General features: G+C 44.0%; 7 protein-coding genes and 3 long non-coding RNA genes across 29 annotated transcripts in view; 2 read left to right on the forward strand and 8 right to left on the reverse strand.

The window, feature by feature from the left end:
* Positions 1-6,672: 6,672 nt before the first annotated feature.
* Positions 6,673-13,910, reverse strand: RNF7 (ring finger protein 7). 2 transcript variants are annotated; one of them, XM_081159252.1, is made up of 3 exons: positions 13,585-13,910; positions 9,846-9,893; positions 6,673-7,677 (listed from the first exon to the last, which is right to left on the reverse strand). In XM_081159252.1, the coding sequence occupies exons 1-3, from the start codon at positions 13,750-13,752 to the stop codon at positions 7,621-7,623; spliced, it is 273 nt and encodes a 90-aa protein (XP_081015378.1). In that variant the 5' UTR covers positions 13,753-13,910; the 3' UTR covers positions 6,673-7,620. The 2 variants fall into 2 exon arrangements, with proteins under 2 accessions (XP_081015378.1, XP_081015377.1); XM_081159251.1 differs by having other exon boundaries at positions 13,578-13,896.
* Positions 13,911-16,865: 2,955 nt separating this feature from the next.
* Positions 16,866-41,073, reverse strand: LOC308567492 (uncharacterized protein). Its single transcript, XM_081159136.1, has 9 exons — positions 39,545-41,073; positions 37,728-37,880; positions 33,877-34,025; positions 31,511-31,651; positions 30,957-31,102; positions 22,904-23,039; positions 19,453-19,559; positions 17,366-17,478; positions 16,866-16,927 (listed from the first exon to the last, which is right to left on the reverse strand). The coding sequence occupies exons 1-9, from the start codon at positions 39,722-39,724 to the stop codon at positions 16,916-16,918; spliced, it is 1,137 nt and encodes a 378-aa protein (XP_081015262.1). The 5' UTR covers positions 39,725-41,073; the 3' UTR covers positions 16,866-16,915.
* A 17,825-nt stretch (positions 41,074-58,898) lies between these two features.
* On the reverse strand, positions 58,899-152,894 carry RASA2 (RAS p21 protein activator 2). 4 transcript variants are annotated; one of them, XM_081160337.1, is made up of 24 exons: positions 152,708-152,894; positions 132,323-132,440; positions 127,831-127,934; positions 119,431-119,525; positions 109,355-109,431; positions 98,744-98,827; positions 97,022-97,094; positions 93,581-93,657; positions 92,487-92,588; positions 87,480-87,636; positions 86,666-86,814; positions 85,891-86,005; positions 85,436-85,510; positions 84,659-84,782; positions 82,003-82,109; positions 79,420-79,503; positions 78,933-79,010; positions 75,453-75,526; positions 74,787-74,893; positions 65,848-65,930; positions 64,992-65,200; positions 64,204-64,307; positions 63,663-63,852; positions 58,899-61,971 (listed from the first exon to the last, which is right to left on the reverse strand). In XM_081160337.1, exons 1-24 carry the CDS (start codon positions 152,838-152,840, stop codon positions 61,941-61,943), a joined length of 2,550 nt encoding a protein of 849 aa, XP_081016463.1. In that variant the 5' UTR covers positions 152,841-152,894; the 3' UTR covers positions 58,899-61,940. The 4 variants fall into 4 exon arrangements, with proteins under 4 accessions (XP_081016463.1, XP_081016462.1, XP_081016464.1 ...); XM_081160336.1 differs by having other exon boundaries at positions 74,784-74,893; XM_081160338.1 differs by lacking the exon at positions 152,708-152,894 and adding an exon at positions 151,943-152,016 and having other exon boundaries at positions 74,784-74,893.
* Positions 152,895-178,939: 26,045 nt separating this feature from the next.
* LOC308568096 lies at positions 178,940-183,683 on the reverse strand. The gene is made up of 3 exons (XR_014000435.1): positions 183,558-183,683; positions 180,840-181,059; positions 178,940-180,008 (listed from the first exon to the last, which is right to left on the reverse strand). It is a non-coding gene; the product is annotated as an uncharacterized lncRNA (long non-coding RNA).
* Positions 183,684-186,131: 2,448 nt separating this feature from the next.
* On the reverse strand, positions 186,132-286,084 carry ZBTB38 (zinc finger and BTB domain containing 38). 10 transcript variants are annotated; one of them, XM_081160555.1, is made up of 7 exons: positions 285,758-286,020; positions 257,065-257,230; positions 256,389-256,551; positions 255,232-255,306; positions 238,970-239,035; positions 224,948-225,052; positions 186,132-194,523 (listed from the first exon to the last, which is right to left on the reverse strand). In XM_081160555.1, the coding sequence occupies exon 7, from the start codon at positions 194,521-194,523 to the stop codon at positions 190,936-190,938; it is 3,588 nt and encodes a 1,195-aa protein (XP_081016681.1). In that variant the 5' UTR covers positions 224,948-225,052; positions 238,970-239,035; positions 255,232-255,306; positions 256,389-256,551; positions 257,065-257,230; positions 285,758-286,020; the 3' UTR covers positions 186,132-190,935. The 10 variants fall into 10 exon arrangements, 9 of the variants coding, with proteins under 9 accessions (XP_081016681.1, XP_081016684.1, XP_081016685.1 ...); XM_081160558.1 differs by lacking the exon at positions 238,970-239,035 and having other exon boundaries at positions 285,758-286,084; XR_014000436.1 differs by lacking the exons at positions 186,132-194,523; positions 257,065-257,230; positions 285,758-286,020 and adding an exon at positions 209,759-210,358 and having other exon boundaries at positions 256,389-256,853.
* A 14,727-nt stretch (positions 286,085-300,811) lies between these two features.
* On the reverse strand, positions 300,812-329,922 carry PXYLP1 (2-phosphoxylose phosphatase 1). Of its 3 annotated transcripts, XR_014000320.1 has the most exons (6): positions 329,838-329,922; positions 317,438-317,596; positions 316,625-316,751; positions 308,773-308,912; positions 303,062-304,054; positions 300,812-302,082 (listed from the first exon to the last, which is right to left on the reverse strand). XR_014000320.1 is itself a non-coding variant. In XM_081159175.1 (5 exons), exons 1-5 carry the CDS (start codon positions 329,914-329,916, stop codon positions 303,117-303,119), a joined length of 1,443 nt encoding a protein of 480 aa, XP_081015301.1. In that variant the 5' UTR covers positions 329,917-329,922; the 3' UTR covers positions 300,812-303,116. The 3 variants fall into 3 exon arrangements, 2 of the variants coding, with proteins under 2 accessions (XP_081015301.1, XP_081015302.1); XM_081159175.1 differs by having other exon boundaries at positions 300,812-304,054; XM_081159176.1 differs by lacking the exon at positions 329,838-329,922 and adding an exon at positions 327,783-327,931 and having other exon boundaries at positions 300,812-304,054.
* SPSB4 (splA/ryanodine receptor domain and SOCS box containing 4) lies at positions 329,883-441,835 on the reverse strand. Of its 3 annotated transcripts, none has more exons than XM_081159178.1 (2): positions 441,129-441,835; positions 329,883-329,969 (listed from the first exon to the last, which is right to left on the reverse strand). In XM_081159178.1, the coding sequence occupies exons 1-2, from the start codon at positions 441,820-441,822 to the stop codon at positions 329,947-329,949; spliced, it is 717 nt and encodes a 238-aa protein (XP_081015304.1). In that variant the 5' UTR covers positions 441,823-441,835; the 3' UTR covers positions 329,883-329,946. The 3 variants fall into 3 exon arrangements, with proteins under 3 accessions (XP_081015304.1, XP_081015303.1, XP_081015305.1); XM_081159177.1 differs by lacking the exon at positions 329,883-329,969 and adding an exon at positions 387,263-388,681; XM_081159179.1 differs by lacking the exon at positions 329,883-329,969 and adding an exon at positions 428,341-428,557.
* Positions 354,242-364,055, forward strand: LOC308567522. 2 transcript variants are annotated; one of them, XR_014000321.1, is made up of 5 exons: positions 354,242-354,586; positions 355,314-355,551; positions 357,017-357,418; positions 363,165-363,264; positions 363,771-364,055. It is a non-coding gene; the product is annotated as an uncharacterized lncRNA (long non-coding RNA). The 2 variants fall into 2 exon arrangements; XR_014000322.1 differs by lacking the exon at positions 354,242-354,586 and having other exon boundaries at positions 355,203-355,551.
* Positions 441,836-496,762: 54,927 nt separating the features above from the next.
* SLC25A36 (solute carrier family 25 member 36) lies at positions 496,763-529,466 on the reverse strand. The gene is made up of 7 exons (XM_081159658.1): positions 529,182-529,466; positions 518,031-518,195; positions 515,446-515,523; positions 513,454-513,554; positions 505,637-505,703; positions 502,689-502,978; positions 496,763-500,641 (listed from the first exon to the last, which is right to left on the reverse strand). Exons 1-7 carry the CDS (start codon positions 529,220-529,222, stop codon positions 500,448-500,450), a joined length of 936 nt encoding a protein of 311 aa, XP_081015784.1. The 5' UTR covers positions 529,223-529,466; the 3' UTR covers positions 496,763-500,447.
* A 44,905-nt stretch (positions 529,467-574,371) lies between these two features.
* LOC308567474 overlaps positions 574,372-576,716 on the forward strand; it is a 39,418-nt gene continuing 37,073 nt past the window's right edge. Inside the window, exons 1-3 of one of the 2 annotated variants that reach the window (XR_014000314.1) lie at positions 574,372-574,427; positions 575,145-575,254; positions 576,279-576,697. This is a non-coding gene — a long non-coding RNA (uncharacterized lncRNA). Of the gene's footprint in view, positions 574,428-575,144; positions 575,255-576,278; positions 576,698-576,716 lie in introns of those variants that run through there. The other variant, XR_014000313.1, reaches the window with a different exon arrangement.

Consider the following 576,716-nt stretch of genomic DNA (forward strand, 5'->3'; position numbering starts at 1 on the left):
TTTCCCTTTAAAAAAGTCACCTCTTCCAGTACTTGTTTCTTCTACATTTTGACAAACTTCTTGAAAATGTAGCACTGCTAATAAACTCCAAGGAGCTTTCTCAGATTACCTCCACAGGGGACCAGAACAAGATGAGAAACACAATTATTTTGATTTGAGCGCTTTCTTGAAGAGTTGAGCAATGAGACAAATGGAACAACCATTAATAAATCGTTAACGCATTTTCTTGCATTTTCCACTTAGTAGCAAATGTCAACTGGTGTTGGTTGTGGTCTTAAATAATAATATCCATCTCCCTCTCTCTCTCTTTTTAAATTCAGGTTTATTTTACATAAAATAAATTGAAGAGATCTTAAGTGTACAGTTGGATGAGTTTTGACAAATGTATACCTTCATGTAACTATCACCCAAATCAATATGTAGAACATCTCCATCCCCGCTGAAAGCTTCCTGTGCCCTCTTCAATACTCCCACCGAGAGGCAACCATTCTTCTGATTTCTATCAATTAGTTTTGCCTGTGCTTGAGTTTCATATAAAGAAAATCATACTGTTAAGCGCACTTTTATTTCTGGATTCTTTTGCTCAACATAATGTTTTGAGACTCATCCATGCTGTAGCATGTATCAGTAGTTTGTTCCTTTTTTTAATTTATTTTTTTATTTACTGCCGAGTAGCATTTCATTCTATGAATATACCACTGTTCTTCTATTCTTCTGTTGATGGACGTTTGGGTTGTTTCCAGTTTGGGCTATTATAAATATGAAAAAAGGAGCTTTGAATATTCAGCTAAGTCTTTTTGTGGACATGTGTTTTTATTTCTCTTAGGCAAGTACCTAGGGATAGGATTGCTGAGTCCTAGGCTGGATGAATATTTGACTTTTTACTGTACTGCCTTCCTGTTTGCCAGTGTGGCTGTTCAAGTTTTCATTCCCACCAGCAATTTACGAGAGTTCCAGGTCGTCCACATCTTCACCAAGACTTGGTGTTACTCGTCTTTTTAACTTGAGCTAGTCTAGAGAGTGTGTAGAGGTTTTTCTTTGTGACTTTAAACTTGCATTTCTTTTCTTTTCTTTTTCTTTTTTAATATATCTTTATTGATTTCAGAGAGAGGAAGGGAGAGGGGGAGAGAGAGAGACAGAAGGGAGAGACAGAGATAGATGAGTCATTGATCGGCTGCCTCCCACACGCCCCCAACTGGGGATTGAGCCCACAGCCCAGGCATGAGCCCTGATCAGGAATTGAACCACCATCTCCTGGACCCTAGGTCAATGCTCAACCCTGAGCCATGCCCGGCAGGGCTATTTGTATGTCTTATTTTGTGGAGTAGCTTTTCAATTCTCTTTCCCAGTATTCAGCTCTTTAATTAAGGTTTTGTTGGGAATATGGCCGTATCAGGCAGTATTTTGTTGACTGATCGTAGTCTTTGTTTTAAAAAGTGTTGCTTTTTAAAAATTGATTTTTGAGAGAGAGGGAGAGACAGAGAAGAATCAGTTGGCTGTCTCCTACGGGCCTCTACTGGGGGTGGGGTGGGGGTGGAGCTGCAGCCCAGGTATGTGACTCCGAGGTGGATACGAAACCAACGGAGCCACGCCAGCCAGGGCTGGCTGATTGTGTTCTTTAACACAGAAGCCGAATGGCCAAAATAGCTAGCTAGGTAAGAGCATTAGATTTAGATCTTTCCAAACGGTTTCAATTTCTCAGGCCAATTATAAAAGCAACCGTTTCACTACTAAAAGGCTCCATGTGCTACTTCAGTTCAGTTTCAAAATACAAAAAACAAGTACTCTGCAATCTCTGCATAAAATTAGCATTGGTTTGAAATATCTAAAAGTGGGTTTACAGGCTATATAACATGATTTTTTTTATAATGGTATATTCTTGAGATATAATTATATTCAAGAAGCGACCAAATTTGTGTCATAATGGACATGTGCTAAAGGCCCATTAAATTTTTTTGCTTTACAAGTCAGCATATTAAAAAATATAAACACGAAGATGCCATTTCAGGGATAAAATGATCCTTTCCACTTCTAAGTGTTTGTGAAAAGAAAGTACATGTACCAGCATGTGGCTCCCATGACTCCTAAATTCTGACAGAATAAACCTTATAAACGATGATCTGCACTAACACTGTCCAACAGAACTTCCATGGTGGAAAGGTCCTATTCTGTGATCTCCAACATGGAAGCCACTGTGACTGCGAGCATTGAAATGTGGCTGGTACGTCTAAGGGACTGAAATCTAAATTTTATTCTAATTAATTAAATTAAAATTTAAATAGCCATACAGGGCTAGTGACTACACTATTGGATAGTACGAATCTGTACCCTTCAAGAAAGAAATGATTTTAAATGACATTTTTCTCCTTAAGGGGGCCAGCCTCCTTTCCCCCTTGTCTTATGTAGAAGGCAACAACCGGGCAAATATGAAGGTATGTGGCGTGGAGACGGAACTGAAGGCGCGGTAAGTAGGCAAGGAGTGTAAGCGATGTGAACTTGTTTCAAGGGGACACCCCTCCTCTCCCCAGAAATGCTATGGAGCACATACATCCAAATATTGCTAAATAAAATAGAAGTGGGCTTTCATAATCTACACAAGAAATGGGCCTCATAGTCATATACTGTATATGCTGCGAGTGTCATCTGTCCCTTCTACTGCCCAGAGCACTGTGTGTCTTTTAGAGAATTTATTACATTACACTTTGCAATTCTGTTGTAAATCTAACATTCCCTAACACAGCCTGCAGTCTCTGAAGACAGAAAATGTATTAGTATTCAAATTTTTCTACCATTATGGCAAAACCTCATATACAGTAGGCAAGCAATAAATAATATTTTTATTGTAAATATGTTATAAACATAATTTCTATAAAAGTAGAAAAAACAGAGCTGAAGTTAGCACAGCGGAGGCTAATTGACAATGAAGGTCTAAAAATCACCACTGTGGAGTTATATGATGATCACATTACACTGACCACACAAAGCTTGCTCTATGCTACGTATTTTTTGGATTTATAAAGTCACACCCTGGCAGTCTGGTAAGAATTCTGATTATTCTATTACACTAAAATTTTGGTACAAATAGCTTAGTTGAATTTTTTTTTACATAAGTCCCAAGAACTTTAAATAGTAGGCAGCTCTTTAGAGGCTAGGATAAAATACAAATGCCATAGAACACCTCACCTATGCTGAAATAGTTCTGAGTTTTTAACTGTGTTTTCATCTGGGCAGCTTTCCCTAACTCTCCTGCCTGCCCCATTTGTACACACACACTTCTTTGGGAACCACCGTGGGAGAGCCCATTGTCGCTGATGGGAACGTGTTTTTCAGGCGTGAGATGAGTTATGGTGGTTAAAAAAGGGGGGTGGTTAAAAACCACTCTTCTAAAAACCCATGTTGACAGTTCCTCACTGGTTGTGGGTGCTCACAAACATCATAATTCTTATAAAGAGCATCAATGCAAACAGTATACTTTCCTTAAAGACCACTCTTCAAAGCAGAGATTAGCTGTGCATAGTGATCTGTAATAATGACCAACATTTATTGAGTGCTTACTATGTCTCAGGCACTGTTCTAGGGAGTTAACATGTATTAATTTATTCCCATTTTAGTTGAGGAGATGGACACAGAGAAGTTAAGGGTTTTGTGTGAGATCATACAGGTAGTAAAAGATGGAGTCAAGATTCCAAGCCAGGCTGAGGGACTGTTTTAACTACGTTATAGCATAGCTGCACTCACCCAGGAAAGCTTGCTTGCAGCCAACCTAAGAATGCAGGTTCTGTTCTAATCACTGACTCAGGTTTATCGAGTGCACAGACAAGAGAAAGTAGCAGACTGGTTGTCAAGCTTACAATCGTCAAGCTTACGAAGGCTATGAAGATGAAAATTGAGGGCTGCAAAAATAACTGATTTTCTAAACCATATGGATATCACCAAAATTAAGTGCTCAAAAATGTGCCTCTATATTCCTATCTGTAAGATCCAACGAAATGTTTCTACTAAGTTAAGATGGAATACCTAAAATTAAAACGAGAGCTCAACATTTACAGTTTTTTTCTTTATATAAAATCTGGAAATCATGTTGACCAAATGATAAAAAAAAAAATAGTAGTAGACAAGTCATTAAAGCCTCATTACCATCCTTCACAGATGCTCACAGTGCTACAAGTAATCGAACATGTTTACAATGAACTTCTTACAGAATTCTTATTAAGAACAGTAAGAACACTCTAGCCCATAATTAAAACCATTATTTTTAAAGTGCCATGTCTATTAAAGGAGCTTCCAAAAATGAATAGCTCTTACCATGTACAGTGCTGGAAACTGTTCTGTTTTATATGCCTATTAATAACCCATTTAGTCTTCAGTCCTCAAAATGATATAGTTATTTATATTGTACATGAGGAAACTCAGGTATGGAGAGGTGAAATAACTTGCTCACACAAATAAATGGTGGTGCTAGGATTCAAGTCCAGTGTCAGACACTGAGTATCAACATGCAGAGAAGATACTTTGCCCATAAAACATATCTCATTGCACAAAACCTGGCAGAAATGGAATGGTGTAAAGATGGCAGAGGAGGAACTTCCATGCCATGTATTTCCCATATATTTTATTATATCATTCAAATGTTCAATATAAAACAGCTTAAAACTTAAAATTATTTTCTACTTTAATTCTAATTTTCCTTATATTTAAATCAGTAATATTTTTTCTTAAATATTTTTTTAAACAAGGGCTTACTAAAGTAAAAATGAAAATTTTCTAATTCTCTTTTCAGAACATTACCTGAAGTCAGTCCTTGGCAGTATCTCAAAAAAGCAACAAAGCATTCTTAAAATAGTTACCATTCTTATCAGATGCCTATTAAACTTCTAAAGGAACGCTTAATTTTTTTTTTCTGATCCTAATAGCTTATACATTAGGGTCAGTTAAATAAAACAATTTTGAGCTTATTCTTTAGGCCTAGAGGCCTCCGAGTGAATATTCACTCACCATGCATGTCCTCGCTATTAAACACTAACTTAGGAGTTGCTCACCTCTAGGGGTGGACGGGGTCAGCGAGATTTGGTCCTCTGAACTCTTTTTTAGGATAGCCACTATTAAAAAATCTGAACCCTTTACACCTTTTACAGGATTTCGTGTCTGTTGCTTTAGGATGTTTCTCAGAGACTGTGGCACCAAGTCTACACGCTAATTGCCTGTATAAGCACTTTTATCAGTGCCCCCAAAGAAGCCAATACTACTTCTAAAGGGGATGTTTTGGAAACGTGAGCTTTCTTTTGGGTGGCACAACAATCGATGGCACCACCGGTATTTGGTGGGTGGGGGCCAGGGAAATTCAATGTCTTTCAACGTGTGGGACAATCTCACATGATGAAACATAGTTCAGTATCTTTCCAATGTCCATTCATGTAGTAGAAAAATCAGTTTATGATTATCTGAACCTAGAACCAAATTTCTTTTTATATAGTATAAACACAAAGTACTTTTTTGCACAGCTTTAAAATTCACTAGTTTCCAAACATGCAACTAACATGTAAATCAAGATTGTACGTTGTTTTGTTCAGAGCTTTACAATGCATGATCCACCATTTTAGGGGGAAAAGTCTTATCAACGGAAATGTTTATGTTTCTAAGTCACAAGTCTATTTGTAGTTGTCACACACACACTCACACACGGGCTTCTGATGTAATTATATCCAAGCATTTACATACTGAAATGATTCGAAATTATTTTCCTCTTATTTCTGGTCTATGTACAATTATTATATACATTTTAGCTTCACTTGATAGTAAAGGGGAAGTAATGGGTTTGATGGGGCCAATTTCCTGACTCGGATGCCAGCTGTAATACAAGACAACTTGCATAGATGGAAAATTAAATAGCTAAAGATGACAGACGTGTTTCTCATACACTAGTAAAATAAAATTCAACAATGCTTAACCAAAAGGAAAGGAAAACTTGTTCAATGCTTAACGTTTGCATTGGAACTCCTAATTAGATGTCACAACTTTCAGATGGCTATGCAGATGAGCCGATACCACTCCAGGGCAGGTAGGCTCAGTGCTCCTTTGTCCGGTCCCTCCTTTTCTACCCTCGGACGCTGATGTGTAATAGAAACAGCTCTGTCAGATGGTGGCCTTGTAGTTTTCCTGTGAAAAATCAGTTTATTATCACCATCCTCTACATTTCATTTACATACTAAAATAACTCAACATTTTAAGTATTTCTTTATTTCAAAGCCAAATATTTAGTTCACTTTTTATAGGTACAACTTTTTAAAAAGGTCAAAAAGCTGCTAAAATAGTTCATTGCCCATGACAAACGCATTCAAATGGTCAAACATATTTATACACTGTAATTAATTTTTTCAGGAGGCAGTTGTGAAAAATATATAAAGCAAAAATTTCCAGAGAACTCTGATTAATAGTAGCCAATATGAATGCATACAGAATTCTAGTTTTTATTATTATATTTTCACATCCTCTTATGTATCCCCATTCCTTAAAGATTCACAAATTGTTACAAAATAATCTTCACTAAACACGAATGAGTTGGATAAGATTTAAGTATTTTCTCACACTTTTATGTTTCTAGGTAATAAACTTAAAATGTTCTTATTACTAAGTGAAAAAGCATATAAATATTTTTTTAATGAAACAAAAGCATTCACTTGACAAATTAGTTTATTAACATCAAGTTTAAGGTTGTGCATAAAACTGCAATAATGACAATTCAAATGAAGTAAACAGAATAAACCGTTTATTAAAACACTGTGTAATAAAATAAACTTTTTTTGATCCAATGCTATAGTGGTAAACATTTTCCCCTCAGTTTACCTGAAACAGTTAAATTACATCATAATCTGACTAAACCTTGAAAATACTCCTGTCCTTTCCCACTGAACGACTGAACAGTGAGGTGTGCAGATTTAGGATTTTTTGATGAGTCAAGGATAGAGGACGATAACCTAAAAGACAATCAAAATCTCATATGCCCAAAGATTAAATTTTATTTACCCTGCTCACTGGCCCAAACTTAAAATTGTCATATCAAATAAATATTTCATGAATCACCCCCCTCCTTGCCTAAAATAAATATCGGGAACAATTAAGGATATGAGTTGGGTTTTAAACTGCACTTTATTTGTTACTGTAACATTGTCTTTTTTTTAACTGATCAGCCTTAAGCATGCAAAAAGTTCTCTTCTGAATGGAACTGCTCCCACAGCCCCTTGGATGTCAATAAGTAAATTATAAAGGTCATTCAATATGTAGTTCTCTCCTCCTTTATAGCACTTCTAAGCAGTGTGACACATACCACAGAGATAGGAAAGACCATCTTTAATAAATTATCTTCTTAATTGTAGAGAATTTCTGAAAATAAAACTGACAAAATGCTAACCCAATGCCTTTGATGAGTGCTCAAGGACCAAAGACCCATCTCCTCCTACTTGAAGACTTAGTCCTCTGGACTGTCTTGGCCACTGCAGGGTACTTGGTGACGCGCTGCGCCGGGCTCTGGACAAAGCACTAAGAAGTCCTTCTGCCACTCTCATTTGCCGATTCTTTGGACCACCCAGTCTTGCTGACAGAGAGGGCAGCGATTGTTCTGTTTCACCCACAGGGACATGCAGCAGTTGTGGAAGGAATGATTACATTCTCCCCAGACCACTAAAAGGAAGAAAAAAAGATTATTTGACATTACACATTTCAATTTAAATGACTGAGCTCAAATATAGGGTATCCCCCCAAAAAATGTATATACACACTTTGAATAATTATAAAGGCAGTGTTTATTAAAATACATTTCATTTTCAAAATTCAGCTATCAGCTGTTAGTGTGTATACATTTTTTGGGATACCCTGTATATAGCTTATTTTATATTATGAATAATAATCATGGCTCATAATCTCAAATAAAGATGGTAAATTGGTCAAAATAATTTTTCCTACCTATAAAGAAATAGAACCTTACATGTATAAAGTTTGTACTTAGGGGACTTTCCATCACTGTTCTAGAATCTGAATGATGTGGTGGCCCCAGTTCCTCCATAGCTCCATATACTGTCTTCCTGAGGTTAGGAAATGAAAGGACCTGAGCCTTCTTTAAATCCCAGACCTGAGTTCTTAGTCACACTCTGACCTTGGAGATGTTTGGGGCTTTATTTTACTGAAAAATATCCTCCCGATTTTTATTTACCAAGATATGAGTTTTAAATGTTTTCAGTTCAGCCCGCCTCGGCATGGCTCAGCAGTTGAGCATCGACCTATGATCCAGGAGATCGTGGTGCGATTCCTGGTCAGGGCACATGCCAGGTTTGTGGGCTCGATCCCCAGTAGGGGTGTGCAGGAGGCAGCCAATCAATGACAACTCGCTCATCATTGATGTTTCTCTCTCCCTCTCCCTTCCTCTCTCTGAAATCAATAGAGATATATATATTTACATATATATATATATATATATATATATATGTATATAGTTTTCAGTCCATAGTAACCTATTATAGACACGCTTCTAAATATTATCAGCTGTACATCTGCTGAGTTGTTTCCTAGAAGTGGTGATAAGCTGTGCTAAGTCATCAACAAGCAATGCAATTCCTCGTGACAAAAAGAATGAAATTTTCAAAGTGGCTGTCTGTGATCAAAGAAAGATGGCCTACACCTCACAGTTCCCAAACTAATATTTTTTAAACAGCATGAAAGAAAAATTTTAAACTGAGGGAAATCACCCACAATCTGGACTACAATATCAAATGTGAGCTTCATTTTTCCTTGCTTGACCAACTGAGCTATATAACAGAAAAACTAAAGACATAGGAATAAAAGAAAAAAGAAAAAAAAAACACCTTATGAAAATTGGCTGTAGAGGGTAGAAAGCAAGGGGGAATCATTCTAGTGTTTCAGGAGGAAGAAACAGGATTTGATCAAAATGGTATAAATCATTAATAAGAAGTTGTATGTAGCCCTGGCCGGTGGCTCAGTTGGTTGGAGTGTCGTCCTGTACACCAAAAAGGTTGTGGGTTCAATTTCTCGTCAGGGCACACACTAGGCTATGGGTTTGGTTCACAGTCAGGGCAAGTACGGGAGGCAACTGATTGATGTTTCTCTCTCACACTGATGTTTCCCTCTCTCTCTCTTCTCCACTCCCTCCTTCCCTTCCCCTCTCTCTAAAAACATCAATAAAACATATCCAGTGAACCACACCAGCACAAAGTACAAAGTTAACCTTTCATTGTTTAAACTCTTTGATACAGCAATCTAGAAGTGATGACTTAAAGAACTGGGACATACAAACCTTTGAACTACTTAAAACATTTAGCCTAAGATAACTTTTGTAGTCCCAGACTATAAGGGAAATTTAATAGACTTCTATACACAAACTACAGTCCCAAAAAAGACTTATCCTTTTTCTACCTCAGTTGAAAAGTTAAACACTACATCATAAGAGTATTGAAAACTGAAATGCTTTATTAGAATGAAATCCACCAAAACTGACCTATCACATACTCAAAATTTAAATGTTTTGACAAATTCCTTCTTATATAATTTCCTTAATAGAAGAGAATTATTCATTTTTTTGATTATCAAAATATTTACTATGCCCATGTCTGGAATACTTATATAACCAATTCTTCTTAATTACAGGCAATAAAAAAACTTGCAGATTCATTCCATTAAGGCCTTTTGAGAATCAACACATTTTATATTAATAATGGATCACTGCTTTACAGTTTATTTTTGTGTATTGATAAAGTCAGTCTTAATAGCAAATTCAAACATCCCCACTGAGAGAAAACCTTCAGTTGAAAAAGCATGAGAATGAAATTACAACATACCAACACAATCCTCTTGTTTGTTTTCAGCTTGACATCTAAGACAGGCATCTAAAAGTAAACAAACAGCAATTCTCATTCTGATGCTCAGAATGCAATTTTTAAAACCCAGACATTTCAAAGTCAAATAAAAGCCCAAAGGCTTAGAGATGGAGATAAAAGACTCATACTATTAATTTCTCATCTGAATATAACTGTTTAAAGATGAATAACAAGGCACTGTACTAATTTACTTATGACCAGGAGCAATTTTACAAGGGTTACTGACCCTCTATTTTTACAAGCTCTGATGAAAAGATGTCCTGACAGTGAATTCAATCATGAAAAATATGCCACACTCCACTGTATTAGCGTTATTATAAGCTCACTGGCATGCTCATATAGCTCAACCTTAGGGGTAGTTTATTTTTAAGACACTTTTTTAAATGAGCTACACATGGGGATGTAAAGTACAGCACAGGGAATAGTCAATATTGTATTAACTATGTATGGTGCCAGGTGGGCACTGGAAATATCGGGGGGAAACACTTTGTCTAACCACTATGCTGCTGTACACCTGAAACTAATATAAAAAATAATACCGACTACAAACTGTAATTGAGTAAATAAAATTAAAAAATTAAATAAGCCATGCATATATATTGGTATTTCCTTACCAAAAAAAAAAAAAAATCTAGGATACCCAAGAAACTAATAATAGTTTACCTTGGAGGGGGTTGGATGGTAAGAAATTTTCATTGTATACTGTTTTAAATTTTTGAATTATGTGATTATATAATCTATATAAAAATTAAAATTAAAAATACTTTCTAAAAACTAGGTATGTTTTTTTCTTCTATAAAAATGTTCCCTTTACAAAGTAACTCTGAGCCCAAAGCATTTACACAACAATAGCAAAGTATTTTAATAAACTACTTGGGAGTAAATATTAGGAATGGGAACCTAAAGTATACTAGGTTGCTTGATGAGGAAGTAATATAGATTATTTCAGGGACTAAGGAAGTGGATTCATTCACTAGCTGGAAGAGGAGTCAAAGGTGGGTAAAAGGAAGTTCAAACAGAAAAAAAAAAATTAACATAAGCTGGAGAAAAAATAATTCTGTAAAAATAGACACACGGTGGAGCTGAAGCCTGCTCTTCTTACACTGGATTATGCACAGGCACTTGTTTGCTTCTCTCTGCATGCTTTTACCCTAAAAAAACACACCACCCTGGCCTCTTCAGTGTGGACTAAAAACAACCACTGCCTCCTAAGACTTTCTTCAATTCTACAATTACTGAGTATCTGCTCTGTGCAAAGAGTTATGCCCTGGGGACACCAAAATGACCAAGTCTGGGTCTCTGGTCTCCAGAGCAAATGGGAAGGCAGACAGGCAAACAACTAAGTATCATAAGGGTAGTGATGTAACAGTGAAGATGAGGCTCTGGTTCTGTGCAGTCACAGAATTAGAGTTTGTGATCCCAACTGCCTCTTTTACAAATTAGGAAAAGAAAGCCCCCAAAGGTTGTGTCAAATGTCCAATTAACATGTAGCCACAAAGGCTTCCTCTGGCTCTATAACTTGGCAGTACAGGCGAAGCTGTTCCTCTCTTCCTCAGGAGCCCTTGCTCCTTTCAGAATGAAGGGAGGAAAGGGCAAACCGAGAGTGTTAACATCAGAATGGGTTGACAGGCAAATCTTGGATCAGGAAGTCATAATAAATCAATTGTGTGTGCGATGAATTCCAAATATTAAGGAAATGGGATTAAGTGGGCTCTTTCTGTAGAATCTAGAAATCTCTGAATTATGCTTATAGCTTTGATTTAGATGATCAAAAACTGACCTAAGTAGATAAAAATTCCCAAAGTTTCAGATAAAAGGAAAAAGTTTTTGATGACATTCCTAATATCTGAAACAGCACATTTCTAAGCAGTACAATAACACTAACACCTTTTAGAATGATGCTAGGGCAAGGACTGGGAAGTCTGAAAAACAAACTTCCTCTCGCTGTCACCTGACCACGAACTGGATTTTAACACCTCATAAACAAAATACAAAGGTCTAGTCCAGAATACTTTCCTGAACTCAAAGTATAGCTGTTGTAAATCTGCAACATGAATCCACAGTAGCAGAATGCTTGCTATAATTAGAAAGTAAATGTGAATGGGAGCCATTTATAGCCCATACTTATACTTACTTTAAATATCCCAAGTAAAGTTTATTTGTTGCAAGATTTCAACCATTATTTTAAACTCTACATTTCTACTTAATAGCTTAAACTTTTTTCTTTGGAGAGAAGAATAAAATGCCTTTTTAGGAACATTGTTCTTTTTAAACTAAAGGAAATTTAGGTGACAAAATTTTCAGCAAAGCCTGTCTTGTTAAAGAACAAAAGCTGAAGTCACCTCTGTAAGTTAAAAATGCTACCCAAACTGGAAAATACGGTTCTGATTCTTAAGGAGTGGGGTATGTGGTAAGGGGACTGACTGACCGTACTGCAGGCCAATAAACTAGGCGCTTTTAAAACCTAATATGCAAAATAAGTGGATCATGTCTGAAACCAAGCTCTTTCAAAAGTAAAAAGTAAAAAATATTTGAACCTCTTTGAAACCAGTTCTTATGAATAAAAGGCATACTAAAGAGTGTAAACATAAATGTCTTGATTCTGGTAGATCTGAAGTTTCATTCCCTCAAGAAGGGAGAGCAATTCTCTGCAAGTTATTTCTCCAGCTCTCTCATTTTTCAGGGCAAGACACCACGTTTTCAAATTACTGACACCTCGGTTTTCTGCACCTACCCTCAAGCAACGACATGTAAGAAGCTCTCACGGTAGTTTTAAATGCTGTATTTAAAAATACAACTTGCATGTAAACCACCTCTTTCTCAAGGTGGTTTGAGATCTTAAAACAGAAACCATATAAAACAAAACGGGATGAAGTCGTGTTCTGAAAGGTTTCACTTGGCCCAATATTTGTATTAAAAATACCACGGCAAGAAGAGGGGCTTATTTATAAAAGCGGGTTCTCCATCCACAAAGGCCTGACTCAGAGCGGGGCAGCATCTTTGCCAGGAAACGGCATCCTATGACAGGAAGGGGCCAGCGCGAAGATCAAGTTCTGCGTTTCTAAGTAAAGGGCGGGACATTCTTCAATCCCCACAAAACTTAAACTATTCTTGAACCGCACTGGACCCCCTTTCCGGCCAAGCGAGTGCCCTGGGACCTGTCTTGAATCAGCCGGATTGAAGGGCCGGCAGCAGGCCAGCAGTCGCAATGGCCGCGCACACTTCTCTTCCCTGGTCGTCGCCGGGCGGGCGATGACCAGAGCGTCTGCGCTGTGTGACCAGGGCCAAGGATGCGGCCCCTGAACCCGGGCCTTCCCCGCGACCCCTCTGCGGTTCGCTTCTGGAGACCGGCCTGGGGGCTGCCGGCCACACTAACCCAAGTGGTTCCTCGCAGCTCCCATCAAACCACAAGGTGGTGTATACATTCTTGGTCACACCCATCGCCACTTGAAATTATCTTAATTCCTCTACTCGCTGCCCGTTCCTCTCGCTAGAATCTAGCCCCAGGCGCTGAGACCCCGCGGCCCCCGGCGGCGGCCACCCTGCGGACGTGTCCGCCGCTCCCGGACAGGGCGAGCCGCCCCCAACCCTCCGGATACGGGTCTATCGGAGCCCTTGGCGCGCCCCCCTCCCCGTCCGGAGCCGGCCCCGCGGAGGCCGTAGCGCGGCCGCGGCCTCGCGTGCAGCGCTTACCCATCACCTGGACCCTGCAGATGGCGCACGTATCGCACTCCACGTCCCAGCTCCACATGGCCACCGCGTTCCACTTCTTGAGAGAGAACATTTTGTCGCCGCCCGACTTGGAGCCTGCACCCCCGGAGTGAGAGGACAGGGCGCAGGGCTCCTCGCCGTCTTCCACGTCGGCCATGGCGGCGGCGCGGAGCCGGCGCGGAGACGTTGGGTCGGGGAAGGCCCGCGGCTATGGCGGCTCCGTGGGGCCGCCCGACAGGCCACAGCGCCGCCCGCAGGCAGCCGGCCACCGCGGCGCCGGAGACGGGGGCCGCCCGCGATTGGCCGGCGCGGGCCCGTGACGTCACCTTACGCCAGCGCCCGGCCGCCGTTTCCCCGCCCCCTTCACGGCGGGGGCCGCCTAGAGGGCTGAGCGCCCGGGGGTGACGTCGGGCCGCAGCCGGGCCCGCGCTGCGCAGCGTGACTGTCGTGATTGCGGGAGAACGTTGTGCGGGAACCGCGTGTCCTGCTCTCTGCCTTCGTGAAACTTGCCGCGCTCAGAAAGTACCGTGTTAGGACGTCCGTTCGTCGTCCCTCCCGAATGTCAACTCCGTAAGAACAGGGCGCGCGTCTGTCATCACCTTGCCCTCCGAGTCTGAAAGATGCCTGGCCGCGGAAGGCCCAAGGACTTGAGTGAGTGAATGACCGTCATGAGTTTCCAGAAATCTGGTTCCGCGGTTCTCAGACGTTTTGGTCTCGGAACCCCTTTGCACTAAAAAATTTTTAGGACCTCGAAGAGCTTTTTGTTTCTGGAGAATATACATTTGTTGGTGAAGAAATTAAAACGGAGGGAAAATTTTTAAATGTATTAATTCGTTTATATAGATATTAAAAAAAATATATTCACTTTAGAGAGAGGAAGGAAGAGAGAGAGAAATAATGAGAGAGAAACATCCGTCGGGTTGCCTCCCACGTGTGCCCGGAACCTGCAGCCTGGGTAGGTGCCTCAGCTGGAATCGAACCCGCCACCTTTTGGTGTACTGGATGGGCTCCAACCAGCCGAGCCACACTGTCCAGGGCAATGTATTAATTCATTTAAAAATAACAGTAATAAACCCATTACAGGGTATGGTGAGAGCAGTGATACCACATATCATGTAGTTTCGGAAAAACACTGTACACTCGTAGAGAGAGTGAAAAGAGAGAACTAGCTCGGAATATTGTTGTGCAAATAGTCTTGACCTCTGAAAGGATCCCAGGAACCCTGGGGACCACTCTTTGAGAACCTCAAATCTAGCTTAAGTTCCTCCTTTTATATGTAGGAGGAATGAAGTCCCCAGAAGTAATTTAAAGAGCATGGTGCTACCACGTGATGGGGACAGTTCTGAAGCCAGGGTTCTACTGTTGCTAGCCCAGGGTTATATAATTATGTTTTCCCAAGCAAAGACGACAACATCTCCATTTAAAAGATAAGAAAGCTGAGGAACTGAGAGCCCAAGGAGATGCCTGATTACCACCACCATCTAATGGTGGACACCCACTGCCTCGGGGTTGGGATTCAGAGCCCCCCACCTCTTTTTGGGCCTCCCATCAGGGCCTCATCTCCTGGTGCCAGGCCCTGTGACTGGGTGGGGGCTAACCAAGCTCAAGGAGTCTGGCAGGGAAGACAAGGATGTGTAAATACATAAAAATATAAGTATGGACACAGGGTCACATTTGACTAGATCCTAATGTGTGCTGTTTGTTGAGTGGGCCTGTTAAGTGCTATAAGGGACAGAAAAGTTCCTGAGGACTGATGCCGTAAGGGAGAGCCTTATGGAAGAAGTGAGGTTTGAAATGGGGGGAGATGGAGGCTCTGGTGGCCGGGAAATGAGGCAAGAAAGCAAACCCCTACGAGCTGTCAGCTGGAGCAGAGCAGTAGCAGTGGCTGCAGACATGAGTCTGACCACACAAATTTTATCAGCCAGGCAAAAATCCCTATGGACAAACTCAGATGAACTGTACACAGCACGTGTTCTGTTCATGTTACGTGACCACACATCTGACTAGAGACGGCTATAAATGCTAGATAGCTAATAAGAAAAAGAGGGCTGGAACCACACGAGGACAGAATGCACCCAGCTGGTGGGAGCTGGGCAGTTTGCAAGAGAAACGGAGGGAAACGTCATTGAAAGAATAAAGGATTAGAGGGTGGTTCAGGACAAGAAATGGTACAAGCCTGTGCTGAGTCTGAAACTCATCACCCTGTCCCTGATTTATTGTGTCCTGACTTCCTTCCCGTCTCTCCTCCTCAGTCCATTCAGTCTAATGTGCTGTTTAATTTTCCTATATCCCCTTTTCCACCTGGCACTCTCCAGATCAGAATGTTCCATGGCTCTGAATTATCAGAACAAAATCTCAAGGTCCCAGTTGGTCATTTTAATCCTGCCACAATATGGCCCCGATACACTCTTTTAGTGTCATCCCCAAGCACTCCTCCCTGAGACCCTTGTTAGATGGTTTTGCTCAGTCATCTAAACAAAAAGCAACAGGTTTCCCCAGAGAATTCTAATTTATCTAATTCCCAGTTCTATGCTTTTCATCCCTGCACCATATTATCATGGCATATAAAATTCAGCTTAACCTAATTTACCACCCATACATTGATCAACCACACCCCTTCTGTTTCCCATGGAGCTGAGATCTTAATTGGAGGTAAAGTGATTAGAAGTTTCCTCATTTTTGTAAGATCCCTATTTGGGGTATGTTATCTTTTGGAAAGTGGTAATTATTTCCAAACACTCCTGTTGTTCCCAACTATAGATATATTTATGAAAGAAGATTCTGTCTTAGATAGAAATCAGGACTTCAAATTATAAACTTCACATGCACGAGAGAAGCAGCCCCAGAGAAGAATCCCACCTATTTTTACTAAGGCTTACTTTGAAACCCACATTTAGAAAATGACAAGCATGATAGGATTAAAACTACTTTGAATTTCCATATAATAGTCTTACCAAATTTTATTTTATTTTTAAAAAATACATCTTTATTGATTTCAGAGAGAGGAAAGGAGAGGGAGAGAGAGAGATAGAAACATTAATGATGGGAGAGTCATCAATAGGCTGCCTCCTACATGCGCCCGACTGGGGAATCGAGCCCGCAACCCGGGCATGTGCCCTGACTGGGAATCGAACCCCTATCGCCTGGATCCTAGGTCAACGCTCAACCGCTGAGCCACACCCAGCAGGGCCTTACCAAATTTTAGAGCTTGAAAGGGGCTTGGTTACAGTGAAAATATTATCATAGAACAAGCAATATTTTTATAGGCATGTCTGATTGGCCATGGAAATAGCATCCTTAAGACAATATGGAATTCATATTCAGTTTTTAGCCTGTAAAAGAATGAACAGGAAATCATAAATTTAAAAACAAAAAAAAGTTCAACCTCATACAATAGACAGTAAACATATGTAAATCATTACCCCCTAAGAGGTAGCACATGCTTCATAAAGAGTTTAGGTAAATTCACCATTTCAGATACACTCTGAGCTAAAAGGAACCAGGACATGGGTGGCCATGAGTGGGGCCGCTGAAGAGAGAAGGCAGAGCTCGCACTAATAATTGAGGAACTAGGTGGTTCTCTTACTACTTGTCCCTTGGAGCAATCATCATTCATCAGAATGGAATGATGGTTTAGGGGACTGTTACCTAGAACCAAAATTCGTATGGTGTTATCAAGTGCAAAATCTGCTGTGATAGTCTACCCCAGCTGAATGCCCGGGCTCTATATAACACCCCCTGGTGGCTGTGACCAGCATTTAATTGCATACCTTTTTCTTCCTTTTACTGGTAATTTTAGGTTTCTTGCTAATTTTCCAAATAGACCTGAAGGTGTCTGAAGAGATCTGAGGAGTGACTGTAATTTTTAAGACTGGGAGTTTACCTGAGAGGGGAAAGAACATAATAGTAAATGTGTAGGATACCTCACAACTCCATTTGATGGACTGGGTCTTAGGCTTCTGAAAGGACCATTCTCCCACATTCTTACTAACTGGGAAACTTTCCCCACACTTACCCTTTCCCTATATCCTCTTGATGTGAGTGACTCATGACAATTTATTTATTTCTTCCACTAGTCCTCTCTTTTCTTTTCCCACTGTTACATATTTTACCTATGGTTGTGGTAGCCTTCTAACGAGTCTTCCTAACCCCAGATTTCCCCAATGTCAAATCCATCCTGGACTCTACTTCCAGTTTAATCATCTGAAAGCAAAATTCTGATCCTGGCATTTATCAGCTCTTTATCTTTAGTGGATCTCTCTTGTTTCTGCTTGCCCAGCTTCCATTTTAGCTTCTTTCTGGAACAGAATCTTTTTTTCTTTCCTTAATATATCTTTATCGATTTCAGAGAGAGGAAGGGAGAGGGAGAGAGAGAGAGATAGAAACATCAGTGATGAGAGAGTCATTGATCGGCCACCTCCTACACGCCCCCAACTGGGAATCGAGCCAGAAACCTGGGCATGTGCCCTGACCGGGAATCGAACCACGATCTCCTGGATCTTAGGTCGATGCTCAACTGCTGAGCCATGCCCAGCCGGGCTGGAACAGAATCTTGAGTGTCCTTTGTGGTTCCATTGCCCTATCCTCCAGGGGTGAGCACATAACTCAGAGCAGGCGACTTAGTGTATTTCTTTTCCCTGCACAGTGATTGGTTAACAGGTGTGCATGTGACTCATGATGGCCTAATGAAATCAGGGGGAAGGCTCTTTCTTGAGATTAAACTAGCAGAATGTAAACTTCTGGCTAATGCTACCCAAATTGTCACTGTGTGGGAAGAACTTACCTGAGACTAAGTCAACACAGATGAAGATCTTCCAGGAGATGGAGGTAGGTAGCATTATTTGAAGTCCTGAATCCAGCTGTAGCTGTAGCTAGAACTACCCCTGGACTTACATGAGTCAACAAATTTCTTTTTGTACTTAAATCAGTTTGAGTTGGTTTTGTATCACTTGAAACCAGAAATTCTGACTGATTTCTTATAAAGGCCTGTGATATCATGATTTATAAGAAATATATATTTGGCCATTCAGATGACCATACCCTTGGAATTTCCCGAGTAATAAGAGAAGTGTGAGTATCTTTTGTTATATTTGGTCCCTTGTTCCCAGTTCCTCAAACCTGCTTCAGAGACATCAGGGTGAAATGGTGTCTTGTTCATAACAAGCCCCTTTCAACCACAATTGAGTTTATGCTAATGAGGTGACTCTTGGGAATCCCCTAAGAATGGGTTCTGGTTGCCAAAGGAACCAACCATGAACAGAGGGTTGGAACTTTCAGTCCCATCCCCAGATAGAGGATGAATCAATCAGTAATGGCCAATGATTTAATCAATCATGTGTATTTACGTAATAAAGCCTCCATAAGGAGCCAAAAGGAAAGAGTTCAGAGAGCTTACAGGTCAGGGACCCGAATGCTTCCACATGCCACAGCGAAGGCCCAAACTCCATGAGGATGGAAGCTCCTTCGTTTGGAATCTCACCCTAGGTATCTCTTTATCTGGCTGCTGATTTATATCTTTTGTAATAAACTGGTAATCTAGTGAGTAAACTGGTTTCCTGAGTCCTGTGAGGGGCTCTACCAAATTAATCAAGCCCAAGGAGGGGGTCATGGCAACTCCTGGTTTATAGTCAGTCAGTTCAGAAGCACAGGTGACAACCTGGACTTGCAATTGATGTCTGAAGTGGAGAGCAGTCTTGTGGGACTGAGCCCTTAACCTGTGGGATCTGATGCTATCTCCAGGCAGATAATGTCAGAACTGAGTTGAATTGTAGGACATCCAGATGGTGTGACTAGTACAGCATTTAGGAATGAGTGGATGTGTACAGATGGAGGGGAACACAAACTGAAAACACTCTACCTGTCTTTCTGGCTCTCAGTGCTTCAAGGATGTCAACAGCAGCCACTTCTCCAACCACATTGTTTCCAAGGTCAATTTCCCTTAAGTGGGCAGAGTATTTGATCAGGCTGACCAAAGGAAATGACAAAACAAAATGGCATTGTTCCAAGCGTAGTTACTCAGAGAAACTCAATCCAGTTATTTTGGAATGTGATCTTTCTTTTTAGGTCCTCTTCATCCCCCACCCCTTCCGAAGATGATTCACTGACCCAGTTTGAAACTGAACTGAAGACATTCTGAATCCAATTTTTTCCAGTTTAATCTCTAGTTTGGATGCTTATTCTAAGCAAGTTGGTAGGATAAGGATTTTTAAATGCTTTAAATCTTCCATTTATTTATTTATTCAAAACATGGTATAGTATTGTTAGGGCTTCCCAGTCTTTTAGATTTTATAGAGCAGTAAAATATAAAAAAACCTGGGGGGACTGAGAAAGATCATCTTGGCAAATTTTGGTATGTCAAATACTAAACAACTCTCACCTAGCAACACTATAAAAGAACAAATATTTTTACATAAAATTAGGAAGGCCAAAGTCTTGAAATAAAGGATAGCGTTTTAAAGCAAGTAAGTGTAGCTTTATGAAAAATGAACACTCTACCTGTCTTTTATTTTTCTAATTTCATTGAGGATTATTGGGCCAACTTGTCTTTGGGAATCCCTTGCATCCTAAATGGACATGGAATCTGGGTGAAGGCCTGGGTTGCTAGCCAGCTTCTACCTCTTGTTAACCATGTGATCACGAGCAGGCCATGTGCCCTCTTGGGTCTCTCCTTCCTCAAGTGTAAAATTGGCCTGAAAAGGGATGTTTTGTCTACTTCATAAGGTTGTGGTAAAAACAGAATGCAGCAGTACCTATGAAAACGTTGCAAAATGGAATACCATCAGTGCTATCATACTGAGTACATACCTACTACATGCATTTTATTATGCGCCTAACATTGCAGGGATTAAAAGGAACTTAACACATGGTCTCTGCTCTTGGAAGAGCCTATAAATAAAACAATTTTGAATTCTTACTATGTGCTGGGGACATGAAATTTCAGTAAGGGTCAATAGTGAGTACAAGGTGATGCTTTTGCTCCCTGTACACACTTTCTACTGATTCTGCAGCCAGAATTCAAGGCCAGGGCTAAAGGACTCTGCCAGAGTCTCCCTCTTGAAGGTCTTGCTCCCAAGGAAACAGTCTGTCTAACCAGGACTTGACCAGCTTTGGCTTTCTGAATGGCCTGATTGTCTCCAATTCCTTCATACAAGATAGGCAGGAACAGGCTTGCTGCAAGGAGGAAGCAGGGGAGTGCAGAAGGAGGGCAGAGAGTGTTGAAGACACACTTTACAACTCCACAATTCTGCTTCTAGGTCTGATTTCGGACGCCACGGGTTTAACCACTGCACTTCACAGTCTCACATGAGCTATGATTTGAAGGAGCTTTCACTGTGTGTCAGTTGTGATCATGACCACCCTCATGTTTACATCCTTGTGCCTGGCACAAAGGGGCCTCCCAAGGGTGTGAGTGGGGCTGAAATCCAGCCAAGTCCTGCTTGCCAAGTTCTGGGCCCGGAGACATAGACTTGGAAGGGGTAACTTCCTCTGACTCATTGGCCAGAGGTGGTGCCTCCCTTAATTCATCTGCCCAGAGGGGGTCTTTTTCCAATTTGTATAAAGGTGCTAGCTGGCACCCTAGGCATTGTATTTAGCACTTTACGTATACAATCTCATATAACCCTAAAACAGTCTCTTGAGTTAGATACTGTTATCCCCATTTTTACAAATGAGGAAACAGATACAAAGATGTAATTTAACTTGCCCAAGATTATACTGCTAGTAAATCGTGGAGCAGAAATGTGAATTCAGGCAGCCTGCTCAAGAAAAACCATGAAATATGATTCAAATATACCAAGAAAATGTTTTAATCTCCAGTAGTCCTCAATTCTTATACTTTCAAAATGAGAACAAAAAGATTTAAGTGTTTAGTGTCAGAACTAAAGACACATGGGGAAGGGATTCCCAGCGCTGGTGCTCGTTAGTGATGTTTACATGCCCAGTTACACGGAGCCCGCAGTTAGTTACTGCAGGGGGCCCGTGCTCAGAGGGCGCCTCACTTGGCTTAGTGCTCTGCTCTTGTCATCTGGACATTCTTAATATTTGAACAAGGGCTCATGAGTTTGCATTTGTACCGAGTCCCCACAAATTCTGTAGCCAGTTCTGCTGTCATCTTTAGTGGCAGAGCAGAAAGCAAAATCTGACCAAGGGTTGGCACCACAAACTATTGCTAGACAAAATCCTACTAGAGGGAGGCCTGGGTAACAAGAAGTGTAACCAGCAGGGTTCCTGCCTTAAGCTCAAAGAAGCCACTGATACCAGCTTTAGGGGTGGACTTAAGCAGCAGAGCTAGGTAAGGGCTCATCCAAACCAAAGGCATGATATGGCTTGTCCCCGGATGAGCTAATCTGAAGGTGAGGATAGACCCACGTGGTACCAAGGTTGGATAGGGCCAATGGGTATACAGGTGGTTAGTGCCCCATAATCTCTATCACCAAATCTTACCCCAATATAAATGTATATGCATATGCCACCATCAATCAGTACATATCCTAGTAAGCAGACCCCTGGAGATGACTTTGCTGGCAAGCTCCCAGATAAGTCCCTTGCCTCCCCATTTATCCACTGAGCTCCTCCTTTGTGGATACTCAGGACTCTAGATAATAAAAGGTGAGAATTCATAAATCTGTTCCCCAAAGTGCTCCTGGAGCCTGTTTGATAATCTTTCAATTTGCTCTACAGCTGGCCCAGAACTGGGCTTGCAGGGAGGTGGGGGGGTTATGAAGAGGGTACTTCTACTTCCAGGGCACCAGCCTGTCAGCCCTGCAGAGAGGGGCAGAAGGAAAGTGAGTGTTGGGCCTGCAAAGGTGGAAATGGGGGGCGTGGGCGGGGGTGGTCTGTCCTCTAGGTGAGCATGTAGCTCACTACACAAGTCACACCAGGAAGTCACCAACCACCAATAGAGGGGTGAGGTGGAAAAGGCCCAGAAGAGAGGAACGAACCAGCTCTCTCTTCCCGCCTAAGGAGGCAGGGACAACTTCGTAATCAAACACAAAGGACTGTGCACTCTTAAGTAGTCTGCTTTTCTTCCTTAGGTCACATTCCTTACATTTTCTGTTATATCTTGACTTAGGGAAGACAATTCTGGATGTCATACCTCCTGTCTTTCCTCAGTTGCCAACTTCTTAAGTGAGCTTCTAGTGAGGTCTTGGAGACCCTTAGGACTTTAAGCCTTCCCTTATGATCTCCTCCCAAGACCAAGATGGTCACTGCTTGTTAAAAAGTTGCGATTAAATAACTGTCCCCATGATTTATCCCAATCACCTAGTTTTGGAAGAGGAACAAATAAAACCTCTTAAATTTCTGCTCACCATGTTAAGATTTGAGTGAATTCCAACAAAGCATTTTCTCCTCCATTCCCTTTTCCGTCTATGCCATTATCTGCCAAATATAATTTCACTAACCAAGGACCAGCTTCAGCCAAACCTTTCATTTTTTTCTTGGTCCCTACGAGAAAATTAGAGTGTTGTATTACTTTTAGACAATACTCGCTTCGTTACAACCATCTAAGTTGGTTTTTAAAAATAGTACTTAACATATTTCACTTGTGTGGGTAGAGGCATTTTGTAATATAGTTAAGGAAATATAATTTAAGAACTTTTAAAAAATACTCAGTACATCTTTTGTTCTTTACAATAGCAAGCCCCAAATTGCTTTTAATGAAAGGAAACCTCATTGAAGATTTAGATTGCTGCCTTTACTTTTGCCAAAGAGGAAAATCGATGTCTTTGGAAACTTCTTGGTAGAAGAGTGTGTTGTCCACTGATCCTGGGGAAGTGATAGCCCTAGTGTAGCTAGTAATGCCTTGAGATTCATGAACATGCATAGAATGTGATTTTTCTACGTATCAAATCTCTTCACAAATACAAATGCCTTTGAAAAGTTAAGGTTACTGCCCAGAATGATAAACGACGTGGCTGCTGATGGCATGTGGCACTGTTTCTTTCTGCCCCCTTCTGGCACACCAGCAAGCAGCCGTGATGAAACCTGAGGCCAGTGGGGCCAAGGCCAAAGGCCACATTCCTGTGAGAGGAGAGAAGCGCCTCAGCCAGTCTACACGCCCCAACTTAGCCAGCCTGGCACGAGCTGGTGCCCTTGGGGAGGGAGGGGGCTTCCAGGCCCGTCACTGGCCTGGCACAGCTCACATCCCCACGGGAAAGACGATCCAAATCTCCCTTCAACTGGTGGTAAGGGAGGTAACAATGTGATCTTCGCCCATGAAAAGTGACCAGGTTGGAAAATGCTAGTTCAAACCACTCTCCAGAATTTTGACCTCCAGTGAGTCACAGTGCCCATGAGAGGGGATGAAGGCTGATGCTGCTTAGTACAGGGACTTCCTTTTCCAGGCCTTTAACCAAAGTTCAAGTAAAACAAGATTTTTTTCTCTGGGTGGAAAACGATTTCCTTGGAGTGAGGGTGAGTCCATGCTCAACCCCCGGTAATATTTGACCCACCCCAGCTGTATTCACCTCAACCTATTTTTACCTAATCTTACATTCCTTTACTTTAAAACAAAAGCAAGTTCACCAACAATGAGCACTTTAATTTACCCACCTCTGCCTCAGAGAACTTAGCAGTGGCATAGCAATGCCAACTCTGCTAAGAGGCACAGTAAAATAGGCAGAATCTCCGGGTTTAAAATCTCTCTCTGAAAAGTGCTGTGCGACTCCCCAGGAAGTTACCTAACTTCTCTGAACCTAAACTGCCTCATTGCTGAAACAGAGATGATAATACTCATGTCTTAGATGCATTGTAAAGATGGACTGGGAAGCATGGTGAAATAATCGTTGCAGAGGCACTTAGTATGCAGTAAATAATATGGCCTAGCTTCCCAGTTTCATTTCTGGATTTTGTAAGTCACTGAAACACTGGAATGGGGGCAACCTGGTGGGGAACCTGCATGTGTAAGCAGTCTCCCCATCCGCACTGGCTTCCTGAAGATCAGATACATATTCCTGACAACTGCACGTCTCCCCTGGAAGCCACCCCATAGATCCAATATGAACTCACCCAACTTTGTGCTTCCTCTTTGGTTAACTGCAAAGACTTCTCAACTGTCCCTGACTTCAGAATCATTCTTACCATCCTCATTGAACTCAATACTAGGTGTTGTCAATTCTCCTCCTAAATATTTTTAGACTCTGTCCATCTCTGCAGTCTCAGCTCTGTATTTTTTCCTCTCTTCCCTGAGCTGTTGGAAAACCTCCAGACTCATCTCCCATTGTCCATTTGTCCCTTTCTCTAAAATATATTCTGCAAAGCTGCCTGAGATTCTTTTCAAGAGTCTAATTCTCATTATGTCATTGCCTTGCTTCCAACACATGGTGGCTTTAACTTTGCACACAGGACAAAAGCTAACTCTTACTACTGTAAGTCCACTGGCCTTTCAGCAACATCTCCAGTCATTCCCCTAGTGACCATTCTGTGGCAGATGTCACGCTTCCCACATGCCCAGCGCTCCACACTCCAGGCACTTTCACCTCGGACCTTTTGTCACTTGACTCCCTTTGCTTAGAATGCCCTTTCTTTTCCAGTTGATGAACCTCTTCTCATTCCTTCTAGAGAGAGCTCTTTTCCCCATGTGGGTCAGCACCCAAAGGTTAAGTACAAATTTTCATGGAACCAGAAGTTCCCCAGAGAAGATTCCTCAGCTTGTCCCTCACTCTTGGGCCTCTTCTGGGACCATGAGAATAGCTGAGCATCACACATTTTGGTGGGTTTTGCTTAATGATTACTCAAATGTTCATCTGTGGATGCCAGGTCCTGGTAGGACCTTCTTCTTGAGGTTGATTTTGTTTTAAACTTGTTAAAAATAGCTTTTTTCCATCAATAAGAAGCATATGTGATTGCCTGTGTAACGAATGACCTGAGGTTTATAAGCCAGACTGTAAATTGTGCTTGCTTGATTGCAGGTCTTAAGAAGGCAAAGTATAATTAGTGTTGGGTGATTCACACCTCAGACCTTGGAACCTGTCCACAAAGGTTTCCACTGTTTAGCATCACCCCAGGATAAAATCCCAAGTAAAGTAATTTCAGGATTATGACCAGTAACTTCTTGATTTGGAACTAATAAAGCTGTTTTGAAGATTATATCTTGACTTTGGAACTTGACCTTTGAATTCCTTAATGCAGCTAGCATGCCTGTGGACTGTGGCTATGATATCAGCAGAGGTGCCATAGTTGGGGGAAGTGAATTTGCCACTTGGACAGCATTGGTACTGAGGTAAATGTCTAATCCATCCCAAGCTTGTGGACTGAGCATTTTATGGTTGGACTTTGCTTCTCAGTCTTAAATCCTTAAGGATGAAGACACCTCTGAAAGCTGTGGTGTGGAGCTTGAGCTGGGATGCTGAGCATGCTTAGGTGATGGGGCACCCCTGAGTCTTTGCTGGGTCTTTCAGGAACTTTAGGGACCTTGGGGTGACATCACAGGATGGGCTGAATGAGCTCAGGGAAGATAACTTCTCTGCAGGTAACTGTTCCTGATGACCTTTCAGTCTTTAGCCATTTTCTGGCTCTTTTTGGGCCTGATGAGCCTGGGACTAGGCATAGGCCAAACCAGATGTCACTCACTTGGGTGTTGACACCATCCAGGCCCAGGGTCCCCAGTTGTCATTGAGCCCTGGTACAGAGCCCTGGGGCTAAGAGGTGAGTCAGACAGGGTCTGGAGGAGACAGAGAAGCCAGAACAGAAATGGGCCTGGTGCCCAGCTGGGCTTTGCTCAGCGGTGGAGCATCAGCCTGGGATCCAGGAGATCAGGGTTCGATTCCTGGTCAGGGCACATGCCCGGGTTGTGGGCTTGATCCCCAGCAGGGGCCGTGCAGGAAGCAGCCGATCAATGACTCTCTCATCATTGATGTTTCTCTCTCTCCCCCTCTCCCTTCCTCTCTCTGAAATCAATAAAGATATAAAAAAAAAAAGAAAGAAATGGGCCTGGGCCCTGTTTGTTCTGTGGTTTCCATGGCAGAGAAGAGGCATCTAAGAGCCTCACTCTGCCCTTGGATTTTCTTCACCGAGCAAAATAAAACAAAAGTAGGCAATGTGATTTCCTTTTAAGGCTAAAGCAGTGGTGGCTCTCAAAGTTAGACCCTGGACTGAGAGCATCGACATCACTTGGGAGCTTGATAGAAATTCAAATTCTCCAGCTTTACTTCTGACCTACTGATTCAGAACCTTCGGGGTGGGGGGGTGGGGGGGGTGGAGCAATCTGTGTTTTCACAAGCCCCCCCACGTGCTTCTGATGTTGCTCAAGTCTGAGAACACTGATCTGAGATTCTTCATGTTCAGTGGTGCGTTGCAGCAGGGCTGGCTAGGACAAACAGACATCTGACTTCTTCTAGCATAGAAATAGAATATTTTGCCTCTTCTAATAACTTATGCGTGGCTGCTAAATGTAATGTTGTCAAATTCTTGTAATTCCGCATTTGGAGAGGAACAATAAAGCGTGTCAGGCTTCTGAATGGAGATTTTGACTGGCACAGTATTGTGAGTTCAACTTTCCAAGCAGCAGGCCAAAAGCCTCCTGTGCACAAAGGAGCAAGCATAAAAATAGTTTGTCTGTTTTCAATTGGGAGCAAATGGAAACCATCTGGACCCTTGTCCAGGAGGTTGATGTATAACAGTTCAACCTGACTCTTTATTTAGAAACAAGTAGAAGTCTTCTACCAAGACCAAACTGACTCCCAACCAAATACCTTATGACTTTGAAAGTATTTATCCAATGCGGGGAGCTGTTTTTATATTTGCTTTGCGTGAAAGCATGAAAATGCTCTGCTCTGATGAGAAGCTATAGAATAAACATATAGTCGACACACGTCGTTTCTATTGGCTTGAGGCACAGAAGACTTTAATGGCTCCCATTGTCTACTGGATTGTCCAACACTCTGCCTGACACCTGAAGTCCTCCTTAACGTGTCCCACACCTCTTGCCAGGTCCACCCTTCCACATCCTCTTGTTCCAGCTATATTTGGGGGCTGGGCTTGCCTTGGTGAGGCCTTTCTTCCTCACTTATATCCTTCCTCATGAAGTCCTTTCTTTCTTTCCATGTCAGAGCAATTCCTAGCTCATTCACAGAAACTTCTCCCCTGTTCTGTACCTGGGGGAGAATGCTCTTCTCTGAACCCAGTGTCCACATTTGGCCCTTGGCAGACACTGCCTTTTGTTGTTGATGTTGTTTCCTAGGTGTGTATCCTGTTTCTCAACTACATTCTGAGTCCTTTGTTTTGAGTTGAATTCTGTCTCCTCCTAAATTCATACGTTGAAGTCCTAACCCCCTGTTTGTGGGAACTTATTTGGAAATAGGGTCATGGCAGATGTAATCATTTAAGATGAGGTCTGATATCCTTATAAAAAGGGGAAATTTGGACACAGACACACACAAAAGAGAATGCCAAGGCAAAGACTGGGGTGACGCATCTCAAGCCGAGGAACACCGAAGGTTGCCAGCAAACTACCAGAAGCTACGAGAGGTGTGGAACACATTCTCTTAGAACCCCCTGAAGGAACCAACCCTGCCAACACCTTGATATTGCCTGCCAGCCACCAGAACTATGACAGTATGTTTCTGTTGTTTAAGCCACCTGGTCTGTGGTACTTTACTATGGCAGCTCTAGGAAACTAATACACCCCTAAAGGCAGGAGCACACCTTGCATGCCACACAGAGCTGGCACATCTTCTGTTGAGACAGCTACAATGACCAGAAGGTAAACTCTTTGGGACAGGGACCAGGGATATCCCTCACTACACCCCTCACACACTGGCCCAAAATGACCCCGAGGACATTTTATTTCATCAGTGTGACTGCAAGAACTACTGAAGGCAGCAGCCTGCAGTTCTTTAAGGGCTCTAACCTTTTCCCTGGAAAACTGTAAGACACTGGATCCCCCGGGGGCCTGGCAGGAGAGTATATACAGCTCACAAAGGTCAAAAGAAGCAAGTCTGGTACTTTTGTGCCAGGTTTAAGTAGTTAGGCATTATTGTGACCTGGGCCCTAACATAGCTATTATATAAAAGCTAATGGTTGAATAATTGTATTGATCTTTTTGACTTGTCCCTCAAACTATCCACCTCTATGGGGGTTTACTGTCTCCAGGGCCTACAAAGGGATGGGGAGTGGGGGGCTTGGGGTGGGGGATGGTGCACAGTAGGAGTCATTCACACTCTGGTGTCACAGCCTAGTGAGGTTAGGAGTGCATTCTCTGTGTTTATGTGTGTTAGAAGAGTTCACTTGTTAAATGAAAAGATTTCAAATATAATGCAATTTAAAAAATCTTTTGTTCTTAATTAAAAAAAATTTTTTTAATCAGGAAGGCTCAACAAATAGAAGTAGCCAGCGCCTCTCCCCAGCCATGGCTTTTTATAGGAATCTTTGTAGAAAACAGCAGAGGGAAAGTAATATTTGACAGCAAACACTGTTTTCCAGCTTCCTTTTGTATATTTATTGTGTTGACTGAATTATCAAACTCAACAAATAACCTGTATAATTTTGAAACCATGGAAGTTCCTAAATGGGCGGTAACCGCTGCATTTGTGAATCTGTGTTCATTACACATGCTTGAGCTCATTTCCACAAAGTAGCCTTGACTTTAGCTCTTTTTTTTTTTTTTTTTTTTTTAGGACAAATCAGAGAATAATGTTTTTTTGAAACTGAGATATAATTGACATATAATATTATCTTAGTTTCAGGTGTACAACATAATGATTCAATATATGTATATATTGTGAGGTGATCACCACAATAAGTCTAGTTAACATCCATAACCTCACGTTGTCACAGTGTTTTTCCTGTGATGGGATTTTTAAGATCTATTCTCTTAGTAACTTTCAAATACGCAGCACAGTATTGTGAACTATAGTCACCATGCTCTATGTTAGACTTCAGCTCTTAATCTCCACTTTTTTCCAGCAAGTGGAGTGGCAGTGTTCAGCAACATGCTTCAAGATTTTACTCTCACAGGAAACGGTTGTTGCTGCTATAACGATAGTGATGATGGTGATGGTGATGATTAACACCCTTAAGTACTTACTATGTGCAAGGCCTCATGCTAACTGCTTCACGTTGTATCACTTAGTCTTCACTAAACGCTATGGGGTAGTTATAATGATGTTTATTTTGCAGTGAGAGAGGCTAAAATTAGATCAACATGACGATTCGCCCTAAGTCATGCACAGTTGGAGTAGGATTTGAACCCAGGTCTAACTCTAAGTCTGTGCTGATGTTACCAATGATTAAAATAGTCAGCTTTAAAATATGTCATGAATATGTGTATTGGGATCTATTAAAATAAATGATAAGCCTTTTATAGAGGAGTAAGCAGCTGTTGGTTCTCATCTGTCTTGCATCTGTTCCCCTCATCGATCTACTTTTTTGGGGGACTGTTGCTTCCTCACTGCAGAGCCTGTGATTCTGGTAGGACACCCAGGCACAGTGCTCCACCCCACGCCCCCAAGGGGAGTGTGATCAGTCCTGACCTATTGTGGTTTACCATGGCCTGGGCTGTAGGGCTTGGTCCAAGGTATGTGATCCAAAGAGGGCCAATTAGAGCTTTCCCGTGGGGTCTGACCCACAGTCACCGGAAGAAAGAGACTCACACTTTCTGGTTGATTACAGGTCATGATGACAAAGCCCTGTGACTGCTGGCAGATACATCAATGGCTGTTTTCTGCTCGAGGAAGTATGTCTGCATGGGGACAGGCCAACCCTCAGAAGGGAAGTAGTGTCAAGAGCAGCAAAGTCAGGTTCTCCTGACGACATGGTTTGAACCCCTGACTTCAACCATCTCTGAAGATCACACCACCTGTAGACACCCCAGTTATGTGAGCCAGTAAAACCCTGCTTAACTATTTTTTTAAAAATATTTTTTAAATTGATTTTTTAGAGATTCAGAGAAAGGGAGAGGACAAGAGAGAGAAACATTGATCAGCTGCTTCCTGCACGCCCCCTACCGGGGACTGAGCCCGACTGGGCATGTGCCCTGACTGGAAATCAACAGGCAACCTTTTGGCGTGTAGGACAGTGTCCAACCAACTGAGCCACACTGGCCAGGGCCTGCCTCCTTCTATAAAGATCCCTGTGATGACACTGGACCCACCCAGGTAACCCAGGATAATCCCCCATAGCAAGATCCTTAATTCAGTCATATCTGCAAAGTCCCTTTTGCCATGAAGGTAACATAGTCACAGGTTCTGGAGATCCGAATCTGCAGATAATCTCAAGGATATTTGGGGAGGTCCATTATTCTGTCTCACACATTCTCTGGAAGAAGAATCTCGATTGACCACTGGGAAGGTCACTTCTCATGGAAAAGCACTGTCCTTCCAGGCAGCCCCAACAGAGTTCAGGATGCATTTTTCCAGCGCTTACCTGGGAGTGTGCGAGGGGGACCCGGGGAGTCCGGCGAGGCTGTGGCCGGCGGGCCTCTGCCCCGCATCTCTGCGTGCTCGGCTATAGGCCTGAGGAGGGCCCCCGCTCCGGAGCACTGCAAGTAATTGCCATCCAGGTGCAGCTCGCTGGGGAAGGGGCCAGAACACGGGTCACTTGATGTTATTTCCACTCCTCAAATCTGGATTTGAGGTTTCACTCACAAAATAAAATGATAATACTAGACCTACTCATAAAATAATAAATGACCATGAGAATTAATAGACCCATGTCATAAAAAATAAACCCGATGACCCTGTTAGCTGGCCAGAGACATGCATTTAGCACAACACCCCTGATGTGCAAATGTAAGTAAAGGATCTTGCTCTTATAATTAAGAGAAAGAAAACAAAAATAACTGGAGGAGATGAAAAGATATTAGAAATATAGTGAAAAATCAGGGAACTTGGGTCTAGTAGGCTCCCTAAATAACCTGGTTATATAACTCCAGACAGACCAGCGCCAAGGTGTGGGTGGGGGCCGGGGGCACCTCTCACCAGATGGCACTGTGGCGTATGACAGAGCCTAGGCCAGGCCCACTCTGGGGCCCCAGGCCACAATAGCGCAGGCTGAGGCCCTGAAGCCTTCGGTTGCTCTCCAGGCCTAAGAAAATGCTCTCAATGTCTTCATTTTCAAATCTAAAAAGAAATGACAGCAACAAATTAATGACTTTTAAAACCTATGTCACCCACTAGATTAGTAATTTTCAGGCACCCCTAGGGCAGTCACAGGCACTTTTGCTGATCCTTAATTTGGGCTTTCAGGGCCGGGGCCCACTCTGCGGTGGCTGGGTGGACAGAGGGGGTCGCCTGTGTGCAGAGGAAGGGAGACCTGGAGTCTGCCTTCTCAGCAAAGGGAGCAGCGGATGGTTTGATACCCATTCAAGGGAGCAGATGGCGAGCAAGCTCTGAACCCTGCAGTCACGAGGGATGGCCCAGCTGGCAGGCATGAAGGAGCCCGGGAGGACTCAATGGTACCAGGACTCTGAGGAGGGGCCTTTTAAAGTATGTCCAGAGTGGGTTCAGGCAAGCCCAACCTCCTGGCCCTCCTTCCGTGGCCCTGCGCTGCTGCTCCCCTGGGACTGCACTGTCCTTAGAGGCTGCTGCAGGGTGAAAGCAATTACAGCATCTCGTTCATGCCAGCAACAGCCTCTGAGGGCAGGTATTCGGTCAGCATGCTGGGATTAGTGAGGCAAAGGGACATCTTGAGGGAATTTGGATTGTCAGCTTGAACTTTAAAACGAGGTGAGTAGTATTAATAGAAATAACTTTTAAGATTTATTTGTTTATTCAACAATAATTTTTGAGGGCCAGTTACATTGGTGGGTATGGGATGCAGCTGTGGATGAGAAAGAAGGGCCTCCTGCCTGGTGGGCTTCCCAGCCCATTAGGGGAGTCAGCAAGGAAAGCACTCCGGGTCCCCGAGGCCACCTGCAAGTTTACCAGTGCTGAGGCTCGGTGGTGATTCCTGACTGCCCAGCCCTGACAGGTCTAGAGATGGGAATCCCTTCTTTCTTCCCACCAGTGCAGGTTTCTGGGTCCAGCGCAAGAGCTGGGGTCTAGGGGGACGTCTCTTAGTGATGGGGCTGGTTCTGCCCAGTGCAGTGTGGGAGACTGGGAACACTCCCAAGCCGAGCCCGCAGCCACTCATGGCGTCCTGAGGACCCTGCCTTCTGCTGCTCTGTGTTTGGAGACCCTGACTAAGGCTCCTCCAGCATTTCAGAATCCTGGAGAACCTCCCACAGGATACTCCCCCTCCCCACCTTTTGCTGATGGACTTGCCCACTGCTGCCGCCAGGGCCCTAGTTCTCCACTGGGGCCTCTGTCTTGTGGCACCACTTCTCAGGTGTGAATTATCTCTTCCACTTCACAGCCCATTGGCCTGTTGAGTACAAGGCACCACCCGGTGGCTCCTTGGGTAGAGCCAAAGAATCACAGACGTGGGAAGCAGAAGAGATCATCTTGCTACAGGTCACAGAGGTGGCATGACTACCCCAGATAACAGGAACGGCTTGAAATTATTTATGGATGGTAAATTATAGACCCCCAGCAATCTGGGATCATGGATCAGAGGTGGACTCTGATTCAGACAGCTGGATTCACATCTAGGCTCCATCCCTAAGAGCTGAACGGCCTTGAATAAGCCAATTAATCCCTTGAGTCTTTCCTCATCTATATCAAGGATTAAAAATAGTACATTCCTAGCATTACATGTCATACATCTATATGCCCTGGTAGATATCTATCGTCGGGAGGGTAAATGAGATAATTCATACACTGTGCTAGGCACACAGTAAGCATTCAAGCACCATTAGCTGGCATTATTATTATTTTTTTTATTATTATTGCCTCCTGAGCCCCCCTGACATGCTTGGTGCCCAGCCTCTGAAGGACTTGCTCTGCTCTTCCCCAGCCCCATACCTCTCCTCCCACCTCCTCTCCTGGTGAATCCCATCACCTCAAGAGCTGTGGTTTCCCTTATCCAAACTACTGCTAAAATTTATCTGGACATCTTCTGTGATGTTCAGATTCAACCTTACATCCCGCGTAATCAAGAAGAGCGGCCTCCTCTCCTCTGCTACCCTGAGGACTCCCTTGGCCAGCAGCATCACCTTATGTATATTCGCAGCTTCCTTAGCAATGAGCCCAGTGTCTTGCACAGGCAGGCCTTGGACAAAGTATTTGTTGAAAGAATAAATGAATGAATAGACTCTTTTTGAGAACCCTGACATCTACTCAGGAGCATTAACTCTAAGGAGGTTTGAAAGTGTCCCCTTCCAGTGATGACTTGATGAGACACAAGGAAATGGGACATTGCCTTCCCCGCCCCTGCCTCCCCCAGCTGACAGCAGTAAGGGCCTTACCTGCAGTAATCGAGGACAAGAGAATGCAATCTGCTGCACTGCAGAGCCTGCCCAAGTCTCCCTAGAGCCCACGGATCCATCCTGCAGTCGATGAGCTCCAGGGTGGCCAGTGGGCAGGCTGTGCGCCCCTTCAACTCCAGAAGCGAAGCCTAAGAGCGCAAGGCAAAACTGCTTACATAATAAGGACCGATGTGCTCTGTGTTTTATGTTACTTAAAAGTAACTTACGTTAATTACCTCAACATTTTTGCTTCCGAGATAACTTTCTAATTACCCAAGGAGAAGGCATGAAAATAAAATAATTTCCCTTAAAAATGAAGACTCATGGAAGAATTATATGAGAAACACCAAGCTTTATGATAAGATATATGTGTAGCATATCTTTTTAGATGTGATTATGGCCTAATTGTGTCCCTCCCCTCCCGATTTCATATGTTGAAGTCTTAACCCCCAGTACCTCAGAATGTAACTGTATTTGGAGATAGGGCCTTTAAACAGGTGACTAAGTTAAAATGAGGTCGTTAGGGTGGCCCCTAATGGAATCTGACTGGTGTCCTTATAAGAAAAGGGAATTTGGGCACAGATATGTGCAGAGGGAAGACAATGTGGAGACACAGAGAGAAGGTGACCATTTATAAGCCAAGGAGAGAGGCCTCTGAAGAAACCAGACCTGCTGACACCTTGAGCTCAGACTTCTAGCTTCTAGAACTGTGAAAAAATAAATTCCTGTTGTTTGAGCAGTGCCATCTGTGGCGCTTTGAGGCAGCGCTACCAAAGGAACACAGATGCTGATACGCTGCCCGCCAAATGTTTATCCTCTGTGCTTGGGCTCTTCATAGTAGAGAAGTATTGCTGTGCCAGTCTTATAATTAGATAAAGTTGTAATAGTTAAATGATCTCATCAATGATTCAATTTCATAGTTATAAATATTATGATTCAGAGGTCTGCTCAGAACTAGGCTGTGCAAATCCAGCAACTAGGTGCCGCTCACGCTGAAGCAGCTGGACTGGGGTCGACACATGAGCGTCTGAAGCCGTCCCCAGTTCTCTGGGTTCCTGAATGGAAGGGTCAATGGCAAGGTCATTTCTTGTGGTGACGAATGATCCCAGGCACAGTTAAATCCCTACCTTCCTGTAGGGCGGGGTATTTAAAGCTAAAAATCATGAAGGCAGCCTTTTAGGATCACCATGACCCGAGGGTTCCTCCAGTTCCGAATTTAAGCCTAAGAGAGGCTTTGGTGAGGTTTGGAGGATTTGGGGTTTTTTGAGGCAATGACACATTGGTCAGAGATAGGGTTCCAAATTATACCTCGGCTGAGAATGAAAAAGCACTTGCAACCTCAACTGTAGAGCTGGTGCCCGAGGCCTCTTTAATGAGAGAACGCGGAGCCCGAGGGCTGGATTGGAGGTCGCCGGCTGTTTCTGACGCGGGAGCCAATGTGGCACGTCCCCGCCCACGCTCATGCTGGTCCGTGCAGAACAGGCTCTGCCGGGGCCTGGGGATCCCAACAGGGTTTGCTGCCTCACTCCCTGGGCATGAGCCCCGCTGTGGGCAAGACCGCAGCCAGCTGCGACAGACCTTCTCAGCAGCCTCCTGTCACCAAGAGGGCTACATGTTAAGGGACTGTGAGGGTAGCTTTTAACATGCAGGGCAGCATTCTATTTCTGGCTTGAATGCACTGGGTATCCTGACTGACCCTCTGCATAAAAACAACTAAAAATTCTGGTTATATACTTCAACTATTTTTTATTTTTCTAATCCTCACCTGAGGATATTTTTTTCCATTGCTTTTCAGAGAAAGTGGAAGGGAGGGAGAGACATCGATGTGAGAGAGACGCATCGATTGGTTGCTAGTTGCCTCCCACAAGCGCCCCAACTGGGGCTGGGGGCTGAGCCTGCAACCAAGGTACGTGCCCTTGACTGGAATTGAACCCAGGACCCTTCAGTTTGTGGACTGACACTCTAACCACCGAGCCATACAGGCTAGGGCTCAAATATTTTTTAAAATTTACTTTTAGCCCAGCCAACATGGCTCAGTGGTTGAGCATCTACCGAGGATCCAGGATATTTCGGTTCGATTCCCGGTCAGGGCACAGGCCTGGGTTGCAGGCTCGATCCCCAGCCGGGGGTGTGCAGGAGGCAGCCGATCAATGACTCTCATCATTGATGTTTCTCTCTCTCCCTCTCCCTTCCTCTCTCTGAAATCAATAAAGACATATTCATAATAATAAAATAAAATAAAACTTACTTTTAAATTGTGGCCAAATATACATAACATAAAACGTGCCATCTGAATCATTAAGTGTACGGTTCAGCAGCATTAAGTACATTCACACTGCTGTGCAACCATCACCACTGACCACCGCCAGAGCTTTCTTCATCTTGCAGAACTGAAATTCTGTGGCCATTGAACGACACTCTTTCTCCCCTCCCCCCAGCCCCTGGCAACTGCCATTCTACCTTCTGTCTCTGAATTTGACTACTCTGGGGACCTCATATAAGTGGAATGATTTAGTATTTGTCCTTCGGTGACTGGCTTATTTAACTTAGACTAAGTTCTCCAAGGTCCATGTTGTAGCATGTGTCAGAATTTTTCTTAAGCTGAATAATATTCTATTGTGTGTCTGCACGACATTTTGTTTCTTCATTTGCCTGGCAATTTGGGTTGTCTCCACCTTTGGCTATGTGAGTGTCGCTATGAACACGAGTGTACAAATATCTCTTTGAGACCCTGCTTTCAATTCTTTTGGACATTTACCCAGAAATGGAATTGCTGGATTGTATGGTAAGTCTATTTTTAATTTTTTGAGGAAATTCTATACTGTTTTCCACAGTGGCTGCACCATTTTACATTCTCACCAATAGGGTACAAGGGTTCCAGTTTCTCCACATCCTCACTGGCATGTTATTTCCTGCTTTTTTAAAAATAGTAACCATCCTAGTTTACATGAGGCTGTACCTCATTGTGGTTTTGACTTGCAATTCTCTAGTGATTAATAATGGTGTGCATCTTTATTGTGTTTATAGGTCTTTTTTATATCTTCTTTGGAGAATGCCTTTTCAACTCCTTTGCCCATTTTTAAAACCAGGTTGTTTGTTTTGTGTTGTTGAGTTGTAGGAGTTCTTTGTGGATCCTGGATATTAACCCTTTATCAGGCAGATGATTCGCAATCATTTTCCTCCGTTCTGTGGATTGCCTTTTCACTCTGTTGACTGTGTCATTTGATGCCCAGAAGTGTTTAATGTGGATGTAGTCATTTCATTGCCTATGCTTTTAGTGTCATATCCAAGAAATCATTGCCAAATCCAACATCATAAAGCTTTTCTTCTATGCTTTCTTCTCAGAGTGTTAAAAAATGTATCATTTTAAAATGCACTGATTGACTGGCAGGTAAGTGAGGAATCCCCAAGGGTCAATGAATGAGACAAGGTGCGAACCTAGAGGAGTATGCAGGGCGCTGAAGCCAGCTTTCCCTTTGAGAGCATCATTAAAGCAGTAGATTGACACACATCAACTTTAGGCTAGTGGTACCTCTGGGAAGTAGATGGGGGGAAAGAAGTCAGAGGAAGCTTTAGCGATTGTATTTGTAAAATCTGCAATTTTTATTCCTTAGAAAGTATATTTCATGAAATATACACGGAAGTCAGTTCTATTATTTTTTGCACTTTTCTGTCTGAAATGCTTCATTAAAAATACATTGTTGGTTTTTTTGTGTGTTATTTAAAAAAAAGAAAACCTTGGCATATGTTAGTCGAAAATCAAATGAATTATAGCTGGAGTACATGACATAATATGCTTATATCCACTTTTAAGATGAACTGATTAAACATTTTTAAAGTGCATGACTCACGAGTCTGGCAATCTCCGGGTTGCTCAGTTGAAAGCCCCAGATGCAGATCTGTTTCCCCAGTGTGTAACGCTCATCTCGAATTGCCATGAGCAAAGGTTCCAAGGAAATCGGGAGGATGCTTGGCGGGGAGTCATCGGGTCTTACAAGTATAAACTGGAGGGTAAGAGAAGAACTACAGGTGGACATGTTGTGAGACATTCCTGCATCTGAATATATGGAGGAAGAATATTGTCATTAGACAACATTAGAAGAACATTTTAAATAGTTATTAATTTTGGAACAGGTGTGCATTGGAGTGCCCTCAACACAAACTTATGAAATTCCTGCCATATAGGCACAGTCCCATGAAAAGCCTTACACGGCAGAGATTTTTCCCAGCAGGTTATTGGGTCAGGAAATCAATTTCATTGAAACCAGATTTTTTTTCTTTAATGAAATAAGAAAGAAGAGACATTATCTGAGTATATTCTAAGCAGTAAGAAATAATTGTCTTATGAGACATTTATTTTAATGATATTCAAAATCAAAATGGAACCCAACCAAAGCAACCCACCAATCCTGATATACTGGGTCGTGATGTTAATGGTATTTCTGATAGTGATTGTAATTTAAAATGTGTGGAAAACATTGCTGAGGGGACGATAAATTTGAACAAGATGTATGCTTAATCTTTATGATTTAGCAGTGGAGGCTAATTATAGGAATTACAGGAGAAAAAAATAAATTAGTCATTATTTTGCCACCAAAAGGATGGCTCTGGGAAGCTCCTCCCTTGGGGTGATGTGAGAGGAACCCCAGAGAAGCAACTGGGAAAGGAACTAGAAAGACCTAGAACAGACAGGAAAGAGGGGAGCAGAGGAGGCAGAGAGGGAGGGGGAAGGGATGGGAGGGAGAGGCGAGGGGCAGCTGCCCTGGGAAGTTCGGGTGAAAGAGAGAGAGATGGTAAGGGAGGGACTTAGGGAGGGTCTTTTTGCCTGGGGTGAAATGTAGTCATCCTCTCATCCCCTCAAAAACATTCAAGAAAAATATGGGTGGGATGGATTTGGGTCAAAGTCACCTAAATAATGAACTTTTAATTTTTTCTTAAGTACCTGCCTGAGTCTAATTTTGTTTAAATTGTTGTCTTGTTCAGCACTCAGCACTTTAGAAAACCAGTAGGGATTTGGTTATGGGAACGTAGCCGCTCTGCGTCGGTGATGGAAAACTGTGAAGCTGGCCCGCTGCTGTTGGGCGCTAGACCCCTCCTGCTCCGCCAGGCCCCTTCCCCAGAGCGGGCCACTGAGCTCCAGTGCTGGGCGCTCTCTCTTCCCCTCGCGCCCAGTCCCTAGATGCAATCTCAGAAGAAATAGGACATCAGGATTTTGGGAAATGCAGTGCTTTTGGAGTCAGAAGGATGTGTTTGCCGGCCGCACTCTAAGGGAGATGGGAGGCATGGGCCCCGCAGGCCTGGCCCGATGCCATGGACGCATCAGCCTTCAAGGGAAGAAGACATTCACTTGGAGGAATCAGGTGGGGGTGGCCGGGCTGCTGGGGAGGGAGGTGCTGCACTGGTCACAAAAGTGGTGCTTTTGGGCTGCGAGGTGGGGGGGGGGGGGCAGGCTGAGGAATGGCCGGCCTGCTGGGAGGGCTGGGAGGGCTGGGGTGGGCAGATGTGGTGGTAGGAGCGGCAAAGTAGGAGAAATGCTCAGTAGGCCTCGGTGTCAGAGCCAGGAATACAGAGCCGGGACACCACCAGTTCTGGGCTTGAGGGGCCCCATGCTCCTTGGGAGTAAACCTTAATTTCTGAGAAGAATGAAGAAAGGAGACCATCCGCTCACCTTCCTGAGCATCTGTTCCTTGTCGATGCTGGTTTTCAAGTCCTTTTTGATGGCTGGACACACAGACGTCTGCGTCTGGGCACAGTGCTTCTCATATGTTTTCAGGAACTTTTGAAGAGTTGGAACGACAGGCAGGGGCGCTCTTTTACTTTTCTCTTTTCCTGTCTTTTCTCTTGGCATTGTTTTATAAGTGTTGGATTCCACTTGGTTGTGAAAACAGTAACTCGCTCTGAAACCCAATGCACAGGTATCTAATTTTTAAGGAGCAGCTTGCATCCTCTCCCCTAACTTGGAAAATATTGCTGCGCACCCTTCTCTGAAAAAGTTAAAGCGCTTCATTTATCTTAAAATGGGACTAGGGAATTAATAGAGACAGTCAAGTGGAATTTTTCAATTTCCAATTTCTATATTCATGGATCCATGTTCTTTCTTTTCGATTCTTCAAAATGAGGGCAGAACTCATGGAACTCAATTACAAAGGAACATAATATTACTAGCGGGTACTAAATGTTACAGAGGACATATTCATTTAAAAATGGCATAAGCCCAGCTGGCATGGCTCAGTGGTTGAGCATTGACCTACGATCCAGGATATTTCAGTTCGATTCCCGGTCAGGGCACATGCCTGGGTTTCGGGCTTGATCCCCAGCAGGGGGTGTGCAGGAGGTGGCCCATCAATGACTCTCATCAATGATGCTTCTATCTCTCTCTCCTTCTCCCTTCCTCTTTCTGAAATCAATAAAAATATATTTAAAAATAAATAAATAAAAGTAGCATAATTCTCTTTATAGACAACTCTTGCCAGGCAGTTTATCACAGTGGTTAAGCACATGGGCTTTGGAGGGGAGCAGACCTGAATTTTAGTCAAATCTCTACCACTTGACTCACTGGGTGGCCTTAGATAAGTTATGAAGCCTCTTCAAGCCTCTATTTCACCATCTGTAAAATGGAATTTGGTTGTCATAGGATTAAGTGAGATAAGTTTATAAAGCACTTAGCACAATGCCTGGCTTGTAGTGGGAGTGCTCAATAAACTTTAATGCTATAATTGATGCTGTTATCATTGAGCTGGCCACAGGAAGTGACCCAATCAGTACTGATTTTGCCCTTTAAATTACCCAGTCCCGGAGGGTCCCTCTATGTGATAACTTAAGGTAATGGTTGGGTCTCTGAACTGGGTTCACAGAGACAAAAGTTTACAGGAATTACTAGAGTTTCACTACATGGGAAGTTTGCAGCTACAGATTATTCAGAAATGTATTTATTATCTTACATCAAAAGGAACTTTCCTTGTTAAATCTGGGCCTGGTGAACCATCCCAAAGAAACTGGAAGGACACAGGGGCTGTTAAGAAAAGCTATGTTTTAGATGCCTACAAATTTAGAACTGATCAATTTTCTTGGGGGAATCTACCCGTTTGTCATTCTCTAACATTCCTCTTTGTCTCTAGAAATGCTTTGTGTCTTAGAGACACAGTTCCCAAACTTAGTGTACTTAGGTGCTTGGAGGCGCTGCAAACTTAAAGGGTACTTTGGGATATTTGAAATTTTCTTTTTTAAAATTGAATTTACTGGGCTGACATTGGTTAATAAAATCATATAGGTTTCAGGTATGCAATCCTATAATGAATCATCTGTGTATTGTACTGTGTGCTCACCACCCCACATCAAGTCTCCTTCCATCACCAAAGATATGTGAGATTTTCAAGGGAAAGTAGCAACATCTGTTAGAGGCCATGTGAGCTACATGGGGGTAGTTCACAGTTTCAAACTGGATCACACTTGTATTTGTACCCTATTGCTGCATAACAAATTACCCCATTGTAAGTGAAAAACAATTTAGAAGAGAGAATGAACCCAGCAGAATGTAGACACTCAGGTACTGGGACAAGGGAAAAATCACAAAATTATGGATGGGACTTCACAGGTTGTCTAGTCCAGGGAAGCCATGACTAGGATAACCCACCGTCCCAGGACTGCGAGTGCTAAAATAGGAAAGTATTAGGCAGACCAGGGTGGTTATTTACCTACCACTCCCCCGACCCATGGCCATCACCCCCTGTAGCCTCGGAATCCTGCTCACTGCTTTGCTCCAGGAAGCTGCTGCAGACCAACCAAATTTGGCAGCTACCGAAAACCTACTTGCCATCTCAGACCTTGTCTAACTTCTTGTTTTACACACAACAAAAATGAGCCCCAGGAAGGAAAGGGAGGGACTTACTCTGGATGAGAACAGAACTGGACGTGCTGACTCCCGTGTCTGTTTTCGATAAGCATCCCAGGAGATGCTTATCACCAGGCAATTGGCAAACACGGGCAAGGCCTCATGGGAGACTGTGCAGGTGGGGAGGGGTGGCCAGGACTTGGGTCAAGAGGAACCTGTTTGAATCCTGGCTGGGTCTGGCGAGTATTTGTAAGGTGGGTATGGGTAATCAAACTCACTTCCCCAAACCATTTTCTTCATCTGTAAAAAGGGTGGGACTATTATACCTCTTTGGCATTTGTGAGGATTAATGAGATAACATATATAAAGCTTTTTCATCAGTAACATGGGGATGATGATGGTAAAAAATCATTATGAGGGGGCCCAGCCGGCGTGGCTCAGTGGTTGACCCATGAACCAAGAGGTCATCGGTTTGATTCCTGGTCAGGGCACGTGCCCAGGTTTCAGGCTTGATCCCCAGTAAGGGGCGGGCTGGAGGCAGCCAAACGATGTTTCTCATTGATGTTTCTCTCTCTCTCTCAAAATGAATAGAAACATTTTAAAAAAAATATGTCTTTATTGATTTCAGAGAGAAGAAGGGAGAGGGAGAGACAGGTAGAAACATCAATGATGAGTCATTGATTGGCTGCCTTGTGCATGTTCTCCACCAGGGGTCGAGCCCACAGCCCAGGCCTGTGTCCTGACCGGGAATCGAACCACGATGCCCTGGATCATAGATCGATGCTCAACCTCTGAGCCATCCCGGCTGGGCGAAACATTTTGTTTTTTAAAAAAAGAATCATTGTGAGGAATAATGAGTTAGTTAGTATGACAGTTGCTCAAAACAGAGCCTGGTGCGTAGTAAATAATGAATACTGGGGTGGGAAACCTGAGGCACAGCAAGGTTAAACCATTTGCCTAATGAGGGCAGACACTGGTAGGTGGTGCAGCTGGGATCCAAATTCAGGCATTCTGGCTCCAGAACCCAGATTCTTAACCATTCTAAGGTACCACCTATAAGGTACAGTTTTGGACTGAATGTCTGCATCCACCCAAATTCATATGTTGAAGCCCTAAAACCCATTGTGAGGGTATTTGGAGATGGGGCCTGGGGGGGGGTGTTAGCATTGGGTGAGGTCATGAGGGTGGGGCCCTCACATTAGGATTAATGCTCTTATAAGAAGAGACACCAGAGAGCCTATTCTTCCCTCCCCCCCCCGTTACTCCTCTTGTCACCCTCACCTCCCCACCGCCCCCCATCTTCCCTCCCCAAGCTGTTGAGATGATCACCACCTATAAGCCAAGAGAAAAGGCCTCAGAATGAAACCCACCTTACTGGTATCTTGAACTTGGATTTCCAGCCTCCAGACCTTCAAGAAATATATTTCTGTTGTTTAGGCCACCCAGTCTATGGTATTTTGTTATGGGGGCTGAAGCTGGCTAAGACAGGTACTGTATACAATATTACTGTTCACAATATAAAATATTTCTCACTAGCCTTTTCTGGGTATTTACAGAAGCACGAAGTATACACACATGCCTTCTATAAATACTCTTTTAAGACCCTCTTAAATCTGGAGTTTTTCACTTAATATTTTATCAGGAGCATTTCTTTTTTCCTTTAAAAAAACACACACAACTATGTTTTTATTGATTTCAGAGTGTGGAAGGAAGAGAGAGAGAGAGAGAGAGAGAGAGAGACATCAGTGATGAGAGAAGATCATTGATCACCTGCCTCCTGCACGCCCCCTGCTAGGGATGGAGCCCGAGACCCGGGCATGTGCCTTGACCAGGAATTGAACCTGGATCTCCTGGATCCTAGACGGATGCTCAACCCCTGAGTCATGCTGTTGGGGCTCAGGGGCATTTCTTCATATCCTCTCCCTAAACCCTAATGTGTGGCCCAGCTTAGCAACTGCCAAGGTGCTGGAGGCCAGCACTGATTGGCAGATTCATTAATGAATATCTGTGGGTCTTTGGGAGTGGGTGCCCCAGCCTACCTATGCTAGGTTTTCTCTCTTCTGTGACTCACCTGGAGATGGCACAGTGGGGGGGACGAGGGGGAGAGGAGGGGGAGTGGGGGGAGGGCCCTGCGGGTTGTCCTGAGGAGGCGGAGGGGAAGAGCCGGGCCTGAGCGTCCTGCTCGTCCAGCTGGCCCCCTCGGAGTCCCCAGGACAGGAGAGGGAGGGCTGGAGGGGGCTGCGGGCCCTCCCTTCTCCAGGGCCCTGACACGCTCCGAAGAGAAGGTGACGACCCACCCGACACCGGCGGCCCCCTGCGGGGCTCTGGGAGCCGGGGGTCCCTGGGTGGGGCCGGGAGGCGCGGGCGCGGGTCTCTGCGCAGCTCGTCCCGCCGGGTCTCCAGCCGCTCGCCGGGGCCACACCGTTCCGGGCGCGCCCCCGCCCCGCCTGCGCCCCGCACTTACCCGGGGCTCTGTCTCTGCCGCAAGGGGCGCTGTCGCTCGCCCCGCCGCCTTCCCGCGTGGGTCCAGCGCCAAGGAGACGGCAGCCAGGGGCGGTCACAGCGAGGGGCGTTGGCTGGGGGGGGGGCAGTGACCCGGGGGGGGCAGTGACCCGAGAGGGGGGCAGGGGCAGTGACCCGAGGGGGGGGGGGCCGCTGGAGGGAAAAGAGTCGGGGGCTGGGGGAGAGGGAGCAGCCGCAGGAAATAGGTTCCAGGGTTCCTGGGGCTCCAGCTTTGAGAACCCCTGGTGCCCTCGCTGCGCGTCAGACAGAGGAGGACAAACACCGTGTGATTTCATTTACATGTGGAATCTAAGGGCTAAAACACGCGGACAGACAGCAGATACAGACTCAGATACAGGGGACACACTGGCGGCTGCCGGAGGGGGGGCTGGAGGACCCGGTGCGAAAGGTGAGGGGGTTCAGGAGTACAAGTTGATAGTTGAAAAACATCCACGGATGTCAAGTACAGCACAGGGAATACAGCCAATAATATTGTAAGAACTAAGTATGGTGCCAGGTGGGTACTTTAAATATCGGGGGGATCACTTTATATGATTGTCTAACCACCAATATAAAATAATATTGAATGTCAACTGTAATTTAAAAAAAACATTTAAAGGCCACCCAGGAGGGGACAGAAGTTGGGTCATGGGTGGGCCTTTGGGGCAACAGAGGTCTCCAAAAGGCAGGTGCCTTAGCCTGCCACCCTCCAGCAGTGGACCTCACCAGAGCCCCTGGGAAAATGAGTTATGAATGGTGGTTACGCCCACAGCAGCAGGCAGAATCCAGTGTGAGGGGGCTCTCCGGCCCACTCCAGAGGTTTCCTTCTGTTCTTCCCAACCCCAGCCCCAGGAGGACGGGGGTCCCTCAAGGACTGGGCCAGTGAGGGAGTTTTTTGGGGAAATTTAGAGGAGACAGGTGCAAAAGCAGTTGCTGCTTTAGGAAGAAGTGAATGGGGGGAGGGTGGTTAAGAAATATTGCCATGAGCAGTAGCTTCGAGATCTGTAAATTTTAGGATTTGAGGGCAGAAAAAAACATCCTCCAAGATACCCATGCCCTAATCCTGGGAACCTGGAGCATGTTACCTTACATGGCAAAAACAACTTTGCAGATGTGATTAAGGTTACAGACCTTGAGACGGGACCAATTTAATAGCCTGAGTCTGAAAATGTGAAGGCAGGAAGCTTTCCCTGCTGGGGCTCAGAGAGAGACAAGAGGTGAGAAAAAAGGTCAGAGAGATGCTATGAGAAGAGCTCTACCGGCTGTGGCTGGCCTTAAAGGCAGAGGAAGGGGGACATGAGCCAAGGAATGTGGGCAGCCCCTAGTCTAGAGGCTGGAAATGGAGTGGGAATGAATTCTCCCAAACCTCCTAAAGCACCCCAGCCCTGCTGACCCCTTGATTTTAGTCCACTGAGCCTCGTGTGGGATTTCTGACCTCCAGAACGGTCAGACAATAAATTACGTATAGAATAGGCCCTTAGTGAATGCTTGATGAAAGAATGACTAGAAAAAGGAATTGGATTGAACCAATTCACAGTCACCTGCAAATGGAAAACAGGCCCTTAACTCGGCCAGGGCTGGCTATAGTTTTCTAAGTGTATGTTCTAAACCCAGATGGCTCTAATGGAAGGGATTTGGGGCACAAAGTGAGGTGAAGAGGTGAGGAAGGTTGAGGAGGGCAAGGAGCAATCCTGCGTCTGGACAGACTGGCCTTTCCTGTGAGTGTGCGTGCCCCCATGAGTCTGCCCCCTGGGGCATTCATGCTTGCGCAGTCTCCTCCCTGCCCCTGCTGGGCCTCAGTCCAGCCTTCCTAAAACTGAGCTCCTGGTCATCTTTGCCAGCAGGCTTTAACAGAACACCCTGGAGTATAGATTATATTGACTGTGATCAAATATAACGTGTGCCATGTTTTGTTTTGTTTTTTCCTCTGCACAGTGAATGAGATGGTAACCTTTTAGGAAAATCTAAAAGATGCCGACGAGCAAATCCACCGTTCCTGAGTGTTTCATACACTGCATGTTTCAGAGGCATAGTTATATCTTTGAGGCTGTGTCAAAATAAGTTTTTGAATCGTTGAGGAAATTACTGTGTCATACGACTTTGATGGATGTCATAGATGGGGTTCCCTAGAAAGCAAAGCCAGGGTGAGGGAAAGGCCTAGAGGGGTGAAAGGCAGATGCGAAGGGATGCCTTTCTGAGCTGGCCACAGTCATCCTGATGTTTACGCCAAACCAGTGGAACCACTGTACCTCAGAACAGTCAGAGAGGAAGCAAGAAGAATTATGCGTCGGCTCCCTCCTGTCTCTCGTGGGTTAATTTCATCTCTCCTGCACTTCCAAGTTTTCCACCTGGCGCTCAGGGTAGTCCCTGGGGAAGTAGACCCCGGACTCTCAGATGCAGAGTCTCGGTGGGTTCTGGTGTCGACATGAAAGAGGTTAGGCTGGCGCACAGCCTGTGTGCCTGGGGTGAGGGGACAGGTGCGTGGCTGGGAGTCTTCACTGAGTCAGCAACTGAGGGCCCCCGAAGGCAGGTGGGAGGCACATAAACCGAACGGATCTCATAGATGTGTGGCCATTGGGGTGTTAGTATGTGGCTTTTGAGCTTCTGTCCAAGTTGACTCACCATCATCTCTGGGAAAGGGAAGGTCCAGGCCCTATAGTCAGAACAGGCAAACTTTTTCTGCAAAAAGCCAGATAGTAAATATTTTAGGTTTGCTGGCCATGTGGTCTCTGTTGGAACTACTCACCTCTGCTGTTGTAGAGGGAAAGCAGCAGCCACAGGTAGTGTATAAATGAACAGACGTGGATGTGTTCCCAGGAAATTTACTCACGGATACGGAAATACCAGTGTCATATAATTTTCATGTCATGAAATGTTATTTTTCTTTTGATTTAAAAAAATCATTTAAAAATGTATAGGAGAGCTACTATCAACAGAAACACAAATTGTTGGCAAAGATGTGGAACAAAGGGAATCCTCCTACACTAGTGGCGGGAATGTAAGTTAGTGCAGCCACTATGGAAAACAGTATGGAAGGTCCTCAAAAATTAAAAATAAAATTATTATGTGATCTAGCAATTCTACTTCTGGGTATTTATCTGAGAAAAAAACCCACAAACCCACAAAATACAAAAAAACCACAAAAATGCTAACTTGAAAAAAATATATGCACTGCCATGTTCACTGCAGCATTATTTACTGTGGCCAAAATATGGAAACAACCTAAGTGTCCATCAATGGATGAATGGATAAAAAATATATTTAATACAATGGTATATTTTTCAGCCATAAAAAGGAATGAAATCTTGCCATTTGGAACAACATGGATGGACCTTGAGGGCATATGCTAAGCGAAGTAAGTTAGAGAAAGACACATACCGTAGGATCTCACTTATATATGGAATTTAAAAAATCAAACCAAACATTTTTAAAAAACCCCAGCTTATAGATACAGAAAACAGATTGGTGGTTGCCAGAGGCCAAGGGTGAGGGGGTGGTGAGAGGTGAACAAAATGGGTGAGGGATGTCAAAAGATACAAACGTCCAGTTATAAAATAAGTAAGTCACAGGATTATAATGTACAACATGGTGACTATAGTTGATAATACTGTATTTCATATTTGGAAGTTGCTAAGAGAGAAAGTCTTGAAAATTTTCATCACAAGAAAAAAACATTTGTAACTATGTGAGGTTACCAGTGTAACTAGACTGATTGTGATGATCATTTCTCAGTGTATACAAACTGAGTTATGTTGTACACCTGAAACTAATATTCAAATAAAAATAAATAAATATAATAAAGTGGGGCAGCCACTATGGAAAACAGTATGGTGGTTCCTCAAAACTGAAAAAGAGAACTACTACATGATTCAGAAATTGCACTTTTGGGTATATAGTCAAGAGGATTGGAAACAGGATCTTGAAGAGGTATTTGTACACCCATGTTCACAACAGCACTATTCACAATACCCAGGAGGTGGAAACCACCCAAGCGTCCATCAACAGAGGAATGGATAAAGTAAATGTGGCCTGTGCAATGCAATATTATTCAGCTTTAAAAAGAGACCTATTTCTTCATTCCTTGCTCCTAAACTTACAATCTCATGCATTGTTTGCCCTGGAATAGCCTTTATCTCTTTCTGGGTGTCAACAGTTTGCCACAAACATCTGTACACATCCAGCTCAGCCAGGAAAAGCAGAGGCTCTGGCAGAAATGTGAGCAGTTTCTGCAAAAAACAGAATTGCCAACCAATTTTAAAAATAGATTTAATCTTTATTGTTGGAAGTATTACAGATGTCCCCGCTTTTTCCCCCCATGGGCTTCCTCCACCCCGCTCCTGCCCCCCCCCAAGCCTTGCCCACACTCGTTTGCTGTGGGTTATGCGTATATGCATATAAGTTCTGTGATTAATCTCTTCCTGCCCTCCCCCTTCCCTCTGAAATATGTCACTCTGTTGCATGTTTCAGTGTCTCTGGATCTATTTCGCTCATCAGTTTATTTTGTTCATCAGATTCCACATATAAGTGAGATCATGTGATGTGTGTCTCTCTCTGACTGGCTTATTTCGCTTAGCATAAGACTCTCCAGTCCATCCATGCTGCCCCAAAGGGCAAGAGATAGTGTAAATGGACCACAGCATTTTTATCCACTCATCTGCTGGTGGGCATTTGGGCTGTTTCCAGATCTTAGCTATTGTCAGTTGCACTGCTATGACCATAGGGGTGAATATGTTCTTTCTGATGGGTGTTTCGGGTTTCTTAGGATATATTCCAAGAAGTGGAATCGCTGGGTCAAATGGCAGTTCCATTTTAAATTTTTTCCCAGCCCATATTTTTAAAAACATCACTGACATATTATTGATATCACAATAATAAATTGCACATCTTTAAGTGTATAATTTGATAAGTTTTGATCTATGTAGCCACTCATGAAACCATCGCCACAATTAAGAGAGTGAGTGTAGCCAGAACCCCCAACATTTCCTTGTGCCCTGTAGCCCCTCCCCACAGGCAGCCTCTGGCCTGCTTTCTGTCACTGTAGATTAGTTCACACTTTCTAGAATTATATCCAAATGATTCACACAGCGGGCACTCTTTCTTGGCCCACCCCTTCCCTCAGAATAGTGACTCTGAGCCCGGCTCCGGTGCTGGGCCTGCTCAGCGGTGAGCAGCCCATTGTTGGGTGATGATCCTTTCACCTGTCAGCAGACATTCCAGTTGTTTCCATTTTTTGACTATTACAAGTAAAGCTGCTATAACCTTTCAGTACAAGTCTTTGTGTGGAGATATGTTTTTGTTTCTCCCAGTCCAATCTTAAAAACCAGCATCCTCTCCAAATACTGGTCATGTCCAGCCTTTTTTTCAAAAACGTAGACTCAGGGGATGCACCTTGCCTTTGGGTCAGACTCTTTATCATTTTGGTTGTGAACAGGGCTGTTCTCTGTACTCTGTCATCACAGGACAGAAAGTGCCCTTTGCTCTCTCTCATTAAGTCACTTCAGTCAGTAGGATTTAAAAAAATATATGTATATATTTTATTGATTCCTGGAGAGAGAGAAAGGGAGAGGGAAAGGGAGTGAGAGAAACATCACTTGATTGGCTGCCTCCTGCAAGCCTCCTACTGGGGATCCAGCCTGCAACCCGGGCATGTGCTCTGACCAGGAATTGAACCTGCAACCAACTGAGCCGCACTGGCCAGGGTAGGTCAGTAGGATTTTGAGGCAGGAGGTTTCCAGCAGCCACTGAAGGCATCTGCAGGTAAAAATTCCTCCCAAGGGTGTGGTTTCAGAGGAGATCAGAGGCCTAAGTCTGCAGCTGCTCCTAGCTTCTCAGCTTCCCCACAAGGCAGAGAAATGAGGGGAAACTGAGGCACAGGAAAAGCTGTATCATTTAAGATTGTTGAACCAGACACCCTCTGCCAGGACTGCCATTCCTTTCCCACTGGCCTGACCTTGCCTTTTATTGAGAAGTGCGATGCCTGGAGTGACATCACCTAAAACGAGGATTGACACATGGGGGTCTTCTCCACCGGAGGGGAAAGTCTACATCATTTACCAATTATCTCCTCGCTTCTCCTCAGGGGCAGTGCTTTCGCCCCAGGGTTCTATAATCACGTACGAAATATTTCCACTATCATGATGCTCACCCCAAAATAAATAAACATCAGCACCCCCACAGATGTTTCCTTATTTGCCAAAGGAAAAAGAAAGTAAACACAGTTATTGTGACTCACAATATTTGTGTAAAAGGCACCACGCTAGAGCCTTCCTAAGTACTCCCAACAATAATATTTTGGGAACTTTAATTTTTTTTTCAACCTTGGATAGCTCCATGCCACTTTGATTCAGCTTTAGGCTTTTCCCCCCAATATTAACATCGAGGGTAAGTCAGAGAGTTTTGGGGGATGACCTGGGGTTTCCAGAAATTACCTTCTTGCCCCAGAACCTGGTGGCTGGTTTCTGCTCTTCAGCAGTGTTGGGGGGACACCCAGAATCTGCAGCACCCAGAGACCTTTGCAGACCTGCTCACCATGAGCTAAAACAGGGGCTCTCCAACCTGAGTGACTAACTGGCAGAAGCCCCGGGGCACATGGATCAGCAGGCTGGGCCTGAGCATCTGCATTTCCATCAAGTTCCCAGGTGATGCCAAGGCTGCTGGTCCTGGAACGGCACTTTGAGGACCACTAACGCAATGCTTCTCTTTTTTTCCAAAGCTGCCTAAATGTTAGCTCGCAGCTAGGGGACTGCCTTGCAGAGGCCCGAGGAAACTCTCCTACCTGGGGGGGTTGCACTGAAATCTGGGGTTAATTAAGGGGTAAGAAAGACCACTTTGCTGGTTCCCAGGCTTGGATTAAGTCTCAGCGGTTCAGGAGTATGCCTGGTGCCTGGCAATTTTCTGGAAGGTACCTAGGTTTGTTCTCTCCCTGAGGACAACTCTGCTGAGAGAGATATGTCCTGATTCTCGGAGGCTGTCTGAAGTTCAGGGTGCCTGAGCCCAGTACTTGGGACAGAGCCAGAGAGAGGGATGGCACCTGGAGGAATGGTGACAAGTGTGCTTGTCAGGGGTCACCCTGAGGGGCCCAGCAGACAGTGTGTGGTGAAATGAAGGTGGAGAGGGCTTGAGGGCAGGGGTTACCCAGGCCCTGTCCTCACAGTGCCCTGGGCCCAGCAAATGAGGCACTGTGCAGCTCTTGGGACACTTGTGGGCTTCACCTACGGGCTCCAGGCCCTGGTGCTGCCACCTTGGCCCTCCTGTCTCCCTGGCTTCTGGCCTGGGCTCCTGGCTGTGACATCTGATGCTCTTTTCGGTGGTTATTTTCCAAACACACCCATCTCCTCGGGGCCCATTCAGGCCCCATTTGAACACATTCCTGATTGTTCGGTGTCAGGCCTCCCAGGGGCCTGTCCACACTGCTTCCTATTATCCCGCCCGGCTTCCCCCTTCCTGGTCCTTGATGTCCCCTCTGCCCCTCCCATCTGGAGGCTGGTCAGTGTGGCTCTGCCCACTGCTTCTCTGGTGAGAGCTGGAACTCACAGGCTCTAAGGCCCCCGCCAGCCTACTTTCAAGTCCTTTCAAGCTGCACTCCTTTGCTTTCACCCACGGGCCTGACAAGCGGGACAGGTCAGGGGCTACACTCTCTCCTCCTTGGGAAGGTCACTTAGCATCTGTGGGCAGCAGATTCTCCCCTTAGTGTCAGGACTGTTGTGAAGATCATGTTTAAGAGAATGCTCTTAAAATGCATATTGATGTGCCCCTTCAGCTCCCTCCCCCTCTTCCAGAACTGTGGTCCACTCTGACCCCAGTGTCTAGCACCAGAACCTTGTCCTCCAGCTGGAGATCTGTAGCTTAGGCTGAATGCAGGGAGGAAAGTGCATTGAGGCAGAGCCAGGTGAGGCCAGAAGGGTGGTCTGTGCTCCCCCCACCCCCTGGAGCCTCAGCAAATCTGGTACATTACGCCCTCCCATTCCTCACCCATTATATTTCAGATGGGGAAGAGCAGACAGCAAGAGTGGGTGGTTCCTTACACAAACTTAGATTTAGGGACCCAGGGGATAGTAACCACACCTAACACAGGTGCCATTTTTCTTGTTGACCACACACTGCTGACCCCACAACCAAGTCGGACTGGCTTAAAGAGGCAGGAAGGGCTTGCACGAGACAGTGTTTGGTTCAGCACGTTAAGAAATTTCCTCCTGGCCTGGGGCCGCCGTCACAGCATGCCTCCCCCTCTGTGTAGTTCTGTCCACCAGCACTTCCCCCAGAGTCAGATCCCTCTTCCTCGGGGAGCCCTTTGGCATTCTGCTCCCTGGCCCAGGGCTGCCCGCAGTTCTTTCTGAGTGTGGTGTTGAGGTCTCAGCCCTCCTGCTGGGGGACCAGCACAGCTCCTGGTATTTCAGGTAAGGCGAGTTCACCCAGCAGAGTCCCAGAAAGTCACATTTGCTTTGCTGAGGAAGTGAGGCAGGATAGTAAGAAGCTAGGAAAATTCCTGGGCAAGAGGAATGGGGAAACTGAGACAGATAGCTGAACAAACTGACCAAGCAGTTTATAGCCAGAATCAGAAGGTCACCAGGGCTGAAAGCCCCAGGTGTCTAGCAACAGGCAAAACTGGCTCGGGACCTCGCCCCCACCAGATGGCCTTTCCTCCCCTGGCTTATCGCTGGTTTAGAGTCCCTCACCTTTTCTCCCTAAAGATAACACCTAGGCCTCAGTTGTATTTCAGCTCCAGGCCCAGAAAAGCAGCAAAACCAGACGGGACCAGGTGCAATGACTAATGACCTTGCACCCTGGCACTGACCAATCGGTGGAGACCACAATCCTGAAAGGGCACCCTGGAGGAGCTGATGAATATTTTATTGAGGTCTCCCCTAAGACCTCTCCTAAACTCCCAGCCTTTAAAAACCCTCAAAAGGAGGGGCGGAGGGCAAGCTCTCTCTCCCACCCTCCCTCCCAGGAGCACCCCTGCGCCTTTCCCTTGCCCCTCCTCTTCCCCCACAGGTGTGCATCTCCTAAACTCAGGGTCCCCAGGAGATTTGCAACCAGGGAGCAATGGGCAGTTAAAGCTAACCCCTGAACCTGTCCCCAAGGCCCCCTTTCTCTGACTTCTCAGTGAACCAAAGCAGCCCAGCCTAGTCTCTCTCCTGTTGCTGCTTCTGTCCTAAGCCCTTCCTTGTTCCACTGTCCCCAGCTTTAAAAAACATACACTCAAATCACCTGGACTCATATTGTGAAATCTTTCCTGCACGAGGTCAAGAACCCACACACTACGGGTTGGCCCGAGGCAGACCCGCTTCGGGCCTGGTTCCTTTCTGGTGACAGAAGCAGCTCTGAGGGAAGGAGGGTTTCTCTGTGGCTTTTGGACAATGCGGACGTGGTTCTGCTCCACACGGTGGAGATTTCTAGAAGCACGTACTTCTCACCCCTAATAGTCTCCTTCTCACGTCCTTGCATGACTATTCTTACCATTGACCAAAGGTACTAGAGAGGAGAGGTCACGGCCAGAGCCAAGGCGAGGCCCCGGGGTCCTGAGGTCCTGACCTTTTAAAAGGAGGTCTCTATAGCTCAGGCAGAGCAAAGCGGTGTCCCCTTTGGAGAGAATCCCCCAGGTGTAGTGTCGAGGGGCTGAAGGAGGTGCCACCAGTGTTTTGGGCTCCTCTCTTGAGACTGTGGCTTGGTCTCATAGTAACAGTGATAATGTAGAGACTCAGAACAAGCCACCCCAAGATGCGCCTCAGCGGGCAGATTATTTTGAGCTTAAGGCAACTAAGACGCTGAGGGCTCAAGAGAAACTTCTGCTCCCTGCCCCCTCCCCAACTATCTAGAAGAATTTAAATTGAGAGCCCAGCCCATGATAAGAGTTATCTCCAGTAAAGACTTTGTAATTATCTATATGGTGGGGCAAACTAATAATTACTGAACACGTGCTCCCTCTGCTTGACCTTTTGGAGCCCCAAGGTGCCTAACCTCATCCCTAGAGCTCAGAATGTCCTACATACCTCAGTTTCCCTCCCCACCTCTGGACCTCTCCATGTGGGGTCTCTGACTCGCATGTATACAGGGTTCCCATCCATATGTATGTAATTAAATTTGGTCGTTCTTGCTAATCTGTCTCATGGCTATTTGATTAGACCAGCTAAAAGAACCTTGAGGATAGAGATGTTTCTGCCTCCCCCACAGTAACATTTATTTAGAATTTATTGGGGGCACTGGTTTAACAAAGGGCACAATAGTGCAGACTGCACGACCCTACCTGTGTGGCCCTCTGAGGGGCTCAGCCCCAGAGGAGAGCAGGGTCTGAGGCTGGCATAGGCCGGCCCTTCATGGGCCTGTTGGCTGACGCCCCTCCTCCAAGTCCATTTTGTCATCTTGAGATGACAAATGAAGGGTTCCAGTGGAGAAGCTGCTAAAGGAAACGCTCTTCCTCCTACCCCCCACCGGTGGGGCTGGTTGAACTGGAATTGCAGGAAACTTCAGGGAAACTGGGTCTGGGTTTGAGAAAACACCCTTGAACTGTAACTGGACACTTGAACGCCGCGGCGCTCCCCACCCCCCTCCGCAGGGTGGCTGGAAAGGTTAACTGAGTCTTGGCACTTTTACAGACACTGCTGTATAGCATTTAAGCTATGCAGGTTCTATGACTCACTTCCCTGCTACCTTTTCGTGGTCTGTTTGTGAAGGTTTTCACATATTTCTCAAGATGTGGATAAAATAGTTTCAGAGATTAGGTTTAAGCATTTCAAGCTCTTAACTGAACAAGTCTCTATTTCCTTAAGCATTTAAGTAAAATGAAAGGTGTCAAAAATTCCAAGATACAAGTAAATAGGGCACTGGGCTGTGAAAGTTAGAGACAGGGAGTGATTTGCTTCACTTTCTTGCTACAAGTGTTTTTGAAATTTAGCATTTTTAGTTGTTTTAAACCACACACACACACACACACACACACACACACACACACCCCCTGCCAACTGAGTCCCAAAATGATCTTATTGGTTACAGGTTTTAATTCCCCCCCATGTTCCCCATAAATATTGGGGGCTTTCCTATGAGAAATAAAGCCAGCCAGAGGAAGGGACAACGCCTGGATCTGTGCCTCGTCGTCTTTGATCACTGAAAGGGCCAATTATCACCCCAAATATCCTCTGTGACACTAGAATGTAGTCCCTTCAGCTCCTTTATAGAGTCCAGATAAAAATCACCTTCACGAGTCAGTGCCAGCTTTGCTGTTTTAAGGCAGCTTGTCGTCTATGAACTGTTAAAAGATAAACTGAGGCATATTAAAAAATTTCAGAGTTGATGTGAGCAAAAATCAGCTGGGATCGGGCAATGTCAAACCAAAAGTGAACAGGTGGTCTTCACCCGAACAAGCCAGGGGAAAGACATGCAGAGGTGCAGGAGCGAAGAAAGGAAATTGGCTGGTATAGCTTAAAGCCTAGTTGGCTGTTTGTGATCCGTGGCCCTTAACGTTTGATTTCATAACCTTGAGACGTTTACGGGCTTAGCCTTTTTTTTTTTTTTTTGCAGACCATCACGGCACGAGTCACCTCAGTCTGATGGTCTCCTTGCTCAATTAATTTACCACCACCTTGGCAGAATGGGTGCTGGGCTCCTTTCCTAGACCAAGCTGTTTCATTGTCAGTTATTTCTTTAATGACTAGGACTCTATTCTTTCTCTAAGGATTATAGGAGGAAGAGAATACAATTCACGGGCTCTAACAAGGTCAATGCTTCTAATTGGTCCCAGCTGTGGAGCTTTGGAGGCGAGCTGGGCGCATTCTGTCAGGAAGGGTCCACTGAAGGAAATGAATTATCTACACAGAGCTGGGGTGGAGGGTGAGTGGGAGGGACCCTGGGGTTGACTGGGTACTGAAGTTGTAGAAGAATCCTCAGGCCACTCTGGTCCAGTCTCTAGCTGGACCGTGAGCAACTTGAGGGTAGCGTTGTAGGGCACCTGGCTTTAGCAGAGTCAAGGGTCCGATATCTTGTTCTTGAGGATAGAAACTTTACATTTTTACATGTGTAGGGAAACCAAAACCCAAAGGGGTTATCTGACCAAGATCATAAAGGTAATTTCTAGTGAAGTCATGACTTTTTTTTTTTTTTTTTTAAATATCTTTATTGATTTCAGAGGGAGAAAGGGAGAGGGAGAGAGAGAGAAACATCAGTGATGAGAGTCATTGATCGGCTGCCTCCTGCACGCCCCCTGCTGGGGATCGAGCCTGCAACCCGGGCATGTGCCCTGACCGGGAATCGAACCGTGATCTCCTGGACCCTAGGTCGATGCTCAGCCGGCCCGGCTGGGCGTGAAGTCATGACTTTCACCCAAGGCCCTGGCTGCTCCGCTAGTAGTCGTAGAATGTGATTAATTTGTGGAATAGTATTGTCCTCCTCACCCAAGGCCAGGGGCTCTGGGCGTAATGAAGTCCTGCTCTGACCTTGGAATCATTTACAATCCAGTAGGGAAGATGGGATAAAGGCATGAAACTAGAAGAAGTCTGTGCTGGGACTTCCTAAGGGATTGAGATGGACCTGGTTCCAGGAGTCACTAACATGGACACACGTCTTCTATAGCCTCTCCCCCCAGTGAATGTGCCCTTTCTTCCAGTGGCTTAGGCCACTGCATCTTCCTAGATGCCTTTTCTTCTCTCACATCCCATCTGTCAACAAATCCTGCTGGCTCTACCATCAGTCTAACCAGCCTCATGCTCCGCCGTGCCATCACCTGGGACCCAGCCACCACTCTCACAGGGCTAGGACGCCAGCCCACCAGGTCCCACACTCCCTCCTGCGCCCCGAGACTTTCCTGACAGAGCAGGCAGAGCAACCCAGAAGGACGCTGATCACGTCACCCCACTGCTCAAACCTTCCCCCAGCCCGTCTCGCCCCTTCACTCATTTTGCTCTGACCACACAGACCTTGCTGTTTTGAGCATACCATGCATTTTATTTCGTCTGCCTGAAAGGATTTTCCCTACACACCCTTATGACCCCCTCCCCTCACTTCTTCAGATCTTCGTTCAAATCTCTCCTTCCTGGGGAGGCCTTCGCTGCCCCCCAGTCCCGTACGTGGCACTTCGGCGTCCTTTCCCGCTTACCTGGCGCCACTGTACCGATTACCACCTGACACAATTTACCGGCTCATTCAGTTTTCCTTCTCCCGCAGAATGTAAGCTCCAAGGAGGCAGTGATTTGGGCTGTATCCTTACTATTGACACAACATTGTGTGCAGAGTTTAGGACTGAGACTTGAGGCCAAGATTTGGAATTTACTTTAGCCCATATTCCAGTATTTCCCAAACTTTAAAAACAAATGTCTGACAGAAACACAGATACGTCAGGCTCCTTATTGGGAAAGGCCTCCAGGTAAGAATCATGGTCTCACCTATGCATTTGCATCAGTCAAGATTGTGTTGAGCTTTTTTTATTGTTTAAATTACAAAATTAGGTGTTGGTTTGAGTTTTTAAGTGTACAATTGTAATATTGACTAAAACTTAAAACCGTACACCTTTCCACCCCTGAGCACGCTATCTCCTCTGGGAGATTCTGATATGCCTCTCCAGGGTCACCTACCCATCCTGCACGGAGAATCTGTCTAAAGCGATGGGTGTTTCTCTCTTTCCTTCTCTTCTCCCCCCCCACCCTTTTTTAAACAGTGCAGGCAGTATGGCCTTCTCAGCTCTGGGAGGAGTTGAGAACTACGTTAAATTTGGAGAAGGTTTGATGTTGTTCACTCCAGACGAAAGAATTCTTCCTTGATGAGAAAAACTTTGTGTCTAAGACTGAACTCCAGGCCAAAAGTAGATCAATACAAAGAAAATACAAAGGTTTTAATAGAATGAAACAGAGGATGTGAAATACAAGGCAGAAAACTAAAAAATCTTAATAGAAATTTAGTGTAATTAAACAGATTACAGCCTCTCTGCTGTTAATATAAAACACAGACATAAGCTTAAACTATGGTAGCAAACGGTGTCACCAAACTAAGTCAAGTGGCAAAATGACAAGCCAAAGAATGAACCTTCTGGCAAGAAAAGACTCATCCTCAGGTGAGGATGTGTATGAAAAATCAAGACACTCTGAACACGTCAGTTTATTTGGAAGAATGTCATGTCTACCCAAGCCAGGCTATTCCCCGAAGGGTCAGCACTGGCCATTTACCTGGAGTAGAAGAGAAACCGCAGAGACCAGGACCCAGCAGTGCCAAGCTCCACCTTAGTTTTTATTCTTGTGGACACATAAGTGGACTCTGCTTAGCCTCAAGCATCTCTCATTTTGGAATCGTGCGATTTGGAAAGGGAAACCCAACTAACTAAAGTATGGCCCCCTTTCTCTTCAAAGAACTAGCTTGTTTACACCATGGAAGAGGATCCTAATTCTTTACTATTTCCAGAAAGTTCTATTCTAATACACGGGCCAGTGTGAGGAGATCTGGTATTTCAATAAAAATAAGATCCTTAGAGATTCAGAACAGTAGTCCTTCCTCCTCATTAACCTCAACCTCTTGTGGAGTCGCAGGGCCCGTTCATAAGGTTTGTTTAGAGACGCGAAGAGGGCTGTTGAGGTTACTGGAAGGATCCCTGCTTCTCTCATTGAGGGCACAAGTTACTAACCAGCTTTTGGTGCTGTCTCTTCATATTCTCTATAAACAACTCAGCAAAATAAGAATTCCCAAGTCAGTAAGAAAGGAGGGTCTCATGGAGAATGGACAAGCTTCTTGTAATTTATTTGAGTTACTTCCAAGCGACAGTTACAAAAGTTTTTAATTTTTATAATACTCTTGATAAGAAAATAAAATTTAAATAAAAATACATTCTCAATAATACAACATGGTTACACAAATTCACTACATTAAGTTTTGATAACTTACACTTTAAAACTGGACACTGTAAAAACCAATATTTACTAGCAACATATTAATCTCCAAGTTATAAAAAGGAAGCAAATCATATCAATCAAGGCTGGTAACTTAACTCTAGAATGAGTCCTGTATTTCTCATATAGCATAATGACACCTAAAAAGCTCTGCTGCATTCTGTCTTTATAGGATGTACCGTTAGAACAAATTAAAGGTGCTTTTCACTTTAAGAAAAATCTGTTTTCTAAAACTTGGCATGAATGAGACTTTCTGATAAATGAATGAAATTAGGCTTCAAAATCAGAAACAAAAGCCACAGCGTTCATCACTTTTTTGTATTATAAGAAAAGCCTAGTTTGACACTTAATCATTACCCATGATATTATAAACATATCTCTTTGGCAAATAAAATTATTCAATTTGATAAATTATATTCCTGGGAGTAAAAAACTTTGCTACTGCCCATCATCTTATTAAATGAATATTAAAACAATAAAGCTAAACAAAAACCAAAACAAACAACAACAATAAAACAAGTAACAGATCACCCCAATTTCAACTGATGGAAATGGCTAAGCTAAGAAGCAGAACTGGCATTTATGGCAAGAGTTTCTCTGTGTTGTGGTTTTCTTTTCTTCTTGGGGCTTCCAGGTTTTTAGGATGAAGTGAGCTGCCATGTATTTTTTCAAGTGTGGAAAAGGCAGAGAAAGCAGATCAGGTAGTAAAAATCAAAGTACTCATAAGTAATAGCAGGGGAATGAGGCCCTTGGAAGCAAGTACCTTGGTTATCTAGGGTCCTACTGACATGGTCTCTTATTTCAAAAGACTTGCAAAGGAAATTAATTTAATTTCACATTACTTCTTTTTAGGCTTTGCCACGCTGGTTAATTCCAGTCAACTGGCTGTTTAAAAGTGTCGTGTGAAGAAAATAACTAGATGACTGAACTCTTTCCTTTGAATTCATAGTTACGAACTCGCACAGCCTCAGTCCCTTTGGCAATGTCATGATCTTTAAAAACACTCATATTCAGGGATTTGACATTATAAATATAAGAATATTTCTTTTGCCTTGAAAAAAATAGCAGAGGACTAAACCCCCCACTAAGAGTATGAGTGGTACCTGGCAATGCTCACATGTCCTTTTCAGGTAGACGTTTCAGAGACTCTTAAAAGGAAATTTCAATCTGAATGAAATTCAACAATAAGAAACTTATTACATGGTTAAATTCCTTCAGATTTATAAATCAGTGTACTTTCTGGAATCTACAAGCTCATAAATTTAAAGGACTCTTTCAAACTTGTCTTTAAAATAGGCCAGGAATAACCTATGTTAATGCAGACTAGAACTGTTTCTTAATAAAACCAATTGATTTTTACAAGTCATTTAGAGAAATGCATTGCTCAGTTATAATCATTTATAGAACAACTTTGATTGTGTGCCAATGGTCTTTAAAAATAGCTACCTAGTAACAATATAATTTAAAAACAATTACTCACCAATAACATAATTGGCAAAGTATATCTTAAAATATAGCTTATGCTCAGGGAAACAACAAAAAAAAGCACTACTAGCTAGACTTACATTAATAAGTCACAGTTTTAAACAGGAACGTGTAAATACTTCGAGGTTCAAAGTACCACATTTAGAAAATGTCTGAATTTAAAAAGACAAAATAAGAGTACCGTGGTTTTTAATACTGATGAAGCCAAGTGTGTCCTTCTTAACTTCAAGATGGCAACTTGCTTCGACTGCTTATTTACAGTTACGGTTTTTAGGATAAAAGTAAATTATTAGGGCAAAACAGGACTCAAACAGTTGCTTGCCCAAATTCCATTTGGCTAGCAGGCAATAAGGAAATAGCAATGAAATATAAACATTTTCAGGAAAGCACTATTTCTAGACTTAAACACCGATCATTGAACTGATCATAAAGATTAGATACCACAGAGTATCTAAAGTATAATCTGGGGCTGAGAGCCCAGATTATTAAAGTGCGCCGAGTGACTGTTCTAGAGTTAGCTCTCAACTCAGGAACAGTCACGCTAGGAGGAGGGTGTCCTGATGGTGGCCCTATCATAACATAACATGGAGTAACAGGTGAAGTCAAGTGATTTCCCCACCACCTTCTTTCACTGTTCATTTTCTCTTCTTTTTCAGAAGAAATGTCCTTAGAAGTCATGTTAACCTGAACTCCCAAATCAAGACAATGAGTACCTGATATTTAAAACATTGAAAAAAACTTTAGTGGTCTCATTTATTCACTTGCCACCACTCATCCCAAATGTAAACAAGATGTACACAATAGTACATGTTCCCTGGTTCCTCCTATCTGAGTTCTGTTTACATCTTTAAATAGGCAGTTTAGTTCTAAAGTTTCTTTCACTGCCCTGACTGTAATCTGTAATGACTAATGGACCAAAGGAAAATCCTGTATTTTTTTTCATTTTCTAGAGGCAGAGGGTCTAGGTGAACTAAAGCTGAGTCATGGGTTGGGATTTTCTAGAAAAACACTACAATGTCGGCAGCATAGAGCAGGCACGAATGGTAGTGGAAAGTCCACAGAACACGCAGTGCTACAAAAGGAGATGCTACGGAGTTCTCCTTTTGTTACAAGGCTTCTTTAGGAAGATTCTATTTTTAAAAAATTGCAGAAACATGGCTTTTGACATAGATATGAAGGGAATCTTGAGTTTCAAATTCTCTAGCAATATATCAATACAAGGATTCCCAACCAGTTAATTCCAATTATTAAATATTAAATACAAAGTGAATGCAGGTGACACCGAAGCCAACATTCATTCTTAAATACTATGAACACAGGATGAATGGAAAAATTCCAACAAAAATAATATTTCCAGTTCTTCTGAATCAATTGGTCAAGCTCTAAGATGTTTTCCCAACAATTGGATTTTCCCTAGGAAAAAATAAGAGAAAATCATTTTTTAAAAGTTAAAAAATGTAACATTTAAAAAGTGACAAATATCTCATAGTATCCATTAAGTATTTATCATTTTCCCTTGGTAATCTCTCATGCCAAGTCTTATTTCATTAGCTCAACAGGTATTTACTGACCACCTATTACTGAGCACTATTTCAGAAGCTACAGGTACAACAGTGAGCAAGCTCGACAAAGCCCTTTGCCTCCGTGGAGCTCACACTCTGATATAGGGGAAACAAAATGAACAAGTGAAATATTTAGTACAAGAGACACTGGTATTTCTTAATAAAGAAAAATAAAGCCGGGAAGGGGTATAGTGTGTGTATCTGAGGGGGATCTTCTATCTAAGGATGGTCAAGCACTGGCGAGGGCCTCATATGAAAACTTCCTGGGGCTCCGAAACTGCATGACTGCTGTTAGAAGAGAACTGATTACACTAATGTAGAAAAGACAGGATTAGGATGTCCACAATAACCCTTCCAATGTTCTAAGCCTTTGATCCAGGGAGAATATAAACATCTATACCTGTCAAACTGACTGTTATTGTTCATAAATCACAAATATAATTATTAATCCACACAATTAAAAAATAACACTAAAATGGTGGGGCCAGGATTCAAAGTCCTCTCACTAATCAGCTCTGTGACCTTGGGCAAGACACTTACCTCGCCCGACCCTCAGTTTCTCTAGCTATAAACGGGAACATAACGATGTTGGGCTGATGTGAGGATCACTGAGAGAGTGTATATTATGGCAAACACTTATCTGCTGGTCTAAGAGCCATCTCCTCCCTATTTACTTCTGTGTAAACAGAAATCAGATTCTAGAGCTAGTCCAGGGCAGCCCAGCAGTCTAGGGGAAGCTGGGGGTTAGATAAGGTTCTTTCTCTTAGTGAGGAGAAAACAGCTCTTTCTGCCTCTGGACACTATTATATAAAAATGCGAGGCTCTGAACTATTGTAGCCCATTTGTTAACATGAGGGGACAGCCTGAGGAAGACAGAAATCATCCTGCTGAGGAGGGCTGAGTGGCTGGACGGACTTTGGTGACAGTGTTGAACTGGTGAACTAACCAACTGTAGAAGCTAGGACTCAGTTTGTGAGATTAAAAGATTTCTTATTCGTTAGGCCTTCAATTGGGATTTTCTGTTACTTGCTGCTAAAACAATCTAAGCGACATGATGTGAAGAACTAGGCACAGTACCTGGTGCTAAAATAAGCTCCTAATAAATGTTAGCTGTGTTGTTATCCACTGTAGCACCTACCTACATCTGAGATGGATCCAAAAACCCACTATAAAATACCACGGCACTCTGACACCAGATTTTTTTTGTACTTAGTATGTATAAGGCACTGTGGGAGATGCTGAGGAGAAAGAGGATCAGTAAAAACATAACAAACAATAGGCCACTGATGATTCACTTTGATGAATGACACTGGGATGTAAAATTAAAAGTAGAGATGAAGTACAGCACCAACATAAGGAAATGATATAGGACTGAAAAGATAAAAGTCACCATGTGAGTGGCCAGGGAAATTTTTGCACAAGAGGGAGGTTCTGAGCTGGGTCTTGAAAGATGAAGGTAAGCAGGAGGCCTGCATTTCAGTGTGAGTACAGAGCAGTAGAGGCAACCTCAAACTATGTCTAAAGTATCTTAAAAATACTTACTTGCTTCCGTATTTTGCACTACTTGATCTTTTCTTCCTATAGTTTTCATGAGGTTCATCTAGCTTCTCTATGATGCTTTTTATTTGCTGAATTGTCTTAAAGGTTGTTACAGAATCCTCGATGACAAAGTTAGAATAATCGTCAGGCTCTTTCTGTGGTCCCTGATACACTGCTATGGTTCCACAAGCCTCTACAAGGAGCAGCAAAATCTCTGATCAGACAACTACCTTCCATAAATGGAATCAGTAATAGAAATAGAACTTTTCGAGTGTCTCAAGCTGGGGAGATTTCCCCTGGAAATGCACAGATAACCAAAACACATCCATTTTATTAATTATGACCATTACATTTATGCAAAAATAGTATTTTTACTTCATGAATATCTATGAAAAAATGCCCTTTAGGAGCCTGCCAACTTTCATAAAGTAACATTTTGGTAAATCTATGAGTATTTTCAACTTTAAGATAATGACAAAACAATACTTCAGGAACTGATAATTAAGGAACATGGTTAAGTAAAAATATTTTAATCATACATTACCTTCCATTTTCTGTAGCTTAGGTAAACTGAGGGTAAAAAGGGAATAAATTCTTTCTGTTTCTCGGTCTTCATCAATATCTATTTGTATGTCTGCAGGGACACCTCTATGGTAAAAATGAAATTAAAGACATTGGAAAAATTTTACTTTGTTAACATGCCAAAGACTTCTGACAGTTTGAGACTAAAAAACAAAACCGCAGAATTTTGCAGAAGGAACCTCAGAAATCTAGTCTCATTCGGTAATTAAATTAAACAGGGCCAACAGAGGTTTGGCTATTATATAACTCTCATCAAAAGGAGGGGAATTTAAAAGTGAAGTCATTTTCCTAGCCTATGCTTCATCACAATAGTAGTACGTTACTTCTGCTGTATATTGGGTGACAAAAGCTATTCCATACAATTAAAAAAGAGAATGCTAAGCCCTTCTTCCTTGATCTCTTGGCTCAAGTTTGTAAATCTATCTCAACATTGCCCTTTTTTCTGACTTGTGCAGCCACTATTCATTTGAGAAACTGTATCCATTAGTACTCTCCACCCCTCCCATCCTCCTGCCCCTCACAAATGCTAACCTACCTTCTGTCTCTATGAATTTACTGATTCTGGACACTATATAAATGTTATTGTACAATATATAGTCTTTGTGTCTGGCTCCTTTCATTTAGTATGCTTCCAAGGTTCATGTGTGTTGTAGCATATATCAGTACTTTTCATTTTATAGCTGAATAATATTCCATTGTACAGATAAATCACATTTGAAACATTGCTTTTTTAATCAGAAAGAAACTTACGCAGTACATGGCTTGCAGCCGAGAGCGTTTTCACTGGTTTCCTGACAGCAGAGCCAGCTGCCATTAAGATATGCAGAGGGATGATAAGAGCTGAGCCTGTTCTGATTGCATCGGCTCACCCTGCAGAGTATGTCTATCCATTCATTAGCTTCTACACAATTATTTGCCTGGACATAGAGTGGTTTCTCCGTATGTATTACTTGGAACATCTTTATAGGCAATTAAGATAAAAAACAAGTGACAGTTTAAAAACCAACACATAGTACAAAGCAGAAAAAGGTATATAACAGATATAGTTTGCGTGGCTAGATAACTGCTGCTCAAGTAGCTTATGAACTGTTACTTTTCAAGCAAGTTAGACCTAAGGACAATCTGAGTCACATGATACTAAACAGTACATCTTTGTATAATTTTTAGAAGCCACACATGCCCAAAGGAGTAGACTATCGCATAAACAGGAATAAAGGGAGAGAATTTCAGATGGAGGAAAAAAGTATAAGTAAAGGCAAAACAGTGGGAAAATATAGCAAAACAGGAAATCATCTTGGTTGGCTGGAGTATAAGGTATGTGCTGAGCGGCAGTAGAAGATAAGATTGTACAGATTGGTTGAGGCTATGTTGCTAACGACTTGAATGTCAAGGGGAGAAGTTTAATAGGGTAATATTAAGAAAAGTGCCTTTAACTTAATAGGTGAGGCAGACTATACAAGGCATCAATAATAATGGACAATTTTAAGAGAGTTCTAAACAACAATTATATTAATGATTAATGGCAAATACTAAAATGACCAACCTCCTGAAAAATTTCAACAAATTATATGCAATTTAAAAAGCTTTAATTATTTCTGTAACTTACATTTTTCTTGTTGAAAGAGCTATCTTCCAGTTTTTCTACAGCAAGAATGTTTTTCACTGGAATTGTGTAAATTGCATCTTTGCCTAAAAATAAAATAAGTACAACAAAATTAAAATAATCTCAGATTTATAAAGATAAGAGGCTATTTCTATAAGGTTTAAGTTCACCCTCTTGTTGGCAGGAGTACGACTAACCAAAGATTTCTAAATTGCACATATGTAAATATTCTTTGTTTTATGGAGCAGATGTTGATTGCTTTCTATAAATTATTTCCTCTTTACTTTTTCAGTATAAAATGAAAACATTTTTCAAGGAAAAATGTGGAAATAAATTTGATCTCTACGTAGAAAACAAAAATGTTATAATATTTTTTATGTATCTACCATTATTTTTATTTTGCTGTGAGGCCATATTTAAAAAGCATTCTTTAGTTGATTAGAACAAAATTCACATAACTCTTTTCTTAACATTCAATACAACTTAGTGAATGTTATAATACTTTGTAACAGTATATGGAGACTGAAAAAAACATATATTTAGCAACAGAGGCCTACTTAAAACTTGCTAAGACATTTTCATTCATGGAGTTATTGCATTAGCAGTGAACCTGATTGTATCTATGTTGATTTTTATGGTTTTCCAATCTAATATTTAATTAAGGAGTAACCCTCAAAATGCTTTTTTTAAAAAATATATCTTTATTGACTTCAGAGAGAGGAAAAGAGAGGAAGAGATAGATAGAAACATCAATGATGAGAGAGTCATTGATCGGCTGCCTCCTGCACACCCCTGACTGGGGATCAGGCCCGCAACCTGGGCATGTGCCCTGACTGGGAATCGAACCCCGATGGCTTGGATCCTAGGTCGACGCTCAACCGCTAAGCCACGTCTGGCCGCGCTCAAAATGCCTTTTCATTAAAAAATTGTTCATTACTATCACATGTTGGCTGCTCAGCTGGCTAGAGCTACCAAATTTACTCTAAGAGATACAGGGAACAAAAGTAAAACTTTTATTTAGTAGAGTGAATCTTTAACCTAATTTAAGAATTTGGAAATTTGAGTTTGCTAAAGAAGCTCCATAATAATATGGCATGAAGGATATGCACTTCAACTTACAATTTACCTGAGAACAGACCTGGGTCTCATATAGTCATAGGAAATATAAACAAATAGAATTATGACTTTTTCTGGTCATTTTGTAATGTTCTTAGAAAATTAAAGCTTTGCTTTCTTTCCCAAGCTTTGTTTTAATGATACGTGGATTAAAGTGCTAAAGGCTAAAACCTTTGCATTTTACATTAGTCCATGGATTAATGTACAACTTTTTGGTCAAAGGCAATTATTTGGTTAATAAAGGTTTTCTGTCTTGAAGAGAGAGGTTAACATAGACTGTTTGCTAAGTCTGGTTCTTCTTATAAAATCTAAAATTTGTGTAATTCAAGCAGATGTGATATACAATTAAAAAAAACCAAAGTCACTTAATTCAACTATTATACTGAATGTCTACTATATATCAGACACTGCATCTCACTTGGGATTCAGCAGTAAACAGAACATGTAAGGCCCCTAATGAAGTTTACATTTAGGTCTGGAAAGGCTGACACAAGACAAATAAATATTAGGTGGAGACAAATGCTATAATGAAAATAACCTGGGGTGATATTATAGAAAATGCTTGGGAAGTTATTTTAAATTGGGTGGTTAGTGAAAACTTTTCTGAGGAAATGACATTTAACTTTAACAAATACAAATTGTAAATGCATGGGATAATAAGGAAAGACTATCAGTAGTCTCCTGCAAGCAGACAAGGTCAAATTTATGGCGGGGGAAAATGGGGAGGGAATAAACTGAAGAAAGCCACAGGCAGAGGACATGCAGCGTACAAGACATCTGCAAAAGTAGGACTTGTTACAAGACAGCTTTAAGCCAGAGTCAATGGACACACTCAGACCTACATCAGGATGATCAGTTGGTGAGCTGCATCTGGAACAGCTGGGCCAACTGGTTGCTCATCCCCCCACCCCACACCATCCCAGCTTGTGCTAAGCATCAGTTAACAGAGGCATCGGTCCCAGGCTAAAGCAGCAAGGATGTGCACTGGGCTGTAGAGCAGTGCTGTGTCACACGTAGTTGCTAGCCCTCAGAGGGAAGGAGAACACCTACACCAGCAGACAAGCACCAGCACCTGTGCCCCTCCCTCAGAGTCAATGTTGGTAAGCTAAGGACAGTCAGCAGGTGATCAAATTGTAAAACACATACATGAGCAAATCACCAAAAAATAAAATAAAAAAATCACCAAACAGATGAGGAAATCACCAAACTCTGAAGGAGAGACACACATAGTACAACAAAGAGAGGAACACCCAAGGAAATTGGGTGTAACAAATTAGGGGGCAGAGAAGACATGTCTTGGGGGCCGATCCACACTACCGGGGGCACTACAGAGGTTACACAGTTATTTAAAAATTCTGCAGGAAATTTCTATTTTTAGATTTGTTGAATATACACAAAGCATGCACATACCCTAGAATTGCTATGTTTGTTCATTTTTGGACAAATTATAATATGGCATACACAGAGAAAGCACATTGCTCCCAGGCACATATATTGTCATGTCATTAAGAGTTAATTTCATAGTAAATAGCTAACTGAAATGAGTTGCAAAGTAAATAAATAAAATGGGAGATTTTATTGAGGACTCTCCAAAAATACATACAAAAAGACAAAGAAACTGTAAGTAAAAAAGTTAAGAGATTTGGTGGATGGATTTAGAAGTTTCAATATCTGTCTAATAAGAATTCTAGAAATAGTGTTCAGGAGAAAATTATCAATGAAAATGTCCAAGAGATAAAGGCAGAAATCTTCAGATTAAAAGGATCCATCAAGTGCTGAGAAAATGGAAGGAAAAAGATAATACCTGTACAATTGGCTATAAAATATCAGAACTTGAAAGCTAAAGGAAGTCTTAAGAGTTTCTAGGAAGAATCGAGACCGAGAACCAGAAGACTGACATAAAAATTCTCACCAGCAACAATGGAAACTAGCAAACCATGGAGTAATATCTTCAAGTTTCTGAGGAAATATAATTTTAAGTTCAGTCTATCATTTAAGAGTAAGGGTAAAATAAAGACTTTTAAAAAAATATGCAAGATCTCAGACAAATGATCAGGCATAAAGCCAATCTGAAATAATTCTCTGAGGAAGTATTCCTGCAAAATAAATAATGAATCTAGGAGAGACAAGTATGTTATATAAGAAATAGTGTGCTGGGCAGGATGGGGGGAGGGATCCCGCCTCTTTCTCTCACTCTCAACATCTGATCCTCTAGCAAATCCTGTGAGTACTATCTTCAAAACAGATCCAGAATGTGGTCCACGTTAACCACCTCCATTGTTACTAATTGGTTTCCTCTCCCTGCTGGGTTACTGCAACAGCCCCTTAACTGGTCTCCTTGCCCCCTGCATTCTATTCTTCTCCCAGCTCTCCCCCTGGAGCGAGGGATTAATCCTGTTAAAATAGTGTTACTCCTCTGCTTAAAACTCTCCAATGCCTTTCCATCTTAGAGTAAAAGGCTTCCAGTGGTCCACAAAGCCCTACAATGTCCAACTTCTCCATGACCTTTTAACCTCAGTTCCTAGGATTACCCTCTTACTCATTTTTTCCTTTTTAGCCACATGAGCTTTCTCATGTTTCTTGATTCCAGCCATTCTTCTGTTTTGGGGCCTTTGTACTGACTTAGCTATGTCTGCACTATCACTACCCCAAATATCCACATGGCACATCCCCTCATCATCTTTAGGTCTTTGCTCAAATGTCACTTCGCTCAAATGTCCCTGGCTAGAAATTTTAATATCGAAAATCTCCTCAATGAACCCATCATTCTCAATTCCCCTTCTTTTTTTGGTCCATCTCATTTATAATCACCCAATATATTACATACTTTTTAAAAAAAATCCTCACCCAAGGACATGCTTAGAGAAAGAAAGGGAGAAACATCGATCGGTTGCCTTCCATATGTGCCATGACCAGGAATTCAACTGGCAACCTTGCGGTGCAAAGGATGACGCTCAACCAACTGAGCCACTCTGGCCAGACTACCAATACATTTTTTTGCGTATTGTCTATTCTATTATTATTAAACTGTAAGATCCACAGGGGCAAGGATTTTGGTATGTTTTGTTCACTACTGTTTTCCCCAGAGTCTAGAACACTGTCTGGCACACAATAAAATATTTGGTAAATGAATACATGATTGAATCAATGATATTCTTTAGTTACCAAAGAAAAAAAATACTACAGAGACCTGTGTGTGAAAATATGAGCAGGTGAACCCTGGCTGGGTGGCTCAGCTGGTTGGAGCACCATCCCATACACCAAAGAGTTGTAGGTTCGATTCCCTATCAGGGCACATACCTACGCTGAGGGTTTGATCCCTATTCAGGGTGCATGTAAGAGGTAACCTATCGATGTGTCTCTCTCACATCAATGTTTCTCTTTTTCTCCCTTCCTCTCTCTCTAAAATCAATAAACATATCCTCAGGTGAGAATTAAAAAAAAGAGCAAGTGAAAACCAAGTCAACCCAAATGTACTGAGATTTCTGTTTAAAACACCATGGAAGTTTCTTTTATATTGTCCACAAGCTATATGAGTTAGAACATTTGCTATCACATGGAAGTTGTACAGGCTATATGTATGTATCTGTATATGTCAGGTCTCCCAAAAGTAGACAATATATAATCAAGTTTAGAGAACACACAATGAAATTTCAGAGATTAATCTGTTAATAATCTATTATTAGTATATGTGGTGAACAGTTTAGAAGCCTAGAGTGGTGGTTCTTAAAATAATTCAGATGACAATATATCTATAAGATATGGCTTTTTTTGAAGAACACCATTTATTAAAAACATTTACTAAATGCATTAATGAAGGTAGTAAAAACATGGTCCCTAAGCACTGAGGATTTTAAAGACTAGGGAAAAGAGAGAGAAAAGTAAGAACCATACTATGTGACAGAGGTTATCACTAAGGAGATAAAGAAACATAGTAAGGAAACAGCTCAACTGAGGTGGCTAGAGGCTTATAAATGAATTCTGTAAAGAGCTAATGCTGGATTTGAGGCTTAAAGGACAACAGATTACAGAGGTGAAGAGGGAAAGAAGGCGATTTCTAGGTAGAGCATATTCAAAAGCACGAATGTAAAAGAGCACAAGTTAAAGAACTGCAAGAGTAGTCTGATGAAGCTACATGGAAAATGCAAAAGAAGAGGCTGGATGAGACAGGAAGAGGCTAGAACATCATCAGTAACTCACTTGGTTCCAGCACACAACCAGGAGACCTCCCACTGGTAGAAGATGACTGCATCACAATACAGCAATATAAAACCACAATCACAAGCACACAGGTCCATAAAAAACTGACATGTCATTATGACTGATAACTGATTGAGTGCCCTATAATATTCATTTGGCACACATTAATTTAGTTGTATTGAAGATCTGTTGCTTACTATTGCTTGTTAGTAATTACCTAAGCAGGCACCAAAATTTTAATAACTTATTTGAGAAACACCCTTAAAAAATTAACACCCTGAGAAAATTATATTAATTCCTTTTCTAGTAATTTGGGAAAAGAACGTATTGTTTGATTCTAAGCAGTAGAAAAATTCAGAATACTAGTGTCCAGTAAGACGGCAGAGTGAGACTCAATGATTCAGAGCTGTTAGGGAACATTTGGGAGGCACTCTTTCAGACACCAAAGTCACACAGTAAGTGCAGCAAGAGACTTAACTAGCAGCCATGGCTATCCAGAAAGCAGCTATGAAACAGGAAGTAAACAAAACATTTGCTTAACAACCAAACAGAGAATCCAAAGCCCATGTATTTTATTCATAGAGGAAACTCCTGAACTCTCTCATCAAAGACTTAAACACACACACACACACACACACACCCCTTTACTGATTTCAGAGAGAGGAAGGGAGAGGGAGAGAGATAGAAACATCCATGATGAGAGAATCAGGATCGGCTGCCTCCTGCACGCCCCCCACTGGGGATCTAGCCTGCAACCCAGGCATGTGCCCTGACCGGGAATTGAACTGTCACCTCCTAGTTCATAGGTTGATGCTCAACTGCTGAGCCACACTGGCCAGGCTCATTAAAGACTTAATCTTATGCATAATTTTAACACACATAGAACCTGTATCTTCACTCTTAGTATATCAGCAGTAAGAAATGGAGGTGGGTGATGGAGGTGGAAGTGAGATGTTATATTATGGTTCACTGACAGCATAAGAAATTAAGTGACAGCCTAAACATAAAGAGGATAGAGAAAAATTGTATAAAGCAAACACAGGAACACAAAAAGCACAGCAGTACAAGGCATTTAGCTGGGCAGTAAACAGCTGCACACATCCATAAGCAGCCCTGAAAACATCACTAAATAAAAGTATTATCTAATAATTAATATTATCAATGACAGACCCAAGTCATCCAGAAAATGTTAACTTACGTTCAATGAACTCTTTTTAAGAAGGCAGGAAAGCATGTAATACATTTTGGAAAAAATCCATCAAAATAGTTAAAGCAACAAGCATGGATGCTTAAAACTGTAGGCTTTGGTAAACAATCTCGCAACTTCATATAATAGAGCTCACACCTCCAATGTCATTCAAACATGTTAAATTTCTTAAGGCTAGAAAACAACGTAACTTCTAATGTGGGTTTTTTTTTTATACCTAGAGCAGCCTAACCATTCTACAAAATTTTATCCTCATAAGATCACTGGATGGAACAGAGGTTCTTGAGAACTGTGAATAGACTTTGGGTCTATGAACTCCCTGAAATTATGTGCAAAATTGTGTCTAGTTTGTATGTGCATTTTTTTGGAGGAAAGGGTCCAAAGCTATCATCTGATTCTCAAAGTCTAAAACCAAAAAAGACTTTAGAATATTGGTTTAGATTTAAAAATGCTATAAATGAGAAAAAAAAAATAGCTAATTTATTCATGGAGATTGACTAACATTAAATTTTATTTCAATGTACTGTTAATGTAAACATAATTAGCACATTGTGACAGCTATCTTAAAAATGCTGCTATATAGTATTGAACATAAGCTATATATATAGTATTCAACATAAGCTATAAATTCTAAATCCCTTAAAATATGCTTAGCATAAAAAATGCTGTCTTGAAGGGCAAGTATGTACCTTACTGATCTTCATTCATATTTATATGCCATAACAAATTATCTGCGTGCCTAAAAATAAAATGCATTTGGTTTCTTATGTCTTACTAATATATTTGGACATATACAGTCATTCTGGCTAGGCCATTCAAAGACATTATGAAATAAAACATTTTTCTTATCACTACTCTTCAAGAAGCACTCTACATTCTCTTAACAGTAGCCTATGTCTGCTGTTTATAATTTCAGAATTTATAGCAGAAGCTCTCTTACTTCACCTGACAGATTTGATGGATTGACTAAGACTTCTCATTTCCTCTGTAAAACATACTGAATGATGTTCATGGGATGCTGAATGCTTGTGGTTGCTAGGCAACTATCTATTAAGCCTGTATTCGTTGGGTTTGTTCCCAAACCTATTTATGCCATCTTTCATGTTGTAATTATAATTTACTGAAATACACATCAAGTGACTGTCCCCTACTAACAGGTTTACTATTTATTTGAAAATTAGGCAAGTGCTTTGAAAAGCTTCAAAAAGGGAGATCCACACCCACACAAATAAGGTTGATTTATATGGGGGTGAGATAGCTGTAAAAGATTAGGGTGACTATACTGAAAATCTAGAAGGATTTTGTACTTGGGTTACTTTTCAAGTATTTAAGTTCTAGCTTCGCTTTGGAGAAATCAACCTGAAAACTGATGTATTAGGGGCATACTTGCACAAGAAGGACAAAGGGGAAATTCAACCTATAGGTCCATACTCAAAGAAAAGATCTTGGCTCTTTATCAAAAGATTGGTAAACTATAAATATTTAAGATATGTATGCATCTTTTTGTTTTTATTTTTAAAACATGTATCTGATTATTTTATTGGCAAATTTGTATACATGAAATCAAATGGACAAAGTCTTTAGTTTTAAATCCTTTAAATAAATACATTCAAACCTTTGCTAACACTAGCAAAGGTTGTTTCTAAATGACTCTTGCTTTAACTGACTTTTTTGGTTAAGTAAACACCTTTGGATCCTGATCACTTTGAATAAACTTAGTAGGGATTCTACTGTGTGTGATCTATGATCTAGATACTAAGTTTTCCTTGCTTGATATCAGAAGAAGCTAATGACCTTCTGTGGATAACGCTTTACCCCAAAGGAATAAACTTAAAAGGTGGAGATTTTAAGCACTGTGTCAATCTACTGATGGACAAACTTTGCTTCTTTGAAGCCTTCAAACCACACTGTAGAAAAATGGCTTTCTTTACCCAAACAGCCTATTTGTACTTTCTCACAAGGCAAATAATTGAAATTTCCATCTTGGAGTTGGCTTGGCCAATGGTCTATAATGAATCTGTTAACTTTACAGGAATCATTACCTATGATATGACTGAGAATTTTTGGTTGATATTATCCAGCAAACTACCGAAATACTCTCATTGATTAGATACTGATTCTTACCAATTTGGCTCTGAGTGTTAAGAAACTTCTGAGTTCTAAGTGGTCTTAATTTTGTTTCTTATTGATTATAACAGCAGGGATTCTTAAAAAACAGAGCATGTGGGAGAAAAATGTAATTTATATGGTGTCACTTGTCAAATATTTATTGCATTTTTAATGTGTGTGCATTGCTGTGAGACACTACAAACGGTAGTAATATTAGTGAAAGGGTTCACTAGAGTTACATTAAGCAGCAAAAAGAAACCTTCACTGAGAACCAGGAAAAGACCCCACAATAAAGCATAAACACAACTACCTGGCTGTTTGTGGTAGGTAAGCTCTCTGCTTGTTAAGCAGAACCACCGTTTCTTGAAATTCTTTTTTCCAATCCGAGTTCTTCCCTGAGCTCTTTTATACATCTCACTGCCAAAACAACAGATGCAAACATTTAGTTATAAATATTAAAACAGTTAATCCAAAACAAAAATCTGTCTTTGCATTTTAAATGATATGAAAGATGGTGTAAGATTATATTAAGTATATAAAAATGTTTTCGCCATCCATAATTTTTGCATTTATTTTGTCCATACCAAGGGAATAAAACCTTTAGTTAATTTAATATTTATAACGATGCTATCTAAAACTAAAAGGGCCAAATGAGTGATTTTCCCCCTTAACTTCCAATGATACTACTACTTTAAGACTGAACAGTACTGTTAATTTTTCAAAACAGTAACTTTAACTAGTCTAATAGCCACAATCTCATTATATTTTCAAAACAACTCTAGGACTATATGGACAAGAAGTCATGCCCACATGACATAAAGTTTATAGGAGAGAGTGACTTACCCGATTGATGTTACTTAGGCAGTTGTAGCACAGAACAAAAACCCAGATTTCCTCACTCCCAGATCCATGCTCTTTGTACTTACTTAACATTTATACTAAAACGTGACTTTAATGTTTAATTTCATTGAATTACCCTTCTTTTAGGTGCACAGGCTCACTTGTACCACTGGACTCTTTAGTTTCAGTAGATGAAATTTCATCCAAGAACTAAATGGGGAAATAGGCAAACATTATATTTTGTGATAAGATACATCATAAATTCAGCTTATTTTAAATGTCACTGATAATATTATGAAGTTCTTGATTATTAAGAAATACACATAATCATAATTTATAAAGCGAAACACATATTTAATTGTAGAGGAAGTCCCTAATTTACAAATGACAGGTATTCTAAAAGTTTATTCTTAAATTACTTAAAACCCAGAGTATATTTCCCTGTAGAAAAAATTAAATCTATAATCCCTTAACTGTAATTCTGAAATCTCTAAAGCTCTGAATACGAAGAGATTTTTGTTTCATTTCTGATTTATAGTAAACTCATTTGGGGGTATAACTTAACCTGAAATAGTGTAAGGCTATTTACAGTCTATATTTATCTACTTAGTGTCACTATTCATACTTTGCACTACATAAACATTAATGTGTTTGATTATGGGGTGCAAGCCCAGACCCCACTGGGGGTATTATATAAAATATAACATATACCTTTCAAAACTCTGAAAACTGAATTATGAAATACTTCTAATCCCAACGATTTTAGACACAGGATTGTAAACTTATAGGTAAGAGTTTATTCACCAAACTATGGCTCGGCAGGGCATATTTAACCTGCAGTCTGTTTTTGTAAGGCCCATGAGTTAAGAAAATTTTTTACATTTTAAAGAGTTGTAAAAACAAAATAAAAAATGAAGAATATGTGGCAGAGCCCTTATGTGGCCAACAAGGCCTAAAATATTTACTCTCTAGCCCTTAACAGAGAAGAGTTTGCTGACTTCTACTCTAACTGACTTGAGCGCTGAGAGACAGTATTTCACAGGAATGACTGAAGTATAACTGAGTTCTCTAGAATAACCTGGAACCTAATCACAATTTACAAACTTCCTATAAAAATGTGGGAATGTGGTGGCTCAAGAAAATTGAAAATACCCACCTCTAGCAATGGCAAGCCACCCAGTGAAGAGCACTTAGCTTCGTAAATATGCTACCTCAACTTGTCAAGAGCTTCTTGGCATGTGGCTTTCACGGTAAAGGGAAATTAGTAGTTCAAGGAACAAATCTTGTTCTTAGAGAAGAATCCTATTTTGTCCCATAAAAAAACTATATGTTTAGTCCCTGCTTTTTCCTTTATACTTTTCTATGTTGTCCCATTTAGGACTAAAACAAAAACAAAAACAAAGTACATTCCAATGAGACTGACACTGAGGCATCAGTGCCTAATGTAAAGTAGAATTTGTGGGCACAGCCACTTTCTCCTAAGACTGGCTGTGATTTACCCACCACAACCCACACCTGGGGGTTTTCAATGGAACGTTTACTTCTATTTGCTGGAAGGAAATCTTGGCAAGTGAAAGAATGAGGGCAGAGTTTCTCTCGCATTACACGCATGTGGTTGATACAGAACAAGTATCCAAGGGAACTAAAGAAGTGTCTTATCATATCTTTACTTCTCCCTGTGGACCACCTGCTAATGGAGTGTGAGACTTATTAGAATGCTTCATTTCTTAGTTTTGCCTGGAGGCACTGATTTGTTTATTTGATAAATATTTATTTATGATAATTATCACATTTATTATTTATCTCTTATATTTATAAGGAACTACGGGGTAAATACAGTTAGACAAAGTGAAGGAAAACACAATAATTAAGATGGACTATGGGCAAGGTGAATACAGGTCCCAGTGTGCTCAGGGCTATCCTTGTCTACAACTGTGGCCCTAACATAATCAATAGAACTCCTTTTTACTCTTGAAAGTATCCAGGTTTGGACACTAAGTTAATGGTCACTCTGTTTATAGACCTATCCAGGCTCACTTTCTAAACTCTGTGGATGAGTACAGGATTCAGAGTTATAATCTGTTTTCTTCTGGAGCAGCGAGAACAATACGAAGTGAGAAGTTGGGCTTATAAGCCTTTGCACTTTATAGCACTGCACGTATCCAGACTTAGCTAGTGAACAATAAAGAAAACTCTTATATTAGAGCAAAATGTTCTATGCTAGTTTAGGAGTTAGAACCAAATCTGCAACAGGAGGCATGCTATGGTGATAGTGCATGAGAATGCGAGTGGGTGACAGGGTAGATCAGGAACAGACTAGGCTCCTGGCACCCTTACATACTTTCTCCACTGACCTTATCAACTCCACACATTCTGATTACACCAGGAAAAAAATATCAGATGCTACTATGGCCTAGGTCATAAAAAATGGAAAAACAACCTTATAACAAAAGACAGTACATCACAATCTTGCCAACAAAAGTCTGCCTACACTGTCCCACAAATGTTTCAACTATGTCCTATAAATAAAAGGGCAGCTTTTTCTCTGCCTAATCTTTTGAAAGACTTTCTCCTCAAAAGCCTTCAGTGGTTGATTAAAAAAATTTTGGTTGAGATTGCACTATTCTAGATGAAAAAATTCCAACTGGCTTTAATTTTTTATATTATCATTTTCATTTACTGGGTCCTTGTAAGAATTTTAAAAGTACAAAAAAAGTATAAAAATACTTCCACAAAATATACTCCTGGCAATCAATTGCAAATCATGTTGCAGAAGTTGAATGAAATCTTTAAAATTTGGCTTTGCTAACTTGAATTCATTAAGTAAAATACATTACTTTCTTCAAGCCAAGTTTAGATATACTTCAAAACAACTTTTTTTTAACACATTTTAAGGGTATGACAATAATGCTACTGATTCAGAACTAAAGACTCAAGAAATTACAGATCCTTTCAAAACATTTTCTATTTCTAAGTATAATAATGTTCGTATATTGTAAGCCTTGTGTTAGGATATTATTTATTATAGGTTTTTGTACATATAATTTTAGTAACTTTTGAGTTACTACCATAAGCCTATATTGTTTATAGAATGTTCAATAATTCATATATTTTTTACTGTGGCAATTAAGTATCTACTATTCATCAGGCACATACTAAATCCTTACCCCCAGAACAGAGGTTCTCAATTAGAGGCAATTTTTGTCATTCAGGGGTCATTTGGCTGTTTAGAGACATTTTTGATTGTCAAACTAGGGGTATGCTCCTGGTGTCTAACTGGCAGAGGCTAAACATCCTATACAAGACAGTCTTTCACAATCTAGAATTAGCTGACTAAATTGACAATAGTGCCATGTTGAGAAGCCCTAACTATAGATACTTATAACTTGTTATTAAGATACAGGCAATAGTAGCTGTTGCTTAAACTCATTTAGGTGTTTTCATGGTTTCGAATGGGAGGAGAAAGGGGAAAAAAAAGACAGCCTTGTTATAGCTGATGGATAGTTTTACATTATTTTTTTAAACTGGGGATTAACTCCTAGGAATATTATGAAATGTTATTTCCCAATGCTATATGATAAGAAATTTTAATATTTCCAGAATAAAACAATCATACCTTTTTAACTGCTAGAATATATCCTTCTTCTTGAAACATTTTGAAAAATTCACACATGAATGTCTCTTTGAAACTTGACTAAGGAAAAAAACACAAAGGATTTATATATATTAAGTAGAGAACTAAGAATACAGTGGACTATATTTTTAATAAAGCTGATTAAGACCTAAAAGGATTCAATCATATATTTTAAGAGAATTATAGGGCTTGGAGCTGAAGATTTCCTCAATAGCTGTTAGATGGTTCCAGTGCAGACAAATAAACAGGAGGGAGGCACCGGCATCTGTTTACCAGACCCTCTCCCCCATGTAGATATATTAGTTGAAATGAATTTGTCTTTAACAGCTAAGACACAACATCTATCTAAAAGACAGCTGCTGTATCTGTACCTACTATGTATTTTTGGTTTTGCTTTGTTTTTAATTTGTAAGGGAATAGGGATTGCAGGGTAAAACAACATTTAGAAGCAAGACATGTAAAGACTTACCTTGCTTTTGGACAAACTCCCCCAGCTTCCCAAAGTCTGAATGGTTTTTGAGATGAGAGTTAATGTTCTAATTGTCGGTGCATCCTAGAGAATGTAAAGAAGACATAAAACTCCTGTTAAGTTTCCAAAAAACAGAATATGTATAAAAAGTAGAACAGAGTAAATGGGCTACATTGCTCTTAAAACAATGACTCAAAAATGTTCATTCAAAGCAACATAGTTAAAATCTAGCTGAGGATGGGCACAACTCACTGGACTAAGGAATAAAGACTAAAGAAGCCACACATAATTGACAATTCCTCCCAAAGTAATTATATTTATGATGTGAATGTTAATATAACCCATGTTTTAAAATCAGTTTTTTTTAGAAATTAATCATCCATGTATGTACACACATGTACATATCTGAGTGCCCATGTGTTTTAGCAGCAATGCAAGCTCACTTTTGATATATTTCCTAGTAAAACTACACTTACCTATTTATTCTTTAATCTTCTGTGATCTGATTTTCTTCTTCTCTTTTACTCTACTAAAACTGGCTTCGCAAAATTCAAAGAACTTCTAAATGTAAAATCCAATGAACTTTAATTGGTTTTCCTCCCCAACCACCCTGTAAATTTCAATACTGATGTTGACAATGTCATCACCCCTAGGTTCCTGGGATCATGACTTGCTCTCAATTTGTAGAGTAGAATTGTTTATACAGGTTTTTTTGTTTGTTTTTTAATAAATATGTCTTTATTGATTTCAGAGAGGAAGGGAGAGGGGGAGAGAGAGAGAGAGAAACATCAATGATGAGAGAGCCATTGATCAGCTGCCTCCTGCATGACCCCTACTGAGGATTGAGCCTGCAACCCAGGCATGTGCCCTGACTGGGAATCAAACCGTGATCTACTGGATTCTAGGTCGATGCTCAACCACTGAGCCATGCTGGCTGGGCTATACTTCTTCTTACTTGGTACTAATCAGGTGCTAGTTTTAGATTTATATATGTAGTTTTAGATTACGTATCTTATGTATTTGCCTTATTTACCTAATTAGAATGAAAGGTTCTTAAAAAGAAGGAAAAAGGTTACACTTAAAAGTAAACAACAAGGTTATATGACACTATGAAACAGACTTTCTGGCATATGAAAAGTAACCTAAGATAACAAGAGTTTTTGCTTAGAAGGACTTTATTGCAACATTTGTTTACAGGAATATGCAAAATCCAAGTCTGAATACAAGGCAGGGTCACAAGCTCGGAGGTAGGAGTTTTACTTATGTCCAAACTTTTGCTTCCCTGAGTTCAGTACAGCTTCAGTGACATAGCCATAGAAAGAACAGCGTGTGAACAAAAGGACAATGGCCCACTCTCTGCTGCAGCTACTAACAGATCATTTGTCCTTTGACAAGAAAGGGTATGTTGCTGCCACAGTAGCATGGTCCTAGTCAGTTCTCAAAGTTAAATGAGTGGCCAATGTCAAGAGGAGGAGTGGCCCTCAGAGCCTGGTTTAACTCCCAAACCCATGGGTCCTCTATACACTGTATCAGTTAGTGAGTTTCCTAAGGGCAGGGAGGTCTTTTTCATCCCTGCCTCACTAGTGCTGTGCAGTGTCTGATACATTATAGGTACTCCAACATCTGACTGCCTAAGAGGGGTAGGCTCACACACTGGGATGACTGACTGAGTCAGAATTTGGTTTAATTCTGTTCAAACTGAGATCACATCATAACTTATTAGTTGTTCGACTTTGGAAAATTTACTGAACTGTGGCTTTTCTATCTGTAAACAGGGATGATAACAGAATTTACTTCACTGGGTTCCTGGATGGACTAAGTTAAAACATACAAAGTACCTGGAACAAAGCCTAGTAAGCACTAAATAAATTTTGGCTATAATTATTTGTTACACAAATCAGCAACAAAAGCAAACAGATAAGATTATAAAATAATTGGACATAAAAGATTAAAGAACCAGCAGAAATATACTGTATGGGAATGAAACACAAACAGGAACAACAAGGAGTTTTAAAGTGTTAAGAAATGTAAATCTATGTGGTGCAGATTCCTGTTGAAGTAATTAAATAGACTTCACAACAAAAGATTATATGCTTTAAAGAAGTTTATCATTTCAAATCTCAGGTGAATAAAAAGCAGAACTACAGAGATACGAAACAAGTTATGCTCCAATACAAGTTTCTATACCTTTCAGAAATGGTCCTCTTCAAATCTGTGTAAGACTGAAAAATATCTGCAAGGTTAAACTAAACCTATAACTAATTTTAAAAACACCCTTTGTATTATGGAAATTTACAAACATACACAACAGCAGATGGAAACTATAATGAATCCTCTTTGTATCCATCACCAAGCTTCAACAAGTATCAATATTTTATTACTCTGTGTAATATGCTTTAACAGCAACAAAAAAAAAAATAGAATTTTCAGCCTTCTCTAAAAAACTGAAATGGCCAAGAAAAATGCCCAGTGAACTTAAGTATAAGAAAACATAGCCAAGTGAAATGGGCTTATTTTACCTTTTCTCCATTTAAATAAAAACAAATAAAAATGGAATAAAGCTTTGAGAAGAACAACACTTACTGGATGATGAGGTCGCAAATGAAAAGTATGAGGTGATACTACGGCTACAGCAAAGAAACGAAGAAATACAAAGCTGCTCACTGCAGAATACTGAACATGAGGGTCATCTGCAGGAAAAAACGGTGAAATGTCATGCACAAAAACACTGAATCACAAAACAAAGATGACAAAGTAAAAAATACTGAAAAAACATGTAAACTAATTCGGAGCTCAATATAAGTTGTCTAGTAAGTACTGAATTGATGAAATGATAGTGATGATTATGACTAAATTAAAGGGAAAAATTCTATGACTAAAAAAACCCTGAAAGAACCAATAAAGAAAATGAAAGGCAAAGCTGCTAGGTTTTCAGAAATATTTTAATTTGGAAAAGTATTTCTTTCCTCAATCTGCTAGACTTGTAAAATTACAACAAAAATAAAAGTAGTATCTAGCACTACCTAGTGGTAATACTGAATCTCTGAAGACTTGGATAGGAGATTGTTTTCAGTTTTAGGATATTGTTTTAATTTTCCCCTCAAAAATCTTGATAATGTCAAAGACTATGCCATAAAAACAATTAGGCTAAAATCTTTACTTTTAAAAAATGATCCATATTCCATATAAAAACACAAATGAAATGGAGACAATGTGTGGCTTTAGTCATTTACCTACAGCTTTCGTTTCAGACCAGAGTCAACACTTAACCCAACAATCAGATGGCAGAGAAGCAGGTGGTGAGGGCAAGAATGTCTGGATTTGGGTTGAGTTTTAACTCTTATAAGTCACTCAACAGGCAGTCACTGACAAGTCATTAAATTTGTAATTCCTTAATAATACTTGCTTCCCACTCACTGCCTCCTTCCCCCTTCCCAACCCATCTTCTTCCCAGAGTGATAACAAATGAGAAACTAAAAATATTTTATGATAATAAAACTATCACTACTATAGTCTACTGAGGATAGGAAGACATATTAATATTTAAGCCAACAAAAAGTCAGTCAAGGAGATCCTTTTGCATTTATACAAAAATAAAAAATGTGTTTTAGATTTTTTACATAAACAAGAATTAAATAGATAAAGCATATTTTACGCCAAGATGACTGGGTAGAGTACTGTGATTAGTGCATGCTTTGGAATAGGCCAGGCCCAGATTTGAGACCCTGCTTGCCCATTGGTGATGTCATGGATCTTGTGCAAGTTACTTAACTTCTCTAAACCTGTTTCATTATCTACCTAAGGGGAGTAGTACCTGCCTCGTGTGGTATTGTGTAGATGAGAGTAGGAGATAATGCAGGCTGGCATGTGTCTATTCAGTCACTAAGAATTCAATGTGGTTACCATGATCTAACTCACCAAAATGAATTTCAGTCAGCATTTCATCTTTCCATATGTTAATGTCTCTGCTCCCCTTATTTTTGTTACAAAGACTAGATTGTTATAAAGGCTAGAGTATACTTATTTGAGGTTAACTCTTTATGTCTTTACTCAATTAGCAAAGACATCTAGATCTGAATTTATGTACATGCTCGTTGGGCAACTCAGCCCCACCACTTTAGCACTGGGTAAATTTAGTGGAGGGTCAGATAACTGCACACACATATGTACACATTCACACACTTAGAAGAACATGATACGCCCTGGCCGGTGTAGCTCAGTTGGTTAGAGCATCGTCCCACACACCGAAAAGGTCATGGGTTCGATTTCCGGTCAGGGCACATACCCAGGTTGCGGGTTCGATTCCCAGTTGGGGTGTGTGCAGGAGGCAACTGATCGATGTTTCACTCTCACATCGATGTTTCTCTCTCTGCCTCCCTCTCACCTTCCTCTCTTTCTAACATCAACAACAACAAAAAGAAAAAGAACATGATAAAATAATAAAATCTCTTCAGGTGGTTATAGAAATAAACTTAAGATTTCACAAAGCTGGGTAAGACTGATAATTTAAGTAGCTGCCTTATCTCCTCCCTCTTCCCCCTATCACAGGCAGATCTGGAAAGACAGCTATAGCAAGTTTATCTACTTATCAGATATGTATATAATTAGAATAATTCCAAGTATTGACAATCAGAGATCGCAACTCGTAACTTTATATAAAGTTTCTAAGCAAAGCTCTGACACTGCTGCTGAGCAAAATTAAAACATGCCAGCTACTGACAAATGTACCTCAAAATTCTGTGTATATTATGACAGAGATGTTTTTAATGTCTAAAAACCTATCACCACCAAAACCTATCAGTCTCAAACTGTCAAATCTAGTCCATTGTATGAAACTAAAAATTCTCACTATTTGAATGTATGCAAGTAGAAAAGGGCGTTGGTACAAATAAGAAAGGTGTTTTTGATTAGCATATTTAACAATCTCATAAGCACCTGGTATAAATGTTTATTTATATAATGTTATAGTTCTAAACTTTTCCTTTCTTAAAAATAATGCTGATTTTGATTTGCTCTTTGGATAAAGTTATTATAATAAAATAAAACATATGTTTTGAGATTATAAGAAAATTAAATCAGATGTTTCATTAAAAAGCAAGAACTATTTTGAAAAACTAAGTAAGACTGTACCTATAAACTGTAAACATTTCACAGAAACCAAATACACAATAAATTTACCAAAAAAAAAAATCAAATATTGCAAAAGAAATGGCATGTTTTAGTAACACAAGGCACTTACTAGGAAATCTTTGAGTAGCCATTTGCCTTAGAGAGTAAAAGATATCACACATTACAGTGGGGCAGCTCATACTTGACTTTACAATTGTACTGAATAACTTGTCTACATAGTAGCGCAGATTTTCCTGTAGGATTTAAAAAGGTAAACATTAAGATTTTAACTTTTACACATCTTCAATAGTATTCATGGAAGAAAATGAGCTCCATTAGGCAGTCATTATCTAGTATTCTAGAGCTCTGTTTCCCTTCTCTAAGCTCACGTTAGATTTGGATTAGCTGATATAAAAGTGAATGTATGGAATACACTGCACAAGAAGCAGCAGAGAGTAAAATGATCCCAAGGGAAATTCTGAAAATAACTCAGATAGGCAGGCACGTAGACACTGTGGCACTGTTATCCACTGCAATGAAAACTTGTGACTCTAACACAACTGTTGTGTCCCAGAGACAACTTTAAGTACTGGCTGATAACGCCATTGTTTTACTTAGCCTGACCAGTTTGAACTTAAAGGACTGACCAGAATGGGGCTGCAACTAGAGACAGCCTTATTCTACTACTATTACCAGAGCCAAAAAGAGACAAGAACAAAAATATAGTGAAACCCTATGAGATAACATTCTAAAAACTAGACACAGGAAATGCTGCTAATAGTATGGGCATTATGTAGAGAATCAAAAGCACTGCCTCCCTCCATATAGCATTACTGCCACATAGGTGGGAGACAGATATATCTTCAAGGCTGATTATAATGAAGTTATAAAGATAACAAGGACTTACTTTATTATTTTCTACATTATCTCCCTCTTTCAATTTAATAGGATCAATTTCACAGGATTTTGAGGATTCACATATCTGGAAAATAGATTAATTTTTTCATTTAATGCTTTTTAAAATACTTGGCAAAATGAAAACATTATTTTTCTGACAATACAAATTAATTATAAAAATTAAACTATAACGAAGTTTAAAACCCCTATCCAGAGATAATATATACAGTATTTCCAAAGAACTAAATAAAAATAACTATGTAGATTATACCATGATGTATCCTTTGAGTAAAAATCCATTGATGAAACAGTAAATAATTTATTTTACTTCTAAAGTGTTCAGACTTATTCTTTCAGTAATACATGAATGGATATATCATTCTCATCAATAGATCACTAAATAAAACAGATGCTATATAAGGCCATGCAAACTACTGTTATCAGAGAGCGTTTTTCATTCCGTACCTCGTCCAGAATAGGTTTTAACGTTACTTTCAGGTAGTGCCCTCCCACTATTTTCATCATCTCATCTAGACATCGGGTAGCCAAGGAATTCCCTCTAAAAATTGTGTTTGCATCTCTGAAACACAAGTAGAAATAAGGTGAAAACAGGTGTAGTAAATAAACAATAGCTGTCAAATCAGTAGTATGAGATTCTTTGACTTGGTCATATTACAATTTTAGTAATTTTTATCATCCGTTTAAAAGCTCCCTGCCATGAGGATTTTCAAACTTATAAAAACACTTACTGAAAGCATAAGAAAACAAATTAAAAACAAACAAACACCGGCTGGTTGAGGGTTGTCGTGTGTGTGTGTGTGTGTGTGTGTGTGTGTGTGTGTGTGTGTGAAACAACAGTGTAAGGCTATAACGGGAACAGGAAGCCACCAGGTTGTTTTTTACAATGTCACACCTGTGCCCATCAGAGTGCTACACAATGGACAAGAAAAAAGGAACTTCTGACCTGGTGTTTTATTTGTAACATGTGAATCATAACAAGGAGCAAAGAAATTCTGACACTAAGTTAAAAAAACCCCACCTTCATTAATTGTTCATTTTACTGTTGGTGGATACTGTTTGCTAACTTAAAGAATTGCCTTTTATTACATGCTAAGCAATTCTTTTTAGACTACGATACAATAAAGCTGGTCAATACAAAAGAACTAAGATTACAGAAACAGTCTGACAAACTAAGGTTTAGATTCAATACCACATAATTAACATTTAATGTAATACTTACTGTGTATCCTTCAAGTCTAATTCAGCCACTGCAGTGGCAAAAGGAACAAGTTTATCATGGTGCAGCAGCAGTCGTACAAGGGGCAAAACAGCATCATTTTTATCTCGACATATTTCACCCAAAATGTAAGCAGCTGAGGCAGATATAGGCTGGAATATAGACAGGTAGAAAACAAGCACAAAATCAAGGAAATGTAACTAAATGTTTAATCACTAACCTGTAAAAGTAATTCAAATATGTCCAATAACTATAAGAGATGAAATTTAGAACACATATTGGAATCACAGTATTATAGTTCAGATGAATTAAATATTCATATGTGCGTGCATAAAGGGGAGTAATTAATAAGTAGGTTTACAATAATTAATAATACAAGAATAAACTCTGTGTTTCTTTTACTCAAAATTATAAACCACTTTTGCCCGGCTGGGCGTGGCTCAGCGGTTGAGCATCGACCTAGGATCCAGGTGATTGGGGTTCGATTCCCGGTCAGGGCACATGCCCGGGTTGCGGGCTCGATCCCCAGTCGGGGGCGTGTAGGAGGCGGCCAATCAATGACCCTCTCATCACTGATGATAGTTTCTATCTCTCTCTCTCCCCCTCTCCTTTCCTCTCTCTGAAATCAATAAAGATATATTAAAAAAAAAAAAAAAGATTCTCTTAAAAAAAAAATTATAAACCACTTTTGCCCACCCCTGTATATATATTTTTATTGTATTAATAAAACTTGACACACTGAAATCTTTTCTTCATCATTTACAGAACTATTTTAGCTTTTTCATATTAAATTATACACTTAAGATTTTTAAAGTACCTGAACATCTGGTGATTTTAGCAGCAAGGTTTTCAAAGGACCATAATACTCTGAAGGAAGCACATAATCTTCTGTATAACATATATTTAATCGAAGAGACCCCAGATCATCAGTTTTAGATGACTTGTTTCCATTGTCTCTTGGTTGTAGCAAGTACCTAAAGTAAAAATACAGTCAATCCCATGTGATGGTAATAAGCATTCAAATGATGAGGTAAACAGCTAAGCTATAAAAAATGAAACCAAAAAGTGAACTTAATATTTAAGGTTAGGACAATTCATAAGTAGCAGACTATTAATTTTCAGAGGTTTAATATTGGTTGTATATGGAACTAGAAAGCTGTAAGTAGATTTTTATTCAGAAACAGAAAGTAGAGATAATACAAAAATTAAGATCTCAAAGGGGTTGAATTAGAGTTTGATAAGCTTGTGGGTTTAGAAAAAATAAAAAGTAAAACATTTAAAATTAAATATTATCAAAAAAATTTTTTACCAACTAAATTTAAGAAAGATGCATTAAGTGAAAATAGATAAGACACACTACACAAAAAGGCATAAATGATCTTGTAAATCCTATGTGCAAAAATTTGAACTTTGAAAAAAAAAGTTAGTGATTGAAGGTTTATAAACAGATTTTTATATTAGAGTAACCGTGTAACTACTGAAAATGCTTACTTTCAGTATCCATGGAAAGAGAAATATTTAGAAATCAAGAGACATGCCCGGCCAGGTGTGGCTCAGCGGCTGAGCATTGACCTAGGATTCAGGAGATTGCGGTTCGATTCCTGGTCAAGGCACATGCCCAGGTTTCGGGTTTGATCCCCAGTCAGGGGCGTGCAGGAGGCAGCCGACCAATGACTCTCTCATCATTGATGTTTCTCTCCCTCTCTCTCTCTGTCTCTCTCTCTCTCTCTCTCTCTCTCCCTTCCTCTCTCTGAAATCAATAAAGATATATTTAAAAAAGAAAAAAAGAAATCAAGAGACATTTGTAGGACCAAACTTTCAAAATATGTCAAAAAATCATTTTTTTTAATGAGTAGAGACCACTTTGATTTTCTTTTAAATACTATTTTATAAGGCCACTCAAATCTTTGCTGACAGCTTAAAACAGGATATTTTTGAGTTTTAAACATATTCAAAAATATGTATGACAAAGTACAAAGTTATTATAGTACATTGGTTAAGAGCACAAACTTTGGAGGCAGAGAATTTGGTTCAAATCCCAGCTGTGTGACCTTGAGCAAACTGTTCAGTCTTTCTGCGCTTGTTTTCTTATCTGATGTTAAATAACGGTTAATAATATTGTCTGATTTAATTTTTACAACAACTCTAAAGAGGTTACATAAGTAAAGTACTTAGAATAGTGCCTGGTACACAGTAAACGCTATGTAAATGTTATTTACATACATATAACTGTCACCACTTAAATATATAAATAACTATAGATAAATGCAGTTATTTATATTATCTATATAAATGTGATTTATTATTTTAAAACATTGATATAAGAGGTTCAATTTATATCACCTGGAGGATCCCTTGTAAATTAAGGAATCCTGCATAGAGCTAAAGGGGAAAACGTCAAGATTTATTTAAATAGAGTATCTGGCATGCCTAAGGTCTAGGGATACAACAAAAAATAATCCTGAAATACATTTTTTCCAGTTTTTGAATAAAGTGCTTCAGTTTGAAAGAATAAGAAACAGGAAATAAAGATAAATTATTAACTGAAAGTCAGTTGCTCTACACATATTTTTTTTCATTCACAATTAGAAAGGCATAAAAGTAATTCTTATGCTTTCAGGAGTCAGTAGTTTTGACAGGCCCGTAATAGAACTGAATATCAGCATTTGGAAATTTTAACTACAAGGTCTGTAAAACTGAAATTGAGGTGGGCAGGCAAAACCTACAATTATTGGTTCATAATGCTGTATAAGCTGGAAAATAACTGTTCAAAGGCAGCTCTACTAACAGTTGAATATTATTTCTGATTCCATAAACATAAACATTATCAATGGATTTTTACTAAAATAGGAGATTAAGATTAGGTGCTAAAGCTGGCAAAGTAGGAAATCAATTCATCTCAAATAAAATATTAATCTACTTTTAAATATGTGTAAGAACATTAACTTGAAAAAAGCCCCAGCCATTTGTTTCATTTACTAGTTGAATCTTACTTTCAAAATGAAAAGATATTTATATCTATTTTCTTTTCTTAATGTACATTTTTACAGTTTGAATCATTTGGGTGCAAATTGTGCCAATGTGTATAATTACACAATGGTTTTACACACATTAAGTTCTCTGACACTGAGGTAACTGGTGAAATGGAATTGAAATAGATTCTTTTTATTTATAACATTCCAAAAAATGGAATACTGGTGCAGGAAAAAAAAAAAGCAGAAATTCGATATGTACTGATGTGGACTAATGGATGACAGCAGCAATACTATAATGATGAGAACACGAGCTATACCCATGGTCCCAGCACTTGCAGCTTACTTTGTTCTAGCTCATTTCACCCTCTCAACAACTTTGGGAGGCAGGTACTAGTTGTATTACCCCCATTTCATAGCCAAAGAAAGCACAGTGAACAGGTGGAGTAACTTGTCCAAGGTCACACAGGTAGTTAAGGGCAGCGATGGATGTGGATCAGGGCATCTGGTTCCAGAGCCTATATTCTTAACCACGATCAGAGAGACAACAAATAATTATGGAGGTTCCACTAAATTGCTAAGTGAAAAAAGCAAGGTTGCAGTGTATGTCCCTTTGCGTAAAGCAAAGGGAAAGAAGAATATATATGTATTTGATAAAATATTTTCAAAACTGAAAACTGAAAACAGTTGCTGCCTCAGAAGAAGGAAACTGATTAGCTCGGAGACAGAGGCAGGTGACATATTTTACCTTTTGAACTGTGAACCATATAAGTATTATTACTTATTCAAAAAGTCAAATAAAATTCTAGTACCTACATAGGTTCAAGTTAAAGTTAGCTAATATCAACAGTAACAAGCTAATCCTAACATTTCACAGAAGTTTCAAAATAAAGAACAAACATTATTATTATGGATTGAAGACCCAAGAAAGGAAAGGGAAAATGACTGAACCATGTTTAATTTGAGAATAAAATCAAATTGGAACCATCAAAAATCAGTTTTCAGAAAAGGACTTTAATAGACAAATACTAAGTAGAAATTCTGTGAAAAAGCAAGTTAAGGCTTTTAAAACAATACTGACATTATTCTGTATCTTTCTTAATAATATCAGGATTAAAAAGAATGTATCTGAAATCTTGTAGGGTAAATAAAGCTTTTGAGTGATAATGCAGTTGCCATCAATCCCACAAGGGGATGCTATAGCTCTACAACTGACAAAGGAGGCTAAGAGAGTTTAATAATTTCAACTTAAAAGGAAATGGTACTTTTTATTTTTCCTATTTCCTTACAGCTATGGGAGCATAAATAAATTAGCAGATAATCCTATTTCGTGCTAGATAAATTTCAGCACTTACACTTTGGCAAGTTATTTTAAAATACTATTGGTAAAAAAAAAATCTATAGGAATAAAATTAATTTTTGCTTGTTAGTGTTCTTCCATTCTGCCAAGGTACCTGGACACAGTTTTGCAAAATTTGGAGGGCCTGTCTGGAGATAGTCTTACTTAAAATACAGGTTATGTGGCACATTTCCAGTTCACTTTGTGGGGCTCTGGGAGGCACAACTTACTTTTTACTTTGTAATGAGTAGTTTGGCACATAATTTTAAAGATTCAAAAAATGGAGTTCAAAAATTTTCATTCTACAATGTACGGTACTTTATGGAAGGTAAAAGAAGACATGTGGGGGATTGGGGATTGGAAGGTGACAAATGTTCAATTTTTCACAGTGACTAGGTTTAATTTTTCCCTCCTCTGTGGATGCATTTTAGAAATTATAACATACAAAATGCTACCATAAAGACTAATAAAATCTTAGATCTGTATTAATAAGGTATAAAAATAAAATAAAAAATTTGAGAGTCTAAAAATCAGTCTTCAAGGGAAAACTGCTTAAGGACAACAGAGTCCTAAGTGAAGAATGTCTGAAGGCCAATCCCGAGAGGCAGGCTCTTCTAAAGACAAATGAGATTGGTGCCCATGGTAAGAAACATTTAAACGCTTAGTTTCAAACTCCTCTTCTAGGCAACTAAAACTAAGTTCTAAAAAGTAGGTCCTAAAAGTTTAGCAAATGAGAAAAGCATGTTCTTTCAAACTCAGCTGAAACCCAAGTCTAGCATGAGGGCTGTGGGGCAAGATATTGGAAGGGACAGGATATATATAGCCTCTAAGTGCCGTAGGCAGAACAAACAATAGCTGCATATCAATTCTGCTAAGGAAACTAACCAATTTAATGTCTGAGCATTAAGCTTAGTTTAACATCAGTTTAATGTCACTATTAGAGTAATAAAAGGTAAAATAATGTTGTGAACATTCTTGAGCCACCAGAACTCCTGAAAAGTATACTAACTGAGTCAGCTCAACAACACCTAGACCCTAGAAATTTAGAAAATAACATCAGGGCCATGTACAGTGCGTTTCAATGGGGTGTGAAGGAAAATCACTGGTTAGATCCCTTAAACAGCTGATTCCTTACAATAAGCCCTTTCCCTTCAAACATCCAAAGTTTTCATGTCCGTTAATGAAGCTTCTCAACTGCAGATGCTGATTTGTGACCAAGCATCTTCTTACATGGGCAACTCTTATGTGATGTTTAAAATGTTTTCCATTTTCTCCTTAGAGACAGGATTTAGTTTTTGAACAGAAAAATATCCCTAGACAATTCACTACTTTTGTCTCAGTACCAGAGGTCAAGTCATCAAACTATCAACGTACTTATATATCTGCAACAATAAATTAATGACCAGATCAATTAATGTTAATGACTTTTGGCTTATTTCATTATGCTTACAGTAGCATTTATTTGCATGTACAACATATTAAAGCTAGTTCACTAGAATGTTTGTCTTCTTACCAGGCTTGATGAGAGGTATCATTTCTTAACACGTTCACAGGAACCTTAATCTCACCTAGGAAAATATCTTGGACCAGGTTTCCATTGTTCCACAAGTCAATCCTGAAAATGTAAAACTTGCTTTATTTTTTTTCCAAACAATGTTTAAGAGAATACACACCACCAAATAGTTCCAAATTACTTTGATTTGTATTGTAGCATTAATTTTACATGCTTAAGAGAGATGTTAGCATTGTCATATACCTTACTATCTAAACTAAGAAAGCAAAATACTTTTATTTTATGAGGTAACTTTTATTTATAAACACAGAAAGTAACCATTTTAAATAGTCTAAAAGAAAGCACTTCAGTTTCTTAGTTTCAAAGTCTAGGCTTTATTTTAACCTGTAACAATAAGGACTACAGAGTTACTCTGTTGAATTGGAGAAAAGAAACCAAGACAAGACTACAGTTTCTTTCTCAATTAGAATCAGTTAATGTGTAAAGATAGGTAATTTAGAAATTTTACATTACCTGATCATTCCAAACATGTGATTAACACATCCTTTAGATGAACACACTGTTAACACCACACCTATACATGCATTTACAAAAACTTTCCCCTCCCAAACAGCATAGATGTTTAAGATGTAGGAAATAGCACAAACTTCAAACACATGCACCTGTTGAATTATCTTATAAGACTTCTTACCTCACTGAAATTTCTGTTAGACAGCAGATATGTTAAGAAGAATAAAAAAATTATTTCTAAATAGGCTAATATGTAATTACTTTTCTATATATTTTTTGCATCCATTATGCTATGATTCAGAAATTTAAGGAGCAATTAAATTTGGGAAAAATTTAAAAATATAAAATAGGTGAAAATTAGTTCATCTTTGCTTATAAAGACTATTTTTATTATAAAGACTTTCTGTCAAGAATCAGATTTTGAAAAGGTAATCTGGATTTAAATTAGATGCATGTTCCTCTAAGTTTCATCAACCAACTTGCTAAAGAGAATTTTATTAAGCTTGATTCACCTTTTCCAGTTAAATTTAGAATTTTCTTTTGGCACAGAAAAAAGAAATTCTGTAAAATCCCAACACACATACCTAATTTCTAGCTTTTCAATGTCTTCTTCTTCTACCTGGAACTGGGACTTTCTGGTGTAACTACTGGATCTGGTTACCTGTAAACAAAATATTCTAGTCAAAAACAATTTTAGATATCTTTTTCCTACATGAACTTAAAAAAACAATCATCTCTAAAATGTTCAATTTTGTTTATTACAAACAGAGGAAAATGCCTCAGTAATATTTTACCCAAAAGCTAAATTCAAAACCAGCCATGAAAGCAGCAGGGAGGTTAAGAATAAGGTGGTGTAAAAATATCAAAAGCAACTTTGGCAGGATGGCTCAACTGGCTGGAGCGCCATCCCATACACCTGAAGGGCGAAGGTTTGATGCACGGCGAAGGCATGTACAGTAGGCAACTGATCCATGTTTCTCTCCTTCCCTCTCTCCCCCTCCCCCTCCCTCTTTTCCTCCCTCCCTCAAATCAATAAACATTTGAGGATTAAAAAAAATATGAAAAGCAACCTTGCCTCCATACCCTTCCTTATCAACTCAATATAAAGCAACATCAGGGTCTCTGCTCATCTGTAATCTGTTGGTGGCTCAGTGAGTAAACTGTTCTGTTTCAGTGAAGCTGCACCGTCTCACATTTCTCAAGATACCAATGCCACCCTTATACTTCCTTCTCATTTTTACTGAAAGTATCAAGGCCATTGGCAGGAACTTCCTCAACTACAGTCCACCTGAATATGTCCATTCCCATAAAGTCCTTTCTACTGGAGTTTTCTCACCCTCTTCTGAACAAGATAATATGATCCACCTCTTTTCTTAAACTACTCTACCCACACGGAGTGTGCCGTAAGCGTTCTCGCTCTTTTAATTACAGCTTTACCAGCTTGTTAACCTCACTCAAGACTAAGAAAAGTTCTCCCCTTAAATTACTGTCCTTCGATCTCCTTCCTTTCACAGACAAGCATGTGAAAACTGTAACCATCCTCACAGCCTCCACTTCCTCACCACCCACGCACTACAGCAATGCTTCCTAATCTGGCTTCCTCACAGGTCACCCGCCTAAAACCCTGCTCTTAATCACCAAGTCTGATGATGAATTCTTCCTTCTCACCTTCACTGACCCCTCTATCTGGACGAGTCATCATGCAACCAGGCCTCCTTTCCCAGAAACACCCTTTTCTTTGAGTTTGCCCAGGCTCTGTCCTGGCAACCTTGTGCTCCCTCTGCCTCTTTCTCTTGTACCTCTCCTTCCACAGACCCCTAAGTATGGGTTTTCTCTCAGGTTTCTATCTTTTATTTTGTTCTGAGGGCTGCAAGTGCTGCACAGTTTACACAGTGCTTTCAGGTCCATTATCTCCCTTCTTTATCAGATTGCTGCTCTGAAGCAGGCAGCTAGATTTATTATCCTCATCAGAAATGAGGAAGCGACAGTACAGAAATGAAGAGACATGCTCAGCTGAATGCCGAACGAGTGCCAGGCCCGCGGCCTTCACTTTTCTCCTTCACTGTGTACCCCCGCCCTCTTGGCTTTCTCGACTCTCTGTAAGCAAATCTTGAGTCTTTATCTGCAGCCATCACCCATCTTAAATTTCAGTCATAACCTGCTTATTGGGGTATTTTACATGTCAGACCTCAAGCTCACTGTGCCCCCAAATGAACCACTTCTGTTTTCCTTCTCTTAATTTTTCTATTTCTCCACATAAGAAATCATGAAGACAACATTTAACTCCCCCCTTGTCTTTTCTGTAAGTAATTCACTCCCTTGCCCTTTGCCATTTCTTTCTCACCTGTCCCTTCTTCTCTATTTCCATGTTACTCTCTTGGATCCGATCCACTTCCTCCCCTCCCACCCACCCTTTTTTAAACAGCTAGACTACCACAGTCTCTTATCTCCCTTCCTCCTCCCCCTTCTATTTGGCCCATAGATCACAGTTAATTCTCCCCCAAACACTGCATTACTCTTACAGTTCCAGGCTCCAAAACCTTCCGTGGCTGATAGTTAGGCACCTCAGGCAGGCAATCAGGCTTTCACTAGGTGGGCCTACTCTGTCTTTTTAAGCTCAGTTCCCATTATCCCCTTACACAAACCTTCCAGTCAAATTACTACTTGCTATTCTTTGGACACAACTTTCTGCTCTCCTATCTCCAAATGCTCCCTCTCTCCAATACTCTCTTTTCTCTGACTTTGCTAACTCAGCCGGAGCAGAGTGTACACATGTTATGTGCATTTTGTGTCTCTTGCTCCACTAGAGGACAGACACTGAACCTTATAATTAGCTCAACAAAGTAACCTTTGAATGACTGTTTCAAGGCCTAACAGGTATATGCTTGGACAGAGCAAGCAGGTTAGGTCTTGACTTTCAAAGGGCCACCTGCTTGCTCCGAGTTGCCCCTGCCGTGTTTTCTCCAGGCCAGTGTAACAACCATTAATACACACAGAACTGAACTGGTCCTGGGCCAGGGAACGAAGTCTCACGCCGGCATGTTTTCTTTCGTTTTCCTTCTCCCTTGCCTCCATCTCCACAGTTCTTCCTACTTCAATTCTGGCATTTTCTTCAACCTAGGCTCCTTTTATTAAAGTGCAGCCATCAGGCATGGCTAGATGGGATCTCACTCTCCCCGTGGAAATGTCAACCACACACACAAAATGAAAAGCACAAAATACAACTGTTTCTTTCAAATCTACCCTACATGTTAATCTCAACTGCAACATATTCTACAGCTAGGACACAATCTTTTAGAATGGAGAGTTTGACTATTTTCCCCCCCTGTAGTTTTCAAATAATAGGAAAAAGGATTTCTTTAACAAATTTAAGAAATGCTCCACAGTAAAGAACTCCAAAGTAATGTCATTGGGGCAACTTCAAGGCAGGTGAAGATCTCTATGAAAATAAGCATCTGTCCACAGAGTAGACTTTACAGTCTCTCAAAACAGTACCACACTTGGGCCTCATAAAAACTCCATCAGTTAGGTAGGGCTGCTACTATTTTCTTTTAAAAAATTATCTTTTCACAAGATAAGAAACTTGAGCCTCACATTTAGTGATTTGTTCACAGTCAACTGGGACTAGAATCACTTGGTAGCAAGTGATGTATGCTGACTTCACTAGTGGTATTCAAACAGTGCTCTGTAGAAGAGTCCTGTGGCCACTGTGTCAGGCAGTGGGGGGCGGGGGCTGGATGAGGTGGGGAGGGGTGTATGGAGAAGGGTGTGATATTGAGGATGACTTGGAAGTGGGTATGCTCCCAGACCTCCCCATTCCCAAATCAATCAGAGCTCTGCCTTCAATGGTTTTATATACTGAGCCTCCACTGCACTGCACCATGGCTCTACTGCTTTCAGGAGGGACATGCTTAGTTGCATTAGTTGGTAAAATGATTCCTATGGCTGTAATTTGAAAAAAATAAATAAATCAGCATTCAGTATTAAATATTCAATGTTAATATTTATACAAAACAAAAAGTTACCTCAAAATAAAAGATTTCATTGAACTGCGGATTGCTTGTTTTCTTCTTTACTTTAGTCTTCTTTTGGTCATTCCTGTTCCAATGTGGTAGAGTTTTACCTTGTAGAACTTAACAGTACACAATTATAAAACATGCTATTTCCAACCAGGGAGCCTGACCTCCATTTAATTGTTAAGATGACTTAGGGAAGACCGTAGTTTTAAGTATTACTTGGGGGTGGGGGTGGGGTGGGGGTGAGGCTTAGGTGTCTAAAAATTCAAATCAGAATACACAAGTTTTGTGTACCTGATATATAGCAAAACTGTATTATTCTCTCAATGGCTATACTAGATTGACTGCCAAGCTTATGTCAGTCAGGGGTTTTTAATAACATTCTAATATATAAGCAACTTAGAATAAATGGCAGAAGGAAGACAATGAGATTCAGAGTACTTTTATGTATGTTGAAAAAATACCTGAGACACATGAAAAGCATTCTCAACACAGTTTACTTCTCAGGATTTAGCTATAATGTGGCTTTATGAAAAACACTTTTTATTTTGAAATAATTATAGATTCAGAGGAGGTTACAAAAATGTGTATAGGGAAGTCCCACGAAGTCTTTCTCCAGCCTCCCCCCCAAAGTTAACATTGTATATAATTATATTACAATCAAAACCAACAGTGACTTTATAAAAGATTAACATGCCAAATAGTTTCTATCTGTATGTTACTAAACAATTACACTTAAGAATTTGCCTGTCAGTTATAGATTATAAACAAAGACAAAAAACAAAAACAGCTCCACGAGGTTAAATATTTTTAACATGCAAAATTAAATTCCTCTGATAGCATGAATGTTATAGGATTGGGTATCTGTTGAGTACCCAATAAGTACCAGGCATGGTGCTAGGTATTTCACATACACACACACGTGCATACACAAATACATTTTTCAAAGCAACTCACTGGTGATTTTCTAAAAAATAAGAATACCTAGAGAGCTTGGGGATCGGGAGAAGGGGTGTGCGTCTGTGTGTGAATGTTGTGTTTGTGTAGAGGGCATATTGTGCTCTTTGTTTCCTGATTCTAAACCTTCCAGTTGTACACAAATGTCAGACTAGTCAGGCTCTGAAAAAAACCATAATGAAGTTATGAAATACAAAATAGTACAAAGTGCTACAGGTTTTCCCCTAAATTATCCTGAGTGATTTGAATATATGATCTGGCAGGTGCACTTCACCATGTTCTGGCACTTCAGCAGTTTGTCTGCAGCTTGGAATTCTCTCTGCAAAGCACAGATGCCATGAGCAGAAAAGGCGTTTTTAGTCCCAAGCTGCTTTCCAGATAACAATATGGAAACTGCCTTATTCTGAGCTAGCATTTATCAAAACAGGATTTTACCTACATAAAATCTAAGACATTTGCCAGGAGGAAGATTGATGCATCAATAAGGAAGGTCAAGTTTGTGTTTTAAAGTACATTTTAACTACTATAAAACTGATGTTGTTCCTTCCCCACAGCCTAAGAGTCTGACAGATTTGAAATGACACCCATTTTCTTTCTACAAAAACTGGACTTGGTTGTTTACAAGTGTATAACAGAACTTACTGAAGATTTTTCTTTCAAAGCATTACTTTGTGTCCTAAGTAGCTAGTTAGCATTTGCTCTTAGAACCTTAATTTTGTAATTCTTACACCAAACTTTAAAACTTAAAAAATCTTATAATTCAATAAACATTACCTAGAAGGGCCCACCAGAGAAACTGTTGCATACGGGTCACAGCTTTGTCCATTTATGAGAGGCAACCCATGGCATGCCTTGATGCTAAGGAAGAATAAAAGAAAATGATATATGATATTCAGGTTAAACAATATAAAACATTATCTTTAAATACAAATTAACATATTCAAAGGGTTAAAATTGTTTTCCACGTGCCTGCAGCTGTATGCCTATATACCACCTACCCCAAATACATGGATGTATGCATTTACTTATGCTATATTTCCAGAACAGGATTACACAAGAATGCCACAATCAGTACTCAGACTACCAAATAATAGTTAGCACGCATATCACCCCTAAATAACTAACAAGGTGCATTTTGTGGCTTGACAACACATTAGAACTGCTGTGCTTCTAAAGGAAAAGGCAGCGGTGTGAACCTTAAGGAGAAGCTGCAAAACCAAGCTGGGTCTAAGGCAGCACAGCCTCTGCTAAAGCATGAATGAGAAACAAGGAAGCAACTGTGGTTTCCACCTAACATCTGATTCATATACAGAGGGCAAGCCTCGCACAGCTCTGTAGCCTTTTATTCTGATTCTCAGTAACAGCTCCTGCAGCATTCTGTTGAAAAGGCTTTAGACCATAAAAATCAAGGTATCTAATCCACTCCCTGGGTAACAGTAGTTGGATTTACAGAGATCACAGAGTCTGACGCAATGACCTGCTCCTTAAATTTTCTCACTAAATATGACTGAGTTCATGATTTCAGTTTAACATCTAAGGGTCTGCATTTCCTGATGCCCAAGAGAAACTCAATGCTGCTGAGACATATTCTTCACTGAAAGATGTGGGTTACTGAGCAACATCCTTATTTCTCTCCACAACCCACAGATCATATATGTGGTGAAGTACAAATGGTGTGCTGCCAAGTGAAGAAAGAAATGATAATATGACTCATTTCTATTAAATTGGGTATCAAAAACCAAATTTTAAGTATTTCTGAAACTAGCCAAAGAAAGAGCAGACAAAGATAATTATTCTGGTTATTATTGTTAGGCGTAGGTACAGTCAAACTTTCCCACTGTACATACTATGTGAAACTTATACTTCTCAGGTTAAACTTCAGAACGATACCTGGTTTTTATATAACATTTGCAGTTCACTAGGTATTTTCACAAAATGCAACCAATTTTCACAACTGCCTTTGAGTAGAGTATCAAAGTACCATCATGCCATTTTAAAGAAGGCGGCTCAAAAAGGTTAGTGAGAAAGTAACAAAATAAGGCTAATAAGGTGATACAAAGTTTGTAAGAAGTGGGCCAAGACTCAACTTCTTCTTTCTTAACTTTCTAAAATCTAGTGTCCGTCCTTCTACATTCCCATGGAGCCTGAATATATTGTATTACTCTCCTTGTAATACAAAATTTCTCTCATGTAAACACTAATTATGAGAAATCTTAATTATAAAAATTTACTATAATTTTATGAAGTATTAAAAAACTGAGAAAAATGCAGTTCGGTATACAAAGACTTCAACAGTAATACCCACAAACCAAAACAATAATACTTATTTATAAGCCAAAAGTATCGGTCTATAAAAATCATCAGGAGTATAAAAGTTTTGTGAAAAACAGTAATATAAATACAGATTATTTTATTTGCTGCATATATTATGAAATACTATGTTTCAAATACATAGGATACAACTATTCTTCTAATTGGTAAATCAAACAATTTCATATCATAAACCATAAATGAGTAGAAAATGTTGAAAATAACCACAGTATACTACATTATCGTATATCTTGTTTACATATCACATATAAAGCATTTGATATCAATACATTTATTTTTAGAAATTACACAGGAAAATAAATTTAGTCCAAACTAGTTTATAATACAGAATAATCTGAATCTTTTCCTTGAATTTTTTTTTTTTTTTAATGAAAACACAAATGTTAACTTCTACATACAGCCAAGATGGGAGTAACAGGGAATAGATTTACCCTCCCACCAGAAAAAAACTTTATTTAAAAAAAGGACACAATCATCAGCAGAGTATAGTCATTTCTGAGGGGGGAACAAACAAGGTGAGTCCTCCAAGGGTCCCTATCTGAGGCCTGGGAAAGAACCATTTGGAAAGAGCAAAGGCAACAATTCCTGAAGCCCACAATCCACAATAAAAAAGAAAAACAAATCAATATTAACAGGACCAGAAATGACACAGATGATAAGTAGATAAGGATATTAAAATCCAGTTGTTATAACTACATTTCATATGTTTGGTAGAGACATAGAAGACATTAAAATTTTAAAGTCTAGAAATGAAAAATACAGGTCTGAAAAGAAAAACACAATGAGTGGGAACAACAGAAGATTCGATATGGCAGAAGAAAAGATTAGTAGACACAAAGACAGAGCAATAAACACATATTAAATAGATGTGTAAATGGTTTAAACAAGCCAATTAAAAAGACATTTTTAGATTGAACAAAAAAGGAAATTATATGCTATCTATAAGAAATTCACTTTAAATATAAAGATAAAATTAGGTTGAAAGTGAAAGAATGGAAAAATATATACTATGCTAATACTTAATCAAAAGAAAGCTCATTAGCCCTGGCTGGAGTTGCTCAATGGTTAGAGCATCGGCCTGTGCACTGGAGGATCTTGGGTTCGCGTCTAGTCAAGGGCATGTACCTGGGTTGCAGGTTCAATCCCCAGCCCTGGTCAGGGTGTGTGGGAGGCAACCAATCGATATGTCTCTCTCACATCGATGTTTTCCTCTCTCCCCCTTGCTCCCTACCTTCCACTCTCTCTAAAAAACAAAATAAATGGAAAAAATATCCTCAGGTTAGGATTAACAAAAACAAACGAGAAAAAATAAAGGAAGCAAGCTCATTAAGTGCATGGGTAATAACAATCCAAATGTCCATCAGTAGGGCTCTGAGTGAATAAACTATAGTAAATCTTTATATTGGAAATCTATGTAGTTGTCAAAAAAAGCAAGATAAATCTCTATTCTCTAATTACTCTGATACGGAGTAATTTTCAGGATGCATTATTAACTTAAAAAAGAGAGTTACAGAACGCTACAGAATCGAGTGGGAAATGCAAATATATTTTAATTTTTACTTATATATGTATGTGTGTGTATTTGCTTATATTTCAAAAAATAATGGAAAGAAAATCCACAACTTTTAAACAAAGGAGTAAGGAGGCTACAGGGTTGGGAGTGGATGTGATACTTCTCCAAATATACCTTATGTAAGTTCTGACTTTGGAAACATAAAAACTTTTATATTTCAAAAGTAAAATTAAACTTAAGAAGCAATCCTTAAAAATAAAAAACCTGAGGAACCACTAAAAAAGAAAGAATTAATTTCAAGGGACTAGAACACAGTATTTGACTCTACATCCTAAGTGATACATATTCTTAGAACAAACAACAGAAAGATCTCTTAAACTTTATTCAGTAACCTACCTGTCAGTGGTAGTAATAGTAGTATTACTTTAAATCTATTTTCTATTTCTTACAAGATAAGATACAGGCGATAAAAGAAATAATTAGGTTAATGTTGTTAGGGATTAAAGATTTTCAATCAAGAGGAAAGATATAAATATAAAATTAAAGTTATATTTAGAATTTTATAATATTAAATTTGAATTAGAAACATAAAAAAAGGAAGAAGAAAGACAGCTAGCCAAAGTGGCTACATTAATATCAGACAACGAAGTAACTTACGTCTAAATAATCCATAGGTAGAAAAATAAAACAAAAAATTATAAACTATTTTAAAATGAAGAAAATGGATAACCCTAAATACCTACATTAGGAAAGTAGAAAGATTTCCAATCACTGACTTCAGCCTTCATTATAAGAAAATTGAAAAAGAAGAGCAAATTAAACCCAAAGTAAACAAAAATAAGAGTGGAAATCAATAAAATAGAAAGCAAACAAAAAATATACAAAAGTAAGTGGAATCAAAAGCTCCCTTCCCCACCTTTTAAACAAGATGATAATTAAAACTGATAAACCTCTAGCTAGACTGATTAGGAAAAAAGAGTGAAGACACAAATTACCAACATTAGGAATGAGCAACATGACATCACTATAAAGTCTACCGGTATTAAAAGGAAAAAAGAAATAACTTGAACAACTTTATGACAAAGAACTGGGCAATTGAGATTAAAAGGCCAAATTCCTTGAAAGATACAAATGACCAAACATTACTTTTTTAAAGATCTGAATAGCTACGTATCTATTAAAGAAATTGAATTCCTGGTTAAAAACTTTCCCACCAACAAACAAAATAAAAACACTTCAGGTTCAGATGGCTTCACTGGTGAATTCTTACACTAATCATATAAAAAATAAATTATATAAATATATATATTTATTAGGAACAGAGGGGAACTTTCTCAATCTAATAAAGGACTGCTAACATCACACTTAATAATAAAAACTGAATGTTTTCCCCCTAAGACAAAGTATAAGACAAGGATATTTGCTCTCATACTTCTACTCAACATTATATTGGAGGTCCTAGCCAGTGTAATAAGACAAGAAACAGACATAAAAGATATCCAGACTGAAAAGGAAGAAGTAAAAATGTCTGTTCACAGATGACATGATTGTCTATGTACAAAATCCTATGGCGGCTATAAAAAAGCTAGTAGGCCCAACTGGGCATGGGTCAGTGGATGAGCATTGACCTAGGATCCAGGAGATCGTGGTTCGATTCCCGGTCAGGGCACATGCCCGGATTGTGGGCTCAATTCCTAGTCAGGGGTGTGCAGGAGGCAGCCTATCAATGACTCTCGCATCACTGATGTTACTCTCTCTCTCTCCCTCTCCCTTCCCCTCTCTGAAATCAATAAAGATATATTTAAAAAAACAAAAAAATTAGTAGAACTAACAAGTGAATGTAAAAACGTTGCAGGATACAAAAACATTTTTTTATTTCTATACACTAGCAACAACCAACCATATATTTAACCTCTACTTCTCTCCCTTCACTCCCCCCCTCCCCCGGCCTGTTTCTCTAATATAAAAATCGCTGCCTGGACCTCATGTCACCCTGTACCTATCTAATTTTTCTGTTTTTCTCTCCAAATTTCTTGACCTACCATTCACTCTGCAGCCTACTAAACCTAGTTTTTTCTACATTTGTCATTCTATGGCAACTCTGCTCATTAAGGTCCCTTGAGTGTCAAATACTACCCATATTTTTCAGGGCTCTTGTTATTGGACTTCTCAGCTGCATTAATACTTCTGATTACTCTCTCCTTGAAACCTGCTTTTCTTGGATTCCTTGGCGCCCCCTCTCCTAATTTTCCTCATATCACCTGTCTGTCACCTTCATGTTTTCTCACATACTATCCTACCTCTTCTGCTGGATCTCTTCTCAGTCAACTGCTCTCTTTACACTGTATAACCTCCCTTTAAGTCTATTTCTCTCTATCTTTTGGCCACAACTACCATTAACTTTACATTTCTATTTGAGCTCTCTCCACAGAGTTTTAAATTTTTATATCCAAATGCCAGACAGAAATCCAGCTAAAACTCATTACCATCTTACTAAAGCAACTCCTTCTCCACCATTTTCCCTTTGCTGCAAACACCACCATCCACCCAGTAACGCAATCTAGAAATTGAGGAACCATACTTCAATTCCTTTTTCTTCCTCATTTTCTGTATCTAATCAATCAGTAAGTTTTGGTAATTCTACTCTTTAAATATTTCTTCCTCTGTTTGCCTTTCTCGTATCTGCAACTACTGTTCTGGTGCAGAATCCACCATTTCTCACTTGGATTGCCCTAATTCACCTTTCTGATTCACCTCCCAGTTTCTATACTTAACTGTTGTCACAAATCTGATTTTTTTTTAAAAAATATATCTTTATTGATTACAGAGAGAGGAAAGGAGTGGGAGGGAGAGAGACAGAAACATCAATGATGAGAGTCATTGATCGAGCCCGCAACCAGGCATCGAACCCCGATCGCCTGGATCCTAGGTTGACACTCAACCGCTGAGCCAAGCCCAGCCGGGCACAAATCTGATCTTTTTAAAATGCAAGTTTGTCCATATTACTCTATTGTCTTCCAATAATTCCATAAGCTCATATAAGTTTTGTAAGTTCATATGGTACTAAGAGCCTCAAGATCTAGCTCTAGCCTATTTCACCAACTTCTGACCTATCTTTGACTCAAGCTTCATACACTAAGTAACATAAAACTGCTTTTAATTATACCCTCAAACACTCACACTCACCATGCTGGTTCTTGCCTCCTTACTTTTGCCTATATTGTTCTCTCCTTCTGGGGAGAAAAAAAATCTCACTTTTTCTAGGCTAGCTACTTTCTATTCATCCTTGAAGACAAATGTTACTATCTTTCTTCATTTAGTTGTTTCAAAGATTTATTTAATGCCTATTAAGCGTCAGGGAGTGGGACAATGGGATGATGGGGTAAGACAAACATGGTGCCTGACCTCACGGAGCTTACAGTCCACTTGAAGAAACAGATGATAAGCGATAAAGAAAAAAAATAGTAACGACAAATAGTGATGAGTGTTATGAAAGAAAAAGAACAGAATGTCCTATTTTAGCATAAGTGGTATTTAAGCTGAAATTTGAAGGATGAGAAGGAACCAGCTAGAAAAAGAATGGTCACAAGGTCATTCCAGGCAAAAAGAACAGCCGATGTAGAGTCTAAACTGGAAGAGTTTGTCCCATCCAAGGAACTGAGAAAAGGCCAGCAAGCATATGGACAAGCAGCAGCATGCCAGGAGATGAAATCAAAGAGGCAGGCAGGGTCAGAACATGCCGGATCTTGTGGGCCAAGATAAGGGACTTGCACTTTATTCTAAATGTGATGGGAAATCACTAAGTGTTTGCGCAGGGGAACGACATATCTAATTAATGTTTTAAGAGATTACTCTGGGTTGCTATGAAGAGAATGGATTGCAGAGTGGAAGACCAGCTAAAAGACTACTGAAATAGTCAAGGTAAGAAATGGTTGGTAGTTTGAAATGACATGTCAGTAAATATTATTAACAATTAGAAAATACATGAAATATTTTATAGAATCAGTAAGAAATGGATCCAATGTAAGGGGAAAGTGAGGAGAAAAGATTTTAAATGACTCTCAGAATTCTGGCTTGAGCAATTAGGTGGATGGTGGTATCATTTGCTAAGGCTGTGGGGAGGAGCTGGATATATATGAGAATCAGTACTTCAGTTTTAAATGTGTTAAAATGCAATGTTCTGAGACATCAAAGTGAAGCTGCCCAAAAGGCAGGTGGACATATGAGTCTAGAGCTTAGAAAAAAAGACCTGGGCTGAATGCACAAGGTGTAAACAAATTTTTTAACTTTTAACTTGAAATAATTTCTAACTTTCAAAAAGTTGTAAAAATAATATAGAGCCTGGCCGGGTGTGGCTCAGCGGTTGAGCATCGACCTAGGATCCAGGTGATCAGGGTTCGATTCCCGGTCAGGGCACATGCCCAGTTGCAGGCTGCAGCCGATCAATGACTCTCTCATCATTGATGTTTCTATCTCTCTCTCTCCCCCTCCTTTCCTCTCTCTGAAATCAATAAAGATATATTTAAAAATAATAATAATAATAATAATATAGAGAGTTCCTATATACTCATCACCCAATGTTAACGTTTTGTGGAACCAAAGTAGATTTATAGAAACAAGAAACTAATATTGATACAATGTTAGTTAATAATAATATTAACTACTCTATAGACCTTACTCAAATTTCACCAATGTCCTTTCTCTGGTCAAGGAAGCAAAACAGGATCTCACATTGCATTTAGTTGTCACGTCTCTCAGTCTCCTCCATCCTAAAACAGTTCCTCAATTTTCCTTCTTTGCCCCACAATCTTGCCAGTACTGGCCAGTTCTTTTGTAGAATATTCCTTAATTTGAATTTGTCTGATGCTTGCTCATGATTAGATTGAGATTTTGCATTCTGGTGTCTTTAACAGTTCATCATACAAGGAGGTCCTGGATGTCTCATTTCAGGTGATACTAGCTTTGGTCACTCGGTTACAGTAGTATCTATCAGACATCTTGTGTGAATATTCTTTGAGACTATGCAAATATGCTGTTTGTCATCATACTTATGTTTTTTTTGTTTTTTTTTTAACAACTATAGGTGATTTGTCCCTATACTAATTATTATTGTGGTGTTTGCCAATGATGATTTCTATCACTTGCTCTACATTCATTAATTAGAATTCTATTACAAGGAAAAGCTGTCCTTTCTCCCCCATGTATTTATTTGTTTATAGCAGCACTGACTCATAGATATTTATTTTATTCTATAGGTTTTAATCCATCATTATCATTTTTCATTTTGATGCTCAAATCGTCTCAGATTTGGTTATCTGGAGCTCCTTCAAGTTGGCTTCAATGTCCTTTCTACACACCCTCATTTCTTGAGCACTTCCTTACTTTCTGACTCTACAGATGCTCTGGGATCATCTTGTATTTTCTCTGCCCAAGCCTTGAAATCAGCCACAGCTAAAAAGAAGTCCAAGTTCTTTTTATTGGTGCAGCTCTAATACTGTAGTCACCAGCCACTTGTGGTTATTTAAACTTAAATTTAGACAAAATTAAAAATTCAGCTTTTTAGTACCAATAGCCATATTTCAAGTTTTCAATAGCCATACACATAGTTTGTGGTTACTGTATTGGACAGTTAAAATACAAACATTTTCATCAAAACAGAAAGATCTACCAGACGGTACTGATTGGAGAATGATATTTAGGAACCAAAATATGGGGGCTAAGTATACTCATTGCTACTGGGGTGACACTGTTTCTAGGCCTTCTCAGTGAACAGAGCTAGTGTGTACACACACTTATATTTATTACGCAATTTTACTTGGAGAAGTCTTATTTTCAAAGGAGAACAGAGAAATGGCGATGAGAGGGGTGGAGGTGAGACCTTGAGAGGCATGTCTTTTAGGATGGGAGATGCTAGAACATGTTTACATAGTGACAAGAACAATCTAAAAGAGAGGGTAAAGTGGGTGACACAAAAGAAGGGAAACCTGAAGGAGTGAAGTCTTTGAGTAGGGGAAATAAAGGAATCCAGGGATCACATGGGAAAATGCACCCCCAGTAGGAGAAGGGACACCTCCTCTGCTATCACATAAGGATAAAAAGATGGATGCCAAGACAGATTTGCAGATTTATACGCAGGAAGATGTGACCAATTTACAGTCTGCAGTGATAGAAAATCTCATTGGTGCATTAGAGAAACACAGTAAAACTCCAGGGCAGTTGTAAGTACCCATGTAAGGTCTGTGGTCAGGAATTTAAAGTAAAATCAGTCTATGTAACTTTTCTCCAGCAATAATCAGGTGCAGACTGAACACAGAGGAAGAGTTTCATTCATATTAAGATTTTTCCAGATAAATAAGAGTGATGAGAGAAGAGCAGAGGATTTAGGGAAACCCTGTAAGAAAATGATTATAGTGACAGATCATTAAAAAACAAACAAACATAAAGGGAAGTGAAATAGGAGCAGGTAAGAATATAGTGAAGACCAGTGGATAATGGTCTTACTGACGTGTAAGAAATGCTCCAGTGGGGAGCTTCTAGGCCTGGAGGAGAATAGCTACTGCATATGAATCTTTCCACACATAACCCCCAAAACCATAGTTCAACAAGGAGCACAAAGAAAACAATACTTGAAACCATGCCTTCGGCATTACTAAAAAACAGAATACCACAAACTTCAAAATACCTCTGAAGTTGAGAAAGCGACAATAAATTCCATAAGGCTACTACCGATACTCTGCTGCTGCAAGTCAGTAAGTATGGACAGCGGAGGCTTCAGGGAAAAAGACGAGGGAACGGTCAGACAAGCGAACGTCCACATGGAAACCTGTTTGTGAGCAGCTGTCTGCGTTAACAGCCTCAAACTGAAAACAACTCAAATATCCATAAACTGGTGAATGAGTAAACAAATTCCACATAAAGGACTACTACTCACAAATGAAAAGGGATAAACGGAGCCCTGGCGGGTGCGGCTCAGCACCAAGAGCACTGGCCTGCGCACCGAAGGGTTGAGGGCTCCATTTGGGTCGAGGGCACGTACCTGCGCTGTGGGTTCATTCCCCAGCCCTGCTAGGGCACATGCAGGAGGCAATCAATCTATGTGTCTCTCTCATATAAATGTTTTTCTTTCTCTTCTCTCCCCCCACCCCCACTCTCTTTAAAAATCAACGGAAAAAATATCCTCAGGTGAGGATTAACAACAACAAAAAGATAAATGGCTAAACACCCATCGTCATTCACTAGGAAGCCTTTCCACCTCCTGCCCGCCAGGTAGTTAGACACTCATCTGTGATGCTATAACACCCTATATCTATCATTTAACCCACATTCAATAATAAATGTTGATTAAATTAATGACTTATCATAACCTGAGTAGACTAGATATAAGAAATAAATTGGAAATCAACTTAATAAAGAAATGGCATAGCAGTTTCATTTCTGAAAAAAGTTTCTGAAGTATTTAAAATAGAGAGTAGGCCTAAGATTCAAATAATAGAAAATGGAGAATTACTTCTAGCTGATTTTGGTAAAAGAAATGTGCTTACTGTACAACAAGCTGCTGGCACACAGTTCCATTCTCTGTTATCAGTTCATTCAGTTTTAATTCAAGGTGAACTTTACCCTATAATGACAAAAAAATATATTAAAGGTATATATTTTGTCAAATGGTACTCAAAATATTCAGTTATGCACATGGTTTTGCCCACATTAAGTATCTGTTAAATGACTAATAACCAACAATGTAGATCAAAATCTGAAAGAGGCAGTCAGATGCTTATATCAAACATGGTACTCAAATTTAAGAACTTTATGCACAGTTCAACAAATATTTATGTATCTCAGAAATCATGGATTACAAAGAAAGGTAACACTTATGTTTTAGGAAATTTTGAAATAAAAGCTAATTATAAAATTTAGAATGCTTTTCCCAGAAAAGACAAATCATCAATAAAGGCAGAGATGGTATCATTTAAAGACAGGGAAATCATACAATTATAAAACAATAAAAATAAGTTAAAACTAGTAATGCAATTTATCAACACTTACTTTTCATAAATAATAGATTTATGGAATATCTACTATATTTTAGGAGGCACTGTGGGAGTGGGTAGGAATCCATAGATGTATTACACACAGTTATTAATTATAAGAAGCTCACAATCTAGTTGAAGAGACAATAAACAAAAGATAGCACTATATGGCCAAAAGTAATGATGAAAAAAATGGGATACTGAAAACAAAGGAGTACTTTCTTAAACAGCCATTAATAAATGGATTTTAAAAAATTCAGCAGTATAAATTTAAAGCAAACTATCAACTTCTTAAGAAATGAAGGCTTAGGAACAATATAATCTAGAGCTTGATATTTCTACTCTGCCACTGGTGATGAGCGATTCTAAACTGGTTATGAGCAATCTGGCATGGTTAAGAACCCGGTGCTGGATTACCTCCTCCCAGCTGACAAGCAGAAAGACAGATTCCCATGGTGCCAAGTGGAGATTTCAGAGGTGTGATGTCTAAGGGCTGGTGATGTAAGTAATTTCATTAGAGGTAAGAAGGTCCATTATTTACTCACTGTTCCTTTTTGAAACAACCCCTTTCAGATACTCTTTCATAAAAATCTAACCTGAATCAGCTTCACTATTTTATGGGGACTTGTTATACAACAGTGAATCTGAGGACCACTAACTACAAAGCTCAGAGTTAAATCGATAGTAAGTGATAAGCAATAGATATTGATGGGTCTCAACACAAAAGCTGCATGAGAAAGCTAAGCTCTAAAGACAGGCACCAGTGGTAGTAAAATTAGCAGTTGGATGGATTTAGAATTAAATTAAGCAAATCTTCCACTAAAAATCTAGGCACAAATATTTATAGTCACATATAATTTGTAAGATACATTTTTTGTTAGTCCTGTGTTTAATATTCAGAAACCCTGCTGTTCAAAAGTGACCCTGAAGAGGTCCATGATCTGTAGTAATCTGTAATATTACTCAAGTAGAATTTTGAGTCATGTTTGCCATCACGTCAGCATGTGTGTGTCACTTAGTGAGCCTAGCCAACTGTACCAACATTTGCATCTCAAAGCAGTTTTACTATTTTAACATGTATGCATTTTATGGCAGAAAGTGTATGCTAACAAGGCACTCCTTACTGTCTCTCAGGAACGTATATAGAACCTCTATTTCTAAAATAATAAAAACTGCTAAAGTGGAGTGGAGAAAAAGTATAATAATTTCATTCACAACTAAAAATCATAGCACTGCATCAAGTGGAGCCTAGAAATAAAAAGATATTTAATGGGATTCTACCAGGAATCATTATCATTGAGTCAGAGCCTACCTAACACGTTCATTACTCCCACTGGCTGTTAAACATAACATTCCTTTGGTATTAGCCAACAATAACATAATTGTGTATCAACCTGGTCAAGAAAAGAGTGGGTACAGAACAGGAGACACAAGACACATACTATTAGTGTGCAACACTAAAATTAAAAAGCATTATGAGTTAAATTAAGGAAATTATAATTTCTAAACTATAAAACACTTCCTCATTGTTTAACATGGAAATATGTACATAATGCTTAGTAAAAGAAACAACTTACAAAATAGGGTGTATAATATAACGTTAATTTGTAAAAATAAAATAATACTGTACATATATCACTATATAAAATTACTACAACTCCATCTACTAAAACAATGATAGAAGTTACCTTTTGTTGGTAGGATTTCAGAGTTTTTCTTTCTGCTCATCTAGATTTTTTTTAAGTTTCTACTACCAATGTGTGTTGCTTTTTAATAAAGAAAAATGAACAAAAAGTTTAAAAAATTACTTGAAGCTACTTTTCAGTGTCAGAAACCTAAATCTTTGAACATTTTACAAAAATTTGGTATTCCTTAATACATTGACACAAAGTTCAGTTTTACTTACACCTGTCACCATTTTGTATATTTGGATTGTAGCAAAAACAAGTTTGTTTGTTTTTTGAGAGGGCAGTTATGAGTTCAATAAAATATTTCCTAGTCTCCTTTGAAGCCAGGGGTAGTGGCTAATAATAGCCATATAATACAGTTCTGGCTGATAAGACGCAAAACAGAAGCTGCTGCCCTGGCAAGTGTGGCTAAATGGTTAGAGCATTGGCCCATGAACTAAAGGGTTGAGGGCTCAATTACCAGTCCAGGGCACATACCTGGGTTGCAGGTTCCATCCCTGGCCGTGGTTGGGGTATGTGCAGGAGGCAACCAACTGATGTGTCTCTCTCACATCAATGTTTCTCTCTCTCCCTCACTCTCCTCCCCCCGCCCCTCCCTTCCACTCTCTCTAAAAATCAATGGAAAAAAATATCCTGTGGTGAAGATTCACCAAAAAAAGCCAACAAAAAACAGAAGCTGCTGGTGGGGCATCTGAAGCAGCTTTTTGAATGGGAATTCCTAACTTCAGCAGTGGCTGGAGATGCTAAGCTTAATTGAAGCTTTCCACAGTTTCATGGTGTTGGGCAGATAAAAACTCGAGTCCCAGACCCACCAAGATAGTAAATACCCAGACTTTCTGTTGGAACCTCTGAAGGACTATGCCTGAGGAGTAAGAATGAACAACAGAGACCAGCCCTTACAAAGACTGAAACCTAGTCTGGAATCAGCCGAATTCATAACTGGATTAAGTTGCCTCTAATCTACCCACATGCAAAAAACAAAGTAAATCTCTGGAGGAAGAAAAAAAATATATCCAGAGCTTCAAATTATCTCTAAAATATTTCATATTTCAATGTCTAGCATCCCATCAAAAATTACTAAGCACGACAGAAGAAAAGACAAACACCAAAAACAAAAACCTGACAAAAGGAAGCAGATTTACAAGAGATGCCGATGTTGGAGTTAACTGACAGAGGAAAATAAATGTTTAAAAATTTTTTTAATGAACCAATGTTACCCCAATAAATTCAGTTTAAAAAAAAAGACAGGAAAAGCATTTTTAAGATAGAAAACGAAATGCAGAATCTAGCAAATAAGTGGAAACTATAAAATATATCAAATAAGAAATTTAGAATTAAGCAATAAAATAACCAAAATGAGGATGTATTTAACAGCAAATTACCCACAGCTAAAAAAGGATTGGTAAAATGGGAGATAGATTAGTCAGTAGAAAATATCCACAAATGAAGCAGAGAGAGAATAAGAGACAGCAAATGGTCTATTATTCATGTAATTGTAGTCCCAGAAGAGAGGAGAAGGAATAGGGAAGGGAAAAAACAGATGAAGAGAAAATTGCCTGGAATTTTCCAAAACTGAAGAATGACATCAAGGCAAAGGTTCAAGAGCCCCCAGGAACACCCAAGTAGGATAAATATAAAGAAAACCACAAGTAGGCAGTGCACAGCAAAAACTGATGAAAGCATAAGATAAAGAGAAAATCCTAAAAGCAACCAGAAAAACAGAGCCATTGCCTACAAAAAAGAAACTGTAAGACTGACAAGGAATTATGTTTGATCAGAAGCATGTAATGTGATTTGGTCCACAACTACTTTCTCATCCAATATCTAATAGTATACATTTTATGTATGTCAGAAAACACTGGGATGATCAGATATCTGGCACTATATTCTCTAATTTTAATTAAAAATAAACCAAATTCTTGGAAGGTATTATTCTTTATGTATTCCATAGCACTGATTATGTTAGGGTGATGTATGCAACTGTATCACATTAATTTGTATCAGCATATTTAGGAACTTATTCTGGTACTGTCTGAAAAATTAGTTTAATATTTTTATATGCTAACTTTATTTCAATTACTTTTACAGAAATTTCACACAGAAAAATCTGTGATTATTTTAATTTTATACCATGTTATTCTTGGTACCCTAGAGAAGATAGTGAATTTCTGCATACTGTTTGGGAAACTCAGCTGAAAATAGGTATTTGAGAAAAACATAACACATACTCTTAAAACCTCCTGAGTCTAAACACTTTTTTAGTTTTTATCACAAAACACTAAATTTTAACAATATTCCATATAAAAGACCTCAGTATATATGAACTGGTGAATTTTTTTTATATATGAGGGAAAATATCTCAACTTCCAGATTTCTGACAGATGTTTTTATGTACAGGAATTAAATCTGTAAACCATTTGGACACAACTGTCAGATGAAAAACAAAATAAAGGTTTTACTTACTATGTTTTATGTATGTATGGACTGATTTGTTTTTCTCCTTAAAGAAGTATTTATTATGATCTAGAAGGCTCATTCTTTTGTTATTTCACATTTATAAACTTAAATTTTAATTTTTTATTTATTTATATTTATTTAATTTATTTATTCCTCACCCACGGATATGCTTTTATTGATTTTAGAGATAGGAACGGGGGGAGAGAGAGAAACACATTGATGTGAGAAAGAAACATCAAATGGATGCCTATCGAATGGCGGCCTCCCGTATGCGCCGACTGGGGACAGACCCCACAACCTAGGTTTGTGCTCTGACCAGAATCAAATCCACAACCTTTTGGTGCATAGGACGAAGCTCCAACCACTGAGCAATCCAGCCAGGGCTAAATTTTTAAAAAATCAAACTGCAACATTCAATGTCTTAATGGGGATGTAAAAAAAACCCCAAACACCTGATTTATATTATTAGCTATAATCAGTGCATTTATTTTGTTAATGCTTGTATAAAGAGGGCGGGCAGATGCCATATTACAAAAGAAAAACTACAAAAACAATCAATAACTTATGGCATGATCCAGAAATTCAAGATGAGCTTGTTGGTAGACTTATTAACTAATTAAGTCAAGAGGATGTGATTGATAGTATATCTGGATTTACTGCTTGTACAAGTTGTGTGAGATAAACATCCTTAATTAATGAGAGCACCAACTTCTCCATATGAGAGATCTGGTTTAATCAGTCTTATGTAAAGGCAAGCTCTTTATCATAGCACCTAAGAAATAAATAAAGAAAAAATATTTAGTTTGTTATGAGTTCCAGGACCAAACAGTTAACAGCATGGCTGCAGATCACGAAAGCTGAGAGGATATAGAGGAAGAGGAACCAACTCAATCCACACTAACTGCACTTATGTGGCAAAGAACATGGAGAGAGAATACTATGTTATGTAGGACTATGACCAGAAACTAAAGAGAATGCTTCAAAAAGGAGAGAGTGGCCAATAGTATCAAAAGGTTGCTGGAAAGTCATGTAAGAGAGGACTGAGCCCACTAGACTGAGTGACCCAGTGTCATGGGTAACGCTGTGACAGCTGCTTGTGCTCTCCCTCTGACCCACTGTGGGGTCTAAAGGCAGATTAGAGGGGTTGAGAAAAGAATAGTCCAATACAGAAAGTGTAGGAAAATGTACTCACAAAAGAATACCTTGAATGTATGAAAAAAACTAAAAATAATTAATATTATTTAAAGCAATAATAAAGCATCTGGGAAATAGGTCCAGGTAAGAGGTTAGAGTTGTTAGCAATTTTTCAACTGTTTTGGTATAAAAGCCATCTTACTACTATTGGGATCTTTTCATTTCAGGGCTAAATTACATTTTCTCATGTTACTGAAACAGAAGGGAATCCTATATACTGAAGCTCTCATTTCACAGACGGAGAGCCTCACACAACTATATGTTGGCAAATATTTTAGGTACAAATGATTAGTGGTAGAGCTAGGAAATCAAGCATCTTAATCTCTGAAGTAGAGATACCAATCACTTCTTCTACCCAAACCCCTTTCTGGGAGAACATGCCTACCCAAAGCCCCAAAACAGACTTCTCTATAGTGACTTTACCTCCAATCATATCAAATCAGACTGCAATGGACATCTGACCCAAGTTTGGCCAGATTCTCTCTCTAAATTGTGGCAGAGAAATGAGTCAGATCTTAAGAGAGTGAGGGGGCTTTATGGTTATGTAGACTTGAAGGATGATGTGGCCTTTTTTGGTTAGCTGTTAACAAGAAATTATATTTACTTAGAGAAGCAGAGGGAGAGACTTGTAGTCCCATCAGACATACAAAAAGAGTACAGCCCTGACCAGGCAGCTCAGTTGGTTAGAGTGTTGTCCTGATATGCCAAAGGTTGCAGGTTCAATCAGGGCACATATAAGATTCAACCAATGAATGCATAAATAAGTGGAACAACAAATCAATGTGTGTTTGGTTTTTTTCCTCTCTCTCCCCCTTCCTCTCTCTCTAAAGTCAATCAATAAATAAAAATTTAAAAAGAATACAATGGAATCTCATCATAGTATTTTTCCTTTCCCTTTCATTTTGCAAACTGAGTAGTTAATAAAATGAGATAGAGAGAAAACATTATCTATTCACTTTACAAAATAAAAGGGAAAAAATAAATACTATTTAAACAGTGAGCATTTACACTCATTGAGCACAGTGAGCATAGGAGTAGAGAGAAATGAATCAGTGGGTCTCAGTTATCATGTGCGTCTTGCAGTATCACTAAGTGGAAGTTTACAGATATAGTACATATTTTAACTTCACCATGGCCCCAAGTGCAAGCCAGCTGTTTTATGTACTAGTCAACCAAAACCAAACCAACTATCCAATATTTTAGTGTACTTTATGAGAAATTAAAGTCTTTCAAAAATGATTTTGATTATGTGAACTGTATCTAGTCTATTATTGAAAGAACCTGACCTCCACTTAAGATGTAGCTCATCTGCAAATGCTTCACAACTTACTAGCTCTTATTGGCCAAACTGAAGTTCCTGTAATTATATTCCAATAAGTTCCCTAGGAAATGCCTAATGTCCCTTCCTTTTTCTTTGAGCTTATTTGAGTAGGCTTCTGTTCCTTATACTCAGATGTTCCCTAAGAGATCCTCCTAACAATCTCTGTTGAAGCTTTTTTATGGTTAATAGTACAGAACAATAAAAAGCAGTAAAGCATTGTGGGTTAAGAGTTTTAGAGTCACACAAGATCTTTATTGTAATCATGGCTCCATCACTTAATAGTGCTGTGACTTTGGAGGCATCATTTAACCTTTAAGAATCCATTTTCCTTATCTGTAAAATGGAGGTAATGCTACCTATACCTCATTAACGCTATTCTGAAGATTAAATGAGATAATGTATATTAAGTACTTACTACTGTGCTTGGTATAGGCTGTAGAAGATGGAATTCCTGCCGAACTCAATCTGTCTTACAGCTTTTTCCTATGGCTGTATCAATAGGTCTCATTTCCATGATATTTTTATAAAATTTTATAAAAGTTATACAAATGAACAAATTTATTTAAAAGTAGGATTTGAATGAATCATAGACTGCCTTTCTATGTTTTCTAGACTTACAAAGTTAATTTAGCTTTCCTAGATCAGTTTTGGGGCCAAACAACAATATTCCTAATGGTACCATATTAACCTGAAAAGTGTTATACATTCTTCCAACCCCCTAAAGTATTCTTCCTTCCAAATTTTATTTTAAGTAGTGATTAGATCTTATTAAGTGTCATTTAAGAAAAAAGAGCTCTAAAGATTATAACTCATGTTCATGAAAATAACTTGTAGCAAATAAAAAATGTTGACATAATATCTAACAGCTAAATGTGTTTCCAGAATTTTCATGTTTCAGAAATGAGTTTTACATATACACCATCAAATAAAAGCCAGTTACCCAGTACTAATTTCTTATACCATCTCCAAGAATTATACAAAGAACATTATAAAAACATTTCTACTTTTTGAGAGCTAGGGTCCTTAAATCCTTTAGCAAATTTACATTGGTCATAAGAATGGATTTTACTAAACTGCATATGAAAATAACTTTTATATTTCATATCAGACGAATTCTCAAAGCCTACTCTTATCTTGCTTTTTGTTAAAACTATTAAAACAAAACTGGTACTTTAATTTAAAACTTTCGTATCTGCCTTTTCATAAAGGCGTATTAGGGAAATGGCGCCACCTAATCAACTGGTGGTAAACAGATATTTTACATCTGGATAGCATTTAACAGCTTTCAAAATACACTTAATTCTCACATCATATGAATCAACATGAAAAGTAACCACATATAAAAATTAGGACCTAAATTTTCTGACTTCTAGTTTAAAACTCTTTCCACATCATTACATTGCCTCTCACCTGGGTCATTTATCATACTGTATATCGGGATCTGAATATAACAGTTAACGTCGAATGGAAAGAAAAGCACATTAAAATGGGGTACAGTGGATAAAACATGAACAGTTTTAATTATATTTTGTACTTAAGAAGAGGTTTTAGTATACCGATACTTAATTTTTTGAGAATTTAATCAAAGAGAATGCTTGAGAGGTTATGAGGAAATAGAGACACAGACACTTTATTTGCAAATATCCGTGGGTGTGTGCACAGCACTTTTTTCTGGTCTTAAACTTCTGTTTGAGTCACAGTAGCAAATTATAGCTTCTTTTAGAGAGGAAGAATTCTGCTTGCAATTATGCCTTCGGGAAATGGTTTCACAATCCTTACCATATTTTATAAATAAATAGGGTTATAAAAAAAAAAAAAAAAAGGATTCCTTTTAGCTAGAAATAACAATTTCTAAGAGAAACTCAGATTTTTCAGAAACAAACAGAAAGATACATGGCTAGCCTTGGCCAGTGTGACTCAGTAAGTTGGAATGCTGTCCCGTGCACTGAAAGGTCGTGGGTTCGATTCCTGGTCAGGGCACATACCCAGGTTGTGGCTTCAATACCAGGTAGGGGTGCATACAGGAAGCAACTGATCTATGTTTCTCTCATATTGATGTTTCTCTCTCTCTCCCCCCCCTTCTTCTCTCTCTAAAATCAATAGACACATGCCCTTGGGTGAGGATTAAAAAAACAACAAAAAACCCCTGGCCTGTGTGCACAGTGGTTAGAGCACCGGTCCTTGCACCGAAGGGTTGGAGCCAATTGATGTCTCTCTCTCACACTGATGTTTCCTTCCCTTCCACCCCCTCTCTTTAAAATCAACGAGAGAAAAAAAAACCCTCGGGTGAAGGATTAACAACAACAAAAAAAGATAAACGGCTAAACACCCATCTTCACTCACACACAGAATCTGTAAGACCTCTTACATTGGCAAGAGGAAAGAAGAGCTTTAAAAAGAGTAATGATCCCTGTTCAAATTTTCAAAAAAATGGTGAACAGGAAGGGTGAGTGTGAGAATAAAGGTACTGTATGATGAGCTCAAGCATGGTTTGAATGAATAGCATTTTCCTAAGTCTAGTTTACTAGAGACTTCGGCATCCTGGTCAGACAGATGAAATCAAAGACGTCTAGAAATTCTCCTAAAAGTCAGAGTGAATAAAACACCTTTTCCCTTTAAAACTTTTTCCCCATCTGAAAAAATGTTAATAATTTGCTACTGTGACTGAAACAAAAGAACTAAGGAAGGGGAAAAATGTTCCCCTTAATATAACCTCCCCAAACTCATATACGCATGAACACGTGTTATTCTTGAATTCATGTAGCAAGGAATTTCCTTCTAGCTCTATATTACCCAAAGGTCTATAATATTTGGCACCAGAATTTAAAATAAGATATAATAAGCTGTATGTATATGAACTAGTGTAATTTATTTTTCATTCATTTTCTCTGTGTGACAATCTCTTACATCACTTCAGTCTTAATATTTACCTGAACCTCTGAATTGGAGTCAACAGGCTGTAGTGAAAACCAAGTTTCTTTACCACTGTGGTTACACAAGTCTTCTTTTTTGATGGCTACTTTTCCTATAGGAAATAAGTAAAACAGTATGAGGAAACATTCTGTATAATCTTTAGCACTGTTATATATAATACTTTGTAGAAAACATTTAAAAAATAATTCATATCTATTGGTATTAAAAATAGATTTTTATAAAGTATTTTTCTATACTCTAAAGAATGAAAAGTGCTCATTTTTCCTTGCCCCTTGGCAGGCCCTTCTCTGGTCATTCTGAATTAGGGGATTAGACAAAAACTCAGTTGTAATTACATGCAACTGTATTTTTTAGTACTTATTCAGATTCATGTTTTCTCCCAGAGTACAATCAGTGTAAAAAGCAATGTACACTGATAGTGTAAACTAATCCTTCCAGTTCTTTAATGCTGTGAATAAACCATATATTTTATATCTGCCTTTGATAAGAATTTATAAGTCCCAATTAAGAGAAAAACAAAAACTTCATACATCACTGATAACACTGAAAATTAACTTGAAAATTATGGGAGATTAAACCAATAATTTTACTTAAAATTTGCTTTAATCAAAATATTGCAAACACTGCTTATGCTGCTTCAATGCATTATTAAAAAAAAAAAAAAAATCAAGGCAGATCCTTAAAGGGTTTCTACTTCTCAGAGAAAGATATAGGAAAATGAATAAAGTAGTAGGGAGAGGAAGAAACAGAAATGTTCTTATTATAATGAAGTATTTGCCATGTTGGTACAAAGCATTTCCTTCCTCAATTCAAGTTTTAAGAAGTAGACATAGTTTTGCATATGACTTACAATTTATTTGAAGCTCTACACAAAACTTCAACAAAGTATATACACTAAAAGTCAAAAACAGTTCACTTTCTTTTACTTTATCAAATAAGAATTTTCATTTTAATTGCCCTAATTATACTTCAAGGATATTTTTCACTTATGACCCATTTTGGTCCTTTAGTTCAACATTTGAAAACTTTTAGAAAACAGTATGTCAGTTCTTGTGTATCAAGAGAAAAGGAAAAGCATGACAGGAAAACAAACAGAAAACTATCTTTAAAATTTTATTCTGGAATTAGACCGTGGTGATAGTTGCACAATTGTGTGAATATACTAAAAACCACTGTATCATAGACTTTAAAAGGGTGTTTTATGGTATGTGAATTATACCTCAATAAAGTTGCTATTAAAAAATTTTAACCATATTAAAATTTTTGATAAGCTTATCTTCCTAGTCATGACTAAAACTCAAACTACAAAGACTACCTTTATATATACATGTATGATTTAAAGGAAAATTCTAAAACACACAGCTACATATATTTTCATTAGAGTGGCAACTGTATTAGTATATAACTCAAAAGAGAACTACTGAAAATTCATTAGCTATATTTATTAATACTTGTAACATTTTAAAATTAATAAATTAGCCCTCACAACAAGCATGAATCTTTCAAAATTTCTTTTATTATTATTATTATTTGTTGTTGTTAATCCTCACCGGAGGATATTTTTTCCATTGATTTTCAGAAAGAGAGTGGGAGGAAGGGAGGGTGGGGAGGGAGAGAGATAGAGAGAGGAAGGGGGAAAGGCAGAGAAACAACTGATGTGGGAGAGATACATCGATTGGTTGCCTCCCACACACGCCCCGACCAGCAGCAGGGAGTGAACCTGCGATACAGGTACATGCCCTTGATGGGAAATCGAACATGTGACTCTTCAGTGTGCAGGCCAATGCTCTAACCACCGGCCAGGGCTCCAACTTTCTTTTAAATATATTGGAGGAAATCTAATGTGAAGGCCAAAATCTTCATGTAAATATGTAGCATTTATGATTCATCCAAGTCTTATAGGAAATGACACTAGAAAAATAACATATTTCAGTCTTTGGGGGGTTAAATTTAAGATACAAAATAATGAAAAAAGATAAATTCGTCCACTACTGAACATACAGATTACAAGCCAAGTACAGAATTCTAGCACTAACTGGAACACCTAAATATTCTTTATGCTACTGAAGGAGTTTAAGAACCAAATCATACAAATCTCTTTATATGTTTTACCTACTGATTGTATCATATTCCTCATAAATCAATATAATATTAAGAATGGCTTAGGATACAGAATTATGACAAAGTATTCACTACTGTTCTGTCACAAATGCTAAGATTATCACAATTCTATCAAGTGGTTCCATTTACCATTGATTTCATACCAGATATAAAGGTTAAGGCAATGTATAACAGCTTAATCTATATATATGTAAATATATATATGTATATTTAGATCTATACCTACCATAGCTGAAGTTCTTATATTTTGAGAGCCACTCACCTCTTCCTTTAAGGATCTTAGTATCTATAAATCTTTTGTGTCCTCTCCCCAGAAAAAATGCACAGATATTATCTGGCATATAATTTTAAGAGGGTTTACCCACTATGCAGAAACTTGCTGGTACACTCCTGGTTAAGATCCCTACTCTTGCCCTGGCTGGTGTGGTACAGCTGATTGTCATCCCATCCTCCGTGGGTTCGATTCCCGGTCAGGGTGCTCACAGGAGGCAAACAATCAGTGTTTCTCTTTCACATCGATGTTTCTCTCTCTCTCCCTCTCTCTCTCCCTTTTTCTCTCTCTAAATTCAATAAAAGCATTTTTTTAAAAAAGATCCCTATTCTACAATTTCCAGGATTTTTAGCTTCATAGATATTTTATGAATATGTATGTAGAGGTACTATATGTGTATGTATAATATATACAAATATCACTAAAGGTGGGAGGGTAAAGGGCAAGAGAATGTGGAAGAGGGAAAGGAGAGGGACAGAAATGGGAAGGACAAGTTTCTAAAATACAAAAAGGCCAAAAAAACCCCCTCATAATTCTTACTCGTTTTGAGCTACCCTTAGTTAAGCTGGTTAGATGGAAAGTATTGATTGTAAAAGGTAGGCAGCCTGATACAGTAGAAAGAGCACTGAGCTGAAAGAAAAGCCAGCATTTACTGAACATTCACCAGACATTCTTAAGTATTTTCTGTTTCATCATCATAACAATCTTGCATAGAGAGAATAATCACCATCTAACAGATGAGGAAAGCTTAGCGATATTTAAAAATCTGCCTACTAACAGGTGCTGAGTGATTTCAAAACCAAGGTACCCCTGTCCATGTTCTTTCTAATACAGACATTCATTTAGTGGCATAGTGACAATTCTGTTACTTGTTAGCTACATGATCTTGGGCTATTTATTTAAACACTACCTCTCATTTACCTCTTCTGTATTAGGAACAACTTTTAGCTCTAACGATCTTAAAAACCTGTTCTGTGCCTCTAATGGTCCCAAAGATTGTTTTAGTTTACTGTTCACTCATTATCTCACTAGCCATGAAATCACCAACCTCAAAAAAAAAATCACAAAAAAAAAAAATCACCCAGGAACAAACTACCTAACATTTCATTTCCTCATTTCCTCATTTCCTATGACAAACTCATAGACAGAAAGAGCTTAGACCAAAAACACCCCCCCCCCCCCGATGCTTTATTAGTTCCTTAAGATAAGACAAGGAGAGGAAACACAAAAAGTGAGGAACAGTGGGTAAAGAAACCATCTTTGTTGGTCTCTAAGTAGAAAAAAAGTATTCCTAGCTTTCCAGCACTTCTATGCAGCATTTTCTTGCCATCTGTAAATACTGTGTTATATTTGGGCTCCATATTTAGAAACAGCATATTCTTAGAAATTTCATCCTGATACAGATCACCAACTGGCAAAATCTCGACAGTCTCGATACTAGTTGGACACTAGGAGAAATGGCTGAAAGAGTAGATAAAAGTAGTGACAAGTGTGACTGCCTATACAAGATGAAATAGGACCAGAAGACTGAACAAATAATTCTGGAAGATAGTCAACAACAGAAATTCCATCGATGGCAGTGTTTTGATGCCTCAGTGTATGGGGTTTAGGTGGACACACTTTGGCCTCCATGGTAGGCTGGTATGTTAATGGTCTCCTCGGTGTATGCTATCATTAGTACCCTCAAGCACAGACTCTGGGTTTGGCCATGTTACTTGCTTTTGCCAAAGGGACATCAGTAAATGTGATACAAATATAGGCTTAATATGCACCTGTGCAGTAGGGCTTACCCTTGGAACCCTGACACCATGTGAAGAGGAAGGCCTCGATATTAGCCAGCACTAGCTATCAGACATATGAGTCAGACAGTTCGGTTCAGCCCAGTCAATCTCCCAGATAACTGCACATTAGTGACCCCAAGTGAGACCAGCAGGAGAACCGCCCAGTTCGGCTCCATCCAAATTGACAAAGTATAGGATCATAAGCAAATATATGGTTGCTGTATTAAGCCACTAAGTATTGGAGTGTTTTGTTATGCAGCAATAGGTAACTGATCCAATACCTATGCAAACACACCAAAGTGTAGTCTTAGGCAAATTTTAAACAGTAGGTTAGACTTAAGAGCTAAATGCCAACAGAAATTACAATTCAAAGAGCTAGAAAAGAACTATGTTAAACTCAGCCTTATTTTAGAGATGAACTAGGCCTAAGAAGGTAAAGTGACTTGTTTAAGGTCATACAGCTACTTAATGATAGTCATGACTGGAATTCACATCTCTGATATCCTAGTAAAATTCTCTTATCAAATATCGTTCTAAACCCAGGAGAAGAAAGTGTGTTGCCAGAGTCTACTAAGATAACCACAGTTCACTTGTTTGAGCCTAGATTCCTCTGAAAAGAAAAATAACTTGCAAATTCACAGTAGGAGGTAAAATATGTTTTCATTTTAATGTTACTAGGATCTTCACTGAAAATGGAAACATACTACATGAAGTTTTTCTTTTGTCTTTTTCTCCATTTTTAAGAGAAGACACTATGTCTTAAGACAAGATATCACACTTTTAAAGCCTCAATTTTACAATTTACTTTCTTTTTGTAAAATGGTTCCTAAGTCTCAAGTTTTTAATTCCTAATCGATCTTTTGCCCTAACTATTCCTTGCATATAAGATGCCTAATATGAAAATTTATGCCCCACATTGAAAACAGTTATTACTTTTGGGAAAGGGATTGGAAAGGGGAGGGTCGGTGTTCAAAATTAATTAGAATTATCTATAATACTATAATTTAAATTTTTTTTATAAAAAGAGAAATATCCATATGTTACTTATACAGTTAAAAACAAAAACCAAACAAACTCTTCAACCAGTACATATTCTCAGATCTCTAGCTCAAATTTCACTTCCAGAAAATTCTGTAACTGCTTAATCTACAATTAGGCAACTCAAGAGTTATAAAATAATTGAAGGAACTCAATTTCTAGTACTTCAAAATTAAAAAACACACGCACCCAACTTTATGAGCTAATAGCAAAAGAAAGTATGTTGAACTACAAAATTGTAAAATGTATAAATGAAAACAGCAAGACCATTTTCCAACTTTAAATTAAAGTGTACATATGGCCCTGACCGGGGGCTCAGCTTGTTGGAGCATGGTCCCGTACACCAACAGGTTGCAGTTTCAATCCTGTCAGGGCGTGTACAGGAGGCAACTGATGGTGTCTCTCTCTCACACAGATATTCCTCTCTCTCCCCCTTCCTCTTGCTCTAAAAACAATAAACAGCCCGGCTGGGAGTGGCTCAGCGGTTGAGCGTCGACCTAGGATCCAGGCGATCAGGGTTCAATTCCCAGTCAGGGCACATGCCCGGGTTGCGGGCTCGATCAATGACTCTCTCATCATTGATGTTTCTATCTCTCTCTCTCTCTCCCTCTCCTTTCCTCTCTCTGAAATCAATGAAGATATATGAAAAAACAACAACAAAAAAAAACAATAAACATATCCTCGGGTGAGGCTAAAAAAAAAGTGTACCTATGTATTGTGTTTACTTTAATAATCATTCCTCTGTGGATACGGAAAAAAATTCCCCCTAAATATATAAACTTTACCTATTCATGAGGTAAAAAAGTTTGAAAAAAGTTCTTACACCAAGGTATGGTTTCCTGATACGAATTCACAAAGAATTGATTTTTACTTAAAATAAAATTAATTTTACTTTGAAAACACAAAAAAGGAGCCCTGGTCAGTCTGGGCGGTGGTTCAAGTGGTGGCCACACACTGAAGAGTTGCAGGCTCGAGTCCCAGCTCTGGTCAGGGTGCGTGCAGGAGGCAGCCAATCGATGTCGCTCTCACATCGATGTTTCTTTCTGTCTCTTCCCATCCTTCCCTCCCTTCCACTCTTCCACTCTCTCTAAAAATCAATGGAAAAACATCCTCAGGTGAGGATTAAAAAAAAACAACAAAAAAACACACACAAAAAGACACACACAAAGGCAACTTTTGGAAATCATACTTATAAAACCTCAACTAAAGGCCTTTTCAAGAAACACTATATGATAACTATAATGTTATGTGTAAACAATGAAAATGACAAAATGTTTTCTTAAAAAGACACAGTCAAAGATACATACTCGCTCAAGAGTCTCTAATAATCACCAGCAGCCTCTACATGATCCTCACCCTATTCTCTCTCTCTCGTTGCTGACATTAAAAGATCTCCTTGCTTTCACTGATGCTAATCTCTCTTATCTCTCTTTCTACCTTCCTGGTATACCTTATCAATCTTCACTGAAGCCTCATTTTCCCGGCAACATATTCCTTATCTTCTCCCGGGGAAATTTCATTCATTCCAGCAGAGGCTTCAAGTATCACTTAATGCTAATGACTCTCAAATCCACATCTCCAGCTCTTTTCTCTAAGCTTCGCATCTGCGTTACAGAACGGTCAACCAAAGATGTTCCACCAAGATTTCCCCCAGGTAATACAAATTTAACCTGTTTGAAACCAAAGTCATCCTCTCTCCTCCCATCCCCCACTCAAAACTGAATGCTCCCTCTGCTTTCCTTGCACCGGTTAATGAAAGCCATACTAACAAGACATGTTTAGCTCTTTCCCTTCTCACATCCTCTTTGCCCCCTAGTGCCTAAATCCTATTTGAAGCTACTTGGGTGAGGTACAGCCCCTCATTTGCATTTCTACCTCCATCACCCTATTCATATTTGGTAATAGCCTCTAGGTGGTCTCTCTGTCCCTAATTTCTCTCTCAACTATAAACTATATAGATTACATATTTAAAGTGTATGTGTATATATATTTTTTAAATGTGTGTATATACAGTTACATATAATTACATATAATACTTTAAGTATATAATCAATAGACACTGAGTGTATAATTTGAAAGGTACTGCCATAGGGAGTTGTTAAACTATAGAAGTATATATGTAGATACAGTTATATGGAATTTTTAAAAGGTTCCTCATTCTTAAGAGGTTCAACACCCGCTGTCTATAGAGTAAGGTCCAAATTCCCTAGCACAGCTTTTAGGATCCATCACAACTTGACTCCAATTATTATTCCCAATTTCACCTTCTATCGCCCTCCTCGTAAGTAACTTATATGCTCCATAGATATACTGCAAACATGATTCAACTTCCTTCCTTTCCTTCTGCCAATCCCTATTACCTTGAAAGGTCTTCCTACCAAAGTAGTCTGCCAATCCTCCACCAAACAACATGAACTGTTCCCCTCCATGATCCCAAGTACTCTGTTCATACCCCCAGCACAGAACCTATTATTATATATTAGTCTTAGAGTACAGGTCTGCCTCTCTGGTAGCCTGGAAAGAAAATGAGTGTTATTCATCTTAACGTCCCATCCACTGTATGCCACACAGAAGTGTTTATAAATGTTTGTTTAACTGAATAGAGGACGGAGCCTCAGGATGATCTATAATTAAGGGTTTGCTAGAGAGAGAAGAGTATGCATAGAGATAAAGGAGAAGTCGGAAGAAAGAAAACTAGGAAAATACAATGTCGTTAAACTGTCTTTTCCTTGGCAGTCAAAAGTGAATTAATTAGTTCTATTAGAAAACCTTCAAATACAGATGTTCTTTGGGGGTATCAAATACTGTGATCTTCGTATAAACATTCTTTGAACCATTCAACAGAATGCATACTAAACATTTACTAAATATAAGATGCTCTGTGAGTGACAGCCGCTGCTTCACAAATATTGTATTCAACTAGAGAATCTAGATATTAAACAACAAACTGATGACAAGCACAATGAGTACTATGGGAAGGGATCCATCAGGTACTAAGGAAACATGACACCATGACAAGGAGGGATCAAATGAAAAATCAGATTCACAAATGAACATGAAGACTAGAGAAAAGGTTAGAAATGTGGAACATCTATTATTCTATTGTTTTCAACCCTTTACACTTAGAGAAAAAATGAACATAAAAATCAATGTTGTGATTAAAGATAATTATGAATAGTACATACCTATACGAAGGTCTCTTTGTAAAACATTCTTATCATAAACATAAAAAGACAAATACTGGAAAGTTCTTGGAATCTCAAAGTAAAAGTCTTCACTGAAAAATGGGCTAGAGAGAAAAGGGGAAAAAAACCTCATTATTATAAATTTAAGTGTCCTCAAATAGTATTTTCAATAAAATAAAATACACAATAAAGTACTATAAGAAAAGCTTCAAAGCTCCAAAATAATTCTCTATGCTAAAGTTCAACCAAATCCTGTACAAACCAAGCTGAACTCTGAAAGGACCTCAATTGCAAGGTTGAGCTCTGAACAAGCAGCTTTTCAGGAGTCATGTGAACAGAAGACCCAGTAATTGCCTAGGGTCATGCTCACTTAAAGCGGACACAAATGAGAGTGGAGAACAGTGTCATCATCATCTCAGAAATATGTAAAGCTATATTAATCACAATAATACATAACATCTAAAATGGGTAATACTATACAAAACGCTACTTTGAAAAATTTAAAAAATTAAAACAGCTTATTTTTTTAATCAACTTACTAAGGAATAAATTGCATACAATAAAATTCAATTTGAACTATAAAGGTTAATGATTTTTGATAAGTTTATAAACTGTGCAGCCTCCAACTCAATTAAGACATGGTAACATTTCTATATCCCCATAAAGTTCCCCTATGCTCCTCTAATTACCCTACTATACCCAGAAGTCAGGCAACCAGTGATCTGACTTCTATCACTACAGACAGATCTGCTGTAGAATTTCACACAAATGGAATCAAATAGTATGTACTCTTGTGTCCAGCTTCTTTTGCTCAGCTAACGTCTGTGAGATTTTTTTACATTTTCTGTATACATCAGCAGTTCATTTGTTTTAACTGCTACATAATATTTCATTTACAAATATTCCACAATCCATTCTCCTAGTGATGCCATTTGAGTTATTTCCAGTTTGGGGCTATTGAAAATTAACCTGCTATGGACATTTTTATACAAGGCTTTTCCTGGACATATGCTTTCAATTCTTTTGGGTAGGTAACTAAAAATGGAATTGCTGGGTTAAAGGGTAGGTGAAATTTTAATTTAGAAGAAACTGTCAAACTATTTTCCAATATGATTTCCAACTTTTATATCCCTACCAGCAATGTATGAGAGCTCCAGTTGCTACATATCATTAACTTTTGCTAGTGACAGTCTTTTTAAAATTAGCTATTCTAGTGAATGTGACATGATAAATTTATACACCTGTGTAATCTCTACCCCAATTGAGATATAGAACATTTCTATCTCTCCAGCAAGTTCCCCCTTCCTACTGTCAGGGAACCAGTGATCTGAGATTTTTACCTTGACATATTATGTTCAAGAATCTATAGTGACAGAAATGGTTTAAAAACAGCATTTCCCTGACAACTAATGATGTTGAATATCTTTTCAAGTGCTTGCTGGCCATTTGTCTGTCTTCTTTTGGGAAACATCTGTTTGGGTTTTCTCTACATATTTTAAATGGGTTGCCTTTCTTCTTCTTAAAAAATAAATTCTAAATTCTGTCCTTTGTCAGGATATTTTTTTCCAGTTGTTGCTTACAATTTCATTTTCTTAACAGTGTCTTTTGAAGAGCAGAGGCTGAGTTTTTTATGAAATCTGGTTTATCAATTTTTCTCTTTTATGACTAGTACTTTTGCATCCTAAGAAAAAAATCTTTGCCTCCCTCCAAGTTCCTAAGAGTTTCTCCTATGAAACAGCTTATTTTTATAAGTGCATGTTAAGAATGCTATTTTGATATTTAAATTCTTCTATGAAGACAGGAATCTCTGAAATGCTAGTGAACATCTTCTCAAGAGTTCCTCTTTCCTGAGAATGTTTAGTTTAAAAAACAAAAAGATACTTTTAAACTGTCACCGTAAAATACAATTGCTTTAGGATGTCACAACTTAAACAGAAGCGGAAATGCAAAGTAAAATGCTCTCTGAGAAGTCATTTCTGACTTTGTCCAGAAAACAGCTGACTCGGCTTTTCAGTTGTTATAATGCCTGGTGAACTTTGGTCAATATTTTTCCCACATCAAATGTAACCAAACTAAACTCTTAACAGTTGGCCTGTCAAAATAACTAGAGTCTTCTCATTAGTCTCAACATATAAATCAATATAAAAACAACTATTAGGCAAAGACATGACATGTCTAGGTATTTTCTCCTTTGTATCATTTTATAAACAATTATAAAATGGAGAATTTCTTCCATATATCATATATCCACAAATGAATATTATTTTTAAAACACATTCTAAAGCCAAATAAGAATATCATGAGAATTATCCATCAAGTAATCTATATCACTGTATCATCCCTTCTCAACAACATCCACATCTGGGTACCCACATCTTTATTTTATAAATAAATAAATTAACCCATTTGAAGAAAACTTTTCAACAGGGTTGGTAAGAAGCAATGACTAGACTTACATAGTTTTTAAAATAATACCCTACTGTTTATTATCACTAACTATGAGCATGCATATGACTCCTAAGGAAATTCCTGGTGTGGAGAAGAGGAGCACCAGGCACAAGCAGTACTGCTGTTACTGTTTGTTTATAAACCATCTACTTCTTAAAAGGATCTGAGTGAGGCAGAAATTTAGGAGCTATAGGTTCCATATGTGACTCACACTTACCCATTATGAAAACTATCTCCAGATTACCTATAAAAACTATAATATCCAGAATCCACAAAAGACCTAAATGGTATCTACCGACTTTTGACTTAACAGCTTATCAAAGGTGAGCAAGGGTTTTTTAAAACAGATTCTTTCACACTATTCCACAAGGAAAAATGCTAGGGGGCATTCGGAATTCAAGAAGCACCTAGTCTAACTAGTACCCAGTCTGTATTGAATGACCTAAGGTAACCACTGCTAGCTTTAAAATATCTTCCAAGTTGCTATGCATCTAGAAAAATAATTTAAGATGGGTAAAAATAATTGTTTTATCACCTCATTTTCCTCAACGCAAATATCTGGAAAGGCAAGGGCTAATAAAAAGTAAGCTAATTTTAGTTACTCATTTACAAGGCTACATATTAGAAATTACTACAAGTATTCAATTTATGGACAATTACTAGTTTTGTATTATTACTCATTTTTGTGTGACATGGAATCAGTGTACATTAAGTAACAAATTGAGATTTAAACAGTTTAGTTTTGCTTCTAATTTCCTTTATTATATGCACAAATTATTCAGCCTTTTGGTGACTCAGTTTCATCATTTATAACATAAAGAACAATTCTAATACAACAGGGACAGGTGATGTATAACTAAAGATGTGAAGTGTATTACTTCGCATCTTTATGAGTTACTAAAGTATTTTCAGCTTTATATAATCTCTTTCCTATGAAGAATAGACATTCAAAATTATAAATATTGACAATAAAGACATAAAGGGGAAAACTTTAGAGGAAAAAAAGGCAAGTATAAAGGAAAAAGGTACAAAAAAAGAGCATAAAAATATATACATGACATACAATTTACGTAAGTCATGATACTCAATATTTCATCCACCACGTTCTTTCCAACAACTCCTAGTGACCATTTTGACTCTGATGTCTGAATGAGACACGTGCATCCTTCCAGCACTGCTCTGCACTAGACTATCCACAAACACTATTCCAGGGCAGAGGTGGCACACTTCAATTTTATGAGTTAGGATTCACTGATACTCTCAAAGTGCTATTACACTTTCAAAGATGAAAAATCTACCTAAGAGTTCATTCCTTTACAATGCCCTACTTAGTTGATTTGTATAAACTATAAGATGTTATTTATTTTCAAGAAAAATAAAATAATGTAGTTTGAGAGAAGTTCAAACGAATGGGAAAGCTCAGCCTACAGAACAAGTGGAGGTATATGCCAGTTATTTTAAAAAAACTTGTGAGTGTCACATGAAGGATGGATTAAACTTGTTCTCCAGAAATCCAAGAGAAAGAATGAAGAACAATTAAGAGGCAATATACTTTGAGGCAATGAAAAGCCAAATGAAAGCAAGCACTGTGTCTATCTTGTTTTTGTGAACATACAAATAAATAGCACCCAGCAAATTCTTGGCATATAGTAAGCTCTCCTTTTATTAGACACTAATTGACTAAAAATAATAGCTTTCTAAGAGTCAGAATAGTTTCAAGACCAGACAGGCTGCTTAGGAGGCAGTGAACTCCTTGGTCACTGGTACACTATCAAGCAAATGCCAGGTGACCACCTATCAAAGATAACTGCCAGAAGAAAACAAACATAAGGCTTGTTTTCCAGCTTAATAACCATTAGTTAGTCCAGCTTAATTACCATTAAGGCTCCTTCAACCTCTCAGATTCTGTAATTCTAAAATTAAATTCAGAATGTAAAAAAAGTAAGTTTCATATGAAGAAAGTCTTTTTGATAAACCCTGGAAAGTGTATAAAATGTATTAATACATACATATATGAATGATAATTTATCAATTTTATACAAACCTTAAAGATTTTTCAACAACTTGGGTCCGATAAACTTCTTCCTGATCCAAATTTATGGTGCAGAAACAATCTCTCATTTTGTTGGGTCCAAGATATGGCAATAAATTTTTTGCTTCACCTGTTGGCACAAAAATTGAAATTGGTATTAAATATCACCAGCTGCTTCATGTTAAGCCTTAGATAAATTCACCCAAAAGAATGTAAGATGTAGGTAGCACAGGAAAAAAATTAGTGATTAGAGAACGATGATGATCACCTTGCTCTAAAGGGGTCTGGTGATACTGCGGGAGGGGCTGCGTACAGGGGGCATGTGAGGCCATATCCATCACGGCATCCCTGCTCCTGGAAAGGGGCAATCCCCTGACCTGTGCTGGCCATCCCACCCACCAGCACCAACTCAAGAACTTGACTCTACAATTAATCCTTCTTTAGTATATCATCATTAATTTCCCTTTCCAGTAGATGGTTCTCATCAGCACAGAAACAAGCTTTAGTATTTCCTAATTTTAAAAAAGCACAAAAATAAAATAACATCTCCTTTGATTCCACATTCTCCCTGTGATAGCATTCCATCATTAGACTCCCTCTCACAGCAAAACTTCTAGAAAGCAATTATCTCTAGTCATTCTCTAATTTTTCATCTCCCATTCATTCTTCAGCTCTCTCCAATCAGCTTCTAACTCCATGATGACACTGAAACTGCCTTCCATATGCCAAGCCCAATGGTCATTTCTCCGTCCTCATCATACCTGACCTGACAGCACTATTCAAAGTAAGTGAATACTAACATCCATCCTTAAAGTGTCCTCTTTTCTTGGCTTCCACAACTCTGGCTTTCCTCCTACATCACCGGCCCCCTCTCCTGACTGCTCTCCTCACCTCTAAATGTTACGATGCTTCAGGGCTCTACTGTGGACCACCTTCTCTTCGTTCCCTATGCAAGCTTCTCCAGCATGTGGTGTTAATGCTGGTGCTTCCCAAATCTGCATTTCCAGGTCTGATATCTCCTCCTCAACACTAGATATGAATATTCAAGCACCTCCTTGGATTCCAGTAGGAATCTCAAATTTAACAAGTCCCAGACAAACCATCTGATTTCCTCCCCACAAACAGGCTCTTCCCCAGTCTACTACCATTTTCCTCTTTTTCTCACCATCCTCCCCAAGCCTCCCACCCCCACATCCAGTCCATCAATAAACCCGGCAGACCTCCAAAACAAATCCCAATCCAACCACTCCTCAATCACCTTCACTGGTAGCATCCTACAATCTACTCTCCATCAAAGTGTGATCTTTTAAACATATCATTCAGGTCAGCCATGCTCCAGCTCCAATACCATTCCATTTCGCTTAGAATACAATCCCATTTCTAAATTCCCACTTTCATGGTCTACACAGCCCTATTGAACTGTCCTCTCCTTTCCTCCCACTCTCCCCAGTGTTCATGTTCTTTCCATTCATCAACCACATCAAGCTTGCTCAAGCTTAGGGCCTCTGCCTGGAGTGCTCTAACCCATAGCCGGCTCTTATCATTCAGTTTTCTGCTCAAATGTCACTTCCTCAGAGAAACCTTCTCCGACTCTTGTTACCACATTTTATTTCTCTGTTTCTTTTCATGATAGCATTTATAACTATCTGAAACTCTGTTAATGTTACTTAAGTGTCTATTTTCTGGTTTCCTCATTCTTGAGGCCTGAGAACTTGATCCCCAAGGACTGCCATACAGTAAGGAAGACACAAGAGTATTTGTTGAATGAATATTAAAGAAGCCAGTAAGTCTAGTTTTGAAGTTCTTGTGAGATGCTCATGGGTCATAAGGACACACAAAAGTGTGAGTGCTGAAACCAGACACCAGTGTACTAATTAGGAAAACAAGGCAGTTGGCATAAGGAAAAGAGCTTTGCCCTAACAATCATGAAACCAATGTTCCCGTCTTACCTCTGCTACTAAGTGGCTAAATGACTTACTGTAAGTCATTTAGCTGCTTAGACAAATCACTGAAGACAAATCACTGAAGCAGCTTTCATGGTAAAGGTTTGGAATATATAACAAGTCTCTTCTTGCTATCAACTTTAAAATTAAAGGCCATCTAAACCAACATATTTTAAAGAAGTTTATCAGTCAAGAAGCACCTATGAAAAACTCAATAAAGAAATACTTTTTAAAAATTAAAATGAGAAAATCAACGGAAAGGCACCAGTAAGATACTCATTGTTATTAAACTTGTCATTGGGAAATTAGAAAAAAATCAATTTACCATTTAAACATAATATATAAAAATACTTATGTTCATCTCAAAAAAGAATCAAGGAATCTAATCTTTTAAATGACCCCAAAACTGCCTCATATGGGCTGGGCTTTACAAATAAACTTGTTTCTTAACAGGAAAAATAATACATATTTGATTTTTATATCCATCCATTCTCTTCCTTAAAAGACTAGATGCCCCTCCTTTCATCCAAAACTCGTCTGTAGCTCATCCATCTACCTGTGCTCTCTCTACCCCATTCCCTCCCTCTCGCTCCAGGGCACTGCTCAGCAATTCTTTTTTCATTATTTTCAACCTTCTGTTCTTTTACGTCTCTCTTTCTTCTTTGATGTCTCCTCTCTCTCTAATCTGTTTTGTTTTTTTTAACCAAAAATCCAATTAGGTCGCTCTATAGGGCCTGTCATGTAAACAAATTTGGAATTAAATCATAATAGACATGCTTTATATCTAATGAGAAAATCTGGAACACTAAATCATTACCCTTGAATATGTTCCTGTTTCATTCACATAAATGATGTTCAAGAAAACTACACTATTAAATGTACACATTTCCACCACCCACTTTTTTTTTTTAAATATATCTTTATTGATTTCAGAGGGAGGAAAGGAGAGGGAGAGACAGAGATAGAAACATCAATGATGAGAGTCACTGATCAGCTAGCCCGCAACCTGGGCATGTGCCCTGACCGGGAATCGAACCCCGATCGCCTGGATCCTAGGTCAATGCTCAACCGCAGAGCCAAGCCCGGCCGGGCGCACCACCCACCTTTTTAAGAGAGAGATCATGGGGATTATCCAGTGAACTTGACACATTATCATATATTTACTTAGAATAAAAACTTAAGTTCTGTGTAATATATAAAATGCACTCACATCACTTCCTATAAAAGCAGTTATCATAATCTGTACTCTGTATCTGTCACTAATGTTCAAATAAATTATACTGAAAGTGAATTCACCTAATCAGTGCCCAGTTTACCAATTAATCATACAAATACGTTGGTTAAGTCAGTTATCAAGACTTTAAACTACAACTCCAAATACAGTAATTAATTGGCATTTTATAAAAAACATAAATCAAAATAATTAACTGCCACTTTGTAAAAAAAGTAATCAAAAGTGAAGTAACTAGTGGTTAGAGAATAAAAATAATGTTGTACCCACTATATCTCTAAGCAGAAAGAGATTATCTTAATAGGACACACTTTATATCAAACTACACGAAAAGAGAAGAGTGAGGAATTAAGACCCATTTGTCTTCCTTTCCCAAGTTGAAGCATCTACCTTTTGGGTGTGCTGTGCTGTTTACCTCGCTATCTCATGGAACGATAAAAGTGGTTTTTAGTGAGATACTGTTCTGTCACTTCTGAGTCCATGTTTGATCCAGACAGCCACATCTAGCTGAAAGATTTCCCCAACTCTGAAGACTAGTAATGTAGGATGGAATCTTCTAATTTGTTAGAAATAAAGGGTAAGAAAAGAAACCAGTCCAGGATTAGGTTTAGAGAATCAACTCTAGCTAGTTTAAGTAGAAAGGGATTTAGTAAAAGATTTTAAGTGGCTTATAGAATTGTTGGAAAGACTGTGGAAATAGACTCTATGTTGCACTTTCAGGAATGACACTCAAAAGCCACACTGCAGCTGGACCACCAGGAGAGTTACTATCTCCTTTAGGATTAGAAGGTGCCTGCAGAACTGGGAAGCTGTAACTTTTAGCTTGCTTGTCTCACAACCTGGTCACCTCTGCCATGATCAGGAATCTGCCACAACTAGGAAACAGCCATCAGCAAACAGCCATCTTCATCAGGAAGCTGTTGTCACTGCAGCTGGCTCTGGAGTCAAGCCACACCTGCCACAACCCGTATGAGAGAATGAATGCCTTGTGCCCTTCTTCTTGATACCTAGGAAACCTGTGACTAGACATGAAGACCTCTACAAATGCTGCTGCAGAAAACCTGGACATCTTCATGACAGTGCTTGTTAGTAGCAGCAGCCCAAACGCAACCTCCCTTCTCTTCTGCCCTCCAGATTTCTAATGAGTGCATCTAATTGGTGGATTTAAGTCACATCCACAACCCTAACTGCAAGAGAGGCTGGGAAATATAGTTTTTAGCTTTGGGTACCTCCATCTTCTTTTTTTTAACTTTAAATTTTTTATTTGATTGATTTGAGAGAGGAAAAAAGAGAGGGAGAGAGGAAGAGGGAGGGAGAGAGATACTGATTGATTTGTTGTTCCATTTATTTACGCATTCATTGGTTGATTCTTGTACGTGCCCTGACTGGGGATCAAACCTGCAACCTTGGCATATCAATGACGCTCTAACTAACTGATCTACCTGGCCAGGGCCTGGGTTCCACCATCTTATCCTTAAATTTATACATCATGTTTCAAAGTAATAAGATTAAAGTATGCCAGATATTCAACATATTGCTGAGATATGACACTTGAGCAATACAAATGAAATAATGGAAGTGGTTTCTACTTGCATTTGAATGAAAGAAATGTTTTTGGCTTATCCCTCATTTAAAAAATTCTGTACATGTCAGGATATGGCAATATGTAAAGGCAGATATTTGTCCTACAAAAGCAGATGTGTTGGCCCTATAGCAAATAATATAGACCTGATTATATTTTCAAATGTCACAATTTCCTTCACAGTGAATCAAAGTCAGGAGGCATATCATTGACAAAACAACTGTTCCTCTATGAATTCATAAATGGTACTCCTTAAGAACTTTTCTAGTTTCCATTATGACCTACGATATAACTGTTAACTAAATTAAAAAAAAATTTCTCCTAAAGCATGGATTTTTAGAGATGAGCAAACTAATCTCCACAGGGCATTTATTCTCCCTCACAGATGTACTACAAGTATGCCAAGAACATCTTCACACTACACATCAGTGGTTTTTGTCCAACCATAAAATGAAATAGCCTCTTGCCCACTCATGTGATAGTAATTGTTTCTCTGCATCATGCATAGCTTGCAACATCATATATAGCTTAAATAAAATGCCGTTTAGCTTGGGTCCCCATCCGTCGCACTGTTGCCAGTTACCTTTTTAATATGTGAACAGATGCATTACCCCTTGCTCAAAAATCTTCAGTGGTGCCACACTATCCACTCTGTAGGATAAAATCTAAAATTCCTTAGTCTGGCAGTAAGAACCCTTCATGATCTGGCACCATCATGTTTGGCCCCATCTACTTACTCAATCTTTACCCCCACAATTATGCTCTAGCAGTTCTCTACTTTTGTTCCTTGAACACACTGAGGTCTTTCATGTTTCTGTACATCTGCAATGCTATTTTCACTGTATGGAATGCTCTTACCTGTTTTTTTCCAGAAAAGATCTGTTTAAAGGCATCTTCGTAAAGTCTTCCCTCATTCCTAGGTAGTCATGTCACTTTTTCCTTATTTCCTCATATATACTATAATGATCATATTATATTGCACTTGTTGCATTTCATTCAACAAATATTTGTTAAGTACCTACAACATGCCAGGCACTTTTCTAAATGCTGGGGATATAACAATGAATAAAAATAGGTCTCTGCCCACATGGAACTGCTGTACAATCTATACAGGGAAAATAAACATCATAAACTCTTAAATAAGTAAATAAATAATATTTATTGCCATGGAAGAAACAGAGTAGGGTAAAAGAGTTAGAGAGTAGAGAAAGGGAGGAGGGCACTGTTATTTTATATAGGGAATTGGGGAAGGGCTTTCTATTAAGATATTTGAGCATATACCTGAAGGAAGTCAATGAAAGATTGAGCCATGTGGGTATCTGCGGAAAGGGATAACAGGCAGAAAGAATAAAATATGCAAAGGCCCTGAGACAGGATAATTTGGCACACTGAAGGAAGAGCAAGGAGGCCAGTATGACTGTAAAACAATAACCCAAGTGGAGAGAGGGGGGAAACGGTAAGAGATGATGTAGGGGTGGGAAAGGAAGTAGGTTAAATAGGTCTTGTAGGCCAATGTAAAGTCTTAGGCTTTTTTGAGTGAGATAGAAAGCTATTGAAGGATTCTGAATAGAAGAATGGCATCACCTAACTTTTGTTTTAGAAGACATACTGCAGAAGGGAAAAGGTGGAAGCAGAAGATTAGATAGGAGGCCATTGTAATAATCATGATTAGAGATAAGCTGGGGACGGGGAACAGTCCTGGCATGGAGGGCGGTGGTCAATTGGGCATACATATTGAAGATAGAGACAACAGGATTTTTGATATTTTGGATGTGGGTGTGAGAGAAAGAGGGGTCAAGGATGATTTCTTAGAGTTTCAGCCTGAGCAGCTGGATGAACAGAGATGCCCTTTCCAGAGGGAGGAGCCTCTTGCTGGGGGAGGGGATCGAGAGTTTGCACTGGGCCTGTTAAGAATGAGCTACCCAACTGCAGATGTCAAGAGGGCCAAGGTTGCTGGTTCGATCCCCGGTCAGGGAACATACAAGAATCAACCAATGAATACATAAATAAGTGGAACAACAAATCGATGTTTCTCTTTCACTCACTCTTTCTCCCTTCCTCTCTCTAAAATCAATCAATTAAAAAACAAAACAAAACAGGGCAAAGAAGTCCTGGATGGAAATAAAATTTGAAAATCATCAGGAAGTACATAATATTTATAAGACTGTAAGACCATACAAGATCACAAGGAAAGTAAATATGGATAGAAAAGTAAATAGATTTGAAGATAGAGTCTCAGAGCTCCATCATTTTGAGTTAGTAAAGATGAGAAGGAACAGCAAAGAAGACTGCTCTATGTCTGTTCACTGAACTATAATCTTCTGGGGGAAAGGATCAATTCTTAGAACCATGCTTAGCTGATAATAGATAGTAAAACAGCTACTGAGTAAGTATAAGAGAGTATGTGTTTATAAGTTTAGCATGGGCAAAAAAGAGTTCTACTATCACATCACAAATTACAAAATTGCATATAAGTTTCTTTTTTCCAGCTTATGTAAGCTGATCTATGTCAACTGCTCCAAAGGTTAAAAAAAATGTTTCCTGTAAACATTTACCTAAAGCACCAACTATAAGGATCTTTATAATGTTAACACAGAGTTATTATATTGAAAATAAACAAACAAATCCTGAAATCCACACATTCAAATATTTACTGAGTGCCTAGTAAGATGCTAGGGATACAATAGTGAGAAAAATGGACAAAATTGTATCTTTATTGAGATAACAAGGTGGACAGACAACAAATAAGATAAATAAATAAAAATGGTATGTTACTAATAAGCATTATGCAGGAATGGACAACACATGAAAGGCAGAGGAAGGGGAACCAAGGAAGGCTCCCCTGAAAAGGTAACTTCTGCATAATTACCTGAAGGAAGAGGGGAGACAAGTAAATAGTTTCTAGAAAATAGTAGCATTTAGTCATTGTCAAAAAGTAAACAATTTAAACTAAGAAGATAAACACCACTGGGAATCAAAACTGATAACTTAGATCAACAGAAACAGAAGGATGGCCAATTCTGTGTACAAGATCAATGATTCTATGTAAAGGCTGCCAGATAGTAAATACAGATCCTACCACATAAATTTTACCTAGGAGTAGAATTTCAAGTATCAGGCTACTGGATACAGATTCTGGTATACATGCTTCTGGACATGTAAGTAAGTATGCACATATGTGCTTACGTGTATGTTTGGAGGGAATTACATGCATGCATTTATAATTGTAGATTTGTATGTATGTTTCTGTGTGTCCTAGAGAAAGACACTACTGGGATAAGAAAGAAGATAAATATTTATCAAGTAGTTGGATACTCCAAGACTAATGCTAAACATTTTCTCAAATATCTCATTTGATCTATACAACTTTGTGAGGTAGGTATTACTGCTCCTTTTTATAAATTAAAAAAAAGAATTCAGTTACATATCTGGTAAGGTGATTTGACAAAAATCAAACTCCAAAGCTTGCTTAGTATTTCCATTACACTCTTAACGTCTTTCTGAATACAGCAGTGCTGAGAGGAATAGACAGCTATTCCTTTCTGAAATTACCCTAAGAGAACCTGTAAGACCAAGCCTATGTAAAAAATAAGTATAGGGATAAGAGCCAAACAGATCTCAGGAGGATTAAATTAAACCCTGAGAGAAACTGCAAAGGGCCAGGGCCCTGGATAAGATAACCCTAAGGACAAAGATTCTCTGACATGGGAGGAAAGCTAAATCATAATAATAGTTACCACTTACTAAGTTAATACATATACTACACATAGCAGATGTTTTTTGGGGGACTTCATATATGTTACTTCACTTAAGCTTCACAATGATTTCTCCCAATTGATTTTTTTCCAGAGTACAGAAACAGGGTAGAGGGATAATATTCCAGGAGTAAGTGAACACAGTCTGGAGGTGGAACAGCAGAAGCACCTTCAAGGAGGCAGTAAACATACAAACTGGTGAAGGCACACAGGGAGCTGAAAGGGGAATAAAAGGAGTAAGACTGTAAAGAAAGGGTGGAATCAAACAGAACCTGAAATGCCGAGCTAAAGAGTTTTAACTGTATTCAGTGAGCAACAAAGGTCACTAAAGGTCTGTGTGGTCAGAACTATGCTTCAGGAAAATTACTCTGACAGTTAAATGGCCTAAAGTAACAAAAGGGCAATGGGAGGAAAAGAAAAATGGAAGAGATACTACAGAGATAGAATAATTTGGCCTAAGTGACTCAGGAGATGATGTTCTAATAACAGGAGTATCAACCCAAACAGAGGACTGGAACTTTAAATGGGGAAAAGACATAAAAACATGCAAACTTTATCATTTAAATTCACACACACACAGAAAGACAAAGTGCAGAAGAATGAAGTGAATGTACACTTAAAATATGATACAATCTTGGTGTTGACAAGTTTAGAGTAAAATTAAAATGCTGTTACGCTATTTAATTATCCATGAACAAGACAATCCTATATGTTAACACATCATAAGGTCTTTCAAATTTTCTTACAAAGTTTAATTGAAATTTTTGCAATAAAAGGGGCACACAATTCTGAAAACATATACAGTATTGGTAAAGTATAACAAGTTACATGAATTCACTTTGGAGACAGAGATCTGAGTTTCAACATAAGCTTTGTTCTTGATCTTATGTCTTTAAACTCAACCTTCTGTATAAAAAAAGATAACTATAATGCTTCAGGGTTGCTGTGATCATTAAATGAGGTAAAGCACTTACCACAATGCCTAGAACAGAGTGAGCACTCAGTAAACAGTAACTAGTAGTGTCCATCCTTGGTTAGAGATTCCTAAAAATTAGCATCTGCACACAATTCCCTTTACCCAAGCCATTAAGTCCTGACCAAATATAATGTTATTTAACTGAATACATCAGAGGAGTTCATTTATTTAAAAAAAAAAAAAAAAAAAGATTCTTATTTCAGAAGTAATACATTTCTATTTTAAGAAATACATGGAAAAACACCTGGCCTTTCTATAGCTCAGGCTCCACATCTCTAAAACGAGGGGTTTGAACCCCTCGTTTTAGAGGACACAAATTGGGGGTTAGGTAGCCAGACATTTGTTTGGCCTGCATAGTATTTTTTAAAAATGCAGCCAACATCTAGAAACTGGGAGAGTTAATAATAAATATATATATTATTTCTGGTTTCTCTTTAATAATCAAAGACCTGGAACATGGTTCTGGGTAGAAGCCGCAGACATGCACCCCTTACTAAATCATAACAATCTCCACTCCATCATGGAAATAAGGTACTGTGCAGTCATCAAAGTGCCTAAAAGCAAGGTAATACCACTAAGCAAGCACCAGAGTGGGCAAAGGACTCCAGGAATGCAGCATAGTTTAGGTGGTTAGCCTACACTCAGTGAGCAAAGAACTATTTTATGGCTATAAGAGCTGAACAATAAGTACAGTTCTTGACAAGACATAAAGGTTAAAACATAAGTTCCATTGCAACTCAACAAAAATGTCCTACTAGGTAAGATGCAACTCTTCAGTGGGAAAGTCTACAGAACATAATTAGGGGCCAGTTGTTTCATACAAATCATGTGCACAATAATTATAGTTATCTATATTGCTATCATATTAATCACCTTTGACTGAAGCTCGGTACAGAACAAGAAGTTAGGAAACCACTGTACATGAAAAGGCAAGTTTCACAAGGTATTGCCAGGAAGCGTCCATGGGTTATATAGAGATACGTCACCAAGATGCAGGCAGGATCTTCCTGTGGTTTGCCTTGCCCACTTCCGGTTTCAGTTCTGAACGTGTGCTGATCCCTAAGCTTCCTATAGCCCCCTTCTCAAGTAGCAAACCAAACTCTGAAATGCATATGGTAGGAATCTCTCCTAGGATAGGCCAGTGGTTCCTAGAGCTACATGAAGCTTAGCAAGGATCCTAAGCTGACCAAGAGAGCCTCGTAGAGCAAGCAAACGAAAGGCCAAAAGCCAGGTGGTAGCAGAACTAAGGGCTCTGTGGACAGGCTATATATGGAATATGGCTGCTATTTCTGGTAACAACATCCAGGGAGTCAAAATGAGACTCATTATGGCCTAGTGCTTTAAAGAAAAAAAAAAGTGGCACCTAGATATTAAATAGGTGCACCCACACACATGCATGTAAAAGTATATGCGCGTGTGTGTTCCAGCAAGACAAACTCACATGAAAATATGCAGAACGAAGAGTAATATTTTTTTGTATGTGTGAATCCCCAAAACATACTAAAGATACAGCATTGCAACATTCTAATTTTATTGACTATCATTACATTAGATCATAACCAATTTAGGGACAATTATTAACTTCTTGGCAACAGAAATGTACTCATCAGTTCTTTCCAATTACCATCTGATAGGCAACTTGGTAGAGAAAAGGACACGGACTTTGATAACTTAAAAATCTTCTGAAAACCTGGCGCTGCCACTGCAAACCCTGAACAAGCCACCTTTCTGTCAGCTGCCTCTTCACTACAAGAGGAAATTGGATTAGATAAAACAACTTGCAAAGTAGCCCAACACAGTACCTAGAAAAGAGTAAATACTCAATAAATATTAGTTCATTTCCTCATCCTAAGAAAATGTTATATAAAATAAAACTGTTCAAGTTCAAAACTAAGAGGTTCTGTACCATTCACACAAATGTTATAATATTTTAAAGGATCAAAATTATTCTTTTTACTACATTCCTCTGAGACAAAACATGGGCTTTTTAGTCAACTTTTTAAAACATAAACAAATGGTAAAAACAGGCAAAATACAGGAAATAAAGTTACCCCAAAACCTGACAGAAAAGTTGACTCTATTTCTATGTGCACTCAAAATGTTACCAAGCTTAACACTCGGTTACCCTTATTTTTGCAGACAGGATATTCTTCAAGAGTAGAGCAAGAGAGGCTCTCACAGCTTAACCTTATATCAAACTCATTTATACAAATGGTCTTTTTTTTATAACATAGCTAATACACAAATACACACTGTGGAAAATTAAACCATTATAAGTACGGTTAATTTCCCTTTGTCTACCACTGAGGTAACCAATGTTGTACATCATCTATATTTATTTATTTATTTTTTAATCCTCACCTGAGGATTTTTTTCCATTGCTTTTCAGAGAGAGTGGGGGCGGAGGGGAATATTGATGTGAGAGAGACACATCAATTGGTTGCCTGGAGTACTCACCCTGACCTCCGGGGCCAGGGATCAAGCCTGTGTAACCAAGGTACGCACCCTTGGCAGAAATTGAACCTAGGACCCACCCTTCAGTCCGCAGGCTGACTTTCCAACCACTGATGTCAAACTGTACATCTTTTAAAATCTCTTTCTGTACATTTCTCTTATATATGTAGAAAAAACAAAACACATGATACTATACGTATCACTCTAACAACTTGTTTTTTTTTTAACTCAACAATACGTCTTGAAATTGTTTCCTTTCATACTATAGATACACTTCATTCTTTTTAGCTGCTACAGAAGATAATTGTGAATATATTATTTACCCATTTTACTACCGATGGACACTTAAGTTGTCTCTAATTGCTTTGTTTTACCAACAAGGCAACATTAACACCTTTGTATATGCCTCTTCTGCAAATGTACAAGTGTTTCTGTAAGATAGATATGTAGATGTAGAAATGCATAGGATATCTACATTTAAATTTTTAACAGAGACTGTCAAAATGCTCTCCAACATTGCTTTACAATTTAAATTCACAGCAACAATGAGGAAAAGTACCTTTTCCTTAAATCCTTAAATCCTCACCAAAAACTGAAATTAGCAAGCTTTTCTGTTTCACAAATGGTGACTTTTTAAAATTTGTATTTCCCTGATTAATTTTTGTTAAATCTTCCCAGTATTTTCCTTTGTTTCCTTTTTATCTCCTTTTCTCTGAAATGTGCATTCATATCCTTAATTTTTCCAATGGCGTTTTCCTTTTTAAAGTTTGTATGAACTTTTATATACTGTGGACACTAACAAATAGCGATGCAATATAGCATAGTAGGTTCAGAGTAACAGGGTGGACTGTAGTGCCAGTCTGCCCAGTTTGAATGACAGCTCCAACACTCACTAGCTGTGTGATGTTGGTCAACTTACTTAGTTTAGTTATTCTGTGCCTCAATTTGCACATCTGCAAAATGCGGACAATAACTGTACGTATAATTACCATGAGGATTAAATTAGTTAATATGTTTAAAGTGTTTTAAAACAGTGGCTGGCACAGAATAAGTATTATATAAGTGTTTTCTTTTTGTCTGTAGGATTTGCTACAAATATCTTCTCCCCAAACTATTGTTTGTCTTTTAACTCCTGTTTAAAAGTCTTCACTTACCTTTCCTTAAACAGTTCTTTCTCCATCTCTATTCTAGTATCAGAAATTATATAAGTAGGTGAAATCAACAACTGATTGCTCTCACTGGATCTCACAATCAAGTTCTCCTCACGAATAAATGCAGGCATCAGCCAAAGCTCTACATTAAAACAAATCTTTCCACTAAAAAATAACTTTCTTATTGAATAAAGCATTCCCACAAACCAGTAGAAAAAAGACAAAAGAAAAAGAATAAGCCAGTAGAAAAAAGACAAAAGAAATAGACAAGTTCACACAAAAATGGAAATAAAAATGGTTATTAAAAATATGAAACGATCGTTGACCTCATTCAGAAGAAGTGCAAATTCAAACTACAAATTAGATGTTTCTTTTCATCTTACAGACCAGTAAAGATCAAGTTTTGAAGTACATACTATGTGGGTGTAAAGAAACAGGCATTTACATATTACTGGTAGAAGCATAAATTGCTATAGTTTCTATGAAAAAGTTTGGCATTGTCTTTCCAAATAAAAATGTACATACCACTCAATTCATCAATTGAATTCTTAAAATCTAGGAATTTACCCTACTGATAGGCACATACACTCATATTAAAAATGACATACCTATAAGGTTATTTATTGCAGTAATGTTTGTAATAGCAAAGAATGGAAACAACCTAAATGAACATCAGCAGGGGACTGGTTAAATAAACTGTGATGTATCCAGATGATGGAATATTATGTAGCTGTTAAAAAATGAGGCAGCTCCCTATATATATATATATAGATATGAAAAATCTTTACACTACTATTGTTAAGTATAAAAAAGCAAGACGCAAACAATGTGTGTATTTTGCTATTATTTGTATGCTGATGAGATAATAATATTCATAAATTTATGCTTGTAAATACTTAATCTAAGGATACACACACAAAAATTAGTAATACTTGCTTCTAGAGAGGGAATGGCTAGGGAGACAACAGAAGTAAGAAAACTTACTTTTCAGTGTACACCCTTTTGTATCTTTTGAATTTATAACAAGTATTTATATTACCTAATCAAATAAATAAATTTTTTAAAAAAATACATGAATTAAAAGCCCCCCCCGTGATCACACCAAACTTTCTATTGGTCCCCTCTAAATGGTCATGCACACAGCAGGTTCCTACCACTCAGATAGTTTGCGGCTAGTCTGTTCAACCGGAAAAAGCAGAGGTTCACCATCCTAGCTGCCCATTATCACCTTCTGTGGAACGTTTTAAACCTACAGATATCAAGGTACCACTGCAGAAATTGATTCAGTAGGTCAAGAGTAGAGCCTGGGCATCAGAATTTATGTTCACAGGTGATGCTGATGGGCAGTCAGGACTGAAAACAGCTGAGTTAGAGCATGACACAAATAGGGAAGCACCCAGGCTCAATCTCCACTTAAGTCACAATTATAGTCTCATAACTAATTCTAGCCACTTCACAAAGTTCTTAAAAAGGAACTGATGAAAGTGTATTGATAAAACAAAAACCTATTCCTACTGGATATATCACTAGATAGGCAGTGTAATCTTTCTATATTAAAAGCAGCACATCTGCAACATCGGTATAGTAATGAATTCACTATGTGGCATTTTAGAAAGAACTTTGATAGTACTAGTGGACTAGTGTCCAACAGGTCATTAACTGTGTGACACATGGACTCTCTGATCGTCAACTTCTTTATTTGTAAAATGGGGGGACAGAACAAGATATGTTCTCTACCTTCCAGCCCTAAACTTCTATAATTCTCTAAGAATACAGGGGTCTAAAAAGCAACTATTGCTTAGTATACACTTTAGGATAAATTAGTAAGGAACTTTTTCATCCCATTCTAAGCCTGGGCCCAGTTCACAGTCCAATGGGCTAGTGCCCTATCACTCAGATATGTATTATGTACTGCTGAATAAATTAACACTCACAGGAAAAAATTTTTAGGATTCAAACAATAATAAGCCATAGACAAATATTTTTTAAATAGTGCATCTTATGCAAAGAAGGCATACTAAATATATTTAAGCGTTAAAGTAAAAGCATCTGATGCACTGTCTTAAAGTGCATCAAGTTTAAAAGCAATAATCAAAGACTCAGTGCTAAAAGGGACGTTAAAGACCATATCTAAACCTCTCATTTTACAAAATAGGAGCTCAGTGAAGAAAAAGAATCTTTCCAAAGTCATTCTGTCATTAATGATATTCTTAGAACCACGCTTTTAATAAAAATTTGTCAGTTATTATTCACTGATGTGTACTGGTATAACCTTATAATGTATATTACTTTAGCTAGGGATTTTTGATAACTAAAATGGTATATATAAAACTAAAGATATATGCTAGAAATTTTTTAATATACATAAAAAGTTTCTTAATTTACATTAACCAATGGCTATGCAACAAAACTGTTAGCAGCTCTCAACAGAGCACAGAACTTCATTTACTGATAAAACATGTAATTGGATATTATTGTCACATAATTTCATAAAGCATATTAACAAGGAAATAGGATTAGCATCTATGATTAAAGGATAAAACAATAGTTTTATTTCAGCTACATTAGTTCGACAGTCAGTCTATTCAGAGTTCTAAGCTAAAAAAAAAAATACACAGAAACTCTATGAACTCATTGAGGTTTACCTCCTCAGAGCAAATGATTAGCAGACTGCTCTGTGAACTTTTACAAAGGGCCCTTTTCTCTCATTTCTATCCCTCTGAAAGATGGATTCTTCCTCCATTCTAAACAACTCATCATCTCATTTCAGATTTCTGACAATAATGAGTTCTTAGCATGAACAAACCCTTTTTAAATCTTTTCCTCTTTTAACTTATTAAATAACATCTCATTTCAAATGTCTGATAATAATGAAATTCTTAGCTTGAATAAACTTTTTAATCTCTCTCCCTCTCAATTCTATTGTATGGTCAATAAAATGTTTTGATTTATATTTTACTACCAAAAAAACCTCGAACCTGCCATGACAAATAAAAACATTTATGTGTAAGGTGTGTTTATGAGATTTTTCCTTACCAGGCTCAGGACCAATTAGTAACAGTATTCATGGAGTACAGTCAGGTAACAATATTCAAATCCCCTAATAATGAGCAATCAAAGAAGTTAGAAAAAGTTAATCCGTTTCCTAATGCGGCAACTTTGGCAACAGTTCAAACCTAAGCTCAGCTGGTACTGTGATTTTGAAAGGGATGAACTTCCTGCCACAGATCCATGTAGTTTTCTCTTAATCACACCAGACCTTCTACTTTGTTTAGTTGTAAAATTTACAAAACACTTTCATATCCTGTATCTCAAATCCTCAAGAAAACATAGTGTGAGGTAAGGCATTTTCAAAAATCCTATTCTGTTCTAAGCATTGGGCTGACACTGGGATAATTTTTTTTTTAAATAAGTAAGAATAAATCTTTACCTTGGAAGAGCTCACGGTCTAACAAGGGAAATAACTTTTTAAAAATGTGCTAGATAACAAGGAAATGGAAAAGGAACAGTACAGACTCTTAACACCTTCTCTCCAGGGATGGGGATGTGGCAATACCCCAAAGAAGACACATGACATGGAGATGACATGGAGCAGGCTTTTGAAGGATGAGCAGGAGTTCTCTGACATAAATATGGGGTGGAAGACAGGAGAAAGACACTCCCAGGCAGAGGGAACAACATGTACATGATGAAGCATTATTCCCATTTTAAAGATGAGGAAGATAAGCTCAAAGGTAAGTGAGCTGCCTAAAGTCGTCACATGAATAATTAACAGTGTAGAAACAGAATACAGGTCTTCTGATTTTAATCAGCTTCGCACACCAGGAAATGCCAGTACATGTTGGATAAGAACATGAAATAAAGATTAGTTTTTATCTCCCACTACACTCCTTCTTAAGAGATGGTCCACATCTGTCCCAGATTCTTGGGTGAGAAAAAGAAATAATCTTTTATTTAATCCTTAAATCAATCCTGTGAGACAGACGTTTTTACTATCCCCATTTTACACAAGAATACAGAGGCACCCAGAGGTTAACAAAAGTTGGAAATTAAATGAAGATTAAAACCTAGGTGACTAACCTGACCAAGCATCTACACTCAAGCATATCCTAGGACATTCTTCATCTGGAGTTATCAGGGAAACCAAGTAAGTTCTGGGATACCTCATGCTTCCAGATTTTGTACTATACTATGTCTCAACGTTCACACAAATCCTCAAATTTGGCTCCCTTACAAATCTGGTCTCCCTTGAGCAGATAAACCCATACATGAGGTGACATGGGCTCTTTCAGCAACGTTTTACAATCTGATTTAATCAGACTAGAGTAAATTTAACAAAAATCAGTAAAATGAAGGACATCGTAAAAAAAACAGCATGAAGCCTGAAAGTACAAAGGAGAAAGCCCTAATATCCTTCGTGTGTGTGTGTGTGTGTGTGTGTGTGTGTGTGTTTTGGGGGGGAAGGGGGAGCGGCAATGAAAACTTGCTTCAGCTGCACTAGCATACCTGCCACTCACTGTGCAGTTCAGGCCAAAGGATGGAGTTTCAAGTAACCCTTAATTTCTTTCATCAAGGGTTCACATGACAACTGTAGGAAATCCAACAACCAAACCTGCCTCATGACTATTAACCGAGCAGACCATTTGGAATGGCCATGGTTTCCCAGGGCACTAAATGGACCTTAGGGAATTTGGGATCGGCATGTAAGACAAAATACCGTCAGCAACACTGGATTTGCTAATGTCAGTCAATTATTTGAAACTGACCACCACAAAATGGTTTTTCAATCTGTGAACCTGGTATTTCACCTTGTAAAGTATATGGGAAAATTAATAAATACTGGAATGAAACCACTAAACAAGGTTGTGGCTATTATCTCTAGAACTTTAAATATATATAAATCAATCCATCCTCACTTTTTAGTTGATATGATTTGCTGATATGATTTAGGAAAAAGGACATTTCCTTTCAGGCTCCCTTTCAGCCCTCTGGATCTCTAATTCTCCAGATCAGAGACTCTCAATCAGTAGCACATCTCCAGGCTAGTGGGCATTATCAGGCTTTCCTCCAAGCTCCCAGTATGATGAAAAGGAAAGCTGACATGGTTACCTCCACCCCCAAGCTGCTTAATACCTTCAGTGTCACAACCATTTCTGTGACTTCAGCACCTGCTAGTGATTCTTCCAGCCCCCACAACCCCCAACATGCAAAACCCACACGTCAGTTTCAGGGAAACAGAAAAAAGCATCTTTTCACAGTGTTCTGAAGGTCAACCAACTCTGGATTACACTAGCTAAAAGGAGCACACAAAAATGGTGAGGAAGGTGGGGAGAAGCGTCATATAAGTATCCTGATACATTTTTTTCTTATGAAGCAGACACTATGATCTGAGCTATAAGCTGAACAATTAAAAAGCAAGAAAATGACTGAGATAACAGATGTAATACTTTGACTATGGTTAAAGAGGTAATATCATTCTCAGCAACAGGATGATCAATCTCCACGTCGGTGTAGTGGGGTTGCTCTAAGCCATAGAAACAGAGTTGTGGTTTTTTATTTGTTGGCCCAAGTTCACTTACAGTGGTATCTCTTACAGTGATATCTTTGCCGTGGAGCAGGTGAAAGTACAGGGCAGCTAAGTCTGTAAAGAGCCCAACCCCAACCCTCAATTCCAAGACATGTATATACGTAGCTCACGGTACAACCTGCAGCTCTGTAAATCAGTGAGGCTCCAACAGCCAGTGCCACTAAAACGCAAAAGTGATAAAAAACAAACACTTGGAAAATTAGATCAAGGGGGAAACTCTGGCCCATTTGTACTTTTCCCAAATATTAAATTAGAAGATTTTATACCCTAGAAGGTAACTTCAACTTTACTTTTGTGGTGTCATTTTCCAGGTTTTAAAAACTACTCTCGCCTGAGGATTACTTGTGAGAATAAAAAGGTGGAATATTTTAACGTATCTGCTTCTGAGGCTTAATAAAATCACAAACACTTGAAAGGGAGGGCAGTTTGAAAAGAGGAACGTGGGGGAATCCAAGCTCAATAATACTACTATTCAGAAAGAGGAAAATTTTACATCCTGTGTAGGAAAGAGCATTGTTAGCCATGTTAATGCAATCCGATCTCCTCCATACAAAGTAAAAAGTACTCCTCATAACTCGGGGTTATTTCCATGAAGTTTCCAGTCTGAGGATACTGAATAAAGAAAGTAAGAGTGATATCTGACAAAAGCAAAAGTAAGTTTTATTGCTATATCTTACAAATGGAAAAAGAGAGGTGTTTCTTTTGCATAAATTACGGTGAAAAAAAAAAAAGGCAATCTGACGCCAAAGGGTCGTTTTATTTCCAAAATAAATGTCCAAATGACTGGACTCAAATGGTCTGTCTACGGCAACGCTCGGAGCCTCTAAGCGAAAAATTTGTATTAAGTCAACCAGCGTGGCTCGTTCACAAAAGTAACAATTAAGTGCATGAGAAGGAAATGAATTAAGTGGGTTAAGTGCTGGCCGCATGACTGTGTTTTGAGACCTGCTCACAGGAAGCCACTGCATCCGCCTGAATTCACTGTCAGTCACGCCGTCTCTCGGTTCCAGCCGCGCCGCAGCGAGTCGGGGCGCGCACAGGTGTCCGGCCGGGCCCCTCCCGCACGGCCGGGGCGGCGGCCGCTCGGGCCCCACGGCGGCCTGTTTCCTCCCGATCAGGGCGCCTCTTTCAACCTCGCCCAGGCTCCCGAGCCCAGGACACAGGCAGCCCCCTGCCCCCGGGCCGGCCCCACTTCCCCGCCCCCCTCCTCCGGCCGCGCCTCCCGGTAATTACCGCCCGGCTCCCACCTCCGGGCTGCTCCCGGGCGCCCGCAGCCGCCAGCAGGCCTGCGTCTGAGGGCGGCCGGAAGCGCCTCACGCCCCCGGCCCGCGCCCCCGGCCGCGCCCCAAGCTGGGGCGGCCCCGCGTCCAGGCCGCGCCCCCAAGCCGAGCCCCTCACGCCGGCGCTGCCCGGCACCCCTCCCGGACCGATTCCCGGCTCTCCGCTCCCGCCGGACGGGGCAGCCCAGCCCAGCCCAGCCCAGCCCAGCCCACGCCGCCCCGTCCGGGCGACGCCTCCCCCAACACACCCCCCTTCCAGCCTCGCCCGCGCCCGCCCTCCCGGCGCGTCCCTCCCGGCCCGGCTCCGGGCCCCGCCCAGGCCCCCTCTCGGTCCCGCGACCCCGGCGCGGCGCCGCCACCCCTGCGCTCTCGCCGCCCCTTCAGCCCCGCGGCCGCCGCCGCCGCTGGGTGGGTCCCGTCAGCCCGGCCCCCGCTTACAGATCTTGCCCCGCAGACTCTGCAGCACTCGGACCTCGCGACTGTCCTCGTCCCCAGCCTCGGGCTCCGTCGTCGCAGTCGCCGCCGGCGCCTCGGAAGAAGCCGCCGCAGCATCAGGCGCCGCTGCCGCCATGGTGCCGCCCGGCCCGTGCCGCAGCCCCGCCGCTGCCGCCTGCGTAGCCCCGCGAGGCGGAGCCGGGCGGCCTAGGCTGGGGCGAGACGCGCGCCTGGCCCCGCCCCCGCCCGGCCGCCTGGCCCCGCCCCCTGGCCCCGCCCCGCGTGGCCCCGCCCCCGCCCCACCCGGGTCGGCACGGTCGCCGCTCCCCCGCCCCGAGCCCGCGCCGCCCCCGCGGGAACCTGGCTCCTGGCTTTCCTCCTCTTTGCCCCTTAAAAGCCCGGGCACTGGCCAAGTGAGGCTCCCAGTCGTGGCTCGGAGCAGCCTTGAAACCCCCTGGGAGAAAACGCCGGCCCCCCAGAAAACCCCAAATCCTCTGGGAATTAGGGCCTCGGCCCCAGCGGACTTCGTCTCTCCTGCCGCTGGAGGAACCGCCTGCCCGTGGAGACGGGCCTTCCGACAGTGCGGGGACCTCAACACTCCCGCAGTGAAAAGGAGCCGAGGGGTGCATTAGAGATCCCCTCGATAGCATCCGTGTGCCCCCTGCCCCAGGACACATACGACCCACAAATCCTTGTTTTTAAGCCAGAACACTGCTTTGCAAAAGCTGGTGCAAGGAAAGGACCACAGTCCCCGGTTACACCGCGAGCGCAGTGCCCGACACCCACCCGCAGGGACATCCTGAAGCCTTCATCACCCCTCGTGTATTTCGGAAACAGGGCCAAGAAGGGCTGGGTGTCCCCATCAGAGGGCTTGTTAAAAAGCTGATTGACGCTAGGAGATCTGTCAGCCTTTGACTAGCTGTTAGCTTCATTTCAAGGGAACTCTTGACAGTGAGTAAACCGCATGAATAATGCCCTGGTATGCGATGAGGAAGATGATTTCCTGGTCTCGAGGTGGTTCGGTGCGTTGCCTTAAGAAGGAAGAAACTGTGACTTAACAGGGCAGGGTATTGTTTTCTAGGGCAGCAAGAGGCATCAGTCAGTCTGTCAACAAGTCTTTGTTGAGGGCCAGGCTTAGTGATAGACTCAGGGACTGCACGGCCATCGAGGCGAAGAGAGCCCCAGCCCTGCGGCGCTCAGGCTACCGGGCGGCACAGAAGGACAGGCACTGGGAGAAAGGAGCTGAGATTAGGGAGGACACTGGGGAACCTTCCTGGGAAGTGCAGGAGGGGTGAACTGAAGGCAAGCCAGGAGAGGCAGAAGGATGACAACAGGTAGGGGCCACTGCGCACAGGCTGGACAGCTGGCCGGAGAGAACCGCCTCAGTGTGGGCCTGTGGCTGAGGAGTGGCCCTTCCAGTTTTGGGTGTGTTGTTACTGGTCATCGCTACATGATTTTTACACATGTTGGAGAAAGTGGACTTACCTCCTCTTATGTGGGTGTTTTGCTGTCATTTCAAACACTAAGTCCAAAACTTGATTTTCTATTTTTCTTCCCAAAGCTGAGTTTGCAGCCACATTCTGTTACCTTGGCTAAAAACTTCGACACTTTTTTTTTTTTAATCCCTTGTCTCCATAGGTTTTCAGTTGCCACATCCTTCTGACTCTGCCAAAATCTCTTCTCTCCCTTCCCTTCCTTTCCGTTCCCTGGCGTTGTTGCCCTTGTTAGGATGATCGCCACTGGGATAATATCAGCGTGTTACAGTGTTTGTTTGTTTCTTGTTTTTAAAAGGTCATGAGTTTATGAGGCAGGCCGACTCGGGTTGGAGTCTAATTCTACCACTTTTATATGTGGGACATCTGGGCAAGCTACTCGACCTTCCTGAACCTGATTTTTAACAGTAAACTGGGAATGCTATACTTAGCCTTCCTTCTCCGAAGGGTTATTATCAGGATTAAATAATAATTGAGAGTATGTGCGTGGAGCTCCAGGTGGCACGCTGGGCACGCAGTGGGATTAACTCAGTAAACATCACCTCGTGCTCTTCTCTAGGAGGTCTCCCATCCCTCTCATTCCTCCTACACACCACTTAAATTAATCTTCCTAAAACAAAAATTGGAGTTTGTCACTTGTCAGCTAAAAAAAAGCAATGGCTTGATTCATCCCTTCAGCCAGCGAGCGAGCTACACTGCAGGTCATGAAGAGTGTTAGCAACGACAGCAGAATAAAATTAAAATTCCTCGGGCCACTGTCTGCCGTTGCAACTGGACCCAGCCTACCTGACCCCTCCTCCCACCGGCCAGCCCGAGTCACTTTTCTCACCTGCCTGACTGCTAGCCTTGGCCTTCTTCCTGCCTGGCCAAATGCGGCCGTGTCCATCTGTCTATCACTTTCTCTCCTGGACAGGGGCACTTATTCCTACCTTTCTGTGGCATTGATCACTTTCTACGTGGTATTATGTGCCTGTGTACTTGTTTATCTCTGCTCCTAGGTTCATGTTTTTAACTCCCTTAACAAATACCTGTTGAGTAAATGGATCAAATCATGTTTGCTCACTTACTTCCTCCACTCTGCAGACTTGAAGTTCTCCTGTTTTGAAAATTCTGATTTGCATTTATTATTTATTATCGGACCTGTCCAAATGGTTAAAATAGGAATGGGAAACTTTAATAGCATTCTGTAATTTGAAGTGAAAGGCTAGTATTATAAAACTTGGTTCCCTTCGTTAAGATACCAGTATCGGTACCGTATTCTCCTGATTTCTCTTCTTTTTCACTAACTTAACCCTAAGTCCATAACTCTGTTACTAAGTCGTGACTAAAGTTATGAAAACAATTTTACATGAAGTGACTCTCCCCTTTTTCTCTCTTTCAAGCAGCTTCCTGTCGCCGATTTCAGAATTATCATGGTGTTTCATTAAAACCCAGAAATTCTATTTTTTCCTTCATCCAAAATGACTCCTAATTGCTCTGACTCTGAGTGAACATTTAGGGACATGATGATTCTTTTACTGATACTGCGTCTGATTTGCAGAGACCTTTCACAGAGTCAGTGTTTCCTTGTTGCAAAATATTTGGGAAATAAAAAATGTGTAAAGACTAATAAGAGTTCCTCATAGGACAGTGATAAGAAGGCTGTTCCACCTTGCTCCCTTTATTGCCCTTGCATTGTGCTTAAAATGCTTCTAGAGTCCCTCGCATTTCTTCATGATGTTTAGTAACTGGAATAATGTTGCATCATGCACAAACTTGCACTTCACTTCCTTCCTCAAATTATTAATGAATGTGTTTAAAGGCCACCTCGCCTATTGCTACCCCCTCTGCTCTGATGAGCAACCATTCACTACTCTGTCCTTTCCTCTTTTTTCATGCATTTTTAACCCATTCAGTCATTGTCACCCGTGAGCTGGCTTCCTTCACGGTGCCTGAGGTAGGAACACTGCACTGCCTCTTAATAACAGTGTGTCCCGTGGCCAGGAACTAATTCAGAACCTGTCAGTTACCTGGCGTTGCTCTGAGTCAGCGCCCATCAACCTCTCACACGGCAATGAAAGGGGTATCTCCTGGTCCCGAGTTATTTATTACCTTCTTTCTGTTGAGTCAGGAGAAGAAAAATGTGCTTTCTTTTTAGTGTTTGAACAGAGATCAGTGTCATAGGGCTGTACACTGATGAGACCTAACTATTTCTAGTGCACCGGTGGGAAGACAAGTTCTTTTGGTCACTGATGACTTGATTTCCCCAGTCACCTCATCAGAGTGCTGTTTGTGTATTAAGTATTCTTCAGCCAGTTACAATGTACAAACCTCTAAACCAAGCAGCACTTTTTGTTTTGATAAAGTTGGAGTGGTGGAAGGTGAGGTGAGAACTTAAAAACGCAGAGTATTTTTGCAGAATATTCTGAATGTACATTTAACATTTTACCTTAAGATCAAACCAGGCCATAACAAGGCTGTGCCCAAAAATACGGATAAGATTTTATCCTAAAGCTTCCCGTTCCTCCACTAGAAATAAGGAGAGAGATTCAACAATGCAAGTCCAAGGGGAACTTCTCTGAAAAGTATCACTACCTGCTGGCAAAGCACAGAAACTAATAGCGCCGTGTACTGAGTGCTTACTCTGTGCCAGATTCTTTGGATACATGGTGGATATTATTATTGTTGGTTGCTTTAGTTGTTGTAATTCCCATTTTATAGATAGAAGATGTCTCTGAGCACAGAAGGGTGAAAAGACTTCCACAGGTCAGGCAGCTGGTAAGTAGGACACTGGGATTGGACCTGATGCGGCCTGACTGCAGTGCACATACCCAGTCACAGTACTCTAATGCCATCCTGGGGTCAGCCATGTCCCACTGGGTAGTTTTCCCCAGTGCTGAGGGTCTAGGTGAGACCAGTTCTTAGAGGAAGTCATTCCTGATGGTAAGAGCAACTTCTGAGCAGCTTCCATGGTATTTTGGAGGTGAAAAAGCTGGTTGGGGGTTGAGTCCCAAAGGGGAGAAGCTGGTTCCAGAAGAGGCAACTGTTATTTGAGCCAAGAAGGGCACAGGTTGCTCCTGGAGACAAAAAGGAGTCTAGAAGGAAGGGACTGGAAGTGCAGGGCAGTTTGGAGCAGGAGGAAGAGAAGCCACCAATTCCTGTACTAGCCATTTTATTGCATAAGCAGACTTCTGTGGGTACAAAACAATTTTATTTCCCCCTCCATATCCTTTCCTCCCTGCCCTGGGACTAAACTTCTCTCCTGCCTTGGGTGAGGTCTCACAGAGGATACTCATGTCAGTAATGTAAGTGTCCACTGCAGAATAATAATTGAAACTTCTTATTTCAAAATAAAAGCATCTCCTCTTCCTTGATTCAGATCTGCCCCAGGCAGGGGGGTTTACAGGGAAGTGAGGGTGGGAGGAGGGGTTGGAGGGTGGGGGGAAGATAAGATTGAATTCTTGCCTTTTTTCCTGGGCTCCTTCTGCTCTTACCAACGTTGCTGGCTCCAAGATCAAGGTCTGGCCCAATTCAGTTTCTGGTGAGAGCCCTCTTCTTGGCTTTCAGATGGCACCTTCTGTCTATGTCCTCACATGACCTTTCTTTGATGCATTCACATGGAGAGAGAGAACGAACTCTCGAGCATCTCTTCTTATAAGGACACTAATTCTGTTGGAGCAGGGCCTCTCTCTTATGACCTCATTTAACCTTAATTCCTTAAAGGACCCCTCTACATATACAGCCACAGTGGGGATTAGGGCTTCAACATATGAAGGGGGGGGGGTGCGGCAGACATTCAGTCCATAACAAGCTCCCACAATACCCATGGCACACACTGCCAATCCATCACAACACTTTTCCAACTGAAGTTTAATAAGCCTCAGAACATTGTGTTCAGCCTCTCAAGGTCAAAGTCTCTCTTGAAGCTGAGATGCATACACGTGTCTCAGTTTTCCCCAGGGAGCTACAGCCATGAGAGACTTTAATTCAGAGGAGAGAAATATGAGGAAAAAAGAAGACACTGATGGTAAAGGTGGCAAGGCACAGCACAAAGACCTCAGGCCAGAGAGGTTGAGGCCCCAGCACTGTATCTTGTGCAGACCGCAGTGCTGAGTGTGTTGACCAGATGTGTGAATTGAGAGTTGTTCTTGGGTGAAAAGCTTTCCAACTTGAGTTTTTGACCCTCTAAGAGATTCTTAGTTACCCAATACATTCAATGCATTGGTTTACTGCTTAAACTAGCTAGGGAGGGTTCTGTTGTTTCAAGGACAGATACCACTGATATGTTCTTGCACTTTATGTGCTGATATGCCCAGCTCTTTGCAGTTCTCTGGATGTACAAAGTAGTTTTATGCAGATCTGCTGTACTCCAACTGCTCCCATCAGACCACTTAGGAGGCTCTTGGCTGCAAGTAACAGAAAAACTGACAGAAAATGGCTTAAACAATTACAGTTTATTCTGTCCATAAAAAAGAAGTTCTTACAGGTCCTGAAAAAGTTAAAAATAGAATTACAGTATCATCTAGCAATTCTACTTCTGGGTATATACCCTAAATAATTGAAAGCACAGCAATGTTTATACCCATGTTCATAGCAGCATTATTCACAGTAGTCAAAAGGTGGAAGCCATCCAAGTGTCTATTGACAGATGAATGATGTAAGCAAGACGTGATATATACATATGACAGAATATTATTCAGCCTTAAAAAGGAAGGTAATCCTCACACATTATATAGCAAGACTGAATCTTGAGGACATTATGCTAAGTGAAATAATCCAGTCACAAAAGACAAATATGTATGATTCTACTTTTATGAGGTTTCTAGAGTAGTCAAAATCCTAGAGACAGAAAGTAGAATGGTGGTTGCCAGGGACTAAGTGAGGAGAGGATTGAAGGGTTATTGTTTGATGGGTACAGAGTTTCAGTTTTGCAAGATGAAAGGTGTTCTGGAAATGGATGGTGGTGATGGTTGGGCAACAATATGAATGTTAGTTAATGCCTCTGAATTGTACACTTAAAAATGGTTCAGAAGATCACTTTTATGTAATGTACATTTTTCCACAATAAAAACTTGGGGTGGGGGGTATCCTTTGGTACACAGCCCCAGGGATGATTAATTCATCAACTCAATCATGGCAAGGTTCTTGGTTAGCTTCTATGCAATTCTTTTGGCTTTGGCCTCATGGTCACAAGGAGACTGTTGAAGCTCTAAATATCTTAATATCCAATGGCAGGAGTAAGCATTTTTTCTATTTTTTTTTTTTTTAAATCAGGGAAGAAAACCCTTTCCAGATAGTTTTCTGGCCCCCTCCCCCATGCTCCTTCCCACTCTGACCAAGTATATTTTTCTTAAATCTCACTCGTAATCATGATGAATGTATAATTGTCTTGGCCTGATCAATAGTCCCTGGATCTGGAGATGAACTCGCCTTCCAAAAGTGCATTGCTGCCTGAGACCTGAGAGCTAAACCAAACCAATGTTCTCTTGTGAAAGAAAGGAAACCAATAGCTATACAGTAGGCAGCCAATTCCGACCACCATACCAACATACTACTTATATTTCAATAATAAGTTCAACTGAAAATATTTCAATATATGTAATATCCAAGATTTACCTCCTGGTTTGCATCATAGAATTGGCCTCTTCTTCCTTTGTGTCACTCTAGTACCCCGTGTATACATTCATTGGAATGCTCATAACACACTTACCGTTCTCATTTGTTTGACTGTATGTAAGATTCTCAAAGGCTGGACAATATTTTTTTTATCTTTGCCTCTCTAGTGCATAGAAAACATAAAAAAAAACAACACAGAAGGCACTTACTAAATGTTTGATGAATGATGAATAAATGGGCAAATGAATGAGATGACCTGTTCAGAGAAGCTGCTAATAAATGAACTCAGCATTCTGAATTTAAAACCCACAAGGGAAACAGAGCAGAGCCCACAACCACGTTGGGCTGAGCCTGGGCTTTGCAGAAAGCTTAGGTGCAGAGAAAAGGCAACGCCTCAGAAATCAGATGAGGAAGGAGAGAGGGAAGGAGGCAGGGTCTGGGGTTTGCAATCCTCCCCTTGGGCTGGGGCTGTGTATGTCATAAGAGGCTCATTTTTGGCAGAGACGCCAAGGAGAGCAGAAGCTCGTGGGTCATGAACTGTCGTCTAGTGGTGTGCTAGATCTAAACATCTCCCATTTATTGTGGTTTGTTGTGGAAGTTGGAAAAACTGATTTCAGAGTAGCAAGTTGTTTTCATATTTGTTATTATGGCCAAATTTCCAGGCAACCAAATCAGCCTGTGGCTACACGTGAAACCTTGTTAACATCATTAACTCAAAGTTCTTGATCTTGCTTCCGCCTTCCACTTGCCCGAGGGAGTCCACCTCTCTCCGGTGATTTATTTCCAGGAGTGCCCGAGTGGTCAGTTCAACTCGCCATCGGCAGAGTGGAGGCTGCTGTGGGTTTGTTTTGTTCTTCCTTTCCTGCTCTGGCTTCCCGTTGTCACTGTGTCTACTCAGGAAGTAGCTTGGGGACTTGCACCACTTTATGGTGTCTGCTGTGAGAATGTCAAAGCCCAAACCGAGAACATTGTCCTTTGCTTCCAGGTGTCAGCAAAGCTGGTAACAAAGGCCATCTCCCCGATTCTAGGCCCCCAAACAGCACTGCTTGGGCTCAGAATCTCTCATAAAATCATCTCTCTGTTCTGGTTCTCATTTCTTTTCCCATCAGGCCTCCAACCAGTCAAAAATGCCAGGCTGGAAGCAGGAGACTTTTACATTGTGGTTAACTCAACAGATATTTCCCATCTCTAGAAAAAGCTAGATAAAAAAAAAAAAACACAACAAAAATGCTATGCTTATACATGTTATAAAGGGCCAGGGCTTCATTCTCTTATTACATTCCTGATCTCATCCTCTTAGGAGAAGGCTGGGGAAGTCACTTTGCACATCTCCACTTCCATTGGGTTTACAACCATGAGGGTTCTTCTGCTTTGCTGCCTTTGCTGTAGAGGTCAGGAAAGCCAAATGTTGCTTTTCCAGCCTCCCTGACAGCTAGAGTTGGTTATGTGACCCAATGAGACATGAGAGGGCTTTTAACATTTCCTGGTAGGAGGGACAGATGAAGCTGCCACCACACCTTCTCTCTGTGGCCCTTACCTTTTTCCTTTATTGAACATGATACAATGCCTGGAAATGCAACCTCACTGTTTTATGACCGTGACAAAAAGGCCAAGAGAAGCCACTCAGAGAAAGACAAATGCCATATGATTTTACTCATATGTGGAATCTAATGAACAAAATAAACTGACGAACAAAATTGAACCAGAGGCATGGACACATGGAACAGACTGACAGATCTCAGAGAGAAAGGGAGTGGGGGGGACTGGATAAAAGAAGGGGAAGAGAGTAGCCAAAGAACACATTAGCGTAGCCCAGGCATACAGACGGTAGTGTGGTGAAGGCCAGGGGAAGGGGCGATGGAGACTGGGTGGAGGGGGGCAAGGAGGGTGGGGGATGGGGAACATCTGTAATAGTGTCAACAATTAAAAAAAAAAGGCTAAGAGAATTCCTGTCCGGAAATTTTAGAGCCCCTGAATCAGCTTTGCCCTGCTTTCCTTCAGGCTTCTTGTTACAAGAAAGGAAAATAGATGCCTACTAATTTAAGCTACTGTTTGTCAGTTATCAAAGCCCAAAGCATGATCCTCGTTGTTGCAAGCTTAACTTTTGCACATTTTATGTGCTGATACTATTAAACCATCTCTTAGAGCCTAAGTTGTTCATTCATGAATCTCCTGATGGACAATGCTCTCGATTCATCACTTGGTGGCCCTGACTGCCATTTGCTGCTACCGGAGGAAGGAAACAGGTCTCCGACAAAGTGATGGAGGCAACTGAAGGCAGTTACTTTTGGTGGCATTGGTGCTAGGACCAAGCCTGCTGGCCATCTGCCTCTGGCCCTGTGTCCTGTCTCCATTCTTAGTATGTCCCTACAGAGAAACGCAGAGATTAGAGACAGCCCAGCCCTGTATCAGGCCCTCATGGTTATAGGCCCAATGGAAGGGAAGATGCCTGCATTGACCTCCCGGGGACAGGGTGTTAGTCTTTTCCTAGGTGGCTTCTTTCTGCCTTTAATCATAAGAGGACGAGGTCAGGAACGTAATGAGAGAATGAAGCCCTGACTCCTTATAATGTTTGTAAGCATAGCGTTTTTGTTGTTGTAAATTGTATTTTATCTAGTTCTGAAGACTTTGGCATTGATTTCGTAAAATTGTTCTTCCTATAGGACTGAATTTCAGAGAAAAGACGTGGAAATACAGCCACAAAAGAAATCAGATAATTTGATAAGTTGGTAGCCTATTTGAAATAATTGAAACAAAAAAAAGCCATCAAAATGTAAGCCCTCTAGTTTGTTGTGTTATTGTTTTGAGTTATGTAAGCTGGTCCTTAGTAGTGACCTTCTGGGGCTGTCTCTACAGAGAGATGGATGTCAGGAGTAAGGGTGACAGAGAGGGCCAAGGAATCAAAATCCAAAGGCGTTTAATATAGCATTTGGATGGAGGGTCAAATATGCCACCATCCCTCAACATTCTTACCCCAAATAATCCCCAAATGTTGTAGATGTCTTATCTGAAACAACACAAAACATATCTGTTAGTGCCTCAGGGAAATTGTTGGGAAGGGTGGGATGAAAGGGGAACTGGATTCTGAGGATTCTCTAGTACTGAGCAAAAGATGGAGAGTAACCGTGGTTGCTTACATTGATCGTGTCTTAAATGTGATAGACATTTTATCCGGTGTCCTAGTTTTACATATTTTATACTGAGAGTAAAAATATTTATAAGGGCTTTCCATGAATTTTCTAGAAACCTCTGTATTCAACTCTACTTTTCCACAGGGCCTGGAATTCTTAAATAGGAATTCTTCTAACTTAGGGGTTTTTAGGAATCCAAATTCTATGATTTGGCTGATATTACTATATATACTTAGTGCTGTGTAACAATATCACACACTGGAAAAAATGTTTAAAATTTTAAAAAGCTGTTCTTCATTTAGCCTTTGGGAAGAGAAGATGTAATGGGACAGGTACCCTTCCTCCATTTTTGGATATCAGGGTTTGTCAGCTGCGGCCCTATTGACATTTTGTCCGGTGTGATGGTTTGCTGTTGGGGGCTGTCCTGTGCATTGTAGGATGTTTTACAACATGTCTGGCCTCTACCAACTAGATGCCGCTAATATCTCTCAGTTGTGACAATCAAAAAACCGTCTTCGGACATTACCAAATGTCCTCTGGGAGGCAAAAGCCCCAGCTGAGGTCCCCTGCTCTCTATTAGAGCATGGCCTGTATGACAACAGGGTCATTGTGTCGCAAACCTGTCAAAGCTGAGATCCATGCCGTTCAGACCTCGAGTGGGTGGGGTTCAAAGAAGCAAAGTCCTGATAGAAATTCTACTCTCCATATCAAGGAATATAAATGAGATCCAAGTATGTAATCTTTCCTCGAATGTCCGACCGTTCCATGCCCGCTGGTTCCCCGGAGCAGCAGGCTGCCTCCCTGCATCCCTCTCTGACCCTCTCCCACGCCCACCCAGTGTGCCTGGACACCTTCATGCCCCTGCTCTCCATGGCTTCTTGCAAGAGGAGCTTGTTTTTTTATCTCTTTCTCCTTAGAATCTACCCATGTGGCTTATAGCCCTTCTCTCCCTCTCCGATTTCCCCAATTCTGCATCGAAAATCCCAGAAATCCGGTCTGGACCCTCCACGCTCTTCTCCACAGCTGGGTGTGTGTGGGTGGATGGGAGGAACTGAGCAGCCCAAGCGGCACCAAATTTAGCAGCAGGAGGAAGACAGGAAAAGCTGGCTACGCCAATATGTGTGAAGGGTGGCAGATTTTTTTCACCCTACTCACAAATGTGCAGAGAAGATGTAGCATCTTTATCTCTCTAAAAATTATTCTTATCTTCCTTAGGAGCCTCCAACCACTGAATCAATGGGAAAACTCTCTAGTATAACAATTTAAATAGACATTTTATGTAAATAGTCTGTCTCTCTCCCTTTTAAAAATATATCTTATTGATTTCAGAGAGAGGAAGGGAGAGGGAGAGAGAGAGATAGAAACATCAGTGATGAGAGTCATTGATCGGCTGCCTCCTGCTGGGGATCGAGCCTGCAACCTGGGCATGTGCCCTGACTGGGAATCGAACCGAGATCTCCTGGCTCATAGGTCGATGCTTAGCTGCTAAACCATGCCAGCCGGGCGGTCCATCTTTTTATGTAAAACACACTTAGTTTCTTAGATATCTGCATTCTCTCTTTCTGTCTTGTCGAGTTGGTGTCTGGGTTTTGGGTGGAGTTGTGGCACTCCCTAGGCCAGAGAGAAGAGGGATCCTCAGGTCAGGCCGCATCTTCTGCATCTTTGCTGCTTGCTGCGGTGAGTGGGTGGTCTGGACACTCCCTGGGTTGCATCCAGCCCATCCCTGGGAGTTCTGTGAGCACCTGCTGTTGAGGCGCCATCTACAGCACCTGTGGTCCTGGGCTGGCCGGGCCTGCTAGTGCTCGGCTGTGACTCAGCCTCTGCTCCGGCTGCTGCCACAGACCCCACAGCCTCCATCTGACTCTTGTCCAGAATGTCCACACTGAGTCTTCCTGCTGACTCACCTCTACCTCATGATCCCTGACGCCTGGAGGCCTGTTGGTTCTCAAATCAGCTACTTTCCAGGCCTCTTCTCTGGAGCAGGCGGGAACTCCTTGGTCCAATTTATTCTGTACTGGTCCTTGGGGCAGCTTAGATTATATTCCCTCTCTCTCCCTGCAGAATCATGCTGTGCTGTTGAGTTAAACCTAGATAGAGCCACTCCCAGGGTGGTGCCAGCCAACCTGCATGGCGAGCCCCTCCCACAGTCCCAGAGAAGTCTGCAGAAACCCTTGGCCTTTCCTCCACTTACTCAGCACCCCCCCACGATGGGCTGGCCCTGAGGAGGGCAATTAGAATCACCTCTGCCGCCCCCACCACCTCGCTCCCTTTTTTCCTGTGTAGCCCACTAGGGCTGACAGGGTGGACGGTCCTTCTTTCTTTTCCTGTCTACTCCAGGGCTTCCCTGTGTCACACTGTGACCAAGTTCGTTTTTGATATGCCAACGAGAGAAACAAAGAAATCTAGAACATCTTTTCTCTCTCTGACAAAGCCTAGCCTTTAAGGTCATTTGGCTGAAAAATCTTAAAATCCTATTTGGAAGCTGACACTTAACGGTTTCTTTCTCTGTCTCCTTCTGTTCGTATTCCTTCTGTAACAACCCTAAACCTCCCCAAGGCAAATGGAAACCTCTGGAAATATTAGGGGTGGGGTGGGGTGCGGTGGAGAGGTCAGTAGAAGGAAATACAAGAGTGGGCAAAAGTAGGGTTACAGTTGTGAGTATGGGAAACACAGTTCTTGTATTGTTATTTATTAATGATTGTATTTGTTATTATTATTGGCTTACTTTTGCCTACCCCATATAAAATAAAGCAGCATATTTCAGTATTTCAGGCTATTATCTCCATTATGTGTGTTGGTAATTTTCCCTTCCACATGTCCTGTTTTAACGTGGTTGCTCCATGGAGGCCTGCAGTGCAGGGACCGCAGCCCTGTGGGTAGACCGCGGCTGGCCAGCGAACGGCCAGAAGATGAAAGTCCTCAGACAGGGAACCAGAGCTCTGAGGGAAAATCTTAACAAACGGAAGAAATGGCTGTTTTCCACCCTCCAGGTCCCTTGGCCTGGACTCACAGGGCCTCTGGACTAGGATGGTCCTCCCAGGCGCAGGCTCCCTTTCTCCCCGATGGAACAGGCCCTGGGCCTGCGAACGGAGGTTTCTTTGCAGGATTGTTCTTCCCGACTCTTCAGTTTGAAAGGTCAGTGTAATCAAATGTTTTTAACGGGAGGACTAACATTGGGTTATCAACTTTTTATTTTGCCAAGCAAGTATCTTTAAAACAAACCACTATTTTTACCATCAAGGTTTATTTTTTTATATATATAAAGACGGGATTTTTAACCCCTGAAAAGTGGGTGATTTTATTTTAAGGAAGACATCATTTACTGGTAAGAGAGAAAGTCATTTCAGATGCCTGGAATGGCCTGGATCAAAGGCATAGAAAAGAGGCAGGGAAGGGAGGCAGGCATATCTCTTCCATGGGTGGTAGCTCTACTTCTTTACCTCCAGGGTTTGTGCAGGGGCCAATGGGAGGCGGGACTAAAAGGAAGTTGGAGCATGTCACGGAGATCCTTGAGTAATAGGGTGAGAAACTAGAATGTCAGCTCTGAGAGAGTCAGAGCATCTGACTTCCATGAGAAAGAAACTGACACAAAGGAAACCACATTTGGGATAGTTAAGTTGCAGGTAGGTAATTGCAGCCTCTGGTGGAGTTACTGCATTTTGAGGGCAAGAGACTAGAGGAAGGGAAGCCATTTAGGGGGGAAGTTTGGACCCCAACCTGGATTTTAGCTGAAGTGTAATATTTGGTGGGAAATAAATGGGGCACTTTTTCTCTGTGTGTAGGTTATTGTGTCTGTTGGTTACCATGGTGGGCCTGGGAGGTGATTTTATTTTATTATTTTTATTTTTTATTGTTGACACTGTTACAGATGTCCCCCATTTCCTCCCCTTTGTCTCCCTCCACTCAGCGCCCCCCACCCCAGGCCTTCACCACTTTATTGTTTGTGTCCATGGCTATGCATATATGCATATATGTTCTTTGTTTAATCTCTTCCATTCCTCCCCCACCCTTCTCCCCTCTGAGATCTCTCAGTCTGTTCCATGTGTCAGTGTCTCTGGTCCTATTTTGTTTGTCAGTTTATTTTTTTCAGTAGATTCCACATATAAGTGAGATCATGTGATATTTGTCCTTCTCCGCCTGGATTATTTGGCTTGCATAATAATCTCCAGGTCCATCGATACTGTCCCAAAGGGTAAGAGCTCTTTCTTTTTTACAGCTGCATAGTATCCCATGGTGTAAATGTCCCACAGCTTTTGTATCCACTCATCTACTGATGGGCACTTGGGCTGTTTCCAGATCTTGGCTATTGTAAATAACGCTGCTATAAACATAGGGGTGCATATATTCTTTCTAATTGGTGTTTCAGGATTCTTAGGACATATTTCCACAAGTGGGATAGCTGGGTCAAAGGGCAGTTCCATGTTTAAGTTTTTGAAGAAATGCCACACTGTTTTCCACAGTGACTGCACCAGTGTGCATTCCCACCAGTAGTGTACTAGGATTGGGAGGTGATTTTAAATCATGCCACAGATACTCCTAATAACATAACAGGTATGCACAGGGTAGATTTTAGCATTTAGACAATTCCTATTTCATTCTGTACAGAATTTAGTTCATATTTACACAGGCATTCTACTTTAATTCACCTTGTCCTGATGCCTGTGTTGGTCTATGGCTTGTACTTTTCCTTTGAATCATTTGATTGAATCCCATGATTATTTCATTAATGTGAGCATTTCAGTAATCTCTGTTCCCTCCACTAAACCATAAGGACCATAAAAACAGAGTCCATGGAATTTTTTTTTTAATCTATTATATCTCTAGCACCAATCATGGGGCCCAACATATGCAGAGGCCCCCAAAATATTTGCTGATGACGTAAATGAGTGAATGAATAAATGAATTTACCTCTAGGAAGATTATCTGAATCAGCCTCAACGAATACACTTTATGAAGTGCCTCCCTGTGTGGGGTCCTCTGCTGTTATGTTTTGTGACATAGCGAGAGGCTCTTGAAGGCCACAGTCAAGCACAGACAAGAAAATGGATCCCGTGATCGCAGCGACAGGAAGTGGTCTCGGTGGCTCCTGGCGCTCTTCGCCCAGCTCGTGTTCACTGGCAGGGTGCTGGTGTGGTGCCACCTGTTGGATAAAACGGAAAATCCAGCTTTTTTGCACAATCTGCAAATAAACACAATGTGGTCCCTTCTAACTTTTGCTTATTGAGGATCTTTTCTGGCATTAAGAGAAGATTTTTACATTTCTACATCTGGCTTCCTCAGCTAAACTGTTTTCTTACTCTTTAGGTATTAAACAGGAGCTTTGTGTAAGCCCATTCTCTACATTTCAGATAAAGGCATCTTCTGTATTGAATTGTAGTAAAATGTCTTACACAAAAGCAGTCAGGGAAGGGGACAATTGATGGAATTACCTTGTGGGCCTTGCAGGCGTCACTTGAAGACACAGATATTTGGGATAGAAATACATCCTATAGTGATAAGGTGATAAGACCTTTGTTGATAAAAGATTATTGAAAAGAAACGTCAAAAACATGCAGTTCTTCAGTCATTATTTTTATGCTGAAAAAGTGTAAAAATAATGGTCAATAAAATCTCAGCCAAAGATGTTACTAATTGCGCTTTACAAGGACACATATATTTTTAAACATTTTATGTCACATACTTATGCACTCCTTTGCTTATTTGGCCATTTTAGCACAAACGCTTATTGATGTTGAGTTCCCATTGTCTCCTGTCAATGGTTTTATCCTGCCAATGCTATAAAATGGGATTATCCCCTTGCTTGTCTCCACTTCTGGTCAGATTTCCAAACTCTTTTTCAAAATCTTATGTTTTTGGCATTTAGTATTTTATCTTTCTTTTCCTGTTTCCTGCTCCATATCAGCAATAAAAGCTTTTTAAGACCTTTTAGTTGGGGAGGTAAGAGGAAAGAGAATGTTTTCTTCTTATTGATTTCTGGGAAATATTTACCTACAACAGATATGAGCCATTTGTATGTATATGTGATATACTGACATTTTCTCCTAGTCTCTGTGTGTGTGCAGCCTTGTTTGTCGTATTTCTATCATAGAAATTGTGAATTTTTCATAAATCCATACTCAGTCTTTTTCTCTGTGACAATTTCTATCACCATGTTTGTGCTCAGAAGATCTCTTCTGTCCAGAGATCAGTTGTATGTGCGCTTAGTTTTATTTTTTTGCATTTCTGATTTTATTTTTTGCATTGCACTCTTTAATTCATTTGAAATTTACTTTAGTGTATTGTGTGAACCAATCTTCAAATATTTCCTCAAAATAGGCAGTAATCTCAGTATCCTTCGCTTGACAGACCATTGCTTTTCACTGGTTTGTTTTCTTTCCTTTGTTATAAACGACACAGTCCGATACGTCGATATCAGCGTCATGACTTTCACTTCTGTTCACTTCAGCAGCCTGTCCATTACCGTGCCTACACCATACATTCTTCATCACAGTAACTATTTACTAACTTTCAATATGTAAGTCTTCCGCATTACTGTTTTTGGGGGCATTTTTCTTACCATTCACGTTTGCTTTCTCTTTCAGATGAACTATTAAAATCATTTTGCTATTTCCCAAAATCCAGCTATTAAAATTTTGATTCACTCTTTCATGTCCTATTCAACAAGTGTTGACTGAGAATTGGTATGAAGGAGCTAATAAATGTTGACCAAATAATAATGGCAGCAACATTTATAAGTGTATATTTCCTTATACTGGCAACTCGCTTTAAATGTTTAAAAGGGTATTACCAAGGAGTTTCAGAATACTTGAACACAACATTTAGGGGAGGTGTAAAGGAGGGGAAGTCCCTTCATTGTAAACCAGGAGGGGGATAGGACAGTAGAGCACACATAGGAGTCAGAATCTCTTTAATTCAAATCAGAAAATTAAAACTTATAGAAGAGGTTAAGGCAGAAATTTGGAATGGGGACCCATGGGCTTAGAGAGCCCCATACTCTAAAAGGAGACACAGCATGTTAACAGGCACCAGGTTGCCATCTCAGCGATGTGCCTCCTGGGTCCTGGGTTCATGGCCCACGGATCTGAGATCACACTTCTGCACCTGGCTTGGATGACAGCCTTTGCAGCAGTGGGAAGACAGAGAAAAAAGTTTGAGTCCAATAAAATAAATTAACCGATACATTAAAAAATAGAGTTCATGCCCTGGCCAGTTTGGCTGAGTGGCTAGAGCGTCGGCCTGTGCACTGAAGGGTCCAGGGTTTGATTCCGGCCAAGGGCACCTACCTCGGTTGCAGGCCCTCGGGGCCCGTGCGCAGGGCAACCAATCGATGTGTCTTTCTCATGTTGGCGTTTCTCTCTCTCTCTCTCTCTCCTTTCCACTCTCTTTGAAAAATCAATGGAAAAAATATTCTCAGGTGAGGATTAAAAAAAAAAAAAAGAGTCCACTATAAGTTATAAGTTTTATAATCATCATTATAACCTGTCTTTGTTATTTGTGCTATTGGGAAAATTAAGAGACTTTAATTAGAAAGTATTAAGATAGTATTAGTAAGTCTGTAAAGAGTTTGAATGTTTAAGTGAATTTAATACATCTATACTTTTTATTTAATATAGTTATTATTTTTTGATGAATTTAGTATGATTTTGTTTGTTAAATGTATCATTTTATTCCGTGAGGCAACAGAAATGCCCTAGGGAATCTAACATTAAATCTGTAAACATTGTTTAAAAGATTTAAGGAATTTAGTTAAGCTAATTTATATAGAGAGTTTAGGGGAATATAATCTTTTAAATTTACAGGTTAATGGGACATTAGTTCAAGAGTGAGAGAAAATGATGATTCTTATATGTATTTATAATATACTTTTACACATACTTTTGAACATGTATACTTAAGAATAAAATAACCACATTTGTAGGTAGACTTCGAGTTTACATTTTTTAAAACTTAAACGTAAATGAACTGGATATCGATTCAGACACATGTCAATGTGTGTATGTCTTTCCATGCTCCGAAGTCTACCTTGGACCTTAGCAACTCTACTGGCAGTAAGACAACTAACTCATTTTACTTTTCTCTGGACTATTTCAGTTTTAAAATGGAAAGTCCCACATTCCAGGAAACTTGGGACAATAGGTCACTCACCATTGTTGGCAGAGGATCCTTGATCTTCACAACAGCGTTTTTGCAACCTGGTGTGAAATCTGTGTGCAGAGTTATTGTTGTCATTAACAGAGGCAGCAACTGGGCTCTGAGAAGTGAACATGGCTTGGCCAAGGCCACAGATTGGTTTATATTTCTTCTTCTTCTCCATGTCTTCTTCCTCTTAATTTGATTGGTTGGTTTATTTCTGAGGTTCCCAACCACCCACGGAACAGAGAACTTGGATTCTTCTTTTTAAAATGAACGAGATCTATTTTGACTTGGAAGGGCCTGGTTTAGGATAACTTCAGCAGTAATCTATACCAGCTCCTTTGTAGAGACATCCAGGGAGGTTGCCTTAGCTCTTGCGAGATGACTAGAAATGGAGGTTATTGAAGACGTTCAAGCCATGGGTTGCAGTGCATTTTAAATATCATTTTGCTGATTCCTTAGATATGTTATTACTTATAATTCACTTTTTAAGAACAGCTTTATTGAGATACAATTCATACACTATGCCATTTTTAATATATTCGCAGAGTTTTACAACCATCACCGCAATCAATTTTATAATGTTTTCCTCACCCCCAAAAGAAACTCAGTACCCATTTGGAATCACTATCAATTTTCTTCCAACCAGTCCTACGCATCACTGATCTATTTTCTATCTTTAGAGATCTGCCTACTCTGGGCAAATTTTATGTAAATGGAATCACACAATATGTGACCTTCCGTATCTGGCTTCTTTCACTTAGCCTCATGTTTTTGAGGTTCATTCATGTCGTAGCATGTATTCGTCCTTCATTCCTCCTTACTGCCAAATAGTATTCCACAGAGTGGCTACATCACATATTATTTATCCTTTCATCAGTTGATGGGCATGTGGGTTGTGTGTACTTTTTGACTATTATGAAGAATGCTGTTATGAACACTTGTGTACCAGTCCATGGCTAGACATATACTTTCATTTCTCTTGATAGGTAGCTAGGAAATGCTGGGTCATGAGGGAACTCAATGTTTCATCTTTTGAGGAGCTGCCAGACTGTTTCCAGAGAGGTTGTGCCATTTTCGATTGCCACCAGCAGTGCTCAGGGTTCCATTTTCTCTATATCTCATGAACACTTGTGATTATCCGTCTTTTTGATTATAGCCACTCTGTTGGGTGTAACCTAGGCTCAAATGCCACTGAAGAAGAGACACATTTTCTATCCGGGACAATTGCTTTAAAAAGTTGGAGGAGGAGGAGATGGAACTGAGGGATGGATTTATCCATGTGAATGGCAGCACTGTTATAACAAGAATACCAGATGTGGGAAATATTTCTTGAACTTTTGTAATTAGAAAATATTTTTCACCTGGGAAACACCAAGATTGGGGTAGGGGGAAATTCACAGTTTTACTTTCAAGTATCATAGAAAGAGATTTGGTGAATTCTTTAAACCCAGAATCAATGGAAATTTATTTTTCTTAGGACTGGACACTAGATGTCTCAGTTACATTGAGCCTGCAATAAGAAAAGAGGAATTTACACAAAAGATTGGCACAAAATGTGAGCTATTTAATCTTCTATATGATGTAGCTTGTTATGTGGAGCACTGAAACTTAATTTCAATTAAACTTTCTTTGAAACTAGGCTCTAGATAGTTATTACCTTTTAAATACTTAACTAAAAACTCATTGAAATGTCAGTAATGTCCTATAATTTTCTAGATGAGGGAATAAAAAAAAAATATTTGGAGATTTGTTAAAACACTTAAGTGAAAGTGGAATTAGAAATCAGGGTAGAATCCGGAAATTTACAGCTCCCTATATTGTCCTCTACACAGCGGCCATTTTCATTGAATTTTTTACAAGATTCCTGTTGGTGTAAAAATAGACAGTGATTAAGATGAGACAGATATATTTAACACAAGTATGGTGTAGAGGGAGAAGCATTGAATTAGGAGCCCAAAGATGTGATTTTTTAATACCAAAACCACTGCTTTTATGCTTCAAAGTGCCATTCAGATTTTCTCCATCGGAGTCTTGTTTTCCTCCAGCCTCTAGGGGGCGTTCAACGTTCTTCTGGAGGAAGAGCTCAAGAATCAGATCCCATGGCCACCTTACAAATTGTAATTCTCGCTACAATTTTTTTGGGGGGGTAACAAAAAGTAAAATTAATGCATAATCTATTAAACTGTAAAATGTTTGACGTATCCCCGTGAAATTATCTCAGGTGTTCCTAGTGGTACACATACCCTGTTTTGGGGGGAGGGGGAAGTGGGTTCCTAACTGTAGCCATATGCAGAGACAAGGAGAAAGGACGGGAGCAGGACATGGATGAAGGTAGAAAAGAGGCTAAGAGAGCACATGGTAATGATAATGATCCCGCATACACCTGTTCTTTCACCCAGTAGGTCCCATGGGCTCCTCCCAGCCCTGGGAGGGAGGGAAAAGAGTGGTACCCTGTGGAACCAGGGTGATCCCTTGGGGCGGGTTAATTGCAACAGGTACAACTTACTCTCTGGTCCTCTGGTCCTGTCCACTTCCTTCCCATTCATACATGTACACAGGCCCTATTCTCTCTCTCTCTCTCTCTCTCTCTCTCTCTCTCTCTCTCTCTCTCTCACACACACACACACACACACACACATACACTCTACCTGCAGCTAAGATAGTCTTCGTTCTGCCTCTATAATTGTGGAGAAAGGGTGGAAATAAAAGGCCGATTGTTAGTACATGATCCTCTTAGGTGACATTTTTGGTACTTCCTGGGAAATCACCCCTTGCCCTCAACCTCTTGCCCTCCCAGGGTCACTGCCAACCCCCACATGCCTCCCTCACAGGGCCATTTATTCAGGCTCACGTGGGTGTGCTCTTGAGGTGGAGCTAGCAAGAAGAGTTAAAGGGTTTTCAGTTCTGTTCCCAGACTGCTGAGTTTCACTGAGAAGAAACAAATGATGACTGTTCTGCAAGGCCACACAATGAGCTGCTTTCTCCCAGAACCGTGACCTTTACCCAGGAAGAGGCCAAGCACACTTATCAAGTCTCTGCATTTGCTGGAGAGAATCTGTGGTAAACAGAGCAAGAAGGCCCTCATTGTCATCAAGGGTTTCCCAAAGCCACCAGAGCTATTTGCACAGAGCCCCTGGTTGCCTGGTCAATGGCTGTCATCCAACTTTATTATGGCAATGGATTATTTAAAGTTAAAAAATAATTTATTTAGTTGAGTTGGGATTGGCCTGGATGATCACCAATGACTGCAAATGTGGCCATCCCATGGCCAACATGTTGGTTGCTCACTCATGATTCATGTCTTCTCTTTTCATGCTTAAAGGTCCCCACTTACGTACAATTATTTGGTGACTATGAACCCAGTCCCAGGTGATAACCCATATTATGGCCATTTCTTTCCTCTCTGCCAAGGATTGGTCTAAACTGTGGACTGCTGAAGGCCTTTGAGGAAGGAGATGAGCATGTCACGCTGCTCTTCTTGCTCTTGAACTTGTGTGAGGCCTTGATGCTTGGACTGGCTTTGGCTATCTTCTGATTGTGAGGGTAGAGACATTACAGAGTTTACAGATGTGAATAAAGGCCTCAGTCCTGTTGATACTACTGAGCTTCAGAATTGCCTACTTTGGGACACCTTACATTGGTTTTTCTGTGGGTTGAAGTCCAAAGTATCTTAACTGATACACACACATTTTCCCCAGCTGACCTAACATCATCAGCCTAAAGCGAACCCTTCAGCAAACAATTTGTAAACAATCTGGTTTCATTATGGCTTAAAGCAAGATGCTGGACTCCAATGGATTTCCAAGGAGTTTGATTGTGCGGTTATACCACAGGAGAACTGGAAATTGATTTGAAAAATAAGCATCAGGTTGAATGGCCAGGGAATCTCCTTTCCTGTCAGGATGACAGCCTGCTTACCTCAGAATTGGCTCCTTCGTTGTGGAAAAATTTAGATCCATCCATCCATTCATCTAGCAAATATATATTAGAACCACTCCATATGAGCATTTACTAGTGTGGCAGTGATTGGGCCCCAAGTTCCCCTTAGCCAGGTGCTGTGTGCATTGTGATGACTGTGGCAGTCTGTGGGCCATGGGCTGTGGGATCCTTGGTCAACAGAGTCCTGGGCTTTTCTGGAGGCAGTGTCAGCCTAACAAAGATTTATCTAGTGCCAACCATGCAGAGCCACTGTGTCAGGTGTGGGGTAAAAGACATACTGCAATCATAAGATCGGTGCTATTGTATCAAAACATGCAGAATTGGTGTCACTGGCTTACAAGAAAGTCTCTGAGAAGAGACCCAAGAAATGGTGCCTCACTAACAGTCACTTGACAGATGGGGACACAGACCCAGAGAGGACAAGTCACTTGTTTTATATAAATTAGAGCCAACAAGCGTATGCTTAAGGTTTGTGTACTTTACTGTGGTCATATTTTGCTTCAATAAAAAAGCAGAAAGGAACAAAAGAAAAAAAATGACCTTAGCTATTTTTTACTATCATTAAAAGAAAGAGATAAAGGCAGAACTTTGAATGAAGAGAAAATCAATGATACTTTATACATTTTAAATGAGTAATCACAGGAATGGTCCAATTAATTTATCACCCCTTTTACTAGAAGCTTTTCTAAATCTTAATTTGAAATTTCAATGTCATCTTAAATGTTGATGATATGTAATAGGAGTGCTGCAATCTCTGTGTTAATCTTCAAGTTCAGAGTCATGCCTTGAAGTGGCTGGCTCCCCCTTGGGGGTTAAGAATGGTCACAAAGGTTCAGAATGGTCTGGATGCTTGTAAGAGAACAAGCTTCGGATGACCTTTTGAGCCTGAGCAGCTTGCCTTGGACGCTGGGGTTTATCTCTGAGCCTGAGTGGTTTGCCTTGGCCAATGGGGTTTCTCTCCGAGCAACTTCAATACAAGGAGTCAGATGTTGGAACTGGCTTGGAGAACACCTACCCTATCTCTTCCACCCCACGAGACCCAGGAGTGAGGTTCTAACTGGCACAAGGGGAGCTCATAGGCTCCCTGAAAACCCAGGAGTAGCGTTAACTTCCGGTATGGCTGGACTCAGGGCCCAAACAATGCTATCAGGACTCAGTTTCCCCGATCTGAGGTTCTTCCAGCGTCATAATCTCGGGAACTCCCAGGTGGCCCCACTCAGCCCTAGGTGTTCCTCATGCTGACAAGCAGGAGCCAGCGTCTCCAAACTCTGTATCCCCTCAGCTCCAACTGAGTCAGGAGACAAACACCTTCTCTCTCGCAGCATTTCCAGGAGCCATTAAGTCGTACCGGCCTGAGTGGGTTCCATGCGCATTGCTGACCATGGGCGTGCAGTGTTTTGATTGCCTTAGGCGCTGCTTCTTCCTCAGGGCTCTTCCCAGATGAGTGGACACTTTCCTTCTCTTGCCATGGGGCTTCCTGCTGCCACTGTGCCTCTGTACCCCTTTCTGGTTTCACAGGACCATCACACATCTGTGGACCAGTGTCTGTGAGTGCAGTTACCTGGCTGCCTGGCTGGGGGACAGGCTACATATCCTAATGGCCCATATTCTCTTCTGGCCTCTGAGCATGGCAGCCTCCTAGCCCTGGCCACTATGAGATGGGTGCTCTCACGTGGCAATCCAGTGTACTTCCCCCCTCATCCTAAAAATGCAGTTTCTTCCCCTCCACCCCTAGTGGGTAGAAGGCCCGTGGTGGCATCTCTGCTGTATCGTTGGCCACTTGAGAAAGCTGGCAAGTTGGTCCATTGTGTGAGGCGATTGTCCATGGCTCGATCTTGGCCCCAGGTGGTTCATGGACGCCTCTCATTCTTCGCAGGCAGTCCACAGGCACCCTCTCTTTTCCCTCCTCTCACTCGGTTGTGCTACTCCATGATATACCACAGCACCATCCTTGCTCTACTGGGGTCTTTGCCTATTACCTCAGGCCTGTGTGTTTGTGTGTGTGTGTGTGTGTGTGTGTGTGTGTGTGTATGTGGGATGGGGTAAACTGCCAGTAATCCAGGCAAAAAGCAAGTGTAACTAGTTTACAAAACGGACTGCACCTGGTCAGGCACAATCCAAGGTTGAAGCAGAACCTGCTCTGTGTCTCAAGTTATTGCCTGTCTTATTCTGAGAATTAACCTACTGTTAAACTAAAAACCTCCGGTTTGGGATATCAAAGAGTAAAGTACTACTGAGGAAAACTGCGCATAGCATGCACACGCTTGGTTAGGGCAACACTGATATTTATTTCCTTCTGAAAGCTAGGCAGGGAGCAAGTTAATGAAGAGGGGCGGGAGGCCGGGAAGGCACATTACTGTGATGTGCTCAGCTCCGCAGAGTCCCAGCTGGAGCGTCAGTGACCTCTGCTGGCAAGATTTTCCTCTCTGGTCCACACAAAGGTTGGAGTCCCCTCCAGGTCTGTTTCTCTGACTCATGGGTTGTCAGAGATGCTGCAATATTAATACGCAGCGAGGGTGGGGCCAGCTGGGCTTTCACACTGGCAGTTAACTAGGGGTGTGGAGGTTGGAGCAGTTGGGAATTAAGCACAGATCCTACCCTACCTCTACCAGCTTTCTCTCAAACGTGGGTGGCTTATTTACATTACTCATTTTCCAGACATAAACACGTTTTCGTTTTTAAGAAATGCTTTTCCCCAAAAGAACATATTCAAAAATAAATCCCCCATATTCAAGTTGATGGAATCTCTTAAGAATAACATGTTTGACAAAGTGAGGTGAAAACGCTGTCAAAATAAGCTCACTTTTTTATGTCCATGGATCAGGGGAGGAGGCATCCTTTACAAATACCTGCCCTAATCACACACTTCACATTGCTGCGTGTCTCCTCACCCGCATTGCCCTGTGTCATCTCTCAAGAACACATGTGAAACGCTGCTGTTGGACAGGGCCTGAGCCCACCTCTCAGCTGGGCAGCCCTTTCTGTAACTCTTGGGTGCATGTGCAATGGAGGACTCTGGGCTAGAAAGCTGATGGCAAAGTTGAAGCCCTCATGACAGGTCTCAAGGGTCCCACGGATGCAGTTACTGACTAAGCAGCTCTTCTCCCTGGGGGACCACATAGGGGGCACTCCGGGGCCTCTCCCAGCCCGCTCTCCTTTCTTTGATTTCGCAGTTTGCCCTCAGGGTTGGGCCTCTGCAGCCATGTTCTAATAGGCTCTGTCCCTTTAACCAGAGCTAACTGGACCAGGAGTAAACTGACCAAGGGGACCCAATCCTTTAATGGGGGGTGGGGAGGGTGGGAATCAGATACCCTTTTTCAGAAACTGGCAATTAGGACCCAGGGACAGTCAATCTCTGATGGACACTTTGCCCGCAAGGTGCTGTGGGGCTGGCCAGCATCTTCCCCTGCAGTCGGGGAGAGGCAGAGAAGGCTGGTCAGCACAGAGAGAACTGAGTAACGGTGGCACATGGGGACACAGGGAGGGGGTGATGCGGAGAGAGGTTTCTGCTTTTGGGCCCCACTTTTCATGCATCCTCCCTTAGGCCCTGTCTTACACTCTTGTTTCCCCACATCCCATCTTGTTTAAACAACAACCCCGAAGACACATGTTCTTCTGTTCAGTTTGCATTTCATGCAGAGCAAAATCATTCTGGAAACTTTGCTAGAGAGCTCAGAATTCAAATTATTTGATCCAGGCTGCCAGGAACCCTCAGAATAGAGTGGGCCTCTGCTCGTTGGATTTTCTGGATAAATGAGAGCTAAGCAGAAATCTCTCTCTGCTTGTTTCCATCTTTGTTATAAAAATCTATCTAAGATGCATGAATGAAAAACGGATTGGAAACAACTGAAATGTCTATCAGCAGGATGCCGATTAGAAATTCGTACAGTGGAGTTCTATGCAGGTTTTAAAAGAATAACAGATTCCAGTGACACACCATGGAAGGTTCTCCATGATATATTGTTAAATAAACAATAAAATATTGAATGCTATGTGTAGTGTGCTTTTTTTGTGTGTATAAAAAAAAGAAACAGGAAATATATAAGTTCATAGATACATATATACATAGGATACCTGTGGAGGGCTACCCAAGGCCTGTCTGCAACAGTCATGCCTCTAGGGAGAAACCTGAGGACAGAATGAGAGGAAAACTTATTTTTCTCTGTGTACCCTTTCATACTATTTGGAAAAAAAAATTGTTTTTACTGTATACATGTATCAGCTCTTTACTAATACATAATACATAAGCACATATAATGCATTAGCCTGCTTTCCACTCCTATTAAGTACAGAGCAGCTATTTCCCTTAACTATGAGAGTTCCTGGAAATTGGAGTAGAAAGATCTTCATAAATGTCCACATTGCTAGGGTCACCTGTTCTAATGTGTTTTCTTTCACCTGTAAAAGTCTGTGAATGATCAAATAAAGGCGGTGAGAGGTGAAGGCCGGGTGTTCCTTGAGCAGCATGAGTGAGGGGACAAGTGAAGCGGGAAAGGGTGTGGTTGGAGCGCCAGCAAGTTGATACCTGAGGGCGAGGAACTGCCAGTAACTGGTTTCTCATTTCCTCCGGGGGTTCTCGTTTCCTCCGAGGATTCTCATCACTCAGGGTGGTGAAGTCCTCGAACTTGGGCCTTTCCGCATCTATTAAATGATGACAGCAATACCTTCTTTCTGGGTTCTTCTGAGTAATAAAGAAGCAAGCATCTGGCGCAGTGCCTGGCTGTTAGTTTCAGCTGAATGCAGTGTGTTTTGTGGTCATTTTGATGGACTTTTCTTCTACGTGTCCCAGAAGGAGGTGCACAATCTCTCTGCAAGTGTCACTGATGATGTTGGATGTCCTGGGTTTAAATCCAGACTCCAACGTTTAGAGGAGGTTATTACCAGAGTGTCTTCACTCTCTTTGGAGACTATTATTTTTTGGGGGGTGGGGTGGGGAGGCGTTTATTCCCTTCAGCATGGACATCTTTGCCATCAGCTGGAGAGAACAGCCTGAGACTGAAGGAAACTTTCCTGCAACATGGAGGAAAGCAGAACAAAGAGAGAAGGGTGGGGGGAGAATATATCATTTTTCTTGGACTTTGGATCCAGCTTTGCTAAAAGCCAACTCCTCTGTCTATGGCAGTTGAGAAGACCCTGGCTCAGTTTCCCTGAGATACAGTGCACTAGGAACTGGTCATGTGCTTCCCACCCACCCAGCCACGCCCCACCTGAGCTACATGGTCCGAAAGTAGGGCTGAGGAACAAGGGAGTGAGGGGTGGTCTCTAAAGGAAATTCAGGTGCTTCTACCATAAAAACAGGAAAGGGCTCAGCAGGAAAGCCCATAGCTGCCCACCACACTTAGCAGGACAGGCTGGGGTTGGAGGTGGAGGGGGACGGGGAGACGGCCGGAAAGAGTCGAACAGGCCATCACTTAGGGACTCTATGAAATGCTTTGTGTGGGCAGCTGGAAGTTGAATGATGAGCTGAGATCCCCAGGAGGTCATCAGAGAAATGAGAATAGAGGGAATCTTCGCGAAAAACTTAAAGGATTTTAGTAGGCGTCTCCATGGTTGTCCCTCCATTCTCCCAGCCCGGACTTGCACAGCCTGGCCAGACTTCTATGTGGCCTCGATGTTCCCTTACTGGTCAGGAGCGGTTGGTGGAAAGTCGACAGCCACATTAGTTGCTTCAAACTTCAATCGGCCAATTAGCTCTCCTTCTGTCCTGGCTGCTGAGGCCCTTTCCCTTTTCAAGGAGCCTCTTCCCCATTAGGGTGACCAGTTATCCCACTTTTCCCAAGCTTATCTCTGTTTAGCACTGAAGGTCCCGTCTCTTGGGAAAACCCTCTGTCCCAGACAAACCTGCTGCTTGGTCACCGTAGCGTGGAGAATCACTCTCTTAGTAGAGGGCTCATGTCTGAGGGCACCGTGCTGACACTGGAAGCATAGAGCTGCGGAAGTCAGCTCTGGACTGGGCCTGGAGCTCGCTGTGACACCAGTGGCGGGACTGAAGTGGACTGTCGCTGAGAGCTGTGCGACTGAGGCCAAGGCAGCCGGGGGTCTGGGGCTGACTCATACAGCACTGCAAGGAAGAAGCCGTTGAGGGGGCTTTTGAACTAGACATTGATAAATGATTATGGCCCAGCCGGGCGTGGCTCAGTGGTTGAGTGTCGACCTGGGATCCAGGCGATCGGGGTTTGATTCCCAGCCAGGGCACATGCCCGGGTTGTGGGCTCGATCAATGACTCTCTCATCATTGATGTTTCTATCTCTCGCTCTCCCTCTCCTTTCCTTTCTCTGAAATCAATAAAGATATATTTAAAAAAAAAAAAAAGATAAATGATTATGTCTGTGGATGGGGGTGGGTGGGAATGGGAAGGGACATTTCAGTATGGCCAGGAGCTTGGATACACAGACATAGTATGATGAAAACCAGCCACTTGGGGTTGGAGTGACAGTCCCCCTAAATCCCGCCAAACATTTGCAAGGTCAAGGGCAAGTGCATAGATAGAAGCCTATATATCATATGTCTAAATATTTACAAGTAATAAGTCAGGCTAACAAGCTCTTAAATAGATACGCCCTTTTCTCTTCCCTTGACAAACGTATCTTCATAACAACCTGGGAGGCCAGGTTAGGTTTGGAATTCCCAGGCTCTCTGGTGTTCCGGCTGGAGGAGACCACCCCAAAAGGGCTGAGCCCAGGCCTTACTCCCATACCTTCTGCCTACCCCCAGCCCTGCTCCTTGCCATGCTGCTGGGAGCCTCTTGCACATGCACATGGGCCCTGACACTACATCACAAACTCTGCCCATGTCCCCTGCAAACGGCTTGCGGGTCCCTGGGACCTACGGAAGTGACACTGGTGGGGAAGAGGCCTGAGCCGCCCTGAAAGTGGGTGGGGAATTCTCAAGTCCTGAGTACTCAGCGTGTGGTCTGGGGTGGGTGCACACTCTGGGTGGGCATGTCCCTGTGGGCCCCGCAGACTCTTTGCCCTGCGGACTGGGGGACCTCTGGATGAGGCCAGGGAGGGGCTTTCTTGCCTGGGTGTAAGAATGATACCGAGTGGTAAGGAGTTCCCAGCAACTGGAGTATTTGCATAAGCTGTAGTGGAGGGGGCTGGTTCCCATTGCTATGAGAGATGGCAAAAACAGTGGCCCTGCATTTTGTTTTTTTAGGAAGAGAAACATCAGAAATGAACCTGGGAAATGGCCTGCCACTCTTTTCACTCATTACATTTACTCAAAAGCTGTACATGCCCAAGTCCATGTGTGAAACCTGGCCTTTTGGTCCGGTTAAACTGAGAAGCTAGAAATGAACAGGACCTCAGCTACACACTCTCTCGGGCTGTCAGAGTTTGGGAGAGAAACTGGCCGCCTGTGAGTCAGGGTCTCTCGGGCAATACCCCTTGGCTCGCGTGAAGTCAGTAACCTTTCTGACACAGAGATGTCATTTCCTTGTCCTCCCATTAGGGGGGCCAGGATGTGTATAAAGCAAGCGATGACCCAGACTTTCAGGCTATGACATTATACAGCAGGGGGCACTAAAGGAGCTTGATCCTTTCTGAGGCTGCTGGACACCTCGGATCCTAACTCCCTGGTCCCATAAACTCCCTCAAATTTGACCCTTTTAGTAGCTGACTAAAAGTTTCAGATTTTAATTACTTGTTAAGGAAAAAGAATAACAACACACACACACTTATATTTCCATTCCTTCCTATTTGGATAGAGACAAAAGAGCCTTGTTTAGATAGTCCTTGAAATTTGACCCAATTTGTACCCGTATCATTTCTTTCCATTCATAGAATTTTTAGAATTTCTTCCTCTCTCCCAAACCCTGATAGATAACCCCAGGAACTCTCTGGTTCTACTGTGAACGACTCTGTGATCTTAACCACCATGGCTTTGCTACGAGAGGTTGTGTTGTGCTTCTGGGCTCTGGAACTCAACTGTCTGGGATTAACTCTGTTTCCCCACATACCAGCGGTGTGGCCTTGAGTAAGTTATTTAACTTCTCTGTGCCTTGGCTTTCTCATTGGGAATCATCCTTTGTAGCAGCTTGGCATCCATCCCTCCCCTCCCTGTGCCCCCCTGCCACCCCCACGCCACTGAGAAGTATAGTCCATTCCTCCACCTCCTGCATCTGGGCTGGGCTGGGCTGCATGATGCCCAGAGTGGTCAAGCCTCCGACAACTCCGGCCTCCCTGCTCTCTGTCTGCAGCTACACGAGAGGCCCACTCAGCTGATCCCATGAACCCTGCGAAATAATAATAAACGGTTCTTTTAAGCCACCAAGTTTAGTGGCACTGTGCAGCAAGAGATAAGCACACAAAGCATCGATGGGGATGACAATAATAATGTCCACCTCGAAGGGCTGATGTGAGGATTAAATGAGTGAATGGTCATTAGATGCTCAGGACAGGCCTCGTGGTTCTAACTGCCATGTAAGAGCATTTTGAACAATGACGACAAAAATGGATGACCTAGTACTCTGAAGGCATTAGTCTCAAGCTAATAAATACTCATTTGGAGGAAAGTACAGTAGTTGTCACTGTCCCAGTCCCTGGTTTTCCAAAAAATACCTTAGTCAACATGGAGTCAGTTGGTGGTGGTGAAAACAGCGTCCTGAAAGCCAAAGGTACCGGTCCTGCCTCTGAGCCTGGGCCTGCCCCTTGCCTTCCTTAGGCCTCTGCCACCGCAAGACTGCCCTGAGGGAGAACCAGAAACACAGTCGTGAGCGGGCTTTGAAGAACACAGATTCTTTCGCCTTTCCTGAGACGCCTCATTTCTGACCCCTCCACCTGGGTCAGTCTTTCACACATTGAGGTCTGGACTTCCTTAAACCCAGGCCCCACGGTTCTCGGCTACAACCAGCCTCTCGCCAATACCCTCAACTCCCTTGACTCCTCAGCCTTTGTCCTGCCCTCCCCCCAAATGGTGAATCCTGGTCTCTGAACCTTAGTTTCCACTTATGGCTACCTTTCTTTTTCATTTCCCTTTCATAGCTAAGCTTCTTGAAACAAGAGTCCTCACTCACTGTCTCCACCCCCACCCCTGCATCTGCCCCTCAGCTTCCACCTGCACCACCACATCGAAACTACTCTTGCCAAGATCATGGGTTGAGCTGCTAAAACAGGCTCATGCCAGCTCTCTTGACCAATTGGATACCTCTCTTCTCAGTTCCACATTCAGTGACATTATCTTGGTAGCTTATAATCTTCCATGATGGGAGTATTTACACCACAGAAATCGGCAAACATGCATCAGGCTTTCCCCTCCCCAAAGAGCTGGTTATTAACCTTTACCACACCACTACCAGTGACCTTCTAGTTGTTGAGTACAAAAGGGCACTTCTCAGATATTCTTTACTTGGCTTTATTGTCACTTGACACAACTGTCATTCTCTCCCGAGAGGTTCTCGGTTTCTGGCTTCCTCGCTGCCACTCGCCCAATTTTCCTCCCAGTTCTCTGGCCCCTCTCTGCCTTAGCCTCTAATATAGGTGCTTATTTAATTCATCTTTCAAATATTGGTGTTTTCTAGGATTTTGTCTTATTTTCCACACAAGCTTCATAGGGGACATCTTCCATTCCCAGTTTCAACAATTCTGAAACCAAAAGGTTATCCTCGACCCTTCCCTAACTCTTGTTTCCCATATCAATACAACATCAAGTCCTGCTGATTTTATCTCCTAAATAGCTCTCAAATCCTCCCCTTCTCCATTTTCACTGCCAACATGTAGTCCAAGCCACTCTCCTCTCCAGCATGGACCACTGCAACAGCTCTACTTCTGGCTACTACCATCCTCCAAGTCATTCTCCACATTTCAGCCACAGTGACTTTTTCACAATACAAACCTGATTAAAATACCTTTTTTGTGTCCTAATATGCTTTAAATAATTCAATGGCTTTTTATTACACTTAATAGGAGATTCACATATTTAGCATGACCTGAGAGGCCCTGAACGGTAGTATGGCTTCTGTCCTCCCATCTCATGTCAGATCCATCTCTCTTGCACTCTGGCCACCATTGGCTTCCAATGCACTGTGCTCCTTCTAGAAGCAGACTCCTGTCCGTGCGATTCTCTCTACCTGGACACCCTCTCCCCTTTCACTCTTAACTCATCTTTCAGACCTCAGCTCAAGTTACTACCTCAAGGATGACTTCCCTTGAAATTTCAGACTAGGTTAGGTCTCCCCATCAGACATCCTCCTAGACCTCATGTGGCTCTTTCTCACAGCACTCATTGCAGTTGTAATTATTTAGCTTTTGTGATCCCCACTAGATCCTAAGCTCCAGGGATTTTTGCTTTGCCTACTCTTGTATTCCCAGTACCTAGCTCAAAAGTTTTGAATAAATGAAACATGACATTCAGCCCTGGCCTGTGTGGCTCAGTTGGCTGAGCACTATCCCATTCTCCAAAAGGTCCCCAGTTCTATTCCCTGTCAGGGCACATGCCTGGGTTGCAGGCTCGATCCCCTGTAGGTGGCATGCAGGAAGCAGCTGATCAATGTTTCTCACGTTGTTTTTCTCTCTCTCCCTCTCCTTTCCTCTCTAAATTCAGTAAAAAAGTATTTTAAGAAACATAGCCAAAACCAAAACCATGACATTCAGATCCATTCCCTGAAGTCTCTTCTGAACTTCTGATCCACATATCTAGTTGTCTGCTGGTGACTCCATCCTTCCAACTGCTCAGGTTCAAACCTTGGGATCATCTCTGACTTCTGTTTTCCTTTTCACCTGGGACCTGAAGCACCTGCAAATCCTTTCAGCTCCATCTTCAGAGTACATCCAGTTTCTCGGCCAGACAGTAAGTGCCACCTAAAGGAAAAACATAACCCAACCTAGCAAGCTTCCTTGCTAATTCCCAGACTGAGAAATTCTCCAGGACAAACCACCTTTTTTCAAAAATAAATTGCAAAGAGGGATAAAAAGAGATGGGGTGGGGGGAGAACCTATGGATTAAAAGACACAGCTATCTATACTAACCAATTGTAGTGGGGACCTCATTTGGATACTTATTCAAATTGTAAAAAAAAAATTATCAGGACAATCAGAAATGTTAACTCATAGATTTGATGTTAAGAAACTATTAATTTTTAAGGTGTGATAATGGTATGGTTATATTAAAAAATGTTTTTTTTTTTTTTTGGAGATGCGTACTGAAATATGTACAGATGAAATGGTAGGATGCCTGGGATTTGCCTCAAAAATAAAAGAGAGAGAGGGAAAATGGGTGAGAATATAGATTTAAAAAATTAGCTATGGATTGTTGATTGTGGAAATTGGATAATAGGTACACTGGGGTTCACCATATGTTTGAAATTTTTCCTATTGAAAGATTAGAGAGAACAGCCATTTTCAAGCGGTGTGCCACAAGAATTTTTTAAAACATGCAGCACCTGACTATTTAGTCAGGGCACTGACCTCTTTCCCCTTAAACTGTCAAATAAAAAGAGGCAACAGCCAACACAATAGCCGTCTGATGCAAATGAATCAAAATCATGCCCATTTATTGTCAAGTTGGCCAAAAAGATATTTTTCGGTGTGCCGCAGAATTTTAGTAATTAGCTTGTGCGCCATGAGATGAGAAAGGTTGAAATCGATGACATGAATTACACAGAAGTCACAATTTCCAAAATTACTAAAAAGCCGTTGAATTCTCATTCTAACAAAACAGAATTATTTGATGTCTTAGACATCAATAATGATAAGAACGTAGTCACATTTCCGTTATAACCATTGGTTGCCTAAATTTGGAGTGTTTCATTTTAAAAACTGCACCCCGAGCCAACTCACCCGCTCCCTGACTATCCTAACTGAAGAATCAGGATTGAGGGGTGCAAACTGGGGGGGGGGGCTGTTCTCTCCAGAAGAGAGACTGACAGATGGCCCAGGACTCGGGAAGGGGAAAGGAGAAGAGTTCTCAGATGCGGAGGAACTTGAAGTGGACAAAAATCACTCCAGTTCTGCAGAGAGGGACCGGTGGGGAGCAGGGAGCAGGACCGAGCCACCAGCAGGCGAGCAGAGGAGCGGCGGGAACGCGGCCCAAAGTAATGACGGGCACCCACGGGCGGGCTCGCTACTCCTTCAATCCAGCCACCTTCCCGGGGTCACGGGTTCTTTCCATATTAAAGCTGTTTTGCTAGACAAAGTTATTTTAGCAGACGGCAGTTATCAGGTCCTGGGGAATTAGTTCTGAGTTGCGCTTCAGATACGAAACTGATGCCACGGGCCGGCCATCGGGCCGGGAAGTTTGAGTGACCGGTGACGAACTGCGGGGCTTGAGCCCCCGACGCTCCCTTTCATGTCCCCCACTGACGCTGCCTTGCGCTCCTGAAGATAATCAGCTAAGGGTAAGCGTATCGTCTGCGATGATGGAACAGATTTTTTTTTTATGTGAAAAATTACAAGTGTATAATAGCTTTAAATTATAATTTCGGTCCACATTCTTTAAAAATGTGTACTAACTCTTAAAAACTGAATTTATCAGGCAATATCCCAAGATACAAGAAAAGCCAAATAAATGCCCAAAGTATTGAGGCCTCAGGAAGGAGCTAAGCGATGAGACTGGGGAAGCTGAGCCTACCGGCCTCCTTGAAGCTGTTATTTGATAACTACCATCTACAGCTGAATGACTTTGTCGTATCTTTTCTCGTCACTCTCTGTTCAGTTTACATTAAGCATTTTTCTTTAAGGTGTTGAGAATGAACAAAACATGGGCCGTGGTGTTGGGCAGCCCTGGTTTGGGATACCTGCTTCTGCCTGGATCTGGGATCTTCTCAAAGTCACAGTGAAATGCGGATAACGACATCTACTTCCCAGGGTTGCCGGGGAAGGAATGGATGAAACAGCGATGCAGAGATCACCGTCAGGTGCCTGGTACTCCACAGTGTAACTCGCTTCCTGTGGATGGGTGCAGCAGAGTACTTCCAATACTCTGTGACTTATCATGACACCATCGGGCCTGTCCGAAGCACTAAGTTACCAGAAGACTTCGACTTCTCTTACTCTGCCTTTTTCTCTTTTAATGTCATATTCTATTTGAGTGCTAAGCATGCAAGTAGGTACCATGGAATGTAAACAAGTGAGGAGACAGAAATGTATTGTGAATAACATGTGAGACAACGCTGTGACTCACACGGATGAACTAGCTGCCTGGCTGCACAAAAGAATTCACATGAACACATTTGAAAAGAGGCTTAACATAGGAACAAGCTATTTTAATCAAGCAAAAACAAATTTATATTCATTATTTCTAAAAATAAAATTAGACTTTTTCCAACCCTTAACATCTGTATTTAATAATATCTTCTAACCAAAATACAGATGCTACAACAGCAAAGTACAATATATCTTGTACAGCATACAGTATGTTCACTGTTTACACTTACTTGAATTCTAGTTGGTCGTTATGTACTCAATGCATACTTAAACATCACTCATAATAAAGTTTTCACAATTAACAAAAAACGTGACAAGGCTGTCTTAAAACGGCTCTGCTATAAATTGTGTAGAATATACAGAATTACAAAGTCAAGTATTTTTTATCAAAATATACACCCCTCCCTGAAACTAACACAAGCTGTCAACATTTTAAACGAATAATACAATTATAGAAAATATTTGCAAAATTATTTTTTCATGTATAAATATTCTGCCATATTTACTTTGGTCTAGAATTATCAGCATACAAGTCCACTTAAAAAATATCCACATGGAAGGGCTGGGAGACATCACTACATGGAATAATCTCATATTTGGAGTTACCTCAAATCAAAATGACTAAAATACACAATTATTTTTCTCGATTCATAATCCTAATTGAGATAAAACAAATTAGTAGATCACCAGATTGCTTATTCAGTATTCTAATTATCAATTCAAAAGTGATTTTCATAAGCCCTTTGTGACTATCTCTTTAACAAAACCCGAATGAATAGTGCAGGTATACATATATACAATGTGTAAAATAAAGTTGAATTTGCTTGCATTTTCCCCTATTACATAATACTGTATGTAAGTGAATGTAGATGAACAAAATATAAATGCAGATACAATATTGGGGTTACTTAACAGCAAAGTACTATGGTATTAAAAGGTCAGCTTTGATCATGTCCTTTCCTGGGTGTGTAGATGCTTTCTTGCCCACCCAAATCCATATTAAGTCTTCTTCATGGAGACATCACATTTGGAGAGAGAAACTGGAGTCCTCTGAGCTACTTCTTCTTAATGGTAACCTTGCAACCTTGGATAACCTTGGGTTTCCATCTATCAAATCCCATGAACACGAACAGCTGCAGGTCACCCTTGAACCGATTTCTGGATTCTGCTCATATCGGTGATCAAAGAATAGGAATGTTTTCTCTCTGCCTCCTACTGTGGCAGTTTAAAAAGTAAGAATTGTGAGTTCCAGCTTCCCAGGGCCTAGTCCAGATGATGGACTACCTATAGGGCAATTAGACTTTGAGGGCAATGTTGATGGTGTGGGTCAACATAAAAGAACATTAAAAAAGGGAAGTGGGTTTTTTAGCAAGGGGGCTAGATGTCTGCAAACATGAAGACAAGGCATCTGACTCTGTGGATCTGTTTCTGAGTCATATAAGTGATGGAACCTTATCATTCTATCTCCCTCCTCACCCCCAAACAAAGCTACTGCTTGAGGCAAGGAAGGTCCTCCCTTCCTGTTGCCCACTCAAGTCCTTCATGGTTGAGGCAGGGTGTGTGTTTCTGTTGCCTTTTTATACTAGTATATAGTTGTGGGCTGCACCATCTCCGAGAAAGCTAATCATTGTAGGGATTAGACTTTCTGTCCCTTTCAAGTGGCTGGGCACTCACTACAGCATGTGTGCCTTGCACTAAATTTCCTAGACACTCCTTCAGTGGACTGGGAGGTGTCAGGTTTTACTTGAACCCTGGAGACTGGTTAAGCCAGCCTGGAGCAGACCTCCACAATTATGGCCTTGTGATGGATGGAAGACTGCAGGGAGTTTAAGAATCTGACCCTTCTTCATTTTCTGAGGTGAGGCCATTGCAAAGTAATACACAGCACAGGTAATCACAGGTAAATTCTGGGAAGGCTTTCCCCCATAGATAAGGCATGACCCATGTTTTCTGTGACTTGAATAGACCAGTTCTAGTAACAGCTCAGCCGTAACTTCGAGAGAACAGCATTCCATCCAGAAGCATACACATGCTCATAAGTCAAATTCAAAATGCTTCCTACTGATTTTTACACCAGTCCTCATTATTTGCAGATCTATTGCTCACCATTATAATTCTCTACTGGGGACATGGACAGTTAAAAGTTACAGTGATTTATATATGTATTTTACAAGGTTTGTGTTGCAGAGAAGTAGTTCTAATATATGAATGTCCTACTTAGGTTACTCATTTCACACATATTTTTAGCTATATTAGTAAGTATTTAATATGTACCCATTAAATTTAAACAATTTTCAATAGTGCAGAAGCTGAATGGGAATGACTGTCATAGCTCATTTACCTTTGAACTTACTTATGAAGATGACATTTTCATGATGTCTGACCCTATTTTCTCCAGTGACTAAAGACAGTTTAGCAGCCAGTTCCTATTAGCACTTACCGGAAAGTTTTAAATTAGGCTAAAATTAAACTTTTTTTTTTTTTTTTTTTCCACTGGCAGAAATACCACAGCTAAGAACTTCATAAACTTTCACAAGATACTTGGGATATTGGCGGAGTCAGCTATTTCATTTTTGCGCACTTTGCAAGACGTTAATGCTAAAACCCAAAGTAGATGTTGGGATCCTTTTTCTGGACTTTTCACAAATGAGATTTTCTTTTTTACAATTCACTCCTTCATGACAGTTATGTGAACAAAACTAAACTAAAAAACAAAAACAAAAAGAAAAGAGCTAACTAAAAAAACAAACCAACCCACCAACTTATATTTTTGAAGCTTTGCCCTAAGTATCAGCACTCAGAGGACATTTCCAACAATGGTCTGTATGTTATCCTTTTGGTCACTGTCTTCTGAATCCATGAAATGTGGGTTCTCCAGTGGGTCTGAGTTTTCGTGGTACACATCGCCTTCAATTTTTTCCTGCTGACTTGGGCTTTTGAATAAGTGTTTCTTCTGGTGCATTCCGAGGGCGGCAGCCGTTTTGCAGATTTTGGGGCACTGGAAGCAGGCGAAGCCCTTCCCGTTGTGCTCCCGAATGTGCCTCTGCTCGTGATTCCTTTTCGTGGAGAGGTACAGAAAGCTCTGGAAGCAGAACTGGCAGTGGTAACGCTTTTCGCCAGTGTGGATCCTTTCGTGGATTTTCAGGGTCTCGTTCAGCGTGAACGCCTTGTTGCAATACTGGCAGATGAACTCCTTGACGCCCAGGTGGATGCGCTCGTGTTTCTGCAGGTTTCCTTGCACCGAGAAGCACCGCCCGCAGGTCTTGCACTGGTAGGGCTTCTCCCCGGTGTGACACCTCATGTGCATCTTGAGGGTGGAGGGGCTCTGGAACTGCTTGGCGCACAGCTCGCAGGCATAGGGCCTGGCGGTCAGATGCCGGTGGGGCCTTCCTAGGCTGCCGGCCCCCGACGCCTTGTCCCCGCCGCAGAGTTCACACTGCAGCTTGGGCATCTCTTTATTTTCCTCTTCTTCAAGGGCTTTCTCCTGAGGAGACTTCCCCACGGCGCAGTCCAGTTCGGCCGGATATTTACACCTATTGCTTGGGCTCCTGCTTTCACGTTCCTTCTTCCAGGTGGCTTTCCTCATTTTTCTCAACTGTCTGGATTTCTTTTTGGGTTTGTAGTTGTAGTAAGGGCGCCATGGTTTGTCGGTGGAATCCTGGTCACTTGCGTCGTCGAACATTTCACTCATCTCCACACACTCGGATGGGCAAAGCCCAAGCGGGCTGTCCCCCCTGGTGTCCAGGTTGCTCTGCGGTGGCAAAGTCTCCTCCTGCGTTTCATACTTGGGTTTTCTCCCTCTTTTATAGAACAGTTTAGATCCGAGGATATGCCTTTTCACAATGGCTTCATTCCCGATTTTGACTGTTATTTGGCAAAGGGGCGCAACGTTGCTGTTTGTGGAGGTGCCGGGGAGAGCAGGCTTCGCAATGTAGGTCTCGATTTTACTGGTTTCTTTAATGACATTTGTCGTTTTGCTCAGTGACCCTCCAGGATCAGCAGCATATTTTGATTCCTCTGATGTCTCTCCCTTGTTACAGGGGATGCTTTTCTTTTTCTCCTTAATACTTTTGGGTCTGCTGACAACTCTCCCCACCTTGTCTGGCTCAGGTTTGCTGTCATCTTTTCTGGTCTGACTGGCAGCCGGGTCTGAAGGGGCTCTGTGGTTGTTGCTGGACATGGCAGCCACAGTGGTGCTGTGCATGATCACCGACGAAAACTGGCTGCTGTGCACAATGACCGAGGGCGCCGGGCCACTGTAGCTGATCACAGACGCTGAGTTCTCGCCACCGTTACTCAAAGACACAGCAGGCACAGCCCCGGCCGGGGGCTCAGAACTGACAGCGTTTTCAGTGGAAGAAACCGACACCTCTGCTGAATAGAAGTTATTGTCAAGATCAACTTTCAGGGCCTCTTCTCCCCACTTGGTCCCCTCTGCCTTTTGGACGCTGGCAGAAGTGGGTCTGTTCTGACCTGTGGCTGTTTCCAGTGGGACAGCTGGATTGTGGGTCACAGTGTGCACACTGTCCTGGAAATTCAGAGTAGGCAATTCAGAGCTGCGTGGATTCTGAATAACATAGGGACCAGCCGCAGGATCGCTCATTGGGTTGTTTTCTCGAGCATTCTCATAGGAAGAATTTCGGTAACTCTTATAAGGAGCCCTCTTGCATTTCATAGGCAGTAACCTATAGAGTTTATATGGATAGACGCTAGGTTTCAGGCCTCCATTTGCTGTTTTCTTACTGATGGAAAGTCTATGATCGATGGCATGGAAAGACTTCTGATGGTTTTTGAGTATATAGTAGGTCATGAAAGTTTCAAGGCAGAAAATGCACTGATACCGCCTTTCTCCTGTGTGCCAGATCTCATGTCTCGTCCTGTACTCAGCCAATGCAAACACTTTGTTGCAGTAATGGCAGGGATATGTTCTCCTCCACGAGTGGACATTTGCATGCCTGCGGAGGCTGGATAAAGTCACATAACTACGCTTGCAGACAGCGCAGCTGTAGAGCATTTGCCCATTAACAAATTTAACCAGGTGGTCCATTTCTGGCAAGGTGCTTGCGGCACTGGAAAACTCACCAATCCTATTTCCGGATAATAAAGATCCCGGACCTGTGAAGGAAGCTCCGTTCTGCCCAATGGTAGGATAGTGTTCTAAAAAGCGCTGACTTCCCCCTGGGCCGGGCATGTGGCTGGACCTCATACAGATCTGCTCGTGCCGATCCAGTCTGTTCAGGGTGCTGAACTCCTTGTTGCAGTACTTGCACACCAACGGCTCCTGGGTTGGCTTGTGCAGCTGCATGTGGGCACTGAGCAAAGTGCTACTGTCAAAGGACTTGGAGCAAGAGCTGCAGTTGTAAACGAGAGGTGGAACCTCAGCTGCGGGCGGCCCGGGGACGTCAGAGGATTCATTTCCATTTTCCCCAGGAAGACGGACATCCCCCTCATTGTTGGGAGATTTTGAACCGGAGAGGACCGCAGCTGGCTGCGGACTCCTTTCTTGGTTGACCTCCGCGTTGGTGACTGGAGGGGGGGGTGTCTTTTCTGTGGCTGGTTCAGAATCCTGGGGTATGGAGAGTGTCTTTGGCTTCCGGCATGTTTTCGGTTTTGCGGCAAGAGCCTCACCGTTTTCTTTGCCTGTTTTAGCAGGCGAGCTGCTGGGACGGTCACACGCAGGCTGGCTTCGGTACGCCTCGGCCACCGAGGAGACGGCATAGGAGTGCTCGGCCAGGGTCCTCACGGGCTCCGCCTCGTGGCAGACGTCGGTCCTCTCCAGGCAGAGGCTGGCGGTTCTCATGGAGTCGGAGACCTTTTTGAAACTCGCCCTCAAGTCCAGCGGAGAAAACATGTTATTACTATTTTCCGTTTCGATGATGGAAAAGGCATTTGTGATCCTTGGCCCGTTAGTGATGGCTGGTTCTTCGTGCCGTTTTTCATTCTTTTCTTCTTTAACCATGCCTTTTTCAGTAATGCAGTACACATAGGGGCCCGGGGAGTTCGAGAAGTTGCGATCGGTCAGGTCTTCCAAGAAGGATATTCCCAGCTTTTTCCCTGCAGCTGCAAGATCGGTGACTGTTTCCTGTCTCTTGACGACGACCGTGGAGCTGTAGATGTAATTCAGGATTTCTGTAAACACTTCTGCTTTGAGATCATCCAGCTCCAGGACGTGGCTGGAAATACAGATTGTGTGGCTCCAGAAGATGTTTTTGAAATAAAGGCTTGAGGCAGCCAGGACATTGCTGTGGGCTTTAAATTTGGTGTCTTCCACAATGATGGTGACATCACATAAAATGCCCCGGATGCGCTGCTCATTTAAAATGGAGAGCACTGTGTCACTGTGAAAGTCGTCCTTGAGGTCCCTGGAAAGGGACATGACTGTCATCTGAAATAAGAGGAGAGAAGTGGTCAGAGACCCTTCCACAAGGAGCTTCTCTATCTCTAGATTATTTTCAGCCTCTTTGCGTGAAAATACAGGCTTTGATATCATTCTGCTGTTGCTTCCAAGGCTTGGAGTCAACATGAGACGCTCAATCTTTATCTTGCCCCAGCCTGTTTCTCACACTGTTGCTACAAGTTATTATAGCTGCAAATCCTCTCAGAACTCTTTCTCCAAAGTGATAGCTATATACACATGTTCAAATTTGAGGAGGGTTCCCCACCCCAAATGGTAAGGGCCTCATCATCACTGCAGGCTGCTGCACTGAACTCCGAGAGATGGGCAACGCCACGGTCCTGCCATAAGCCTCTTACCTATTTTCAAAGATAGCCCTGATGATCTGATCCAAATGCAATTCATGAAGCAGGAAGGTGGTTTTTCAAAAGTTTCCCCTAAGTAAGCAGGACCTGTATGTAAAGGTGTTGCTCACTCAGAGAAGAAACAAGATCTGGAGGAGCTGTTCCTGATTTGGGGCTTCCAAGGGTCTCCCCGGGGAAGTCACAGTCTGCACGACCAGGTCTGACCACCAGGGGCACCCTGCCCCTCTGCGGGACCCATCCCAGTCCCTCTCTGACTCTCCTTTCGTTACAGCCAAAGCAGACCGGGGTTTTAAAAACAACTCTGTGAGGTACCGAAGACAAACAAAAAAAGGAAACCAGGAAAGTATGTTGCTGAGTCCACAATACTGAGTCTAATCACAGGTTTCTAAATGAGCACAATTTAAAGGCACAGTGGCTCTGCGTCTGAGGACTCTCCCTCTGTTTCTCCCAGGGGCTATTTCTCGTTGTTTTCTGCGTATGTTCTAGAATCGTCCTGGAATGGCCAGAGCCCGCCCTCCACTGCCCTTGTGAGGGGCAGTCTAAAGCAGCGGCTTTCGCACTTACCTACAATAAACACGTGGTGCATTAGGGACCTAAGACACAAATGAAATTAAAATTTGACCCTACCGTGTGTGACAGTCTGTTCTATCAGCTTTCATTTAAAAAATGCTAACAGCAACTCGCTAAATTAATTTCACTGCATTTCAATACATCACCCCTGTGGTTAAAACAAAACAAAAACTCCCTCTGGTCTACAGGGCACACTAACCCGGTATTCATTCAGTCCCTCTATCCCCGGCTGAGTGACATCCAGCCAGCCCTATAGCTGGATGCTATTTCTTTAACTCCTGGTGGCACTGTCTTCCCAGCACTGGAGCAGAACATTTAGCTCCCAGCACTGGTTCAGTTGGAAAGGCCAGATGGCCACATAAAGAACCTCTTTTTACCTTTCTGCAGAGCTATTATAAGCTATGCCCATTATGTTACTTAGCATCTTTCATGTGAGGGTCCATGTGATAAATTCTTTGACCTCATTCAGCCATAAGAAAAAGTACACTTCTAACTAATGAATTCTTCATTCAGTTCAGACAATGAGAACACTTCGACTCGCCCTGTTTCTCTTAATTCTTGAGACAAGTTACAGCTAACTTTTACCATCACCACGGAGGCCATCGTGAGCCTGGGTTTCTGGTGTGGCTACTGTCTCACTGTCTGTATTTAACGTTAGTTCTATTTTTAAAAAAATATATCTTGAGAGATATATTTATATATAAAAATATATATTCAGAGAGAGGAAGGGAGAGGGGAGAGAGAGAGAGAAACCTCAATGATGAGAGAGGCACTGATCGGCTGCAGCCCGCAACCTGGGCATGTGCCCTGACCGGGAATTGAACCCTGATCTCCTGGATCCTAGGTCGAAGCTCAACCGCTGAGCCACGCCCGGCTGGGCACGTTAGTTCTTCTAGAAAGACAGCTGCCTTTAAGACAGCTGTTTACCCTGCCTTTACCTGTAATCTTCCACGAATCTTTTCTAGAACTCTGGGGGGAGGGGGGGTTAATCTATAAATAAAAATGAAATAAAATGAAGTAAAATCTTAATGGCTTCCTCTATGCCCCTGAAGGGAGGGGGGTCACCCCTGAACAGATCAGAGGAGTGTGTCCTTCACTAGGTTGTAAATAAATGACAAACTCTGCCAGGGTTTCTTTTGCCTTCCTTGAGGTCTCTCTGTTCTGAGCCCCTGAAGGATCTACCTTCTCTCCCGACTCATGTTCTGATCCAGTTTGGTTTCTGTAAGGCCCGTATGTTATATACATTATTTCAATTCTCTGCCCAGCCTGACTGATAGTCTCAGATCTGGCAAAACACATGCCACGTGATTAAAAAAGCTGGCTTCCCTCTTGGCTTAGTTCTAGGCTGATGGCATCTACTTTGTCCTTTCACCTCAAAATCACTGCTTGTTCCAAAATACCCCACTTCACAGCACTCTGAACCTCCCACGAGGCTCTACCTCCATTTGGGGACTACAGTATTTCACATCGAGCTAATATAAATACTCCAGGGTGTCAGATTATAAGCCCCACTCACTTCTGTGGGGTTCTCTGATTCTTTCCTTAGATTGCCCAGTTAGAATGGTTAGCAAAAGGCAAACTGTTAACACTGAGTAAGATCTTAGTCTCATTTATAGTTAGAATAACATATAGTAACTAAGTACTGAGAGTTCATTGATACAGTTTCAGATTCCAGGTTACAAATAACCTTTAAGGAACTTCCACTTACCAAGTTTTAGTGTGGTATCAACGAATATCCACAAGTAACTGAAAAGGCTATTAAAAAACTCCTTCCTTTTCCAACTACCTATTTGTGTATGGCTGGATTTTCTTTACAACTTCAATTAAAATAACATATTATGAATGAATTCAGCAGCAGATATGAAAATCCAGCTGTCTTTCTAGTAAGCCAGACATGAAGGATATTTGCAAAAATGTACAATACCACATTTCCCCTGTGTATTTTCTGCTTTAGAAAGTTATTTTTAAAAATAAAATGTTATTTTATCATGCAACTGGGTTTTATCATAGTAATTTTTCATAAGTTAATAGGTTTTTAATTCTCATTTTAAATTTTGAATATGATAAATACTGACAGCTATAACTCGGATAAACAAAAGCTTTTGGGGTCCTCAATGATTTATAAGCCTGTCAGGGGTTTCTGGCACCAAAAAGTTTGAGAATTGCTACTGTAGCCTACACAAAAATGTTCAAAATAATTTTTAAAGAAATTATTTAAAAATTATTTTACTCAATAAAAGAAATTATATATAAGCCTGAAAGAACTAAAGACAAAGTAAATGAAAGTGTGGCAAAATATAAGGCAGAGATCTCCAGGAGACAGGAGAGACCAAGGGACAGAGAAACACAGATAGACACACCCAGTCACACAGATACACACACACTCCAATTTTCCAGGTTAAGTCCTCACTTACTCCCCAGAGCTCTCTCCAACAAACTTACTCTCCAGACTCTCCAGAGCTCTCTCCAGCAAACACTGGAGGCCTTTTCAGAATAGGAGGGAACACAAGGGCCACCAACCAAACTAGAATCTCCTGCCCCTTCATGCTGCTCTCCTGACCCCCACCATCTCACTCCCCGTAAAAGCACAAGTCTGGCCCTGACCACTCTGACCTTCCCACCTGCTACTTCTCTCTGCCTCCCCTACTGGCCTCCTTACTGTTTCTTGAAGAAGCTGGGCATGCCCCACCTCAGGACCTTTGCACATGCTGTTCCTTTGTCTCGAATGCATGTTCTTACTAGATACCTACAGGGCTCCCTCACCTGCTCTGCATTATCAAGCATCACCTTCATGGTGAGGCCCACCATGACGACCTTATTTTAAATTGCAACTCCTCACCCCAGCACTTACTCCCCAGTTGTTGATAGGTTCCTGAAGACTGCAGCTTTAAGCAAAATGATGTATAAGGAAACCAATTTTACCCTAGGCTAACTGATATAAACAAGAGCTAAGTTCCTACGGCATATTTCTGGTCACAAAAACATTACCAAATTTCTAAATAAAAACCCAAAACATTTTTAGTATTAATCATTAAAATAAATGTGAGCTATACATACATTTAAAAAAGGTTTAGAAAAACAACTAAGATCATTCTTGTCCAACCCACTCATTTCAGTCCAGGGTGGTGGGTGGCCAGAGCCTTTCCTGGCAGCTCAGGGCACAAGGTGGGACCCAACACTGGACAGGATGTCCTTCCATGGCAGGGCGCTCTCACACCCACACCCACCCACATCCAGACGGGGACAATGCAGACACACCACTTCACCTCACGTGAATGAGGGAGGAAACCAGAGTGCCCAGAGAAAGCCCATGCTGACATGGGGACAGTGTGTAAGCTGCAGACAGTGGCCCCAGCCGGGAATCGGATTGTTTTCTCGTCACTGTTATAATGAAACCTTATTCGAGGACTTGCTGCACTTGAATTTGAGCACGGCTGAGAAGCCAGGTGGGCCGACAGTCCTTTCCACACTGCACTTGGGGGAAGACTGTTCCTTGGTTTGCAGGCCGCTCCCCTTTTCTGTCACTGCTTGCACCCTCGCCTTCCGAGTCTCAAAGGTTAGCTTGATCACAGCTTTGTTGGCCTATATGATTTTATCCATTCATCAACTAAATTAGCCTCCTCCCCACAATATCCTGGATACTGCTTTTAGTATTCTGGGGTTGAACTTGGAAACAAAAGAAACAAAGGTTGTGGGTTCGATTCCTGGTCAGGGCACATACCTAGGTTGCTGGTTTGATCTGTGGTTGGGGCGCGTACGGGAGGCAACTGATCGATGCTTCTCTTGCATCGATGCTTTTCTCTGTCTCTCTCCTGTCCTCTCTCCCCAGAATCAATTTTTAAAAAAACATATCCTCGGGTGAAGATTAAAAAAAGAGGAAACAAATTTTTGGCAATGATCTAATTCCCAGTATTTCCAGCTTAATTAAATCTTCCCTCCCCTAATTAGTCAAGGCAACTTTATTAAATACACAGATGTCAAAAAAATTAAAACGATAGTTTCCATATACATTCTAATTCTTACAATGCAAAAAAAACCCAAAAAACAACCTTGAAAAATCTCTTTAAGTTAACCAACATATCTACTATGTAGAACTTCATAGAGTTTGTTAATAAAATTTGGTGTACTTTCATTAGTCAATTTTTAAAGCATGGCACACGGAGAGTGAAGTAACCCTACCCCGTATACATTCTTAGTGAGCACCAGAAGCCACTCGCTCAAGGCCACTCTCCTGGGCCAGGCTGAACCCCATTTTTCTGATCAGAGGGAAAGGCCTAGAGTCCTCCTGCAGCACCCTGGCCGCTCCATTCCTAACGCACATACGTAGTAACAAAACCGCACAGACAGAGCAGCTTTCTCCTCTCTCTACTGCAAGTCCTTTTCTATAAAAAGAAACTTAGAAATAAAACCCAACTAAAAAAAGAAAGCACTGTATTAGGATACTGACCTGGAATCCTGCAAAAGTCAAACCCACAGTCCATTTGGGGCCAGTGTGAGGCCCATATCACAATGAAATCTACTGCATGGGCCTGCTGTCCCCTGTGGAAAGTTTCCTGACAACGGACACTGCTTCAGTGACACTGCTCTGCCTTCCCACACATCTCTGCAGGACATTTTCTCATAGTCATGTTGGGTGCCTGCGTCAGACCGCCCCACGTGATGGGGTGTTAGAAACACATGCATCAGATCTCGAAAACAGATTACAAAACAGAAGCCCTTTATAGAGTTCAGCTGTGTCTAGGAAAAGGCAAATCCTCTTGATTTGCCCAAAAGGCACAGAGAAGAGCTGCATTTATCAGGCTTTAATGCATTTCAGCTATCAGATTCAAGAAGGCGTAGAATGACAGGGGAAATTTGTTTTTCAGATGATATTTGGGGCCTTCAAAAGGCTAACATCAGGAGGCTGCTGGAGTGCGTTCAACAGAGAGGGAAGTTGGCTTGAACCACCTTACCCGAAAACATTATTTTGAAAAGGTAAACACTCTCTAGACTTGTAGTTGCGTGCACATAGATTGTGAGAACGAGTATTTCCAGATTCATGAATGATGCAATGTGTCCAGTTAAATATTTCAGGTTGCTCGCTGGAAAGATGAAAGGGGGGAAAGGTCCCTGGTTTCCTTTTTCCTTTTGAAAACACAGCAGTATTTCAGGGTAGCCCATGTACCTTGGGTTCACCTCAGGATCGAGCTTGCCCAGACTCCCGCTTGCTTAAGAAACCTGGCAAACAGGCTTAGAGTTTTTCTCTGAAGCCCTGGAGTGATGTAACCGTTTCTTGTCTCGACCGAATTCCACTGACACTCCAAGTCCCTAACGCAGGAGGCATTTTTAATCTGAATGCGGTGGGGCCTGAGTTACCAAAATGACCAGGACAGGATTCCTGCCCCCTGGGATTTTGCATTTTAGGGGTGAGCCCTAAACCATCAAGAGTTGGTTTCAAAAGCCAAACCCCGCTCTCGTGAACCTAAAGGGCTCTGCTCCTCTCAGCTGACTGCTACCTCGCAGGGAGGGCAGGGGGAAGAGCTGTTGTACACTTTGGCTTCTGCACAAGAATGAACCTCCGGCTAGTTGCAAGGACGGGTTATCCTAAAATGGACAGAGCACCAACTGCTTCTTTGGTGTTAAACTATCTATATCCACCTCCCACTGCACCCTCCTTCTCCACCCGCAACCTGCACTGCACCCTGGCTCTCTGGGGGCTCCCGTAAGGCCACAAACCCACTTTAGATTGATTCTTTCTGGATGAACCAGAAACTGGGCAGAAAGGAGTGAAAGAGATAAAGCTCCCCAAAAGCACAAAGTGCAGTGCTGGACACGTAGTAGCGGCTCAGTGAATGTTGGCTGGAATCAGCCTGTGTCCAGCTCAACCGGTGGCTACGGAGAGAACCACTTACACAGCCTACGCTTCGCGCAATATGCAGGGCGATCTTTTAAAAACACAAAGGAGATCAAATTCCCCTTGTCAGGACAAAATCCAAGCCCTGCACTGTGGACTGCAAGGCCCTGCACTGTCCACGGCTCCCGTCCACTCTCTGTGCTCACCTCACAGGCCTCCCTTCCCTTATTCCACTTGCCAAGGCTCTTCCGGCCCTGGGACCTTCAAACACACTGGTTCCAGCACTGCCCGTGGCTGCCTCACCCTCCTGCTTCAGGCCCAGCTCCAATGTCACCTCAGACGGACCACCCCATCTCTGTCTGCTCCGGCCTTTACTTGCCCTCACATCATCTGACTTATTTCCTCCGTGCTACTTAACTTCAACCTGCAATTACCACGCAGATCTGTCTGCATGCTCACCGTCTACTCTGCCCACCAGAAAGTAAACTCCAGGAGGAACAGCACCTCACCCGGCCTGTTTACCACTACACCTCCAGGCCGCAGCACGTGGCAGGCACTCAAAAAATAGTTGTTGAATGAATAAATGGGGTGGCTATGCACATAAAAAACAAACAAGGCTCACCCCATGGGCGGGGGGAGCAACCCGCTCCCTCCCTTGCACTCCCGATCCCCTACCCTGCTCCCCTACTCTGTCCTGCTTTTGTCTTTTCCACGGCACTCATAACATTTCCACAGAGCACGCAAGCAATTTTATTCCAAAATGACTGGGGAAATTCTGACAAATTAAAACAGCAGTGGTGGTATTTATAGTGCCTTGTTTATTGTCCACCCGCCGGCTAGGATGTAAACCCTGCAGGGCAGTCATCTCTGACTTTTCACTGATGTATCTAAATGCTCTAGAACAGGCCTGACATGTAGCAGGCCCCCAACACATGCTCATTTCCTAAACGAACAGTCTATATTGCAAGTAGATACGTTTTTGTAAATCAGCGTTCCACCTGGATAGGCACCATAAATGCCGCCATTGCCATTTTAATCTGTCAGAATTTCCCCGATCAGTTTGGAATAAAATTGCTTGCATGTGACCCATTAACATGTGAAGCACTTCACATGTTAATTCGTTTAATCCCCTTCACGATCCCGCAGGCATACGAAATGGAGAAACCACTGTGTATTCACAGGGTTAAATGCATTAACAGTCCGGCCGCACCCACGGAAGCTGACCTTATCACGCCCACGGGAAGCGCCCGCTGACAGCAGAGCCGGGCCTCCTGCTCCGTCCGTCTGTCCATCCCCCGCACCCGCCTCACGTGCACGTGCGCATGCAGCAGGAGTGAAGTCAGAGCAGCTGACCTGCCCCGTCCAGCACACGCCGGCCTCCCGCTGCGTCCAACTGCGGGCTCCTTGGACAGGGTCGCCGCTGCAGAGCCCGCAGCAGGAACAGACCCAGGCTGAGATTCAAGAGCTGGGCCTGCCTGGGTCACATGCCAGGAAGTCACTGAGAAATGCAGCCTGTCATGGGGCAGAGTGTTCCAGAGAGGTCCCCAAGAAGGGCAGCTGAGGGTCGGACGTAAGGCAAGCAGACCCCTGACCATGGGCGGCGGGTACCAGGGCAACCTGAGCATTGCTAGGTGACAAGCCTTGGTACCCTTCACGGCCAGCTGCCACGAGGGGCATTTTCGAGGTGCCACCAGAACATGTCGTCAATCATCGCGTCGCCTACAGCCCAGAGTCTGCTTAACACCCAACACCAAGGCCTTTGCACTATACTCACATGTGGCCAAATTAAAATTTCTAGCATTTAAAAAATTGATTATTTAAAAGTTTGTTGCCAATTCAGTCCGAGAACTCAGGAGACAAAGGATAAGTAAGGATTCGCACAGCCAGGATTCGCCAATCAGAAGTGAATCCATCCGCAGCCCCTCTCCCTCTCCCACCATGAGCATTCAGCTTTATCGTCTCACTACAGGCCTGGGAATGACGCGGTCTCAGAGGCTCATGCTGGGGACCTGTCAGTCAGGTCAGTCAGGCACAGAATGAGAGCCCTGGGTATGAACTTTGGGTGCCAGCCTCCTCCATGACAGAGAGAACGGTCTCCCTGCCAACATGAAGCTGAAATATAGTCAGTGAGACTTGTTAAAACCCTAAATACAAATGCCAGTACCTCTACCAAGGCTTGTAAGATCCTCTGACAAATGTGCGCTTTTACCATAAGAGTATAAATTCTGTGAGGGCTGAGGCTGTTTACCACGGCCTCCCTAGCTCCCAGCACCACACCTGACATGTACCAGGCACTAACAAGCCTTTATTAGATAAACGCAAAAATAAAAAGCACCCAAACACTAGGCTTGGCCCACCATACTTGGCACTGTCCCCAAGCTTTCTGGATTCACTGTCAGATCAATGCGAACTGCCCTGTTATTTGTGAACTATGCTAAAAGGGGGGAAATATATTTGATGAACATAAAAAAGTCGAGAACGCTGTTCTGACATGGTAAAAGGAAGAATGCGCACACACACACACACACACACACACAGAAAACAAATCAACACTGCTAGTCTAACGCTGAGCTTGATAAGACAAGCCAGGGCCGTCCACTGCCCACAAAGTCGTTACTGTTCAAACAAGTTAAAACATCGAAACACAGCTGTGAAACACCAAAAATTGCTTACTATTGCTGCTTTGGCTCAAAGGAAAGAAAAGAGCAATCCTTCAGGCTCTACTGATATACTTTGTTCTGTTAAAGACAACAGGCCCAAAATGGAGTTGCTCATGCTAAGCCCACATCACCAAAACGAAACTTAACTTAGTTTTGGCTCTCCCAGAAATAGAATCCTAGACAAGTCAATCAGAAATGGACTGACCAGCGTTAGTTAGGTCATCTTCCTGACACACCCCTGCCGGCACCTATATGGAAAGAAACCTTGCAATAACCAATCCACATTTTTTGCTCAGTATAATTTCCTTGTTTTGCTCCCCTCTGCCTATAAAACCTCTTGCCTTATATCTTTGGAGTGCCTTTCTATTAGATCAGATGCTGCCCGATTCACGAGTCACTGACTAAATCCAGTAAGATCTTTAAATTTTACTCTGTTGCATTTTATTCTTTAACTTTTAAACTCCAGGCCTTCGTCTCCTGAGTGCTTGAATGTATTGGCAACAAACTTAAAAAAAAAAAATCAAAATTTTTTTTACTACAAAAAATTTAAAGTTGGCAACATGTGTGTGTAAGGCCTTGGTGTGGGGCGTTTGTAAAGAAGTTTGTTTCCACATGATGTCCTCAATAGGTCTCCCTATCTGTATCCACTTTTCAGTTCCTTCCTACGTCTCCCTCACTCAGCCTCCTTTCACAAGAAGCTCATTGGGAGCAGGTGCTGGGCTGAGCAAAGCAGCCCTGGGCCTGTGGCCTGCTCCTGGGTCACAGATCTTGGATGCTGTGCTTCCCAGTGCACCAATACGCGACCCACTCCAAACCCAGACACAACCCCTTCCCCCATCAGGCAACCAACAGTCCGCTGAAAAGGGCATTATAATGTGGGCTTATCATGGTCGTTCTCAGCACAGCTGCGTATCAGACTCACCTGTGGAACCGCAAAAAGAGCAGGAACTCGGTGGCACCCCTGACACTGAATCAGAGTTCTGGGAGGTAGGGTCCGGGCAGGAGTGCTTTTGCATCCTGCTGAAAATTACCAAATTATGTTGCGCAGATGAGCTGGCCTGTGACTTCCAACTACACTATGAAGAAACAGGTCATTATGTCTCCAGCTTGTGACAGAGCCCCTCTAGGCAGGCTTCCTGAGGGTTGCTTTAGAGTGACACTGACATCCCACCACACTTGCGTCAATGTCCCCAACGTGACTTACTCATTTGGCAGGAGGAAGTTCACCTAAATATGCCAGCCACGCGCTGTGCCTCTGACACCTAACAAGCACGTACGTGTGCCCAGTACCGTTTTACACACGCCATCCCGTTTAAGCCTCACAGCACTCTTTATTTCACAAACAAGGACACTGAGACTCAGAGAAGTGGTGTAACTCGACCAAGGTCATTTAGCGACAGAGCAGCAGAGCTGGGATTCAAACGCCGGCAGGGTGATTAAAAAACCACTCTCTCCATTTCACGTCATGAGCAGCAAGAAATCAAGAACGTAGCTCTCCCACGTCTTTCTTAATATCAAAAGCCATCGCTCTTGACCTCAGCTTACTCACCAGTGTGTGCGTGTTTAGCAAATCTGCAGCCTGGACTTGAGCAGGGCTGCCATGCAGAGGGGGACAGGCTATGCCCTGTGGTGTGCTGTGGGGGTAAGGGGAGGCCAAGCCAGTCCATGGTTGGCCAGGTAAAGTACCCTGGTGAGGGCTACATCTCCCTGCCAGAAGGGAGCCACTTCCATAATACGCACAAAGATGCCATATGGACCACCAGGTGGTCCTGGGGTGAACACTTAAAAAGGGAAATTTGAAATTTTCCATAACATTCTATTTTTAATATATTTTCTTAAAAAATGTAAACTTCAAAGAAATGTATGGCCTTCAAAAATATTATATTGATTTTGACCCACTTCCATCTCAAAATAATATTTATCGAATGCCTACCACCCACCAGTTATTGAGTATAACAGGGGCTACTACAGGATGGAGACACAGAAAGGGCATAGTGGGGAAATTAAGCTACTGAACTAGGACAACTGAGACCCAAAACATTGGATTAGTCCATTCATGAAACAGCCTCTACCTAAGGATAATTTAGGTTAATTTAGGATAAGACGGACCGCGCCCAATCTGGCACAGTGGCTAAGAGCCTGAACTTTGGTATCAGGTGGGACTAGCTGTCACCTCTGGCTGTGACCTTGGACAAGTTTCTTAAACTCTTTGCACTTCAGCTTCTTCATCTGCAAAATGGAGCTAGTAATAGAATCTACCAGGGTACATGAGGATTAAATGGTAATACCTATGAAGTGTTTGGCGTAGTGTCTGGTATAAAATCAAGCTTTAATAAATATTAGCTATTACTGGTATTACTATTACCAGTTAATTATTATTAGTCACCTTGTCCCGGGCCCCACATCTAGGGAAACTGAAATCCTCAATGGCAGGGACAAATGCTTTATTTCACTATGTGCCCAGGGCTCCCCGTCCCCCCTCACAGTGCTTCATGCCCCAGAGGGGCTACTGACTGCTCTTCCCTGATACAGAGGGCAGTGACATCTGAGCCTCAGCTCATATTCGGCATTTAGTTACAAGCATCATCTAAATGACTTTCTTTTCTTTCTTTAGTTGCACTGTTTGCTAGTATTTCTTCTAATCGTGCAGAAAAAGGCATTAAGAATTTAAATAGCCCTGCCAGGTGGCTCAGTTGGTTGGAGAGTCTGTCTCCCTGTATACCAAAGGTTGTGGGTTCAAGTTCTGGTCAGGGCACATACCCAGGTTGCGAGTTCAATCCCCAATTGGGGCACGTACAAGAGGCGATGTTTCTCTCACATCGATGTTTCTCTCTCTCTCTCTCTCTCTCAACATATTCTTGGGTGAGAATTAAAAAAAGAATTTAAATAAAAATTATTCAAGTTGGCTACTTATTAGCAATTCTGGTCAAAAGCTTGATAGGAAGGAGACCAACATAATTTAAGACAAACACTTAAATCACTGATAAAGTTCCATCATGTGTACTTATTTGTCCACCTGAGCCAGAAGGTCACTCCAATTTGGCTAGATAAACCAAGGCTAGGTTACTGTTTATTGGATCATGTGCCTGGTTATACAGCGTCATTTTTACCTTCATAAAAAAGACTCTCTGGGTTCTGCTGTATCCTCTCTCCTGTTTACAGATTCCTAGCGGACCATTTGCTCCTGTCCCCTAACACTAAGGGGATTTTTGGAGGGCCAAGCCTTGGGACCTCCTCTCTCTGACTTTAAACTGGGACCTAATAAGATGTCAATTTGGGTATTATCTTTCTTTAGTTTAAGCCTCAGTTTAATGGATTCATTAGGTTGTCATTTGTTCAGGAAAAAAATATGAAAAAATTTGGGTTGTTTGGAGTTTAGCACAGTAATGTGCTTATTTTGAATTTTGGTTCAGGTTTCCACTAAAGTCCTGATGAAAATTTTCGACACTGTCAGAAGTCGTCAATAGCTGCAAGCTTTCCTTTCCCTGCCCCACTCTTCCTAGTTAGTTATCTCTAGCCTCAGAGGGTAGAGCAGGGCCTCTGCTCACACACCCCTGAGTTCAAATTCCAGTCCTGCCACTTAGTAGCTGTATGAACTCAACAAGTTAATTACCATCTCAAGGCCTGTGTTGTTTTTTTCCTAATCTACTAAATGGACATAATAGTGCAACTTAGTTCTTAATAGGATTAGATGAGATACAACGTAGTATTTTATTCTATTGCTCTTTTCACCCTGATGACTTCCCACAAAAATTCCAGAAAACCAAACAATACCTACAACTCTTTTCTCTAGCCCATCTCATTATGGTAATAGCAACCAATTTAATGCCTGTTGGTTGAAAGGGTGTTGGAAGCAGGGGTCATTGTGTAAGTGGGGATTTCCCTGAAGCTGAAGTGGGGAATGAGTGGCCTGGAGAGTCTCAGGCTTCGAGGGCTTCCAGGGAGCCTGGGCAAGATTAGCTCTGCGGGCTGGATGGTCAGGAGCTACTGGGCTCTGGCCAGGCTGACCCCAAAAGAAGGGAAGCTAGATAAACACGCTGGTGGAAGGTATGTGCAAAAATAAATGTTTAGCAAAATAAAGGAGTGTGGGTTAATTATAGATAATGGTAATGTAACTGAAAGAACATTTACTTTTAAAGAATAGGTACATGCATCACGATGTAATATAATAAAGCCAATAACTGTGTATTAACATACAAAATCAGTAATGCTATTGTTCTGGGGAACCCTGCATGTCCATTATATATATTGCCCCCCCCCCCCCCCCCCGTAGCCCTACTGTGAGGGATAAGTGGAGAGTGAGAACTCGGAACAGCCAGAGAGCTCCTACCCCTTGAGTGGTTTCTCTAGGTCCACCGACTGCCCCTTCCAGTCTGGGTAAAAGCACTGAGATTGCCCTCAGGCCATCATCGTAGCCCCAGATCACATTATTACTGAGTTTCTTCACACACAGAAACAACACAAACACAGAAGTGGCCAGCCCACCAGTGTTACGAGACAAAGCTGGGGAAGGCAAAGCATTTTATAACCCGAGTGCTCGGCTCCCGTCACACCCTTCTGTTCCATCCTCACCTGGCTGGGAAGGGGGCCTTTAAGCACAGTAGGACAAGTTATGCTCTGAGTGGCAATCTATGCCAGCAGGAAGGAGAGGAGGCAGGATAGAGGGGTGCTCTGGACCAGGAGAGGTTGGGCCGGAGGCAGGATACTGGGGGAGAGAGGCCTTGGGCTCCCTCCCCAGGAGGCCTCTGTATTGATCCCTGAAGACAGAACCCCAGGTGTGTGCAACTCACGGGAAGGTCTGGTTTAGTCTGTCACCTAGCCTGCCCGCTCTGCTCTTCCAGGTGTTCTAGGCTTATGATTGATAGGGTTAGTGACAAAAGGAAATTCCACAGGGCAGTTCCTAGCTCTGAGAGCAGGCAGCCCCCCCTTAAAAACCTGATCCCTCAGACAGAGCCTTCCCCTGGCGGGCTGTGTTTTCTGGCTCTTCTACGCTGGGTGGCCACAGTCCACTCCCAGTCAGCAGTGCCCTGCCCACAAGATGGTGCCGAGTCCACACACAGAAACGCTCTTGCGGTCCAAGGAGCCCGTCATCCAGTCCCCAAGTCATTCTCAGAATGGGCAGATGAGTAAGCATCGGTTCCCAATAAACAGGCACCGGGTGTTTTCGATAACAAAAGCAAAGAGCGTGCTTGTTAGTGGAGCGTGCACTCCAACTCCGTCTCGATTTGCCATAAATGGATTCGAGAGATTCTTCAGATCGGGGGTGGGGGCCACTCCACCCAGTGCGGGAATTTCCTCCTGAGAGGAGCAGTTTTCACCGGGAGCAATCGGGGGGCCCCGAACAGCAACCCCTGCCACGTGCCAGCCCTCTGCTTATTCATTTCCTGGGTTAAACAGCAAAAATTCCTTCAACTATTCCCTGGGAAAAAGAATTCTGTAGACAAAAGAGGGCTTTACAGGTTATTTATTCCAACCCTTTCATTTCAGAGATGAGAACATTAAAGCATTGGAGAAACCAAATGACTTGCCTAGGATTCCCCAGTGTGACCCAAACATGTTTCTAGATGTCCGGTTCCTATTGTGCAGGGACGCGCTTACTAAGAGCGTGACCTTAGGAAGTACTGACCTCCCTGAGCCTCAGTCTCCTCATCTATAAAATGGAGCAAATAGCACACACCTCATGGGGTGCTGGAAGATTAAATGAGAGTAGCTAAGCACTCAACAAGTACGCAGCGAGTAGTAAGTGCTCAATTATTGATTTTATTTATAACATACAGACATTTTTTTTTTTTGGCATGGAGTTCTCCTGTCTCCCCTTGTTTTCTGTCTCCTCCTTGGCTTCCAAACTTCCAAGGCTAAATTTTTTTAACCGAAACTCAAACATTCCCTTCTTTATTCTGGTTAAATTTAATCATGCTCATCTGGTCCACTATCTCCAGTCTGTTGGAATAGTTTACAGTGTCAATTCTATCTTAAAATATATCTACTGATTCCTTAAGCATGAGATGTTGATACCTGCCCCAGAAACTTTTGGGTAAGTTCAGGAGGGTGACATCTGTGGCAAAAAGGCATGGCTGTTTCCTACGCTTACCTACAGGGAGGGGCAGAAAGTGACCGTTCCTCTTACCCACTCAGATCATATGTCAAGATCAAGACTGTTGTACTAATGACAACTTGGAAGATATTTTTCAACCTATTAGAATACAAAAAATAAAGCCTTGGTTTCATCTTTAAAGGGGAAGGAGGTTGAAACCACACCAGCAGGAAGTGACCCTGTGAGGAACATGTTAATACATTGACACTGGGCCACGTTAATACATCAGTACGTTTGGAATCGAGACGCTGAGACCTCAAGGTAAGGGAGCTCTTGTGCTGAGATCCAGAGAACTTCAGGGCCTCTGAAAACAAAATTATTGGGAATAGTCAAGGAGTAAAAGAACAGGATGTCGCGTTCCCGGGAGCTGGTCTGTGTGGTCCCTGAGCTGGTCCCTGGTTAGAGGTGACTCGATCTAACTCCTGACTAGTTACATTCTCTCAGCTCCGTTGTTTACGTAAGCACAGCAAGCCTCTAATTTTCTAACCACTCCTGCATGCTCCCTAACTGGCTCATGCCATTTGTTTTTCTGGGGCTCACATCCTGGCATCCTTGCCCCTGCCCCACCAGGGAACTCAGACAGCCTGCACTGGTCCAGTGCCTATGTCCGTGTCCCCAGCAGAACATCACCTTCCCCGTCCTGACTCTTCCCAAAGGCCAATCTTCTGGACCCAAGCATGGAACAAAGGCAAGACCACCTGCCCTTATTTCCTGGTCAACCCGCTGCCATCGATAAATCACTCCTACACAATACCTCATTTTCTTTCTCACAACACCCACATGGGCTGTGAAATATTTCCATTTCAAAAAGGATGACACTGAGGCTCAGAAAAACGAAGCCAAAACCCCAACATCACATAGCTTGTCATTGTCAGGGTTGGATTTTCAACCCCGATCTTGTGACTCTGAGTCACAGCCTTTTTCTAGCACACTTAACAGGAAGACTATGCTTATGTGATTTCAAATGTTAGTAGATCTAAATCACCAATCTCATCTCTTGACTGATATGTTTTATGGCTGTACTTGTTTTATGCCAAATTCCATGTCATAAATGTATTTGTTTTTGGAATTCAAAAAACCACAACTGTATATCATTAGCTATTTTTTACCAATAAAACCAATTTTTCCTGATCAGCTTATGTACCATTAACACACTGCTGGCTAAGTGATCGTCTGCACATCGCCTGACCGCACAGCATTGTGTTGAATTCATTCTGTAAAATGGGACTGACTCCTGAGATGATTAATGTCATAGTTAAATGACGTAATGACTACAGAGACCTTAGCTAGCAAATGTTCGATTAATGGTATTACTTACATACGTACATATTACCACTATACTACTGCTACTACGTCTTGATCACATTCATTAAAACCAAGTACTTTTATTTTCTTAACGACTGTCTGATGAGACGTAAGGCAGCATGGGTTCAATAACTCAGAAAAGCAGAACCACCATTTCATCCCCTTGGCCTTGTTTAAGTCTTTATTTTTTCCCTCATTCAGCAACCTCTGGAGGCCACAGTCCAATGGAGGAGACAGGCAAGCAGACTGAACGGCTCCTCCACGATGACTGAACAGCTCTAGGGAGAGAGCCCAGGGCTCTGGAGAAGGCACTTAAACTGAGTTTGGGGAAAGGGAGTCAGCAAAAGAGAGGTGGGGCTGAGTATTGAAAAAGAGGGAGCATAAGAGAAATAAGTCAGACAGAGAAAGACAAATACCCTATGATTTCACTTATATGTGGAATCTGAAGAACAAAATAAATGAACAAAAAAAAATAGAAACAGACTCATGGACACATAGAACAGACTGATGGCTGCCAGAGGGGAGGGGAACTGGGGGGCTAGGTGAAAAAGGTGAGGGGATTAAGAGGCACAAATTGGTAGTTAAAAAATAGTCAGGGGGCTGTAAAGTACAGCACAGGGAATACAGTCAACAATATTGTAATAATTTGTATGGTGCCAGGTGGGTACTTGAAATACTGGGGGGAACACTCTGTAAAGTATATGACTGTCTAACCAATATGCTATACGCCTGAAACTAATACAGAATAATATTGACTGTAAACTGTAATTGAAAAGAAGTTTAGTTTCTTGGTGCCACCCCAGACTGACTGAATCACTGTAGCTAGGAGCAAGGCCCCAGAAACAGATTTTTAGCAAGTTCCCAGGAGCTTCTGGATGAAGGCCAGGTTTGGATACCGTATCAGTTTCCTGCGGCTGCCATAACACCTTGCCACAAACTTGGTGACTCAAAACAACAGACATTTATTCTCTCACCGTTCTGGAGGCCAGAAGTCCACAATCAAGGTGCTGGCAGGGCCTGCTCTGCTTGAAGGCTCTAGGGGACAATCCTTCCTTGCCTCTTCCAGCTTCTGGTGGACCCAGCAGTTCCTTGGCTTGTGGCTGCATAGCACCTACCTCTGCCTCCACTTTCACATGGCCTTCTCCCCTTGATGTGTCTTTCCTCTGTGCATCTCTCAGGACACTTGTCTCTGAATTTAGGGCCCATCCCGTCATCCAGAATGGGCTCATCTTAAGATCCTTAACTTAAATCTGCAAAACCCCTTTTGCCAAATAAGGTCACAGTCACAGCTTTGGGGATGTAGACATGTCTTGGGGGAGGGGAGGGGCACCATTCAACCACTACAGATACCACAGACACAATGCATATGGATGAGTGCTAGAGGGGATGGGGGTGAGAAGCTCCAAGCTAAGTTCCCTGGCAGTGGCCCGAGAGGAGGGAGAAAGGGGGCGAGAGAGCCATTTCAAGGCTGCTCAGACCCACAGCTGCACTTCCAAGCCCTGTGCTGCCTGAGGGACCCCAGGCCACTAAGTGTCCAGGGCATGAGGCTACCTGAATGTACTATAAACAGAATGGAAAAAATCACCACAATCATAGATTACCAATATGCTAGACCGCGTTACCCTCAAAATATAGGCGAGAGCTTTGAAGGGCTGGAAAGGCTTTTAGTTAATGCACTTTCTGAACTAAATTAATTTTATATGAAGCTAGGATTTCATCCCTAAGATACTGTGGACATTTCCTTCTCACCACCCCCGCAGCTTCCAGTCCAGACAGCAAGTCACTGTGGCGGCATGGGATTGGTTATCTTTGTCTTTCAAAACGTTTCCTTAGGAGCAGGCAATATTCTTGGTGACCAATGCTAAAGGAGGTCCCATTACACCTCCCTTCTCACCACCTACTAGAGGCCCCAAATCTTCACTGAGAGCGGACTGCCCCTCATTTTTACATTGATACATGTACCACCATTAAAGTCCTGCTGTTATAATTATTTGTGTCAGTTCCCAGACACACAAAGATCTTCTGTCCTCTCACAAAGGAATTTCCCTTCTTGGCAGCAAAGTTTGCAGGGCCAGAAGGTCAGTGGGTGGGAAGGGTGGGAAGGAACCAGGTTCTATGTTGAAGTTAAAGTCTCGGGCAGTGGACAATAGCTCTCAGAATCAGATTCCTAGAGATTTCATCACAGGTCCCTATAGCATAACATAAAAGCCACGGCCCCAGCCCCCGTCCCCTAAGGCTGTCCCAAAGCACCGCCTAGCTAACAATCCGCAAGGACCAATCTCTATGCCAGTCTATCTCTGTGCTTTACCACGGCGTCTAGAGCGGTGCTCCCTAACATTAACACCCACGAGTCAGCTGGGGATTGTGTAAGTGCATTTTCTGACACAGTGGGTCATGCAGGTGCGGCCCATCTTCACTTATGCCAGTGTGGAGATGGCTGAGGTACACAACCAAGTCTCAGGTTTAAGGAAACCAAGGTTCCTTACCTGCTGGTGAAAGATAAGAGTTACAATGACGATGATGCCAATGACAACAAAAGCTAATATTTACTGAGCACTTTCCATGTGCCAGGCCCTGTGTTAAGTGCTTTACAGAAGACATATGACTCCCTTAGCACCAAGAAAGCTGAGGAAAATGGGAGTGGTTAAGAGATATTTAGAAGAATGGAAACACGTTATAAATTCCAGGATGTGCAGTAGGTCAGTCAACTGTCAACAGAGAGAGGACAATTCTCACACTGTCCCAGTCCAGGGCTAGTTAGGAAGTGGCTAAGTGCTTAATATTTCAGAAAGTATCCTTGGGCCAAACAGGTCAATACCACAGACCAGGTATATCAAGATATGCCTGCTGTCCGTTGGTGTCGTCTCTTGGCCTGGTGCCATCCAGGTTAGCCTCTGCAGGCTTGGCTCCATTCAGCTGCCGAGAGAGACATGCCTGGATAAGGAGGGCTCCCTTTGGTCGGTTCTTCTGTTCCATCCCGAGATGGGTACACTGAGCACTGGGCACCATAATTAAGGCTATGTCTGATGCCTCTCCAGATGTCCTTGGACAAAGATGCTGTGCTCTGCCACTGACTCCACTGACAAATCACTTTGCCTGGATGAGAAGGACACAGCTTATATCTAAAGTGGCTTCTTTATTTGCTGTGACATGGAGAAGGCTCAACGGCCATGGCTTTTCCTTGGGCTGGGTCTTGGAGAGCTTCAAGCCCAACATTCTGTAGGAAAAGACCAGGCAGGCTGCCACCGAGGAAGTCCAGACTGGTGGGTTGAGTCAGATGGTACAGCTCTATAACTGTCAACCTGCTGATCTGTTCCATCCAGCCCCACATTATTTTTTAAAAATTTCATGCCCTCCAGTCTGTCACAAACCACTCTTTGTTCTTATATCCAGCACACACTGAACATTTATATCACCTTCCTGCCTCTGTATCTGAATTTTAGAGCCTAATCTGTAATAAAAATATCAATCACTTATAAGTTTTGTTCTGCCTGTAGCATTTCAATATCTATACAACGACTTATTGTCCCCCTAAAATGTAAATGATGAGGTCGATGTATTCAAGCTTCCAAGACTAGAAAAGTATTCCATCTTAACGCAGGGATGGGTGGTGAGACACCTTAACATGGAATGTGTCTGGGTCATATACTTCTTCAGGATCCCCCCAGCTGTTCATTCCCTTGTGGAATATCCTTAATATATGAGTCCTAAGGGGCAGAGGGGCAAATATCAATCTCTTCACTTTGCTTCGAAAGTCACGTCAACGACAGGGTCAGCCCAAGCTTTGAGAAGGAAGCGATACTCGGCTAATCAGCACCCCCAATGATGGATTCGTCCTCTCAGAGGCAGCCAGCTCTCCTTTGCAAAAGACGGTCCCATCTGCATCCTTAGCAGGTGAAGTCATGAGAAAAGCAGTAACTGCCGAGAACATAGACTTTTATCGGCAGCTGCTTCCTGGGTCAGAGTATTCCGAGTTGACATCACACTCCATCACTGCGACGAGCAACAACAATTCCAAAAACTAGATCATGGAAGTGGAACGTGAACTACCTGGTAGTCGGGGCTTCAAACAACGGGGTCAACACAATAAAGCACATCCACCAAGATCACCAGTGTCCTCAGGGGAATCTTTGAGAAGGGGACAATGGTGGCCAACCCAAGGAAGTAAATTCTGCTCTAGAGAAGTAGGAGGGGGGTGAGGGAAGCACAGCCACTCCCCTTGGTCGGGGGGGGGGGCAGTCTCGTGCTGGGGGGGTCAGGCTGCTGGTGCTCTGGGCCCTGCTCCTCCTGGCCTCCTCCCCACCGTCAACAGGCAGCCCCATGTTTGCAGTGCTTTCCCACCTGGTTCCAGACATAGAATGTACAAAGATCATTTCTATGAGCCTGGGCTCTCCCGTATTCGAGTCCACATGCACACTTTCCTCCTGCAAACGTTTCCTCCTCCCGTTTTCCACCATTCCTCCTCCCCCGTTTTCCATCATTGCTCTTCCACCTCCCATTTTTCCAGTTTGAAGCCACTGCGGCAACACTGCAATCTCTGGAGGGAGGCCAGGCGTGGGTGCAAGATCTCTGAGTGGCACAGGAATGTTAAACAGCCACCTCTTCCGAGGGGCCAGGGGATGCAGGTGACTGGCAGAGCAGTCAAGCAGCCCAGATAGTTCTGACGGACAAATAGAAGCCCAACAGCTTTCCTGCTGTGGAAATGCGACAAAAGCTCTAGCTGGCCACGCAAATGGATGCACAGTGGTTTAGACAAAAGAAAACTGTTGGGCGGGGAGAGGGAAGAATACGAAAGGAACTAAGTTCCAGTTAGCTTTTGCCAAGTTTACCCCTAAAACAAATTTAATTAAAACTGAATGACGGTTCCTGGCCCTAGTCAGGTAGCCAAACAGTTCACCTGTTCACCTGTTTTAGAGTGAAATTATCTGGGGGCAGGGAGACCGGGGAACCAGGGAGCAGTGGCACAATAAGTTGTCTAGATTTAAGAAAGTAAAATTCCCAAAACAAACCCAAATCTACTGCAGATTAAAACACACAATAGGCTGTTTAGGAAAATTATGCTTTAAATATACTGATCTAAAAACATCTAAAGAACAGGCTGTTCTGCAGAACAGCTCGAGTTTCTGCTTGTGCTTTCATTTCAGAAAACAAATGCTCAGACGCCACGGTGGGAGGAGTTTCACATGGGGATTCAAACTCGCAGAAAATGGCCACCAGTTCTAGAAACCTGCACACAACAAACAGGCCACTCAAGGGACCCTCCGGGAATACAGGCCACTTACCTTTCATGAGAGTAATTATCTAAAGACAGAGAGAATTTTTTTCCGGCCAGAAACATAAATCATGGCCTCCAAGTGTTTGCTGAAGGCCACAGTGACTAATCACCCGACTTTTACTATCGTCCCTGCTCAGGGAGCCTTGTGGGGGCAAACAGGTCATTTTTTCAAGTAAGGTAACTGCTAGGTTTGGAGGTAAGATTCCCATTTAAACTTCATAAAAGAAAAAAAGGCCTCAAAAACTATTTCCTAAAATAGAAGCGCAAATCATCTTATGAGAAACTCTTATCATTTAAACAGAGAAGAAAGTATTAAACTAGATCATTCAGATGTGGCATAAAACTCTTGATTTTTTTTTTTAAATGTCAAAACAAAAAACAAATATTAGGAATATGAAATATACAACAAACGACCTGCGGCTGGGTGGCGCAGTTGGTTGGAGCATGGTCCCGTACACCGAAAGGTTGTGGGTTCCATCCCTGGTCAGGGTGCATAAGGAGGCAACTGATCGATGTTTCTCTCTCCCTCCCCCCCCCTTTCAAATCAATAGAAAACAAAACAAAAACATATCCATGGGTGGAGATTAACAATATATACATATTCAACACACAAAGTGAGGAACTCACTTTGTAGTATACATTCATTTAGAAATAAAGGGGAATTTACGGTGCTTCTGTGCAAAGAGTCAACCTACAACGTGTAGTGGCTCAAGAAACTCCAGAACTGCTCGACCTTGACTGGAAAAAAATATTTTAACTCTATTTAGCACAGCCCTTGAGGTAGGCCAACTCTCTAGCGCGTGAGTAAAACCCCAGCTGGGGCTTCGGTTCACTGCCACGTCATCGCTTTTTCCGTCTATCCTGGTGCCTTCTGCTTGCTTCTAAGGGGTCCTGCCTTCCTCTCCCGTTACAGCAAAGCTGGACGTCGCCTTAGTCCAGGCCCCGGGCAGGACACACACAGGCGCGCAGGCAGCAGGCCTGGCTCTGGCTACTGTGAGGCTGCTTCCCCCGATGAGCATCAGAGGCAGCAGCCGGCCCCGAGAAACCTTGCTCTCTGAGCTCACATCAGGGAAGACGAGACCAGAATAAACCGGTGTAAGCAGGGACAGGCCAGAATGCTGAGTAGGTTTTTAAAAAGGAAATCTCACTTTGGTCTAGGAGCGAAGCAACGTTCTGTCCGAGCTAATCGGAAACCTCCAAGCTGAACGTGAAGATGCACGTACGGTGGGGGAGCCTGAGATTCGAACTCGAGTCTCTCACGCCTGGCAGGGTAACACATTCGGCTCTCTTATGACCTAACTGTAATCAACTCTACAAACAACCAGGAGTTGTTCTAACACAGGAACAGGAAGGGGAACACAAACAAAACAGGGCCTAGAGACAGCAGTCAGCTCACAAAGCAGGAAGTGACAGCTCATCTCCACCTGGCCCTGCACAAAGCCGGCCTTCACGGCCCCGAAAGCACCCCGGGACGCCCCTCTAGGACTTGCAGGCCCTGGATTTCTCACGAAAACGCACCCGGGGATGAACACGCTCAAAGTCGTAGCCAGTAAAACGGGCTGTGCCAAGCTCCATCTTCTTCCTCATACTCCCTGAGAATGTTTCATTCCTTTCAAAATTAAATTATTCTAAAGCTTAGTAATTTTCATTTAAATAAGAGAGGAAAATGCTTTAAACAAAATAGGAAACAGCCTTCTGCCTCTCCCAGTCTAAAAAGACATTTTCTTTCTCTTTTTTAAAAAAAAATATGTTTTTATTGATTTCAGAGAGGGGAAAGGAGAGGGAGAGAGAGAGAGAAACATCAATGATGAGAATCATTTATTGGCTGCCTCCCCCACGCTCCCTGCTGGGGATCGAGCCAGAACCCTGGACTAGGAATCGAATCGTGACCTCCAGGTTCACGGGTTGATGCTCAACCACTGAGCCACACCAGCCAGGCTAAAAAGTCATTTTCTTGACTACTTTAAATGGCAAGAATCCAAGTGCTTCAACGGTACAACGAGACAGAAGTCTGCACCATTGGTGTCCCACTGTGTGTCTGCTAGAAGCCCAGCAGGCATATGGTTCGCCTTCTCCAACGGAACAGTTCGGCCCCTCGTAAGCTCTGCTTGCAGACTGCCATTTCCTGCTCTCCCGATAACCTGCCTTAGGACAGGATCTACCTGTTTCTGCAGAGGGCACACTGGACTGGGCACAGGACACTGGGTTCTGTTCCCAGTTTGCCACTAACTGTGTGACCTTGAGCAAGTCCTATAACTTCCTGGGACTCCCATTTCCCTATCTGGAATGTGAAGAGGTTGGGCTAGCTTATGCCTCGGGTTCTTTCTAGCTATAAAATGTGACAAGCCTACCGTCCATTCTGCCATCTTTTGATTGACTCCCAGCTAGTCTCGATCTTTCTGTAAGAATGTTCATTTCTTCCAAAGTGGAAAATCTTTCCCATCCTTAAATTCAGGCACTCTCCCCAAAAGTGTAGGGGGGTAAAGGCTGAACGCAACATCTGGTTAGTACTGGTGCACCCGTGAGGACAGTCGGGGGGAGTCTTGAAATCAGGACTCTGGAAGACCTCAGACATGGAGTTTATTCGCTTTGTCTCAGCACCTCTGCTTTTCTGCTGGAGAGGAAAGAAACTACTGCTGGGAGAAACCTTAGTCATCATTGAGCCAAACCTCTGGTTACAGGCAAGGAAACCAAGCCAGCAAACTTCCTCGACTTTCTTTCCCAAGGTTGCACAGTGGGGCCAGGAAGCAAGTCCCAGGTCTCCTGTCTGCTCCCTCACACAGAGGTCTTTTACCTCCCTCTGCAGGGCTCTGCGCTCTTTCCATTGCCCCCTATAGGCTTGCTCAGGGCTCCAGAGGTAATCAACAAACACCGAGCACCTCCGGGCAATTCCCCAAGAAACACTTTTAAACTCTCAACTGGCATGGCCACTCTGGGGCCATTTAGCCAGGCATAGGGACAGTGACCGCTCTAGCAAGACACAAACCAACTGATCTTATCAGTGCAGAAATCCATTGGTGTTTTGACTCTAAAAGAAAAGCTTACGGCAGCACCTGGGTGGGTAGATAAGGGCCGATGAGAGCGATAGGGAGGCTCCACATGAAGAGTTGATATTTACTGAACAGATTCAAGACTGCATATTACCTCTGCTCCACTTGTTCTTGTCAAAAATTCGGAGGTTACAATAATAACGGAGACAAGGGTCTCTAAGTCTCTAAGCTAAAATCAGAAACAATGATCTACTGCATACTCTCAGTATGTGGCTAGGAGAACAACCTGGGCGTGGAGAGAAGAGGCAGGACTTCAGAGTCAGGTAAGGCCCAGGGTGTGAAAATCTCATCTCTACAACATTGGCCCCATTACTGAGCCTCCCTTTGCCTCAAGTTCACCATACCAGGTTATTTGGAGCTTCTCATAAGATGGCTGAGATAACGCACATAAGGTGTAGAACTGACTCCATGAAAGCCAGTCTGTCTTATCCTCTCGGGAGTTATGGGTATAGACAGAGAAACCCTGTTTCTAGGCAAAGCTCCAGGCCATCGGCATCCTCTCCCAAGAGAAGCAAACCATCAACGGAACGTCAACGATGTTATAAAACGACTCAGTATCGTTTTAACAAATATATTCCTGTTAGGTCATCTAAGTTTTCAATTATGTCCAAGGAACATAAAACACAATTCAATATATACAAGTAAATGGGTTTCATATCCTTCATAAATAGCTTGACCACCAAACATGTACGCACGTCTCCATCCTTTCTTTCAAATAAGCAGAGAGATAGAATTAGGAGGAAAAAAGGACAATTATTTTCTCATCTATAAAATCATCTATAAAATCAGGTGGGGATAGGTGAACAATGAGAGCTGGCCTCAAAACTACCCGATTCCAAGAAGCACAGAATGCGGGAAATAGAATGACAGATGTTTACTGACCAGAAGACACAGAGTCAGACGGATAAATGCACTCAAATGTTTTAATGGCATGACTGTACAGTGGCTCCTCGGTTTCGAATGAAACATTCGAAAACTGAGGCATCAACAACCGACAGCTGGGCCTCAGGATCTTGCCCTCAGCGGAAGCCACGTGGCATGTTTGACTTCCGAGGCGTGTTCGAAAACTGAGGCATTTACTTCCAAGTTTATGGCGTTCGTAAGCCGAAATGTTCGTCAACGGAGACGTTAGAAAACGGAGGTACCACTGTACAATGCTGCTGCCATTAAACATATTACTGGTAACAACATTTATAGTTACATTGGTTTTGCAAACTCTGAGCATAGGGAGAGGGTCTCAGCACTCATTCCCTAGGAAAAGCTGATTTGGGGCTGCATGTCACCCCGTGCTCCTGTGGATACGCAGTGAAGGTGGGTGCAGTAATGCCCCCATTCCTTGGTTATCTGGGATGTGTGTTTTATCTTATTACAGATATAATCCATAAACATTAATGAAACAAATATGAAACTTTTTAGATATGCCTCTAATAGAAATTGGATTTGAAATCAGCATATCGAGTCTCAAGTTTATCCTTTCCTAGCAACTGGCATCTGTTCATCTTCATCACAGCAGTGACCGTTTACAATGAAGATTCCCAGGGGCCCCACCTCAAGTCTACTGAATTAGAGTCTCTGTGCCGGGGGTCTGGGAACCCACATTTTAGTAAGTTTCCCGGGCTGATTCTTATCCTTATTAAACTGCGAGGCACTTGACCTATCACAGGATAGGTTAACTATAGTGTGAGGTATGCTGTGTGTGTGACAAAACACATTAAAATGAGTCCTATGGACAAGGCTTTGTGTATAGATGCACATCATGTGGAAATTTACACACCCACACAAGGTTGGCAGGGGAAGGGAAGCAACACTTACTAATTGCCTACTATAGTATAGATATTGACTAAATTACAGTATATTAATCGATCTTCAAAATAATCCTATTTGAGTTATGGACGGAAAAAGTTAGGCTGAGACAGAGAGTAACTTTTCTAAAGTCACAAGCCTGGAATATGGCCCAGCGTGGTTGTGAAACTAGATTTATCTGACCCCAGTCTCCTCATTCCAATGTATTAAGCTCATGTGCCTATGAAAACGCACACGTGCGCGCGCACACGCACTCACGTCATAAGATAGACATATGGTAAAAAGGCAAAGCAATTAAATTATTTTTAGCAACCTTTTGCATCAACAGACATGTAGTTTTTAAAGAATTTACAATATCAACAAATATCCTTTGGTCCATCTGCTGACAATGGAATAAAGGATATGACTACTCTCAAAACCACATTTAACAGCCTGAATTTTAGTAATGAGAAGTGTATTTTGAGGCTTGCTAGGGTCAAATTTAATAGTGATTCTTGATTTGCACAAGCTACAAATTTTTGCAAATGAAACGTCTTGATATTCATTCTGTAAGTTGTATTGCCTTATAAAGGAAAGTACCAGCAAACGTGTGATCTAGCACTTGTCAATCCAATGACCATCCTGGGCCTCTCCCTCCAGCATCTGACACTCCAGGTCCCCTCCACTGGGAAACCCCCTTCTGCTGGCTTCTGGAGTCCTGTTCTCTTGTGGCTCTTCCTTCCTCTATTGCCAAAATTCTCTCTAGATCCTCCCTACATCCCTCTTTCCTCATAGGGCTCCACCCTCAACCTCTGCCTCCATATATTCTCTTTCTAGAAAATCTCTTCCCCCACCTCTTGACTTATTTATATCCCAAGGACTCCCAAACTAGCCCTGGCCTTCCTCTGGAGCACAAAGCCCCCATCTGCTAGGAGGACATCATACTTCAACACTTCAAGTTCAGCACCTCTAAAACACAGCCCCTCACCTCCTTCCAAGCTCCTTTCATGGACACCACTGCCCTGGAAATCTGCATCGGCGCTAGGGGCTCCTTGTCCACTGAGATGCCAGATTGTGTCCTTTGCATCTGTTCCTTTCCCGTTTCACGGCTATCACCCATCTCAGGCCTTCCCCCACCCTTTTCCTTGGTGGACTGTGGGAGCCCTCTAACCAACCTCCCTGTCTCTGATTTCTGCCCTGCCTTTCCTCCCGATCTCCCCTGCTACCACAGGAGCACACTCCTAATGTGCAGCCATGAGACTCCGCTGCCCAAATGTCTTCAATGTCTCCTACTGCTTAATACAGTCGTATTTCCCAGCTTGGCATTCAAGACCAGTATCATTCGGCACCAAACACAGTCCAGTTTTATTTCCCACTAGATGCCTGTGTAGACCAGTTCTAATTCAGCTGGGCTTGCTACCTTTCCCTGAATGTGCTCCATGCTTTCCTGTTTTCCTGCTACTTCTCCTATCTCACATGCCTCCTCCTCATCTCTATGATGGAAACTCCACATCCTTCAAGGACTTGCTTAAATGCTTTTTCTCAAAAAAGAGTCCCCTGACTCCTAGAGCAAAAGGGGACCTCTTTCTTTTCAAATTACCAAAATATCTTTTTTTCTGGGCATTTACCACACAATTATTTTTGTGTATTTTATTTCCTTGCCTACAAAACAGGGTCTGAGAAGGAAGGAACCAGATCTTTCTGCTGCTGAATCCTCAGTTCTCTCTAGCACAGTGTCACACTCATAGTAGTTACCCAATAAAGATTTGCTGCCTAACATGTATAGGACTCCTAAAAGTTTGCAAAGCACATTTCCATTCAACATCTCATTTGTTCTATTTGGAGCTTAAGTATATTACAAGTAGCATTCAAGACATACAATCTGATTTCTGTTGCTTAATGCAATTATTGGCTCTATCTCTAACTTTGTACCTTTAAATGAAATCTCTTTTAAATTGCTTTACTTTAAACACCCACAGTGCTGTGTGGCCTCCAAAGCTTAAAAAAGAGCATTCTGAGTCAAAGAAAGCCCACTTGCCAAACTGGTTTTTCTCTCTGCCTACAGGTTAAGGGTACAAATGAAAGGCCTCTATAAGCAGATGACAGTAACAGCAAAAGCAAAATTTAAAAGAGAAGAAATTCCTTTCTGAAGATTTTAAGATTAAAAAAAAAAGATTTTCCTGTATATCCAGTTGGAATCCTATTTATGGGTCAGCCTCCAATAAACATCCTTGGAGCTGGTATTCCAGCATGTTAACAATAAAAATCTCTTAACTGTTGAACGATGGGTCCTTGCTAAGATACTGAACGTGACTAAGATCATGACGGTAAAAACATGGTGCCCTGTTTGGTCTTGACTACCCAAGTGCCTTGGAGGAGCTCGAGAAACATTTGATGAACAAACAAATATATGAATGAATTCAGAGGAGGTCTTCCTATTGTTTGTGAATTGAAAGTATGTTTTCATAGATGAATGGAAGGATATGTTAAATGTGATAAAAGGGGGGAAAGTGCATTGAGGGGCAAGAACTCTGATATGTCAACTCTTCCTGGGACAGACCCCACTCTGGCTGCTGGAGAAGCAGGTGAAGGAGGGGTGACTGTCACGCACTGACTACACATCTTTGGAGTTTAGGTTGCAAGCTCCTCCAGGGCAAGCAAGCACTTTACCTTGCACTCTGTGGCCCTACCACTGTGCTTTGCATATGGAACGTGCACCATAAATGCAGTATGAGGCAAAGGCCTTCACGAGCTGCTTATGCATTTCTACATGTCAATCCTTCACATCTAGTCTTCCCTACCCCATAGGAATAAATAAAAATACAACACTTAATCCCATAACACACTGCCTTACTACACACACACACGCACGCACGCACGCACACACATGCTTGATAAATGGTAGTTCCCATCATCATCTGGGGCTTCGTCTATGCCTCGAAGGTAGCATTTAATGGGCTGGGCTGTCAGGACCTGTCAGTACAAATTGCAAGTGTTCTGGGGGTGGGCTCTTCCCGCTTCTATTCTCGGTGCCTAGCACGGTGCTCACCCCACACCAGACCCTGAGGTTAGTTGATGACTAAGCAATCCAGATCCAGGTTCCAGGCCTGCCTCTATCCCAGCCCACTTGGTCACCCTGAAGAGTCATTTAAACTCTCTGGGCCACAGCGATGTCTGTCGGTCTTTCCAGCCTGGAGAAGCTAGCGATCTATAAAGAGACTTCTAGAAGCTCCCGTGACAGTCACTGGCAGAACTGAAACGAGAAACCAGCTTCCTGGAGCCCTGTTTGCTTAGTTCACCCTTCATCACCAAGGCGTCTCACACATATCTCCTTAATAACAGTTAGCTTAAATATCATTGTCACTTTGTAACACCCAAACCTGGTGGATCGCTGGCACAGACCACATGCCCCTTGGGAGCCCTTCAGTCCCTTAGAAAAAAATTTCCTCTTTAGGCTAAGGAGACATGCAAATTTAGTTACCTCAGGTAGAACAGACCAGCCTTAGCAAAGTTAGTTTCTCCTGCTTTGGAAGAAATCACTTGGAAATCCTTGGTTCTGAGTCCTCCATCTCTTCCACATCAAGATCTAAAAAAGAAAAAAAAAGGAAAGAAAAGCACAGTGCCTCAAGACTAGCTGCCAGGATTTGAGGTTTCAGCAATAACAGTAATTACAATTAGCATGTACACTGAACACCTACTATATACGTCAAGCACTGAGCAAAGTGATTGACATATATGACCTCATATAGTCTTCATAACACTCCTCAAATATAGGAGACATCCTCCCACTTTACAGCTATACTAAAAGAGATTCTGAGAGGTCACGGAATATGCTCAAGGTCACACAACTAGGTTATGTTGGATCTGGGAGGTAAACCCAGGTTCAACTGATCCCAAAGCCTGTGTTATTAACCTGTAAGTCAGGGTTTTAAAAACTTTTTGGCAGTGACCACAATTTAAAAAAATTATATAAACAAATCCCCAAGTCTCCAAACAATGCTTACTCTTACCGTGTGCAATGCACTCTGCTATCTCCTATTTTATTCGATTCTTTTCTATACTGTATTGTACATTCTATATCTTTTTACAAATTCCAGTAGTAACCCACTAAACTGATTTCACAATCTTCTCTAATGGGTCCCTACTCCATTGGGAAAACCCTACCCTCAGACACAGCACCTCACTGGAAGTTTCTCTGAAACCACGCACTAGATCCTTCTGTTCTTTCCAACCAGGAGAACTGACGAAGTGGTTGAGCTTTCCAACGAGGAGGAAAGTCTTTAACCGTTATACCAGGTATAAGGCACCATAACGCCGATCTATAACGAATCCTTCAAAGCCATAGTCAATCAGCGCCGAAGTCCGGAATGGAATTAATCACTTACCTATAGCAGCGCTGGAGTTATAAAGTGGAATCGCAGATGGACCAAAACCTAAGGCGATTATTACACTCCCTGCAAAGGAGTGGCTAACAGCGCGCGGCTGCGCTGCACCCACCGGGCGGCCCCGAGCGGGCTGCAGAAGCGGGAGGCTGGGCTGCGGCCCCCGGGGCAGGGCCCGGCCTCAGCACTTCCCATTCAATCCCGAGGGCTCCGTGCTGAACCTGGGAAATCATCAGGTTCCCGCAGGGTCGGGACTGGGGTCCGAGTCGCAGCCTGGGGGTGGGGAGGTGCGACTGTCAGCGCAGCGCCCGAGCCTGCTGGACCCGAGCCCAGAACGTCCCTTGGGTGCGCGTTTCTCCCCGCCCCCCGCCCCCGGCACAGCTGCGCAGTGGGGCCGCCGGATGCGGCGCAACCTGCCCGGCGCTGCGGCGGAGCCCCCGCGGCGGCCGGCGCAGGCCCCGGGCCCGGGCACCTGCGGGCGCCCGGTGCCCGCCGCAGCTCGGCTCCGCAGCGCCGCGGGGCTCAGCGCCCTGCGCCCGGGCTCCCCGGCCGCGCTTCCACGCGCCCCCCGGCGAGGAGGGGGCCGGCCGGCCGCCCGGAGCCCCGCGTCCGCAGGCCGCGCTCGCCCTCCGGCCGCGCACACAGACCCCGCGCCCCGCACTTACGGGGTCCGGCTCCGCCGCGGCGAGCGCGTTCCCCCGGGGGGTCCATGGCGCTTCCGCACCCGCCAGGCCCGCCGCGCCGCGCCGCACAGCACCGCCCAGAAAATGGACGCCGGCGGCTGGGCTCTGCCAGCCGGCCCGCCCCCGGCGCGGGCACTGGCCGCGGCCCGTCCGCCGGGAGGTCGGCCCGACCCTCCGCCCCGCGGCGGGCGCTGCAGGGGGCTCGCCGCGCCCGCACGAGGCCCCGGGAGGGCGGCGGCGGGACCCGGGCGCCCCAGACCTCGCCGAGCGGACGGCGGCCTCCGCCTCCGCCTTCCCCGGGGAAAACAGTTCCGATCCCGCGGAAGGACACCCGGCTCGGGGTCTCCCGCCAGCGCGCCGGCAGCGCCCGGACGAGGCCTGGGCCCGCAGCGGGCTTCCCGGGCCCCGCCCCACAGCCCGGACGGTGCGCGAACCCTGCGCGTTGGAGAGGCAGGATTCGGGGAAAGGCAAGCGCAGTTTTAATTTAATCAAATTCTCAGGACCAGGGGTGTCACCTGCGCTTTCCCAAGGCCGACAGGGCCTAGATTCATTTTCCGCACATGGTATAAAAGACAGTCGCACGCAAAAGACCCAGCTCTCTTCCTGAAATAAAGGCTGCCGCCTGCCTGCTAGGATCTTTCTTCCCAGGCCCAGGGGCTCGTCGAAAAAGTATTTGCTGAGAGGCCTTCCACCAACTCGTGGAGCGGACAGCCTAGCGCACTAATGCACAGGTTTCTTTCGCTTGTTTGTAAAAACCTATCCCATGTCTTGGTAGCATGAGTCTTATTTTAATTTTTTCTTTAGGAAAGATTCACTCCCAGGTGACAACGTAGGATAGAAAGTCTGTTCTTTGCTGCCCTTGCATCTTGTCTCTAGCTTCAAGGAGTTCCGTGTTTGCAACCCTGCATCCCAGTTCCTGGCCATGTTTTTTAAGAACATGATCGTTTTGATGAACACAGATTCCAATATTAAATACAAAACCAGTAAAACTTTTTTTATTTTAAGTAATCGAGGGAAAATAGATTGCCTTAAAGTCAAATTAAAGAATCATGCAATTTAAAAATAAAGGCACCACAAATAATTCTTATCACCAGACCTTGAAAATGAAACAAATAAATAAATAAATAGGCAGGGTTTTGAAGGCTGGCAGGATGGGCAACATGCATACGCGTACACTGGCAGCTCCCACCCTCCTCAAAGCCAGGCACCCGTTATTCTCTCTCCCTCGGTTACATGTTTAGAAAGATATATTCCACTAACTTGCATTTATTAACTAATGATTCATCTTCCCACTTAGAAAAATGACCCTGCAATGTTTTTGTATATGTAACTGCCAATCAGAGCTTCTCCAAAACTTAAGCTAACTCACTGTTAATTGTGGATTCCAACCTAAAGAAACTTGTTCTGATTGCAAGTTTACGATGTTTTCACTGAGGCTTTTGGACACTGAAAATCATTCGAACCTCCGACAAAACTGAGGCACCCGAATTAGGAGCCACGAGCATTGCTCTCTGGGCTTCCCTGAGACTGGAAGGTGGGAAGTGGTAGAACAAAGTAATTTGACCTTTGGATTCAGTCTGCCTGGGTTTAAAGCCCAGCTTTGTCACTTATAAGGCTACTCACTATGTAACTTTAAGCAAATTACTCAACTTCCCTGAGCCTTGGCTTCCTTATCTGTAAAATGGGGCTGATTTTAACATTACACTTACCTCATAGGGCTTTTTGATGATTAAATGGGATAATACACAAGAAGCGTCTACAGTAGTGCCTGGCACATAGTAAGTGCTCTGTAAGTGTGAGCAGTTGTGGCTCTTTGTGCTGAAGTCAAGTGTTCAGAGCTCTAAGTTCCCGCAGTCTAAGTGGTAAGAATCATAGCTTCAGTGTGTAAAGCAACCTTTATACCCTAGAAATTTTCCATGGGTAAGCTGCCAGGGTCACATGGTGACTGACATAAAGGGATTTAAACACAGGTCTGACTTCACAGTCCACTTTCTGTGCTGCTAACATGTTCCAAGGTGGCACCTTGATCAGAAGCTGTCAACAGCTTGTTAAGGGTAAAATCGGCTCTGGCTTTCCTAAGAGGCTTAGCAAATGAATGGCTCCTTACATCCACTTGGGAATTCACAAACAGTGGCATTTCTTTCTCATTAGAGCTAAATGTTTCTCCAGAAGTGAGCAGATTTCCCCAAATTGTTATTAATAACTAAAATATCGTGGCAACAGTTCTAAACACCACAACCTGAAACTTACATAATCAGCCTGTCCTTCAAAATTTTCCACCCTTCCTCATAACCAGTCGCAGATTCTCTCTCTTACTCATTCTTCGGACTATGGGGAACTATCTGGAAATTTCCAGGAATGTCCCAACTTGTCATAATTTTATTCTTTTCTGGAAAGGTTTATTCTTTTCAAAACAACTAAATGTTATTTATTTTCCTATAGCTTTATAACACTTTTCATTTTAATACATTTGCTAATCACATAAAAAAAATCTAAGACGTTCAGGATACTCTCCTCTCCCCTTAAATTTCTACCAATTCTTCAACACTTCCACAGCATGGCTCCCAATCCTTTTCCAGGGGCCTTTTTAGGAAGCTTTCCTTGATTTCCACCTCATTTCTTTTAATCCCGGTGATTTCCATTATGCAACAACTGTCTGCTTGCACATTTTGACTAAGGATTATTGGCGAATTTAACATTTATTGCTCCCTTCTCTTTCTTTTTTAAGGTTTTAATATGATCATAATATATAAACAAATGTAAGTCTTGTCTCTCTTAAATCCACTTGCTTCCTCTGTTTCCCACCAGGGGCTAGGAACCTATAGCTCATTCTGCCTCCCATATTTGCAGCACTCTGTGAACTCAATTTATTGTTTTACTTTTCCTCTCTTTCCCTCATCCTGGGCACGGATTCTATCACTTGGAGGCCTCCCCTGATGTGGCTGCTTATCTCTTTCCCTCCAAGCATTTTAAGAAAGTACCTATCTAAATCATTTTCTCTAATCACCACCACATTCCTGCAAGGCCTCTTGTGATGTTGTGTTGAGAAGTCTACCAAAGCCCAGGAAGAGGCAGTGTTTAGAATAGGGGTGTCAACTTCCAATGCCCAGGGAGCCAGGCGGGAAGTAATGTGAACTGGGGCCAACAGGATAATGGGTGTCCCACCTAAATGAGGAGTGGGGTTGGTCACCACCCAGCCCCAGACCAATTGCTGCCAGGTGGGAAGGCCAGATCTGCAAAATTTTCCAATGAAGCCCAAACCAAGAATTTTATATAAAATATATGAAATGTCAGCTACTTTAAAAAAAGGAATCTGAACCTGGTCAAGTCTCTAGTTGTAACTAGCCATTTACAAGAAATCTCTGCGACAGAGGATCATGTAAAACAGCACCAAGGAATGCAATCATCGAATTTCAGATTGTGGGAAAATATTGGTCAAACAAACTATTTCTTCAACAGATATTTTATAACAATAGCAAGAATGAGATTAACCAAGGAATTTATACAAATATGCACAACCCAAGGACGCGGACAATGGTGTGTGGGGGGGTGGTGGGACCGAGTGGAATGGGTCATTGGGGAGAAAAAGGGACATCCGTAATATTTTAAATAACAGCCACAAAAATATAAAAATAAAAAATAAAAATAGTATATATGCTAATAATGTAAAAAAAATGAAAGAGAGGGAGGGGAATCTATAGATTAAGTGAAATTTAAGGAAATATTAATTGCACTGTATGGACCTTATTTGAAATTGTATTTTGAACAAATTGCTTTTTAAAAAAATTGCCTCATTGGACAAATTTGAATGCTATGATATTTGATGTTATTGAAGAATTATTGTTTTTGTTGGTGTGATAGTGATACTGTGCTTATTTTTGTTCCTTAGTAATCCACACTTTTAAAATGTATTTTTTTTAGTATCCACATTAAAAAAATTTTTTTATTTATAAATATTTCAAACTTATAGAAAAGTTGCAAAAACAGTACCAAAAAACATATACTCAACCGATATCTATTTATTATTTTTTTCCTAACCCATCTGTAGGTTGCAGACTTCATTCATTTACTCCTAAATACTTCAGAATTTACTTCCTAAGAAAAAGGGCTTTCTCTTAGTACCCTTATCTTTTAGAGAACAATATAAAATATTTAGAGATAAGCTTACATGATTTGGGATCTGCTTTAAAATACTACAGGAGAAGATGAACCAAGACTGGCCAGCAGCTGAGAGTTGTTGAAGCTGCGTGATGGCCGGGCCACACAGGGGTTCATTAAACTAGTCTTTCCATCTGTTTAAAATTTTCATAATAAAGTTTTAAAAGATTATGTTAATTAAAGACTTTAAAATGATTTAAAATGCTATTGATATAATATTAAGTGAATAAAAAGAAGATACAAAATTATCTATAAAATATTATCTCGACTATTAAAAAAACCCACAAGGCATAGATAAAAGGCTGAAAGAATACATGCCAAAAGGTTAACATTCCAAATTATTTCATAGTGGTTATATTTTACTTTTATAATTAGAAGAAAAGAGTTAATACGATTAATAAATTAGAAAACAAAGACATTGGTAACTGATTCAATTAAGACTTGTTAAAAGTCAAACAAAATAGATACGTGGACTAGACTGGCCAGTGGGCCCCCAGTTTGCAGATTTTGACTTAGAAAATGGGTCCACAAACTATGGTCTATCGGCCAAATTTGGCCTGCTGCCTGTTTTTGTGTAACCTACAGGCTGAGGATGGTTCTTACATTTTTAAATGCACGGGAGAGGATGAAAAGGAGAATAATATTTCATGACATGAAATTACATGAAACTCAAATTTCAGCTTCCATAAATAAAGTTTTATTGGGACACAGCCACGGTCATTTTTGTATCTATGGCAGTACATATATTATTATTGTTATACTTAATATTATATATTTTTACATTTTTAATTTCACAAATAAAACTGTTGTGGAAAATTTTCTCTGTTGCTACATAAATACCTACATAATATCTTCAATTTTGCCTCAATCTACAAAGCCCAAAACATTTACCCTTTATAGAAAAAGTTTCCAACCCCCTAGCTTAGATCTGGACTTCCTCTGGGACCTAAAAGCATTAGTGGAAAGAGCACTGGACTAGGAGTCAAGCATGGCCACTTAACTATCCGAGTAACCTGGGGAATCACAACTTCTCTGAGCCACAGTTCTCTCAGTGATAGAATCCAGTGGGCCTGAGGTCCACACAGCCACTGGAGTCTGTGGTTTGCATTCCTGTAGGAGCTAAGCAAGAAGCACAGGGATGACGACACACTAAGTGCTGGTGTGCCAGCCAGATGTGGGTCCCCTGGACACCAAATAGGTCAGACGAGAGAGATGGCTCACCAGGCACTCAGACCAGGGCCTGAACAGGCTGTGCGGAGCAGGGCGGACCGGCTTCGGGGGCTACGCAAGCAGAGCAGCATGCCTGCCGCGGGCAACACGGCTTTGGGGAAAAGTTTCTAAACTCTGCAGCTTAATGCAGGTATTTTGGGTCTGTGCCCAGCCTGAACTTTGCAGAAGACCAAAAGCACTAGGCCACAGCCCAGGCGAAAACTCAGCTCATTTAATTTAAAGGTTAATCCAGATCTAGTCGAGCGACCTGAGGCGGGGCTCCCTGGCATCCTCGGCATGTAGAATGGGGGCCTTGGGATGGGGACTTCATAAGACTCTGGCACAAATCACCTCCAAGGCCGTCAGTCTGTAGGTTCTTCATAATAGCCCACGTGGGACAATTAAGCAGCAAGGCCAACATGATGACCAAAGGCAGAGAGAACAGCAGAGCGCCTCGTCCCTACGCAGCAGGCCCGCAGCTTGCCTTCTAGGGCCTCTCCAAGTCTTCATTTCCCAGCTGACACTCCTCCCCAGTCTTTCTCCCTGGGTCGCTGCCCCCCAGCTTCAGGTGCAGCACAGCAGCATCCCCATGTGCTCGCCCACCTGCACGCCTGCCTCCTGACGGCTCCCTTTGTCCCCTCTTTCTTATTTTCTGTCCCCCTTGCTGTCCTCTCAGCCTGCGGGCCCCTCCGTGCTCCCTCTCTGCCTCCCAGATGGCCACCGATTTCTATCCCACGTCATTTCCCCATACCCTGCAGTTTCTAGAGAAACTTTCAATGCTGTGGTGTGGCCGCTTTCTTTACCTACTCAAGGTTCCCCTCTTCTTTGCCACAGCTCAAGAAACAAGAAGAAGGGGGGAAAAATTACAAGGGCACTGCCCTTCTGGGATTTAACCGCAGTCTCAGCCGGTGGCTTTTGTTTTCCCGTCTCACTGGCTTGTAAAGCCCTCGGGGCAGGGACTCGGCGCTGGGGAAGCAGGCACACTGTTCGGCCTTAATGAGAGCAAGGCCTCAGATGGGGTAGAAGGTTTCAGCAGGCAAAAGGAAAAGAAATTTCAAAATATCCATTCGGCAGCGGTGACCAGGGTAAGGAAGAGAGAGGTTTATTTTATTATGTAAAGAAAATCATGAAAGCTCTCACTCTTTTCATGAACACAGGAATATTTACACTGGCATTTTTAAAACAAAGCAGAACCAGGAAACAAACCCCCTCCACGGGCCAAATACAGTGAGGATCGACGCAAGTGCCGGTCTCGAACCCCGAGCAGGAATAGCTGCAGAAGCAAGGAAGCCATCAAGGGGAAAAATGTAGAATGAATCACAAGATCAAAAGAGCAATTTTCTGGTCATTGAGACATTCAGGCCAGGGAGAGCCATGCTGGGATCACCTAACAAAGACAAGTGCTTTGGTGACTGGTCTTTGATTTACCTGCTGCCCACGAAGCCTACAGCAGGACAGCCAGCAGGGAGACCCCTCACTGTCAGCCAGGGAAGGTAAAAAACAAACAAACCGGAAGCATCTTGCCTGCATCACTAATTCAAATTTTTGCATTCAAAGGCTTCTCAACTTAACATCTGCTCATGAATGCGAAAGAGTGGCAGCCGTTATCCAGGTCACCTGGCAGTGCAAGCAGACCAGCTTGGAGCAGGGCAGCCAGACATACGGTGGCTTATTAGGAGCCAAGACATCTTGGAAAGGTAATGGGGACGAGACACAGTGTCCCAGGAAGAGCCATGTCCTTGCTATTGGCTGAGATGCCCTAAGTGGAAGGCTGGCCTCCAGGGAATAGTATAAAAGGCCACTAAGAGAAGAGCACACACCATTCATTCTTTCTGGAACAGAGAGGACACACGATCGTGCCCGTCCATACAATGTTCTAGCCTTGGGTAGGAACCCAGACCAGAGTTTCATGGGGAGTTTCGTGTCATATTCCATTCTGCCTGGGTTAGAGCAGGGTCTGTCACACAGTAGATGCTCAACAAATGCTTGAAGAAGTGAAGTGAATTGTTGGAGTCCCCTCTCCCACTAATGGGTGAAACTCTACTACAAAGGACTAGAACAGTCTTCATGCAGCGGAATGTTTCACGACTAGTCAAAACCAAAGTATAAAGAGTCAGCCGGGCCACCTCTAACTCCTGATAAGCAAAGTCCATTAAATTATGAATCAATTTCAGAAGATGCTTCTGAAACATTCCAAGGGCCTCATCCCTTTGTTCTTGGACCTTCATAAATCAGCAGACTAGTCTATAAGGCATGAAAGAGTTCTGGTTTATCAGAAGAATTTTCTTAGTATTATTTGCTCAAATAGAGAAATATCACTCCAAGTAGTAAGGTCTTTAGAAAGCCACCAACAGTAAAAGAGGTCTGCAGAACTAAGAGTTCCAGGCTTTGGAGGACAGTGACAATTTATTGGCAAGATGGGATAAACCTTTCTACCATTTGTCTTTGAAAAAAAAAAAAATTAAAGGAAATGTCTAGCTCAATGTTTGGCCCTGAGTTTAAACTCTGGAATTCTTATGAAAAATAAAGTAAAATGCTTCACAGAATTTATTTATTTTTAATTTTTGCCCTGAAAAGCCTTTCCTTTATGGATTTCTTGGGTTAGCATTGAACCTGCACAAAAATGTCATCACCACCTGGGACTGCAATGTCCAGAGTTTCACTACACCTTCACAGGCAGTTTCCAGGTGGGACTGGGTCAAAGGCAAGGACCCCACAGGCACCAAGTCCTGGGAATTTGACTAAAACTAGCCAAGGGGGCCTGATTCACTTTCTTGCTGTAGGGGAAGCTTACCTGAATGAGGCTCAACCCACCAAGTTGTCATCAAACCTGGCTCTGATACTGCGGCAGTTATACGAAGAATGGAAAGTCTGCGGTCGGAGCATGAAGGCTCTCCTGGCTGGAAATGCTCTCCCCTGGCTGGATCTCTCTCTTACCACGGAGGGCTCCACTCAAATGCCACCTCTCTAGGAAGGCTTTCCCTGGCCCACCATTCTAAAGCGTCTCTCTTCCTCCCAACATGTCACATTGCTCTTTTAAATTAAATTTTACTTTTTGTCTTTGCACTTTTCTTTAATTAATTGTTTACATATTTATTTTTCCTCCTACCACTACCCACCACACTAGCGCCAGGTCCATGAGAAGGAGGCCCTGGTCTCTCTTATTCATTACTGTATTTCTCGCCTCTGAAATATGCCTGGAATACAGTAGGTGCTCAATAAATGTGTCAGCCAGGAACTCAAAGGCTTAGCATGATTTAGTACTAAAGAGAAAGGTGCTAGGTCTTTGTCTGGATTTTTCTCCCTATACCAACCAGCTCTGACACGTGGCCTGGTTACCAGCCCGTCATAGGGAGCCATGGCAATGGTTGTGGCAGGTCAACAGCACTCTGGTAGGAAGAGATGGAATCTCTTTTAATTAGAAGATATTGACACAATAAGTATCAACCTGGATGAATATATTTTGGATGACTGAATGTAATATTTCCCATTTACCTGACTAAACAGATCATTACCCTAGACAGGTTAAAACAAAACAACACAAAAGACTGCGTTAAAGCTTGGAAAAACATTTCCTATTTTCCAAAGAAAAAAAGAATTGAGAATTTTATCCTGTAAATCATTCAGGCAGAAAACCACAGATTTGCCCATTTCATTCTGGTGAGAACAAAGCAGTCGTCTGCCCATCCTTTATGTCGCACCTGCTTCGGCCTGCCCAGGGTAAACACCTTGCCAAAAAGTGTAAACTGGTTAAGCACAGCCTTCTGAACAATGGGAAGGACTAAGTGCCATCCTTAACAATGGGCAGGAAGTGTTTTCGGCTAATCTCGCAAATTCAATAATAATTGTAAATGGGTAAGTTTAGAAAAGTATTGTGCCTTGTAAACATTTCTGTGAAATATGGAGGCAAGACATTAAGGCGAAACACAACAAAGTAATAAATAATAATTAGTCTTCCATTCACTGGTCTATTTATTAGAATGACAATAATACAATATGCTTCCCAACAGTCTTATTTGGCTTTCAAGTTCCTTGAATTGTGTTTAAAATTCTTTTAGGCGAGCCCAAGAGCAACATAAATGAAAAATGCCACACAAAAGTTATTAGGGATGAAAATCTCCGAGATGACGCAGCCATGCTGGAGTTGAAAACAGAAGGATTGACATTTTATAAAGAAGCAATCTGTTGAATCTATCGGCATTCGTTTTTACGGTAAAACAATTCCACTGCCTCCATCTAATCTCGTGATTAAGATTCAGAATGATTAATTTGTGCCAGCCTATGAAAATAGAGGGCACTGTAGGTGTATCTTTCTGAATAGCAATAGTGTATTAATTACAAATGTCTGGCTCATTGTTTGCTCAAGAGCCAATGACAGTTGGTCTGATCCTATTGCAACTGTTAATGTTACTGGTACTAAAATAAATAGGAAATACTGAATCAGGTTTCTGACATTTCCCTTCAGTTTACGATCTCCTGATTGATGCTAGATTCAAAATGTACTTAGTCATTTAAGTCACAGGCAAGAAGGAAAATGGCCCCCGAACAACCAAAAAAAAAAAAAAAGGGATGTTGCAGGAAGGATATTTCATGGCAGCCCAAAGAACGAAATCACTACGAGATGAATCATGATCTAATATAACTGAGCCAGACAAAGACTCTAAGCAAAATATTTAAGTTGGCCTCAAAACAACACAACAACAGCAACAACAAACCTTTAGCCCGTAAGAGGTTGGCTTTTGCAAACAGTGCCTTGGAACAGGACAAGCTGCTAGAATTCAGCAGTTATTTACACAAATGGTTCTGAATCTCAAGGTTCTTCACATTGGAGCAAACCTCAGGGAGGTGTGGGGTCTGACAGCATCTTTCTCCTAACACACCTACAAGGACGTTTCCACAAAGGCTCGATGTGCACTTATCATCGGGGTGGGCTTGGCTTTGGGTCTTTCTCTACCGAGAGCTCTGAGGTTACCCATGGAGGGATCAAGGGAAACAAGAGCATAAGCATTTCCCGATTCTCAGAATTTCTGAGATGCCTTTTGTGTCGGTGGCGCCGGTGAACTCGTGATAATGAAACTGCACCTTTGTACACAAACCTTGACCAGCATTCTAGAGCACGTTACAAAGAAAACCTTAATTCTGAAAGTACTGAGCACAAAGGAGGGGGGGGAAGCTCACTGTGCAAGCTTTCTCTATCTGTGTAGAAATATGGCTTAGTTTTTAAGCTTGAAGACCGCATTTTAAAAAATGTCTAAAACCAGTTCAGACTCTATATGAGAGGGCAAAGAACTGTACATTTTTCATTAAACATTTGTCTTTTTTTTTAAAAGACAATCTTTTGCATATCTGTTACTGCATTTTAAAATAAGATTTGGTTACCAAGGAAACAGGTTCTGGCCCAGTGTTAATTTGAAACTAAAATATATTTGAGAAGTTAACCTCGAAGGAAAGAGCCCATGAAATTACTGTGAATAGTGCCGGAATTCGGAGCTTGCAGAACCACAGCTGTATGATCTGCAATGAACCATCCTAGAGACTGTGTTTCATTCAATGCAGCTCTTTTTCTACTAACAGGGCCACCTACATTTAATATTTCCCCCTTTAAAAATTGTAACTCTTCCTCTCCCTAGGTCATAGATATATAAAAGTATGTTTATTCTTGCATATTACCTAAAATTATTTTTAAGCATATGTTATTTTCATCTTTCATGTAGCACGTTTAAAGACCGCTTCTTAAAATTTAAATATTTTAAATGTTTCATATTAAGCTTGTTTGCGCTCTTCGAAATTATCTCCAGAAACCTATTTATTTTTAGTTTCAAGCTAAAATGGAACTGAATCAACAGACTTTTCAAAAAATTTCTTTTGTTGTCTAATGGCGCCACACCTATCACATATATGATTTTAAAAAAAGGAATCATCTCATTTTTATTGTAGAATAATTTTATAAGTTTATAAAAGCTATACATTTCTATACTATCTGAATAGGAAAGGCTATCCAATTTAATAACCACCACCCCCCCCAAAAAATTACAACTGTCTTATCTAATTTTTGTTTTAAAAGTCATATTTTAATCCACCTAATATTCTTGCTGCATGGCTCAAATTCTATAAAACATGCAAATTTCAACCTACCTGTATGTATCACTTAGTGCAATGCTAGCATGACAAGACACTCAGCCATTTTTATGTGAAGCGATGGAGACCGATTTCTCCGTCTTCTTGCTCACAAGTTTTAGATGCAATTGTCACACACAAAAAAATCATACGCAGAACAGCTTGGATGTACTGTGATCACGAGAACTGAATTTATCAACAGGAAAACAGGATTGAAAAAAGGAAGTTTCTCATCCAAGGTTTCTCTGAGGCTGCAACCAAGGAGGTGGTGTGTTGAATTTTTTTCCCTTCCTCCTCTGAGAGTTCAAAGCTCGGAGCTGACCACTGCAAAGGCCACTGTCACATTTGCTGAAAATCAAACCACTGATACCAGCACTGAAAATACACATTTGAGAACCAAGTTGTTTGCACAGCACGGAGTGCATACGAGTTAAAAATAGCTCCCACCTTGCCTTCTACCTGCATAATAAACATGTAAGTTTCAAGTGTTTAATTTGATATTCACATTAATTAACAATACAACATACATTATTTAAAAGACAGCAAATGCAAGAAGAAAGGGGAGACACCATCTGGTAGCAGAGTTTTGTTGTTGTTTTGTTTTTAAGGGTTGTTTTTCTTTTTGGCTTTGTTTAAAAAAAAAAAAGGTAAAATCCTATTTTGAATGTGATGAAAAGCAAACATCCAGAAGCAAATGAATCGGAACTGCAAGGTGATGTTGAAATAGCTAAGGCTGTAATGAGGCAAAAACAAGTCTTCACTACCAGATGATATGGCATACAGAGCATTTACATACTCACATCTGAAATACTAGGCAACGTGTAATGAATTCTACACACAGCATGCACACAGCACCGGCACGGCTAATCCTGCCTGCCATCTTAGGCTCGCAGGAGCAACACACCCGCTGCATGCAGCACAGAGCGCCGGGGGAGGAGGCAGGGGACGGCTCACCTTAAATGCGGTATCTGATTAATGTTGGAAGTGACATTGCATATCAGCCTCAGAGTCCTGGTTCAACTGGGTAGGAGGGAACAAAGAAAAATGTCATCAACTGGTGATGCAAGATGAGCCCAATCACTAAACACTGTTTAGCCAACTCCAAATTCTGCAACCAGACAGTAGACGGCATTTCATACACTTAAGCGGAGCTGCTGCACAATGACTGTGCCCTGTTCTGCTTCTGAGAATCAGACAGTCCTTTTGCTAAGGAAGAAAAATCAGCTGGAACGAACACTGTCATGCCATCTTCTTGAAGGAAGCTTTCAATACAGTATGTATCTGGTTTGGGATGCATTTGGTAGGCTGTTAATTTCATAGAATTGCTAATAACAACAGCAGAAAAACCCTAAACTGTTAAGCGATGGCAAAGTAAAAAATAATTAATATTATAAAAGTTGTAGCATTTCTAGATTATTTTTAAAAATCCTAAATGGTGCCGGCAGGCTCGTAGGAGAATGCATGATCAGCTGTCTGTATCAGGGCTATAACCTCTAACCACAAGCGTGTAAGTGTATCCTGCTAAATGTATCTGCAGGACAGAGCGGGCAGATACCTCCTCGGCTGGGATGGCATTCTAACGAGAATACATTTGCTTAAACTTAGAAGCAGAATACAATCAGGACAGAAAAAAATAAATTGATGCTGAGTTCCTCCGGATGTATAGCTGACCGGCACGAACGATCAAAGCTGTCCTTAGGATACTGACCTAAATAATGTTGACTTGCAGCAGCCTACTGTACTTGCTCGAACATAGGACGTGCAAAATGATTTTCCTCCTCCCTCCCCCTCCAAAAGCTAAATTGTGAAGTAACAAGCCATTAACAGAAATCCAAAAGGCTATATTTAGAGAGAGGCAGAGTACATACTGTAAGAGAAGCAATGGTGCTGTGCTGAGATGCAATGTTTCTTTGTTTTACTTTGAGGCTTATCTTAGCTACGCTTGCACGGTGACATTGACATCATGGAGGTCAGGGCTGACACTGGGGTGCTATCCGTTTTATGAGTGAAATGTTTTCTGAAAATTAAATCTCATCTACTCGAACACCAAATTTCATGTCTTCTTCAATACCACCTCTCTACCCCCGCTGCTCAAGATTGATGGGATCTAGTTTGGCTGTATGTAATAAATTGGAATCGCCTTCTATAGAGATTCCAGTACATAATTGTAGGAATTAATTTTTTAAGACAAAAAAACCTTTAAGAATTCTTATGCATCCCCTTTCAATCCTTCCTATCAACACACGCACGCACACCCACACTCTCTCACACACACACGCCACACGCACGCAATTGAAGCTCAAATTGCAATGAAATGTTTAACATGTGGAACAAAAAAATGGGGAAAGAGCTGCTTATTCAGGATTTTGAAGAAATGCCTAATAAGCAAATACTGTTTTGCTACAAAACCAGTGTCACCATGTCCCCAAAGGGAGGAAAACAGCATAGTTTGCTAGAAAAATTTCCTCCATTTCCTGCCGGCAGGTAAAAAACAGAAAAGCATTTCACTTACCACGCTGTATAAAACAAGAAGTCTTTTATTTTTAAGGAAATAGAACAGATTCTTTTCCATTCCTTCTTGAGCTACAAAGAAACCATACCCACCCCCACCCTTAGATTCTGGACATAAGCCAACATTTTTATAAAATGCTATGAGGCTGGTTTTGAATGCATAATATTTACGTTTTTCTTCTTCATATCTCTCCAAAAGTCTTTCTTTCCCTATTGCATCACTGAATATGCTAATGTGAGTTCACTGTAAGTCGTGCAAAAATAAATTAATATTTTCTGGGGTGGCTGGTTTTCCAGCGCCTCTGTTTTCTATAAGGACTGGCTAAAAATAATCGGGTTAGCAAAACATTCAAGTTCCCCAGGATTGTTTTAGAGGAGAAAATGCATGCGAACATCTTAACTTAGGTACTAGGTTTCACAACCAGAGCTTTCGCTCCTGGAATTCATTCTATCTCCTCCCCCAGAACCCAAGTGATTTTTAGCTCAATGTGTGGAAAGCACCCGGCCCAGCTCCATCCCATACATTTTAAAGCACCCAAGTTGGGCTGTCCAGATGGTCGGTCATACCTGAGTCACACCGAGTCGTCTTCTCCTTGGAGCACATCTCTGTCTCCCCCACAACTAGCCCAGAAATCAACGTATCTCTAACGGAAACAGGAGCTCCTGGTCTAACACCAATGGTGGAACCATCTTCCCCGCCCCCACAGCTTTGCTCTATGAGCTCTGGTTAGCGTTGACAGCGACAGAAAATTAGAATGGAGTGTCCTTAGGCTAATTCCTCCTCTACCATGGGGGCCGAGAATGAGACGATCACTCTGAGTTACAAGGTGCCGGTTTAATAGAAGGGCATCTGTAAGGCAGGGTCCCGAGAGCGGGGTCAGGGGAGGCCGAAGCAAACACCTAGGCATTTGGTGCCATTAGTGCCTGTTCAGATGGTCCCCATTAATCACATGCGAAAGCTAGACATTCACATTAAAATACTCACAAATTATTATCCTGCAGGCTAACTAGTCACGACATGGAATCAACTCTAACCACGTAGAACTGAGTCAATGCCTCCTCTTCCTGGGATAATAAATGACAGTGACAAGGACAGTAATCCAGATCAGGCTCCCGTGAGGTGAGTGAATAGTGTTATGTCCCCCCTTACAGGAGCAGGGTGGCAAATGTGGTCAGGTCCCTACTGGTATTCCTAAGCCAGATGCTGGGGCCAGTGGTTTCCAGGCCTCCTGGTGGGGCTCTCTGTCCACCTTCTGTCAAAATGAGCCTGAAAGCCACGTGTGGGTTATTTTGCCATGTTCCAAAACACTCCACAAGCTAACGTGGCCCGTTTACCAAACCTGATTGTGTGAAACGAATTTTTGAACTGTAGCTGAGAGCACTCAGATGGATGAGCTTGTTTAGGCAGACATTCCCTGACTAGTAAATCCTGTTTTGTGCTTTTAAAAAAACCACGCTCGTGCCTGAATTACGCAAGCTTTGTCATGATTACAAGGGGCAAGGGTATGCACTCGCCTATGATTTTTAAAAATTCGTGCTCCTCACCAACATCCTCAGGGCACATGCACAAACATTAACATGGAAGACAAATCCCTTTTCCACGATGTAAATGTTAACCTGCTTTTGCCACTTTGACCAGTCGAGGACCAGGAACCCCGAATAATCTGGCAGGAGCAGGCTGGAGGAAGACAGAGCCGGCAGTGAGGGGAGCGTCTTTCACTTTGATTAAGGCTCTTACTTGCTCACAGTCTCATTGTTCGGCAGTCTGAGCTCATTTTATTTTCAGTCCTGTGGGTTAAAATTAAATTGCATGGCTTACGCAAAGAACATAATTCAAGTAGGAGCCAAGCTTGAGTCTCTGTGTTTTAAAAAAATGTAGTCAGGGCACTGAGTCCCAGAGGAATCCTTGGTTGATAAACATTTGGATCGGTTTGCACATTTCTTTACTCCATCCACTGCATTAAAAATTACAGCTCGTTTCTGTTGACGCCTAATATAGATATTCAACATTTGTGGGTAAGACTGTTATCAGGTTAGGCTCTGTTGATCTAAATTTAAAAAAAAAACACTACCAAATATAACATTTTTGTTTAAATTCTTAGAATTTAAAAGGTTTAAAAATGTTCATGAGGTTGGTTATTATATCTATCTATAGTGTATTTAGCCCCGGAGACAACATGGTTACAATCTCTCAGTGGCTAAAAATGCACTTGGATGATATTTTCACCTGAATGCTCCGGAAAGTCCAGGGCTACTTTGAGCATCTATATTTTGCCTAGAGATCTGGGCAGGAGCTTTTCTTTCTATCTTGACCAGAGCTAAGCCTATAATAGCTACCGTTTATTGAGAACCTACTACATATATATTCAATATTTCAGCCATATTATTTAATTCTAAACCGATAATCCTGCAAGGTGGATATTAGTTACCATCAACTTTGGATGAGGAACACATCGAGATTCCCAGTCACACAGTAAATAGCGGAGTGAGGACTCAAACCTAAGTCTGACCAATTCCAAAGTCTGGGCCTTTCCATCGATTCCAACAGGATGAAACCTCCTCCTTCCACATTCTGCCCTGATGGAGGAATCTTTTTACTGTGCAGACTCCTGGTAGTGGGGACCCCCCCTCCCTGGAGTCACGACTACCCTTGTTTATAAGAACCAGCCTCAACTCCCCAGATCCTGGGAATTTGGGGTACCTAGGATGCTGGACCCGCAGGTGGAAAAGACAGAATAAACGAGGAGGGATGAATCAGACCGTGTTAGCTTGGGAAGCCGTAACAAACAAGCAGTGACAATTTTGGTAAGAGGTTTGTCATAATTTGGAAATGTTTGATGAAGCAAAATAAATGGAAGAGCTTGTATTTCCATCTGAGCAAAACTACCTCCCCTAGTGAAGCGTCATCTTTTCGTGTTACAGATGTGGAAACTGAGGCTGAGAGCGATCTGGTCACTTGCCCAAGATCACACACTTCATAAGTGAATTGACCCATTTGCTGTATTAAAAAGTATAAGATCAATTAAAGAAAAATCAGGACTGACCTGGTTTCCACAAACAGTGTTTTAGGTCAGAACAGATAACCTAAGTTGGCATTATGAGTTCCCTCCCCAACATATTTCAAAAATGGACTTGTAAAAAGCCTAAATTTTGAGTAAAGGATTTTCCTCCAGCAAGGTCAGTGTCTCAAATGTATCATTTCAGTGATCGACTCTGTTAACATCTATGCATTCTGCCCCTGTGTCTAAGATCCCAGCCACCTCTGAAAGTTTGTGATTCTAAAAAATCCAGCCCAGCTTGCTTTCTAGGTCAGTTAGGCCAAGAGCTGGACTCCGAGTCCCCTGCCGCCTGGTCATATGGCCAGCTGACTAGCGCCCTCATTGGAAGTAATTTTATATGCCAACCAGATGGCTCTCAAAGGGGGCTTTCTAATCAACTCTATCAGCTCCACCCCGCCTGGGAATATGAGAGGAGGATTATCTTCCTCCCGCTCGTGAGGCAAGAGAAGGAAGGGCTGGGTGAGCAGACATGCCTGAGAAGTCTGAATTCCAGGAGGCCTCCTGCGGCTCGTCTGTTTTTGTTTAAATAGATCTTTATTGATTTCAGAGAGAGGAAGGGAGAGGGAGAAGGAGAGATAGAAACATCAATGATGAGAGAGTCATTGGTCGGCTGCCTCCTGCACGCCCCCCGCTGGGGATGTGCCCTGATCGGGAATCGAACTGCGATCTCCTGGATCCCAGGTCAATGCTCAACCGCTGAGCCATGCTGGCCAGGCTTAACCATGTGGTTTTCAACAGAGAAAGAGTGGTAAGTGATTAGTGCTACAAGGGAGACTATGGTGGATACCGTCCCACCCCACCCTAACTCAGCTCAGGCTCTCCTGTGGGAATATCCTCAGCGTGTCTCACTGCCATTTTCGATATCACTACCTCAGCTTTAGCACCAGAATAGTTCCTGCTTTCATTTATCAGTGCACTTGAAACATGGCACCGACAAAGACTCTCACACACTCGGAGATCTAGAGTGTTCCTGCACCCCTAACCGCCCTTTCACTTGCAGTTGTGACTGCTTGCCACTCCCCAGATGGAGAGCAAGTAGGACAGGGCTTCTAGATCTTGAATTGACAAAAAAACCCCACATATTCAGCAAGAAGGCTGAGTTTCTTCTTTCTAGAGATATTGGCAACTAGATTGAAGGTGGAGAAGGCAGAATTCTTACAGATCAGTAAGATCCATCCCACGTGAGTACATAATCCTCTCCTTGCATCTTTTTTCATCCTGGGCAACAAATATTCCAAGACTCCACCTGGCAACAAACGCATTAGCTTTCTTTTTTGCAGATAAACGATTTTGTAGCTCAGAAGGGCCATAGCCATGCACCTCTTCTCCCCAGAACAGCTTAACAAACTTCAGTGAATTTTCACTTCCTTTGGACTGAAGATAAAAGCACAAGAAGTCTGTGTTGTATTGAATTCTCTGTCTTTACTCATATCTCAGGGTTGTCTCCATCAAGACCTATGCATCTCCCATGGTACCTAGAGCATTGCCTGGTGCAGCAAAGGGGCTCATGTGAGTGTGTTCTTGACTGACCAACACCAAGCTTGGGGGCCTTCCTCTGCTCCCACCACTACCAGTAGAGTCTTCAGCTTTGTACCATGAAGCCACTTCCTAGAATTAAAGAACTCACTCCATGAGCTAAGGAATAGACCTGGGACTGACCATGCCAATGGAAGTCTTTCAAACGCTTAATCACTTGGTGACCCAGGGGAGCCACAGTTGTCTGGAAAGCAGACTACAGGCTTTGTTTAAACCTGTCCCTTCCAGAACAGGGAAAGAGGAGACAGAAGTCAAAGTGATGTGACAGCAAAACCACTGCCTCCAAAAGGTGCCTCACCCTTTCCCCAGGCCCTTGGTGGCAGAGTGTGGCTCACAGAATTATAATGTCATCTCAACTCTTTCTGTGTGAGAGGAGAAAGTCAGGTTCAAAGAGACTGTTGTAACTAAAGACCTCAGCAAAAGCTGAAGATAAAAGCCATGTTACTTTATTTCTAGTACCCTGCTCTTCATAATTCAACATACTGGCTCAATTGTTTTTTAATTCCAAGCTTTCATTCAAATAGTTACTTAATAAATGGTAATAGAATATGTGAATTAATAAATAGATGCCAATACAGAGGGTTTATAACTTGTTTCCCAGTTCCTCTCAGAAGAAAATGTTATAGTACACTTGTTTAATTTTGTTTAATAAAATAGCTCAACTAAATATAATTTTAAGTAAAATAGTAAATATTGGCCAAAGTATCACCTGGGACCCAGTGTCCCTTAAGAGTGTCAGAGAAGTACGCTTGATTGCTATATTAAGTCAACCAGATTAATTTAGCCAGCAGAAGTAGCCTCTATTCTAATTGGTTTGCAAAGAAAAATCTCATGAATTAGCATGAGCAGCTAAAAATAAGTTGCAGGTTTCATTTTCCGTTGTTCAGTATGGTTTTGAAACCAAAAGGTACATAATTAGGAGATTCATCCACGCCTACTAAAGATCGACAATTCAAATTGTTTCCTTTCTAGCACACGGTCCTCATTTGCAACTCACAGCTAGGCCCAAGAAATGTATACTGCTATCCATCTCAGCATGCTCTCTTGAGATGAATCTCCCTAATAAATAAGGCATGGCAGGAAATTGGGGGCTGAGGCCAGTCCTGGGGGACAGCGGCTTGCGTGTGTCTTATATCCGGACAGGATGCCACATAGACATCAGCCCCATTTGCTCAGCCTCAATCTTCGGTGATGCAGGGGACCTCTTTGCAGAGCAAGGGAGTCAATAAAGCTAGAATTTCATTCAGATGGGGGGCTAAGGTAACGAACACAGAGAGTACCCCTTGTCCTGTGGGCTCTCGGCCTTGTGCAATTCCATACTGCAAACCCAGGCGGCGCGTGTTAAGTTTAATTTCAAAACTATCTTTCTAGGGCCAAGTCTGGCAAAAAGGTGTTTGACAGAGGCAGAAGTGCTTCAGAGGGAAGGCTGCCATCTCGCACTGGCATTCAGCTGGGCACGAGGCCCGGAGAGAGCGAGCCGGCGGTTAACAGAAAGCCCTCAGCTAAAGGAGAGAGAGAGGGAGCAAAGAAGGGTTAATCTGCTCCCATTAGAGGAGGGGCCGTTTGGTGAAGGTGAAGAGAATAATCTGTATGAAGTGCAGAGAAAACAAAGAGCCATTCCAGAAAAGACATGATCGTGCAGGGCGAGGAGGGTGATTTGTCCTAGATTTCCACCGAGAGGCGGTTCTTAGATCTGAGTCTTTACCTCGCTTTGAAGTTACAGTCTCAGGGAGGGGGAAGGAGGCATATTCACGCGCAGTGCTGAATACTGGGGCTTGGATTCCATGTGACATGGGCGTCTCTGGGAAGCAGAGGGTGAGGCCAAAGCCATCAGGGACGCTGCCATAGAAGCCTAACCATAAATCAGAAAGCGGCAAAAGAAACAATAGGAGTTGCTTGTGAAAGAGAAACCAGTGGCCGATCCCCATTTCCTGGGGTGGGGAACACCCTTTTTTAAAAAAAACAACAAAAAACTTCAAAAAATTGCTTTTAATAACATTTTTGGAAATAGTTTACGATACAAGTGAAGTTGTAAAAATAGTACGGTAGTTGTAGAATTTCGTCCAGCTTCCCCCAGTGATAATATCTTCTATCGTGGTGCATTGTCTAAACCAAGAAATCGACATTAGCCCTGGCCGGTGTTGCTCAGTGGCTAGTGCGTCAGCCGGTGCACCGAAGGGTCACAGGTTCAATTCCCGGTCAAGGGCTTGTATCTGGGTTGCAGGTTCAATCCCCAGGCCCAGTCGGGGTGCGTGTGGGAGGCAACCAATTGATATGTCTCTCTCACATTGATGTTTCTCTCTCTCTCTCTCTCTTTACCTCCCTCCCTTCCACTCTCTCTGAAAAGCAACGGAAAAAATATCCCCAAGTGAGGCCAAAGAAAAAAAGAAATCGACATTAGTACAATACTACTAACTCAGGTACAGACCTTATTTGAATTTCACCAGCTTCTACATGCACTACGTGTGTGTAGAGTTCTATCACATGTGTAGACTAGAGTAGCCATCATCACGATCAAGATAGAGAACTATTCCATCACCACGAAGAAACTCCCTCAATAGTCACACCTTCCCACAGCCCTACCCTGTGGCACCGATCTGTTCTCTATCACTGTAATTTTCTTGCCTTGAAAATGTTATCAGTACGCAACCCTTGGAGACTGGCTTTCTTTCACCCCGTATAATGCCTTATGATCCATTCAAGTTGTATCTAAAGAGTATGCGCCTTCCTTTTTATTGCTGAGTAATATTCCACGGTACGGTTGTACCAGTTTGTTACCCATTCACTCACTGACGGCCATCTGGCTGGCTTCTGGTTTGAAGCGATTACAAATAAAACTGCTTGAATATTCATGTACGGGTTTTTGTGTGAACCTAAGTTTTCATTTCTCTTGTGTAAATACCCAGGAGTGGGATTGTACGGTAAGTGTATGTTTAAGAAATTGTCACACTGTTTTCCAGAGCGGCGGCACCATTTACAGTCCCACCACCAGTGTCTGAGAGATCCAATCTCTCCACGTCCTCGCCAGCATTGGGTAACATCAGTGTTTTTTAATTTCAGCCACACTGATAGATGTGCAGGGAGCTTCCTTTGATATCCCAGTCAAGATGGCAGGAAAGAGTGGGGGCCTTTAGAGCTTGAGAGGGGGGGCTCCAGATATCTGTCACTGTTCCACTTTCCTAATAGTTGTCTACACAGCAGCTTGGGCTGTCTGGCATTTCACTGATGGAAAATGGGACTCTTGATATGGTTGCTCCTGACAGCAGTAACGGGACACTGCCATCTGGTGATGCTGGGTTCTTTGAGGCAGTACCTCTTGGCCCAGAAGGCAGACTTGATACCAGTGACCCTTGTTCCCATGAGGTGATATGAAAGCCATGATATGAGAACCAGGGGCAGGGACAGACTTTGCCTGGGCCAGGGTATTCTTGCAGCTTTGGCCGGAGACTGTGTGAGAGCTGTTTATTCTTAAAGTTACTTATTAGCAGATAGGAGAGGGAGGTGGACATGGAGTCAGCACAGACAGGTAAAAATGGAACCACAAGTGGCACTTGTCAGATCACAGGTCCCATTGAACACTATTTGCCCTTAGACTTCCTACTCTGTTGACCACCCAGGACTCTTTAGCAGCATGTGGATGCTGTGCCTGGATGTCATGCAACTCTGATTTCTACCTCTTGGGAGTCAGAACTGGAGGCACTGCTCTCACCACCAGGTGGACCTTCCTGGTTGAGGGATCCAGGTCCTGTCAGCGATTAGAACTTCATCTAAGTATCAGGAGGTGCCTCAGCCAAGGAAGCTGTTTAGGATGCCAGGGAGCTGGGCTTTGCATGGGGCCAACATCATAGTGGTGACTCAGACTGCCCCAGCGGTGTCGGGAAAGTCACTCTCTGTCTATTGTGCCCCTGACTCAAGGGAGGTTGCAGACCTTCCCAGAATCTATATTCATTGTGACCCTGAGTCCACAAGTTTGGACCAGGAGGCCAACATTCAGGAGAGCAGTGATCCTGCATGGAGACGGCCAAACGGTAATGGAGGCCAAGCAGGGAAGCAGCGAGGCTTGGTGATCACAGGCAAATTCTTTGGTGCCCAAGCACGTAGAATAATGGGTGCAGCAGAGGTACTCCTTCGGGTCTGGCTTCTGTGCCTCACCGGGTGCAGTCAGTCACAGGAGATGGATGTGCACTGGGCATGGCGATTTATAGACCCCGAACATAAGTGTTCTGCCAACAGCTAAACAATCTGTGGAGGTTGAACTTGAAAGTCAAATGATATGACCATTTGGCCCCCAGACGATGAGGCAGGAGAGTGGGAGGAAGGGAAGCCAGATGTTATCAGGTGACCCGGGGATGTGCTCCGATGGGTTTGAGCAGAGTTATGCAGACAGGATGGATCGTCACACCTCCTTTACATGATGTGAGAATTTTTCAGTTTGGTGGTTGTTTGTTTACCGTGTTCTCTGCTGTAACAGAATGTTCCAAATTTCCATTTTCAGGTGCCTCTTCTCTGACCCATCGCCCCTCCTTCAGCCAGATGAGCTGAAGGCAGCCCAGCGCACAGCACCTTTCAGATTTAAAGAGGCAGGCACGGCTCGGGGCAGGTGCCTCCCCGACCATGAAATTATGTAATGAGGGCTCCATTGTTGAGGCTGAATCCGTGGCAGTTCCCCTCTAGCTCTCGCTTTGTCTTCTTTTCAACTCATGCCTGCCTTGACCTAAAATTTGCCCACAATGTGGGTCTTGCCCTGGCCCTGGCCCTGCTCTCTTGGCTTCTGACTCTGGACCCCACCTCTTACTCTGCTCTCATGCCGTGGATCTGCATGGCTGCCCTATGCCCTCCTCAGTCTAGCTTCAGTGTCACCACCTCTGGCTTAGGGCGCACCGTGGTCTGGCCTTATTAGGTGACTGAAGTGGATGACCCCAGAGGGCTGCCCACGCATGTCCTGAGATAGGGCCCTGCCCATCAGAAGGCAGATAAGAAGTCCTCTAGCTGAGGCAGGAGCTCACTTTAGGTGTTGGTCTTCCTGGTCCCTTGTCCCTGCTCCTCGGAGGCTGGGTGGATCTGCGTCCTTTGTCTACTCAAGTTCCAGTTCTACCTCTGCCACTAAATCTCTAGGTAACTACAAGGAAGTAAGTGAACTATTCTGGGTCTCAATTAGCTCATATTTATAATAAGGTTTTCTGACTCCCTAGCTGGTACTCTTTCAATGATACCATACTACGAATAAGGGAAAATCTAAAATTCAGAAGCCAAAAAAGAGTCTTTAAGTTAAATTCTGGCTTAGATATACTAGCTCAGGGTTCTCTAACTTTTTTCTGCCTAATACATATCTGTTGAAGTGAATGTTGACTTGTACACAGCATATTAATAGTTCTCAAGCTTTAAGGTGCATAAGGAATGGGAGGCTATCTTGAAATGCATGTTCCTAGGCCCCGCCTCGGATCTTCTGGTGCCACTGGAGCCTAGGGGCAGGCATTTTAACATGAGAAACTGATGAGGACTTAGGTTTTGAAATAGACATTGGTAACTTTTAGAGGCTAATTTACCAATATGCATTAGGAACTTTAAAAATAAGTCATTTGACCTACTGATTCAGTTTTGGAAATTTTCCCCATGATGGCCACAAAGATTTATCTTTAAGAATGTTTACATATTTATAATAGCAGAATGCTAGAGGCAATCCAAATGGCCACCAATGAAAAGAATGGATAAGTTAAGACATATCAGTCCAGCGGAAGCACAGTCATTAAAAACCAAATTTCCAAAGGCCATTTAGTCACTTGGAAAATGTTTACAACACACCAGTTAAGTGGGGTGAGAAAAAACATATAAAATATCATTTCAATAATTTTTCAAAGAAGAAAAAATAGATATATATGAAAATTTGGAAAGAAATACATTGAAATGTCAATAATGAATTGTTGTTTATTTGTTGTTTTCTTCTTGATATTTTTCTGTATTTTCCAGACTTTGTGTAGTGACTAGCTACGGCTCTTTTTATGTGAAAAGCAGTGATAAATTTTTTAAAAGAAAAGACAGGGAATTTGCCTCATGTAGAATGAAAACAGGGAAGAGAGGTCTCTTAGGAGTCCAACCCAGCACCGGCCTGGCTGCTGCAGGAGGGGGACTCACAGGAGAGACAGACCGAGTCCGGTGTCTGGGGTGAATTTTGAGCTCCATTCCCTTTTGCAAAGTACCTTGGTATAGTAGATGCCAAGGAATTTGGGTCAAGGAGAAAGCCCTTTTCACTAGATACTACTTTCTTGCTACATTCAGAGATAACAGAGTATATAGGATCTGGGACACGGAGGGACAGTTCACAGTTGAGATGACGTCTTTACTGCTCTTGGGTTGAGCTCATGCTTGTTGCCTCTGTGTACAATCCCTGCCTCCCACCCCCTCCCCATAACACCAAGCAGACAGACTGCAGCCACGACTAGGGGCTTTGGACAGATGGTGACTCCATTCTGGCGTGAGAGACACCACCCAGGGGCAATGCTTCCGTGGGGTGGTTTCAAAGCCTCCTTTGGCCAATGCACTGGGAACTCCAGAGAAGACCAGGAAGCAAATTTTTTTGGCAGAGAGATGGCTCAAGTCCATCCTTCCTCACCGATTTCAGGGAATCCTGGTCAGGCCTCCCTCTGACAAGACTGGAAGCCTTGCAGTCAGGTCTCTGGCCTAGAGTCAAACCTTTCCAAACATCCCTGAAATTTTCACACCACATGCTTTGGCTAGTTAGGGAGTGGTGCCAAAGATCTCAGATGAAAGTCAATTGAGAAAAACCAAAACAAAAAAAATGAAAATAATGAGACTTACAATATTAATTGCAATATCAAAAGCCAAAACACCAATGCTGGCCATAATTATGGTAATTATTTTCATTAACACCTTGACTTGCCATGCATTTTTCTACATTGCCCAAATCATTTCACATCTGTTCCCTTACTTACTCTGACAGAACCTCAGTTTTACATTTTTTAAAAAAGTACCATTTCGGAGGCGGGAGGAAGCTTTAAAGTTCTGACGAAAACCAGCGGCTTTTTGAGTTAAAAACAAAACCCTGGAGTCTCAGTGTGGTGTTTTCCAACTGCATTCTTGACAAGAAATCAGGGAATTTCAGCACTAGAAATTACGAAGCCCTATTACCACAAATTCTTAGCTTTGGTGACTATGACGTGGCATTATTGCAAAATCCTCTAAAGGGAGTAATAGAACATGTATAATGCTGGCCCATGGTAGGAAGGGGCTTGTGCTTCTGTGCTATAAACACTATAAAACCTCTGGGGGTAAAGAAGAACCGACTGGTCTGTAGGCACTGCCTGTCAGCCTGCTAGGCTCAGTTCACATCTGCTCACTGTGAATCAACAAGGTCCAGGCTACGCTCCCTGGATGACCAAGGCTCTGGAAAGACAACGGTGTCTCAAATTTGAACTATACCCTTCATGTGGAATTAAAAGTTTAAAAATAATAAAATTAAAGTTAAGGAAGTTCAAGAAAATAACTTCTCCCATGATGTCTACTTTGATGCTTTTTTGAAAATGTCAAAGTTCCAAATATGTGCAAAGCGTATATTTGTTACTCCTGCCTTATTGGTGTGTCTGTGAAGTCACCCAGCTTGCTGTACCAGCACTGGAAAGGTCGTGTTAGCAGCAAAAGAAGCCTGATTTGGCTGTCACGCACCTCTCCTGCCATGCTATTCAGCTAAACAGAAATCAGGAGGTTGACCCCACCTCACCTGCTCTGGACACACACTCAGAGGTCAAATCCTGCATACTAAGTGCTTGGAGCAGTCATTCTCACACGGCAGTTGAAATTAACAGCTGAATGGACCCTGACACTTTTTCTCCTTGCCTGCGGCCTTTGGCCCTGCCTTTCCTGGTGGACTCCATAAGGCTGGGACTTTCAACAACAGATCATCCCCACTTGGCTCCAGCTTTTGAAACCTAGTACTTGTTCTCAACTTACTCCTTTGGCTGAACCTATCTAACAGGCATTGCTTTCCCCCCTCAACTTGGTCTTATCTTGAGCTTACTCCACAAGCCTAGCCAGCTCAGTAGACACTTTCAGGGCCCACTAACCCAAGAAAATGGACTTTCAGAGGTTGCAGCATTTTTGTAACACAACAGCTTGTTATTCTGTTCCACTCCTCCTTAGGCCACTCCGGATGAGAGGGAACCGGGCCAAGGCCAGGGAGCAGTAACAGGAGACCAGGCTCCATGAGAGCCTGAGAGGCTGTGTCGAATCAGCCAGTAGCTGGCCTTCCCGCACAATAGACAGTGTGTATTCTTCAGGGTAGGGGTGTGGGTGCAGCGTTGTCCAGTGTAGGGCGAAATTCAATCAGAAACCAGAATGTTCAGCCAGACACTGACGACACAACTAGAGAACTGGGTACCAGACGGCTCAGGCAAAGGCCGCTATCCACTTTTAGTATATGTGCTGCAGAAGCCAGCGCATATAGTCCATTTTTATTGGAGGTCTTTATGATGCCTTAGGGACATTGTAAGGCACCTGCCATGTGGTGTCTGATATTTATCAGTGAGGGAAATACTGCACTAAGACCAACAATGGTGAAAAGGCTAAACAAAATGTAAAATTAGTTTCAGGGTTCTCCAAACAGGGTTTATAACTGCACCACTCATTGTTTCAGTAAATGTTTCAAAACTTTTCCTGAAAAGAAAAAGCTAAAATTATATATCAAATCCTTAGGGTAGCAGTAATTTCCCCAGCCTGAGCCTTTTTGGTCTACTTTTAAATGTTTCTCTAATACCTGGGTTTGAAGATCCTATCTTAGTCAGGGGTTCCCTTCCCTCCCTGTCTTTGCCACCCCCCCCCCCATTGCTAACATTAAAAAGTGTGCCAAGATCTGGAGCCAGTCAGTTAGGGCAGCTTCGCAGAGCCCCCAGGAGCAGTTAGACCATAAGCTAAAGAAACCACAAGCTTCCTATAGCCCCTGGGGCTCAAAGTTGGGGGAACAGAATTCTGTTGGACAATTCCTTGTTTTAAAAAAAAGAAATATGTTTTTATTGATTTCAGAGAGAAGAAGGGAGAGGGAGAGAGAGAGATAGAAATATCAATGATGAGAGAGAGTCATTGATCGGCTGCCTCCTGGGAACTGAGCCCGCAACCCGGGCAAGTGCCCTGCCTGGGAATCGAACTATGACCTCCTGGTTCATAGATCCACGCTCAACCACTGAGCCACGCTGGCCGGGCACTGTTGGACATTTCCAACTAGCCGACCAGACCCAGGACCAGAAGACAAAGCCAGAATGGCCCTACCCCAAGAAGACCCTGTAGGGAAAATAAGGGGAGGAATGTCCTTCCTGGCTCACTGGCCACTGGTGGTGGTGTGGTGGTGCTCACGGAAAGGCTCAGGGTTAGAATGGGCAGAGGCACCTTGAAAAATGTTACCCACTGCTCACTGCCCACCTAGCCAGATGTTACCTGAGTGTCAGTTAAGGAAATGTAAATATCTGATAATTTTTTACTTCTCCCACTGCTTCGTTCTGCTATCTTATCCTTGAGAATCTCTAAGTTCCGTATCATGCTGGGCCAGAGAGGGCTACCTCCTCTCCAGAAACTCTCCAGAGCATCCCTGGGAAGTGTGTCCCCCCCCCCCGGGGCTGCGTTCCCCAGGCCCCTTTGCAGTCAGATGCGTTCATGTGATAGTTTTAGTCCACTGAATGTAAGTAGAAGTGGTGCGCCCCACTTCTAGGCATGGCCCATACAACCCTCCCCAGTGTGCTTTTTCCTCTCTTTTCCTCTCCTACTGGGAAGTGGACACAACCCCAGGTGACCTTGAAAACCACATGCTGCAGAGGGTGGAGCCTCCCTCCATCTGTGTCTCTGAATGTGTGGGAGAGAGTTGCCCCACTAACCTGCCCTGTCACATGAGCAAGAAATAAACTTCTATTTGAGCCATTAAACGCTTTTCGGTCTATTATAGCAATTAGCCTATCCTAACTATTACATGGCCCTTTCGATACTCAGCTGTTATCATTGTGTGCAGAAGTCCCCATGCCTTCTCTCTTTTTCTTAAATCTTACTGCAAACCAAAAGAACAGAATTAGTAAACTGAAATTTAAGTAGCCAATTGGGACAAATGACACTCACCAAATCAGTGGGCACAGCATTCAGATCTTGCAGCCAGACGAACAGTGGCTTAGCAGGGCCTCGCTTCAAGACAACCTGATATATTAAAATAAAACGGAAGGTAAAACAAACGTAAGAGCTAGAAAACAGATATATTAGAGTGTGATGTTTAATTTCTAAAGGGTATTCACCACTGTTTTGCAGTAAATGACAAGCTTCCCCATTGTCTTTAAAATAAGATTCATTTTTATTATGCCCTTCCACCCCCCCCCACCGATCATTATAAAACATAATTTATAAAGAACAATTCTACTGAGCTAAGTTAGCTATATAAAGAGTAGATGCTGACTGAGGGAATGACGCTGGAAGCCAGGAAAACTCGATCTGGTTTCCATGCCTATGTGCCCCGCCGTTCTTACGTACACGTTAACACTTCTCTCTCGGGGACTTACCTTTCTTGGGTAGGAATTTCCAGAGCTTATAAAATTATAGGCTATGCAAAAACTTCAGATTTTTATAGGTGAAGTTAAAACAGGCTCCAGAGACACATTATAACGTCTTTGTGTTTAAATCATCCCAGATGGCACAAGAAGGAATGAAAATAAGCTCTGTGTAAACAGGGCAACGTGACAGCGAGGTGCCTGCACCAGGACAACCAGAGCCACGCTCTGTAAAGGCGGCAGGCTGGGGATGCTTTCTAACCGGAGCTGCCATCTTCTACCAGGTTAAGTGCGAAAACACCATTTGACGACGCAGGACACGTATTTGCCTAGAACGGGGTTTATTTTTGTATCCGATTACCCAGTATAAGATCCAGGAAGCAAACAGTTCAGAGGTCTGAACAAACATTCTGGCAGCCCAAAAAGAGCAGGGCGCGCAGGGGGGAGGGGAGGCAAAACCAGAGGGTCGTCGGGGGCGGGGGGCTTGGCTCGGGCCATTTCCCCCGGGGGCCTTAGTGTCCAGATACATTTTTGGGAGGAAATGTGTTCTTGTCCTGGCCTGTGGAGAAGAGAGAGATCAGACCGGTCCCTTCAGTGCTGGATGTGGGGGTCTCCCCACTGCAGTCCCGACTCCCCGCTACGGGCTGGGCAGGCCAGGCCTTAGGTGTCAGGGACCAAGATGGCACCCTACGGTGAAGGGCACTGAGTGAGGGGGCCCAGGGGTGGGCCTTCACTTACTCGGAGGCGCTGGCTCCTCTGAAACCCAGACGCTGCCCACTCCCTGGGCTCAGGAGTTAGAACCGCTCTCTCGCTCTGGGTTCTTCACTTCTCGTCGAAATCAGCTCCACGTATTTTTCTCATGATGTCACCCATTCTGACTCCTTGCATTTTGAAAGTTGATCTACAAATAAAACCTTCCATGAGGCATTAAAAAAAAAAAAAAAAAAGCAGCAGAGAAAAGAAAGGTGTGCTGTAGAGGAGAGAGGCTGTCGCCTCCTTATTTTGAGATTTGCTGCAGCTGCGGGTGCCACTCCCCAATCAGTTTCCTGGCTGCAGAGGGAGGCCAGTGGCCGGGCGTGGGTGACGTCAGGGCCAGGCCTGAGTCATCACCAGAGGCCGGGCTGCCCTGCCACTCGGAAGGGGACAAAAGGAACCTTTGATGTCCGGGGCCCTCCTCTCGGCACAGGCACACTCGCCTGCACTGAGCAGCAGGCCAGGAGAACATTCCAGCCGCTTCCCCACCCCCGTCACCCTTCCGACTTCCGGAACAATCCCAGGCAGGCTCAGCAAGGCCTCCCCAAGGGATGGCACCCTCCTGCCTGGCAGAGGCATGGCTGCTCTGTCAGCGAGAAGCAGAGAGAGTGTTTCTCTGGGGATTTCTCACCTCCCCCGCTTTCTTGCGGCGCTCGCTTACCCAGGGAGTTGCAGTGGTATTAAAAGAGACGCGGGAATGTAGACGAAGGTCTCGTCACCCTCCCTGGGCAGTACCCAGTGGTCAGTGTCTGTTTCCGTCTGCTTGTGAGCGATGGTCCCGGGCGTCAGTTCTCTGATCTCTGGGGGCCAGTGTGAGCTTGCATTTCCTGGATTTAAGAAGGAACCGCTCTTTAGGAGGGGTATTTATATCCCAGGGCCTGGCACGGGGCTCAGCAAGTACATGATGAGTGAATGAATGATTATTTGAAAACGAAATAGTAGAGAACATATAATGAATACTTACAGTGACTGTCTGAGCTTCTGTGCCAAGTGCTTCATAAAGATTATTTCATTTATTATCACAACAAATCTATGAGGTCGGTACTATTATTATTCCCTGTTCTCCAGGTGAGAAAAATGAATGCTCAGAGAGATTCAGACACTTCTCTGAAGTCGCACAGCTGGTTAGTGGCAGAGTCTGGACCGTCTGATCTCAAACCCTGTGTTCTTAACCACTGTGCTGAGTGGCTGCAGAGAGTGAATGAGTATTGACCAAGGGCGGCCTGTCCAGGTGAAGGGGGCTAAGGGTAATGATGGGGCTTAAAACCAAATTCTTTGAAAAATAGTGGAGCAATTAGGGATGATCTGTCTAGGGTAGCAGGCCTCATGCCCTCTTGATGGGTCAACACTGGTCACAGTGACCAGGAGGGCAAATCTGTCTCCAGGACAAGTCGGCGTGAGAAGCTAGAACAGGAAGGCGAAGCCGGGGAGGCCTGGTGGCGTGTGGTGGGTGCGGAGGCCGAGAGCACCGTGGACAGAGCGCCTCAGGAGTGTGGGTGGGAGGGTCTGTGCAGCTGAAGGCACCGGCCTGGGGCAGGCAACAAGACCGCACGGTAGCTCTCTCAAAGACTGAGAGCTAGAGAAGGAGCTGGAACTGTGACGTGGTTTCAAAGTGCAGGGTGGGGCTGGGCGTGACAGGGAACAAAGCTGGAACCTAACGATGGCAGTTACTGTCCCTAACGCTGTCCCGCCAGGAATCTGCCGCCTCTCTGGGACCGAGTGAGAGTGCCGTCCATGGCTCTGCTCAAGCCAAGGCGAGGAGGGGTGGCCGGAAGAGGAACGTTTGCTTATGGGTCCAGGATGAGGGTGACTTCGGAGGTACCTTCTCTGTCCGTGGTTTATGAGTCTGTGGTTTGTACTTTTCCACAATTGTCCTGGGGCGAATGCCTCATTCCAAGAGAAGGAAAAGCCAGGAAGTTCCAGCCCCTTATGGAAGGCGGTAGGGAGGTGTCCGTGGCCTCAGTCATGTCACTCTAGAGCTTTCCTTCCCACCGTGGGTGGATGTCTGGTCACTGAACCCCTCCCCCTTGGCTCGGGAAATCGACGCAGCGACCTTGTGCTGGGAGCTCTACAAGTCGCCACTTGGAGGAGGTAAACCGTGCTGTGGGGCCTGACTCCCTAGCAAGTGGAATCAGCAGAGGTGAATTTCAGAAGGGAGGAAATAAGGACCATTTATTTCATCAAGGGAGCAGCAGCAACTGATCAGGGTCACTGTCAGCGAAAAGCCCGCGCAGAGCCTGACCTTGGGCCGAGGGAAGCACTTTAAGTTCCAGGCATTTTTGGCAGGAGCCTTGTTTATTCTTTTCTTCTCTCTCGGCAGAAAATGCCTCTGGGCACCTCCCCGCTCTGTTTCCCCAAAGGCTCAGAGGCCTAGCTTGGTTTGCATACACAGGTATTTATTCCGCTAACAAGATGAACAGAGGCTGATTATTTTTCCAGCCTCCCTCGCGGGGCCAGGATAATGCGGACAGAAGAAAGGCGAGGAGAAGTGACGACTAGCTGCCCACGCGAGCCCCACATCCTTGCCTTATGCGCTCTGGGCTTGGCTTTAACAGGGAACAAAAATCAGAGCACTGGGCCAGCCCTCTACTTGGGGACACAGAGAAGTATGTGAAACCCTTAACCTCTATTCCACCTGGAGAACTCACCTTCTTTGTTACAACAAACGCAGTTAGACTGATAATTACGAAAAATGAAATGTTTACAGGTTCAAGGAATTCCTTGGCAGACTTGTTTATACTTGCTGCCTCCAATTTCTCTCAGCTCATTCACTTAAAAAACACACAATTTGTGAAGATATAATTTACATACCATAAAATTAACCCACTTGAAGTGTGCCATTCACTGGATTTTAGTATACGTATTTACAGAATTGTGTGACCCGTAGTTTAATTTTAGAACATTTTTATCACCCCCAAAAAATAAGCTTTGTACCCACTGTCAGTCATGCCTCCTCCCCTGCCCCCCTCCCCAGCCCTAAGCAAACATTAATCTTCTTTCTGTCTCTATAAATTTGCCTCTTCTGGACATTTCATATAAATGGAGTCATACAATATGGTCTTTTATGTCTGGCTATTTTGACTTAGCATAATGTTTTCCAAGTTCATTCAGGTTGTAGAAGATACTAGTATGTCATTCCTCTTTACGCCCAAATAATATTCCATTGTGTGGATATACCTCCTTTTGTTTATCCATACATTGATTGACAAACATTTAAGTTCTTTTCATTTTTGGCTGTTATGAATGATATGCCTAAATGTTTGAGTACAAGTATTTACTGTTTCCCAAAGTGCCGTACCATTTTACATCCCCATTAGTGATGTGTGAGAGTTCTGATTTCTCCACATCTTCATCAACACTCTTTCTTTAAAAATTATTTTTCATTATAGTTGACAAACAATATTATATTAGTTTCAGGTGCACAACATAGTGATTTGATATTTATATACCTTGTGATGTGATCACCACAATAAGTCTAGTAACCATCTGTACCTTACAAAGTTATTACGATGCTACGGCTATTGTCCCCATGCTATACACTGCCTTCCCATGACTTATTTATTTTGTAACTGGAATTTTGTACCTGTCATTTCTCTTTACAGGTTTTCAGCCATCCCTCCACCAACACTCTTATTATCTCTCTATATGATTCTAGCCATCCTAGTGGGTATGACGTGGTATCTCACTTTTACTTTGATTTGCATTTCCCTAATGACTAATGAAGTTGAGCATCTTTTCATCCACTTATTGGCCATTTGTATATCTTCTTTGTTAAATTGTCTATTCCAATCCTTTGTCCATTTTTAAATTGGCCTATTTGTCTTTTTATTTTTTAAGTTGTAGGGATTCTTTATATATTCTGGATATAAATATATGCTTTACAAATATCTCCCTGCCTGTGGGTTGTCATTTCACTTTTTTTATGGTATTCTTTGAAGGAGAAACATTTTTAATTTTGATGAAGTCCAACTTATCAATCTTCTCTTTTATCACATGTGCTTTTGGTGTCATATCTGAGAAACCATCATCTAACTCAAGGTCATAAAGAATTACACCTGAGTTTTCTTCTAAGAGTTTTATAGTTTTAGTTCTTACATTTAGGTGTGTGATCCGCTTTAAGTTCATTTTTATGGTGTATGGTAGGAATCCAAACTATTCTTATCATGTGGATATCCAATTGTCCCCAAAACATTTGTTGAAAAACCTAGTCTCTCAATAATTCTGTACATCTAAAACTGTTCTAAAATAAAAAGTTTATTTTTAAAATAATATATTATTTCCCCCATTGAATGCCTTGGCCCTTTTGTCAAAAATCAACCAACCGTGAATATTAATGCTTATGTTTGGACTCTTAATTCTAGTCCATTGATCTAGATATCTATTGTTATGCCAGTACCACACTGTTTTGATTACTGTAGTTTCATAATAAGTTTGGAAACTGAGAAGTCTAAGTCCACCAACTTTGCTCTTTTTCAAGACTGTTTTGGCTATTCTGGATCCCTTACATTTACATATGATTTTTAGGATTATCTTTTCAATTTATGAAAAACAACATAGCTGGGATTTTTGATAGAGATCATGTTCTACCTGTAAATCAATTTGGGAAGTATTTTCATCTTAACGATATTAAATCTTCTGATCCATGAACCTGGGAAGCCTTTCCATTTATTTAGATCTTTAATTTCTTTCAATATTTTGTCATTTTCAGCATACAAGTCTTAACAGCCCTTTTGTTAAATCTCATCCTAAGTATTTTATTCTTAATTGATATTATAATCTTTGCTTATGATCATGTTAAGAGCTTATACTTCGGAGATTGAAAAACCTAAATTTTAGTCCTGGCTCCACCATTTATTAGCTGTATAACCTTAAGATCGCTTAGCTTGTATCAGCCTCCTTTTTTTCAATCTAAAAAAAGAAAATAATATATCACCTCATGGGTCTGTGATGCAGATTAAATAGGATAATGCTTATGCAACCCTATTGAAACCATGACCCGCGTGGGCTAGTCTCAGAGCGGTGTTGCAAACCTGAGAAACCCAGTGCAGTCACCACAAAGTAATTTTAAATGAACTCATATTCAATACCTGCATTTCTCAAACACCATATAGAGACCCCTGCAATCCGCCCTAACATGCTTTTCCCCTTCTTCTAAGCCTCTTGCACTCCATGCTTTCGGCCTCCCCTTCTTTCTCCCAAGCTCCCTACAAGCTTCTGCTCCAGCCCTAACCAGTTGTCTCTGCCCAGTACTCTCCTGGAGGGGCAGGGGAAGAAACTGGACAAAGCCGAGACTTTTTAGTGCGCAGGAGGAAAATAAAATAAGAAGCACTTGAACGTAATTTATGCCCCATCACTCACATAAAGCGCTTAGTGCAATGTCCGATATATCATAAGGGCTCAATAAATGTTGGGATTTTATTTTTGTTGTGGTGGTTGTCACATTATGCCAGTGACTTTCAAATGATGTACTGCAGGAATTTTTAAAATGCAATACACGACTATTTAGTCAGGGGCACTGACCTCTTTTCCCTTAAAAATTAAAAAAAAAAAAAATGACAACAGCCAACACAACAATAGGCATCTCATGTGAATGAATACAAATTATACCTATTTTTTCTGTCAGATCAATGTGCTACAGAATTTTAGTAATTAGTTTATGAGATGAAAAAGGTTGAAAATTGCTGCATTATGCCCACCTATACTTTACGTTAATGGTGTGGGCTTTAGATCATGGCTTCTGAGAATCCATCCTTACTCATTCAGATGAATTTGGGGTTGTGGCTCATCTTTTTCCCTCTTACATCATTCCTCAGAGAATTACCCCTAGAAAATTGTAAAAAGTTTCTCTCGAGGCTTCCTGAGTAATGTTTGGGGACCTAGCTCCTATTTCCTTTCCCCTACCCAGCACCAGAACCCTATGCTTCCCCTCCCCTCCCCTCCCCTCCCCTCCCCTCCCCTCCCCTCCCCTCCCCTCCCCTCCCCTCCCCTCCCCTCCCCTCTCACAAACCTTCTAGTGCATGGCTTTTAAAACTGCAGGTCAGGGGCTTCAGTCCAGGATGGTGGCATAGGCCCGGCCACTGTGGCTCAGTGGTTGAGCGTCAACACATAAACCAAGAGGTCACAGGTTGGATTCCTGGTCAGGGCACATGCCTGGGTTTCGGGCTCGATCCCAGCAGGGGACCTCCAGGGGAAAGCCAATCGATGTTACTCTCTCATCGATGTTTCTATCTCTTTATCTCTCTCCCTTCCTCTCTCTCTAAAATCCATTAAAATATATTTAAAACATAAAAAAAGATGGTGGGATAGGTAAGTGCAGTCCTGGAATCCACCCACACCACATCAAAAATAAAACTAAACTTCAGAACAACCATCATTCAGAACTGCCTGAAATCTAGACGAATGGGAGTCCTACAACTAGGGAATTAAAGGAGAAGCCAGCCCCGGGCGGTGTGGCTATGTGGTTAGAGCGTTGGCCCACGGACCAAAGGGTTGCGGGTTTGGTTCCCAGTCAAGGGCATGTACCCGAGTTGCAGGTTCGATCCCCCTTCCTGGTTGGGTGTGGTCGGGTGTGTGCAGGAGGCAACCAATGGATGTGTCTCTCACGTCAATGTTTCTCTCTCCCCCTCCCTTCCTTCCACTTCCTCTGAAAAGCAATGGAAAAATATCTTTGTGTGAGGACTAAAAAAAAAATTTTAAGGAGAGGCCACATGGAGACTGGTAGGAGGGGCAGAGATGCTGCAGAGGCTGGTCCCCCACTCATGTATGCCAGCTTATAATTGGGACGGATATCTCGGCTGTGGAGATCCCCCTGCGCAGCAAGGGGGCCCAGCCCCACACCAGACCCCCCACAGCCCAGCGTTCTGCTGCCGGGAAGAGAAGTCCCCATAACTTCAGGCTGTAAAAAAACAGCAGGGATTGTGGCTGAGTGGTTTGGAGGCTGCTGGAGGCCCAGGCAGTTCCTCTTAAAGGGCCCACACAAGGACTGACTTGAACTCCAGTGTTGGGGCAGCAGCTTGAAAGGAACCAAGACTTACTGGGAGGAACTAAATTGTCTGGCATCAGAGTAAAAGCTGGGGAGCAGCTTTCTGCCAGACAAAAGTGCTGGCAGAGACCATTGTTTCTTTGCGGAGCGCTCCCACTGCAGGTGCAGGCACAGGTGGGCGCCATATCTGCGTCTCCATCAGCCAGCTCACACTTTTCACCCCACCCAACTTGCAGGCTCATCCAAACTGTTTCCAGTGGCTTTTCCATACAAATGGCCTGTCTTGGCTCATGCTTCAGACGTTCCTAAAATCTCTCAAACAAGCAGCATCTGGCCTCTATATACACCATACCTCTTGCTAAGTGGCCCCAGGCCCAACACTAGCAGCAGCTGGCCTTGGTTCACAGCTTGGCCTCTCCTGAGGACCTCCAAGCCCAACACAAGTAGCAGTCATCTGCAGATCACTCTGTAGCTCCTGCCGAGTGGCCCCAGATAGGGCACAGGCAGTGGGTGACTTTCCACCTCCCAGGAGGCCCCAGAGCCAGGGCACCTGGTGGACAGCTTTAGACCATGCCAGATTACAACCCTACCATCTCCAGGAGCGACACACTCAAGGGGCAACACACTCGGTGAACACCAAAGCCCCACTGAAGCAAGTCTTGCTTCATAGGGTCAACTCCTGCACAGCAGCTCCTTCTCTGTACTCTCAGCTGGTCCTCACAGAACATTGGCCTGAGGATTAATTCCTTTCAGTGACAATAACAGCAATCAATGCTCAACTATAACAGGACAGTGCACACAGCCCACATAGAGGCACACTTGGAGTGCCCAGCTCAGGTGACTTGGGAGGTTGTGTTACTGGGTCCTACAAGACAGCTACTATACAAAGTCACTCTACCAAGTCTGGGAGATGTAGAAGCTCTACCTAATACATAGAAATAAACACAGGGAATCAGCCAAAACACGGAGACAAAGAAAAAACATGTCCCAAATGAAAAACAGGAGAAATCTCCAGAAAAAGAACCAAATGAAATGGAGGCAAGCAAAGTACCAGTTACAGGATTCAAAACAATGATATAAGGATGCTCAAGAAGCTTACTGAGAACTTCAAGAAACTTAGTGAGAACTTCAACAGCATGAAAAAGGATATAGGAACCATAAAAAAAAAAGAGTCAGAAATGAACAATACACTAACTGAAATAAAGAATAATTTACAAGGAATCAACAATAGAGTAGAGGATGCCGAGAATCTAATCAGTGATTTGAAATATGAGGAAGCAAAAAACACCCAATCAGAACAGCAAAAAATAAAAAGAATCGCAAAATACGATGATAGTGGAAGGAGCCTCTGGAACAACTTCAAGAGGCCCAACATTTGAATCATGGAGGTGCCAAAAGAAAAAGAGAGAGCAAGGAATTGAAAATCTATGTGAAAAAATAATGACAGAAAACTTCTCTTATCTGGACAGACAGTCTCAAACAAGAGGAACCCAAAGAGGCCCACAGCAAGACACATCATAATTAAAATGCCAAAGGTTAAAGACAAAGAGAGAATCTTAAAAGCAGCAAGAGAAAAGCAGTTGGTTCCCTACAAGGGAGCTCCCATAAGACTGTCAGCTGATTTCTCAACAGAAACTGCAGGCCAGAAGGGAGTGGCAAGAAATATTCAAAGTTATGAAAAGCAAGGACCTACAACCAAGATTATTCTACCCAGCAAAGCTGTCATTTAGAATCAAAAGTCAGCTTCCCAGACAAGAAAAAGCTAAAGGAGTTCATCACCACCAACATTACACATAAATGTTAAAGGGTCTTTTTGAAGAAAAAGATAAAAAAAATGAACAACAATATGGCAATAAATACATATCTATCAACAACTGAATCTAAAAATCAAAATAAATATACCAGCAAAACAGAAACAGACTCATGGAAACAGAACATTTTGATGGTTGCCAGATGGGAGGGGAGTTGGGGGGATGGATGAAAAAGGTGAAGGGATTTAAAAGTAAAAATTAGTAGTTACAGAATAGTCATGGGGTTGTAAAGCATAGGAAATAGAGTCAATAATATTCTAATAACTATGTATGGCCTCAAATGGCTATGAGATTATTCGGGATGATCACTTAGTAAGTTTTATGTCTGATCATGGGATGTACACCTGAAACTAAAATAATATTGTATGTCAACTGTAATTGAAAAATAAAAAATGATTTTAAAAAACTGCAGGTCAGGACTCATTCCTTATTGAGTCAGAACCAGCATTGGTTCAAGTGACAAAATAAAAGAAAACAGAATAGAAAGTGTCCATCCAAGAGCATTATAAGTAAGACTTTTGTTTCAGTTTTGTAATGCATGTGTCAGCTGGGTCTCTCTGTGAAACATATTTCTTACTGTGGTTCAGAATTTTAAAACATGTTTAAAAAAACAGTGTTGGAGGAGATCTTTCGCTTTCATTACAATATTTAAATAATTCACAAGAGCATAAAATAACACTCCACCAAGTGGTCTGTCCATTTTGATGTGGATCAAACCCTTACGTCCCAAGAATGAAGTTCCAGCAGCAGTGAAGGATTTGGGGACACTGAAGCCTTTTCCTGTATTTATAATACATAACTTTTCAGAGATGTGACTCATCTGACTTCCTTATGAAGAATGTTTAAAAAGCAAAGAACATCTTGCTCCCTTCCACCAAAACACAGATTTTTATGGCACAAAGCACAAAGACAAATAACTCCTCATGCCTTGTGGTTAAAGGTTATCACCCTTAACATCGAAAGCTATTTATTAAAGGCCGGGCCACCGGAAACAGAGACAACTACATCCTCAAGGAGAGGAAAAGAAAGTTCCCTGAGTGCTCTATTCTGTCCTTTGTGTTGCAGTGTCCCCTCTGGTGGCTCTGGAGGAAAACAGCTTCTGGAAAACACATTTATAGATTCGATACTGATGCAATCAGAGGATGTTGGTGCTTCAAGGGAGTACAGAGAGTACTTGGTTGAAGGTCTCCCGTCATTGATGAGAAATTGAAGACTAAAGCACTGGTTCTCAACCAGGGGTGATCCTGCCTCCAGGGAACACTTGGCAACTTCTACAGACATTTTTGGCTATCATTTGGCCAGGGGGTGGGGATGCTGTGGTCATCAAGTAGAGGCCAGGCATGCTGCTAAACGTCCTACAATACACAGGACAATGCCCTACAACAAAGATTATCTGGCCCAAAATGTCAATAGTTCTGAAGTGTATTGAAGGCCTAAGGGGACGGGGACAGGGTAGAGGGAGGCAAAGGGAGGAGGAGGGGAGGGGAATGTGAAACATCTGTAATAGAGCCCACAATAAAAAATAGATAGATAAAAATTAAAAAAAAAAAAAAGAAATGGTGTGATCTACTCTAGGACTTGCAGCTTTCCCCACTAACTTTATTAAGATATAATTCACATATAACCAAAGACTTGCAGGTTATTCATAGATTTTGGTAGCTCAGGCTAAGTGCTCTCTTTTTTGAAAAATTTCTTTTAAGCCCAGCCAGCTTGGCTCAGTAGTTGAGCATCAACCTATGAACCAGGAGGTTGCGGTTCGATTCCGTCAGGGCACATGCCCGGGTTGCGGGCTCCAGTAGGGGGCATGCAGGAGGCAATGGATCAATGACTCTCTCATCATTGATGTTTCTATCTCTCTCTCCCTCTCCCTTTCTCTCTCTGAAATCAATTAAAAAAAAAACATATTTAAAGTAAAAAAAAATTTTTAATTTTTAAAAATTTGTTTTAAAATGCTTTTGTTAGAATTGTGAAAAATTCCAAAGTCATACATACTTATAATGTAAAGCAATATAATAAAAGACTTTCTATCACCCCTTGTCATAATCAGTGTCAACGTCCTTGGTGATTTATTAGGTGGGACTATATTGAAATGCCGACTTTAGATAATATTTGACTTACAAAAATGGCAATTTCCTCTGGTCATGTTTAAGATGTTCATCCACTTCTCCATGTGCACACCGAACAAGAGGATTCTTTACATTTCGCTTGCACAAAAGTTGGATTAATAACAGACATTACTTTACAACTTGCTTTTTCTATTTAATAAATTGTAAATACCTTTTCAGATAAAAAATAAGCATCTCCTGTATGTTTCCAGAAGTTTGGAATGCTCAGTACTGTGGGCTCCAAAGAGCTGAGATGGCTTATGCAGAGCATTCAATGACACTGAGCCACGTGGTGTGTGTCTTTAATATCCATCTCTCTGACACTTGAGATGTCACACTTTTATAGAGCTCAGCTCAGGGTTAGAATCTTCTGTGGGCCATGCTACCTCACTAATAATGAATAGGACCCTTCTGTTGCTTTTGTATTTATTATTACAGAAGCTTTTTAGTTGCTTCAAGTAACGTTGGTTTCCTATTGACCATGGTACTATAAAACTGCATTTTACAACACATTTACGTGTACTGGTTAATTTTATGTGTCAGCTTGACCGGAGCACAAGGTGCGCAGATATTTGGCTAAATATTATTTCGGAGTGTCTGTGAGGGTGTTTCTGGGTGAGGTGAGCATCTGAATGGGCGGACTGAACAAAAGCAGATGGCCCTCCCGGGTGTGGGCGGCCTCATACGACTCGTCGGGGGCCTGAACGGAACCCAAAGGCAGGGAGGATCGGGCCTCGCTCCGCCTGGCTGCTCGAGCGAAGCCGTGGGCACCCTCCTGCCTCACGCTGACTTACCCCGTGGGCTCGCCTGGGTCTCAGGACTGCACACCTGTCTCCCGGGCCTACAGCTTGCCCACAGCAGAGCGCAGGACAGCTCAGCCTCCACGACAGTGACAGCCAGTTCCTCATAACACATTCTCTCCCTCCCTCCCTGCATTTCTATATAATCAATTAGCTGTTTCTCGGGAGAACCCTAGAACCCACTCAAATAAAAATGTTGTAAGACTGATTTAAGTTTGGGTAAGATGCATATCAGCACTGACTGAACAAATAACACATTTTTTAAAGAATATGAACAAGTAACTTGTAGAAAAAAATAGAAATGACTGAATATCATATAACAGATGTTCAACACCAGCAGCACCGAGGAAATGGAGGACAATAGAAGGAGGGCCATGTGCCTACAGACAGGCAAACATGGAAAAGACTGAGACTATCCACAGTTGTCAAGTGCATGGGGAAGAGATCTTACACACATAGTAGTGTTGCATATGTATTAATAATATATATAATATTTTCGAGAGCAATTTGGTAGGATCTAATTATTTTCTACAATGAGCAGGTAGTACATTCATAATTCCCAAGTGAAGTTTTAAAAAGCCAGGCTTAGTAATTAGTGAAGGAAATCTCAAATCCTTTCTTTCCCAACTCTCTTGTTTTAGAACACTCTTTTAGAGATAATTTTCAGGTTGCTTACAATACTGAGTAAGGAAGTCTGGCAGTGATAATCATCTTTAAAAGCCCTGCTCTATCTAAGTGAGAATTTATTTTAAACATTCCCCATATTTGCCTGGAGCAATATTAGCCAAGTTACCTGGCTACTTCTTAACACGGTGCATGATCCACTGACTGACTGTCCTGAAAGAGGGTTGGGGAGAGGGAAGGAGGGTGCAGGGCGAGGGCTGGGGGAAGGGGAGGGAAAGATGGGAAGAGCTGCTGTGTCCCGATTTCTTGCTCCCTGCCTTCCCTCTATCAACATTCAGTTGTATAAGTGCTTTTTGTTCCCCTGCTGTTTGATTGTGCTTTAATATAAGATTGGGTCTTAGAACAGAGTTTTAATAATCTTTATAGTCAACCAAATACTCAGACTTTTCCTGAGCCTGGCATATTCCCTTATCCCACTATCCTTTCTAAACAAGGCCCTTCTAACACCTTTCTTTGTGTGAGTTAGGAAAAAGTGTCCCCTCAGGAGCAGCCCAGCCAGGCTGCAGGGCCTGGGAGGGGAGGGAGCCCAGGCCCTCTTGCCCTCAGGCCTCTGTACCAGCATTCTGTTCCCCACACCAGCCCTAGTCCAACTGCTCACAGGAAATCTTTGCCAATTGCCATTTCCTCATTTCAAATGGTCACAGGACACGGTGGCACCTGCTACAGTTAAGGCTGCAGACACGTGGTTCAGGTTTCTTTCCCTGGCTTCTCTCTCTAAGCTGCCCTTTGAGGTTTCATCAGGGGTCCTTTGTTAATGATTTTACTCCCTGCCCCCCTGCCACACACACACAAACACACCCTCCCAGGCTCAGCGTTCACCCACAGAATGCGAAGGAGAAGTTAACTGTATCAGATCCTTTTACTGCTGACCCCTTATCAGCAAAAAGGAGTGATAAGGTAATTTGCTTCTCGGCCTTGAGTTTTAAGTTCTAGGCTTCCCTTCCTCGGGAAAACAAATGGCCCTTTGTGCTTCAGAGTCTTAAACAGAGAAGTTTCTAGGCCCCGCCACTCAGGACAAAGCTCCTCCACTCAGATCTTTGTTTGGAAGCTAGATTTATTAAGAATTACTCAGGATGCAGGAGACAGTTGCTGCAGTTAAAGAAGTGTGCCCCAGCCCCATGGTGCTTCCCTGAGATGGAGAAGTCCCTGTGTGTGTGTGTGTGTGTGTGTGTGTGTGTGTGTGTGTGTGTGTGTGTGTGTGTGGAGGGGGGTGTTTAGGGGTAGTGAGTGCAGGTGTCTGGGGTGGCAGGGATCTGTGTACTCCCACCCCCGCAGGAACTCGGGTGCGAGGCTCCCTGAAAGCCTGAGGAGGCTGGATACTGCACACTCCTGCTTGAGAGCCTGGGTGGATAACCTTTGGAGACAGGAGCGCAGCACCTTCCTCCCAGAGCCTTCCCTGGCTGGCGGGAAAGGCTAGCACATGAGCTGGCCGAAGCAGCAGTGGTAACCATGGCACCCACTGTGGTCTACTTACACATCAGGACACCCCGGCTTTCCTGGGCCCATGAAAGCCTGGGGGACAGGGACAGGAAGACCCTGTAATCCTGATATTAAACTCTTCTCCAACTTGAAGTCAAGTTTAATTTGATGTTAGATAAATATAGCAGTGTGGCAGCTCCACACCTGGGTATTGTGCAGCAATTCTTACCTGTTACCCACATTTCTCTCTATAATGTAATCTATGGGATTTCTCCTTGGAAAAGGTGCCTGCGTTTGGAACAGAGCTTCCTTCACTCCTTCCTCTCATAATCTTCACCTCTTAGAAATTCTCTCTTGTCTAAACAACATATATAGTTTCGTTTACGATATGCATATTAATTTATCAGAAACATGAGTTCTTAGGATCTTCCCAAGAGCTCAAATCCCCATTTAAAAAGAGATAGAAACAGATCTTCAAGAAGAATCATGAAAATGAGGTCTGAAATTGGGGCTACCGGCCTACACCTAGATCTTGATTACACTAGCAATTCTCCCAGTGCCCAGTAGGAATCAATTGGGAAACAACTAAGTGGACTGCAAGTCTCTAGGCAAATGGATTTACTTTGACTCTGAGTTTTAAAATAACACCACTGCAAAAGAAGGCAAAGTGCTAGGCACTCTGGAGATATAGAGAAGCAAAAGATGTGGGTCTTCGCAGGAGGAAGGCACCAGCTCACTGGAGATACAAGACTGTGAACCATGAATTCCTCAATGGGACTGAGCTGGCAGGTAAGACATGGGGAGCTCAGAGAGCCAAAAGGACTGGATGAGTCAGGAAAGTCTTCCTAGAGGAAGGGTACTGGGGAAAAACCCTTGCCCATCCAATTTCCTGATTTCAGTTGGCTGGAAGAGAGAGGTGGAAGGGAGAGAGGAGAAGATTTCAAGGATGTGAACATAGGGACAGATGTGAGAATGGTCACTGCTTGGTTATGAGGTAGACAGTGCATGTTGGAAGTGATGGGGAATACATGGAGTTAGACCTGGAAAATGAAACCAGTTTTAAGATGGCTTTCAACACTGATCAGAGAAGTTCAGACACAAGGCAGTTGGGTTTACAGCATGGGAATTACATGAGAGCAGGATTTAAGGAGGATTAGCAGGTAGCTTCTGTGGAAGATACCAAGTGTTAGAGGTTCTCTGGGCTGGTAGTGATTTCTTTGTAATAATGCCTGTGGTATTTTTAAAAAGTTGATTTTGAGATGCAAGCTTTATATGTATTTATGCTTAGAACTTCTAAAGAGGTTTATACCTTGATATGACTTAATCCACACTATTAGTAAGAGAGAATGAAGGGATTATTGAGTTATGAAATCAACAGGTATAATCAGGAGGAGCTGAGTTGAAGAAATTTGGAAGCTAGCATAAGACCAGGTGCCCAAGTATTGATTCATAGGGAGGTTATGAAAAACTGCTGAAGTTGGCTGACGACCGTGTTGTTCTGCAAGACCACACTTGCAGGTGGAACAACTGGAGTGTCCCTAGAGACAACTGCTAGAGTCCAGGATAGCTCCCAAGAAACTGTGTAAGATAGAGGCAAATAACACAATACCTAGGAGCAACCTCACTGCACTGAGGGTCTGATTTTGCCATGTTCACTCATTCATTCAAGTATGTGTATCTGCTAAGGCACCAGGAAAGGTGCAGACTTCAACCATCAGGGACAAGGTCTCTACAATCCAGTGGCACAGACAGACATGCACACAAATAATGGCAGTTCAGAGCCATTGTTCTCTTTCCTTCTTACCCCCCTCAACCCGGAAAACTGAAATATTTGTTATGAAAGAGGGGGAAGGAGGAAGAGAAACAGTAAAGGTGATGGAGACAGAGGTTGGCGAGGAGAGGCGGAGAGAGTCTGAGCAGTCCTGGTAAGCAGAGGGGTTTGGGAGAAACAGAGTGTTGTGTACTTGGAGGAAGCTCCACTAGGAACCCCCTGACCATGGCCTGCACTATGCTGCTTTTCAAGGCTTTTTGGGTGTGAGTGGGTGGGGGGGGTGGATGATCATATATATTTTTTTTAGTATAAAAGAGTACTGAGACTGAAGACAGCTTCGTCTCTTATGTGGGGCCGTTGGTGTTGCCTCCAATTTCGCAATCACATTTCCTCAGACTTTCCAGAGAGCCGATGATAGGACTTTTCTGGCTGCAGCATGGCGTGTCCCAGCTCAGCGTGGCCACCCTTCCACCTGGGAAAGTACAGGCTACACCCTCTCTTCTGCTCAGAGACCCGGTTTGCAATAAAGATCATCTTTCTTTCCACCCTCTAACCTACCCCGTTTTTCATGTCCCTAGCCCCTCAGTGTCATGCCCAGAATTCACTGTGGCTTTAAGTTCTGCCCCAGCCCCCCTCACCCATGTGTACTGTCATTTCTGCCGCTTTCTTAGCTGTTCCCCTTAGTCTGGTTAGCCCTCCCTTGATGAAATGTTTCTTCCACTTTTACCTTCTTCCACATCTTTCTTTTAACTTGAAGCTTTTCCATTGACGTTCTCTTCATCTATATGTCTTCACTCTAAACATACTCTAAATCCTAGAATTCTACAAAATGTTGACTCTGAGAGTTTAAATTATCACCTGGTTCTTTCATAGTCTATACACACCTGGAGGACAGGGACATATTTGTTTGCATCCCCAGAAGGAGGCAAGGTTCTCGATTGTACTTTTGCAAGATAACCACATGGCTCCTCCCCTCGCTTCATTCAGGTCTTGTCTGAAACAGCAACCCTCCTCCCCACTCCCTAGCTCCTTTTTTCTGCTTTATTTTTCTTTATCACCTGAGATATCTAATCTAGATCTATATATGAATAACTGTCTTCCCCCCTCTCCTAGAATGTAAGCTCTAAAAGGTTATGGACCTTGTCTGTAGCTCAGGCCTAGACCCTGCCTGGCATAAATAGTTATTGAGTAAATGGGTTCCTGATAGGTATCAGGTACTCAGTCAACTTGAACTGAATTAAGGAATCAGAGGTGCACTTCTAGGAACATAACCTCTTAAAACAAGGCTTTAACTTTGTTTATATTGAAATCTTGACCAACCTGAGGTTCAAATACTATCTTCTCTTTCTCTTCCGTGGGGATTTTAAAAACCCTAAAAAAATATAAGCTTAATTCATATATACATAATTAATTGTTAGATGAAGATTACACTTCGACTTAATATTTTAATAATTTATAATACTGAATCTGAAAGGAGCAAAAAGGAAAAACCTATGGTAGACATTTTTGTACTCCCAGTGAGAAGTATTTATAATTTTTTCTTTGTAAGACAATTTTTGTTTTGCAATGTGGACTTGAACTACATATTTAAATTGGTTTTTGGAATGAATGCATGTCATAAACCTTTTTAAAAAAATTGCGAATCAGAAAAATTAATGAAACATGTAATATAAGTATAAAGCACTGACTTTATATTTATAAAGGGTAAATAAAAAGCAAGCAACTGGTTCATTGTATCCCAAGTCAAATAGTAGTGAGGCCAAAAAGACATATGAAAAGATGCTCAACATCACTAATCATCAGAGAGATGCAAATTAAAACCACAATGAGATATCACCTCCCACCTGTCAGAATGGCCACCATCAATAAATCAACAAACAATAAGTGTTGGTGAGGATGTGGAGGAAAGGGAATCCTCGTGCACGGCTGGTGGGAATGCAGATTGGTGCAGCCACTGTGGAAAACAGTATGGAAGTTCCTCAAAAAATTAAAAATGGAACTGCCTGATGACCCAGCTATTCCACTTCTGGGGATATATCCAAAGAAACCCCAAACACTAATTCTAAAAAATATATGCACCCCTGTGTTGATTGCAGCATTATTTACAATAGCCAAGATTTGGAAGCAAGCCAAGTGTCCCTCAGTACACAAGTGGATGAAAAAGTGAGATACATATATGCAATGGAATATTACTTGGCCACAAAAAAGAATGAAATCTTACCACTTGCAACAAGAGAAGAGACGTAATCAGAGCGATTGCTAGCCCTACAGCAAACAATATTTTCCTGGTCACAGTGATGGAGACCCTGTCACTTATTTTCAACTCTGAGATCAAGCCTATTGAGAGAGCACAAAAGACTTAGTTTTGGTCACAGGACAGGTCACACATGTCATAGAGAAGCTTTTCTATATCCACAATGTATAAATTTAATAATTCTATGTCTAGGAGACTCATGCCCTTCACCTCTGGGAAATGTCTTCTATTTCCCATTATTCATTTTTTCTTTCTGTAACTTCTATCAGTCAGATGTGAAACATCCTGGGTTGGCTCTGTGCGATTCCCTTTTTTCTCTTACGATTTCTATCTCTTTGTCTTTTCCCCGGGAGATTTCTTTGAATTTATATTGCAATGCTTCTGTTGAATTTTTTATTTTTTTACAAACGTGTTTTAATTTCCAGAGGCTGTTCACCGATTCCTTTTTCATTGCACCCTGTTCTCTCATGATGCAATATCGTCTCCAATATCTCTGAGAATATTAATTGGAGGTTGCCCTATTCTCTTCTGTTTCTTATCTTTCCTCTTCCCTCTGGGTCATTCTTGTGTTGACTGTCACCTCTCTTTCATGCCGTGATCTTTCTTCAGATATCTGGTCATCCTTAGTCGTCCTTACTTCAGGATTAGGCTGTAAAATGCTAACTGGTACTTTGTGTTTCATGTACCTGGGTGGGCTTACTAGTTGGGCCTTTAACTGTGGTGCTTGAGCTCAGCCAGTTCCTTGATGTGTGATGTTAGGCAAGTTATCGAGCCACTCTGAGCTTCGATTTCTTCCTACAGTTGTGAGCATGAAATGAATGAATATACAAGTATAATATATTTACTATAGTGCTATGTAACTTTTTGCTGCTTCTATTACTTTTACTATGATTATTTGGCAGACCTCCTAAGTGCCAATATATATCAGGGGGCTTATCCTTGGGACCACTGCATTTTATAGACAAGAGAACAAGGTGGTTGTGTTTTATTGGGAGTAGTGGGGATACAGGGGCAGAGTCTACCTGGCTGCCCAGTGGGGTGAGAGGCCAACTGCTCCTTCGTGCTATTTTGTCAGTCACCATAATTTCAGCCCCAACACTCACTCAGCTGATGTTTATGAATTGCCTGGTGTCCCAAGTTTTGCTGTGCAAAAGATTTCCTTGCAAGGTCCTTTAAGCTGGGGCAAGATGAGGAAGGGAGGGGAGAGAGGAAGTGGTAGCTGAAATGACTTGCCTTAGTTGAGGGCTCTTAGAAGACAGTCTACTAATGCATTCCCCTCCCGAAATGATAGTCAATCTGGATTTGCAGTCAGCAGGAGAGAGGGGTTTAGGCAAAGGTTCAGGAAAGATCTTGTAAGTAATGATCAAAATAAATCACTTAAAGAGGGAGATACACATTACTTCTGAGTTGCAAGTTATGAGCATTTTACTGTAACTACTACCCAATCATTCCTCCATGATGCTGTTGCTGGCAGCAGATATGTATATTAGCACAAGAATGGATGTAGGCTATTTCTGCAAAATACAATAGTAGTTCTATTATGAATAACATAATAATGGCTTATGATCCACTATTTCCATTACATTTATCATATGAACATATTGAGTAAAATTAGGCCACTGCTTTGAAGCTCTAGATAGTGGGATTCACACGCATTTACGAAATTTAAGCATTTTAAAATCTTACTGGCAAGTAATAACTTCAACCGATTACAAACTACCCTTCAAACAAATAATTACAGGCAATAATAGATTGGTAACCACAACCCTAATTAAGCAATTTGCTAATAGCTAATCTATGTTAAAGGGAAATGTGTTTTAAGCCTGACATATGTTAACAGTCAGGGTCTAACCAGAACAAGAGAAACCACTAACATAAAAGAGGGAATCCAATGCAGGGAATTGGTTACACAGTTGACAATGATCTGAGGAGCTTAGCGACATGGGGAAGCCACTCTCAACCCTGGGCTGGAGGGACAATCAGAGGAGATGGTGTTACAGGAGTCTAGGAGTTGGCGTCACTGATGGCAGCTGGAGCCATAGCAGGTCTTTCTGGCTGGGGCTGGAGCCTTGCTACAGCTGCTGTGAGAGATGTCATCCAAGGGCAGGAAGCTGACTGAGAAACACCCTGGCCTTTCCCTTCCTCCACTGCTTCTCATTGCTTGAGCCTCAGTGGAACTCAAGTGACTGTCTGCAGTGGTCAGCTCCCAGAAGACACAGAGCAGAGCAAATGAAGGTGAGGAATGGATCTGAAAGCAAATGGGTCCATGACCTGCCCAATATATATGTAGTATTCTACACAGTATGAATATCTAGTAAATGAAATATATGACAAGTGTCTATATATAATATAAATATATGTACATATACCTTTGCAGTTCTGTATGTACTCACATTAAATTGGAGCCATAGTCTTGGCCATTTGAGCCAGAACAACCTTAATGGATTAAGGTCAGGTTCAAATGAGCCATATGTTGGCGAAACGAAAATGGCACCAGGTGTTAGACCAGTGGAGTCAGCCCACACCTCGGTTCAGCAACCTTGGTATTTGATTTCTGGCTAAGAAAGAATTCAGAGCCAAGACTCAAACTAGAAGAGAAAGTTTATTTAGAATGGCACAGAGGTAGAAGTGAGCTGTAGAAGAAATGGGCTCAGGAAGCAAGTTACAGAGGCAAATGAAGGGGCCCTTGGAGCTTAGGAGAGAGGAAGGTAAAGGTAACGTGCCTTGGGGAAAGGAGAGAGGTAGGGAAAGGTGCAGGCATGCTCCCAGGAGGAGAGCTGCACTGAGTCCTCTGGTTTAAGGTATTTATCTGGAGGTCTCAGGGGAGGACCCCAATAGACTATTCACTAGCTTTCCAGGTGTGTCCTTTCAGGGTCCTGGTCTCCCCTGATTGGTCAGTGCCAGGGCAGGGGGTCATTAGTCAATGCAGCTGGTCCTGAGGTCAGCCATGGCATCGCTTGTCTGGCTTTGCTGAGCTTCTGGGCCTGGAGCTCAAACGCAACTGAGGCCTAGATGTATTTGATGGGGGTCAGAACCTCATTGTCCTAGGGGCTTAATGCTTAAGGGCTATTTTCCTCATTTGTTCCCCTCTGAGGGGTCTAACCCGCATGACTAATGACATGCCAAAGGAGGGAAGGTTAGGGGAGGGTCTGAACCGCATGACCAGAGATCTGAAAGGTCAGGGAGTCTAAATTGCATGAGCAGCGATATATGAGGGGAAGAAAGGTAACCCTGGGGGTGAGGACCTTGTTTTCCCAGGTTTGCCTGTTGCTAGGCACCCAGGGTTTTCCACTCTGGTGACTTTCTTTACCTGGTCCATCGTCCTAGCTCTGCTCATATCTATCTAACTGACTACCACACATAGACTATTGCTAATGTATCTATCAATTAAATGTGAATTTATTTTTTTTTTAACTCAAGAAACACATCAACCAGCCACCTTTGGGCGTGGAAACCGTTTTCCTCCTTTCATTTTATCTCTAATCCTACACTGGGAACATATAGTCTAAGATGCAAAACTACGACTCCCACAAATGCCCACCCGTACAGAACTCGCAGACTGTATGGCTTTTTAAGGCAACAACACTTAAGTGTAAGATTCTTTGGTAAGTGCCACGAGACTGTAAAAGAACAATGTTCTGCAAACTTGTCACGAATAAGAAGAGTCTTTGATTCCTTCCTTGTAAACGCTACAGTGGAAGTGCTGGGCCGGCTGCTTCCCACACTCGGTTCCTCCCGGCCGACGGCGGAACAGACCATTCATTCGCAGTGGACGGTGCCTCCTTTCAGAGCCTCGGAGGTACGCAGGGGACAGGAGGCGGCCTGAGTCTTGGTCCCCTTCAGATTTGAGCGTGAAGTCGTAAAGGGAACCCGGAGAGTTTGGGAAATGCCTCCAACCTGTGCTTTTTAGAAAGTCGGCTGGCTGGCGACGTGGGGTGGCCCAGGCCGAACCCGGCTGGCCACTGACTCATTTCCTATTTACCCCGCGTCCGGGCGTCTCACCCCAACTCTCCCTCTGCTCCCTCCGCCAGACTTTAAGCCGAGAGGAAACAAAGACATTAAAGAAGCTGTAGATTGTCCTGCCTTTTCATTCACCTTTTGTTGCAATGAAATAATAGCTTGGACGAACAAAAGGGACCTGTACAATTAATTCTAAATAATTATAATAAAAATGGGTAGAAGGGAAGACAGGAGAAAGAGTGGAATAAATTAAAGGGAGGAGCTGATGGAAAACTTCGCCAGTCAAAGGGAAGCGTTTGTCTCAGGGCTGCTACCCTCGCTCTCACCCCAGCCTCAGGGCTCCTCACAAAGGAGGCCTCCCGGGAGCTGGTCACCCGGAACAGAAGGAACAGAAAAGTCGCTGCTCCAGGCACTTCAGTCGGGTTCTCCGGGGGGGGGGGAGGCGCAGGTGTCAGTATTTTTTAAGAGATCGTCTGAGGTTGAGCCCCACCTTGGGCATAACGTGGCCAAAGATCAGTAGCCGGAGTTTTGGAGGTGACTGTACTAATTGGTGAGAAATCACAGTCGCTACTTAGAGCAATGGCAGGTTGTTTGGAAATTTCTTCCCACCCTTCGCCCCCAGGAAGCCAGAAAGTGCCCTCCAGCCCTCTGAGGACTGGCATTGCCTTCCACTCGCGCTCTTGGCAGAAGTGCTTAGTAGGAATGCTCCTGTCCCTGGCAGAAGTGCTTAGTAGGAATGATCCTGTCCCCGACAGAAGTACTTAGGAGGAATGATCTTGTCCCCGGCAGAAGTGCTTGGTAGGAATGATCCTGTCCCCGGGGAGGCCTTGGCCACTCCTCACGGGGCTGTTCTTTAGTTGCCACCATGATTAGTGGGCCAGGGCTGGGGAGACGCTAAGCTGTCAGAATGGGTGAGGGAGGGCCTGGGAAGGAAACCAACATTGGAAACCTATTGTTTGTCAGGCACTAAGATGGGCTCTTGGGAGAGGTGTGAGTCCCACCCTCCCACCTCACCCCCAACACTCTCACCCACACGCCTCACCCTTATGGGGCTCTTCTGAGTTCAGGCAAAAGCAATGTCCCAGCACAGGGAGGCTCGGAGATGCAACCCAGGGGGGAGAGGAGAGCATGCGCTCCTCGCATAATGAGGCCAGGATAGCGATTCACACGAAATAGGTCGAAGTGGAATTAACAGAAGCACCATGAATCTCCAACGCAGACAGAAGGGGGTGGGAAAGAAAAGTCTCTCCTGAGCACGAGGTCTGCTTGACTTTAGATGCTTAGGACACAGTGAGCTGCAGCCCGAGCGGGACTCCGTCACTCTAAAGCTCGCCCCCCTGCGTCCCCCGTGGGCCAGAGCTCACCTTTCCCAGAGATGGGAGAAGAGGCCAGGGCTAGAGCAGGCGGCAGCTCCACAGAGCGAGTGGGGCTTCCGTAGGCTCTGAACAGATTACATAAGAAGAGAAAATAAACCGAGGGGTGAGGGTGGCGGGTGCATCCAGACGGAAAGAGAAGCAAGAGTCAGGGTGGGAAGGTTGCTGTGCCCAGGGAAAGGTTAGCGAGTGAATCTGGCCAGATAACAGGGCATTCGTTCCAGATGGGAAAATAGAAGGCGGCGTATTTCAATGACAGGCTAGGAAAATTCAGCTCATCCGGGGGACCAGCAAGATCCCCAAATGATTCAACTTAGGAGGAAAAACCATTAGGAAAAAGAAAAACAAGATAAGAGCGAAAACCAGACGTCGACCTGCCCAGATGCGGTGTTTGAAAGGCTAAGCAGAGGTGACGGCGATGACACATTTCCCCACTGCTGACCCTCTCCCCAGAAGGGTCACAAGCCTCCGGGGCTGGTGAAGGGAGCTGCATCAGCTCCCACTCATTCATCGGGCACCGCCGAGCGCTGTGACTCATTGGAAGTCACCCGTCAGAGGACTCCGGGGATCCTGACTCACAAGCCTTCCCAGAAGAATCGTCTCCAGCACGAACACCTGGTCACCAGCCACGAGTTCAGCAGGCAGCCTGCGGCCAGATCCGCGCTTCTCAGGCCTTTCTCCTTCTGTTCAAATCCAGGACAGGGAGACACCCAAACTCTCTCCCAGCCTCAGTCTGAGCCGACGACGACACACTTAGCGCCAAAGAATTCAAAGAAGAACGGCCTTACGTTGAAAGCTGTCCCACACCGTCACAGGGGAGCACACAGGCAGGGCCTGACGCTGTGAGCTTCCATGGACATGGTATAAGATGTTCCCTCACCAGACACAATTTGACGGTGACACATTTTGGCTGGCCAGCTCTCTGTCTCTCTGTCTCTCTCTGTGTGTTTCTGTCTGTCTTTCTCTCCCTCTGTCCCCCTACATAAGCAAGGACCCAGAAACATCAAGGGGGCACATGTGGGTGGTGGGGGGAATAAGGCATCCAGAGTCTGAATGCCCCACACAAGGCTCGTGGACGAGGCTGCGCAGGGCCACCCTCTCATCCCGGCCCTCCGGCTCCAGAGGCTGTGTGCCGGCTGGCAGCTCCGCAGGCCGGATGGGAATGACGTCATTGGAAACAGGGACCCAGCAGAAGGACAGCCGCCCGAGCATCCTCTGTCAGCAGGAGGCTTTCCAGGAGGTGGCCCTGGACTTCCCAGCACCTCCCTCTGAATTCATAGGAGCCTGCTCCTGAGGCTGCGGGCGGCCGAGGGCAGGGAGCCCCGTGGTGGCCTTACAGTCAGGAGAGTGTGTCAGCTGCTGTTCAGCCAGTGACTCAGCGCTGCTGGGAAGTGAAGAAGCTCCCTGATGTCACCAGTTGCCGTCAGCACCAGACTCCCCCGGAGCCCGTCTGCGCACCCAGGAGGGAACTCTCAGACCAGCTTCGTGCTGACCGAGCACCTCTTCCATGATGACCGTGCCATCTCCCTTCACGGCTCCCTGTGCCCACCAGTTTTCCAAAATTTATAAAAACGATATTGTGTACCTGATTTTTAAAAATTCAAACGGTACCAAAGGCAGCCCAATAGAAAGAGAAGAGTTTAAGTGTACTTTTCTAGGTCTTGGTGCACGTGCGCGTCCTTCCACGTCTGCTCTCCTCCACCCTGGCCCGTCCCTAACCGCTGGCCCCTCTACCCTCACTGCTCCATGGCACCACGGTTTATAACTTGTACGTTCTGTGCTCCAAATAGAGTTGTTTGTGCTTCATCTAGAGCTTGATTCTTAAAATTAAAAACAACCAACCAGTATTTATAATATTTTGATTGTGTCGGTTGCTCTCTCCAGAGGCAAGTGGAGACCCTCAGAGAAAAACATGCAGACAAGTCACTAAAGTTGTACTGCTCAAAGGGAAATAAAATCAGCGGAGCTGGGAGAAGAACTCGGGGAGGGGACGGGGGAGCTCCTGATCTGACGGGGTGGTGGCATCATTCACAAAGAGAGGGACTGAAAGAAGAGCAGTGGGCTCAGCAAGTTTTGAGGAGCACCAAGTACCCCTGTATGTTACGTATGCGGGACGTCTTTAGACAGGTGGATCTATTTACAGATCAGAGAATTATTGGCAAGTAAGCGGTAGATAAAGCCACAGGCAGAAAGTTGTAGGTAGAGTAGTAAAAGTGGGTGAGAAACACTACCTTTAAGGATGGACAGACTCAGAAAATCCGTTGAAGTGGCCGGGGGAGTTGAATTGGGAGAGGGTGTCACTGTTAGGGTGCAGGGGTGGGGTGAAGGAATGAGTACAGGGTGGGGCAAGGGCAGGTTCACGGCTATGAGTACGCACACCACAAAGCTTATTCTCAAATTATTATTTATTAATTATTGTATTATTTTCCATACAAACAACTGTAAACCTACTTCAGCCCCACCCTGTACATTAAGTGATTTCTCTGCCTTTCCTTGTGGATTTCTCCCCTTGAAGTAGCTTCCAGCACTAGACTGTAAACTAGAATCTGTCCCCATTCATCCTGGATTAATAGCCACCAGAGGCACAACCTAGATCTGGATGTGATTATACAGCTTCTGTAGGATTTTCAGGAAATATTAGACGTCATGAGGCGTCTCGGTAGTTCTCCAACCAGGGGTTTCTCTGGTACTTAGTTTTGTTCTGTTCTGTTTTTTAAAAAAACCACATTTTTAAATTTTAGAATAGTTTCAGGTATAGAGACAAGTTGAGAAGATAGTACAGAGAATTCCCACACACCCGACACCCAAGTTTCCCCTAGCGCGGACCCCTCCCTCGTGCGGCGCCTGTCATAACCACGCACTCACTTCGGTGCGTTACTGACTAACGGCCACCCCCGTTCAGACTTCTGCAGGTTTTAAGCAGCGGCCTTTTGGTGTCGTTGCCCTAGGAAAGCACCCAGGACTCCAGGCCGCATTTAGCTCTGTGTCTCCTTAGGCGCCTCTGGGCTGTGACAGTTTCTCACACTTTCTTTGCTTCGGATGATCTTTCTGGTTTCAAGGAGCACCGGTCGGGTTTTACGGAATTCATTCAGTGTGGGTTTTCCTGATGTCTTCCTCATCGTTAGACGGGGGTTGTAGGTTTTCGAGAGGAAGCCCGCAGAGGAAAGGCGGCGTTTTCATCACATCGTGTCAAGGAACAGGCTGGAACAGGAGCCGTCACCGTTGATGTTGACACTGTTCCCCTGGCCGAGCCCCTTTGCCGGGGTTCTCCCCGCCCCCCACCGTGCTCTGTGGAGGGGAGAAGAGCTTTGTTCCCCTCTTCAGGGACAGGCGGTTAAATGTCATCCTGCTTCTCATTTGAAGGGACCGTCTCTCCAGCTTCCTTTCCTGTCCTTCAGACACTGTTTTAAGAACACGCAGGCCTGTCAACTATGGGACCAGACTTTAAAGGCACCTTTTGAGGCCTGACGTTGCTGAGTGCACCTCCAGGCACCGCACGGGGACTTTGAAATGCAGGTGGTGACGTCCCTCCGGGAGGCACTGGCTGGCCGCCGCCTCAGGCTCGGAGCTTCCCTGGGAGGCCGGCTTGGAAGGAGGACACGTCCAGGGCTCGTCTGGCAAGCCCTGTCCCCGCCCGCCCTGCTGGTGTCACCCATGAGGCCAGCCTAGCTTAAAAGTCAGGAAAAAGAAAGGAAGTCCTTGGGAAGAATAATGACGTTTCATTGTATTGTGCAGATAAATAATGTCCCGCTTTGTTACATTAACTCACTTCTATCATCCAAGCGCATCACAAAAGAGGCACATGATGTGATCAGAGGTTTCATCGCTACAAAGAAACAAAAGTAAGGGAAAGAATTTTGCCCTGGCCTGGCTGCTCAGCTGGTTGGAGCTTCATTCCTACAGCAAAAGGTTGAGGGTTCGATTCCCAGTCAGGGCGCATGCCTAGGTTTTGGGTTTGATCCCCGGTCAGGGTGTGTAAGGGAGGCAGCCGATCGATGTTTCTCTCTCACGTCAATGTTTCTCTCCCTCCTTCCTCTCTCTCTAAACATCAATAAATATATCCTTGGGTAAGAATTTAAAAAAAAAGAAGAAGAATTTCACACCAAGATTGTAGGAAGACTATTATTTAAAAACATAATGAAACTCCAACAAGAATGATTGCCACGTGAGTAAGGAAACTTAGCACAATAGATTTGTATAACCTAATAAAAAGTTACTGTACTCTGGTAAGATAAGGCCCTACCCCCCTACTTGGGTTCCCCCCAGGCCTGTCTCCTGCTGCCCTCTGGGGCCTCTCCACAGGGTAAGAAATAACAAGGAAGAAACAAACATAAGCTCTTTTTCTCTTTCCCTCTGTTTTCCTCCGTATGGCCTGGACTTTGAAGTTCAATGTCATGTAAACATTAACCAGCCTCTTCAATAAAGCCACAAAGAGCAAACAGTGACCTGAGCATATGATTTATCCAAATACTTTCCCATAAAAGCTAAGGATTCTAATTCTCTCGACCAGTATGTCTCTCTCTCACAGAATTAGTTTGAAAACAGTCTTGACTTACCATCACTATTATTATTGTTATTGTTACTGAAATGTTTTCCAAAGAATGTCTATCAGAGGTGATTTCAGGTGGAAACATCTACTAAGTTGCTTTTTAAATATATTTAAGGTAAAAAAAGTACTTTGATTTAAAGCAAAAAACATGTTAAATAGCAGTACAGATGGTCAAAGGTAGGGCAGAAATAATCGCTGGCTGAAGTTTGGAACCCACTGAACTCTTGCATTAATGTTTCACGGGCGCAATTTACTGCACACGTAAAGCCTGAATCATCTTATTATAACTTTGGGAACATCAGCTAAGATGGGACATTTGTTTATTTATTTTTGCTAGCCATCAGCTATCATCTACCAACATGAGCAACAGTTTTCCTTTATAATACCATTGCCCTGGTCACTAGAGTCTAAATCACTCGGGCAAACCCTTGAAAACAAATCACATGTTTCATTAACAAAATCTTTGCAAGACTGGTATCAAAAAGGGAGATTTCTCTGAATTTGCTCTGGATATGTTTTTAGATTTTCTCCTGGGCTACATTTTATTTGCCCCAAATTAAAGTAATATAAAATTATAGTGACTTTTCCTAACATTAGTTATGCTGCTGAGTTGCTGAAGAAATCATCCCTTAGTTTTGAGATCTTGGTTTTATAAAAATGATCTGTCTTATTTATTCCTCTCTGCCTCCGCCTTGGTGGTGTGCTCTTTTGTGATGCATGTGTCATTTAGAGTTGGCCTGCTGGACCTGAATTGGGTAGCCTGTATGATATGAAATAACTGAAAGACTAATAGGAAGAAAATGCTGATTTCCTTAATTTTTTTTTCTGCACAGAGATGTTTTTCTTGAAACATAATTACATCCTTTTGAGCGTTTGCTGAACTACTGTATGGTTAATCCATCTCAACCGCAGGAAGCCTAGATATTTGTAAATTTCCTCAGTGCACCATTTCTGATTAGTTAATCTTTTCTAAATACCAAACTGACCGGTTGCCATTAATTCTATCACCTCCCTGATCGCCTTGCATTTATCCATAAATGAAGTTCTTGGTTGTTTTAATTTGCTTTTGAGAATTGGGCATAGACAGAACAAATGACTATCACATCCCAGAGTTTTGAATTTATCTTAAAATATAACCACTGCTGTTTATCTTTATGCTTAAGTTCCAAAGAGTACATCTGTTGCTATTCTGGTTGCCTACTATTCTGTTATCTTTATAAATACATCCTTCATTTTACAAAGTGACCTAATTTGTTTTATTGATTCTAGGTGTCAGTGATAATGTACCTAATTAACTTTGAAAACACAACTGTTATCATCATATTATTCCTGAAATAATACATTCACACCTTTCCACTCAGGCCATCCTCTAATCTCTTCCTCTCTCTCTCTTTCCTTCCTTCCTTGCTTTCCTTCCTTCATCAAACATTTATTGAGAATCTACATGTCTGGCACTATGATAGATGTAGGGAATCAATGGTGGATAAACTCTCCGCCCCCTCCCATGAAGCTATTCTATTGATCTAAAATCTTTCCTTCCTGTTTATTCCAAAGGTCATTTGGAGAAAATACACTAATGAAATTCATGGGAAAGAAAGCAAACATGGGTAGCATTCACTGAGCTGGAGAGAAAATAAGTCACCAACCTTTAGCTGTTGCAGAGTAATCTTTCTTCTGTTGGGGCTCTGGCTATATCAACACTTCTTCATTTCTCCACATACTGGCCCTGGGGAGGGCATTCTTCCTCCTCTAGCATAAATAACCTTGGGTGGGCATATTCGGATGGACACCAGCTTGATGAAACCCAGAGCAGCAGGAGAGCCTTCCTAGAAAACATAGGTGCCCACACTGGTTTGGTGTGGCTGCCTGAGGCTTCTGATAGAGAGCTCCCGTAGAAAACCACAAATGCACAGGAAATTGGAGAAAATCAGATAAAGGCAAACCATTAAATGACACATGTACAGAAAGGAAACAGTTAAGAATTAACCCAAATTCATTTAAGGCTATGAGAGTGAGTGGTGCAACGGTTTAGTTAATATATAGCTAGTCTTCAAAGCTAGGGCATCTGAACCAAATGACTAAGGGCTTTCAGAGCTATCAGGGGGCAGGTGGATGGAGAAATGACCCCATTACAGAGAGAATCACAAATTACTGTGAGAAGTAGGAGCAGGCACTATATAGTAGACCAATATTGATCTGGATAGCCATCCCTCTCTGCATACTCATGTATACATCTATTGATCGTTTCAGCAAATACTTGTTGAGTTCCACTGTTTTAGATGATCGTGTTGAGGATTCAGCAGTGAGAATTCCCTCTTGGGCCTTAAAATTAAGTAATATGTAGAAGAAACACTGAATACTCAACTGGAATTTAGGGAGGGATTCTACAAGGAAAATGGCAATGTTCACACTTGAGTCTGTTGAGTTTGGCTAGGTTTTTTTTTTTTTTTTTAATACCAGAGCCCAAAAAACCTTCCAGTGGAACAAGCTGTCACTTATCCCCGCATCCTTTCTGTAGTCTGAGGTTGCGTCCCTTTTTTATTCTTTCAGCTTAGCAAGACCCTGTCACATCTATAGGCTCAGGTTCATCTATAATCAGACCTCCAATCCTGCCCTAGCAGTGAACATGAGGCCCTTGGCTGTTCTGGACTTGGCTGAGAATCAGCTTCTTGAATTTCTAATTTCTTCACTCTTTTTGACTTCTACGAATTGAGTTCAAATTCCTGGACATCCCAGACTCAATATTTATCCAACAACCTCTGTTTAACTGATACCCATCAATCTACATGATCCCACTCAGATCCCTAAGCTAGCCCTGAAGAACTGGAGTGTGGGGTGTGATCGCCTGGGCAGGGTGCCTGGGGACTGCAAACCCAAACATAAGATGGGTTGAACGTCTGGAGACCAGGTCAGAAGGTACAGTCCATAGGAATCATAGTTTGTAGGGACATGTTGCTTCTAGAAGACATTCCCAGAAATAATTAATCCTGTGTTGTGGTTTGGAGATAGTTTAGTGGTAAGAGTAAGGGATCTCTTTGTAAATAAAATTAGGAAAGAAACCACTTGTAAATTCAAATAAAACAAAGGATATAGGATGGACAACTACCTGTGGAAGGGTGACCAGCACCGAAGAGACTTGAGAAGAAGCTGAGCAGGAGGGTTTTATCATTGCATCATCAATACCATGCAGGTGGGGAGAGGACTGGTCTTCTGGGCCACTTGGAAGGCAGATCCCATACAAGAGACATGTGATATCATAATTTAATTCCTTTATTCATTCTCCTAGTTTTTGTTTTGTTTTGTTTTTGAGCATATACTGTGGTCCAGGTAGCACTGAAGATAACTCAATAGACAAGATAATCTCTTCCCTCTTGGAGCCCACAATCTAATGGGAAATGAAGGCTTATAAACAACTAATTAAAATACGACATATTAGGGTTTCTTATACAGGTTTCTTGGGACCTCAGAAGGTAGGCAATCCCATACTTCCCAGAAAGGTCAAGGAAAGCATTCCTAAGGAAGAGACCTTTCTGTAGAGTTCAAAAGAACAAGGGTTTTTCCATGATGAAATTTCTTTTGTCTCCACTTAGCTCTTCTTAATAGGAAAAGATTGTTTAGAACTAGTCTACCACAAATAGTACATTTTTCTTGGCAAATATAGCTCTCATTGTTAAACTAAAATTCCAATTCATTTTTAGAACCAGTATGGAAATCACTCACTTGGGCCGGAACTGAAAAAAGGTTTTTGAATCTACAGAGTCAAGGACTAAATCCTTAAGCAGTGTTAGAAGACATAGAAACTGAGAGACCCGGTCTGACTGGCTGGAAGCCTTATTTCTCTTTACCGATTTATGACCGGTCACTGGCTCAACCTGGGAACTTTCAGGTCAGTGTAAGAGCAAGCTCCACATTTCCTGAACAAAACGTAAAATGTGTATTGGAGTGCAGCAACAGCTTCTTCCACACTTCCAAATAGTTCTCAGTAATAGCAGGAGGACTCGAATCAGTTTTTATTTTCCCAGGTCCCTGAGACTTCATACCAGAAGGCCCTGTATTAGTTTGCTGGGGCTGGCATAACAAAATACCACAGACTGGGTGGTTTAAACAACAGAAATTAATTTTCTCACGTTCTGGAGGCTGGAAGTCCAAGATCAAGGTGTCAGCAGGGTTGGTGTCCTCTTTTAGCTTGCAGATAGCTGCCCTCTTACCGTGTCCTAACAGGGCCTTTTCTCTGTGTGCACATATTCCTAGTTTATCTTGTGTGTGCCCAAACTTACTCTTCTTATAAAGAGACTGGTAAGATTGAATTGGGGCTCACTCCAATGGTCTCATTTTAACTTAATCACCTCTTCAAGGGCCCAATCTCCAAATACAGTCACATTCTAAAGTACTGGGTGCTAGGGTTTCAACGTGTGGACGCATTCAGCCCATAACAGGCCCCTCTGTAGATTCTTGCTGTCTGGTTGCCCTGTGACCCGCTGCTTGCAAAGCAGCCCGAACCACAGAGAGAGCCAGCTTCCTAAAAGAATGCCTACCTCCAACCAAGAGAGAAGCGGAAGAGTCTTGGGGTCTGCACCCCCTCAAGCACACCTGCACTCTTTTGCAGGGAGAACCCCCTTTCATGGCCTTCCAGGATCTGAGGCATCTCCCTGGGAGTTCCTACTGGAGGTGGCTGAAATGTCTCTGTGTTTTACGCCTTAGGATCGCATGGGAAAGATGCAAACAATGGCCATCAGAAGCTTCAGACGAAGGAGGCCTCACAGATCTCAGGTTGCTTTTATAAGCAAAGCACAGTGTGAAAGCAGAGCGAGCGGGGAGGAAGTGACAGCGCTCCCGAGGCACAGTTAGCAGCTCTACAAGTTGCCGTTTCCTGTTTGCCAGCAACCCTTCCACGGCCTCGCCCGGCTTAACAGGGCCTTTAACCGGAGGCTCCGGCTCAGGTCACTGAAAGCCAGTTGTCCCCATTTTACCTGGGAATATTCAGCCTGGGCCAGTCCCCCCCTTCCCTTCAGCCAGTCAGCCCAGTTAGTTAGAAGACAAGGGATATCAAGGAGAAAATATTCGTGAGATACATAAACAATAAGTCTAATCCAAATATATAAATCAATTTTTTAAAAAGGCAACCCAATTGAAAAATGGACAAAAAAATATGAACAGGCAATTCACAGAATTAGAAATAGTCTGGGCCAGTCCCCGCCTTCCCTTCTTGTCCTCAACAAGTTTCTGCATTGTTTCTAATCCCTCTTAATCCTTCCAGTGCCATTTATTTTCACTTCTCCCCAATCCTTTCAAGTGCCTCTTGGTTCCTCCAAGCCCCTGTCACTTTCCCCTTCTTTATCAGTCCTAGTCCTAAATCACTCCCAGTCCCACAGATCCCCCCTTACACTCAGTCCTCTAGCCTCTCCCACTGGGTCCTTTCCCCTGGCCCTTCCCGCTAGTCCTACTCTCCCACTGCCTCAGAGGGACACGGGCATTTTAATGGCGAGAACAGCCCAGGTGCCCGTCAAAAACACTGTACCAATCTCGCTCACATCAACATTGAATTATATGAAAGGGCTGGATCTCAGAAACACCTTCCCGACACTATTACTCTTTTTAACTAGCTGATAATATTTTGTAATGCAAACATCTTACTGTTGTTTTATCTTGTATTTCTCTTGATTACTAGTAATGCTGAAAATTTTGTCACGTGTTGTTTGGTTAACTGCATTTCTAATTCTGTGAATTGTCCATTTTTCAATTGACTTGCCTTTTAAAAAAATTGATTTATATATTTGGATTAGACTTTTAATGTTTATGTATCTCACGAATATTTTCTCCTTGATGTCCCTTGTCTTCTAACTAACTGGGCTGACAGGCTGAATATTCCTTAAAACGCTCTTAAGCGAATATAATGGAATACTGGCTAGCTAAAATTTTGCAGAAATGTTCAACAGTTGTTAAAATAATTCCACCCAGTATGAATTGCTGTAAAATTTATAAGTAGATAAAAGAAGCAAGTAAATATGGTGTGTTGGTCTGTGAATTGGATTTCAGCAAATGGGTCTGCTTCCTTTTCAGCAAATCTGTCTCAAAAGCTCAAAGTGGGACTGCATTTCTTAGTTTTATATGTGCATTTCCCCTTCATATACATTACCTTTCTTTTCTTGTTTAACCACACAAGCAATGTATTTTATTGTGGAAAGATTTAAAATATACCTATGTCAACATTTTTTCTGCCTACCCAATAGTCACTCCCCCTTCATCCATGTGGTAAAGCCCAGATTTTGTTCAGGTGGCCTCTCAAATTCGTTATTTGGATTATGTAATTCTATAATTTTACTATTTGATTTATGAATTTCTGAAAAAGTTACATTATGAGGAGGTGTAGTCTGGGGACTCTCAGGTTGCAAGTTAAATATCACAAACATGTTGCAGACAGACTCAGAGAGCCATGAAACGTGCACAAAATTCTTTAGAGCCAAACAATGCACTCAGGCCCAATACACTGGGTGAACGTACTGCGAAACAGGCACGGTGCTCACATAGAGGAAGTGGATTCTTCTCTTCCACATGTCTTTTTAATTTTTTTGTTATAAAATATTTCATACCTCAAATAATTTAATATAGAAGAGATAAAGGCTAGTAAACATATCAATCATCTAGCTTAAGAAACAGAACATTATCAATCCCTTTGAAGACTCATGTACATTTCTATTTAAAACCCTAAACTGAAAACGAACACCACACCTTCACTTTGTATGTCATTGGCCAGGATTGCCTCACGTGCCCATACCTAAACATATTATTTCAATGGTGACAGGACCATCAGGATTGCTTAGAAAACAGGTTTTCAAATTTTTGGTTTCAGGACCTCTTTACACTCTTAAAAATTACTGAGGACCCCAAAGAGCTTCTGTTTATATGGATTATATACAGCAATAATCACCATATTAGAAATTACAGCTGAGAAAATTTTAAAAGATTTAATTCATTTAAAAATTACAATACTAAATCCAATACATGTTAATATACACACATTTACACTTTTTAAGAAAAACATATTTTCCAAAACAAAAAATTAGTGAGAAGAGCCTCATTGCTTTACATTTTTGCAAATCTCTGGTTCAATAGAAGACACCTGGATTCTCATATCTGCTTCTGCAGTCCAGTCTGTTCTAATGTTGTTTTGGCTGACGTACATGAAAAACATTTGGCCTCACAGGAATATGTAGTTGGAAATGAGAAGAGTATTTTAATAGTTTTTTCAGATAATTATGAATACTCTTTTTTGATAATACACCAAAACACAACAAATGATAGCTTCTTATTGGTTAGTAACAACGTGGAATCTAAAACTACATCAATGAACTTTTCAAATGGTTATGATAGAAATCTACTGGGCCATTTAGCAACTGGAATAGAGTTTTTATCCATGTACCATGGTTTTATAATTTCATGAAGGTCATTTGGAAAATACTGGATCACTAAGTGAAGTGTTATTAAAACATGTCCACATATTCTTTGGTACTCCTCCCTTTAAGAGGCAGAACTTATTTTTCCCTTTCCTTGAGTGTGGGCTGTGTATGTGACTCACTTCTAATGAATACAATGTGGTGGACATTACAGTGCGTCTTCTGAGAGTAGATCATAAGGCTTCTATCTTCCTCCCTCTCTCTTGGATCACTTGCTCTGGGGAAGCTGGCTGCCATGTTGTGAGGATACTCAAAGCACTGTGGAGAGGTTCGTGTGGTGAGGAACTGAGACCACCTGCCAACAGCCATGTGAGTGCGCCTCCTGGAAGCAGATGTTCTAGCTGCATGCAGTCAAGCCTTCAGATGCCTGCAGCCTCAACAGACATCTTGACTGCAGCAGCAGGAGAAACTCTAAGTCAGAGCCATCTACATAAATCAAATTCTTGACCCACAGAAACCGCGAGATAATGTTTGTTGTTTTAAATCGCTGTTTTGGAGTGATTTGTTCTGCAACAACAGATATCTGAGTTATGCAGATCTTCTAAATGTTGACACATTATTTAATGTAAGAAAAAAAAAAATCACACTTGCACATATCATCACCAAACTCATCAGAATTAATCTTTTAAACACTGGGAAACTGTCAAGTTATATGGAAGATATGTTTTTCAAAATTCTAATTTATGCTTGAAAGACCAAATTTTATCATTAGCAACAAATAATGTCAGTTGCTTCCCTTGAAGTGACAATCTCATTTTGTAGACAATGTCTACCAAACACCCAAGTCCAAATATTCACACTGTCAGCCATTCAAGTAAAAGAGATACTTTTGGGGAAAGAGTCCAGTTCAGCTAGCAAATCAAACAAGCACAGAACTGCTTTTTGTCAGCCAAGTGATGTCTTTTACAATCTCCACGGGAAGAGGAGTCCCACTGCAAATAGCATAATAATACCTGCAATTAAGACCTGCAGTCACAGGATGTCAACCCACTTCATGGTTTGCAGGTGCTGGCATTGCCAAGGAAAGTAAGACTCACACAGGCACAGGATGGAGCAACGCTTTGCTCACCCAGAGAAGAGAGAGCAAGATCAGCTTCAATAGCGAGTCTCCCCATGGCCAACACGCATGATCTGCAGGCACTCCTGTGCTGCGATCGAAGGACCCCATTCCGTGCCATATGACACACATGTGTTAGCAGGAGGAAGGACACATCAAGTCCAGAACAGGGAAAGATACTCCCAAAGAGAGGTGCCCAGCTCAGGCTGTGAGAGTTCTTTCTCTTTACAGGGAAGGAAATGTTCCAGGCACAAAGCATGTTCTTATGCAGCTGTACAGGGGTTGAAAGGCCACACAAGGGACTGCCTTTCCCGGCACTTTTCCTCAAGACAAAAACATAGTACCCTGGTAAGCAGCAGACTTGTTTTATGCATACTTCCCATCTGCCACACAGAATATCAAAGGATGTACTCAAGGTTCAGAGTTTAGTACCATGAATACTTTTAACAGCTTCGTTAAGGACATTCTTAAGTGAAATCAGCTCCCCCTCCCTTTCACCAAGAGCACTGGCAAAAAACACAACTGCAAATATAGCTCAGTGCCGCAGCTTCGATTCACAAGTTGCTAGCAGTTTTACACACCATTTTTTAATTCTTAATTTTAAAAAATATTTATTGATGAGACATTGACTTGCTCTTCCACTTATTCATGCATTCATTCAGTGACTGATTCTTGTACGTGCCCTGCTCAGACTGGGAACCCACAACCTTGACGTATCAGGAGGACACTAGCCAGCTGAGCTACCCAGCCAGGGCCTACACATCATTTTAAATGCCAACGTCAATACAGTGAATAATGGAAATAAATTTTAGTATTACTATGGAACAGTTGTAACTGTAACCTTGCCGAGCCCCCAAAAGGGTCCCCGGGACCTCCGGAGCCGGCAGGGAGGAATGTGGCAACACCGAGCCACGCAGCATCACTAGTACCAGCGGTGCGGGAAGTGGTTGTGGCTCCACAGGCCCATCGGCGAGTGTTTACTTCACTTAACATGTTTGGGACAGAACTAAATTACCATGAGGTGTGCCTCTCCTGGAGAAACAGCGCTCTGGGGGCGGCGTTCCTCACCTGCCTGCCTAGAGACGCACAGCGACCGTCTTTCCCCAGCCCCGCGCCCCGCACCCACCCTCCCATCCGGCCCAGTCGCTCGCAGCCCTTCAACGTCCTGCGCCTGTCCCCTCAGCCCACTCCTCCCTCCCAAATGCCCGGCTCCCTGTCAGTCCCAATCCCACCAGTTGTTCCCATTTCTAGGCGGGTGGCCTCACTGGCCTCTGAAGGGAAAACTGAAAATAGGCAGTAGGGCCCCCAGGTGCTGCTGGGGTCCGAGGGGGGCGGCTTCCCAGAGTCCAGGCTGCATAAAGCCACAGCGCCCCCGTCCCTGGGACGTGATCTTCTTGAGAACAGAGGCGGCAAGTCAGGCGCCAGAGATGCCCCCTCCCCGCGCCTGACCCCGCCTGTTCCCGCCCGTCCCCACTCCCCAGAGCTTCGGCTCCTGCAGCCATCGCTGGAAGCAGCAGAGCAGCGCCGGGACCCCACGCGGGCCCTGGAGGCCGTGCCCCTAGGGCCCAGGGGCTCACTGCTTCCCAGGGGAGGACGGGCAGTGCAGGGTTGGGAGCGAGGGGTCCCAGGAGCCATCAGCTATTGGCCGTGTGTCCAAAGGCGCCCGGAGGTGGGCAGTCTGCAGCGGCCGCGGGCCCACAGGGCGGGGGCCGGCGCAGGAAGCGCGAGGCTGAGGCGGGGGCGCGGGCGGAGGGCCCCGGGAACGCTGCCCAACGGGGCGCGAAAGCGCTGCGGCCACATCGTTCCCCTCGGGTCCGGGTGTGTCTGACTCAAGAACGACCCCTGGAGGTAAACACTCCGCCACACCTCGCGCCGCTCTACCCCTTCGGGAGCCGTCTCTGCAGTGAGGTTTGTCCTATTTTCCGCTTCGGAAAAAAGAGCGCAGTTCCGGCGTCGGAACCCCAGGAGCTTTCTGGGAAATGGAGTCTGGGTCAAAAGGATTCTGGGAGTCGTAGTTCCGACTGTTCACCGCGCACGCGCATTTTCGTTTCAGGGCCTGCGGTCTATTGCTCCGCCGCGCAGGGAGAGACCCGCGGGGCGGAGCTCGTTTGCCCCTGACCATCTGCCCCTCCGGCTCCTTGCCCAGTGGGGAGGGGAGGGGACCCGAGGTGGAATGTGACAGAGGGACTTGGGGGTCCTGTCAATTACAATTGGCAATTGTAACTGGGCAATTACAGCAGCAGGTGATTATCTCCGAGACGCAGCACCTAGCGCCAGCTCCTTAGGGTTAGGAGAAGAGGCATCAGAGCTGGAGTTTTGGGGTGTGGCATAGGACCAGGCAGAGGTGGGACACGTCCAAATTCTGGGGCCTAGGGAGTGCAGAGTCCCCAGGGCCAGGGCTATAACCTTGAGACAGGCTGAAGAGATGGGCGCTGCCCTCTGACAGGGGAAAGCTGTTGCCGGTTCGGGGGCGAAGGGGTTGGGGGTGCAATGTGACCCTAACTTCATTTTACTGAGGTCACTGTGGCTGTTTTCAAAAGGATCACGAGCTAGTAGTCCAGGGGGGTGTGATGAGAGCCATTGGTGGCAGTGTGAGGAGGGAGACGGTGAGGCTTCCCAGATCCCTGGTGTGGTCCACCTGCATGTCTGCAGATACTTACACTGAGTGAAAGTCTTACTCATAATCTGTCTCAGCTCCCCAAAAGACTCGAGCGGGTCAACGACTGAGCACACATGTTCAAATCCATTCACAAAACGACTGAGCAGCACACTGCGATCCAAAGGACAGTCATGCAGAGAGCTGTACGACTCCCTTGTGAGCACACAGGTATGTAAATACACACAGCACACAGCTGGCCGTGATCACATACACAGGTATGTAAATACACACAGCACACAGCTGGCCGTGATCACATACACAGGTATGTAAATACACAGCACATAGCTGCTCGTGATCACATACACACACTCAGTGCCCCGGACAAGGCCCTGGGAAATGTGTCCTTCATCTCAGCTCAGAGAGAGTCTGCCTGGAGCTGAGAATATCCTGCCATCTCGGGCTAAGTGCTGCCCAAAAGGACACTTGTTGATTTTTTTGGGCCTCTTTCTGGAAACTTCACATAGAGCCCAGCCTTTGTCCTTCCTACTACATCCATGTCCACTATGACTTTGACTCTTCCGAGTTACCTTCCTGCCACCCTGGCCTGATGGGAGAGAGAAATGGGGCTTGAATTCAGGAAAGGGTTTTGCATATCTGAATGCTTTTGCTGAAGGTCTTCCCAGAGCAGTAGTTCTGAACATACATGTATGTGCAGAACTCTTAAGAGTCCTCTGAAAGCTCTGAACCCTCTTCCCAGATAAACACACATCTTCATATTCACACTATTTTGAAAACCATCCGTGAGGCCCCGGTTAGGAACCTCACTAGAGGTAGCTCAGAAGGTCAGTTTCCTGGCTTCCCTCTCTGCAGTCTTCAAGTGGCTCTAGAGGGGAGAGGAGTAGGGGTCCAAGCACCTAGAGGAGTCAGGGCGAGACGGGGGCACCCTCTCCTCCCATCTATGTTAGCCTTAGTTACGGAGCCAGGCTGTCTGTCTTGCAAGCCCTCTGCTGGGCATTCAGTCATTCAGCTGGTTAGTGGAAGAGTCAGCCAGGCAAGCAGTTCAAACTTATCAGATGTTTACTTATTTAGGGTTAGGAGGTCAGAGAGCCAGTAGGTCAATCAAATGACTTGTGGTTTTAAAACTTAATCAGCCAACCAGCCAGTTAGTCACTCAGGATTAATTTTTCAGATGGACAGTTGTCCACTAGGATCCATGTCAGAAGGTCAATTTAATGGTTGGTCTGTCCATCAGGGAGCCAGTTGTTGAGAATGCTAAACAGCTAGTTCAGCAGTGAGACAAAAGGACAGTTGAATAGAGTGTTTCTACTTCTACACCCCGAAGGCAATGTATGAAGGGGAGAGCACTGACTCCCAGGCCACCAGAGGGGGCTCTAGTTTGCTGGGAAATAGGCCTCATCTGGTGCGGGGAACAAGAGGAAAAGATGCAGAGCAAGGGCTCAGTGGACACTGGCTCATCCTCAGGTCAAACACACCTGTGCGCCACTTGCAGTCCTCTGGGTCTCACGTCTTTTCCCAGCCACTGTCGTGGCAACTGGGCCCATGCAGGCTTTGATCTGACAGCATCTTACTCTCTCGCTTCCTGCCCTAGGGCTTCTGGGATGCCAGGGGCTCGGGTGAACCGGCCAGGCTGTCATGCATGTTCAACACAGAAGCGAGGGGGAGGCAGCTGTGGGTGGGAGCTGAGGGATAAATTGAACAGTTTGGAAACGCAATTCATAAGGCTTCTCCGGAGGTCCCATGGGCTAGAGCACCAGGTCCCCCCTGTCAGCTCAGCACACATCCTCACTCTGGCTGCTCCCTTCCACTTTCCATCCCCCCACCCTTCACCCCTGCTCCTTGGGACCACATTCCCTAATAAACACCCACACTTAAGCTTTCCCCCCCAGACTCTGCTTTCAGAGGAACCCAGACTAAAACAACCCATTCTAAGATGATCTTACTTTCTTGGAAATGCTGCCTTCGAAAAAATGTGGGAAAAGAGAAACAAAAGGAGCTAGAAACATGAATGTTCTAACAGAAATGCAAGGAGATCGTTGCCTGGGGTAGGGTAGCCTCTCAGCCATACCCCAAGTTTCAAGTTTTACTTCTTCCATCGTCTGAGGGTCATGGAGCAGTGTAGAGGCAGAGGCATGCTGCGGGACCTGGCAGAGCCTTGTAGTCTAGGAGGATCCACGTTCCAGCCCTCAGTCTGCCACTTACTGCTGACTGGGATCCTGGGCAGGTGTCTACCTCTGAGCCTCAGTGTCCTTACCTGTAAAATGGAAATAATGAGTGCCTACTCATTCTATGGGATATAGAGACTATGCCAGTTGAATGCTCAACCATGGTATGCGTTCAATACATGGTTAAGTCTTGGTGGAACAGCCCCCGTGGTCATTAGGTCTGGCCTGTCCGAGGTCAGTCCTATCGATTCCTATGTGCTCACTTAGCTTCCACAATAAAATGCTAAGCCTCTCAAAGGCAGTGAGAGAAGTTTGTCGTCAATAGATACATCATCCCTTTCAAGTCATTGGCTCCATCCAGCTTTACTGCCCAGACTGGCTAAGTCTCTAGGAGTTGCTTGCCTTCTGTAGCAGGCCAGTCCCCAGGAAGCAGCTCAGACAGATCTGCCTGCGGGAAGCTACTGGGGAGTGTTCTTGGGGTCAACACTGGGAAGGAAAGGAGAGACGCAGAAGTGGGCTGTGTTGCAGTCACAAAGCCACAACTGAGCCTGTGGGGAGCGCTGAAGCTGGGATGGCTCTTCAGGGTGGTCCCCAGGACTTTAATCCGTGTCCTGCCCAGTCACTGGATGTGTCTGCCCTGGTAAGGAGGCATGCCAGCCTGCACACTCCCAGCCACTGGGGAAAGAAGTCCAGAAAGAAGTGGGGGATCTGGGTGGCGCAGTGTCTACCACACCTTCGGTTTGAATGGGTGGCTTTGGAGAATGTGGCAGTCACTGCTGCTTCTCTGTCCAGCATCCACTTTCCCTTTCTTATTAAGAGGTGCCTGATTTGAGACAGCCGCATGCCCAATAAAAATACCAACTTTCCTAGACTTCCTTGCAATAGAGGTGGGCCAAGGGACCCCGTTTGGCCAGTGAGATTTAAATAGCAGCCTGGGTTCCTGATGACTTGGGGCCACTGGAGGAAATGAAAGACTTTATTTGCTTAACCACTGTAATCAGCTTTGTGTTGCATGTGACCGAACAATCCCAAATGGTTCAGAGAGGCATCTTTATATCTTGCTTAAGAATGTGGTCTTTGAGTTAATGGACAACAGCTTTGAGTCCCAGCTCTGATGTGTTGTAGCTAGATATGTGAAACCTCATAGCCACTCCGTCACCCTTCCCCATTTCTATAAAGTCTAACAGTAGCATCTAATGCATGTCTCAACGAACATCACTAGAGTCACCAACCTGTCCCAGTTAGCTTGGGATTTTTCTAGTTTTAGCACTGTTAGTTCCTCATCCTTCAGTCCCAGGCAAACCTGGAGGACTGGTCACCCTATTAAAACAACCCACAAAACTCCCCTGCCTCCTTTACAGATGGAAGACTGGGTCCTGAAGGCTAAAAGTTATATTTGGTGCTGCCCCCTAGTGGCTGAGTATAATATAACATCACTGTAAAAGTCAGACTTACAGTTTTTTCTTAACAACAAAAAAAACCCACTGATGGTAAGAAGCAGAGTAGGGATATTGTCCTAACCATTTAGTTTTAAATTTGTAGCCCCACTGTTTTAGTATTCATTGATAGTCACCAGCAAATATGGTGTCTTGTAGAGTTATTGGGAGGATTAATAAACTTGGGCGACACTCTGGGCTTTGACTTCTCCTTAGGAAAAGTGACTTCACTGCCCTGAGCCTGTTTCCTCAATTGTATTAGGGGTAATAGGACCTTCCTCAGAAAGTTGTTTAGATTGATAAATGGTGCCTTTACTTTTGACAGTTGTCCCGAAGCCATCCCTCTGCCGAGGGGCCATGCAAGCCCCTCAGGGATATACCGTCTCCTCATCAAGGCCACTCTCAGCTGGCAGGTGGCTCCAGAGACTAGGGAGGTCTGGCCAGCCACTCTGATGAACTCAGCTGGTTTCTCTTAAACAGAAGCTATTATTAGTCATCTGACCTGGCCACTGGGCAGGCACCACACAGGGGTATAACCCCAACACTCAGGTCAGCGGCCTTGAGCAATGGGAGCTAACGGATGCCCAGGTCAGAACTCTGTGCCAGCTGCTATCAAAGCCAGAGCAGCAATGTAAACCCAGCTGTTTTCTGCTTTCTACTGCGGTTGTGTTTAAACACACTAAGGCACATCCACCATGGCCTGGGCTGCTAAATCTGTTCTGACGGCTTCCTGACAATTCAGAGAAACAGAAGCCTGCATCCCTGCCTCTCCTGCATCAGTGTTTATGAGCTCTCCGAAAAGGAATCACTCACATCTTTCAAAAGTCTAATTCTGCTATAGCTGCAAAGGTCCTCCAAAGGACTTAATAGCAATATTATATTAAGTTCTTCAGTTCTGTTTACAAGTGAAATTAGAGAAAAACACCACTTATGCTAATTAATACCTGTAGCTACACTGGAAAAGGGTTAACTGCTCAGTTAAGCTAGAGAAATCAACACATACATTCGCTGGCTTCTGCTTTGTTGTAACTTTGATCAAAAGCCTTATTGTCCTGTTTTAGTGCCTTGGTTTTAAGTTTCAATTTCCTACATCTTTAATGATTTAAAAAATGTCTCATCTATATCATGAAATATTATGCAGTGGCTATAAAAAGAGCTCTATCTATCATCTACCTCACTGTGGAAATATCTCCCAGACATATTAAGGGAAACAAGTTAATGAGAAACATGTCTAAGACATATTATTAAAGGGAACAAAGGGATAAAAATATTTTTAAGGAAAGCAAGTCACAGAATATACATAAAATGATTCCTATTTTAAAATTACACATATTTCTGCACCTGCATGGAAAATTCTGTAAGGACATCTGTCGAAACTCTCAGTGTTCCCTCTGGAGGAGGGATTAGAGGAGAACTTCACTTAGAAGTTTTCTGTATTATTTGTTTTCCAGTGTGCATGTATCTAGTCATAAAACCCAGAAAGCTGAATGTACCCATGTATACACCCACACTTGCTATGAACTAAGCCACTGAGACCATTGCCCATACCCTTGCAAGAACTAAATCCACTTGTCTCAGCTCGGGGCTCAGTGTTTGTTTATGGAGTGAAATGTCTTAGAACTTGATATTAAGGAAGATATTTTAATGCTGTGCACACCCGATGTCTTGGGAGGCTGTGTTGAGAAGCTGGAGCTGGTATATTAAGAATAATATATAAATATCTAATCACTATGTTGTATACCTGAAACTAGTATAATATTGTATGTCAACTGTAATTTAAAAATACAATTTTAAAAATCTGGGGGAAAAACAAACATGCAGATTATGACCTGTCGAATGAGGAAGCAGAAGCCACCCACACGGAGGCAGCAGGGAGCTCCCTTGGCATCCGAGCTCCTGCTTTGGGGAAGTGAAACCCACCCACGGGGTCATTTTGATTGAAGGCGCAGTTTCAATACATCCACACAAAGGAAGTAGTCACAATATTTATTACTTACAAATCCCAGTTAGGGGGATGCAACTAAGCTGGGGGAATGGCAGTCCTCCACCCAGATCACGAGCGAGCAGGAGACGGAGAGCAGTGAGCAAGCACCTGTTACTTATAAGGTGGCTGGAGTGAAGGTCACTAACTTTTTGCAGGCTTAACTCTAAGTGGTTATTTTAAAAGGTGCCCTGGAAAAGTAAAGGGGGAACATATGATGGGCATCCTAAACTCAAGTTCTTACCTAAATGTCAGGACTCTGGGTGTGAGCAGGGCTGTCATACTGTAAAATGCCTTGGCAACAATTCAGAAAAACAAAGCTGTTTTCCTCAAAAGTTGTTTTTCTCATCACAGAGGCAAAAACCTGTGTCTACAACACTTTTAATGTGCGCTCTTATCCAAAATATTTACCTTTACCAACAGATGTTGCAAATTAATTTTAAAAATGTCTTCTGATTCACTTTTATTTTCTTCAAGCTGTGTTTAGCAGCTCTAACTCAACTATTGTGAGAGCTAAAAAACCACAACAACCTGTTTAGGCTTTAAATACTTGAGAGACAACACAACTGGGCAGCAATAATAGAAGCAGCTATGATACAAATTTTAACCTAGTCCTAGGCCACCAGCTGTGACATGTCCTCCTGGCCCAGTGAGAGAAGGAAGCAGGTCCCTTTCCCTGGTCCCGGCTGGGCCCAGTGCAGCCTGCCGCTGGCCATAGCAGGCCACGGGGCCTGGCCCACCCCTCCCCACATGTACTGTAGAGTTTTCTAATTTAAAACATTTTTATTTATACAAAAAAGGATACATTTAAAAAATATTGGCACTCACTTGAAAAGAACTAGAATGACTTATAGGTATAAGCCATTAGTGGTACGTACAAGTATTCATCAACATTTATTAACAGAAACAGATGTACTTAAACGCAGCACTGGGTAAAAACGAAGAGAAAGCGTGGGAATACAATGACACTGGGGAACCTCACTTGCACGTCACATCCCTCCGCACAGAACTAGCACCGCAAGTTCAGAAACCACAGATTTAATGACAATTGCTTCTAATATATAAAATGCCTTATAAAGATTATTTAATTATCTAGTAACAAACTTCTTCCCAAAACGTACTTAAAAATCAGTTAGAATTTACCTTCTGAAAGTCACGAAAAGGGTTTAAAAGTTGATCCAGTTCTACAGCTTGTCCAAGGAAATGAGTCGTAATTCGCTTTATTGGAAGAAGGTGCCTGAATTCCGCCTCTGGCTCCCTTCTAAACACCAACCAGGCATAGGAAATTGAATATTACACAGGAATAAGAGGACATCTAAAACGGGTCTCAGAAAATATTTTCCTAGACTATAAAAATACTAAATGGAATACAAAAATTTCAGCATATACAGCAAATAGACTGCAGCAGACAAATGTTTAAAACATCCTTAAAACTTACACCACAATCATCATGAACATCAAGTATTATTCTAATAATGTTTCTGTGAGTCCTTCTGATTCAATGTGTATTTCCCTTTGTTTTGTTACAACGTCAGATACAGACCAAATTCGGTATTTCCAGCAGAAGTGACTGGAGGCACCACTGAATAATTCTTGGTACCCAACTGGTTCTCAAAGTGTTGAGAGTGCAACTGTAGTGAAGCCTGTATTTCAGATCAGGGGGCAGCAAACTATAGCCTAGGGGCCAAGCCTGACCCACAGCCTGTTTTGTGCGACCTGTGCACATTTTACGTACTGTCTGTGGTTGCTTTCATGTGACAAGAGTGAAACCGAATAGCTGTGACAGAGACTGTATGTGGCTTCTTGGTGCACACAGTCTAAGCTATTTACTATCTGGCTCTGTACAGAAAAAGTTTGCCAAGCCCCATTTTACAGAAATCACTTGGGGAAATTTTTCATTGAACTAGGACAAGGTAAGATGGTCCCAGGTTGAGAGAATGTGGGCGGAGGTTGGCTGGCTCCATTGTACAGTACCATGGCAGGCCAAAAGGACACACACTTGGGTTGGCAACTCTGAGTATGAAAATATTCTAGCACTGTAAGCAAAGTCTGGCTATGATAAAGTACCTTCCTTTTTCTATGAATTGGCCATTTGTGTATCAAGTAACTCACACAGCCCCCAAATTGAACAATGTCCTCATTGTTCAACCGAAACCATCTGTGTGGCTCCCAAGCACAATTTCTAGCCAGGAAAACCAATAATCTTGTACCCTTAGCAAAGGCTAGAACTAGAAGCGTACCTTTCCCATCCCTTGGCGTTGGCAGAGATTCTGTCAGTGCTGGACTGTGTAGCTTTTAGAATACTTCGCGGTGACACGCATCATAATAATTAGTACTACTACTTCCCAGGGCCACAAACATGTCCCTTCTGACAAAGTGGACTAAGTTTTCAAGGGGACACATAGGCTTGTGAGAACGCTTGTGGTGGTCCTGGCAAAAGGAGGTGTGGAATGTGACATCGACACCATTGTACAGAATCCGGACAGAATGCTCCCTGGGCTTCTCTCTGTCTTGCCAGAGCTCAAAGATCAACCTGGCTGCAAACCTTGGGAACCTGGCTTCCGTCAGGCCCAAGGCACTGAGAACTGGTGACAGAGTGACGTCGTGAGCAGAATAGAGGGCAAAGATCTCTTCTTTCCTGCCCTCGGCGGCTCGCTGCATGCGGCCGATGGTCTGATTCAGGATGGGGTGGGCGCCCAGGAGCGCATAGCCCAGGTACAGTTTCTTCTCCCGCCGCTCCCTCTCGTCCTCTATCTGGTGCGTCTTGATCACCTTGAAGTGCTCCATGTCAATGCAGCCGTTTCTGGTGCAAGGGAAGCTGACGTTGTGGCAGAAGTGACACAGCATGGAGTCTATGGGGTTGGCAGCTCGCAGTTGCTTGGTGGGGATGTCCACGATCTTGGCCATCTCCCCGTAGGTCCTCTCCAGCTGGCTGTTCTTCAAGCGTAAGAGGTACTGCCGACGCTGCTCCTTTTCCAGATACTGGTTTCTCACCGGGCAATAGCAGTTTCCGGAGCAGAACAGGGCACTGGGCTGGTGCCTGAAATAAATCTTCTTCCAGTCAAAGTCCGGGAGGAAGCCATATAGCAGGGCCAGCCCACTTTGCAGCGTCCGGCTTTTCCCAGTGGTCTCTAAGTACAGCTGGTCTGTGGACCAGTCACTGGGCAGGAGTTTGTGTTTCTTTAGGTAGATGTCCCTCAGCAGCTGGCCATTCTGCAAATGCTGAACGACTCCTGAAACAGAGCAACACAAGCTGTCCTGACCACCAGCTCAGCCAGGGAAGAGCACAAGGAAGCTGAGTCAGTGCCCAGCTCCGCAGCACCTTAGGTCAGTGTGAGATAGTGTGATCGAGCCTGCTGCCCACTGGGCGGCAGCTGCGAGAATGGGCTCATGTCAGCTTGCCTAGGGAGCACCTCGGGGTGCTGTCTGGGTAAACTTACTCATCCACGGTGTAGCAGGGATGAGCAGAGTGGGCCCTGTCCTCGGGACCCAAGGCCTTTCTGGGGAGCACAATGACCACCGGCCTTAATACCTCCCTCTTGACCTGCCCTTCCCTGGGGGAGGCTCTGTGACTGGCAGGCCTCAAAGGGTAGGAATCACCCTGTGGGTAGGTGCCCAGGCTATAATTGTCACAGGCCTAAGGAGGGCGTTGTCCTTCTGCCCAGGGACATGACATTCCTCGGTGTGCAGGGAGAACTCAGATAACTCAGGTAAAGAGAAAAGCTGCATGCTGGCTGCTGAGTCCTCTCAGGGCTGGGAAGTTCCCTCCTTCACCCCATCCTCCCGGCTTTCCCAACCGAAGGCTCTCTGCTAACCTTCTAGGTACTTTCTGTTGGGGCTTTGCCGGCTCGTCCATAAGGACACTCTCTGTACGAATGTGGAATGATCTCCCAGATACCCAGGCAAAGTGCAGGAGAGTATGTTTTTATGCTCCTTTTAAATAAAAATGGGGGCCCTGGCCAGGTGGCTCAATTAGTCGGAGCGTTGTCCCATACACCAAACGGCTGCGGGTTAGATTCCTGGTCAGGGCACATACCTAGGTTATGGGTTCATTCCCTGGTCGGGGCACATACAGGAGACAACTGGTCAATGTTTCTCTCTCACATCGGTCTCTCTCTCTCTTCCCCCTCAAATCAATAAATGAAAATGAGGAGGAAATAAGAATGTATATTTGCAATTGCCTGTGTTTTGCATGAAAAAACTTTGGAAGGATGCATAAGAAAATGATCTCAGCGGTTACCTGGGAATGATGGGGGCACAGAAATGGGATGGATGGAACATGGGTAGGAGCAAGAATTTCAAGTTTACCTTTTAGTTGTTTTAGTGTTGAACCACAGTACAGTAATACACTGTCTTGAAAAAATTAAAAAAGCCTTATCTTCAAGCAAGAAAAGGCAACCCAAGATAAAAGCAAGCTCACCTGCCAGCCAACTGGATGCAGTTTCAGTAACAAATATGTATTCTCTGAGTGGAAACCATACATAGGGCCTGCGACCAGTAACATCATTTATTCAGATGCCCAAATGGTTTGAAAAGCTCCACGGCAAAGATGAGACAACTTAAGGCTGAAATGCATGAGGCAGGGCACTGCTGGACCCGGAAGGGGAATAGCTCAGAAAACCCCCACTAAGGTTGTCCTACTCTGAATAAAGAGTATTGATTGAGAGCAGAAGCCCCTCAGAGATCGGGGCTGGGACAAGCCTTAGCGTTTTCAAAATGATTCGTAAAATGAGGCAAACCACGAGTGACAGATATTAAGAATCTGCCCCTGGCCTTGGTTCACCTCTGGGCCTCCCTTATATTCTTAGCTACATATATTAAAGGTGGAGTGCTTACTGCGGGCCAGAGTTTTCCCCTTAATCCTCACAAAAACCCAACAAAAAAGGCACGTTATTCTCCCCATTTTCCAGATGAGGAAACTGAGGTCCTGAGCCATTCACAGCTGAGAAGGAGCAGAACTCGAGCCCCCCATCTCACCGCAACCTTATGCTCTTAGTCCCTTCTCACAACACCTTCTTCCTACATTTTCATGCAGAAATACTATGTTCTAGCCATTTAAGGCTTCTTATACTCTCCAAACACAGCCTGTTATTCCCTACTCTGTTCCATTCCTTCTCCTTCCTCTGCCCAGAGAAACCCTCCTCCAGTGCCTGGCCCCAATACTGCCTTCTCTGTAGGGTCTTCCTTCTTCCTCCCCAGGTCAAAGGAACAATTCCTTCCTGTTCCCGTATGCTGATGGACCTCTGGGACATCAGTGTTCGCTGAGCCTAGCACTGTGCTAGGCACTTTTCACATGCTGTGGAATTTAATTCACCACCAGCCCTGTTGGGAAGATATTAGCCCCATTTTACAGGTCTGTCTACTCCAAAGACTGTGTTTATTCCATAAGACCCTGCAGCTTGCAGCAGTGCAGTTAATGGTCTCCATGTCTGTGGTCCCACTGCAGCTGAGGGACCTATTAGGACAGGCAGGGGAGCATCTTACCCGGCCTCCGCCCTCCCCTACACTCAACAGCTGCCAGAGCATCTTGAACAGAGCAGGCACCAATGAGCAATCTGTTCTTATCCAGTCACTGTGCGCTGCCAAAGAGTGCCAGCTATGAGTGATTGTTATAACACTAGGTTTTTAAAACAAAATTTAAAATAGAAGACAGAATTGGCCATTAAAAGAGAATAAGGGAATGGGAGCAAACAATACTGCAAAAATAATTTTTAGAGTAATATTGATTTAGAATATGATGATGATAATAAATCAGTAAGGAGAAAGGTGAGAATGGATGATTGTCTCTAAGTGTGTGAGCCCCCCTATACACACAGAGCCCACCCTTCTCAGGGAACAGGCCCTGGATCCAGAGGCTAACCCCTACTCTCCATGCACAGTCACCCTGACCTCTGAACCAGATGATGGCACTGACCTTCAAGGACCCCATCAGATTCTCTCTTTCAAGAATCTGGACTTGCCAGTCCATCTGTGGGTGTGGCTAGGACTATCACAGACACAGAAAAACCAGAGGCAGTGACAGGTAGCTTTTCCATTCTTAGCTCCAGTCTCTGGAGGCCTGGTCATATTCTTGCCCTTAGAGTCTATGAGTCACTGTGAATCCTTACAATAAACGTCCCCTTTTGGCCTGAGTTGGTTTCTGTTACTTGCAACTGGAGTCTAAGCAGTAGTTTTCAGCAAGTAGGGTTCTGCCCGCAGGGAGGGTTTGGAGGTTGTACTGTCACAGTAATAGCGGAAATAATGTTTCTGACACCCAGTGGGTGGTGGCCAGAGGGCTGGACAGTCTTCACAAGGAAATGTTCTCAGTCCCATATAACTTCTGAATATACCATAAGACATTTCCACATGCAAAAAATCCATTTAAATAGCCTAGAACCTGCTTTTTAAAAATCTATAAACACAGTCATTTTTGCATAACATTAACATCCAGTGAATTTCCCAGAAATGTGACATTAATCAAGGAACATGTGTATTTTGTTTCGATCAGAACTTGTAAAAAAACAAAAACCAAACAAACATGTTCCAACACTTATTAAAGTCACCATTCCACATCCCTCAGTCAGTCTGTATTGGTAGCTGTCACAGTCCCCAAACTATATTTATGTATAAGCAACTGATTGTGTCATTTCGTTTTCTAGTGTGGGTGTGTGCAAGCATTTATACTGAGGTACAAAGAATTCTATAATAAATTTGTTTCCTATTTTCCTCCTTTATCGTATAGTTAGGGTACCTGATATAATTTTTAATTATGTATCTAGAAAGATTATATTTGAATTTCACTTCAGGATAGTTAAGGGAGCGCCTTAACTTGTTAATAAAAGGGGTGCTGGATCTGGTAGGACGAGCACTCCTGTTTTAAACCAGTGCAGAAGTTGTGTATGTGGTACTAACTATCAGAAGCTTTGGACAAAACTCCTCACTTAAGGCTGGCCCTCCAGAGCTTCCAGCTTGCCCCACTCTGTCACTCACTGTCATTCTCCTCAGTAATAATGGCTTTCAAAACATGGTGAAACCCAACAGGGCCAACTATAGGACAGGGGCTTTCCTTCCATCAAAGCTGAGGTCCTACGATGCCGGTGGAACAAGGAAACAGAGCATGGCCAACGGGTCCTCCCGATGCTTCCCAAGGCTGCTGACCAAGCAAAGGTGCTTTGTGGTCCCAGACTGAAGAAGCAGGAAACTGGGACCTCTTGAGGGTCCACCAGTTCTTTCTCTTCCCAACACAGGTGACCCCATAATTAACTCACCAACCTACCCTACGAACTGGCTGTACTACGACACAAATAGGGCCGCTGAGGAAAAGATGGCCTTCTGTGGGGAACACACTTGACCAAACAGACTCCTCGCTCAGTGGGGATCTGCCATGTGCTTCCCCCTGAGGCCTGGCCCATTGAAACTCATCAGGTGACTTGCTTGAAGTATCTAAGAACATGGGATGAATTGTATAAATTATGGCCCATCCATAGTGGAACAATATGTAGCCATCAGAAACGGTGGTGTTGATGAATACGGAAAGGTGATCACAATATACTAAGTGAAAAAGTGGGTAACAAAATAGTGTGTTTAGTAAGTACCACTGTGTGCGTGTGTGCGTGTGCAGGCATGTATGCGTGTGCGCACAAATGGGAGCACATGCATGAACACAGAAAGCATGAGAACTGATTTCTTTGTTGGGATTAGGGGTGTTATTTTTCCTTTTGCTTAACTGTATTTCCTAATTTCTCTTCCATGAATATACATTGCTTTCGTAATAACAAAAATGTTTTGTTTTGTTTTTTAATTTTTAGAAATCAGACATTTAATTAGCTATGTTGGAAGACTCAGAGCTGCTTGAGGTACCAGTCCGTATTTACCCCGTGGGCCCACAGCGCCTTGCCCAGGAGTACTGGCTTGAAATGTGTGCCAAATGGAAGTGGGGGAGAACAGGTGAGCGAATGGCTGTCACACGTACCTGTCTGTGTGAGCTCTCCCATCTCACAGAGCGGGTGATTGGGGAAAAGAGGCAGGGAGTGTAAGGGGCTTTCGAAAGAGGCTCCAGATCCTTTGGACATGTGACTAACGAAAGCTTCCAGTTTCGGGTGATATGGTTTCCTAAAGAGACAACACAGAGATTTAGAGGTCGGCGTGCTCCAAAGCAATCTGCAAGGGTTTCCAACTTCAGCAAACAAAGTCTCAAGTGTGGTTTGCCCTTTCTCCCCTACAATAGGTAATCACTCAATCACTCTTAAATTCCAATATTGTTATCACTCAACCACTGACCCCTATACACAGCAACCCCCACTCTGAAAGGCCAGCCTGAGCTCCTCTCCTCTGCTGCAGTGCTTGTCACTCTGGGAGTCGGCTTTGCACTGCACCACCCGGTTCCCAACCTGTGCTCCTCCAGTCTCCCTCTCCAGGAGGCCACTGACCCTCACCAGACAATCATGCCTAGGCTGGCAGTCCTTGATTTGTCCCTCCCCTGCCCCTACACATCTGCCTCCCAATCCTGCAGATGTGTCCTTCAGGGGCTTCACACTTCTCTCCTGCATCCCTGCAGCCACTAGCAGGGTTCTGGCTCAGACAGCTTCCGTCTGGATGACACAAGTTCCTCTCTGGACTACCTGCAATCTAATCTTGCCCCTCTAATCTGTGTTCTCCACTGCCAGAGAGATCTCCTTAAAAGGCAACCCCGACTCATCACTACACTTCCACATTGCTACCTTCTGGAAGGAGCCACGTGTGCCTGGTCCCACTTCATCAACGTTGAGGCTCAGGGCTCCCCAGCTCCCTCTATTCTAATGCTGTGCTCTTGGAAACATGCAGCGCACCAACCGACTTCTGTTCCCCTCCCACACCTTGTCTTTCACGCTTCCAAGACTTTCCATATGCTGCCTCTTGCTCCTAGAAAACCTGCCCCAACCTTTACCTGGGTAACCCTTAATCCTTACCTTACCTGACCTCTGGAGAGTCTCTTTTGAAAAAAATTAACTGATTAAGATAACCAAGACCTCTACAGCTCTCTATAGTTCATTGTGTATTTTGTACATACAATATGTAATTTCATGGGGGTCACAAGGAGCAAAAAAACCCCAGTATGTTTATGAGATCTGACTTTTTTTATACTTCTGCCATGGAGTACATGTGGTAAATCAAGATTTAATTTATCTTTCTAGTCACTAATATACAAGTTCCCTGAATAATGAAATGACCCATGAATACATACATATTTTCTCTGAATAATGAAATGACCTATGAATATGTACACACTTTCTCTGAATAATGAGATGACTTATGAATATTTACACCTTTTCTTTGAACAGTGAAATAGCCTATGAATATATATACATTTTCCAGCTGAACAGAAGTGGATAGATAGAACAGCTCCCCGCTAAACCTAATCAGCATGAAAAGAAGCAAAGAGAAATTGTTCTAATGGCAGACTCCTGCTGTCTGAAAGCCCAATTAACATTGACAATGCTTTAAAAATGGCTGTCGAAATAGGTTTAATATCTTTCAAAACCACAAAGCTAAAAAAAAAATCTATCTTTTAAAAAATAGGTTTTAGAATTAGAGAATGCTAATTGTGTCATACAGTATAATCTGATAACTCACCCTGGAGTGCTGCAGGGTAAGCTATTTTTCCTGAGGCTAAAATACATAAATATTTGCAAACTGGGAAATAAAATTTTCAACTGATGATAATGAGGCTGCCAATATGAATGCACATAAGCAACGGTTACGCATCAACAGGAGTCAGATGTGCTGCTCTGGGCCACTCTTTCAGGTTGGTGATGTCGGGGGATCTGGGAAAGCGTTGCTGCCAATTTTAGAAACAAAATTTCACGACTGAAAGTGTTTGCTGAGATGTCCCGGGTTTTCAGGGAATCTGAGTGCTTAATGATGTGTTTGTTTCTAATTGTGTTCATGGAAACTTGTTTTTGGTCGGACAAGATGAAGATTCACAGAAGGAAAACTTCACTTATGGGAGAGAAAACAAATGGCTGGATCTTTTTAACAGGAAGAGAACTGGGTAACCCGGGTCGCCTGTTCTGGATCTGAATGACCAAGTCCTGCTTGCCTAGTCCACAGCTCTATCCGGGAGCCGAGAGGGGACCTAGCACATGGCAGATACTCCAAAAAGGCATGTGAATGAATTCACCTGGGAAGTGCCCCCTCCTTGGATGCTTTGGGAAAAGTCCAAATCTGCCGTAATCCATAGCAATGAATGTGGCAAGTTCCAAGTATTTATTAAAATGTTCAGATTTTGATGGAAATATTTTTTAAAAAGGCCATTGAGGGTGAGACTGCTAATTGTGACAAAGCCTCTCTTTGACCAAACTTTAGTGAGTCTCCTCTGAACTCTCTTTCTAATCAGTCCTTAACCTCTGGACTTATACCTGTCTTTGTATCTCCCAGTTTTAGCAAAAATCCTGCTAAGTTGGTTTAACCAGCTAGAATCTCCCAGTCTTGATATCTGATCAAATACCTCATCCCCAGGGGGTCTCTGCTCACTCTGGGCTGATTCTTTAGCAAGAATCCTGTCAAGGCGACTTAGCCAGAACTACCCCCTCACCCCTGATGTCACCTCCTAGTAATCTTCCATTCACTAACCCCCACTTACTCCTTGGCTATAGATCCTCACATGTCCATGCTGTATTTGGAATTGAGCCCAGTTCTATACTGAGATCTCCTTTCCCCTACTGCATTAGTTCCTGAATAAAATCTGTTTTTATTGCTTTAACTACTGTCTGGCTCTGGCTTTTCTTTTAGTTGCACTCTAAAATCTATTCTCTTCTTGGGAACTTGTTTAGATCCCATTTCTGAAGTCCTAGTGGTCAGGGACAGCCATGTGACTCAGTGTTCACCAATGGAGTGGAAGGATGTGTCTACTTTCTGGGTTCAGGCTTTCGATTACTGCCTGTCCCCTTCACACTCTCTTCCTTCCCTGTGGCCACTGTTCAGGCCTGGCAGGGACCAGGTTCGTCATGCAGACATCCCTAGACATGGGGGGAACAACACATGGAAGGAACCCGGAGCCTTGAATGACCAGAAGGAGCCTAGTCCTAGACCTGGAACATTTATCTCAGATCTTCACACAAAGAAGCAACAGGTTTCTTTGCTATTCAAGGCAATGCATTCTTGGCACCCTAACACAGAAATGATTACATCTGTGACAGTAAATTTTCTTCAGGAAAAATTCATGCTATTGTAGCCTCATTGGAAATCTGCTTTAACATTGACAATTCAAAGAATCAAAAGTGCTATTTTTAGCCTTCAAACCATTCACTTTGGCATTCTCATTTACATTTCTATATGCACTGTTCATACCTATATACCCCACAAAGCTAGAGACAGAACCCCGAGGCTAATCTACACACCCACTAGAAGATTTATTGCGTTCCAGCAATAACCTGAGCAATTACTGACTTCTGCACAGGACATTACGACAAGCAGACAAGAGACAGAAGACCAGTGACACTGTTATCAGAAAACAATTCAAAAAAGCTTACATGTCTGAAAACTCGAATGAGTTCATATCACAGATTTATAGAGTTTAGGCTAATTAAATAACTTATTATGTTATAATACTAGTAAAATGAAATTCTGAAAAGATAAACTCAATATACTTTCCTCAGCCTTCAGCTTTCTGGACACTTCTGCTTTACTTGATGTGACCGCCAGCCTCCTCCCTGCTTCCTGCAACTCTCCAGTCTCAGAACCTCCTCCTGCCTCCTTCCCCGGACGCAACTTCGCCACCTCCTCTCGGGACCCTCCTTTCTCTCTGTGCCATTACAGGTTGGCATTTCCCGGGACTCTGTTTTCGGCTTTTCCCTCAATCCATAGGCCCTATGATTCCACTGAAGCCCATGGCCGGACATTCAAAGCATCAGATGACCCAGTCCCTACCCACCTCTCCACTGCACGCTCAAACTGTCCACCTCCTCACACCTTTGCACAGGTAGGTCTCACCGCCCCAGGTACTGTTTATCATCAGCTGCTACCTGACTTATTCCTGCACACCTGTTAGGTCACTTTCTCTTGGTGGCCTTCCCTGATCTACCATTCCACCTCCCCTCCCTGCCCCCAGCTGAGTCAGGTGCCCCTCCTCTGGCTCACGCCTCCAAATATGCTGCCAGAACTACTTCCACTTTTCTTCCACTTCAGTCTCTAATACTGTCGCGGCTGCTAACCTGTGCTGGCTGCCATCTACTGGGGGCTTACCGTGGGCCAGGCACCAGCTCTGTCTCTCAAAAGGTGACTAGGTCCGCTGAGGGCAGTTACCTTCTGCGAATCCTTAGGAACCCACTCTCCCCTTCACTCCTCCAGTCCAGCTATCTACTAGTCTTCTTGTTACCCATACATGCCCAGCTCTCCTGGCCTCAGGCCTCTGCACTTGCTGTTCCCTCCATCTGGAACCCTCTTCCTCCGGATCCTCACAGGGCCGGCTCCTTCACTTCATTTAGGTGCCTGCTCACATGCCACTTCCTGGTACGTGAGCCAGGTACATGTGACAGTTCCTGGCACACGACATGCATTTAAAAATAAAATTTATTGAATAAATACTGATTTATCAATGTTCTTTTCCTCTTTGGATGTAGAGAAGAGTATACAATTCATATTCACAAATGCAAAAAAGTAAAAGCATTTACTAAACACTGCTTGTCAACGGCTAATAACCTTACTAATGGCTAAACATAGTCCTCTAAGGGTAAAAAGAGCATCTTTGTGACAAGGCACATGGCATTCAGGATGCAGCTTCCACTACAAAGACCCTGGAAGCCATGCAATGTGTCACTGTGAAGGGAAGCACTGGGGCAACTGGCCTGCATGGACATCTGGCTCCTCTTCTTCAGCTCATTGCACGGCCCAGACATCCCCTTTCACTAGACTAAAGTGACGGCCACACTCCAGGACTCACTGCCCTTTAGGAGGCCAGAGAAATGAATAATTTGTGAAGCTCAACTAGCACCTGGGGAGGGGGCAGGCACTGCTGGTGACCTTGATCCCAAAGTCCCAGAGGCCTGAAATGGATTAAAATAGCTGGGAGTCTGCCCATTCTTACAAATGACAGGTCAACATTTACTGTTTTTAAAGGTGGAATTAGTTAAATGACATTAACTAATTAAACATGCATGCCCCACCCACTTTCTACAAAGGACTTAAAGTAGATCCTAAAAATACAGAACGTTTGATAAAATAAAACTAGGCCACAAGATCGAGGCCAGGGAAAATGAAGGCAGAGGCAGCTAGGGCAGCCGGTCTCCAGAAATGTGCCTCTCAATGGGAGCTCCAGAAACGGCCCCACCTGTGGGTACTGCCATCGCTGACAGAGCGAGAAGCCCTGGGACCTGTTCCAGCTTCACGACCATGGCCACTCAGGGAGAAAGAGGCTAGGCCTCAGGAGACCTCCAGGCTGCTGTGGTAAGTGAAATGTCACCTCCTTATCAAGCTCTTCATATGGAGCAGGCTCAGGGCTTCACTCTCCCACCTTAGTCAGACTTCACAAGGATGTGAGAAGGGAGAAATCACTATCCCCAGGTTGTAGAATAGGTGTGAGGCTCAGAGAGGTGAAATGATCTTCCCTACATCAAACAGGTACAATGACCTCAGAGGATTCCATGCCGAGACTTAAATCTGACAAGATCACATGATAGGAGCACATGATAGACAATTATGACTGGGATTCTCACTTAGGTCCTGAACTCATTCTGCAACCAACCATGTCCAATAACTATCATGTGCCAGGCTCGAGCTGGGCATGGGTGATACAGGAAGGAGTAAGACCCAATGCCCGGAGAAGCTGGCAGCGTGGGGAGGGCAGAGACAATCATGCTGGGAAGGCAAGCTGAAAAGTACCAGGGTGCACGGGGGGTGGGGTGGGGGGGCTGCAGGCTGCCAGGTGGCCCTGCCCAATGTGCCCTTTTTCTGGGAACAACCAGGGTGGCCCCCAGAGGCTTTGAATGCCCAGGGACCTTCTAGCAACAGCTGACTGGTCTGAGGGCAGACCCCTGGTCTGAGCTTAGTCTCTCAAATTCTCACTTCTAAGAATTTGAAGTCCAGATACAGGAAGAGGACCAGAAGCTGCAGGTAGCCAGGGATGAAGCAGAGTACTGTCTAGGAAGCCCTGGAGGCTGTCCTGGGTCCGGCCAGCTCACAGGTCTAGTAGCCTAGCTGTGCCAGAGCTGTTCAAAGGGTGAGTATCCAGCCAGCGTGCAAAGGTAGGACTGTGCCAGTTGTTAACACATAGAAACTCTGCTGTGCCCAATTGAGCAAAACCACTTCCCTATGCTGTCCTGCCTGCACCCCACCCTGTGCCCTCTGCCCTCCTGCCACCCTGGGTGCTCCAGCCCATCCCCATGATCCAGAAACTAAAGAGTTAATACCCAGCACAGCAAGTGACCTCCACCCCTGTCCTAGTCCTCAGGCCAGTTAAGGTCTGATCATTAAATATTTTGTTCCAAGACCCTTTCCATATGTCTTCCTTTTCAGTTTGCAGTGCCTGATACAAGCAGAGGACCCATCCTCGTACACAGGGAGAGGTTTCCTAGAGGGGCCAGCATCTCTGGGGGCCTCGGAGGAGTTGTAGGAGTGGGCCGAGCAGGCATGGGGGAAGCAAGCCAAATGGCAGCTGCGAAGGGGGCTAGCAAGAAGTGGGCATGGCAGGGGCAGAGGATCCCAACGGGAAGGCTGGCACAGATGGCTAGAGACTGGAGGAAGAAAGCTAGTGTCTGCATGGCATCCTGACACAGGCTGGACTCCACCAGGGTGTATTCCAACCCAGGCACACTAGGACACGCCTCCACGCTTGCTGAACATAGAAAAGAAAACACAAATACCCAGATTGCTAGCATCATGACCTCAAGCAGGAAGTGAAACAATGTATGAAAGTCTACAGTCACACAGTATTCCATGATGTTTTTACCAAAGATGGTTCACTTCATCTTCTCCGAGATTCAAAGAGTTAACCTGAAACTCCCAGGTTCACACTGCGGTCCACTTTGAAAGAGCAGCCCTGGCTGCAGGGAGGCAGTCCGTGGTTCCACCAGGCTGGACCTGCCTGGGGCAGGCTGGCACCCAGAAGCTTTCCATCAAAATGATGTCTTCCCCACTGAGCACTTCCCTGTCTCCTCGCCTCATTCAGCAAATTCTGCCTGGGGTGTTATGTGTCCCAGACACGTTTGCTGAGGCCTGGCCCATCATTTTTATTGCTAACTGTGCCTCCAATTTTATAGCCATGCCCTTTCCATATGCACCATTTCCACTCTTTTCAATTATTTTTCATCCTAAGGGCTCTCAACCAAGAGCAGGTTGTCTCTACTTCTGTAGATATTTGAAGTAGTAACTTCCATTTATATGGCTTTGCAAATAAACGATAGTATTCACCTTCCTCTCTCATCTCACTTATTCCAGCATCAGCATTGTCATCCCCATTTCAGAGACAGAAGACTGAGGCTCAGAGAGACTAAGGAACTTACCTGTTGCCCTGAATGGAACAGCCAAGCCAGGTCTGAGGACTCCTAACCCAGTGCTCAATGCACCAAGTCCCAAGCCTTTCTCAAACTGAGGAACAGCAGGGTTGGGCTTTATCTGCTGTGTGGTCTCACACAGGTGTCCTCACCTCTCTGGGCCTCTGTTTTTCTCAACTGTGGAATGGCATTTACATGCAGGATTATTCTGAAGATCAGACTCCTGGCCAACAGTACTCACTCGGTGATAAGTCACTCCGCATCCTGTCATTCTCGCATCCTGTCAGTCTTGTCAGCATTTTAACTAGGGCAGAGATAACATTCTTGAAAGGAACTTTTAGAGAAAGTGTAATTTACCTGTTAGCCACTAGAGTGCAGTCAATTTCTGGTCGTTTGGTTTTGGGAATGACATACAGTGGGTATCTGTCCCCATGTCGAATGAACACATGTGCTGAGACCAACTTAAAATGATGTGGAGCGTGACCTGCAAGAGACAGACGGACAGAAAGAGAGACAGACAGAGACATTGTATTGCTATCACCAGTAAGTATCAATCCTTTTCACGTCACAGAAGTGAGGAGGGGTAGCTGGTGGAAGGGTGCTGTGCTAGAGGTGGGGGTGGGGGGCCTCTGAATAGGCCCTCAGGCAGGGCAGAGGAACATGAGAGGGCTGGTATGTTCCGGACCCCCAGAAGTACTGGGGAGGCTCTTGGGGTGTGGCTGGAGGCTGGAGGCCAGTGAAGTGTGGCCAGGAATATTCCTGTGGCTTCACTCACATCCACAGACTAGGGAAGGCCCGCAGAAATACTGGGCACATGACTTCTGCTTCAAATCTCTCATGAACAAGGCAGGGCACAAACAGATTCAACATCATTCTTTGATACACTCTAAGAAAAGCAAAATTCAACGCAGAAATCGTATTTCCCCACACCTTTCCTGCAAGGCACCAGCAGAACATCCTAAGCCCCCAGAGAGCCTACTTGGAACAGCTGGGGGTGATGCCTTAGAGGGGAGACTAGGGAACTCATTCAAGGACACAGCTTAGTGGCAGGCGCAGGAATTGCACCCGGGCCCGGGAGCTCCTCACCACCACCTGAGCTGCTTGAGGAAGGACCAGTCCCCAGAGGGGTGTCCATCCCGGTACCAAGCTGGGCAGCGCAGGCAGGCCTACCTTCCATGCTGCGCTCGGCCACACTGGGGATGTTGCAGTACAAGAGAGCTTCGTACACCGGGTCCGTCCCAGGGGGCTCCGTCACGGGGTCGGGCATGATTCTCTTTCGACTCTTGCTACTCACTCCATTCTTAGCTATCGACATCGGGATCAGGTGGACTGCAAGGAAAGTTAAGCAGGTCACGACACACACAGTCACAGGGGACACTGGGCCAGCTGGAGGGGCACAGAGTGTGGCTGGATTTCACCTTGAGTAACTATCCTTTCCCTCAGCATAGACTTTAGTGTAGCAAGAAGTCAGCTTCCCCTCCAGGAACTGTTTCTTGAGCCCCCGCTGTGCCTTGCCTCTTTCCTGATGCCAGGGTCCTCTCCTCACTAATAATTATGTAACACCAGTGGGCCACCCCACAGAAAGGGGCCTCACTCATGGTGGTGAAGGAATAACTTACACACTAACTTCATTCAAACTGATGACCTCCTTCCTAACACATGCTTGTTGAGCTGATGCTCTGAGCCAGGCACTGTGCCCCATGCTTTGGGTGAAATACTCCTTGAATTCTCACATGAGAGCACTGAGGGAGGGGTTACCTGAGCAGCCTGGGGTGGGGACCGTCAAGCAGCTTCCTTAAGAAAACACCCATGCTAGGCCTGGAAGGCTGAAATGAAGCTGGCTACATGGGGAAGAGGAGAGAAGGGTTGTGCAGCGTGGGCAAAAAGCTGGCTCAGGACACCCTTGGAAGCCTGGGCCAGTTAGCCCCACCAGGGCTGACGTGCAGGGAGCCCAAAGGAGCAGACCCCGAGCTGAAGGCTGCCCCTGCCCCGGCTGCTGCGACGCCTGCCGCATTAGCTCTCCCAGGCCAGGGCCTGGGGCTCCAGGACACTGCTTCTCCTGGCCAACCTTGCCCAGGTCCTCAGCTCCTCCAGCCACTCTGTGGGGCAATGAGGGATCAACCCAAGCAGATGACAACAGCTCAGATGTCATCAGGCAAGCAAAAGGGACCGTGGGGGCATCAGAAGAGACAGTAGGCAGGCAAATCAATGAATAACGAGTTTCATTATGTAGGTGTAAAAAAATCCATGAATCTAGGTAAGGCTCTGGGACCACTGAACCACCATGGCCAACCTGAATAACAGAATAGGAGATGTCTTTATTGATAATTAACTCAGTACCAATAGGCATGCAATTTCTCCATGGTGTGATTTCCAAGCAGATTTCCATGAGCCACCTGTACATATGAGTCTCTCATTTGCAGCTGCTTTACCTGCTCATCTCATCTACAATTACTTTCATTCCGTCGGCATATCTACAATCTTCTTGTATAAAGATGCCAATGGGATGTCAACGTCAAAGAAATGGCTGAGAGCATTACCTCTAAAGCAGTTCCTTGGGCTCCCTCACTCGTAAAAGCAATGAGTACACTTCTTAGAATCACGAGTAAATAATCAGGAGCTGTTTCCCACAGGCCCCCTCCCCTCTCTGCCCACTCCCGCCTTTCCCAGTGCACAAGGATGAATCCATGTGCATCGTTAGCAAACACTCCTGTAGCTCTGACTAGCACACAAGCCAAACTGGCCAGAACTACTTCTGCCAGCTTCCGATTCCATCACAGGAAGAGTGGACATCAGCCAGGCAATGGACATCAGGCAGAGGCAGGTCAAGGGGCTGGCCTGGGGTCCCACAGCCTGTAAGCCCAGGCCTGCTAACCTCCTGGACCTGATATTTATGCAGCTTTCATCCACCCATCCAACACTTATTGAGCATCTGCTGGGAATTCTTCAGAGGATAAGAATAAGGTCTCTGCCCTCCCGAGGCTTACAATCTAGTTGGGGAGGGTGGTAAGATATTAAATAATAAAAAAGGGGAGCAGGAAGCATATGACCCTTGCGAGGGAAATGGCCTTCTTAGTCACAGTGCCTCCGCACGCCGTGGCTGCTGGTTTGGGGGCACAGGTCCAGGGATGGTGCGGTACAGACTAGGGTATAAAGGAAACACTGGGAAGTCAGCTCGAGAGAATAGCCAGTAACAGCCTTGGGCAAAAGCTGACCTATCAACAAGTCTTGGCTCAGGATCCAGCACTATGAACACATCTGGAAGGAGGTGTTTCATCTAATGATGATTTGCTTCTTTTAATTTTAATTTTATTTTATTGGATTGATGGTCACCAGGGAATAGAGAAAAGGAGAGAAAGGACGCCAGGTCAGGGTCAGATTGTAACTTACCGGCACAGGCCCCTAGCCCACAAGCCTCCATCTGGCCTTAGGCCTCAGGCCACCTTAGTTACTTCCCCAAACTCAGTGATCCACAGGGTCGGCAGGTAACGTTATAACCGGGTGTCTGCAGCCAGCTCATTAGCTGGGAGTCATTTAGACTTGTACAGAGATGGGTCAGCGCCTTTCCTCCAGGGCACCGAGTCAGGGCCCGTGGTCTCTAGCTCACCTCCCCATGTCAGGGTCTGCCAGGGCAGAGGACAACAAGCTAGCTGCACACCTGGCCTCCTTCCACCAGCTCTAGCCTTAAGAGCCTGCTGTATGCAAGCCCTTTACAGGTGCCTCAGAACTGACTTTGACAGAGCACCACGGAGGCCCCCGCCGCGGAGGTGCCTTTCCTCCTGCGGAGTGGCTCCTCCCCCAGGCCAACCTCGTAGTGTGGTGGGGTTGTCATGCTGCTCCTCCAGGACCCTGTTCTTGCCCTGCTGGCTGCTCCAGGGATGGGGACCTGACACTAGCCAACTGTGCCAATAGAGGCTCCTTCCAGGTAAGAGAGGCTTCCCCCATGGAAGAGTCGGTTTTACAGGGGGTTAGGCGGCCTCCAAACCCGATTCTTGCCATCCGTGCCTCAAGCTGCCTGCCGCTGTACCTGCTCATGTTGTTTAGTCAGCCCATCGTCTGCTTACACAGATCCCATGGCAGGTTAAAGTTAGGTGCTGGTGATCCATAGGTGTCCAGTGAAGGCAAGCATGATTGGGCTAATGCGCTGGCTCATCACTCTGGGCTCAGCTGGCCCCCAAGTCACACCACTGACTGCACCAGCAAAGAACCTCATGGGACCAATGTGGGGCCCCACCATCTGCTTTTTATCTTCCTGGCTCCAGGGCTTGCCTCTCCCTTGGTGGGACCTCAGCCCTGGGCTGGTCGCCTCCCTAGGGGTTTGCAGTCACCTCTTCCCTGGGACTCCTCTTTTCCAGGGCCCATTAAAATCTGTCTTGTCACCCCTGTGCCATAGCTGTCCATGGTTCTGAATGCAGGAAGGCAGTGTGGGGCTGGGGGTCAGAGTCACAAAGACCTGGGATCAAGCGCTGGCTCAGTTACTTCCTAGCTGCAGGACCTCCCGCAAGCATTCCTGCTTCGCTCTGCATCATTTCCTTCATCTGTAAAATGAGCCCTAGTGTTGTCACCTGATTTCTCTGATTTCTCCCCCCCAGTAATCCAGAGGCTCTTCAATTTTCTCTCCATCACTGGCCTGCCAAGGAATAATGATTTGTTCTAACAGGCAATTCCCACAATTCCCTCGGTGCTCTTCAATCCACTAAGTTGCCTTAAATGCCCAATCTGCCTCTACCGTGCACCGAATATAAAAACGTGTGTGTAATTCTCAAATATAAACCAGAACCACAGCACCAGAGCCCACAGTTTCGGTATTTGCCTTCAGACATTTTTTTTTAAAGGCAGGGGTAGAAATCATGCTTACAGGAAAAATGTGAAAAATCACGTCCCCATCTGTACACGTTGAGAGACGTGGTTTTACACAGACAAGAGGGATCAGCTGGATCCATGGTTCCCTTTTTGGTCTACCCACTTTGGGCCACAATACGACACCAACCTTTCTTGTTATCCTGTTTGTTTGTTATTTTAATATGTTTTTTAAAAATTGATTTCAGAGAGAGGAAGGGAGAGGGAGAGAAAAATAAAAACATTGATGAGAGTTATTAATTGGCTGCCTCCTTCACGCCCCCTACTGGGGATCAAGCCCACAACCTGGGCATGTGTCCTGAACAAGAATTGAACCTGCGACTTTCTGGTGCACAGGATGGCGCCCAAACAACTGAGCTACACTGGCCAGGCTGTCCTCATTCTCAGCCATTCTTCATCCTCACTCTTGTTGCCTCATGGTGAACCACTGTCAGGCAAGAATCTAGTAAGTGATTTTGGTGCCAGTGATAAGGCTGGTCCCATTCAGAGAGCCAGGAAACCACAAGAGGGATGAGTAACAGGGTTGGGGGCTCAGCTCCTGCCCTAGGCTGTTCCCAAGCTCTTATCTCCTCCCTGCCCCACCCCTCCCTCTGATATCTGCCACTGACACCCAGGCCCACAGGATTGCCAGAGTACAGGGGCAGGGGTCCCACTGTGGCCTGAGCCCACATTCAGCCTCTCAGGGGGCCAGGAAACCTCACACTCCTCTGGGGTCACTGACAACTGGCCTTGACCTAACAGGGTCCTTTGGGTTACATGATGCAAGCACCAAGGACTCCAAATCATGACAGACACTAGACCTCGCAGAGTCCAGAACAGCACCCCCACCAAAAACCAAAAAAACAAAAAAAAACTGTGGAAAGAATCTCTGCCTCCTTAACTATCTCAGGGTCTAGATCCCCTCTGTCTCGCTTTTGAGAATCTGATAAAAGCTACTGATCCTCACCCCTGAAAGAGGACTGCATATGTAAGCTTTTGAATTTGATTTCTAGGGATCCAAAGGACCCTGAAACCACAGGAGACAATACAGGCATCTATGGGTTCACACTAAGAACCAAATGTACCTGGAAAAAGGTGTTCAATTTCAATATCCTTGAGAAGAGGTTTTTCATTTTTCAAAATGAAAAGGGATCTTTACAAGTCATATAAATGTGTTCATCCTAAAATAGCCATTCAATACTATGGTATAAAAAGAAGTGAAAATCATCCCTAATCTTACCAGCCAGAGAAACCCACAGTAAACATTTTAGTGTGCATGTGTGGCTGATGTCCTGCCAGAGGTTAAACCAGCACTTCTGTCCCTCCTTTGGTGGGAATGGTGACAGTCACTATTCCAAAGACACTGTTTCCCCTCCCCAGAAAGGAACAAATAAGTTTCCTGTGTCTCAAAGATCTGCACCCCATTGAGGCCACCAAACCGAGGAAGGCTGGTCAGTCATCTGCCTTCTGTGAAAAGGGTCAAAAGGAGGAGGGGTCAGGCGGGTGGGAGATCGTGGGGAGCCACTTCAGTGAAAGAGACAATGCGGCTGAGGGAGGGACCTGCACCCTCAGGTATTTGAGATTGTGAAGACCAGGTGGCCCACTCTCCCGTCAATACCTGGGGCTGGGGAAAGACAGAGCTCTGGCCATCGGGGTCCAGCCCCTCAGATGACATAGGGAAACAAGAAAGGGAGGCAGGAAGGGCAACAGGTGATGCTGAAGCCTGAACCAGAAAAATCAGAAAGAGGACCCACACATTATGGCTGACTCCCCATCCTTCCTGCCCTGGGGCAGCCTGGCTCTCCTGGGCCCCAGTAAGGTGTGAGCTGTGGCCGCAATGGCGGGGAGGATGGTGAGAGGCCCCAGAGCTCTCTCTGTTGCACCCCTGACTTTGCCCTCTTCTTCAGGATTCAGATTCTGCCTTCATGGATGAAAATGCTGTGGTAAATATATGTAATGAAATATTACTCGGCCATAAAAAATGAAACCTTACCATTCGCGATGGATAGATGGACCTAGAGGGTACTATGCTAAGTTAAATAAGTCAGACAGAGACACTACCATATTATTCTGCTTATATGTGGAATTTAAAGAACAAAATAAATGAACAAACAAAATTATAACAGATTCATAGATACAGAGAGAAAGCTGGTGGTTGCCAGAGGGGAGAGGGGTTGGGACACTGGATGAAAGAAGTGAAGGGACTAAGAGACACAAATTGGTAGTTATAAAACAGTCATGGGGAGCCCTAGCCAGTGTGGGTCTGTTGGGCATCGTCCCGGGCACCAAGGGGTTGCCTGTTGGATTCTTGGTGAGCGCACATACCCAGGCTGCAGGCTTGATCCCCAGTGCGGGGCACATAAGAGGCAGCCAACAACGATGCTTTTTTCTCTCTTTCCCTCTCACTTCCTCTCTCCCTAAAAATCAATTAAAAATCTTTAAAAAAAAAATAGTCACAGGGCAGTAAGCAAAGCATAGGAAATATAGTTAATAATACTGCGATAACTATGCATAGTGCCAGTTGGGGTACTGGAAATTTAGAGGGGAATGCTATGTAAAGTATCTGTTTGCCTAACCACCAAGCTGTACACTCGAAACCAATAAAAAATTAAAAAAAAAAAAAAAAAAGGTACTGCCCTCAAGCCCTCATTCCTGATAAGTTTCATGAACAGCCCCATCCAAACCCTTCCCTCAAGGTGGGGCTGCTGTCAAGATCACAGGGCTCCTCCACCTTCCATTACCACTTAATTTACTCTAAGATGGACTTTCTCTCTCTCTCTTTTTAAAATGTCATCAGCTTGGAACAGGAGCTTTATTGCCTAGACAAGGAGGGGGGTCCCGAGCTAGTTAGCTTAGTGATGCAACTCCACCTGGGCAGACTCCCACGTGTCCTTGGCTCACCCACTCAGTGGTTACTGCCATGTAAACACATCCTGGAGCTTTCTCTCCTAATTTGTCTCTCTTCATACAGCCTTGGTGATCTACAGATATTCTCCTTAATTCACTGACAACTTTTACTAACACTTTCTAACTAACCCTGCTAGTTTCCTCTTCTCTAAATGGGAGATTCCCCTTCTTATCAATACGGCCGACTACACAAAGGCGCGCGAGCACACACACACACACACACACGCACGCACACAGCTGGGTAAGCTGGGGCTCCTCAGCTGCCCACCTGAGAACTTAGGGTACTTGCCTGCCTCCCTTGGCTCAGGGCCCCACCTCTCTGCTGTTGTTCTGGCTCCTTTATGGCCTCTCTTCCTCTGTCTGCCCAGATTTCCTCTTTTCCCTCCATCTGCACCACCGGGCACAAAATCCAGAGCTGACAGGGCTCAGAGGGTGGGGACTGTGGAGGAAGAGAGAGCTCACACTGTCCCTAAAGGGGCATCCCCACCCACCTGCTCAGGGACTGTGGGCCTCAGCTTGTTGGACAGCCTGGTTTTTAAAAGAGGGGTTGGAAGTTTATGTGAAATTGTCGAGTCTTAAAACATTGGTAAATAAATTTTAAAATGTGAAAACACAGGTTGGGCCAAACAAAACAAACCTACAGGCTGTCGGTCTGGAGCAGTTTCCACATGCTCCTGGGAGACCTGGTCTCCCACGGCTTCATAAACTGTGGATACCAAGTCCCCAAACAGGGTGTCTCTTAGGCTCAGCCCCTGAAATCCACCCTCTGGCAGGAAACCACACCCATTCACACCCCACCCACTTGGGCCTTCGGTACCTCTGGTGACCCCAATGTACCCCACTGATTCCCCTGAGCTCTCCCTCCTGCTCTGCCCCAGCTCCTCCAGCTGTCTGGCCCTTGTCCTGCTTCTCTTGCTCTGAGTGCTCTCCCGAGGCCTCCCCTCCCAGATCCAGGGAGCCATCAGCCCTGCATGGTGACTTCCAGTCTATGTCCTGGGCATTTCCTTCAGCCTCTGGCACACGTATCCCAGATGGACATGAGATTATGAGAACGAATGCATGAACAGATGGGTGACGGAAGCGTCCACTGAACTACTTGAGTGAGACTCCTACACGCCTCCAAGTAGCCTCCAGTATCACCCACCCACCGACAGTAGCACCCAAATTAGTGTTCATTAGACTCACCCAGGGGGATTATTAAAAATGCAGATTTCTGGGTCCCACTCACACCAAGATTCCAAGTCTGTAGTGAGGGATTCAAATTGTGCTCTCTCTTTTTTTCCCCGAGCATTCATCCTAACAAGCTCCTGGGCCACTCTGATCAAGGTGCTCAGGGGACCACGCTTTGGCAAACGCTGTATCGAACTGTGGTCTTCCTAAGACACAAATCTGGTGGTGTCTTCCGTGCTTCAGCGGCTCCCCGCACCTTCAAGATACAATGTGGTGTTGGAGGTGGCCCTGGCCTTTGTCCACTTTCACAGCTACACGCAGGTGACTAGCCCCATCCTTCTCTCACTCTGCCTTTGCATTCCCACCTCCACCGGCCAGGAATGCCCTTCCCAGCTTCCTTCTTGGCCAATTCCTACTCATCCCTCAAGGACGAAGCTCAGATGAACTTCCTTAGAGCCTCCCAGGTTGGATCAGCTTCTTGTCCTCTATCTTCCATATCATCGTGCCATAAATTCTCTCTAATTCACTTTATTTAACAAACATGCACACAGTGACTACTATGTGCCAGGCACTATTCTACGTGTTTCATACATGTCAGTTTACTTAATCCTTTACCGACCCTATGAAATAGGAACTCTCATTATCCTCACTTTACAGATGAGGAAACTGAGGCATGGAGAAGGGAAATAATGTGCTACGTAGCTGGCAAGTAGAGGACAGGGACTCGATCCAGGTAGTCGGGCTCCAGAGTCCATGCTCTGTCTCGTGTCCTCACGTTGCCGCCTCTTACCTGTCCTAGCACGTTGCACACTGTGTTCCTGACTCTCCACCAGACAGAGAACTCCTGCAGGCCTGGAGAGATTAACCTCCCAGCCCAGGGCCTAGCAAACAGTGCAAACTCAAAGAACCTTTGCCGAAGGACAAAGCTGTGCATGCTCATGACACTGAATCAACATAAAAATCACAAAACCTCAGAGTCTGAAGAGACTTTAAATGGGATCAGGTGCAAGGACGTGCCTAATAGTCTGCTCTTCACAGACTGATGCTCCAGAGGTGGCACACCACCCGTTCCATCTCTGCGTGACACTGACGCTTGACTGAAATGTGTCTCCATGGTCACGCAGAATAGGCCGGACTTCTCCTGCAGAAAGGGCTCTTCAGATACTGGAGACAACCCTGGGGCTTTCAGATCTGCAGGGCAATCTTGCCCTCTTCTGCCTGGTTAACCCCTACCATGGCCAATGAACTCTGATAAAAAACAAATAAATGTCTGATGTGTTTCAAAAGCCCCCCCCCCCCCGCCCCCAGCTAAAGTAACATGGGCCTTGGCAGCCTTGGGAACAGCAAGAGCCCTGGTTTCTGAGGATGGTGCATTTCCCAGAACTCTACTGTTGCTTAAAAGTTTTATGTTGATTAGGCTTCCAGAGCCAAGGGATTTCCCACAAGGTCTCTGTTCTCACACCAGTCTTGCAAAGCAACAACCACAATTACAACAACAATTCACTCCATTTTACAGAAGAAATAGTGGCTCCAGGAGGTAAAGCTTCCCCAAGGGCACACAGCTGCCAAGAGGCAGAGTACCATTCAAACCCAGGGCCAGGACTCCAGAGCTGGCCTGCTCCTGTCCTGCTGCCATTTTGGGAATGCTGGTTTTAACACAGTGAAATGAGCATAAAATAAGCGCCAAGGAAAGGCTGTGTCAAAGCAGGAAAATGGATGATTACAAATGAGCAGAAAAAAGAAAAACAACTAACCGTTCCCGAGTCTTTGCATCCCAATGGCCTTTCTCTGCTGCGCTTAAGGAGCCCCTCAATTTGAGGTGTTATTTTCCCCCTTGTGCTCATTTTAACTGCAATAACTAAAGATATTTACACCTACTTGCTCCCTTCCACAATTTAAATATCAGGAATTTCAGAATTTCCCTATTTCAAAACTCAAAACATCAAGGACTCAAAAATACAAAATGAAAGACTTTCATTAAAGGCTATTAGCATAGAGCAAGTTATTAGCACCATTTAAAATAAACATATTCTGAGAAACTGTGAACTGCATCTTAACTTTTTTTAAATCCTTTCTCTACCACTTCTACCCCTGACAGTGTACAGAAATGCCCAACGCACATACACACTTAATAAATATATGTGGGCTCATCATTTCTTTATCAAGAGAAATACAAATATTTAAACAACCTGATGTTTAAAATTGTTACCTTGGGTCATAACTTTCTCATGTTCAAACCATCAGAAAAAGAAAATTAACAACATGACAAAATAAAACATACAATCATCGCAGAAAGCAAAGCTGTACCGTTCACTTAAAGCATGAGAAAACCGAGTTATATCTGATTGCATCAACTATACCCTCTAAAATAATTATAAGTGCTAGTTTAGTATTCAAAAATTAGCCAAAAGAAATGGTGAAGAAAAAGTCCCTATATTTCAGGGTAGGAATGAAAACAAGTATTACTCAAGCATATCCTTTCATAGCATGAATTAGTAAAGTTTCTAACACCATAAAAATTAGCAACCAACAAAGCAATTAAATAAGCAATTAAACTCCATTTCCACAGAAACGTGTAAGTCCCCAAATTACATTTTACCTAGAAATAGAAGAGCAGTAAGAGTATCCATATCTTAATAGCTTTCCGAACTCCAACGTATCCGAGAAGGAAAGAGCTAAGACCCAAGCAGGGTAATTTACCCTGAAAAATTTTCCTTTCAGAAAGTATGGCTGAAAATTGGCTCTCCTAAAACAGAAGGGACTTTCACAAGAGTTATATAAGCAAAACACACAGGCCAATTCAGTGACGTGGAAACCACCTCATGCAAAAGAAACGCAGCGAACACAAGTAACCCCCATTCACGTCTCAGATCCCGTCACCTCCTCAGAATAAAAATCCAGGCTGATTGGAACCTCCCACATCTGCAACCAAAGGATGGAAAATTTTTAATAAAAAGCTATAAACAATTAAACGACCGAGTCCTAATACACTTTTTGGAAAGGATTCCTATTTTATGGTTTGTTAACCATCTGGAGTATCTTTAAACTTCCTATGTCCACCTTCTCTTGGCCACTTCTCCAGTTCTGGAAGGAGCAAGTGAGTATTTTAAATTCTCTTTACTGTTGGAAATAGCCTGTCATATGCACCAGATGTGTGCATGGAATCTGTCACAAACTGGAGAGGAATCAGGGAAACTTGCTCAAAGCCTCCTCTCTTCAAGCCACTTATTTCATGTGCCAAGTCTTTCCCACTTTCCTCGGCACACTTGGGACATCCCACTCACTCAGCCACCTGCTTGTCTTTCTATCATTCAAACTGCAGCAGAACACCACCTCCTCACAGAGCCTTCCTTGGTGGTGATGGGTGCCAACCCCTCGTCTCCCGCCCATAAGGTGAGGAGGTAAATGGAGGGAAGGCAGGTGACAGCAAGAACACCATTCTCAGCATGGCACAGACATTTTGTTGACTTCAAGTATCAGTACCAGGAGGAAAGGGAAGCAGGGTCAGCCTGCTTTTCAGGGCAGGTAGAGATTCATTCATCTAACAAACATCATGAAACACCTACTGAGTGGTGTGCAGAGCAGTCCCTCGGGTACAGAGGAAACAGGATGTGGTCCTGCTCTCAGGAAGCAGACAGTCTCATAGGAGGAAAAGATACAAGAACTGAAAATAATGATACTGCATGGGTGGTGCAAGGAGGGGAACAGGTTCAGGACGATGTACATCAGAGAAGCTGGGGGGCCACGGGAGATTCCTGGAAGAGAAAAGGGCTGAGTGAACCAAGTGGAGGAGAGGAAAAAAGGGAGGTGAGGCGGAGAGCACTCCAGGCAGAGGGGCCGGGGGGATCCGGGCACAGAGAACAGACTGGATATGGAGAGAATGCCTAGCAACTTGGCAATGCTGTGTCACCGAGTCCAAGGTGAGAGAGGCCACAGGATGGCGAAGGGCCTCAGAGACCATGGGCCACCACTGAAGGGTTACAACCAAGGGTTGTAGAGCCAGATCTGTGTTTGAGGGCGGCTGCTCTTGGGGGAGCAGTGCAGTGCACAGATCTGTGCCCAGCATGAGCACAGGCTCCCTCTCAGGGAAGGGGAAAGTGCTAGGCGGTGAGGTCCGTGGCCTGGCTTCATGAGTCACACTCTTGCCTCACCACATCCAATTTCCCATACAAAGTCCCTGCAGACAGGGGTCTGAGTTTCATACTTAATGCCCCTATCTGCCCCAACAACTCCAACCCACAGCCCACTGAACATAAAATGGACACCCAACTAGCAAAGAACCAGCCAGAGGGCCAAATACCTCTGCTCTTTGTGGCTCGGCATGACAAGAAAACAACCTGGGCCACTCAGTGCATCTGGGAATCTAAGAATCTGGGAATAGCCAGGCAGTTTAGGAATCTGTGCAGAAGCCAAACGCAGGTCACAGGGCCTAGAGTGCAGTGCACTCTAATTCCTCACAGCCGAGAAAGACACCCAAACAACCACTCAGTGGTTTGAGACTCCTGCTGTCAGCCATCCACCACTAGCACCAATAATAAAAAGACTCATTGTTTTAAACCCACTGTTCACTTGGACAACAACTGCTCTGGGCCTACTTGTTTGCCTGGAGGGTGCTCTACTCCAGAGAGAACCCCCTCCCCTCCCGGATACTCACAGAACTGCAGGCTGAGGCTCAGGAAGGCCAGCAGAGCAGCTAGGGCCAGCAGCAGCAAGAAGCGATTGCGGAAAAGCATTATTATTTGTTCTATCTCCTCCTCATGGTTTCACCTCAAATCAGGAACATGCCCTGTGAATAAAGCAGAGGCAATAAACACGTGTTCGGAGCTGGAAAACCAAATTTGCCAACTGAAAATAATCCAATTAAGCCCAGGCCTCTGGCAGGCCGACGTGGATCCTCGTGAGAGAACAATAGGGAGCTGTGGGTTCCGTCTCTGCCCTGAAATGAGGCCACCAAGAATGGGTCCATCAAATTAATAAGAGGAAATCAGTTTGTGAATGGTTCATTTGTCTGATATCAACGTGGAACAAGATACTTTACAGCATGACCTTTCCAAAGAAAAAGGTAAAGGAATCTTATTGAGCACTTACAGTGTGCCAGACAATGAAACGTTTCCCGGACCAGCTTACGCTCATCCCATTCTGACTCCCAACTCTGTCTCCAACTTTTTTGATGAATGTTTTGCTAAGATGACTGTGGTCTTCTTTATTTTCAACGTTAACCTGAATGTCAGTCACTGCCACGTATCCCACAGTAATGTCTTTAGGGACAGCTGGGGTGTGCCAGAGGATTCACTCCTTTAAGTAGTCCCCTCTGCTAATTAGAGACCTTGCCCCATTGAGCTATTTCAGCCTATCCATGGGTCTTCCTGCAGCCCCACCCACCCATTCTAATTTTCTCTAACCACCTCAGAACTATACAAAAGGACTTTTTAAAAAAGGCAAAATGGCCCAGCCGGGCGTGGCTCAGTGGTTGCGCATCGACCTAGAACCCAGGAGATGGGAGATCGGGGTTTGATTCCCCGTAAGGACACGTGCCTGGGTTGTGGGTTCGATACCCAGTTGGGGGCCTGCAGGAGGCAGCTGATCAACAACGACTCTCTCATCATTCATGTTTCTCTCTCTCTGTCTCCCTTCCCCTCGCTGAAATCAATAAAAGATATTTAAAAAAAAAAAATGTTGAATGAGGCCCTAACTGATCCTTTTGTGAAAAAAAATAAATATTTGCTATAGGTTTTACCCCATCACTCATAGATACCAAGTTTATCTCCCGGGCTGATTGGCATTTGAAATAGAACTTGAAAATGACACTATCTTCAGAAAAGGCTCTTCAACTAAAATAAAATTAAAACAGTCATTTCCAACTGGATATTATGGGCAGAATCTCTTCAAATACAATCTCCTTCAGAACGATCAGATGAATGCTCATCTGCTGACGTGGTGAGGGATGCACCACTTTCTGAGAATATAGAAAACTACTAAACTGCGCACAGAGTGAACTGTACACTACGTGAATTCTATCTCAATAAAACTGTTTTTTGTTTTTGTTTTTAGCCTATCTGCAGGGCATGAAATAGCAGCCAGAGCCCTGGTGCCCCTTGGTCCCTACCCCCACCTCCACCCCCACAAGGGCCCTGCAAGGGAGTTTGAGAACCACTCCTTTAAGGGATATGTCAGACTTTCTGCCAATAGAGAACATTTGCTAAAAGAGTGACAGAAATACATGTGTATCTCACAACTGAGCCTGGACATCTGGCAACCAGCATCTCTGTTAACAAACAGATACCAATTTTATACCTTCAAAGGAACATTCCTTCTGCCCCTTTAGTCACTGCCCCCCCACTAAGGGCCAGTGCCTAGTGTCCTAAGAAATCTGCACCTCTTCCTGGGACACTTCCCTCCTTGCCTTCGCGGGGTCTCTTCCTTCAGGGCCCCAGACACCAGACGCACCTCTTGGTTGCTCTGCGCTTGGGTGTGGGAGGGAGGTCAAGGTCTTTCTTCTGGTGCTGGGTCAGGTCTGGCCCCTCAACCATTTCCTGCCTCCAGCCACCAGGAGGATTTTCCATCACACTTACTGGCAGCTGTGGCTATTAGAACTACTAAGTCTGCACCCCTTGGCTTTACCAGACACCACTTTTTCATGCAAGGATGAACTACAAGATGGTTCAAAGTTGTCTTCACATGGACATTAGATGGAAACAATTGCTACTTGCTGAGTTAAATCTCAGGCTTTTAGCATGGTGGATCTGTTGCAGTGATGACCCCCAATTTGTTCATGCCTTTCTGGCTCAATGGTCTTCTCTCACATTGACTCTAAGCTTGGAATAGCTATTGGCTTTGGCCAATGGGACAACAGCAAGTGAGGTGCAAGCAGAGGCTTGAAAAGTCCTTAAGTACTGGGGCTTGTCCTCCTTTGCTGCTTTTGGAACTCTAAGACCACCATGTGAAGATGCCCAGCTAGGGGCTGGAGGATGACAGACCACGTGCAGCCAAGGCTGCAAACAACCAGCCTGCCAATCACCACACATGACAGAAAGGCCATCCCAGACCATCCAGCCCAGCCACGCCACTAGCAGATGGATACCAGGAGGGTGAGCCCAGACGAAAAGAACCGCATGGCCAGCCCACATGTCACAAGCAAATATAATGGTTGCTGTTTTAAGCCACTAAAACAGCAACCTGGGAGCTTGATACCAAGCAAAAGAGAACTGATACAATAAAGAGGAAATGCCTTGCACATTAACTAGGAATTTCTAAGCCAGGGTCTAGTCTCCACATCCACATCTGCAGGCACTGCATGCAAAGCTCCAACTTGTCTGCATTCTTCAATATGCTGAGTGCTGTTTGGAAAAGGGGCTATATTTAGTTCTAGATTTAAAATACTGAGGACATGTTGGGTTAACCAGATGGCTGGGATCATGTGACTGCCTTACTGCTTTTAGTTTTCAGGCTACTGACATCTCTGCATATCTGATGCTTTGTATTTGAGGACACAGGCCTCAATCTGGGAGCACCCACCCTTTCCCCTTGATACTGTCTGGGTTTCTGTGCCCTCCCCCTCTGACTCTCTTTTGGCAGCTGCCAAATGCCAGATAATGGTCAGAGTCTCGCTCCCTCCACTTGTGCTAGGGACAAGCTTGGTGTGATCACAGCCCTGGGAGTGTGCACACAGCCTAGGGGGTTGGGGGATGACAACACTGAGCACTGCAATGAACATAGGCCCTCTTCTGGAGCCTATGTCCTTTGCAAACTAGGAGAGGAAGGTCATGCTTTGTTCTTAATTTTTAAAAACTAACTATAATGATGACATCATCCAAAATACACATGGATTGGAAGATATTTGTGTTTGTAGTTGGAGCTAGGACTCCATCCAATGCGTATGTGTGCACCCCCGTTCATGTCCAACATGGGGACCAGGGTGCATGGGGACCAGGGTGCCCTGGGGCGTGTCTTCACTGGGGACACTTCTTTAGTGAAAGAGACTGACAGGAGCCCTGACAGTGGAAAGGGGACTGGCAGGTCCGTGATAATTCCCCGCTCAACCAATTGTTTTCTGTGTGCCTTCCTCACAAGGGACTGACTCCACTTTTCTGAGTCCAGGATCCAGCCTTTAAAAAAGAAGGGGGTCAGAGCATAAAAAAGCAGGAGGGTGGTGAGGAATGACTGTCGTCATTTGCAGAACAGTGGCACAGAGTGGTTGTGCTGTGTTGGCCTCCCCAGCTCTGGAGGAATCATAGGGACTGGGGGACCCCACACCGTCACTGAAACACAAAGATTCGCCCTTTCCCCTGAGCTGCTGCTTCTGCCCCACGCCGTTCCTCTTCCAAATCCTGACCACTTCCCTGCTCGCCAGCCCAGCCCCAGCCATCAGGGCAGGCAGCCACGTTTGCAGCCCATTCCTGGCGAGCCTTCCCTGGGGCTGACTCAGCTGTGGTGCCCCCACCTCGCCGCAGGGTTTCCCGCCTGGAACATCCGTGTCAGCTTCTGTTGGGCCTCATCCTAAGAAGACAGGATTACCAGCCAATGGGCTTTCTCCATCTCTTTGGCCCAAGTTCTGGTCCCACTGGTTATAGACCCCTTTCTCTTTTTCCATCCCTAGCAAGGAGGCTCGTGCAGCCACTCAGGAAGTCACACAATCCGTGGGGCCCTTCTGGTCATCTTCCTGCATATTCCTTCCCTGGGGGTCTGTGCACACACCCCTGGGGACAGCTGCAGCTCTTCTGGACACTCCATCACACCTGCCCAGTCATGCGAAGTGACAGCTAGGTCTCTGGGCCCACAGCAGAAACCCCACAGTCTGCTCACTCACAGTTGAGAAAATAAAGTCCCTGGGAAAACTCGCTGCCACTTCAGCAGGCCGAGATGCTGCGGGACTACGACCTACATACTTCAGCACAGCTCCCACATCTCCTAATCCCCAAATACCTCTCAGGTCCCATCGCCTTGCATGCAAAAGGTGCTCTAGACTCAATATGGCATCATGACCAAATCCAATTTCTATAAATACTTCAGTGGAAACAACTGTTTTGTGTCCAAGGCTGAACATATAACAGTGGCCAGTCATCAGATGTCTCCTGGGCACAGCCTTAGTCCGCTGTGCTAAACCCACATGGTAAAAATCTTAAATCCAGAAATAAAATTGTTACTCTGAATTCCCAATGAAACAGCAAACAATAAAACAGCCAACTGTACTTCAACTTTACAACAGATTTAGACAGTAAAATTTTTTAAGTATAATTTTGAAAAGAAAGTTCTAGTTAATAGGTACTTCCCATCATATTATGGTAAATACCATTTCTGAATGAAGAGGAAAAAGGATCGTATCAAAGGCATTTTTACAAGCTATCATTCTACCACCAGAGATTTCCAAAGCCCAAGCCCTGGACGGAGTTTTACCTAGAGCTAGCAATGCCACGTCTAGTGAGTCTGGTCTCAAGGTCCCTCTCAATGAGTACAGAATTCAGGGTTTTAAATATGACCAGAGCTGCTTGAAAGAAAAATGTGCATTCAATTATCTCTCACTTGTGCAGTTAAAATACCATTACCAAGATAGAAAGATGGTATTAAAGAAAATGCTTTAGATATATTATATACTTTGATTTTTTTTGGTCCTAATCATTTTGGCCTAAGTAAATACAGTATTATAATTTTTAAAAAACCTCAAGTCTATAATTGTGAACTAAATATGAACTAAGCAAAGGTAAAAGCTATATCTTAATAGTCCTCACTGTCCAAGGTCACCTCAGAGTAGAGTTTAATTGCAAAATCAAAGATGCTTGGCTAAGAATAAGCCAGCTTTAAAGTCTGTTGAATGACAGGTTCCAGAACCTCATGAAAACCCCAGGCAGTGGGATAGGTACCAAGGAGGCTGTGGGCTCCCAGCAGTTATTCGCATTCCAGTTATTCAAATTCCAGCTAATTTGCAGGCTCAGTTCTAAATGCTGAAAGCAATTCGTTCATCTAGTCAATCAGTCGATTCAAAACAACATATTTCCCAAGAGCCAGTAGGTGTTGAGCACCATCTGAAGTGCTGAGGACACAGGACATGCGATACAGAACACAGTTTCTGCCATCTTGAAGCTTTCAGCTGAAATGTAGAAAGTATTTATGGTAAAAATGATATGAGATCTAGGAATTGCTTTAAAATATTGGGGGGGGGGGTGAGGAGGAATTAATGAAACAAGGTTGGCAAAATGTTAGCAAGTGCTGAAGCTGGGTCCCAGATGGATCCTTGAGGGTGCATTATATGATCCTCTGCTTTCGTGTATGTTTGAAATTAAAAGTTTAAAGAAAAAGGTGTAAAAAAATGGAAGCTCACAATCTGATCAGTGAATAAATATATAACAAGTAAATATAAATAGACCATTAGGCCATATGAAACCAGTGCCAACGGGGAAGGAGGATGGAGGAGGGGAGGAGGCCTACTCAGGTCCAGAGAGGGTAGGTAGGTTTCCTTGAGGAGACTCAGCCAGAGCTCAGTCTTGACGAGCAGATTGGAGCTGCTGCATTTGTAAATGCATTTAGGGAAACAGCACCGAGTGCGACTATGCTGATGTACTGACTGGTGTAGTAGGACAGTGTGCATCGTTTGTGAATGAGAGGAGCCAGAGAAGGGAAGTGGATGAGTTCAGGCCACTCAACAGCTGCACCTGAGTCTGCTGTGGCCGGGGAAAGATGGCTGCCCAGAGGACCCATGGGGGCTGGGTCTAGGAGCCCCCACCTTGCCCGGGTCTGTTTGCCACAGGAAGGGTTTGCCTGTGGCCTGTAATCCAGACAGGTGAACTGAAAAGATCTCACTCCCTCTGCCCAGGCCAGCGTACATACTGACCCCAAGGAGTTGCACCACCAAGGGGACCAAACAGAGTCCTTGGAGTCCCCTCTGGGCACAAAGCCATGGACCTCCAGGCCGGAGTGGGGGTCGGGGTTGATCCCAGGATCCATGCCACCAAGCAGTGCCAGCTTGAGAGACAGACCAAGTTTGTGGATTGACCCTCATTTTCTAAGCCAGGGTTCCATCTCTTCCCAGCTCCAGCCTCCTTTTGGAATATAGGACAGGAACAGACCCAAAGGCCTCCCTCCTCTTCTCAGGAGGGGCAGCGCCTTAAAAGGTGCCTAATAGCCATGTGGGGGCCTCCCCTGGAACATCTTGCACTCTGCCCCACAGCTGACACTCCCAGGGCTCCTCTCTCACCCGGGTCCTCTGCTCCTGCGGAACAACCTGTCTTCCACCCTGGGGTAGTGAGAGGTGACTAATCCATGATAGCAATAACCACAACCACCTTTTAGCTATGGGGTAACCACTGGGGGTGGGGAGCAGCCAGTGCTGCAGATCGGTGCCAAAGCTGACCCAGGGAAAAGGTAGCATCAGGTCCAGCGCTCTTTGGCCCTGCTTTTTAGGAATCGCTATGATCTGGCCACATCCCATAAATCCCACTCCATGTCTTAGTCCTTCCCATACCACACAGTTAAGTGCATGGGCTCAGGGGTCAGCTGGCTAGGTCTAGAACCCATCTCTTACTGAGCCACAGTTTTCCCATCTATAAAATGGAAACAATCATAGAGTCCATCTCATAGGTTGTTAAGGGTTACTGAGGTTAACATATGTAACTGGCTCCTAATAAGTGCTCTTGGTTGACCAGAAGAAAGGCCAGGACAGGTCAGAAGTAGCACAAGCCTCCAGGTGGCTCTGGGAGCCTGGCTTTCATGGCTCAAAGCCTTGCTGCACAACCAGAGGGCAGCACCCAGCACTCTGTCTTTGTCATGTTATTCCTCTTCACTGCAGAGGACACACTATGCGGCAGACACTTTTAACTAGCCACCAATGTCTATGCTCTCCTTCTTCCTAACAGAACACTTTAGGTTTTAGCTGGATACATCGCTACCCCACTAAAGATGATATTCCCCAGACTTCCCTGCAGCTAGCTGTGTTATCCGATCAAGTTCTGGCCAGTGAGTCTGACTGGGAGGACGTGCAATCCCACTCTGACTTCCCCATTCTGAATCACTGGGGTGCTGACGGGCCAGCTTTCTTGATGCACGTGGAAGACATCCTAATGGATGACCCCATGGTGCAGGCCACCCATTTTTTGACTGCCTATCATCTTCAATTGTTTTGGGAGAGAAAGATCAATCTCCCGACCTTTTTAAGTTGTTATTTCAACTTCTGTTAGAGCAGCCAAACCAACACCCTCACCAGAACTGGCCACTAGCACTAGGAGACACTGGTCCTCTTCCTAGGGACCCCTCTTGGGTAGTGATGAATAAGCAAACTGGCATTCACGATGAACCACACTAGGCAGCGAGCTCCAGTCACTGACCAGGCTGAACGTCACTCTTAGATGTGACATAAATGAGACAGGGTTATGGTAACTTTTGCTTTTTTGGGGTTTTATTTCTTGTTTTATCTTAATTCACGCCTCTATGACGATGACTTGGCCACAGGTAACAGGAAACACTAGCTAATGCAACGGGACTCATCAACATTCTCATATAATGAGCCATAGTGTTAGAAAGAGCTGCTCTGGGATCAGTGAATTCAGCAACTCAAAGGCATCATCGGGAAGCCGGCTCTTTCCATCTCCGGGCTCTCTGCCGTCTTCTGCATTTGTCCTATCCCTAGGATGGCTACCCTCAAGGATCATAAGACTGTGGCCACACTCGCAGGCCTCACGTTTCTACTGGAAGCAAGGAAGCCTTCCCAGAAACCTTCCAGTGGAATTCCCCTAACGTCTAACGGCCAGAGCTGTGTCACAGGCCCATGCCCAAACCAACTGCTAGCACCAGGAACTGGCCACTACGTTTGGGTGAAAGCAATCGGGATTCACCTCCTGGCGAAGGCCCACAAAGGGGAAGAGCAGGGGAACCTGCACAGAATTGGAATTGTTAGGAACGAGGGAACGAGGGGATGCCTGCAACAACCCACACATGGAGAAGACTTGACAACACACACAATTATTCTAAAAAATTATTCTCAAACCCAGCTATCTGATGACAGTACCAGATCTAGCAATCAAAGCGCACAGTCATAATTATATGTTTAAGAAAAACATCAGTGCTGGTTTGTAGTGACAAACGGCAGAGCAACATCCATCAGCCTCCTGACTGTACACGTTCTGCCAACAGGCCTTTGATTCCTATTTTACATGTGTTTAATGTGTGGCATGAATTATTTACCAACTGTTTCTCTCCACAAAGGATTGGAGGCAGGTAATCTGCAGATTTAGATTTTTTTTAAATCCCTGAAACATTGTTTTTTCCCTTCATGTGTGAATGACACGTTCCTACCACTTTCTCCTTTGAAGTTTTTTTCCAGGTCAAGGTGGCTGAGCATTTCTCAGCACCAGACCAGACTGTAATAACTAATTCATCAAGCCAGGATTTTCACTTTTATGTACTTTTCAGTGATTTTTCCCCCCTGACATTTTGGGAGAAGTCTGTGTTCCATCCAACTTCGCTGCTTTGTTCTTTCTTAAGTTTTAGAAGTAGCTACATATGAAACTGACATTCTTATTTTAAAACGTTGAGAACTACTATAAGTACCTAAATAACAAAAAAGAACACACAGTTGGCAGGAGTTACTCACCAAAAAGCCACTTAAAAATATGGCTGATTCTTTTTATTTTGCCAGCAAACTGTATCAAAATGTCAAGGAAAACATAAGAGGATTAAATAGGCAGGGCTGTAAAACTACAAATACAAGTGGTGTACAATGAAGGCTCATGTGGGTAAAAGCCACATTTTTAAAGGCAAAAACAAAGCTCTTACAAGGGCCTGAGAATCACAGATGCGCAATGTGAATCAGGCAGGCACACCTGAAAGTGCAGGTTGCCAAGGCCACTCACAAATCTGAAAGCTGCATTTTCTATGTTAACAATACCCCACAGAAACGGGATTTTGCTCTGGATGGATATCTGAATGGGAGGACTCATGCACGCCACAGATCAAGGCATTTTGCTTGATCTTTTTCAGGCTGGGAGCACACTCATCTACAGAGCTTTGACAAAACCCTGTGCTCACTGCCAGCCCATTCCATGACTTGATCATGACAAAGCATGGGTCCCCGGGCTGTCTATGGATAGTAATCAATGCTGGTATCCGTGGGCAGGAACTCCATGCCCTTAAAATATCTTTTAGAAAACTGCTGGTTGGTTCAGTGGGAGGCTGGCAGCATCAGTAAGAATGAGCCCTCCTGCCCAAGGAGGTAGGTGGTCCAAGTGTGGGCAGCCACTGCCTGGGGGTGATGTGCGGGGCTGACATGGGTGACCTCTAGCAGCCCTCCATGTGCTGAGACCCTTGTTTTTTACGAAAACAAGCTCGTAAAACATTTTCTCCTGCCTTTGCACTTACGAGAAGACAGGTAGAACAATGAAAAGACAGGTAGAACAAAGACAAAGCTAAGAGTGCTGGCAAGTAGGAATCACAAACATTTAGTTTGGGAAGGAATCCAAATTGCTAGTCTAGTTCCAGAGCCCTTACAATAAAGTAGGGACTAACACTGTTATAAGCTCTAAAACTTTTATTCAGCTTGGGTTAAAGCTGTAATGAAGCACCAGCTTCAAAGTCAGTGGTTCTTATCATACACAGTGCTGAAAACTGAAAGCTTTTCTTCTAAGACTAGGAACAAGACAAGGAATGCCCACTCTCACCACTTTTATTCAACACAGTACTGGAAGTACTAGCCAGAACAATTAGGCAAGATAAAGAAATAATAGGCAACTGTTGCATTATTAGTTGGGTATTACAGGGCACCACAGTGGTAGAAATATTTGTCATAGATTGATTCTAGTAACAGCGTTGTGAGTTCTGTTGGTTACAGAAGATTGGCTCTGCCCACCAACCCAGTGATAACTAACCACAGGCTGCCATATCGCTGATTCAATCAGGATAGAGATCTAAGTTTCCTCTTTTCAAGCTAGGAACATAACCTGAAAATCTTCTTTCTAAGAAAAAGGAATCATTCTAACAGATTAACTTAAAAGCAAAATGCAAAATCTTGTTCCTCCCACAACTGTCTTCCCCCCCCCCATTAAGGTATAATTGACATTTAACATTATATTAGTTCCACATGCACAACATAATGATCTGATATTTGTATATACAGGGTGTCCCAAAAAAATGTATACACACACTTTGAATAATTATAAAGGCAGTGTTTATTAAAATACATTTCGTTTTAAAAATTGAGCTATCAGCTGTTAAAGTGTGTATACATTTTTTTGGGACACCCTATATTTCAAAATGATCACCACGATAAGTTTACATTTGTCACCATACATAGTTATGAAATTTGTCTTTCTTGTGATAACTTTTAACATCTACTCTCTTAGAGACTTTCAGATATGTAATACAGTATTATTAACAACAGTCACAATTTGTACATCACATCCCCATGACTTAATTATTTTATAAGTGGAAGTTTGTACCTTTTGACTTTCTTCACCCATCCCCATCCCCTGCCTCTGGCAACCACCAATCTGTTCTTTGTATCAATGAACACAAAGTGAAAAACCTTGTGTCTGTTCACTTGTTTAGATTCCACACATATAAGTGAGCCCATAGGAATGTTTTCTACAATCTTCCCGGCAGGTGGCACCAGAACTTCAGCCCTTTAGCAGTTTCCCATAATGTCCTCAGGATGACCATCAAACCCTGCCCATGGCCTACAAGGCCCCACTGTCAGTCCAGCCTCACCTCAAGCTCCCGCACTATAACCCCCAGCCATCCTGGCCATCTCTCAGACCCACAAAAGAGCCTTGCTCCTTGGGGACTGGGGGCCTGTGTCCATGCATGTCCTCTGACAACCCAATTAGGAGGTGGGTCAGTGGGGCAGGTACCTGGGGTGCCAGTCCACAGGGGGCACCAACCCCTGCAAGAAAAAGAAATAACTTGAGATGAAGAAAACTGTCCCTCTGAATCTGCTTGGGATGGGGGGGGACCCCAAGGAGCAGGCTGGAGCCAGGATATAAGGCCGTAACAGTCTTCTTGGGAGGACACGGGTGGCCAAGGCATATAGAAAGGTTTGAAGCCAAGGCTAAAATGCTCAGGAGACCAGAGTGTGGTAGTTTTCAAGCATCTTCACAAATTCTCTAGCACATCTCCCATTAAGAGGGGGTTCTAGGTCTCCTAAGCAGACTTTGGGACTACCTCGATAAGTAGAATGGGATAGAAATGATGCAGCCTGACCTCTGAGGCCAGTCAGAAAATTCCATGCAGGTTCTACCTGGTTTGTGCTCTCCTGGGCTACTTGCATTGGCACCCTGAAACTACCATGCTGGAGAAACCAGGTCAGAGGCCACCCGGAGACAGGGATGCCCAAGCAGTCCCCGCTGTTCAAGTCTTTCCAGCCCAGGCATCAGACACGTAAGTGAGGGAACATTCGGATGATTCTAGACCAGCCACTGCCTGAATGACTGAGATCTGAGCAAGAAACACTAGCTGGGCCCAGTCTACCTCCAGACCATGAAGATAACAGTAAAATGTTGGTTGTTTGAAGTCACCAAGTTTGAAGAGGAATTGCTATGCAGCAATAGTGAGCTTCATGATGCAGGAATTTTGTCAGTCTTGCTCCTAGTCTTGTATCCCCAGTGCCTGGCCCAGAGCAGTTGCTCAATCAATATTTGTTGGATAAATGAATGAATGAATGGATGAATGAATGGTTGGATGAACAGAGAGGCTCACTACAGCCACCAGCAATCCATTGTCTCTGCCTTCCTCCAGCTAGCACGTTACCTCTGCTCTGACCCTCCACCTTTCCCACCTTGCTGACTCCTGATCAGCCCTCGACCTCAGCTCAAAGATAACTTTCTCAGGGAAACTGCCCTTGAATTCCCCTGTCTAGATCAGCATCCTGCATGACATTCTCAAGTCGCCCTGTTTTTTTCTTTCCTAACACTTCCCAGGACTATTATTACATAATCAAATAACCATGTTGAAATTCCTGTCTGTCTGTCTCCTGCCATTAATCATAAGCCGCCTGACAGTGGCAATGGTGTCGGTCTGTTCACAGGTGTGTCTCCAGTGTTGGACAAAGCCTGCACGGAGCTGGCAGATCATGTCAGAACATTTCTGGAGACCAGCAACATACAGTTCAGCTGTTTTACTCACAACAATTCTGACACCAAATGTGTGGGTTTCCTTTGTCTCATACCAACCAATTTTCCAACTCTCTGGACACCAGCTGGGTGTCCTACAATTTTAATTCAGTTCTGACTTAGCATCAGACTCCACAGGTTTAAGGGCTCATCTCAAAGACGGCCCCCACTTCACATGCCAGTTGCAAGTAACAGGTCCTCAGGTTTCCTACTTCTGTCAACTTGGCTACAATGTCCGGGAGACTGGGCAGTTTCTGACAACCCCCACCCCTTTCAGGTTCAGTAATTGCTAGAACAGCTCACAAAACTCTGGAAGACATTTTACTTACTGTTCCTGTAGATTTATCATAAAGGAACCACAAATGGAAGAAATACACAGGGAAAGGTGTGGGGCAAGGCAGAGCTTCCATGCTCTCTCAGGGCATGCCACCCTCCTGGCACCTCAATGTGTTCACAGACTAGAAGCTCTCTAAATCTCTCTGTTTAGAGGTTTTCATAGAGGTTTCATCACGTAGGCATGATTGATTCAATCACTCGTCATTGGTGCCTGAACTCAACCTCCAGTCCCTCTCATCTCCCTGGAGGTCAGGGGGTAGAGCTGAAAGTTCCAACCTTCTAATAGGGCCTTAGTTTTTCTGGCAATCAACCCACATCCTAAAGCTTCTGGGGTCTCCCAGCTTTCAGTCATCTCATTAGCATAAGAACACTCTTAGCACTCTGGAGTTTCCAAGGGTTTTAGGAGCTGTGTGCCAGGAACCAGGGACAAAGACCAAATATTTATTTTATATGATGCCACAACAGCCAATTTCAGTATCAGAAGGTGCTAATTCTCAGAATTCTCATTAATGCTGAGCCAGAATTGGTCTCTAACTACTAGCCTATCCTCTACCAGGCTTTCCAAACCTACTCAGACCTGGTCATCCTCACTACACAAACCCCAGGGAACCCAAGAGGGTGAGTGTCTTCTTCAAGTTTACACCTCAGTCAGAGTGAGAGCTAGAATCTGAAGCCAGCTCTTCTGACTTGCCAGTTCAGGACGACACTACTTCCTGGATATTTTTGTGGTAGGCAGTTAGACAGACATGAGCAGAGTAAGGACAATAGGACAGGTACAGAAAGTCACCAGGGTGGAATGCCCTGGGTACCTAGCAACTGGCAAAACTGGGAAAACAAGGACTTCACCCCCAGGGTAACCTTTCCTCCCCTGCCATGTCGTTAGTCATGTGGCAGACTGCCCCCCCTCCCTGGGGGAGGAACAAGGCCAAAGAGTGGCCTCATGCAGCTCCCATGCAGGCCCTTGCATGACCGCTCCCGTGGGCATTAACCCTTAGGGACAACATCTAGGTCTCAATTGTGTTTCAGCTCCAGGCCCAGAAGAGCAGTAAAACCAGACCCATGCTGACATCAGGACCAGCATCACTGACTAATGACCCCCTGCCCTGGTGCCAACCAATCAGTAGAGACCACAACCCTGGAAAGCTGATTAATATTCTACTGAGATCCTCCACAGGGACCTCACCTAAAACCCCCACCCTTAAAAGCCCTTAGGACAGAGGATCCAGCCCACTCTCCCTTTCTCGGACACACCAGGGCCTTTCCCATCCCCCTCTTCTTTCTCCCAGGGGTATTACTTTTACCCTTCTCTCTCCTAAGCTCCAAGGGCCACTGTAACTTGTTTCCTGAACCCATTTCTTCTATGGCTCACTTCTTCTATTTCTGTGACTTTCTAAAAAAACTTTTGCTTATAGTGTGAGTCTTGGCTTTGAATTCTTTCTTAGCCAGAACTCAAGTACTGAGGTTGCTGAACTGAGGTCTGGTCTGACTCCACTGGTCTAAATACCTGGTGCCATTTTTGCTGTCAACATTTTCACTGATGTTAAATGCTCTGGAAGTACCACGATCCCTCCATCCAAACAACAAAACAAGCTGTGCACTTTTCATAATGGAGCCTATGAAAAAGGTGAAGCTGCTTCATTTAACATATAGTGTTCAATGTGTGTATATAACAAGAGTTCACGGCACTATTTTAGGCACCTCACTGACAAATGCCTAAAGGATGAGCCCCTGAGCAAACATCTAATTCAGGCTTTAATTTGATTCCTATTTACTGGACAGGCCCTGTGTTACTTCTCTGCAGAGGGTACTCTTTCTGCTTTCTTTTCTTTTCTGTTACTGGTCATTCACAGGGTCTTTGAAAATTAAAGACATAAACTAAGATAAAGAATACTCCAGGTGCCTGCAGCAGTTCAGTAAGACAGCACCCCTGAGCAATTGAGCTTTTGAAGACAATGCAATGACCTAGAAAAGAAAATGTGAAAATTTTAATGTGACTTAATGTGGAAAAAAAAGGATACAGAACCATGCACTGCATGACTCTAAGTTTTTAAAAAATGTATATATGTATATGTTTGGAAAACTAGGCTGGAAAGAAATACAAATTTCAAAATGACATGGCATTTCTCGCCCTTCGGATTGGCAAAAAATGAAAAGATCATTCATCTCTAGTGAATGTTACTTACTAGATTACTGGTTTATTATAAAAGAATATAACTCAGGAACCACCAGGTGGAAGAGATGCATAGGGCAAGGTATGTGAGAAAGGTCGCATAGTTTTCGTGCCCTCTCCAGGTGTGCCACTCTCCTCAAATCTCCACATGTTCATCAAGCTGGAAGCTCTCCTAACCCCATCCTTTTAGGTTTTTATGGAGGCTTCATTACATAGGCATGGTTGATTAAATCACTGACCATTGGTGACTGATTCAACCTCCAGCCCCTCTCCTCTCCCCAGAGGTCTGAGGGTGGGACTGATTCCAACCCTCTAATCACAAAGCTGGTTCTCCTGGCAACCAGCCTTCATCCTTAGGTTACCTGAGGCCTTGCCAAAAGTCACCTCATTAACATAAAAGACACCATTATTGCTCTCATCACAGGAAATTCCAAGAGTTTTAGAAGGTCTGTGCCCGAAACAGGGACAAAGAACAAATATACATATTCTCTAATATAAATCACAATATTAAGGTAGTAACTTTATTATTATGCATTCCCTACAGCCCTTTGTACCAAGAAGGCACCCAGCAAACACCATAGGACTGGTCTGAGTTTCCCCACCTGGAAACAAAGTGCCCTACACTTAGCACTAGCCTTACTTAGACTAGCCCTATGGTTCCTGTCCCTGCACCAAGCCTCGCCCCTAGCACTGTCAATTCCACCCTAATAAACAGGGCTGGGCATAGAGAATAAAGGAGACCACCCTTGGGGCCATTCATCACAATAAATGCTGCTGCTAACTCTGCGAAACTCTCTCAGCCCTCAAGTCCTCAGAGAAACAGAGTAAAACTGCAGGCTAAGAGCCCGTCCCTTCTCAGGCAGCATGGACTCATGGAGGTGACCCAGCCCCTCCAATCAGGCAGGCCCACAGCCTTAACCGTTCATTTCAATGTGCTCATGGAGTGGGTGATAGGCACAAGCAGCACATATTCTGAGCCAAGTGGTCAGAATTATTGGTATGAATTGAAAGGGAAAAAATAAATTGGAAGCCAACTTTAGAGCGTCATCCTTGGGGGTTCCAAAAAAGCGGTCCACCCAAAATCTTGTTGGCACATATCTTGATATGTAATGACAGTTTCAGCTTTCCCCACCAACTACATGCTGGTGTTCTGATGCCAGCCTCTATTTTTATAGCCTGAGTAATGCCTGGGCAAAGGACCAGATGAGAATCAGAGACAGAGGGATGGGGCAAGAGAGGTGATGGCACAAGAAATGGGGCCCATATCCTACTGAGCCTCCAACAGCAAACCTTTCGGAGCAATGTCTGGGACAGCAGCCAAACCCTCAGATTCTGGCCAACTTCCTCTGCAGCCTCATCACCCTTATAGCCCCAGACCCAGAGCTCCCTTTTGGCTGGTACCTTATCTGCCTTGTTCACCACTGTGCTAAATGAGTGAATGACCACACCATAGCAGCCCAACTCCGGGACACTGGACTACTCACTGTTGCCTGAAAGCCCGCACGCCCCTTTTCATAACTCGGTGTCTGTGCCCATTTCACTCTCTTGGCCCAGATGCCTTCTTGATCTGGTTAACTCCTGCTCAAATTCAGCTCAAATGCCACCTCCCCAGGGAAGCCCTGCCTGACCCTGAGGCTGGGTGAGGTCCTCCAACATTGGGCAACCACAGCCCTCCCACCACCTTCATCAGTACCACAGGCTTGTGTCAGCTTCTTTGCCTGCCTCCTCCAGAGCTGGGTGGGCACAGAGCTGAGTAAGCACCAGGTGCTCAGTAGGTGTGTGTGGGAGGGAAGGGAGGGAGGGAGAAAAGAAGGGCATGAAGACGGATGCTGTCACAGAAACCTACAGCAAACTGAACAAGAACAAAGCATTAAAACCCAATAGATCAATGGATCATTCATTAATGTTTACTGGGGGAAAAATAGCAGGAAGTGGTTGGGAAAATATTAATATGAGTTTGAGTGGGAAGCAGAGGTCACTTTGCTGTGTCCTCTCCTCTGCACCCCTCCAGATGTGGGCTGGAATTCGGGTTGAATAGCAGGAGAAACTTTGGAAAGCGGGGTGAGTGGGGGCACTTGCAGGCTCATGAGCAAGGAGCTCTCAGAGGCTTGGAGTTATCATAGGCTCGGAGTTCTCATAGGCTCCTCTGGCCTTGAGGGGGCTGAAGGCCATTTTTTTCTAATGTAACCTCCAGCTGCTGAGGGAGATAGTCTAGAACTCTTTCCTACAAAGCTGTTAAGAACATGTCCTGGGGCAAGAAACAGGGATAACGGGGACCTTCCATTGTCTTGCTGGCCCAGTTCCCAAAAGTGGGAACAGAAACAGGGATTGAAGACAGATAAACTGGGAATAAAGACTGTTTTTGGCTGGAGCCTTCTTAGCACAGTATTTCCTTCTGAGACAGACACCCCTAGTTGCCCGTCAATATTCATTCCTTCTTCCTGGCTAAAGGAATCCTGACTTAGGGGAGGGGAAAACAGTGTGGCAGAGATTGCCAGCTAATCATGAAACCCATATACTCTTTATCCCAGGCACAGAGCTGGACCACCTTTCACAGCGTCAGCTGCAGGAGGTGTGACCATGTGACTGGTTATCAAAGGTAATTCACCGTCTCCAAGCCTGGTCCATGGACTCCTCCCCAACACCATCCTCCATGCTCCTTCCTCTTGCGCTGATTAATGCAAACGAGCATGGCAGCCTTAAGAGCCTGGGTCCCCAAATCACCTCTGGAAGAAGAGACACCCCCCACTGATCAGGAACAGCCATTCTGGACTTTGTGTGAGCAAAAAGTAAATGTTTATCCTTTTCAGCCATCAAACATATCTGGTTTGTTTTTCAGCAGTGAGCCTACCTAACTATTCTGTGCAGCAATGTGACTGGCTAAATACTCACATGGCCCTTTTAACTGGGAATGGTCATGTGACACAGTTCTGGCCATGAAATGTCAAGGGAAGTCTGCTGGGTGTTTTGAGAAAAATGTCTGCTTTCCTGATCAAAAGTACCACTGTGGCTGGTACCTCCTTCCTGAAGGAATTCTGGCATCCTGAAGGAAAGGCCGAGAAAATAACAGAAGTGTCAGTCCAGACAGACATCAGCTGTTGAAACCAATGCCAACAACCACCTACTTTCAGACATCTTATTACATAAGAAAAATAAACCATTATTTGCTTAAGCTGCTAAGGCAAGGCTTTCTGTTGCTCGAAGCCAAACGCAATTCTAACTGCTTTGCAACCACTCATTCATTCATCCAACCTTTATTAAGGCCTATTTCATGCCAGTCCTTGTGCTATTTAGAGATGAGCTGGGGTGGCCCCTGACCTCTAGGAGCTCCCAGTCACGTTGGGAAGACAGGCCTATGAGTGGACAATCCTAATGCAGTGGGAACTGGATACTGTGATGACACACGACGTCCCAGGGGAGTGTGAGCACTGGGTGGTGGGCGGGCAGGGGCAAGGAGTTCCCAGCTCCCTTTCTAGCATTCTGCACACAGAGCAAACAAACACTCCTCAAGCTAAAGAGCAAGTGAAAAGAATGTGCTATGCTCAGCCAAGCCAACTGCAATTACTCACTGTAAGTAGAGCTGTTAAACACCATCAATTAATGCAGCTGTTTCAAGATAATCAGCAGTCATTAGAGCAAGATGCACAAGAGGAGAAAATTAAAATTCATACACCGTTAACTTAGAAATGCTGGAAATTATTCGAACTGAGGATGAAGCAGCCTTGCTTAGATATTCTTGCCTCCTGACATTAGCCACTGCCTAAAATATAATTTCTTTCTGAAAGAAGACACAGTAATTTTTTACCTTGAAGACAGAAAAAAAAAATCAACTGTCCATACCATGACCTTTGACCATAAATGTCCAAGCTTTGATTGTTCAGGTCTGTGTTTCCATTAGGAGCTCTGATGGAGACAAATTGGCGACAAAAGATGACCCATCTGGGAAATCAAGAGGCAACCAAGACCAGAGAAGTCAGAGCACCTAGGGAACCATTTGAAAACTAGAGAAAGATTTTCCTCCTTTTAATTCAATTCTGCATACATACCAAAAAAAGTTTTTTTAAAAAAACAAATGGCATTATTTGTCATTTTTTAAAAGATTTTTAAAAAATTGATTTTAGAGAGAGGAAGGGAGAGAGAGAGAAAAAAAAAACCACACACACATCAATTGGTTGCCTCCTGCAAGTGTGCTGACTGGGAATTCAACCGGCAACCTGGGTATGTGCCCTCACTGGGAATCCAACCCACCACCTTTTGATGTTATGGAATGATGCTCCAACCAGTGGAGCCACACCGACCAGGGCCTATTTGCCATTTCTTTATTTTCCAAGTGTGGGGCAGGTATTAAAAAAAAAAAAAAAAAAAAAGACAAAGCCTCATTCACTTCAAATTCCAGTAGTTTAAGCAGGCTCCCCGTTAAGAGACCTGATGATCAGGTTTCCAGTCTGACTGCTGACTTATTAGTGTGAAGTACTCCAGGGCAGAGCAGATGGTGTGCTAACTACACTCACAAGGCAGAGAAGCGCTCAGGTTCCTGAGGCAGCGATCACAGGCGGTCTCTCTAGTCCTCTGCGACCACTGGAGGCCCTGAGCCAGCTCTGTGATGGCAGGGGCTAGCTGGGGAGGCTGCATCGGGAGTTCCTTTGTAGGACACATAAGCAAGCAAGGGCGAGGTCCGAGGAGGAAGGACCTCCCTTTCCGGGACCAGTTTACTAAACCCAAGCCTATCAACACAGTTTCCCAGAGACCTTCACGTCAAGGAGGTTCCAGCTATGGAAGACCCAGGAAATATGGTTGTCTGGCCTTCCACATCAGTCCCCCACCTGCTCCCTGGAGCAGCTGTACCATTTCTCACTCAGAGAAATGGGTCTCCTGACAGTCTCATGGGCTTCTGGGGCTGCTGGAGAGCCAAGTCCAAAACAGTGGTCAGGCCAGTATGCTGTTGACCAGGACCGAGAACAGGGCTGGCAAACCAGGTGAGTAAATATTGAGTTTATGGTCTCATATTACACTTCCCACTAACCACCTTAGGCCAAGAGTGATAGTTAAAACTTTAACAACCAGCATGTGCCCGACAAATACCAATCAAATGTGTGCCTGTCTTAAATAGCTGGCAAGGCCACGTCATACCAGTGTGCACCAGCTAAAGATCATCAGCCCCTCACCCACCATGGTGACCCCTTTATAGGCCACACCGTAGCCTCTAATGGCTGTGACAAGGTGGCCAAGAGCCAGGTGAGTGCCTGGGAAATGTCTGCACTACCATTCATGTCCTTTGCTATGAACTTAAGTATCATGTCCTCTGTTCCATGAGGACAGAGACTGTGTGTCTTATCATTCACCTATATTCATTTTATCAGTGCAGCTAGTTGCACTAAAAATGTATTTTTAAAGAATGAATAAATAGTAATAACAGCTAATATTTTTTAAGCACGTACCATGTGCAAGGAAGGCACTGCTCTAAGTCCTTGTCATGTACAATCTCATTTCAGCTTCACAACAATTCCATGGGTTAGGTATTATCATCATCATCACAATATTACAAATGAGGAAACTGAGGCACGGAGCGGTTAAGGAACTTGCTCAGAGGTACGAGACTAGTAATGCTAGGTCCAGAATTCAAAGCCAGTCTAGCTTCAGAGTCTACACTCTTAACCACTGCAGTGTGCTGAATGCACAACCAGACTCAGGTGCTCTAGTATTAGGAAGTCATCCCCTGAGAACATCTGATAGCCACAAACCCGGAGACATCCTCCCAGGAGGTTTCTGATGGTGCTGAGCACACGCTGTTTCTGTTTGTTTGACTTTTAATGAAAACCGACACCTAAGCAGGAGACCACCTAATTTTAAATAACTATGAAACCAAATTTGGTTATCAAGCCACTGTAGCAAGAATATCTAGGTTTATATAGTATTCTCTGCTCCAGGTACATGAATTGTAGGGGAAGCCTTTTAAACACCCTGTGGTCCTGTTTTCCCATCTCAAAGAAGGTCCCGGGCTTGCTGGAAGGATTGAACAAGATCACAGACAAGTTTGCCTGTTCATATGATAAGGTACTGCATAAGCATAATGGATGATCATAATAATTAGTATACTTCAATACAATGATGGATCAAAATTTCTATACTCATAAATCTGTACTTGTCAAAATTCTATACTTGTCTGTTCTACTAAAAAAGTTCCTATTTACCTCTACATGTTTTAGTAACCATGTTTAAAGCTTAACAATTTATTTCTGCAAGACTGTTTCCTTTCATTATTATCTCTGAGCTTCCATACATTTCTACTGTAACTTTAATAACTTTTCTCTGCCTTAATCTAGCTGCTTCGTTCACTTTAGAAGCATAAAGAGTTAATGAGGCAGTAAATGTTTTAATTTAACTTTATATTCTCTTACATTAGCAGATGACAAAATTAGCAATTAAAAAGCTCAAAATGATATTGCTGTAGCTCTGAAGGCCTGAAGTTGGGGTTGGATGCAAGAATGAGGTAGGTCTAGGGAAGCTAGCTGTGGTTCTGTTGGTTGGAAAGACATGTGTCTCCATATAATTGAGGGGGAGGGCAAATAGTATTCGACCTGTTCATAAATCTGATATAAATGATACCTCTCACCACGTACAGGAGTGGAGAGGAAGGGAGGGACGGGAGTGTCAAAACCAATTTTCAACTCAGTCTGTTTGTTAAAGCTCTGGTTTCTAAGCTATTGATTAGCTCTCTCTAAGGAAGTCAGTTATACACGGAGGCACAGAGAGTGGTAAGCAGATGACAAAGGGATGCCTAGCATTACAAAAACATAAATGTATAAGTTGGGGAAGTGACTGTGCAAACAAACAGAATTTTCAAGTTCCTACAGTTGCTACTACTAGATGTCTGAGTTGCCCAAACTCTCCCCTACCCTCGAGTACTAGCACAGAGGGGGCTCCACTGTGTTAAGTGCAGATGGATAGGGCTGGGGGAGAGGGAGGAAGAGAGGGAGGGAGAGGCAGAAGGATGCGTAGATGACCCAGCCAAGAGGATACAGGTGCAGGTGCCCCCGGGCTGTAGGAACTACTCCGCAAGGCTCCTCTTGAGTTCTTTTCACAGTGCCTTTTTAATCATTAACTTCCTCCATGTTCTGAACGAAGCTGACTGACCTGTCCCTTTCCAAAAGCCAGTGTCTTCCCCCAAGCAAAGCCCTAGCATTCAGAGCAGCATGTTGGTTCTGGGGGTGGAGTCTGTGACTCAGTTAGGCCACCCTGACCCACCTGCCTTTTGGACTCAGAGCAGACCTTGCAATTCATTCCTGGCTCACAGGTGCCTCTTCATAGCTGCCTTGCAGTACCTCCAGGCCCTAATCCATCTGCAAGGCTGTTCAGCAGATTCAAGAAGGGGCCACGGGAGGCTGCTTCTGACAAAATGCCCACAACCCTAGCAGAAAGCAGCTGGTGTCTCTTCTTCACCCCCTAAGTGTAGGTGCACAGACCCTCCTGGCTGCTTCTCCCTTTGCCACTCCCCTGGACTCTCCCTTCAGCATCTCAGGTATAAGGTGGCTCCCCCAGACCAACGTCGCTCAAGCCATCATTTCCAAAGGGGCACAACCCTCATTCAAAAACTTAAGATGGCTCAGTGCTCTCCCACTTTGCTAGCTCAGCTCTCAGACAGCTTTCAAAGCCTTCTAGAAACCAGAATGGTGGGCCCAGCAAACCTTATTTCAGGTTACTGCGGGGCCATTTCCCCTATCTCCGTGACTTTGCTCTTATTGGTAATCCCTACACCAGACTGTGGGCACAAGTCCTAATCCACCAACCAAGAACCTTGTGCCAGGGTTGAAGTCTTCCCTCTGAATTTTTAGGACCTCGATTTTTCTCCCATCCTGGCCTACCCACCTCCAGATAGCAGAGTCAGTCTCAGCCCCTCCCGCCCTTTCTCACTCACAGATGCAGGCATTAATTAAACCTCTTCTAGAAAACAGATTTTCACCAGCGGCAGGAATTCTGGGTAAGAGCCAGACCTGGAGACAGAGACAGTCTGGGTAAAAAAGATAAGCTCACACACAACAGCAGTGAACCTATGGGCAGTGCAGGTTCACACATCCAAGAGGCATCCAAATGACATTCTGAATTCCAGTTCTTCCTGGACTCTTGAAAAAAGGTGCACCAGGTGCCCCTGCCCCCTCAGCCTCTGGCTGTATTCTCCACGGCTGACCTGTGACAGGCAGAAGAGCTGCACTTTGTCACCATCACCTCCGACAGAAACACTATCCAAAAACACCTGCCTCCTCCCCCAACAGAACTACAAACCATACTGCCAGAAGTGTGCAAGAAGGGGCACTCACGGCTCTGCCTGGGAAGCAGTTATCTGGGGTGGGCAGTGCCCAGTGGAGTGAAGATGGCGCAATCAGAAGCAGCCAGTGGGCCCCACAAGCACACCACATCTCCAAGTGCTTCCTCCGTCATGGGTAGGCATGAGGAAGGCTGAAGCAGGCTGTGGCCACAGCTCAGGGCCCTATCAGTTAAGCTGTGTGTAGGACTCACCTCTCAGCAAACAGCCTTAGCTCCCCAGAGGGGCCATCACGCTCTCACCCCAATTCTGGGATAAGGACAACTAATTTCCTTCCTGAAAATTCTGGATTCCCCACTGAGGTTAGAGACTCAAAAACTGAGCTCTCTGCCCCAAATACACACAGAAATGAGTTTGTTTCTAGTGAGACTTTATATATATTACATATATGGATATATCTAATATGTATATATAAATTGTATGAATTTAAAGATAACATTTTGAAAATAGTGCAGTACAATGGGAAAACATGGGTTATGGACTCAGACAGACTGGATTCAAGAAGGAGATCCATTTCTTTAGACAAACACTGAGTACCTACCACTTAGAGGGTGCCAGGCTGGGTGCTGGGGCTGCAGAGATAGTTTCACCCTGTCTCTGGCCAATGGGGCATCCAAGAGTCAACAACTCATCACAGAGAGGAGTGGTGAGGGCTGAGGAGGTGCCCACAGGAATTTGTGGACACTCAGAGGGAGACTTCTGGGGCTAATTATTAATTCACTATTGAAGGGTGAATGAATATTGAGTTAATTACTATTCAAGCCAATCAATAAAACAAAAAAAGTTACTGATCCTGCAGTTTCACAAATACTTAAGAGTGCTGTGCTCCAGAGGCCAGGTGGTCCCTCCTGTCCCTGGTGCCCCAAAGCCTCCCAGGCATCAGTGAGGGTGGGCTGGCCTGGAGCCAATGCCTAAAAGAGATGTACCCCCTACATGTCATTTCTCTGCAATAAGCAATTAATTTCATCCGAGACATAATGAAAGCCAGGAGAAGGGAGGGGGCAGATTCGCACGCTGGCTTCCAGGCTGTAACCACGCATCTCTACCTTTCTCCAGGGAACGTGAGGCTGGTCAAACCATCTGTTTTAAACTCTCTTCCCACACAAGTCCGGCCTGGGCACCTACACCTCTGAGGGGAAGGACTTGTTGCCAAGCCCCGTCTGCAGTTGGGTCACGTTTGTAAAGCTGGGTTGGGCACCATCGGCTCCACGGACCCGGGTTCATCTGAGGGCCTCTGCGAGGAGCAACAAATGTCCCCAAGCCGAGAAGCCCTCGCGAGGCCCCCTTGGCAATTCACCTCACACCTCCCCCTTCCTGATCCCATATCTCCCCAGCTTTTACTTTTCTAATGCTTACGACGCATCCCTGCCCTCCCACGAAGACCCTGGGCACGCAGGGGCTGCAGCCTCGCTGCTTCGCCACGGCGCCGAGCGGAGCGCGGAAACATGGCTCCCCGGGCGCCGGCTCCGCCGCCCTCCAGCCGCCCACAGGTACAACTTGAAAGCCCGCGGCAGCCACAAAGAAAGCAACCTGCTCCGGGCGGAGGCAATCCTGTGTGTGACAAAGCCAGTTTCTTGAAGAGATCGCGACATACTCAGGTTCACGAGCAAAAGCCACGCCGCGGGGTCGGGGCGGCGCCGACCTACCCTGAGCGTCCAGGCAGGTCCGCCCGCGCCCGGAGGACCCTCGGCGGGGCCCCGAGGCGCCGCGGGCGCGGGGCGCAGGTAGCCGCGAGAAGAGCCACCCCCAGGAAGGCCCCGGAGAAGTTGCCGCCGCCTTCTCATCTGGAGGCCGGGGGCTGGGAACTGCCGGCGAAGGGGGACCCGGGCGGCTCGAGTTCGGGCTGGACTCCGGCGGCGGGGGTGCCGGGGCCGAGGGGAGAGGTTGGAGGGGCGGGGACGCGGGTGGAGTCTGGCGAGGCGGGAGAGGCGCGGGGCCGGGGGGAGAAGCGCGAGGCAGTGGGGTGGGCGAGGCGCCCGCGCGAGGTCGGGGCTGGGGCTCCGGGGCAGGGCGGCGCAGTGGTCGGCAGGGTTAGAGGGCGCCGGGGCTGGGACAGGGGGCGGGCGCTGGGACCAGGGCGCGCGGGGGTGGCTTGAGGAAGGGGCTGGCTCAGGGAGAGGGAGCGAGTCGGGCTGGGCTTTGGGAAGGGCGCGCGCACGAGGGAGGGGCTGAGTCGCGGGGTTCAGCCCGCCCCAGCCCCCCACCACTCTGCCACAGGAGACACTGCCGGGTCGTCCCGGCCTCGGCACGACCAGAGGACCCCCGCAGCCTCGCAACCCCGGACCCTGGGTCGCTTGCCCACCTTGAGACTCGGCGCCGGTTATCCTCAACGGCGACCAGCCCGGCCCCGGCCCCGGCCCGCGCCGCGCTCACCGCCCATCGGCCCGGCCCGGCCGCGGCTCCGCCGTTCCGCGCCGATTCGGCGCCCGCCGACTGCTCGCCTGGCTGGAGGGAGGTAGGACCGCGCGACAGCGCGACAGCCCACGGCGCCCCCTGCTGGCCGAGCCGCGTCCCGCGCATGGCCCGCCCCGCGCGGGTCGCCCTGCAGCTCCGCCCCGGAGGCGGGGACGCGAGGAGGCGTCGCGACCTGGCGGGGGAGAGGGGCGCGGAACGGGTGGCGGTGACGGCGCTGGCGCTGGGGGCCGAGCTCAGCCCCCAAACACGGGCCAGTCTGCAGAGCTCCCGGCGGGCGAAAGCTACGGTCACGGGCGCCTGAGTGCGCAGGGACGGCTGCGCGCCTCGCAGCGCGGGACTTGGGACCAGGGACCGCGCGGACGCACGCGGGGGTCCACGAACCGGCTGGGGCCTGGGACCCTGGTGCGGGTGCCTTTGGGCCGTCCGCGTGCCCTGGTGCCGCCCCGACCCCGGGGCTGGGCTGGGCGCGCATGTTGGGGTCCGTCACGGCTGGGTGACTGTTGCGGCGTGGACCCAAACTGTCACGACTCTCGCCACCGTGTCCCCCGTTCCCCCTTCACCTACTCCACGCATCTCTTCCGGCGCCGACCACATCCGGCCTCGTGTGTCAGCAAGAGACCTCGCTGCCGCTCCGTCTCGGGGTGGTCCGCGGGCGCCCCGGGGGGGCGGGTCAGCTCAGCCCGCGTCCCCTCCGCTCCCCTCCCCTCCGCTCCCCTCCCCTCCGCTCCCCTCCCCCCCTCCGCTCCCCTCCCCTCCCCTCCCCTCCCCTCCCCTCCCCTCCCCTCCCCCGCCCGGCCCCGCGGCTCCCTCGGAGGCTACTGAAAAGTACAGAGCATTCGACTTGTCTCTATAACTCTGGCATCCGAGGGTTGAACTTGATTTGATACCATATTTGTGGGTCGTTTCTTTCAAATGTAGGCCTTCGGTGTCGGTGGGAAGCCTTAAGGACCCATGTGCCGTCGCACAACGGGCCTTAGCAAAACAGACACTCATCAGTGTCGCTGCTTGTTGCCTCGCAGGCGGCGCACTGTCTGGAGGGGCTAGTCATTGGCCTCTAATTTCACGCCTGTATCGATGGCTCCCAAATCCATGCACTACACCCGCGTCTTACCCACATGCTTCCCTACTCTCTGTTTTCCTGCTAAGAACTTCCCATCTCAAATCAGCGCTTCTTTCACCAAATTCTCTCTCTTCCCAACTCCCAGCTCCATCTACCCTGTGGTCTCACCATTCCCCAGCCACCTGGGATGCCTTCCGCACTGGAAGGCTCAATGTGCAGTCAGTGTTTGCTTCCAAACCCTGCTAACCTGCCCTTCCCGTCTGGTTCCCACCTTGCTACACTGTCCTCAGCTCCTTCCTGTCCTGACTTCTGACACAACCCCTCCCAGTGAACCATGTCTCCCAGCGCAAAACCTTTCACTGTTGGCTTTAGCAGCTCCCCAGACTTTCCCACCTGAACTTTCAGTCCTCCCAGCCACACCCAGCACTTCTCTTTCCCTCTACAGGCTCCTCCCACTAACCCCAGGCTCCAAGGCTCCCTGGGGCTGCCTCCCTCTTCCCTCCCAGGATTAGTCAAGGCACCTTCTGCTGTAAATGACAGACAACCCAACTCACACTTGCTTAAACAAAAAAAGAACTGACTCATGTAAATGAAAAGCCCTGGACTTAGTTCCAGAGACACTGATTTCAGGGACTCTCCATCTCTCCGCTTCGCTTCCTTCCGTGTGAGCTACACTCCCAGGCCCCACGTGAGACCTCAGCAGATCCAGACTCACAACCTCACAGCCACAAGTCCAGCAGAAAAACAGCTTCTTTTTGCCAACCATTCCCCAAGCCTTGGGCCTGATTTGGATCAGCAGGATTGAGGCACCTGTCCCTCCTGCTCTCCCAGCCACTGTGACCCCGTGGTGAGTAGTTACCTGTCTCTCAGCTACCTTCTATTCCCCGGCAGGGAACATGTGGCTGCTCCTGGATCCCTTCTCTGTCACAGGGGGACTAACGGTGACCCAGGACACCATCTGGAGCCATTTCCCCACAAACATGCCACACCACCACTTCGCTTTGCTGCAGCCCTACTATGCTGGCATGGAGCATTCTGGGGCAGAGTTCCAAACAAGAAGTGGGACGCAGGCCCTCTCTGCTTTCAGCTTGCTCCTCAACCTACCTGGGATGTCTTTGTACCATATCCCTCCCTAGGTTGAGACCTGGCACAGAGGTGGCTTCTGACCCCTTAGGGAACCTCGTATACTCTCCCTAGGCTCTCTTCCAATCTCTCTCTCCAGCATCCCTATTTCCTGAGAGCTTCTATGCCCCCTTCCATTCCCTCCTCCCAGTGGGCTCTGGGTTCTGAGTGGTACCTACCCTGCCCCTCAGGGCAGTAACACTTCATGGCTGAGCCATAAAGGACGGAGGAGCTATATGAAAAGGTTCCTGCAGGGAAAATATATATGGGAAGAATATCAAGACCACTACCCCCATCAAACCTCTTTCCTTTGTGGTTGTTGAGGAGGCAGGATGCAGCCAGTGGCCATCTGGCCAGCACCTGGGGAGCTATGTGAGAGACTGTAGCTGACCCAAGGGAAAGCAGTGTCAAGAGACAGGCAGCTTTCTGTCATGCCTGAAATCAGGACCTGGATTTTTCAATTACATGTCCAGTAAATCCCTGGCTTTCCCCCAAACAAATTAGAATTAGTTTTTCTGTCATTTGCAAGCAAGAGAATCTGGAGTAGTCCCAGCCCATAGCTCAGTGCCTGGCACATTAGTTCCTGCAGAATAGTAACTATCATCATCATTATCTGTCTGATATAGGAGCAGGCATGCCCACTGATGACTGTAAAAGAGTAGAAATGAAAAAGTGCAGTGTCTTTGGCTCATAACCATGGTCTCTCCGTCCATTCCCAGCCTGCTCCTTTGTCCTTTCCACACACACACACACACACACACACACACACACACACACACACACATCTTGGTCCCAGGGAAACTCAAAATTCACTGAAAGCTGAACCCACCGATCTTATAAAAATAGTTCTAGGCTCCCCCAAGTCATGCTATGCATTTTACGCAAGCAATCCCGGCCTAGACAGCAGCTAGGAGCAGGTGCCCATCTTCAATTCAATTTCAATTCGTTGAGCAAAAATTGAGCAAATATTTGCACAGCCTCCTTTGATTTGTGCTGTAGACTTCTGTCCCCACTGTTAAAGAGACTTTACTGTGGGGGAAGACAAGTAGTCTAGGACAGAGACGGATATAACAACAATACCAGGGAGTCCTCTGAGGGAGAGAGAGGGGTGCTTTATTTGGTGCAGGCTCTCAGTTCCAAAGTGTGGTGCCTGCAATCCTGCTTTACAACAGAATTCTACATCTGCACAAAACATTTTATTTGTGTCCATTACAGTATATAGGTTACATATATTTAAAAATTCTATTTACCATGGATTTTGTTTCTCTGATTATAAAAGGAGTGCCCATTTCTTGTTAAAAACAAAAAACAAACAACAAAAAAATTGGAAAAAAACAAAGTACACAAAAATAAAGGTGAAAATAAAAATTATCCAAAATAAATTTGTACTGATTAATATAGTAGAGACTATCAAACTAAGATATGAAGAGAGAAGATTGTCCATGCACCCTTCCACGCCACTGCTGGCAACCCCAGGGTCTTGGGAGATAAATATCTTATGAAAGGCTAACGGTCATTTCTTAGGTTCTTGCAAAAATGCTGGACTCTTCCCTAACACATGTATATGATTAAAAGCTGCAATCTGAGCCTCCCAGCTCCAGGGTGGTCTGTTCTCTTTTATTGATGTATGCATGATTCATTTTCCCAGCTACCAGCTGCAATCCCTTCTCCCCACCCCCAGCAGGCTTATTATACTAGCCCCTTCCCATCCTGAGAGAAACTAGGGAGGGCAAACTCATTTTACTGTTTTTTTCTGGATGAAATTTAATTAGGAAGGCAAATCCAGAAAACAACACAAAATAACCATGTTAAATAAAAATAAGAGATGGCTGTCGAAACTGACCTTGAGAAAAAAAAAAAATCACAAAGAACTGAAGTAAGTTGTTGAATCATAGGTCTAAATATGCATTTTTGTCTTCTAAACTCTGAGCCCAACCAAAAGATGTTTCTAAGGAAAAAAGAAACAAACAAGCACTAAGTGAAGCCACAGAAACATCACTGAGAAATCACAAAAGGGCAGCAAGGATTTGGGCTACATATTTCACCGACAACAGTGCCTAGGCCATACTTTATAAAAATTGGATGAATCTATGAATGAAGCAAGAGTCCATCCTCTCATTTTACAATTAGACGCCAATCAGAAAGGAGACAAGAGGAGAGTGGGAACGTGGTGGAGCTTTCTGCAGTTTCGTGGCCCCTCGGGAGACGAAAACTGGAGTTCTGTGTACATGAGGGAGCTCGGAACCAGATCTTCCAGTTAGGACCCAAAACAGAACAGATGGAAGCTTGAAAACAGCCTTAAAATGCTGAAAGAAAGTCATTGCCAATGCAGAATTCTGTGCCCAGAGAAAACAAGAAACAGAGGGTAATCTACTTGTTCAAAATCAATCACACTGCCACAGTGAGAGAGCCAGGACTAGGATCTAGGCATCCTGAACACTTCAGGGCATTCACTGAACTACGGTATTCCCGTTACCCCATATGTGTGTGTGTGTGTGTGTGTGTGTGTGTGTGTGTATGTATATGTGTATATATATATATTTTTAAAACCCCAGAATAAAAAGAAAATAAAACCTCAGTATTACCCAGAGAGGAGTTGAACAAATTTATCCCACAGTTAGTTTGGATGTTTTTGGAAATTGCCTTCCAAAGCCAGCTGGGGTCACCCGTTCTCTCAGTATTAAGCCTTCAGGTTACTTACATGCTGGAACGCTGGCTGAGCTGACTTGGGCTCTGAGACCCTTTGCCTCCAGCCCAGGTCTCTCTGTCGAGTAACAGACTGGAACATCCAGTCTCTTACTCAGTGAGTCCAGCTGCACCTCCTTCCACACACTCCATCACGTTAAAACTGAATTCTTTATGTGACGTTCAGAACTGGTCTTCCTATCCTAGGAAACGCTACCTCTGCCGCCTTCCCTAGCGCAAACTAGAGACATGGGAAGCATGCCTCTCCCCCTCGTCCCCCATATCTAGCCCTTTCCCGTCTTGTTAACCACATCCTCTTTAAATATTTCTCCAATTTGCCGACTGCGATTCTCTCCATCGCCACCATAGTCCAAACCACTGATCTGCTGTCTATCACTATAGAGCAGTTTGCGTTTCCTAGAATCGTATATAAACAAAACCACACAGTGCATATGCTTCCCCCCCGCCACTTACTTAGAAAAATTATTTTAAGATTCATCCATGCCGATGGGTGTATCAATAATTTGTTCATTTTCTTGCTGAATATTATTCCACTGTAAAAATACCCCACAGTTTATCAGTTCGCCTGTTGATTGACATTTGGGTTGTTTCCAGTTTGGGCTATTACAAATAAAGCTACTAGGAGCATTTGGGTACAAGTATTGGTACTCGTGCCAGTGGGCACATGCTTTCATTGCCGTTAGGTAAATATGTAGGAATCGCATGGCTGGGCCATATCGTAGGCATATGTTTAACTTTTTAAGAAACTGCCAAACTGTTTTCCAGAGCCATACCACTGCACATCTCTTCAGTAACCTATGAGAATTCCTGTTGCCCCATATCCTTAGCAACACTTAATATATCAGTATTTTAAATTTCAGCCATTCTGATGGGTGTGTAGTGGTATCTCACTGTGGTTTTAAGTTGCATTCACCAGTGTTTAATGATGTTGAGCATCTTTTCATGTGCTTACGTCTCATCTGTATGTCTTCCTTGGTGAAATGTTTGTTCAAATCTTTTAACAATTAATGTGGTTATTTGTATTATTATTATTATTAGGTTGTAAATGTTCTTTATATATTTTAGATATAAATATTCTCAGATATATAGTTCATAAATATTTTCTCCCAGCCTATGGTTTGCATTTTTTATTTTCATAACAAAATATTTTAAAGAGCAAAAAATTTAATGTTTTCTTATTCTTGTGTTTTTAAAAAATATTTAAAACTTCTTTCTAAGACACAAAAGTAAGATTTTACTTTTAAATGTTGTTATGTGGGACCAGAGCAGCCTCGAGTCTATATCTGGTTTTGCTCCACTCCTGAGATAATATCCTTCTGAGTACTGTAACCCATTCTCCATATATTATAAAGTTTTCCCACTCTGGTTGGTGGAAACACTAACTATTCCCAGCTCTATGTAAGCCTGGATATCAGAAATCTGATTACCTGCCTGTAGTGGGGACTCAAAAGATCCCTTCCATCCAGGAAACTAAAGCAATGTTACATCTAACTAGCTAATGGTAGTTCTAGCTGCTCCCTCAATACCCAGAGCTCCCAGAATGTTCTCACACATCTTACAGGCAGCAGGGAGCTAAACATCCCTAATTCCTCCCTCGTCTGCTCCCTTCTCCCTGTCCTTCAAACCTGGCTTCAACACCCAGTCCCACTCCCCTGGAACCTCCCTGGGTTGCAAAGTGGCCCATATGATGGGGCGGGGTGAGAAGCAGGCCTTGGACAACTGGGGTGCTCTATGCTGTCCTGGAAAACCAAAGGTGGGATCAACCCTAGTCCCGTTGGAAGAATGAGAGGCCAGCATAATGGCAGTGTGGAGGGGTGGGCAAAGAAAGGAGCGGCTGCAAGAACCCTCTAATCCCCATTCATTCATTTACTGAGTGCGTAGGACACACCCAGCACTGTGCTTGGTACCTCGAAGACAGCAGCGAATCATTGCCGCAGCAGCTCCTAGGCCCGTCCGGGAAGCCATGTGGTCAAACAAGCAGCAAACTGCAATGTGATCAATGCAGGTGCAGAGAAAAAACACAACCCCATTTTATGTAAAGGATAAAAGTAACGACTAGAGAGGTTAACTGACATGCCCAAGGTGATCCAGCAATTTGGTGGTTGAGTTTGTATAAAATTAAGGCCCAGGGCAGTCTCCCCTCCCCACACCCCCATCTCAGTCTTCTCATCAGAGCAACCCCCAGCCCCCCCGGACCTTTGCAGGACAGAACTGTACGGTGGGCACATCATGACATCATGATCTTCACCAGGGTCCTTTGTTCAGGTCCCAGGTCCCTGAGCAGGGTCTACACCACCCAGAGGTCAGCTCGCGTATGGCTCACGTGGCTGTGACTTGTCAAGTCCTCAGTGGGCCTGTCAACTCCTCAGATGACTCTCTGAATCCCTCAGAGTGCCTTGCACAAGCCTGGTGATCAATGTCTGCTGATCAAGTCACTGTTAATGAATAGAGATGACTTCATCAGTGAATATTGATGAATCTGGGCTCCTGCTCACTCTGGACAGCAAGCAGACTCTTGCTAAAGGAGGCAGAAAAGAATTCCCAGTAAGCTGGATGTGTTCTGGGAGTCTCCTCCATAGACAAATCTGTAATCAGATTTGGGGGTGTGGGAGGTCTCTCTGTTGTCATGGTGATTTTTTAAAAAAAGTTTCTTCTTTAAAACATCCCAGACATCAAGACTCTGAAGTAATGGCCCTTTGAAAATTGAACCATATTAATAAGATCTACCCGACTGAACAATGTGTTTCTTTCTTTCTTTTTATTAGATGCATTATTAACTTGGCTAGCGGCAAGACCTCCTCAATGCTAAGTGCCCATCCATAAAGAAGACCATTTCCAGCCTGGAATAAATGAGGATGCTGATGGGTAAGGAATAAGCTCTGTGAATGGTGGTCTTTGGGATGTGGATACTTGAAGGGCTTGGGCTGTGTGTGGGTCACTTCTGTTGGCTGAATCCTCAAACCCCGGGCAGACCATGCAGGCTGGCAGATCAGGCTGGTCACAAAGCCTCAGTGGGAAGCTGAGACGACAAGGAAATCCCACAGAAGCTCTACGTTGTGCAAGAGATGAAAGGCAGGCATCTTGAATCTTACTGCTCTCCTGCCCAGGCGTCACCTTTTGACATTTGCATTGGATAATATTCAGTTTTTTTGAGCAAATAATGTGGTGATGGGTAGACTCTAAAATGGACCCCAATGATGCCCACCGCCTGGCGTTCACACACTTGTAAACTCCCCTCCCCTTGAGTGTGGTAAGGACCTGCCTGCACTTGCTTCTAGCTAATAGAACATGGCAAAGGTGATGAGATGACATGTCTGTAATCACATTACATAAAACCTAACTTCTGTCTTGTTGGTGAACTCTCCCCCTAGCTGGCGTGATGAAGTCAGATTGTGAGCTACACTGTAGGTGGACGCTAGCCAACAGCCAGAAAGGAACTGAAACCCTCAGTCCAACAGCCCATGGGGAACTGAATCCTGCCAACATAAGCTTGGAAGTAGATTCTTCCCCAATCAGATCTCCAGATGGGACTCCAGCCCTGGTCAACTCCTTGGTTGAAGCCTCATGGGAAATCCTGAAGCAGGGGCCTCAGCTAAGCCAGACCTGGAATCCTGACCCCCCACACACTCTGAGATAATAAATATGTGTTGTTTTAAGCCACTATCTTTGTGATGACTTGTTACACAGCAACAGATCTCCAATATAAGTACCCACTGATGTTCCAAGTGCCATGGACAGACCAGTGAACAAGACAGACAATTCCCAGCCTTCGTGGATGCTCCCTTCTAGTTGAGGAGGCAGACAATAAATAATAAATTATTGCCATGAAAAGAAAGAAATTAGGGTGAAGGAATAGAGCCAGAGGTGGATGGTATTTTAGATAGGGTTGGTGAGGATGGTTCTCTGTGAGGAGGAAGCATTTGAGCAGAGAATGGAAGAAGTGGAATATCACAGGAAAGAGTATTCCAGGCAGAGGAAACTGCAAGTGCAAAGGTTCTGGGGTGGAAGCAAGCTGGACAAGTTGAGTCCCAATTAGCAGAAGGAATGTCGTAAGAGATGAGTTCAGAGAGTTTACTGGAGCCAGATCACACATAGTTCTGCAAGCCTTCTGAGAGAAAGCATCTGGTCAGACAAGTAACAAGATGTGTCCTATGTCTAAGTTTTTTTGTAAGAATGATCCTTATCTAATACCCACACCATGAATTGTACAGAAGCCGCACAGGGCCTGGAAAATGACAAATAGCCTCTCATCTATTTTCTTCATGGATTCTTCCAGAAACCCTGTGAAGTAGACAGGGCAGGTAAAGGAATTCATTCCCAACTTTACGTTCCTCTAGTTCAAAATGCTGGTGTCTGTGGCTGGACTTCCGGGCCCTTTTCCCACACTCAGGAGTCAATAGTATGGAAGCAGAACAAGTGGTGAGTCACCCAGCTCATGACTCTGATCGGAACATCAGAAAGGCTCTGGACATTTGCATGGGGATGAGGCAGATGAAAACCAGTGATTCTCAGGTCAGTGCAGTATTTGCAGCCAGGTGAGTGGGTGTAGTGAGTGAAATCCTTTCTTTTCTTTCTTTTAATTTGCAGGTGTCCTTTTTAAAAAATTCTTTTTTCTTTTTGCTGTTCTGAGCGGGTGTTTTCTGCTGTTGTCTTCTGAAACGCTGATTCAACCCTCTGCTCCATTTCAGATATTGTAGCCTTCATGTCTGACTGCTTATTTTTTTATGCTTCCTATGTTCTTTTTAATGCTTATTACCTCTTTGTTAAAGTTCTCACTAAGTTCCTTGACGATCCTTATAGCCAGTGTTTTGAACTTTGTATCTGGCAGCTTGCTTGTCTCTTTCACTTAGCTCTTTTTTTTGGAGATTTCTCCAATTCTTTCGTTTGGGGCATGTTTCTTTGTCTCCCCATTTTGGCTGCCTCTCTGTGTTTGTTTCTGTATATTAGGTAGATCTGCTATGACTCCCAGTCTTGGCAGGGTGGCCTTACGTAGGTGTCCCGTGGGGTCCAGTCTTCAGATCACCTGAGCCAGGTGCTCCGGGAGTGTTCCTTGTGTGGGCTGTGTGTCCCCTTCTATTGTAGTAGAGCCTTGATTACTGTTGCCATGTCAGTGGATGGGACTGACCTTCAGGCTGATCGGCTGTGAGAAGTAGTCATGCCCACAGCGTGTAAGCTGCTGTGCAGGGGTTGACCTCCCGGAGAGAGGTCTGGCGCCTGCTGAGACTACCCTCTGGGTGTGCTGCTTGTGGAACTAACTGTGTCATGCTCTGTTGTCTGAAGCTGACCACCTGATGCTCAGCAGGTCTAGGACTGGCCCTGCCTCAAGCCTCACTGCCTCTCAGGGACAGAAGCTGCCGCTTCCCCTGGTACAGAAGGGAAGAGGGGCCACTCTATTGGCCCTTGAGGGGGCAGCTGCAGCCCTGCACAGAGGTCTGGCCAAGAATGAAAAACTACCCAGCAGCAGGCCCGCAGAATCTGCTGAAAAGTGCCAGCAGACAGCTGCGTTCCTTCTCTGTTCCTGCCCAATACCAGTTTCAGGGATTGTTGCTTTGAATTTTTTGTGCATTTGACCAAATCTAGTCTTTTTTCCCATCTACCCTGCATGGAGATGCCAAGTTAAGCTGCTGCGCACAGCATCTGCCCTTGTCAGATCATTTGAACGTTTTCACGGGCTCCTTGCCAACCAGAGGTGAAGCTCCTGGCCCCAGAGTGGTCTTGCCTGACCTCTGCTCCTGCCTTCGCTCTAGCTGGTCTCCTCCACGAACCCCTGGACCCTTTGCTCATGCTTCCCTTTCTTTCCCTCCATGATCTGCAACAACCCTCTAGAGCTCTTCATTATTCTCTCCAGATCCTACCCCAGCTTAAAGATCTCCTCCTCTAGGGAGCCCTCCTTGACTGGCTTGGCCCATAGTCCTTCCTGGAGCACTTGTTGTTCATGTCTCCTGCTATGCTGTGTCCTGTGACCTTCACATGTGTGTGTCCTAACAACACAAGCAGAGGTCACTTCTCAAGGTCATCAGCCAGGTCTTGAATGTCTTCTTGACTCCATGCCTACACTCTCCAGCTGTGCCCCGAGACCTGGATTATCCTAACAATATCCTTTGCCCTTCTTGCCCTGACCTCAAAACTGACCTGCTCTGTGGCCCTTCACTACGCTATGAAACTGATAAACCAGTTCGTAATGACTTAATCAGGCTAATGAATTTCTCATTTTATTAGAAGAGGAGCTAAACTTTATGGAGTATTTCCCTTTTGCTATGTGTTTTACCTCAGTTCTCTTATTAATCACAAAAATCCTCTGAAGTAGGTGCATTGCCCATTTTACCAATGCAGAAACTAACATTCAGGGAAGCTAAGTGATGCACACAAAGCCACACAGCGAGTGAGTGATGGGCAGGGGAGTGAGATCCAGCCAAGGCATTGCCAACCGTTTCTTTAGCAATACTCTTCCCTTCCTTCTCTGCAGTATTAACAACAGTCACTAGATATCGTCGGGCCGCGGACTTGAGCCAGGCTCCCCTGGGAGGAATGTTGATGGGATGCTGAGCCTGTGGTGCCCACATTTACCACCAGGGGACAGGCGAGGAAAAGAAATGGTACATAGGGCCACAAGGGTCAGCATAGCTGCAAATAACTAGGGACCGCTTCACCTTCCAGCTGGGGAATGAGAGCAGCTCATTGATTATTTTAGTTATTCTGAACATACTTTCCAAAATGTGTTACTGAAATCTTTCTTACATATATCGAAGCACCAAGGCGTAAGCAAACCTTTAATATTCTTTGTTAACTTAAAGGCATCAACATGGTTGATAGCAAAAACCAGAATCTCACTGTAACTTCCCTGCTTGAGCAACAAAAAGCACCACCATGAGTTACCTCCCATTGCCAGAGACTGTACATGCTTTGTCTCCTTTAATCTGTGCATCTTGGAAAGTTTCTGAGAGGCGAAGTAACTTGCCCAAGTTTACACAGCAGAGCCAGGATTTCAATCCCAATCAGTCCGACCTCAAAGTTTCCTAGCCTCTTTGAGTCTCAATAGCCTCGTCTGTTAAGTGGGCATAATCATAACAATGCGCATCTCAGTGTTGAATAAGATAATGCACAAGGCAGTGACTTGGAGAGGGCACCAGTGTGGCTGTTAAAGTGGGTGAAGTAGAAGGTGCTAGTTACCCGAAGCCTGTCATGCAGTGAATTCTAAAACAGGTCCCCAAGCAGTCTCCCTTCTAAACTTTATTGACAGACATGCTTTACTTAGAAATCTGTTGCAATTCAGACTCTCCCCCCAAAACCTTGTATTCTCTCCCCTGTTGGGTCTTATCAAGTGAGGTCCAAGAGAGGTGGCCAGGTGGGGTCCCAGAGGTAGAAGGCTGCTGCTCAGGTCAGAAGGGAATTGAGGGCCTTTCTCTGGGTGTGCTTGCTGTGTGCTGGAGCAGGGAAGGGATCAGACCAGATCCCACACAGCAGGCGCTCAGCAACCCAGCACCCTCCCACACCCCTCCCCACACCTCCCACACACCCCTAATTGGGATGGAGGGCATGGGGAGCCCAGGTGGGGAGGATCATCCCTGTCCAGTGAACAAGAACCCAGGGCTACTTGCTTGCTCGACCTGCCGCCCCAGCCCCTGTGACATCCTGCAGCCCCAGCATTCCTCCCTGAGGTCAGATGGAGGCAGCAGTTGTCAGCCTGACACCTGCACAGTGAGACAAGGACTGTCCATCTGCAGGTAGGAGGGCAGGCCCCAGGAAGGGAAGCCGGTCCTTCTCCCCTCCCCTTCTCCCTCCCTGCCCCAATGTGAAGAACTGAGGACACCAGTCTGTAGTGCACCCTCCAGCCCCTCCTACTCTTCCCCTTCTGCCCACCCCACACCCTGCCCAGACACCCAGATGCATCCCACCTTGGACAAGGCCCTGATTCTGAAATAATGCATCGCCACTCCCCACCAAACCCCTGACTCTCAAAGCCCTGCTTTTAATTAACCTAGAGCCTTGCTACTCAAAGGGTGGTTCTGAGACCAGCAGCACAGGCACCACTGACAGCTTACTGACATCTCGGGCTCCATCCCAGACCTCCTGCATCAGAATTTGCATTAAAAATAAAATTTAAAAACCCCACATGATTCACAGGCACATTAAAGTTTGAGAAGCAGTGAGTTAGGATACACCATCTGATAAATCAACTTACGCTGTTACAACTAGCTGACATTCAAAATCCTTCCTATGAGCCAGGCTGTGTGCTAAGACTTTTTATGTCTTGTCAAATTTAGCTTTCACAAGACTTTACAAGGTAGGGACTCTACTGAACCCATTTTACAGATGAAGAAGCTAAAGTCTGAAAAGATCAAGCAACTTACCTGAGGTCACACAACAAAGAGCAGGGATCTGAAGCCAGGCGATCTGACCCTAGAAAACTCATAGGTCTCAAGACCGAGGTGAGCAATTATGTTCTCCATCCTGGGAGGGCTGGGGCTTGTTCTAAAAGAGTCTTAGAAAAACATTCAAGCAGGAGAAACTGCCCAGGAGCTGAGGGCAAGCGGGGAGGGGAGTTGAGTTCAAGAACCACTTTTTAAGGGGGTGACTTTGGTGTGTCAATAGCCTCATCGTTGGAATGAGAATGAGGTGACAGTTTCTGTCGCAGCGGGTGGTTAGATTTTCCAATAATAAGATAAACAAGTCCATTTCCAAGCAGTGAGCATCCCGGACATTACTGGGCTCCTCTTCTTGGACACCTGGGCCAGGGACTGCAGAGACAGAGAAGGGCGATGACATCCTGCCCTTGGAGAGTTCAGAGCCCTGAGGAGAAACCGATATATCAGCTGGTTATAGAGCAGGGTTTTGGGGATCAGAGCAGAGATGTGCTACCTGCTCTGGGCAGGAGGAAACGCTCGCCTAGAGGAGGTGACGCCGGGGGGAGTTGTGAAGAACAGGCTGGTGGTGAGGGAGAGTCAACAGCCAGGGCTGGAGTGGCAGTGAGGGAGTTTGCACACAACCACCCAGCAGCCGGGGCAAGAGGCCCTGGGCAAGGCAGGCCCTGTACCGCAGCGCAGGGCAGGGGACGGCCAGGGCCTGGGTCAGAGAGCAAACGGGCAGCTTACGGCCCCTCCTGGACAGATCACTCCAGGCCTTCCCCACCGCCTGCTTCCTCTGACTTTTCTTGTCTCTCTTGTCTTGCAGGCTCTTTCTGGCTTCTGGTTTTTAACGAATACACACTTGCTTTCTCCTCTCCCTGCTGCTGGATTTGGAGACCTTGTTTGGGGGCCAGTACCTGGGACCCCACGGTTCTGCTTCCCGGTTACCTCCTCAGATCTGACTCTGGTCTTGGGACCAAGGTACCCTCAGGGCTGCCGCTAGGCCACATGGAGGGTTGGTGCCTCCTCCTCAGGGCAAACACAGCCCTGTGCCAGGCTCCCGGAGGAGCAAGCTGACTGCTTTCAGCTCCACTCCCCCTCGGGGGCCTCTGTGCAGAGCTCCGCCTGCACAGCCACAGCCACAGCCACAGCCACAGCCACAGCCACAGCCACAGCCACAGCCACAGCCACAGCCACACATGGTGTCCCGACGCTTAAACTCCTGCCCCTCTCTCTGCTCAGAAGTCACTGCTGCTTCCCTTAAATAGATAGATAGGCCAACATTTCTCCAGCAAAATGGGTTTATTCAGGAACAAAAAGAAATTGTAATTAGGGACACAGGGTCCGTTGGCAAACCATGCACAAGTCCAGAGAAACTGTGGAGAGGAAGCTCTTCTGTGAACGTGGGAAGGGCTGTTGGACACGAAGAGTCCATTGGGGGAAACGGAAATGCCCAAGTGCAGCGACTTTTCAGTGGCTGAGTATGGGCATCTCCCCCTGGGCCAGCTGTCACTGGGCAAGGACTTGTCTCCGTTTCCACCAGAGGGAGAAAATAGCGCTTCCTGCCCGAGTGCAAGGCCAGTCTCTTCCCGCTGGGCTCGGCAACGAGCCTTGAGTGGCAGGTGTATGGAGGCTCTTTTAGCCCCCGGACTTTATGAGTTTCCACTCCGCCATACTCATTTCTGACACCCCAGCGTCCAGGAACAGGGCCTGGCGCTCAGGGGCATGAATGGGTGGCCTCACTTCCATGTCCTCCGGCCCAGCTGCCAGAGCAAGGGAGGGAGGATCCGTGGGCTGCACGCCGCCTGATGGTGCCAGGTCACGGGGTTCAGTCTCTAGCTCTCCCAGCTCGGGCTCAGAGCACCTAGGGGGTGCTCTGCCCTCCAGGGGGACCTGGTCTAGACAAAGTACCTGAGGCTGGAGGTGGGAGCGGAACACTCCAGACGTTTCTACCCAACAGCAAAAGAGGGATAAGGGGACGGGCCCTGCTAGGGAGGGAATTATAGCCAGGGTGGGGAGAGATGAAATTTATCCTGAGAATACATACTGAATCGTTCAAACCTGCAGATCGTTTCAGGGCCAAACCCTGTGGTTCAGGTCTCCCAGGCTCCACCAGTGAGGTGCCCACTGAGCTCCAGCCTGGGGCCCCTGGGAGCCTGGAGCTTGCCTGGACGGCATGCTAGAAGCTGGAGGGCTTTTTGAAATTACCTGTTTCATCTTAAAAATTCATGAGAATTTTGTACTCTACTGCTGTGCTTGTTTTAATGTAACATTGTGTGTGAAGTTACTTTCCATGCATGGCATAGAAGCTGTAGACTGTGCCTGAGTCACAGGGATACCTGTGACTTCACAATCTGCCAGCACAGCCTTGGTGAGGAGATGGCATCCTGTGGTTCTTCCTGCCCTGCTCCCATCACTTTCTGGTACGGGGGCTCACTTTCCTTTTAGGGGAACTAACCCCCCTCCTTCTTTATCCACAGTCAGACTCTGCCCTGTGTCCCAGGGGTAGACCCATAGCTCAGGGTACATTCTTTTGAGCACAGTGATTGCTTTGGGAGTAAACATGAGTCCCGAGTTAAACCACTGAACATCAGCCCTAGGACTTCTGCTGCTTTATATCAGACCAACTGTCCCAAAGGACAGTTAAACTGCTGGGAAATAGCCTAGAAGCTTCGAGGCTACATAGTACAGAAAAGCTGTCTTGGGAAGGAAGCAACCCAAAGGAAAGCAGAACTGAAACATGGAAAGAGACAAAGTCCCAATGGGCCATGTAAGCCCCTGGATCTAGCTATACCTGAAGCTGTATAATTTTTTGGTTAAACTGGTTTGCATTAGGTTTCTTTCACTTGTAACCAAAAGAGTTCTGACTAATTCAACTAGTGGACACATGCTTTGGTGTGGAGGCCCAGCTTTGTTGGAAGAATTTCAGAGCTTTGGCATGGGAGCTAGAAGACTGTATTTGGGTCCTAACTTTCCCACAAACTTGCTGTGTGACTTTAAGGTTTGGATTAGATCATCTCCAGGGTTTTTTCCAACTCTAAGATCCTCTGCCTAAAAATTTCATAGAAATGTAGTGAAAGGCAAATTTACTATAGACTTGGGATGGGATTCCTGGGCTGCAAAATTGGAGATTCTGACTCTGCATCTGGGTGGGACTTAGAAATCTGGATTTTTTAATGCGATGTCCAGGTGGTTTTGATACATAGCCAGGTTTGGAAACCACTTGGACCCTTAAATTCTTTTTCTTAAGGCAGCCATTTAAAGATCCATCCAACAAGAATTTACTAAGCACATACTATGTGTGAGTGGCACCTCCTTCTGACAATGGCCTTCTTGTTTTGTGGGGAGGGCGACCTCCACCCTCATGCTGGACTTTCTGTAAAATCCCAAAGCTGGCTCTGAGAAAGAACATACATTACTGGCACCACACTTCCTCCAGCCATTCAATGGCTTCATAAATAGCATTTAAAACTTTTATTGATGAATAAGCTATTCACTGTCCAGTTGGTTCATTTATAAACAGCAAGTAGGTGAATGTGTGCATTTATGTCGCTGTTGCTGTTGACGTCTCATTTAAAACCTTAACAAGATCATGCCATGGCAACCGTAACTCCCATATTACTCGAATTCAAATGGCTTATTATCAAGATAAACATTTATTATATTAAGGTATGCAATATTAGTATCATATTTTATACATGGTTACTTGTAGCATGGTTCAGCTCGGGGCCAACACCATATTGAATTATTTAAAGCCATTTCTCCTTGGGTTATTAAAAAGTTCAGTAAAATATATATTAGTGTATAAAATTTTAATGCATAGTTCACATTGCAGTGTTCGCAAGCTATTGGCCTTTGGAAGAAGAAAGCCAGGGAAACCAGCTCCAAACAGACTGAGTCTTTGAGAAGGTGTTCGGTGCACTAGCCCTAAGCCTCTCAAGCTTAATCCTAGCTGTTACCCCAGTTCTCTACACATCAAAAGCACAAAACCAAACACAGCCAGTACTTTGTCTCAGCGGGGACCTCCAACCCACCAGGCCCTTTGATACAAGTTACAGGTGAGGGGGTTAGAAAAAGGGGACAACCACCAATCATGGCTCTGCGAGGCCTTCAGGTCCCCAATCTCAGTGACTTGGACCCTTGCTGACTTGAATACAGAGAAGTCCACCAATTCACTGTGCTATGGGTGACCCTGTAGCCCCGGGGTCATTCAGGTGGGCAATGACTCAGGCGTTCCCCACACTGTCCTTTACCCATTTCACCAGAGTTCACTTTAGCTTCCCTGAATCACACCTTCCCTAGATGTTGGGGACCTGCCACTGCCACAGTCCCTGCCTAGCTGCTCAGATCCCCCTTATCGGGGTAATCAGCTCTCCTGGCAAATGTCTGGTCGCATCAAGGTTGGAGCTGGTGACTGTCAGCTTGAGCAGGTTGCTGCATTCCTCAGAGCCCTGGTTTCCCCAGGAAACACCCTTGGCTGTGACTAGAAGACACGCAACACAGACCAGGTGACCCCCAATATTCATTCCGCTCCATGAATGCTACTCTCTTTCCCTGGGGTCTGGGTCGCCAGCACCTCCTCACTTTTTCCTTGATCTCCCGGTGGCTGGACCGAGCTGGGCGTGAGGTAGGGGTTCAGTAAGCAAATGCCCCCCGCCAGCAGAACGGGCCACGCTGCTCATGTCTCGTCTCTTCACACTAGGAAACTCTCAGGAGCAGGAAAAAGTCATTTTTCTCTGGCAACGGATGAGGGCAGACCGGGAGTGCACTCCTTTGCCTCTGGACATGCATGTTAAGAGCTTTGGGGATTCAGAGCTCAGAACGGAAGCTTCCAGGAGTATTGGGCAGGTTCTCTAGAAGAAGGTCCTGAGACAAGGATTTGGGGACAACCTGAGAGGTGATCCCAGGAGTCACTGGCAGGGAAGTGGAGCCGTGAGAACAGGAGGAGAAGGGAGCCAATGCGGGTGAGTTAATGAGCAGGTTACATCCTCTGGGCACTCGGACTCCATCTGCTCGGATGACTGGGACATTGTGGGAAACACGGCTCTGTGTTGTTCCCCCCAGGGGCCTGGAGCTGGCATATTTATCAACCAAGTGCTGGTCGTCATTGGTTGAAGTGGCTCCCAGGGATTGGCTTTTGGGCACTTCCAGCGGGCACTCAGGAGAAGTCCCCAAGAGGAGACTCAGGGGCTTCTAGGGAGCTGCCTTGGCCTTCTCCAGAAAGCTGAGCTCTGGGTTTAGGTGACTGCTGCACCCGGCTCCCAGAAGACAGCCCCTCCACACTGAGGGTGCTAAGCTCAGTTCCCCTGAGGCAGAGGAGTGGAGGCTGGAACTTGGGGCTTCAGGTGACTTCTGGAGAGAGGGGGAGAAGGCAGTGGTGAGTCCATGCAAAGTGATAATGGCACCTCACTTTCATGTCAGGGTCTCTGAGAGATGGCACACAGATGTCAGGGGCTGGGCCCTAAATGGTGTGACACTGGGTAACAGCAGTGAACAAATGCTGTGCCCAAGATAGGCAGGAGGAGGTGATACCACCCATTTAAAATGACAACCTTGACCATGAGAATCTCACTGGTGGCCGTGATGGACTGAAGGTTAGAGATGAGTCCCCAAGTTTGCAGGACTATGCAAATCCCATGGGCTCCTTGAGTGACCCTGGGGAAGAAAGAGTGTCCCCAATAACGAGTGATGTTGCGAGTCGCACTGCCCTGATCAGTAGGAACTGAGATTAAGGTTAAACTTAAATTAAGAAAGAAGAAAGTAATGCTATGTTTCTTGCTCTTGAGTGTTGTGGAGCAAATGCAAACCTATACAGTGTTTGGAATAAATAAAGTTTTGAATTCAAATGGGAGGGAAACCTGAAATGTGGGGCCACAGTCATAACGGTGAGCAGTTGTATTTAAATCCCATGTGTCCAGCACAGGCACACAGAGAGAAGGGTCTCTTCTGCGGCAAATGAAAATAGCATCGAGAGGCTAGAACACAGAACAGGGACTGACTTTCAAGTGACAGTGACAGAAACAGTGCCTCTTCATCCTTAAAAACTCACTGAGCATGTGAAGTCAGAGGGAAGATGCAGGGTCTTATGACAAGTCTAGACACTCAGGGGAACTTTAAAACACAGAGCAGGACATCCTGTTCCCCCAAGGGCAGGCTGTCACTTTGAGAGATAGCACAGGCTGGAAATGGAGACAGGTTCAAGAAAGGCTGGAAGGAATTCACAACTGATGAAAGCATGTGTGGTGCTTGGGGAATTAAAAGTTTGGGTTAACTGTGCCTGGTTGAAGGACACTCTTGAGCTTTGCAAAAGCACCACAGCCAGCAAAGCCGGACGAAAGGGCAGGTCAGTAGGTCTGGGCCAATCGCAGATATCAGCAGACTAAACTGAAAACATAGTGCCAGTAACTCGGATGCCCACACTTGACAAGGTGCACCATGGTTCTGCTTCTGTTGAGGCCCACGCACACTGGAAGGGAAATAAAAAATACCCAGAGAGTGCATCCGCCCCCAATACAGGGAACACATACTGTGAAATACCTAAGGGGCCCTGCATTTATTAGCCAGTCTGAGATAGCCCTGAGATAATAATTCTAACCCTTGGGTGCTGGAGGTGTCTTTATGAAAACAGGGTCTAAATGGCATCCACTCTTCCACCAGAAGCAAAGGGGAGGGGAGACCTTCAGGAGTGGCGAGGCCTCCGTGGCAGAGGAGGGGACCGGTAGAGTTGCTGAGGGAGCGTGGGGAACACAGTGGTTCTGTGTGGGGGAAGGTGCAAGTCGGGAGCTTCAGGACATGAAGTTGGAGGCATAAGCAAAGGTCACATTGTGGTGGGACATGTAAGTATGACGCCCATATATTATTTTTTAAATTCTAAAATTCAAAAACCCCAAAATGTCAGGGTGGGAAGTGGCCTCAGAGATCATCCAGTAACAACCTTCTCAATATATAGATGAAGACAGCTGCACAGAGGCAGAGAGTGTCCCCCCATCAGTGGATTCAATCGCGAAGGATGGAAACCTCCTCACAGTTGAGAAATCTGTTAGTGCTTCATAACTGATGCAAATCCAGGCAGGTGAGTATCTTGTTAAAATGCAGATTCTGATGCAGGAGGTCTTGGGTGGGGCCTAAGAGTCTGCATGTCCAATAAGTGCCCAGGTGATGCCTCTGCTGCTGGTCCATGGACCACACTGGGAGCAGCAATGTTCGGAGAACATTAGATCGTTCACAGAACGTCCATGTGAGCCTGAAAATCAGGCAAGGTGGCCTCACAGTCGGGAATAACGCTCAGATCGCACTGGAAAGCAGGCAGAGGCCCTGCGGGGCCCGCACACCGCTGCCGGAGCTCCCTGCTGCTTTGGCCCTCGCCGAGTGGAGCCCACGGGGGCCTGTTCCTTCACACCATGACCTTCAGATTCACCGTCTGGCACGGGGTGTCCGGCAGAGCAGGGTTCAGGCTGGCCTCTCTCTGCAAGGGAAGCTGGAAAAGAGAGCTCCCCTAAGTTCTCTGGTCGGGAGGCCTGACCCACACAGTGGGGGACCCCCTCAAACTCAGGTCAAAGGGGCTAGACAGCCAGAAAGAACGACAGTTGTTCACTACCTCCCCTTCCCGGGAACAAAGTCTACAAGCTCCTAACCACCAATACGGTTTAAAATGCTGAACCTCTGGAAGGAAGAACACATTAACTCAAATGTGTGAGGGCCAATAATAATTTTTTATTCCTCTTTCTGTTACAGAAGTGTGTGGATATTCATTGAGAATCTAGTCTGAGCAAAACACCGAGGGGCAATATCCTCTGTTCATCTTTCTACCATGTCAGGACCTAGGTTCTGAATATCTCCCTGCAGTTTTCTTCAGGCTTATGACTTCCCTGACCCTGCAGAAATCATGGGAATGGTCTTTCTTTAGGAAAGAGAAGTCCTTCTGGCATCCATGATCCTAATTCAGGTACGCAGATATGTACCTTTATGAAGAAAAATGGAAATGGCAGCTAAAAGGGTAAATATATAAGATTTTTTTCTTCTTATTTAAATCTCACTGAAAAGCTACCTGTCTAAACAACAACAAACCACAGTGGCTTATGGGTTTTAAAATATATGCATAAACTATAGGACAACAAAAGCACAAAGGCTAGGATAGGTGAAATGGAAGCATATGATTGGTAAATTCTTAAATAAGGAGCAGTGATAAAATATTACTTGAAGGTGTAACATGATAAGCTAAAGATGTATCAACCTTAAAGCAACCACTAACATAAAACAAAAAGCTATAGTTCATAAGCCAACAAAGGAGACATAAATGAAACATAAGCAATACTCAATTCATCCAAAAGAAGGCAGAGAAAGAAGAAAAAGAGAACAAAAAATAGATGGGACATGAACACCCTTTTAAAGAAAAAGTATTTTTTGTAGGCAGTATACAGTTTGGGCCTTGCTTTTTTCATCCATGAAGAAAAATCCAGGCACAGATAACTTTACTGATGAATTCTATGAAACATTTGAGGAAGAAATAATATCAATTCTACACAAACTTTTGTAGAGAATTGAAAAGGAAGGAATTCTTTTCCAACTCATTCTATGAACTCAGCATTATCCTGATACCAAAACGAGACAAGAGACATTATAAGAAAAGATAGCTACAGACTATATTCCTCATAAAATTGATGCAAAAAGTCACACCAAATGTTAGGAAATTAAATCCAAAAATGTGTAAAAAGGGATAATACATCATTGGTGAGTTTATCTCAGGAATGCAAGGTTGGTTGAACATGTGCCAACTGAGTAATGCAATTCACCGTATTAATAAATTAAAAAATAAAACCATATAATCATCTTAATACATGCAGAAAACCACTTAACAAAATACAAACATCCACTCCAGATAAAAACTCACAGCAAATAGCAGCTCTTCTAAAGGAAACTTCCTCAACTTGTTAAAGGGCATTTATGAAAAACCTATAGCAAACATCTTAGTTAAATATGAAAGACTGAGTACTTATGCCCTTAAGATCAGGAACAAAAGAATGTCTGCTCTTACTGCTTCTATTCTACATGGTACTCGAGGGCCCAGCCAACACAGTACTTTAAGGGGGAAAAAAGGCATCCAGATGACAATGAAGAAGTAGAGCTGTCCTTATTTGTAGACAGCATGATCTATTATGAAGAAAATCTGATGAAAGCTCCAAAAAGACACTGGAGTGAGTGTAGCAATGTTGCAAGATACAAGATCAATATACAAAAAACAATTGTATTTCTACATACTAGCAACCAATGATCCAAAGTAGAAACTTAAAAAAAAATTTACAACAGCATCAACAAATATTATTTAGAGGTAAATCTCACAAAAGATGTGCAAAACTTATCCATTGAAACTACTAAACACTTTTGAGAGAAATTAAAGAAGACCTAAATAAATAGAGAAATCTACGTTTTTCATAAGTTGGAAGACTCCGTATTGTTAAGATGTCAATTCCTTCCAAGTTGATCTACAGATTCAATGCAATCTTTATTGAAATTCAAGCAAATTTTCTTTTCAGGAGAAATTGACAATCCAATCCTGAAATTTATATGGAAATACAAAGGAACTAGGATAGCCAAAATGAATTTCATAGAAAATGAAGTTGGAGGACTAATACTAACTGATTTCAAGACTTATTATGACAGTGTGGTAATGGCATCAAGATAGACAAATAGATAAATGGAACAGAATAAAGAATCGAGAGAGTTTTTACAAAGATGCAAAGGCAACTGGATCCGAAGAGTATAGTCTTTTCAACTATTGGTGCTGGTACATATATGCAATGGCATGATTTGATCAATGCCTTACACGATATACATAAATTAACTCAAAATGAATCAAAGAACTAAATATAAAAACCTAAAACTGTAAAACTTCTAGAAGAAAACACATAATAAAATCTTTGTGATCTTGGGTAAAGCAAGGATTTCTTTAATAAAACACCCAAAGCAAAGTCTATAAGAGAACAAATAAGTGATTTGGACCTTATTGAAGTTAAAGACACTGCTAAGAGAATGAAAAGACGATCTACACACTGGGAGAAAATAAAGTATGCATCTGATAAAGGATGTGCATCAAGAATATGTAAAGAACTCTCAATAAAGAAGACAATCTGATTAAAAATGACAAGAGATTAGAATAGATATTTCAGTAGAGAAAATATATGGATGGTAAATAAGCACATGAAAAGATGCTCAACATCATTAGTCATTTGAGATTTGCAAATAAAATTGCCCTCAAGGAAATATCACTTCGCACCTAAACTTATAAAGGCTGATCATATCAAACGTTGGCAGGGACATGAAGGGACTGAAACTCTCACATACCAGAAATGTAAAATGACCCAACAACTTTGGAAAACAACTTGGTAGTTTCTTTAAAAGTTGAATATACACCTGCCATGTGATGCAGCATTCTACTTCTGGGTATTTTTACCCAAGAGGAAAGAAAGCATATACCCACATGTGGATATTTATAGCAGCTTTATTTGTAACAGCCCCAATCCGGAAGCAGCCCAAATGTCCATCAGTGGTGAATGGATAAACAAGTTGTGCCGGATGCATCCAATGGAAGGTTCCTCAGCAGTAAAAAGTAATGAATCATGGCTCCACAATAAAAATATGGGTGCATCTTAAAATAATTATGCTCAATGAGAGAACCCAGATAAGAAGAGCACAATAAAACCCAAATATGTTCATTAGTGATCAAAATGAAAATAGCAAGATATTAAATTCCAAGCTTAGCTTCTAGTCACTGAAGAACACATTGATGATAGAAATTTATTAGTGACCTGGAGATCAAATCAGGGGGTTTTATTTTCATTTTCAAATGTTGATGCGAAATGGCAGATTTCAACAGAGTCTCCTTCATTATTAACTCATGTGATTAGATGTAAATGTTCATCTTTCCAAATCAATTCACCTGCAGAGAATTCGTTCTTTTTTATTATTATGGATAATTTTAAACAATAAGAGAATTAACAGCATAATAAACTCTGATGTTCGTGTGATTCAGCTTCAACAATTTTGAACTCATTGCCTATCTTGTTTCATCTACGTATCCCCACCCACTCCCTGTGTCTCCAGCCCCGACATCTTGCCATTTCATCTGGAAATATTTGTTTGTATTTCTACAAGAAAAGGATTCTTTTCCAGCTCTGTTTTAAATTTCTAATAATTCAGAACCAGTCCTGGCAACTTCATCTGAAAATCTTGGCGGGGTTTGGAAAGAATGTAAGACTGCCCACACATTGATAAGGGAGAAGGGTTTACCTGCCAAGAGATTTTTCTTAAGAAAAGAAAAAAGAAAAGGCTTATCTTCTCTGTTTACAAAAAAAAAAAAAAGTTGATTTTTCTGTAGCTAGTGGGCAGTGATATCCTATTAGGCTCTGTGTGGAAACCCCAGGGGCAGTTGTGTAACATGACCATCATCCAGGAAAGGAATGTGCATTTCTAGATGGAAATGTGAGATCCTAGAACCTATTCCCCGAGTGCCGTCGGGCCCGTCGGGGCATCACACTTGCCGAAGGAGGCCACTCGATACGGGGAGTCGCGGAGCAGATGTTGCGCTCCTGTGAGTGCTTCTAGGACATCAACTCCCTGGAGATGTTCTCACGAGACACTGGGATTCTTTGTTCTTCAAAGCCCTCAAATCTCTCAGCCTCACTTTTTCCCCGCTTCTTTTTCTGCTGTGGAACCATCTCCCTTCTCAGATGCCATAACTGTGCTAGCTGCTGCCAAAGGAAATACTGCATTGAATCCAAAGCATTTCTGGTGAGAGAAAAAAGGAACTTTTTGAAAACAGAAATTTGGGGCTCCTGTTCTTTCCCTCTTTTTTTTTTTTTAAATTTAGGTATGCTGTGCATGAATGAAGGACACACATCCTAAGTAGAGGGTTGGATGAATTTTCCCATATGTCTGTATTTATGTAACTGTCACCGAAATAAAAATGTGAACTTTTCTAGGGCCCCAGTAACTGGGCTTGTGTAACCACATCACCCAAAATCAGTGGCACGGCTCCTCCCCACCTCCAAACTAACATGTCTTCCGACTTCTGCAGTCAGAGATCACTTTTGCCTGTTCTTGAACTCACCCAAATGGAATTATGTATTCTTTTATGTCTAGCTTTTTTTATTCAACATTGTCATGAGTTCCAGTCACGTTGTGTTTAGCAGGAGTGTGTTTCTTTAAAACACACTTATTATATAGTGTTCCATTGTATGAAGATGCCACATATTCTTTTTTTCTTGTACTGCTGATGAACATTTGGATTGTTTCCAGTTTGGCCTGTTAGGAATAGTAATGCCATTTGAAGAAGAGTTATTAATTTTAATGAAGTTCTGTATAATTACCTCTTTCTTTATGGTTCCTGCATTGTGTGCTCTGCTTAAGAAGTCTTGCTTAGCCCCCACACATGAAGATTTTTGCCTATGTTTTCTTCTAGAAGCATTTGTTGTTGTTTTACCTTTCATGTGCAGGTCTATGGTCACTTTCAATTTAATTTGTGTCTGTGATGTGAGGTAGGGATGTTGTTTCATGTTTTCTCCAGATGGACATCCATCTGACCCAGAAGCACTTATAGAAAGACCACCTTTCTCCCAATGAATTTCAGTAACGCCATTCATTGACCATGTACGCATGGCTCCGTTTCTGCACACTATTCTGTTCACTGGTCTATTTGTTTATCCTTACACCAACATTAAATATTATAACTTTATAGTAAGTCCCAGTATCTGGCAATGTAAATCCTCCCACTTTGGTTTTCTTTTTTAAGATTGTTACAGCTATTTTAGGTCCTTCACATTTCCAAATGAATTTAGAATCAACTTGTCAAATTTCACAACAAAACTCAAAACATTTTTATTGTAATTGCATTAATTCTATAGATCATTTTGGGCAGTTGACGTTACACTATTAAATCTTCTAATTGACACTGTTATCTCCCCATTTATTTAGGTCTTCTTCAATGTCTCTTGACAATGTTTTATAGTTTTCAATGTAGAAGTCCTGTGTATCTTTCATTAGATTTTTCTATTTTTGTTATTATAAAAGGCATTGTTTTAAATTTCATTTTGTTTGTTTCTAATATGTAGATGTACAATTTTTTACCTTGTATCCAAATGATCTTTCTAAATTCTCTTACTAAATTTCATAGTTTTCTATAGATTCTTTTCTATATATACAATGATGTCATCTGCAAATACTGGTAAGTTCATTTCTTTCCTTCCAATTTTTATACCTTTTACTTTCTCATTCTTGTCTTATTGAACTGCCTAGGATTTCCAATATAATGTTGTGTAGAGGAGGTGAGAGTGGCAACCTCCCTTGTTTGTCATTGCAAGAGGAAAGCATTCAGTATTTTAGTATTAAATATGTTAGCTGTAGGTGTTTTGTATTTATGCTTTTACTAGAGTTAAAGAAGTCCCCTCTTCCTAGTTTTCTGAAAATTTTTTTCCAAAAAAACCCATAAACGAGTGTCAAGTTTTACCAAATGCTTTTCTATATCTATTAAGATGTTTTTTCTCTTTTATTTGGTCAATATGATGAATCGCATCACTTTTTTGATTGTTAAATCAACCTTGTACTCATGAAGTAAATTGACCTTGGTCATGATGAACCTTTTTATACACCCCTGGATTTGGTTGGCATTTTAAGATTTTTGCATCTCTCTTTTGAGTAGTGTCTCTGGAAGTGTGTGCATGGTGGGGGCCCGGGAAGTCAGATGAACACATTCCCGATTGTGCCCGGGCCTGCCTGCGGTCACTGCTGTGAAGGCTTCATCCAGGTGCGGCTCCCTCACTTCCATCCTCTCTAAACCAGCTTCTCCTCATCCCCTAGCAGAAGGGGCGCTTCAGGAAAGAGACCACTTAAACCTTCAGCCATGGGAATGTGCTCCAACCTGGTGGAGTGCTCGATCAAGATCCAAATCGCCCTGGGTTATTTCCAACCCCAGCAGCCTGGCGGATCCTGGAGCCGGCTCACACCTCCTTGCAATGGCTGCTGGATACAATTTCAGAAATTTTGCAAGTTGGTTATTGATTATAGCATTATTAAAAATTAAATCATATAAACTTGCAATTAAATAAGCTATATTAAAAACAAAGGTAATAGTGAAAATGAATCACTTTTCAATTAGTTTATTATCATCTTTGCCCTTTAGGTAACTTCCATTTATTGCATCTATGTGGTGAAAATAGCATGTGATGGTTGGCTCCTGATCGCCTTTTCCCAACTCTGCATTCGGTGGCATCGTGGTGGAGCTTGAGATTGGCTGTGGTGGGAGTGTTTTCACCTGCTACGGCTCCTGCAACAGCATTTTAAAAATCTAGTTCCAGGCCCTGGCCCTGCTGCTTCCTGTTACTCCGTTGGATTATAGTTTGGGATGAAGGTCATTTTGACAGTAGCCTAAAGCTCCTTGGAGATGCTTCAGGTGTTTAGCATCTGACGTTCAGATGGGAGAGGTACAGGGGTGGGGTTCGAATGTGCCCCCAGCACACACATTTGGAACAAATTAGCACTTATTTATTTATACACTGAAGTTTTGGATCTTTGCCATTTTGTTTGGGAAAAAACACAACTTAGCAGATCTATAGGATCAAGTCCATCGCGTGTTCTTCTCTTGATGCCCACAGATCGACCATCCTTTATTCCCTGCTCTGCTCTGTAGGGTCTCTATGGGTGACACCAGTCAGGGGCCCTGGCCTGTTATGCTCCCGGGGGTTTCAGCCAATGGGAAGCACTGATGGAAGATGGGACAGGTCAGGGTATTTATGCCCTGGCTCCCTCCTTGCCAGGCTGTGGTTGGCACCAGCTGTGTTGAGTGGCTCTTATAGGTACAGTTTCCCTTTTTCTAATTCCTGCTTCCTCTCTTTGCCCTCTGACCCTAAGAGATGGTAAGAGTTCTCCCCTTCCACTGATGCCAGCCCATGTGCGTCCCCCTCGGTTGCTGGTTTCCTGAACCCTGCCCATATCCCTCTCCATAGCCCCTGTATTAGACTCTCCTCAGCCTCCCTTATGAGCAGGCTGGCTGTTTCCTCCTGGATTTGGACCCAGACCAAGCCCTTATTCTTGCGTGTGGCTTACAAGGCCCCATCCTTCCTCCCTGCGCCCCTCCTCCATACAGCTGTGCTCCATCGGCTGGGACCGCTCCACGCTCCCTCTCACACTCAACCCTTCCCACCGCCAGGCATTGTTTCTGCTGCGCCCTCACCTCTGGGCACCGTGGATCATGCCGGCAGCAGGAACTTGACTCAGCCTTCACCTGTTTGAATGCCAGTCTCCCTGCTGGGGCGTGGGGGTGCTCTTGGGCAGCAGGAGTGAAATACCCCTTAGATCTGGCACAATCCTGGTCCAGAGCCATTTGCTGACAAAGTGACGGCTGAAAGGCAACTCTTTTCTTCAGATGCCATCCTCACGCAGCAAATCATTAGTGCATTTTCTTCCTTGGAGAGAAGGGTACCCAGGCACAGAGACAGTGTTGCCGGGGCCTCTGTGCTGGTTGGAAGAATGGGAGATACGTACCCTGCTCCTCCCACATTCGCTGGCTGGGCTGGGCGGTCAACCAACACCAGGGCTGCTTAGAGGAAAAGAACCCTATTTGTTGGGTAGACAAAGCAGGTGAGGACACTGTCATCAAGCCAGGCTGGCTTGTCACTGGCTTATCTACTCCCAAAATCCATCAGAGAAGGGGTGGGAGAGCATCATTTTTATTGGCCAAATGCATCATCTTGCTGAAGGAAGCAAGATTTGGAAATACTAGAAGCCAAACCATTCTTGTAGTCAGGTCTCACTATCTCCACTTCTAACCAAAACAGTACATTCAAGGCCGAACCATTTCCAGTCTGCTCTGTACTTGTTATTCTAGGTTATTCTGATTGATTATGACAACACTGTCTGGGAAATTCTCCACACACCATGGGCCTCACGGGTCAGGAAGCAATTAGTCAAGAATTGTGCAGCATCAGGGCCAAAGTGGCCTGTCCTTCCTTCCCAGGGCTGGAGAGCAACCAGCTGAGCATCACTGAAGGAAGGAAGGGCTCGCTGGCCTTGGACTTAACCGCATTGGTGACACTGCCATTCAGAAGCCTCCCTTCTCTGGCAATGCTGGGTGGGCTGGGTGGCTTTCTCTGGCCTGGAATGTACATTCTCACTACCAGCAACTGCATCTCCACTGATGTGACTTCATTAAGCACCTCGTCCTGTGGGGCTGTACATTAGAAGCACCTGGGAGCTTTAAGCACTACCAAGGCCTGGCCCCACCCCCAGAGGATAGAATTTAATTGGTTTGGGGAAGGGCCTGGGCACTGGGACTATTTACAAATTTCCTTAGGGGGTTTTAACGTGCAACTGGGCTTGTCTAACCGTATCATCCAGCTCATTCATTAAAAAGGACACATGAATTCCTGTCCTTGTCTCCTAGGAGTTCACTGTCTAATGGGAGACACAGACATTATCTCTGGTGTCCAGGCAGAGGACCTGGGTGACTGTGAACTACTCAGTGGCTGAGGCTGGGAGATACTTCAAAGTCAAGTCCAGAACTAGCAGACTCTCTCCCTGAACCCTCCCTTGGTTGGTGTGTGTGTGTGTGTGTGTGTGTGTGTGCGCAGGGGATACTACTACACAAGGAGCCCTGGAGATATATCTCATATAAACAGGCACACTGAACTAGAGCTTGGGGCAGAGTAGCAGTACAGTGGCTCCCGACAGCTCAGTTTACTGGGGCTCAGAAGCTCCTGCTTTGAGGATGGGACAGTGGGAAGTTCACCTACCCAGAGATCCCCCCACACCCATGGTCTTTCATGTATTTTCCAGAACTCAGCATCTCCCCAGGCCTTCCTTGATCACTCTCAAGAAGGGGGGTCCCCACCCTCTAGTCCCAGCTCTTCCCTCTGACATCATCTTGTTTCTTAGTTGATGTGTCGTCTGTCTCCCCCTTAGAATGTGGGCTCCAACAGAACAAGGTCATACCTTCTTCTTCCTGTCCCCAGGCAGTGCTGGGCACATGCAAACACCTAACCAATACCTGCAGAATGGCCGAGGGAGTGACGGGGCACGGAGCCCCAGAGCCCTCGTGGCCAGGTTCTTGGCTCTAGCAGGACATCTTCCCTTCTCCCCCTAGAACTTTCCTTGCAAGTTCCACAGGCATCCCAGATACAAGGGCATTTTCACTCACCTCTCTACCTCGCAGGCCTTTGCTGAGCCCCCGTGTCTGGTCTAGAGATGCGTGGGGAGAAGCAGGCCTGCGCCCTACCTTCCAAGACTCACAGCCCACTGGGCAGACAAGGCCATAGGACAGAGAGAGGCTCTAGCCCAAGTGCTTGGGTGAGGGTCCCGGGTGCCAGGAGAGGCATCCTTAAGTTGGGAGGCAAGGAGCTGACTCAGCAGGCAGATCTTGGTGGGTGGTTGAGGAAGGTTTCCTGGAGGAGGGTTGAGCTAAGCCAGTCCTGGAGAGGGTGAAGTGAGGACGAGATGGGCATGGCTAGGGTGAAAGAAATTGCATATGAGAGGCATGCAAGCCGAGCTGAGAGGAATGCATCCCAGCTGCAAAGCTGGTGCTGAACCTCGGACCCTATGAGTCAGAAGGGGAAGGGTCCTCAGTCACTGGCCACCTGGTCAGACCCCACAGGAGGAAGTCACAGCATGTAAGTGATAAAGCTGGGACTCACATCCAGGGCTCTGGCCCCGAGCCTGAGGCCATGCCTCTGTAGGAAGCTGCTTCCCCCATAGCCTAAAGGAGGGAAAGCCAGGTCAGAAGGGTAGGAGAACACTGCCCCTGGTGGCCCACAGCATGGCTGGTTCTTTGGGTCTGCCCTCACCAAAGTGGTCTTCCCTAAAGAAGATGTGAAGAGTGCGTCTTCCTCCAGGAAGCCTTCCCTTCAGGCCCTTGGTGAGTGCCCTCATTTTATTAGGCTGCACTGTCTCTCCCCTGGAGATAGGATATATCTGCATGGGTGCTGGATCCTCAGAGGTTGGCACAGTACGTGTTTGTGGCCTGTATGGCTGACTGAGTGGATGTTGTGCCAGGCCTGACCCATCCCTCAGCCTGAACTGGCTCCTAACCTGCTTCCAGCCCTGAGCCTGGCTAAGCCACATACTAACCCTTCAGCAGTTTGCACTGCTCCTTGGTGATGATGTGCACTTCCAAAGTCACGTCCAGCCCCACCACTGGGTCTACTTAGAAACGGCTGTCCTATAGGGTTTACCCTGCTTGACCCTGTGTCTCTTGCAGAGCCGCCCTTTGGACATCACATCAGGAGTCTGACCTGTTTTTCCACCATCACAGCCAGCTTGGCATGGGCTCAGGACCCAGGCACATTTGCTCTTCCAGAGCAGGCCTTTGTAAAATGGCAACAGTTTGGGCTCGAGTGGGGACAAGAAGACAGAAGAGGTGAGAAATGTCTGGAGAAGGAATCACATTCTTGCCTTCTGAGCGTCTGGGGACAGACCAGCCAGGCTGACGGAAAAAGCCCTCCCGGCCCCTCCCCAAAGAGCATTTAATAAACAGCTGAAGGACTGAACGACAAACTTTATTAGAAACGCTCCTCATTCATCAGTCAAATTCACATTAGAATGGGGGGAGGCAGTGCCGTCTGGGGCTCTGGGATTCCACTGCTGTGACAATTTCCAGTTAAAAATGAGTCTGGGCAGAGAGAGTCGAAAACATACTGGAGATGCCCAGTGGAGGCGGTCTTAGCAGCAGCAGCAGCTTCGCTCCCGGGAGAGGACCAGGCTCAGAGCGGGTGGAGAAGGTGCCTCCCATCTCCACCCTTCCAGTTACAAGGCTGCCCCCCGGGCCCCAAGCTGATAAATAAACAGCACATCACACACACATCTGAAACAGAAACAAACTCGTACATGTCTCCTAAAGTGAAAAAATAATTTGCTCAAATAAAGCTTTGCGGCAACCAGGCTGCATCCTGAATGGACGGCTCCCTAGAGACCCCTGGCACCCCAGGAAGGCTCCTCGGGCATCATCCACTAGGGTGTCCCAATGCCCCCGATTCCCCCATTAGCACCTTTGGACTAAGTACTGCCCTCACTGCCATACTCCTCTTTTAAAATGCAACTGCTACTTAAAATAATAATAATAATAATAAAAGAAACACTCTGTCCCTGGGGTGAATGAGTGAGACTCAGCTTCCCTGAATAGAGGTGCCTGGGGAGAGCGGCCGTGGGTCAGGTGGGGAAGGGGGGCTTGGGACAAGGTCAGTAAACGACTTTCAAAGAGGTACGCTCGCTGGAAGGCTTCTAAACACACTGCTAGGTCCACTCTCCAGTTCTGCCCTCGGGCATCCCTTCCAAAGGGGCAAAGTCCTAACTATCAGCACAAGCCGGCTGCCCCGACCAGGGTGGGGGCCCAGGGGGGCCCCGGCAAGCTGTCTTCAGCATTCATTATGGAGGCAATTTTCTCCCCCAGCTGGCCCCGTCCGCACCCCGGCACACAACAGAAAGTCTCCTGCCCCGATGTTTTATTCATTGTCTTGAATTTGGAAACAGGCTCTCTGATCAATAGCGGTGGCTGCTGAGTCCCGGGCGCCGGCGGGACCTCCTCCGGGCAGAGGCCCCGGGCCTCTTGGCGGCTTCCGAGGAGGGCTCTGGGACCGCTGCTGCTAAGGCAGCGGATACTGCTGGCAACAGACATTCGTCTTTAAAGCTGGCAACACGTCCTGGCCTTTCAAAGAACTGAAAGTTCTGGGGGGCCGGGGTGGGGAGGCGGCCCCCTCCTGAAGGCCTGCGCGCCGGTGGGACGCGAGGCCCGCGGCGCCCGCTGCTGCTCGTCAGCGCCCCCAGGCCGGCTCACTGGTACTGCAGGTAGTTTTTGAGAGACTGAGGCAGAGGCAGGGCGCCGATGTCCCGCAGGCGCTGGCGGCCCAGGGCCGAGCGGATGGTCCTCCGGCACAGGTCCATGAGCGGCAGGGGCTCGGCTGCAACGACAGCGAAGAGGTCAGAGTCTCGCGGCGGCCTTCCTCAGCCCTCCTCCCTGCCCATCCGCCCTCTGCGCCAGCTTTCAGGGCCCAGGGCTGCCCTGACAAGCCCTCTAGGGGTCCGTTAGCTGAAGGCTTACGAGGGTGTTTTTCAAAGCGTGGGATGCAACTGATTAGACTAAAAAATGGTGACATCCATGCAGTGGGTGACCAGCAATTAAAAAAAAAAAAAAAAAAAAGGAAGGGAGGGAGGGAGGGATTGGAGAGCAACGTCCACAGCAAGGGTAAATATTGTCCCGTGAAAGTCGTGTCTTTGATGTAGGTGTCTAGTGTGTCTTAATGTAAAAAATACTTTCTCCCTACAGGTCTTGCTAGAATGAAAGTGGCCTAGGGGGTCTCTAAAGGCGGCTTCCTCTTAGAAACAGGGTAAGTTAGGGAGGCTGTTAAATGTCTGAATTCTCTACACCTTCCTTTGGGGGCCAGCAGCAGAGGGATGCATTTCCTTCTAATACTCAGTTCTGGAAACATTCATAAATTAAAATCCATGGAACCTCTGGACATAGGACCAAGCCTAACAGAGTTCATTGCAGACACACTTATTAAGCTCCAATTCTCTTCCAGACCCTCTGGACCCAGGACCGGAGGCATCCCTGGAAGTGGAGAAAGACAAGTGGTCTTGGGGTTTAAACAGGTGAATAATTGGAATAGAGGGTAGATATGTATGTAATAATTACTACATGCACAAGACATTCACCCAGCAGTTTCTGTATGGAAGGATTGTTTGAAAGCTTCAAAGAGGGGATACATGAATGGGATTTTGAAGGGTGAATAGGAGTTTTATGTGATGTGAGTTACGAAAGGTATTCTAGGAAAACAGGCACAGAGGCATAAAACAGGACAGACTGCGAGGTCTGGAGGGAGAGGACCTCCAGCGCTGGTCAGCTGGATCAGGAATGAAGATGACGGTGGTCACATGTTGTCTCAACAGCCTGTACAGGCTTAGCCTCCTCAAGCCTACAGGAACATACTGGAGGCCTAGAGCTGCATCTCAACACTTTTTTTTGGTAGCAGAACAAGGAATATTTTAAAAGCTTTCTATAATGTGCTAAGATACAATAAAACTGTAAATGGTAAGTACTAAGACAGAGTTGTGATAGGAATAATATCACAAGGGATGGGAAGGTGGTCAAGAATGCGTTTTACAGGATTTTCATTTACTAGAGCTGTGAAGTTACATAAGGAGAGACATTAAAATGAAAGCTGGACTTGGCTGGTGCGTTGGAAGCCCTGCCCAAGAACGTATCCAGCTCTTCCCCTGAGGCGAGACCACGCGTGGTGAGTCTGCATGAAATGTTAGTGGTTTTAAGCACTTTCACCTCTGTATCCTCTTTTGATCCTCATACAAACCCTCTCAGTTGGCCAAGGAAGCCCGGGCATCCCTTCTTTTCAGGCCCAGAAGGCAGATCACTCACCCCCAAGTCACATGGTCACATGAATAGGCCAGTACCTGACACCCTCCTCAAGGCATCCCCACCTCTCCTTTAGCAACACTCCTGCACCCAGCTCCCTGCTCCCTGCCCTCCAAGTGCCTCTGATCCAAGCTTTGTGCTTCCCCCAGTCATGCCTCCACAAACCCCTTGCCCTCCCCCACCCAACCCAAACCCTCCCATCTTTGACATCTCCACGGAAGCTGACCTCCCCACTGCAAGTTGCCATGATCCTTTAGTTCCCACAGCACCAATTCTTGCTGCGGTACCACTGGACGTTGGGGAGAAGGAAAACCAGTAGTCCTTATTTAATGAGCAACTGTTATTTACCTGCCAGGCACTGTGAAGGATGAAACACAACTGCAGCTACTCTTTACTGAAGGCTTATTATGTGGCCGGGCCCTGGCTAAGCTCTTTATTTCTATCAACTCATGTGAATGCATGTATCAAACTCCTATCACAACAACCTCTTGGGGTAGGAACTATTATTATTATCCCCGTTTTAAGGAGGAGAAAATTGAAACACAGAGAGGGTAAATCACTTGCCCAAGGATACACAGCGGGTCAGTGGCAAAGCTAGGAGTTGAACCCAGGCAGCTGAAAGCTGGAACCTGTCTTACATCTTAGCCACATTTACTGAGTATCTCTCCTGTCCTCTTTGCTCTTCGAGGCTTATCTCATTTAGATGTGACCATGCCTATTTTAGAGAAAAGAAAATTGAAGCTCAGAGAAGTGAAGAGGTTTGTTCAGAATCACACAGCCCCAAAGCCTGTATTTGGAGCTGCATGCTGCCAGCCTTAAACACCATGCACTCATACAATGTTGTTTTAAGGTGAGAAGTGAAAGAGGGTCACCCGTCTCCTAGGTTCACAGTCCACACACACAGGCTCTTACTCTCTGGCCCTGACCACTTTCCAGCTCACTGCTGACCCCTCTTCTGCCATGAGGTCTGCACCCACCTAAACAGGCTGCCCCAAAACTAAGAAGCCTTTTCTGCTCTCACGCCCACCCATTCCAGGATAGGCTCTGGCCAGCAGACAAGCAGCTCCTTCTCTGATGGGAGATGGGCTTGCATTTTATATCAGGAAAAATTTTAAGCTGTTAAAGTTTGATAATCCTTGCCAAAGCTTAAAAGCTTTCTTAAACACTTTAATACTCTAGGCACATACTAGGTCCTCAATGCCCCAAATGCATGGCCATATCAGCAAACTCAGCTCCCTGTGTGTTCCCTGCCTAATTAGGAGCTGAACAGAGGGACAGGCTGCCTTTTATCTTCACTCCTCTGCAGTCACTGAAATCAATCCAGAGCCCAAATTCCTAAGGAAGAGAGAAAAGAAGGGCTAGAGTTCAGACCATGTCTTTAGATTTCAATGTGAAGTAGCAATCATCTCTCCTAGTTTTTGATGACCACACAGCAATCCCACAGTGCACAGAGAAAGCCCTCGGTGCTGCTGTGGAACATCCAGAGCTCTGAGGATGCCCAGTGTTGGCTGGGGCCATCCCTCCAACTCCTCCTTCTCACTCCCCTTTGCTGTGGAACTTCTTAGAACTGTCAGACGTCAAGGTTTAGAAATGACCACCCAGGTGGGAAGAGAAAGAATTTTCCAGCATGGGAGCCATTCTCAGAAATGTTTTCTGACTAAAGACAAAATTAAAAAGGGATCATTTGCACAAGTGAATATCCAAATGGCCAATAAATACATGAAAGTGTGCTCAACTTCCTGATCATCAGGGATGTACAAATTAACACTATGATGTGACTCTGTGAGATGGCAACAAGTATGGCTAAAATGAAAATGAGACAATAGCAAGTGTTGGTGAGGATGTGGAGCAACTGGAACTCTCAGGATGCTGCAGGTGGGTGGGTAGACTGGCACACCCACTTGGGAAGACTGGGCCATCTCCTAAAGCTGAACCTATGGCCCGCAGTTTTACTTCCAGGCGTACACACGTTCACCAAAATGCACATACACAAATGCTCATGGAGGAACTCAATTGCAAACAACAACTTTACTGTCTACCAACAGTGGGCTATCTAAATAAATTGTGTATATTCACAGAGTAAAATACTAATCCACCATGAAAATGAAGGGTCCACAATTACATGCAAAAATATGGGTGAATCACTTAAACATAATTTTGAATGAAAGAAAAATACATTTTGTGTGACTTCATCTGTAGCAAGTTCAAACACACAGGGGGGTGAAGTTAGGGCAGTGGTGACACCGAGGGAGCAGTGGTTGGAAGGGGGCACAAGGCAGCTCCTTGGGGACTGGTATAGTTCTGCTCTTTGATTTGATTTCTGCCTATACCAGTGTGTTCATTTTGGAAAAATTACCAAGCTTACTCACCTGAGATGTGTACACTTTCTGTGTATATGTCAAAAACAAATTTACATTAAAAAATTAGTCACTGACTGAGTCAGTGGGCTGGCTTGGAATCCCAGCTCCTGCTCCCAACCACCAGTGGGCCAGACAGCTGGTCATCTTCCTGGAGCCCTATTTTTCTCATCTGTGAAATGGGGATAGTGATGCCTCCATCATGCACTGTGACGGGGGTATGACACAACATGCCCTGCTCCTTAAGGGCATTCTCTTATTTCAGGCCATCAGCCCAAGAGGTACCTTTAAAAATAGTAATAATTTACTTATTGTGGTTCTAAAAATGCCTCAGTACATCATACTGATGGTCATTAATACTGTGCTTTGGTTGAAGATTTATTGGAGCCAGGGTTGGAAGTCTGGTTCTGTGCTAAAGATATCATTTAGCACACACACACAAGGTGAGCATTTCCAAAGTTGTCCAGTGACCTGCATTTTCCATGATTCTCCATCACTAACCCCCCGCATGACCCCAAGTAAGCCACAGAACTTCCCAGGACTCTGTTTAGCTGTCTGTAAAATGGGGGAGTTAGCTATCTGGTCATGATGATCTATGACTGTGATGAAAACAAGTAGAGATCTTGGCACAGGACTGGTAGCTTCATCTGCTTCCCTGGGCCCCTCAAAGTATCCTCTGCCCGCAGTGGGGAGATGCTAAGACATGAATCACCACCCTACCTCCATCCCTGCATTTATATTTTGAAAAAAGATCAACACTTTAAGGTCAGGAGGTGAAATTCTTCTGCAACACTTTTAGACAATGATCAGCAGATGGAGGAAGGTTTGAGTGACAGCCCTGAAATCTGGACTTTAGTAGACCAGGACCCCGTTCATCTGTTTTCAGGAAAAGAAATGAGAAGACACACATATGGGAAAGCACACACTCTCTGTGTCAGACACAGCACTAATCATTTATCCACAGCCTATGGCTTTGGTTTCTGAAGATGGAATTACCTGATTGCCTCTAGGCCTCTCCTCATGCGGTTCCTTCAGCTAGAACACCCTTCCCTGCACTGCCTGCCAGGAGCCTGCCTCCTCTTTCAGGACCCAAATCAAGTGTTACCTCCTTCTTAGTGACTTGGCTCCTCTGCCCTGTGGGTCTACACCTGGCAGGTGTCAATCCACTTAGTAAATTACACAAATGAACAAATGTATCATTACCTGCTCACTTCTAAAATACAGCATCCCTGTACCTGTTGGCCCTGTCATGGCCAATGGAGACCTCAGGTCCCATCTAGAAAGCATTTAGAATCTGCAGTTTTCTCTTAGCGAGCTTCACCATTTCCCCAGCAAAAAGGGTGGTGATGACAGCTGGGACACAAGCAGCATCTTCAGATCAACTCTGTGCCAATAAGCACAGATGGTGCCCAGAGCCCAGGTGTGGCCCTCATGTTTCCCTGGGATAGAGAGTGATCCAGTCACTTCACATGCTCAGGAGCGCTGCACAGCAAAAACAGTCCTAAATAATGCATGGCCTTCCCTAGCAACGCTGCTGGGCAAGGACATGGGAAACCTCTGAAGGGGAGAACCCAGAACAGGGTGTGCTGGAAAATGCCACCTGAACTGTGTGGGGCTGAACCCCTCCCCCCAGCATCTCCATGAAATGACAGAAGAGATGTGCATGTGTGGTGTATGAAGGACCTGAGAACAGTGCTGCAAAGCAAGAAAGGCAGTCAGCAGGATAGACATCGGGGTAAATTCCAGACAGGCTGAAAGCAGGTGGGATAGGAGGGTGGAGATATCAAGCAGAGAACAGGTAGCCCTACGTGCCTGGGGTGAACACTTCTCTCACCAAAGGGGCCTGAAGAAATCCCAAGCTCAGGCAGCAAAAGGCAGGCTGGGCATGGAGCAAACATCAGGGTAATCCCTTAAAGAACTATAATGCCAACACCTGGGGCAATTACGCTGCCCTCTCTGCCCCCGCTGAAGCCTGGGCTGCTCTCTGAATGAGGTGGGCAGCCTTGAGAGGCCCCGGGTCAGTGCTGAGTTCAGTGGAGAAGCTGAATGCAGCATGAGTGAGACCTTCACCACCACAGAGGTGGCCACGTTGGATATCAGGATTGGGAAGACACTGAAGTGCTAGAAGGTCTGGATGCCCACCAGCTCCTTGACCCAGTGCTCAAGAGGAGAGTGCGTCCAGCAAAATATTTTCACCCAAAGATTTCATGCTACTCCCCCCAAAAAGGGAAGTTACACTGCTGCAGATCGAACAGCAGCTACATTTTCAAATGTATTCAGTGAAAGAAGATCCTCTACTCATCCAGTCTGAAAGTTACTCAAGGAGGTACTCCAACAAAATGAAAAACGAATGCAGAAAAAGGGGAGAGTAAATGGAACTCAGAAGTGAAGGAAGGTAAAATGAATGATAAGAAGATCCATTAGCTCTTGATGCTTGGAAAAGCCTCCTTGAGAGGGCAGCCTTTGTTTCTCTAAAGTACCATCCCCCCACAATGCTCTGTGCCTCTTTAGCTCTGACCCCAGACTCCGGCTTCTCCCTCCACACTGAAGTCTCCCATTGTGCCCACTGGAATGGCTGCTCCACACACAGAAAACTGCACCTCAACTTCTCTGAGAGCTCCCTCCGCCTCCCACCTTAATGGAACCGCACATTATCCCCCAGGACACCACTGCCCTTCTACCTTCTCTGGGGCTGTTTGTGCTCTCAGGGCTGTGGCTTCCAAGCTTGAGGCACATGCCAGGCAGGTTTCCTGGGGGAGGTAGTGCTGGACTCCTTCTCCCTTTTGCCACATACAAAGCACCTTCATCTGCTTGTGAGAAATCCCAGCTCCTCCGTGACTCACACCACTCGGCTTAGTCCTATGCCTCTCCTTCCTGCTCTTACCTACTGACCTCTGGCCCCTGGTTGTCAGGGCTCTGGCCTCCCAGGTCCTCTCTCCACCCACACCTGCCCTGGCCACCATGACAGAATCCTCCACAGGCACAGCCCTCTCACCACTCGGGCTCCTGGTTTTAGACTGCTTCATCCTCAGGACACCCTCCTTCCCCACTGGGTCATGCCATGGATGTCAGCATCACCCCCAAATGCCCATCTAGTAGTACCTTAATCACTGATCATCAGATCAGCCACCCCCACTGTGACCATAGTTCCCGTCACAGAAACCTTTAGACTTCAGAGCCCTCTCTGTTCAATCCATCGGCATTGCTTTTCTTCACACCACCCCTTCACCCAGCTGAACAATTCACTATCCCCAGAGACAAAGGGCATGGGGGCAGGCAGGCAGGACAGGTTGGTTGGTGAGTGGCTAGGGGCGCAGGGTTGGGGACTGGACAAAGAAGTGGGAACAGCAGCATCTTGAGTTCAGGTTATCTCTGTTCAGTTCCATTTTAGGGCCTCTTCTCCCCGAATTTGCCACACAGCTGAGTAGAAAGTGGCTGAGGAGCTGGCAGCTCTGGGTTCCAGTCAGCCTCAGCCACCAGCTGGGAGAGTGGCCTGCCTTTCTTCTCAGGGCCTCAAAGTCTATCAGTGTGGCAAGTGGCTTGGCAAGAAGGCTTAGGGTCCTTTCCATCAGCTGACTCTTGGCAGAACAGAAATCACATTTAATCCTGGCAGGGGAGGGATTTTGACTAGACCCAATCAGATTAGGTTAAAATGCCCATGAAAAAATAAATGGAAAAGCCAGTGATGCCTGCAAGATAAACGTTAGGTGAACTTGGAAGACCCAGGGCTGTGGCTCCCAAGTTTGTGGCACAAGCCAGGTGGGCCTCCTCGGGGTGGTGGTCCTGAATCAGGCCCAGAGGGGTTGGCTGGATATAACGCTGCTGCTCAGAGGCCATATTCAGCTTTACCAAGTGAGGCTTAATTCTAGCCACAGGCTCACATTAGCATTTTCAAAATAACAAGATACCTGAAGCCCTCTTCAGAGGGCCTTCTGTCCATGGGCATTCTCTGCTCTGCTGGCCAAGATCTCAACAGGGCTGGAGCTGCCTGTTGGCTCGCTTTGCTGCTGCACCCTGGCCCTGCCAAAGCCAGGTGGGTGTTAGCTATTGCCCTCTCCCAGCTGTGAGGAAAAATGAATGGTTCCAGGCAGGCATCGGGGACTCAAGCCTTCCTGGGGATTTGTGGCCTCAGCCCCTGTTGGGCCTCCTGGGTTTCTAAGTAGATGCAGTCTGGTGAGACCTATATGTCTGGGTTGGGGAGAAGGGTGGAGAGATAGGAAGAAGATCTCATCACTTGCCCAGCCTCTGAGAGCCCAGGCTGGGCTGTGGGGAGCTGCACTACAGAGGAACCCTAGCTCAGCTTCCACCAAGGCCAAGGCCAAGGCCAGTCTCTTTCAGCAGCAAACTTGTGATATCTTTCACTGGCCTGTTCTGCAGATGAGGAAACCAAAGCATGACGAACATCACTGTTTTAATTAAAGGCTTCTCAAAGAGGGTTTGGAGGGAAATAAAAATTCCAACATCATTTCGTGGACTCTGAGGATCAAGTCTTGTCCACCTGGTGCCCATCACACATACTTGGGTTCATCATACTTCTACTTACAAACCTGCTTGCAGGACCTGAGCAGGGAGCTGGGCACACAGAGCTCCTGGGGCTACAGACAGGACAAGGAGATCCAACTCAATGGCACTATGAGGGATCTGTGCTTAGAGGAGTTGTCAGGGGAGCTGTGAGAGCCAGGAACAGGGGCACCTAGCCCAGCCTGGGGGGTGCCCGAGTGGCTTCCTGGAGGAGGCTGCAGCTAAGGGAGTTTTAGAGGATGAATAAACTTAGTTCTACTGTGGGGTGAGAAGGATGCTTGTTGGCTCCAAAAGCCTCTCTAGGATGTATTCAAAGAAATCTCTCTTGTGTAACATGGGGAAAGCTCATAGTTTTTTCAGACGACACTTTGAAGAACCAATAATCAATGGTTGGGGGAAATCTAGTCTATTAAAAAAACAAGTCAGTGCCTTCATCTCATCGGGCACCGAGGCTGTGCCCTGGATATACTAGCCAAGTGCTGTGTGTGCCCAGGAGGGTCGAAGGCTGAATTCACACCATGCGACATCCTGTGCACCCCTTTTCAAATGCTAACATTTCTGAAAAGGCACATGTCCCCTTCCATTTGCATATCCCTGAATTCTGACCAGGATGACCAATATTCCTGAAGCCCGAGACCCTTTTATTCTAGAGGGGAAACTGCAATGACTCTATGCACCTCAGTTCAACGTGTGCTAAGTGCTTCCTGTTGCTCAAATTAGGGATGTTGTCACACCAGCCTGCGCCCTGGCTCGTCTGGGACCCTAGTGAGCTAGCTATCGGAGTGTGGTCTGTGGGCCAGCAGCTTTGGCCTGGCCTGGGAACCAGTTGGAAACGCAGGATCTGGGGCCCCACCCAGACCAACTGCATCAGAACCAGCACCCTAATGAGATGCCCGGTGATCCCAGTACATCTGCTCTGTGGGGCTGCTCGCACCCTGCGGCTACACCAGGCACCTCCGGGTCCTCCTCATTCTGTGCTTCTCCAACGGGATCCCCGTTCCAGGGACCATTCCCCAGGTTCCTAAATGCGACCTTCAGACACAACATCATGCCCCTCCTCTGCCCTCCAAACCCACCCCACCCTTACGCCCCTCTGTGTCCGCCTCTTAGACATCTGTTTTGTATCTTCATGGCTGGCTGGCTGATCACCTCCTGACTACACCAGGAAAAGCAGCCCCACGAGGGTCTCCCTGCCTCCCTCCGCCCCCGCCGCCCATCCAGCACAGCTCGCACCCTCTACCGGGGAGCCTCCTCCCACCCTCAGAGGCCTTTGCGTGGTTCTCATCATTACGGGGATAGAGGGGGCTGTGGAACAACCGCAGCTGGAAATATCCCATCGTGGTCTGGTGTCATCATCTAATTTTCGGTGCAGGAAATGCGGTCTCCCTGCCCCTGGCCTACGACAAGTCCCTGAGCGCCCCGAGGTGCTGTGGAATCCCTTCAAGTTGCTGGCGTTGCCTTCACCCCTGGAGACTTCGGGCTCCTACAGGCAGGGACTGGCTCTTGTCCTTGCCGCCAGCCCTTGCGGCTCTGCTTTGGGCATCACGGGGCTCGGTCTGGGAGAGGGGAGGCAGCTCCGGCGAGTCTTCATCTCTACAGAGGCAAGTGCAGTTGAAGATCCCTCCAGCAAGGCCCCAGCAGCCAGGCAGGATTAGAGACACTGCGCCACTTCCTCAGTCTGGGGGAAGGATGCTCCTGACTCAGCTGAAAATTTCCCCAGAAAATCCGACTGTTCTCAGTTTGGAACCCAGCCTGCTGAGCTGCCCGATGGCTGGACGAAGACAGCCCCTGGTCACACGGACAGGGTGATCCTCAGGGAGGGGGCCTCGAGCTGGTGTGCGCCCTGCACCCCGATCTTCCCAACACCCCGGGACACTTTCTCTGCCACGGCAGCCGTGAGAACAGCCTGGCTCTCGTACAGATGCTGAAGGAAGCACATCAGATATGGGGAGACGGGAGGGGAGCAGAACAGCCCTTCAAACACAGGCGGTGCTTGTCCCACCCAGTGCAGGGTGGGGCCCTCAAGGATGGGACGTCCCCTTCTAAATAAGAAGAATAAGGGGTGTGGGGCCACAGGACTTGCCTACCAGACAGCAAGACTCGCTCAGAGCTGCAGCAATGAACACAGTGTGGTATTGGCGCAGGAATAGGCAAACTAGAAAATTCTAGAACAACCGAAACTGGACAAGGCACTGCTTAGACACATCTGTATGTGGAAAACCTATAAGGAAAACAAGCAAAGGAAAAGGACACACAACATTCAGAGGAGGGGTTGTCCTGAGACAGGGTGGGGGTCGGCAGGGACGAACAGGGAGGGGCACAGAGGTGTCTGATTGTCTTTGTCTGGGCCTTGGGTTGGAGGCAGGGTGGAGTCATGGTGGCAGTAAATTATAAAGAAGACACAAATAAGCAAATTAGAAGGAAAGGGGCTATGCATGGGACCGATGGTGAGACTATATTACAACTAAGGGTTATGTTTAGTCCGATTCTGTGTATCAGAGGTTCAGTTAAAAAGAAAGAGAGCAAAAGTGACTGAGAAAAGTTATGGGTTGGTCTCAATCTGGCTCAAACAAGAGTTTGGTCAGAAGATGAATCCAAGTGAAATTCTCGTTAATAAATAGTAATCGTGTCACTCTTGCCTGAGAGCTTAGCGCTGCTTGGGGGAAGCATCGCTGGGCCGGAGAAGCAGCCGGGCCGGGGGGGAGACCTGGAGTCGAGTTTGGCTGCCTCCTCGGCAGAGGCGCCGAACGCCTGCCTCCTGGGGAATGTGTGAGGGCGAGCGAGGGGCAGCGGCCAGGTACCCAGCTTGACCTTGGCACAGGTGGGCGATCAATACATGGCAACTATTGTTTCAGAGCAGTTAGTCCTTTAGGACAAAGTGGAAGCAGAGGCAGCTGGTGTAGAGCTGAGGACAGGACACCCCACGTAGGACGCCTCTGTGTCGAGAACCACAGATAACTCAGACCAGAGGCCTGAGAGGGGCAGAGGAGAAGGTGAGTCGGGGAGCCGGGGTCCGAATCCAATTCTGTGGGGTCCCAGCTCCAGCCCTGTCCGTCAGCCACTGCTACTTTTCAGAATGCTCCTTCCAAGCTTTTCATCAGAAGCAGGAGCACAAGGAAACCCACAAGTGTTGACATATTTTCAAGGTCTACCAAGGTCCACTGGGCTCTTTGGCTGGATTTTTGGCAGTAATAACAAGTTATAATGGGCATAGTCACAGCAAGGACTTACATAGCACATCCCGTGTCACGAGGTGTTCCAAGCACTTCATCTGTCTTATTTACTGTACTTCTCACTATGATCCAGTGAGGTAGCTACTGATACAAATGCTGATTTACAGCCAAAGTTAAGAGGTAAAAATGAAATTGGAACCTGGGCAGTTTAGGATGCACCCTTTGTTGCCAAACTTTCCTGAGGAGGTAGGGTGACAGTCACTGCAAAGGAAACCTTTCCCAGCCCTATCGATTCTGTCACTCAGTCCCAGTGTCCCCTGTCCCTGCCCCTCAGCCCTGCTCCACATGTTGGTGCTGGCTCATCTCTGCACTGAAGGTGCCTGAATGGACTGGAGGTGGGTCCCTGGCCCAACAAAGCCCTGCCATGGGCTTGCAGGTAAGCTGTGAGGTGGTCAAGAGGAAGGACCTTGCCTAGTGGGGAACAGTTACTACTGGGTCGTCCAGTCCACCTGGTCCTGTCTGGGATCTGGCCCGAAGAATGTGGAGAGAAGGAAGCTGATGATGGGGTCTTCTCCCCACCCAGGCCCAACCGCCAGGATCACTGCCCTTAGGCCTCACGGCAGAAGCAGCCCTGGCTGTGCTCTCTGCACCCATCGGGGCTGGCTGCCACCCATCGGGGCTGACTGGCGCAGCCAACTCCTGTTTTCTAGCAAACAGCCAAGGTCAGGCACACTTCCTTCCACTTGGGAACCGTCACCACTTTAGCCTCTTGCTAAACAGCATAAGCCCCCGGGGTTTAATATGAAGGCTTTCTAATGGATTTATTGTGTTTATTTGACCTTTCCAAGTGTGAGCTCAGCAACAGGCCCAGAGGAGGATGGTGGAAGCTTGTTTTTCTTAAGTTAAGCAAAACTGATGAGTAAACTGAATTCTTGGATGGAGTCTGCCTGGTTTTCTCACCATAGTAGCTTCAGTCAGAAAGAGCCAGTCAGGCTCCAGAGGAGCCTGTGTTTACGGGGTCGCTGTGGAAGAGGAAGAGTGTGCCCACTAAGTGGCAAGTGAGGAGGTCTGCAAATACACATTCTCAGCGTGGAAGGAGCCACGACACAGAGTAATAGCTTGGAAATTTGGAGACTACTGCTCTAGTTCTAAATCAAGTTTCAAGGCAAATGATTTCTTGCTTTAGGAAACTTTTAAAAGTGATTGATCAGTGCATGAATGGAAATCCCTTCTGGTAATCACAAATATGTTTGGATTTTAGACCAGAGGCTGCAAACTTTGATGCCTAGGGGCTGGGCAGGCAACCTAAGTGACTAGCAAGGAGCAGGTATAAGCAGTGGGCAAGGGGAGAGGGTGGAGCCTGTGGACACCACAGTACACACGCAGAAGGGGCCACCACTGGCTCCAGCCTCAGCTCCAAGCAGGAATGTGGGTCCAGTGTTACAGATTTCTTGCTCTTTCAAAAAAGGGGCCAGCAATCAAGAGTTTTATGTGATATTTGGGCTATTTTAATTTAGTATGGCCAAACAAAATATTTCTAGGCCCAGACACAGCCTCGAGCTGACACTGTCACTTGTATTGCGGCGTGAAGCTCATCTACCACCTTTATAGCAGGTAGGTACCTGGAACCCTGTTTGGGGACAGCCCATCCTCAGAAGCTTCCAGAAGCTCTGACCCACCCACAGAGATGACTCCACTGGATCCAGGCACCTGCTCACCATTCTCTGTGCTGTCGCCAACTCTAGCTGTAACATCCATAACTATGTGCAAAAAACAGAACTTCACGAAAACCCATTCTCTCTGTGAGGTCTCTCAGTGGGATTCTGAGCATCCAGATTGGGAAGATCTCACACTGTCTTGCTTTTAAACTAAATGTGTGAGAACAACAACTTATATTTACAAAACATGTTGTCTTTTCCGAGGACCTTCACAAACATCCTATTTGCAGTGAGAGAATCATTCCACAAACACACTCATGGACGTATGAGGCCTTAACGAACCTCTATTTACTAGGGGGGATCACTCAGGAAGCTGAGAGAGCTGCTGGTTTCAATTACGTGCAAACTGGAGCACTCCGCTTTTCGGTGCGTCGGACTCAGCTCGTGTGGCAATCTCCCTCAAGCCCACGCCGCCTTCCTGCCTCATCAGTCCAATCTAGGGACCTCAGATAACCAAGTACTACATCCGTGCTCAGAATTGTTGACATGTCATCTGCCTTAATCCTCACTACAACCCCATGAGAGAGGTGCTACAGAGCCATGGCCCCTTATCCAAAACCCTGGGGCAGGACTGTTTCAGAATTCAGAGAGTTCCAGAGCTTAGCAATTTGATTACATATGCTGAACTTATTGCATAACATCCCAGTGGCCCAAGGCAGTGCCTGCAATCAAACACATTAATATTTCTATAGTGAAACTATGAATATTCACACCAAGTGAAATAAGAAATTACTATAAATAGCCTTACAACAACAGTTCAGGTTAAGTCTGGCTGCCAAATGAGTTTGGCTCAAACTTAGGAATAAAGTTTTGGTTTTCAGAACATAGTCCTACACGAGAATTTTCATTTTACAGATAAATGAGGCTCTGGCAGGCTAAGTGACTCGCCCAGCTAGGGTAATCCTGGAGATGGGCTTCAAGCCAGAACTCTGTCTTTAGTGCCATGTCTATAACTACCTTGTTATATGGGGAAAGAACACAGATTTCTGGGGGAAACAGCTGAATGTTCTAATCCCTGCTCTGCCACTTAGGAGCTGTGGGATCTGAGCAAATCTTCACCCCTGCAGCGCTCAGCGTCTGTGGAGGTCGTTAGAACTCTTCTAAAATATCCCAGCTCTCACCCTCCCGACACGGGTTCAGCTTACCCTTCCCCACTCACTTGAAGTCAGGTATGGCCATAAGACTTACTTTGGCCAATGAAATGTCAGTGGAAGTGGAACTGGAAGTTTTAGGAGCCAGTATGTGCATTACTGCCTTTTCCATTAGTGACCATTAGGGACTGGTCCTTCTGCCCTGGACCTGAAATGGGGGCACAAACCTGGCACAATAGAGCCTTCTGCTGACCAGCCATAGGCTGCAGCAAGGGCAAAAACAGACCTTGGTTTGAAGTCAGTGACATTTGGGGCTTGTCCATTATTGCAGCAAGACCTGGCCCATCCTGACTGATACAGGCCCTTTCTCTAGAAAATAATGTGTGTGGCCACTGAATGTAATACATGTAAAGCTCTAAGACAGTGCCTGGCAACAGGCATTAGTTAATTCCCTCTCCCACTCTCAGCCAGAATTACCGGCTGTAGGGAATGGGGTTAATAGTTAAGTTGTTCTGTTTCATGGCTCATTGACCCATGCGGTATTAGTGGAAAGGATTTTCCAAACATTCACAAAAATGTGCATGTTTACTTATGCAGTCAGTCATTCATGTCCCTCATCTCACTCCGGTTTTGATGAAGAGGCTGGGGAAAGGTGGTGGGAGGTTGGGGACAGAATCCCAAACCTGAGGACTCCAGGTTCCTGATGGACATGAAAGCTTGGTTCAAATATCCCCAAGGGCGGGCCTGCAAAAGACCACTGTGTCAGGAAGAGACCAGGAGAGCCTGCGGAAAGCTGCTGAGCACAGAGGAGGCGCCATTTCCCGGGAGGGCTGCCAGGCGGGGGCTGCTCAGGCGGACAGATGGAGGGAATGAGACTTCGGGAGATTCTTGGAGATGAAAATATTCAGTTGCCACAGAACTTGCATTAAGACCCCATTTAGCAACACTGATTAGGGAGCTATAAATAGCACCTGGGCTCTCACAGGCCATAAAACACAGTTCTCTGCACGGCTCCCAGCCTACAGCCTGCCCTGCTTAATCGGGGCTCCAAATAAAATACCTGGAAGGCCCTTGTTGTCATAGTGACCCGTTGCTGGGACAGGGATGAGGCTGAGGCTGGACACAGGGCAAAGGTGGGGAGGAGGAAGCTGAGGAGGAGAGAAAAAGGAGCAAGGGAAGGATCACTGATCAAGGTTACCGTGAAGTCTGGAATCACAGAAAGAGGTTGGTGGATATATCAGCAGCCTGCAGCCTGTAGTGGCTGCAAAAAACGGCAACCTCACCACCTCCCTTTCCAACCAGTGGCTGACAATGAGGGCCACTGAGGCAAGGAAGTGGGCCTGGCTGGCCTTGGGTAGATAGGAGAGGCAGAAGACCTGAGTTTGAGTCCTGGCTCAGTCACTGAACAGCTAGGAGACCTTGGTGGGCTCCCCACCTTCTCGGGGCCTCTGGTCTTTCCCACTGTAAAAGGAGGGGCTGAATGGGAAGGTCTCTAAGCTCTTCATGCGCAGTGGGGCTCTACAACTGGACTCCCACCACTGCCAAGAAGAACGGAGAAGCCCTCCACGTGCTGAGTCACCTCCGAGACATATAAAGTGAGGACAGCAAGGTGCACGCCAGGGAGCGAGGGGAATGCTGTTGTGGGTGTATTTGTGAAAAACATCTTAGAAGAAAACACAAGGGTCTGACAGCATCTGTTGTCTCTGGGGAGCGTGGTGGGAACAGAGGTGGGCAGCAGATTTGTCACTGTCATGTTTTAATTAAGCCTCATGAATGTATTTAATATCAATACAATCTAAATTGAAAAAATGCTGGACTTCAAAAGGCCCAGGTTTTAATGAATGAATAAATGACCCATTAGACCAGCGGGTCACCTTGCATGAACTGGTCTCTTCGCTGAGGACTCTGCCTCATGTGCTCCTTGAACTTCCTGCAGCCTCCTAGGCTTGGCTATGAGTTTTAAAGCCTCGGAGCCTTTGCACATGCTGTACTCACCCCTGAAATGCCTTTCTCAGCCTTTTCCATCTAATAACATCTTTAAATTAAACTCCAATATCCCTGCTTTTGGCAATACTTTCCCGATGCCACGACTGCTCCAAACACCTGTTACTCTCTCCATTGCACTTCTACCTCACTTCCTATGGCCCTTTATTAATGCTTATCTCACCAAGTGATCATTATTTGTGTGGCTACCCTAATAAACTAGGAGCAATTTGAGGCAGGGCCCAGGTGTGACTCTAGGGTGTCCACCCAGGTCCTTGCACACAGTGCTGCTGGGTACAACGTTCTGCATCCCCGAGAGATCACACACACACACACACACACACACAGAGCATCCATTACAGATGATCCCCTTGCAGTTTATCTGCTGAAAATCAAGTCTCTGTTCTCAGACCTCCTGCTCCCTCAGCCTTATTTGAATAGGCAGGGAAAATTAATTTTTAGCTTTAGCCTGAGCTAAATATTATTAGGAGGGGCTGCACCCAGCAAAGCACGCAGTGAGGGGCCTGCCCCACTGTGGATAATTGATTTTGTGGATTACTCACCACAAAGGCATCTGAGCCTTCACTTTGGCTGCCTTCCTGCCTGCTAGCTCAGGAATCCCATGGTAATGAGGCACCCACAGGAAGGGGCTGCTGGGCTGAGGGTCTTGGCTCTGCAATTTAACTGGTTGTGGGACTTCGGCCAGACCCTGACCCTTGCTGGTCCCCATCCACAGCATGAGGGGCTTGGACCAGGGTCTCTAAGGCCCTGCCTGTTTGGACAATCTATCTGGAACTTTAAATATCAGCCCAAGCAGGGCAGAACAGTGAGAGAAGTCCACTCTAGATAAATAAATAAAATCTCAGGTCAGAGACCAGAGGAGGGAAGGTAAGGAGGTCCTAGAAGTTAGTTATAGGATGGTATTTACATGTAAGACACACTCCCATGGGTAAATCCAGAAACCTAAGGAATATCTATCTCTCTTCTTCCAGGTCTCTGAACTGAAGTCACTACTGAAGTGTGTCTTCAGCCAGATTGACCCAGTAGATGGCAGTGTTGGGAGGACAGGACACAGATTATACCCAATCCCCTCTCTCTGCTACCGAATGAACCTTCCAGAGCCAATGAAGTGATGCTATCATAAGGACAGCCTTGTTATCACCTGGATTTATCCAAAAGACCTATCATTTATAAACTTTCATTCTATTAACCCTTATGTTAGCTACTAATGGGTTTCTGATGGTTTCCCTTCCAGCATCCTTTGCCTCCTTTTTTAGTAAAAACATTTTCTAATTCCCTTGGGGAGTGTGTTTGCTCCAGGGGCTTTGCCCCGTCTCAACTCCAGGGGTGGAGCCTGTGACTGGGGCTGAGCCAATCAGCAGATTCCAATCCAGTGGCCGCAGTGATGGGCTCAGGGGCGGGTATGTGACCTAAGTGGGGCCAATCAGAATACATTCTAGGACTTGTGCTAGATGAAGCTGGTACAAGCATGCTGGCTCCTGCTGGATAAAAAGGGAAGGGTAGCCCCAGGGATTCCCACAGTTATTTTGGGGACCTGAGAAAAAAGACCCCAGGGATCCGCATCCAGAACGTGTGTGTATCAAAGGGGCCTTATGTGTGATCTCTGTGGGATGGGCGATCTAGGGATCAGACTTTATGTAGATTTGTCATTTCATGTAGGTTGAGAGTAGGGGAACCTAAAGCTCCCTAAGATATCCCTTAGGCACCACTAGACCCAAAGGAAGAAAAAGCTGAGAAACAGAGAGAGAGAAATCAGACCCTGGCAATAGTGTTTGAACCCTGGATATAGATTTACCCCAAGACTAGTTTGTGATAAAAGCCCATACATTCCCTTTATTAACTTAGGCAGTTTGCGTAAGACTTCCTGTTTCTTACAAGAGGATACAACTAACAAACCACCTCCACTTGGGTTCTTGAAGTAGGGTCAGAAGCAGTTCCTGAAGGAGACACCCTGGTGTGTGGAAGTTCAATGCAACCTAAGAGTGACAACAAAGAGTCCGGGGATGTTCAGGTTCGAAGGGATCTCCAGAAATGCCAGTCCATGCAGGTGCTGCACAAGCAAGGATCTGCCGCTCACTCAGAGAGCTGCAGTGCCTGGCTCAGTGGCAACCTAGGATTCTTACTTCTAGCATGGAGTCCCTCCCAGGGCCCCACAGCAGTTGTCGGGTTAGGCCAGCGTTTCTCTTTCAAATCTCTCTCCCTTGCTAGGCAGACGCTCTGCCACCAGGTGGCGATGTGGAGTCACCACATGCGGTGTGTGATCAAGGTAAGTGGCCGTGGTGGATTCACTTTTAAGAAAATGTATCTTTATTCATCTCAAAAGATAACATATAAAACTATGATTAATCGGGGTTATATACACTGTCTGTTTCCTAATTATTTGCCTCTTTTTAACCCTGCCTATGAGGGAGTGGATGCAGCCCTGCCGTGTATCAGCTGTATGTCTTTGGCAAGTCACTTCTCTATGAGCTCAACTTATCCACCTGTACCAATGGATTCACTGTTACTCTATAGAGGGCTGTTGTGAAGGAGAATGCTGCAGGTGCATCCTCAGGGGCCAGCACATAGTAGGTGTACAATGCATCTCAGGTGAAGAAAAGAATGTGGTACCTAGTGAAATGCTTGGCATAGTATAGCAAGTGCTCAATAAATGACACTTATTACCAGAGGCAAAAGGGAAGCAGGTCTACATCTGAAATGATAGGCCATGGGCAGTAAGAAAGCGGGTTTTGTAGGGGATGTGGGAACTCACTGGGAGGCCAGAAATCACAGTGCATCAGTGGCTGCCCACTTGCTGCCAACATTCCCTCCCCACCAAGTACCCCAGCTCTGAAACCCCTCTAGAATCCTCTCTGCCTTGTAAGTTCTGCAGGAGAATTTCCCTTCCCCTTCCTCTGTGACCTCCCTGGCCTCACCTGTGACCAGGGGGCTAGGTGGTCCCTGAAAGCATGGTCCTGAAGATTCTCTGGGAACTGGGTCTTCTTATTTAACACTGTTTCACGACTGACTTTCCAGGCTCAGGGCCTCATTCTCTACATCTGTAAAAGCTGCCCCTGGCTTGGATAGTGCCCACATCCCGTCCAGAGGTGGGATCCTGGGAAAAGCCCTCCCCCTTGGGCTGTCAGGCCTCCCCAGGGGCACAGAATTCCCTTAACTTCAAACCTCCTCAATTCTAACGGAACAAATTATGTGACGCTTTATTTTTCCCAGCTTGAATGGGCAGAGCTAGCACCTCATAAAGTGACAGGGAAAATATTTGGCTGGTTTCGTACACTGGGGCCACAAAGGCTCACTTGTGATGGGCGGCCCTGCCCAGATCTGGGCAGCGAGGTCTGCAGACACCAATGCCCGCCTGACACGGGCCAGCTGTGAGCAGCCCACGAGGCCCAGGAGCCTCTCAGCCCCACCAGGCCACTCCTCCTACACACTTCCAGAACCCGAGCTGCCAAAAACAACCCTGATCATCGGCCCTGCAGAGGGGATCCTCGGGGGCATGCCTGGGAGGCCCTTAAAGAAGCTTCCGTGGACTGGTCAGCCGCAGCCACCCAGGAGATGTCTGTAGTGTATCCAGGTCACAGTCTGGCCCCAGCAGGCTCCCCTCAAGGAATCCACCCACAAACTTCCTTGGGGCCAGACTCAAGTGCTTTCCAGCCTCCCTGCCTTTGCTCCTGCCGTTCCCCCTGCCTGGAACAACACCGCTCCCATCTTCTCCATCGAGCCCATTCCTACCCCTTCCCAGCCCTGCACAAGGTCCTCCTCGGCCCAGTCCCTCTGTAATTCTGCACTCACAGGGACCACACCTTCCCATGGGCTGGCTGCACTCACTGCCCCTACCCCTCACTAGATAATCACACCCTTCTTGGGGTGCCTTTTTTATTTAATGCTGGGATTATTTATTTCACTGACACCTCATTTATTTGGAACTTCATGAAAGAGCTTTTTCAACATTAGTGAATTTTTCTTATAAATTATCCTTTTAAGTATAACCTACTTTTAGTTTGATCTTTTTGGGTGGAAATTTTTCTAAAATGCATTATGCCCTTATCTTTTTTTTTAATATAATTTTTTCCAGTTTTATTGATACACAACTGACATATAATACCGCCCTCATCTTAAACCAATCACCCTAAACATAAATGGAATTCATGTTTGAAGACTCAGAATTAGAAGAAAAAAAATGCCGCTTTTGGTACTGACTTTGTTCTGCTGGGCTCCTGTGGTGGGGGCCGTGTGCCCCTTTGCAGAATGGCCCCAGACTGATGTACCTTAAGAGCTCTGGCTTGCTGTCGCTGCTCTGTGCCCCTCCGCGTGGGTGAGTGTCCCTGCTTCGGGGCCGCAGTTGGTGTTCTTGCCTCTGGCCTCTCCTACCCTCCACTCTCCTTTGCTATTTCTATTCGGCAAAAGCAGTGGGAGGAAGTTGACCAAGCCGATATAAACTCAAGCAGAGTGTAGATGAACAGCAAATAGTGTCTGAGATCTTTCCTAAACTTCAAAACAGAATTTGGGACCCTTTCAAGGCCCTAAGTGAGTCTTTTCATTCATTCTCAGAGTTGGGGTTCTGTGGAGCTGGGAGTACCGAATAAGTTCCTATGTGGATATGTTCGTGGGGTGATGAGTAGGCTGTAAAAGAATTCACAGTAAATTCTTTTTTAAGGCCTGGGAATAGGGGGGGCTGAATAAAGAGCAGGCTGGGCATGGTGACTACACAGCCAGTTGGGATCCAGGGACAGCGGGATCCAGGAGCCCCATGGAGCCCAGGTGGGAGGCGGAGGCAGAGGTGTAGCCGCTTACCCACAGTGGGGGGGCCTGGCTGCCCCGAGGCTTGATGAGTCCTGCCAAGCAGTGTCCTCCTCCCTGGCAACGCGTTCCTCAGGAAGCCACTTTGATCATGAGGCATCTCAAAGGTGCCACTTGGCACCTGGCCTCGGGCACTGTTAATGAGTTTGTAATCTCTCTCACCCGCCAAATCAGCCTTACTCAAAATTCTTATAGACACAAAGCTTTACTTCCTGCTGGCTTCCTTTCACCTTTGTGAGCCCTCATCTGTCTCCCCAGCCTGTTTCCTGCCATGCTCCATGTGTGCTACCTGCTATTTCAGTCGCTAAACTCTACCAGACTCCTTCTCACCTCAGGCCTTTGCGCATGCTGTTCCTTCTGCCTGGAATAACTTTTTCTTCATTCCTGCCCCACAACAGACACCCTGCTAGGTAACTTCTCCTCTGAGCTTAGAGATTCCCTAGATTTGCCTTCTCTGACTTCTAAGGAGACCAGACCCCCTTCAAGCACTCTCCCAGCACCCTCTGCCTCCCCAGTGTGCCACCCAGCACCATGGTGACCACAGCATAATTTCTGTAATTGGTTGTAACATGTCTCCCTGCTGAGTGATACGCTCCATGGGGTGGAGTCCCTGGCTGCCTTGTTCACTGCCTTATCTTTAGCACCTAGCACAGGGCCTGGCACATAGTACATGGTCAGTAAAAATTTACTCAGTGAATCAATCAGTGCACCCTCCACTCCAACTCTAGCCATGGTGAGTTGCTCCCAGGCCCCAAGCCCTCTCGCCACTCTGATTTCTTGCTTTTTCTGCCTGGATACATCTTTCTTGCCTAAGTACTTTCTGCTCTTTGATGAAGGAATGCATGGATCATTTAAACAAACAAGCCATTAGAATTTTGGATGATTTATATAGAAATCAGGACTGCACAACTGGGAAGGCACTGAGCGTGTGGCTGGAGAAGCATTCACAGAGGAAAGCCCTTGAGTGGGAGTGCTGCCTGCAACAAAGCTCATTGAGTTTATAAGCATCCCTCGGAAATGCTTTCGGGAAATCCTGAAAAGTCTTGGGTGAGCGAGGGCTGGTGAGTGGAAATGAATAGTGCAGAACCTATTATGATTAATTTAAGATGGCCATGCATCCTCAACATGTCTCATACTCACTGAGCTTTCTGTCGTTCAGCTTAAGGGAAGGGAAAATATTCATTAGGAGAGAAGAACCGAGGTGTGCGTCATTTCTGGAATGTCATGCAGGCAATAATCAGAGCTATTGGGCAGTGATTGCTTCTATGTGCTAGCACCATGCAGCACAGTTTATATCCATTACACTATTTAATCCTCAGGAGAACTTTGACAGGTGGGAGTTATTTCCATTTTACAGATCAGAAGGTAGAGGCTCAGAGAATTTGACTAACTCAGCCAAGGTTACAGGAGGAGCTGTGGCAGAGCTGGGCTTTACCTCTGGCTGCTGGACCACAAAGTCTCTGCCCAGCTGCAGGATGAGGTGTTGGGCAGAGGTCCTCCAAGCTCAAGGTGAAATGCCACCAAGGTTTCAGCCTCTGGTCCTGTCAGGCCTGGAGTCTTCAGTTGGGCCTTGCCCAGCCTCCCAGCCTGGGCATCTGCAGTGGTCAGCTTGCTGAGGTGTGGCAGTCTCCAAGGGGATAGCAGTTGGGCTTTAAGGTCCCCCACCCTTCTCCACAGGGACCTCCTGCACTACCTGCCTTGGAAGGTTTGGACAGCATGGTCTGGGGTCAGTGCCATTCACCCATGACAGCTCCTACCTGTCCTGCACCTGCAGAGTTGCAGGTGTCACGAGAAGCCAGTCCTCTGCCTCCCTGAAGCTACAGTCCCTGCATGGTCACTATGGATCGCCACTAGAGGAGCAGCCACTTGGCTTGGGCCTTGAAGAGGGGGCTCTGACTATGTCACAGGACTCCCTGTGGGCTTATGCAATAAACCTTCCCCAGAGAGCTGCTGCACGGTTAGCTCTCTGGGTATGGAGGGAACACCTGCCTTCTCTCTCAGGACTCCAGGCCCACGCCCAGGGCGGCCAAGTCCTGGGACCCAAGGTGCCCAATCTGCAGGTTCTACTCCCCTCACACCCCTCCTCACCCTTGGCCTCACCTGTTCAGGCCATCGTGACACGTTATTCTGAACACACGGAGGCCTTTACTCTCCACTGCTGAGCAGATGAGCCTTTATTTACCCTCTGTGCGAGTCAGCTAGGGCTGCCTTTTCAAAGTGCCACGGGCTGGGTGGCCTAAGCAACAGAAATGTGTTGTCTCACAGTTCTGGAGGCTGGAAGTCTAAGACCAAGGTGTCAGCAGGGTTGGTTCCTCAGATACTGCGAAAGAGAACCTGTTCCACCTCTGCCCTCGCTCTGGATGGTTGCGGGCGGTCCCCAGCTGTCCTCAGCTAGAGACACCACACTGCCCTCTGCCTTCGCACGGCGTTCTCCCAGCATCCGTGTTTCTGCTCCCAAAGTTCCCCTTTTTATTAGGACACTAGTCATATTAGCCCATTCTAATGGGCTAATTATTATATCAACCCATTAACTTATTATATTTTATTGCATCTTATTTCCAAATAAGGTTATATTCTGAGGTACTGGAGGTTAGGGCTTCAACATACGAATTTCAGGGGGGACACACTTCGCCCCATAATACCCTGTTTACTTTATGCAAGGAAAGACGAGGACTACTTGGGGAGAAAGGAGACGCGGCCCAGCAGATGACTGCTGTGTAGCTCGGTTGGCAGGACCCCCAAAGCCACCCCTGGAGAGCCGGGAAATAAAGAGTGAGATGTGTGCAGAGGGAGCACAGGGAGGCGGAGCCGTGGCAGCGACGGGGAGACCACGCAGCCGCGTGGCCGACAGAACCACGGCCACAGACTGTGGTTCCGGGGCCTGGGCAGGGCCAGTCAGGACAACACCGGCACTAATGGTTGTGCAGGGACAATGGTCCGACAGAGGGGCGCCTCAGAAGGTAACACGGGCTATGCAGGACTTCGGCTAAGGCGGCCTCAGCACCAGCCCATCTGATGCCACAGTCTCTTGTTCTTAATTAAATCTGAGTTCACAATAAAATACCTTCCCAAGAAGACTAACAACCAAGCTCACTCAATATAAACCCCCCCCTAAGGAAGGGTGCCCCAATCCTGAGATTCTGGAAGGCATTAGCCAAAGCTTTGGTCCCCTCCCCCTTTCCAGGGCCCCAAAGTTTCAAATACACATGTTATTTCAGTTAACCAGAGAAACCATTTCTGGAAAATCCGTTGGCATTTGGTATCAGCAATCTCAAAAACACTGCATATTCCTTGGCCCATTATTTTACCCCGAACAGCTCACCACGCTGAGGTAAGAAAAAAAGACAGCAGGCATAAGCAAAAGCATTCGCGGCAATGCTATTTATAAAGGGAAAAATCGGAAACAGCCTAAATGTACAAAATAGAGGAGGGTCAATTAGATTATGACAAAACCAAATGGTGACGCATTATTTAGTCGTTAAAAATTGTACTATGCCACCAATACCACCACTACTTATAAATGTTCTGGAAGTGCTGGCCAAACAATTAGAGAGGAGAAAAAAGGCAAAATTGCCATTATCTGCAGACGATATGCTTGCATACCTAGGACACCCAAGAGAATCAAAGGAGAACCTACCAGAGAAATAAAAATGCACCGAAGCAGAAAATTACTGGCAGCCAAAAACAAGCAGCTTCCCTCCGGACAAATAACAAGTTAGGAAATACAATGGAAGAGAGAATTCCTCCCATAATAACAGCAAAAAAGATGAAATACCTAGCAATAAACATGACAAGATATCTGTAAAACTTGTAAGAGTAAAAATTTAAATCACACTAAAGGGCAGAACAGAAAACTTGAATAATGGAAAGACATTTAATGCTTGGATAGACATACTCAAAACTCAAAAATGTCAATTACCCCCTAAAATAATCTATAAATGCAGTGTGATCGCAAAGTACCAACAGGGTTGGGAGCACCTTACTAAGATGATTAACTAAAGTTTACCTGGGAAAGTACACACAAAAGAAAAACTGGAAAAATACTAAAATAAAGAGTAATGAGGCAGGACCAGTCCTATTGGCTATTAGAACAGATTTTCAGTCACAGCATGACAGTAATTAAAACCATTTGGTACCAGTGAAGGTCTAGACGGATCAAAGGAATGCGGCATTTCTCCAAGAATCCACAAATACCTGCCACCTGATAAGATAATGGCCTGGTGCAGAAGACAGGGCATAGATTCGAGAGTAGACGGATCTGGGCTGCCTTCCCAGCCTGTGTGGTCCTCGGTGCCTGTTTCAACTTCATGTGACTCCTGTGCGAATTAAATAAGGTCCCAAATATAGTGGATACTCATTAGAAGGTCACTATTACCAATAATGTTATTATTTTTTATTTTTAAATGATTGTAACTATTGATTATTACTATACTTCCACCCAATCAGAGGCCGGCTGGCCTTCTGTCCTGTGGCACCCAGCTGCATCCCAGCTCTCCATCTGGTCCCTCCCAAATATAACTGCCTATAGATCTCTGAGCTCGCCCCTCCTCATTTAATAGAGGGGAGGCTAGTCTCCTCCATGGGAGATAAGCAGAAAGTCCAAGAGTAGAGCCTTAGGAGCTATTCCCAAGAAAGGATCAAAACTGGGAAATGCGTGCCTTTGGAGAGAAACATGGGCAGCCTCGGCAACATGGTCTCTGTTGTTCGAAAGCCGGGGACGGAATTATTGAGGCCCTTCCCATTCTCGGGGTGAGTCAGAGCAGGGATAATGGTGAAGACGGAGACATAAGCATGGTGGGTCCACGGGCCAGCGAAGGCCTGGCCTGACTTCAGGGCTGTTCTGTGTTAGGGCGGAGATGTTAGCCACATGGGGGTTGGAAGCTGATGAGGGAGAGCCCCCGTGCAGACCGAGTGGACCGGCCTGGTTCCAGCCACTAGGGCAGGTGGTCATGAAGGGATGGAACAAAAAGAAACGGTGTTCCAGGGTGATGAATCTGGAAGCCACACACCAAAGACACCAGGCTGAGGACAGGGCACGCAGAGGCAGGAAGGTGAGCCAGGACGCTGATCAGCTGACCAGGAGAGAGGGAAGAAGATGGGACTGTTCTAACCTTGGGCCACTCCAGGCACAAGACTCTGGACTACAAATTTTTCAAGGGCTTTAAACAATGTGTGAGACTTGAGGTGAATTTATTGGTTCAAAAACTACTGGACAAAAGTTGCAAAACTGATACATGTTTAATTATCTACCCAAAATAAAAGAGCATTATGTCAGGAAGTCAATTGCAACTTAACAAAACTCAGCTCTCAGTTAGACCTGCATTGTCTTTAATGCAGGATGCTGTATGTAAATTTGTGTAAGCAGCACAAGCCAAAAAGAGATAATGCAGAGTATGGAATTAGAAACCGAAATTGCCTCCATACTCCAGGAAATTTGGCATAGTCAAAAAGATAGAACCCATCAGGAATTCCTATAAAGTCCTCTTTTAAGGCTTTGGAAATAAATCCAGCTGGCAGGACAGGGGGAGCAGGCCTGGCAGTATATTCAGTGAAAGAGAGTCACAGTTCCCTGAGATTGGACGATATGAGCTGGCTGCTCAGTTAGCTAAAACTAACAGAGACTGCATCAAAAGAAGTATAAGGTCCAGATAATAGGAGGTGAGGTCCCACTATAACCTGTGTTAGAGAGGCTTGGCTGTCCACCATCCAATCTACCTCTTTTGTCCCTAAAATCACTTACTGTCTATTAACTTATTTAACTGCTCCCACCTTTGGCCCTGGGTAGTCATCACGTCCCTGGTTTGGCTCCTTCTCCCAGAGGGAAGCCTATAAGAAGCTTCTGGCTTGGGTGTTATTTCTACCCACCTCTACGTTCTTCTTCTGGCTGCTTAAATCCAGGCCTGGACTCAGCCTAGACTTGCTTTCAGGGATCTCCTGACTGCTCACCAGTTTGGACCCAAGATCTTAAATAATGCCACATCTGGTTCCCAGTCCTTTTTCCTTTGGGGAGAGTCCCTCTGCCCACAGTGCCAGCTCCACCCTGGTTAGCCCCATTGTTCCCTCTGCACTACACATTTCTCTGTGGCTGCACTTTCTGTCTCGGAGAACCTGGGGGATTTAGAGGACGCCCAGCCTCTTAAGCAGAAAGCACTGGGGCAGATTACCGAAAATGTTCCAGGGGACAAGGCACAAAGGGTCCTGAGCGTCCCTGCATTCCAGGTCCCAAGTGCTTCCAGGGAAGTTTGGGTAGGCACAGCCCTCCCCACCCATTCCTCTCACTCACAGAGAAAAGTGGGAATGTCTGGGGCCTTGCAGACAACAGAACCAGATGACATTAGGATTTATATGAGTTTTGACAACATCAAGTCCCAGCAGAGTCCCAGGGGAGCCGGGAAGGGAGCAGGTGGGGGAGCGAGGAATGAATAAGTCTGTTCTGAGCCCCAGGACAGCCTCTTCCATTATGCATTTGTATTCATCCCGTAGCCATGGCGCTCCAGGCAGAGGCCCAAACAATACAGAGGACACAGCTGCTGAGGAGCTTACGGTCTCAAATTTTCCGCCTCAGAGTAGCCCGGAAATCCCTTCCCGAACATGCCCTCCGCAGACCCCGAAGGCTGCAGAAGCCATCCTCTCGAGGGGCGCTGGGGGGCTGCCACACCGCCCTCACACCTGGCACCCGCACATCTCTGGGCCAAGGCCCTCTGCCCCTGGGCTTCAGCCTGCCCTCCCCCACGGTGCCGGGGGCTAGAGGGGCAGGACCAGCCTGGCTTGGGGCGGGTGGAAGGAGGGGGGGAGGCAGTGGCTGGTCCGCATGGAGAGGGCTGGGGGGGGGGGAACAGAGGAGGGAGGGAAGGATGGAGCCGTGGCCACAGGGGTGACTACTGCGCTCCAGCTGGCCCCAAAGCAGGGCTGCCGCAGATACTGTTCTGCAAAGAGTGAGCAGGCCCAGCGACCGCTCATCAAAGGGGGCCAGGCCAGGCCCGGGTGGCATTTGCTAAACGTGGGCTGCGTGCTGGGCACCTGGTGGGCTTTTTTATGAACATCACATGAGAGCCTCCTGGCCATCGCAGCGGGGAGGCATGGCTAGTACCCACTTCCCAGAAGAGGAAACTGCAAGGTCACACGGGAGGTTTACGTGGTACCAGGGGAGGGGGCCGTTTGCCAAGAGTTTAGCAAGGCGTGCGTGGCTCAGGCTCCGGGAAGCCGAGGAAGTGGGCACATGGCTCCTCATACCCAGCTGGTATGGACAACTCGGGGCTTCCAGTCAGCCTCTTACGGAGGTTGAGATGGCCATAAAAATATATCTGGATGTGTGTGATAAATATGCATGTGGGAGGAGGGGGCAGGGAAAGCGCAGCCGGGCCTGGCAGCTGGCACATGGCCCCTCTCCGGCAGCGCAGGGAGCTAAGGTGGCTCTGGAGACACGGAAGCTTCCCAGCTGTGACTAATCTGCAGTGGGCCCAGAGCCCAGCTTAACCTCTCTGGGCCTCTCCTTTGTCACCTCAGATCAAATGTTCTGATGAATTAAGTTACACTTCAGTTAGTAAAGCAGAATAAGCATGTTTTTGGAATGAGACAGGCCCCAGTTTGGATCCTGACTGCCAATTATTAGCTGGGTGACCTTGGGCAAGTTAAGTGACCTCTCTGAGCCCCAGTTTCCTCATCCGCAAGGTAGAAAAGAAAGTAATGTCTACTCCGCAGATTTGCCGGGAAGATTTATAATATGAAAAGCGCCTACCACAATATACGGCATTACTACATATTTTATCATTGTTGTTATCATGTCCAGCTGGCATTTTTAGGCTCAAGTTCCAAGAAGCCTTGATTTCTCTCTACAGACTCTATTATGAAAGGGAACAGCTTCATCTCCCCGCGTGACCTCTGCAAATGTTCCCACATCACCTGGGCTGCCCTACCATCTGCCTCCTCTTCCCCTCCCCGAGTGGGGATCCTGGTACCTTTCACTTCCAGGCAGGTCAGGCTCAGCACACACACCCCCACTCCCCACCCAGAGCCCATCTCTGAAGCCTGCCCTGCAGGATGGCAGCCACAGTGTGGCCCACAGTCCTCTCTAAGCAAAGCCAAGGGAGGAAGGCAGAGGAGACAGAGCCCAGTCCCAAGCATCAATCAGACTGGCATGGAAATAGCTGTGTGATCTTGGGAAAGTTGCTTTACCTCACCGAACCTCTTAGAATTGGGTGTGCAGCCCCTCTCTGCAATGGAGCAAGGGTGAAGGAGTCTATACAATAGCGGGTGTACACTGGCAAACAGGAAGACCTCCTTCCAGTGGAGGGAGGCATTGCCTCCTCTCTGTCCCTGCCTTGGGATAGTGCCAGGCTGCTCAGCCAGCCTCAGTTTCCCTCCCTGTTCTCCCTGTTCCAGGGTGCTGAGAGCTAAAGGTTTCAGCTGCAAACCCCCAGCAGGAGACTGAGTCCCCATGCCAGTCATTCCTCCAGAGAGCCAGCTCGTGGGGCAGGAGCTGGGCAGGGCCTGGCTGCCCTGAGTTGCTTGGGCAGTCTGGCTGCGTCCCAGCCTCAAGCCTCATTCCCAGTGTGCAGGGCACACAGAGCTACTACCTATATCAATGAGGAAGGCCTTAAATGCAGCAAGTTCTAATCACTACTTCACAACTATTTAGGGTTGAGAATGGTATATATATGTGGTAAGTGAAGGGGAAAGGGCTTTGGTTGAAAGTAAGTTGATTTCACCTTGGAAGTCATCCTTTTGTTTGCTAATCATGCTGATAATGATACCATCTACTATTTATCAAGTTCTGTTTTGCCCTACTCACTCTCCATATGTTATTTCTAGTCCATAAACAATGCTGTGAACCAAGGAAGGCTTCCTCTCCCACCTTGCAGAAGAGAAAGCTGAAGCTCAAAGAGGTGAGATAACTTGCACCAGGTATCCCAGCTGCAGATTAAGGAAACAGGTTTGAACCGAGCTCATCCAGACTGGAAGTCAACCCAGGGCTTCCCATCCCCATGCTGCTAACTCTAGGTTCACAGCTTCTTCCAGAGTTTGTTTGCTGCTGTGTTGGATGCTGTGCAGACTGCTAAGAAAAGCGGCAGCAGGGGGCTGAGCCAGCTCTGGTTTTGCTGGATAGAGCTGATATGTGAAAGAGCTCTACCTCCTCACCTGCTTTAAAAAAGCACGTTGTCGGACAAAAGGAAGTCACCCTGCCCCGTCACCAGCTCTGTAGATTTCTGCCTGTGTTCCTCACCATTTAGCATGAACCTGGGCCCCTGGTACCACCTGCAGTGAGCTCTGCCACTGGGGCTTGTCCCAAGCAAAGCTGGCATCCACATTCCTGCTCTACTTAATTAAGTCATCTGTCAGCAGTAAGCGGCTGTGGCAGGAGGATCAGAGAAGCAGGAGTCTGGGGTCTCCACTTGAGCCCCAGCTCTGTCACTAGCATGTGGTGGAGAGCTGGCACCCCCTTTAACCTCTTTGAACCCCAGGTTTCTCACTTGCCAGATGGGGATTAGTATGTCTTGTCTTATTGCTCAGGATACTTTTTTAAATCCTCACCCAAGGATATGGTTTTATTGGTTTGAGAGAGAGAGAGAGAGAGAGAGAGAGACATCATTGTGAGAGAGAAACACCGATCAGTTGCCTACCACATACACCCAAACCTGTAGCCTAGGTATGTGCCCTGACCAGGAATCAAGCCTACAACCTTTTGGTGTATGGAACAATGCTTCAACCAACTAAACCACCCAGCCGGGGCTGCTCAGGACACTTTTGAAGGTCAAAAATAATAGAAAGGGATTTAAACGTTGAAAAGCACTTGTAAGAAAGAGGCATTATGCTTGTCGAGACAATTTCCATCATCAGTAACAACTCGTGTTTATGGCATCTTACTCTGTGCTGTTTATCGTTAAAGGCTTTACACATACTATCTCAAATTATCTCCATGACAGTCTTTAGGAGGTACTTATGGTAGTTAAGGGCTTAGTCCTGGGACCTTCAGTAACTACATTCATTCTCCCAGGGATTTCACACTGTGTCATGGTTATAAAGACCCTCTGCATGCGGTACCTCTCCTCTGCGCCCCACATCCAACTGCTTATGCGGAACCTCCTCTTGAGTGTCTGATGGCCATGTCAACCTTCACATGTCCAAAGTCAAGTTCCCATCACCATCAGTCTTGCCCATCTCAGTTAATGGCACCTCCACCCTTCTAGTTGCTGGGCCCCAAACCTGGAGATCATCCTTGACTCATTTGCTCTTCTCTTTCTCTCACCCCCCACAGCAAATCCTGTTGGTTCTCACTTTCGGGATATATCCAGCATCCAGCTACTACTCATCACCTTGACTGCTACTATCCTGATCCAAGCCACAGGCATTAAAATAGCCTCCTAACTGGCCTCCCTGCTTCTGTCTGGCCCCCCTACAATTTATTCTCAAGACCACAATTAAAACGATCCTGCTAAAACCTGAGGCAAGTCATGTCACTCCTCTTCCCAGAAGTCTGTAGTGACTGTCCATCTCACTCAGAGAGAAAGCCAAATGTCATATTTGATCTGCCTACCCCCATGCCCAGCTCCTCTGGCTTCACCCCCTGCTCCTCTTCCCTTCACCCGTTGGTTCCAGCACATGTGCCTCAGGGCCTTTGCATCTGCTGTTACTTCTGTCGGATAGTCCTTTCCAGATAAACCCACATGGTTCATTCCCTCTCTTCTTTCAAGTTATCTGCTCAAACATCACAAGGCCTTCCTCAACACCTTATTTAAGGAGGCAAATTTCAGCTTCCTTCAACTCATTCTAGCTCCTTCAGTACTTTGTTTTTCTCCATAGTACTTATCATCAGCTAACACTTTACTATTTGTTTATTGACTGTCTGCCTCCACCTACTAAAATATAAGTTTCATAAGGACAGGGATTTTTTTCTGTTTTGTTTTTTTAAAAATTGATTTGAGAGAGAGAGGAAGAGGGAAAGAAGGAAAACTGATATGAGAGAGAAACATTGATCAGTGGCTTCCTGTACATGCCCCGACTGGAGACTGAACCCAGGGTTCAAACCTGCAACCTGGGTATGTGCCCTGACCAGGAATCAAATCCACAACGCTTCAGTACATGGGATGGCACTTCAACTAACTGCGCCACACCGGCCAGGGCAAGATTTTTGTCTGTTTTGTCCCTTCTGTGTATCCCCCGTGTATGCAATAGTGCTTGGCACAAAATAAGTGCTCAATTAATATGTGCAGAATAAATGGATTTTTAAAAAATTACTTGCCCAGGGTCACATGATGGTAGAGTTGGGGTTTAAATTCTGTGCTGACCCTAATGTATATTTCCAATCTGGGAGGTAGGGGAGAGAGGGAGGGAGGAGAGAAAGAGAGAGAGAGCATGAATGAGAATTGTTCTACTTAGTATTTCCCTACATTTATAAGTAGTCTGGAAGGGGGGCAAGAGCAGAAAAAAGAGGTAGGTGGCCAGCATCATCCAAGAATATTCCCACTCCTCACAAGTAGACAACCTAGATTTGACCAGCTGCTTAAAGCAAAAAAAAAAAAAAGCAATTCCAAAGGAGGCTCTAAAGCGACTTTCCCAAGGTCACCAGCTTATTAGGGACAGAGCTGTCAACACCCACAAGTTCTGGAAAGATTTCTGTGAAATCCCTGAAAATTGGTTTTTCAAAGATAACTGGATTTTGACAAATTCCCCAAGAAATAAGGTAAGGGCCTCGGTCCAGATGCGTCCATCATCTAGTCTGGTTCCTGACCCCAAGGCTGCTGGCAGATGCAGGTCTATGAAAGTCTGTGATAAAAGAATTCATTGCAGTTGAGGAAAATGATAGGGTGAGTGGGGAGAAACACCACATCTGCTCATGTCTTCCCCTCCCCCGCAGCCCAGGTCTGGCCCGCTGGGGGAAGTGGAGAAGGCCCAGCCAGAGTTTGGACAATTAAATATGGACCTGCTGGAGGAAGACCAGGATCCCTCACACCCTCCCCTCCTTGAGGACCAGTAACCTCTAGCTGGGGTCAGTCCCACCCTTGGGGGATGTGGCAGGACAGACGCTGCCAGGTGCACTGACTGGCACCTGAAATTCTGTCACGAAGGATGCAAGTTTCAGAATGGTAAGTATAGTGTGGTCCCGTTTGTGGATTAAAAAAAATTTTTTTTTACTTACTCGGTAAATTCATTGTGTGGCTGGAATAAGACAAGCATAAAGGGAACAGGATGTGAATCTAGCGATCAGCAGTTAGGTGTGGATACGGATGTGCCTGTGCGGGCCTAGAACGCGTCTGAGGAGCTCTGCAAGAAACTGGTGACAGTGGGCCTGTCTTATTGGGGTTCTCCTGAGACAAGGCTTTGGGTGAAGGTAGTTTTGGGGAGGTTATCTCAGGAAATAAAAAGGATGGCTAGGGGAGAGTAAAACAGGGAAGGGAGGAAGACAAGAAAGGGTGTGTTGATGAGTCGACACTCTGGGGGTGATGGGCTCATTCTTGCGGGACTCTCTGGCCCACTGTGTAGAATGTACCTCAGAACCGTCCCACTGGAGGCTAGGGGCACTTATCCACTGAGCCTTGCACCCGGGTGGTTGAGGGGTACCCCCACGGGAATGTCCACGTTGTTCCTGCACCCGGCTACGTCCAGCCTGGGAGGGAGCAGAGCAGTGGCAGACACCACAGCAGTGCAGGGACAGCGAGCCGGGACTGTCCACATGGCTCTGAACCAGGCAGGCGGAGGGAATGAGTGAGCACCCAAGAACCTGCTGGGAAACACGGATGCCTGAAGAGTCTTAGGCTTTTCACAATGACATCCTTTTGTGTGGGTTGATTTGGGAAGGACATTAAGTACAAGGAAGCCTGAAATTTGCCTCTTCTCCTGCTACCTAGAAATAGCCTTCAATAACCTGCTTGGAGTACAGCCTCCTAGCATTACTGCTCTGTCGTGTGGATTTGTGTAGCAGATAGGACTTTGTGCCTTTTTGGTGTGTCCCCACATAACACTCGAGACGCATTCCCTCCAAGCTGGTGCCAGCAGCCTCTGCAGTCCAAGGGGAGCCGGTGGACAGCCACCGGGACCATTTCCAAGGCAGACCTGGGAAGGAGTTTCTGGTCCAGCTGGAACTTCGAGAGCAGGGAGGCCCCCGGGGCCGGCTCCCACCCCACGGCGCACAGTGCATTTATCACTGACGCCAGGGTCCCAGCCATTAAACGTGGTGCTGCCTAAACGACCGCTAGGGCTTTAAATCTTTGCTCCAGGGTCACTTCCATTTTCCTGCTCACTGAGCACAACCAAACTTTTGCTTCCTAAAGAAAAGTCTATCCTTTAAAGTTGTAGACACAGAAGTGTCCCAGAACCCCCATCCCCTCCGCAGAGAAGGGGGTCTCCTCAGCTGGTGGCTCCATTTCCCGTCCTCTGCCTGCCCCCACCAGGTCAGCCCTGGCAGGCAAGTGGGGAGTGCGGGGCTCTGAGGCTTGGAACTGAGCTGTGGGCCCACCTCTGGAGCCTTGGCTTCCTCATCTGGACAATGAGAACATCACACTTACTTCCCAGGACAATCTGAGAATCAAATAAGATCATGGAAGTAAAGCAGCTGCCACAGTGCCTGACATTGTTGGGACCCTAATCTGGGGGCTTCGCCAGCGCACCCTGGACTTTTTGCCTCCTGCTGGGTTGCTCCTCCTGGGTCACCTCCCTATGTGACCTGCCTCCCACTCTTCTCCAGTCTTGTCTGCACAAAGTCCACGGTGCCTCCTACCCCTCCACTACCTGGAATCCTCTGAAACGTGGTTTTCATCATGTTCCTCCAGCCCTTCCATGGCTCCCACAGCCCATGGGCAGGCTGAAGTCTAAAATCCTCGGCTGTGAGCTCCATGCCTGCCTCATCCCTGCCCCTCAACCTCTGCGTTTGTCATCCTTGCCACAGTCACACTACTGACCACACCACCTGCCACATGAGCCCCAAGAACAGTCCTCCTTCGAGACAGGCCCCAAGAGCTCATCTTCCGAGTGAGGGTCAGGGTCTTGTGTGCAAATGTGACTACAGGAGCTTGGAAGTCCTGGTCCTCTGTGTTGCATGTCACCTCAGGGGCAGCTGTCCCTAAAATTCTGGGCAACCTCCACCCTCAGCCCTTCCCCTCTTAGACTCCGGGTCTGCTCTGCTTTAGAACCAACGTCCCCAAGCAGGACAGCACAAGCTCTGGGTCAACTGACCCAGCGGGACAAGTCTGGGCTTTGTTTTTCACCAGCTGTGTGACCTTGGGCAAGTCTCTATGCCTGTTTCCCCAGAGTGTTCTTATGAGGTAAAGGATCTAATAATGGAGCCTGGTACACACTGTCATTATTATAATCTTCACCATAGTTCTGACTTATGGAGTGTGTCCTATGGGTCACTTTACAGTTATTCTGTCCCTAATCCTCACTCTGCAAGGCAGGTCATATTATTCTTTTTTTTTTCCTTTGGTTAATCCTCACCCGAGGATATTTTTTCCATTGATTTTTTTTTTTTTTTTTAAGAGAGTATGGAAGGAAGGGGGAGAGAGAAACATTGATGAGAGGGAGACACATTGAATGGTTGTCTCCCGCATGCACCCTGACCAGGGCTAGGGATCAAGCCTGCAACCGAGGCATGTGCCCTTGAACGGAATTGAACCTGCAACCCTTCAGTCCGCAAGCCGATGCTCTAACCACTGAGCAAGACTGGCTAGAGCCATATTATTCTTGTTTTACAAATGAGGCAGCCAGGTCCTAGAGGGGTAATTTACCCAGAATCATAGCCCAGCCTTCCTGATCCCAAGACCATGCTCTTCAGAGCCAATACCTCTTATATGCACATATCAGATGCTGGGTCCTAAGCTCTTTATGTATATTATCACGTGTGTGAGCCTTACAATAGTCCTACAAGGTAGGTACTATAAAGGAACAGAGAGGTTCAGTAACATATGCAAGGTCACACAGCAATCAGCAGCATAGCCAGGATTGAAATCCAGGCAGTTGAGGCCAGAGCCTGTGCTCCTAACTGCTCCCTTCTGTGTCTCATCCCTGCTTTGCTTTCTCTTATTTCACATGATCCTCTTAACAACCCCTCAAGGCAGATAGTACTAGTCCTGTTTTATAGCAAAGGAAACTGGGGCTCTAACACATAGCAGGTATGAAGTTAAACCAAGAGACAATGCATTTCCAGATGTGAAAATAAAACGGCTCAGAACTTTCCTCAGATTCTTTCTGCATTATTACCTTCTGGAAAAGCTCTCATTGGGAGATGCTGCTGCAGCTACCTTAGTGACATTGTATTTCTCTCTTGTCCTAGTCCATGCTCTAACCACACAGACTGTTCTGCAGACTTCAGGCTTGCAGAAGGGCAATGGACACATTAAGGAGGCCATAGATCAGGAACAAAATCAGACTGCAGAACACCAGGAAACCCTTCACCTAGAATTCTGCTCAGTGTTGGGGCTTTGGAGATTGGCTGGCCATGTGCCTGACACTGTTTGCAGGAACTACACCAAACACCTTGGGAATCCCTGGGGAGAGGACCTTCTGGCTGTAGGCCAGCACAACAAATAGCATGGAGTGCATGCTGTTGGCTCCATGCCCACAAAGAAGGAAGGCATTAATTGAACATAGTGCTTTTTCCCACAGAAGCAAGGCGAAGCCTCAGGATCCTTTGTAGAACAGTATTCTAGGCAGAACCTATTGGTTAGAACTACATTTCTTAGCTTCCTTGGAAATAAGAGTGGTTATGTGATAACTTTTTGGCCATTGAGCTATAAGCAGAGGCATAGTATGGTATTTCTGAGACATCACTTTAAAGGGAGACAGTGGGCCCTCCTTCAGCTCTTCTTCCATCCTACTGCCTGGAATGTGGGTGCAATGGCTGGAGCTCTGGCAGCCATTCTGCATCATGAGGTACCTTTAGGAAGGGAAGTCACAAGTTGGGAAGGTAGAGCTGCAGGCAAAAGGAGCCTGGGGCACTAATCACCTCACGGAGTCTCACAATAGCCTTAAACTGCCTGCTTCCAGACTTGTCTTAAATGAGAAATAAACCTCTCTTCTTGTTTAAGCCTGTATTATTAGAGATTTTTGGTTGCACAAAGTCTGATCAAAGTCATACTGATATACCCATAACCCCCATTCACTCCCCATGTGTACTTCCAGCATGCTGTCCAATTTGTAGGCCCCTGGAACTATCAAGCTGCTTCTCACCCCAAACCTCTACCTGCTACATGCTGTTCCTCTGTCTGAAACACACTGCCCCCTCCTCTAGTTGGTAAACACCAACTCATCTTTTAAGACTCAGCTCAAGTGCTCCTCCCTGGGAAGCTGTCTTGGATTCCAAGGTTATAGTGCCTCTACCTTCTGAGTTTTCATGGTGCTCTGGGTCCCCTGCTCAACTGTAGCCCCTATCACCCTCTCCTCTAATTATCTATAACCAAAGCTATCTTTGAAAGTTCCTGGTAGCAAGGGCAGAGAATGCCTGTAGAAAGAATGAACAATATATGAATGAGTGTGTGGAGGGGTCAGACATGCAGGCTATAAAAGCTCCAGCATCTGCTGTAGCCAGGGAAGGCTTCCTGGTGGAAAAGGCAGTAGATAGGAGCACAGAGCATACTAGCTTGGGCTATTGGGCCAGGCTATTGCCTGTGGCACAGAAAGCAGACACCTAAACCCTCAAGAGATTTTTATATGGCTTAATGGAATGTCTCCATGGCAGTCCCTAAGCATCTCTGAGAGGTCATGGCCCTCAGCTGCTGCCAGCGCCTGGATCACCAATTGGTAGTGATTGACAGGGCAGCTGTCTAAATGAGCTCCAAGGCCCCGGGTCGAGCAAGGGAGGGGTCAAGCATTGTTGGAAACTGAACTTACTCGGCTGGCTTTATACAGCCATCTGGTTTGGGTCAGAGGTCTCCAGGGACAGGTTTGATTTATAGGCCAGTGTAGCCGCCCAGGCGGCATGGGGGAGGGCACAGAGAGGCCAGGGCAGGGGTGTGGGGGAGGGGGAGAGAGGGCCAGGCAGGAGCCCCTCAGAAGCTGAGCAAGCACCATGCTCTGCTCTCAGCCTCAGAATGCCTCAGGTTGCTTTTAATAGAGAAACATTGCAAAAGAAAGTACTGAAAAGGCCAAGAAGTCTCCATGGTTCACTCACCGTCTACCCATCCAGTGAGGCCCTGCCTCAGATGTGTGCTAGACTAGTCATCCTGATGGGCTCCCTGACCTCGCTCTCTCACCTCCGAACATGGCCATTATTAGCCACATTTTAAAGATGATGACACCAAAGTGAAAGCCCAGAGAGTCCCACAGCCTTGAACTGCAGAGCTAGAATCCAAACCCTGGCTTTCTGCCTAACTTCAGAGCCTTTCCCCTCTGCAGGGCCTCCAGAAGTTTCTGGAGTTCACAGGAGTGAGAGGTAAGCAGGGGCCAGAGTCCAACGAGGAGGAGCCACAGAGAAAGATGGCCGGTGACTGGTCACTAAGAAGGTGGCCGTGCTTTCTTCTTTTCTGGGTTATAAAGCCCCACCATCCCCCTCCATCCACCCAATGTGCTCCAGCAGCTAAGAACAGAGTTGTCAATATGGACCGAGATGATTAAAGAGGACTTTTAAAACGAAGTTGGCATCTCTCTGAGCCTTGAGAAAAGATAGCATTAGGCAGATGGAGAAGTGGGTCTGGCATCAGGCAGAGAGCACGGCAGAAGCAAATGTGTGGAGGTGAGATTTGCCTGCTGAGATGTGGCTGCTGGCCTGAGGCCTGGGAGGCTGTGCTCTGGTGATGGAAGTTCTGAGCAGCTGGGTCTGGGGAAGGAGGCCACACACAGGGTACATCTCCCTGGGTCTGCCTAGGGAGGCATAGCTAAGACCCTCCTCCCCGGGGCAGAGCCAGCTGTGGCCTTTCTCCTGGCAGGAGGCTGAGAACATGGGGCCCAGGTGGAGCTGATGCCTTTCTTGTGCCTTCCGCTGAACATGACCTGGGACCAAGAGAGACATCACCAGGGTTCTACTGGGGGGGGGGGGGGCATGGGGACAATAGTGTCTCCTCCAAGAAACCATGGAACACGGCTCTCATGGGCCCTTCAAAGAAGCAGGGGAAGGCCATGTATCTGGCACTCCACCGAGCTCCTTGGGTATGTAAGGTGGCCCCACTGTCTAGCAAAAGCACTTGGTTCTCTGGGGGATTCCATGACTGGTCCAGGTCACACAGATCAGCAAAACCTGGCCTTAAACCCATATCTAGAGAAGTTCAGATCATCACGCTGAGACTAAGCAAGGAAAGCAGGGATGCCACACTGCATTTCAGGAGCTTAAACACCTGGTACAGCTCATCAAGAGCAGAGGGGAGACACCAGGAGCAAGAAAGGAGGCCTTCAGGACATCTTGAAAGGGAGACTTGGAACCTGGGAATCAAATGGACTCAGGCCCCAATTCCAGTTCTGGCCCTGCAACCTTTTAGCCTCTCACAGCCTCAATTTCTTCATCCATGAAATGGGGATATCAACATGAACCACTCAAAGGGGTTTAATGGAATTGCATATGTACATATAAAGCATTAGTCTGGGGCAGGGAGATGTTCGTCAGATGGTTACTCTGACTTATCTTCACCGACAGTTTTGTAGGGAAGCACACCCATTTTGTGGCTGGGAAGATGGCTCTGGAGGACTCAAGCTCCCCTCTCTGTGCTGTGCATGTCTGTGGTGGGGACTTCATGAAACCCCAGAGCCAGAGCTGAGCAACGAACCCATCCAGGGCTGGTGTGCAGCCGGCCATCCATCACCAACAAGTCAGCCAGAAATGTCACCTAGGAATGCAGATGAAAGCTGATTTCAGCCTGGGAGGGACCCGCACCATGAAACTGGACCCCGGGCTACTTCCTGCCAAGCGCACACCCGTGTAAGATGCTGGCAGAGCCCAGCTCTGGCCTTTGACCTCTGCCCTTGATTTGTTTACACTTGACGGGGCTGGGGTCAGAGCCTGAGATGGGCCATGGGTTCAGAAAATGACAACCAGACCCAGCCAGACACACACATGTGTCAGCGACAAGGAGAGTGTTCGACAACTGTGGGAGAGTGACGGCGGCCGGGTCGGGAGGACAGAGAGGAGCCAGCATGGCCCGGCGGGCGCCACCAGCTCCACTGCGGCTCCACAGCGTGGATGGAAAGCCACCTGTGTGTTCAGGGCTGTGGGGGACACGGGAAGAACATGTTCATCACCTTCTCCAAAGAGCTTACTGCCCACTTGGAAGAGAAAGAAGGGAACCCCAGTACCTTCAAATCACGCGGCGGACAGCCTATGACGACAGGTCAAAATGTACCGTCTACAGCCCGTGTGAAGCGGCCTCTCACATGATCCAGGCTGCACCTCGCACAAGGGCTTGCAAGAGTCTGATTTTATTCCATCTCCATAACAACCCTCTTTCTTATTCCTCCCCTTTCACTGGGGGAAGTGTAAAAACAAAACACGGGCTTCAAATCAGCTCTCCCACTCGCAGGGTGACCCAGGCAAGGCTCCCAAACCTTCTGGGCCTCAGTCAGCTCATCTGCAAAGTGGAAATGGCAATATCCACCCCAGTCAAAGGCCACCCTCACCAAAGCCCCAAAACATGTCTTTCTGTAAAACAAGGAGACTTGTCCCAGTGGAAAAGAAACTTCAAATATTGCTTCTTTAAAATTGGTTGCTTGTAACTTTTTCTAAAACAGTAAAATGGCTGAGTTTGTCGGCTGGAAGGTGATGCCGAAGCTGACAGGCCCTGTGTGCAGCCCCTGCTGACCCCTGAGCCCCACAGCCCTCACTCTTCCCTACACCACACCTGGCCTTGCTGGCCACCCTGTGGGCCACAGACTCGCAGGCTGGTCCCCGACACCCGCTCTTCCCCCAGATCTTTCCACGGCTGCCTCGCCTATCATGTAGGTCTCACTCACATGCCCCCTCCCCAGAAAGGAGGCCAGGGAAGCAGCTTGGAGACACCACTGCATCATTTCCTCCAGTTTTGTTCTCTTAAATCACTTTTAACTATGTCTAAAGTTACCATAGCATTTGTTTGGGTTTTTCTCTGTTTCTGTCTGTCTCTCCCCTGAATAGTCATCACAGTATCCCCAGTGCCTGGCACATGGGAGATGTTAAAAAAATAGCCACTGAGTGACTGGCTGACCGATCAAAAGCCTCTGCTATTGTGAGTGTGGCTCCCAGGCAGACCGTGGGCTCCAAAGAGTGGAAACAGGGCCAGTGTGGCTCACCACTGCAGCCCCGCTCCAGGCCCAGGCCGGCGCAGGCAGGCCCTTCACAAACACCGAGTGAAAGGATAGATGGCTGATGCCACTGTCCCTTCCCACGCCAGTGGGCAGACTGGCCTACGCAGACCGTGTGTGGTTGTGGAAAAAGCAATGGCTTCTTTACACACAGATCAAATTAGTGGTTGTGGGCAGGGTGTGACTAATTTCAAGGTCCTGTTCCTAGCTAACTGGAAACTTCTCAGAATTCCCTTCCCTGAAGTTTCAATGAGAAGTGAGTACACGCTTTCTGTTCTGTGCTAAGGCTGTGAGAAAAGGGTGCTCTTTCCCTATGCCTTGCCCTCCACCCAAACGTGCAATGCTTTGTCATCCTGCTGTGTGAACTTAGTTATCCAGCCATTCAGTCAGTAGACGCTGCCTGAGAACCCACCACGTGCCAGGGGCTGGGACACAAGGGCAAAAGGGACAGTCTAGCCCCTGCTGGTGGGGAGAAATGCAGCAACTCAGGAGGACTCCTGACTCTATCTATGCCATCTCGATTGAGGGCGCAGAAGTGGCACACACAGGAACACACGGGTCCCAGAACCCTGGCCAAGGGACCGACTTTGGGCATTGCTTCCATAATACTCACAAGTCAATCCTGAGGCCACATGGACCAAACATCTGTTTCCTTGGTTCCCAAGGCCTGATCCAGTCAAGACTGGTAGCCAGAGCCCTGCTGGGCCTGGGACTGCACGTCCCCACCAGCAACTCCTGTGAATCTGGGACATCACTGCTCACCCACCTGCACCCCCTCCCTACATGACCCTGCACCCATCTTCTAGCCAGGCATGCCAAACAGCTGACTTCCAGCCAGTACTGAATTGATGACATGATCACCTGGGAAGCTGTGACACTCACACACATACACACACACACACACACACACTCCAAGGCCCACTGATTCAATAGGTGAGAGACAGCCAAAATCTGTTTTCCATGCTCTCCCTGAGGGATGCTGATATCCAGGCAGGTGTGCTAAGTGACCAGCTCCAGCACTCCCTGCAGCTACAGGAACCAGCAAGTAGAACCAATCCAGAGGCAGCCAATCAGAGGACCAGGGGGAACCTCTGCCTGCACCTGGGAAGCACTGGGCCCATCAGCAACTCTCAGGACTTTAAATAAGACCTGGGACAAGAACATGCAACTAACTGTGAGGTAGAAGCTATCAGAGCGTAGGGGTGGGGTCAGAGCCACAGTGAGCGAATGCCAAGACGCACCCAAACTATGAGGGAACAGAAAAAAAATGGGAGAGGTCAGCAACAGTTGGGACAGACGAGCAGCTGAGGCAGCCAGGGGGTGCCTGAGCACACGCTTGTTCCTGGACCTACCCCAGTCTTCATGCAATCATATACTCGCCCCCTTTCCTGAGGCAACTTGAGTTTTCTGGGATATGGACTTCCAAAGGGGCCCCAACTAAATATCCCAACCCCATTCTTGGCACTTGGCCTCTGGGTGAGCGCTGTGAGTGGCCCCCAGCTGTGCTTCTGGCCCCTCACCCCAGAGGTGGCCACCCTTAGGGAGAAAAACAGGATCTCACGTGCCCTTCTAGTGAGGCCCAGACTTCAGGCAGAGAGCTGTCACCCACCTAACTGAACACCAGAAGCACAGTGGCTCTCACCCTGGGACGTCCTCATGAAATGCATTTTGAGGAAGAAACATCAACAAATAGGGCAACATCTGGAATGTGGTAGCTGAGGCTCCAAATGGATCAACTCGAATGCTTCCACTTAATGACTCTAAGCCCAGATGACGATGTCTTTGCTGGCAGCTCTGGCCTCTCGCTGCACCCCAGTGAGGTCACTGGCCTTGGAGGTGGGAGAGATGAAGGGCAGCAGGTGCCCCACCAAGTGTGGTCCTAGGGGCCAGTGACGGGGAAGCCTGTGCCCTCCGAAGCTCCCAGCAGTCGGGTCACAAAGCGGGGCTGGCAGCTCTATTTATAGAAGAGGCCGCCAGCAAAGATAAAAAAAGTGGGAAGCCGGCACGGCAGTATTTTCCAAGCTCACGCTGTCTCGGCTTAATTTCATCCCAAGCAAATAAATCATTAAGGAGGCACCGAGTCCTGGAAGATCTGATGAAGAAGGGCTATTAAACGGCACAGCCTTAACTTGAATTATGGAAGGCCACAGACAAGCAGCCTTATTAGTGTCTGGGCTAGGCCGTAACTCACGCTAACCGCCCCCTCGCCTCAACCAAGGGACGAGACTGGGAGGATCAGCTGGCTCCCTGGCCCTAGGCAAACAAATGCTGCCGCCTGCCTAGCAGGCCATTTGCTCTCTCAGTCGTTTAAACACCCTCCTGCAAAGCTGCTGACTCTAGGCATGGCTTTCCCACGCAGCACCCACTCAGCGTCAGCACGGGTTCCACTCGGCAGTATTTAAAGGTGTTTAAATGGGACCTGCCAACGCCAGCTTCGATAAACACTCACTGTGACGTGTGGAGCATGGAGGTTAGAGATGTGGGCACTGGACCTTGAGGCCTGGATTCAAGTCTGCAGATGGCTGCCTCCCAAGCATGTGCCGTGAGCGGCCTCATCATCTCCCTCAGCCTCAGTCTCCTTGCCTGTGAAATGGAAGGATAGTACCTTCTCCTCATCTGCGGGGGTTAGGTGAGCGTATGTGCAGAGGGAGCTTGCTAGCATTTGCACCAGGCTGTGGAGGTTTAAATATGATGATGCCTGAGCAGCACCGAGCGGTGTCTGGCCTTTTGTGAGCACTCAATCAATGATATTTAACAAAGAGCTGTTTCTATTTGCAGTAATCCCTTCCCAAACAAAGTGACCCTCGTGGGAAATTCATGGATAATAGTGTGGATTTACTTGTGTTGACCTTGCTGGCACCTGTGAGAACTCGGGCTCCAGGCCACATACACTAAGTCACGTGGTCCCAGGGAGGATGGAACAAGTGGGCGGTGGGCTGGCTGGGACAGGGAGGGGCGCAGGAGGCACAGAAGTCGCCTTTGCATCAGCCAGCAGGAGGGGCGGCGGGCAGAGCGGCGCTAGGAAGCACCGGGCCTCGCTGGAAAGCGGGAAGCAGGCCACTTCCATAGAGAGGTCAGCACAGACCAGGCGCGGCGGAATAGGCAGATTAGCTTGGCTGCGGGATCAGAGTGGGGTTAGGCAGGTGGACGGCGGGGCTAGGGGACACTGGGAAGTGTGGAGGCCTCGTCCTGTGCCCCACCTTCAATCGGCAGCATCATGGGCATCACCCAGGAGCTTGTCAGAAATACAGCATCTGGGGCCCAGCCTAAGTCAGAATCTGCATTTAACAAGACCCCCCAGCTGACTTGGAGGCACATTAAGGTTTGAGAAGCACTGGTGACAAGTCTGTGAAGTAAGTCCCACTGTCATACTCACTTTACAGGTATGAGAAGTTGGGGAACTTAGGCCCCGGTCATCCAGGTAATAAGTGGAGAGACCAGTTATCTCTGGTCTCTGATGTGCTGAACCCGTTGTTCTATGAGTCGGGATAGGGACAGGATCTCGGGCATGTGGGAGGCAAGGGAGGTCTTCATGTGTGTATGCGGGGCTGGGGGGGCACCTGTTTAAATTCTGCCCAAGCTCCAAGGCCACCCCCTAGGAAGCTCTTCAGGTCCCTCCACCCCAACCCTTCATTCTCCTGTACTCCGATGTCCTCCATTGACTGTGTCAGGTTCTTCAAGACAGACCCATAACTGCATGGAATTCTCACTTGCTTGTTTCTGATAAGGAGCGTTTTCAAGAGGGATCGGAGCCCTGAGTTTTAACTAGCAGGTAACTTTGGACAAATCGTCCCAGCTCCCTGGTCCATTCAGCTCCCACCTGTAAAATGAGGGTCTTGTACCAGCTGCTGGACCACATCCGTTCCAGCCCCAATGCCTGCGGCTGCCCTTACCTTCCTGCCAGCCTCTTAAAGGTGGAGACCAGCCGCCTCTTCCCCCTTCCCTTTCTTCCCAAGATCAGTGGCCGACAGCCCACAGCCAAGCCTAGTAACATCTGTTCTGAGGCAGATTCTGCCCTCAGGCCCACAACCTCAGCAGCTCATCTCCACTAAACATACATGTGGGCACAGCTGGTAGGGACACTGCCTGTTTGGACACACTTGCTGGTACACTCACCAGGCGAGTCACCACTGGGAGCTACAACACACTTGAACCAGACATTTAGCCGGAAACCTTTAAAACTATTCATAGAGAAGGCTAAGCACTGTCAGCTCATTGTAACAAATTTACATGGCCTTTGAACCTCAGATGGCATTTCCACCGTGTATATTAAGGAAGTGTCAAGAACCTCCCAAACCAACACATTCCTGGTGTGAAATCCCTCAGATTTCCCAGCGTGGACCCAAATTTAATAATTATTATTTCTACATTTAATTACACTAAGTAATTGTACCAATCTATGGGAGCTGTAAAAGTCATAAATGGCAATTTTTATACCCACCTGTTTTAGTACCTACTATGTATCAGGCACTGGCCTAGTCATTTTGTGCCTATTATCCACAAACCTGATGCCTGTGGCAAAGTAAATTTCTGTTACTATTATAAATAAGGACTCTGAGGCTCAGGGGTGAAGTGACTCATTTGGAGTCACAGCTAATTAGCAACCAAGTCAGGATTGAGTCCAGGGCTGTGAGACCCCCAAGCCCTGAATCTTCCCAGAACCTCACACTGTGGGGGGAGAGAGAGAGAGAGAGAGAGAGAGAGAGACAGAGAGAGAGAGAGAGAGAGAGGTGGCAGCACCATATTGTTTTCAGTGTCCTCTCTACATACTCATCCTGACCGGGCCTGAGTTTCAAATCCCTCGACCAGCAGGCATGATTTCCTGGATTGAATCTACTCATGACTGTGTTAACTGTGGAAAAAAAAATCCTCAAAGCATGCCACAGTGTCTGAATGAAACCTTTTCAGCTGAAAGCCTGTTCCTGTCTGCGGAAAACAAAGGGTAGGGACCAGTTTCTGAATGTTGAGCTCCTGCATTGAATTGCAGGGCCCATCATTCAGCCTCTGCTTGGCCTGGATGTGGGGAAAGATGTACCATGCATGGCACACAACGAGAGGTGGGGACAGGCCACTCGGGAGTCAAGTTTTCAGGGTGGCAGCAGCTGAAAGTCAAGCCTCCTCTACTCCAGCCAACTGTGACTCAGGTCCCACTGCAATGCACAAAAGAAAAAAAGCTGTGCTGGTGGTGGGAGGCCAGTACATGAATATGATTTATTGAGCACCTACTATGCACTCTGTTCTAAGGGGTGCTGTGGGGAGTGGCCGAGAGGGATGCAGTCTCCACCTCAATGAACTTCCGCTTTCAGCAGTAGCAGCCACATTAATAACAGAACAGCAAAACACATTTAGTATGGACCTTCTCTGGGCAAGTAAGGGGCCCAGGGGGCTTACTGTGCTGACATACACCCTACGTGAGGACTGACTGGATTATACCACTCAAAGGACCCTAGCCCAACCATGTGTTTAAAGCCCCCTTAATAACAAATTAATACAATTCTACTGTATTTTAAACTAGAAATAAAATCATTCACTAACATTCATCAGGTGCCCAAGATGAGCTTGGCACTGGGCATGTTATGTTTGGTAATGCAGGCTAAGCAAAGTCAACATCTCCCTTCCACCATGCACCCACTAGGAGCCACAGGTTGGGCCACGCTTCATTTCTGCATCAATTTCAAGATCCAGAGCAACTCTGCAAGGTACATATAATTATTCCCATTACACAGATGGTAAAACTAAGGCTCAAGGGTTTCAATTCACCAGAAGGGGGCATAAATGAAATTCAAGTCAGGATCAAAAGTTTATTCTCAAAGACTGGAAACTGCCTAAATATCCAAAAATAGGGGTTGAAAGAATTAAATTATGATAGTCATACCATGGAAACCCATATAGCTGTTAATAAAGCATGAGGCAGCTCTATGTTAATCATATTAAACAATCACCAACTTAGATTAAGGGGGAAAATGAGATGCAGAACAATGTTTGCACTATGATGACACTTGCGTAAAATGTCTGTCATAAAATTCTGGAAGGGCCCATGAGAGACTGCTAAGGGTGGTTGCTAGCAGGCAACTTTCAGCTCTCCCTGCTCAGGAAGAGGAGCTGGGGAGCTATGGGCAGGGGTGGATATTTCACTGGACACCCTTTGGTAGTGTTTTAAATTTGTCGCCATGTGCACAGTTTACTTTTGAGAAGTGAATGCATCCTATTTTTAAATCTCTCTTTGTGCACTTCCCCACGTTTGTCTCCTGAGTTACCCTTGTGCCCCAAGGAACTTCATATCCATCTGGGGAAAGAGGCAGAACCATGTGGAAAGTGAGTAATGGGGCGGACAGGGGGAGAGCTTAGAGCTGCACTGAGGGTGCAGGGGACAGAGCCCTGGGCTGAGGCTGAGGGTGAGCTGGAGTCAGGGCAGAATGGCAGGGCAGGGGGTGAAGGGGAGACCAGGCTTGGACCTGGTCAGGAGGGAAGAGGAGTTGAGTCCAGATGTCGGCAAGGCTGGGAGGATCGCGCCAACCAGGAGATACATGGGAGCTGAGTGGGAAGGTCATGAGTTCAGTGCAGACTGGGAGGACAGCTCTGGCAAGGGGACGGTGTCCTTGCAGTCATCCTGGTAGAAAACTCTCTCTGGCCTTCATCAATACCAGAAACCCTGGCTGGCCGCCAGCCTTCTCTGCTGAGCCATTGCGCCAATAAATAGTTGTTGGCAGATCAATTAAACCATCTAGGAACTACGTCTGGAAATACAATTTCCCTGGCTCGATGCAGGCAGACAAGCCCTCTCTGCCAGTTAGGCCCAACATCCTAGGGTCCCCACTCTCCACCCCCCAGGAAGTCAGCCCAGGACACCACCACCTGCTCTGTGGAGTCAGGCCCTGCTCAGTGGGCAGAATGGGGACAGAGCTGGCCCAGGCAGCAGGGGGCAGGGCACAGGGTTATGACCTAGGTTTAAGTACAGTTTTGCGACTTGCTAGCTGTGTGGCTTTAGGCAAATTCTTCACCTTCCAAGAATCGGTTTCCTCTTTTATAAAACAGAGATAATAATAGTCATGTTGCCTCAAGGTTTATTGTGTGAACCAAAAAAACACAAAAGGAAAAGTAAAATGAGTACATTTGGCCCAAGGCACAGAACATGGGTGGCATGGGTGGTATCTTTTAAAAAGTATAATTATTATGAGTCCCCAATCAAAGCTGCTCAAGACTCCAACCTGCTTGTCTCTGTCTGTGGCTCCTCGCCACTTCCTGTGTCACTCACATACCACTCACCGCCCAAGAACTCCATGACAGGAGACAAAGCCAGCCTGTCAGCCCTCCTGGCAGCCAGCATGGAGGAGGAGCCAGGAGCATGAGCCCAGGAGCAATTCCTGAAACCAGCCCAGAGCTGATTCCAAAGGCCTGACCCTCGCAGCAGATGGGACATTGTCAGTGACATTATCCCATTAACAATCAAAGCATGCCTGGTTCATGGCCACTGCTGGGGCTGCCTTGATGCAACTAGCCTTTTGGAACACGCTGAGAAGCTCTGTGCTGAGCCAAGAGCTTTGAGGGCTGGAGATGAAGCTGATGGGAGGAGGAAACACAGGGTCAGCATCTCAAGGCCCCCCCAATTCATAGCTGAAGGAAAGAGTCCTGCTCACTAGGCCGGCTGAAGTAGCCTCTCCTGTCCAAACTCTTCCTGCGGTGTCTGTGATCATCTCCACAAGGGGTCCACTGGACCAGTCTGCCAATGTGAGTCCTGGTTACCCCAGTTACTAGCTGTGTGACCTTGAGCAAATTACTCAAGCTCTCTGTGCGTCAATTCTTCATTATAAAATAAAGATGATAATACAGGTAGTAGCTCAAAAAGTTGTTACAAGATTGAGTTAGATTTTGTAAAGTGCTTAGAATAGAGCCCAGCACAGACTAAGCTCTATATTACTTTTTGCTGTTATTATATAAGTATTAGTTACTGTTATTGTTATTATTTGGGCCCTGGACCTTGTCACCTGGAGACAGCTGGCCTGTTTGCCTGGCCTCGGTTCCTTTTTTCTCAGCTCACTCAGGTGGCAGAGCCCCTGGGAATGCTGCAGCTCTTTACAGCAACCCCCAGGAAGCTGAGCTGTTTCACTTCATGGCATAGCTGAAGAAACACATTGGCAAAGGAAAGAGCACTTCCAGGAGCTCTTGCCCTCAACAGTCACAAGCTTCAGAGTTAAATGCATTTAGCACTTTCTAAGTCTTGTGTTTATGGTCATAAATATTCAAAAAATTTAAAAAATGGTATAACTCACTTTAATCACATTAGAGGAGAAACCTCTATTAAGGCCATTTTTGTTTTAATCCATAGGTGAACCTCAGGACCCAGCTCAGCTCACTTAGTTAATCAAAGCAGTGAGCACCAATTTCTGTGTGTCTGCCCTGTGCGGGTGAGCTTTATCATGCCCATTTTATTTTACAAAGGAGAACCACGAGATTCAGAGAGAGGAGGTAATCATTGCCCATGGCCTCCTGGTGATTGCTGGGGTCTATAAGGGGCCCTGGACAGAGTCCTGCCCCCATGATCTCATGGGGAAGCAACCCAGAGAGCAGCCCCATCTTTCTGCTCTTGAGCTTGTCTCTAACTGTGGCCGCATCCCAGTAGGGTCTGAGTTTGGGGATCTGCCATCATTCTGGCTCAGAACTCTTCTCATGCACAGAACCCTACCTTGGGTCACCTTCCCTGCCTACAGAATCCCTAGGACCAAACCCTTCCAAGTGCCCAGGGATCCACTGGTGGCCTTCAGCCCAGGTCACCAGGTATAAGCATCACAGGGTCCCTCCCCAATCAGCCCCTGCCAGGCTCCACTGCAGCCTCTGCTATGGCCTGTCCCATAGTCAGGGCTCATTCCCCTGACCACGGGCCTTTTGAAGCCCAGAGAAGCTGAGCTCCTTCCTTCTGCAGTTATACCCTGCCTGAGATAGAAAACATTACTCCTATCTGGGGAACAGGCCAGTGCCACAGCAGACAAGTCAATTCTGTCACCAAATAGAAGATGCCATAGGCTTGTCTCATATGATATCATGGACTCTCCTTGAGTCCTCGATGGGCATTCCAGCTTCAGCCGATGAAAAATATTACTGCCAGTGGGAAGTTTGGAACACTCCAAATTTCACTCTCAAGTTCCTTTAGCTTCCTGAAGGATCCAAGAGCTCAAAATGCCCAGAACACAACTGTTCTTTCCTACCCAGGCCCCCAACCCCAGCAAGCACCAAGGCTCGATTGCTCCCAATCCTATCATGTGTGGGAGAACCACTGGCTGCAACCTTGTTAGCACCTTAGCTTTGTGCCTGGAAACCAAACAACAGATAATACCCCAATGTGAATCAATACCCAAGAGGAATCCCACCTTGGGGGTCCAACTGTTGGCTTAGGTAGCTCCCACTGGGTATCAACATCAGCCTTTAATCCCGGCTACCATATTATTGGTGTCACCACACAAGATCTCACAGTAGCTATGAAGGGGATCTGATACTGACCCAATTTATAGATGAGTAAAAAGAGATGTAAGGCGTTAGAGTGACTGACTCACCAAAGACACAAAACCACTGAACATTAGGGATACAATTGGAAATAAGGCAGATCAGATTCAAGAGCTGTACACCTAGTCCACCTGTCCAGTCCAGAGATCAATTCTGGCAAGTAAAATTTCCAATTCTGTATAAAGAGAGTGTTGTTGGTGTTGGTTTTCTCAGCACTGAGGTTTGCGTGGTCACCATGTCTGCAAAGGATCCAGACATTCTCCACAAGGCAGTGGGATGACTAAACTAGCCTTCTCAGGACACACTCATATGCTCCTAGATTGAACCAGTTAATCAGAGCAAACAAAACAACACTGTGCCATTCAAAGGCAATCTTAGTCCAACAACCACGAAAATAAAATATGAGCAAGAATGTCACCAATTATACCAGGGAGCTGAGCCTACCAGCCACTGTCGGCCTGCTGCCCTTGAAAAGCCAACCCACCCTGCATTTGAGTAAGTGTAAATCTTACTTGAGTAAAATCTTGTCCTTGAGTGTTACTCTCAGTCCCTCAACTTACAGGGGAAGCATGAAAAAAGAGTGGGCTCCAGAGGCTGACAGACCTGGGGAGACCTGGTGCTAGCTCTCTGTAGCCCCACTCCTCAGTTTTCTCATCTCTGAAACGGGGCAATTATAGCTCTCCTTTAAAAGGAATAAACTGAAATTCTGGCTTTCGGTGCCCACCTCTGTGAGCTACGTCAGGGGTGTGGCAGAGCGTCTGTTTGGACAAGGAGTGTATGAGCCCACCGGGTCCCACCCGCTGTTGTGGGATAGGCGTCCATGTGCCCCTCTGTCCAGAGGCCACCCTGTCTCCAGGAGTGGCTCTATCCGAAGACCAATAACCACTTCTGCTATTGCTGCTTCACAGGATGACTGAATACGTTAAATGAGAGGAGACCTTAGAATTGTTAGGGGTCGAACCCAGCAGCCTATGGGCTTATCTGCAGCCGGCAAGGGTGTTTCCAGCGGCAGCCTACTTTAAAATTAGGATAGTTCACACAAAATCTAGATTTCTGGGCCCTCTTGGAAAAACCAGAAGATTCCACAACTTAACAACTCTCATTCCCATGAGCTAGACAGGAGAGGCAGCCGCCCCCTTCAACGCTAGGAAGAGCTGGAATTTGGGTGTTTAGCCCTACACACAGGAGGTGGTCGATAAATGACAGTTGCTATCACTCACTACGTATTATTTATCAGCGACTTCAGCGCGTGGCACTCCGGGACAGGGACTGTGCCTTCCACTTGCCACTCTCCTGCTGGGAGCAGGAGTCTGCGCACACAGGGGACCTCGTTTCGCATAACCCTTATCAGGTGCCCCTCTTCCAGTCCCTTCACGTGCATTACTCTTACTCCGCCTTCAACGCAATCCCAACCAGAACTGCGAACACCGGGCCACTCCTGCAGATAGGGAAACTGAGGCACGGCCCAAGATCAGGAAGCCAGCAGAGGGCTAAGAATCAAGCCTAAGAGCCTGGCCCCACCCTCCCCTTGGCAGGGTGACCCCCCGTGCTGTGGGGGGGGCTCACCTGCCTCGGGCCTCCCTCCCCAGGCCCCTCGGGGGCAGGACAGACGGACGCCGCACTTACGGTCAAGGCCGTTGATGTAGCGCATGGTGACCTCGCAGTGGCCCCACACGGCGCTCACCACCGGGTACAGCTTCTTGCCCTTGAGGCCGCGGAAGGCCACGCCCAGGTACTGGCCGTCCACGACGAAGCTGAGCGTGCCCTCGTCCATGTCCAGCACCACGAGCAGCGAGTCGGGCAGCGCGAAGGCCTCCTCGGGCCCCAGGAAGGCGGGGTAGGCGACGCCCGGCCGGTTCTTGCCGTCGTGGTAGAGGCGGCTGCGGCCCAGGTCCCAGCCCCACGACTCGGCGTCGCTCCCCACCAGCGCCGTGTAGCCCACCGAGTGCAGCGGCGCCCGAGCCGTGGCCACGCCCACGACCGCGTGGGTGCCCCGCTGGCGCGCGGGCCAGTGGATCTGCCAGGCGTGCAGGCCGCGCGCGTGGCCCACCTTGCCGCGGATGCCGTCGGTGCTCTGCGCCACCGGGTGCCGGTGGAAGGTGAGCCGGTCGTCGTCCTTGACGAAGACGTTGAGGGAGCGGTCCTCGGGGTTCCACGCGTGCCGCAGCTGCACGGCCGGCCCGGCCGCGGGCATGTCCAGCAGCTGGTCCAGCCGCGCCGGCCGCCCCGCCTCTGCTCCCCGCAGCTCGCGCTTGGCCGGCCGCAGCGCCGGCTCCCGCACCTCCACCGCCTTGAGGCTCCCCGACAGCTTCTGGCCCATGGTTCACGGCCAGGGGCCCGCCGCGGGCCGCCGCTACCTCGTGGGCGCCGCCACTCCCCGCGGCCGGGGCTGGGCCAGGGGCCCGGGCACCAGGCTTCCTCCCGACGGCAAACCTCCGCAGCCTCTGCCGGGCTGGGGCAGGGGCCCAAGCTCCTGGAAGGAAGCAGAGGGCACAGGTTATAACAGCGGCAGCAACAGCCACGTGTGCCCGTGTTGGCTGAGCCCTCGCGCGCATTTACAATAATTAATATAACAACACGGGATGTGGCGCCTACCGAGTTCTTGCTCTAAGCCAGACAGTGTTCTAAGTGACTAGCACTTATTAGCTCATTTAATCCTTAAACCTCCCTATAAGACATATAAATTATTCACACCTTATGGATGAGAAAACTAACAGAGAAAGTACCCTTAACCGAAGTCCCACAGCTAATAAGGGGCTGAGCGAAGATTCAAACCGAGGCTGTCTGGCTCCAGAATCCATGTTCTGTACTTGGAGCAATCATAGGTCATTTTATTTTAGAAATAGGGACTGAACCCAGAGATGTTAAGTGACTTGTCCAAGATCACAGAGGCTGGAGAGGAACCCGGGTGCATCTGATTCCAGAGGACAAGCCCTGTGCCAAGGCTGGGGGGACACAGTTGCTCAAGACACGGGGGCCCAAGACATGCAGGATATGGCCCAGTGCCTCCTGTCACTGGCTGCCCTGGGGAGCTTAAATAGCATCTAAAGTACAGCCAAGGTTGAGAAGCAAGACACAGAGTGAGGATCAGCACAGTCACCCAGGGACATGGACATGCACACAAGGCAACCATCTGAGGATGGGATGGGGTCTTCATGAAAAGGCGAGCAGGAAGCAGGGGGATAAGGGAGCCGGTGTCCAGGCTCTGGAACCAAACAGAACTGCATCTAAACCCCTCTCTCTGTCTCTTAGCTGTATGTCCACGGGAAGGTCTCTCAGCCTCTCCCGCGACTCCAGTTTCCTCATCTGTAAAATGGAGATAAAATGCCTCCCTCCAGGTAGTGGGGGGATCTGAGAGGCAATAATATAAAGGCTGGCCTGAGACTGAGGCATGTTTTCCTCTCTGGGTGTACCGTCTGGGCATCCCATGTGAACTCTTTCTCTTTGGAGGGGCAAGTTTTCTTTAGGCATATAAACACAATCAACAGCTTTAACTCTGGGAACCTCCTCTGAGGCAGGATCCTAGTTTTCAGGGAGGAGGACCTGGCAACCATCACTAGGAGATCAGCCAGAACCCAGGGTGCTTGGATGGGTCCTGGTGAGGGCTGGGATGGAGAGCTGAGCCCTGCAGCCTGTCCAGAGCAGAGGCGTGTGCTCTCCGCACTCTGGGCTGAGTGTTGCTGGGCTCAGAACAACTTCCTCTGTGACAGACCAGGAGACAGGTGTTTTTCATCCCCTGCTCAGCCAGGCCATGACCTCCCATCCAAACAGCAGCACACTCCCAGCCAAAGTGCAGGTGGAGAGGGAAAGAATCCTCCTGCCGCACAGCACAGGTAGGGATGCTGTGGATTTCTATTTTAACCCTCCTACTTTATTTTCAACTCCCATTTTCTTTCCTTTCTATGGTTAGACCCCAGCTTCAGCTCGTGCCAACTCCGTCCAGAGAGCTCTGGCTAATGTCTAATCTGGAGGAATGCCAGAACACATAGCAAGGAAAATTCACAACACTAGATAGTTCTAAGAGAGCACAATAAAGTTACGCCTTTTCGTATCCCAAATCACCCAAAATAAAGGAGAAAGCAACAGAAATGCAAATTCTATCTTCGGCAAAACTAGAACACACTGTAATCTGAACTACTACTTATTAGGAGAGGCTGCCAAAAACAGTAAAGGGCTGCCAAAAGCAGTGAGGATCAAAGGGGGTGTGAGAAAGCACCTACACAAGACACCTGTGGCTGCAAAGCTCGGATAAAGCTGGCAGATCTCTCTTAGCTGGCACTCCCTGAAAGAAAGAAAAAACACAATGATTCCTAATCAGAAATCATTCCTAGTCAGGGTATGTGGCCCTGCAATAGGAGCTGCCGGTGACACCCAGGTCACCCAGGAACATGGACACGAACCTAAGGCAGCCATCTGAGGATGGGGTGGGGTCTTCATGGGAAGATGAGTGGGAGGCAGGGGGATAGAGGAGAAAAGAGGAGGACAGGGCTAACAAAGAAAACCACAGGCCAGCCATCTTCACAGGGCGCAGTGTGTTGGTGAGGCAGATCGGGAGGAGGGCCTGGATTGGGGGCAGGCTATAGCTGCAGGTCTCTGCTGACTGGTAGAAGCTAAAAGAAATCACTGCCACAGTTCTGTGACCAAAGTGTCCATGAACCTGGGAGAGATCTGGCTCTCCTAGAATACTGCCAGGAAACTCCTCTACATGAATCCCCTGCAAAATGCTGATCTGAGACGGTTTGCCTCTTTCAAAGAGCAACCAGCACCCAATATAGTCAAAGATGCTAGAGGAGAAATAAAGGAAAAGAACAGAAAAAATATGACAAACCAGGAAAACTCACCAGAAAAATAGCTGTCACAAAGCAGATAAAAATTATGACCAAATTTGTAAACTAATTTTATGATCACTTTTTTTCAGAAGTGAGACAACTAGTACAGTATTTTTTTTTTTTAAAAAAAGGTTAATGCTTTTTATATAGTTCTAAAGGCTACCTCCAGAAGAACTAAAAATACAAACCTTCCAGTTGTCAGAAGGAGCACAACACAAAATAAACAGACCATACCATGAAAGATTTTGTTTTAAAAAGCAATGGAAGCAAAAACACAAAGACATATGATAGGAAAAGTAACACCAAAATACCAGCTGTGTAAATCTAATTTAGTAGTGAGAATACTACTAAAAAGAAAAGTTTCTAAGATTGGAGAATAAGACAAAAGCCAACAGTGTGTATGCTTCCTACAAGAGACATCCCCAAAGCAAAGCGATTCAACAATTTTGAAAATAAAGGAAGGGCAAATACATACCGGGTAAGTGCAAATTAAACAGGCACTATGACCTTAATATAGTCAAGTAAAGTTGAATTCAGGGTAAATGGTTTTAAATAAGACAGAAAAGAACACTTTATAATAATAAGAATATGACCCACAATTGAAGACCTAATACACCAAATAACAGCCCCAAAATTCAGAGCAAGCTACAGGAAACACAAGGAAGAACAGACAGATACACAGTAGAGTCAGGTGATTTTAATTCACTTCTTTTAGCTCATGACAGATCAAGGGACCAAATTAGGTAAAGACAGAAAAAACAAAATTGCATAATTAACAAGATGGTTTTAAATGATGTATGTTTTTAAAAATTTTCCCCATATATTAGGCCACAAATAAAACCTCACCAAAAAAGCTGAAATAATACAGAATCTGATAACATAGAAGAAAAACTAGAAATTAATCACAAAATTATGGAACATAAAACTCTACCACATGAACATTTTAAAAACTCTCTTAGTCACCCTACTCGATTTATACCTGTGTTATAAGTGATCAGCTTACCAAGCATATTAGGAAATTCTCCTTAGGAAACAGCAAGGGTCTCAGCCAACATAAGTAGGCCAACTATTGCTGGAGCACCATTTATTCCTACCCACTTGCACACCTTGGCGCTGTTGTCAGATTGCTGCAGCCACCCGTGTTACTGCGGTACTTCTCTCCTCAAGCTTTAAAAAAACCTTCACTGATTTTTTCTTTGCAGGGCAGGTCTCTGTCCTGTCTGTCATGGAGCAGTTTTGCCAATTTAAATATGACTATGGTATAAACAGTAAAATGGCTAAAAAAATAAATAAAAATAAACTCTCCTTTAAACAACCCAGATTTTAAAAAGAGAGACTGATATAAAAATTGCAGAATACCTAGAGAGTAATAATCATAAGAAATATTCCATGTATTAGAATCTGTGGGATCTCACTAAAATAGTGCTCAGAGGAAATCATGACTGTTTTACTTATACTAGTAAGTGAAAAAGAATGAAAAAACATGAATTAGGCATATAAAATAGAAAAATAATAGAACTAATTAAAAAAATCTGAGCACTGGTTCTTTGGGGAAAAAGAAATACAGTACCACAAAAACCAAACCAATAAAATACACAAACCATTTAATCCAATCTTTTAGTCTATATTATATTATCATATTGTTATTATTACATCTATTCTGTTAATCTATCATGTTGATAATATGTACCCTTTATGTGATGTAATGAAATAACACATTACCTCTATGGTCTTCCTCCCCCAAACCCCCGAGTCTAATCTTGAGAAGAACATAGGACAAATTCCATCAAAATTCCTGACTAGTACTCCTCCAAGCTGTCAAGGCCATTAACACAAGTCACAGCCAAGGGGAGCCTAAGGAGACATAACTACCAAATGTGATGTGGTGTCCTGGATAAGATCCTGGAACAAAGAAGGGGCATTAGGTAAAAACGAAGGAAATCTGAATGAAGTATGGCCTTTAGTTAATAACAATAATCAATATTGGTTCATTAGTTGTGATAAATGTACCACACTAATGTAAGATGTTAAGAATAGGGGAAACTGGGTGTGAGTATATGGAGCTCTCTGTACCATCTGCTTGGTTTTTCTATAAATCTAAAATCTAAAACTATTCTAAAAAATAAGGTCTATTAATTAAAAACATTAAATTAATTTCTAAATTTTAGATAATACAAAAAAATGTACAAAAACTTAAAATCACCTATCTCATTAAGCAGATATAAACATTGTTAGTATTTGTATTTTATTTTATTCCTTTTTGTCTATAAAATATTAGTGGGTTTTCTTTTTAAAAATTGGCATCATGGGACCTTTATTCAGGTTATCTCATCCAAAATTTAGTAATGAATATTTTTGTATATTACTAAATATACTTTAAATGCATAACTTCGTGACTAAATAAAATAATAAAACATGTAAACCACTTAATCTAATCATTTAAAAGAGAGGGGCAGAAGACACAGATATATAAAATATGAAATGAAAATGAGAAATAACCAAATGGCATAGCAAAAAATACTCATAAAAGAAGTTAGACTTGTTTGTTGTTTTAAAATGGGGAGATGTGTGCAACACAAATCAGAAATATGATAAACTCCTGGAAATGAGTAAGAGAAGACAAACCCAAATACAAAATGTGAAAGGTTACAACAGTCACACAAAACAAACAGCTTCTTTGAAAAGAGGATCTATCTACCAAATGCATAATAGAAGAGAAACTAGTTAGAACTACAGTGAAATGCCACTTTGGTGTATCGGATTAGTGAAGTTCAAAAAGCTGGATAACACCTTCTCGGAGAAGCAGAGAGGTTCCTACATTGCTAAACTGAAGGTTAAATGGCGTAACCTCAGTGAACGGCAAATTAGCACCATCTCTCAGAATTACAAATGCACATACCCTTTAACCTAGCAAGTCCACTTGCAGTATTTATTCAGATATGCTCTCAAATGTACAAAACTACATATATATGTATATATGTGTATATGTAATATATAACATACATATTGTATAACAGAAAATATGTAATACATGTATATATAAATTACCATATGTACTACATATATAAATATGCAAAACTGCTTGTAATCGCAAAATACTGGGAGAAACCCCAAAAGAAGGCAGGATAATTTTTTTGCAAGTAGTTCTGCTTTTATTGCATTGAAGACTGTAAACGATAAGATTACAAATTATGGCAAATCCATATAATAGAAAACTGTGCAGCCGCAGAAAAGAATGCACTGCTAGGGAAGGTCCAACAGGCAGACGAAGTCAAACAAACCAGGTGCTGTGTCCACTGTGGAGGGCGAGGGAGGGAGGAATAAGGGGGAGAGGAGGGAGGGGGGGTACTCAAGCCAAAGGCTTCACCCAGCCCCTGAGCCTCAACCAGGTTATGAGAAATGAGCAAGGTAACGTGTGAGAGGTGCAGGGCGCGCAGTGGGCATTCAGTAAGTAGAACCAACACACTCACCCAGGGTCCTCCCTGGAAGTTTGCACAGACTACCCAAGGGCATCTGACTGAGAGGTCAGGGCTGCTGGAATCTGCCACTTAAAGGCACCTATAGCTCCCATTCTAACAGACCAGGACACTGGGCTCCAAGAGGAAGCAGCCTGAGCAAAGTCAAGCTAAACCCCGGCAGGGCTGGTCCCACTCCAAGTAGCCTGAACCCAATGTCCCCACTGCCTCTACTCCCCTGTGCTTTCTCCATCACTGACCTTAGATATATGCACTCACTCTGTGCCAGGCGGCGTGACAACTGCTTCACAGGAACTACAGGGCATGTGCCGCTTTATTCAAAAGAGGAAACAGGCTCCCAGGGGGAAGTTCCCAGGAAGTGGCAGGGCAGGGATGGAGTCCAGGGCCACAGTCGGACCAGCCTGTGCTTTACCATTGTCCTCCACACTGTTAGAACAGAGCCTTTCCATGGCGCCCACACAGGACAGTTCTAAGGGAAATGTCCACGACCATGCCAACTTTGTTGTTGTTGTTGTTGAAGAGATGACTTGGATGTGTTTGAAAGCAGCAGCCAAGCAGCAGCTTCAGAGGAGACCCATGAGGGGTCATTGAGGGCAAGGTGCTCTCCCACCTGGCCGAAGTCTCAGGGCCTCAACCCCTCTGCTACCATCAGTGGCAGGCAGGGATCTTGAAGGCTGCCCACACTGGGGACATGGCAAGGTGGACATATAACAGACAGCCCCTTTGCTGCCCCCCCCCCCCCGGACAGGTCCCTGGACAGAGTGTTCATGTCCACTAATGGCCATCCACTAAGGAAAACTAGTGACATCACAATATAAGGAAGGGCAGGGTTTGAATTCCTGCCTATCCATTGGGCCTGGGCAGGATTTAACCTCTCTGAGACTCATCAGAAAAGTGCTGCTGACCCTATACTAACCTTGCCTGCCTTCACAAGGATCAGGGTAGACATCTGTGAACTCTGGAATGGCACAGGGCGCCCAAGAGGCCCCCAGGGAATGTTAAGTGCTGCTTTAAACTGTATATGTCCTCCAACAGCACCATCTCTCCATCTGAATGCATCCTAAAGCAACAACCATGGGTGTACACTAGGATTCAGCTACAGAAGAAACTGTCAAGGGCAACAGTCAGGATCAGAATCAAGAAGCAGAATGACCAGCTGGACAGGGCCAAGGCTGGAGCTGGAAGACAGGAAGTTACAAATGCAGAGTCCCAACTCCTAAACTGGGATCCAGGTCAGCCTTCATGTTTTTGTCCAGTTGTGAGGGGCCCTGAGTCCATCCTTCCTCACCTCCCCAATCCTGCCTGAGAGCTCTGCCTCCTCCAGGAAGCCTGCCCTGTTCCACTATGCCTCTAGGTGCCTGCCCCACACCTCTATGCACCCTGAGCCAGCCAGAATTCTCTGGTCCTGCTTATCTGCATTTCTCTACCTCGAAAGGCACTCCTCTGAGGACAGGACACTTTCACCTGGGCTTCTTCACTCCCATCACAGACAGACACAGGTACAGTTCTTGGAAGACAGGGCAGAGTACACATACAGGTGTGGAGAGGAGACGCTGGACTTCAGGAAGATCTCGTTTTCTGCTTTCTTTAGAGGATGCGACAGGAAAAGGGCTAGGCCTGGAGTCACGAGGTGGGGACACGGGGCCCAGTTCTGCCACTAACATGGTCTCTGCCTCTGAACAGCTGACTCTTGACTGTATCCAGTCTGCACCTTTGTTAGATACCGCTGTGCACCTTTCCTGCTTCCAGTGCTCATTTGTTTGTTCAACAAACTCTTAGTGAATGCCTGCCATGTGCCAGTCTCTGTGCTGCTAGGAGCTAGGAACACAGCAGTGGCCAAGTCAGGCTCAACCCCTGCCCTCTCTCTCCAGCCAGAGGGAGTGGGCGCTTGTTACATTTCCCTTTGTCTCCACCACAGCATGTGGCATTGGGCCAGGCACACGGCAGATACAGGAGAGTTAACTTCCTGATAGGAACAACATTATCTCTCAGCCCAGTAAGCACAGGGGATACTGAGCAATGCCTAAGGGTGTCTCCATCACATTCCCCCCCAAACCAAACTCACTGCCCTAGGCCATGCTTGGTGAGGGATGCTTAAAGACATTATCCTGAAGAATCCGTCCCAGGACTTCAATGATGGCAGAGCAAGAAAACAAAAACTCAGATTGCCAATTGCCCTTCCCGGGACCCTGGCAGGTGTTGCAGTTCAACGGGGAAATGAGGAGACATGAAGCACTGATGTCACACTGTTTAAGGAGCTTCAGCCGCTTGCAAAATGAGACAGTCTTCAGAGGCCGGGGACCTGAAATCCTGTTCTCTGAGGCCTGTCTGGCTGGGCTCACCCAGGCATGGGGTTTGCCAGGCGACATGACTGCTGCAGGAATTGGTAATGACGGGGTGAAATGCCCTCCCCTCAGTGTGGCCTCCGGCTACAGACTTGCTGGGGTAGTGGGAGAGTATGGATTTCATTCCTTCTTTTAAGCAGAGTAATGAAGCCTCCCTGGGATCTGAAGCTACAGGAAAGCGTGAGACCCTATCACTTTCCTCTAGGCAGCGCTGACACCAAAGGGGTCAGACCCAGTCACAGGTCTGAATAATGACAAGGACTGTAAAAAGCACTGCAGTTTGATAGCACCTGAGTCCCTTCAATAAACTGTATACTGCTTTCACACACATCCTACAGCACTTGTACGACGCAAGGCCGACCTAATCGTGCTCCCTGCTTGAGATTCACAGTCTCTCCACTGCTTTCAGGATCAAGTACAGACTCCTGACCCTAACCCTCCCAAAACGCACCCCTGGGCTCCCCCAGCCCATCTCCCTCCATGAACCCTTTCACCGCCTACCCACCAACCTGCCTGAATTTCCCTACAGGCCCACGTAGGCCCCCACATCCACGTCCTGACATGCCGCTGCCGTCGTCCTTTCTCTCTCCCTGCACACCCCCACATTGCAGGCATCTGGGTAATTCGTTTGCCTGGGGTATCAAGGCCTCTGGGGGCTCCCCAGCCCTCCCCCTCCTCTCAGAGCCCCTGTACCTGTCTCCACCACAGAGTTATCACAAGGGGCTGTGACGTCTTCTTAGCTGTCTCTCTCTCACCAGCCGGGGGAACCACAAGAGCAGCACTGGGTCTCCTCACTGGAGTCCCCCGGACTCTGCATGGCTCTGGCTCAGTGAAAGTGGTGGGTGAACGTCTGCACAATGCACAAGCATGAACAAATGAATAAAAGCAAGCTGCTGCCTTAGAAAGCCCTCCACCGAGGCATGTCCTGGGAGCACAGAGCTCCGTGAGCTCGGTCTTCATTCCTCAGTTTTCATCTGTGCACATTTGTAAAGAGACAATTGAGACCTATGTAGACCGGTGCGACTGGGATTTTTAAAGGTTTTCTTAGTACGAATATTAAGTAGAGGGGCTGTTTTATTAAAAGATGCTCATTCAGAATGAACCTGCCAATGATGAATGGACTAAAGAAACCGCCAGGTTTTGTTCATAGGCATCCATTCGCTTTCCCCCTCTATGCACAGGCACAGAGCTCACACTACAACTGGCTGGGCGAGCCCTTTCTTCCCAAGAGCTCACAAAGACAGCCATCTGTCCAGGTCCAGGTGGACTTGTCTCACGCCTGTCTTCCTGGAGCTGAATCAATGAGGCTTCCCCGAGCCTCTCCTTCTTGTGGGGTTTCCATGGGAATCCTCCCACGCGTGACTGAACCAGGAGCCCCCAAGGCGGAAGCTCAGGCTGTCAGCCAACAAGAAGAGCAGGGGATGGGATGAAGGAGATTTGCAGGGCAGCATGCTCTGCAAGGTCATTTGAAAGAGACACACCTTCCTGGCAGGCCTGGTTCGGCACCGCAGCTGCCTCTGTGCCCAGAGGGCTGCCCCAGGCACAGGTGGGTTGTTCTGCAGGACAGCTGGCCTCTGTGAGGCCCAGCATGGCTCTGGCTGGAGCAAAGCTGGAGGAGGGGGTGGGGGAGGGGCTGCATAATGGGATCCTCTTGGGAGGACTCCTATGAAGAAACAATAATTTTCATGGCCCCTCAGGTCTCTCCCAAGCTGAACTCTGCCCAGTTGATATAACTGGTTGTCTGAAAACTTGGGATGCCTGAAAGAAAAGCGAACCTTTTCAAGCCTCAGACTTGCTCTAGGGTATCACAATAGGGACCTTCTGGGATTTCTGAAGGTTCCTGTTAAGCCAGAGGGGTCTCTGGGATCATTTTTGAGATACCAGGGGGGAGACTAGAGGGGGAGAGGAGGTGGTGAAGAAGGGGGGAGACAGGGAGATCCAGAGAGACAGGAGAGAGGCAGCTTCAGGTGAGAGGGAGCCACTTGGCCCCAGGAATCTGTGTGACTTGCATGTCTCACAGTGTGTGGCTGACAGGTGAGATGTCTCTGTGGCCCAACTAACTGGATCTTACTAAGCCTCACTTTTTCCTAGAGAAGGCGGAGCTCCAGGTTCACCCTAAATAACATTCCACAGCACTAAAGCCAGGTGGATGACTGTGGAGCAGCTCTGGCCTCTTCCTCTGAACATAATAGCACATGAAGATGTAGGGCTCACAGCAGCTTCCAGCCACCTTCTGGCTCCGGCGTACACCTTGCTTGCCCATAAATGGGGTGCCCCTTAGGTCACATCTTCAGTCTCTGCTCCTCTCTCTCTCTCCATGTGTCTTCACTTATGACTGGCATTTCCAGCCCTTGCAGATTCTCCCAAACTGGGTCTCCGGCCCTGCCTTCTCTCCTCAACACATATCTACCTAGGAGCCTCTGGTCACCCCAGGCTAGGGCTCCTTCAAATGACTTTGTAAAGCCAGCTGGCTTTTTTCCACCATAAGCCTCCACCCTCTCCAGATGTCAGACATGGAGGCACCCACTTGCACCTCAGAATCCACGCACCCAGGGCTGAACTCGGCACCTTCCCTCTCTGGCATACCAGATTCCTGTCAGCACACCTCTGTCTGCCATGCATCCCTCAGTCTCCCTCAATGTCTCCAACTTCCCTTGCCTGGATTACTGCAATAGTCTCCTTATAAGGCTCTGGGATGCCAGTCTGTGTTCCCCAACCCACCTTCCCTGCTGCCAAGTGATAAATCCGACCAAGTTGCCCACCTACCTTTTCTTTCAACTCTCCAGGTGGCTTCTCCAGAGGGAAGTTGTACCCCTTAGCTTAGCGCATAAGAGTACTCAAAACCTGCTCTTGCTTATTTCTCCCACACCCACTCTCCCTGCATGGCCTGCTGCAGTCCAGTCACACCACACTCCCCAGGCACCACATACCTTGGTGTCCTGGGAGCCTTCCCACCTTCTCTTGCCTGGCTGACACTCATCAATCCCTATCCCACATCCAAGCAGGCCGAGCAGCCTCCACAGCAGCCTTCCATCTTCCTGCATCACTCTTTGAAATAAAATAGAAACACAAACTTGGAGAGATATTTGGGTGGAATGGCTGGCTAGTTGAAATTTTGTTTGTTATTTGCCAAAGTTAGCTTAAATTTCATTTATTACTACTTTTCAAAAATATATGTTTTTATTGATTTTTTTTTAGAGAGAGGAAGGGAGAGGGAGAGACAGACAGAAACATCGACATCAACATAGATTGGCTGTCTCCTGCACTCCCTCTGCTGGGGACCGAGCCTGCAACCCAGGCATGTGCCCTGACCAGGAATTGAACTCAACCTCCTGGTGCATAGGTCAACACTCAACCACTGAGCCAAACCAGCCGGGCTTTATTACTACTTTTAAGGAAGAAAAAGTAATGAAATCGGGGTCCTGGCTGGGTAGCTCCATCGGTTAGAGTGTTGTCCTGATACACCAAGGTTGTGGATTCGATCCCCAGTAAGGGCACAGACAAGAATTAGCCAACAAACGCATAAATGAGTGGAACAACAAATCTTTCTCTCTAAAATCAATCAACAAATAAAAATTAAAAATAAACGGAATCAATCAAAGGGCTGTGCCCTCGTGTAAAGCATGTTTATATCATGCTCTTGACACTTTGTCTTTCTAAGAACTCCATAATCAGCAGCACAAAATAAATGAAGGGTTTGGAGGTTGAGGAGGGATTCCCCATCAGCCTGAGTGACAGAAGCTGCAGGATTTGGTTGGAGGGCTGATGCCCCAAGAGGGGAAAATCAGTGCCCAGATCCCCTCTTCCCCAGGTGGAAGGTGCAGTGACTGGCCGGGTCCAGAGTGGGCAGATCCCAAATTCTCCTTTTAATAGCATTTATCCCAGGCTCAGGCATAACATTTCAAGGCTTCCTGATTTAGGTTCATCAGATTGCAACGGGGTTGGGAGGGGGGGGTGGGGTGGGAGGATGGGACAAAGATTCCTAGAGAGGTGAGAACTCCTACTCTCCCCCCTCCCCCACCTCTCCCAGGGGGGGATGGGAAAGACGAGGAAACTGAGCTGGGAGAGATCAGAGTACTTGCCCAAGGTCACACCGCAGGCCGGTGGCAGAGGCAGAATTTGAACTCAAGCCTGACTCCCGAGCTGAGAGCCTTCCACCTCCTGGTGACAGCGGCACAGAAGTGCCCTCCTCTCCCTTCCATCCCACCGCAGCCCCCGCTCCACGCTCAGACATCAGGGAAGTGGGGGCAGCCACTCGTCCCCCTCCCGGCCCCGCCCCAGCTTCTCCAACTTGGGAGGGGTTCTGGGCTCGGCGTCCCCTCCTGGCTTGGAGCCGGTGGTGCGTCCTGCGCTACCCAGAGCGACACGTTTGCCGCGCTCCAGGCTCTGGCCGCCTCCCTTCTTCCCAGACCCCAACCCCCAACCCCATGCCCGCGCCTCCGGAGCCCGCGACCCCCTCCCTTCCCGAGCACCGCCAAGTTTGTCTCCCAGCAAGGCCAGGCCCTGGCCCCGAACAGCGCTTGGCCCGGGCAACCAGCCACACTATCCCAGAGTCAAAAAAAAGAAAAAAATAAATAAATAACGCCAGCTACCGCTTCACCAGAGCCCGCTGCGTGCCTACAGACGCTTGGCTTCCACTGAGCCGAATCCCCCAACCCCGACCATCAGGCCCCCAGAACTTAACGAGCCTCATTACGTCGGTGAGGGAGATGCTGCAGCTCCGGAAAGTTGGATGGCACGCTTGGGCTCACGCCGCTGATGATAACGCTGGTTATTAGACTGGGTGCCAAGCGCAGGTCTACATGCGTTACAAGCACAGACCCCACCAGCACCCCGAAAGCCGGGTACCATTATCATCCCCATTCTACGGTGAGAAAGTCAAGGTTTGGAAACGTGCCCAAGGTCACCCAGCCAATGAACAACGGATCTCGGACCCAAACCCAGGCAGGGTGTCTGGGGGAAGGGAGGAGGGGGCAATTTTTTGTGCTATCTCCATTACTCAGAAAAGTAGCTGGCTTCGAACCTACGGTTCCAGGGGCTGGCTCCAAACGCCCCAAGGCTGGGCACGAATCATCCAGCTCGGACTGCCACAGCCGGCAGAGAGGAACTCCCCGGGACCCCGACGGGACTCCAGCCAGGCGCGCCGGCTGCGGCGAGTGCCCGCCCGCACGCGGTCCGCGCGGCCAGATCTCGGCTCCGGTCTCCCGCGCGCTCCAGGGCGCCCCTCACTTCTGGTAGAAGCTGGGGAACACTCACCATAAAAGAGAGGGCGAGCGCTTGCCCGGGAGGAATCGCCAGCACCGGCAGGTCCTGGACTCCCCGGAGAGGCGTCTGCCGCCGACGCCCACTCAGGGGCGCGGGAGCTACCCCGAAGATGCCGGCTTGCTCCCTGGGGCCAGGGGTGCGTCTTCAAGGCTGGTGCCCAGCAGCAGCGCCCCCTCTGCCCAGCAGGGTGGCCTGTAGTTGGAGCGTTCTTGGTGAAGTTGGCGCTCAGGTTCAGCGGGAAGGTGCGAGAGGCGGGGTAGGAGCGGGCAAGCGTCGTCCTGCGCGGATCCCGGGGGCGCGCCGAGGCCCTCGTTGTAGCCGCTCCGAAGCTCCGCGCCCGACCCGGAGGGCGGCGAGTCCCGAGCTCAGGGCCCACGGGCCGCGCCTCGGCCGCCGGCCCTTGGCACGCCCTGCGTCTTCCCCCGCGCCCTGAGTGCAGGCGGCGGTGGCTGGAGCTGGGGCCCGCGCCGGGGCTGCGGTGCGCTCATCGCCCTCCCCTGGGGCTGGGCGCCTTTGTGCGCGGGGCGCGCCGGCCGCCGCGGCCAGCCCTGGATGCTGCAGCCGCCGCCGCCTCCCCCTCCTCCGCCGCCGCCCGCTCCCCGCCTTCCCGGCCGGCCCGGAGGCTGCAGCTGAAAGCCGATCCGGCTGAGCTCATCCCTGAAGGCCACTAATCCAATAGCCGCGGAAGGCGCGGCCGCCGGGAACGCCCCTTCCCCCACCATCCCGCGCCCCGGCCGGTCCCAGCTCCGGCCGCTGCCGGCGCCGCCACCTTCTCGAGGCCACCAGCTGGCGGGAGAGGGAAGTGGAGCCCTCTCCCGCGCCCCCGTGCCGAGCGGCGGTGCAGGCGCCATTCACCCGCCCGCCCGCTCCCCCGCGCACGCACTCATTCATGCGCGCGGGTCCTCCCCCATTCACTCGAGCGCGCCGGGAGCACGAGGTGGGTACCCCAGCGGGGCAGGAGACACCCACAGTCTTTCCGAAGCTTTGGTATCTTTACCCAACGCACGTGGGAAATAGCAGCCGAGAAATGAGGCTGGTTTAATATCCTCTTACGCAGACACGCGTCCACACTTTATAATTTTTTAGAACCCACCTCCAACTCATCCCTTGAAGCCCAGTTTCATACTGCACGTGCTTCCCGGGGCCTTCCCGGCCCGCTGGAGGCGCAGGGAAATCCGTCTCTGCTCAGCAGGCTCCGGGCGCTGACGGTGGGCGGCTGCGTTTGGAGTTTGAGCTGAGATAAGGCAGAGGGCGTGGCCAGAGCAGGGGCCAAAGGGTGCTTCTAGCATCTTTGCTTCCTCGGGGAAATTGGAAGTTCCTATTCTGGACGCCCTCCTCTGGGCTCCCAGCCTTGACTTTAGGTCCGGTCCACAGTCGTTTGGCCTGATCCCAGCAGTCTCTGTGCCAAGCACCAAAAAGTTTAGCTATAGAGCTCCCATGCGGGACAGAGGCAAGTAAAGACAGTCCAACCTAGTGAGGGAAACACTTTGATGGTGGCTATGGGGCTCCTTTAGACTGGGAAGAGCAATCTGGGAATGCTTCCTAGTGGAGGTGGCTACACAAATTAGCTCCTGGAGGCAGGGATACAGAACAGTCACTTGGGTCACCTACCACAGCACAGAGCCTATGGTATGACTGGAGTGTGAGCGGAAAATGGTGAGATGAAGCTGGAAGAATAGACAGCAGCTAGAGCCTTGGGGGCCATTTCAAGAGTTTGGCCTTTCCCTAGGATCATGTGGGGAAGCCTTTAGCCAGGGTAGTGACATCATCAGATTTGCATTCTAGAATGATCTCTCAGCATCAGAGTGAAAGAATGGAGAAAACCAGCTTGGAAGCTGCTGAAATAGCCCAAGCAAAGATGATACCTCATGAATGAGGGCAGTCATGATGGGGTGACAAAAAACTTATTGATCAAATATTTATTGCACTTATTCTACTGTTTGTTTTATTATTGCATTTGTCCATCTGCTTCCCTCCTAATACTGTGAATCCCCAAGGAGGCAAATATCTGTATTTTATATCTCTGGATCCCCTGTACCCAGCCCGGAACAGATGTTCAGTAAATGTGATTGAACTGACCTGAATGGCCATTCAGACCTCCCTTCGCACTTACTGTATTTCCAGGGATCTCCACAGCAATCCTTCCTCACCCTTATCAGGAAGCTCCCAGAGCACCTACTCGACAAGCCACTGTGGGGGCAATGGACATGGTTGGGGAGCAAGAAAAGAAAATTTGAGGAAAGAAGATCAGAGCAAAGGGGAGTTTAAAGAAGACTTTTAAGCTGATGGTTTCTGCACCTAGACCCAGCCCAATCTGGCTGACGGGGTGGACAAGCGTATGCCTGTTGCTTCCACTCCTCACTAGAAAACACTACAGCCGCTTCGAGCACAAGATGGGGAGGGAACAATGGCCACAATTTGAGAACCTATCTCCTCCCTCCCTTGGGGACTCCAGATAGGCTCACCACAGTGGCCCCTCCAAGTGAGACTATGCTTCAGGCACAAAGGAGTGTCCGCAACAGCACCTCAAGTGTCCTTATAGGCCCCAAAATACTCCAGCCCCTAGATATCAGGGGAAAGAACTTGCCATTTGGGGGGAAGCCGGGATATCCTGGCTATGAAAACTCTTCATATTGAGGTGAATAGCCTCTAAGCTGGCTCTTAGTGATCCCTGATTCTTGGTTTCACACCCTTGTGTAACCCCTCCCCTTAGGAGTGGGCTGGCCTTATTGACTGGCTGCTCACCAGCAGAACACCATAGAGTGATGGGATGCCCCTTCCAAGAACAGGTTATTAAAAAATCGTGGCTTCCGTTTGAGCACCTTCTCTCTCTCATTCTAGGCCTTTCTCGCTTTTGGGATCACCTCTCTGGGAGAAGTCAGCTGCCAAGTTGTGAGGCAGCCTTGTTGAGAGGCCCATGTGGTGGGGGTCTGAGGCCTGCAAACAACCATGTGAGTGAACTTGGAAGTGGATTCCTCCCCAGCTGAGCCTTCATATGAGACTGCAGCCCTGTCTGACACCTTGACTGTGATTTCATGAGAAACCTTGAACCAGTGACATTCAGCTGGGCTGTACTCAGATTCCTGATCCACAGAAACTGGAAGAGAATAGGTGTTTGTTGTCTTAAGCTGCTACATTTTGGGATAATTTTTTGTGCAGAAATAGATAATTAATACAATATGTTCTTAACTGTCCAAGGATGAATTAAAAAAATAAACCCTGAAGAACTAGCCAGTCTCACTCAAAAGAAAACACATTATTTCATAAATATAGCCAGGCAGCCTTGGGCTTAAATTTCAATTCAGACTCTTTGAGTCTTAGCTTTCTCATCATAACATGGAGAGAGAAGACTTTCCTGAGTATGGTTATCTGTTGTAGTGTGTTACATAGTAGGTGCTCAATAAAGGTTTTTCTTCTACTTCTCATGAAGACCTGCAGCAATCTTGGAATTCTTGAGCTGAGGCAAAGTCATGCCTGGAGCAGAAGTCCATTAGGGGGCCATGCAGTCAGGGGTGCAGACTGCTGTTTATAGTGCAAACCTGTGAACCCCTGCTTGCCTCTTTCTCCAACAGGGTTTGGTTTAAAATGGTTTAAAATCTACTTACCAGGTTTTAGATATTGCAGCCTTGGCCTCTTTCTCTGTCTTCACTCTCCGGGGAACTCTGATTCACCCTTCAGCTCTCTGCCTGTATGCTTGTGGTCTGCCCCAGGAAGCCTCCTGACTCCCTAGGCTCAGTGTGCTTCCCTCCCTCGGGTGCCCAATCCCACTGTTGCTGTTGCCTCTTTTCCTGCCCCCACATGTAAGCATTTCTAGGGCAGGGCTGTCTTTTTCACCTTTATAGCCTCTGCACTCCCACCTACATTTTCATCTTACTCATTTCTCAAAGTCCCAAGCTCTATAGCCTTCCCAAGTAGCCCTGGGTGGGCCAGGGGCCCCTTTGCTGAGCTCTACAGCACTTTGTTGCTTTATGGCCGTCACAACACTTTGCAAAGCCTTCTGGAATTGTCAGACTCCCGCAGCAGACAGTGACTCTGTTAGAACAGGACTGGCCTGATTCATCCCAGTGCTCCTGGCATGACACCTAGCCTAGGGTCAGGTACACAGTAGACATCTAACAAATGTTTATGGAATAAATGATTGAAGGCAGAGCAGAAGACAAAGGTTGGAGGGAAGGAAGAAAGGCTGGCTACAATGGCCTTCCTTCCTTCCTTCTTCCTTCCTTCCTTCTGTTTTTCCTTCCAATTTAATACATTGAATGCTGAGAATTGGATTAATTGCAGTCCTTGGTTCGTGACACACTGTCATCATTAGCCCATGTACAGCCCTTGTTTATTTATATATTTATTCATAATATAATAAACACCCATGAACCCACCGTCCAACCCAAGGCACCTACATCTCCATATGTGCTCCTTACCTGGCCCATCTTTTTGCCTTCTCTTCACATAAAACCATAACCCATGGGCACAGGCAATAGTGTGGGAAGGCCCGGCGTGGGGAGTGGGTGCAGGGTGGAAGGGGTCCGTGGGGAAAAAGGGGACATCTGTAATATTTTGAACAATAACAACAACACACACACAACCCCCCCTCCCCCCACCACTATCCTGGTTGTTAAGGTTTATAATTTCCTTGGGTTGTTTGAAAAACATATATATATATATATATACACACGCACACTTGAAAAAATGTTAGACATATGTACATGCCTGAACATTATTGTATTTAGTTGTACTTGTTTTTTAACTTTATTGGAACGTATTATATTGCATAATGTTTTCTAGGGCTTGCTTTTTGGAATTAACAAGGCTTGTCCACGTTGATGCATGTGACTGTAGCCCATTAATTGTCATGGCTTATAAGAGTTCATTAGGTGGACAAACAGAATGTTAAAAAATTATTTATGACACTTGTTAAAGATGGTAAGGAAGGCTCTATTCAAGGGGGCTATAGCAATGGGGTTTTGTAGCTGGGGAGAGAGCTCAGGCTCCACGATGAACACAAGAAGGACAAGTGGGAATTTATAGCCAAGGAGCAGGGTGAGGAGTCTGTGGATAGAAAATTACTAAGAGCAAACATCAGGGGTAAGGGAGGATTCTGGCTACACTGACCTCACAGGGTTTTTGCTGAAGGCAGGCCAGAGCAAGGGATGAGGAATTTGGTCAGATATCAAGGGTGCTCAGATGCCAAAGGGTGGCAGATTTTCACTAAACTAACTTAGCAGGATTCTTGTTCAAACTGGATTCTACAAGGACAGTGAGAAATCTAAAGACAGATGTGGTCAAACAGGAGCCTGGTTAAAATTTGGTCAAAGGAGAGTGTCTTTGTCAGTAATTTATTTTTTCAGGCTCCTTTCAAGGGGCGTTTGGATTGATTTTTGTTTGGGGCTATTGTGGGGATGGCGCTGCTATGAACATCCTTGAACGGTTCCCCGAGTGCGTCTGTGCTGCTGTTTTCTTAAGTCTATTCTTAGGAGTGGAATTGTTGATTCACTGTCCAGTGGGGTCAGCCCACCTAAATGAAATGAGAAAAACTGTTTCACTCTTCCACATTGTATGTCATCAGGGAAATGCAAATTAAAGCAACAGTGGGAAACCACTACATACCTATTAGGATAACCCAAATCCAGAACACTGACAGCACCAAATGCTGGCAAAAATGTGCAGCAACAGGAACTCTCATTCATTGCAGGTGGGCTTGCACAATAGTCCAGCCACTTGGCAAGACAGTTTGGCGGTTTCTTACAAAACTAGAATACTCTTACCATATGATTCAGCAATCGTGCTCCTTGGTATTTATCCAGAGGAGTTGAAAACTGATGTCTACAAAAAACTGCGCATGGATGTTTATAGCAGCTTTATTCATAATTGTTAATGCTTGGAAGCAAACAAAATGTCCTTCAATAGGTGAAGGCATAAATAAACTGTGGTACATCCAAACAATGGAATATTATTCAGGTCTAAAAGAAATGAGTTGTCAAGTCATAAAAAGACATGGAGGAACCTAAATACTTATTACAAGTGAAGAAGCCAATCTGAAAAGGCTACATACTATACTAGTCCAACTATGGGACATTCTGGAAAAGGCAAAACTATAGAGACCGTAAAAAGGTCAGTGGTTGACCTGGGGCTGGGGGGAGAGGCACAGAGGATTTTTAGGGCAGTGAAACTACTCTAAACGTTCCCCACCTTACTGCCCTTTACTTCTTAAATTATTAGAACTAGCGGGGCCTAGGGATTTCTGGAATACACCTAAGTTAGTCTGCAATAGGAAAGAAGACAGGTGAGACTCGTGGCCAAGACACCCAAATTCATCCATTGAACACTGAACCTGGTGCAGGACAAGATATTAAGGACACACACGCATGCACATGTATGTGCACACACATGCATGTGAACATGCATACCTACATCCAGAGGTTTGGAGAGTTCTATTGTCATAAAATGCCTGGGTACGTGGTGATGAGGTGGTGAGATGGGAAGGGCAGATCATGGCAGGGTCACACCACAAGATTTGTAGGTTTTTAATTAATTTCTATAATCCTCATTTTTCTCATATAAAATGGGGCAGTAATATCTACCACATGGAGTTATGGGGATTAAAGGTGATGTCTCTAAGGACTTGCTCCTCAAGCTGTGATCTTGCACAAGTTATCAAATACCTGGGAGCTCTGCTTTCCAATCTGTGAGATGGAGCTAACAGCGTTTTTCTTTAGCGGCTTTTGTCACTTTTGGACTTTGAGCAGCCAAACCACGGGCCTAAGCCTGAGGAACTCCCCAGCGGGTGAATCTGGGTAGGAAGCAGAGTCACTTCCCACTGATGGGCAAAGGGCCCAGCACTTGGTCCTGGCTCTCAAACCTCCTGCAAACCCTCTTCACGTTTTGTTTTCAGTAAGACCAAACACACAACCCCCCTTTGTTTCCCAGCCCTTGCCGCTGGCTGCGGATGTGATCTGGATCCTGCCAGACAGACACCCAGTCTGATTGAGAAGTGAGCTCGGGGGGGGGGGGGGGGGGGGGGGGAAACGCCGGGGGCCTAGGCATCCATTCTGGCTGGTACTTCTGGGGAAGTAGACGCAGCTTCCTGATTGCAGTTGTAGGCCAGTTCTGCAGTTCTCCAGTTCTGTACTCAGTCCACAATCTCAATGATTCTGTGAGTTATTTAATGTTTTACTATGTCCCCACCTGCACGAAGTAGGTGGAGGGAATCTATAGTTGGCAACTAGGCACCCCTTCACTTACCATCCCTTTTGCAGGCTTCCTGACAGCTTGGCCCATCAGAGCCTCCTTCTTGGGTCTTCAAAGCTGGAAGTAGGCATTCAAAACAGCAAGGATGGTGGGGTGGGGGCGGCCACTGCAACCTCCAGGCCCCAGGGACAGCATTAGCAGTGGTGCCCACCCCGGTGGCCAGGGATCAGCTGGAGGTGGCATCCATGTCCTCAACAGATTGGGTTTGGGGCCTGATTCCAGCTGTGGTTCTGCTGCCCTGAATTTGTGGTTGATTTTGTTGTTCCTGCCTGCTTTTTCTCGAGGGGTGGGGGGGCTGGTTCTCCAGCCTTTGCAGTCATTCTGAGATTTCCCAATTTCCTTCCTTTTTGTTCATGCAGTGAATTACATTGATTGAGTTTTCAATGTGGAGCTAGCTTTGCGCTTCTGGGATAAACCCCGCTTGGTCATGATATGTTGTTCCTTTAATACCTTGCTGCTTTCCACATGCATCTGTGTGCTTAAGGGATATCGGCCTGTGCTTTTCTTGTAATATCTTTGTCTGGGTTTGGCACCAAACTAGTGATGATCTTCAAGAATGAGTGAAGAAGCATATCTTTTATTCTGTTTTCTGGAAGAGTTTGTGGAGAGTTGGTATCATTCTCTCCTTAAATGTTTCACAGTTTACCGGTGGAGTAATCTGGCCCTGGAATTTTCTTTGTGGGTAGGTTTTAAAATTGAAATTCAATTTCTTTAACAGCTATAGAGCTATTCTGGTTATGTGTTTCTTTCTTAGTGAGTTTTGGTTAATTTATATCTTTTAAGAAATTTTTCCATTTCATCTAATTATTGGCTATATTAGCCTTAAGTGGTCCATAATATTTCCTTATTCTTTTAATATATGTGGAATCTGCAGCAATGTCTGTCACCTCTCTTATTTCTGATATTGGTAATTTGGGTCTTCCTCCCCACCCCCCAGGTTTAGTCTGGTTAGCAGTTTATCAATTTTATTGATCTTCTCAAAGAATCAGCTTCTGGTTTTATTTATTTCTCTGCTTCTCCTCCCCTCCCCCATTTTATTGATATTTACTCTGATCTTTACTTTTTTCTGCTCACTTTGGTATCCATTTGCTCTTCCTTTTCTAGTTTCTTAAGGCAAAAGCTGAGATCATTGATTCGAGACCCTTTTTCTTGTCTAATATAGGCGGTTAGTGCTATAAATGTCTTTCTAAGGACTGTTTTAGCTGCATCCCACAAATTTTGCTATGTTGCTTTTCATTTTCATTCACTTCAAAAATGCTTTGTAACTTAAAATTCTTCTTTGACACATAGGTTACTTAGAATTATATTATTTTGTGTGCAAATCTTTGGAGATTTTCCAGGCATCATTCTGGTATTGATTTCTAATTTAATTCCATGGTGGCCAGAGAATATTCTTTGTATGATGTGAATTTTTAAATTTACTGAAATTTATTTTATGGCTCAGAACATAGTTGATCTTTGTAAATGTTTTGGATGCACTTAAAGAATGTGTATTTTGCTGCTGTTGGGTGAAGTGTTCTGGAAATAGCAATGAAATAAAATTGGTTGTGTTAGTCAGGTCTTCTGTAGTCTTATTGATTTGCTGTCTACCTGTTCTGTCAATTATTAAGAGGAGGATGCTGAAATCTATGACTACTCTTGTGGATTTTCTGCTTCTTCTTGCAGTGTTATCAGTTTTTGTTTCACATATTTTAGGTACATTCACCTTTAGGTTGTTATGTCCCTTTATGAAAGGACCTTGGTGCCTGCTAACAGTCACTTCTCTGAAATCTATTTTGTTTTATATTATTAGATTCACTCTAGCTTCATTTTAAAATGTGTTAGCATCATGTATCTTTCCCAGTCATTGTATTTGTAACTGGTATGTGTCTTCTATTTAAAATGGGTTTCTTCTAGGTAGCATTTGGTTGTGACTTGGTTCTATTATCTGATTGGCTAAATCTCTACCTTTGGATTGGGGTATCTAAACTATTACATTTAATGTGATTATTGATATGGTTGGTTTTTAATCCACCCTTTTGCCAAATGTTTTGTGTTTTTTCCATTTGTTCTTGTTTCCCTCTTTTCTGCCTTCTTTCTGATTATTTTTTATAAGTTCATTTTGTTTCCTTTGTTGGTTTATTGGCTGTAAGTCATTGTTGTGTTATTCTAGTGGTTGCTTTGGCATTTATAGTACCTTTCTCTAATTTGTCACAGTCCACCTTTAAGTAATACTATACCATTTCACATATAGTATAAGGACTTCACAACAGCATGTTTTCATGTCTCCCCTCCTGGCCTCTGTGTATAGCTATCATATGTTTTACTCCTATCCTACATGTTACATATATTACAAACCCCTTAATACATTTTTATTTTTGCTCTAAACAGTTGATTATCTTTTAAAGATATTGAAATAATAATTGAAAAGTCATTATATTTGCCCATGTAATTACCATTTCAAATACTTCTCATTCCTTTTTATAGATCCATATCTCCATCTGCTATCATTTCTCTTCTGCTTGAAGGATTCCCTTGAAACATTTTTTATAGTGCAGGTCTGATGATTTATTCAGCTGTTGTATGGAAAAAAATTGTATTTGTATTCATTTTGAAAGGTATTTTCTTTTGGTAAAGAATTCTAGATTGATGGATTTTTTTCCCCATTTCAGCACTTTAGAGATGTTGCTGCTTATCTTTTGGCTCAGATTGTTTCTGACAAAATATCCACAGCCATGCTCATCTTTGCTATTCTGTAGGCAATGTGTTCCCTCCTCCCTCCAGGTTAATTTTAACATTTTCTTTAATCAGCGGTTTCAATCGATTTGATTATGATGTGCATTGGTGTCATTTTCTTCATGTTTCTTGTGCTTGGGCTTCACTGAGGTTTTTGATCTGTGGTTTAAAGTTTTCATCATCCTGGGAATTTTTTTGGCCTTTATTTCTTCAAATATATTTTCTGCCCCATCCATTGCCTTCAAAGACTCAACTACACATATATAGGCACCTGAAGTTGTCCTGCAACTCGCTGTAATTCTGTCCATTTCCCCCCATCTGTTTTCTCTCTGTGCTTCATTTTCAACAGTTTCTATTTGTATGTCTTCAACTTCACTAATCCTTCCTCTGCTATATCTAATTGGCAATTAATCCCATACAGTGTATTTTCATCTCAGATACTGTAGTTTTTGCCTCTAGAAGTTCAGCTTGGGCCTTTTTTATATCTCCCATGCCTGTATTTAACATACATGCACTTTTTCCTCTAGTATCTTGAACATATGCAACACAGTCATAATACTTTTTAAATGTCCTTGTCTACTAATTCTGTCACCTGTGTCATTTCTGGGTTGGTTTCAATGGATTTATTTTTCTCCTCACTTTAGGTCTTAGGTGGCTCCTGCTTTGCACGCCTGGTAATCTTTTCCCCTGTGCAGCAAGACCCTTTTGAGGATTCTGTTACATCCAACTGGCTGGTGAGAATAGACACTTTTTCACTCTAGGGGAGCTCCAGGGATTGTTCCCTCTGGGCTTTTTGGTAGTTATTTGGTAGACCTTGCACACCCTGATCTTGACTCAATTGAATTCTTCAGGAGGTCCCTTTGCAAATCTCCATGGTCCTCTTTCTGTGTAGCTTTCTTCCCAGTATTCTGCCTTGCAAATTTTTGTCACCTTGTCCCCCTGCTCTCAGCTCCATGTTCCTAAATTAAGGATATCACCAAGCTCTGCTTGGCTCTCCCTTTGTGCCAGGGCTTGGAAACTCTCCCCAGGCAGTAAGCGAGGTCAACTGTCTGTTTCCCATCTCTCTAGAGATCACCGTCCTTCACTGCCTATTGTCTAATATCTTGAGAACCACTGTTTTGCACGTTTTGCCTGGTGTTTCAGTTCTTTCAGATTCGGTTGCTCTGTCTTGGCTGGAAGCAGAAGCCTTCCTTTTGCACTTCCTTTAGTACACAGAGTAATGTTCTGTTGTTTATCATGGAAAACCCTGGCTGAAACACTGCCTGACTAATGCAAGGATTAAGTGAGAGAACATATGTAAATGCTCAGGACAGTGCCAGCACGGAGCAAGTGTTCAACTAATGTGGCAACAAAAACCTCCACATCTCAGTGGCTTACGATAAACATTTCTAGCTCATGGGTCGGCTGGTCTGTTTGGTCTGCTCAGCGCTGTTTGTCATGGCTCACCTGGGGCTGGCTTACCTTGAGCGCTAAGCTTTCTCATTCTGGGGCTCAGGTTGACAGCTGCATCATCTGAGCGGATAAGAGCTTAAGGCCAAGTGAACCACTGAAATGCATTTAATGTTTCCTCTCTGACGTGGTGCCTGTGGCATCCTCTCATATTCCATTGGCTAGAGCACGTCAGATGGCCTCCCTGAGAATCAACTGGCTGCTGCTGTCCCCTGCCCACAGAGAGTCCTGGTAGAGAAGGGAGGTATGACCCTCTCACAGAAGAAGGAGCTGATAGTTGGGAACATTAACACAATTTTCTACAGCTGGTGATTGCTATTAACACCCTCTCTGCAAGTAAATTTCCTCATACATTGTTGTTCAAAGCCATGTTTTAGGAGTATTGCGGTGAACACATCGCTGTCCGTTAGCATTTTCCTTACCCTAGACATATATCTGTCCTCATTTGGTTTGCTGTTGCCCATGGACTCTGATTGCTGCAGAAGGAAGGACAGTTCCTTCATAGTGAGCTGGAAGGCCACTGAGACAGGTCAGTGGTGAGAACTGGCAGTTAGAGGGCAAACAATATCATTGACCTGGGCTTTGGGTGGATAACTGAATGACTTTGTTTAGTTTTCAATGTGCCACTTCTATTTTAGGTGCCCGAGTCTTTATTCTTTACCATTTGTGCAGGAGACAAGAGCTTGAGGCCAAGGCTCCCATGATGCATTTGGGAAAATCAGCCCATCCTTGGAGGATGCTAGCCATTTCCCTTCTTCATCTAGGAATCGACCCTACCTACCTCAGCCTGAATGGTTCTGCCTTCCACTGAATTCCCAGAGCCTTTGTTTCAGGGCATTTCACTTGGCAGTGAATTATAGGCCGGCATGTGATAAATTTTGTTACATTATTTAACTACCTTGTGGTTCAGGGACGAAGGAACTGATTTCCCAAGCACCTCCTCTGTGCCAGGTCCCTTGCATGTAGTGGCTGTTCTAAACCTCACAATGACCTGGTGATGTAGGCACGGGTGGCTCTGTTCTACAGGTGTGGAAATAGAGGTGCAGAGAGGCTAAGTGACTGTCCAAGGTCATATAGCTAGTAAGTGGCAGAGCTGGGATTTGAACGTGGGCCTATCTGCTTTGCACTGTGCTTATTTTGGTTCCTCAGAGGGATTTATGTTCCTGGAAAGCAGAGACTGCATCTTATACTTCTTTATATCACCCACAAAATCCAGTACAGAGACTGGGCACTGGATAGGTATTTTAAAACATTTATAAATGTTTCTTTATAAAGAGACAAGCAGGTGACTTAGCGTTCCTTGAGTCCTGAAAGAAATAAAGAAATACTGGGTGTGGTGTTGGAAGAAGCATTGTTCCTCTTGGCCCTCAGTCCTCTGGTCTAATCCTCAGAACTGGCTGGTTGTGTATTAGGCTGAGGCCATTGCGGGGCTGCGAGGATATATAGATGACTAGGCTGTGTCAGGGCACAGACGTAAATCCATGGTAACTGCAGAGGGAGAAGGGAACTTATACGTACTGTGTGTCTGTGTGCTTGGCTTTCCTCATTTATCATCTCATCAAAGGCACATACTATCCTATGGGGTCAGGATCTTACCTTTATTTAACAGCACAGCATCATACAGCAATAAATAACAGAGCTGAATTTGAATACAGGACTGGATGACTCCAAAGGCCCGATTAATCTCACCACACCCCACTACTGACATGGATAGCACCCCCTCTGTTGGGAGGCAGCCAGGCCAAGCATCACTGGGAATGGCAGACCTTGAGCACATGGGGAATGAATAACTCAGAATATATGCCATCCACGCAAATGAAAGTCACCCACTCCACACCACCTCACCTATTGCCACTTGGGACTTTTTGGTTGGCCGTTACCTGCGTGGTAGCCAAGCATTTCATCTTTTGCATTGAATTATCTCATTATGCCCTTGCCATAGTCTCTCATTCTTTAGGAAAATCAAGTGGTTTAAGATGAAAACTGCCATTACAATGCCATCTACTAAAAGGATCTGGGATTCCTGTAGCATTAAAAGGAATATGTAATTGTCAATTAGAGAAAAGCGTGCTATTGGCCAAAACCATCGATTAAAAGTAAATTTAGAAACATTCTCTTAGCAACATCATGAGTAGACTCACACCCTTCCTGCTAGAGCCAAAGTGAGCTGTGTGGGGCTCAGAGAGGTTAATAACATTTCCAAGGTCACACAGCCAGTATTCTGACACTGGAGAAGGCACATTTGAAATGTATTATCCCGGGAGCTGGCGCAAATTAAAGTACTCAAGATTCTAGAAGGGCTCAGCTGATTTCATGGGCAACACACCCCAGTAGGCTTTTATCATCTCTCCCCTGGACCTTGGCTGTCCAGGCTCCTCTCCTCATTTCATTCCCTTCCCACAGCGCTCTCCAAATAACACCCAGAGTGACTGTAGCAATCACTATTGTGTGCCCACCAAAAAGCCTGGATGGCTCCCCATCCCTTTTATATTAATAGAATGATCATTTTAGTCCAGTATCAATATACCTCACCTTGGGGACAAATCCTGACAGGTTTCAGCCATTCTTCTCAATTGCATGAATAAATAAGGAAGTCTTGTGCTTGTGTTTAACTTAATAGACTTGGTTTTATATAGCAGTATGAGCATAAGAATTCTAAAACCACTCTACATTTTTAGGTGTGGGCAAACAAGGGAATATAATAATTTCAGGAACTGGAGTTCTCACTGCAGAAGAAAGGAGATATAACTATAAAATGCGGCAAAGTGAGCAAAACCCTGCAGAGCTGGGTTGGAATAGTGCTATTGGTATTTCTAGCTTTGTCGGGTGAAAGGGCCTAGGAGCACTGACATTGTAGCACATGATTCTGTTCCTAAAAAGTGTTCTTTGCTAAAAGAATCAAAGATGCTTGAAGAAATGGCTGAGTCAAGAACTTGGGCAGGAAAAGTACAATATGAGTCTGGAATATCTTACTGTGATAGAAAGTAAGAAATAATAGCAATACTGTATGTCAAAAGTACACAGGAGACACCTGAAGGCACTAGACATCCAAATACAGGACAGTAAAGGATTATAATCAGTTGAATATAATAAGAACTCATAAGTCCATACAAATAAGTCCATACAAACAGAAAGGACAGCTCTTCCCTCTTCCTTAATGTAGAATGCCAACTAGCAAATGCAGAAGAAATGGTGATATTACAAGAGCACTATTTTGCTACCATCCCAGTAAAAGAGGCAGGCAAGACTCATCCAGGGATGCTGAAACATATGGGTGAGAGTCTGCTGAGCAACAAGCTATTTACAGATGCAACAAATCTCTCCACAAACATAATTATTAATTAGAAAAGGAAAAATAGAAACTCGACAGGCACCCTTTTAACAAAATGACTGAAGTCAACTTTACCAACCATGGGGCAAACCAGCCTCATGTGTTTCCTGATTTGTTGAACTGCAAGAGACACAGCAGCATTTCTGTGGTGTCCTGGCCAAAAATACATGACCTAAAACTAATGTTGAGAAAATATCAGGCAAACCCCCATTCAGGGAATTTTACAAAGCAATTGGCATCACTGGAACCTTTTAAAATGTCAAAGTTATGCAAGAAAAAGAAAGGTTGAGGACTCCTTCCAGATTAAAGGCGACTAAAGAGACCCAAGAACTAATAAAATCCATGACCCTGGATTGGATCCTGGACCAGAAAATGATTTGCTAGAAATGATATTATTTGGGCAATTGGAATATGATAATAGTAGTTGTCAACGTTAACTGCCATACAGTGGGGATGTAAAACAATTCCTTGTTTTTAGGAAATATATAAGGAAGCATTTAGGGGTAAAGGAGCCTGATGTATGCAAGTTACTCTCAGCTAGTTCAGAGAGAATGATAAAGAAAATGCGGCCAAATGTTAGCAACTGGTGAATTGTGGCACCATAAAATAGCCACAGATATTTTGCTACTCCTCCGACTGGGAGGTCAAGGTGAATGCTCGTCTTTAAAGTTGAACTTGCCTTCCTGGCTTGTTGCACTACCAGGGTGCGGGGAAGTGGTGCTCTGAGGCTTCCAGGGCTACATCAGGAGAAGGTTGCACCTTCCACCTGAGCCTCTTAGGAAGCTTTCTCCTGGGGCCTTGAACCGCTCGCTATAAGATGTCCAGCTCCCTGAGACCACCACACTGAAGAGGCCTTGCATAGGTGCTCCTGGCAACACTTCCAGAGATCAGCAAGGAGCCAGACATGTGAAATAAAGCTCTCTCGGGTTCTCAGATGGGTCCATGCACTGGCTGGACACCATTCCATGACCTCTGTCAGCGCCCCGCGGAATGGAAATCGCCTAGCTGAGCTCTGCCCAAATTCCCGATACAGAAAATCATGATCTATAATATAACGTTTGTAGTTTTAAACCATTAAGTTTTGGGGTAGTTTTTATACAAATATGGAAAACAAGCAGTAGGCGATACATTAAAAGGGCATTCATTCTTTGTAGTGTTCTTGAACTTTCCTGTAAGGTTGATATTTTAAATAAAAATAAAAATCTAGGGCCATAAATTAATGGTCGAAACCGGGGCTATTTCTATTCAAACCAAAAGCACTTTTTCTCAGCAGAAAAGTCATTTAGCAATTCCTTCCATCTGCGCCAACCTCTGGACACAAGTTGAGTGAAACTCTATGAGTCGAGACCGTGAGGGGGTGTGTTGGGCTTTGGTCATCAAGGTGGAAACCGAGACGCGTGAAGTGGGAACACGCTCATCAAAGTGACCGGCCTCTGTGCACGTCCATCGCCATGGATCCAGCTTCTTCCTCTCCCCTGGATACCTCAGAGGTACTTCAACTCAACATGTCCTAACCCTAACTCCCATTCACACCAACTTGAGCCCCAACCCTCACCAGGACAAGCAAACAAACAAACTAGAGAAATAACCTGGCCCTCCTTCAGTGTCTGCTACATCAGAGAGCGGCTGCTCCACTGCATTGTTATCAGAACCAGGAACCTGGGGGTCACCCGTGAAGCCTCTCCCCTTGTTCCCCATCACCAGTTCTGCTGGTTTTGCCTCCCCATAGCTTTCCCACTTGATCTCTTCAAGCGAAGCTACCATCGCCTCTCACACTCTACCCATTCTCCCTGTGCTTAATCTTGCCCTCCTGAGATTGTTTTCAGCTCTCCATGCAACAGCCGCATTTAAAACACAAATCAGACCGTATCACTTCCATGCTTAAAACCATTCAAGGCTTCCTTTTGTTCTTAGACTTCCTTCAGGAAGCCATAAAGGAAAAATTTTAATTTATCTAAGAAAAATCTATAAAATTCTCAAAGGCAAAAAATAATACCATAAAGCAAGCTAAAAATTAACAAACTGTAGGGAAATATTTATAACATCACATAACTAACGAAGAGTTTTATTCCTCATTATATAAAAAGACCTAACAAGTCAACAAAAAATGGTCAACATCCAATAGCAAAATTACAAAAATTCAGTTCACAATAAAAGATAAAAATGACATAAATTCACAAAAAAGATGCTCAACTGCTCTCAGAATTAAAAAACTAAAACTAAGAAACAAGCAAAAGGGTTGCCTATTATGTTGGCATAGATTAAAAGTTCTGAAGATAAACACTATTGACAAAGGTAAAAGGGTACAGGCGATTTCCTGATGGCTTGAGGATAAGCTTATTGATTCTATAGAGAGGAGAAGAGAGAGAGAGAGAGAGAGAGAGAGAGAGAGAGAATCGGCTGCCTCCTGTACAGGCCCTGACCGGGGATCAAACCAGCAACCTTTCGTACCTGGGATGATACTCCAACCAAGTCACACCAGCCAGGGACCATCAAGGCCATTTTAATACCTTTGTAGATCTCAGGCACTCTGACTTTTGGAAGGCATGTGTCATGTGAAATATATTAAAATAACACATGCATCCCGTATTAAGTATAATTTTTGCTGATATTGAAAGAATTTTTATAATTTGCCTTTGAAATTACTTGGCTATAAGTAATTCTTATGATAGGCTATTTAATCTACGATAGGCTATTTCTCAATAGTCATTAGACATACATGTGAATTCTTGCAAAACGAGCAAAATATATAGCCTAATTGTTTCCAAATACAATCAACTTTTTTATGAATAAGAACATTACAAGTAATACACTGCAGAGGTAGTTAATTAAATATTGATTGATTTCAGATTTGCAGTTTCCCTTTGTGTCAGGAAGTCAATACATACTGTTCAGCACCCCAGCATTTCATAGGCCCCTGATGCTAAGCTATGCCTATAGAACATTTTCATCGTGAAAGGGCCTTGGACAAACACCCCTGGAGGACAACTGGGCGATGTCTCTCAAAATTACACATGTGCAGCCCTGGCTGGTGTGGCTCAGTTGGTTGTCATTCCATGAACCGAGAGGTCACAGGTTCAATTCCCGGTCAGGGCATATGCCTGGGTTGAAGGTTCAATCCCCAGTAGGGTGTGCAGGAGGGAGCTGATCAATGGTTCTTTTTCTCTGCCTCTCCCTTCCTCTCTCTCTCAAATCAATAATAAAAACATATAAAAAATTACACATTTGCATACTTTTTCACCAAGGAATTCCACTGAAACAAATTTATGCTACCCATCTATTCACTCATGTGCCCAAAGATGTCTTTATAAGAGTGTTTCTGGGCACATTGTAATAATAAAAAATAGAAGGACCATAAAATATCCATTAGTATGGATTGAGTCATACAAAATGGCACATCCATGCACTGGGATACTGTACAGCCCTTGAAAAAACCAATGTATAACCAACTGCACTGATGTGGAAAAGTCCCTTTGTGCATTGTCAAGCGAAACAAATGAAGGCACAAAACACGGTGTATAGAATCTCATCCTCCTTCCCCCACACACTGATATCTTTTTTTTTTTTTAGAAGAAGCGTTATATTCTTACATATGTGTGCACTTGTGAAATAATTCTGGAAGCATGTGTGGGAAACCTTGACAGCGGTGATCTCTATGGAGTGAGGCAGTGATAGGGGAGGGCACTGAGTTTTCTTTGAATACAATCCATGAGTTATTTTTCATAACAATCTAACCAAGGGGTAAGAAGAGGGGGACAGGGACAGGAAGGAGAAAGAAAAACAAATTCCTAAACTGGACGAAAAGTTGCATGATCAGGACCCTGTCTTCTCAGGTTTTATTTTGTGTTCCTTGCCCTCACCATTAATGCTCTAGCTCACCAGTCTGCTCTCGGTTCTTCAAATTTCCAGTTCTTCCTCCTATCTAGGCTCTTCGCACATGCTGTTCCTTCTGCCTGGAACTACCCCCACTAGCACATACACTTAGTTAACTTTTACTCCTCTTTCCAATGATTTCTCGCTCCTGAGGGAAGCTTTCCCTGACACCTGGGGCTGGGCCAAACTCCCTGTTATGCATTCTCATAGCACCCTGTGTTTTTTACGCAAGACACTAATCAAATTCTGTACCTGTAGGTGGTTGTTTCATGTCTGGCTCCTTTAGTAAATTGCTGGTAGTCATATCTCTGACATCCAGCACCTGGTCTAACACATGTTAGGCGTTCCATAAATATTTAATGAGTAAATGAATCAACTAGGGAGGCAGCAAAGAATGGTCTCCCCTTATGGGGGGGTAGGGCATTGTTTTTCCAACGTGGCCCCTGTCAAGTTCTTCCCACCCAACAATCTTATAATATGAGCTAACGACTTTGCCTTGATCACAGAAAAGTTATCTGCAAAGGGCTTCCCCAGCACTGTTGGGACACACAAGAACCAGTACTTTCTTGTGGAGAAGGGGGAGGGGTGTCAATGGGCTTCGTTTTAGTAATTTTAGATTTTTGTTGTTGTCATGGTTGTTCAAACTTGACAAAATAAATGTCCATTTCATATTGGACAATATTTTGTCACACATGTCAAACAGGCTCAAAACAAATGTAAAAGGAACAACCATATAGACAAAACAAAGAAAAAAAGAGATTTCCCCTGATAACATGGCTAACAGACCTGACTCTCCCAGAGAAACCAATATAAAAATTTTAAAGCAGCTGTTGTAATTACAATTTTATACTATAATTCCACACAAACTCTTCCAGAAAATAGAAGAGAAGGAAACACTTCCTAACTCATTCTATGAGGCCAGCATTACCCTGATACCAACGCTGAAGACATGGCAAGAAAAGAAAACCACAGACCAAATATGAACATAGATGCGAAGATTCCTTTAAAAATTTAGTAAATTTAATTTAACAGTATATTAAAGAAAGTAATACACCATAACCAAGAAAGGTTTATCTCAGGAATACAAGATCAGCTCAGCATTCTAAAGTCAATCCATGTAAGTCACAATATCAGCAGATGAAAATGGCAACTCTGTGGTCGTGTTACTAGACACAAAAAAGCTTTTGACAAAATTCAAGTCTCATCTATGATAACTCTCAGCAAACTAGGAATAGAAGGGAATGAAGGAAAATTTCTCAACCTAATAGTATCGACTAAACACCTACAGCTAGACTCATACTCACTGGTGAAAGACTGAAGGCTTTCTCCCCAAAACAGAAACAAGCATGTTCCCTCTCATCACTCCTACCAACATCATACTGGAGATCCTAGCAAGACCAGTGAGGCAAGAAACAGGAATGAAAGGCATATAAATAGGAAAGAAAGAAATAAAACTGTCTTTATTTGTCAGCAACATGACCATCTAGGTAAAAAACTTCAAAGAATCAACAAAAAAAGCAATTTAGAATATTAAGTGAGTTATCACTTGATATATCAGAGGATAAAAAGTCAACATACAAAAATCAGTTGTGTGTTTATATACTTTCAATGAACAATTATAAATTGAAATTTATAAAACAGTGTAATTTATAAGATTATAAAAACCAAAATATATAGTGATGATTTTTTAAAGTATGTGCAAGATTTGTATGAGAGAAATCAAACAGGACTTAAATAAATGGGCAGCTATACCATGTTCATAAATCAGAAGACTTATTATTAACATGCCAGTTCCCTCAAATTGATATATAGACTAAACACAATCCCAATCAATATTCAGGAAGCTTTTCAACTTTGACAAGCTGATTATAAAATTAATATGGAAAAACAAAAAAACAAAAATCCATAATAAATCAAACCATTTGGGGGAAAAAGAACAAGTTAAAAGATTCAAATTACCTAGTTTCATAACTTTTAAAGCTATAACAATCAATAATCAATAGTGTGGTATTGGCATAAGAGTAGACATATGGATAATGCAACAGAATAGAGCCCAGAAATAGACCCACTCATACAGAGTCAATTATTTTTCAACAAAGGTGCTAGGGTAACTCAGTGGAGAAAACAACCTTTAAAAAAAAAACAAAAAGTTGATCTTAAACTTGTACCTCATATAAAAAATTAATTCAAAATGGATCATAAAGGTAATGTATAGATTTAGGCAAAGATTTCTTTAAAAGGACTCAAAAAACATAAACCTTACAAGAAAAGTTGGCAAATTGGACTTCCTCAAAATGAAAAGTTTCTGTTCTTTGAAAGACTGTTAAAATTATGAAAAGACAAGCCACAGTGGGGAGAAATGTGTGCAAGACACATATTGGATAAGGGATTTGTATTCAGAATTTATGAAGAACTCTCACAGCTCAATAATAAGAAAACAAGTCAGTTTAAATATGGGCAATAAAATTTGTATATGTACAAAAATATAGATTGTTAATAGAAGTATAAATTACCCTATTTTATACTTAAGTGGGGTCTTGGCAGTTTTCCTTGCTGTTGGGGTGTGGGCTGGGAAAAGCACTGGACCAGGGGCCGGATGTGGACACCCGGTGATTTATGTGCACGTTTGGATGTGGACATTCAAAGTCACTGGAAGGTCAGATGCTACGATGGCTTCTTTCTGTGCTTCTTTCTTTCATTTTGTGTGCATTTCCCCTCTGCTGTCGGCCTCCTTCCTGGCTCGGCCTCTGGGATGCGCAGTGTCCCTCCTGCCCGGGCCTGTGGCCGGTCCAGCCCCCTCCTCACCTTCGTGTCTTTCTCTTTGGAGCATCGCAGTCAGCTGCCTGCTCTCTGGCCAGAGCTGCCGCGTTTCCCCCCTTCTCTCCTGCGGGAGCGACCTGAGCAAGCCTGGGCTGTGAATGTGGACAATGAAACGAAATAACAGGGCTCATGGGCTCGGGAGAAAAAGCAGCACCTGTGTGGGAAACAGCTGCTCTTTATACTTTTAAAAATTCCTCCCTGGTACTGGAGTGAGTAATATCCTCACTGCAGGAAGGACACTCAGGGCCTTCCCACTGCCATCAGGATGAGCGAGCCAGGGCGGCACCCTGCTCACAGAATGCCCGGTGCCTCCCAGGGGACTTGTGAGCACTGAACCCAGCACAGGCTTTGCAACCAGAGAGACTCAGGTCTGAGCTGGCCCCCCCGCTTGCCAGCTGTGTGACTTTAGGCAAGTCATTTACCTTCTCTGAGCTTTCATTCCCTATGCTCTGCTGTGATGATACCACCTGCCTCTCAGAGTTATTAATGACGACCAAATGCACATATATCATTATGTAGATATAATTATTCTACAAGGAGCTCATTTAATCTCTTTCTCAGTGAAGGCATCTGTTTATTTGTGATTTTTCTTTGGCTCTTTCCTCACTCATTTTACTTTGAAATATTAAAACCTAAACATTAGAAGCCTTGTGTTATGCATATAAATAAAAATGGAACTATTTCCCCCCAATTACTTGAAACTATTTTTCCTACTTCTCTTTTTCTATTCCCTCCCCTGGCCCCCTAAACATAATCACGTAGCCTTATTCCATGAGGTCTCCCTGTGCTTGAGTTTAACTCAGAAAAAATTGACAGAAGAAAAGGGAACGCTTGTGCACTGCTGGGGGGAAAGTAAATTAGTGCAGCAGCTAAGAAAACAGTATGGAGATTCCGCAAAAAATTAAAAATAGAACTGCCATAAGATCCAGCAATCCCACTTCTGGGTACATATCTGAAAGATATGATATCACTGTCTGCACTGCCATGTTCCCTGCAGCATTATTTACAATGGCCAAGACATGGAAAGAACCTAAATGTCTATCAACAAATGGATAAAGAAAATGTTATATATGTATTTGTGTATGTGTGTGTGTATATATATATATATATATATATATATATATATATATATGAATATTACTCAGCCATAAGAAAGAAGGAAATATGGCCATTTGCAACAACATAGATGGACCTTGAGGACATATACTAAGTAAAATTAGTCAGAGTGAGAAAGGCAAATACTGCATGATCTCACTTATATGTAGAATCTAAAAAAGCTGAACTCAGAAATAGAGAGTAGAATGGTGGTTACCAGGAGCTGTGTGTGTGGGTGGGGGAGGTAATGAGATTTTGGTCAAGGGGTACAAATTCCCAGCTGTAAGATAAATACGTTCTGGGGGATCTAAGATACAGCATGGTGACTGCAACTAATAATGCTGTATAGCATAATTGATAGTTTTTAAGACAGTAGATCTTATATGTTATCACCATACACAAAAATGGTAATTATGTGAGAGGATGGAAGTGTTAACTGACCTAATTGTGGCAGGTATTTTGCAATATATATGTGTATCCAATCACCACATCGCACACCTTAAACTTGCATATGTTATAGGTCAACATCTCAGTAAAGCTGGGTAAGAAAAAACACAAAATCCAGTCACTGCAAGAAAATTATATGAGAGAGAACTGTAAGGATGCCACCTAAACACAGTGTGTGTTGGAATCCAAAAGGGAGGAGAGGGGGAATACTTCACAGGAGGCAGGGTTAACTTTGCCTGAAGTTATAAATTCAGACACTCGTGCCTCTGGCCTGATCAGTCTCCCCACATAGTCAGAACCATCTGTGCTGAGGACCAAGGCCTCAGGTGAACAGTGAGAGAGTCCGGGGCCATCCCTGTCCAATGTCCCCCACATTCCTGTCCACAAAGACCCCTTTAACATCCTCTGCAAGGGCCTGGCCCACGGGCCCATCTGGGCTTGGCTGTGAGGGAGAGAGGCGGCCAGGCGGACACAAAGCGGAGACCCGAGCCTGGCCAGGAAGGCGGCCCTGCATTGTTCTGAGGGAGGCCCCGGGAGCCCCAGGTCAGGGGAGGGGGGCAGGTGGGCCTCAGATGGCAGGCGGCACCCTCCAGCCAGCCAGATGGCGAACAAAAGGGCACACAAAGGAGGCAAAGGCACAGAGCTGTCCCCATCGAGGGCCCGAGCTGCCACCTCAGACACAAGCTGCCCCTCAGAGTATCGTGACACAGAGCAAAAGGGGCAGCCATTTGGCTGTTAGAATTGCACAGCCAAAGTCTAACTCCCGTTTCACAGACAAGAAAATTGGGCCTGAGAAATGCTTGTCCAAAGTCACACATCAGGATTTAAAAGAAGCAGCCTGTTTCCAAAGCCTGTAGTCTTGACCTACTTCACTGATTCTTTCTATATGGTAAACATTGAGCTCTTGGCCCCTTGCACATGACATCTAGCCAAGGTCAGAAAGACAAAACACTGAAATTTCCTCAACCTGTGTTATCCAGAGCCAGGAAACTCGCAATGGGGACAAATGAATCAAGATGCCAAATTGCTCGAGTGGAGATATTCATACCACAATAAAATGTGTTTTCAGATGTTTAAAATAATTGCTTTTAAAAGGAGAGACTTTTGGACCACACACAGTTGTGCTGAAGCACAACCAGTCTGAACAACTCCAGTGAGCACGGTTTGCGAACATCTGGAGGTGGAAACGCATGAGGTGGCTGTCATGCAGAGCGTCACTCCTCCCCGGAGGTTTTGCCAATTGTAGGGCTCCCTGGTGTCACTCAGGAGGAAGAACATGAGGTGGCTGTCATGCAGAGCACAAGCTCCGTCTCCGTGAAATAGAATAAAAATAGAACCCTTAGAGAGAGGGGAGGTGAGAGCAGTTACATATATCATCGCTGAGGGCCAGAATTTTACACATTTCATTGACTCCTCAAGTAGGCAGCCTCAGCTCCATTTTACAGATGAAGAAATGGAGGCCGGAGGAGGTGAAGCAATAAAGGGGCATCTGTGTGTCTTCCCTGCCAAGGGTTGAGTCCCCCTTCTTCTAGCCATAGCAACGCATTTTCCCTTGCCCCACTCACAGTCTACTGGGGTTCAGGTGAGGCTGCCTGGGACCCAGATGGACCTCTCACCATATTTAATCCCAAGGACACAGTGATTGGGTCAGGAGTGTGCAGGTGACTCAAGTCAGCCAAAGAGATTTCGTCCTGGGGCTTCTGCTGGCCTTCCTGGGAAAGAGGAGCCCTCTATCCACTGGGATGGCAGGAAAGACAGGTGGGGAGTTGCCTCAGGAGGTGAGGGACATTGTGTGGAGTAAGAGCCTTCCTGAGGCTGAACCATACACACAGGGCCAGGAGATGAGTGAGACCCAATCCTAGGGTCCTCTGAGCCCGGCATTGCTTGAAGCCTTTCGGGTATGTGAGCAAAGCAATGCCCAGTTTTGACTAAACCCATTGGTTTTCTTTTTCCGCTGATTTCTCTTTACTTCCCCGCACAGATGGCGGGCTAATCATCGTCCTCAGTCACGTTCGAGCCTCATCAGTCACTGGAAGGCCTCGGGGGCAGAGGGTGGGCACAGGGAAGACCAGGCTCCCCAGTCTCCCTTTCAGTTTGTGGGGCATGTGACAGAGCCCTCGCCCTTCTTTCCACTATGCTGTTTGCTCTCTACTCGACTCTTCTTTTTTCTTGGATAATTCTAAAGTAAATTGTAGACATCTTATCATTTTACCCTGAGATAAGGACTTTAAAAAAACCAAAAAACTACCACAATACCATTATTATAGCCAAAAAAACTGTGGTAATTTCTTAAAATCATTTACTACTCAATCCCTGTTCATGTTTCCCCAATTGTCTTAAAATGCCTTTTTGTAGCCCGTTCCAATCAGTATCCGATTACGTTGCTTTTGCATATGGCCTATGTGCCTTAATGTCGTCTGTTTATTTTCCTCCATAATGATAGCCTCTGTCATTCTTAACTCCACATCACTTATTTCTTGGGGAAACAGTCACTTATCTCTTAGAATCTGCAACATTCTGGCCTTGAAGGGTTGTACCCTCGCCGTGTTTAACATGTCCCTCTGCCCCTTGTATTTTCTCTGAAGTGCAGGAAGATCTAGAGGTTTGATTCTGGCTCCTTTGCCTTTGGCAAGAACACTTTACCCTAGTGCTGTGAGCTCCCTATGGCCTCGCCCCTGGAGGCACATCGCCTGTGGGTGCCGCACTTTCGGTGAAGTTAAAACTGATCAGGGTTCAGGCCTCGGGCGGGTTTATCCATCATAAAGCACCCTCGCCTCTCACCTTATGGTTTCAGCAGCATTGATGATCGTGGCTTAGATCCATTATTTCAATAGGGGTGGCAAATGGTGGTTTTTTAATTGTTATGTTTTTGTTTTGTTTTTGTTAATCCTCTCCTGAGGATATTTTTCCATTGCTTTTAGATAGAAAGGGAGGGAGGGAGGGAGGGAAAGAAAGAGAAAGAGAGAGAGAGAGAGACATCGATGTGAGAGAAACACATCAATCGGTTGCCTCCTGCACGTGCCTCAGCCAGGGTGGGGAACAAACCTACAACCCAGGTACGTGCCCTTGACCGGGAATCGAATCCGAGACCCTTCAGTGTGCAGGCCGACACTCTAACCACTGAGCCACGCCGGCCAGGGCTCTGCTCTTTTTTTAAAAAAAAAAATTTATTGATTCCTCACCTGAGGATATGTTTTTTATTGATTTTTAGAGAGAGAGGAAGGGAGAGAGAGAGAAAAACATCGACTTGAGAAACATAGATTGGTTGCCTCCCATATGCACCCCAACTGGGGATCAAACCCACAACGTAGATGTGTGCCCTGACCGGGAATCGAACTCGCCACCTTTTGGTGTACAGGACGGGGCTCCAACCGACTGAGCCACCTAGCCAGTTAACTGTTATTTTTCTTGCTTTTATGAACCATAATTCTTTTCATAAAGATACACTTTTCCCCATCCACTATTTGATAACTCTGAAATATAGGCCATCTCGTAGACAGAATGAATGCTTATTTATTTCCTTTTTCAGGATAATGACTTATTTCCTACCAAACTTACACAAAAACCCCACAAGTTTTAAATGAGCATTATCCAAAGGGGGTAAAGTACATGTAATATTTCAACAAATCATAATCATTATTCTTTTTGATGCTCAAAGTGTCTCCTCTCTGGCCACGAGAGCCCCTGCAAGCTGCGCCCTGTATCTTTCCCACAGGCGCCGGCCGTCCTGAGAGCTTCCTTGCTTCCCGCACAAGGTGGCCCGGGCTTATCTTGTCCATATCCGGCCCCGGCCCCAGTCAGTCATTTCTGCAAGAGCCCTGGTTCCTTTTGGTGGTAAATGATGCTTAAAACAACACAATCGTTTTGCAAGCCCTTCCCCTGTGGAAGTGGAGCAGACGCGCAGTGCCCACAATCACTGGCCAGATCTGTTCTGTGCAGCCAGGGGAGACAGACGCTGCAAAGCTGCCGCACCGTAGTCAAGCTTTTGGCCTCTGGCTGGCCCTGCCGGAAAGGAGCATGGAGAAAAGCCCAGAAAAACCAAGCCCAGCTGTCTTCGCATCCTTCCCGCAGAGCAACTGGCCAAGAGCTGACAGGTGCGAGGCGGTGGCTTCCTGGAGACCTGCTTCCTCTGCTGGCCAAGCTGATGCCTGAAACAAAGCGCCGGGCTTCCTCCCCGCGCACCCAGCCGTGCCAGGGCTCGGGGGAACTGGGTGTGGAGAGGCAGAGGTAATGCTCCTAAGGGCCTTTGGTGGGGGCTTTGCAAACAGTTTAAACCCCACAACCCCCCTAGGAGCTACGTGCCATGTCTATCCCCATTGTACAGATGAGGAAAGTGAGGTTCAGAGAGACTAAGCCACTTGGCTAAGGTCATCATATACGTAGGAGGGTGGACTACAGTGTGACCTGAGTCTCTCAGACTTCACAACAGTGAAACTCCCTAAACCCGGGGAGGGAGGTACTTCTGCAATATCAAAACACACTAGCAGCAGCTGCAATTGCTAAATCCCACCCCGATATCTATTCTCCTTTTTTTCGTATTATCAGAATTTTGACTTTATTCTGGAAGACAGTGCACGTGGCTGAAAGACTTCATTTCCCAGCCTCCCTTGCAGTCAGGGGCAGCCAAAGAGATGCATGCAGAAGTTGTGGAAGGCACTTCTGGGTAAGGTCCTAACAAGGGGAAAGGCGGCTGCAGGTACCCCATGGCCCTTCTCTCACTCCTAGCTTTGTGGCCAAGATCATTGGCGCTCCCCTGTCATCTTAGATGGTGAATACAGCTTTGAAAATGGAAGACACTAAGGATAAGGGAACAGAAAGATAGACAGAGCCTGGGTCCCTGATGGCAGAGGACTGGCCGTGCCAGGCTGCACTGCCTACGGCCAAGATTCTCTCCTTGATCAAATCTAACCAGGCTCCCCTAAACTCTCTTTTCAACTAGGCCTTGACTTTTGAGCTTCCATGCTTATTTCTGCACTGTCCAATTTTAGCAAGAATCCTGCTAAGTCAATTTAGCCAGACCCCCCCTCCATCCTTAATATCTGATCACCCTGGACATAGGATAGGCTTCCTCCCCCTCTACCATCCCCCAGGTGATGTCAGGTCACCCTGGCGTGCCTGGTGTTAGGTCAGTGTAGCCAGAATCCTCCCTTACCCCTGATGTTTGCTCTTGGTAATTTTCTATCCACCAACACCCCCACCCTACTCCTTTGCTATAAATTCCCACTTGTCCATGTTCCATGTGGAGCCTGATCTCTTTCCCCAACTACAAAACTCCACTGTAGCAGCCCCCCTTGAATACAGCCTTCCTTACCGTCTTTAACAAGTGTCATAAATAATTTTTTCGTTGACACCTGTCTTTGGACTTTATTTATGGGAGAGAGCAACAGACCTCTGTCTTGTTTAAGTCATTTATTTGAGTATTTTGTTCAGGACAGATAAGTCTAATCTAAATAGATATAAACAACAACCTCCAAAGCAGGAGCAGTACAGAATTCTGCATCTTCAGTGGTGCCCTCCTTTGGAGGTTACCAGCCTTCCTGATAAAACTTTCTCTTTGTATGATAAATATTTTGCAAGACCCTCTTTATCATCTTGAAACAAATTCACATGTCATCTATCTGAATCAATACAGAATCCTGATTCTAATATAAAGGAGAAGTGGAAAGAAAGCAATTTGTAAAAATATGTATTTCAATATGTAAATGCTTGGGCACAATTACACCAGCAGACACAATAAAGTAGTAAGATGCCAGCAGCTATACATAACATCACCGGGCGTGTGACAGCTTCCAGTGCAGGCTAGTGGGGTCTTTTATTAGTGACTCAGATACAGGAGTGGCCTTGTCATTGGTGGTGTGACTTTCTGAAATGGCAAACAAACAACAATCGGTAAAGTTTCAATCATAATGAAACAAAGCATAACCGGACCTTGATTTACGCAGTAGATGTATTTCTAGGACACATGGCATTAAAACCACACCAAAATCCTTTGTGTTTATATATAAAACAAAAATCCTTTGTGTTTATACACAAAACAGAAAGTTCTAGGGGGAGCTAATTGAGAACAGGTTTTTCACCTACATGAATTTCTGCTCGGACACTGAGAACTCATGTGGGGTGCAGGTCAGCTTTGCTGTATGAGATCCCCCCAGGATGGACCCCATACCTGCCAGGGCTCCTCCCCAGTCACCCTGAGCACTAAGGGCACTGCTCAAACTGCCTGAGCGCCCCCTAGTGTGCGGTACTGTCCTCTCTCCAAGTTGCTGGCCGAGGCGCCCCCCGAAATGCAGGGGCTGCCTGCGCGGCTCCAGAAGGACAGCGAAGTCACCAGAATGAGAGTAGTGCTTCTACTTCATGCTCCTGGAGACCAAGGGCTACTCCGGCGTCAGGGATCCTTGTCCCCATTTGCCAGATGAAGACGCAGAAGACGCTGGGAAATCACTGATGCTAGAAGAGCCGGGTCCTGAGCCCCTCAGTGACTCCAGTTCCAAATCTGGGAGCGATCTAACAAAGGACGAGAGAGAGTGACCTTCAGCACAACTCTCTCTGCTTTATATGCAAACACCCAGCCTCGCTGCCCAGCTTTCTCAGAAGACTCTTGCCCATTACCTTGGGTTGGCTCATTGATCCTTGGATAATATGAAATTATAATCTAATGATGCTCGTAGGAATAGAGAGGAAATGCCTTTGTGGCCCATGTCTGCTAACGATAGCCCAGCCCGAATGTGACAGGGATGAGCAGGAGCTCTCTTTAGGCTCACAGCCCTATGGCTGGCCCTGGGCTGATAGTCAGGAGAAGTGGGCAGCTATTACAGGAGTTCCCAAGAATAGTGACATGAGAGGAGTCAACATGAAACACGCAAAAATTCGTATTTTTTCTATACCAAAAAAAACCTGACCAACTTTTTCGTCTCCCGGCACCAGCTTGACGTTGCCAAGCTTTGGGCATGGCGAATTACATGGTGATTTCTCTCCTTCCCTCCGTAGGCACGGGGTGAGCATTCAGCTTACTGACACGTCCCTCTCACTGTATACATTTTTCAATTTGAAATAAAGAAAAATGCTTTCTCTACCCAGTCCTTCCCTTTCCAACACAAGTTTCTGCTTTTTTCTTGAAATAGCAAAGACTGAGGCTGGCAGAAGTTTCTCGAAGCCTAGGTCAGGCAGACAAAGGGTTTCAATGAAAGTGCGTGCAGTCAACAGCTTCCCTCTGACTGGACAAAGGGAGGGCCCCGAAGGACACTGTACTTTTGGGCCTTCTTACAAGTTTTTATCACATTTAGTGCTCAGAGTAGCTCTGCTGGGGTAGCGATCATAATTCTCATTTTATAGATGGGAAAGATAAGAGATGACTTGCTCAAGTTCCCAGTGTCAGAGTTAGGCTTTGAACCCAGGGCTGTCTGAAGTAGGAAACCATGGTGATTCTATCGCAGCCTTTGATAATAATCTGTTTGAGCAACTCTGCCCTCCTCAGCACTGCCCATGGCACCAGGTGTTCGCTGCCCCTGGGGCATCATTCCTTGTGTGGCACAATGAGCTGGACTTCCTGCCCTCAGAATGTGTCTCAGTCCCCAAATCTGAAACTCCAGGGCCACAGCTGAAAATGCAGACTCTACCTACAAAGTCCTTTGGAAAGCAGCTCTCTCCCCCTTGGAGCTCTGTCTCTCTCCCAAATACAGCTGAGCACAATTCTATCGGTCTTTCGCTATAAACAACGAAGAACTGTTGAAGGAAGTCGTCCATGCCAGCGGGCTCTGCCGGGATGCCTCTGTAGCTCAGTGCCCGTTTGCTGAATATTAATTGATGAATAAGTGAGAAAGCAGGGATGCGTTCCGTGGGGCTTCCGTGGGCTGGGAATACACCCCCAGTGATGCAGACGGAGGGAGGGAGCGGCTGGCCCGGGCCTGCTGCAGTCACTGGCTCTGCTCCTGGACCCAACTGCCTTAAAGTGAAACCCTCCAGGAACAAAGAGGAAATTGCACCAATAAACACAATATTACTTTAAATCCTTGATTTCCTGTGTGACATAGCAAAGTATTTACTCTAAGGCCTACTCAAGTCAGCATGAAATCTCATCCCCCAAAAGGAAAGGGGCAAGAGGGAGCTAAAAGGAGGGCATTTATCACCACTGTAATTAGGATCGGAATCAAATTGTTTTAAAGATACAATGTCAGTGTTTTTCAAACTATTCCCCTGTGGGTTGGAGAAACTGAGAGTACCCAGCTGCTGTTTTCAACTTCATAATTATGTCATTAAATCACCAAGTGACCAATATGTAGCCCATATTTGCACATATATAAGGGGACCAAATAGTATCTTAGAGGACAAGTACCTAATAGGGAATATATTTATTCAAATGACATTTAATTTGCCCTGTGTCGTCACAGAGGACGATGAAACCATTCTTTATTTCTCTCCATGTTTTAACATCTGCAGTTTATCTCGCCCTTAGGCATCTCCTAGACTTTCCCAAAGTGTTAATGTGATGAACTTCTGGGGGTGCTCCTCTGTGGGCGAATGCTGTTTCCAGGTTCTGGGCTGGGAGGGCAAGAGCCCCCTGTGGAACCCGCACAGGCCAGCGGAGTCGATGAGCCCCGCAGCGGCGACCGGGTGCCCCCTAGGGCTTCCGAAGGGGCAAGACACCTATTTCTATGCCAGTCTTAAGCGAATTCTGTTCCTAAAGCCTTTTCAATTAGGAACATGTTTAGGTGGAAAGAAACTTTGGGGTGGATTTTCCCCCCCTATTATTCGTGCAAATGAAGAATTGGGTTGCATTGCTAATCATTTCTAGTTGTTTCAGGAGTAGACAATCAGCTCTTTAAACGCACTGCAACCTCACAGTATCTCTTATGTGGTCTCCTTCCCAAAGTGCATAACCTCAATACTCATAAGGATAAAATAAGACAGAGCCAAATTGCAGGTCATTTTCCAAAAGAATTGGTCTGTGCTTTGACAAATGTTAGTGTCCTGAGCGTGAAAAGCTGAGAATTGCTCCAGAGTGAAGGAGACTAAAGAGACACGACAATGGAGGCGATGTGTGATCTGAACAGGACATTTTCTCTGTAAAGAACTTTACTGAAACAACCCGCAGTATTCGAACGTCGCACTTCAAATCATAGTGTTGTGTAAATGTCACTTTCCCTGAGTGTGATTAATTGCACTGTTGTTATATAAGACAAGGCCCTTCATCTCTAAAACTTACTCATAACCGAAGAAAACTAAACTGAAACAAAATTGAATGAGAATATGTATGAAATGTGCAAACTGTATTAGTTTCCTATGGCTGCTCTAACAAATTACCACACACTTAGCGGCTTTAATAACACAAATGTATTATCTTATAGTTTTGAAAATCAGAAGTTTAAAATGGGACTTAATGGGGCTAAAATCAAGGTGTCTGCAGGACTATGCTCCTTTTTAGAGGATCTGGGGGAGAATGTGGGTTTATTATTATTATTATTATTGATTATTTTGCCTTTTCCAGCTTCTGGAAGTGCCTGGCATTCCTTAGCTCTTGGTGCCCGTCTATTTTCAAAGCCCGCAATGGCCAGTCGAGTCTTTGTCATGATGCCATCTCTTTGGTTCTGACTCTTGTGTGTCCCTTTTTCTCATTTCACAAGGACTCTTGTGATTACATTGGACCGACCTGGAATAATTCAGGATACTCTCTTTACCTTAAAGTCAGCTGATCTGCAACCTTAAATTCATCTGCAGCCTTGATTCCTCCTTGCCATGTAACATACTATATTTATAGGTATCAGGGATTAGGATGTGGACATCTCTGGGGGGCGTTGCCTTCCTAATACACACACACACACACACACACACACACACACACACACACATAGGAGAGAAAAAGAAGGCATATGTGCTAAGATGTTAACAAGTTAACAATAAATGAAGCGTATATAGAAGTTAATTGTAATATTTTTGTAACCTTTTGTCGGTGTGACAAATTTTCAAAATAGAAAATTTAATTTAAAAAAATCCCTCCTTAAAATAGCGCTGGATGTTTTAAGCAACACAAATGTACAATCCCTTATCTGAAATTCAAAAGGCCTGAGAACCAACCACTTTTTCATAACCCCTTTGGCTTCAGAGCCCACCTGAACTGTCGCAAGGCCCTTCACACCCCTATGCACACCCTCAGCAACGCCCCTTCACTCCCTCTGCACTGTCTCACGTGGGGAGCCTCACCTGCCAGGCGAGGTCCTGGAGGCAAAACAGGGAGGTATCGCCCTGCCCTCCAAGGGCCCACCCTACCCAAGCTACTGTGAGATCAGCAGAACCCAATCCAGGAGCACCGGTGGCTTTGGGGGAGGCGACGCATATTAGTAAATGAGTGGAGAATATCAATGAGGAGAAGACACCCCACTGGGAGAACAGTGTGGGAAACTGCTTGGAGGCTTGAGAGCACGTGGGCTGTTTGAGAAAATCAAGTCAATCAGTCTGATGGGGGGACCGTGGAGGTTGGAGTCCCTGAGGTGCAGGACTCAGATCCACAGAAGCTGTGAGATGATAAGTCATTTGTTGCTTTAAGGGCTTAAGTTTTGGGTAATTTGTTATGCAGTGATATGTAAAAAGAAAAAAAAATCACTTGACCCACCAGCTGCTTGGAGAAATAAAACATCAAGTTCCTTCAAAGCCTCCTGAGTCTTTTCTCTATCCTATCCTCTCCCCTTTCTCCTGCCAGAGGTGACCTCCATCCAGAATTTTGGGTTTCTCATTCCCTTGCTTTTCTTTATTATTTGAACACATGTATGATTGTCTAAAAAAATTTTTTTGAGTTTTGCAGGTTTTAGAGCTTTCTATGAACAGAATCACACTACAGGTATGCTTCTGTGACTTCCTTTTTTTAAAATTCAAAATTTAGTTCCTGAGATTGAGCCATGTTGATCAGGTGGTTCATTCATTTTCGCTGACGTGAGTTTCTCCGTTCCCGTGACCTCGGACACGTGGAATGTTTGCAGTGTTTTGCTATCGCAACCAGGCTGCTACGAACACTCTTGTGCATGACTCCTGCCTGGAGCATGTGAGCCACGGTTTCTCCGGGGCATGCACCCAGGAGTGGAAGAGCCGGCTTATACGGTGCAAGCATCTTCGACTTCATAACACAAGGCGAAACGTTTCCAAGGTGTCGCGTGATGCCACTTCGCACTCCCAGCTGGAGGATTCTTTTGTTTCTGCATCTCTTTGAGATTGTCTGATTTACTCATTTCGCCTTTTTGTTGGTTATAAAATGATGTGTCATGATTTTATTTTGCAGGTCCCTAATCATTACCAAGATGAACATTTTTTTCACGTCATTGCATATTAAGTTTTATTCTCCTGTGACATGCTTATTTATGACTTTTGTCTCTAGGTTTTTATTGGGTTGTCTCACAGGAGTTCTTTATATGTCCTGAATGGCTGATTCACAGGAGTTCTTTATATATTTTGATTATACCTTGTCAGTTATATATATGTGTGTGTTTTAAATATATTATTCTAACTTTAGAATGATTTTTTCTCTTTTTTTTTCAATCCTCACCCAAGGATATTTTTTTCCATTGCTTTTTCAGAGACAGTGGAGGGGAGGGAGAGAGAGAGAGAGAGAGGCAGACAGACAGACAGACATTGACAGGTTGCCTCTCACACGCACACCAACCGGGGCTGGGGACTGAGCCTGAAACCGAGGTGTGTGCCCTTGACTAGAATGGAACCCGACACCCTTCAGTCTGAGGCTGATGCTCTAACTACTGAGCAAAACTGGTCAGGGATCTTTTCTTTATTTTGGACATGCTTTGAAGAAAAGAAGTTATAAAGTTTAATGTAGCCTAATGTATTAATCATTTCCTGTACGAAGTGCACTTTTTGTGTCTTCCTTTAGAAAACCCTTTTTTCCCACTAGTTTATAGACTTTCTCCTATATTTTCTTCTCAACTTATTAGAATTTGGCCTCTCACATTAAGGATAATACATCTGAAATGGATTCTTTTAGTACTGTGTAAGGTATCCACCAGTTGGATATGAATATTCAAGTTCATAATTTTTCGTATGGATGACCTTGAACCAGCCCGTGTTGAGTGGTCCAGCCAGTTGTCCCTGGTTTGCCCTGCTCTCTCTGACACAATCAGGTCTCTGGTAGTAATCTAGTTATACCTGTTTTCCTCTGGGTAGTGTTTCCATCTCTTATTCTTTTTCATTCTTTTACTTTCAATCTTAACATGTCTTATGGCTTAGCCATGCATCACACAGATTGCTTTTCGTTGTTGCTGTTTTTAAATCCAATCTGGCAATCTTTAAATTGGAGCTGTGGGTCCATTTCCACTTAATGTAACTTCTAATATATCTGGGGTTAGAGCTATATTATTTCATGCTGTTTGTCTCTCCTATCTGGCCTTCTTTGTAATGGATTTTTAAAGAGAATAATTTTACGTTTTCCCTTCTGTATGTTAGTGGTACTGCTTCTGTTCTTTCATTGGTTATTTTACATTTTACAATGTAGACTTAACAAATTTAAAAGGAATCAAAATCTTCGTTCTCCCGGATAGTATAAGGTTCACAGAACACTTTAACTCCATTTATCTCCCTCTCTGCTCCCATAAAATTGTAATGCACTATATTTTCGTATGTTTTTTAATCTCATCATTATTACTTTTTATACTATTAATCACCTTTTGCATTTGCCCACCTCTTACTGCTTTTTTGTTTACTTTTTTCCTTGCCTTCCATGTGATATTACATTCCTTCTGCCTAAAGAACTTCTTCTAGGATTTCTTTTTGTCAGCTGATGATAGCAAACTCCCAGGTTTAATTTTTCTGAAAGTTCTTTATTCCATTCTCATTTCCGATTTGCTCTGGGTGTGAGATCCTAGTTTGGCAGCTCACTGGAAAGATGTGTCCTTCTGTTACGAATGTGAAGTTGCCAGGCCAGCTGTCATTGATCTGAAGGTTCTGGTGGAGGAAAAACTGGACGCTTTTATCCCCAAATTTTCTTTCGGCCTTGAGTAATCTAGTTTCATGATACTCTGTCTAGACATGGGTTCGTCCTTTTTTTTTTTTCTGGGTTACTTGGGATTTTGCATCTGTGGAGCGGCGTTCTTCATCGGTGTTAGACATTCCCCAGCCTTTATAGCTTCTGAAGGTCTCTGTGATCCATCCTCTCTCTACTTTGCTGGGACACCAAACACAGGCCCGGCGTCCTGGGTGTCCTCCCTGCATCTAGCCCTCTGTCTGCTCTTTAGTCTGTTTTCTCTCTTTGCTGAGTTCTGCATTTCTTCTGCTCCATCTTCAGGGTAAACCGCTCCCTCCAGCTTTACCCAACTGCGCTTTCAATTTTGTTTTCCATGTCTAGAAGTTATATTTGGTTTCCAAATCTGCTCGGCCATTTTTAGTGTCCCATTCTTCTAGATATGTTCAAGCGTGCCATGTATATTTTTAAAATGCACTAATTTGCATTTTACAATCTATATTTGATAACTCCAGACCTGTTTCCTTTTTGGGAGAGTGGGCTGGTTTCGCTCGGAGGGCCATCACCCGTGGTGTGGTTTCCTTGTGCGCTTACTGTGTGCTGCTCGGAGTTCTTGACACGATCATCGACGTGGTGTCATTGCAGCCTAGGATAAGGGTTGCCTTTTCCAGAAATGAATGGGATTGGCTCCTACCATACACTGGGGATTCTGTCCTCTGGGACCACATTCATTCATGACCTGAGTGTCCCCTTCCCCACTTTAGCAGTACCGATTTGGGCTTTAATCCTGCTCAAGGGTGGATACTTGATCAAGTTTCTGGGGCCCTTTCTTAATGGAAAGGGTTTACCACACTTCCTCACTTGGGTGACACTGGTCCTCTACTTTGGTCTCTCTCGTTCCAAAAGGCCACCCAGAATTACAGCCTGATCAGCAGATGCTTCTAGGCCCTACGTGGTTTGCAACGGTTACTTAACTTTCCAGGTTCCTATCACGTATTGGAGTTTGCCTCGCTCAGTCTTCATATTGTTAACTCTTGGGTGTTAAGATTTTTAGAATATTTTACCTAGCTTTTTTTAAAAATAGTTTTTTATTTTTTTAATTTTTTTTTTTATTTCAGAGAGAGGAAGGGAGAGGGAGAGATAGAAACATCAATGATGAGCGTCATTGATCGGCTGCCTGCTGCACGCCCCCTCCTGGGGATCCAGCCCACAACCCGGGCAGTGCCCTGACCCGGAATCCAACCCTGACCTCCTACTTCGAGGTGGAAGCTCAACCGCTGAGCCACATCCGGCCGGGCTGCCCAGCATTTGAATTGCGCTTGTTAGGACTATTGGCCCTAAGACCTAACCTAGCAGGCAGGTAGCAGAAATCAAGGTTGTCACTTTGCTTTGATGTTCTTCGTCCCACTGTGTTTACAGGCATGTTTTAATCCTATTAGGACGCACTGTGTGATTTGTGGTGCTATAGGATTCATGTTTATCAACTCTGGGAATTTTCCAATAACCTTTTAAAATGTTGCCTCTTATCCATGCTCTTTACTTAGTATAATGAAGTACATTAGACATTCTCATTCCATCCCCCATGTCTAGTTTTTCTTTCGTAGAGTCCTTTTCTTTATTTCTTTCCTGTCTTCGAGGTAAATTATTTAGATATATCTTCAAGTTTAAATTATTTAGATACATCTTCAGTTATGTCTAGCCATTTTTGACTTATTCATCGAGTTCTTGATTTCAGTCCCTATACTTTTCATTTGTACCGTTAAACTTTTAAAGTCTGTTTATTCCTTGTTTCTTGCTGTACGGTCATCTTTGTAATTAGAGCTACTCTGCATTTTATCTCCAACAACGGAACATATTAAGGATATTAAGTGTCGGATGTTGTAAATCTGTTGTTCCATGCGTCCGTAATCACCCATAGTGGCTGGTTCTATGTTTGGTGATCATCAAGTAACTCTATGGGAGTTCTATAAGCCTACTTAAGAGAGTTTACTACGAAGATCTGACTGCTTCTACTGGTATCCAGGGAGCCCAGCCTGCTCCGACTCCCCTGCTCTACAGCCCCAGACTCCTGCTATAATTGCTCCTGGCCACCTAACCCCGGCACCAGTCCTTACACTGACGAATCCAGATTCAGTTCTAATCGTTTAGCGTTGGGCTTGGGGTGGGGAAGGGAAGGGGGGAAACACTTCTACTTTTTTCAAGCTACGCCTCACAAAGCATGTTCTGAGATGTAGTTGATATGGTTAAGTTGCTCAGAGGTCCTGCTTGCTCATGATACCAAAACCAGATACTCACTTTTAAAACCTCCATTTTATTTCTTGAAACATATCAAGCATATTTTATAAACCACTAATTCCAGTATCTCAGGTCTTCATGGGTTTCATTCTGTAGCTTTCACTCGAATTTACTCTTTTCCTCAACTATTTTGCATTTTACATTTTAAAATATGTTTAAAGGAAACAAATCTTGAATGTACACCTAATGAATTTTCACATTATGTACACACCTGTCTAACCACTATGCAGAACATGTGGAACATTTCCATCACTCCAGAAAGTTCCATTTGGCTTCTTGTTAGACGACTCCCCTTCCCCACTTCCAGGTCAACACTAATTTGACTTCAATCATGGACTAACTTTGCCTGGTATAACCCTTATATAAAATGACCACTTTTAGTAATACTGCTGCTATGAACATTTGTAGAAGCATCCTTCTTTCTCTTGGGAAACATCCCCTGCCCCTCAGTAATAATTCTGGGTTATAGAGTGGAATTTTAAACTTTCTTAGAAATGGCAATTTCCAGAGTAGCCACACCATTTGCACTCTCCACAGTAATGCCGAGTCCCAGTTGTTTGTACATCTTTAGCGTTGTCTAGTCATTGTACTGGGTGCATCATAGTGTTAGCTCATTTTTGGTTCTAATTTGTATTTCTAATCATGTTAAGCATCTTTTCATATGCTATATTTCTGTAGACTGCTCAGGTCTTTGCCTTTTTTCATATTTTATTGTATATCCTGTCAGGTATGCAGTATTTTCTCCATCGGAGGTTTTTGTCTTTTTACTTTTTAAAATGTTTAGTGCGCTAATCCTTGCCTACTCCAAGGTTGCAAAGATACTGTTTTCTTCTAGGTTTGCAATTTTCATTTTTACCTTTAACCTATCGTCCATTTTTTATGAGATAATGGTTCATTTTTATTCATACTGATGTCCAGTTGCTCTAACACACTTATTGGGGGTGAGGGAAACAAAAAACAAGTCCAAAAATCAGCATATAATGTAGGGAGGTACAGATCATATAACCTAGGACACTAAAACCTCAGCAAGTTCATACAGTGGAGATCAATCTTACTGGAGAGGCTTGAAAGCTAGAATTCAGAAGTAGTGATTGATAATGGGCTATTTAATGACAGACTCAAGGAGGTATGAAGTGCTTTGAAAGAGTGGGATCTAGAACACAGAAAAAGGTTTAGCACTAAGTTTTGTTGGGGTGGATATGAAGAGCTCTTTTGAATTAGACTAGATTTAGTATCTTGCGTCTACCGAGTTTCAAGATCTCGGTGGTGTTAAGTCAATTCTCAGAATAAAAAAAGTTATGCCTCCTAATGGGCTGCTACCACACTTTGATCTTTGCTTCAACAAGGAATGCTCCTCTTCATATCTGCCCATCAAATTTCTATTAGTTTCAAAGCCTGGTCAAAATACTATTTTCTTCAGAAAACCTTTCCAGGTTTTTCTGAAAGAATCAATCACTTCCAGAGAACATAGACATCCCTGAGGCTCAAAGGTAGTAGACAGCAGCTCACAACAGACTAAATCTAATGTTGTCTGACTTCCTATGATGTCACAATGATGCCTTAGTGGCGCGGGGGGGGGGGGGGCATTCAGTGGTTCCCCAGCGGCACCGGGATATAGACCAAACTCTACATAGATCAGCTTCCAAGACAGTTCATACTGTTCCAATTTATATCCATAGCTCCATTTCTCATTACTTCCCAATGTTTCATTCTGAGCCAGTCCACAGAGCACTTTTCTTTAAATGAAAAGGCGTGCTTTTTTTCAATTGCCCCAGTATCATCCCATGTTGATGAAAAACCTAGTATAAAGGGCTAAATAAATGTTAATTCAGGACACCCAAGTGATAAAAGCCCAGTTGTGACTAATATGCAAGCATCACTTATCTGTTCACCCAGTCTATAGGCTGTTGGGAAATCACATGAAATCACTGCATAAACATAGCACTATAGCCCGGCCGGGCGTGGCTCAGTGGTTGAGCTATGACCTAGGATCCAGGCGATCGGGGTTCGATTCCCAGTCAGGGCACATGCCCGGGTTGCGGGCTCGATCCTGTCAGGGGTGTGCAGGAGGCAGCCGATCAATGACTCATCATTGATGTTTCTCCCTTTCTCTTTGAAATCAATAAAGATATATCAAAAACAAACAAACAAAAAAACCCCATAGCACTATATACATTTTAATTACTGCATTCTGTATATATTAAGGTAGCTAGGTGGTCTGTGCAATGCAAAAAGGAAATCAGTTCATTACAATTTGCATGCTTGGCTGTGTTTTATCAGTTGTATAGATGTCAATTTGAACCTGAAGAAATCAAACTCACAAATTCCTTCCTCCATCAGCTTCTGATATTCAGTAATGAGCACACTTACACACAATTTAAACTTGAGACACTTAAGTCACACCAATCGCATTATTTTACCAGTATCGTCACTCTCTTCACTAGTTCGGCCTTCAGTGGAAAGAGTACTGTTAGTTAAGGCCAAACAATTTCAGCTTTATGTTAACTTTGAGAAATGGGACATGACAAATTTTTCCTGGTTTCCTCTCCTACAAAACTGGGTGATGTTTGATGGTGACTACGATTCAGGAAAACTTAGACAAAATGTAAAGTGGGAGGTACTAAATAACACACATCTGTGTCACTTGTATTTCAGCCTATCATATGCAGATTCACTTGGTTATTTTAAACAAGCTTCCAGCTTTTTACTTTTAATTTTTAAATCCTTAGCTTTCCTAAAGGCTGGAACTAAAACAAATAAACAAAAAAGCTACATATATATATCCCTTACAACCTAGGGAGGTATTAATCAAATAACATAATCTTGCTTCACTTTCTCAGATGTTTTTTGCAAATTGCATGTTTTGATACAAAGTACAGGACTTAAAGATCAATAAACCTGTGGAAAATATGAAAGAACAGAAATTTCTTACTTGACTATGAGAGAGTTCGATTATTTGATCTTTTGATTCCCAGAGATTTCACTAGGAAAAAAATAGCAGATAGGAGCCTAACACACAACTTGAAAATGGCAATGCACTTTTGTTCTACACATAATCCTAAGTGTGACTATATCCTCACCATACCAGAACATTAGGATACATATAGATTCAAAAAACAACACTGTACGTTCATAAGCATATTTTAATTTTTTAAATTTTCACAATTCAAATAAAATTCAGCTAGTTAACATAAATACAGAGGAATTGCACATAATTTACAGCCATGTACAGAATACAATAGCAACCCTCATATAAATGGTCAAAAGATATCAACTCTTGAAGTTGATTATTTAGCTATGACTGAAAGGTCAAGATTTAATTGTTCACATATGCAGGGGTACACATTCAAAATATTTATTAACACAAAAACTGAGTGAAACTAGAATTTTCAGTTTCTAAAAGGAGTAGCATAAAAAGCAGTACATAGCTTAACTTAACGAGAAATATAAGGGCATGACAGAGATCTGAGGAGGCAGAGTTAGTATATTAAACGGTTTTATATAATTAAAATTCCTTCCAATTTAAATCATTCAGAACTATCTATATTCTTAGGAATGTTCAAGTCATGATCAATATTAGAGGAAGAAAAAGTTGAACTATTTATCAGCCCCAAAAGGGTCCCTATAGTACTAACAGTCTGGGCAGAAGAGCATGTAAACAACAAAAGATGGACATGAACAATGCTGGGAGTAAAGGATAGACTGATTTCTAGCATTGAAATCCTTCAAGTTCAAATCAATATTTTTAGTGATTGAACACAAATCTAAAAATACTGACATGTTTATGCCCCAGTTAAGAGTAAACAGTCATTATTTTTAACCCACACTCTGCTGGTCCTAATATACTAATGTTATTCTACAATGGCCATTAGGTTTTAGGAGACAAAAGGATGGATTAAAAAAATCTAATAGTCTATCTTGGTTTTAGAGTTACAAATCAATTACTTGTAGGCCCCATCCAGAAAGGCTGGTTCCACAGTTACATATATAATAAAAATTAAGACAAGGCTTTGGTGATAGTTTTTTCCTGGATTTAAAAGCACTACAGGGAACCCACAACCACAGGGTTTGGTTCTCAGATTTGGACTTTGAAATTTAGGAAACTGTTTTCTATGAGCCACAGGTACCCAAGTTCTCTCTGCTGCACTATGAGAGTATGCTCTCACTATCTAGTGCTTTAACCTGAATAAGTTGTTTAATTTACTAAGAAGATTCCACAATAAAAGTACATACCCATCTGAAGAGTGCTGACTACCTCTATATTAGAAATAAAATGATACGATAGAAAACAGATGAAAACAAAACACCGTTTTTAAAAAAGTCCAATGTTTTAAGTATGCGTTTCTTTTTAAACATTTGCATCAATTAAAAACAAGATCGCCAAAGAAATATTTCAGAGACAAATTTTATAATTTTTAGTTGTTGTTTTTTATTAACTCTGTCATACATAAAGTAAACTATAACAGACTGTGCTTTGGGGAGGAAAAGACGATTAAAATAAACAACGGTGCTCCTTTCCAGTTGTTGCACAGAGAACAAAGCCTAAGACTAAGATCTTTTCCTTCCAGTCCATATATAAAACTCACTTTTAAAAGCTAAATATAATGCACTAAAGGTCAACGGAAGTTTTACTTGCTAAATACAAACAGGAATAGAATACATGTTCATCCTTGAAGGACACTTGTTATGAATTTGCTACAACTAAATAGTAAGATGTTCCTTAGCTGCTGGTTTCACATCATTCATAACCATTTGTGGGGGACTGAGATCATTAAGATAAGGGAGAGTCTCTGTCCAACATTCAATACAACTAGTATTTACCAATCTTCACAAGGTAAATGGCACTATGTTAGGCAGGACAAGTGGCACCTGAAAAGGCAAACACTATAGATGGAGACTTTCTCTACAGACTTAAGTTAGAAAACCCTATTTTTTGTGGAGGTTTTTTGGCATGTTCCTCATAATAAATGTCAAAGCTGAAATTCACCATAAAAGTTATGAATAATCCCAAAGGTAATTAAACTGAATTTGCCTTTGGTCTCCAAATAGACTGGAATGTTTTAGATTCCAATCAAAGCACCTCAAAAACATCCAGTTACTGTTGATTACAAGGAAGTTAAGAAGGTGAAGGAATTTAAGAGGGCACTGTCTCATTGGTGACAGCAGAGAAAGCTTGCAGTGACATGCTACAATTTTCTACATTAGGTCACTATAGGGTATACAGAATACTTAAACATTTACATTAAAGATCTCCAAAACACTACCTAAAGCCCGGAAAAATGTTAAGAACACTGTTTCTGCCTGATACATGGCCAATGTTTAAAAAGAATAATCTTAACATGGAATTCTCTCCTCTTACTACTGCCCCCCAAAGGCCACAAAGTGCATTCAGAGTCATTCTTAAGATAAAGCCATTGCACAAATGCAGTTCATGAGTGTTGAAGTGAGTACCACACTGGAGTTTAACTGCAGTTTTCTTACACCAGAACAGCAACAACCGTAACCGAACGTCTCTTAATAGAATTACAGCCAATATCTGTCTAAGGGCCAGACATATAATACATTTAAAGTATTAAAAGGTGCAGCTGAACTCAACAGCAAATTTTAAAGCTATATCCTGTTAGCACATTTCATCTGAATTAACTTGAATCTTTCTATGATTTGCCATTCAAGAAATTAAGATAGAATAAATTTCTTTGCAAAAGCAGCAGTTTGTTCCTTTACAAAACTATGTCAATTAAGATCATATACCTGCTCAATCAGACAGCACGCCCCAGGTATTTCTGTAGCCTTAAAAAAAAACACCAAACAAAGTTGTAGGGGCAAAGCTGAAAATTACCATTTTCTCTATGAAATAAACACAGTCTATACAGATCTTCTGGAAATAATTCAAAGGTCCAAATTCTTAATGTGAAAGCAAATTGAGAAAGACCCAGAAGTGGTAAATTTTTTCCACTTTAAGGAAATGATGCTTAGGCATGATGTGTGGTAATTCAAGTTCAAAACCAATAAATCACTGAAAAGACAATTGCAGTCATTCATGTGTCACAAAGTTAGAAAAGACATAAGGATATGCTCAAGTTACTGAAATGGCCTAAAATCAATTTTACTGGTTTATTTTGTCCCAAACTATTACCATCTGAGTTTGATACATAAATGAACAATTTAAGTGTCCACATTATGCTAAACATCAAGCACCTGCAGCACTGGGAAACAGAACATTTTAATTATAAAAATATCAAGATACTTAGGACACTGTTAGTTGTCAAAAAGTGACAAGTGATGCTATATAATTAACTTTAAAGTACTGAGCCAGATCCTCTCAAGGACTAATGTGAAAATGATAGTGAGGATCTCACTATTCCTGTTATAAGAATTACACAGAAACCCAGTGAGAAATTTATGACCGTCATTATTATCTCTGGATAGTTTATGGAATAGTATATAACTAGGGTTGGCTTTGTTTAGAAGACTGGAGAAGTATTCAAGGAATAAACACTATGCTCTGTCTGCCATAAATAAATAAAATGCAACTGTGTCTCATGGACATGGGTAGAGAAAATGGCAATTTTGAGGAAGGAGTGCTTCTAAAGGCTTTTTCTTGAAGGCAGCCAGGTTTTATTCACGTTACTGAAAAGATCAAGTAATGTGGTTATGATTACTTGAATTCTGACAACCAGACTTCCACTCAGGCATAGTTACACGTTCCCAAACCATTTTCCTTCTGTCCACCATGCTGGTTCCGATACTCCATGGTCCACTGTAATCTTTTGGTCTTCCCTCTTTATAGTGTGGCGGCCTGGTGTTGCTATCCATTGAGTAGGTAGACCACCAATTCATAGGTGGCCATCATAATGGCTGTGTTGGGAATCTGTCTCACCAGATGAGTTGTTAGACCACGGTAAAGAGATCCATAACCTTCTTCTTGAACAACCAAAGACAGTGTCTGAAAAAAAGATCTGTATTTTGTTCCCTCTTCACGTAGTCTTGTTCTTACAACTTCTGTTTAGGAAAAAAATAAAGTCATTTTATTTAAACATTAGTGATTATCTTCATACTCTCCTAATATTGAACACATCCCATTTACCTGTAAGCATAAGCTTAGGATAAATAAGAAGTAATTTTTAATATGTAACTTATTGAAACCAGTCACATTATATCACTATCAAACTTCTAAGCTGGCTAAAATCATGTATACTTATAAAATTTCATAGGTTCCTGAATGGTAAAAAACAGAATGAAATAAAAGATCAGTTGTATTCTAGATACAGATAAAAGGGAGAATAAATGTGATAGGAAAAAGGTGAAGCAGCAGGAAAGGGAGTGGTGGTGGTATCAAAGATAAAAGGGGCAGAAAAGTGGACCGCACAAGAAAATAGAATTACTAATCTGTTCACAGTGGTCTGCATATGCCAGCATAAACTGCATGTGGATAAGACTGAAAATGTTTAAAATACAAGCTGCCAGCTAAAAGGCCCCATCTGGGAAGCAACTAAGCAAAAACGATAAAATTCTAGAACTGAAAGGGATCTTTTTTTTAAAATGACTTTTTTTCTTTTTTTGGTAAATCCTCACCTGAGGACATATTTCCACTGATTTTCAGAGAGAGAAGAAGGAAGAAGGAGAGGAAGAGGGGGAGAGGGAGGGAGGAGGACAGAGGGGGAGAGGAGAGGATGGGGAGAGGGGGAGAGGAGAGGATGGGGAGAGGGGGAGAGGAGGGGATGGGGAGAGGGGGAGAGGAAGGGATGAGGGGAGGGGGAAAGAGAGAGGGAGGGGGAGGGGGAGAGGGGGAGGGAGGGAAAGAGAGAGAGAGAGAGAGAGAGAAACATCGATGTGAGAGTAACATCACTTGGCTGCCTCCCACATAAGCCCCAACCGAGGATCAAATTCGAAACTGGGTACGTGCCCTGACTGGGAATCAAACCCATGAGCCCTCGGGGCACAGGACTATGCTCCAACCCACCAAACCACACTGGCCAGGGCAAGCTGAAAGGGATCTTAAAGATTACAATTAGTCCAAATTTTCTTCATTTTAAAAGGTGAGGAAATTGAGGCTACTGAGAGGTTTTCAACAGTTGAGGATAGGGACTGGAAACAAATGCAGAGCTTTCTACAGAAGAGTCTGTTCCTTCCACATTCATTATTTGTCAAACTTTTTCAACACACTACTCTTGATGGGCCTGAGGGAAATGGCCTAAAGCCATTTCCACTATGTGAATGTTAACATTCGAAATCTCGGTGTCCTACCTTAAAAATTCACGCCACTTACAAGTTCCACTCCAAAATATTGTTTATAAACTGTACCTCTTCTTGTAATGACATCATGTCACTTGAAGGAACAGGAAAGTTAAAACTCCCAAACTCTCTCACCTTAGCGGGTCACCATGCTAGTCCTCCCATAGAAGGCCCGAGCCCAAACAATGCTGTGGACACTGTCCTCTTATGACTTCTCTTAAAGGAAGTCAGGGCTTCCCTCAGGAAACGGGTCAATTCACAGTCCAGCTTGGTTAGAGCTGGTTTTATTCACAAATTACATTTTAAAGCAAACACTTATTTCCTAGACCTGTTCATTTTTCCTGCTATCATTTTAACCACAGAGCCTTAGCTTTACAGGGTGAATGTAAATGTTGATCAGTGTAATGAAAGTGAAGCACTTAGCCCTGGACAGGTAGCTCAGTTGGTAAGAGCGTCGTCCCCATATGCGAGTTGCAGGTTAGATCTCCCATCAGGGCACATACAGGAACCAACCAATGAATGCATAAAAAGAAACTTGCCCAGTCATCTGGCTGGAATCTGACTCTGGGTTAAAATCTGTCCAGAGCTCATGCTAAATCACCGCCATGCTACTATAGCATATACTGATCTATTAAAATTGCTTTACATTACTCATACAGATTTAATCCCATTATGATGAACTCCTAAGAACTGTATTTAGTTATATGGAAATTCAGTAAAACTCTAAATGCTCTAATAAGCGGGCTATTGGCTGGAGTGGGAGAGTATTTCTGAGTTAACAAAATATTACCTATAGAAACTCAACTTCTCTTACCATGTGGATATGCTATACTTGTGGCACAAGTTTTTGAGGTGGCAGCAGCCAGCATCATTCCCACAAAATCTGATGCTTCTTTGACAGATTCTTCATCATTTTCCATCGTAGAAGCAATCTTATATTCCAGTAGTTTTTGTTTAATACTTTCATAAATAACAAAATGGATAACAGTCTCTGATATGCCAGCATATGAAGCAGACATGCCCCTATAAAATCCTCTAAGTCCATCTGTCTGATACACTTTACGAACACATTCAAAAGCGCCCATTCGCTTTTCCCCACGGTTTCTGAAAAGCAAAATAAAAAAAAAATATATTTTTAATGTAAATAAAGTAGTACATGCTTTTAAGTAAAGCAAACAAAACATAGTAGAAATATGCCATTCTAACATAAAGAATGATTCCCTTTAACTCATGAAGTGAAATCAGAATTTTAAAACATTCATTTTAGATTTTGTATTCTTTTATCCCCAATGTGTCATATCAGATGGATAATGTGAGTAGTTTATTTTACTGAATGTGAAATACACTGTACTGAATCTTCAGTTTCATGTCCTCACTGAAGTTTCTATTGTAGGGATAAGCAACAAAATCCTTCGTCCAAATATACTGTGACTGCAGCTCAAGATTAAAACAAAACAAAAAACACATCATATTAAATTCAATTCTAAGTTAAGAAGATTTCTTTTGCATTTAATAGCATAAAAAATGATTGAGACACCAATGACGAGAGTACATCACAAAAGCAGGGGAGCACGATTAATCTAATTTCTGTGCACTCGAGGGATTCTTCCAGCATACCCAGTTCTTCCTAAAAAGTGACTGGGTGAATTTAAGACAAATTTACTCCAATTCTTTGAAGGCCATGGCCCTATCTTTCATTTCAGTGTCCTAGTGAGTAGTGAACAAGGACCTCTACAGTTACCAAGCATTTATTGAACATTGGGCCCAAGAAAATGTTCTTCTTAGCGCTGCTACTTAAGGGTACAGCATAATCTATTCTTACAAGCATATAATTTTGAGTTTATAAAAATAACCTTACATGATGATTCCCCCAACAGAACCCCATGTACAAGAAATGGATTTAAATGCTACCTCCAGGGAAAGAAATAGAAGATTTACCTGTTTATAAATTATACACAGTCTGTTTCTGACATAAAATAAAACCACAACTAAGACACCTACCTGATAACCTACAAATTCCTCCAATTTTATGAACTAAGGCCATCCTCAACTAATGACACTGAATAAATACTTTCTTAGTTGAATAACCCATGTAACCAACTGGAATGAGTTTCTGCCATCAGATCCTTTCTTACAAAGTTAAAAGAGCTACAAGTCCCAAAGGGTAATATGCAAACACATCAGTCCTGTTCTTGAATGCAGTGTTATAAATTAGCATCTTTAAATCAATGTTTCATGATTACCCCAAACTTGTCCCATTCCTCACTCCAAAGCCCAAGAAGTTGTGCTGACTTGTGTTACAATTATAAGTGAAAGAATAACATTAAATAATTTTAATCCATGCTTTTCCTGGATCCCTATAAAGCCACTCTATAACATACTGAAGAATACCACTAGTAGTTTATATAGTATAAAATAGGCTGGCACCTCACACTTTTCCTAGCCTTTAGTTTGTCTTATCCACTATTAACTAACACCTTTCAGATCTTTGGCTTTAAGAAATAAATGTTGAGTTTTGCTACAACACTTTAGATGTCATTAAAAATTATTCCAGCCCAGCTAGGCATGGCTCACGACCTAGGATCCAGGAGATCGTGGTTCAATTCCCAGTCAGGGCACATGTCCGGGTTGTGGCCTCGATCTCCATTAGGGGGTATGCAGGAGGCAGCCCATCAATGACTCTCTCATCATGTTTCTCTCTCTATCTCCCTCTCCCTTCCTCTCTGAGATCAATAAAGATATATTAAAAAAAAAATGTATTCCAGATGAAAGAGACATTCTTTTCAAGTCTCCAAACATTATGCAGTTCAGCATGACAGAATGTGGAAAACAGACCTTTAATCAGGTGTAATTGTTAATAATTTCTTAGATCAGTTTTATTTATAGTCTACAAGATATAACACTACTCCCCAAACCCTAAAATAGAAAAAAACAATAGAAATTTGTGATGCATAGTCTACTCTAGATTGAGAGGCTAAATTGGTTTCAAAACTATTAACACTATTATAATACACCAGATGGGATCATCTCTCCACTCAACAGTATTAGCTTTCCCCCATCCTCTGTTCTAAAGGCCAACAAGAGCTGAGATGGCAAGACTCTAAGCTGCATTGCTTCTGGTCTTTTCTCAGGTCCCAGAACATGCCAAAGGCCCTAACTTAGTACCTGCATGGTTTGCACTGATTGTTGCCTCTGCTTACAATGGGCTCAAAATACCATTCCTTGACTATTCCATCAAAGTTGGTCACCACTATTTCCTGGTATATCTCCAGAACCTATCACTGCCTGCTCAAAATAGATTTATTTAACGAATGAATCTTGCTACCATGAAGTTGTCAGTGATAACAGATGAAGTCTATGAATAAAGGAGAGGAAGACCATGCCAGGACTTTCTGTATTGCAAGGTTATGAATTTGAACAATGATCCTCAAAGACTTAGTCTAGACTGGTTGATTAGGTGGGTTATTTAGCTGTCGAGAGGCTGATTATAACCACCAATGTAGTGAAAACATCACTATTCGGGCTGGGTGAATGTATCCTTCTTCCTTATCCTTTTATTTAAAAACACAACACACAATACACTATCCTCCCCGAAAGTCTCATACTGTCAACTATACACTTGCTTCTGGCGGTAGACCCAAGATTCTAAAACAAAACAAAATCATTCAGCAGCAAAGGGGAGACATGGAAATCTCACTACTATAAATTCATAGAAAAAATTGAAATCAAGTTTAATAATTTTGTTTTAATGAAATAACATACCTTGCATCAAGTTGTAACCGAGTCTTTACAAGCCAAATGGGGTTGGTTGCTGTGATTGCGGTAAAACCTAAACAAACATGTTTAAAATGAACTCTGGTAAAAATAAATACACTATTAATTTTAAGGTTTTAAAAATTATATAAATCTATATTAAAGAAAATGTAAATAAATGTTTAAAATATTAACTGATATATTTTACACTTTTATTTTACAAATCCATACAGACATGAACATTTGTACTTTTCCAATCTACGTGTTCAAAATCTGACCATAATAACTAAAAGATAATCTTTTAAGAGCAAAATCTGACTACATATAAACTCTTCTCCCAAAATATTCAGGATATCCTCTGGGATGTCCTCTACTCTCTAACTAAATTCAGAAGCCCATTTCTATAGATAAACATACAAAAACCTTGTGTATTCTATAGGGCTTTTTACCACGCAAACACTACAATCACTATGTCCAAAATGGATTCTATATCTTAGCATTTACTAATATTTGATTTTAAGCGGATTGCATATCAGAAAGGATTTTTGGCCTTATGAATACTTTATATAGATATACTTAATACTGTTAAAATAATGGTATCAAAGAGGTAAGGTTTCTGTTAGGATTAATAGGACAAATATATTTTTCATACACTTAAACACATACAAAAACTCAAAAGTTCAAAAAGTTACAAATGGAAACTTCCCTCTCATATTTTATACACTGAAGAGAGAAACTCAGGGTAGAGGTAGCTCTAGTTTACTTTAAAACTGAAGTAATACTTTTTATCAAATACTAATAGGTCAAGCACATTATTTTTAGAAAGGTGGACTATAACCAGCACATTTAATATGAGTAAAGTACTTTCAGAAACAAAAACGCTGTGGTGTATATTAGGGATAAAGTAAAATAATTTTACTAAATCATACACAAAGTGGAATTCAGTCACACAGGTTCTTTTTCTTTTTATAATGTCAGATAATTAGCTAACTCAAATTTTACTCCCTTAATCCACTGCTTTAACACTGTAGAAACAGTCAGATGTTTCACAAAGGTATGCTCAAACTATATCTATCAAGCAACTAAATGAAATAAACGTTTGATGTGAGAACTCTTTAAATAATCTTGTAATGGTTATATAGTCTCCTTTTCTCATAAGTGCTTTTAATACTACATACATATGTATAAAACTAAAATGGGACCAATAATTTTATAAGCATCAGTCAGTACTAAATGATAAAAATTTAAACTGTTAGACATGTTGCCAGGACTAAGGTTGTTTCCATGCTCATATTCTGGTAACAGGAAAGAGAAGAAAAATATGAAACTGTCAGATGAGTTTAAATATTTTGTTTGGAAAATATTTCTCTTGCATGGCCTAGTTTGAGAATAAAATTATATAGTATATATTTTTTCTTCTCTTAAACCTCACTTTTTCTAAGTAAAAGTCAAACTAAAAGTATTCAAATTTTATTTTAAAGCTAATATGAACCAGACATCAGTATTCTGGTCATATCCTTAATTTAATAATTCTTTATTTTTAAACTTAAATATTTGTATTAGCTAAATGAATGTACAGCAATATTAGGGGTTTATTAGTGAAAAGCAGCTAAGCAGTCAAACCAACAAAATAGTCCACATTACTCAAATAGTTTTTATTAATTATTCTGTGAAAATTTAAAAAGGCTAAAACAGGGAATTCTTATATTAAACTAAATAAAACAAAACAAACAAAACTCCCAAAAAACAGCCTATCTAGGTAAAAATCTCATTCAATTTATTATACTTTATTTGAAAAGAAGATAAGCACCAAAGTATTTTAAAAAGTAATTATGTTCTTCTTCTAAAACTTAGTATCCAAAGCTTAATACTCTTCCAAGTCACAAAATTCCTCAGAGGCTGAAAAACCTCCAGAAATGTAAACTTTAAAATATTTATATTATAAAAAAATGAAATTTCAAAATACCCATAAATTATTTTAATTATTCTCTGTACATATTAAACAATGACAGGAAGCAAACAACAGGTATTTCTCACTTAACTAAAAATTCATTTCCAGATGCAAATTAATCTATGGGACAGAACACATTAAAATTTAGGTGAGAGAATGTTGTCATCTAATCCCTATATAATTGCTATTATCAGTAATCTCTGTTTACTATCGTTGTTTCAGCTCAGCTCTCCCGATAAACTAGCTCTGAATAAAGACACTAGCCTAACTGCCAGCAAACCATTAGGTTACAGAATTTAGACATATCCAGTGGTTTTTAGCTACTGGTCTTATCTTATCAAAGACACTCCAATAAATTAAGTAGACATTATTAGGGTAATTAAAACTAGAAAAATATAACCTATTAGTTCAAAAAATGAAATAAGTGGGAAGAAACAAAAATGCATCACTAATTTAGAATTATATATGGTAAGGCAATTTGAACTCGACAAACATCCAAAACTGAACATATTTTCCTATTTTTTTCCTAAGAAAAACATACACAATGATACTGGGAATGGTGCCCCTGAAATTTAGAAATTTCTAATTACTTTTTATTTTGGCATTTAAATTTTGTGACATTTTGCTAATATGCTAATTCACAGTAATATTCTGAGTACCCTGTTAAATATTAAAACTGACTAAGAGGTATACAAAGGATCTATTTGTGGGTTAAAAATTAATGTTGCTCCATAGTCAATTAAAGCCATGTGGCAGTATACTGGCCATACTGTTAGTAGTGTGGTTAGTATTTTATTAGAAAGTTTAAAAAAACTCATAAAATACAATTTTTAAAGTTTTGCTTCATCTAAGACTCCATATGATAAAATAAGCCAGCAATTTTCAACCTTTTTCATCTCATGGCACACATAAATTAATTACTAAAAATCTGCAGCACACCAAAAAAAATATTTTTTGCCAATCTGACAAAAAGAAAAGGTATAATTTTGATTCCCTCACACCAGACGTCTTATTGTTTTGTTGGCTGTTGTCATTTTTGTATTTGCCTTTCTATGGGAACAGAAGTCTGTGCCCGGCTGAATAGTCAGGTATCATGCTTTAAAAATTCTTGTGGCACATTGGTTGAAAATCGCTGACATAAACCAATTAAAAACCAGATTAACAGAAATCCCACTTATATAAACTCGCTGAAAATGTCTATTTCATTAAGTGAGTGATACCTGTAGTATTGCACTTTTAGTATTTTTTTCATTTCAATTAAATTCTTTAGTAAGAACAAAGCCCACCTAATTAAGGGAAATATATTAACACTACTAAAAAAAAAATTAAAACAAAACAGCTAAGATCCTATATATTCTTATCCTGCATTTATTTGGAAAGTAATGGTAAGTATTAAGATCAATGTTTTTGTAAGAGAGTAGAAAAAAGCCAAGTATCAACAGACAAGAGAATAGAAAGTACTGTATTAGACTTTTAAAATATGTTATGCTGTGCAAACAAAACAATTTTTTCTAGAAGTTGTAGGATGCCAAGATACCAGTTACAACTATGTGTATCTTAAATAGTGTCATTAAATTTATTTGGTGGTCAAAACTATTATGGCCAACCTGAGGACCCCAGGCTTTTATTACATGATGATTGAAAAGTTACCCATTTATCCTTCTAGAAGGAATATTATAAAGGGATCAGAATTAAAGTTTTTAATTCAGATAACGCACACACAAATTCCGGAAATACAAGCTCATTTCCCACCTTTACTAATTCCACAGCTATTATTAATGCCCAGGGGGGTGTTTCTTAAAACTAGAGGCTGCAAGAGATGCTCAGATCAGTACTCACGAGGTTTAAGTTAGTCCATATTTCTACAGGAAGTGACCTGCGGATGGGGAGCATGAGATGACACGATCTCACTCTTTTCTCGGGAGAAATGTACAGTAAATGCCTAAAATAGACACAGGCTTTTCTGTATCATAACAACAAGCAGTGACCTCATCAGAAACATGTGTACAAAATGAATCCCATTGGAAGGATTTGAGAAATATTTACGGTGAGATCTAACTTTTTGAAAATTTTAAGTTAAAAAAAGAAAGAAATATCAAAATGGGCCATAAATTTTAAAAAATGAACCGAGTACTGAAAATTTTGCCATCTGCAGCAGTTTCAGAGTCCAAATACTTACCTAAAAGACCAATTTTGCCTTAAAGAAAAAAATGCTAACCTTGTCAAAGGGGAATCTAAGAAAATATTTGGAAGGGATTATCATATCCCATTTTCCTACCATTATCATCTACCATGATCCAAGATGAAATCACAACAATTAGCCTACCTCGTAAATCTTAAAATAAAAAACCTGAATATCCAAGTAACTTCACTTTGTAATGATTTATAATTTTTTAAATGAAATATAGTACAATATATGTTGCTACAGTAGTACCTTTCACCTTTTGCACTATGGCCAGTAATATTGCACATCCATTTTTATGGAATATTTTGGGTTATTTTGTATTTAATTTCTTGTGTTCTACAAAACAAAAAACAGGAAGAATGTTTACACACAAACACATAAAACATCTGTCCAACCATCAATCTGGCTGAATGAACTGCCGTGGACAAATAAAATATTTAAAAAAATATTTTATATATGTAAGACAAAATTTCTATTTAAATTTTTACTCAAAAAACTTAACCTTTAATAATAAACTTTGAGTTGAACAGCAAAATATATCTTGAAAAATAAAAGTAAATGTTATAAGCAAATAAAGCCTACTAAGTATCTAGAAAACGTTAAACAATTATGTGTATTTTAAAAACTGAGCAGTTAACTGTTTGAATATATACTCCAATAAACATTAGAAGTCATTTCCTTTAAATCTGTAATGCTGTATATAAAAGTACATATGTTCCAGATCACAACTTTTAAAAATTGGGAATTACTAAAAAGAAAGAAAAACTTATTCTATTTTTTTGTATACACAGTTGTGTGTAGGTGTATACAGAGGGATATGCAAGTTCATTTAAATAAAAACACACAAATACCCTCAGATAGCTAAGTTTCATTTAGTCTGACAAAGCTCATATGTAGGGGGGGAAAGGTAGGTAAAGCATGAAACGTCAACATTACTTAATTTGATTAAATAGCCTCACAATTAAAAACATTTTTTCAGTGCATGAAAATTGAGAGCTCAAATTTGAAGGTTTATAAATTCTTTTGTATTCCCTTGAAATACTACAACAAATGAAAATAAGATTCACTTCAAAATGTCCTTTTAATAAAAAGGATTTAGTATTTAACACTCCAGTTCATATGGATAAAATACAAAATGCAAATGAATTGAGAGGTTACTTGAAATAAAAATTATGTACAAGGTATATTACTAAATCCTTAATGTGTGTTGCTTGATATGGCGCAATATAGCAGGCAATATTAATGGACTATTTTTAGTGTGTTTTTTAATACTAAAATGACAAGGTTAGCATTTTTTTTGAATAGCCAGTTAAAAAACAATTTTCACATGACTGCCTCTAAGCACTTTGCACCCCCAATTCATATTTATAAGGCCTCTAAAAATGATCCTGAAGAAAAACCAGAGCAATCTGGTCTAGATTATTTCAAGAATGAAGGGGGCAAAAGGCTACCTTAATGAGTCTGCATGGGACCATTCCGTCTCACCAACCGTGTAGTTATGTATAAAAACTGCAAAGCTAAATGTTAATGCTCGTAAACAGTGCAAGAAAGCTCTGAAAGCACAATTCTTAGAAAAAAATGTAACTGCAAACAAATTAAAGTATTTTCAAATTACAGTAAGTGTATGTATAGTACAATAATCTCTGAACAAATATAAGATTATCAATTAACCAAAATTCAAGGATTCAATTTGGGAAATGGTATCAATGTTTAGAATAAAAACAGACAAAGTTAACACTTGCATATATTTGGGAAAAAAGTACAGAATAACAATTCCACTGTAATTCTTTGCAATGTGATACAAATAAATTCTGATAAGATATTCTAATGGAAAAAAAGTTCCAGTGGGACTTATGATATTCTGACACTCTAAATTTGCAATACTGAATACATAACAACTTTCCTCACTTAAAATGATTGCTCATCTACTTTCTTGGTTTTAATTCTTTCAAAAAAAAGAAAGCTTAACATTTCTTTATAATTTTCTGGGATTAAAAAACAAAAATGTTTAGCCCAGACAGCGTGGCTCAGCGGCTGAGCATCCATCTATGATCCAGGAGACTGTGGTTCGATTCCTGGTCAGGGCACATGCCCCGGTTTGTGGGCTCGATCCCCAGTAGAGGGTGTGCAGGAGGCAGCCGATCAATGACTCATCACTGATGTTTCTCTCTCTCTCCCTGTCCCATCCTCTTTCTGAAATCAGCAGATATTTTTTAAAAAACAAAACAAATAAAAAACCCCAAAATGTTTAAACACTGGTAATCCAGAAATATATTCTTAAAGATCTTATAGCTTGAAATTAGCTACTAACTTTTACCTTATACCCACTGAATGTGCAGAGGGAAAATCATATCTATTTGTATTCAACATCTGTAAAAAGTACATAAAAAAATAATTCTAGTTGTAACTAGATGACCTCTACGGTACTGAAGAGCTAATTCTCAAGATCCAAATCTATATAGAGCAACTTACTCATTCTAAGGCTAAGGTAATGGAGGTTCACATAAATTACTTAACTTGCCCAAGATCTCTCCACATTAGTAAATAAGAGTATTTCACCACACTGATCTTTAAGGCTTTACCTTCCAGCTTTAAACCTTCAATAAATTAGTTAACAATTACTAACTATAAAGAGCCCTGAAAATATTTTGTAAGGTATATGCCAGATTTATTATACGACAATTGACCTTCAGAAATTAGCATTTCAAACTTACACTTAGTTCGTTAAGTATGTGGTTCAAATTGATCCAATTTATTTCTAAACAGAAAATGGTTAACAGTTTAAGGCACTCATTGTTAAGCACATAACAATTAACTGATCAACAAGTGAAGAAAGTAGATACAATTTACTTTATAAAGCCATAACATAATTTGGAAATGTGAGGTATGGTTCAATATGCAACAAATCTCAGCAAACTGTAGAGATTTTTCTACTGAGAACTAAAGGTCATGGCTTTGTCTAACATGCATAGCAAAAAATGATTCCAGAATCAGACTGGTCAAACCAATCTTTAAGGCAGGGCAGAGAGAAGCCCAGGACTAGTTGTTTTAATTCAGAATCATATATACTCAGTGACAGAATAATTCCTGGAAACATTTCTATAGCAAGCATGTACATAGCCAGTGCCTAAATTTCAAGTGCTATCCAGTGTGATTTACATGAAATGCTAAACATATTTTTCAAAATACATACATTACAGTAACTCTGAGTTATCAGTACTACATCAATGTCAGCATTTAAGCACAGTACAAAATGAATACTTTACCAAGAACTGCCGGCACATTTCAGACAGAAGCCAAAACATGTAGCAAAAAGGAAAAGGCACTAACAGAAATTGAGGAGAGAAGAATAAATTACAGCTCCATAATTTACTGAAAGTGTAATTATGGTTGGATTTTTAAAACTGTTAAAAGTGATCACTAAATATTCAGTAAACTACACAAGACAATGTAAATACTATATTACCTGTATGTATCACAAACTCCTAATTACAAAATGCCAATTGACAACAATTCTTTATATTACCTCCTGATCAAATGTATTGTATAATAAATGTAAAAATCTTGTTTGTGGATGCTAATCAATGAGAAGCACATTGTCTTAACTTTACAATTTAAATTGATCATAATTCAATATTAAGTCTCTAGGTTTCAGAAAATTTTTTGTTTTTTAATATTACATAGTCATACCTGCCACTGCAGCTGAAATCATGTGTACCTGGGTAGAGTCAGGATCAAATACACCATTTAACTTTTCCTTGCAGTTTGAATAAGCAGCGAAGTATATTGCTCTAAAATAAAGATTTAAATTTTATTAATAAGCATGTTGCTTAATTAATAAGATTTAAGTGGCATGTAAATTAATCTTTATCATTTTAGAATAGAGAAATCTAAAAACATAAAGTCTTAGCTGTATGCTCCTGTAACCACAGGTTAATTTACACATTTTTCCATGAAGACCCTGATGCACTTTTTGTATCGACTCATTAAGAAAAAGACAAACTCAAATGTAAATAAAGTTCCTCAGACACCCCCTTCACCGTGCCCCAATACTTTGAGAGCAACTGAGTATAACTGAAAGTTTTTGTGTAAAATTTTGAAAACACACGATAAGGCTGGAAGGCTTAATTAAATATACTGAATTTAGGAAATGTGGTATGTTTAGTCTATTTGGAAAGTATTAAAAGATATAAACAGTAGCCAACATTGGTAATACATGGTTGAAGAGCAACTAATTTACTATTTAAGAACAAAAATATAGCATGTTTTTTCAGAAGGCAGATGAGCAATATTCATTAATTTTAAATGTGCACAAACCCTTTTATTCAGAAATTCTACTTTTAGGTAACTATCCTAAAGAAAGAAATATACTATAAGCATAACCAATGGACAAAGACAATAGTGGGGCGAAGGCCTGGGGTGGGACAGAGGCTGGGAAGAGGGGTGCTAAGAGGGAGAAAATGGGGGACACATCTGTAATACTGTCAACAATAAAAAAAAAGGAAAGAAATATACTAATTTAAGTACTCAAAGATAAAGGTAGAGTGAAGTTCACAAACTACTGGTGTGGTTTTTTTTGAGTGGGAAGGAGGGAGAGAGAGAGAAATATGGATGCAAGTGAAAATATCAATCAGTTGCCTCCCACATGCACCCAACGGGGGATTCGAAACCGAAACCTGGGTATGTGCCCTGACTGGTCATCAAACCCACCACCTTTTGGTATATGGGACAACACTGCAATCAACTGAGCCACACCAGCCAGGGCACAAAACCATTGTTTTTAACAGCAGAAATATGAAAATAAATCTAAAGGTTTATCAATTTAGGAAATGCTTATTAATGATGGAATAGTTATACTATGCAATTTTTTAAAAAACTCTACATATTTTCATGAAAAAAGGCTTCAAGACAAATTGGGCGAAATATTTTTAATGATTCAATATATGTAAATGATAGTAAGTCTACATTTTATGTACATGGTAGGCTAGAAAAATTAATGGAAGACTATACACCAAACTGTTTATTAATGATAGATTTGTATAAGGAAAAGAGTAAGTGTGTGTAGGAAGGGAACGTGCATTGGGTGAGAAAGAGATGATGTGTTTAAGGTATAATGCCAAGCTTTATGCTATATGCTTTTTTTGTCCTTATAATAAGGCTGAAATTTTGGGTAATTTTTAGAGAGAAAATAGCCCATAAAAAGTTCAAACCTAATAAATAATGAGACATGGGACAGGTACACTGTTTGGATACAGTGTATGGAAGGCTGGGTATGCATTTTCACTCTGAATGTGAAATCTGCACGGTGTTCTATCATGGAAGAAGTCAGTCTAAGATAAAAAACATATCCAAGAAAAATGACAAATTAATGTATGAAGTCCTTTTTGGCTTCTTTAACAGGGACTGAAATCATTCTATCTGTTTAGCTTATTCCCTAAATCAAAAAATAGGGTTAGTTCTAGAGATCCAGATCTTCCCCTTTCTTTCTGTTAGTTTCTTTATAGTTTGTTCTTTGCCTCTTAAACCTGGTGCAAAACTGCTTCACACTGATCTCACTATGAGCTCCTTTGTAACTGTTATACCATAGTGCTTTATCGTTACCACCTTGACTTAAGCATCTCCCCTCATTAAGCTTGAAACAAGAAAAGATTGAGACAATTTTGCTTAAATTTTTTTTTTTACCTGGAAGGAGCCACCCCCACCAAATTGGGGCCTAATCCTCTAAACAGGGAGCGAGGCCCTTCTTTTTCCAAGATCACCCTGAAAGAGGAAAATATTACTTATATGAACATCTGTTTTTCTTGACATAGCATAAGTTACTGAAGACTGATACTAGATTTACTAGTGATAATAATAAGAACTCCATTTAGATTATGTTCTAAAAGTTTTAAAGATGTAACAGTATAGATTTTTACATTTATTTTCATATTGTCATTCTATGTTTATCTTTAATCACCTCCATTTTACTATCTTTACCAGCAAATTCAATTCCCAATTAGACATGTAGTTCCCTCCTAGTATTTAAGGTCCTTTCCACGATATTGAACAATCTCTCAGTACTGCAGCATTATCTCATCCAACCATTCCAGTGAAATGCTATGGCAAAATCTAACATCCTTGAGGGTACTAAAATGTTTGGCCTGCTACCATTTCTCCCCCTACTCAGTTAACATTTACTATATAGAATATTTAACATCTACTACAAAGACTAAGCAGAGTAAAAAGATAGAAAAGAGAGGGTGAGGCCCTTGCTACTGAGAAATCTGTGGATTGTGGAAATAAGAATTATATTGAAACAAATAATTTAACAGAACATATTAATAAGCAAATACTATACAAGCTAGATACATATGCTCTGTAGGGGAAGGAAGAGGTGCATGTCTAAGGAAGGAAGGCTTTCTGAGGGTGAGTTATTAAATTAAGTTTTGGAGATAAGAAACAGAGATTGAGGAAGAGTAGCATCTTAATTTAGACCCAACAGGCTGGGCCAGTGGTTCTTAAGCATCTATATGCCTAAGAATGCTGTCTTGAAAGGAAACTGAGTATAATGGTTAATTAAGGATTTGAGTTGCGGGTCCAAACTTCTCAATATGAAGCCTAATTCTGGTAGCCGAGCAGCTGTGAAACCATAAAAACATAACTTTTCTCTTATCCTTATTCTCATCAGCAGTAAAAACAGAAAAACAGTACTCTCATTTTGGGGGGTTACTGTGAGGAATAAATAAGTTAATATATAAAAAGCTTAAAAGAATACCTAGCTCACAGTAAGCACTTGTTTAAAATGTAGATTTCTCTGATCCCGCCCTCAAAGTATTCTGATTCAAAAGGTATAAGAGAATGCTTAGCAATCTGCATTTTCACCATGCATCCAGGACTGACACAGGTCCTGATACACAACCAGTTTTTTGTTTTTGTTTTTTCAAATTATAAGAGAAGGGCACTTGGAGCTTAGGAGAGGGAAAGGCAAAGGTAATGTGCATGGGGAGAAGAGGAGGAGGGTGGAAAAAGCCCGGCAAGAGGGAGAGGGCGCCCAGAACCAGTTTTGATAAACTAGATTAGACAGAAGCAGAGTTAAGAATGACAAATTATAAAGCACATTTTGAAAATTCAGTGTTTGTTAGCTCTTTCTGTATCACAAGTCCCCTTCAGAAATTAAGGAAGGTGTCCTTTTAAAAAAATACACATTTGCAAATACAATTTTGCATACAATTTCATCTAATTTTTATATACCTCTTGCAGCTCAGCCACGAGCCATCTAAGAAACTAAGAGAGCCTGGGGGGATTCCTAAAGTTCCTGGTTAAGAAGCTATGAAACACTTCACACCCACAAGGAAGGCTGTAATAAAACAGACACAAAACAAGGGATGGGAGGATGCACAGAACTGGGAAATCTCATTCACTGGCCTTGGGAATGTAAAATGATGGAGCCACTTTGGGCACAGTTTGGCAGTTTCTCAAAATGTTAAACATAACATAAAATTACCATATGACCCAGCAATTCCATTCCTAGTATATCCCCAAGAGAAATGAAAACCTATGTCCCTATAGTGGCATTATTCATAATACCCTCAAACTGGAAACAAGCCAAATATCCACCAACAGATGAGCAGATAAACAATGATATATTTGGCAATAAAGATAAAATCTTTTGGTAGAGAACGTAAACACACAGTATGAGTTTATTTGCTACTACAAAATAAACACTATTGAACCAAGTTCAAACAGATTATGTCCCAAAGTGAGCTGATAAGGCAGACACACAAGGCATTCAGTTACATACCTAAGTTTAAACATGTAAAACCTTGTTTCAACAGTTTTGAAATTTCAAACCCAATTTGTAACATAATGAAGTATGGTAAAACATAAAAACCAATCTTTTTTAAAGCATCAAGAAATGTTAAACACTGAATCACATTTTAAAATCAGTAGAAGTCTGCTTTAACTCTCAATTATTGTTTAGGTTACATAAAAGTCACAGACTACCATTAATTAAATGTACTTACTTAATTCAAAATAAAATACCTATAATAGTTTTAGCAAATAAATCCATTGGATAAATGCAAAAAATATTCCAAATATACACGAGTCAGAAATAATACATTTTATATTACCCAACTAACTGTTCCTGTCCACTAGGGATGATCGTTTTTAATGAACACATTCAGAGTAACTCATTGTTTGTAAAAACTTTAAAATATGACAGAATATAAACAAATACATTCACATTAAGGTAAACAGACTAAAAAAAAATAATACTGTGCTCTCACTTTAGGCAATGGAGAGGTCCAGGAGACACTACTCGGTTGACACTGGCTCCAGCCATGGTGTTCAGCTGTACTTCAGAGATATAAAGCGTCAGAGAAGATGACTGTAGCCGTGTTTTTACAACTTCCAGTGGACATGTCAGAATAGCTCCCACGGTACCTCCACATCTACAAAAAATAAAAAGAACAAAATTTAGCTACTTAATTCATAAGTTAGTACACATGTAGGCAATTGGAGCTTTGCCAAGGTACTAAAACGTAACATTTACTATTTTAGAAGACTAAATAATTTTTTAAATGTTTCATTTAGTTGAATGCCTACAAAAACACCTTTGGTAGCTAGAAGGAACTGAGCTTAATACCTCACAAGAGTTAGTAGAAGACAAATACTCAAGAAATTTCCTATCTTGTACCCTTTCTTACACAGCTACTAAAGGGTATGTTCCACAAGTTAAGGGAGTAACTAAAAAGTAGGGAACACCTAAGACTAATACAATGTTATATGTCAATGATATTTCAATTACACAGGGAGGAAAAAGAGGGAACTGAATATAGGACAGAATAACCCAGGAGAGGGAGAACAGAGTCCCAACATGACAGTGAAATGTCAAGACTTAGAAAAATAACCAGGCCAGATAGGATTAGGATGACAGGGTTCAGAGGGACAATCTCCAGGGGGGGAAAAAAGGCTAAAAGGCGAATATATTTGACCTTATGAAAATATTCAAGTATAAGTACTCACATAACTAAACAAACATTTTAAAATGTAAGGCAATTATTAACTCCAAGGGGAAATGAAGTTATTCAAGAAAATGAAGTTATTCAAAATGAAGTTGTCAATACACAACTTAGCTGTGCCATCGATATTTAGTCATAGTAAGGTAAGCACTGACTACTGATTTAACAAAAAACTGTGATGTAAATAACTACATACCGAGAGGAGGGAAAGGGGGGAAACAAAGAATGGTATGCTGTAACTAATCCTCATCTACCAGACAAGAAAGTATAAAGAATATACCAAAGGAAATAGCTAAGACTTACAGGAAGTTCCTATTAGGAAGATGTGAAGAAAGAACTGGGGAAATGCTGGTTTTTATTATTTTTCAGCAGTTTTTTTTTAACCTTTTGAATACATTTTTTAATTAAAATTTTAGCAGTATTTTTAAAAAACAGCAGGTGTTTTTAACTAGAGAATGTAGTTGATGTTTCTGGGACTCAATGGACCCCATGAAAAAAAGGATGTATATAGTATGCAAGTATCTTTGACTCAGAACTTCAAAATAAATCCAGAATCTTTTTTTTTTTTTTTTTTTACATATACCTTTATTGATTTCAGAGAGAGGAAGGGAGAGGGAGAGGGAGAGAGAGACAGAAACATCAATGATGAGAGAGTCATTATCAGCTGCCTCCTACACACCCCCTACTGGGGATTGAGCCCACAACCCAGGCATGTGCCCTGACCCGGAATCGAACAGAGATCTCCTGGATCACAGGTCGAGGCTCAACTGCTGAGCCACGCCCGGCTGGGCTAAATCCAGAATCTTCACCACTTCTCACCATTTCCACCCTGGCCTAAGGCACTGTATCTTTTTTTAATTATTGAATTTACTGCAGTAGCAATGGTTAATAACATTATATAATTTTCAGATGTCTAAAACTATAATTTGATTCTGTGTACTCTACTGTGTATAAGCAACTACATCTTACTGAGGTTACTGCAGTAACCTCTTAATTAGTGTCTCCCTGCTTCTACCCTTGCCCCAGCCCTTCTAATTTATCTTCAAAACAGTAGTGAATGATTGTATAAAAAACTTTAGTTAGATCAGTCACTCCTCTGCTCAAAACTTCCCAGACTTCCTAAGTCACAGAATAAAAGTCAAAGTCCTCCCAATGGCCTACAAGATCTTACACAATCTGCTCTTTACTGGTCCCTCTGACCTCATCAATTATCCACCTTCTCACTGCTCCAGTCACACTGGCCTCTGCAATAACTTAATTACAGTTGATCCTTGAACAATGTGGGGGTTAGAGGTGCTAAACGCCCCCTATCCTCATACAGTTGAAAATCCACATATAATTTTGGACTCCCCCCAAACTTAACGACTATATTAGAGTTTAATACACCAAGCATGATCCTACCTCAGGACCTTTGTTCTTGTAGTTCCCTCTATAACATTCCTGCCTGGATTATGGGAATGGGTTATTACCACACTGCCTTATCTTTGCTCAGCTGTCACTTCTCAGCGATGTCCTCTCTGATCACCCCATATAAAATCATACCAATTCTTTGTCCACCTTCCTTGAACTATCCTTTTCTACAGCACATACCACCACTTAACATACTAAATATTTTATGTACCTTTTCTTTTGTGTCCCCTTATGCTATAATGTAAGCATCAGGAAGGCAGCAATTTCTATCCACTACTGTGAACCAGAACCACTGACAGCAAACATTCGTGTTGAATGAATGAATAAACACTGTATCATTTGATATCCTAGGATTTAAGAGATAGGAGAGAGTGTATCTGGTCCAACTTCCTTATTTTGCAGGTGAGGACACAAAAGTCCTGAAAGGGAAAATTACTTGTTCCAGGATGACGGCCAGTCACTTAAAGAACAAACTGTATCTCCTGATTCTTAGCCCAGCTCTTTCTCTCCCTCTTATCAGTGGCTTTCAATCTTTGACTTCAACCCATGAGAAATATTTTATGTCAAGATGCAGTATACCCACACGTAAAACATTTCAGGATATAGGGGTGGGCAAAAGTAAGTTTACAGTTGTGTGTAGATGAAACAGAATTTATTCTAGTATTATTTTCCATATGAACATGTTGGTCATAAAGCAACCACATTTATTTCATAATCCACTAGTGAGCTGCTATGAAATTTGAAACACTGTTCTACACTAATTAGATAAAATTTAACCAGAAAGGGTAGGAGGAAAATTGTTTTTCTGCATTATTACACATCTCGCATAGCTTGTGGATAGAGGTATTTTTATGGGCTGGTCAATTTAGTGCAAGATTAAAGCAGTGTGCTACTTAATAGCTGGGGGCTGAGGACAACAAATTCTCAGCTTAAAATTAAATGGATGTGAGCACAACTAAAATATATTAGATATATATTGCTTGTCTCATTTATGATTCCAGAAGACAGGGCAGCACAATTATTCTCTTAAGCCAAGCAAGTCATAAAACAATTAATGGAAAAAACTAGAAATTATTTTTAAAACATTCTATATAAAAATCTCATAACATTTAAAATTATGTCTTATTCCACTCCCCCACAAGTTTCTTAGCAATGAATATTGATTTAATATTTTTATTGATTTATAAGCAAATCCCTCATGAACACCAATGTGCATAGCCAATATAATGCTTTAAAAAAATCAGCAAGATAGAAATGTATAATGTATTGAGGCTGTGAAGAATCCAGGATCAAGGAGGGGAAGAATCTGGAATCTAGAAGGCCACATGGAAGATCCTGTCATTTGCAACAACAAAGACATTATGCTAAATGTAATAAGCCAGACACTGAAAGAAAAAGACTGCATGATCTCAACTTTTATGTGAAATCTTAAAAAGTTGAATACATAGAGACAGAGACTAGATGGGCAGCTACCTTGGGTGAGGGGGTGGAGAAATGGGGAGGTGCTGGCCAAAGGGTGCAAAATTGCAGTTATGTAAGATAAATAAGTCTAAAGTTCTAACGTACAGCATAATGACTGTAACTATGCAACTGTAATGAATATTGGAAATTTGCTAAAAGTAGATTTTAGGTACTCTCATCACACAAAAATGTTAACTATGTGAGATAATATGCTATAAAGTAATCACTATGTATATCAACATGCTGTACACCTTATATATATACAGTTTTTTAAAAGGCCAAGTAAAGAAGCTCCTATAATTATCTAGGTACGACGTATTGAAGGCTAACAATCATCAGCTGCAACTGAGATAAAGGGATACAGAGGCTTTCTGATATCCAACTATCGTCCCAAGTCTCACTGGTTCTACACTCAAAACTTCCTTTCATATTTCTCCTCACAATCCCCACTGCAAGTGCCTTAAAGCAAGCTGTCATTTTATTTCTTGCCTTCTAACTGGTCCCGAGTTCCTCTGATCCAGTGATATGGCCAATGAGTTCAGATCAGGTATGTCAACAATATAATTTGCTGCTAATAAAGACTAAATTGGATGCTTTACTATTGAAAGAAAAAGTTATAGTTAAAAGTTACTCTCCGTTGCTTTAGATCACTGGTGGGGAACCTCCTGCCCGCGAAATCATTTGGTCTGGACCTGCCTGCCAAGGCAACTGCAGGTGGGACTCAAAATTCAATAAATCTAGGAGCTTTTTTCATAGCTAATTTTTAAGTTGATAATTTTGTATGGCACGGGAACGACATTATAAATATCCAAACGGCCTTTGGAAGAAAAAAGGTTCACCACCCCACTTTAGATGCTTTGATTAGAAAAGAATTCCAAGGAGAGAGAGAATAGCGAGGTTTGATAGCAGAAGAGCACACAAGTTCATTATCCTGTAACATCAGAAATCTACGGGACAGTTTCTAAGGTTAACAATCTAGCCTGGCTGGCATGGCTCAGTGTTGAGTGTCAACTCATGAACCAGGTCACAGTTGGATTCCCAGTCAGGGCACATGCCCAGGTTTCCAGGTCGATCCTGAGTAGGGGGCATGCAGGAGGAAGCCTATCAATGACTCTCTCTCATTCATTGATGTTTCTATCTCTCTCTCCCTTCTGCTCTCTGAAATCAGTAAAAACATTAAAAAAAAAAAAAAAGAATCTAACAAAACTGTTAAATGTCACCATACCCTTGGTATACCCAGGTTAGAGTACCGAAACTATATATTCTTAGTGAAACTGTTTGGGTCAATGCTCATTTTAAAGTTTTATAGGTAGATGTCATACATTTTAAAGATATAAGAAGGACAAGGTTGCTTGGTGAGTCAGGCCATCATACAACTATGCAGTGATTTTAGAAAATATTTAGAACTGTTTAAAAATTCTGGCATGCCAGGTGTTCTAACTACTTAAGGGCCTATGATCCCTTGAGTAAAGCAGTGGCTAAAACCTTCTTAGAATGAAGATTTTTTTTTTGAAGCCAGGTACAGTGTAACCAAGAGACTTGCTAAAAAACAAAAAAAATCAGGTCTTAAAAGAAAGAAGCCTCTGGGGGCCTCAAAGTGCTCTCCCCCAATTCAAGTTATATCAACATATGAATAAGAAGTTTGAGGAAGTGTGAAGAGGATAGGAGGGACGTAAAAGAAACTGTTCACCAAGTATGAATATCAGGCAGATAGATCAGTTTCAGTTTCAGCCATATTGCCGCCAAGAGTCATCAATTCCTATGTCAGGTGAACAAACACAAAACCCCATCAGCAGGATAGCCTCAAGCTGCCCGGCAGCACTAAATCTTCCAGTGTCTAAAGGAGTTTTACTAACCACACCAGAAGAGGAACCCAAGGCACTCCAGGATTCTGCTCAGGAAAAGGTGGGTCATGGAAAAGAATTGCAATTCTAAGACTGTAGTAGTTAGACATATTTCCTTGATTTTAACCTTCTGAGCACATATGGAGCAGGACACTTGTTTTTAATATGCAAGGTAATTTATAAACGTATGAAACCTATTTTGATTGGGTCCACAATACTGCTGTGTGTGTGTGTGTTTATGTATATATAAAATAGATACTTTAGAAATATATTTGTGTTAACTTTAAGCAAACCTGTTTTGTCAGACAACTGCAGTGTTAGTTTTGTGAATAGGCTGAAATATTTTGTCATTTTTCTGTCTGCAAATCACACTTCACTGTAATTTCCTAATTAGGGTATTAGCCAAATTAAGAAATACCACTAAGGAGAAAATTCATTAAAATGTTAGGGAAGGAGTTTTTCAATCTCAAAACATGTAACCTGTTTCTGAAATCCTATAAAAACCATTTAGGAAGTCTTACCAAAATTGTTTCTCTAGTAGTATATTTGTAGTTTCTCTGAAGCTTTAATGTTTAGGCAAGAAACAATACAAATTCTTGAAATGGTGAATGAAGGGCATACCCCACATACTTGACAGGCTAACTTATGAAAAGTCAGATAGATACAAAACAAAAAAAACAACACATGGTGACCAGAGTTAGCCTATAAAACTCTTGCAATGACTCCTCCCATTTCAGAAAAAGGTCAAGTCCTTTCTTTAATGGCCTAAAAATGCTCTACTCTGTCTATACTTGCCTCATTACTGTGCTCTTACGCTAGATTTTTTCACTGCCTGTTCCCTCTGAAGAATTAACTCTTTCTCCTCCAGATCTTTGCTCAAAAATCACCTTTCTTAATAAGGCTCATCAGACTCACCATCCCCGTATTTAGAAATACAATGCACTCCCACTACTCCCCCTTTATCCTGCTCCACTTTTTCATTTTTTCCATAGCAGAACACCTTTTAATTAACGATCTAATTCAATCCCCTTTTTCAGATAATTGTGGATATTCTTCAACACTACATTAAAACTGAAAAGTGGTAGGTTCTTAAAGTTTAGTTGTAATTGGAATCTGAGCTATACCAATAAACTGGACACACTGCTACATTAAAATCCACTGGTTGGTTTAACATTCTGAATCTTCTACCCGTGCATGACTCTATAACATCATGCACTGGTCATATTGGTTCACTAGGTTATACAGGTCTTCCAAATGTCAATATATTTTTACAATTTAAAAAAAATTACACTTCCTATTAATTCAATTTCAAAATCTATAATTTTTGCTTGAGAACTCATATTTTATCATATGGAAAAATGTTATTAGTGATTTTCCTTGAAGCAACAGGCCCACTGCCTTCATTTTCTGAGAAAACATCTGCCAAATAGTCAAGTCTGAATAGTCAGTCTATCAAATGTTCTTTTAAGTAAGAAAGATGCTCATGAAAAAGAGGCTAACTCAATTTGAGACTGAAGCAACTACAGAACTACTTTGGTATGCAGAAACACTTTATTCGTATTTCCCATTTTGTCACACAGATATAAAGATGAGTACTCAAGAGTCAAGACGTAATAAAATTACTACATTTTCTGCTTCAACAACATTCGTAAATGCAACTGTTTTAAACTGCTAGTGTCAACAACTACTAGTACAAGGTGACACTGTCTTGAAGCATGCCAAAGCATCAGCAGTTTTACCCATCAATGCTTTTGAACCATTAGTACAAATGCCAATGCGGCGAAAAAGCAAACAGTTTCTTAGTATTTTTAGGAAAATAGCTTTAACCTTTCAGACCAATAAAATGGAGCTCCCAGGGGTCCATGACCCACACGGCTGACACACTTACATGAAAAGTTTCAAGAATATGCCACATTAGGACAAGCAACTTCCCTTAGACTTGTAATCTATTAGTAAGAATGAAAGAATGCCTTTTTACAAGGAAAAGGTGGTAAAAATTATGAAAATAAGAGTATTAAACATAAAGTGGAAGGAAATAAGCTGCATTAATTATACTCTTAAGTATTCTACTTCTGCCCTGATTTACAAGGAAGCAGATAAAGTAATTTAACAAATTTCTGGAGAATCAACATACTTGACACTGAAGTGGGAATTTCTTGCTGAATAATGAACAGATGGGTTAATTAATTCCATAACAACAAAGCTTTTTAGATAATCTGAGATATTACTCACTGCACATATTAAGCTCTCACTGTCACAGGAGCCACAGAGGAAAACATCCATCCACTTAAGTGCTGAGGGTTTAGTCTTCCCATTCGAGACTCTCTCAAATGGAAGAGAAAAAAATCAAACTGCCCAGTGGGCACATGCAGCTGACACAACACTAGACAATGTGTAGTTCTAGCAAAGAATTTAAAAGTATATTTCATATTGTTTATATATTCATATACAGACATAGAGTGTTCTTAAAAGTACAGATAAAATTAAGCCTATTGACATCCTTTTGCAGGCTGCTGTGAGTTGCCTCCGTAACTCAATTAACATAACCAATGAACTACAAACTCTGAATGTTAACTCGGGCAAAACATAATGGGACCAAAGGGTGTATTAATGAAAGCACGAGTTAGGCATGTGAGTATGTCACCCAGACCCAAGGTCCAGTGCTGGTCTGTTTCAAATGTTCCTGATTTAATAATACAGCCACTAGACTATTAAGAAATCTCTCTGAGAAATACATACTAAATAAATACTATTATAATCAGGCTCCACATTCAGACAATTTTTACCTAAGATTAAATATCACTGTAAAAGGTTCCTTAGTTCTTTTAAAATATAGTTTTCAAAATTTAATCCAAATGATACCTGTGTTTGCCCAGTCAACGAGCTAAAAAAAAGCTCTCTCCTTTTCTCTACCTAGTTATTATTAAAGTAAAAACTAAATCTTCTAACTCCTAATTTACTTGATTCTATTAGGATAAAAAAAAAAAAAAAAAAAAGAAATCTAGTTTTCTATGAAGAACATCCTAAAACTGATTGCCTAAGTAAACCACTGTGAGATATAAAAGAATAAGACATTTTCAATTAAGAACAATGTCACGGACACAGTCTGATTTGAATTTCCACAATGCTTAGCACACAGACTTCCCGAATATTCAACAGAACTGATTTTATATAATACAGAGCTGGAAGAATCTTTAGCAATCATTTACTTCTCATTTTCCCTGTATGAAAAACTGTTTGAGCCTGGCGGGCATGGCTCAGCAGTTGAGCGTTGACCTGGGATCCAGGAGATCGGGGTTCAGTTCTCAGTCAGGGCACATGCCTGAGTTGCAGGCTTGATCAATGACTCTCTCATCACTGATGTTTCTATCTCTCTCTCTCCCTCTCCTTTCCTCTCTGAAATCAATAAAGATATATTAAAAAAACAACAAAAAAAACCTGTTTGACCTTGGCTAAGTCAATTTTTCACACCTCAGTATTTTTTCCATATTTCGAAAGGGATGAAATAGATCATCTTTACCATCCTTCCTAGTTCTAATGTTTCTCTAAAACAGATAAGCTAGGTTTCACACTAAGTGACTTATGCAACAACATTTAAATGTAAAATCAAGACGAAATGCAAAGAAAGGGAATTTACAAGGCTGAGCATCTATCTTGTCAGGCCCTACATAGCAGCATCTTGTTTAATACTCGAAATAACCTGCACAGGCTAGTTTCTTTCCGGGAGGAGGGGCTCCTAAATCTATTTATGTTTATATGCTGGGAAAACTCCATTCCTGTTTTTAAAGAAAAAAAGCTAACCAGAAAGGCCTTTCATGTATTAATAATAACAAAGTGACTAATAATAACCAAGTTGATCCTAATCCAAACTGGGAAGTTGGTGCAATCAAGCTAACATTTCAAATAAATGTGCCTTACTTTTAAGAAAACTTGATATATGAATCTATTTTTTTTTTTAAAATATATCTTTATTGATTTTAGAGGAAGGAAAGGAGAGGGAGAGAGAGATAGAAACATCAATGATGAGAGAGTCATTGATCGAGCCCACAACCTGGGCATGTGCCCTGACCGGGAATCGAACCCTGATCGCCTGTATCCTAGGTCGAGGCTCAACCGCTGAGCCACTCCCGGGGGGACTGATGTATGAATCTTGAATGCAGAATAATAGAAATGTTAGGACCTACAGAAGGGCCTTAGAGATCATATAGCACGACGTCTTCATTTTACAGAGGAAGCAATTAAAAATCAAAGGGTTTGTCCATTTTTCACTCAAAATAGTAGCCAGAAGTAGTGCAGTCTCCTAACTTTCAGGCATTTGCTAGTGATCTAATTACAAAAGGGAATCCAAATATTTGCACAACAAGGCATGTTTATAACATCTACATGGCCAATTGAGTTTTTAAAAAAATGATTTAACTTGCCAAGATGATCGGTAAGTGAATCAGCAACGTGGAAACAAACTACCTAAACTGGGTCTCACGGATTAAAAGAACTATTTTTAATGACAGAACGGTGGTTGGTCCATAATTGATGTGCACGAAATGTCGAATGAATGTGCCAATCCAAGGAAAGTAATGCCACCATTGGCAACAGATTCCACATGTCCAACTAAAATCAAGACATTGTGAAAAGAATTGCGTACGTATTACTTTAATATTCTTAAAAAGGTCGATTTAAAAACAAACTGTATGGCCTAAGGGGGTGCAACTTTATATGGTCATAGACGCAGAAAAAAAATTATGCCTCAGCTTAATTCACCGTAGCCATTTTTGATAACTCTTTATGATCCCACAGATAACTCCTAAACTTAAAAATGTTACGATTTTCCAAATAATTTGGAAGGAACAAACCTAAAAAGGAGACTAAACTGGCTGAACTTAAAATATCTGTAGCGCTCATACTGGCACTCTAAAACTTCATGCCCAGTCCTAATCCTGCACACACACTATAACCGCCAAAGCTTTTGGCCTCTCCGTACCCCCACACTTTCTCTTTTAAGAAAAGGAAAAGCAGCGGATGCAGCAGAGGACTGGTTTTCCAAAGAATCCGACCTCGCAGGCATTGCCGCTCCGCACTGTCTCTCGTAACCTGGAGAAGCTTGCGAAGGAAAATTTCCAGCAGCTAGAAACCCAGTTACTGCGGGAGAGAAAATACCAAAGTCTGTCCGGTGCCGGGGACCCTCCTCTCCCCCCCGCCGCGGGGCCCGGAAATCGGATGCCGGAGTCCGCGGCCCGGCCGGGCGGCCGCGACTCGAGGAGGCCCCGGAGCCCGCGCGGCAGGAGGGAAGGAGGAGGCCCAGGCGCCCATTTTGTCCTCGGCCTCCGCACTTCCCGCCCCGTTCTCCACCCCCCTTCCCGGCCAAGCAACCTACGTGAGGCCGGAGCGACACTCCTCCCGCGGGCCCGTGTCCCGGGCACCCTCTAGGCCTCCGCGCGTGGCCTGGGTGCGCGCCGGCCCGAGACCTGGGCTGACCTCAGTCCCACCTGCCGCTCAGGCCCCAGCCTCGCTCCGGCTCCGCACGCCCAATACCTCACGTCCTTCCTCGGCTTCAGCCCCGCAACCCTCCCCGCCGGGGCCATCCCCCTCCCCTCATCCTGCAGACCCGAGCCTCCCTCACCCCTCCGGCCCGCGCCTCAGGCCAAGGCCCTGGGCCTCTGCCCAGACCCTCCGCCCGAGCCCCCGCGCGCCGCCCGGACCGTACCCCCCGGCAAACAGATGCACCAGCGTGTCCCTCTGGCTCATTCTCTCTCCCGCATGTCCTCCGGACGCCGAGGCAGGACGCGGATCCGGCCGCCCGTGATGGCCGGCGGCTTCGGTCCGGGACTGGAACCGCAGAGCGACCCGAGGGCGGAGACCGAGCTAGCGGAGACGCGGCTGCAGTAAGTAACCGGTGGGCCCTCCCCGCAGCGTGGAACCGCGCCGCCTCCCGCTCCAGCTCGACGCTGTCGCCCGGAGCCCGAGAGCCGCGCGGAGGCGGCGGGGCGGGGGTGGGCCTGCTGCGGGGGAGTGGCTATTCCGCGACCCCCTCCCCCCGGGTATAAACAGAAGCTCCCATTGGTCCGCGCTGCTTGACGTCACGAGTTCGGCATGACTGTTTCACGTGATCGCTAAGGGTTCCTCAATGAAACGCGTCGGGAGGCGGGGCCGAGAGCGCGCCGGGAGGGTAGTAGGTCACTGTGCCCTCGCGCCTCGGCCGCGGGCGGCGTGGGTGGGCGCGCAGGGCCCGGGCACCGCGCTCCCGCCTCCGCTCCGGGAGACGCCGCCCGGGTTCCTGGCATCCCAGCGGAGTGGGGACGCGGGTGTGCCAAGGCTCAGATTTACCTCAAAAATACCCCACCTTTTTAGAGTAATTCTAGGCTTACAACAGAACTGAGATTTCCTCTTGACCCCCGTTTGATTCACTTTTCAAGGATCGAATTGATGACCCTACATTTCTGCTGCTTAGCACCTACCTCAGAGTCATAATGCGTGAAAAGGCTCCCACAGGGAAACTCAGACGGGATCACAAACAACAGTACGGTGTTTACAAACCATGTTTGTAATAGTGGGAAATTGGCATCAAGAGGGGAATGGAGAATTAAATCATCAGACATTCCTATTGTGAATATTATGCAGTTATGACAAGGGGTGAGATAGATCCGCGTGTGGGGGAAAAATCTCCAAAGCCTACTGACTAAAATAGGCAAATACAATTAAAACACTAAGGTTTATTACGAATGAAGACATTTACTCATTCCTCTAATGGGCACATGTTCCTATGTATATGTGTGTGCATGTGTGCAGGGCGGGTTTACAGTCGTGAGTATGTGAAACAGAGTTTAGTCCTGTATTATTATTCATTAATTATTGTATCCTTTTCCATAGGAACAACTGTAAACCTAAACCTTTTGCTCCACCCTGTACGCATACACACACATACACAAGGTCAAAGACTAAGGGAAAGAAAATATATTTTTTAGAGAGAGGAAGGGAAAGGAATATATAGAGAGAAACATCATCCATCTGCTGCCTCCTGCACCCCCCCCCCCCCACTGGGGATTGAGTCAGAGACCCAGGCATGTGCCCTGACTGGGAATGGAACCGTGACCTCTTGGTTCATGGGTGGATGCTCAACTACTAAGCCATACTCATTGGGCAGGAAAGAAAATGTTTTATTGCTCCAAAACACAGTTATTAAATATTGAAAATATTGGTTAATTAGTCATTATTTCTAAGGTGCAGAAAAGTACAGAGAGTAATATAATGCATAATCTGTACGCATCACCCACGCTGATCAAATGTTAATATTTTCCATCTCTTTGTTCTGTAACTGTCATTCCACCTGCAAGGCCCTCACCATGCTTTCCTACTCATATGTGATTATCCAGGGCTCACCTTCCTTTCCTTCCTGGGCTACTTCTTTCATGAAGTCCTCCCTGATTGCCTCAGCTCTCTATGCTCTTTTCGTCTCCTAAATTCCTACCAAACGTGCAGACTACATGCCATGGGCAAGTGTTCATCCACTCCACAGTACATGTTCATCTGTAAAACAGGCATAAGGTAGTTGTGATGACTAAATGTGTCAAAATATGTAAAGCACCTACAGAAGTGCTATGTAAGGCATAAGTTAGAATAATTAGTAGTAGTATTTTACTGCCTTGTATTCTTTTTTTTTTTTTAATATATCTTTATTGATTTCAGAGAGAGGAAAGGAGAGGGAGAGAGAGAGATAGAAATATCAATGATGAGAGAGTCATAGATCGGCTGCAGCCCGCAACCCGGGCATGTGCCCTGACCTGGAATCAAACCCTGATCGCCTGGATCCTAGGTCGACCCTTAACCGCTGAGCCACACCCGACCGGGCCTGCCTTGTATTCTTAATAACAAAAATGGCAGGTGATATTTCTTGAGCACTTTCTAATGTGCTAAGCTTCAATCTAAGCATTTTACAGCATTCTCTTATTAAACTCTCACAGCTACCCTGTAAGGTAAGTGATATGATCCTTCCAATTTTTCATGAGGAGATGGAAGTGTAAAATAATTAAGTGACTTGCCCAATATTATCCAGTTCATCCAGAAGGAGCTTTGGATATGAATCCAACAGAATCCATCTGATTCCAGGGCTTCAGTTGATGAAGAAATAGCTTCCCATTAGAGAGGGAAATTTGGAAAAAACCAGAAACGTAGAAATAAAACTTGGCACCCCTGCTGTACTCCCCCAAAACCTTTGCATTAATATTTAGTGGATATTTCTTTCTTTTTTTATAGCAGCTTTATTGAGGTATCACCCACATCCCATAAAATTCACCTATTCAAAGTGTACAATTTAGTGGGTTTTATTATATTTTCATGGTTGTGCAACCACCACCACAACTTAATTCTAGAACATTTTTCTTACCAAAGAAGAAACCCCAAACTTGTTAGCAGTCACTCCCATCATCCTCTCCACCATCCCCTGGCAAACCACTAATCTACTTTTTATCTCTCTGGATTTGCATAACCTAAACTTTTCATATAAATGGAATCATACAATATGTGGCCTTTTGTGTCTGGCTTATTTTTTTTTTTTAACTAAGCATAATGTTTTCAAGGTTCATTCATGTTGTAGCATGTGCCAGTGCTTCATTCCCTTTTTCGACTGAATAATTTTCCATTGTATAGATATGACACATTTTGTTTATCCTTTCTCAATTGTTGGCCATTTGGATTGTTTCCACTTTGGGGCAATTGGGGCTATTATGAATAATGATGCCATGAACATTTGTGTACAAGTTTTAGCCTAGACATATATTTTAATTCTCTTGGGAATATACCTGGGAGTGGAAAGTCTAGGTCATATGATAACTCTATGATTGACCCTTTGAGTAACTGTCATACTGTTCTCCAAAGTGACTACACCATTTTAGATATTTTTTAAGACAATAGCTTTAGCTTCATGTTTTTGACATAGTGAATGCCATCGTTATTACATTTAATGAAGCTTCAGAAACTGGTAAGGAGGGAGCCAGAGTTTTCATGTGCAGTACCAGTTATTCCCATAATGAGCAATAACTATTACAATGTGACCATTTCCTTTTGAACCTCCTTCAGATGCCATCGTGGAAGGAGACTCTGCCCAGATGGAGTCATGAGGGCAGTTGCTCCTGAATGCAGGTTTGATGTCTCAGTGAGTCATCACTCCCATCAGCTCTTCTGTGTAACATTTCTAGTCAATGATGGGTCAAGGTTCTTCTGATACACAGGTGACAAGCAGAGCCAGCACTGGAAATAGATAACGCTCCCTGCTTCCAATCCCCGACCCACTGGTATTTTTACTGTATCCATAGCTTTGCTTTACAGGTGGAATCATAAAGTAGCCTTTTCATATTGACTCCTTTCACAGCAATAGGCATTTAAGGTTCCTCCATGTCTTTTCACAGCTTGATATCCTACTTTTTGGCACTAAATATTCCATTGTCTGAATGTACCATAATTTGTTTATCCATTCACATATTGAAGGCCATCTTGGTTGCTTACAAATTTTGGCAGTTATAAATAAAACTGCTGTAAACAAAAAAAGAAAAAATCATTTTCCTTCTGACTGGTGAAGCCATTGCCCCATGGTTTCTAGCTTCCAGGGCTAATATTGAGAAATTTGAGTTTATCTGTACCTCTGGTCTTTCTATATAATATGTTTTTTGCTCTTTTAACCTTGTAGGGTCTTTCCTTAATCCCTGGTTTGGAGAAATTTCATGACAAAGTGCCATGTTGGTGGTGGGGTCTCTTCATTCACTGCGCTGGGTACTCTCAGTGGGTCTTTTCAGTCTGGAAATGAAAATCTAGGATTTATCCTTGGAATGTTCTTTAATGGTTTGACATGTGCTAATTTGGATCTTTCAGCCCACAAAGCCAAAAAGTGTAGTTGATATTTTCTCTCCCCCACAGTACCTGGCAAGAAGTTAGCACTGGCTTAGCACCCACAGTCAGGGGCCAGTGGTTAAAAGCACAGATTTCTGGTTTGGCAGCAATGTGATGAGAGGCAGCACTTAACACACATTTGGTGGAGAAAAGAGCAATAACAGATTGATTAGCAAGTGGCAGTTCCCTTGAGTCTGGGGCTAGGAGAACCGGTTCAGCAGATTTCTGCCTTATCCAGCCTCCACTCCAGGCCATGCCCTCAAATACTACTTAGTAGTGCAGTGAGCAGAAGGGAGATGGAGAACAGCACTGGGGAGTCTCATTGTACTGGGGGTTGGGGTCAAAGATCAATGCTGGAAGGAAAAGTCCCACACCCCCGTCAGCATTACTGTGGAAGGCCCTTAAATCTCCCAGAAACACAGGATGCTAAGAACTTTCTGTACTGAATGTTTCTCTTTGCTCAATTGATCTTTTAATGACTTCTTCCAGAATGTCAATGAAACCATCTCCATCCAACTTCTTGACCACAGTTAGACAATTTGTTTTTATGTCTTCACTGACTGGGAAATACCTAAAGTAGTTTCCACAGCTTTTTCATAATTTTGGCTCTGTAAGATCTTTACTTCCAAGCAAGACAGAGGATCAGAAATACCATTAAAACCAGGCGAAATATATAAGCCTATGGTTTTTAAGGCACTTGATAGGCAGTGAAAGATAATCCCTGAGAGACGGGTAACAAACAAAGCAAGCCATCAATTGCTCCAGTTTACTGCCTGGAGAAAGTTTCCAGGCTACAGAGCAGGACGATGCAACAGGCAGAGCCTTGCAGACTCTCTGGGATGAGGACATGTAGCTGAGAGTCCAGAGAGACCAAGGCAGCTATGGTTTGTGGGACAGAGTGCCAGGAACCCCAGATATCTGCAGAGGGCCCTCCTTAAGTTTTAGCCTGAGTACTGATCATTGCGTGCACATGAAGAAACTACTTGAGGAAGGAAAAAACCCAAAACCTCCTCATAGTGATACTGTTGTAATTAACTAGTTATTAATAATAGGAAAGAAGCAAAGGGAAGGCCAGACATTACAGGCATGTTCCCTGCAAAACACTGGGAGAAGGGGACTGGACAAAGGGAAGATAGACGCATACCCAGTAAAGTGGGGATGACTAGGGGAGATACTTGCCTGTCAATCACACCTGGGGACAGAGATGGTTGACCAGAATGTGGCCACTGCAAGTGTGAGGAAATCTGGGATATATACTCCCCTAAACAAAGAAGCTCACTCTCCTGTTGCTCTTGGTTCCTCTCGGCATGCTTGGCTTCCTGGCGTTGTGCCGCGCAGACCCCCTCACAATGGACGAATGGACTGCCGCTAGCCTAATGCTGTATTGGATCCAGCTGTAACAAGGAGTGGAAACTGGACGGTGGCTCTGATTTTAGCCCTACTGAAACCCCAGCTACACTTCTAGAAAGGAGGGATTTAATTCCACGCAAATAAAAATCACCCATTCTTCCGTGCAAATCTCAAAAATTATTTTTCTCCGGATATCTTAAGAAGTCCATCCCCAGAAGCACCTAGTGGGGAAGAGGACCCCCCACTTCACCTGGTAACAATAGAGTTAGAGGGAGCAGTACTTGGTATTCACACAGGGCCAGGAATAGTCCCATCAGTCAGTATGGGAATCTTACCAATCATGGGCATTGGGTATAGTACTCAGAAGGGCCTCCCTAGGGGGGAAGAATTAGCCCTAGATTAAACACTGTTCTGGTCCTGCCTAATACATCTTGAAAGTGAGATATGAAAGGATTAAACTGTGTGTAATTAAATGCAAATAAAAAGTATTTATAGGAAACAAATGTTCAAAGGGAAAGAGAGAAAGGAAGAAGCCCAGGGAAGGAAGGATGGCAGCTGGCAATGCTGGGGAAACAGAAGTGGTCCAGGAGGAGGTGGGGTATGGGAGGGGAAGAGGTCAAGCTGAAGACTTCTTCCTGCCCAGACCCCTGAGCAGAGGAAAGAGAACCTGACCTGAGGTGGCCTGCTGTGGGGTGAGGCCAGGCCACTCTCCAGCCCCAAGTGGCCTGGAGGAATGTCAGCAATGAACACCAAACAGAAGTGGTTTTGATTTTACTGGGACCACAGCACACATTGCCACCTTCTTTTCAGAGAGCCCAGGGACAGTTTTAAGAAATAATCAACAAGGAGGCGGGAGTGGCCAGTGTGGGGGGCAGGTATCCAGGGATTTTCAGAGGAGGTACAGCTTTTGCTCCAGGGTATTCCCACCTTCATAGGAACAAAAGGGCCCTTTTCCCTGTTGGGGAAGCAATTTCTTATTGTGTGAAGGTAACTGGATTGCTGCCCCTGGGGAATGGCTGGTTTGAGAGAGTAGATAAGTTTAGGGGGTCCCAGGCTAATGGTCTCTGTTCTCAGGGAGTCCCCAATTTGTTCTTGGGGAAATTTCAGCAGTGTAGCTCACACAACCACAATCTACAAAGAACTCTAGGATATGGGGAATACGTGCATGAAGATGACTAGGGCAGCTTGCCATATTTAAAGAAGTCTTAGGTAGTATGTAGGCATCTCTTGTTTTAAGAGATGCCTATAGAGACAGACTTTAAAAAGCATTGTTTTTCAGATCCAAATACATATTTCAAATTAGTGAGGGGAAATGAATTATTCAATAAATCATGTTGGGATTACTACTGGATTGTCACATCAGAAACAAACAAACAAAACTTGGGTTCCCAATTTCACTACTTGGATCAAAGCAAATTCCAGATAGATCAAAGATTTAAATACAAAAAGTTAAGCCAAGTTAAGAGAATGAGAAGACAAGCCACAAAAAATATTAAGACAGTTTGGCAGTTTCTTACAAAACTGAAATTCTCTTACCAGATGATTCAGCAAGTCCATTCCTTGGTATTTACTCAGAGAAGCTGGACAACCTATGTCCATACAAAAACCTGCACACAATGTTTATAGCAGTGTTATTCGTAACTGCCAAAACTTGGATGCAACCATGTCCTTCAATAAGTAGGTGAATGGATAGATAAATTCTATTATATCCAGACAATGAAATATTATTTAGCACTAAAAGAAAATGAGCTATCAAGCTGTGAAAAGACATGGAGGAACCTTAAAGCATATTACTAAGCGAAAAAAGCCAATCTGAGAAGGCTACATATTGTATGGTTCCAACATATGACATTCTGGAAAAGGTAGAACTGTGGAGACAGTAGAAAGATCAGTGATAGCCAGAGGGTGGAGGGGGGAGGCTGAATAGGCGGAGCACAGAGGGTTTTTATGGCAGTGAAACTGTTCTGTATGATGCTGTAATGCTGGCTATATTTTATTATACATTTGGCAAAACCCATAGACTGTACAGAGCCATAAGTGAAACCAAAGGTAAACTATGGAGTCTGAGTGCTAATGATGTGTCAGTGTAGGTTCATCAAAGATAACAAATGTACCATTCTGCTGGGGGATGTTGACAGTGGGTTGTGATTATGTGGAGACAGGGCGTATGTGAAAATTCTCTACTTTCCACTGAAAGCTGTTCTAAAATAGAAATTCTATTTTTAAAAATTTAAACCATCAGAAACAAAACAAAACAAAAAATGAACCCAAGCGGCTTTACTCATAATATTCAAAAACTAGAAAATCTCCAGCAGGTAAAAGGATAAACACACTGCCTAAGGCTCTTCTAGCAACCTGGCTTCTGATTAACCAGTCTATCCCCAGATTAGACTGGCTGGTCCTGCTGACCTCACACCTGGCCCCAAGCTCCTTTCCCTCCTGGCAGCTAGGTCTGGATCCTAAATAAAGACAGGCTGGCTTTTAGGTCAAGGTCAGTTGGGTTGGCATAATGGTCAGACTTAGTTGGATGCTGTGTCCTGTCCCGAGCTATCCAGTCCAGGTGTGGCCTTGGGACCCTCGTCACCTTCCCCAGCCTAGTTTGAATGTTATTTATGCTCTGAGGCAGGTGGCTTGGTTGCCTTGATCCCTGTGCTGGCCCCTGGCTTCTCTGAGAGGAAGTCCTTTTCCTGTGTCCCCAGAGATTCTCCCCTTGCTTTCAAGCCAGTCATCGTTGGCTTTGCAGTGGCTTGTTTCTCTTTTCCAGGATCTTTCTATGGCTCTGAGCTCCTAGAAGGCCTTCTAATTCTTTCTGGGTACCTACTGTGAGCCGAGTCCTTACTAGATGCTGGGATCAGCCCTGCCCTCAAGTTGCTCACAGTTTAGTGGGATGGACAAACAACCAAATAGGCCACAACCAATCATGACTGTGATACAAGGAAGCATGGGGAGAAGGGGAAGAGTGGGATCCTGGATGGTAGAGCAACTCACCCTGCTGAGGAGATCAGGGGAGATTCCTGCAGCAAGTGATGTTTGAGCCCTGACCTGAAAGGCAGACAGGAAGACATGCAGGGGAAGGTGCACCAGGCAGAAGGAATAACCTGTGTGGAAACTTGGAACAGGAGAGTGAGCTTGGGGGCCTGGAGGCAGGAAAATCCCACAGCTCATTTTCCTGTTTGGGGCTATGTTTGTCAGGACCATCCCTTCTATCTGGTGGTTAGGGCCCATCTTCCCCTATGTTAGCTATGTAATATGAAATTTAGCAGCTTCACACAACAGACATTCATTCTCTCATACAGTTTCTGAGGTCAGGAAGCAGCTCAGCTGGGACAGTCTGACTCAGGGTTTCTCATGTGGTTGCAGTGAAGCCATCTCCTGGGCTAGAGTCCCCCTAAGGTTTGACTCAGGTTGGAGAATCTGCTTCCAAGCTCACTCACATGGTTGTTGCTAAGCCTCAGTTTCTCACCATGTGGCCTCTGCACAAGGAATGCTTGTAACGAGGTAACTGACTTCAGGGAGAGAGGGAGAGAGGGGGTGAGGGAAGGAGAAAGCAGGGGTGTATACGGGAGGCAACCAATCGATGTTTTTCTTTCACATCGATGTTTCTCCCCCTTCCTCTCTCTGTAAAATCAGTAAACATATCCTTGGGTGAGGATTTAAAAAAAAGAAAGAAAGAACATGGGCTTAGGCTGCAGACAAACCTAATTCCATCACTGGCCAAGGTGCTTAATCTCTCTGAGCCTCAGTTTCCTTCCTCATCTGTGAAATGGGTTGCTTTGAAGATTAAGAGATAATTCATACAAAGCATTTCCTGGAAATAGGTTGTAAAATTGGTACTTTCTTTACTTTTTCCCTTCTATGAATGGTACTAGTTTTAGTCTTATCACTACCATCTTCTTTCAAGATCCAACTCAATTTTACCTTTACTTCAAATCTATCACAATGGTCAAGCCAACATCGCCATCTCTGTTCCCTAAACTCAAATAACACTCTGAATCAGCTGTCCATAATTTAACATTTAATTACCTATCATCTTATGTTACTTTCTATTTATTTTGTATCAGTCCTGTCTTCACAGTTAGATTTTAATGGCCTTTTTCTAAGTGCCTCTAGTATAGTTCAATACAGTAGTCACTCAACAATTGCTTGGCAGTTGTCAAGACACCAAATGTCCTTGGGAAGCTGGTGGCAAAGTGAACCCCCTGCTCTGGCCTCAGAAAACTTTCAGGAGGTGAAGAAAAGGAAAGGAAGAGGGAGCAAAGCAGCTAAGTACAATACTGTCGGGGATCTCTGCATATAAAGTTTTATTCAGTCTTTCTCTTCCAATGATTTTGTTGAGTTTCCAGATTAGCTGCTAAAACTATAATATAGCTAGCAATCAGCAAGGAATCTATCAAACCAGGTTGGATTCATTTATTGAGAGCAGAGTGAATTCATCTTACTTCTGCAGAGGAAAATAGGCTTTCACCCTTTAAAACTGCTTAAAATACACCAATTTAATATTAATCTGAAAATATAGTGTAAACAGACAGCAGTGGTACTATTTAAAACACATACACACACCAAAAAAAACCCACCCAAACCTACGTTTTTTGCTGCAGTTGACAACATGTTTATCAAAGTGGAGACTATTTTGCAATAAGAAAAGAATGGTTCCATTAAGGCCTCAGCTCTATGGAATCTAGTGGCTGGCTTCAAGGGCTATTTTAGGGCCTTCGTGACATGTATAAACGTCTGTGTTGACAGCTCTAGCTTCCTATTACCAAATGTGAATAAAATTAGTCTTCATCTAGAAAAGGAACTCACTGTATAAAGTCGAATTTCAGGATTGGTTTATTAGTGAACCCATTCCTATTCTGGAACGTGCTGGTGCGTACGGGAAGGATTTCCAGCACACTGTGTGTTGTTGGAAATATTGGCAGAAGAATAACATTACAGCACTACTCTGGTAGTGACCCTGAGCAGCAGGTCGTTTTGTGGGTATCTGATGAAGCCAAGGAAGGGACTGTTCCCCAGAAAAATTCATAGTCATAAATAAAAACATGCGACGGTTCCATTGATTGCAGTGGATCCTAGGTTAAGACACTCTAGGGTCCAGTGGACCAGGAAGCTTGGAATTTTAAGAAGAGGCTGGGAAGTCAGTGGTGGCCTGGGGGCATGGCTGTGTCTCACTGCCTCCCTAGAAGCCAGCGTGGAGTGCTCAGGGGATGTGCAAATGAATGAATGAATGAAAGGCTAAAAACATCGTTAGAGCTGATGTCTCCAAGATCATGACAGAGGAGGACGGGTCAGTGGCTTTAGAAAAGAACCCCAATGCAGGTGACAGCCTCACACAGGGCTGGGCAAAAGGAGGTTTACAGTTGGTGAGTACATGAAACAGTGTATTCTTGTGTTATTTATTTATCAATTATTGTATTATTTATCATTATTATGAACCTACTTTTGCCCACCCCTGTACATAATCTCTTTTGTCCTTTGTCATGTCTGTCCTCGTGATGAGCACAGCTGGCCTTGGTGAATGCAGCCAGAGAGGTCATGCCTACACCTTGACCTCTGACCCCGGTTAAGGGTAGAGAATTTAGACACAGCCAGAGGCAAACGTCTGGCCCCGGTTCTACCCTAAGAATCCCATGCCCTCAGGTGCTCAGTCCCCTCAGGGCCCACCCTTCGAGTCTCCCCTTTTCATGTGTCACTTGGCTGCCTGCCGGTGTCTTCCTTATCTTCCTGGCAACGTGCCCACATCCTTGGTGCTGTGATCTCAGGAGGCAATCTGACAAATTTACACCAGCCATTATATAACAGCTCAACTCTGTTACTCAAAGGGACAACTCTCTAAGGGTGCTAATTTGACGGGGACAGCGGGCGGGGGTGGTGGTGGAAGGGGTGTTGTGAATTGAGTAGCCTTGCTCAGGGTGGTGACATGCTTCCCTGCGATGAGCATTATGTGAGATCTTGGCGCACAGGTCTAAGCTTGGGTCCTGGCTCCTCTGCTCACCAGTTGTGGGATCTTAACCAAGTCATGTTCATTTCATTGAGCTTTAATTTCCTCTCTCTAAAGGGGGGAAATGAGTCTTCCAGCCCTCATAGGGTAGTTGGAAAGAATAGGTGAGTGTGTAAATATAAAAGAAACTGTTGGGCACTTGGCACATATTTTAATGACTATTATGCATGGACTAGCCTTGCCAAGACTGGGAAGGGTGATAAAGGTTGGGGTGTTGTGGAAAGGAATCTAAATAGTCCCATTGAAATTCTGGAATCTAGGGGTCAAGTTTGGAGATAAATTTCAAAAGTGATTGAACTCTGTGGTGTTCCCCTGTCCCCAAGCTCTGCCTCCGTTGTCCCAAATGGGCTCCAGGGCTTGCCAACCACACACTGGAGGCCACCCAGAGAACCTCTTCAGGAATTCTTGAATGACTCCTCCAGGCCTGGGCACCGCAAAAACAGGAGTCCACATGTCAACAGGAGGCCAGAAGTGAGAAATGTGACCTGTGCTTTGTTCCTTTCCTTGTTTGAGACATGACTGGGGAAAGCAAACACTCTGTGTCTTGGACATTTGTGAAAGAGATTTGTGAATAAATGATGTCCAGGTCAGGTCGCATTTGGTCAGCCCCGTAGGATGTGCAGCACAGAGCAGTTTGAGGGAGGCCCTTGCTGACTTGCTTTAAAGATTAGAGGGCCAACCTCATGCATTCCTGGTAACTAACTCTCTTCACTGCTTTCTATAATAGATGCATCTTTTGAGATCAGAAGCACAGGGGGAAAAGCAAGGTGCAGTTCAGTACCAGACATAATGGAATATTTAAATGGAAATGTCCTTCCTGCAAGCAGCTGATGGTGCCACCAAGGGAGAGAGTTATTTGGAAGCCACCGGCCAAGAGGTGGTGGTGGAAGCTGTGGGAGTTGTTTGGCTCTCCGGGGAAGTGTGCTGAATGAAAGAAGGGACTCATACATCTAGTGATGTGCCAGCAGGGTGGTGGGAGCCATTGTCCTGAGTGCAGGGATTAAGGTGTATTCTGTCTATAGATTATTTAAAAATAGTAATAAAATTGACTAAAAGCCTGGCCAGTGATGCTCAGTGGTTGGGCATTGACCTATGATCCAGGAGATCGCTTGATTCCCTATCAGGATACATGCCCAGGTTTTGGGTTCCATCCCCAGCAGGGGGGTGCAGGGGGCAGCCGATCAATGGCTCATCATTGATGTTTCTCTCTCTCTCCCTCTCCCTTCCTCTCTCTGAAATCAATAAAGACATATTTTTTAAAAATTGACTAAAAGTCAGTAAGCTTTTTATTATCATGAGTGATTCTAAACAAAACCAGGAAAAAAATTCTTTGCACAGTGCAGATGGCTTCTACCACCCAGCCACCCCACCCTTGGCACTTTTATCACCTATGTCTCCTTGCATTTGTTCAGTCCTTGCTTGGAGAATGACTTCCCAAAAGGGACACCACTCTCCGCATGTGCTCTGACCAAGTGCCAGGCCTGTGTTTGCCTGAGGTGCTTAAACAGAATTGCAACATAGTGACTTTAGCAAAAAGAAAGATAAGAGCTTCTAGAGATGGAGAGATATTCCTGCACTGGGATCCAACCATGACTGAGGATTTCCCTGAAATGATCCTTTACAGAAGCCAACAAATTCCCTTTTGAGCCTAGTTTGATTTGGGTTTTTGTCAGCTGCAACAGAAAGATTCCAATTATAATATCCCATTGATAGCTGTAGGCACAGGGACTCCAAAAGCATTTGGTTGTACACGAGGTGTTCTGATTTTCTCCTAGTGACTGGGATAGAAGCTGTGGTTTCTAGGTTTTTCCTGGTTTCAGTGACCCTTGTCAATAGTTAGCAAACAAACACACTAGCAGGTCACAGAGACACCCTTCTGTACACACCAGACTCAATAGGAAGTTGCTTGGACCCCATCCTAGGCAATTATTTACAGAAGTTCTCAAAGCATATAATTATAGAGTCACAGTGCAGCGACCCATACGGTGAATGTAGCCCCTGAGTGCCTTTTTCAACTCATGGCACACACAAATTAATTACTAAAATTCTGAGGCACACCAAAAAATATACTTTTTGCCAATTCATTCACACCAGACGGCTATTGTTGTGTTGGCTGTTGTTACTTTTTTTTTTTTAATCTGACCATCTAAGGGGAAAAGGTCAGTGCCTCTGACTAATAGTCAGGTATTGCATGTTTAAAAAATTCTTGTGGTCCACCAGTGTGCCTCTTGCAGCTAACCGGTTGAAAAAAAGAGTATTATACAAAAAGTTGCTGAACTAGTTGAACTTGCATTTGGAGTAAAAAAATAAAATTCCACTGCATAAGCTTAGTATGAGGAGGCCTGAATCAATAGCATTGCACACAAGAAAGCTTTGAAGATAAAACTTTTAAGAAAGCAGAAGTTTTAGGGTTTTTAATTTATCTCAAGTCCAACTAACCAGTAGTTGACCCAGTGACTGAAAAAGCTGATGTTACAGTCCCAGGCGGGCCCTCTCTCCACAGTAGGAGGATGATTCCAGCACCTTCAGGCTTACAGGGTCCTTATAGGCCATGATATCTAAAAGTGGGAGGTTTTTTTTTTTTAATGCCCAGTAATTCTTACAATTGGGTGTGAATAGGCCAGCTAGGATCCTGTGCCTATCCTGGAGCTAATCACTGCCCCGGGTCATTAGAGGTACTGAGGGACTCATTTGGGTCTCTTGCCCTATGGGTTGGGTCTCTTGCCCCTGGGCCTCTTGACCTATGAGTTGGGTAGAGTCTGTCATCCACCAGCTTGCCCCTCTCTGCTCCCCTAGGCTGGAAACCTGCAAACTACATTTCCCAGAATCTTTTCAGTTTGCTTCTGTCAGGCTCTTCCAGTAGGAGGCACCGCCAGAGACTGGAAGGTGAGACCCAGGGAAGAGCCATTTGCCCTGGTTTCTGGTGGCGCCTGAGGGGGTAGCAGGGAGAAGCTGGCCAGCGGCCTCAGGGGCGCGATATCCCTGAGCTCTGGGTGACACCACCCTTTCCTCTATTCCTTCTCCAGCTCCAGGGTGAGTAAAGGCTTCCTGCCGTTGCTGATGTTTTGGTAATTTCTGTCTTTTGCTCCTTCCAGCACCTTATAAGCAATTCCCAGTATTAACTTCTCCCTGTTTAAAATATCTAGAGTAGTTCCAGAAAAACTTTCTGCATCAGAGCACGATGAGCTGGGATTGTTTCAGAACGGGAGCGGGAAGCACAAGCGTGATTACATTTTTATTTGTTTTAGTTAATTGATTAAAAAAGTTAATGGCGAAGGAATAAAATAAGCAAACATTTCCTCGAAAAAGACACACAAAAAACCTGCAGTGGTTTTTGTTTTCCTAATTGTACTAATTTGGTTTTCATCTTATTTTGTTATTAGAAATTCTTACTTTTTTATTAGAAAGAATTTTTGTAATGATAACAAATTATAGTGTTAACGTTGGCAGCAGGGAGGGCACAGGTGTCACAGCAGCCGCGGGAGGGCGCTCGGTGCGGGGAATGTCTTCGCGTCTCAGAAGCTGCAGGGCCCTGCTTCCTTTAAGTCACATCCCTGCCTGCTGCTTCTCCTCAATCCCGCCTGAATTCTGGGAGCTGCTCCGTCTCTGGGGTTTCTGAAGAACTACTAACAATGGTTTGTTTTCATTCACAAACAGAAAATGGAATTTAATTGAACAGATTTTCTTCCTGCTGCAGTGTTCATACCAGATCTTCAGAGAATCAGGTTCATTGCTAAAAAAAAAATAAATAAAATAAAATAATATTTTTACCCCTCCAAGTTGGGAGCAGGGATATAAAAAGAGAAACTGAAAATTCAATAAATACTGTTTTTTATCACTGCATAGGTTCAAAAGAGAAACTTCAGTTCTGAGAAAGAAAAACGCCGTGTGCTGATCAGAACACCGGCCTCCTGGAAAGGCTGAAACAGAAGGCTGAGGGTGACAGCTTTATCGCAGGCGTGAATGCAACACTTCGCAGCACGCGCAAGGCATCCGATTCCTGCCGGGCAACCAGACGCAATAGCTTATTTATGTCATTCAGTCGAGAGAATCATAATTTTTTTTAAGCCTCTGAGAAAAATATAATGTGTTCAAGCGCTCAAGAATAATATTCAGAGAAGCCCCTGGGCAGAAACAGTGTTTGGGTGAGAATGGGCTCCTCTGCTTACTGGGCCGACCGAGGTAGACGGGAAGGGGAGGGTTGGGGGAGTTTCTGGTTACCCCTTGCTCCCCGCCTCTCAGATCCACTCCCTTCCCTACTCTTGGTCCAGCAGAGGACACGCTAGCTCTTGCCCTCTGGGGTCAGGTTGGGTTCAGCCAAAGGAAAACACTAGCGGGGGATTGGGAGGTGGAAGGAGAGAAAGGCCAGGCTGTTCGTATCTCCTCCCTCTGTGGCCGTGGTTCTCAAAGACTGGCTAGCACACCGGCATCGCCTGCATCGCCCAGGAGCTTGTGAGCAGTGTGAGCTCTTGGCCCTACTCCCAACCTTCCGGGGGACCCAGCAATCTGTATTTTACAAGCCCTCCAGGGGATTCTGATGCTCTCTAAAGTCTGAGAAACGCTGACACATGGCCGCAGTTCCTGTGGGCAGACCTTCCTCAGAAGTCCTGGCTTTTACTAGACTCAGTAATTCTCTCCCCTTTTTTTGTTCCTTCAGATCTGAGGGTAGAAAGGGCTTCTCGACACAGGTAGTACTTTGGTAGCTACTCTTGTCAGTTGCTGTATCCCTGCCTTTCAGAACTTTTGTAAAGCCTTTGTAAAGTCTTTTCAGTTAAATCGTTTGAGTGAACTGCCTGATTCCTTCCGGGAGCATGCCTGTTACACAGAGACACCAACTGGGCAAAGGCTGGACCACAAAGTGTCCGTGGAGAGCAGGAGCATGGTCGGATCAGGCTAGTGGAGCACAGAGTGAGGCGTTTACTCGATCCATGCTCACAAGCCTCCTAGAGGTGAGTATGTATGTTTTACTGAGAGTCAACTGAGCCGGACCCAGACTGCACCTCTGTCTTAAACGGGGCTGGTTCTTCTTCCTGGTCAAGGAGACTCCTGGAAAATCCTACCCCTGAAGGCCTCATGCAGATCACCCCTTCACCCCTGAAACCCCATCGTGAAGTTGTTAGCAGCCTGCAACAAGGGCGAGGGGATAAAGCGAGACAGGTAGGCCACTTATGAGCTGTGTGATACTGGGCAAGTCGCATGACCTCTCTGAGCCTCAGGTTCCTCGTCTGTAAGCAGGGATATTAATGCCTGCTGTGTGGTGTGTGGGGAGGGTGACTGGAGGTGACGTACGTGGAGCACCTAGGCACAGAGTAGGAGCTTCATAAACCTGAGTGCCTCTGTCTTCCCCATTAAGGAGGGCTGAGGCAGATAATGTGATTGGCTAAGTGAATCAGGTTATGCTTTTTAGATAGATGTTGGTCTGGGAGCATCATATCTCCAAGGAAAAGGCACTTCCAAGAGGTAGAAACCAAGAGGACTTTTGTAAGCCCTGTAAGAACTTGGTCAGTTCTTGAGGCTTGGTGAAGGAGGGGCAGGGCTCGCTCTTTTTTGTTTTTTAAAGCAAGTTATACTCTGCGACTTAGCCCCAGTCTGTCTCCTGAGCTCTCCTTGCCTCCCTGACTCGGTGGTGATGGGAGGAAGGCAGTGCCCGAGAGGTGTCTGGGGGAGGAATGGGTTAGCCGAGTTCTCCTAATGTGACTTTGCAAGCTTGGCTCCCTCTGCCTGGAACAGCCTCCATCCTCACCTGGGTGAGCTCCTACTCACTCTGCTCAGGTACCATCCTGCGAACCTGTTTCCTGGCCCTAACTGCCTGAGACAGAGTTAGTTGCCCCTCTTCAGTGTCCCCCAGTCCCATGCATTCCTCAATTGCCACAGTTGCCATAGGGGTGGGGTCTGTTTCATCTCCACAGGCAGGCATTTGTCTTGCTCATCCCTGCACCCTGGGCCTAGCCCAGGGCCTGACACTTGGAGGCTCGGTCCTCCCAGATGGCCAGTGGCGCCTTTAGGAACAGCTCTAGGAGAGGACTTGGCTCAGGCCTGCTCTGTCTCCCAGGCTTCCCTGGTAAAAGCACATACACATTCCTTTCCTCCATAAACATTGGCGAGTACCTGCTGGGTTCCATTTGGACGCTGGAGGTGCAGGAGTGGATCAGAGGAAGCTGTCTGGGAGCCTGCAGGCTAATAGGGAGGATGGCTGTGGCTAGATAATGCTAAGACGCAGCAGAAGCCTCAGTGGCCCAACAGAGCAGCTGTGCTGTGGGGATAGAAGAATGGTGACTCCTTGTGGGGATCTGGGAAGACTTCCCACAAGGGTGCTCTGTTTCCTTCATGCCTGGCAATATCTTCCTGACAGTTTTCAGCCTGTTTCTAATACTCAGATAGCTGCTAGTGGTTAGATGGGGGGAATCACACCCCAAAAGCCCTGTCCTGATGCCTTTGCTTACTTGTCTATGGAGCTCAGTTCTGTGTCATTGTAGCATTACTGCCTAAAAAAAACAACACTCCTCACCACGCCAGAAGATGTTTTAGCAATCAGAAACAAGTGGGTTTTAGAAATCTCAAGCAAGTGGGAACCCATTTGATATTTATTTGATCATTATTTTAAAATGCCAAAAGAGCTGGGCCTGAGTGGCTCAGTTGGTTGAGCGCTGAGGGGTTGCTGGTTTGATTCCCGGTCAGGGCACACGCCTGGGTCTTGGGTTAGATCCCTGGTTGGGGAGTGTACCGAAGGCAACAGATCGATGTTTCTCTCTCTCTCTCTCCCTTCCTCTCTCTAAGCATGTCCTTGGGTGAGGATTTTAAAAAATAAAAATAAAATAAAATGCCAAAAGTAAAGAAAACGTTTTTACAATATGTGTGTTTTAAAGCAGACACAACAGAGATTACACTAAGTGTCAAGGAAAGATGGGGGAGTGGTGGTGCGATGCGTCAATTGAGGGGGGTGCTCTTTCAGGTAGAGACGGCAAGGAATCCTTTCTGTGGAGGTGATGTGAAGTGACAGCTTAAGTATGAAGAAGAGCCAGCCATGCAAAGGCCCTGAGGTCACAATAGCTGGGCGTGGCCTAGGAACTGTCAGAATACCCGTGTGACTAGAGCGCAAATGAGCACGAGCAAAATGTCGAGAGACGGAGGCTTGAGAAGCACTAAAGGGCCTTGAAACCACAGGATTCTGTTCTCTGGGAGTCACTGAGGGGTATGAGGCTAGGGATGACCTGGCCAAAATGATCTTTTAAACAGAGGAGACTGCAGGCCTGGGCCAGGGAAAGTACAAGATGAGCTGGGAATATTTTGCTGTGCCAGAAAGCAAAGAAGTACTCAGAAAGTGATGAGAACCTTTCAAAAGGACACAGGGGCCAACTCGAAAGAGCTCCCAATGGCTAGATCCAGGATGATTTGTGCAAGAAATGGAGTGATAGTAATGAATTATAACTCATAGAACAAAGTAAATACCCATGAGTTTATACTGAACAAATAAATATATAAACGAACAGCTCTTCATTATAGGAGATTAACAGAAGAAATGATGGACATAGAACATCACTGGACACACAGTGCAGTAATCATTGTTGCAGGCAAGAATCAGCACTTAATCCAAGTTAGTGGGCAAAAGTATGATGAGACAGATATTTGCATAGCCTCTTAGTATCTCCCACAAGATACTTGTTGATTTCAGAGGGAAAACTCACAAATTTATAGAGGAGAAACCTGGGGACGCCCCTTAACCAAGCGATCACTAATACTGGGAAAATCAACACCATGCGCTTTCTGATAAGATGACTGAGAGGGACACAGCATCACCTCTGTGGTGTTCTTGCCAAAAATGCATAACTTGACATTAGTCATGAGTAACATCCAACAAATTCAAATAGAGACATTCTACAAAATAACTAGTCTCTTCTTCAAAAATGTCAAGGTTATAAAAGACAAAGAAATGAGGAACTGTCACAGACTGGCAGAGGCTAAGGAGACAGGACAACTAAATGCAATATGGGTTCCTAGACTGGATTCTGCAGCAGAAAAAGAACATTAGTAGGACACCTGGTGAAATTTAAATGAGGTCTATAGGTTAGTTAATAGAAGAGTCTAAATTTCTTGGTGTTGATGATCATTCGATGATTGTGTAAGATGGGGAAGGGCACATGGGAACTCTTTGTACTACTTTTGCAACTTTTTACACAAGTGCGAAATTATCACAAAGTAAAAAATTAGACACAATAAATAAATACATTTGAAAAATCACATGGTGCACACACACAGAGACACACAATCCTGGGTTGGCTGCTGTGTGAAGAATGGGTTATAGTGGGTAAGAGTGGAGGCAGGAAGACAAGTTATGAGGCCCTTGCAGGTGAATGAAAGGTTGGGAATGAAAGGCGACGACTTGGATGCGAGTAGCGGCAGTGAGAATGGGGAGGAGTGGAAGATACAATTTATATACATGTACATTTTTAAATTGAGCTTTAATTCACGTCCCCCCAAATTCACCATTTCAAAGTGTGTAGTAATTCAGTGGTTTTTAATATATTCTTAGAGCTGAACAACCATCACCAGTATTTAATTCAAGAATATTTTTCTCACCCCAAAAGAAACCGCATACTTCCAATTCTCCCAACTCCCCCCTCACCCATCCCTTAGCAACCCCTAATCTGCCTTCTATCTTCGTGGCTTTGCCTATTTGCTCTTTTCTGTCTGGCTTTTTCACTAAGTGTAATGTTTTCCATGTTGTAGCATGTAAAGTTTATCCATGTTGTAGCATGCATCAATACTTCACTCCTTTTTATAGTTGAATAATATTCCATTGTATGAATATACTACATTTTGTTTATCTAAAGAAGACCCTTCCTTTTTCCTGGTGGCTCTTTTCGAATCACAGGAGATGAGCCACCTCCTCCAAGTGGATGATCCTGGGGAAGGTCACCTTTGCAGGCCATCGACATGGAGAAATCACACATCTTATCTTCCTTGGTTTGGAGAGCTCCGGGGGAGAGAGTAGGTGTTCTGTAAATATTTATTGTCTCCCTGCTGTTGTAGAAACCAACCACAGGGAACGATGCATGGCAGCTCTGTGTTGTGGACTCCTGAAGAGCTCTGTGTTCTGCACAGTAGTCCAGTGCCCCTGTGACTACTAAGCATCTAAAATGTGGCTAGTGCAACTGAGGAACTAAATTTTAATTTTATTTAATGTCAGTTAATTTAAATTTACATTAAAAAACCAAAATTTGACTCAGTTATTAGTAAATGTTTAAATATGTTTAGGATAATTTGAGTATATGGTTTACTTTTTCAACTCTGAGTTTTATAAAGCATACAGATCAAGTATTTTTGATGAAAATTTAGCACAAGATTTAAAAAATATATTTTTTTTATTGGTTTCAGAGAGAGGAAGGGAGAGGGGGAGAGAGAGAGAGAGAAACATCAATGATGAGAGAGAGTCATTGATCGGCTGCCTCCTGGACGCCTCCTGCTGGGGACCAAGCCCCGCAACCCCGGCATGTGCCCTGACCTGGAACTGAACCTCGATCTCCTGGATCCTAGGTCAATGCTAAACCCCTCAGCCATGCTGGCCCGGCTAGCACGAGATTTTTAAATTGAGATGGGCTGTAAGTGTAAAATACCCACCAGATTTCAAAGACTTAGTATGAAGAAAGAATACAGAATGTCTCATTGATAATTTTATATTGATTACATGTTGACTAGGTAATATTTTGGATATATTGGATCAAGTAAGATACTTTGATCACCAAGAGCAAAGATGTGTCATTAGAAACCAAAGCAAGATCATCCACAGTCTTGTATCGATTTGAAAGTTGAACAGTGAAGAGGGTTGATAAGAAAAAAAAATTTACTTGAAACAGGGTGTTGGAGGAGAGCTCTACTGATACCCTGGACCATCAGAAAGATGAACAAATGGGTTCTAGAGCAAATTAAGCCTCAATTATTGCTGAAGGCAAAAATGACAAAACTGAAGCTATCCTACTTTGGGTACATCATGAGAAGGTAGAGTTGTTTGGTAAAGACAATAATGCTGGGAAAAATAAAGGGCCGTAGAAAAAGCAGTAGCCCAAACAGATGGATTGACTATAAAAGGAATCATCGGCCCTGGCCGGTTTGCTCAGTGGTTAGCGTGTCAGCCTGCAGACTGAAGCGTCTGTGGTTCGATTCCGGCCAAGGGCGTGTACCTGGGTTGCAGGCTCCACCCCTGGCCTGGTTGGGGTGCAGGAGGCAACCAATTGATGTGTCTCTCTAACATCGATGTTTCTCTCTCTCTCCCCCACTCTATCGGAAAAGCAATGGAAAACACATCCTCTGGTGAGGATTAAAAAAACAAATCGTCGGCATGAGTCTAAAGGAGCTTAGCACGGCTGCTGAGGAGAGGACACTGTGGACTCGCTCATTCGTAGGGTCTCCGGGAACCAGAGTGAACTCAATGGCTCGTAACATACACAAGATACTTTATTAACAGCATCAGGTCTTTTGGGTTTTTTTTTACTGTTTAAAATGAGGTCGCTATAAATTTACATTATTTCTAGTAGACAGAGCTGCTCTAGAGGTTTAATGATGAGCAGCCAATGCCATTTTAACAACAAAGATACTCACATAGCGGAGGAACTGTAGGGACGTCCACCCCTGAGATTTAATGTTCCAATCAAGTGGAGGCTATAAATGAGATTAATGGGAAAAGCAAAGGCAAGGATGGCCCTGGTTGACAGTGAAGTGCAGAGGCTGCTTGGCCTCTCCTCCTCCTCTTCCCGTCCTCCCGGGGCGCCCCCGGGCCCTCGCTGCCTCTGGGTAGCGCCCCTTTTCCAGGAGGGAAGAGCCGAGCTTTGCAGTTTTCCCCATCAGAACCTCTGCTACCCCCTTCCCTGCCCCTCCCTGCCCTCCCTTCTCGGGGGCTCACATTCTTCTTACTCTGCACATCACCAATCTTTTCTGTAGAAACATACGAAAGAAACTTAACTCCCAAGACAGGTTGGCAAACTGTTTCTGTACAGGGTCAGAGAGTAAATAATTGAGGCTTTGTGGCCGTCCTCTCTCAACCATTCAGTTCTGCTGTTGTAGCGCCAAAATAGCCCTAGACAACGTGTAAACCAACAGGCAGGGCTGGGCTCCAATACAACTTTATTCTTGGATGCTGAAATTAGAATTTCATGTAATGTTCCCATGCCATAAAATATCTTTTTTCAATCCCCCCACCCCAGCCCTAAACCCTTTAGAAATGTAAAAGCCATTCGAAGCTCATGGGTGGTAAAAAATGGGCCAGCAGGATTTGGCCTGCGAGTCCTGGTTTGCCAAGCCTGCTCTAAAGTAAAAGTGAGGGCCCAATGTAATGAACTACCCTTCTGGGAGCATTAGGGCAGAAAGGTCTTTTCATTCTGTTATAGCATAGTAGAAGCCAGGAAAATTCCAGGATGAGTGGAATAGGGGAGCTGAGACAGGTAGTTAAACAGCAGTTTGTGGTCACCTAGTAAATCGTCTCTTCCCTAAACCAAGGACACTTGAGAGTAAATGGTTTGCATTTCCTTCCCCAGCCAGAAGGTAAATAGCTTAAATCACCCTACTCTGAGGCAATAACAAAAACCCAATTAGTGCCATGTGCCAACCACACCCAAGAACAGACAAATTAAGAATAACTCTCGCCCAGTAGGCATGGCTCAGCGGTTGAACATTGACCTATGATCCAGGAGATGTCGGTTCGATTCCCGGTCAGGGCACATGCCCGGGTTGCAGGCTCGATCCCCCCCATTGGGATTGATTGGATGCAGGAGGCAGCCGATCAATGACCCTCATCATTGACGTTTCTCTCTCTCTCTCTCTCTCTCTCTCTCTCTCTCTCTCTCTCTCTCCTTCCTTTCTCTGAAATCAATATTATTTAAAAAAAAAAAAAAAGAATAAATCTCATTTTGTTATGTCAGCATAAAGCTGAAGAATATTCTGTTGATCTGCCCCTAAGACCTCTCCTAAATGTCCAGCCTTTAAAACCCCTGAAAATGAAGTCCCAGTTCACTCTCTCCTCCAGGGGAGCACACCAGAGCTATTTCTTTCCCCTTCTTCCTTCCAAGAGGACCCCAGGAGACTTGCAACTGGGGGAGCAATGGGCAGCAATAGCTCATCCTGGGCTTATTCCCTGCACCTGTCTCCAAGCCCCCCTTCTCTCTCTGACTTCAGTGAGCCACAGCAGCCCAGCCTAGGCTCTCCTGTTACGTCTAAGCACCTCTCTTGTTTCACCGTCCTAAGTATATTTTTGCTGCAGCCAATAAATTCTTGCTTGCTTTTCTACACTATTTCTTGATTGAAATCTTTCCCTCAAGAACACAAGAACTGAGGTCTCATCTCCCTGGTAACAATTCCTTTGCCGTACAGCTCAGTCCCAGCAAACTGTAGGTATTCAGTTCTCCGCCTGAGTGAATGAAATTTTAGGAGCCCTGTTGAAGTAGGTAGGAATGTTTAACACCAAGGTCATCCGGAGACTCAGCAGGAGGGACTTCTGCCCAGTAAATGTGCTCAGGCTTGGGAGAGAGGGCTCCATGCCCAGCCCTGTGCTTAAAGGGATTGCTTTGGCCCTGGTCTAGCTTTGACATCTCCAAGGGATGAAGAATCCACAGGGTAATAGAGACACGTCCACCTGGAGACTACTCCCTTCCTCCATGCCTCAGGTGCTTGGAACCTGATAATTCTCTCAAGTCCATTTTTATGCTGATGTGGCCTCTTCCCTGGACACATTCTCCAGTCCCCAGACTGAGACAGGCTAGTAAGCCAGGACAAGTGAAATAGGGAAACTGAGATAGATAAAATGTCAAGCAGTTTGCAGCTATCTAGTAAATCACAAAATCCTATTTTTCCTAACTCGGGACACTTGGAGTAAATGGTTTACACTTCTCCCCAGCCAGAGTGTAAACAGCTTAGATCACCCTACTCGGGGAGACAGCAGAAATTCAATTAGTATCATTTGCTCCATCTGTTGGAGGTATAATGACACCAGGTGTTAGACCAGTGGAGTCGGACTGGACTTTGATTGAGCAACCTTGGTACTTGAGTTCTGGATAAGAATTCAGATCTAAGACTCAAACTCTAAGAGAAAATTTATTTAGAACGTCACAGAGGTAGAATAAGTGAGCTGTGAAAGAAATGGACTCGGGAAATGTTACAGAGGCAAAAGGGCCCTTGGAGCTTAGGAGAGAGGAAGGTCAAGGTTATAGGCCAAGGGGAAGAAAGGAAGGGGGTCACGGGAGAGCTCTCCTGGGGAGAGCTGCAGGGGGTCCTCCATCCTAAGGACTTTTAAAGACTGGGGGTTTAGGGGAGGGCTTAGGGGAGGTCTCAATAAAATATTCATCAGCTTCCCAGGTGTGTCCTTTTAGGGTCGTGGCCTCCACTGATTGGTGGGTGCCAGGGTCCTTAGTCAGTGCAGCTGGTCCTGGTGTCAGCCATGGCATTGTATCTCTGGTTTTGCTGTCCCTCTGGGCCTGGAGCTGAAATACAACCGAGGCCTGGATGTTATCCCTAGGGGTTAATGCTTAAGGGACTGTTGTGCAAAGGCCCGTGTGAGAATCACATGAGGCCGCTTTTCGGCCCCTTGTTCCTTCTCCAAAGGGGTCTACCCCGTGACTAGTGGCATGCCAGAGGAGGAAAGGTCAGGGGAGAGCCCCAACTGCATGGCCAGCGATATGCAAGGTCAGGGGGTCTGAACCGCATGACCAGCCTTACGCTAGGAGAGGAAAGGTTACCCTGGGGGCGAGGTCCTGGTTTTTTCCCCAGGTTTGTCCATTGCTAGGCACCCGGGGCTTTCTGCCCTGGGGACTTTTCGCACCTGGCCCATTGTCCTTGCTCTGCTCATGTCTGTCTAACTGCCAGCCACACAACCGCACCCAAGGACGGAAGAAGTTCAGGGAGTAAATCTCATTTTGGTGCATTAGCATAAAGCTGGTGAATATTCTATTGAGATCCCCCCTTAACACCTCCCCTAAAATCCCAGCTTTAAAAAAACCCTCAAAACAAAGGAGCACACCCACACTTTTCCCTTCCCGCTCTTCTTCTCTCTCAGTCACTATCTCCTAAACTCTAAGGGACCCCAGGACACTTGCAACCAGGGCAGCAACGGGCAGCTGCAGCTTGTCCTGGGCTAACTCCCCGAACCTGTCTCCAAGGCCCTCTTTTCTTTGACTTCTCAGTGAGCCAAAGCAGCTTAAAGTTGGCCAAGCTAGGAAATGGCAAATGCTGCAGATCAGAGCTTCTTTATTTGTTTTGAGAGCTGGTTGCTAAACATCTGCCAGCATACCACACACTAACTGCCTGTGACTGAGGCTCGCTTGTCCCCATCTTGCCCCATATATAGTCTCTCCTTATTTCCTGAGGAAAGCAGACCTGGAGAGATTCTCTTTAAGAGACGTGTTCAGCAGAAAAGTGTGACTGTGAGGGAGCATATTGAATCATTTGCTCACTGGTAAGAATTTCTGAAATGAGCCAAGGCCCTGGTTTCCCTGAGCTATAAGCTTGAGCACTGCCAAGCTCTGATTCTTAGAGCGGCATCTCTATAGAGGTCCCACTTCAAGCTGTTGCCACTGATTTTGATCAACTCTAGCAAAACACGAGCATTCCCACCTTCATACCTTATGTTCGCAGAATACTTCTAAATTCGGATAAACAAGTAAAATGACTTTCGTGGTTAATCCCTGGATTCCTTTCCTTGAAAGTACCAGTAGTAGCAAAAGCTACGGTTTTCTCCTCTTATTTTCCATGCCTGCCCTCTGATGGTCAATTAAGAGAAATGCAATCAGATTCCTGTTAGTGTCAGATTCTGGAAGAGGGGTTCACAAACTCAGCCACCTGCTGGGCCAGACAGCAAATGCAGAGGAATGAAGACAGCAGGAGGTGAGAATGGGGAGTTGAGGGGTGCCCTGGAGAACTCAGGCCCCATCTAAAAGGAAATGACCTTATTTACTCAGGGTCGAAGGCTGCTTCTAGGACGAGTCTAGAACAGAGGCCACAGCCTGGAGGCCTCTACAGATAGATGTCCTTCGGCCTTCACAGTGTTGATGCATACAGTGTCTCAGAATAGTTGCATACATTAAATTTTTTTTTATTTCCAGCTTTTTGATAAACATCTGAATATTTGGCAACCCCAACTTTACACTGTCCCAATATATGGCAATATATGGTTGTTAGAGAACTTTTGAAAATGACAAATGACATTCAAGAGCAAGTTATGATTTTCCCAGTCAAAGAAAGAATTATCTCTACAACATCCCCAACAGATGTGGCTATATGCTTTATATTTTAGAAATCCCAGAAATAGGAAATCAATTATTTTTATTTGCTTTTAATTTTTTATTATGTAGTATGTCATACAAACAAAATTACACAAACACACTCACACACATATTATAAGCTATGTGGAATAATAAATGGTCTTCTCTTCACCATTCAGCATAAAAAATAGGACCTTACCAGTGTTTTCAAAAGCTACCCATGTCCTTTTCCAATTGAATTCTCTCTCTACCCACCGAGGGTAAATACTATTCTGTTTTCTTTATCATTCCTTTGCTAAACTCTTAGTTATTCTGAGAATTATTCTAATAATTTATTGTCACTTTGAGATTTCTATATACACAAACATTTGAGAAAACGAATTCTTATTTTTTTCTTTTCAGTCATTATATCTTTTATTTCTTTTTCTTTACTTATTATACTGATTAGATTCTCGAATTAATGTTGCTGAGAAGTGTTAACAGTAGGGAAATTCTTATTTTATTCCCAATTTTTAAAATGTTTCTATTTCATTATTAACTATAATGTTTGCTGTAGCTTTTGATCAGCATACTTCATCATGTCAAGTAAATTCCCTCTATTCCTAATTTGCTAAGAACAGCAATTATGATTGCATGTTGAATGTGATCAAATGAGCTTTTTTTTTTTTTTTTGCATCTATTAAGGTGATTATGTGCTTGTCTCTAACATTCTAGTACAGAGATTTTAAAACATACCCCAAAGTAGAGAGAATGTTATAATGATTTCTCATGACCCTTCAACAATGACCAATTTTCTGCCATTTTTGTACCACCTCTTTCCCCCACATTAAAAAAAAAGTATTTGAAAGTAATTCCTAAGCATTATATCATTTAATTTGTAAGTGCGGCGATGGGTACCTCTAACAGATAAGAACTTTTAAGAAGCATAACCACAATACTGATGATTACCCTCCCCCCATAATAATAATAATTCCTTAATATCACCTAGGATCCAGTCTGTGTTTAATCATTCCTGATTTTCCAAACTATTGTATTTTTACAGATGGGTTGGTTATTTGAACCAGGATGCAAAAAGCTGCACACATTTTATTTGGTTAAGATGTTTCTTAAATTTCTTTTTGTCTTTTATAAAGTTTTCTCTCTGTTAAAAAGTGTTATTTATTTGATGAAGAAACGGAGTCACTTGTTCTATAAAATTTCTTGCCTTCTGTATTTATCTGATTTAATTTTGAACTGTATTTCACATGTTATTCCATCCCTGGTATTTCTGAAGACTGGTCATTAGAGCCAGAGGCTTGAGTAGATTTAGGCTTTTCCTTAAAAATTTTTTTTCTTCAAATTCAAATTTATTGGTAATTTATTTGTTTGGCAACATTTCTCTATAGTGGTGATGTACACTTTCTACTGAATCACATCAGGAGATGCATAATATCGGGTTGTCTCACTCTTAGTGATCTTGTACTGATCAGCTGGTTCAGGTGGTGTCAGCCCGATCCATCCATTACATGGTCTCCCTCTCATGCTTCACCCAGTGATCTTGGCAGCCATTGTTGACTTACTTGTATCTGTGATCTCATTAGAGATTGTAAACTAGTGATTTTCTAAGGCAGTAACTCTTCCTATGCTTATCTGCTGTGATTCTTCCATAAAGAAGAATTTTCGCCAGTATTTTGGTTATCCGGAAAACAGCCTGAATAAGAAAGGCAGGGAAAATGCCTTTCTTTCCTTGCATGTGTCAGTTTTCAGAATGAGTGGGTGCCCTGATTGATTATAAGTCAATGGATTTTTATAGGACCATTTATCTATTTATTATTATTATTTTTAATCCTTACCCGAGTGTATTTTTTCCATTGCTTTTCCGGGAGAGTGGAAGGGAGGGAGAGAAACACTGATGCAAGAGAGACACATCGATCGCTTGCCTTTTGCTGGTGCGGAACCTGCAACTGAGGCACGTGCCCTTGGCCAGAATTGAACCCGGGACCCTTCAGTCCATGGGCCGACGCTCTAACCACTGAGCCAAACCGGGTAGGGCAATATATGACCATTTGTTGTTAGGTTTCGGTTTATCTGTTCGTTGCTGCAATGATTTCTGACACTAACTACCCAGCGTCAGGTGGAACGTCATAGGTTAAGAGCACAGTGCTGCACAGACGGGCCCCACTTCAAGCACCAGCCACAAGGTAGGGAGTTTCCAGGGCCACCCTCACTTCTGAATAACTGGCTACAGATTTGGGGGTTCTAACATTAAACATACGTTGAATTCCAAAGGTAAACTCAATTTGGTAATGAGTATATTACCTTTTTCATAAATTGCTAATTCAGGTGGCCAATATTTAGGTTATGACTTTTGTATGTATGTTAATGAATGAGATGGGTCCTTGATTATTTTAGCCATCTATGTTTTTGAATATCAATTATAATAATTTCAAAGAATCAAGGTGGGGAGTTTAAAATATCTGTTCCATGAAAGTTTGGTAGATCCCACCTTTAAATTCATCTGGTGTGGCCTGGTGTTCAGTTCTGGGGAAGATTTTAAACTACTGACTTAACTTCTTTAATGACTATAAATCTATTTAAATTTTCTAGCTGAGTCAGTTTTATCAGGTTAGATTTTTCTGGGAGTTTACTCATTTCATTTATATTTTAAAATTTACTGGTATGATATTATTCACAACTTTTCTTATTTCTTTATTCTTTTTTTTTTTTTTTTAAATATCTTTATTGATCTCAGAGACAGGAAAGGATGGGGAGAGAGAGAGATAGAAATATCAATGATGAGAGTCATTGATCGGCTAGCCCGCAACCCAGGCATGTGCCCTGACTGGGAATCAAACCCTGATCACCTGGATCCTAGATCGATGCTCAGCCACTGAGCAACGCCTGGCCAGGCATTATTTCTTTATTCTTAAAGTTTATTTAAATTTTTATTTTGAAATGATTTCAAACTGTCAAGTGAACTAAAAAAACAGTCTGGAGGCTTTGGCTAGATATAAATGATAAAAATTTATTCAAGGGTCTTAGGGTTTGCAAACTGGAAACACAACTAGGTGATATCCAGAGTGTTCTGAAGATGAAAGGAAAGCTGAGGGTTCTTATAGTAAAAAGTACACATTCTTGAGAAGACTCAGCCGTTGGATTGGTTCAAGATGGTAATCTTCTGGATGATGGGTGGCCTGGATGATGAATGGATGTCAGGTGATCTGGATATGAGAGCATTCTGTGAGCATTCTTTCCTTAGTCCTTTGGGGATAATCAGAGGGTTATCTGGAGGTTTGATGTATATCCAAGAATTGATGCAGGACTGGAAAGTTATCGTTTCCTCTGCCTCAACCTATTTGATTTTAGTAATTTAACAGCTTGACTATAGTGACTCCATTTTATTTCTTGTAAGAATTATACTAAAGATCCCTGGCTGGTGTGGCTCAGTGTGGTTAGAGCAACGTCCTGTACACCAAAAGGTGGGGGTTCAATTCCTGGTCAGGGTGCATAAGGAGGCAACCGATCGATGTTTCTCCTTCCCTTCCTCCCATACAGAGACAGCCAATCAATGTTTCTCTCTTTTTTTCTCTCCCTTCCTCTCTCTAAAATCAATAAGAAAAAAAAAAAAAGGAATTATACTAAAGAACTATTGCCTCTACTTAGATTTATCCACTGTTAATATTTTTCTATATTTATTTTATCATTTGTTTCTTACTCTCTTTTTAAATCTTTATCCCCTTGAATCATTTGAGAGTCAGTTGCAGATATCATGCCTCTTCCAACCTTAGTACATCAGTACTTATTTCCTAAGAATAGGGCCCTTTCTTACATAACCATAGGGACCTAAGAACAGGGCCCTCTCTTACATAACTATAGGGAATTTAATGAGTTCAGGAAATTTAATATTTACCTAAGAGACAATTTGGCATTATCTAATACATAGTTCACATTCCACTTTTGCTAGTTGTCCCAATAATGTCTTCTATAGCATCACTTTTTTCTGGTCCATAACTGATTTCAAGGCTGTAATTAGTTGTTATTGTTCTTGGATTTCCTTTAATCTGAAATAGTCCTTGAGAGATTCCTTGGCCTTTCACGACATTTACATTTTGGAGAATATAGCATAGTTATTTTGTAGGTATCTTTCATGTTGAATTTGTCCTATGTTTCCTCATGGCTAGGTTTGTTATGTATTTTTTTTTGTAGGAGTACTACAAAATATTGTTTGCTTCTCAGTGTATAACATCATGTGTCAACTGATGATGATTTGTGATGTTAATGTTGATTATTTGATTAAGGTGACGTTCAACAATTCTCTCCACTGTAAAGTTATTTTACTTTCTTTGACTTTTAAAAAGTATTGTTTTATTCTCTTACTTTGCTTTTCTTTTTTTTTTTAACAAATAGTTTACTGATTTTTTAGAGAGAGAGGAAGGGAGAAGAGAGAAACATTGATGTGAGAGTGTAACATCAATTGGCTGCCTCTTGCGTGTCCCCTATTAGGGATCGATCGAGCCCACAACCCAGGCATGTACCAAGACCAGGAATTGAACCAGAAACCTCAAGGTGCATGGGACAATACACAACCAACTGAGCCATACAGGCCAGGACTATTTTACTATTTTAAGAAGGAAATCCTCAGCCTTGTGTGAGAGTTGAGGAGCTGTACACAGAAGCCAGGAGTCAGTCACTGGAACTGGGGCCTTTGTAGGATCACAGCCTGATGTCCTTCCTGAGTCTTTCTGAAGAAGCCTTCTGTCATCTGAGGCACTCCTCAGGGCCAGGAACTCCTCAGGGCCCCCAGATCCACCCATTCAGTCTTCCCTCTGGTATGAACAGAACTGCCTTTCCTTCCTTCTTTCTGCTCCCCTTCTGCCTCATCTGCCAGCATCACACTGACTTTCTGTGTGTGGGGGCAGGTGCCACAGCAGCAGCTCCTATGCTGACTCCACAGATCCCCAGAGGCTCCGAGGATGGACTTTGGGGACCCTGGGGCCATAGCTTGTATTAGTCCCTTTACCATGGGTGCCATTGGTGCACAGCTCCTACATGTTACCGGCCCGAAGGAATATCCCTGCTCTTTGACGCCCCATGACCTTAACTCTGTTCAAAATTCCTCCAGATGTCTTCACCACAATGACAGCCTTTCTCCCACCAGCCAAGCAACCCCTAGGGATAGATTCTGAGTTGAGAAGTGCAGAGTTATTTATCTTCGAGCAATGGGTGGGTCTGAATATGCTGGTGAAAGCCACCTGTGCCTCCCGATGTTGTCTACTTTCCTAATAGTTTCTGCCTCCTGTGAGAGAGCTCCTGCTTCCTCCATTATAATCTAAGCCAGACTTGTCAATGCAGTGACCTTGGGGCCTGGCCAGCTGCTACTGCCTGATGAGACCTAAGGACCTGTGCAGGGATATAGCCACAAGTAAACAAAGCACATGAACAGGATGGGGAAAGACCTCTGAATCCACTGTACTACTTTCCCCCCCCCATTCAATATTACTCCTGTATTCTTTTTATTTTACAATACTGTTCTTTGGATGTTTGGAGATAGTCTGAAGAAAAGGCAGTGCAGGGGGAAAACTCCAACCAGAGCAGAGATTTCCCCAACTCTCCAGCCCTAGGGATAACCTCTGATAAACTCAACTGGGAAAACTCCAATGTTTGGGCCTACACTCCCTCTGATGTAAAGGACTCACTGTATCAAGAAGGAAAAGTTAAAGGAATTTTTAACACTAAATGTTTATTGAACTGAATTACATGTGAAAAGGGCACCTATTAATTCTGTAGCTTCTTTGATTTATTGAAAGAAGGAAATATTCAAGCCAACAATACTTGTCTTGTTTACTTTGGAGCCCTTGGTACCACAGTTCTGGTTTTTAGCATATCTGTCCAGTAAGTGGGACTGATAAAGTTTTTAAAGCATTCAGCTATTAACAGGGCAAAACCAATACACAGAATGATGGCTTATCACCATCACCAGTTCCTGCCCTGGCGGGGTAGCTCAGATGCTAGAGTGTCCTCCCGATACACCAAGGCTGTGGGTTTGCTCCGGGTCAGGGCACATACAAGAATCAACCAATCGATGCATAAATTAAGTGAATCCAAAAAATCCATGCTTCTCTCTCCTTTTCCTCTAACTCTAAAATCCGCAAATTTTTTTAAAATTCTAAAAAGAATTTGAAAAAAACAACAACAACAACAAACTAATTCCTTTCCCCATGTTCTGAAGCTGGAACAAACAGTGGAGACCTGGGTTCACATGAATGAGCAGGGCCAGTTCACTGCAGAGTGAGGGATAATCCACAGCCTAGCGCCTGGGAACCATGTGAGAATAACAGAAGGACATTGACGAGTGACAGTATCAACAGTAAGTCCTGAAAACCATTTTCTTTCTTACTGATCATCAGTGAATTGATGCCAGCATAGAATCCCCTTGTCCGAATATGTTACACTCTGCTGCTCGTCTAAGGGAGTCCCCCTGGCAGTCAAATGTTGGGCTGTATGAAATTCCACGTCTGGGGGTCGAGCATCGTCTGAGGCTTGGCAGAGGGGAGAGGCAGATGCATACCCAGAATATTCGTTCCTGTGGGGCTGCAGCAGTGGCAGGGGCGTCACTAGTCAACCAACTGAGCGGCAAGTAGCAGCTGCTGTCCTCAAGAACTAGCACCATATCAAGGGCTCAGTGTTGAGCTCTGTTCCTGCCAAAGGGGACATTCGGGGGCAGAGGAGCTAGAGCAGCCTTGGGAAGTGGGCGTCTATGCTGTTGGGCCATGTGGCCTCTCTCTTGCCACCACAGCCATTCCACCCACGTGCCCATCGTGCCAGTTCTGGGCTGGTGACCAAGCAGATCGTCAGCAGTGCACCAATGCCCTGTCGGCAAACAGGCACAAAAGATCTTTTCGGGTAATGGAAATACTCTAAAACTGCATTATGGGATGCTCGCACACAAAAGAGCCACCTGCTGTGGAAGGTCTGCATGTGGCGGTCCTTGGGGGGCACGGCCATGAGGCGCAGGTCGCCGCAGCTCAGCACAAGGTCTGTGGGCCCCGACCCGCTGCTCCGCCAGCGCCAGCGTCTCCTAGATCTTGTCCAGCTCCCTGTGGCAGCAGCCGGCCACAGCTCCCGCATCCTGAGGGCCCGAGGCGGGGAGCGCTGCCCGCAACCCCTCGAGCAGAGGATCCCACCTCGGGGAGCAGAGGCTGGGCTGAGGGCTCAGCTCCCGCCAACGTAAACGGAGCCGCCTCCTCTTGAGAGGCCTGCAGTCTAACTCACTTCCGGTCTCAAGTCTCGCGAGAGACGTTCCCTCCCCCAGGATCCCAAAGAGCTTTCAGGGGGACGCGGGTCTCCAAGTCTCAGCAGGGGACGGATAAGAAAAGTCACAACCACCGGAGTCAAAAAAGAAGTCCTCAGAAATAGAGCTTTAGTTTGATAAAATTAAACCAAACTACGGAAGTGAGCAGGTGGGATTGGTAATACCCCAGGAGGAAGCTCTCACGGTGAAGATAAATGCCTGAAAGTAAATTAGAAATTTAAAAAGATGTTTAAAGAAAAAAAAAGGAAAGGTACTTTTAAAATAAACATTAAAATCACTGAGGATTTAAAAAGTACCCCCTCAAGAGTTTCTGAAATTACCAGAGTAGCTGTTTGTTCCTTTGTGTGTGTGTGTGTGTGTGTGTGTGTGTGTGTGTGTTTAAGGGTCCAGGGACTCTTCACCCTCCCGGCAGAGGGTCCTTGGCGCAACTGGAGAGGACTCACGAGAGCGCAGAGCGGGCAGAGCCTCCAGGAGGGGGCACCAGGCGCCCACTGAGCGGCCCAGAGGGACACAGCCAACAAGCAGAACACCTCTGACAAAACCCAGTCAAGAGAAGTAACCTAATCGGGACCACACAGAGGACAGTTCATCCTTCTCTGCTCATTTTTATTCGTTGTATTATTGCATTTATTGTGCTCACAGTGGTTAACAAAATTGTGCAGGTTTCAGGTGCACAATTCCGTAAGACATCACCGCCCACTGTACTGTGGGTTCAACACCCTGATGCTCCCACTGCCATTTATCTCTCCATCCCCTTCTTCATCTCCCTCCTCCCCCATCACCGCACATTTGTCCATGTCCATGAGTTTTCCTTTTTGTCTTTTGTCCTCATTCCCTCCATCCCCAACCCAGCCACCACCCACACACAGCTCTCAGCCTGCTTTCTCCGAGTCTGTCACTCTTTTGCTTGTTAGTGATTTGGTCCTTAGATTGCACATATGAGTGAAATCATAGGATACTTGGAGAGAAGTAACCTAATCAAGATAACACCGAGAATAGTGACTCCATCCCTGCTCATCTCTAAAAACTAGGTAAACAATATTCTAGAAACAGATTCCAGAATTATTTCAAAATGAAGCAGGTGTATGCAGAACAATGGCAATCAGACGACAACAGAGACGTTGTTGAGATATAAATCCATTGAAAGACATTGTAGCCCGGCCGTGGCTCAGCGGTAGAGCATCGACCTAGGATCCAGGAGATCGGGGTTCGATTCCCGGTCAGGGCACATGCCCGGGTTGCAGGCTAGGCAGCCGATCAATGACTCTCTCAGCATTGATGTTTCTATCTCTCTCTCTCCCCCTCCTTTCCTCTCTCTGAAATCAATAAAGATATGTTTAACAAATCAATCAATCAATAAAGACATTGTACCCAGAGTGTTTTATGGCTAAAGACATTGTACCCAGAGTGTTTTATGGCCAATTTCATTCAACTTTACAGGGAAGAGTTTTCATGATACTTATATTGATCAAGAGGGTTAAAAAATAAGATGCAAATCTAATATTTTCAATTATTTTTTGATATTTTACTTTCCTTTTGAATTGGACTTTTTAAATATATCAGAATCCATGCTTTTTACAACATTGCTAAGTTTAACTTTTTCCATTTAATTTTTAATCTACATGAGTTGTCTTTTCTGGATCTTTTTTCTCCCATGTAACAAATATTGAGGGCTAACTTACTTAAAGTTACATGAGCAAGACAGGCCCAACAGCATAGACACTCACTTCCCAAGACTGCTCTAGCTCCTCTGCCTCTGAATGTCCAACTTGTCAGCAACAGAGCTCAACACTGAGCCCTTGATATGATGCTAGTTCTTGAGGACACCAGCTGGCTACTTGGTGTTCTTTCACAAGCCTGGATGGCATAGCCTACTGTTTGCCCACCAGGCTATATGGCATAGTCTGTTGCTCACAGGCTACAAACCTGTACAGCAGGTTACTATACAAAATAACATGAGATTAAATCAAGCACAAGGAAAAGTGAGGCAATCAAGAGACTTGGTAGAGTTGTGTGAGGCTGCTCCCGCTGTAACACTGCATACTCTTTTATAACAAACCTTTGTTCTTATAGAAGTAGGAGGAGTACACTCTAAGAAACTATAGTATGGTAAATCCATAAGCCAGACAGTAGTCATTTGTTAGTAGCCCCAGCCGTGCAAAGGCCACACGGAATGGACTGCAGCTGGGAACACAAGCTAACCTAGCCAGATGAGGGAGTGAACTGTGCAAATACGGAGCAGAAACTGGGCAATGGCTTTGATCTTAGCCCTGCTGAAGACACAATGGGACTTCTTCCATGGCTAGAGAGAGGGAGATGGGACCTTAAAACTCGGTGGTTTAATTCCACAGATGGGAAGCTTTCCACGATCACTCCTCCTCCCACGGGGCCTCAGGAAATTCTTTTTCCCTTGGCACCTCAGGAAGCCCACTTCCACTATGAAGTAGGGACACAGAGCACCCCACCAATAACACTGACATAGTCTCAAGCTATCTATTCTTTGAGACTACTTACATGGTCTCAAAGTATCTTTCCAAAAGATTCTTATTGTAACAAAGAGATAGCAGGCTGACACCACATTAACAGAGTGATCAAAGGTGATATCACTAGGACTAGACAAATCACACCCTGTGCGTTCTGATATGACACATATTATCTTTATGGTATTTCTACCAAAAACACATAACCTGAATCTAACCTTGAAAAACAGCAGGCAAATAGAAATTGAGAAAGATTGTGAAAAATAACTGGCTCCTTTTTTAAATAAATATGATGGTCATGAAACATGAGGACAGACTGAGAAATTTTAAAAATTAAAGGAGACTGAAGATTTAGGATAACTGAATGCAATGTGGTGCTGTCAAGGACATTATTAGGTCAACTGGCAAAATTTGAATAAGTTCTGTAAATTAGATAGTATTGTATCAGTATTAATTTTCTGATTTTGATCATTTTACTCTGGCTATATAAGGCAATTCCTTTTATATGAAACCCACTGAAATTATAAATATATATAAAGTTCTCTGCCCACTATGTAATTCTGGGGCTAGAACCTGAGAGGAACTGCATGTCTAAGTGACCCTTTGCCAGCTGAAGTCTGGATTAGGTTTTGCAAATGAGAAACACTTTTGTGAGATGTTAAGCAAACAAAAAAGACAGTTTCCAAGGCTGAAAGTCATTTTCAAAGAAAGTTTATTTGTCCATTGCTAGCACAAATTATAATTACACTAAGAGAAAAAAATAGATGCTTATTTCAGCCCCTGCCCCACCCCCACCCCCTTTTCCCTTTTTCTAAAAAGACACATACACCCAGCAGTGTCTTCAGGTGGTGTGGGACCTGAGCTGTTTTTCCCAAGCCCGGCAAAAAGCCGGGTCCTCTGCTCAGCCCGGCTCTGGGGCAGAATCACCAGTTACAGATCTTGTGTTTGCCAGGGGTCCTACTGCTGACGTCATCCTTCTCTGGGCGCTGAGATTTCTTTCCATTGCCCACGTCCCGTGGGACATCTTGCAAAATAATTTCTTCGACGTCACTCTCATCAGAAAGCTGCATGAGATAAAGGGAAGAAGAAAATGCAGGATGGCCACGGGGATAAGATGGGGGCTTGGAAGAAAGTAGGGAGACACTGCTCCTCAAGCTCCTTGGAAAGAACTATGGCAGATCAGGCTGCTCTTGCTTTGGGCTGTGGATGCTCTTTCACAATGTGGGGAAAGGAAGGGATGTCTTTTCAATGCTTTGGACTCATTAAGAACACACAAGAGCTGCACAACAAACCCAACGGATTATAGAGTAAAAGCCAAGGGTCGGGGGATGGATGCTACCAAGAACCAAGCCGTGACTGCCCACAGCTTCTGAATGGCAGGGCGACGGCATTGGCCATCCCAGGGAGCCCCTCTTCTGCCTGAGAAAGTGACAGGATGTGGGAGCTCTTCATGCCTGGGGGGCGGAGGGCAGTGAGGAGGCTCTGGTGATGGTGGAGGAAGATGAGCATCTGAGCTCTCAACATTACGCTGGCTCAAGCCTGAGACACACAAGGCCATCAGGACTTTCTCCGTGAGAGGAATGGCCTTGAATATTTAGAACAAAGTGTCTAAATCCTCCCACTGTATGCTGTCGCCCACTGTGATGTGTCTGATGCCACTGCAATACCCGCCCCGTGGGAAGAAGTCCACCGGCCCGGGGCCTGTGTGGGGTCCTCAAGAGTGAAGGAAGGGGGGGGTCCCTGTGGGATGAGCCAGAGGGAGAAGAGACCAGCTACCGAGGAAGGCAGGCAGCGAGCCTGGGCCAGGCTCCATCAGAGGCAGGAAAGGGGAGAAAGAACCTACTGAGGAGCTGCTTGTGTCATAAACCAAAAGGTTTTCTATTGTTAACATGGACACAGGAAGCACTTGAAAGCGGCCCTGTCTGCACAGTGAGGTCAGTTCCAGCGTCCCGCTGGGGCCAAGGCTGACACTCGCTGGACCCTCCCGCAGGCCCACCCCACGCCCCCAGACTTGGAGCTGGTCCTTTAGGGAACTGCAGGGCAACCTGCCAGAGTCCCGCACCCTACCTGAGGCTTCCCTTCCGTCGTGGCAGCCTGCGGTGGCACGGCGCAGGGCAGGGGCACACTGGCCCCTTCTGCAACCTTCTTCGCCTGCTCCCACTCCTGCTGGCTCATCACCAGCACTCGCCTCACTGCAAGGCAACCAGAGGGAAAAGCCCAGGGAGTGAAGGCCGCGACCTTCTGTGAGGTCCAGGCTCCAGTGCGGACAGAGGGAGTCCAGAGAGGGTCAAAGGCAGAGGAAGGGCGACCGAAAAGACCAGGGCGAGGAGAGGGAGAAGCCCCCGGCGACGTGTGCCTCAGGGAGAGGCCTTGGGCATCCCGACAATGTAGCCGCACCTCACAGCCCGGCTGGGCGGGTGGCTCAGGGAGCCCCTTCCTTTGGCCTCGCTCAGCTGGGACAAGAACTGCAAGACAGACGGGCAGGCACCCCCTCCCTCACCACGTCACTGAGACAGGGAAGAATCTAGATGGGACTCAGCACAGGAGGGCTGCAGGCCAGACGTGCTCTCTGCACACTCCATGCAGGAAGGAAACTGAGCAGTGACGTGCATTATCTATGGCCTCCCGGTGACGTGGGAAATGAGGTGCATGTCCAGGCCTCAGGAATGACCAAGAAGGAGGGAGCTAAGCTCGGCTTCCTAGGAGTCAAATGTCTGAGCGCAGGATAGACTCTTGGATCTACAAAAGCCCTTGGCTCCCTAATTCAATCCTTCAGGGAATATTTCAGTGCCTACAATGTACCAGGCACTGTTCCTCACCCCTCAGTCATCATCTTCTCCAGATACCTCATTTTACAACAGAGGAACAGAAACCCTTCACACAAGGACAAGTAGGTAAGTAACAAGTGACAGAGCCCGAACTGGACCTGAGGACCCCTCAGACCATCAGCACTTCTCTAAAGACTCAGTCTGGTGGATTCTGATGGACCAGCAGGCCTGAAATAAGCTGTGGACTGGATGAACTTGTGCGGGATCCATTAACAGCATGGGCTTGCAGACGGCACAGGCCTAGGCTCACGTGCCAGGGCAGCCACAGGCTGGCTTTGGAAAGACACAACTGTCTGTTTCATATTCTTTAAGTCAGCCTGGGCTAGAAAATGCAACTGAAGCCAGAAGCGAATGAACTTTCCACTGGTAGTTTTTAGAAAATCTTAAAAGAATTGGAGTTGATTTAGTTGTTTTGAGAAGAAAATGCTCAATTTCTCATTATAACCTGTTAGATAGAAAGTGACAACTTGAATGGATGCATTCATTTCAGTTAACCATAACGCTTAGCTTCATTTCTGTCATGCCCTTTAAACCAACGAGCTAAATTTCTGTCTAAGTTTCTTTGCTAAAAAGGAAAAAGAACTTTCCTGTAAAACCAAAAGGAGTAATGTGGCCCAAAGATGACCTGGGGAGATCCGAGGCAGCCTGCTGGGAGGGTTCATTGTCAATCTCTGAGGCTGTCATCCTCTGTCTCAAGGTTGTCAGGGAAACCACACCTTCCCCTATTCTTTTTTTACAAAAACTTATGTTTGGTAGACTGTGTGTTACAGGAAACTAGATTTGTCAAAATGTTCATTGTCGCTGAACCTAGTGGAAACTGAGGTGATAGTTAACCCGGTGACCACAAGCCCTTGGTCTGGCGCTAATGAACTCAAGCAGCGTAAGAGGCCGTGCAGATACACTTCCTGCTGGGGAATGGCTAAAGGCAGTTCTTTCTGGGAAAAAAGTATTCTACAAATAACAAAACAAACAATAACTCCAGCACATTAGCTTCAAAGACATAACCCAGAATCAATTCTCCATGACACGGTTCTGTGATCTTGAACGAGTAACTGAAGGTCTCAGAGGCTTAGCTTCCACATCTGTAAGGGTGGGTGCAGTTATGCAGACGCCTTACCTCATGGGCTGGGGGAAGGAATCCCTGCTCTACCCCCAGGGTTAGCCAAGCTAAGAGGGACACCCTCTCAGTGTGTCCCTACACTTTCTTACCCTCTCCTACCCACAGAACTAGCCAAGCAGAGTCACTGCAACACCCCCTGGGCCATGTTTCAGCTGGGAGAGGGTCAGGAATGCTGACTTCCTTTTTCTCTCAGACCCTCTCCCCCCACCAGTGACTGGGTTTGGAAAGCAGCTGGACTGTCCCCACAGCTGCCTGTTTAAGCCACCAGCTCAGGGTCTTCTCTGCAGACCCAGACCATGGCAAATATGGGCAAGATCTGGATTTGGCAGACTGCAAATCCAGAGGGAGGCCCCACCTGGCCTCAGGAACCAATCCAGCTCTGTCAGGAAGCTGATGCCTTAGGCATCACTGGGCCCTGTCACCAATAACAGAGCAAGGCTTTGATCTCGGTGTACCTGGTCACCTTGTTTAGTCACTGTCAGTTCAGTACCTGGAAGAGGAGAGGTAAGAGTGGGCTCCCCACAACCTCCAAGAGTTGAACAATTCAATGACAAAACAAGGGCTACAATAAACGTCACTCAAATTCTATCTTGCTCCCCATATCTCTGCCATTCCCGGAATGGGAAAGGAGGACTGTTCTCCCCAAGGCACAGTAATGAGCTGTCCAATCAGAAAACCCAAAGGAACTCAAAGGGCATTTCTAGGACCTGGAGGAATCTGGGCTGCAGAAGGGCTACCCCACTGGTCCAGACCACTCACCAGTATAAGGCCGGGTACGTGAGCTGTGGTAAGGAGCCCGGGAGCTCCCCTCCAAAGGATCTCTGTCTGACAAGTCCCAGTTGTCCTCTGACTGGGGTCGTAACCTGGCTGGAGCTCGTGGACGCTTGGGAGCTGCACGCTGCCCAGAATCTCTCTTCAAGTTCCGTTCAGAACTGAATGGGACCACAGTGACATGGAGGAGGAGAGATGAAGCATGGAAAGGAAAACTTTAAAAGGCAGTCTTCACTACTTACAAGCATGTTAGGTTTTCCCAGAGCCTTCCCACTCCCTCCCTTGGGCCCAGGAGGCAGCCAGAAGTCTCCCTAGAGTGTAGCAGCCAAGCCAGCTCCTCTCTTTGGACTTGTGTACCCAGTCCTTCCAGTGTGGCAACCTGGGCTTGGGGAAGAGGTGAGTCAGGAGAGTGGACGTTTGTCTTGCTGGGAGCAAAGGACCTCAGTCTCTTTTGGGAGCTCTGGTTGGACCCTACCTGAGGCATCTCCAATTCATTGCCCCCCAACCGCCTCAGCCCCTCACTTGTCTCTGCCCCTCTCCTTCCTGGAGAAGCCTGTGGGGAGCCCAGAACAGAGCTGCCTGAGGCCCGGAGCCGAACCACAAACCCAGTGACAGTGCAGAGTCGGCGGCTCACCTGATCAAAGGCACTTGAGAATCTGGGGTCCTGAAATTGCCCTGGTCTACAGTGGTGGCCATAAGGGTGGGCACCTGAGCCAGGCCAGGGCCATGGATGCCATAGTAATGTGGAATTAACACGGGGCGTTCTCCTAGGTTGGATGGCAATGCCTTGTGTTGGGTCGAGGTCTTTGACTGGACCTCTTTGGTTACCAGAAGGCTCTCTCGGCTTTTGACTAGAAGCAAAGACAAGAATGAGGTTCAGTGAATGCCCATCTGGGTTCTCACGCCAGAGTGGATACGGAAAGAGGCCCCGACACACCGGAAATGGATAGGTCACTCTGTTGTAAGATACCACAGTAGCCAACTTAGTAATGTGCTTCATGTCCGGCCAGATTCAGGGCAGGGACCCACAGTTTTATCAGAGACCAGGAGAGTGGCTGGTATTCCAGGGCCATGTCATCATTCCAGGAGACACATAGGAGTCAACAGATCTAAAGAGGAGCCCAGTGGGTCTGCCACTCACTCCCTTACTCTCCACCTCCCCCCACACATTATCCACACCCCTTCCTCAGCTTTGCAGGAAGATCCTGTTGTCCCCAGAGGTCCCCAGAGGACCACATGGGCCATGAAGATCCACACTTTCCTCCTGGGACTAGGCCTGTGGCTTCAGTGCTAAAGGCAGGCAGTTAGGCATAGCCCTCATTTTCCAATGGCATCAGGACTCATTGGAGAGAGAGGGATCCAAAATCAGCATTTCTCTTTCACAGAGAGAGGAGATAAAGTTCATCACAGGGAGTTGGAGCAAAGACTGTTGACGAAGCCTATGTGGACTGAGTAACAGTGTACAATGACTTTCTTACTGTATGTGGTTCAGGGTCAAACGCTGAAAGACACTGATCTCAGAGAGCTCGGTTACTCAGAACGGACCTTCCAGGAAAGTGTGAAGTGAAGAGAAGGGGAAGACAAATGTGCTGAGAGGAATTAATAACAATAAAAGCTGCAGTGCGAGTCACAGACACCAGCTGAGCACTTTACCTACAATGTCCTTTAGCCCAGACGCCTTCAGAGAGGACTGTTTCCCAACTTTACTGAGGCCTCCAGAGATTCAGAGCCTCGATCAAGGCCCAGGATTCCATGGAAGCGAGAGGCAGATACAAACCCAGGATGTTGGTCGCCCCAAATCTAGGCCTCTTGCCACTGCCTTTCTACATCCCACAGCTTTGCCCCAAAACAAAAGCAGCACAGTGTGAGCAGAGACAGGAGGTGAGCATTTATACAGCTCCGCGTGGTCCCTAGGGAGAGAGCTTGTGGGCAAGTGCTGGCAAGGAGGTCTACAAAGTGCTATGAAAACAGTGTCACCTCACAGTGACCTGCGCTGGAGAAGGCAGGACCTCAGGACCAGGGAAAGAAGAGAGGTGGGGTTGGGGGGTGGACTCTCACTCTTGCTTCAGGACTACAGGGCCAGGGCTGCAGGGGAGGGTGGCGCCTGTAAGAGCAGGACGCCTTTCCCTTCTCTTGGAAGCGGGGACTAGGAGGGGCTTCCATCACCTTCCCTAACTGCCTGTCCCCTCTCTCCTCAGAGCTCCCACCACCCTGTATTTGGCTCCATCCCATCACTAGTCCCCACTGGTTTCCTAGCTAAGGTGGCAGGTCCTGGCACACATCAACCTCAGTAAACAGCACTCAATGAATGAGTGGAATGAGTGAGCATTAGAGGCACAGGGCTGGGAACTTAAATTGAAGTGTGAAAGGCGGCTTAGCAACCAGGAGTAATACCCTTCTTCTGCGATTTCTGTGCAAGACTAACAACTGTCCTTTCCTTAGAAACGTTAAGGCCAAAAATTTGAACTCCACAGGACAGAGTTTCCCCTATTTGGATACAATTTTACCATCTTCGCCTACCAACTGTTGTGTTATCTTTTTGACACTTTTGCATAAAATGTCATCCCTTTTACACATAAAACACCCATTTTGTACTTGTCCAAGTAAATGTCCGTGAGCTTACGGATGGCTGTTAGCACTGGGGAGGCTCCTGAAATTAGGAAGACAAGTTCCCTTGCTCCTGAAGTTCCTTGAGGACAGAGACTGGACGGTCCTTGCCCACCTCCTTGAATCTTCCACAAGAACCACCCGGCCTTCCCTTGTAGTGAGCCTCAGGGGCAAAGAAGCAGCTGAGATCCCAGGCAAGGAACAGGGCTGAGCTAAGGAAGGATTCGTCCTCAGGCAGAACTGCCCCAGCCACTCACCAACCCCTGGTCAGAACAGAGTGTCCATTGACTGCTGTTCGCCTCTGCCTGCAGCCCAGCTCCCAGGCCTGGGTCACAGAGCCAGGCACCCGGGGAGCTGCTCCCTCTGAGCACGAAGTTCACCCGCAGTCAGAGTCAGCAAAGCTGTGCAGAGTTAAGTTGCCCAGGAAAGAGCAGATCTGAGTAGGAGAGTTCCGCTGCCCACAAGCTCTGGCTGGCTCTCCTCTGAGACCATGAGGGACCCAGGTGCCCACCCCACCTCACCCCAGCCTTGACTCTGTTTCCCCCACAGAAATCTTCAGACTGAGTCACCGTGAGGACCCAACCATCTCACCCTTACAGCCACCCACCTCATGTGCAAACAAAGCCAGGCCCTCCCAGGTGACAGCCCCTGGGCAAGCCCTTTCCCCAGCTTACCTGAAACCTTCCTCCCTGGCTGGGGCACTGAGGCCTTGTTCTGTTCCGCCTCCTCTCCGCCAGGGGCTTTCCTGACCAGCTTTTCCCTCGGACTCAGAAAATGAGGAGACTTCTCTTCCCTCCTCACCGGCTGTACCTTCTCGTGGTAGCTCAGAGTCACAGTGGGCATTACCCTCGCATCCTAGAGAGACAGAAGATCCCCTTTGGAGACAGGGCTCCCCTGCAGCCCCTTCCCTAAGCCTCTAAACCTGCTGCTGGCCCGGGAGCCACTGTGGTCAGAGCCAGGTGCTCTGAGGGCCAGGGGGAGATGAGTGTCAGAGCAGGGCCAGCAGCAGCTTCACCCGCTGCTGAAAGTGCGCTGGTTTAGGGCCTGGGGGCCCAGCAAAACTCGCACAGCAAGAGGACAGAAAGGGACTGTGCACAATGCCCCAACCAGAGCGCTGGGGCTCAGCCGGGCCGTGCCTTTCCACCAGCAGACTGAATCTAGCACCAGAGACCCTGCCTTGCTCCTTTTTGTCCCCCAGGCACTATCCTTATGCCAGACACCTTGTCCTCTGTGACTAACAACGTTTGAAAAACTATTGCGAAAAACAAATGCCAGGTCCCCTCTGAGACCTACTGACAGCTGCGTGGGCTTTTCACATCTACCCAGAGCCCGCGGGAGCTCCGGCTTGGGAGGCATCTAAGTCCAGCATGAGCGTTCATTCAAGGTTAGAGAGAAATGTTCTAATCAAGCCTGAACTTAGGGCCAGCGTCAGCTTCAGCAGGAGCTGAAAAGAGTCAAAGATTAGAGCAGAGTCACTAAAGTAAACTAGGAGCCCGTTTTTGTTCTCATCTTAGTCCACACAGATAGAATTTTCAAGGATGGGATGCCTGGCTCCTTTAGTGACCAGGTGTGCTTTTATTAAATAATAATTCCATTGCTGCCTTTAACGCTGTTATGCATGCTCTGGTTAAACACGGGCACGAGGGAGCGACAGCACTCAAATCCCAATTTGTACCACACAGAGCTTTCAGGCCCTGCTCATCCACAGCCACCTGCTGAGTGTGTGTGGCCACGTGTGCCACCGATGATGGACACTTAGCCCAAGGGACACACCCAGAGGCCAGACTGAGCCAATTCAATTCCCTTTGTCAGAAACAGAGACCCAGAAGAAAGTAACCAATGAGTAGAGAGCACGGAGAGGTCAGGACACAGGGGGCACCTCAAGTGGCCATTGGAGGAAACAGAGCAAAGCGACCACACTGCCACCGAGACCTGGGGGCAGAAGCCTCGTGGGTTTATATTCCTAGACACCAAAGTGCCCCTGCTTGAACAAATAAGACGAACAAGCTTAGAATGTAAGGAACGATCGTGCCTTGTCAGTTTAAGAACTTGCTTTCTTTACCCCCTTGCTTACCCTTCTGTCTGGAATGGTGTGATGCAGAGCTCGCTTGATTCGCTTCAGCAAGTTGCGTTTTCCCTTCGGAGCTTCCAGAACTTTCTCCCGTTCGTCCAAGGAGTCCTCCAGCTCTGCAGCACACGGCAATCAACAAGGTCAGTCTGGTGCCCGGAACCTGTGTTCCCACAGCCCCACAGCACCCACCTGGCTCATGCTCACCCCGTGTGCTCGGGCTCCCGCCCGTGAGCTCAGGGACACTGTCCCAGTGTCCATCCCTGGGTCACAAATTGTTGTTTCTGTTCCTGGGCACCACCACTGCAGACCCCTGCCCACATTCAGGATTCCCTTCCCTTCCAGTCTGGACCTCTGAGATCTGGGCTCACTCCAGATCCCAGAAAAAACTCGGGGCTCCAGGCTTTTGTCAGGCACTTGAGTCCTGGCAGCAGCTTGTTTCCTGACTCCATTCTGATCCCAGATCCCGGGCCCTGTCACTGCCAGCTCCAGCCTAATACTGGCGCCACCTGACGCCCTCTTCCCAGAGCTATGTCAAATTCTGTCCCCTTTAAGGGGATAAAATAGTGCACAGGATAGACGGGTCCATGCTCTCTTCAACTTTACTGTTCAGATCAGGTGCTCTCCCTCCAGTTGCAGTAACATCTGGATCACAGGGTTCAAAAGCCACATACATTCCCTGGCCCCACCCTCCAGAGTCTGGTTCCATAGGTCTGGGGAAGGGCTCTGCAATCTCCATTTTAACTTGCCCAGATGATGCTGATAGAGGTGAGCCACAGAACACACCTTAAGAAGTACCGACCCAGAATGTAACACAATTAGGAATTTCAAGGAAAATGCTGCCAAGGGCCTATCCAGGGTGAGACAGGGAGCACGGAGAACAGCTCTTCTGGTTCAGTGCGGAGAGAGAGGGGAGACCCTCCAGTTAGAGCTGGACCAGCCCTTTGATGCACTCAAGGGACATTTACTGACAAGTAACATGGGTGTGAACAGGCCAGTGCTGGGTGCCGGGGACACAGAAGAAAACACTCAAGAAAGTCACAGTGGAGGGTGGTCAACTCCAACTTGGCTGTATGTCTGAATCACCTGGGCCCCATCCCAAGCTAATTTCATCAGAGTCTCTGAGGGTGGGCCCCAGGCCTTAATATTTATTTTGTAAACTCCCAGATCTTCTAGCAAACAGCCAAGCCTGAGAACCAACTGTTCTGGAGCAACGGTTCTCCCCGTGTGAGCCACAGCACCGGCTGCACCTGGCAACTCACTAGAAACACAGATTCTCAGATCCCGCTCCAGCCCGACTGAGCAGAGGTGGAGCCCAGCAGCCTGGGAGTCGGGAGACCTGCTTCTCACTGCACACCCCTCTGCCTTCAGGCCCTAGTTCCCTTCACCCAGGTTCAGGTGGCCAGGCACAATTAAGGAGCTACAATCTGACCAATGGAGAGGGCTGCAAATCTGTTCTCAGCCTTGGACACCGGGGAAGAAAATGAGGGCCTGCCTCCCTTGGAAGAGCCCTTCTCCGTGTCCACAGCCTTCGGGCCCCCACAGCTCCCTGAGGAGAAGGAGCATTTAGTGCCTTCAATGCCCAGGACCCATCTGAGACTTAGA

The sequence above is a fragment of the Miniopterus schreibersii genome (assembly GCF_964146895.1).
Source record: "Miniopterus schreibersii genome assembly, chromosome: 15".
Taxonomy (NCBI): Eukaryota; Metazoa; Chordata; class Mammalia; order Chiroptera; family Miniopteridae; genus Miniopterus; species Miniopterus schreibersii.

Coding starts and splice junctions, on each gene's coding strand:
- RNF7 (XM_081159251.1), bottom strand. CDS start 13,752: ATGGCCGACGTGGAAGACGGCGAGGAGCCCTGCGCCCTGTCCTCTCAC. Junction 9,894..13,577: donor CTGCAGGGTCCAGGTGATGG/GTAAGCGCTGCA, acceptor GTTTACTTTTAG/ATGCCTGTCTTAGATGTCAA. Junction 7,678..9,845: donor CAAACAAGAGGATTGTGTTG/GTATGTTGTAAT, acceptor TCTTCCTTTTAG/TGGTCTGGGGAGAATGTAAT.
- LOC308567492 (XM_081159136.1), bottom strand. CDS start 39,724: ATGCCAAGAGAAAAGACAGGAAAAGAGAAAAGTAAAAGAGCGCCCCTG. Junction 34,026..37,727: donor ACCCGGAGATTGCCAGACTC/GTGAGTCATGCA, acceptor TTGCGCTCTTAG/GCTTCGCTTCTGGAGTTGAA. Junction 31,652..33,876: donor CTTGTCCTCGATTACTGCAG/GTAAGGCCCTTA, acceptor ATTTCTTTTTAG/ATTTGAAAATGAAGACATTG.
- RASA2 (XM_081160336.1), bottom strand. CDS start 152,840: ATGGCGGCAGCGGCGCCTGATGCTGCGGCGGCTTCTTCCGAGGCGCCG. Junction 97,095..98,743: donor TCTCTGGTGGGCCCTTCTAG/GTAATGTTTATT, acceptor ACATTGGAACAG/GAATGACCAAAAGAAGACTA. Junction 93,658..97,021: donor ATGAAATCTTTTATTTTGAG/GTAACTTTTTGT, acceptor TTTTGTTTACAG/GTAACCAGATCCAGTAGTTA.
- ZBTB38 (XM_081160558.1), bottom strand. CDS start 194,523: ATGACAGTCATGTCCCTTTCCAGGGACCTCAAGGACGACTTTCACAGT.
- PXYLP1 (XM_081159175.1), bottom strand. CDS start 329,916: ATGCTTTTCCGCAATCGCTTCTTGCTGCTGCTGGCCCTAGCTGCTCTG. Junction 308,913..316,624: donor TGCACTCTAGTGGCTAACAG/GTAAATTACACT, acceptor TTGTCTCTTTAG/GAAACCATATCACCCGAAAC. Junction 304,055..308,772: donor GGGAGAGCTCACACAGACAG/GTACGTGTGACA, acceptor GCTCTGTTTCAG/GAGTCGTTCAGCATTTGCAG.
- SPSB4 (XM_081159177.1), bottom strand. CDS start 441,822: ATGGGCCAGAAGCTGTCGGGGAGCCTCAAGGCGGTGGAGGTGCGGGAG. Junction 388,682..441,128: donor CTACATCAACGGCCTTGACC/GTAAGTGCGGCG, acceptor CTGTCGTTGCAG/CCGAGCCCCTGCCGCTCATG.
- SLC25A36 (XM_081159658.1), bottom strand. CDS start 529,222: ATGAGCCAGAGGGACACGCTGGTGCATCTGTTTGCCGGGGG. Junction 502,979..505,636: donor CGGTTACAACTTGATGCAAG/GTATGTTATTTC, acceptor TTTGCTTTTCAG/AAACCGTGGGGAAAAGCGAA. Junction 500,642..502,688: donor AAGTATAGCATATCCACATG/GTAAGAGAAGTT, acceptor TTTCCTAAACAG/AAGTTGTAAGAACAAGACTA.